General features: G+C 45.4%; 2 protein-coding genes, 1 long non-coding RNA gene, 2 other non-coding genes and 1 pseudogene across 12 annotated transcripts; 3 read left to right on the forward strand and 3 right to left on the reverse strand.

The window, feature by feature from the left end:
- The first annotated feature begins 10,940 nt into the window (after positions 1-10,940).
- On the forward strand, positions 10,941-55,563 carry GOLPH3 (golgi phosphoprotein 3). The gene is made up of 4 exons (XM_066373828.1): positions 10,941-11,168; positions 38,020-38,151; positions 42,004-42,118; positions 53,702-55,563. The coding sequence occupies exons 1-4, from the start codon at positions 10,944-10,946 to the stop codon at positions 54,124-54,126; spliced, it is 897 nt and encodes a 298-aa protein (XP_066229925.1). The 5' UTR covers positions 10,941-10,943; the 3' UTR covers positions 54,127-55,563.
- A 6,463-nt stretch (positions 55,564-62,026) lies between these two features.
- LOC136389872 (small nucleolar RNA SNORA32) lies at positions 62,027-62,143 on the reverse strand. The gene has a single exon (XR_010748432.1). It is a non-coding gene; the product is annotated as a small nucleolar RNA SNORA32 (small nucleolar RNA).
- A 2,507-nt stretch (positions 62,144-64,650) lies between these two features.
- Positions 64,651-406,793, reverse strand: PDZD2 (PDZ domain containing 2). 8 transcript variants are annotated; one of them, XM_066373853.1, is made up of 25 exons: positions 406,528-406,793; positions 285,418-286,246; positions 150,831-151,332; positions 141,292-141,434; positions 137,718-137,850; positions 133,250-133,405; positions 108,371-108,482; positions 101,858-102,003; positions 97,719-97,838; positions 96,807-96,921; positions 93,894-93,967; positions 93,481-93,706; positions 92,534-92,651; positions 90,468-90,600; positions 85,934-86,015; positions 84,431-84,465; positions 83,519-83,675; positions 81,547-82,331; positions 78,976-79,084; positions 74,053-78,061; positions 73,232-73,349; positions 70,792-70,893; positions 69,837-70,104; positions 68,897-69,031; positions 64,651-67,410 (listed from the first exon to the last, which is right to left on the reverse strand). In XM_066373853.1, the coding sequence occupies exons 2-25, from the start codon at positions 285,891-285,893 to the stop codon at positions 67,244-67,246; spliced, it is 8,421 nt and encodes a 2,806-aa protein (XP_066229950.1). In that variant the 5' UTR covers positions 285,894-286,246; positions 406,528-406,793; the 3' UTR covers positions 64,651-67,243. The 8 variants fall into 8 exon arrangements, with proteins under 8 accessions (XP_066229950.1, XP_066229939.1, XP_066229958.1 ...); XM_066373842.1 differs by having other exon boundaries at positions 81,547-82,334; XM_066373861.1 differs by lacking the exon at positions 137,718-137,850 and having other exon boundaries at positions 81,547-82,334; positions 141,372-141,434.
- LOC136388998 (uncharacterized) lies at positions 233,397-234,268 on the forward strand. Its single transcript, XR_010748234.1, has 3 exons — positions 233,397-233,475; positions 233,611-233,747; positions 234,045-234,268. It is a non-coding gene; the product is annotated as an uncharacterized lncRNA (long non-coding RNA).
- Positions 342,857-342,932, forward strand: TRNAT-GGU (transfer RNA threonine (anticodon GGU)). The gene has a single exon. It is a non-coding gene; the product is annotated as a tRNA-Thr (tRNA).
- Positions 406,794-423,580: 16,787 nt separating the features above from the next.
- LOC136388115 (large ribosomal subunit protein eL29 pseudogene) lies at positions 423,581-424,757 on the reverse strand (annotated as a pseudogene).
- Between the last annotated feature and the right edge of the window lie 63,327 nt (positions 424,758-488,084).

A 488,084-nucleotide genomic window follows, 5' to 3' on the forward strand; every position in this document is an offset into this window, starting at 1 on the left:
AGCTGAAGGCAGCCAGTCAAGAAGATTTCTAGATGTCTGGCTCAAAACATCACATTGAGCGAAGGCAGGCAGTGACACTCTGGGAGCTTCTCTTGGTTTGTAGTTTAAATGTCTCTGGTAATTTTTTTCTGCAACAGGCACAAAGATTGTTCATATATCAATTCTTATGATTTCTCTGAGGTTTATATCAAGTTGTCCTATGTTACTCTGTATGGACCAGATATTTGACCAAACTCATATGTTGAAATCCTAATCCTCACTGTGATGGTATTAGGAGGCGGGGGCTTTGGGGAGTGATTAAGTCTTCAGGGTAGAGCCTTCATGAATCAAATTAGTGCACTTGTAAAAGAGACTAAAGAAAGATATCCTGCCCCATTCACCACGTGAGGACTCATCACGTGAGGATTCATCACGTGAGGACTCTGCGAGAAGACTACCGTGAAACCAAGAATCAGGAAGAGGCCCTCACCTGACACCAAATCTGCAGGCGCCTTGATCTTGAACTTCCCAGCTTCCAGAACGATAAGAAATAAATTTCTGTCGTTTATAAATTTCTCTGTTATAGTAGTCCAAATGGACTAAGACACCTATCCTCAAGAGTGTGCTGGAGAAGCTATGAGAAAAGGTCGAGGGATCCAAGGGGTCTTGTGTAGGAAGGAGGACACACAGCTGTCGCACGGCCACATATCGACATGGTCTAAGATGATCTTTCCCTGGAGCCTAGAAACAGTTCTGGGAAAAAGTGGGAAACCTTCCAGATCAACTGAGAACACCTTGACTTGATAGTTCAGCCCACATTAACTAGGATGCAGTGTTCAGACAAAAGCAGAATGAAGGCTTTAGGTAGAAATTATAGACGGACATGTTTGTTTTTGCACACCTACGTATGTAGCCTCTGTAATAAACCGGCCAGCTTTTTACATAGTCACACAAGTTGAAATGTGGTTTAAAAAAAATTATTATACCATAAATTTTTCATTACACAAGAGGTTAAAGAATTCAGATTAGCATTTCTTCACTAGGCCACTCTTATTTGCATCATGTGTTGATTTGGTTCAAGGTTGGGTCAGTGGAATTTTCCTGAAATATTATCAACATTGTGTGTGTGTGTGTGTGTGTGTGTGTGTGTGTGTGTGTGTGTGATATAGACAGAGAGAGGACAGATAGGGACAGACAGACAAGAAGGAAGAGAGATGAGAAGCATCAACTCTTCGTTGAGGCACCTTAGTTTCTCATTAACTGTTTTCTCATATGTGCCTTGATGGGGGGGTGGGCGCTACAGCAGAGCGAGTGACCCCTTGCTCAAGCCAGTGGCCTTGGGCTCAAGTCAGTGATCTTGGGCTTCAAGCCAGTGACCTTTGGGTTCAAGTTCAGGCCAGCGACCATGGGGTCATGTCTATGATCCCACACTCAAGCCAGCGACCTCACGCTCAAGCTAGTGAGCCTGCACTCAAGCTGGTGACCCTGGGGTTTCCAACCTGAGTCCTCCGAGTCCCACTCCGATGCTCTACCCACTGTGTCACTGCCTGATCAGGCTATTATCAACATTTCTTGTTTTTTTTTTAATTTAATTTTTTTTTTTTTGTATTTTTCTGAAGCTGGAAACGGAGAGACAGTCAGACAGACTCCCGCATGCGCCCGACCAGATCCACCCGGCACACCCACCAGGGGCGAGGCTCTGCCCACCAGGGGGCGATGCTCTGCCCCTCCAGGGCGTCGCTCTGCCGCGACCAGAGCCACTCTAGCGCCTGGGGCAGAGGCCAAGGAGCTATCCCCAGCGCCCAGGCCATCCCTGCTCCAATGGAGCCCTGGCTGCAGGAGGGGAAGAGAGAGACAGAGAGGAAGGAGGGGGCGGGGGTGGAGAAGCAAATGGGCGCTTCTCCTATGTGCCCTGGCCGGGAATCGAACCCGGGTCCCCCGCACACCAGGCCGACGCTCTACCGCTGAGCCCAACCGGCCAGGGCCTATTATCAACATTTCTTTTTTTTTTTTTTTTTTTTTTGTTATATAAAGATTGCTTTTTTTTTTTTTTTTTCCAGAGGCAGAGATAGACAGGGACAGACAGACAGGAACGGAGAGAGATGAGAAGCATCAATCATCAGTTTCTCGTTGCGCGTTGCGAATTCTTAGTTGTTCATTGATTGCTTTCTCACATGTGCCTTGACCGTGGGCCTTCAGCAGACCGAGTAACCCCCTGCTGGAGCCAGCGACCTTGGGTCCAAGCTGGTGAGCTCTTTGCTCAAGCCAGATGAGCCCGCGCTCAAGCTGGCGACCTCGGGGTCTCGAACCTGGGTCCTTCTGCATCCCAGTCCGACGCTCTATCCACTGCGCCACCACCTGGTCAGGCTGAGGCAGGAGAAGGTGCCGAAGAGCGTCCCGGCCGCCATGCCCACGGCGCAGCCCATCACGAAGCCCATCTTTACACGGTCGAAGCAGCTTGGCTGGGACTGTCCATAGGGACCCCCGGCCACCGGCATCTCACTTGAAGCCTCGGTCGCTCCGCTCTACGTTTCCTATCAACATTTCTAAACTCACATTTCCACCCAATAACTGATCTCACCTATTGCAACAATCTTTCTTGAACTAATATCGGCCTTCATGAGATAAAACCAAAAGTATTAGTCATAAGCATAGCTGCTACTTGGAAGGCAAAGTCAAGTAGTTGTGTGCTAAGAAGATGAATTCTTTAAATTTACCTAAGACATCAGTTATTTCATTTTTACTCCTAGGACAGAATTATTTCACATACAGGAATCAAGGAAAATTTTTATCTTTGCTTTCACTTTCCACATCCCCTAAGATTTTTTTTTTTTCCCCCACAGAGACAGAGACAGAGTCAGAGAGAGGGATAGATAGGGACAGACAGACAGGAACGGAGAGAGATGAGAAGTATCAGTCATTAGTTTTTTGTTGCGACACGTTAGCTGTTCACTGTTTGCTTTCTCATATGTGCCTTGACTAGGGGGCTACAGCAGACCAAGTAACCCCTTGCTCGACCCAGTGACCTTGGGTCCAAGCTGGTGAGCTTTGCTCAAACCAGATGAGCCCATGCTCAAGCTGGCGACCTTGGGGTCTTGAACCTGGGCCCTCTGCATCCCAGTCCGACGCTCTATCCACTGCGCCACCACCTGGTCAGGTACATCCCCTAAGATCTTTACATTCAGCAGAGGTGCTCTATTGGAGACACAGCAGGGGGCATTATTTTGAAGAGGGGGTAACCTGAGAGCTCAAAGTAGCTTTTATTCATCTAATTAACCAACAATGAATGCTCCTGCCCGCTATGGCAGTCCCTGTGCCGGACTGGAGATCCAAAATGACCAAAACATGGGCTCTGCCCTCAGGAAATCTATAGTCAAGTAAGTCTCAAAATGAATTCCATCAGATGCATGAGAGAACTTGCCTAAATGAAGTGCCACACATGCTCCTGGGTGGGAAGCCTCAGTATTATTAAGGTGCTGGTTTTTCTTGAGCTTAAAATTTAACTCAATCTCAAACTGAATCCCAAACCAAATTTGACCTCTACAAAATGACTATACAGTTCAACAAGAAAAGAAAAATGTGAACTGTTAAGACAATTTTGGAGAAAGAAGAGTAAGGAGGAGGATTTCTCCTGTAGATAATAAAGTATATGATATAGTTATCATAAGAGAACATGCCTGACTAGGCGGTGGCGCAGTGGATAGAGCATCAGACTGGGATGCGGAGGACCCAGGTTTGAGACCCCGAGCTCGCCAGCTTGAGCACGGGCTCATCTGGTTTGAGCAAAGCTCACCAGCTTGGACCCAAGGTCGCTGGCTTGAGCAAGGGATTACTCGGTCTGCTGTAGCCCCCTGGTCAAGGCACATATGAGAAAGCAATCAATGAACAACTAATGTGTTGCAACGAAAAACTGATGATTGATGCTTCTCATCTCTCTCCGTTCCTGTCTGTCTGTCCCTATCTATCCCTCTCTCTGACTCTCTCTCAGTCACTGTAAAAAACCGAAAACAGAACACAAAATATCAGAAAAAAATCAGAAATAAAACCAGAAGAGGCTAGTAAATGAAAAAAGAATAAAATTTAAACATGGATTCAAGTAGATAAAAGAATTTAGAATATTATTACTTTGCCTTTCTAATCAGTGAATTGATTTTAAGTCAGTAATGATGGTTCAGAAAGTGCAGATGGAGCAACTGGCTATTTGCAAAAAATAAAATAAAATAGAGATTTGTACCTATACTTATTTTTGATTGAAGTTAAGGATTAAATGTAAGAAATAAAACCATGAAAGAACAAGAAGAAAATGTTTATCAAGATAAAAAGTTAAAAGAAAACAGAAAGCAGCTACCAATATTTAAGATTTTTAACATTTATTAAGAATAAATCTAGCACTATTTGAGACTAACATGAAGATATCTGCAAGTGATAGCTTACTGTAAACAAACAAAGATCATTGAACTACATACTTGAAATGCCATTATATATTTAGCACTTGTATAAGAAGAGAGATACTTTGTAAATACTATTAAAGGGTTCTCAGTTTTGAATTTTGCATAATTGTAAAAGGAAGTGGGATCTATTTCCCTATCTGTTGCATCAGGGCTTACCTTGGGACTTGATCTGATCAATAGACTATGGCAAAAATAACATTGTACAACTTCTAAGCCTGTCATGTTCTCTTGGAAACAATTGCCACATGCAAAAGACTGGGCCAGCCTGCGGAGGCCAGCCTACAGTCAGCAGCAACCCCACATGGGTGAATGAAGCCATGTTGAATCCGCTGGCTCAAGTTAAACTGCAGTTTGACTGCAGCCATATGAGGAACCCTATGGAGACCGGTGGACAAACAGCTGAGCCAGCCCACATTGTTGAACCTAGACTAATGAGCAAATAGTAGTTTTAAGTCACTATTCTGAAGATATGGTTAGTTACACAGAAATAAGTAACACAAAAAAGGAAGGAAGGAAGGATGGGAGGGAGGGAGGGAGGGAGGAAGGAAAGAAGGAAGGAAGGAAGGAAGGAAGGAAGGAAGGAAGGAAGGAAGGAAGGAAGGAAGGAAGGAAGGAAGGAAAAAAGAAAGAATATACATACTTTTGTAGGGAGTTTTGAAAATACTGAAAGAGAGGTTCGGTATTGTTAATTTCCATACTCTTGATGTCTGTGCTGGAAGGATACAAGACTGCTGTGGTGGGCAGGCCCTAAGGTGACACCCAATGGTCCCTGCCTTTTGGTGTTCATGCATTTGTATCATCCCCTCCTCTTGAGTGTGGGCTGAAACTAATGACTGCTTCAGACCAATACAGCAACGGTGATGAGTGTCATTCCCATGATTATTTTACATTATATATACAACACTCCATGATGCTAGCAGAGTCACACTGGGGATTCTCCTTGTTAGCTGATGAAGTGAGCAGCCAGGTTGAAGACGCTCATCAATCTGAGGAGCTCAGGGTGACCTTCAGCCAACAGCCAATAAGAAACAGAAACCCTCAGTTCTGCTACCACGGGGAAATGATTTCTGCCAATAACCTGAGCACACTTGGAAGCCAGCTCTCTCCCTATTGAGTATCCAGGTGAGAATGCAGCTCAGCTGACATCTTGATTGCATCATGTTGAGTCCCAGAGCAGAGGATCCAGCTAAGGTGCCCAGTGCCTATTCCACAGAAACTGTGAAATAATAAATGAATGCTGTTTGTTCCATAGCACAGAAAACAACTACAGCACTCAGGGAGCTTCAGCATGCAATTCTTTGACAGGGAAGCCACCTTTGTCCGTAGAAGAAAAATTTGTGGTTTGTGAAGAGGAAGACATTCTATAGCTTTAGAAGGTGAGTTCTTATCACACCCTGATTTATTTTAAAATCCTGGGCAAGAGGGTATTTATTTTCATGGTTGACTCAAAAAACTAAGGATAATTTATTCAAAGAAAGTAGGGCAGGAAAGAAATTAAAGTTGTATACATTGTAAGAGGATATTTTCCAGGTACCAGTGAGTAAGCCAGGAGTATTAAGTGCAAACAAAATTACCAAAAGTAATTCCAAGACGGTAACTTTGGTCTAAAATCCCAATCACAGTAGCGACCCTTACATATAAGTCAGGAGACGCCTGATCTCCTGTCCACTCTCAGACAAGCCAGAGGTGGGGAGCCATCCTTGAACATCTCTCTCCCTTATACCCTACCCACTCCATGTTAGTCTTCCACTGAGTCCTGTCAGTGTTACTTCCTAAGTGTCTCTTAAAAACATGTTCTCACCCTGGCCGGTTGGCTCAGCGGTAGAGCGTCGGCCTAGCGTGCGGAGGACCCGGGTTCGATTCCTGGCCAGGGCACACAGGAGAAGCGCCCATTTGCTTCTCCACCCCTCCGCCGCGCTTTCCTCTCTGTCTCTCTCTTCCCCTCCTGCAGCCAAGGCTCCATTGGAGCAAAGATGGCCCGGGCGCTGGGGATGGCTCTGTGGCCTCTGCCTCAGGCGCTAGAGTGGCTCTGGTCGCAACATGGCGACGCCCAGGATGGGCAGAGCATCGCCCCCTGGTGGGCAGAGCGTCGCCCCTGGTGGGCGGGCTGAGTGGATCCCTGTCGGGCGCATGCGGGAGTCTGACTGTCTCTCCCTGTTTCCAGCTTCAGAAAAATGAAAGAAAAAAAAAACATGTTCTCTTTTTCCATGACCAAAGTTACCATAAGGTTCTAAAGGACTACTGCAAAAGCTGTCTCCTGTATTCATTATGACCACCTCTTTGGTATATCTGGTGAGTTTTTCAAAATGCAAGTTTGATAATATTACACACCAAACCCATTCCATTATTCCCCACGTGGGGCATTTAAAAGTATCTTCAATGACTTCTCATAGTATTTGATTGGAAAAAGGCCAAGATCTTACCCTTCTCATCTTTAGTCAACTTCATGCGCGATCTTTTTAGGCAAGCTGGTGAGCCCAGCTGGGGTTCCTTCCCTGAATTATAGCTGTTCCAAAAGACCAAGGTCTTAAAATGGCTTCACAGCACCGCATGATTTGATCTTTGTCACTGTTGCTTTAGACAACACTGTCCCCCTAAGCCCAGTCAACACGGTCTTCTATTTGATTCTCCAGCATCCCATGATCTCATCCTGGGCTAACCCCCTGAACCTGTCTCCAAGGTCCCCTTTTCTTTAAATTTCTTCCTGCATGGCCAGTAAATTCTTTCTTTACTTGCTGCATTTTGCCTTTTGATTGAATTCTTTCTCAAGCAAGACAGGAATTGAGATCTCATCGCTCCCCCTGTAACAATACTGTATTTGTCCTTTATTCAAATGTATTAAAAGCACTTCTCAATTTATACATTAGTGTGATGATTCACTTAATATTTGTGCCCTCCATTAAACAGCTTCATGAAAACTATGACTGTGTCTCTTTTGGCTTACTATGATAGCCTCATTGCTTAGCATAGTGCCTAGCATACATCAAATACAGTGGTAGGCAAAAATAGGCTTACAGTTGTGTATATGGAAAAAGACGTGCAAGTTACGGTTATTATAATAGCTTTATTAACTCAACAATGTTACAATAATACAGTGCACTTAGGAAAAATCTCATAAGTGCTCAGATTGTCGGCCTTCATTATTTACACATTCCTATAGTCTACTTGTGATACGTAAGCACACTTTGGCACAGAGTTCTTTATCATCACCAATAAACTTAATTTTGCTGTAGGTTTATTTGTTTACTGATTGAATTAAGGATTTGGGTTCTAATACAGGCTTGCACTTTATCAGATGTATTATGTTGGGCAGATTACTTAACTTCTCTGAACATCAGTTTCCTCACAAGTAAAATCGGTATGTAGTCTGGGATTCCCAGAAAGCAGGACCCAAGACAAAGGCTTTTGTGCTGCTATTTTGTTAGGAAGTGTAATTCCTGGAAACAGGACCAGGGGAGGGAGGAGTGAAGAGTGGAGGAGGGAGAGCCATGTCAAGACTGTGTTGCTGAGTAGCTAAGTGCCACTGAGAAGCTGTAGAAAGGATCTCAGCAATTCATTTGGGGGAGAGGAAGGGGCACTTTCATCTCCCAGCTTGAAGTGCTAGCTCCCGCGCACTTCCAGGTTGGCCCTCGTGGGCAAGGGTGGGGTGCTGACAGGTTGTGTGGAGTTCACGAGTCCACGCAGAACGGCAGCGCAGCAGAGGCCCCTGACCTGAGGATTCTGAGGGGCTCCTAGGGAGCAGGCCTGGCACGTACTCAGCTGTCAACAAATGATCATTGTTGTTAGGAATCTATATTCCCCAAATATCATATCTTTCCTTTCCCTTCTTCCCTTCCTTTTCTCTTTTCCCTTCTTTCTAGACAAGGTGATTTTGGAGCCCACCTGGTGGAAAATAAGCAAGGAAAAAATGGTAGGAAAACTGAAAAAAGAAGAAAGAAGAGAAAGTTGTGTTGTTTCAATAATTTGAAGAAGAGATGGTGCATATTTCTGTAGACAAAATATGTGACTATTCATTGCATTTATTATAGCGTGGTTTGTAATAGCAGAGAATTTAGAAACAACTTAATGTCTATCAATAGGGGATTGACTTAAAAAATTGTGGTGTGTTTATATAACAGAATGTGGTGCAGCTGAAACAAAGCATGAAGAAGCTCTTAAGTATTGATGCAGACAGTTCTCTAACATTAATTAAGGGAAGAAAAATTAAACTACAAAACAATGTGGATAATGTGCTATTGATATTATTTGCTTAAAATGGGAAGAAAAACTTATTTTCATATTTGCTTTTAAAAAGTTTTTTAAATGATTTTTTTTACAGAGTGAGGAAGGGGGAGGGAGGGAGGGAGAGAAACATTGATTTGTTATTCCACTTACTTATGAATTCATTAACTGATTCTTTTATGTACCCTGACGGGGAATTGAACCCACAACCTTGGAGAATGGAGATGACACTTTTATCAGTTGAGCTACCCAGACAGGGCTCATATTTGTTTGAATACTCATTTAAAAAAATGCTGGAAGGATATCTATGAAAATAATATTACTTACCTATCTGTGTGTATATGTGCCCAAGTATTCTAGTACGTTACTCCATAACAAATGACCCCAAATTTAGCAGCTTAAGACAACAAATATTTATTATCTCACAGTTTTTATAGCTCAGAAATGCAGGAATGGCTTAACTGGGTGGGAATGGCTCAGAATCTTCCATGAGGTTACAATCAAGATGTTAACTAGAAGGCACACACAGTCACACCTGCCATATTCCATTCATTTGAAGAAAGCCACTGAGTCTGGGGAGGGGAATTAGGCTTCATTTTTTTGAAATGAGGTGTATCAGAGTAGTATTTGACATATTTTAAAACCACCAAGGATGGGAAAGGGGGGAACAACAGGGTGAATAGGGGCATGTCTGGAAGGAAGATTTTTCACTAAATCTATATTTATACTGCTTCAACTATGTGTTGACTTCATTAAATAATAAATTACATTTCTTTTAAAAGGAAACATACTTAAGCTATTTGGGAAAGAACTGGAAGAGTGCTGAAAGAAAAAGCAAAACAGGATGTGAATAGGAGAAATTGAGGTGAAGCTGAACTTTGCCCAGAATAATGAAAAAAGGTCTTCGAACTCACCCTGTCCCTCCCCACCCCAGCAGACGAGGCATTCTCGCTTGCCAGAGCTTGGGGTGGTGAGTGTGTGCTCAGTTTTGGGTAATGGTTTTGTGGAGTCGGAAGACCTTTGTAGCCAGAATGTTCTATGGGACGGTTTTACAGCGGGCGTTTATCATTTATTATAGCTTAAGCCCTGTTACAACATGTATCTATGTCAACCATTCTGTAGCCACAGCCTGTGGCCATTGTTGACTTTAAATAATATTGGATGGCATACAATTCCATTATTAACAGATATTGTTTGACTTACAAGCCCCACCCTTCTGGCCTTCCAAACCCCTTCTCTGGTTTGACATCTAATTCTGTAACATAACTTGCACAAACTGTCAAACACACCAAGAGGATGTAACCTAGCAATTAAGTCAAGGGAGATTTAATGTGAACAAAGACGTGGCATGAAACTCAGTAAGTTTATTGTCTATAAAGTTCGTTAAGGGCGAGTGTGCCGACGTGGGCAGCACCAGGTGTCCTCCCTGCGCCCTGGTGGTCATTTGACAAATCGGGAGGCCAGGGGAAAAGTTTCAGGAACAAACTATTCAATTTGTTCTAGGTTCTTTCATATAGTAACACACCTAGAAAACAACGAAAGCCCACTTTTGAGCCATTTAAATGCGGTTGCTCCTTCGGAAGGGTCAGGGACTGTGAGTAGAGAGTGCGCCGTCTCCTCGTCCTGTCTGCGGCGACCGCCTCTGTGTCTCGCGGGGACCCCAGACCCCAAGCCCGGTCCCCGCGAGCCCGGCCGCGGCCAACTCCGAGGGTGGCAGGGTCCCGGGAGACAAGGGCACGGCCGGCGGCTGAACGGGGCGCCCCCTCGCTAGGCCACGTCCCCGATTCGTGTTTTCAGCCTTGGTTGCTTCAGAAACGAGGAGGGAGGCGGACGGAAGGCAGACACGACGCGGGAGGCGACCGCAGGCCGAGCGGCGACGGGACGTGGAGGAAAGGCCAAGGCCGGCGGAGACCCTCGCGGGAGGGGGCGCGGCCCGTGGCCCCGCCCGCCGCTTCCGGCGTCCTCCGGCCGCCCCACGCCGGCGGTGCCACATCCTCCGGTGACGTCAGCCGGCGCCGCCATATTGCAAAGCCGCCGCCGCCGCCGCGGAGCTCGGGCTGCCTCCAGGGCTGCGGCCGCAGGAAGGATCCCGCTCGCGCCGCGCCGCCGCCGGCCCGCCCGCCCCGCCCGGAGCCATCTCCCCATGCCCGTCCCTGCACCCGTTGCCGCCGGACGTCGCCCCGGCGCTCGGGACTAACACGGAAGCCCGGGGCGGGGGCCGCGGGGAGAGCAGGAGGGCGGCCCGGTAGGTCCCGCGTCCCTCCCGGCCCGGCGGGCGCCTCGGCCGGAGCCATGACCTCGCTGACCCAGCGCAGCTCGGGCCTGGTGCAGCGGCGCACCGAGGCCTCCCGCAGCGCCGCCGACAAGGAGCGGGTGGCGGGCGGCGGCGGCGGCAGCGGCGAGGACGACGCGCAGAGCCGCCGCGACGAGCAGGACGACGACGACAAGGGCGACTCCAAGGAAACGCGGCTGACCCTGATGGAGGAGGTGCTCCTGCTGGGCCTCAAGGACCGAGAGGTGCGGGCAGGGCGGGGGCGGCCGCGGGGCCCGTGCGTCTGCCCTGCGAGCTCGCGAGTCCCGCGCCGGGAGCGCCCGGCTCGCCTGGGGCCTCCGGGTCCTGCCCGCGCCGAGTGCTCGGGTTTTCCCTTCCTCCTCTCACACCGCTCCGTGCGTTCCGGCCTCTGGCCGCCTGCACGGCTCCCTGGCCCCTCTCCGCGCGCTCAGGTATCCCGGGGAACCCCCGGGCACCGTCCGCTCCTGGAGACCGCCGCTTAGAGTGCAGCACCTGGAACCACCCGCGCCCCGACTCCTGAGTTTTGCAGGGTTTCCGACCTGGGAGGGCTCCACGGATCTGCTGTCTGGGAGATTTTTTTTTTTTTAAAAGCTTAAGGTGTACTGTTTGGAATTTTTTAAAATGTCAGTGAAATGGTAATGGAGGCAAAGTAGTTTTACTGATAAAGTTCAAAGTCCAATAGAATCCTCTTGGCGCCCACGGGAAAAGGACTTTCTAGGTAAACTTGCTTTGGGTGAGGTTATTTTTAGTATCGCGTTTACATTTGATCAGTTGACTGATAATCCAGAAAGTCTTGCCGTCTTAAAGAAGGGCTTTTTCTTGGGGTGCCTGAAATGCTAGGTTTGTGACTTGATGAAAGGCCTCAAGTTGCTGTAGGTATTACTCTTAAGTTCTGACTCAGAAAGGTTATTTTTACCCACATATCTTAGGAAAATTTTCGCACATAGAGAAGTTGGAAAAAAATGCTACAGTGTACACTTTATGTATTCATCTCCTAGGTCCTGTCATTAACATTTTGCACTATTTGCTTTATCACATAATCTTCAAAAATGTTATTTTTAGAGGCTTCCAGAGTAGGAGAGAGATGGTTAGTCTAAATCCTATGTGATAGGATGGGTTCAGAGACTTGTTTCCTCTAAGCAGAGGCAACACAAACATTTTGTCAGATACAAAAGTCAGTTTTATTTTTCTTTTTAAAAATTTGTTTTAAAATTATGACTGACATAAAATTTATTAGTTTCAAGTGTACCTAAGTTTTGTTTTGATTGTAAGTACATTTTGGCAATTCATATTTAATCCTTATGAAACAACATAGTCTTACTTCACCAGAACTTATCAGATATAGCTGAGGTTGTATGGACCTTTGGTGGACTCCTGATATTTAGTGATCTAATAAACTGAAGTGTACCTTGAGCATTTGCAATGCCTAGGTTTTCCATTTACTCAGGTTTGACAGCTAATATCACATGAAAAATGATTACTTTTGGCTGCAAAGTGGGCCTCGGCTGTATGTGGAATTTCTTTTTGTTCTTTGGAAAAATAAACTAGATGCCTAGGTTCTAGAAAAGCGATTTTAAAAAGTGTTTAACTTGCTTTTTTTAGGCTTCACAATTTAGAATCTTAGTAATAAACATTTTTCTCTTCAGTTAAAACAAGTTTATGGATTGATTTTCGAGAGAGAGACTCACTGAAACATCGATTTGTTGTTCCACTTATTTATGCATTCATTGTTTGATTCCTGTATGTGCCCTGAACAGGGATCGAACCTGGCATGTCTGGATGAAGTTTTAACAAATAGAGCCACCAGGCCAGGACAAAACATTTTCTCAAATTTATAATAAACATTTTTTTCCTTTGGGACAAAAGTAACATTTTAGAAAAAGTAAAAGCAAAATGAAGAAAACAAGTCATCTTCATTCCTAAGTGGACATTTTAGTTTTATAGATTTTGAGACTTGTCTGTGAGGGTATGTTCTGCATGTAAAACTAAAACTTAAAAATACTAAAACTAGAACTAGCTTTTGAGTCAGAAACTAATGGTGAGGAAGTAATACTTATTTGTTTTCTCAATTATGTGTTAGTCTAAATGTTCATGCTAAAAGCCTATCAACATACTACTTTCCTATGATAGGTTTTAATGAAGATAATCTGAATTGTTTGTTTCAGCTTAATGGTACTTGGAAAATTTAGACAACTTGAAGTTCTTTGGTGGCAGGTAATTGAAATCATCTGTTGTGTTTGTGTCAGGAGTCACTACACTTTGACATGTCATGGTCAGGGTCCCAGGGATAGTCAACCTTTTTATACCTACCGCCCACTTTTGTATCTCTGTTAGTAAAATTTTCTAACCGCCTACCGGTTCCACAGTAATGGTGATTTATAAAGTAGGGAAGTAACTTTACTTTATAAAATTTGTAAAGCAGAGTTACAGCAAGTTAAAGCATATAATAATTACTTACCAAGTACTTTATGTCGGATTTTTGCTGTTTGGCAGAATAAATCTTTATAAAACAACTTACTATAGTTAAATCTTCTTATTTATACTTTGGTTGCTCCACTACCACCCACCATGAAAGCTGGAACGCCCACTAGTGGGCGGTAGGGACCAGGTTGACTACCACTGGCACTCACTAATTCTGAACATTTCTTTCTGATTTCAGCAACCACCATAGGAAATTTGTTTCTCCCTTGCAGGCAGGGAGTTGAAGTGGGGGTGGGAGAAGTTGGGATTTTGCATTGCTTTTAGATTTAGATTTCTGGGGTTAAGGTATATCTTTTTTCTGCCCTCATGTCTTATGTACTAATAACCAGGTCTGTCAACTCATCCATGCGTGTATTTCCCCTTTGGAGGTTTTCCTCCAATGTCTTTAACTTCTGTCACTCTTTTTAGGGGGTAGGGATTAGTCTTTTACCTAGAGTCATTTATGCTTGTTGATATTAGATTTTAACATACAAAATTTGATGTTAAGTTCTAGGCCGGGGCTGGGTTGCTCAGTGGATAGAGCGTTGGCCTGGCGTATGGATGTTCCGTGTTTGATTCCTGGTCATAGCATACAGGAGAAGCGACAGTCTGTTTCTCTCTCCCTCTTCCCTTTTCTTCTCCCTCTCCCTCTTCCCCTCCCACAGCCAGTGGCTCCGTGGCCCCAGGTGTTGAGGATTGCTCAGTAGTCAGTCAGCCTCAGGTGCTAGAAATAGCTGGTTGATTTGTTCACCAGCCCCAGACCAGGTTGCCAGGTGGACCCTGGTCGAGGTGCATATGGGAGTCTGTCTCATTATCTCCACTCCTTTCACTTAAAAAACAAAAGTTCTTAACTTTAGCCATAATACAGGGTGGGGTAGAAGTGTAGGTTTATAGTTGTTTATAGGAAAATAATGCAATAACTAATAAATAATAGAATAAGTATAGCTATAAACCTATTTTTGCCTCTCCTGTATATACTTCAGTAAACTTACTGCTTTAACTTTTTAATTACTTTAACTTAGCATCCATCTGTATGTAATATCTGGGTACTCGTAACATTTTTCATAGCTAAATTTTAAGGCTAAGGTCATTATTGCTGGACACATGTGTAGGCCAAACATATTTGAAAGAAAAATAAATTGTGAAGTGGTGAAATTAGTTTTACTTTGACTTTTTAAAAAGCTGAGATGCAGGACTTTTAAAAATATTTTTTGTTGCCTGACCAGGCGGTGGTGCAGTGGATGGAGCGTCGGACTGGGATGAGGAGGACCCAGGTTCGAGACCCCGAGGTCGCCAGTTTGAGCGCGGGCTCATCTGGTTTGAGCAAAAGCCCACCAGCTTGGACCCAAGGTCGCTGGCTTGAGCAAGAGGTTACTTGGTCTGCTGAAGGCCCACGGTCAAGGCACATATGAGAAAGCAATCAATGAACAATTAAGGTGTTGCAATGAAAAACTGATGATTGATGCTTCTCATCTCTCTCCATTCCTGTCTATCCCTCTCTCTGACTCGCTCTCTGTAAAAAAAAAAAATAAAAAAAAAATAAATTTTTTTTTTGGTTGAATAATAAACCTATGGAAAAGTGCAAATATCATACATCTGATTAATTTTTAGATGGAACACAGCTGTTAAAATAGCACCTAGGGATGAGCCCAGCTCTCTCAAAGCTCTGCTGGATTTCCTTTCCAAGTCTCTGCCTGGTTTTCAGAGCTCACCACTGTATTGGCTTTACTAACATAGAATCATTTTGCTCATTTTTGTACTTTTCATTTGTGTCTTGCTTTTGTTCAGCGTTTTTTGTGGGATTCATCCATGTTGTGCAGGGTTGTCATTTGTTCATTCTCATTGAGTTGTCAACTGTAACACATTTATAATCTACAATATTTAAAAAGTTACTTTGACTTACATCCTGAACCTAGTGTTCTCCCCTCCCCTCTTTATGGTACAGACGGCTCAGCTTGCCAAAAGGCAGATGGGTGACTAAAGTCATTGTAATCATTTTTTTTTTTCATGTAAGTACACTTACATGTGTTTTTTTTTTTTTTTTTTTTTGTATTTTTTTTGAAGCTGGAAACGGGGAGAGACAGTCAGACTCCCGCATGCGCCCGACCGGGATCCACCCGCACACCCACCAGGGGCGATGCTCTGCCCCTCCGGGGCGTCGCTCTGCCGCAACCAGAGTCACTCTAGCGCCTGGGGCAGAGGCCAAGGAGCCATCCCCAGCGCCCGGGCCATCCTTGCTCCAGTGGAGCCTTGGCTGCAGGAGGGGAAGAGAGAGACAGAGAGGAAGGAGGGAGTGGGGATGGAGAAGCAAATGGGCGCTTCTCCTATGTGCCCTGGCCGGGAATGGAACCCGGGTCCCCCGCACGCCAGGCCGATGCTCTACCGCTGAGCCAACCGGCCAGGGCCTTACATGTGTTTTTTATATATATATATACACCAATGATTTCCCATTCTGGTTTTTTTGTTTTGTTTGTGTTTGTTGTTTTTTTTTACACAGACAGAGAGAGAGTCAGAGAGAGGGACAGACAGGAACGAAGAGAGATGAGAAGCATCAATCATTAGTTTTTCATTGCGTGTTGCAACACCTTAGTTTTTCATTGATTGCTTTCTCATATGTGCCTTGACTGCGGGCCTTCAGCAGACCGAGTAACCCCTTGCTGGAGACAGCGACCTTGAGCTCAAGCCGGCGGGCTTTTTGCTCAAACCAGATGATCCGGCGCTCAAGCTGGTGACCTCGGGGTCTCGAATCTGGGTCCTCCGCATCCCAGTCCGATGCTCTATCCACTGCGCCACCGCCTGGTCAGGCCCCATTCTGAGTTTTTTAAAAACACATATGCCTGAGTCCTGGAGAATCCTGTGTCAGTGACATAAGTATTAAAGTGACTCTTAAGAGGCCACAGCAAGAATGGCAGATAGGTTTAAATTTGAAATGGACTTCCAAATAATTGGCACGATTTCTGTAATCTTGATTGTGTTTGAGGAGGAGCAGCAGATGAACTAAGGTGTTTTCCTTTCCCCAATTATTTGATTTTTCCATAGATGTCAGAGTGCTTTCCGCATGCCTCATTGAGAATTCCTTCAAATAACTGGTGTCATGTACTCAAAATCGTTTTTTTTATTGATGTTAGCGAGAGAGGAGAGAGAGAGAAGTAGAGAAACAGATTTTTTTATTAAAGATTTTATTTATTGATTTTACAGAGAGAGGAGAAGGGGGAGCGAGAAGTATCAACTCACAGTTGCTTCACCTTTAGTTGTTCATTGCTTGCCCTGTGTGCCTTGACCCGGCAAGCCCAGGGTTTTGAGCCGGCAACCTCATTGTTCCAGGTCAATGCTCTACCCACTGCGCTGCCAGAGAAATGTAGATTTTTGTTCCACTTACTTATGCTTTCATTGGTTTATTCTTGTATATGCCCTGATCGGGAATTGAGCCCAGGACCTTAGCATATCAGGTTGCTGCTCTAACCAGCTGAGCTGTTCAGCCAGCCCGGTATCATATACTTTTTTTTTTAAAGATTTTATTTATTCATTTGAGAGAGAGAGAAAGAGAGAGGAGACACAAGGGAGGAGGAGCAGGATGCATCAACTCCCATATGTTCCTTGACCAGGCAAGCCCAGGGTTTTAAGCTGGTGACCTCAGCTTTCCAGGTTCATGCTTAATCCACTCTGCCACCACAAGTCAGATCTGTCATATACTTTTAAATCTCTTTGTTGGTAGCAAATCTTCGTGATTAAAGGTTGATTTGATTATTTTAAATGACCAGGTGTAATTTAGAGCCTGTGGGATAGCAGAAGTGGGAAGCGGTGCTGTAGTCCTGGTCTGGGGTGTGTCTGTCATTTTATACAGTGGTCCCCAACCTTTTTTGGGTCACAGACCGGTTTAATGTCAGAAAATATTTTCACGGACCGGCCTTTAGGGTGGGAGCGTCAGTAGCACCTAGGGATGAGCCCAGCTCTCCCAAATGTATCACGTGACCGAGACAAGTGTCAATAGTGAGTCTTAGATGGATGTAACAGAGGGAATCTGGTCATATTTTAAAAATAAAACACCGTTCAGACTTAAATATAAATAAAACGGAAATAATGTAAGTTATTTATTCTTTCTCTGCGGACCGGTACCAAATGGCCCACGGACTGGTACCGGTCCGCGGCCCGGGGGTTGGGGACCATTGATTTTATTTTATTTTTTACAGAGCCAGAGAGTGAGTCAGAGAGAGGGATAGACAGGGACAGACAGACAGGAACGGAGAGAGATGAGAAGCATCAATTGGGCGTTGCAACACCTTAGTTGTTCATTGATTGCTTTCTCATATGTGCCTTGACCGCTGGCCTTCAGCAGACCGAGTAGCCCCTTGCTGGAGCCAGCGACCTTGGATTCAAGCTGGTGAGCTTTACTCAAACCAGATGAGCCCGCGCTCAAGCTGGCGACCTCGGGGTCTCGAACCTGGGTCCTCTGCATCCCAGTCCAACGCTCTATCCACTACGCCACTGCCTGGTCAGGCAAGGGGACCATTGATTTTATATACTAAACTCTCTGAGCCTCAGAGTTCTCTAAATGGAAAGAGAAATAGTCCTTTCCCATGGTTGTTCTCATTGGACTGTTGCAGACATTGATTGTTTTATCCTCCTCCAAGGTTTCCCCTAGTTTTGTCTTGCAGGGCCTTCCCCATGTGTGTAGCCAGGATGCCCTATTGAAGCTTTTACCCCTTCCCCTTTGTGGGCACCAGACCTAGATCAACATGCCCAATTAAATAATTTCTACCTGGGCTTTGGCTTTTGATAGCAGAAAAGCTCATGAGGTTTTTTTTGAGACCTACCAGAGTAGTGTCAGAGTGTTTATCCGACTGTTCGCTGACGTGGTTCAAGCTTCTTTCTCCTTAACCTCTGGTGCTCTTTCCATTCTGATTATCCAGTCACCTTTCAATTTTGTAAGCTTCAAGAACAGTCTAGTAAAGCTCTTAAAAATTTTAAAGATAGCAAGAGCCCTGGCCTGATTGCTTGGTTGTAGAGCATTATCCCGAAGCACAGAGGTTGTGGGTTTGATCCCCGGTCAGGGCACATATAGGAATGGATTGATGTTTCTTTCTCTCTCTCGCTCTCTCTCCTCCTTCCTCTCTCTAAAATCAATAAAATAAGCATAAAAAAAAAGCCACAGTCAGTTACTAATGTTTCTAGTGCTCGGAGACAGGAACCCTACTGCAATATTTTCACTGTTATTTTGAAAACTAAGGAGGTGCTTGAGCTGGATAGTGTATACTTAGGGTAAAATACTCAAGTTTAAGATGATGGAACTGATTTTTGTGTGGCTTTTAAACTGCCTCTGAAGATTGATCCCATAGATGAGTTCCATTTTTGGAATAAATTTCCCAACGTCACTACTTTGAAGTACAATACTTACCAAGATGGATAATTTTTTAAAATTCCCCTTTCTATAAAGGCAGTGATTTACACCATCCCTGCACATCAAATTTGACGAGTGATTTGTTCAACAAATATTCAATACAGCTAGTGCTCGATTTACGACCACGATTGGTTCCGACAGACCGGCTGTAACACGATTTGGTCGTAAGTTGAGTAGGCTATATGTACAGTACTGTGAAATGATGTTATAAAAATCTTTGTCATATTTTATAATTTTTTATTGTTATATATCATAATTTTCTTTGTTCATTTTATGCCATTTGTGTTATCTCTACACCATTTTGTTTCTTATTTTTACATTTGTCAGGTTTAAGTAAAACACTGCATTACCAGTACAACTGGTTTAATATTTGTAAAACATACAAAAATACAAAATACAGGTGCATACAAAAATACAAAATACAGGTGTAAAAAATACCATAGGAAACGTTTTCCCAATTGCAAAACATATCAAAATATATAAACATGTAGGAAGCATTTTATTGGCCAGCACTGTCGTACGCCCAGCTGGGCAATGCTTGTGCTGCCAGACGCGGAGCAGTTGTGCCTAGTGATTGTGGTTGTAAAGTTGAATGGTCATAAGTTGCATAGGTTGTAAGTCGATCAACACCTGTATTTCAAGATATGGTAAGATTTTAGTAATTTAAAGTATAATGGGCCCTGGCCGGTTGGCTCAGTGGTAGAGCGTCGGCCTGGCGTGCAGGAGTACCGGGTTCGATCCCCGGCCAGGGCACACAAGAGAAGCGCCCATTTGCTTCTCCACCCCTCCCCCTCTCCTTCCTCTCTGTCTCTCTCTTCCCCTCCTGCAGCCAAGGCTCTACTGGAGCAAAGTTTGCCCGGGCGCTGAGGATGGCTCTGATTGCGGCAGAGCAGTGCCCCAAGATGGGCAGAGCATTGCCCCCTGGTGGGCATGCCGGGTGGATCCCGGTCGGGCACATTCGAGAGTCTGTCTGACTGCCTCCCCATTTCCAGCTTCGGAAAAATACAAAAAACAACAATAACAACAACAACAAAAAAGTATAATAAAGACGAGTTTTGAAACTTTGATTCCTTATTAATACAAATAATATTCCCTTCATATTTTTGAAAGATTTGAACTTTAAAATTTTTTAGGTGTATGTAAGAGTAGGTACACAAATAGAAGAGATACAGAATCTCAAAAATTAGTTTTGGGAGTTCATTGAACCATTTGTTTGTATTTTTTTTTTTTTTTGGACCTGCCCTAAATTTTGTGCTATTGTTGTCATGTAATTTATATTATATTATATTATATGTTCAAAACTCTGAAAGCTGTTGTTACCATTGCTGCTTCAAATATTAATAGTATTTTACCGTTACCCACATGTGTATACTGTTTTAGTCCCTCTCAATTTTTTGTGTTTTGAGCTGGGAAATTTCCCTTCTGCCTAAAGAATTCCCTTTAGTACTTCTGTGGCATGCTGATAGCAAATTTTCTTTTGTTTGATGAAAATATTTCCAATAGTATATAATTCTAGGTTGGCAGATTTTTTTTTTTAACCACATAATTATTTTTTTCCTTTTTATTGAATTTATTGGGGTAACATTGGTTAACAAAATTATACAGGTTTCAGATTACTGATTGTACCTTTTATTTATTTTTTAAGACTTTATTCATTTTAGAAAGGAGAGAGAGAGAGAGAGAGAGAGAGAGAGAGAGAGAAGGGAGGAGCAGGAAGCATCAACTCCTATATGTGTCTTGACCAGGCAAGCCCAGGGATTTGAACCAGTGACCTCAGTATTCCAGGTCAACGCTTTATCCACTGTGCCACCACAGGTCAGGCACTGATTGTACCTTTTAAACAAGATTTTCCAGTGCCTTGGGTTCTTTAATAATGTGGCTAAAATACTAATATTTGATATTTATTAACTTTACACCTTTTGAGCCTCCCTGTATGGATCATTTGAGATTGTCTTTTAGAATTATACTTTGAAATTATTTTGATCAAATTTTGAAACATTTGTGGAGTTTTTTTGATATTTAAGAAATAAACTATTATAGTTTCAGTTTATATATAAGTCTCAAAATACTCTAAAGGCATCATGCTTGTCCTGTTACATTAACCTTTTGGTCCATCACTCCTTTATATCCAGGTAAACTTTCCCTTTTGTCTACCAGTATAATTTTCTGCTCTTAGCGTAAATGGTATCGTTTGAGTTGCTCTGGTCTTTGTTTAGGAGATTTTATTTTCATGAGCACCTCCCTTTGAAGCAGCGCACAAGAGACTGCTTGTCCTGTGTTTCTTCCACTTTAAGTGTAGGGACAAGTACCAAAGGTGGGACCCGACTTCATTTTGAAAATATCTGTGGTTCTAGTAAATATTGAGGTTTTAATTTAGGTATTATAGTTATATATAGAAAATAGGATGTTTCTCTTATTAGCTTGGTAAACCTCTAATCTGTAAGAATACAATTAATATTAAGGTACATTACATTACCAAAAAGCTGCTTCTGATTAAGTATCCATTTAAGCTTAAAAACTTATATTTAGCCTGACCTGTGGTGGCGCAGTGGATAAAGCATCGACCGGAACACTGAGATTGCCGGTTCAAAACCCTGCACTTGTCTGGTCAAGGCACATATGGGAGTTGATGCTTCTTGTTCCTCCTCTCTCTCTCTCTCTCTCTCTCTCTCTCTCTCTCTAAAAATGAATAAATAAATAAATAAAAAATTAAAAAAACCCCAAACTTATATTTAAATGAAAAAATAACTTATTTTTAAACTTAGTAAACTGCATTTGGTTTACATATTCCTTTAATGGAGAAGCTCTTAAATTGGAGTTAACAGATGAAGTTTAGAAACTGAACACTCTGCAATTGTGTTTGTGTGTGTATTTTCCTGGAGAAAGAGGACAGCTTTCATCAGATACTCAAAGTGGTGTATTGTGGCCCAGAAGGTTAAAGATTACTGAATAGAAACTGTTGCTTTGTTCTAGTTTAAGTTTTTGCTTTGTTTTCTTTTGTATTTTTTTCAGGGTTGTAGTGAGTTGGATCTTGAGTTCTTTTTAGATATGAAGCCAACATTTTGGTATCCTGGCCGTCTTGCTAAATGGCATTCACAAGCTGTGTAACTGCCACATTTAAAATTCTAACAATTTCCATGCAGTCATCAAATATTTATTGAGCCAGGCCCTTGACTAGGTAAAAACACTAGGAAGAAGGTCTCTATTTTCATTTTAGTTCTGAGAGTCAAAACTTATAGTAAAGTACAAAACTAAATTGTGTTGCTGTTTTGATAGTATCTTAGCTTGGATATAGCTACCACTCAATATTTATTAAGTAAATCATGTATTTTCAGTGAGGGCAATTTCATCTTTTAAGGGATTGAAAATTGGTTTTGGGGTGGTGGTAAAAAGTTCTTGCTCTTTTTAGGTATAAAGTGTAGGTAACATACAGTATGTAAATAGATTAATAGGATATCTATCTTATTAAAAGTTCACGGGGGAGGGTAGTTAGGGAAAATTTTCTGCAAGATCTTTTTTAGGGAGCTATAATGTAAAAAAAAGGTTGAAAAACATTGAAATAAATTAATATTGAAAATCAAAAGTTTGTGCTTAGCTGAGGTTTAGAAGTCTTTTCCTCTGGTAAGAATCTTTATTGTAACAGAATTTGTTTCTTAGCTGAAGGAACAACTATAGCATACTGGACTGTAGGAAGTTGTAAGCTAAATTTTTTTGGTCAAAATGACTCTTGTTGATAATTTGTAGGTAAACTGTTGTGTGTCCCCACCCACTGCCCTCTGGAAGGACTGAAAATTAAAGGGCTGCATATAGATTGCTAACAGTTGGTTATTTTTACTTTGGTTTCATTTCCTAGTTCCAGTTTCTTAAACACTACTGTTAAACAGTTTTATAACATGTGTACAAAATAAACTCAGAAATAACATATAATAATTGAACTTAAATTTCAGTGCAGTCACTGAATTGTTTGTCATTTAATTTTTGTATGTATGTCCTATTTATGTAAAATGAAAACAGGTTTAGTGTTCGTATGTTCAGTTCAGTCCAACTATTGAATACCTACTTGCCAATCTTTTTTTTTTTTTTTTTTTTTACAGAGACAGAGAATCAGAGAGAGGGATAGACAGGGACAGACAGACAGGAACGGAGAGATGAGAAGCATCAATCATTAGTATTTCATTGCGAGTTGCAACACCTTAGTTGTTCATTGATTGCTTTCTCATATGTGCCTTGACCGCGGGCCTTCAGCAGAGCGAGTAACCCTTTGCTCAAGTCAGTGACCCGAGTCCAAGCTGGTGAGCTTTTGTTCAAACCAGATGAGCCCACACTCAAGCTGGTGACCTCGGGGTCTCGAACCTGGGTCCTCCGCATCCCAGTCCGACGCTCTATCCACTGCGCCACTGCCTGGTCAAGCCTACTTGCCAATCTTTTCGATTGGTGCTGGGTTGCAAAGAAAATATGTTTACTCTCAGGGAGCATCCAGTCTATATAGAAGACAGATGTACAAATGACTTCAATAAAATAATTACTGACTTTAGTAGAAGGACATGTTGAATGCAGCAGGGACATAGGGAGAATGCCTTGGACCAGAGCTAAAAGACTGCTGTGCCCTGTTCTTGACTCTCAGCTTTGCCTTTGACTGCTAGTTGGAAGAACTAGGATAAACCAAATGATTTGAATTCTTAGACCTTCAGTTTTCTCATAGGCAAAATGGATCTGTCCCATAACTTCTAAATTGGAGGGATCCAGTGAATTGGCTTATGTGCAAGTGCTCTGAAAGTTCCATGCTAAGTGGATATTGACCTAGCTTAGAGAAGTGAATTAAGTTTATAGTAGTCTTGGCTTGACCAGTGGTGGTGCAGTGGGTAGATTGTTGATCTTGGCTCCCAGGTTCGAAGCCCTGAGGTCGCTGCACATTGCTGGCTTGAGCAAGGGGTCACAGGCTCCGCTAGGCACCCCCCCCCCCCATCAAGGCACGTGTGAGAAGCAATTGATGAACAACTGAAGTGCAGCAACTACAAATTGATGCTTTGCATCTCTCTCCCTTCCTCTGTTTGTCTCTTGTAAAAAAAAAATAGTAGTTGACAAGTGTTTAGTATTTTCACTATTTTATTATTTCTTGACCTTCTTGTATCTGTTGGGCTTAGTGAACAGTCCATTTCAAATGTGGTGCATTTGTTCTGTACCTGTCAACCTTTTTTTTGGTGGTGGTGGTGAGGGACAAGGTGGGTAGTCCCTGGCCAGTCTGGCTGAGAAATCTGGTAACCTGAACTTCTACTTGACTTCTTATTGGCCAATTCCAAAGTCTTCCTCAAACAGTTCTTATAGATACTGCTAACTCTGCAGAGATATCAGAAGCCTCCAAACCCCCAAAATGGTAAAGGACTCTGGTGACAGTTAAAAACAAATGTAGCCTGACCAGGTGGTGGCGCAGTGGATAGAGCGTCGGACTGGGATGCGGAGGAACCAGGTTCGAGACACCGAGGTCGCCAGCTTGAGCGTGGGCTCATCTGGTTTGAGCAAGGCTCACCAGCTTGGACCCAAGGTTACTGGCTTGAGCAAGGAGTTACTCGGACTGCTGTAGCCCCAGTCAAGGCACATATGAGAAAGCAATCAATGAACAATTAAGGAGCCACAACAAAGAATTGATGTTTCTCATCTCTCTCCCTTCCTGTCTGTCTGTCCCTTTCTGTCCCTCTCTCTGATTCTGTCACACACACACAAATCCAAAACAAACAAACAAAAAACAAATGTAGAGTGCCACATAATTGATATACCACAAGTACTAGGTTTCTGGATGTCTTGAGGCTCCAAGTCAGAATGCTTTAAAAGATCCCTGACTGGGCATGCTCACTGTAGATCACACCTGTACTTTTCTCTATTATTCTAAGGGTCCCCATGAGACTTGCCACCAGGGGAGCAGCAGGCAGGGGCAGCTTATCCTGAGCTTACCCCCCTGAACCTGTCTCCAAGGCCCCCATTTTCTCTGACGTGGTTCTTTCGATGGCTGCATCTGGCTCACAGACAAATCTTTAATAAAAAAAAAAATTAAAAATATAAAACATTCTCATGTACTACAATCCATTCATTTCCTACCGTTCATGTTCATGGTTGTGGGTGGCTGGAGCCAATCACAGCTGTCCTCCGGTTCAACACCAAATTTTTAATGGATAATGAGTAACGTACACGGGTCGTTGTATGGCTCTCACAGAATTACATTTTAAAATATGTGGCGTTCATGGCTCTCTCAGCCAAAACGGTTCCCGACCCCTGACATACAATATTGTATTAGTTTCAGATGTACAACAAGGTGTTTAGACATTTGTATAGTTTGCAAAGTGCTCACCCCAATAAGTCTAGTACTCTTCTGACACCACACATAGTCATTGCAATATTATTGACTGTATTCCCAATGATATACTTTACATTTTCATGACTTTTTATTTTAGTGAAAAATTCTTTTTCAATTATGATAGACATTCAATATTATATTAATTTCAAGTGTATAAAATAGTGGTTAGACATTTTATATTAGGAAATGATCCACCCAGTAAGTCTTATACCAGCTTGTCACCATACATAGTTAATACAGTATTGTTGAGTATACTCACTATGTTGTATTTGACATCCCTGTGACTGTTTTGTAACTCCCCATTAGTTCTTCACCTTTTTCACTCAGCTCCGCTAACTCCCCTCCTATCTGACAGCCATCAGTTTGTTTTCTGTATCTGTGAGTTTCTGTTTTTGTTTGGGTGTCTTTTTTTAGATTCCACATATAAGTGAAATCATGGTGTATGTCTTTCTCTGCTTGACTTATTTCACTTAAGATATTATCCTTGTTGTCCATCCATGTTGGACATGGCAATATTACATTCTTTTTTATGGCTGTGTAATTCCATCCTATGTATGTATCAAATCTTGATGCATTCCTCTTTCATGAGAACTTGGGCTGCTTCCGTATCTTGGCTATTGTAAATTATGCTGCAGTGAACCTAGGGGTGCCTATATCTTTTTGAATTAGTGTTTTGCTTTTCTTCAGACACATACCCAGAAGTGGAATTGCTGGGTCAGATGATATAGTTCCTTGTTAAATTTTTTGAGGAACCTCCATGCCCTTTTCCTTAGTGGCGGCACCAATTTACAATTACACCACCAAAGCAGGAGGGTTCCCTTTTCTCCGTGTCCTCACCAACACTTGTTTGTTGATTTGTTGATGAGAGCCATTCTGACAGGTGTGAGGTGGTATCTTACTCGGGTTTTAATTTGAATTTCCCTGATTAGTGATGTGGGGCACCTTTTCTTATGTCTGTTGGCTATTCTGTATGTCTTCTTTGGAGAAGTGTCTATTCAGGTCCTCTGCTGCCCCCCCTTTTTTTAATTAGAAGAATTTGTAAAACTTATTTTTAGAGAGAGAAGAGAAAGAGAAAGGCAGGGGAGGAGTGGGAAGTATCAGCTTGCAGTTGCTTCTACTGTGCCCTGACCAGGCAAGCCCAGCATTTCAAACCAGTGACCTCTGCATTCCAGTTCTATGCTTTATCCACTGCGCCACCACAGGTCAGACCTCTGCCCATTTTTAAATCAGATTGTTTGTATTTTTGCTCTGAAGTTGTGTGAGTTTCTTATTTATTTTGGGTATTAACTTCTTATTGGATGTGTCATTGGCGAATATCTTCCTCCATTCAGTAGATTGTCTTTTATTTTTTGTTAATTGTTTCCTTCGCTGTGCAAAAACCCTTAAGTTTGATGTAGTCCCATTTGTTTATTTTTACTTTTGTTTCCCTTCCTTTGAGAGACATTTAAGAGTGATGTCTTAAAAAACAACATTGCTAAGAGTGATGTCAGAGAGCTTATTATCTGTGTTTTCTTCTAGGAGTATTTATTATGCTTCAGGTCTTACATTTAAGTCTTGAATCCATTTTGAATTTATTCTTGTATGGTGTAAGGAAGTTGTTGGTTTTTGTCCTTTGCATGTACCTGTCCAGTTTTCCCAGTACCATTTATTGAGGGGGATTGTCTGCACCACTGTGTATTATTGCCTCCTTTGTCATAGATTAATTGATTATATAGGCATGGCTTTATTTCTGCGTCCTCTGCTATGTTCCATTGATCCATGTGTCTGTTTTTTTTTTTTTTACCAATACCATGCTGTTTTGATTATTACAGTCTTGTAGTATAGTTTGATACCTACAACTTTGTTCTTTTTCAAGGTTGCTTTGGCTATTTGTGATCTTTCGTGGTTCCATATAAATATTAGGGTTATTCTATTTCTGTGAAAAAATGCCGATGGTATTTTATAGGGATTGCTTTGAATCTGTGGATTGCTTTGGGCAGTATGGACATTTTAACAGTGTTAATTCTTCCTATCCATGAACATAGTGTTTGCTTTCATTTTTTTGTATCTTCTTTAGTTTCTTTCTTTAAAATGCCATACAAATAAAAATAAAAATAAAAAAAATAAAATAAAATGCCATACAGTTTTTCCCAGTACTGCTCTTTTTACCTCCTTGGTTAAATTTGTTCCTAGGTATTTTATTCTTTTTGATTTAATTGTAAATGGGATTGTTTCCCTAATTTTAAACTCTCCCTCTCCCTCCCTTTCTCTTCCTTCCCCCCTTTTCCTCTCTCTGAAATCAATTGAGAAATTAACAAAAAGGAAGGCAAAATTATACCTATTTGTTAGATCAGCAAAATATACATATTTTTGCTGTGCTGCAGAATTTTCGTAATTAGTTTCTGTATACCATGAGATGGAAAAGGCTGACAATTGCTGGTCTGAAGACCCAGTAGGGTAGTTACTGTTTTCTTATACCAGCCTGGGCTCATTGTAGAAAAAGATTTAGAAAATATTAGATTACAAAAGAGAAAAATAAAACTTATAATTCAACATTTATTTTTTCAACAAACATTTACAGAGTGAGTAATCTACTAGGTGTACTGTACTAGGGAGAAGAGATACACATATAAGCATATATAAATATGCATATATACCGGGTGGGCAAAAGCAGGTTTGCAGGCCTGCATGTCTTTTACCATACAAACAACTGTAGATCTACTTTTGCCTACCCTTGTATGTGTAAATCACACATGGTGATAATTTCTAGGAAGGAAAATTAGAGGATGCAGTGTGAGAATGGGTGTGGTGGGGGAGGGCTCAGGGAAGAACTTTTCAAGGAAAAGATATTTAGGCTGAAACCCAAAGAGTGAGTGGAACCGCATCCAGTGACGATAGACTAGTATGCTTCATGACCCTGAGCTGAGAAGGAGTGTGGCTTGAAGAACTGGAAGATGGCTCAGGCAGAAATGACAGAAGGCCTGAACACACGGCCTCAGAAGCCAGGTTAAGAATGTTATATGTTATATTATGTGCAGTTAGGGAACTGTCAAAGGATTTTGGGGAGTGATATAGCCAATATTGATTTTATACAAATCTTGTTTATTTTATTTTTTTTATTCATTGACTTTTAGAGAGAAAGAAAGAGAAAGGAGGGGAGAAGCAAGAAGTATCGACCCATAGTAGTTGTTTCCTGTGTGTGCCTTAACCAGGCAAGCCCAGGGTTTCGAACTGGTGTCCTCAGTGTTCCAGGGCAGTGCTTTATCCACTGCGCCTCAACAGGCCAGGCCCAATCTTCATTTAAAAAAAAGTTCTGTGTGGAGAAGAGATTGAACAAAGACAAGGACTGGAAGTTGGGCAGTTACCTTTTTATGTTATATCCTTCCAGTCTTATTTTAAACAAGTTTGCCGTGTTCATTTTTTTATTAAAAAGATATCTTATTCTAATATTATTCTGTACCCTTTTTCCTCTTAATGATGTATAGTGACCTCCTTCCCATATTAGTAAATACAGTTTTCATGGTATGCAGTCATGGAAAAAAATCAGATGCTATATTGAGAAACAAAGCGTACCATTATTTATAGTGAGTTCATGGTAAACCATAGTGTTTGAGGTACCATAATTAATACAGTCATGTTGTGGACCTTCATTTGTTTTTCTCTCTATTGGCCTGAAGGGCCCATTATTGTTTTTTCAGGCCTTCACGCTTATATTAGTGGATTCTTTTTTACAGGCTCTTTCTTTCTTGAATTGGAAGCCAGTTCTTACTCATCTCTTGATGCCCATCTCCCATCTGAAACTTTTCACTTTATTCCACCCCTCCCCCCACCCCGGCCATCTCACATCCAGGGTGTATCCAGCACCTAGCACAGTGCCTACATGCTGTAGAAGTCTGTGCGTGTGTGGTAGTCTGCTGAGGCTGCTAACAAAAGACCGACAGAAACAGTTTAAACAACAGAAATTAATTTTCTCATCATCTGGAGGCTGGAACTCAGATCAGCATGCCTGCAGGTCGCTTCTGATGAGCTTCCTCTCCTGTCCTCACATGGTAGAGCGACACAGCATAATCTCTGGCGCCTCTTTTTAAAAGAGCACTAATTCAGTCACGAAGGCCTGCGTCATCCTCATGGTTTCATCTAAACCTAAGTGTCTCCCAAAGGCCCCCTCTCCAAATACTGTCACACTGGTGCCAGGGCTTCAACACACGAATTTTGGGGGGACACAGCTTAGTTCATAGCAGCATGTTTTTGGAATGAAGAATGAATGAATGCCATTTATTCATGTCAGTATTATTATAAGTAATCACACTGAATTATAATTGTTTTCTTCTCGTTTGTGCCTTGTAACTTGGTCATCTTTATCTCCTCTACTTGACACTCAGTAGATGTTCATTGAATTAAAATTATATTTTCTTGCTTTGAGAATTAAAAAAATTATGCTTTATACAACTTTGTGTCTCTGCTTCCCAAATGGGATTGGCTTTCTGTTACAAAATCATCTATAAGGCCAACATTTAGTAAGTTGTGTTATGGTGATTTGATAGAAAACTTACATGATTGGTTTATTCTGTGTACTTTTCAAAAATGTCCTCAGCTTGAAATACTGACTGTGATGTCGTGTTAAAAGCACTGTGTCTAGAGCCCTACTGCTGTGGTGTGAGGTATGACTGCTGATTCTGGAGTCTGAATGTGTTCATAATTCTTTCTTTTTTTTTTTTTTTTTTTTTTTTTTTGGTGAGAGGGGAAATAGACAGACTTCCACATGTGTCCTGACTGTGATCCACCCCCGCAACCCCTGTCTGGGACTGATGTTTGAATCAACCAAGCTATCCTCAGGGCTTGAGGCTCACGCTCTAACCGACGGAGCTATCCTCAGCACCTGGGGCTGATGCTCAGATCTGTGGAGCCACTGGCTGCGAGAGGGGAAGAGTGAGGGAAGGGGAAGAGGGAGGAAAAGAGAAGCAAACGGTCACTTCTCCTCTGTGCCTTGACTGGGGATGGAACCCAGGACATCCACATGCTGGGCCAATGCTCTATCCACTGAGAAAACTGGACAGGGCTAATAATTCTTAACTTCTATACACTTTAGATTCTTCAAATATGAAATGATAATAGTATTTTACTGGGTTATTTTGAGATGAGATTATAATTTATATATACGGTCTACCAGAAAGTTCTGTCCGTTTTTGGAATAAAGCAAAATACAAAATTTTCTTACTGTCAATAAACTTTATTAAATAATATAATTGCCATTATTATTAATGATTTTTTTGCTAGTGTGAGGGCAATTTGTATATCCCATTTTTGAAAATTTATCTTTTTAAAAATTATTTATTTATTTATTTATTTTTACAGAGACAGAGAGAGTCAGAGAGAAGAATAGACAGGGACAGACAGAAGGAACGGAGTGATGAGAAGCATCAATCATTAGTTTTTCGTTGCGCATTGTGACACCTTGTTTGTTCATTGATTGCTTTCTCATATGTGCCTTGACCGTGGACCTTCAGCAGACCGAGTAACCCCTTGCTGGAGCCAGCGACCTTGGGTCCAAGCTGGTGAGCTTGTGCTCAAACCAGATGAGCCCTCGCTCAAGCTGGCGACCTCGGGGTCTCGAACCTGGGTGATCCGCATCCCAGTTCGTCGCTCTCCCCAGTGTGCCATCACTTGGTCAGGCTGTTTTATCTTTTCATGTGAAAAATTGAACCAGTGCTTGTTTGATATCTTCTTCATTTTTGAATTTTTTGCCCTTCAAAAAATTTTGTAAGGACGAAAACAAGTGATAGTCGGAGGATACTAAGTTCGGGGAATATGGTGGATGCGACAGAATTTCCCAGCCTAGTTCTGCAATTTTTTGACGAGTCCCCAAAGCAGCATGTGGCCTGGCATTATCATGATGCAGTATGATGTTCTTCCTATTGAACATCACCAGCCTCGTTTCTTGGACTGCTGTCTTTAAATTATCCAGTAGCTGACAATACTTCTCCAAATTGAGCTTTTCGTTCGGTTTTAAAAGCTCATAATGTATTGGTCCTTGAATGTCCCACCATATACACAACATTCTCTTATTCAGGGTCAAATTTGGTTTAGAGGTAGAAGGGCTAGGTTTTCCGGGTTCACAATATGCCCTTTTCCTTATGATGTTTTCGTAGGTAATACACTTTTCATCCCCAGTTATCATCCGGTTCAAGAAGGGCTTGATTTTCTGAGCAAGCAGAGATGTGCATATGACGACTCGAGCATCCAAATTCTTCTGACTTAATTCATGTGGCACCCATCTTGAATATTTCCACACCAATTCTATCTTCCAAATATGGTCCGAAATGGTTTGCTGAGCTGAATTAAGCCTTTCTGCGATCTCCAGTGTTGTCAGAAAAGGGTCTTGCTCCAACATGGTCTTAACAACATCATCATCGATCAAAGATGGTCGCCCAGAACGTGGCTTATCAGAAAGGTCGAAATCACCTGTTTCGAATTTTTCAAACCATCTGCATGTCCTATCAGAAATTGTACCTTCACCAAACACTTTCAATAAATTTCTACATGCTTCTGTAGCATTTCTTCCTTGTTGAAATTTGTAAAAATACAGTGGCGTAAATGAACTTTATCAGTAGCCATGGGTACACTATCGCTTCACACATAAGACTAACGTGAATCATCTTTGTTTTAGTTAATTTGCTATGTCAGTATGTATACATTAAGTGATAAAAATAGAGAGGCACACATGCACCAAATAAACATGTGCTTACGTGTTGAAACTTGTTGTGATAGAAACGGACAGAACTTTCCGGTAGACCTGATATGTGAAAACTGAAGTGTTAAATTGTGTTGTGTTTCTTAAATAAAACCTCCACGTTTCTTAGAGAATTAAAACCAAGTATAGTTAGGTGTTATTAATAAGATGCTGTTAAATATACTTTTTAAAATTTCACTAGTCAAAAGAGTGTATTTTGCCACAAATCCTTTAAAAGACTCATCTGCTTGAAAGCAAGTGAGTTTCTGTTCACACTTTGGCTTTCTGCAGTGAAGTGATCAATGGCAGATATGGAAAGAAAAAATGAGTATTACTCCCTTTCATTTTTCATGGGGCTGAAAGAAAGCACACCTAGATCATATATTAAATAAGTCTTGGGAGGCAAAGTATAACAACAGCCTGGGCTTTGGAGCTAGGGAGACCAGTTTCAGTTCCAGCTTTGCCACTAGGTAATGGCTGCAGTCTCTTACTTCCCTTGAGTTTCAGTTTCATTATCTTAGGAAAATGGAAAAATTATGCCTATTTTACAGGGTCTTCTAAGGATTTGATGTGGTGTGTACATCAAATGCCCAGTTTTAACATATAAGTTACTTGGGATATGGCACACTAAAACTTGTACACATTGGAGAAAAAGGATTTAGGAGAATATTTTTCAAATGTTAATAGTTTACCCTTGAAAGAGTGGGTGAGGAATTGAAGTGGGGGAGGAGGTAGGGACCTAGCTTTCCTTCATAAACTTCTATTTGAATTAAAAAATAAATAAAACAAGTGAGAATGGCTGAGATTGCTGAAGGGGAGTGTATAAATGAGGTTAGAAAAGGGACTGGGCACTACAGGAATAGGTAGGAGAGAGAAGTAACCTGTAAGAGAGCCTGAGCAGGAGCTGTCCAGGGAAACAGGAGAGCAGTGTCAGAGAAGCCAGGGAAGGAGAACGGAATGTCAGCAGCAGCAACTTGACAGGTCTTGTTGAGAACAGCTCAGATTGAATGGGTTGGGAAGTGAAAGGGAAGTGGAATATTTTTTGACTATGCTTTCAGTGAGTTTGGGGTGAATGAGAGGAAGCAGATAGGGCAGGGTTGGTCTGTGTCTGTTTCTCTTGAAGATGAGATTATGTTTGAATGTCACTGGGAAGGTACTAGTGTATATGAGAGGTTTTAGGAGAGCAGGAGTTGTGAGCAAAGATCCTTCTTTAGGTGGGAGAGAATGGGTTGAAGGATTATTAGCCTCTAGCAGTTTTCCTACTGTAATCAGATGAGAGCATGGATGAAATAAAATTTACTGGTTTGGTTCATTGTTGGAAGTTGAGGCAATTCCTGTCTGGTGGTATTACTTCCTATGAAGTCATCTTTTGAAAATGAGCCAGGTTCAGAGATTTGAGAACAGAGTTGTGAAATAGTTGCTGTGGAGAGAGGTAACAGGTTTGACTAGGAAAACAGAAGGATTTGCCAGGTATAATTTGAGGGGCTTAGGTTAAGTTGTTCTGAGATTGCAAGACCCCTCCCCCCCCCCCCCCCCGAATTTAGAAGCACAGGTACAAAAAAAGAGAAAGCAGACAGTTGGGTTGATCTGGGGTTGAAGTTTTGCTAGGTGAATACAGTGGAAGAAAAATGGAAAATGCCATTAGTAAATTGGAAAGAATGTAGTTAAAGTGGTTTACTCGGGGATTTTTCCATGTTTTTGAATTGGGAATGATAATAGCACATGTCTGAGAAGGTTGTTGTGAAGGGTTGAATGAGCTATATATACTACATGTTTTGTACTTGGGATAGTACTTGGCATGTAGTGAGTGCTCAGTAAATATTGTGCTGGGTGGAGATGAGAGTAAGAATGCAGGTGGCTGATGTAGAGCAAGGGAGGTTTGGTATTGAAACCTTTATAACATTGAGGAAGAATTGTACAGAGACTGAGTTTATTTCTTGGATTGGTTGGTTCAAGGCTGATACCCAAGTTCCCAGGGAATGGAGGTTCTTAGCCTGGAATCATGGTAGAATTCAGGGTAAAACACTTGGTTGGGGAAAAATTATTTATAATGACCTATACCTGAATGTAAACCTCTGCTTTCAATTACGAATGTAGGTAATAAGCCCAAGTAGTACTAGCAGTACTTGTGAGCTCGTCACCAATGGAAACCAGAGACACTTTCATATTGTATTACATAAACTCATTATTATCTTTTCCCTTGCAAAGATATTTTCAAAGTTATTTTTTTAAATATTTTATTTATTGACTTTTTAGAGAGAGAGAGACAGAGAGAGAAGGGGGAGGAGCAGGAAGCATCAACTCCCATATGTGCCTTGACCAGGCAAGCCCAAGGTTTCAAACCGGCGACCTCAGTGTTCCAGGTCGACGCTTTATCCCACTGCGCCACCACAGGTCAGGCTATATCGTATTACAGTTATTGTCGACACCTCACATTACTGTCTGCTCACAACTGCAGTGGAATTACAGTAGTTATTACTCGCCACTAATTTAATGTGCTAATAAAGAAGCATATATTATTAATTAATTTTTTTTTTTAATTTTTATTTTTTACAGAGACAGAGAGTGAGTCAGAGAGAGGGCTAGACAGGGACAGACAGACAGGAATGGAGAGATGAGAAGCATCAATCATTAGTTTTTCATTGCGCGTTGCAACACCTTAGTTGTTCATTGATTGCTTTCTCATATGTGCCTTGACCGCGGGCCTTCAGCAGGCCGAGTAACCCCTTGCTGGAGCCAGCGACCTTGGGTTCAAGCTGGCGGGCTTTTCCTCAAACCAGATGACCCCGCACTCAAGCTGGCGACCTCGGGGTCTCGAACCCGGGTCTTCTGCATCCCAGTCCGATGCTCTATTCACTGCGCCACCGCCTGGTCAGGCTATTAATTTATTTTTAACAGTAACTTTCAGTGATTTGGTTTCCTTTGGAATCTCATTTATGAATGTTTATGCACTTAAAAGGCAGGATAAATCTTATTTTTGGGAAGGGGGGAGAGAGAAAGAGAGAGAAAAGCATCAACTCGTTGAGCTTAGTTGTGCCACTGATTGCTTCTATTGTGCTGTGACTGACTGGGGCTCGAACCCGTGTCTTTGGTGGTCAGGCCTGTCTGGGGCTCAAGTCTGCATCCCTGGTGCTCTGGGATGGTGCTCTCTCTACTGCACCACCAGCCAGGGCACAGGATAATCTTTCAAATGCTAAGTTCTAGAATAAGGAGTTTCTGTGCTGCAATATTTCTGAGGTTTGCCCTCCCTCCATCCCTTCCCTTCTTTTAAATCTACTTATGCCTTTGATTCTAAACTATCTCTTATAGACAGCATATGGTTAGATATTTTACCCAGCCTTACAGTCTTTATTTTTGATTAAAATATTTAATATATTTACATTTGATGTAATTATTAATAGGCTTGGCTTTGTACCAGTCATTGGGCTCTTGGGTCTCAACAGTTTGACTGTGATGTACTAGTGTGTCTCTTTGTGTTTGTCCAGCTTGGCGTTTGTTGAGCATTTGGATTTTAGATGAATATTTTTTACCAAATCTGGGAGATTTTTCAGTTTTTTTTCATTTTTGTTTCTGCTTTCTCCTCTTTTTTGAAACACCTGTAATTCTGGGAGGCAAATGTAAATTTCTAAAAACTGTTCACCTGGAACTTCACACTTCATTCATCCTTTATTGCTTCAAGAGGTGTTCGTTTTGTTTATAGATGGTACAGGCTCACCCAGGAACTCCACTTATATGTCTGGGCCCGTCAAAGCCAGACTGTCTCTTAACTTTGATTTCATGTGGAATCCATTCCCAGGTTTCTTAGGGATTTGTCATGAATTCGCAAGTCATGGCTTTTACCTAGCCTCTATAAACTATTGGTTTTATTGACCACCAAAATCTTTGGCAGTCTTAATTTAATGAGGCTCCTAATACTTATTAAGTTAAAAAGGATTCCCTAAAATCCAGTGTCAGCTTCCCTACCTCACATTTAAATAGTCCTCTTTAAACTGATATTTTTCTTTATTCTCTTGTGGCTCCCTAATCTAAATTCTCATTTTCCTAAAGCCTTCATTCTCAGAGCAGTAGCTTCATTAGGCTAATTTAAGTCCTTCTGTCAATAGTTAAGTCCCAATGACCTGATGGTCAGTCATCTTCTAAAACATAGGTTGACTGACTACTGTGACCTGTCAAAGTACCAAGACTGACCTTGAGAAAGTGCCAGAACCAAGGCTTCCTTAATCCTGGACCCTCCATTCTTCAGAGAATCATTGGCCTCCTCTCCTTTCTATCAAGATTACTTGTTACCCTGTTCTGACTTTAACTAGAATCATTGTAGCTTCTGCTTTCTCCTCAGAGTTGGGTGCAGGCAGTCCCCAGGTTACGAATGAGACAGGTTCTGTAGGTTTGTTCTTCAGTTGAGTTTGTATGTCAGTTGGAACAGGTAGATTTTCCTATTAAATGCAACTTAGAAGTTTGTCTTAACATAGTATTTATTTTTACCTTTCTGTACATATTATGTAAATATTTTCAAGTACATCCTTAAACAATCTTGGATGATGCAGAAGATAATGGACTTGTTGGGGAGGATGGGACTGATATTAGAGTCAGGGTTTGAGTCTGCTGCTGGAGTCAGTTTCTTGAAGGTAGGCATCAAGGGAGGTTTGTACAGTTTTCTCATCATAAATGGCCCTGTAGCATCTCAGACCTTCAGTGGCTGTACAGTAAGTAAACTTTGGTAAACTTCTCTGTATCAGGATCTTTTTCCTCTAACTTTGCCATTTCTGCTTCAATGAGACAAAAAGCATCAGCTAATTCTTTTTTTTTTTTTGTATTTTTCCGAAGTTAGAAGTGGGGAGGCAGTCAGACTCCCACATGCACCTGACTGGGATCCACCTGGCATGCCCACCAGGGGCAATGCTTTGCCCATCTGGGGCATTGCTCCATTGCGGCTGGAGCCATTCTAGCACCTGAGGCAGAGGCCATGGAGCCATCCTCAGCACCCAGGCCAACTTTGCTCCAGTGGATCCTTGGCTGCGGGAGGGGAAGAGAGAGATAGAAAGGAGAAGGGGAAGGGTGGAGAAGCAGATGGATGCTTCTCCTGTGTGCCCTGACCGGGAATCGAACCTGGGACTTCCACATGCCAGGCTGACGCTCTACCACTGAGCCAACTGGCCAGGACCCATCAGCTAATTCTTGTAGAAAATGTTTTCTGTTTTGGTGTTTTTAGGTTTCTGTTTTCTCCCCTAAATGTTATATCATCTGCTGCTCTAGTTCTGTAAGGTCTTCATTGGTTCTTTGCCAGGGGAATCAAGTAACTCCGTGGTATCATTTTCACTGACGTCCAACTGCAGTTGATTACAATAGTCTTTATGGTGCTCCGTTTGTAAGTACGAGTTGCACAAAAGTCGGATGTTTGTAACTCAGGAACTTACTGTATTTTAAATTGATAGCTTTGCAACCCTGCTGGCAGAGTTCATGGCGTCATAAATTGGACAACTCCAGTTATTCACTCTGAAAGAGTGCCCTGTCTTCGTCTGGCGGTGCCTACTTGACTTAAATGTTCCCAGATACCTAGGTGTCTGTCCATCTCATTGTTTGTTCTCCCATCTTGGATATGGCCCTTAACTTCTCTTTTGGGGGCCCATCTGATTAGTGTTTCTCATTCAGAATTTAAGGCACGGGCCCATACATTAAATTTCTAATGTAGTCTTCCAAAATTAACCTTGCATTTTTATCCTAAACTGCGTTGAATGAATGATATTGTAATTCTTCATGAGGTCATGTCGGGCCAGGTAGTTTATCCTGAGCTGCTTAAATTGCCCTTGCATAGTAATAGTAAATCACTATAATATGAAGTTAATTGTGTGGGTGAGCCCTGGTCCTTGCAATCGGAAAGAACTTAAACACATAGCTAATCGAAGAAAGAAATACATTTACCTCTGATTTCCAAAATTACTTGTTTATCTGCATGTAAGGATAAGTGATAAAAAGACAGTAAGCCCCTGAAAATTTTAGATTAATAATTTATAGTAATTGTATTTTTTTCAATATTACATATAAAGTTATAATTATGGAAAGACATGGAAGGTAAAAGGCACCAAATGGCTAAAAATATTTCTATTTTTGACTCTGAATTCAAAGTAAATTAGCTGTTTTGTTTTGTTTTGTTTTAAATAGGGCTACACATCATTTTGGAATGACTGTATATCATCTGGATTACGTGGCTGTATGTTAATTGAATTAGCATTAAGAGGAAGGTTACAACTAGAGGCTTGTGGAATGAGACGTAAGAGTCTGCTAACAAGAAAGGTAAGAGGAGTGCTAAATAACATCTTATTGAAGAGTTTGTGCTGCTTAAAAATGAAGACTGTTTCTACTAAAAGCTTTCATTAAAGAGGAAGCTGATTTAAAGTTGTCTTTATCAAATCCCATTTTTTAAAATTCTTGGTTTTCTGAGTCTTTGTGCATGAGTGGTGTGATTCGTTATTAGGATCACTGGCCATTGCATCTCACATATTCAGAGTCTGCAAACTTTGCTGCTTCTGAAAGCCATAATTTGGGAAGACTTGATGTAATTTTCATTGTGTTTCTTGGGGACATGGTGTTTCAGAATTGTTTTTACCTTAATACTATGTCCTAATGAAATCCAAAAAGTTTTAGGTCAGAATGGAATATTTTTTAATTGATATGCTTTAGAGAGTAATAATCCTAAAGGAAAGAAAGCCATTATTAATTTTTAATTATATGTAAAGTAAACATGGTATAGCAGAAAATATTTCTCATGGGGCTTTACAATGAAATCTAGTCTAGGCATTTAAAAGAAAGTGAAATGAGCTGACATAAGATTAGATTTAAAATTGCTGTTTTAGGTAAGTTGTAAAGCAAAATACATTATTTCATCTTACTGTGCAAACATAGAATTATGGAGGAAAAAACCTTAGGAATCTGCTGTTATAGTCATTGGTGAAATATACATATAGGTTGCTAATAATTATAGTAATTTTAAGTCATTTCTCATTAATGTTATAGAGCCCAGACCTGAGGTGAAAAGTATTGATACTGGTTCTTTGTACTGATATTGGTACTCCCTTGTGTGGGATAAGACCAGTTTTGTCTTGGTTATGCCGTGCACCATACTTGACCCTGGAGATAAACTGTGGTGGCCCGAGAAGCATGTTCCCTGCCTGCATGGGCTTATTGTTTCAGTCTGCTTGTTTTGGTGTCTCATTTAAGTACTTGATGTGTATTTTGGAAAAATACTCCAATATGATTTAATTTATATGCCTAAAGATAATAACTGATTTTATTAAGATAATACATATATAGTAGTTATAAAATCAAATTGTACTGAAAGGCTTATAACAAAACAGTCCTTACCCATCTTCACTCCTTAGTCCTGCTTCTGGGAGGCTACCTGTTTCAGTCCTTGTGTTCCTTTCCTAAGGCCACCTTAACGAATGACCAACACATTGGCTGTCCCCAAACAGCAGATAGTTATTCTTAAGGGAAATTCTTCTCCTTTCCTGTTCTAGTTTCTGTTGGCTCAGGCTTTTTCCTTGGCTTCCGACCACATCTCTCTACTCTGTCTCTACATTGGTACACTGCCACATTGCCTTCCCCTCTGTGTGTCTCTTATAAGGACACTTCGGTAGCTTTTTGGGCCCATCTAGATAATCGAGAGGATCTCCTCTCCAGATCTAAAGCACTTAATGTCATGTACAAAGACTTAACGGGGGTTAGGACATCAACACCTTTCTTGGGGTGCCATTTAGCTTGTTCTTATTACGTGTATATGTTTTTTGGCATTTATCTTCATATTTCTAAGTAAACTTACACTGCCATTTCTTGGTAAATCAGTTTGAGATGCTGTTTACTCTTCGTTAGATGCATATTTGGCTCTCTTACACATCACTTACCTCTGTTCCCTCCCTCCCATCTTCCTAATTTTTGGCAAAACAGTAATGATTGTTTTATATTATTACAAGTGTGTTATTACTGTTCTCTTCAGCGTTCAGTTATAACCTATAATTTCCTTTCTTGTATTATTTGGTTTTTTAAGTTAATAATTTTTTTAAAGTTTTTTATGTAACTGTCCTTGCTTCATCAGAGAAAAATTAGCAGAATTAATTTTCAAATGTTCAAATACATCATATAACTCCATTCATTAAGTCCATTAAAATTCACCTTGTACTTCAGTCTGAATGGTATACTCTGTTCTGCTGGGACTCCTGTCACATTTTTACTGTTTTCAACCCTATTTTCTGGATCTAATATTTTCTTCTATCTGTGTGGGAGGAAACTGTTTTGAGACTGCGTGCCTGAAGATGCTCTGACAGTTTAGTTTCATTGGACTGGCAATAGAATGTTAGATTTAAATTATTTTTCCATAGAGTTGTTGAAGGTCTTTATTGTCCTTTAGTATACAGAGTTGCCATTAAAGTTTGATGCTCTTCTGATAATCTGTTCTTTGTATGATACCTGCCTTTTCCTTTCTGGAAGCGTTTGAGATCTTCTATTTATCCCTGATGTTCTGAAATTGTTTGATTTGCCTTGAGGTGTGGATCTTTAAAACTTATTATGTGTGCTTTCAGAATTTGCAGAAGTGATGGAGAAAATGGTCCCTCTGAGATAGGTCTAGGGGACAGAATTTCATAAGAAAAAAAGATCTACTTATACCCAGGTTATTTGACCCTGATGTAAGACCTCTGTCAGAGTGGGTGGGTGTGGGCGTGAGGTGGGCATTGAGGCTAGATTTCATGGATTTAAGGGAGTGAGTTGGAAGTAATAAGTGGTGTGGCATGACACCAGTAGATAGACCTACAACTTTTCCTCCTGAGGTTTTTTCTTACTTCTCTAACCCCTCTCCTAAATGCATGGTCTTGAAGAGCAGTGTCCAGAAAACTTCCTGTGATGATGAAAATGTTCTATATCTGACTGCTCAGTGTGATGGCCACTAGCCACATTTGTCTGTGAGCCAGCCACTTAAACATGGTTAGTGCACATTGAGACATGCTGTGAATGAAAACACATACTTTATTCTTGAAGACTTACTATGGAACAAGAAGGGTATAAACTATCTCAGTTTAAAAATATTTGTTGCATGTTAATATTTTGGCTGTAGTGGGTTAAGACAAATATATTAAAATTAATTCCACCTGTTTCTTTTCTCTTTTTAATGTAACTACTGAAATTAAAAAAATAGGTTTGTGGTGTGCATTAGTGGTTCATATTATATTTCTGTTGGGTCACACTGTCTCAAATAGATATTGTATGTATTTTTTAACCTTTCAGAAGAAGATTACTTTTTAAAGTAAAGGGTAAAAATTACATTGTTGAGGACAGATTTAAGAGAGGACTGCTGTATTTTAAAAATAGTAACTTAAATTTCATAACAATTTAATAGCTAACAGTAATATAACATATCAAATGTGATACAGAATTTAAACTAGAAACTTGTTGCTTAGGCAGCAGAACATCAACGAAGGCTGTAGAGATCTAGTACAGCATTTTTTGTCTTAACCCCAGCTCTGGTTTTCCCACTGTTCAGTTGGATTCTCTATCCCAAATATGTACTTTAGAAAAGAATTTGTTATATTTAAAAATTTTATGTCATTAAGCTTTTGGTATTTTCTTCAAGTTGTCAGAACTTCAAAACTTCCTTACCCTCAGAATTATATTTCATTATTTAAATCTTTATCTTTTATTGTGGTATACGCTCTGAGAAGTCAAGTCTTACTTAATTTTTATTGCCAATTTATTGGCTAGTTTTAATAATATTTATTGACAAATTTCTCTACCAATGTACAATGCCAGTTTTATCATATATTGAATTTTTACATAAAATTGAGGCTGTTACTGGAACTAATAAATGTTTAAAAAATGAATTTCCAGGTCACATAGCCCAAGGTTTTTAGTAATGAAAGGAATTAAAGTTAGTATAACTGTTCTAGCATTTTGGTTTCCTAATGAAGCTTATTTCATTCATGATTGTAGCTAATCTGGTTACGTTAAATACTGAATTTTCTTATAGAAATCTGAACTGCATGTGCACTTGGGGCTTTGGCCATAATGAATTATTTGCATAATTGTTTGTTTTTCATTTAAAGAGATCTAGAGGAAAGGAATCAGTGGGTCGTGTCATTCTTCCTGCTTACATTGTAGGTTATCTGCAAGTCCGACGCCCCAACAGGAGATGTTCTTCTTGACGAAGCTCTAAAGCATGTTAAGGAGACGCAGCCTCCGGAAACAGTCCAGAACTGGATTGAATTACTCAGTGGTAAGTTTCTGTGTACGAACTCAAATGGAATTCTGTTTTAAAAGCTCTTTGTGAAAGTTTAAAATCCTTTTCAAAAATAGAGAAGAGTTTGTTTAGTTATGTAGGCCAAGTTGTAAGTTATCAGTCACTGAATAGGGGAAATAGTGGCGTTTAAAATTTCATGTCATTTAATAAGACTGAGTAGTATTGAACGAGATGTAATGTTCCTTAGTGCTCCCTTTATTCTTTATCAATTAGTGCATGCTGCCTTATTCGTGTAGGCTGGATTGCACTGTAGTAGTAGCCCCAACCTCAGTGGCTTAACACAGGAATTCATTTCTCACTCTGGCTGTTGGTCAGTCACAGGCCACTTCATTCTCAGTCTGGCAGGCGGCAGGCAGATGGAACTGCCGCTGTCTGGAGCAGGGGTCCCCAAACTACGGCCTGCGGGTCACATGCGGCCCCCTTAGGCCATTTATCCGGCCCCCGCTGCACTTCTGGAAGGGTACCTGTTTCATTGGTGGTCAGTAAGAGGAGCATAGTTCCCATTGAAATATTGGTCAGTTTGTTGATTTAAATTTACTTGTTCTTTATTTTAAATATTGTATTTGTTCCCGTTTTGTTTTTTTACTTTAAAATAAGATATGTGCAGTGTGCATAGGAATTTGTTCATAGTTTTTTTTTTATAGTCTGGCCCTCCAACGGTCTGAGGGACAGTGAACTGGCCCCCTGTGTAAAAAGTTTGGGGACCCCTGGTCTGGAGCATTGTCTGTCTGTCACTGTAGTGAAGGGAAGAAGAGCGTGGCAGATCTCGCAGGCTCTTCAGTTTCTGCTCAGAAATGACATGTGGTTCAGGTCTTACTGGTCAGAGCAAGTCACTGGCCTCCCTAAGTGTCAGGAGACAGAAAAGCATGATGGTGAAGAACCTGAAATATTTGATTGACAGCACTAATCACTACTATATTTATATTGTTTGTGTGTTACTCTGATCTTTCAGCTAGAGCTCCTCCAGTATAGAACCTAAGTCATCTTGTTCTTCCTCTCTGTTACAGAAAACATACTTCTGCATACAACTGACCCTCGAACAACATTGGTCTGAACTCCATGGGTCTACTTATATGTGGATTGTTTTTAATAAATACTGTAAAAGTAATTTTTCTTTCTTATGACTTTCCTAATAACATTTCCTTTTTCTGCCTTGATTGTAAGAATACAGTGTATAATATATATAACATATAAAAATGTGTTAATCGGCTTTGTGTTATTGGTAAGGCTTCCAGTCAACATTAGGCTATTAGTAATTAAGTTGGAGGGAGTCAGAAGTTACACAAAGATTTTCAACTGCCTGGGGTCAGTGCCCCTGCCCCATGCATTGTTCAAGGCTCTGCAATACGTGTGGTGTTCTTTCAGTTCATGTTCAAACATTGTGGCTTGGAGTAACTGTTTTAAACACATGTGGACTTTGTCACAGATTGGTAATTACACGTCAATTTTCTCACTTATAAATTAACGCAGTTTCTAATATAATAGTACGTATTAGAATGTTCTATTAAAGTTTTTTGAGTTTTGCATGTTTATTTAAAAATTAAATACACACACTATATTCTTAGTTAATAGAGCAATAAAGAGTACTTTACATTTAGGGCAGGGCTCATTCTTTTTGATAGAAAACAGTTATTCACAGGTTATTTTGATAATTTTGAAAATTTGTTTTTGACTATCCTCTTGTAGATCTGCTGATAAAGTTTTTACCTCATTGAATGAGAAAACTACTCTTTCTCTTTTCTATGCTTGTGATATTGGTGATGTCTTAATATTGTTTTTAGATTTTATTTACTGATTTTTGGAGAGAGGGAGAGAAAGAGGGGGGAGAAGTAGGAAACATCTACTCATAGTATGTAGTTGCTTCCTGTATGTGCCTTGACCAGGCAAGCCTAGGGATTCGAACTGGTGACCTCAGCGTTCCAGGTTGACACTTTATTCACTGTGCCACCACAGGTCAGACCTCTTAATAATTTCTTTTGCAAGAATCTTTTAAAATTACTTTGCCTATTTGATGAGGATTTGTTTGGTTAAAACTGGGTAATATTATTCACAAATCCACTTACTCAACACGTAGCAGTAGTGTATGTTGCTGTGCCCTCTCTGGTTAGCCTTCTTCCACTTATGCCTGCTGGCAGCATGTGGCCTCTGAGACTGAGATGAATGTTAACTCCATATGTTAAGTATTAGCAAGTATAACTATTTTAGAAAAGAGTAGCAGTGCTAGTAACTCCTAACCGGGCCCTGCTGGGTCTTTGCACATGCTTTGAAGAGCACAGGCCTCCACAGCCTTTGGTCGAGCTCATGTTCTGCTGCCATTGATGACCACTTCTGTTATTGCAAATTAGAGTTTGTAATTAGGTTCTCAACTGGACAAAAGGAATTTCTCAGAGTTTTGGTTACTTTTTTGGCGCATAAGTCACAGTGCTAAAGTTCTTTTTATGGAATACAGTAATATAGTGGGTATTGCCTTAATGTTGATATCCAGTTTGGTGTCACTTAGCACTATGTATTCAGTTGTGCCATTTACCAGCGATCTCCTTCTAACAACGTGTGCTAATGGCACATTGGGCTTTGGTTTCAGTAACATATCTTAGACCGCCAGATTTCTGTTGACAGTTAAGTACCTTAAATTGCACTTAAGTTCATTAGTGTGACATGCAGGGAGGTGGAATCTTTTATTTTTTTTATTTATTATTTTTTAAATTTTATTTCTGAAGCTGGAAACGGGGAGAGACAGACAGACAGACAGACAGACTCCTGCATGCGCCTGACCGGGATCCACTTGGCACGCCCACCAGGGGCCACGCTCTGCCCAACAGGGGGCGATGCTCTGCCTCTCCGGGGCGGGGCGTCACTCTGCCTCGACCAGAGCCACTCTAGCGCCTGGGGCAGAGGCCAAGGAGCCATCCCCAGTGCCCGGGCCATCTTTGCTCCAATGGAGCTTTGGCTGCGGGAGGGGAAGAGAGAGACAGAGAGGAGGGGGGGGGGTTGGAGAAGCAAATGGGCGCTTCTCCTATGTGCCCTGGCCAGGAATCGAACCCGGGTCCCCCGCACGCCAGGCCGACGCTCTACTGCTGAGCCAACCGGCCAGGGCGGGAGGTGGAATCTTAACATGTAAGGTGGTTATATACTTTTAAAGTTGATCCATTATGTAATACTTTATGAATGTAGCTTATTCATAAAGTGCAAATTTATTTATAAAACACTCCCCCCCCCCTTTTTTACAGAGACAGGGAGAGAGTCAGAGAGAGGGACAGATAGGGACAGGAACAGAGAGAGATGAGAAGCATCAATCACCAGTTTCTCGTTGTGGCTCCTTAGTTGTTCGTTGATTGCTTTCTCAAATATGTGCCTTGACCACGGGCCTTCAGCAGACCAAGTAATCCCTTGCTCGAGCCAGGGACCTTGGGCTCAAGTTGGTGAGCCTTGTTCATACCAGATGAACCCACGCTCAAGCTGGCGACCTCGGGGTCTCGAACCTGGCTCCTCTGCATCCCAGTTTGACGCTCTATGCACTGTGCCACCATCTGGTCAGGCTTAGTGCTCAATTTAAATGCTAACTGAACTTGGTTCTTAACTTGGGCTGATGGTGCACTGTTCTTACCTGGTTGAGGAGTGAAAAGATGTCAGAGTGGGTAAGCTTTTATTACAAGTACTTAAATACAGTAAGGTTTTGTAAAACAGAGGATCCATTTGAATTAGGAATTTGAGTAAGCTGTGAGGCTAATACTTAGCAAGTTTTGTGTTTAAACAATATTCTGTGAAATGTAGGATGGTTGCGAATGCCAGAATATTGCCTGGGGCAACTTTAGGTGCATGTCTCTGACATATACTATTTCAGCCTAAAGGAAGGGCACCCAGGTGGGAGAAGGAGAGAAAAGTCCATTTCTTTTAAATTATGGAAACATCTCCTTACCATCTAGTACTGATAGCAGTTTGATCTTTTTTAAAAAGTTTTTTTTTTATTTTTTATTGTGGTAAAGTGTACACAACATAACACCAGCAGAATGCTTTTTAAGTGTTGTTAAGTTTTGTGGCCAGCTTGCTGATTCGTAAATTTAAAAATTTTTAGTATCTTCAAGATAATGAGTGTTATCAAATGCTAGTTATTACAGCAATCCTACTAACATATGTGCTATGAAACTTAAATGGATGTACCTTCAGACTGAAAGAATCTTAAATTCCATTTGGGGAACAGTTGTGAATTTCTCATTACTTGATAACAGCTTGGAGTTGAACGGCAGGGCTCTCTGAAAGGGAAGTGGCTGGGAGAAAAGAGGAATCCTAGGGAGTGTTGTCTGGGGGAGGCCGTGAAACTTGGTTGAAGCCTTTGAAGGATCAGTGAGACAGAAAGAAGTGTTCCTGTTCAGAGGGATGGGAGGCGGGTAAAATGGCGGTCCTATTCTTACACTAAGTCTGTCCACGACTTGGTTTTCAGAACTATGTGTACGTATCGTACTGATCTTAGGTAGGTGGTAAAGAAAATGAATGATTTACACAAGTTGGCCTGGTGGTTACTTCTGAGGCAGAGAAGGATGCAGGAGACATCTAAGGTTCTGACAGAGTTTTCTTCTTTACCTTGGAAGGGGATACACAGGGGTTATTAATTATATAAAATTATACTTAACACTATGCATCATACATGCTAAACCAAGTGACATACTGTAAACATTTATGTATAGCTCATTAATTTAAAAATTAATATACGTATATTTGAGGCAAAAGACTTAAAAATCTTTAACAGCTTCTGTTTTTAAGAATAAACTGGCTTTCTGAAGTCTAGGGACATGTAGTTGATCATTTTGGTCACAAGGTGTCACTAGCCTGCCAAATTTATGAACAGTGCTTTTAATTTTGTAATATGATGTCAAGGAAAATGGACATTTTTGTAGTGAAATTATGTAGGTAGTTGTCAGTGTGACATTTTCACTGAAGTAATTGTTGGGCAGAGGACATGATCTTTGAAGAACTCTTGCTCTCTGTATATACTTCTCATAGTTTCTTTACAAAAAAATGAATAAATTGTGTACATTTTAAATTTGTATAACTTAGTAAAGTCTCTTCAAATAGTGAATAATTTACAGACTGATGAATAATGATATGAATCACAGTAACATTGTAAAATAAAGAATGTTTAATACTATTTATGTCTCATTTACTACAAGTATTTAAAAGATATTTAATATTCTGCTTAAATTAAAGCAGCTAAATCTTGAGTAGCTAATGTAGGTTAAACCGTTATTGTATCTTTTCTTTATTCATTGAACTACCCTTCTTTCACCCCAGTTTATACTGGATTCTTAAAGTATGTTAATCTCAGGGGTGATTTTATTCTTTGTATTTAGCTTAATTTGGTTCTTTTAAAATAAAAAGCAGAAATCTCAGGATACCAAGATACTGACCACTCATCTATTTTATTGGGGGCGCTAAAAATAATATTAAACAACATTTGCATGCTGTACTGTTTCAGCCTTCTGCTTATCAGATTTTTTACTTTTTCAAATACCCAGGAGGTCTGAATAAACATAGTTGAAGTGAGCACACAAGGTTTGCCCTTTTCCAGGCAATTGCTACAAAAGAAGATGATGTCTAAGTCCCTTTTTATTACTTCCTCGAGGCAGAAGTGATTGCCCATAGCAAGGTCTAGTGATAAATGGAACACCTTATTTGAAGCTGAGTCTATCTGTGTTCAGGCTCTTCTCATTTTTAGTAGCGACACTAAAAACTGTAAGTTAGCGTATTTTGGAATTGAGAAATTTCTTACAGCAACTTTGTAAGCGTTACTTGTTCCATTGGTTGCAATATATAAGATTTAATAGTGCATAAGTTGTAGATAAACCTTATTATGACTTGAATACACTAGATAGTAAGTCATAAATTGCTAATCCCATTTATTTCCCATGAGAAAGAAAAAAAAAATCATTGTGTAGAAGCATTAAGGGGATATTTGTTTTAGATCTGCAGAGAGAAATTTAACTATGGGTTTCTTAGAATAATCTTAACAACCCCCCTGCTCCAGTCCACCATCACCAGTTTGGGAATAGATGGCCAAGATATTCTCTGAGGCTTAGAGTACCTTTCTGTTTGGTGAAGCTAGGGAATATCTCTTTGATAATTGATATATTATTATAAACATAGTTAATTTATCTTAGAATTGAAGTGTAGGTTTTTATAGGCTTTTACTTAAATTTGACTATTGAGTAATTTGTTTGTTAGTTTAAATTTCCAAAAGTTAATTGAGAATATCAGAAAAAACAACCTAACCAATTCTAGCCTTGTGACTTAGGCTGCCTACCATCTTCCAGTGACATTCGGAAACAGTACAAAGCCCAGTCTGGTCTGTCGGGGGAAAGGTGCAGGCAGGCGTTTGTTGGGGAGATGGTGGGTTGTTACAATTGCAGTTCTGCATGTCATTATTGCCAGTCCACTTGATTTCTTCTGCCTGGAATACAGGCTCCTCTTCCTTTCATAGGGTGTCAAATCCTGCTGGATTTCAAGATTAAGCTTTAACAGTTTTTCTCCTATAACTTTCCTAGAAATACCCCTTAACATTAAGCCTTGAGTGATTTATTATTTCTCTGGGTACTTTGTTCATACTGTTTTTATAGTTCTCTTTGCATATTATTCTAGCCAGTGTAGTTAGTTATGAGTCCTTTTCCTTCATTTGGTTTCAGATTTCTCCACAAGTTTGTATTTTCAGTATGTAACGTGATTTTTTTAGACAGTTATAAATATGGTATATTCTTTGTGCCACAGTGCTGATTCTGCACATGGATAATAGCTAACATTTCTTGAGAGCTTACCATATCCCATGCTCTGTTCTAAGAACTTGATATGTCTTTTTTTTTTTTTTTTTTTTGTATTTTTCTGAAGCTGGAACGGGGAGGCAGTCAGACAGACTCCCGCATGCGCCCGACCGGGATCCACCTGGCACGCCCACCAGAGGATGAAGCTCTGCCCATCTGGGGCGTCGCTCTGTTGCGACTAGAGCCACTCTAGCGCCTGGGGCAGAGGCCAATGAGCCATCCCCAGCGCCCGGGCCATCTTTTGCTCCAATGGAGCCTCGGCTCCAGGAGGGGAAGAGAGAGACAGAGAGGAAGGAGAGGGGGAGGGGTGGAGAAGCAGATGGGCGCCTCTCCTGTGTGCCCTGGCTGGGAATTGAACCCAGGACTTCCACACGCCAGGCTGATGCTCTACCACTGAGCCAACCGGCCAGGGCCTAGAACTTGATATGTCTTTTAACTCATTTAATCCTCACAATCCTGTGTGCTAAATATAATTATCTCCACTTTACAGATAAACAGGCAGAAATAGAGAGGTTAAGGAACCTTGCCCAAAGTCTCATAGCTAGGAGATGACCAAGTTGGAATTCGTATCTACCAGTCTGGTTCCAGAGCTTACTGTTACAACCTATTAGGCTATAATGTTTTATCAAGTAACTTCATAATATTAAATATACTTATGGGTTTGATACCAGAAATTGAAATAAGACTTTTATTCACTACTGAGTTATGTTTTTCTTTTATATGATTAGGTTTTAATATCTAATGGGGCCTCCAAATATATATTAGCTCTTCTCCTTGAAGTTACCAAGGAAATTGAATACAACAATTGTTTGATTTTTGTGGAAGCTAATTTGCCAGGATTTTTAAAATTGGAATAAGTATGTTTTCTTTATATGCAGGTGGTGAAATCAGTGTAATAGTAATTCATGGTATCCAACCTACAGTACTGGACAATTTTTTTTTTACATTCCTACTTTGCAGAGTGAATCACAAAATGAAAAATAGCAGTTCCAGATCATTTACTCATTTTTTTTTAATTTTTGTTTTTATTTTATTTATTAATTTTAGAAAGGAGAGAGAAAGAGTTAGGAGAGAGAGAGACAGAGAGAGAGAAGGGGGGAGGAGCAGGAAGCATCAACTCCCATATGTGCCTTGACCAGGCAAGCCCAGGGTTTCGAACTGGCAACCTCAGCATTTCCAGGTCGACGCTTTATCCACTGCGCCACCACAGGTCAGGCCATTTACTCATTTTTAAAAGTAGCCCCTTTCTCTTTATTATGTACATGTTTTCCTTTAAATTATTTAGATATTTATAGTAGTCATTTTAAAGCCCTTGTCTGCTAAGTCCATTGTCTGCCATTTCTGTGTTATATCTGGTTTGGTTGACTGTTTTTACTGGGTGTCGCCCCCCCCCCCCCGTTTAGTTCTGGGTCACAGTTTTCATCTTCACAGGCTTAGAAATTTTTTGGATGATGGACATTGTGAACACTGTTGTTGAGTGCTGATTTTTTTTGCCTTTATAGAGAGTTGAATTTTGTTTCAATAGGTAGTTAAGTTACTTGTGGATTGTGTTGCTTTTAAACTTTGTTAGGCCAGGTCTAGAGTAGCCTTTTACTCAGTGGCTAGTTCAGTCCTGCTACGAAAGCGTGAGCCTTCTAGAGTCCCATCTGAATGTCTTTGGTATTCACTGAGCCTTTCCACTGGGCTAGTTGGCAGTTAAATGTTTTTTAGCCCTGTTCATTTTAAACTTGCAGGTCATTTTTCTTTGCCTAGTCTTGTGGAGTTTCTCACCTTCACATGCTTGGCTTTGTGTTCAACCAGTTTCAGGGGAACACCATGCAGATTTCCAGAGCTTATTCTGCACAGTTCTTTCTTCTTCAGTATTCTGCCTTTCATATTCCAGTTGCTGTAGCCTCTGATCTTTGCCTTCTTAACCCAGCGTGACTACTGTGTTCTGCTTTAGGTCTTCTATCCTCCTGTTTCCTGGAATGTGCCGTTAGATAGAAAACTTGGGCAATAGAAGGGCTCACTTAAGCTTCTTCATGGGTCACAGCATGGGCTGTCTTTTGACTAATAGCTGAAAGCAGTTGTTTCATGTATCTTATCCAGATTTCTTATTTAAGGTCAGAGGGCAAGCCCAGGACTGATTACTCTGTCATAGCCCTCCCTATATTCTTTAGTGTTAACTCACTGAAATAATTTTGTCAATGGCCAACCGAATAGTAATAGATTTTAAGACAGCACTGTGCACTAGAATTTTCTGTGACAGTGGAAGTGTTCTATTTCTGGGATGTCTGGTCAGTAGCCACTGGGCACACATGGCTGTTGATCACGTGAAATGTGGCTAGTTCATCTGAGGAAGTGAAATTTTATTAAATTTAATAGCCCCATATGGTTAATGTAGTGGAAAGTACAGTTTAAGGTTTTCTCTCAGCATTATAAAATTTCAACCTTATAGTTAAAGACGAACAAGAGCAATATTTTGATATGCTTTTTTCTAGTCTTCCATAGAGAAACTATTTTATTGATAAATAATTTGGTTTTATTTAAAATATTTCTGTCTCACAAGAAAATGTGTATATATGACAAGATTAAAATGGTGAAAATTATTTGTGCTTCAAAAATAAGCTTTATTATTTGTCTTTGAAGAATAGCTTTTCTAGCTTTATAGGCTAGGTATATGTAGTTGCAATTTCAGGAATAGTATATCAGATTTTTTTTTTTTGTCTATTTGTTGCAGATTAGTGTTTCATAGAAAATAAGCATCTTTTTTATTTTTTTATTTTTATTTATTCATTTTAGAGAGGAGAGAGGGAGAGAAAGAGAGAGAAGGGGGGAAGAGCAGGAAGCATCAACTCCCATATGTGCCCTGACCAGGCAAGCCCAGATTTTGAACTGGCGACCTCAGTGTTTCCAGGTCGGCACTTTATCCACTGTGCCACCACTGGTCAGGCGAAAATAAGCATCTTACTATGCTATTGGCTGCTTTTTGATAACAGCAGAAGAGAGACCAAACAGAATTTAATATTTGGCTCATTTCCACATTAGGGTAACTGATTTAAACACTGCTTTTAGTTCTTTTGAGTAACTACTGTGCCTGAAAATGTTCCAGGTGCTTAGAATCCAAAGGCCTGCCACTCAGGGGGTTCATGATTGAAAGACAAGAAAACATAGTGTATTTTATTCTACTTATCTGGAGCAGGAAAAAAAGGGTCAAATTTTATTGTTTTAACAGTACAGAATTTTATAAAATTAGATAATTACCATTTTAAAAAAAATTTTCAATTATAGCTGACTTTAGTATATTAGTTTCAAGTGTATGTTATAGTGATTAGACATTTATATACCTTATGAAATGCTCACCCCAATAAGCCTAGTACCCCTCTGACACCATCCATAGTTATTACAATATTATTATTATTAAATTCAGTGAGAGGAGGGGAGGCAGTGAGACAGTGAGACAGACTCTGTATGTGCCCAACCAGGATCCACCCGGAATGCCTACCAGGGAGGTGATGCTCTGCCCATCTGGGGCTGCTGCTCCGGTGCAACCAGGGCCTTTTTTTTTTTTTAGTGCCTGAGGTGGAGGTCATGGAGCTGTCCTCAGCTCCTCAGCTCTCGGGGCCAACTTGCTCCAGTGGAGCCATGTTTGTAGGAGGGAGGGAGAGAGGGAGGGAGAGAAAGAAAGAGAGAAAGAAAGAGGAGTGAGATGGGTGGGGAAGGGTGGAGAAGCAGATGGTCACTTTTCCTGTGTGCTCTGACCAGGAATCGAACCTGGGGCATCCATGTGCCGGGCTGATGCTCTACCACTGAGCAAACTGGCCAGTGCTTAATATTATTGACTGTTCCCTATGCTGCGCTTTACATCCCTGTGACTGTTTTTATTCCTGGCAATTTGTGCATTTTTTTTTAAGATTTTATTCATTTTAGAGAATGAGGGAGAGGGGAGGGTGAGAGAGAGGGGGGGGAGAGAGAAGGGGGGAGGAGCAGGAAGCATCAACTCCCATACGTGCCTTGACTGGGCAAGCACAGGGTTTCGAACCGGTGACCTCAGTGTTCCAGGTCGACGCTTTATCCACTGCGCCACCACAAGTCAGGCAATTTGTGCATCTTAATCATGCGTTTTACCCATCCCTTCAGAGCCCCCCACCATGTGGCAACCATCAATTTGTTTTCTGTATCTATGACTTTGCTTGTTTTGCTTATGTTTATTTTATGTTTTAGATTCCACATATAAGTGAAATCATTTGGTATTTGTCTTTGTCTGACTTATTTTACTTAACATAATACCCTGTAGGTCCATCCGTACTGTCACAAATGACAAGATTTCATTCTATATTCCATTGCATGTGTGTACCACATCTTGATCTGTTTGTTTGCTGATGGGCACTTGGGCTGTTTCCATATCTTGGCTGTTGTAAATTATGCTGCATTGAACACGGCTAGGGAGCCCAGTGTGGGGCTGTGACCCTTTGCTCTTGGTGGGACCTCCACAGCCCAGGTATTCCTCTCCCTTTGATTCTTAATCGCTACATCATGAGTGGGGGACCAGCCCACTGCATGTCTACCTCTCCTGCCGGTCCCTTCGTGGCTTATTTATGTCTTTAGTTATAACATTTATGTTCAGCTAGTCTTCAGGTGGCTCTCGATGGTGCTTTTATAATTTCGTTATAATTTTGATGTAGTCATGGGGGGGAGGCAGGCACAGCGTACTCTGCCATCTCGACCGGAAGTCAATACCTATCATTTCTAACTTCTGGAATCTTTTGTTTAGGTGAAACATGGAATCCATTAAAACTGCATTATCAGTTAAGAAACGTGCGGGAACGGTTAGCTAAAAACCTGGTAGAAAAGGGTGTATTGACCACAGAGAAACAGAACTTTCTACTTTTTGACATGACAACACACCCCCTCACCAACAACAACATTAAGCAGCGCCTCATCAAGAAGGTCCAGGAAGCCGTTCTTGACAAGTGGGTGAACGACCCTCACCGCATGGACAAGCGCCTGCTGGCCCTCATCTACCTGGCCCACGCCTCGGATGTGCTGGAGAACGCTTTCGCCCCCCTTCTGGACGAGCAGTATGACTTAGCCACCAAGAGAGTACGGCAGCTGCTCGACCTAGACCCGGAGGTGGAGTGTCTGAAGGCCAGCACCAGCGAGGTGCTGTGGGCGGTGGTGGCGGCTTTCACCAAGTGACCGCTCGGAGGAAAGTGCTCTCCCCTCTCATGCAGGCCACTTGTTTTCCTTCTACTGACTTCTGTTCTCTGCAGTTTGTACTTTTCAACACTATAATTGGCTTTTGTTTTATGAAATGGTAGGTAGCTTTTTTTCTTTTTTAAATGTATGCAGGATTCTGCTGGTACGAGAGGCCTTTCTCTTTCTGTTTTAACAAAAGTTACTGCTACATTGGCATTCCATTCCTTGTTGCCATTCTCACTGTCACCTGGTGTGGGTTTCTGGTGTGCTCTGATTTTCAGAGTGCCTCCGGTCTCGCAGGCACACCTCTGGATCACCTCAGATTGAGTTTCCCCCTACATGCATGTACATCTCCCATTCTGCCTAAATTCAGACAAATCACAAGAAGGCCTTTAGCTCACCAAAGGTAATATCTGTGTCTATTAGGATATTTTATACATAGACCTGCAAAATTATTTTTAAATTGAAACAACACAGTAAATAATATAAAATGCCCCCTGGATTTTGCTTCCCACATAAATCGGTTATCCCGCTTGTTAAAATTTTAACTATTAATCCATAAAGGTCCAGTTGTTTCACAAAGCCAGTTTGGGACAGGCTGCATTCCAGTTATGCTATGTATAATTTGAATATATATAAATTGCCCCTTCTTCTGGTTATATTTGCCTCCGAGTGTTTTGCAACATTTAATTAGTTGTACACCTGGTTGCCCCTATTTGATTGCAAAATAGACCTCATCATTGGAGGAGGGAGAAAAGATGTGTCTGATTGGCCCCAGGAGTCTTTGAACTGCCGTTCATGGCATTCTGCCTATGCTGCTCCTTTTTGCTATTTTTTGGTATTACAGTTTTTATCATTTCTAGGGAAGAGACTGGTGACCAGTACTAATCTTGAGTACAGTTAGTTTTTTGTTGTTGTTGTTTTTTTACCACGTAAATTAATGTCTGCTCTTAAATGTCATTTATGTATTCACACTTTCTTGGAAAAAAAATCAAATGTCAGTTATAGCAGATGTTGCATGTAAATTGTTAGCAAGTAATGACTACAGCTCAGATGATTAAGAATTTTATAACAGAAAGCTCTGCTATGTTTTAATTTTTATATACAATTATGACAACTAGCACCTTGTAAGAATATAAACCTTTGCTTTTTAAAGTTTATTTTTACTATTTCTTTATCACTGTTTATCATATATCACCATTGGTTTCATAATGTAAATACTATATATTGAACAAATTAAATGTCAAATTTTTTATTACCATAGTTCATGTTAATTAGTGGGGCTTTCAGGTATCTAGAAACTTTTTTGGTTAACTTTTCATGCAAAGTACTAGATGGTGTATAACTTGAGTTAAATTTTAAAGAATTCCTTAATATGTATACTATCTTTTTATCTGAAATAATAAATAAACTGATCTTGAAAGTGCCTGAATCAGAGCAAGTATGTCATTTGTATTTTTGTATTCTGAGTTTTCTTTTTAAGAAGTTTTGCTGCCTTAGTATAGCATGGTGATATTTTAATGCCATGGTTGGCAAGCTTGTCTAATAGGCCAGGTAGTAAATACTGTAGGCTTTAGGCCACACATGGTGTCTGCAACTGCTCTTCTGGATGAAATCTGCTGTGGACAGTGCCGGTCAATGTGCAAGGCTGTGTCTGATGAAGCCCTCAGTTACAGAAACAGGCAGCTGGCCATGCGCAGTAGTGCCAACCCCTGCTTTAAGGCGTGAAAAAAGACATTGTCCATTAAAATAACCATCTTTACTTCCGCTACTGGTGGTCATTAAGTACAGAAGCTATTAGCTTATAGTTTCTTACTATAATATGGATAATGAAACTGATAACGGTATGCTGGGATTTGTTTTCAGGTGAAGGTTTATTGTTTTTTTCCTTGAAAACATTTTAGAAGTAATGGGTATTTCTGGGGGAGTCTTTAGTTCTGCCGCGCCCGCATTCCTGCCAGTGCCCGCTGTAGTGCAGGGTGCACACCGGCTCTGCCCGTGTGTGGCCCGACGTCAGTACCTGTTTCTGTGTTCAGAGAGGACAGGAGTGCAGTCGGGAGGGGAAGGTGATTATCTGGAACTCTCCTATAAAATGCTGTTGCTCACAGTCCTGTACAGCATGAATGTCTGACTCCATGGGAGAATTACTCTGGTTGGTAGGAGCCTTTTTCCACAAGTTTATGCCAATGTGGTCAAAAGCCTTCAGATCCAAGAATCAAGCAATGAATTTTAATATAAAACTTTTTATTTTATTTTATTTTTTTATTTATTCATTTTTAGAGAGGAGAGACAGAGAGAGAGAAGGGGGGAGGAGCTGGAAGCATCAACTCCCATATGTGCCTTGACCAGGCAAGCCCAGGGCTTTGAACCGGCAACCTCAGCGTTTCCAGGTTGACGCTTTACCCATTGCGCCACCACAGGTCAGGCTTAATATAAAACTTAGATAACGATCTATTGAGCAAAGTATTAGTTGCGGTGGCTTTTGACTTTTATGTTGTTTAACTGACGTGTGTTCCGTAAAATAACCTGGTCTGGAGCAGCGTTCTAGCAGGAGAGAGAGCAGTCTTACTGAGTGCACGTTCTGTGCCTGGCTAAGTACTGTATGATATATAACTCGTTCTGACCTCCCAAAGCCCCAGTAACTGTCTCCATTCAACGAACACAGGCCTGGGGAGGGTGATTTGCCCAGTCTCATTCTGTGGTACGTGATTGAGCTTTAAATGCTAAAGGGATTAAGTAACAGTCATGGCACTCAACTACAATTTATCCTTTTTTTGCTTGGGCACCAGGAGGGGTTTCCGTCTAGCGGACAAAGCCAGAATAGTGTATGCAGAATAGTGATGAAAGGACATTCCCTGCTTTATTATAATATCTTGGTATAACTCACATAAATTATTTTTTAGGGATGATTAAGTTGACCAATTCGCTATGTTTTCAGAAGAAAAAAGCATTGCCAGGTGTCAAATGGCCAAGAAAGCCCCTGGTCTATCAGAGAAGCAGGATTGCCCAGTGGTCACTTGACGTATTCTGTCACTCAGTCCTCCTCATTGTTTGTGAACAGATGCGTACAGTGCTCTTTTCCAGTGAAACAGACCTTTGGACTTGGTCGTCACCTGAAGGAAAGTGAAAGAGGCTGGTGTCAGACTGGTTCAGGGGCAGTAGTGGAGTGATCAGTAATGACATCGGCCAGGGGTCCACGACTGCCAGGCATGGCTACTACTTTTGCCTCAGGAGCATGGAAACCATCAGTCACTAGACTGTGAGGTACTTACTTTATGAAATTCAATTCCAGCTTATGGCCTCTTCATCCTGTCTTCACTTACTATATATTGTCAGATAATATTGTTTCATTTCCTTTTCATTCAGATCAAGATGACTGAAGGACAGCCTGAGGTAATTTCCAGTTCATCGCAGCCCATCGAGTCCCAGAAGGATATGCCTGGCTCTTGTAAGTTCTGCACAATGTCATACATTCTTTAATAGTACCAGTAAGGCAGTGTTAATATTCATAACCTCACAGGCTGTCTTCAGAGGGTTATGGATGGTAACAGTTCAATGTGGACATGTACACTTTCTCAGCCCACTGTTGGAATTATGTTGGGTGCTTAATTCTGATAGACCAGAGGTGTACAATGGTTCCCACTAGCTAGCATCATATAATGGTGTGTAGTTTACTTTTTGACTTAACATACTGTATAGAGATTTCAGAATAAGCACACATCATTCTTTTTAATCATTTTTGTCATATATCCCCATTATCTCTCATTAATGGACATTTGGATTAGTCTCATGTGTTTTATTATTGTGAAAAGTATTTTTTTTTTTTTTTGTATTTTTCTGAAGCTGGAAACAGGGAGGCAGTCAGACAGACTCCCGCATGCGCCCGACCGGGATCCACCCAGCACGCCCACCAGGGGGCAATGCTCTGCCCATCCGGGGCGTCGCTCTGTCGCAACCAGAGCCACTCCAGCGCCTGGGGCAGAGGCCAAGGAGCCATCCCCAGCGCCCGGGCCATCTTTTGCTCCAATGGAGCCTCGGCTGCAGGAGGGGAAGAGAGAGACAGAGAGGAAGGAGAGGGGGGGAGGGGTGGAGAAGCAGATGGGCGCTTCTCCTGTGTGCCCTGGCCGGGAATCGAACCCGGGACTTGCGCATGCCAGGCCAATGCTCTACCACTGAGCCAACTGGCCAGGGCCGTGAAACAGTATTTTAATGTACATATATCTTTATATTTGTCTGATTTCTGTAGTAGGAATTAACCCTTTGAGTAGTGAGTTTTTTTCATGCTCGCTGACCCCCAAGAGTGAGTTTTTTTCCAAAAAATGAAATTAGTTCCAGTTCCGGTTTTATTAACTTAGTCATGTTTGTTTGATAACCAATTTATAGAAACAAGAAGAACATACATTTGCCTTTTTTTAATGTTGCCTTACACATGTACAATTGTACTCTGGATGGTCAGGAGGCACGAGGATGTATATGAATGTTCGCACTACTCCAAGTTAATAAAAATGAATTTGCTGAAATGGTTTGTCTTGAAAATGTAAAAGATAAAGCCAGATTGATTTGTAAGAGTCATGTTAACTTCCACATCTGCTAGTAATGTGCACACTGGTTTCGCTACATGGTAGCCAGTACAGTAGAGCAGTGGCCCCCAACCCCCGGGCCGCGGACCGGTATCGGTCTGCAGAGAAAGAATAAATAACTTAAATTATTTCCGTTTTATTTATATTTAAGCCTGAACGATGTTTTATTTTTAAAAAATGACCAGATTCCCTCTGTTACATCGTTTAAGACTCACTCTTGACGCTTGTCTCGTACGTTCGACAATTATATTTAAAAATAACAGTTTTTACGCCGGTCGCATAATTTTATTTTGTGCATTTATCCGTCCCACCCTAAAGGCTGGTCCCTAAAAATATTTTCTGACATTAAACCAGTCCGTGGCCCAAAAAAGGTTGGGGACCACTGCTGTAGAGGATCTCATCAATCCTGGTTTTTGCCAAGCTAATTGGGATTATCAGGTTGCTTTGACTATTGGGGGGTGGTGGTTATTATTTACTGTCTTTATTGGCAATTTTTATTTTTTTCTATGAATTAATTACCTATTTGTGTTCTTTTTTTTTTTTTTAATTTGTATTTTTCTGAAGCTGGAAATGGGGAGGCAGTCAGACAGACTCCCGCATGCGCCCAACCTGGATCCACCCGGCGTGCCCACCAGGGGGCGATGCTCTGCCCATCTGGGGCGTTGCTCTGTTGCAACTAGAGCCATTCTAGCACCTGAGGCAGAGGCCACAGAGCCATCCTCAGCGCCCGGGCCAATTTTGCTCCAATGGAGCCTTGGCTGTAGGAGGGGAAGAGAGAGACAGAGAGGAAGGAGAGGGGGAGGGGTGGAGAAGCAGATGGGCGCTTCTCCTGTGTGCCCTGGCCGGGAATCAAACCTGGGACTCCTGCACACCAGGCCGATGCTCTACCACTGAGCCAACCGGCCAGGGCCCTATTTGTGTTTTTTTTTCATGTGTTCTTTTTTTTTAAAATAATTGTTTTTTTTCCTTTTTTTCTTTTTATTCATTTTTAGAGAGGAGAGAGAGAGGGAGAGAGAGAGACAGAGAGAGAGAAGGGGGGAGGAGCTGCAAGCATCAACTCCCATATGTGCCTTGACCAGGCAAGCCCAGGGTTTCGAACCGGCGACCTCAGCATTTCCAGGTCAATGCGTTATCCACTGCGCCACCACAGGTCAAATTCTTTTTTTTTAAAATTAATTTTTAGAGAGGAGAGAGAGTGAGAGAGAGTGAGAGAGAAGGGGGAGGGAGGAGCAGAAAGCATCAACTCCCATATGTGCCTTGACCAGGCAAGCCCAGGGTTTTGAACTGGCGACCTCAGCGTTCCAGGTCGATGCTTTATCCACTGCGCCACCACAGGTCAGGCTATTTGTGTTCTTTATACATTGTTGTAATGGCATCATTTTATGTATTGATTCATCAGGACTTTTTTTTTTTTTTGAGACAGACACAGAGAGAGGGTTAGGGACAGATGGACAGGAAGGGAGAGAGATGGGAAGCATCAATTCTTTGTGGCGGTGCCTTAGTTCATTGACTGCCTTCTCATGTGCCTTGACTAGGGGGGTATAGTAGAGGGAGTGACCCCTTGCTCAAGCAGTGACCTGGCGCTCAAGCCAGTGACCATGGAGTCATGTCTGTGATCCCACGCTCAAGCCGGATGAGCCCATGCTCAAGATGGCGACCTTAATGTTTCAAACCTGGGTCCTCTGCGGCCCAGTCTGATGCTCTATCCACTGTGCCACTACTTGGTCAGGCTCATCAGGCCTTTTTGTATATTATGGATATTAACCCTGTGTCTATGATGCAGCTTTTGGAGCTGGTTTATGGTAAGTTTTTTTTTTTTAACACTCAGTGTAAGATGCAGTGTTGAGCATGGAATCTGTGGAGACCTAAATTGTCCTAGGGAAGACATCTACCTGGTATTCAGATTTGGGATATGTATATATATTCCATAAAATTTTGGTGGGGTATAATATAATAAGTATAAAAATCATATAAGCAAATGTGTAACTTGTGAATACATATGTATATAAGCATTTCATGTCCTTTTTATGATTAAAATACAAATGGGCAATCACATAAATAAATGCAGGCTAGGGAGTTATTTTAGGGCACATGTGCTTGCAGCTGTCAGCCAACCAGATGTTTAAAGCTGCCTTCCAGTTACAATCTCCTGGCCCCAACTCAGTGTGCATCTCTAATAACTGTGTTCGGTTTTGTTTCATTTCTCTTTGACATATGATCTTAAGTTTCTCCTAATTTATAGATTCTTCCCTACTTTCATCTCTTTTTTTCTTTGTAAAATATTGTTGAAATTAGACCATTTGTCCTGAAAGGTTCCTAAAGTTCAGATTTTGCTGATTGCATCTATATGTAGTTTATTGTATTTTTCTGACTTCTGTACTTTTCTGGAATTGGTGATTGCATCCAGAGGGCCATCAGATTCAGGTTTGTTTGGGTGGGCGACACTGTGGGTGGAGGTGTGTTCTGCCATCAGGAAGCATACTGTAGCTCTACTTCTGTGGTGTTAGCAACCTTGTTGTTCAGTTCTTAGTTCCTGTGATTTATTGGGATTGCAGAGTGATGATTTTTAATTCTGGTCATTTCTTTTTTATTTGATAGACTTTCTTTTATAAAGAGAAATGTCACCTTATATTGATTACCTTTTAGTACAGTTTCTAGAGGAAAGGTAGAATACATTCTACATTTTATATACTAATTTTCAAAAGATTTGGTTCCCTAGCATTCTCCAAAGGTGACTCATCAGTTTTTTTTATGTATTAGGAATTCATGGAAATAACCCATTGTTTTTATTATTATTATTATTATTTTTTATTTATTTATTCATTTTTTTTAGAGAGGAGAGGGAGAGACAGAGAGAGAGAAGTGGGGGAGGAGCTGAAAGCATCAACTCCCATATGTGCCTTGACCAAACCCATTGTTTTTATCAGTATCAGTTTTCTTCATGAGAACCAGGATTCTCTGTATGGCAAAGTGAAAATAACAGCTTTAAGATAGAAGATGGAACAAACGTGTAGTTCTAATTTTTTAAGTTAATAAATTTTTATTTAAGGAATTTCACATGCTGTGAGTCCTTTACTACAGTTCCTCCAGAGTTTGAGTCTTAATCCCTTTTTTGCTCAACCCAGTTATCATGTCAGTCACTCAGTCCTATGTAATAGTAGTAGAGATGATCATGTGATCACAAACTATCTGGTCACTATTAACGTACAATTAGCGAGACAAACTCCAGAGGTCTAAGACAGCTATTATAAAATCTCACTGATTATCAGTGGCTATTGCAAAATCACTTAAAGCCTGTGTTATGGAAATAAGGGTTAATAAAATGTTCCCAATAGGCTGAATTGCTAGCAATGTAGCAGAAAGAAAACCCAGTGGGAAAATGTTTTATGGTTAAACTTGTAGTTCTTAAACTGAATAGGAAGTATTAATGTAAACTTCTGAGGTATTTTTCCTTTTTTATTGCAGTACAATATATGATATGTGACATAAAACTTACCATTTTAACCATCTTGTAGTGTACAGTTCACTGCCACTTTCTGTGGTTGTGCTGTGTCTGCATTGTAAGGGCATTGTCATTATATACTGTATTCTCTCACCTCCTTTCAAAAAAAAATTTCCATTGATTTGAGAGAGATGAAAATAGGAAGGGAAAGGGAGAAAGAGAACCATCAACTAGTTGTTCCACTTAGTTGTTCCATTTATAGTAGTTGTGCAACTCGTACGTGCCCTGACCTGGGATTGAACCTGCGACCTCAGTGCTCCGGGATGATGCTCTATCCATGGAGCCACCCTTGCAGATTCTGGTACCAAATTCATCTTTTTGGTAACTTGTCCCACGCACTTGTATTTAGGGGTTTGAGGGTACTTTCGCACCAAGTTTTGTTGTAGATGGTTATTAGGGTTTTTCTATACTACTTGCTCTCCGAGTATGTGCATGGTGTTAGCAGTAGGGTGATGGGAATGGGTGGGATATGAGATTAGAAAGCTATGCCACTGTTCTTCTGTCTTTCCTGGGTCTGCTGGGAGAGTCCCCATAGTTTGTATGTAGTTTGGTTAAATGACGAGTCTGTGGCTTTATAGTTCCTGAATTGACTGACCATCCTATTCACTTGATGAAAACAACGTATTTGGCTTTTTAGATGGCTGTTTTCCTTTCTTGCCTTTAAATCTATGACCACTCTGGAATTTTACTTTGTTGGCAGGGATTTTTTTTTTTTTTTTTCTGAAGCTGAAAACGGGGAGAGACAGTCAGACAGACTCCCGCATGCGCCCGACCGGGATCCACCTGGCATGCCCACCAGGGGCGATGCTCTGCCCCTCTGGGACGTTGCTCCGCTGCAACCAGAGCCACTCTAGCACCTGGGGCAGAGGCCAAGGAGCCATCCCCAGCGCCCGGGCCATCTTTGCTCCAATGGAGCCTTGGCTGCGGGAGGGGAAGAGAGAGACAGAGAGGAAGGGGGGGGGGTGGAGAAGCAAATGGGCGCTTCTCCTATGTGCCCTGGCTGGAAATCGAACCCGGGTCCCCTGCACGCCAGGCCGACGCTCTTACCGCTGAGCCAACCGGCCAGGGCGGCAGGGATTTATTTTGTTGCAAGGGATCCAGCTTCCCTCTCCTCAGCCTCACCTGAGGAATGGGAATGGCTGCGGTTCTAGGTGCTGCCCGCCATGTGTGGGGCCCGCCTTTGGGAACTCCCTCTCCACGGTAGGACTCTCGCGGCCTTCTTCAGAACTCTCTCCTGCCGCCTTTGCTCTCTCTCACCCAGAGGGAATCACATCTTGGATTTTATTGTACAGGACCTATAGTCTTTGATAGTTATATAATTGGTTTGCAGCAATTTCTACACCATATTAAAACTCTGGTTGCCTTCTTTGTCTCAGTGGGTTTTCGGTGAGTTGTGCACGCCCTTCCCCAGGAAACACTCTACCCAGGTAGCACCAGTCTTACTTTTGGGGTATATATGGAAATTCTGTGATAGTGAGTGGGTCCAAATTATGACAAGATAGCATTCATAGATCTCTAAGCGAAAATGTGTGAAGAGCTGGGGATAATGCAGCCAGTTGGTGGAGGGAAGTGGGTCCTGCAGAAATGGACCCACAAACAGCAAGGTGCCCTGTGCTATAGGCACTTAATGAGGGCCTGTGCATCCAGAGTCCCTCCCGTCCCTGAGGCCCAGGCACATGCTGGGCTCTACTCTTGGATTTCTGTGAGATTCCATCTTGCCTTCTTCCTGGGGCTACTCCAGGTTGGTGTCTGCATCTTAAAACCAAAAGAATCTAAATCAAGTAGATGCTTTTTATTTCTCTCTGAAGCAGAATCCCAGATCCATCCACACATTGCAGGAGGTGGTGAGTGGGTTTCAGTTTTGAGAAGAATGAAGTATGTGGTCACTGTGAAGGAGAGAAGAAAAACTGACAAGTAAACATGTGCCAGGTACACTGAGAGTCCAGTTAAAGCTGGAAGCCGTGAACTTGGAGCAGCAGCATTCGGTGGTTGTGGGGTTGGTTCTCTCTAGAGACTGGCGTGTAGGAACCAAGAAGCTGGCTAGTTGGAAGGATCCCGGATGTAGCTGGGCGGGGATTGTGCTCACCGAGGGGTCTAGTCTGAGTAGAGATGGGAATGCAGGGCAGGGGTTCTGATGAGAAAAACTGAGTTGTCGGGGATGGAGGGCTTGTTGAAATGGACAAGAGGCAGTAGTGGGAATGAGACCCAGAAGGTCAGGAGGTGTGAAGGTGTGGGCTGTTTAATTTTAGGATTTCAGAAGTAGAACAGTTTTGAATTGTGTCAGATTCTGAGTGTGACTCTGGAAAAGACTGGCTAACTTAAGTTCTGCCTTTGGACCGTTCACCACATAAGTAGTTTAGGTAACTGTAAATATTTATTGTCTTGATATTTTAAAAGGTTATTCTGGAGATGCAGAACTAGAAAAACAAGTAGTAAGCAGAGTGTTTATTTTTAAAATTACTTAAAAAAGGTTTACATAGATGTAGGTTTACATAACTTGGCGACAACATTTAAAAATGTACAGGCTATTTCATATTATTGCACTTACTCTTTAATAATATAAGGCATTTTATTTTACATAAATAAAGGATTATGTATATCATACAACAGGTGTGGTGCCAATTAACCATAAAATTAAATGGGATGTGTATGGTAGAATAGAAATAAAACTCAACTGACTTCGACCTTCACGGATCTATCCTTGCAACTACGATTTATAATGTCATAACACGTATTTACCCTCATAGCTTATTGTGAATGACTGAAGAGTTAAAAAACCAAAACAATGGAAGTTTTAGGAGGACAATAATACCATTAGTGTTCACTTCAGGAAGTGTGGGGATTTATTAGACTAATTGGAAATACTAGTCATGCCTTGAACACTGGAGACAAATAAATAGCTATCTTAGGGTCAAAAACAGTTGATCTTTTGTTTCCTCCCTTACATTCCAGCTGTCAGCCAGGGAACCCTGCTGGCAAGATCTACTAGAAAGGCTGATGACTGGCACCGAGTTGAGGGAGCCAGCGGTCTGGTCTGCCCTGCGTCCTTCAGACATGCGTGAGGCAGGCAGTCTGGGAGGAGACCGTCCCACTGCTCTGGACATCCCTGTCTGTCCACAGAGGACTGTGCAGTTCTTAGTAGGCACAGCTGGAAGAGTAGAGGCAGAAAATAGTTTTCAGTGTTGCCTTCAGATAGTCTCATGTCAAGAAAACAAACCACAAAACTGACCCCAGAGACTTGAAAACAATCTAGCATGCACCTTGCACTGACTTTCTATAGTATCCTACCTGGAACTGTAGTGTAAAGTAGAAGTTAAATTAGGCCTGTCTAGCTAATTCCCGTACTATGTTTTCTTTTGTATTACCTGTTAAAAAATGAGAAAGCTGGGCTCACACCAACCAGATGCTTAACTCCCATCTGAGAGACCCCTCTGGGCCAACTCCACAGAGGTTTACTGGCATTAATCACTCATAAAAACGGTGTACAAAGGTGATGGCTCAAGTGCCTCCATGGAATCGGGGGAGTATAATGACCTGAGTTCTTTTCTTCAAGCCATAGACCCAAGCTATAGGTTAAAGCAGCACCAACAAAAGACCTTAGCGTCACTGTGCGCACAGGTGCGCAGCCTCACCTCCATTCCCGGACTCATCAGCGAGCACACGCCCCCCTCGAGGATATGGGTGGTAACTGCATAGTGCTGCTCCCTTACCTGGAAAGAGGGACTCGCGCCTGTTCTCCATTTCCCTCCTCCTCAACTACGTTTCAGGAGGGTTTGCAGTCGAGGGGAGAAGAGCCAATGTGACAAGGAACAGCACCTGCGAAGCTGGCGCTTTGAGAGGAGAGCAGTTGGGACCAGTCTCACAAGTGGCCTGAGTCACAGCTCTCTTATGCAAGGAAATGATTCTGGCAGAAGGAAGAATTTGCAAAAACAACAGCAAAATCTTCAGTCACCGCAGAGGTATGTCAACACCCGGGTCAGGAGAAGTGATCTGATGCTTAGGAATGGTACATTTTTTAAGCTTGTTGGAAAAGGGGCTGGGGCGGGGGGGGGGGGGGGAGTAAATAGAATGCCTATGTTTATAAATCCAAAAATACTAAAAAGATCATTTGATTTCTAAAAATTTAGTTTAAATGACTGGTTGTAGTGCATAAAATATAGAAATGGAAACCCAGTGACTAATATTTTTGCCTGCTCTTATGTTGGCCAGTTTTGAATTCAAGCACTCATGCAAGACAAGTTCCAAACCCAAGACAAGGTGCTTTCGGAGCTGGAACTTCTGCTCATTTAAGCAGCCAAGTGCATGGCTATTGAGTGCAGTTCCTCAGAACTGCATTTCTGTAACACAGCCTTACGACTTACACTTTCCGAGTATGACCCACCCTTCATGGTGATCAGGAACCCACTGAGTTGAACTTTGCATCATACATTGCACATTACACTCACTAAAAAATACCACTTTCTGGATTTTGCTTTTTCATTTTTGGATAATTCCTGAGCTCAGCCTAACCATTAGGTCATAATTGATTTTTTTTTTTTTAAGTCTCTCATTTTCATTTCAGGCCTACGGCTCCATCCGTTGAATGTGCCCAAAGCATTGTTATTTACTTACAAAATTACATAAAACTAGAGTCCATTTAGTTGCGACATTTGTGCTGCCCCCAGACTCCGTAGGCCCCCCAGCTGCTGGGTTAGGTATGCTGGGAGGACTAGTAGAAAGAAGCGAAGGTCTGGCTACATGTTTGAAGTGAAAGAGGGCATCATGCCACATCTTGTGTCCCCATCAGGAGAGCTAAAGGTAGGGGACAGGCACTGGCCCAGAACGAACCCTCCCGGTCCAGGGGGGAAGGCTTCCGGAGTTGAGCTTCGTTTGGCAGTAAAAACGTGGAGGTGGTTACAGTCCCTGCCTGCACCATGTGTCCTCTGCTGTTGCAGGACCCTGTCGTTCAAAGAAGTCATTCTGATTTGCTAAGGTACAAAGGGAACGGAGAAAAGGAGATGCTTCTTAAAAAAACGTGTCCCTGCTCAAGCTTGTTTCATGAAGCATTCCTGTGCTTCCTGATTACTAGCTGCACAGGGCCCTCGGGGACAGACTTCATAATATTCCAGGCATCGAAGTGCATGAGCCCAACCAGCGGCTTCCCGTTAATGGCGAGGATTTCATCTCCAGCTTCGATTGTTCCTGCCTGTTCCGCCGCCCCACCTGTGAGGGAAGATGGGAGCTGGGTACTGCTGTAGGACGCACAGCGAATTCCAGGTAAGCGAGCAACTTCAGTGAGGAAACCCCCTCCCGGCGCTGTTTCCAGTCTCAAGAGAAGGAGACACATGGAGCATGCACCCATAAAAAGAAATCTGCCTACATAAAACATTCAAATCTGTAACTCTTTTCCTCCCTCTGGAAAACACGAACAACTGAGGGGAAGATACTTCAAAAGAATACAAAAGAAAGTTAAACAAAGGAAGTCAGCAGCTAAAATCCAAATGGCCAACAAATGCAGGAAAACAGGTTTAACTTCTGCATATTAACAGATACTGGTTAATGCAGCCAACTTCTGAGAATCAGCGACTTTGGAGATTTAATTAATTACTTAAAAGCTTTAACATTTCCACACTACAGCTTTGTGTATGTTAACAGCAAGTGTAAGCCTTCTCTTTCCCTTTTGCACATGAATATTTAAATATCTAAAACAATCGTATTAGAAGAGACAGTGGGAGCACTGAGAGAAAAAGGCATGGACAGAAAAATGCCCAGATACGGAAATAATTTTCTCAGAAAACTGAGATGTAGCTATTCTAAGTTTCGAAAACTATTGTATTATTTGATATCAATATACCTATGATTATAGTTGATTTTAAAGATTGATAAAATAATAAAAACAGAGCTGGAAGAAAAATAAGTTCAAACCCAATCCACCCAAGGATACAGTTTATGTTCATGATATAGGCAGATACTGTCCTTAGTATAACATGCCCTAATTCTAATTTTTAATTGAACAATGCTAATATTTAGTATACTAACAATATCAGTATATATGCATATGTATAAGTATACATCATATTTAATATCATATAATACTGATACTGTTAGTGTAACTGTTGTTAACATAATTATCCAGCTCAGGAACCTGAAGAGACTTCTGGAACTGTTCAACATCACAAAATGAATGAGTGAAGGTCAGGAAGAGGCTGTACCTGCCAACCATTCAGTGATGCTTACTTTCTTGTACAAGTCTGGTATTTGCAATTTTCAGTGAGTATGATCTTGGCCGATGTTAAGTACCCCAGACTGGCCTTTCTGATGGCATTATTTAGCTGGTATTTCACATCAGTAAAAGCAAATGTTAATGAAGAACACGGAGACAGGAGCATGGAGTTAGAGATACAGAAGTTAGGGGCACACACTCTAAAGCCAGACTGCAGGGTTTACACCTGGTTCTGCCACTTAGCCTATGACGGCAGGTGCTTGTACGACTCTCCCCTTTTGTAAAATGGGGATAACAGTACCGCTGTGACAGAACTGTCATGTGGATGACATGGGTTAATACGCGTAAAACAACAGGGCCGACACACGCTGATCCTGCATGTCCTAGAGCATTACATACAATTTAGATTTTTTTTTAAACAAATTGATTTCCAGATGGAAGGCACTGAGAGAGAGCAGACAGGCACTAGGTTTTGTGGCATGTTACCTTTGTAGACTCTTTTAATGAACAGGGGCCCGTCCCCAGACATGGATGTTCTCCCCCCATCCAGGCTCAGGCCCAGCCCGGCCGAGGTCTTCAGGACTTCAACACACAGGGCATCGTGTGCAGCGATGCTTCTCCCTGCAGTCAAGATGGAAACGACAGGGACACTCACTCCCTCCTGCCTGCCACCCTCGAGTCCCATCTACGTTGAAGTGCTGGCAACACCTGAGACCAGCGTTAGGGCTGGTCTCCCAGTGTGGAGCACCCTCCCGGCTGCTGTGTTCTTCCAGTGCCTGCACCCTCTGCAAGCGTGGAGGCTGCCCTCAGGCCCACGCAGAACTCTCCAGAAGCCAGGCTCGCTGTGGCCCAGCCCCTGCAGTCGGCGCCTGTCTCGGTGAGGCTGAAGCCACGCCCGGGGAATCAGCCCGACTTCAGAAACAGAAGCAGGGCCGGTTCCAGCACGTATTTACTTAGTGGGCTTACTGTGGCGGGCGCACAGAAAATGGCGTTCTGAACCTCCTTTTGTAAACTCCCCTTGCTTGATTCAGGTCTCTGTCTTTAACAGAGTGGTCCCCTCATTTCCTTATGTTCTTTGGCTGTTTCCCAAGTCTGGAGCTTCTCTTCCAACCCCGGTGCCCCCATCACGAGAGTTTCTTGTTTTACTTACCAGCCGCTTCCGTCCTAACATGAGGATGGATGTGCGAAAGGGCTTCCTTAGGACATTTAGGGAAGCTGTCAAATAGTCTTTTAAAATCTTCAACAGTATTACTTTAACTACTGGGTCTTTTTCTAAATATGTAACTTATTTATTAACATTGCTTTTGCAAGAAGCATCCACAAACACTAGACTTCACATTTAATTTCTCTGACCCAGATGATAGTGGCCAGAGAGTCCACCGTGCCCGCTGCTCACAGCCTGCCCACTGGTGGGCTAGTCTCTTACCCACTCCAGGCTCCGGGGGGCTGGTTTTTTTGGACGAGCCCTTCCTGTTAGCTGTGGGTGGCTCCTGCCGGGTGGAGGGCATGGGCGGGTCGCCGCCTTTCTTGACGACCATGAGGACATCTCTGTGCAGCTGGGCCTGGTGCAGAACCTTCAGGACCTCCCCGTGGGCTAGGCCAGCCAGCGCGGTGCCGTTGACTGACAGGAGGACATCCCCTCGGTTCATAGTCCCTTCCTGAGAAGCTGCCCCCTGAGAAAATACCCTGTGGACCTGGGACAAGGAGAGGACAAAGCCAAGTGCATTGATGACCTCCAGTGAAATCAAAAGGGTAAGTGCAAACCTGCAGTAAAGGAACCTTCTAATGGCAAGTTTTCCAAATCATACAAACACTGGGTTTATCAGAGGCATACTCAGTGTGAGGGGTAGAATTACAAAAAATCAGGGCCAGCATCTGAATACATTTGTACTCAGCTTCTTGCTAGTTTCTAATGTGTGCCCAACACTCCGCGGGGCAGGAAGAGGGCAAAGAGCCACACAGGACCGGGCCTCGTCCAGGGAAGTGGGTCTCAGAGGCCTCGAGTGATACACACATTTAGGAGGTGGTTCTTAAGAAGTCATTTCATAAGCAAATGCAGGTTTGGCCCGTTAATTCTAATGGTTTTCTAAAAATAATATTTAGGTGACTTCGAGGCTATAGATAATTGTGTTTGTGTGTATTGGCATCTGATGAGTCACTCGGCCTGTACACATCAGTGATGTGTGAAAAGGCACATCTTTGTCAATGGAAGCCTTCTGTACTATTCCCAGTTCCCCACTGCCGGGCATGGAGGAGTGACCAGCGACAGCGAGGAGTGACCAGCGATAGCGTTGGAGCTCGCTGCCACGCGTCCCGCCCCGTCCGGTCCCGATGGGACTTGGAGACTGCTTCCCTGAGAGCGTCTTGGCGTGGTCACTTACCACAGTCGGTCTGGGCTCCATGTCTGCCCCTCCGGCCACACTGAATCCCAGACCCGAGCCTTCTTTTTTAGTCAAGACTATGAAGTAAACATCATCTTTATTCTAGGGAAAAGAAACGGGGGTACAAACTCTATGCGGTGTGCCAAGAGGAGCGAGTGCTGATCCACACCCTGCATTGCTGTTCGTCCCAGGGCGTTTGGGGGTTTCCAGGGCATTCCCAGAACCCTGGACGCAGAGGGGCCCCGGCCAGCCGGGCCGCCGCACTCCCCCCGGGCGCTGCCGTGCAGGGTGCTGGGGTCCCTCCTAGAGCTCGAGAACTGTGGGAAGGAGGGCACAAACCAGGGCAGGGGCAGGGGGGGACAATTTAGAAGCCAGTCCGGTCATTCTAGGCACCAATCAGACTGTGTTTTCCCAAATTTGACCATGAAGGGAATTCTTTATTCTACAGTTATATCTACAGCTCAGCAACCTGCACAGCAGTGGAGGGAGACACCTCAGGGAGCCGGTGGGGGCCCCTGGGGCCACATGCTCCAGTCGCCCCCCCCAGCTTGCTGGGTGCCAGGTGCAGTCAGTGAGCTAGTTAAGTACTCATAAAACACAAAGTATATTTGAAAACCTGAAGTGTGTTGCTATATTTAAGTACATCAAAACTGTCAACTCCCATGTTGAACATTTAGTTATCTAAGTTTAAGTTATAGAAGGCCGCCCTTTGTTTCAAGCATCAGTCGAGAAAGGGTGATAATAAACAATCTGAAAATGAAAAATGAGCTGGGTTTAATTACACTGATTTTTCACTTCGTCCACCCATACACCAGAGATGACTCAGCATTGCTACGCTTCCCAGGAAGTGGGTGATGATTCATCATCAGTTCAAGGTGTTCTCAAACACAGCAGCAGGAAAAGAGTCTAATAATAACCTTTAAGGGTTGCCTTGGCGAGAAAAAGTAAAAATGTGGAAAGAGAAAACCACCTCTTACCTGTGCTGGGGAAGTGACCCAGTATTTTTGAAAGTGTTTGGTTCTAATAGTGAGTCCTGACAGCTAATCTTAGCATTTTACGTTTCTCTACAGTTCATTCAAACCACATGCTGACAACAGATTGTCCTGCAGGACCTGGGTGGTGGGTGGGGGGGATTCTGACTCTCTGGGCAAGTTCGACTCAGTGGAGTGAGGAATGATGACTAGGCTTTCTCAGCAAAGACGGGGACATGTGTTCTGTGCAGTTTCTCAGAGGCAACGTTTGAGGCTAAAATGGGAATACTTCTACTGAAATGCATTATTGGAGCAAAGAGACAGAAAAATTTTAAACAGGACTCGCCTGCATCCCAGGATGAGCTATCACCAAAATTTTACTTTATTCAAAATAGTACCCCCCCCCCCTTGTGTTGAGGACACAAGTGTGCAGGCAGCTGATCGAGTGCCAGGCCAGACTTTGCATCTGGAGTAAAGGTGGCCTTTGGCGGAGCGTGATCCCACTGCACCGCCTTGACCGGAGAGCCCGAGCAAGACTTCTCACGTGCAGAGTGCTTACCTGCTGCAGCAAGCCGAGGGAGGATGGGAGAGGATGGAATAGTCCCTTTTACTGAAAGGGAACGGTGCTGGACCTCACATGGTGTTTCCTGACAGCAATAGACCCGACCCAGTGGGCGCAGAACCGGGAGGAAGCTGAGGGTGCTGGTCTCTAACCCACTCACCTCCACGCCCTCCCGCTCACTCCCATGAGATGCCAACATCACAGCCCTTCTGATACTAGAATTTCTGGGTCAGTGTTCTCAGATGACACCAGTGACCCAGGGACATTACCACTCAAGGAAAATTGCTCATATCTCTTTTTTTCTCTAAAAAGAAAATTTTCATTTCTTAGGGTTCAAATCTCTATGAATAGTCCTGGGACATTAATGTTGCACTTCAGAGAAGTATTCTAGCTAGCAACCCATGGTTTCTTTTGTTACTGTATTGTCACATCCAATTTATTAGAAGATTTGATTTGTAACAACTCAGCTTCTCTGGCGCCCCAGACTTCAGAAGCTCACACCTGAGCCAGGGCAGGGCTACACAGATGTTAACTCATTTCCCCAGCAGATGGCGCCCTTGACAGGTAGTTTCTGTCCACCTAGGTGGACAGAGGTACCTTGTGATCATTCCCCAGCCGTTCCAAGATGCCTAGTTCTGTTTTGAGGTTCTGCAGACAAACCCTAAATGTGGGGTGGCATTGGGGAGATCAGTAACTAGTTGCACTGGGGAATGGAAACAGCAGCACGCCAATCTGGCACCTAAAACATGCAAGACTAGGCCTAGCTTCTAAAGCAGTCTGCAAGCAAGTGAGATGGAAGACTGAGCCGTGGGCTCACAAGTGACCCGGGATCTCCGAGCGCGTGGACACACCCGGGCACTGACCTGGCAGCAGCTCCGCCTCCCTGTGTTTCCCATGTGTCACTCACCTCTGATTGTGCTTCCGCTTCCTGCATGAGAGTTAGGACGGTGGAGTTCGACCTCACCGACAACAAAACAGACTGTAATCTTTGCTGGTCCCCCGCTGAGACGAGAAGTTGATTCAAACTAAATAATAATACAAATATATTAGAAGAACATGAAAGAAAAAAGCAGTTTCTCCATTGTGTAAGGATGCATTTAAAACGAAACCCTTCCACCTATACTGTTGGTATTTCTAGTGGGAATTACTATGGAGTCAGGGATTCCTCCAAGATGCTAGGGGACCAGTGTGGGAATTTCACACAATTTGACATTAAAAAATATGTAGTATACTGGTACAAGTACAATGTTTTAAAACGTTAGAAATTTCCTGTTTAACTCAGTCACATTCAGAGGCTGGATTCTTCCCTGGGGTGCAGCCTCCCTGGCTACGCCTCCTTCGGGGTTTGTCTAAGTGCCAAGCGCCAAGCCCGAAGGAAGCTCTCCTCAGCGGCCCCTTGGCAAACTTTCCCTGCAGGCTTTTCATTGTTCCAGTAATGGCAGGAAAAACAAAGGGGGTAAAAGTGATGTGGTTGCTGGTCTGGATGCAGGAGCAGGAAAAGGACATTTGTGGAATTGACTCTGATGTCTGAATAAAGTCGACTTAATTGTGTTCTATTGTGAGCTTTTTTTGATCAGTGGACGGTGGTTATATAAGATGCTAACATCAGGAAGAGCTGGGTGAGGGGTATGTGGAAACTCTGCGTTATCTTCGCAATTTCTATAAAACTAAAACTAGTGAATAAAATAAAAGGCTATTTAGATAAAAGGGGGAGGGGCAGGTACTTACTTAACTGACCAGCTTTTTCTGGAAGACAGATCCTGGTTGGTTTCATTCACATCACTGGCTGAACTGGGTGCCCCAGGCTCACCGGCTTTAGGCCTGCTTCCTCCTGGACAGGCCCTGTCCCCCACCTTCTCAGGACACAAATGGGCAGTGGATCCATTGAGGCCTCCGGCAGGGGAGCCCAGCGACCTCCTGGGGACGATTTCCAGCTCGGTTTTGAAGAGCACGGCCGTGGGCCCCGCCGAGAAGTCCTCGCTGCAGAGCTTGTCGAGGTCGGGCATACTCAGGGCTCTTAGCTCCTGCAGCTTAGAGCGCGACAGAGGCGAGGGCTGCGTGTGGCGCACGGAGGACTTGTTCCTCTTGCTGGGAGAGGCCGGGGTCACGGTTGGGGTGGGGATTCCGGAAGGACCGAGTGATTTCTTTGGGTCCGAATCAGGGCCCGTGTTCCCGGCCTCCACCAGATTCTGCCGGGAGACTGTCAGCGCCACACTGGATGGGGACTTGGTTATCTGGGGGGTGAGGGTGCTGGCTTCGCTTTGGCTTTCGCTGCAGGAACTCAGACTGCGTCTCAGGGACCTCGCTGTCGGTTCACTGGCGTGGCTGAGGCTCCCCGAAGCCACGCTGCCCGATGACCGTCTCCCAATGGGAGGCTTGGAGCTCACACATAGAAAAGTGGAAGCCCCAGACTTGGCCACGGGCCTATCAGAATTGGCCAGGTTCTCAAAGGACTTGATCCTCTGCTTCACAGAGAAAAATGAGGTAGATTCATGGGGCCAGTTCTGCTCAGAATAGTAATGTCTTCTGGTGACTCTGATTTTGTCCGAGACCAGGCAGCTCGTTTCCTGCACAGAAAGGACAGCGCCTTCGTCCGTTGTGGGAAGGGTCCTCGACGTGTCCAGCAGGGGCTTCACACTGTACACACCCTGTCCGTTAACCAGGCCGAGAGCACCACCTCTGGACGCCTTGGCCTCCAGGAGGCCGCCGCCTGTCGCAGGGATCTGGCTGTCCCGGTGAGAGCGGCCCGGGCTGTGCAGGGACGGCCCTTCCCGTCCAAAATGGCTTGAGAACTGGGCTGGCATGGAGTAGGTCCTGGTCGCTGGCCTTGGTGTGAAATAGGGACGGTCATCCAGCGCTGGGCCCACAGGTGTGCCACTCTTGGGCGTCCCAGGAGAGTCTGACATCTGGCTCAGCTTTCCCGGCGAGGAGCCTGCCTTTCTAGCAGGCAGCTGTGGGGAGGCGGCGGCGGCCAGCTTTGCCACGCTGGCGGACCGCTGTATCTCCCGCTCCACCTGGGAGGCGCGCTCCACCCCCAGGGGGGGTGGCTGATCTGGGGACGATTCCACTGACTGGTGACAGAGTCTGATTTCACTCTTCTCCTGACAGTTGCCCTGGGCCAAGAACCCTCCCTGTCTGTCACTTTGGGCTGACACGTCACCACATCCATTCTTTGGCATTCTTTCAGAAGAAATTTCAACTATTTTCAGCTGGTTGGTTCTTTCTGGGGGATCGCCAGCAATTGCTTTGTTTACTTTGTCGCCCATCACCCTGGGTTGGGCGGCTTTTGATGCCAAATCCGTTTGGTTGGCTGCGAGCTGCTGGCCCTGCCCGGGACGCGGAAGTTCCCCTCTGTCCATTGCTGTGGACATGCTGCTCTTGGACGCTGGGGGACCTGTCCCTGAGGCCACCTTGCTCTCTGGTCCACACTTAGGCAATCTGGGGGTGGCCAGGCAGCCCCTGTCGGGTTCGGAGTGGAGAGCCGTGAGGAGCCTCCCACCTGCACCTTGCTCAGGAAGAGCCCTGGGGGAGGTCAAGGGCGAAACGAGTGGTCTGATGCTCGTGTCTGACGCCGATGGCCGCAGGGCCCCAGGGACCGCAGGGGGCAGCTTGCGGTCCATCCCGCACTGGGGAGACTGGACAGTGGCTGTGGCATTTCTGTCGGGCTCTTCGCGGTCAGCTGCGTGGGACCGGTGGGAGGCCACCTTAGAAAGCGATTTGTGAGAGGCCTGGGGTGAGATGAGGGACTTCCTGGGGTCCGTTCCGGCCTTGGGCGCATGGGCAGTGGGGGCCTCGGGGCTGCCTTTGCTTCTACTTTTGATGCTCAGTCTCCTCAGCTTCGGGCCGGATTTGGGTTTCTGACAGTTACTTACAAGGTTTTCTGCTGGGCTCTTTTTAGGGAGGTCTTTGTTGTCAAGGTTCTGAGGGGGGCTGTTGGGCCCAGCAGCCCCCTTTTTGTGGCTTGTGCTTGACACCTGGCCTTTGGAGTCAGGACTTGGGGCTGGCATGGTGGACTGCTCCCTCTCAGTCTTGCTCTGCAAATGCATACCTGGGTTACTCTTATTGATTTCTTTAAACCAGGCCATGAGGGGCCTCCTGGACGTCCCTTTTGGTTTCTGCAGCTGGTCCTCCAGGTCTGGACGCTCAGAGATGTGCAGGTTTGCCAGGACAGGCCCCTCGTCCTCGGGGACACCCCCGCTAACGGATGACCGATGTTCAGTTGAGCTGACATTTGTTTCTTGTTTTTTCTTTGGGGTTTCACCATCCACCAGGTCACGTCCCAAACCGTTTACCATGTTAGGAGAGCCGAGGGTGACTGCCGTGCTGTGAACACGCCTGGCGACGTCAGGCGGCCGGTTTTCCGCAGGGGAGCCGGAGCCGGTAGCTTCCACAGTCTGTCCATCACACCGGGCCCTGTGGTTCTGGGTGACCCGTGGGTCCGCAGGAGGCTCCTGCGCCGCAGAGCTCGCAGCCAGGAGAGCGGGCGGCTGCGGGGGGTCGGGGGCAAACGCGCACGGGGCCCCCGACATGAGCGCTGCTTGGTGGCGCGGGCTGCCGCCAGCCTCGCGCAGAGCGCGGTGCTCCAGCGGCAGGACCCGGGCCCGGGCAGCGCAGGGCGCGCTCGGGGGCCCATGTGCTGAGCAGATTTCAATTTGCTCCTCCTCCGACTCCGTCGCCTCGTCCTTGCGGGGAGACCCACGGGGACGCGGAGGTGACCAGTTGTCGCTGGTGGGAGCTCGTGGGGCTTCAGCGAGCGACTCGGGGTCGGAGGAGGAGTCCTCGGCATCGCCGTACATGGATGAGAGGGAAGGCTCCGTGCTGTCGCCCAGGCCCGACAGGGACATACTGTCTTCGTGGAAATGGCTAAAATTTCTAGAGTAGTTGCTCAAAAAGTTTTTGTTCACAGTAAAATGTTTGTCAGGATGAATCGAATCCAAAACGGAAGGCTGGGCGGTCCACGCTGCGTGCGGGGGCGGGCCGGCTGCCCAGGCCCTCCCGGGGGCGGGGGCGGGGGTCCCAGGCACGGGGGTCTGGGCTCCCGGGGCGGGCTCCGCGCGGCGGCCGCTCCCTCCAGCTCCCGCTCCCGTCAGAGGCGGCCCCTGGGAACCGCCCGCGGCACTCAACTGGTCCCCCGTATCAGGAGACGGAAGTCTTCCTTCCGGAGCGTCCAGCTCCTTGATGAGCCTGTCGATGTCAGTCACAGGGCTCCCTGCGCCCTCCCCGGGGCAGCAGTGCCCCGAGACACCGCCACACACTGCTTTAACCTTGTCAGCGGGTGCGGTCCGGGAAGGGCTGGCCTTCGGGGCCCTCCCAGACCCAGAGTCCGACCCTTCGAGCAGAGCGGACTCCCGGGACTGGGCAGGCCCGAGGATTCCTGTCGCTTGCAGAGCTTTGCTGTGGTCACCTGGAACTCTCCGTCTCTCCTCCTGGCCCACGAGGAGGTCTGGCGACAGGACAGCAGTGGCTGGAGTTGCTCCCTGTGGCTCTGCTGCCCTGGGCGCGGCTGCTTGGGTTGTGCCAGAGTCCGGATGAGCCGCCGCAATCTTCCCTGGGCACGTGCTGTGGCCCCGGGCAAGGCTGGTGGGACATCTGTCCTCGGCCCTGGGGTCCCTGGGCGACACTGGCTCCCTGCGGTCCTCAGGCTGCCTCCCTTGTCTGGTGTCCACTGAGGTCTCACTGGGGTCGGGGTGAGTGACCCCCTTCTGCCCCGGGACAAGGCGTGGGGAGCCGTCCAGTCCTGTGTCCAGAAGGTAAACAAAAGGTGGGGTGGGAGGGGAGAGGGGAAAATGTGAGAAAATGGAAAAACTCAAGTAAAAGAGTAGAAAACTGCAGTCTCAGTCTTTTTTGTCTTTTTCACCAGGACATTCCATAACCTGGGTGTGGGCTTCCCGTACTGAAAATAAACAGCACCCTGCTGTGGTTGCTCTGGAATGAGGGGGCCACCGCAAGCCTGTGTCTGCGCCCTCAGGAGGGGCACGCCAGTGCGCCTTCCCTTGGGGCTCCCTGCACCATCCCTCCGAGACAGCAGAGCCACCGGGGCCAGGCTGTGGCTCGAGGTCACTCAGCTTTGTGGTGGTTCCCTCAGAGGCCGACGATGGGAAGGATGTCGACTCAGCCCCGGTACATCCTGGTAGGCCAGCAGCCCTACAGCCAATGCTGTAGGTGCGAGCCACATGGAGGTGCCATGCGGCTTCCTGATGAGGGCAGGCTGCAGGTGTGCTGACACCGGCACCACCAGTGCTCAGGGCAGCCTGCAGGCCTAGAGCATCCTGCTGGCCTCAGCAGGCCACTCGAATGTTTTCTGCTTGGTTTTATACTCGTCCTCGGTGCATCTCATCTCATATAAGCAGAGTATGAGACTCCAAAGGACGGGCGATCCTTTTTTGCCATCTCATGTCTCATTTCCTCTAACGTCCTCATCACCAAATGGGAAAGGAGTATTGACCGAATGACATGCATGCACAGGACGTGGCACTGGAGCTCTGCGTTTAGGCACACTGATCCAGTCGAGGTGTTAGATGCAGGCAGTGTTTAAATACCATTCGTCTGTGTAAGAGTGTTTTCCCACTTACAATTCTCCACATGTACAGATTTTTAGAGGAACTGCTGCCCTCATATCTAGCAGCATAATGAATGATAAGATAATCTTACCCATCTTGGGTTGCTGCCCCTGCTCTGGTCCAGCCTCGGGTAGGTTCTCAGTGAGGCGGCCAGCACCTGGGTGGGGCCCATGTCCAAGAGTCGGCTCTCCCGGAGATTCCTGGCACAAGGAAAACAGCAAGTCACTGTCAATACTCCTCAGGTTTTCTGCGTCCCAGGACATCGTCTGCAGAGGAGAGCTGGTTTGGGGAAAGCTCAAAAAGCCCTGGGCCAGGAGCCCTGAGGTCAGATTCAGGGTTTGAGGCCCACCAGGAATTGCATGGGCTCGTCACTCTCCCTAAGCCTTAGTTTTCTCAACTTTAAAATGTGAGTGATCAGGGAAATGCAAACCAAAATCATGAGATACCACCTCATGCCTGTTAGGATGACTATAATAAAAAAACAGAAATAACAAGTGTTGGTGAGAATGTGAAGGAATTAGAACCTCGTGCACTGCTGGTGGGAATGTAAATTGGTGCAGCCACTGTGAAATGTAGAGGTTCCTTGGAAAAACAAAACCAGAGCTAGCATATGACCCAGCAGTCCCGCTTCTGGGTATAAACCCAAAAATGGAAAGCAGGGTCTTTAAGAGATACTACTATGCCCATGTTCATAGAAGCATTATTCACAATGGCTGAAATATGGAAGCAACTCCAATGTCCATCAATAGATGAATGGATAAGAAAAATGTGGTGTATACATAAGATGGAATATTAGCCTTGAAAAGGAAGGAATTCTGATATATACTACAACAATGGATTAGCTTTTTTTTTTTCCCAGAGAGAAAGACAGAAGGGAGCGAGATAAGCATCAACTCATAGTTGCAGCACTTTAGTTGTTCATTGATTGCTTTCTCATACATGCCTTGACTGGGGGGCTCCAGATGAGCGAGTGACCCCTTGCTCAAGCCAGTGACATTGGGATCATGTCAATGACCCCACACTCAAACTGGTAATCCTGCACTGAAGGCGGAGACCTTGAGGTTTCAAACTGGGGACCTCAGTGCCCCAGGTGAATGCTCTATCCACTGCACCACCACTGGTCAGGCAACATGGAGCTTTGAGGACAATACGCTAAGTGAAATAAGCCAGTCACAAAAAAGACAAATTCTGTATGAGTCTGCTTACATGAGGTGCCTAGAGTAGTCAAAATCACAGAGACAGAAAGTAGAATGGCGGTGGCCAGAGGCTGGGTAGGGGTGACGGGGAGTTACTGTTCAAGGGGCAGAGTCTCCATTTTACAGGAAGTGTTCTGGAGATGGGTGGTGGTGACAGCTGCACAATATGATATTAATGTTGCTGACCCGTACACTTGAAAATGATTCAGATGCTAAACTATGTGTATCTGACTACAATTTTAAAAAATTGGGAAATAGGGATGAGAAGACTTGCCCTAACTCACAGGCACTGTAGAGAGTATAAAAAAATGTGAGTGACCAGGGAAAGGCAAATCAAAATCATAAGAAAATAAAAGATGATTAAATGAGGTAGCAGTTATAAAAACAACATGCATCAGACAAGAGGCCAAATGGACGGGAGGACTGTCAGTCAGCTCCTTGGTTTGGTGGTTAGGAAGAGAACCAGGCTAGGTGGACGAAATGGCCATTTAATATCTCAGAATTTCCTGTCAGCCAACTGTCAATTACTTTATCTTCCTTTCTTCTAATACTAACTGTAAAAAGAAAATTATATATTTTTTAAACAACCTTGCTAAAATAGTGAAATCAGATTTATTTGAAATTAATCCTCTGGGTCAGTGTTAGAGAGTGGCCCCAAGGTGGCAGCAGAGGACCGAGGGGGGCTGGACGAGGGCTGAGCTCCTGTCCAGAAATCACTCAGGAAACTGCCAGTTACCTGCTGAGGGAAATCCACACAGGCCTTAACTCTTACTCTCTCCTTGAGAAAGTGGAGGTATTCTGAAAAATTTTAAAACCAGTCAATTTGATCATTCTGGGTCATTCTGACATGGGTGTAACCAGGTAGTGATAAATAAATAGTATTAACTTGCATTTTATGTGGTGGCACTGTAAGTTTCTTTCACCTGCTATGGCTGGGGTATGCATAACTTTACAGTAATCACTGTAGAGAGTACAAAAAGATAAGGATCATTCAGAACCTTATCACTAGGAGACAGTCACTGTTACCTTATACCTGGTGGTCACCCTGGCTCTGTGGGTTGATCATAAAGCATCCCTACTTTATGGTCCAGGCAACTGTCTCAGAAAGGTTCAATAACTTCCTCAGGTCGTCTCCCTGCTAGTCAGTGGCGAAAATGAGCCCAGACCCAGGGTTTTCCGTCACCCGCCTGGCACTGCCCTCCATTATCAACCCCAGGTCCTGTGTCCAGGTAAGAGAGCAGTTACATCTCCTGGCTGAATGATCTGTGACTCAACACCTGGGCACATCCCCCTACCAGCCTGCTGACAGGCTCCCACGCAGTCAGTGTACTGACATGAATGACTTGTTATTCTCAAATTATTGTCTTCTGTTTCAGGCTGATGACCCTACCTCAGCTTTAAACCACTCCATATTCATTCGTATAATATCCACTTAGATCCCACGTGACTAAGAGAAAATCAGTTACCTTTTCCACAGTTCCACCTGGTTGAAAAGCTGTTGTGGTCACTTGGACTGAAGTGGCCTGGACGTTAGAATTTAGACCACATGGGTCATTAGCTCCATTAGTCAGGTTTGCTGTCTCCGAGCTGCTGGGTTTGGCCTTGGCCTCTGACCTCGTGTAGTGAGGGCTGATCCTGGCCACTGGTCTGTGCCTGGACCCCAGGCTTTCGTTCTTCTGCTGGGGGGAACTGGAGCTGTCCACGCTCACCAGACTCTGGGTACCAGCTCTGCATTCCAATTTGGGTGAACTCCTGGATCCTGACAGCTCCTTCTTCCCCGGGCAGCCAGAGCCACCCGTGGGGTTGGCCGCATGGGAAGGAGTGTCCGCCAGGCCCACTGGGACACTGTCCTCTAAGTTCACTGAGCTGCCAAGGAGAGGCACTGAGGAGGCCTTGCTGACCAGTATTTTCTGGGGCCGTTCCTCTTGGTTGTTGATACCCCTGATCTTGGAAGAGGTCGTCAAGACATGCCTAGAGTCGTCCTCAGTCAGAGGCCTGCCGGCACCTGGGAGGGTCCCCGGGAGGGAAATGCAGTCCCCTTCACCATCGAACTCTTCCTCATCACTGGCGTCATTGGCGTCGTAGCAGCCGACCTTCCTCTGGCGCAGGAGGGGATTTCGGAGAACCCGCGGGCTCCCGGGGAGACTGGCTTGTCTGGCGACTGTCACCTGCTTGTGGAAGAGCCCGGCGCCCCGCTGGCTTCCCAGAGACACAAGGCTGTTGGCCCTGGCTTTTCCTGGTTCCTTGTGAGCTGCTGGGAAAAGAAAAGTCAAATGAAATAGTTTCCCACCGGGCCTCACCTTATAATTTAGCCCCTGAGCGTTTCCACATTCACAGTTCTCTGGCGCTCTGGCCACTGGGGACCAGGTTTAATTGACACGGCTTCTTGAGGTCCACGCAGTGGACAGCCAGCTTCCCCTCATGGCCTCCCTGTCAGTGTTTTATTTATTTATTGTATCTGAACTTCTGGATTGTTTAACTTAAAGCTGGGTGCTGCCTAGAAACAGAAATGGACAATTTGTCACCATCCAGAAATGTTTATTGCATTGCCAGGGTTCAACCCAGATGCCGCTGCTGAGAATTCCTCTGTAGGAGGATGTCTGGGGACTAACAAGTGCTCCATGCCTGGGCCATCTCACCCCGAGGTCCTTCCTTCATTGGCAAAAAGGCAGGCTTGACTGAAGAGTGTGTCAGCTCTAGAAGAGTGTAATCGATAAGTAAATTCCACCCAGGGCAGGGAGGAAAGGCCGGGGCGCTCTGCACACTCTCCACACCTCGCTGTGACGACAGTGAGGGACTGCACCTGCTCCCACCCTGAGATGCTCCCATCAGACCAGAGGGAGCTCATCAGCTGCTCCAAATGAGAGGCAGGGGGACATCGCCTGCCTCTCCTAAGACAGGCCATTTTCTTGCTCACACTAGATAGAAAATCAAAAAGGAAACCACACCAGCAGAAGTCTGAGAACTCAGTACAGTTCACATCAGACCTTTTCTCCTATCATATTTACAAGATAATCAATGAGATTTCAACGTCTCTCCCTTACCAGTTCTGAATCTTCCGCTCACTGCTTTCTAAAAAGAATTAAGATAGGGTCTAACGAGGTCAGGGTCCTGGTACCACAATTCCCTTAAAACATGGGCCATCAGGTTGCCAGTCCTGAGCTGACGCCATCAATTTGAACACTCCGCTGAGTACATGGCGCCTGGTTCAGGCACCCTCATCAGTCAGCATAGAACGAGCGCCCAGTCCATTTACCGCAGAACCGAGCAGCCAGTCATTCACAGTGGGCTGCATTTCCCAAGAATAAACTGAATCAATTCAGGGTAGAAAGACGGCTTCTACCCAACCAGAGGCCTGGGTTCCATTTCTCTGTTCACATGACGGCACCGTGGCCAGTAGACCAGCGTGGCCAGAGTGGGAAGACAGCTGTGGCTTACAGGAGGTGCTGGGCGGCAGGCTGCCATCCTCGGAGGTGCTGCAGCCACTCCCCGTGTGGTCCTCGTCCTCGGAGCCAGCCACCACGAAGTCCGACAGGGGGCCCGGGACGTCCTGGGAGAAGTACTGGGAGAGGTCGGATTCAGAGATCAGGGAGTCCTGTTGCAAAAGACAGTGTTGGATGGCTCAGGGGCGCACCAGAAGCAGATTACGTATTTCCAACAGTAATCACTTCCTATCTTTCCAAGAACACTTTGTTCTAATCCATGGTCATTGGAAACAGCTGTGACAGTAACGCCCACTTCCACTTACTTCAGGATGGCTCAATTAAACATTTAATGAATCAAAAGCAGGTGGTTGCTGCCAGACAACATTTTTTTAAAAGAAAAAACATATATATATATATATATTTTATTTTTTTTTGCTAAATGTTTGGCAATGATGAGAAAAGCCTCAGCAGCAGCGTGTCAGCCCTCCCAGGAAGAAACGGGGGAAATGACAGGGAAACAGAATGAAATTCCAAGCCACTGTTTCAGCCTGTTGACGAAACCAAACACAGGGGAGTTTGAATCCTGCGCGCAGACCCACTGGGATGTAGGAACAGCTGGCGGACAGAGTCCACCGTCTCCACTTAAAGTTGCAGGTCCCCCCCAAACCGACTGGGGCCTCTTAGTGTGGAGCATTTTAAGAATTATTTTTCAGACTGCAGCTCTGTTCTTTTATTTGCTGCTCTACTCTTTTCCTGGATGAATATTTAATAAATGAAACACACATTTCTCAAATCAGCATTGTTGCTGTTTTCCTGTATAAAGTGGCCAAATGACTCATGGACAGAAACAGAGGTTGGGCCCTCGCATGTGACTTGAATTTGTTCCTAGGCCAGCTGAGCGAGGCAGCAGTGCACCTTGACTCACCTTTTTTGCAAGAGAGGGACTCTTCAATGGGGTGCCTGTTGGGGGGAAATTCACCATATTGTTAAAACAATGAAGCTCAAATACTTACAAATAGGCTCACCTCACATCCTTAACTAGAAAAGGAGGAGCCAAACACATTAAACAAAACCCTGTCTGCTTGACTAGTGCTGATGGGGCCTGTGCACAGGTATCAACATGCATTCACTCTGTCTGGGTACCCAATTCCTACCCCATCCCATCGCCCAAGATCCTGCCCATGCAGTAAGACCTAACTCGGGGCTACCACCTCCATGGTGATCCCACCTGGAAGTAACTTCTTCTGAATTTCAAAAGTATTCTATACGACTCATCCATCAATCCATCTACACAGAGTATAACTGATTTATAACAGTGCATCTTTTCTCCATTCCCCAGTCTTTATGTACAGGGCTGAGACCCTCCCTGATCTGACCCCATGGTCAGATCACATTGTACCTGGCTAAGAAATATGGGTTGAATGGATTAAAGGATGAATGAATAAAGGGACTCCCCCCAAAAAACTCATGAAAGAGCTGGGGAGAGGACTAAATATCTAGTTTAGATTTTAGTTGAAGGATGAAAAGACTCAGCATTGAGATGTTAAATTAATATGCCATGAGCAAAAAGACCCCAGCATGAGGACCATGGCTTAATCAAATCTTTTATAAATGACTGAGCAGATATGTCGAGATTAGGAGAGGACAGCTTTCAGGCAGGTCAGGAGAATGAGCTGGTTAAATAAAGAGCCCATTATGGCTGTGCCATAATTTTGAATATATTAATTATGGATGCAAATAATCAGGGTATTTCATGGTTTCCAAGAATTCCTCCGCTTTCCTTTTCCTCTAAGAACCAGTAACTCATGTCTCAGTTCCTGTTCCTCCCAGTGTCAGTCATTTCTCAGGTTCAGACATGTTTGCAGAGTCCCTGGAGGTTTCCGTTCTGGAGGAAACATTACTTTTAAAACTCGATGCAATGCTATTTTAAATTCATATGAATTCTTACTATCTCAGTCCTTCTCTGCCTGAGCTCTTTCCGTGGAAGAAGGGAAAAACATGATTTCGGCAACCTCTATTACCTTTCTTAAGTTGCAACTTTTAATTCATGGAAAGAAATCCCTGGTTTTTGAATAGATAATACACACTGCATCTAATAACTGATACACCAAACAACTGTTATCGCTTCATGTTCACCTAGCATATTTTAGATGGATTGTACATAAACGCATGAAATGCTGCTAACTCATTTTTGCAAATTATCTTACAGTACTATAAGAAGCATGCATGATTAGAACTTTAATAAAGTAGATTAAATGACTGCAGATATCAAAAGTAGCAGCTCAGAGAAAGCATAGACTCTCTTTGACAGCTACCTCTGCCCAACATGATAATTATAGGGAATCCAACAACACTGCCCGGGAAGTGCCCCGTGGGGAACTTAAGGAGACTCTTCTGAATGTTGAATGAAAACGTGTAATTACAGTACCTAAGCCAGGAGAGGAACTGGCCTCTTTGCTCTCCTGATAAGTGCTGCGTGCTATCACTTCATCCATTTCCTGCTCGGAAACCTGATGGTCAGCAGAAATCACAAATTAGATGGTTTTATTTCTTTCTTTCTCCCCAACAAAAAGGAGCTAGAAACAGAGGCAGAAGCTTGGTGCACAGACAAAGAGGAAAATCAGAGGGCCAAGGGTTCCGGTCGTTTTTTGAAGCAGTCACTCAGGGCCTTAAGGAGTGAAGCTGAGGTAAATGATGGCTTTAAACGATGTATTCAAACAAGACCCCAAGTTCATGAAGCAAAGCAATCAAATGCAATGGCCAATATCTGCCCCTCTCTGGAACACACATTTCTAACTCCTTTTCCCAAAACGTCATTGAAACAACTTCAAACGTACATAAAACTTGCAAGACTAGCACAAAAACAGGAGACTTCATTGAGATTCACTCTTTTTTGACATTCTCCCACCTCGACATTCATGCTCTGTCTTCACACACATACACAGACAGTGCTATCACTTTTTACTAAACCATTTGTGGGTTAGTTGTAGACACTGTGACCCTTCACCCATACATATTTATCATGTAGCTCCCGAAAACAAGGACAGTCTCTCCTCAGTAACCCTGGTACTATTATCAAATTCAGGAAATTCAGTGTTGATTTGAATGACTGTCTAATATCCTACATTTCATATTCCAATTTATCCAATTGTCCCAATACTCTCCTTCAGAAACCCTACTCAAAGTGTGTCTGTAGAATAAAAGTAGTTCCCAGAAAGTTTGATGCCAGCCTGTAGTAAGATAAGATTTTCCTTGAGAATGCAAATTGATGCTCAATTCTTTTATCAAGTACATCATGCCAGGGGGAAAAAAATGTCACATGAACTAAAAACTGGGCAGGGATGTGACATTTACATTCTGGCACAAGTTCCTTATCTTGTCGCCCTTTAGTGGGCTGTCAGGGGCCAACGTTCTTGCACAGTAATACTTTAACCAATTTTTTTTGTTTGTTTTGCAATCCAGAATTTAATTCACGATTGAATAGTCACGTCTCTTTGGTCTCCTTGAAGCCAAAGCAATTCTGAGCCTTTGTCTTTCATGATACTAATATTTTGGAAGAAATGAGGCCAATCCAAACCCTCAAAGCATGTGTCTAATAGTTTCTTCATGCTTGGATTCAGGCTACGCATTTTTTGGCAGAAAAACTATAAAAATCGTTTCCTTCTCAGTGCATCACAGAGGTGCTCAGGGTCAGTGTGCTTCACCGTTGGGGAGAACTTTGATCACTTGGTTAAGATGGAGCTCACCTGATTGCTCCATTGAATTCTTTTTTGTCATTAATGGGTCATTTGTGAGGAGATAGTTTGAGACTATGTCAATATCCTGCTCCCCAATATATTTTCCCTCAGTGGTCTTAGCACCATTGATTATTCTTGCTTGAATCAATTATTATGATGAAGTTCCCAAAATAGTGATTTTATAACTCTTCTTTTCTTTTCATATTTATTGGTATCATGGTGGACATGGATTTTATTTCTCCATCGGCTGTTATACAAACCACCATTATTTTCATGGGAGGACTGTTTAAAAGCCTGATACCTGCTATGCTATGAGATGTTTTAAAAGATAATTACATAACTTATATAGTCTCCTTTTTAAAGGTAGGAATATTATAAACTTAGAATTATAATTTTGTATACAAAGATAACATTTAATATAAGATTTAGATAAACATAGCAATTTGTCAAGTAAATAAATATTCCTACACAGGATTCATCATTACATTTAACCGTAACCATATCATGGCCTTTATGTAATAGTTTCTAGTAGGTTTTATAGGAAATAAAATATGTGTACACACACACACACACACACACACACACACACACACACACACACACACACACCCCTTCATAAAACAAAGAATAATTTTGTATAAATGAGCCAGGGAAAATATCAGCTAAAACAGTGATCGCAAGTTTTTCTTGATATTAGACTTGCAATATTTGCAATTGTTTTTCTGAGTGGAGAAAAAAATGGTTGGGGTTTGAAACAAGTAAAAGATTTCCCGGATAATTCTAATTGTGCTGACAGTCCCAGCACCAAGTAATAATGGACCTCTTTTACTTTCTTTCACTTAACATAAGTGACATGCTGCTACCCGAGCAGGTCCAAATCTCAGCTTGTCTAGACCTGGAGGGTTTGAGGGTCCCAAGCGGGCAGCCGCTGTTCCCGTCATTATGAGAAACAGCAGAAAAGAAAATCCTTGCGGTATTTCTCTTGGAACAACATGAAAACTAAGGAAGCACATACATTCAGTATCAAAATGTATTATTGGCATGAAATGCTAGGATAAGTGGTACAAAAATACATTAAACATAAAATGGAATCTTGACCGAAAGAAAAACATAGTATGATGTTACAACTAAGAACACAGTTTACCTAGGAGGAAACATGAAGCCCCGCCAAATAATTACTGAAATTTGGTTTTGCTGGACAGATCCCCAACAGCATCATGACGGCCATTATCTTGTGGCTAGAAACATGAATCAACCTGTGTGCTCAATGGACCAGAGGTCGCAGTCCATCAGGATTATTATGCTTTGCACTGAAATGCCTTTCTTTTTGCTGTTTGTTTGTTTGGCTGTGTTAGCAAATTAGGCAGATGCTTTTGGGCTGAGATGAAATGATCCTCTGAACAAATCATGACCTGTGTTATGCTGGAATGGATTTTGAAGTCAGACATGCCTTGAAGCCATTAGACTGCAAACCACTGAGACTTTGATTTCGATAGTGTTGTTGAGGGATGTGCTAGGTCAGCCACAGCGCAGTGGACTGCTCTCCAAGGTGGAAGGAGACGTGGCCACGTGGGCAGCGGGACCCCCGGGTGGGCCCTAGAAGAAGGAGCCGAGGATGCTCTAGCTCTGACGATGAGGCAAAAACAGTGTTAAAAAGTGACCCAGAGAACCTGACCTGTGGTGGCACAGAGGATAAAGCATTGACCTGGAATGCTGAGGTTGCTGGTTCGAAACCCTGGGCTTGCCTGGTCAAGGCACATATGAGAAGCAATTACTATGAGTTGATGCTCCTGCTCCTATCCTGCCCCCTTCTAAAGTCAATAATACGTTTTTAAAAAAGAAAGAAAAAGTGACCCAGAGAGAGGCATGGGGAGAGCGGGGAAACAGTACAAACACTCCTAAGGGCAGGTGTCCGGGCTACAGAACAGACGGGGGGAGGGGCAGTGACGGGAGAAGAACTGGGACAAGGCAGAGGCGGGACTCGACTTCACATTAATGATATCCAAGCCGTTTTTATGTAAGAAGGCACGCAGACGAGAGAAAACAATCTGGAAAAAAAGTCGTGGGGTTGACTCTGAATCAGACTAGTGACCGTCTTTGCCCGAGCACTGGGGTTGACATCACCTTCCCGGGTCAAGGCCTGGAGTCACAGCCTGGTAGCACTTCCTGGTCCTGGGGACACCACTGTGACTAAAAACGATGCCATGAAGTTAATACACTAAAGAAATCCCAGACCTGGCACATGGGAGGACCCACAGCATCTCGTGGCACAGACTTATTATTCTTAAAATGGCATACAAGTCCGTCTAGCACAGCAGCCTGGGACCATTTAGGACAGAATCAAAGAGTACCATATAAATGATGGGTGTGTGTGTGTGTGTGAGATAGAAATAATTAATTAATGGTTTTTAAAAAAAAATTATTGATTGACTTTAGAGAGAGGAAGGGGGGAAGGAGAGAAAGAGACAGAAACGTCAGTCTGCTCTCAGATGTGCCCTGATTGGAGATCGAACCAGCAACCTTTGCAAATTGGGACAATGCTCTAACTAACCAAGTTGCCCAACCAGGGCAAGAACTAATGTTCTCAATGAGCATTTTGAGTTGTTAAAAGGAGAAGATTAAATTTTGTAAATGCAATCTCATTACAATGTTCGAGACAAGCTAATTTTAAAAGATTTTTACATCGAATATTCAAAACAAGAAATACAGTGTTCATAGAGGGTTGAGTTGAACTTGCTGAGGTGTGCTATGATTAGCTTAAAAATTAAAAGCAATAGCACAGGTAGAGAAGAGAGAACAAAATAACAGCAGAGGCCAAGGGGACAGGGGCTACGAAAATCTGCAAATTCAGTATGAGCCAACAGTGTGATACTGATGCTGAAAAAGTATTAGCAGGCTCTCAACCCTAATAACAGAAGTGTTCTACTCAGGTGAGGAACGGCCTGGGCAAATTTTCTAGTCTAATGCTCTCAGATGTTCGTGATGCAGAAACCCAAATAGGGTAAGTATCTCACCAGAGAGCACAAAGCCAGCTGAGGGTTAATCAGAACCCGGAAATACTCCCTTCTTCCTTGGCCATCGTGTGGCCACAGGCTGATTCCTGACACCTGCTGACTGAGCTGTCTCATCAAAGAGTGTATCTCATCATTGTAATATGTGTGTCACTGAGACTGGACAAAGAGCCAAGCTGTCTTCCCATGCCCAGAACAGTACAAAATACTTCACCTTTGGATTAGGGTGCCGGCCGATGACAAGTCGAACGGGTCCTGGGGGGCATTTGCTCAAGATGGCGTGGACTTTGCTTAAAGCAGCATGGCGGACATTGACCGAGTTCACTTCCAGAATTTGATCTCCGCGGCTAGGAAGGCAACACAATCAACACTGTGCTAAGAGTTAGCTTTTTACAAGGTTTCCTTCTGGGGGAGGTTTAAGATAAGGAATCTGTTCTGAACACTTAAATGACACCCTTTTCATCTTTGCATACATGTAAAACAGCAACACATTCATGTAAACACATTAGACTTTAGCCTGACCAGGTGGTGGCGCAGTGGATAGAGCATCGGACTGGTACACGGAGGACCCAGGTTCGAGACCCCGGGATCGTCAGCTTGAGCAAGGCTCACCAGCTTGAGCCCAAGGTCGCTGGCTCGAGCAAGGGATCACTCGGTCTGCTGTAGCCCCCAAGTCAAGGCACATATGAGAAAGCAATCAATGATCAACTAAGGAGCCACAACAAAGAACTGATACTTCTCATCTCTCCATTCCTGTCTGTCTGTCCCTGTCTGTCCCCCTCTCTGACTCTGTCACAAAAACAAACAAAAAAACACATTAGACTTTAAATTGGCAAAGATCATTATGCTTATCTACCTACATTTTCAGAAATAGGAAAGTTAAAGAAAATGGATGAGGACAGCAACGCAGGCTGCCCTTTCTTGAGCACACAGTGCACGCCAGACACTATACACAGCCATTTACAGAATGACTCTCGAAGGCACTGCTATGCCCATTACGCAGCGAAGACCACTGGCTCAGAGAAGTCGTCCAGATGGCACACACTGTTGAACTCAGGTCTGTCGACCTCTTGTTCATCACGTGATAGCCCTTCGACCACCATCAGTTTCTTTTTTCCTACCATCTTGAAATGATTATTGTAATATAATTTAAGGAGGAAATATCTGAAGCTCAAAGGTTACCCAAGAATTTGTAAAAACGTTTCAAATTTGAACAAATGAGAAATTGAGGACAAGATGCCCATTTTTGACTTGAAATTATAGGGAGAGAACTGAGTATGAGAGAACAAAGACTCTTTCTGTGGGGTTTGAAGAATGTTCATTTGGCAGGCTCCAGACATATGGAACCATTCAAGAAAGAAACATCATCTTGGGATGTCATTAAAGGATTTTTTTTTCCTTGGGTTCTAAAAGTATATTTTCTTTAATGTACTTTGGATGATTTGCTAAATTTTTTTTTGTATGGAAATTCACTCTGATGATTAACTGAAAACATAATATAATCTATTAACAGGGTCTCAAAATGGCAACCTTAAGGAATGTCATTTTGACCATTCTTCAACTGCTCAAGGACTTAGAAGCTTACAGGGGAGAAAGGTGATACTGTTTTCAGAGTGCTTTGTGCAATATGTGTACATTCTTTTGAAGTTTAGGTGGGCACAGACCCATTGCAACTACTATATAACAGAACACCTAGGCATGTCTTGTATAAACAGAATACCCATGCTACAACCCAGCCAGCTGGATTGAGCAATCAGACACGCAGTGACTTCAGACAGTAAGCATCTAGACATCACCACTCAAAAAGGAATGAAACAACAAAAAAGTTTCAAGAGATTACACTTAATAATAAAGGCCTCCCGTTTAAGGACGTGATTTGAGGACTCTCTTGTGTCCAGTGATCCCGAACCATTATAAGCAGTTCCCAGCATCTCAAAAGAATTTTGCATAACTGAATATAAAAGTGAAAGAAAATATTTAGATAATCACTGGTATCTGTATAGAGTTGCATTTTGTCGTTTCTGAAACTGAACTTCTGTTCCCAGATAGAACAGAATAGGAAAAGACAAGAATCCACAGTTCTCTAATTCAACCAAATTTCATTTACATGAGCTTTTTATCTTTGGAGATGCTATTTAATTATAATCCCTCTATTTCTGCAAATAATACAAAGATTTAGAATCCCACAAAGGAATGTAATAGGGCAGGTACCTGGCATGTGTGTGCATTCAGATTCGCACAAACATGCCAGGACCCCGTCCTATCAGGTTTGCAACGAACCTCAGATTGCTCTCCATCTTGGCCACGGATCCAGGGGCAAGGCTGTGAATGTAGATGCCCGGCGGGCTGTTTTCCAGAGCCAGGCAGCAGGCACCAATACCTAGTCCAACTCTGGGCTCTGCGGGAGGCATCATTCGGAGGAAACAAACAAGAACAACAACAAAACAAGCAGGTGTGTCAGAGATTTGAAACTGCATCTGTGGACGGTCAGACCAATAGCCATTTATATTTTGACCAGACTCAGAATGTAAATCCTGCTTTTCTTTGTCCACACTGCCTTACGGTTCATGAAATGACCCCGTGGCAGAACCATGGTGGACTCTGGTCTGTGAATGATTCAGTGGCCCACTCTGCTTGGTCTAAAGAGCCCCTCATATCTATTTTTTTTTTGGACACAGGCAGAGTCGGAGTAATATATATATATTTTATTCTGGATACTCAGCTTCAGGTTTTGTTTTACCTCTCACTTTAGCACTTAATCTCTTGATTGTTTAATTGCATCTCTTACTGCTACAGCAGGTGGGGAAGGAAAGAAGACAAAGATGAAACGCAGTAAGATTTGCTGCTCACCCATGACTTAGTTACTGGTGTGAACTCTAATCTGAACTATAATCTTTTTTGTTCTTTAAAATTTTATATTAGCCCTAGACTTGAGTTGCTTACTGTTTTTTGTTTTGTTTTGTTTTTTAAAACATGAATCTCTGACACACAGCAATTCATCTGGGAGAGCTTAAAGGACTATGGACTGCTGGTAGCTTCCCTTCACTGTAGTAAAATGATTAAAATCTCCACGTTTGATGCCACTGTCCACTTAGAGAATACCATATGTTGTTGGTAGCAGATTATTCCAAAAGAGCAATAAATAGAAAAAATATAAAAAGTTAAGAACACATAACACATTGTTATTTCAGAGCACTGTAACGAAAGTGAGGACTTGTGGGCATCACCTTTGTTGAGCGTGACTTCCATGACAATTCTGTCCTTGGGCCCAGGGGCCTTCCGACCCAGGGATGAAGTGCTGCTTTCGTCGGAGCCCAGCGAGGAGGGTCCCCCACTGGCGTTGAAGTTCGGGGAGCTGGATCTGCTCATGTGTGTGGGCGTTGAGCAGGGCGTGAGGCTTGGACTCAGTAATTTTGTGCGTACCGTTAACACAAATAATCCACTCCGGATTTGCTGAGAAAACAAAAAGAAAGTAGGGCTAAGACATTCAGACTGTCCCTATGTCAAATGGTAAAACAAACAAACAAACTAACAAACAGCCCCCCTCCCTAGAAAAACCAAAACCAAACCTCAAACCTCAACCAGGAGGAAATGAAGAAAAACATCAGAAAATAAAGGAGATTAATAAGAATGTCATTACCTTAAAGGTATGAATGGCTTCTTGAAACGTCAAGCCCTTTATTGGAATTCCATTTACATCTAGGATTTCATCCCCTAGTGACCAAATAGGAGAATTACATTAATGTCAAGTTTTAATATTCGGGAATCTGACTGCTCAGTCAGTACAATAGGACACCATATGGTCCCTGATTTACAGCTCTATTAAATTAATTTCATTGTTTCAACCCACTTTCCTTAGTGTAGTTCCCAGGAATGTCACAAAGTGGGGAAATTAATGACGATGCAGAGTCTTTTGCAGTAACTCTGTATTTCCATCTTGAAGTAAAACAACTATGGGAAACCTCAAGGTCTTATTCTTTAGTCATTGCCAAGTTTAATAACAGATGTCCTATGTTTAGAGATCAAAATGCAAAAGCTGAGCATCAAGCATTTCTTCATGGTCTTTGTTTAAGAACTTAAAGCCACTGGCGATGAAGCACGAACACACACATGTGAGAAGCCATGCCTGTCAGGGCAGAAAGACAAGTTCCGTGGGCCTAGGGAATCATCACAGAGCAGGGAAAATGGCTCCAGGACCAGAGACAAGAAACGTGTGAGATGTTATTTAGAAATGGCAGCTCCACCTCTAGAAATAGTCTAGACACCTGGTTGTACTGGTGCTGTTCCAGGTTCTCGTTACCATGTGCTTCAGGCTACCAGGTTATTGTATGCTCCTATGCAAGGAATTACTGGAGGCTGATGTCAAACTGCACACACATCCTCTTCCTCCCCGCTGACCCTACCCCAGACTCATCTTCAACCCCAAGAAGGTAGAGTTAGGTCATTTTTCAAGCTGTTGAGACTGTCTTCTGGGAATAGAAAAGAACTTGGACATCCTGTTGACTTACCCGAGTTGGTTTCTAGTTTGTACTCTTGTAACATGGTCTGTTTTTAAAAATAACAGTTCATCAAAAATGCTACAAAGGGCCTCCCGAGAGAAGAGCAGATGGACCCTGCACAGCAGTGCCGTGCAGAGAGAGGGACTTCCTTTACCTATAACAGAGTGCAAAGTAGCACAGGAACTCAGCCTCCCTCCTGCGGACGGCCAGCCCCAGGAGCACACGATGTATTTGACTAAAGGAACCCTGGACGTAAGTTTAAAAATGCAGCAGCCCCCCCCACTCCAGCATTTGTTATGTGCCTTCTCTTCGATGCAATTACAGAAGTTGTAAAATAAGTGGAAGAATCTGTTTCAGAATCACCTGGCATAACTGATTACTCAACAAGGGGGGAGGTTTGGGGTTTGTTTCCACATGGGGAAAGAATGGAAACATGAAAATGATTATTCCTGCTCTTAAAAATCTTTATACAAGATTTTAAAAAGACAGACCATTCAACAGGTTGGAAATCCATTTCAATGACTTGTCTTTATTGTAAATGAATACAGATGCAAAAAAAAAAAAAAAAGTATTAGGAAGAACCAAGTGCTATTAACCTTTTCTAACTATTGATTTTTCCCCTCCATTTTGCTCCATCCTACCAGCACTGCAGAATGAATTTCAATCAAGTGAACACATGGCACATCCATTATGAAAATGCCTGCTGCTAGAATTGTACACTGTTCTGTGTGTAGACACCACCGCCACCTGGGAGTTAACCCTTCCTCTAAGAGAGAGAAATAAGTATTCTGCCATCAAAATACTAAGCCTGGTCATGTCTCATCATTGGCAGGCAGGCTTCCAGGGTCCCTCTGTCTAAAAAAGGGAAACTCCAATTCTCTCAGCAGTTAAAAAAAGAAAAGGCAGTTAAACACAGTAGCACCTTTACTTTGGGCCAACTGAAATGAATTGTCACAGCATTTTTGAAGATAACTAGAATATTGTGATTTAATCATTTCATGAAGGAAGTATATATGTATATATTTTTTGTTTGTTTATAGTGAGAGGGCCATTCCTCTCTCAGAAAGGGAGGAAGGGAGGGAGGGAGAGAGGGAAAGGGGAGGAGAGAGGAGAGCGCGGGGAAAGAGGGGAGAGACGGAAGGGAGAGGAGAAAGGGGGGGGGGAGAGAGAGAGAGAGAGAGAGAGAGAGAGAGAGAGAGAACACTGTTCTGTTCCTGTATGTGCCCTAACCTGGGATTGAACAGGCAGCCTCTGTGCTTTGGGATGATGCTTTAACCAACCAAGCTATCTGGCCAGGGCAAAAAATATATTAATAAAAAGGAAAAAAATCAGAATTTATAAATTAAGATTCTAGGAATCTTAATGTTCAGTACGGTGACTACAGTTAACAATACTAAGTTACAGTCTTGAAAATTGTTGAGAGTAATCTAAAACATTTCACTATTCACACGTACAACAGGCGATATGAGGGGATGGAGGTGTTAACTAACCTTACTGTGGTAATCACTCCACAATATGTAAGTGTATCAAATCATCCTGCTGTATACACTTTAAGCTTACAAAATGTTATCTATCGGTTACAGCTCCACAAAGCGGGGGTGGGGTGGGGAGGAGCACTTGCTTAGTATGTTTACATGTAGAAAAGAGGTAGGTGCTATGGAGAGTGTGAAAGGTGTTTACATATCTAGCCCTGAGGCAAGGATGGACCGCAAACTCTCAGCAGTTTTCATGGCAAGGAACCTGATCAAGGGCCAAGGTGGATATTTAAAGGCCATAATAAAAATAGCAAGCCACTTTTCACGTATTATCTCATTTAATCCTCACAACTCTTCAAGGTTGGTATCAATACCGCACGTTTACAACTGAAGACGGTGAAGGTCAGGTTACAATTGTCCAAGGTCATGACATGGGAAGTGTTGGATTCATCCCAGGTCTACCTGAACACCAAGCCCACAGCCTCACTGCTGTGCATCCGTCCCACACACCGCAGAGGGGCAAGTCTCTTGGCACCAAAGCTCTCCCCCTCTGAGGACCCCCGGGAGGCTTTCTCTCACCTTCTTTCAGTCTTCCATCCTCCGCAGCTGATCCATTTGGGAAAATGGTCTTGACAAAAATCCCCATCTGTCCTCGAATGCAGTCGCGACCTCCAGCAATGCTGAAGCCCAGGCCCTGCACCCAGAGCAGATGGAGGTCCCGCTTAACACTGTCGCGTTTTACTGAGGGCATCAGTTCCCATTTCGGTATTGGACCGAGGGCACCCTTCCCACTGGAGAATTTAATTGAGGTGTCTTTTCCACTCATGCTTGTAGTTAAGCTAACTAGCTATAAATTCAAGTTTGCGTCCCCTTCTCCCGGCAATATCTAGTTGCATTGTGCTAGCTATGCATGGATTGCATTAACGGGAGAAAGTTTTAGGCTGAAACATGAAGTTGCCAGTATTTGACAATCTTTGATCTCCAAAAATGGCCATTTCACATGGATCAACTAATAGCTCACGAGTCATTTTCCACTATTCAGGTGTTTCAGCCTTTCTCTTTTGTGTAATACCAAACGAATACTTTGATATTTGTATAATGATCAAGTTACATATATTATTCTCTTTATGATAACTGCAGTATCATGAAACTCATTCCAAAGGTTGGCTGGGCGCGTTCCCCGAAGCTGCAGGGTCTTTTCACTTACTAGTGGGGGAAGCCGGGGCGTTCGCTTCCCCAACAATTCCACCCTCACGGCCAGGAAGGTGCTGGTGACTCCTGACACCACCAGGGCAACAGGAAGTGACCACCTCACTCAGAGGCCCACAAGGAAGGATGCCAGGGAAGCCACTCAAATACACATAAAGGCCAAATAATCTATTCTTTAAACATTTTTAAAGTTTCAGATAAAAACAACAATAATAAAAACCATGTAAGAAGTAGCTGCCGACATTCACCTGGCGGACAAAGCAGTGGGCGGAGAGAGCTCACCTTGCCTTTCTCTTTGTACAGCCCGATGATGGAGATGACCGAGGGCCGAATGAACCTCCAGGGGGACTCCACCTGCGTGGTGCTCAGGGAGCGGGTGGACTTCTTCACGATGTGGTACTCCTACGAGTCAGCACACAGCACGGTCAGACAGAGCCTCACTTACCCTCTGTGGTCTCTGGCATAAACATATATTTGGATTTTTTAAACCTCAGTTGTCTTTTGGGTTAGGCAGCCATTCTCCCTGGTCCAGCAGCTTAAAAAAAGTTTATTATCAATAACAGCAGAGGAATAACCCCTTCTGCAATAAATTACCATGCCGTCTTCCTCCACAGAAAGAGCAGCTTGGAGACATCTGGTATTTCTTTCCTCAACTCCACGGACCCTGCTTCTTGCTTTCTGGAGTGGAGTCAGGAACCAGAAGCCCCAAGGCTTCAGAGATGTAGGATGACCACCCTGGGGTCAAGCTCTCCCTTGGAAATCGCCCCCCGTGTCCCCACCCCAAGTTCACAATCACGGTTAGAAAGCATTCACCATCTTAAGCTTAATTCATTCACTCAATAACTTAGTAAGCCCTTGTTTCTTATAAAACCCTAACCGCAACCCCAGAAAACTGTTACTCTGAATAAAACATCCCGCTGAGGAACTGCGGTGGCTTCAGTTCTATCCCCTTGCATTTGGACAATAACGTATTTTCCCATGAGCCACACTCTCCCTTCCTGCACACAGCAGCGTAAACCTCGGCCTCTTGTTCCTGTTCATTACCCCCACACACGTGTGTGAGCAGGGCGCACTATTTATAACATAAACGAGACTGTATGAGGCTACTGCTTAAGCACTTCTACAGTCCAGCACCTTGCTATTCTTCTTAGAATAATTTTTTTTTCTTTTTTTACAGAGACAGAGAGTCAGAGAGAGGGATAGATGGAGACAGACAAACAGGAACAAAGAGAGATGAGAAGCATCAATCATCAGTTTTTAGTTGCAATACCTTAATTGTTCATTGATTGCTTTCTCATATGTGCCTTGACCGTGGGTCTTCAGCAGACTGAGTGACCCCTTGCTTGAGCCAGAGACCTTGGGTCCAAGATGGTGAGCTTTGCTCAAACCAGATAAGCCCGCACTCAAGCTGGCGACCTCGGGGTCTCGAATCTGGGTCTTCTGCATCCCAGTCCGACGCTCTATCCACTGCGCCACTGCCTGGTCAGGCTTAGAATAAATTTCTTAAGTGACACATATTCCAGCATAAGAAAAAAAAATCACTTCATATTTAATAGGAGAAAGGAGACACCGAAAACAGTTTTTATCCATAATGAGTGTGTTTTACATTCAAAGGTAGAAACAAGATGTCTGCTAATGATATTTTTGTATTCCTGGCAGCTTAGAACTATTATATTTTGCAGTTTTATTATACAATCCTTGCCTGCTATATGTTGGCTTCCCATACTGTGATTCAATAAAAAAATAATTATGCTGGCTTGGCAAGATTACTACTCTTTTACTGAAACTGCCTGGCCACAGCCAGACAGAGCCCACAGGTACCTATCCCTGAATATGGAGGCCCAACTGCGGGCTCCCAGGGGCCTCTGCCCTGACCACCTCATCCCAGCTCTACTGTGGAGCCAGTGGGAACCAGCAAACTGCTTTCCTGTTCTATCCATTGCAGGGGTCCTGCTGCCCTTTCTAGACCTGTGCTATCCAATATGACAGCTACTAGCCACCTGGGGCTGTCTATATTTAAATTAAGGTAAATTAAAATGAAAAAATCCAGTCCTCAGTCTCGCTTGCCCCTTTTCATGTGCTCAGTAGACACATGCGGCTACCATCTTGGGCAGCACAGATATAAAACGTTCCCATCGCTGCACAAGGTTTTAATGGAGAGCTCTATTCCACGCAATCCTTTTCAATGGAGAGAGAGATCAAGAAAAAAGAAAGGTGAATCCTGGGAGAAAAAGAAAAGGGAAGAAAAGAAGAAGACAAGAGAAAGGACAATTTAAAGAGGAAAACAGGTCTTTTCTCTAAAATCTTTACTAGCCCGTGTTTCCAAGTTCCTGGAAGCCGGGTTAGAAATGGGTGTTTACAGGCGTTTGGTCGGACTTCCTGGGCAGGTCACCGCCTCAGTGCTGCACATCCTGGGCAGTGCTGGCAGTCCACCCTCTCGTCTTCCGCACTCACTAAAACAGCCTGGCCACGTGGCTCTCAAAAATTTCCAACCAGTGGCCTGACCTGTGGTGGCGCAGTGTATAAAGCGTCGACCTGGAAATGCTGAGGTCGCCAGTTCGAAACCCTGGGCTTGCCTGGTCAAGGCACATATGGGAGTTGATGCTTCCAGCTCCTCTCCCCTGTCTCTCTCTCCTCTCTCTCTCTCTCTCTCTCTCTCTCTCCCTCTCTCTCTCCTTTCTAAAATGAATAAATAAAATAAAATAAAATAAAAAATTAAAAGGAAAAAAAAAAAATTTCCAACCAGTGGTGTGATTCAGCCGGTTTGCACCAGTTCTGCAGAACCGATATCTAATTTTTTGTTGAGTTTGGGGAACCGGTTGTTAAAATGGCACTTGTAATCAGGGTTCTCTCTAAGGTGGGTGCCTGGGCAGCCGCCCAATGTGGAAATCACAAATGTGTACATTCCTTACTCTTTTTTAAAGTTCATCTGCACAACGGTATTCTAAGCGCCTGTAGTCATGTTCATTCTGTCCATAGGTGAAAAACATTGCAAGTGAGGAAGCCAATCAAGAAGCAATACGGAAATATCTCAAATAAGTTTTATTGTGTTTTGTCAGGTATTATTTAATATTTTTTCATTAATATTTTAAAACTTATAGTGTTTTGTACCTCTTATTGTTCTTAAGTATTAAATGCATGAAATAATAAACTATCTTTCAGTATATTGTTTTTTTATACTTAAAGTGGTCATTAGAGCAGAGAACTGTTTGTTAAATTATTTGAATCCCACTACTGTCTGATCTCCTCACTTTGCTGGTCCAATTGGATCCTTCTGAGCAGGTCACAGCCTTGCCTCTGCTCTGGAGGAGTTTCCACCAGGTCCCATGCAAGTTTTTTGCCCTGTTTTCTCTTGATGTCTTAACTCAAGGTGCCTTTGGGTGGGTTCAACACAAAAGAGCCTGACCAGCAACAGCCTCAGAAACAAGGGCGCCTCTCCGGTCACTGCTCAGGTAAGCTATCCTCACGGCGGTCCCGGCACATCCCTTTGAGCAAAACACTTCACCTCTTTGAGATCTGGATGTCTCAGCCATAAGATGGCGACAATACATGAAAAGTAAGGGCCTGGACCAGGTGTCCTAACCAGGTCCTTTTGGGCGCTGTGATCTAGGAGTCTCCGAGCACTGTCGGGCGTCTTGACTGCCTTATCCTCTCCTCCTCCATCTCTGCTGCACCACACGCCTGGGGCAAGATGCCACTGGTGTCTCCTGAGTCTTACAGCCTGCCTCCAACTTGGTTATGAGACATATACCCAGTTTCAGCTGGACTGAGGATGATGAAATTGAGGTGGAGTCCCCGTTCAGGGTTATGGAGCCCCGAACACTCAGCGGGACAGGCCCTGGAATATTAACATCACCGCTCCCTGCACCCCTTTCTGTAGCCCCTTCTGACCTTGGCTGTTTGAGTCATTAATTACTGCGTAAATGGTAGGATCCCAGGCACAGCATAGGCACGTGCACACCACACACATTCCCTTCCCTCTCTCACTCGACCCAATGTACACCTAGCCAGTTGTTAAACTGACACCTGACATGTCCACTAAACGAGGGATAGTGGTTCACCACACTGCGAGGTTCCACTGTCACCTGGCAGTTAAGTTTCAGATCTAGGTTCCCAAACACACAGTAGGAAGGGGATCAAGATGTCAAGGTCCAACAAGGGATTATTTTTCTCTACTGTTTCCAAATATTAGGCTGACTTCCCTCTAACCACAGCAGAGAGACCTCACTGTTCATATTATACGTTTAGTCCCAAACACTCTTGGCCCACAGAGGCGGGCAGGTCTGCAGAACACCGAAGCTCTGGCTGTCCTCTGAAAGAATAAAGGAAACGTGGACACCCGGGGGGTAAGCATGCTCTTCCACGCCTGACTGGTCAACTGTGACTGCATGAGGAAGCACAGGCTCTGTGGCACGGACTACCTGTGATGTTCCCGAAGATTCCAGCAGCTGGGGAAGAGAGTGCTTCCGGCCATCTCGGGACACCTCCAACATCCTGGCCCGGGGGTCCCCATTTCGCACCATCAGCTCGTTATATTCTTCAACAGATTCTAGACGGTGTACACCCCCTTGAAATCACAATGAAAAAAGACATGGCTTGATACAGGACAAAAAGAAGAGCATACACAGGCATAAACCTACATTTATACCCACATTCACAGTTTTCAGGTCTGGTGTCTAATTCTTTCAAAGCACCGAGCTCACCACGTTCTACCATCAAGCTCTGTATAAGTTCAGTGTGTGCCGAAGCCATTAATGCCAGTTTTTGAAGGAACCAGATAAGGGCAATGTATATATTTCATCCAAGTAAGATGAAGGCAATAAACAGCAGTGAGAATGCTCTCAGTAGTTGGTTTTGGTGATGGAGGAATATCACTTTGTGGTTGGTATAGTTCCACTGTTGGGGCAGATGGGTTTTTTTCATGTATTGTAATGACTTTTAAAATAAATGTAAAAGAATTATAACTTACAAAAATGTGCACAAATACTAAGTGTAAAGTTCCATGAAATTTCACCAAGTGAATGTACCAATAACCAACAACCAAACCGAGAAATGGAATCTTGACAAAACCTGAAAGCCATTTTGTGCCAAGGGTAACCATTATCCCAATTTCTAACATCATAGATTACTTTTGCCTATTTTCAACCTTTATATAAATGAACACATACAGTATGTGCTTTTCTGTATGTCTGGCTCCTTATTCTTAGCATTTGTTTGTGAAATTCCACCATGTTGTTGCATGTCAAAAGATTGTTCGTCCCACTGCTATGTACTATTTCATTACATAAACATAATACAATTTATTTATTCATTCTTTTGCTGATGGACATTTGGTTTGTTTCCCATTTTAGGTCTAGGACAAGGGTCAGTGAACAATTTTTTTGTAAAGGAGAGTCAATGTTTTAGGTTTATGGGCCACAAATGACCCCTGCAGCATATTCTTTACAAAACATTTTTTACAACCATTTTTACTAAAAATGTAGAAAGCATTTCTAGCTCACAGGCCATACAACAATCTAAGTATAGTTTGTTGACCTCAATCCAGAATATGCTGTTTTTGAATATTCTCATACACGTCATGAGATGTAGATCTAGGAGTGGAGTTGCTGGGTTACAAGTTTCTCAACCTTTGTGTCACACTTAGTGTTGTCAGTCTTTTAAATTTTAGCCACTCTGGTGGATACAGAATGACATTTCATTGTGGTTTTAATTTATACTTCACTGAAGACTGAGATTGCACTTCTTTTAAAATATTGCTGTTTTCCTTTTGTTTAAGTCTTTTGCTCATTTTTTTATTGGGTTTCTCTTTTGTTATTTATAGAATTTTATTTTTTTTGTTAATATATTTTAAATATTTAGATAGATTGTGGGATCTATGTATTGTAAATATCTTCTGCATGTCTGTGACTTGACTTTTTCTTCAATATTATTTTTTGATGAGCAAAAGTTCATAATTTTAATATAGAACAATATATAGATTTTCTCCTTTTAAGTTAGTACTTTTGGGTCCTGTAAAATTTTTATAGTAATAATTTTTTTTTTTTTGGTGTCGAAACCTGGGAACAAATATAGTAATAATTTTTAAAGATATCTTTATCAGTACCTCTTTTATATTATATGTCATTTAAAAATAATATAATTTAAGAGACCTTAATCTTAAATGATGTCTTAATTACAGTGACATTGGTAGGTATAATCAAATTATATTGTTTATATTATACACGCTATTATTAATTCTCAACCTTTTTTATCTCATGGTACACATAAACTAATTATTAAAATTCTGGGCCTGACCTCTGGTGGCGCAGTGGATAAAGCATTGACCTGGAAATGCTGAGGTCGCCAGTTCGAAACCCTGGGCTTGCCTGGTCAAGGCACATATGGGAGTTGATGCTTCCAGCTCCTCCCCCCTGTCTCTCCTCTCTCTCTCTTTGTCTCTCTTTCTCCCTCCCTCTCTCCTCTCTAAAAATGAATAAAATGAAAATTAAAAAAAAAAAGAAAATTTTAAAAAAATAAAATTCTGCAGCACACCAAACAAAAATATTTTTTTTTGCTGATTTGACAAACAAGTATAATTTTGATTCATTCACATTGGACAACTATTGTCATTTTTTTGTTTTGGCTTTTGTCATTTTTTAATTTGACAATCTAAGGGAAAAGAGATCAGTGCCCTGATTAAATAGCCAGGTATTGCATGTTTTAAAAATTCTTGTGGCATGCTGGTTGAAAATTGCTGCATTATATATATAATATGTATATATCCACGTTATATAAATATATCTGTGAGTATAGTTATGCACACATTCAGAGTCTTTGGAATATCAATCTCTCCTAGACTAAGTATTTGATGACCTAAAATTTCAATTTACCTGAAAGCTTTTCGTGGGATAAAACAAGATGACTCTGTACTCTTTTACAAATAATTCACTGATGAGTTTCTAATAGTGATGAAAAGATAGAATAGGGCTGATACAGTTATTTTAAAATGGACATCACTAAAGGTTTGGCTTTTCAAAAGCTGAATGTTAACTTTGTTACACACAAGGTTTTCAAACACCTGAAATTCCTTTGCAGTCAAAGAAAATTTTCCATTTAAAAAGATCACAAGCCTAAGGCATTAACATGGATAAATAAAAGAAATACCAAAATCAAAAGGGAACCCTGCTGGCAAAAAAAGGATGGCATGAAGTAATGAACACTCAGGTTAGAATGTCAGAAAAAATGTTCCATGAAATCGCTTTAGTCATTTTGGACTCAGGCCGGGCAAAAACCGTTGTGGAAATGGCTGGAACCTCTTTACAGAACCTCCTTAATAATTCATGACCAGATGAATCTGTCCTGGCATGCTCACTCATCTGAAAGAGATTTATTTGAAGAGAATGCCTTTGGAGCTGACAGGGAGGCTCTTGCCATCCGCAGAGGAGAAACCTCGTACGGTAGCGTTGGGAGATAGCGCACTGATAGGCGCATACCAGAGCGACTCGCTGTAAGAAAATAGGAAATAAATATCCAAGTTTACAGGCCAGACAAATTAGGAGCTCATCACATTAAAGTCTTCTGGGTTCAAACGTCTTTCAAATGAACATATTTCACAGCACCGAGTGCAGATCCAGTTCCTTAAGCCTCTTGAACAGGTCTCCAAATTGCTTTTCCAGCCTTATCTCCCACTACCCGGCACACGAATTCATTGCTCGAGTCTGCTGATTCTCCAAGGAGAGGATTTGTCCAAAATCCGCATTCTTTCCAAAACTGGGGAGCACATAAATATCGCTTGACGTTTTACCCAACGTTGCCGGCACCATCACCTCCCACCCCGAGTGTCTCCTCTCTCCTGATCGCTCTGACAAGCTCTGCGGGACTGAGTCACTGTTGCTGATGGATTACTGGATCTTGTGGATAGACGAGGAGGAAAAACAGTTACCCAAACTTGTCTAACCAATTTTTTACCCATTGTGTCTAAGCATTTCTCATGCATTTTTTCACATGTCTAGACTGCTGTTTTTCTCTCTTGTTCTACCAAGTCCTGCCAAGGTCCTGGCCCTTCTGAAACCTGCATGCTCTGAATGCCTCCCCTGGGTGCCACACCCAGAGTGCCTTCCAGTCCTTGTACCCCTGTGCGCACTTAACATGGCCTACATGTTCTCGAGCATCTTCCTGTTTGAACCCACAGAAGCACCTTCCCCTCCTGAGAGGGAAAGAGAGAACAATGACAATGATGATGTGATACTAAAGACAGCAATGGTAATTCCAGTGGCAGTACCACATGGTGAGGGTCTACTGCTACCACCCTTCGAAGTGGCTCTGACCTATGCCTTCCCCTCAACTCCATCTTTCTTTCTTTTTTTAAGTGAGAAGAGGGAGACAGAGAGACAGACTCCCACATGTGCCCAACCAGGATCCACCTGGCAAGCCCCCTATCAGGCAATACTCTGCCCATCTGGGGCTGTTGCTCAGCAACTGAGCTATTTTTTAACCCCTTGAGGCTTGAGGCTCCATGGAGCCACCCTCAGTGCCTGGGCCAACTCGCTTAAACCAATTGACCTGTGGTTGCATGAAAGGAAGGGGGCGGGGGAGATGGAGAGGGAGAGGGAAGGGTAGAATAGAGGGTCGCTTCTCCTTTGTGCCCTGACCAGGAATTGAACCCAGGACATCCACATGCTGTGCTAATGCTTTGCCACTGAGCCAAGTGGCCAGGGCCTCAACTCTATCTTTCAGTAAGTCCTGGTACTTAGAAGGCACCTACACTGATTGGCAGAATAAATGAAGGAACAGAGAGCCAGAGAAGGCAAGTCCCCTGTCCTAGATCACACAGTCAGTGTGGCAGAGCTGGGAAGTGCTTCTTCACTTTCTCCGTTTCCTTGTTTTGGCCCCAGATGTCTGGGAGGAACACAGGAAGAGTGGGCGGCATCCACCTGTGGCAATGGTAGCTAGCCCTGGATTTGCTAGTCAGCTGAAGTGCCGCTCATTGTAAATTAATAGAACAGAATTTGAGACTCATGGCTCCGGAAGGCTGTGCCCCTTCCCCAAATCTGTATCTGTGAAGCCCCAGACTGGGGGACAGGGTTCTTATCAAGATCTTCAGGAAGTTGAGGGGTGAGTGAGAAGGACTCTGTCTAGGAGGCAGATCTTTTAATGTTTTTTTTAAAAGATTTTTATTCATTTTTATAGAGAGAGGAGAGAGAGAGAAGGGGGAGGAGCAGGAAGCATCAATTCCCACATGCGCCTTGACTGGGCAAGCCTGGGGTTTTGAACTGGTGACCTCAGTGTTCCAGGTCGACACTTTATTCACTGTGCCACCACAGGTCAGGCAGAGGCAAATCTTTCTGATGGCACTGAGTGACCTTTGCGATTCCCTTAACCTCTCTGGCTTCATTCATAAAATTAGGAACGTGACTGTACTGGTTTCCAAGGTCCCCCAGATTTCCCCAGAGCTCTGTGGTCCCTCCCACCGCCCCGACCCTAGAAACCGTTTATAAGGTGTTGATCAACTCTGCCAAGAGAGCTGACCTAAAGATCTCCTCTATGCTCCTGTGACTTCCGGTCCCAAACACACATAGGATTAAACGTATTTCTCTCGGTTGTTCTTCGGGCCGAAGGGGAGCTGGTGTTTTTCTCTACATGAGGAACTTCGGCACAATGTCGCCCCTGAGACTTATTGGCCTCTGTCATTACACTGTCCTTGCCACACATCCACATTCTAGCATTCACTCAGCTAGATATTGCTCAGTTATTCTGAGTTACAAATACAAAGGAATCCATTTTGTTACTCAAAAAACAAAACTGATGTATTTTATGGTCCTAGATGTGCCAGCTACCTGAGAATAACTCGGTCGAGGGCCAGGCAATGCGGGACGGGTGCTCTGGCCACTGATTTGAGTGGCAGGAGGAGGAAACTGACTTTGGGGGTGTTAGCATACATGCTTTGTGCTAGCTACTCTCGTGTGAGTTTATTTAATTAAAAATTTTGCTCAACCTTTCACAGTCAGTCTTATCATCTCCTTTTTCAGGTGAGGGAGTGGGAGTGCAGGGATGGTAAATAACCAGCCCAAGGTCATGAGGCTACTCAGAAACTGAGGGGTGAACCTGGTTCTGCGGGGCCTCCAAGCGCTTCCTTTTCCCGCCACCCCTGCCGTGTTCCAGGGCTGGGCAGCCAGGGCTGGCTTCTCTACCAGGCCACAGACGACAGCCCACACCACTTTTAGGGGCCCACAGAAATGTTTTAATTTCTTTTAAATTCAGGAAAAAAAAGAACATAATAGTAATGAACAGCTAATAATGAGTCCAGCTAGTAACTTTATACCAATGCAATCATAAGACATAATTTTTAGTATATTTTTGATAGAGGAAAGAGCCCACCAAGGCAAAGGTGCCTCGGATCCATGAGAGTCACTGGGCTCCGGCACATGGCCTTCGCTCTCAACACTGACTTCCTCCCTCAGGGCATGGGCCAGCCGCTCTAAGGATGTGCCCAGCAAATGCCAGCTCTGCTTGCTCCAAAGCTGCAACTGCTCCACTCCCAACCCCCACCTCGTAAAATGCAGATTTGAGACGATATAAATAGCTCTTTGTCCCTTGCTCTGGTGGACCAAGGCTTGGGGAGAGGTATGCTTGCTGGGAAAATAGGCCATCAGGAATATTCCACAGTGAAAGGGTCACCTGGAGTCCTAGTGAAGTAAATGACCAAACACACAGCAAGTTTAAATTTAAGCAGAGACCAACAATGATGCTGACATTCGCTTCATTATGACTCAAAGCTAATCACATGAAGAGCCAGGCTGAAAACAGTGTTAAGCCCAGGACATGCTCAATGCAAAGGCGAAACAAGCTGGAGGTTTTAAGGGAAAAAGGAGCACATCTCGCTAATGATTTCATGTCCCCACTCTGGAGCTGAAAGCTCGTTCTCCGAAAGAGCGTGTTAGGCAGAGCCCGCTTACCTGAAAGACGACTTTTGAGCTTCATTTTACTGCTGCCCTGTTTGGGACTTTCCAGGTTTCCCTTGAGGTCCTCAGAGCCGCCCGAGTCTTGGGGCTCATCTGCCCCAGGGATCTGAAATGCAGAGCGCACAGAGCTGTTGGGAGAGGCTGGCGCAGCCCCTCTGAGACGTCATCTCCAGGTATCAGAGTTTAGAGGGCTCTAGGTGTCCTTCTATTTCTTGAGAAACCTTGATCTTAGACAAGATCACTCAAGATCACTCATGTGGTCACAAAGCCACAGCTAGAGCCCAGGTCTCTTGCCATGTGGGTTAGTGCTTTTTCCTATAGTGCAAGTTGTAACAAATCTTTAACCAGACATTTAAAGTCAATTCTAAGGTTTTATTTTTATTTTTTTATTTATTTTTATTTTTATTTTTATTTTTTTTTGTATTTTTCTGAAGCTGGAAACGAGGAGGCAGTCAGACAGACTCCCGCATGCGCCCGACCAGGATCCACCCGGCACGCCCACCAAGGGGCAATGCTCTGCCCATCCGGGGCGTTGCTCTGTCGCAACCAGAGCCACTCTAGCACCTGGGGCAGAGGCCAAGGAGCCATCCCCAGCGCCCGGGCCATCTTTTGCTCCAATGGAGCCTCGGCTGCGGGAGGGGAAGAGAGAGACAGAGAGGAAGGAGAGGGGGAGGGGTGGAGAAGCAGATGGGCACCTCTCCTGTGTGCCCTGGCCGGGAATTGAACCCGGGACTTCCGCACGCCAGGCCGACGCTCTACCACCGAGCCAACTGGCCAGGGCAATTCTAAGGTTTTAAAATATGGCAAAAGGGATTTTGTGGCAGCCAAATAAACACACCCCTCGGGTCAACCAGATGTTTTATGTGCTACAGTCCTAAGTACTGACTGAATACCTCACAGAATCAAGCTTTGCCCAAGCTATGTGGAGGCATCAACATAAAGTCAGCCCACACATATGGGCGTTGCATGTCTATACTACCAGACCCCCACAGGTGATGTAGAGAAGAAGATCCCAAGGACCACTGGGTTCTCCTAAGAAGAGCCAATCATGCTTGAAAAAAATACCCCAAACTATGTTCATTAGAGAGGAGACTTATACACTGACAGTGTTTGCATAAAAATTTTTGGGGATAAATTTACATGTACAAAGCTTATGAGATACACCAAACAGTGAGTCTTCCATTTGCAATTTTATTTTTTGGAGGAAATAAAGTCATATTAATTAAAACAGAAAGATTTCACGTGAAGGAACATATCTGTACTTTAAAACAACAGACGAACCCTGGCCGGTTGGCTCAGCGGTAGAGCGTCGGCCTAGCGTGCGGAGGACCCGGGTTCGATTCCCGGCCAGGGCACACAGGAGAAGCACCCATTTGCTTCTCCACCCCTCCGCCGCGCTTTCCTCTCTGTCTCTCTCTTCCCCTCCCGCAGCCAAGGCTCCATTGGAGCAAAGATGGCCCGGGCGCTGGGGATGGCTTCTTGGCCTCTGCCCCAGGCGCTAGAGTGGCTCTGGTCGCAATATGGCGACGCCCAGGATGGGCAGAGCATCGCCCCCTGGTGGGCAGAGCGCCGCCCCATGGTGGGCGTGCCGGGTGGATCCCGGTCGGGCGCATGCGGGAGTCTGTCTGACTGTCTCTCCCTGTTTCCAGCTTCAGAAAAATGGAAAAAAAATAAATAAATAAAAATAAAACAACAGACGATAACCTTCAACATGGAGTAGTTATTGAAAAGTCATGTCATTATAATGTAAAAAACATCTGAATTTTAATGGATAATAAAATAGTACATTGTATATAAAATTCAGTATATGAAAATATATAAAGTAAGCAGTAAAAATAATCTCCCGGCAAACCCCTTTTTAAGAAGTAATTGCTTATATATAAATTGTATGTAATACATAAGATTTGGAAGTCTCCCGTTTGCCCTCAAGTTCAAGTATCTTTCTGGATGAGAAACAAGAGAAAAAAAAAAGGTCTGAGAAATGAGGAGATGTAGGCAAGTTGAGGAAGGGGCTTTGAGAAAACATATTAATCCTGATATATAAAACGAAGATAAATTTGGTGAATTCCTATGACAATGTCAGGGACTGGCAGGTCTCCAGGATTAAATTATGAAGTAAAGGCAAGAATGGAATCCGGAAGGTGATTTCAGATATTCTCTAGAGAGATGTTCTTCCCAACCCCAAATTGTGATGCTGATTCATACACAGTGCAGAAGAACCCTTCTGGAGACATGCCAGAGGTCCGGGGCACAGGAGACATGCACATAGAAATTACCCAGAGAGAAGTCTCTTCCTTTGCTTGGTTTAAAATTTTTATGGAAAGAACCTGTCTCCAGACTGTACACAGCAATTACGGGAGACTGAGCTAAGTTCCTGGTGACACACCTGATCCAGGCTATCAGCCCACAGGGAAAGGTATTCCTTAGGTTTTCAAGTCATTACCTCCTCTGGTGCCACAACCCAAACCATCAGAAAGCCTGTTTGAGAAGTTCACGTCAGAGAAAAACAATCCTAGCCTACTGCTTCTGGACTTAGAAAGTTCCCTTTGTCTATTCTCCCTTCTATCTTTTTCCTGCATAGCCCCAGGTTTCCATACGGTCAGAAATGTTGGAGGTGACAGAGGCACTCATAGGAATAACCAAGAAGAAAGTGGCAGCCCAAGGTTTCTCAGCTCATTACAGGCAAGAAGGCTGTGACTTCATATTCAGTCTCCTGATTTCCGGCTTTATGTATTACCAGAAAGTTTCCCCCTGCTCCATCCTAAGATGCTTCTTCAGGACAAAGCTCTAACCAGCTGAGCTATCCAGCCAGGGCTAGATGCTTCTAAATGTATAACTTTGGATGCTCAATACTAAACCATCCCATATAATCCCATTCACCTTAACTTTTTCCCACCTAATTTCACAGAAAACATGTGTCCCAAGGTAAATAATATTATCTCCACTGAACAGATAAGGAAATAAAACTGAGACCCTTAAGTTTATAACTGAGACCTTTCCGTTTATAACACATACCCGGGATCTAGCACAGAGTGTCTGTGAAGAAAGTCACTACCAAACGAGTGGTGTAGAGTTTTACAAGGGCACAGGGCACCATGTCCGATCTGAAGTCCTTGTGATGCAAACACAAATGCTGTCAAGTCCCCTGGATTTCAGAATCTGGGGGAGGCAGTTTAGAAGAATCTTGGCCTTAAACAATCTTTTTCTTCTTTCTTTTTAGTCCTCAAATGCACCAAAGAATGAAATGAGAATTGGTTTCTATGATCTATATAATACCAGCAACATTTCATAAATCTTATGGTAAAGATGGTGCATGTCACAGGAGTACTGAAAGCCCACAGCTAAAACCAATTAAGAGTACACCCAGAGATCCCTCCCCCATGTGCTACAAAAGGTACGTATGGTAAGCTCCAGGCAGGAGTGTAATCTTATTTCAGACCCCCTGAAAGGGTTAACACAGGGCTCTGAATTTAAATGAAACCATTTCCTCTTATAATAGAAAACTGGTCTGTCATGATTTAGGTGGCTTGGAACTCAATGAACAGGAAGTAGGTTGCTTAGTTACATTAGTTCCAGGTTATTTCAGGAAGTAGCAACATACAAGTGTTTGATTACAATGAACCTCCCTTTAGTCTTATGACTATTGTCTGAAAGTGTCTACACTCTAAGAAAGTCCCTTTGTTGCATTTTTTTTTTCAGATGCACAGAACAAATCAAATGGTTCTGGAAGTGATGTCATTTTAGTTGTTCTAAAATGAAATGTGCAAAAAGTTCTCCTGGAAGGCCTTTGGTTCAGAGAAACAGCTGATACAATCTATTATTCATCAGCAATTTCTAATTTATGGGTCATACAACAATGCCATTATATTAATGGAACCAAATATAACTTGCCAGTTTCCAAGTTAGAGCCTCTCTGTTTGTAGTTTTCCACACCTGTAACCTATGAGAGTCTCTCTCCATGGAGAACCTCTACTTCTGGTGGTAGGGCAGAGAGGAAGGATTCAGCTGCCTGGGCACAGATCTTGCTTATCCCAATTATTAGCAATTTATGCACACTGGTCAACCTTTTTGAGCTTCAATGTCTTTTCATCTGAAAAAAAAGGGCTTGATTTAAGAATTAAATGATAATAGGCTTCTGATTAAAGGTTGGTATATTTTCATCTTGAAATCCTATGAAAATAATGAAGAGATTTTTGAAATGAAAGATATAATCCCACAAGGACGAAGAGAATCAAAGACAACAACAACCAAATTCTGAAAGCCAGTAAGCAGACAATTGTGTGATAGTGGATCCAAGTTGAGAAAGTTGAATCCTAAACTGAAATTGCAGAAGATACCAAAGGAACTCAGTTTGCATACACAGCTTAGTTATGCGGTATTTGGAGTATATCTGATTTTGAGGGAGATTGCCAGGGTCAGCGATGACCTAGACAAACTTTGGTGTGCATCAGAGTCACCTGGAGAGTTAATAAAATCCCGGGCTTATGGACATGGGACAGGACCTGGGGCTCTGTAATCCACCACTGCCCTGGTCCAAACAGAGCCAGCCTCCAAAGCAGACACAAGACTGAGCTGGAATATCCCCTGAACCGCCCTGCCCTCCCCTGAGCTTACTCCACGGTTGGAGAATTAGGCTCCCGGCTGCACCCGAATGGCCCACCAGCTGAAAAATGAGGTAGAGCTTTCATCAAGGCTCTCTATTTAGAATACTTGTTATTTAACCAGCAACTGTGGAAACCTCTGTCCCACACTCTGTATGAACTACAAATACGTGAACTGCATGCAAAGTGTAACACAATTCTCATGTGCCATAGGTTGTGACATGAATTTGCCCGTAAATGTACTGCTCACAAAAATTAGGGAACATTTCAAAATGAAAATGAATATGAAGCGATAAAAAAAGAAGTGCTTGATTTTTTAAAATTAATTAATTAATTAATTATTTAATTTGTTCATTTTAGAGAGGAGAGAGAAAGGGAGAGAGAGACAGAGAGGGAGAGAGAGACAGAGAGAGAAGGTGGGGAGGAGCTGGAAGCATCAACTCCCATATGTGCCTTGACCAGGCAAGCCCAGGGTTTCGAACCGGCAACCTCAGCATTTCCAGGTTGATGCTTTATCCACTGTGCCACCACAGGTCAGGCTTGATTTTTTTTTTAAATTAAACAAGAACATCAGAAAAGCAAACAAGTCAAAGAAAGTTGTTCAATTATGCAAATGAGATGCAAAACCAACTTTTATTTCATTGGTGAAAATGCACTATACAAAAGGCTGAAAGTACTGGAGTATCTGCACATTCCCTGATCCCCTAATTTTTTGAGCAGTGTATATTTATAGAGCACTGAAGTCAGAGGCAGTTCTGATTATATAAAATAGGAACAAAAGTTCTTATTTCTAAAGAGTTAAAATTACCTTGCAATTATCTTATAGGCTTATTATGAGGATTAAATAAAAATGCATGTGGGAGTACTAGGAGAGTACCTAATGTGTATCACAGGGGGATAGAGAAGGCTTAGTTACCGCCCTCCCCCGGACCCTAAAACTGCAAGCTCTCTCCTTACCAGGTCTCAAGGCCCCTCTGGAGTTGGTGACCGTATAGACTATGATTGCAACTCTAGACTGCATATACATTTCAACATTATACCTACAGAAATAACAGATTTTATTAACAGATAAAGCAAAAGAAATGTGGGCCCAAAGAGTATATACCATCTTTTTGGATTGAAGATGAGAGAAAAGCTCAGTAAAATCATTGTAAACCTATCCACTAGGAAGACAGTTTTAAAGGCATGTGCCTGAACAGTTGGTTTTTAGAAATCAGGTTGGCATAGGACACCAACACAGATTTGGGAACGTTCTCTGGTCTTACAGTCAGAATAGAAGCAGTTCAGGAGAGAGAAATACTTGGTGATTTGCTCCAGGAACCGAGATATTTCCCTCAGAAGACGAGGTCTTAGATGACAGACTGGACATACAGGAAGGGGAGGGGAGGTTGTGAAGTCCAGGGTAGAATGATGTATAAGGAAAAGACAGATGTGCCTAACTAATCTAAAAGTGAGCATCAAAAAATGGGGAGACCTTGGCTATTCCTAGATTAGAGAGAGTGACTGGGACCTAAAGAAATCCAGCTGAGGCCGTGGACCAATAGTTCAGTCGGTTAGAGCATCATCCCGAAGCACGAAGATCGATAGTTCAATCCCAGGTGAGGGCGCATACAGGAACAGATTGATGTTCTTGTCTCTCTCTCTCTCTCTCCCTTACTCTTTCTAGAATCAATAAAATAAACATTAAAAAAAGAAAGAGATCTAACTGAGGGAGAGAGACAAAACCACAGAGAACAGAATGCCAGAACTGCCCTACAGGGATCCCAGAGAACAATGAGGAGTGTGACTTATGAACTGCAGATAAAGAGCCCCAGTATAGAGGATTCGGGACAGCTATGCCCAGAGGGATCTGATTTAAAGGAGAAGAGAGTGAGGGAGGACAAGAAGAGTAAAAAAAAAAAAGAGAGAGAAAAAAATTCCTGGGTACATTTTAAAGGCACATAGTTGTTTCTTAACCTCGATGGAGGAGGCATGGGAAATGGGAGACAGGTGGAACAGGAACAGGCCGGAACTTGATGTTGGTCTGATGGGAGACTATTTCCTGGGTGGAGTTAGCCAAGTCGGAGGTGGTGGTGGTGAAGATACACTTGAACAATAGACACTTTAGTAAACAGAGGACTCACCAGTCCCATCTCTTTCACAACGATGGGTCTCACATGACAGACTCTAGAACAGTATTTTAGAAAAAAATCTCTGAGTCAGAAAGCAAAGGAACAGCGCAAGTTAAAAAGGCGCACAGACTCAGCAAGCAGGGCTAAGAAAGAAGAGAGGGGTCCCGTTAAGCAGCAGGTTGAACAGAAACTCAAGCTTTTGAGTCTTCCCTAAAAGAGACAGATATGAAACACTAGAAGCCTATCCAATTACTGCCCAAAAGTATGTTGCAGAAAGCAATGCTATTCGACCCCCGGAACATTCAAAGCCTGAGGAAGGACGACTTGCCAAGGAGCAGGTGCAGAGAGTTAAGTGCCCTTTCTAGCTCGTTAGGGGCATATGCTTCAGAATCAGCAGCAGCAGGTCTGGTTCATGGATCTGCAGAGGGTGTTTTTCAAGCTGGATAAGTGCGGGCAAGAGATGCAACTTCCTCCAGTCTAAGCTGGTTCATGTATCTGCAGAGGGTGTTTTTCAAGCTGGATAAATGCGGGCAAGAGATGCAACTTCCTCCAGTCTAAGCACTCCCATGTCAAAGGGCAGTGGAAATAGAACATGTGGCCCAGGAAGGAAATGCCCGCTTCTGAGAATGTGGAAGCTCTGTCAGAGACACAGTCCGCATCCAACACATATGTACACCAGGGTGCCCTATCCTCTAACCTTGGAGTGCGAAAACAAATCAAGAAGCTCTGGAATAGAAACAAAAAGTAAATTAACCTATACGTAGAACCAGGTTGATTCCCCCCACCCAGAATGGGAAGATCCCCACGCATCAAGTTTAAGTTCACAGTCACAGACTCCTAACAACTGCTATAGACCGGCTGGCATCTTCGAGAGAAGCCAAGGATACTTTCATCATCAACCCTCCTTCACTTGTTATTATTGAGTCTCTGCTATATAACCTGTTCGGAGACATTTCTCCATGGGTCCCTCTCATTTCTTGTCTTGTGAACGGAGGCATAGACTGTTTCTACTCTGGATTATCTATCCTTTCAAATGTGCTTGTAGAGTGAACAGCCTTGACAGGTAGAGACAGTGTTTCAGAAGAAAGCAGCAGATTTGTATACTGTCCAGTAGAATAAAGATAGTCTCTCTTTCTGGAGCAAAGGGCAACTGGGTTTGCTTCCAGCCCATCATAAAAGGTTCGGGTTGTCTAACTCAGGGTTTCTCAGTTGTGACACAAAACCCTGTGTGTACATCTAACCAAGCCCCTCCGCCCCACGCCCAAAGGGCTTGTATGGGGGGGGGAGGGAGGCAAGGGGAAATTATGCAAATAGGAAGCTCTAAACTGGGACTGAATCTTAAACTGGGATTGGAGAGAGCCAAAAACTGCTGTGCCGTGAGCAACAAATCATTTGTCTCTGACCCAGGAGCCTCATGTCTTCTGCTGGCATCTATTAATCTGTAGGGCAAAATTTCAGACTTTTTACAATTCTTGAGATGGTCTTTGGCAAAATTAAATAAGGCCCTGGGAACAAAATTTTTCCTGGGACCATTGTCCAGGGACTGGGGACTCGCTCATTTTTCTAAATGTCAAGGGTGTGGGGCCAATGTTTGATACCATTTTAGGTCCCTTTATTCTTTGTTCATTTACATTTTACTAAAACTTAAAGCACACAAGAGACTTGCTGTTGAACAAATTCAACTTTCTTGGAGCTACAAGAGCCATCTTTGTTCCAGTGGAAAACAGCCCAGGGTCCAGACAGGGAAAAGCACCACCTCTCCCCCACACCCAACACCAAGAACCTCCTTGTTACCGCATTTCCCCATGTAGAAGACGCTCCCGTGTATAAGACGCACCTTAATTTGGGGGCCCGAAATTTGAAAAAAAAAAAAAGTATTACGTAAAGTTATTGAACTCAAGTTTTATTCATCATAAAATTCATACAACTCCTTATCCACGTGAAAAAGTGAGAAATGCAAGTAAAAAAAAAAATCTACATCCACTATTTAAGACGCACCCATTTTTTAGACCCCAAATTTTTTGAAAAATGGTGTGTCTTATACATGGGGAAATATGGTAATAAGTCAGTCAGGAAAAGACTAATACCATAGGATTCCACTTATCTGTGGGATCTAAAGAACAAAACAAACAAAAATTGAAACCGACTCACAGGTACAGAGGGAGAACTGGTGTTTGTGGGGAGAGGGCACTGAGTGAAAGCGGAGGAGGGACTAAGAAGCACAAGTTGATAGTTACAGAATAGTCATAGGGAAGTGAGGAAAGCGTAGGAATATAATCGATAATATTGTGCTAACTATGTATGGTGCCAGTTGGCGTGCTGGAAATATCGAGGGAAACATTACGTAACATATATGATTGTCTAACTACTAAGCTGCACACCTGAAACCCAAGACATAATAAAATTTAAAAAAAAATAAAAAGAAAAGAGAAGAATCTCCTTAGTTAAAATGGAGCAAAATAAGAAATAGGAGAGATCGAAGGAGGCCATGAAGTGCTTTGGTTTTTAACTCAAAAGGTCAGGGAAATTTAAGTGTGGACGTTAATTACCTTAGATGTCAACATCTTTGGATTCTAACTTGCAAGGGGACCTGAACGGGCTGACATTTTAATTATCTGAACATCGTTATGTTGACATCTTTATATCATTGCAGAACCTCTGAAAAGCTGCACTGGACAATGTGGCTAGAAATAATTTTGGATAAGAAACAGCATAGAAATGGATTTTTAGTTTCCTGGGGGTGGGGAGCAAACATCATTATCTACTCTGAGACAGGCCCCTTTGGTCCAAGCTAGAAGCCTAGCGCTTAGAAACGCACTATAACTGCTGTCCAAAGCATTTATGAGTCCTCCGTGAGCACACTGTGACTAATATCATGTTGAAGTCCTGAGCATCATCTGTCTTTCTCAGCTAACTCATGAAGCCTTACAAACAAACCATGCAAAGTGTGGCTTTTATCTCCGACCATTTCCACTGCGCAAGCACATTCGATCCCAAGGAAAACAGCAGGGGTCTGGCTGCACCCAGTTCATGCCATACTTTTATGGCTCCCAGCACTCGGGAAAAAAAATCTGCAGATGTGACAGAAGACATCCAGGCTCCAAACCCCTGGGAGGCTGGGCTGCTCCCCCCCCTCGCTCAATATCTATAGGACAGAGGAGCCTGGAGATTTCCCTTTCATGCTTCAGTCACACTGAGATGGTTTCCAGGCTGCCAAAGGAAGCTCGTTTCCAAAACTCTGGGGCAGATGTTTGGGTGACCAGCGGAGAGGCAGAGGCCAGGGCTGGGAATGAATAACCATTCAGAACACGGGCATCCGAACAACCATAAATCAGCCCCAGAGGAGTCAGGAGCCTGCGAGCTGACTGCAGGAATTAAAACACCGCTCTCCAGCAACAGTGGACTCATTGCTTTCCTACAAAGAGTAATTCAGGACTGAAGGGGAAAACAGTAAAGCTGGAAAGTAAAACTCGCCAAGCGCCAGCATGCTCCGGCCAGAACGTCAGCGACAGCTGGGGGAAACAGTGGCCGATGTCCGCAATGTCGCGAGGCAATCTTGGGCTGTGGCTCAGCCAATGAAATAGTCTTGTCGCTGTTCTCGCTGAGGCCCTTTCCGGTTTCCTCCCATTTATCCTCCCCAAACAATTGCAGCCCACTTTGTGGGTGATTTCGATGATTTTTATGCATGCAAATTAAATAGCTTTCTTGGTCCCTTAGAAAGCTGAGGCCAATAAATCACCTTTAAGGACACAGGAATGTCGTCAGTCATTGGTACATGTCTGCCCCTCTTGTGACAGACTTCTGTGTCACCTTCCCAAGAAGAGGTCAGTGTCCTCCGGTATCTCTCAGTTCCTCAATTGGAACAGGAGATGCAGATGGCAAGGGGGGAGGGGACCTGTCCCTCCTTGGTATGGATTTCAAATGGAAGCAAATGCAGACATCCCCCATGAAGCAGATCTCACTCATTCTTGCCCTGTTCCCATGGCCGAGCGGGTGAGTGAGAACTCTGGGGGCCTGGGTTTCTTCTTTGGGTTTGTGGTCTGGCTACTAAAGGCAGACCCTCGGGTCACTTGTCAGTAGAAGCTGGCCGCCGCCTCTCACTGGACACATCTCACTGGACACATCTCCGGGGGCAGCACTAAGACATGCCTTACCCTGCATTCCGGAATGATAAAACAGGGGCTGTGTGTGTTTGTGTGTGTGGGGAACCTCAAGATACACAAATAGTTGAGGAGGAAGGGCTGTCACAAAGGCACATAAGAGAGACCAAAGGAGTCAACAGATGGGTCGGCAGGAAAAGAAAACCAGGGATGAATTGTCCGCCGCGGCCTCGTACAGCAGCTGAGTCAAATCCAATTTACAGTCGCAGTCAACACATGCCAGATTCTTCCAGGGCCCTTTCCCCTATACAAATGTTTTAGAGGAAGTTTTACCAGATTACAGGGCTTACTGTAACAGAAAGGGAAGGTTTGAATGGGGCACGCCCTTTTAGGCAGGCTTCAAATGAGGAGTAAAGAACTGGTCCTGTTGAAGACATTGTGGTTAAAATCTGGTCTGCTGTGATGTCCCAGGCAGCGCTCTGGCCTGAGGCCTTCTGCTGCCTTTTCCAGACCAACACAGGCTGCACGCTGTGTCCTGTATTTTTTCCAGGCCTGGTGCTGGGTTCCTGCTGATTTGCTGATGCATATTCCTCAGGACACTGGCTTCTTGAAGACTGACAGGGAAGCTGAGCCCTGCTCTGTGGAGGTCACGTGGGGAGTCGCGAGAAAAGGCTGTCCCAGGCTTGCATGTGATCATCCACAGGGGTATGGGCGGTGGGGGTGGAGTCGGAAAAGTGCTGCCTAGGGGCAAGTCTGGCTCAACACCTGTGTAAGGCCAGGGGCCGCCATAGTCCTGGCCATTCACATGCAGGTTCTCACTGAACTCAGGCAGATGGAAAAGAAACAGCAGAGCAGAGGGTGGTGGGCCGTTGTGTTTATTGGTATCTCACCAAGACAGGCAAGCCACAAGAAAACCAACAGAAAGGCAGGTTTCTGCTTGGAGGGCAAGGGATCAGGGAGGAAAAAAGAAATCCTACCGCACCTCTCAGTGGTGAGGGCAGAATCTCCCTTCTCCTTCTGCTCTCTCCTTTCAAAACTTGCTGGCCTGAAAACCTCTCCTCCAGCAAACATTAGCAAAACAATGGCCCTTCCTAAGCAGGAAGGTAATTTGCAATTTCACAGACCACATACACCTGGCGCTGCCCAGCCCCCATTTTGTAACAATAAAAGTGAGCAAATTCAAAAAATAACAAATTTTACAAACTCATTTGCACTGGAACCTGCTTTTGCAAAGTTTTATTAAACACAGTTATAAGGCCAACAGTCACGGCCACTCAGATGCAGGTTGAATTGTCATTAGCCATTGAATTTGGAGAGCCGGTAAAGAAACAGTGGAGCCAAAAAATGGTGGGCCATTCCTTTATTCAAGACTCACACCAAAAAAAAAAAAAAAAAAAGAAAAAGACCAAAGAGCAACACACACAAGGAGCTCACCAAGCCACTGACACCGTAAAGCCAGTAGCCACAGCCACCATCACAGCCACCTGGCCCATGCAGGTTCACATTGGATTCAGACAGTCGGTAATGAAACAATGGAGCCAAGAACTGGTGGGCCATTACCTTTAATCCTAGCTTGCACCCGGTGGGCAAGTAAAAACACACACTGGGCTCCAAAACCCACTCATTCAGTGCTCACAAAGCTACTGACTTATCCAAATTTCCTAGAATCAAAGGTTTCTAGCTCACCAGACTTATTCACCTCTGTTCCCCATCTCCTTCCTTCTCCCTGCACAAACTGCACAAACTGGCTTCTCAGTCAGCACTCCGCCATCTTGGCTGCTTCTCTTGGCCTCCTCCATGTGGCCTTTTTCTGCTCTCCTCTCTAATGTTAATCTCAGGAACCAAGAGAGCAAGCTCCTGGTCTGCCCCACTTTATAGTGTAGAAATCAAAACCTTTAATCCAATATACAAAACAGGGAAGTCTCTAATACAAAGTCACTTATCTGAGGCATGATGGGATTGCACCACCCCACATCAAAAAGGGTGGGAAAGGCTTAGTCCTAAAACCAAGCCCCAGGCTACAAGGATCCTGCCTGCCCACAGCCCACCCCCCAACACACATTAATATCACCTGGGTGATGGACTTCCATGTGGGCAGCGCCATCTTTAACAAAGTGAGCATAATATATTTTATCTGTCCAACAGACACATTATCCGGTTCCACAACCAGGAGAATCTTCTCCGGTTTCTCCTAGAATCAAAGGCCCCACCAGTCCCAAAGCCCCTCACCTCTGGTTCCCCAGCTTGTCCTTCAGCACTCTGCCTTTTCTCTGCTCTCATTCTGAAAAAAAAAAATGGCTTCTCCCTCCTCCAGCACAGATTAGCAAGGCAATGGCCCTCCCCAAGCAGGAAAGTGATTCTCAATTTCACAGATCGCATACCTGGCACTACCCAGTGCCATCTTTTAACACTAAAAGTGAGCAAACTCAAAAAATACAAATTTTACAAACTCATTTGCCCAACAACAGTCATGGCCATTCATTCTCTTATGCTGCCTTTGCATGACAAAGCCACAGCAAGCAGTTGCACCAAACAGTTTGGCCAGCAGGTCATGAGATACTGATGACCTGAACTTCACAACAGTCAACCTCTCGTTTATGGGAATAGCTCACACACTAGCCTACTGTACGGCCAGTAGTCGCAGCCGTTGTGGCCATTCACATGCAGGTTTTCACTGAATTTGGGCAGATGGTAAAGAAACAGTGGAGGCAAAAAAATGGTGGGTCATTCCGTTATTCAAGACTCGCACCTGCCGTTGAGCAACACACGGGGAAGACATTTCCCTCTTCATTCAGTCAGAGCTCACAAAGCCACTGGCACATTCTCCGGTTCCACAACCAGGAGTATCTTTTCTGGTTTTTCCCAGAATCAAAGGCCTCACCAGTCTCAGCGGAGCTCGCAAAAGCCCCTCACCTCTGTTCCCCATCTGTACATCTTCTCCCTTCTCTCTCTGCCCGAACTCTACAAAAACAAGGCTTCTCTCCTTCTCCTCCAGCACACATTAGCAAGACAGTGGCCCTTCCCAAACAGGAAGGAATTTGCAATTTCACAGATCACATACCCGGCGCTGCCCAACGCCATCTTTTAACACTGAAAGTGAGCAAACTCAAAAAATACAAATTTTATAAACTGTTTGCTCAACACCTATCCAACCCTATCCAGTCATTGTGAACAAGCTTGAGAATTTCAGGAAACACAACTTAGTACATTGAAGGGAAGACTCTGACAAGTACAGACATCTTAAGGGAGCTGCTACCTTAAGGAGGAGAGGCTTAACGGTCCACCATAGTTATTTCTTCTGAAAACATCTTTGCCACCCAGGCTTTGGGAATTAACCTTTCGATTTCATTTTTAAAAGATACCGATAAGAAACTCATTTGAAAAAAAACAAGGATTCTCTTTTTAACCGGCACAGCTTTTGCTGAGTGTCACAGGATTATCCACTGCCGTTTAAACTGGTTTGATCAGATTGCTGCTGGTGCAGTGGGGAGGAGGGGAGAAAATGACTTGGAAAAGAAGAGGCTTCTTGGCAGCTGGGACCCTCTCAGGAGATGGAGACACTGTGGCTACAGCAGCGGGGAGGGTGGGGGGTAGGTTAGGGGAGTATGAGGGCACTAGGATCCACGGAACCTGAGATGAGAGGGACCAGCAACTAAGGGGGAGTGGATAACAGGAGGCTGGAGGGTTCAATGGTAAGCGATCTCATTCAAAGCATTGCTTAGGATCAGCCCCGCCTTCAAACAAACAAATTAAACAAGGTGGGGAGGAAAGCCTTTTCCTCCTTCTCTCCTACCAGGAGCCCTAGCCTCCCCAGCTGCAAGCCCCAGAGCCCAGCACTCCAACTGGCAGCTTGCCCTCACCCTACCTCCACCGACCAATCAGCAAGGCTGCTCCCCACCTCTGAGTCTCCACGCCCCTCGCCCTCTGGCCGCCTGCCTCCAGGCCAGCCCCTCCTCCAGCTCGCCACTTCAGTGACCTCTGTCACTCCATGTAAAAACCATCCATGAATCACAGTACTCAAAAAAAAGAAAAAAGTCATAATTCCTTAGTCTGGAACTAAAAGCATGGCTGAACATTTCATAATAGACTATTTGTTGTTCCTTGAACAGGCTTTCCAATTTTCTATTGGTGGACCATAGTACATGTTGTTTTTCTGCCCTGGAATGTCACCTATTTTTTGGGTGTTCCTACGGAAATCCTATGGAGTAGTGAAACACCACCCCATCTATCGAACCCTCCCTGACCCCTGGAAGGAATCAGATGTCCATCTTTTAGGTCAGATACAGCCTATGGCTCTAAAGGATTTATTATTCAGAAGAGGGGGAATATGAAAAGTACAGAAAAGAACTATAACTCATTATGGAATATAATAAATACTGTAGGAGAGGAAGGCTGTGTGTTATTTCTTTGTATCCCCCAAACACCGAGCCGGTACAGATGGGAAAGTCAAGCTGGCTGAATCCAGTGTTGATTCATACTATGTTTTGAGATGGGGCACCCGAATGCCATGTTACTAACTTCTGCAGCTGTATCTGTTATCAGTGGGAAGAATGTTATGAAGAATTAGAAACGTTTGCTCTGGGAGCTGAAGAGGGCAGTGGTGGTGTTGGTGGCAGTGGCACTGGTGGTGGTGTGTGTGTGAGACGTGCAGGCCACCTATTTGTCACCACTAGCTTACAAGATAAAACCACATATATTTATTAACATATTTGTTTCTGGGGGAAATAAATTGGGAACAACAGCTTTACCGGCACAGTTTGAAAACATCAATCTTACCCATTTATAACATCAAGAGGTGTCTTTCTGATATTTAAGTGCTCAGATGTGACAAACAGACAAATGAGACTTGGCAGGCAGAGGTGACAGAGGGCTGGAGTAATTAGGAAGGTCTCTTTGAAGAATGAGGGGCTTCAGAATCTTGATAGTCAGGAGCAGAGGAAGGTTATTTCAAGTGAAGAAACCCCAGCAAGATCCAGAGGGGAGAGGCATGGGTTAGCTTTCCTGCGAATGTCACTTAACTGCGTCAAGTAAGAAACGTAAGTAAACCGCTGAGCTAGCAAAACCCAGCAAACAAAAACACAGGCAAACAGGCACTTGGCTGGGGAGAATTCTATTCACTCTCAACAGCTCTATTTCTCTGAGAAACGTCTGCCCTAGATTCCACAGGGCCACTGCCGCTCTCTTACATTTTGCTGTTTTCACTTCTCAGCTGTGTACTACCTTGTTTAAGGTGTGGAGAAAGAGAGAAAGATACGTCCCAAACTCCCAATCTCCCACTAGTCTCCCAATGAGGTGTTTTTAAATTTCGTTGTTTAGAGCACACAGTGCCTATTTAGCTAACTGACCCACATACCGTCAAAGGTGACTTCATCATTTGCCTTAAAAACAAAAACCCAGCACAAAAAAGAAAAAAAAAAAAAAACACCCCAGCACAATAACTGGAATTGAAACTAAGTGGGGATATCCTGTTCCTCTTAGGAGAGTAAGAATCACCGTGTGTATCATTTCTATTTTAAGTCTCAGGAGACACATATATCCCAGGGACTCCTGTTACCTTAAAGACCGAGTCAGGCTCGTGAACAAGCGAGACAGGTGACCTCAGACACACGGTGCACAAGTTAAGTCTCATTATCAGGTTTTCCCGTGTAACTGGCATCATCTTGTCTGCGGCAGAAGACATTTGTATTTCGGTTTCATTTCTGAGCTGCCCCTTTCCTTTAAGTCCCTATACTCTACTTTACATTTCAATGAGCAAACTAGAGATTTGAACTCCCCCAAACCATATAAAACTAAACTCACAGGGGTGAGATTTGTAAGAGGAACATTTGTAATAGGGGGCGGTGCTGAAAGGCATCCGGGCGTACTGTAACGCACAGGAAATGACTTACCTGAAGGGAGAAGGCCCCTCCATGCTTTCTATGGTATTATTTTCAGAAAAGAAATGAATTTGAGGGCAAAGAAACTTCATTACATGCTCTAGTAGCCCATATTTCATTTTCACTGAAGTTTGAAGGAATTTTTCAAATCCAAACGACGGGAATAGAGTTGACTGCACACTGAGGGGGGTTTAACTGCATTTCAGAACGCCCCCTGCTGTGATGTCAGCCTTTGTAGCCTGTGGAGCCAGCAGGCACTCCCAACATGCTCATAAATTATAACCCAATATCACTGTACTAATGTATACATGCACTGTATATAGCCCCAAACCATCTAAAATGAGATAAAGATCTACGTAAGTGCTAATACTTTCCTCCCACACTCCGGGGGACCATCTGGCCCCCCTCCCAGGGTGCTCACCCCACTTTAGAGACCCCTGCGGTATGAGGCTGGAGAACACCGTGTTTGCTCTGCTACGCAGACCACACGAGCTGTTTACTTCCTTGAGAACTGCAAACTCTGCTTGGATGACAACGCAGCACAGAGCCAGGTAGCGAGTTGGAACAGGCCCCGGAAACTGTGCCACAGGAATAAGCCTAATTCAAACTTCAGCAGTTTTCTGGGCAATTCATCGAGGCCAAATAATTATTCTTATCTTATATCCCCCCCACACACCCACTCAAATAATCACTTCATCTCCTTAAGTATGAAACCAAACCAAACAAACCAAACAAAAACCACCCCCACACGTACACCTCATTTTCTCAGGCCAGCAGTAATTGCAGCCTGGTCTTTCTTCCCTAACTCGGGCAATTCTACGCGCTGCACTGAGTTCTGAGCAGTGTCCTGTTTATGGCCGCGCCCGTGGATGTGTGGCTTTAAGGAACGTGTTAGTGAACTGCGGCCACTTGGGAAGTCTAGGACTCGGAGGGGAGGGAGAGGGTAGTTCACAGTTTGGGGGGGTGGGGAGAAAAAGGTACAAGCCGGGGACCTGGGGGGTCAGTATGTGCTGCTCCCTGCTTCAGGCTGGTGCTGGGAATAACACAGCTTCTGCCCGAACAGCACCAGTGTGTATGGCACCGGGGTGTCTGCCCAGGTGCTGGGGACCAGGATATGCAAACAAGCCTGTGCTCAGAAGACCCAGTGCAGGCTGGGGGACCTGTGCTTCCAAGGCTCCCAAGATCAACCCCCTATCCTGAGTTATAGAAAGGGGGAGGCAGCTGGGGCCCCAAACCTCCCCTTATCTCAGGCCACGCACACAAGTCCCTGTGGTTCATCCGGTTCTCAGCCAAAGGACTCTCAGGAGTCCTGCCATGTTGCAGCACGTCATGGAAATTGCCATTTGGCCAACAGAGGGGTTTGTTCAAACCTGCTGCTTCCTTCAACTGCTACCTGCTCCCGAAGGTTTGCTTTTCAAAATGTTGGGGAGCACCAGGGTCACCTGGGATGTACTCAGGCCCCACCCCACTTGGACCTGCCCAGCGGGGCTCTCCAGTGGAGACCTGGAGACCTGATGATCAGCTAAACCACGGGGGATGCTTTGCTTGCGTGTTCACCTTTCTTTCCTTTCTCTTTTTTGCTTTTCCCTCACCGCTTGACTTGAGCCATGATGTGACTTGTCCGGGAACAAGTTTGCTGTCAGTGGAGCTCAGTGGTCTTCTCTCTCACCATGGACACCATGAATTTCTAGCCTATAAAATGCAACGTTTGGACCAGCTAGTCCCCAAGGTTCTCTGTGGCTCAGCACTGTAGTTCTATTTGCCAGAACCCCACCTTTGAGACGGGCAGACCCATGGTCCTTCCCCTGCTGCCTTTCTGCCTGGTCTTCAGTCACGTCCCACTTCACCCTCTCCCTTGGCACGTTCAGTCCTTTGTTGATTTGTTAGAAATCAAGTCCTACATTCCCTCTGTAGCTGCTCACAGCTTTTAATCTTAATCAAACAATATGAAATCTACCCATTTGTTAATAATGTGGTGCCACAAATGTTCTATTTTAAAGGTAGGTACACTCTCCTCCCAATTCTACACTTGGGAAAATGATTTCTACATCACTGATAGTTGTATCTCAGATGGGAACTCCCAGAAGGGAGAGGCAGACAGACTTTCTAGTTTTCAGACACAAATAATAAGCACCTACTGTATACCATGCCCATTTTAAATTTCATGGTGTGCTGGGAAGTTGGGCAAGTCAGTGGAAGATAACCAAATCTTATGGTAAGGAGTCTGCAGGCACATTAGGAATGAGAGGAGTTACGACAACGATCTATCTGTCTGCCCACTTGTCCAACCAACCAACCATCTACCCTATAATACACACTGAGAGCAAATCTGACGTGGGCTCTGCCCCGTGCATCCTCTACTAATAGGGAAAGATGACATTAACCAAACTGTCACATGAATAAATGTATCATCATAATCTGTGTTAAGAGTCATGAATGAAAATACAGGATGTATTGCATGCTGGGACTCAGACATGAAGGATGTGTGTATCTGGGAAGGCTTCCTGGAAGAGGTAAATCCTAAAGTTAAATAAGTAGGAAGTGTAAGACTAAGGAGAAAGGAAGACCTGTCCTGACCCAGGAGAATGAGGACATTTGAAGCAGTGGCTGCCACTGCCCTGTGCTCAAGGGGATGCTCAGAGCCCACTGCTGCCCACTGTCTTAACACCCTCCCTCTTCAAGGCTAGTAGGAAAGAACATTTATTACCTTTACAAAAGGTGTGGGGAGCCCAGTGCCAGTATCTTTGCATTAATATGATAGCTTCAGTCTGTGAGGATGTGATGGTTGGTCAGACACTAGACTCTTCCTGTTTTAATACTAATCACAAGCTTACACACTCACTCAGTGCTTACTGTTTTCTGCATTAGGCTCTAAGTTCAGTTCACCAGAAAAACCTAGCTCAGGCCCCCACTTCCCATCCACGGCAGCTTGCATCAACCAGAAATGGTACTTTCAGATGCTGCAACACAAGGCTCAATACCCAGACACTTTGGGAAACATCTAGAGGGAACACTTTACCAATTATTCAATCCCAATAAAACACCTCTCCTTTCATTTTGTGTCTGGATAGATATCTACCCCAGAGGACACCTCCTGACTATTCCACCAGCAAACAAAGCATCAAACACTGATATCACACTTACAGAATTACAAGCTCCAGCTTGGCTCTTCTTTCCTTTTTAGAAATGAGGTTCTTTCAACCTGTTTAAGAGGCCCAATCCCCCAAAGTTCTCCAAGACTTCCCCAAACTAGTGATTCCAAAAATGTTGGAACTGCTTCCCTGGTGTCAAAGGAAGCCGGAGACAAGCCTGCTGATGGATGTGCTAAGCAGACTCTTCCCAGCTGAGCTTCGACAACTGCAAATTTGGCAAAGGCAATCAGCACTTTCATTTTTTTGCTTTTTCTTTTTTTGTTAAAAACTATAAAAAGAGAGGCTCCTAATCACTTAAGACATAACACCCATTTCACACCCTGTTATAGCGAAAGTCTTCTTCCTCTCTTCATTTAAAAAAGAGCCACTCTCTCAGAAGAACAGAGCGTGGATCTCTCCCCGCCCCGAAATGTCTTATTAAAAAAAACATGAACGGTAAGTACTTAAGCTTAAGAAAAAATATACATGTTTTTGAGCAGCCAATGAGAACACACGTGCCACTCAATATATTGGAGAGCTCTAGAATTTTCAAACATTAGCCTGAGTCCAAACCACCTGGAAGGCTTATAGGAAAACAGATTGTTGGACACTACCCTCAGGATTTCTGATTCAGCAGGGCCGGGTGGACCTGAGGATTTATTGTTGTTGTTTTTTGACATACCTTTTTTAATTCAAATACCACTCTGATCACTCATGATCCAAGAACATTCAAATAATAAACCAAAAAGAAACAGATGTTAAAGATTGGTTTTCAAACGTTATAGCCAACGATGCCATGTTTGCCTATGATCTTGCTGACATAAAACCACATCTATACCTCAGTGGCCACCAAACCATTCAGCAGCGCTTCCTCCCCTGGGGCTGCTGGACATTACCAGTTTGAGCACTACTGACTATGAGGATCTCGGCAGGGTTTGGGGGAACTGGCTCAACCTTGGCTTAGTGCCGGAATGTACCCAGTCCAGCTGAATGCCACCCTCCCGTAAGGCAAGGATTTGTATTTTTAACAAGTTTCTAGGTGACACTGATGCTGAAGGTCTGGGGACCACACTTTGAGAACCTCTGCTCTATGCTGAACATAAAGATAGCTTGCACTGAATTATGCACTGAATACAAGGTACTTCATCGAATCCTGGGGGCCCAAAGAGGCACACCTGACTTCAAAAGCTTGCAAACCTGGCCCTGGCGGGGTAGCTCAGCTGGTTAGAGCATCGTCCCGATATGTCAGTTTCAGGTAAAATCCTTGGCGAGGGTTCATACAGGAATCAAACAATGAATGCAGAAATAAAGTGGAACAACAAATTGATGTCTCTCTCTCCTATCTCTTTTTTCCTTCCTATCTCTCTCTAAAATCAATAATAAAAAAAAAAAGTTTGCAAACCTTAAATATTTTCCTCCTTTCCCCAAAGAGACAAACAGCAACAAATAAATAGAAAATGGCAGATGCTAAATGCCAGGGAGCAGTGATGAGCAGATTTGGGAGAGAGATGACTGCAGCGTGGGGGCGTCACAGGTAACTTCCAGCTCCACCTGGTCTTTGAGAGGAAAGGTGGCGCTCAGATAACCAGGGAGGAGGGCGTGTGTGCATCACCTCGAAGCGGAACCACCTCCATTCCTTTCCGCCTCGGCTCCCCTTTCCTTGGGGATCCTGGCGCCCAGCACCAGAGTGACAGCTCACAGCCTCCGCAAGCTTACGCGCTCAGCTACAGCACTCCAGTGGGGACCCAAGGGCACACAACCTGCCACTGAGTTGGGCACCTCCTCAGGCCAGATCTGGAAGTGCTGCCATGCCCCACAAGCTGACACCGTAGTTGACGGAAGAGGTAGGGGCAGATGAAGGGGGCCCAGGCTGGGCTAGTGTTGGGGGGCAAGAGGAGGGAAGCGGCTGAGTCAGAGGCTGGGGACGCGGGCTTATACCTGAAGTACATATGGACCAGGCGAGCATCTGGTCCTCCAGGGGCGGAGCAGAAGTGGTCAAGGAACGACTGGCGAACATAGGAGGATCCCTCCTCACCACCCCCTATTATTTCCAGGCATTGTACTGCCCTAGGGATAGAGAGGTGCTCAGGCATCATAGCCTTGCCCTGGAGATGTTTCTATCTAGTGAGGAAGATGGAACAGTAAAAAGGTAATTTGTGGAAAGAAGACGGTAAGTGCTTAGATAGAAATCAGCACAGAGCACAGACCAAGGACCCTCGGGGGCTGGGGGGGTGCCCTGATGGGGAGGAGGGACAGTGGGCTGGGCTGACAATGATTCTGCCGGGCAGAGGAGGTCTTCCAGTAGAAAGAAGAGCAGGTGCAAAGGCACAAAGTAGTAGCCTGGGGAATGTGGAGCTCACAGCGCCAGGAGGGGGTTGTGTGTGCGTGTGCATGCGTGTGCATGCGTGTGCATGTGGCTACTGCAGACATGTACAGGAGAAGGCAGCACAGGCAGGCTGGAACTGATGGCTGTCCACATTAGGGAGCTGGGATTTTAACCTCGGTGTCACTGAGAGCCGCTGGATGATTTTAGACCGTTAATGACATAGCTAGCTTCTCACTGAAAAACTGTGTTTTCAGAGCAGATGACAAAGAAGAGCACACAGACTTGAGGAAGAGTGGCCAGCCGGGAGGCCCCGGGCCACAGCTGGTATGGGGCACAGGGCTAGATGTAAGATATTGCTGATGCCGAACGGGCAGTCTTCAATATTGGGCATGATGGTGGGCGGAGGGGAGAGACCCTGTCACTAAAGCCCGGCCCCAGTGAGATGGATGACGACCAGGCAGATGACTGGAATGTCACCGTCCCAGTCTCGTTTTCATTTTTCCTGCCTCTATTCCTCAAACTTGATATTCACCATATGGTTTGATCCTGAGCAAGGCTGGAGCTTTCTGAAAGGAAAATCTCATTGCTGTTTATTGCAGCCATGAAAAATAAATCATGAGGACGCTCCTGGCAGGTCCTCAGTGTGTGTATTACATTTGCTCAGCCTAAGTGCTTGGAGCACGCCACCGCTTACAGGTGCAAAACCAGTCAATGTCTGAGTGGAATTTGGCAGCAGGTTTAATCATTCTCATCTGTGAAATGAAAAGGCTTGGTTACCTAAACAGGAGCAGGCTGCTTTCATTTATGGTGGTTCATTAGTGTTTAAAAAGTACAAATAAAGAGTCTTGGATTATAAACATAGAGCTAATATATATATATATACACACTGATATATATATATATTTTTTCCCCCTCTGTAATTCAGCACTTTTTTTTTTCCCAAAGTTAGAAGCAGGGAGGCAGTCAGACAAACTCCTGCATGCGCCGACTGGGATCCACCCAGCATGCCCACCAGGGGGCAATGCTCTGCCCGTTTGGGGCGTTGCTCCTTTGCGGCCGGAGTCATTCTAGCGCCTGAGGCGGAGGTCATGGAGCGGTCCTCAATGCCCAGGCCAAATTTGTCCAATGGAGCCTTGGCTGCGGGAGGGGAAGAGAGAAAGAGAGAGAGGAAGGAGGGGGAGAAGGATGGAGAAGCAGATGGGCGCCTCTCCTATGTGCCCTGGCCGGGAATTGAACCTGGGACTTCCACATGCTGGGCCGATGCTCTACCGCTGAGCCAACCAGCCAAGGCCTAATTTAGCACCTTTATAAGGCATAAAGGGCAGACTGTGAAGTCCAGAAGATATCTTGTGCTAGCTGTCCAACTCCTGGTCCTATAGGGCTATATCTCAGGCCTGGCTCTCCTGGTTAAAACTAGACCTTAAGAGAATGGCCAACAAAGGCTGGATGTTCAGGCTAGGGTGGTGAGCCAGGGTAGAAGCCCGGGTGTCCCTTCTGCTGTGAGCGCTCTGTGACGGGGACGGAGCAGAAGGAGAAGTGTGTGGGGGGTGGTCTCCAAGGCACGGAGTGGAGGGACTATCAATGCAGGATCAGTCCTGGTTTCTCCATCTGTGAGAACAGGTTTGAGATCTGTGGATGACGGCCCTGGGGTGACAAGGCAGAGGACCCAGAGGCACAGCGCAGGACCCCGAGCACTTGGGTAGAATCAGTGCTGAGAGTCACCGATTCCTTTAAAGGCCACCTACAGTTCCCCAAATAAAGAGTGCTGACCGGAGTGCATCAAAATTTCTTTGGAAAAACTACAATACTAAGCATATAAAACAGTCCTTGATTAAGTGGTACTCTTTTATTTTTAAAATATAATGTCATTGGTGATGATGGAGAGTGGGCCCTGATGGAGGTTTAAACTGGTATAACCTCTGTGGAGACCACCTTTCACCAAGAAATTCTAAGGGGCTCCAAGTGGCAGGAAGGGCCATGCGGGTGGGATGGGGGATAGGGCTAACACAACATTACACTAAAAAAATGACACATCTCTCAAATATGGGGTACAAGCGGAGACCACACTGTGACCACAGTTAACCAGAGGCCCTCCCAGCAGTGCCAGGCAGCGTGTGAGGGCAGACCATGAGGGCGTGAAGCATCATGGGGTACGGGAGAGCGGCGAGCCATGGAGAGTCCTGGTTTGATTAAAAATTTAAGACCTATCCATACAACTTTGCATGGAGAGAGTTCTGTGTTACTTTAACATCCCACTTCCAACCAGAAATCTCTCAGTCTAAGTTTAAATGTACAAAAATAGTTTTCAAACACTCTATCCAGAGTAGCAATAAAATCCTTGCATAGATTATCAGGCATCCTAGAAAGTGATATACTACTCACTGAACTTAACACTCAGTTGCTTTCTTATCCTGCTTCCAGTTTCAACATTTTTTTTCTTAAATGAAAAGCATTACTCTCATAGATCTTTCTGGAAGATTCTGACAAGAAAGGAAAGAAAGAAAGAAAAGAAAGAAAGAAAAGAAAGAAAAGAAAGAAAAGAAAGGAAAGAAAGAAAGAAAGAAAGAAAGAAAGAAAGAAAGAAAGAAAGAAAGAAAGAAAGAAAGAAAGAAATAGAAAGGCGGCACTGTGGTGCTTTCCCATTCTGGTCTCTATCACGCTATCCCGAGCTTTGACCCCTGACCCTAGCACCACGTCTTCAGGACGACCCCGTTCCAGGCACACTCACCGCTCCCCGGAGGGAGGACGAGCCCGTTCCCTCGTCCTCTTCCCCGTCTGGCTCCTGGTCTTCGTTGTCAGTCCAAGAGGACACGTCCTCTACCGAGCTGGTCAGATCGGGCAAGCTCTTAGACGTTAACCTCAAGAGGTCCTCTGCCGAGGTTTCCTACGGGAACAAAAAGACCCCCAAATTACCCCACAGCACCAGCAGTGTTGGGTCAAGGTCAAAGAAAACCTAGCAGAGTCAGCTGTGAGTGGCCACGTGCTCCCAACCCAAAGACTACATGAAATGCGTGCTCTGCATTTCCTGGTTTGCAGGGTTACCTCAAATGTCAGGGGTGTGGACCCCGTTTAAACCAAAGCCAATTTTTTCCCCCTGAAGAATCTGTGTTTCTTAGATGAACATTCTGTGGGCATTCCAAGCTCCCTGAATTTAGGATCCTTGATTTAAGGATCCCCATCTTGCTTTAAGGTACAATTTAAACCCCCTCCCTGAGAGGCCAACATCTCAGAGATCTGGCCTCTGCCCAGCTCTCCAAACTCACCTCCCTCCATTTTCTCCTCCAACCCACACCTTCCATTCCAGCCACACTGACTTCCAAGCGCCCCAGGCTGTCCCTTGCCTTGTTACCACCTTTTCCACCAGCAGCCCCCTCTGCCTGGACCCACCACCCCTCCTCTCATGACTGAGGCCTATTTGGGTGAAGTGTAAACATGTCACCCACCGGCCTTCCTGGGTCACATTGGGAGGCATTCCATTCACCCTCCCGTCCTCTCTAACGTCCATCACTGCTACTGCGACCGCCTTGCAGTGCGTGTCTAACTACATCTGTCTGTCTCCCTCGCTTGTCTGAACACCACTTCTCCTGCCGCTGAGTCCCCAGTCCTAGCGCAGAGCCCCAACATCCACCATGTCCTCCTCTTCCCCGCTGCTCAAATCACAGGCATTGTTCACGAGAAAGAGATTAGATTGCTTATCAAATCACAACAGCAAAGTGGAGGGAGATGGGGGATGTGTTTTCAATAAAAGAACAACTTTTCAAGGTCAACAGAAATACAAGAACCCAGACACCACCAAGATTAGACTCTCATGGGGACTTCCTCTCCCACTGCTACCTTAATTCTGCATTCTCAGGTCTATACACCCTGCAAGCAAACAATATATCTGTGTAGACACATGAGACACCCCCCTCCAGATGAAAGTGACTGTCACATTTCTAAAACAATGCCTTAAAGTTTTGTGACAAGGTGACTATTATTTATAATAATGATTTAGCCCTGGCCGGTTGGCTCAGTGGTAGAGCGTCGGCCTAGCGAGCGGAGGACCCCGGGTTTGATTCCCGGCCAGGGCACACAGGAGAAGCGCCCATTTGCTTCTCCACCCCTCCGCCGCACCTTCCTCTCTGTCTCTCTCTTCCCCTCCCGCAGCCAGGGCTCCATTGGAGCAAAGATGGCCCGGGCACTGGGGATGGCTCTGTGGTCTCTGCCTCAGGCGCTCGAGTGGCTCTGGTCGCAACATGGCGATGCCCAGGATGGGCAGAGCATCGCCCCCTGGTGGGCAGAGCGTCGCCCCATGGTGGGCATGCCGGGTGGATCCCAGTCCCGCGCATGCGGGAGTCTGTCTGTCTCTCCCTGTTTCCAGCTTCAGAAAAATGCAAAAAAAATAACAATAAAATAAAATAAAAATAAAAATAAATAAAAATAATGATTTGCATTTTTATTGTTCCTTGTATTCAGCAAATCAAAGCTCTTTTCCCTCTGCCTGTGGATGACTTGCTCCTGGAGAGGAACAGACACCATGAGACGCCTAAAAAGATGGACTTCCGCTTCCCCTACATGGATGACCACCTCGGACGGTACAGGGTGGGTTTAGGCAGCAGTGGCAGCAACGGGTTGCTTCATTGTAAACACAGCACATGGAAGTGAAAGGTGTCACTCCCCTGCGGCAGCTTCAGGGCCAGAGCTCAGTACTAAAGACCAAGAGCCCATGGATCGAGCGTCAAAGTGGACACCTATTCCTTGGCTCCAGACTGTGGCTCAGCCCTCCAAAGACCCCAGCAAGCAGCCCTAAAAGCCAAAGCAGGATCGTGCCAGGAACATGTGACCTTTTCTAATACCATTAGCTCCAGCGTCCTTTGTTTTGTATTTGGCTGAGGGGCAGCCTGGCTTAGGGCATGAACTTCCAAGTCTGAGGGACCCAGAATGAAACCTGCTTCTGCCAACCACTACTTGTATGACTTCTGAGGAGATTAATTCATCACTTAGGTTTTAATTTCATCCTCTGAATAAAAAGAACTAACACCTGTCTTATGGGAACTATTTTAAGAATTAAATGAGATCATAGGTATGAAGCACTTGGCACCCAGTGGGTACCTGATTATCTATTAGTGCCCTTTTTTCCTTTAAGTTAGTGAGTAAAATCATAGGTCAGGCAGCAACACCTGTTTTCAAAATCCCATGCATGCTCCTTAATGATTAGTTTTACCCATGAGTGGCTTGTTATTTTTTTACTTTATGTTTTCTGTGTGTCCACGTGTTTGTGGATACTGGTATGACATAGATTTCCTCTTTCCCATTTTCTAAACTAGCAGGAGAAAGAGGTCGTCATGAAACTAAAGGTCTGGTGGTCTGGGTACAACGCCTGTGTGGAGGAGTCTGTGTTCTGAAGCCACAGACCGGGGGGGGCGTGGGCTGTGCACACGTATGACTGGTGTGTAAGATCCAATGATGCTTTTCAAACTCCCCGCCCATCTGGTCAAATAAGGAATTTTGTTTCCCTCTTTGTAGAATTCATCAGGCTGATAAGAACATTCCATGAGCTTCCCTTCCCCATGCCTCGTGAGGAGATGCCAGGGTGCCTCATAGTATCTCTGCCAGAGGAGGAGGGGGCCTCAATGCCAACTCTTCCCACCAAGTCTTTCCTGAGGCCCCGCATTCTTGTTGGAAGTGTGAAAGTCTAGGTCAAGGGTCTGGGGCAAACAGTGTGTGAATGGAAGAAAGCAGACTTTTCAGGTAGCCCAAAATATTAAAATATTCCCCTAGTCTACATATTAAATACTCCAAGCACGGGCGATAGACCTTGGAACCTAAGAGGTAGATATAGGGTGGGGCAAAAGTAGATTTACAGTTGCATGTGCAACAACAGTTTATTCTTGTATTATTTATTTATTTATTTATTTATTTATTTATTTATTTATGAGGGAGGCAGACAGGGACAGGCAAGGAAGGGAGAGATATAAGAAGCATCAACTCCTAGTTGCGGCACCTTAATTGTCCATTGATTGCTTTCTCATATGTGCCTGGACCAGGGGCTCCAGCCAAGCCAGGGACTTCTTGCTCAAGCCAGTGATCTTTGGCTCCAAGCTGGTGACCTTGCACTCAAGCTAGTAAACCTGTGCTCTAGCTAGATGAGCTCGCACTCTAGCGGCGACCTTGGGGTTTTGAACTTGGGTCCTCAGCATCCTGGGCCGATGCTCTATCCATTGCACCATGGCCTGGTCAGGCTGCATTATTATTTATTAATTATCGTATTATTTTCCATACGAACAACTGTAAACCAACTTTTGCCCCACCCTGTACATAAAAACCTGCAGATGCTAGGTTCCAAAATAATAACAGGGATATTGGGGGAGGGGGAAGTAGCCATACTGGCAAGAGCATAATGCTCACACCAATCCTTCCTGCAACGGGGACCAATGGGGAGCAACTGGCACAAAGTCTTGTGGCAACAGCTGACAAGCTCCTCAGTCACGTGGGCTCTTTCCCAGTCTCACCCACAGCACGCCGAGACACTGGGGCAGAAGCCAGAGAGCCCAGTGCCCCACCCACACACTGCCGTGGGTCCTGCAGGCTTTACTCCAGAGCGCTTAGGCTGCTGAGACCCAGGGAGGAAGCACTACCTTCACACACTCAGGGGACCCCAGCCCGAAGCCTCATGCAGGAGAAGCGGCCACAGATGGAGGGACAGACAGTGGCTGTGCATCGAGGCCACCACAGAGGGGCACCACTCTGCCTCACTGTCCTGTGTGTAAAACTGGGGAGGGAGACGGGAGGGGAGGCTGCGAGCAGGACTCACAGCTCTCCCCTAGCACCAACGCTCCGTGAGGCCGTGGGTCAGAGCCCCCCATCCCCCTGGTCCTGGATGACGCACGTCTCCACGCCTCTCCTGTCCCGCTGCCCAGTGGACCTCCCCGTGTCCTCCTCGGTGTCTCCCCAGGCGAGCTGCTGGCTCTCTGCCTTGTTCTTCCTCCCACCCTGCCGTTTTTACCTCTTCCTTAGTCTTGTTGTTTTCCCATCTCCCAAATATACCTTATAGATACTTTGAAAAGAAAGCAGAATAACTAACTGCACTTCAGCTAAGGGCCCCCTGTGGGCTGGCACTGCAGAACCACAGCTGTTTAAATGGCCCAATGTAACCGTGCACAGGAAAGCTCCGAGTTCACCACCACCACATTAAACAACAACAAACTACTACCTACCTTGCTGGCCACGACCAGCTGAACCATTCCAGTGGCTGAGCGAAGAATGGCCACGGCTTCCTCGTGGGACAGCCCGACCAGTAAGTGACCATTGATTACCAGCAGCTCATCTCCTAAGGACAGTCTGCCATCCCTGAGGAAATGGAGACGGGAAAAAATTCCCTTGTCAAGACAGTCTAGGCTTGAGAAGGACTTGTTACTGGAAGTTGGGAGGGTGGTGACAGGGAACAGTTAAAACCAGGCTAAAGAGGAAGTCGGCGTGGTCAGAACTAGCAGGGGTGGGAGCGCTGTCCTCCCTGGACTGGCTCAGTCCAGGTCCCACCCAGAGGAATGACGTGCTCCCTCGTTTCAGGGGGTCACCTCACAATAAGCTCGTTCATGCACTAGCACCATGCTCCCTGGCATTGATGTCAATGAAATGTCCCATCCAGGCAAAACAATGATGGAGGAAACAGGGCTCAGGGTTTTAGGACGGTCAAGTTATTCTTTCCTCAGTCCTACCTGCTGTCCCTCCTTCATGACTCAGTCATCAGCTGATTCACTGAGCTGAGCCCAAAATAGGCATCCTAAGCTCTCCAGCCCGTGACCTCTTTCCTCCAGGTGACAAACCCCTGGCCAGGTGCCCCTGTGGCACCGATGACAGCACACTGCCTGTGTCTGTCCATCTCCGCCCTGCCACACCCCACACAGAGTTATGGGACCTTGGGGACCAAGTCTCGCAGCTCTCCTTTCCATCCTTGCGCCCTACAGCCAAGCTGGAGCAGAAGGATGAACTCAGAAACGATCAGGGAAGCTGTCTAATTGATTGCTGTTGCAGGTATCAGACCTGGTCTACAAACACAGGCAGACAAACACTTTCTGTTTCTTTATTTCCTTTCAGTTAAGTTACAGCTGACTTGGAGCTTCCTTCCCTGGGCTGGCAGGAGACCCAGTCTGCATGGGATCGGGCTTCCCAGGGTGGGTCAAGAGTCTAGGGAGGCACACTTTTCCAGAAGGGAGGGCCCCTTCACTCACAGTGCATCAACCCTCTGTGGGTTCAAAATGAGCCCCCAAGGGTCTGGTCTCCCACGGTCCCAAAGGAGGCTTTTCATCTCCACTGCTAAATAAGGGATAGGAAATCTGTGAGGCTGAGAAACCCTAAGTCTAGGGTTCCAGCACCTGCCCTGTAGGCTTCGCATTAGCACCCAGGGTGCGGCCCCAGGACACGTGCTTGTCTCCAATAGTCCCAGACCTACGCCACTCTGCTTCTCTTCGATTTACAGACCTTTTCCCTTTGTTTCCTTTCAGCAGATCAACCAACTTCTCTCCACTCTTCTCTGCCAGTTTTCTCTCCCTCTCTCCCCTCTAGGGTAGGCATCATACTCTTATTCTATGAATTCAGGCTTTGGCAGAAGAGAAGGGGTCCCAGAGACTTCTGACTGCCTGTTTCTGTCCTTCAAAACCCCCTAAGGTAGAGAAACGCTAAGGATCCCACTAGTTGCTTGGAATGGCAAGAGAGGGGGAACAGAAGACGTACCACACAAACCCCAGAGGACAAACACCTGGAACCTCAAGGAGGAGTGTGGTGGGCCACTCTGGAGGGTAGGGATTCAGGATAAACCAGAATGCTGTGGTTCTGGCCAGTGCCCCGGTTTACTTATCCACAGCACCGCTGAGATCAACCCTGTCCTCACTCTGCTGTTGCCCTCTTTAACTCCATCTTGCTCTATTCCTGTTCTTGACTAGAATACCCCACACACGTGAACTATACACCCCAGAAGCAGACAGAGACATACCAACAACTAAGGGAGGAAAGAAATATGAGACCCACTATACACAGATCACAGAGAAAACAGACAAGAGCAGCTCTATATAAGCTTATCTTTGGGCACAGGAATTTCCTAATTGCCAACCTTCCAAAGACAGACTAGAACAGGAGTCGGGAACCTTTTTGGCTGAGAGAGCCATGAACGCCTGTGTACCAATATGCATTATCCTTACGGAATTAAAATGTAATTCCGTGAGAGCCATACAATGACCTGTGTACCTTACGCATTATCCAATAAAAATTTGGTGTTGTCCCGGAGGACAGCTGTGACTGCCTCCAGGCACCCGCAACCATGAACATGAGCGGTAGGAAATGAACGGATTGTAATACATGAGAATGTTTTATATTTTTAATGTTATTATTATTTTTTATTAAAGATTTGTCTGCGAGCCAGATGCAGCCATCAAAAGAGCACGACCCCTGGACTAGAACCTAAGGCTTAGAATTAGTGGGAAGACAGCTATGTGAGGGGAGTTCCTTAGAGCATACATCATCCGGGAAGTTTAATGATGCTCCTTGGGATAAAACTATCTAAGGTCTTCATTCTTCAATAATTACTACCACCAGATAACTGACAAGTATAGTGAATCTTGCCTCTACTTATCAGCATCCTACTTTCTAATTAGAGGACTGATGAGCATGATTCTGTGTGTTCTGGTTCTCTCTCCTTGCTTTCCATTCTTCAGACTGAATGACCTTGGCTCCTCCCCTCGAGGCACACCTTTGAGTGCCCTCTTGATCTTGGGCCGGCCCATGGCCCATCCGTACTGCTCTGGTTTGCCATGCCTCCCTCAGCAGCAGGGTACCTGGCTTGAGCACTGTAACTTCCAGATTACACTCCCCAGTGAAGCCCTACCTTTATATGCCTCTTGTAAACATGTGGGCATGCGACATGTGTACACACCTCATTGTGCCTTGCAAATAGAGACACCCCACATACAGCAGGTCCTCAAATAACATTTTTTTCAGCATTATAATGTTTATGAGATGCTGTAGAAACTTAACTCATTTATATCAATTAGCCTATGGTAAGGATGGTTTCGTTATATGATGTTTTGCTTGAAGTCGCAGCACCTATCAATGTTAAGTGAGGACTTACCAAATGTGGAAGCAATCAGCTAGCGTGGCAGGAGCGTGTCTCATATTGGGAGACAGCTACATCCCTATAACTCCAAATGAACTTCTCCTTTGGACTGTCTCTCTTCCTATTTCAGGTAAGTGTCCAGATTAGAAAGAAGTTTTGAGGTGTGAATTGTCTTCAGGTCACAAGGAGGAAGAGTCATATTTACTTTCCCCCCCTCCACATCTGCAGGACAGACACATGTATATAAGTGTGTGGAGAATCCTGACACCACACATGAAGTGTGGCCATATTTAAGACCAATCACCTCCCAAGTCATTAGCCACAGTCTTCTAAGAATTCAGATATCAGGAATGTGGTATTCTGTTACGTGGCACAGTCTAAATAAGTAACCATATATTACGAGTATTCCAAAAATTAGGATAAGAAACAATGGCTTGAAACTCAAGGGAGAGAGAACTTCTGTTTCTCTTTCATGGGGTGGTGGAGCCTGCAGTTATTTCAAGCAATTAGCTACTTCCTGTGCTCAGAGGTAGTTTAATTAGAACGGCTCAAGCCTGATGCTCCTGCATTCTCCTTGCAAACTGTAATTACCAGTGCTTTGACCAAGCGGAAGAGTCCGGGTGCCCAGGGGCAGGGGAGGGAGGGGATACGGGGAAGAGAAAGGGAGAGAGGTAACTAGTCACCTGTGAGCGGCACCTCCTTCCTTCACTTGAGTGACAACGATAGCGTGAGGTGAGCGCTTTGATCCTCGGCCTCCACTAACCTGAATTCCCAGCCCATCCGATTCTTTCAGCAGCTCCAGCTTCCATATCCGGCCAACTTCCTCCTTGGAAGAAAAAGTGAGCACACTATGAAGTATACGGAGAGGCGCACGGCGCTGACACCGGAGAGTGGAGCTGTGGGGTCAGGTCTAGGACGCATCACTTGTCAACAGATAGTGCAGGTGACCACAAGGAAAACATTCTGTGGGTGGACCAAAGTCTGGGTGGCAGAGCTGTCCACTAGAATGTTCTCTGATGGTGGGATGTCCAGTATTTGCTCCATCCCATATGGAGTCACAGCCGCAGGTGGCCATTCAGTGCTGGAACTGAGAGTGGCAACGGGCACACTGAATGTTTCACTTCACTTAATTAACTAGCTACCTATGACTAGTGGCTATGATATTGGGCAGCATAGCAAGAGTGACTGCTGAATTCCCTGAGCAGGGTCCTGTTAAGTGAGGCTTCTTCTGCTTGAAACCCAGTGCCACTGTGCACAGCTGCTAGTTAATAAGGGACGATGCAAGGGAGACAAGGCTAGGACTTGGAGCCAGGAGATGTCACCTAGTCTGAGCTCAGCTCTGCCACTTAGTACTTCTCAAAGTCACCTAATGCCTAAAACCCTCAGCTTCTCTGCCTCCAAAGTGGGGATAATTATTAATACTTCAGGCTTCCTGTTAAGTTTAAACGAGATATTTATGGAAATAGGTGGCAATGTTCCCAACACCTAGTCCCCATTTTAGGTACACAGTAAATGTTTATATGTAACTATGTTACTTATAATATGTATAATATGCATATACGTTAAAAACAGCATATTGAGTTGAATCTTAAACATTCATAAAACATATGAGATCTTTGGTAGGAGAAACCAAAACAGTAAATTAGTTGATGAATTTGTTATTGACTTCTTCAGACATTGGTCTCCAATACTCTTAATACATAAAAAAATGCTTTGACTCACAAAAAATTCATCCATTAAAAAAACAACAACTAATAAGTGTGTCTAAGTCCTCTGGACTGCTGGTAGCTTTTCTGGCTAGTTCATTCTCCACTGACCCCCATTCACCCCATGGACACAAACACATGCCCATTGCAAAATGTTAGCATTCTCTCAGCTACGCAGCTATTTAAAGAAAGCAAAACCTCCCTAAGTGGTTTATTCTGGTTCTTATTTAGGCTCATCCCTACATTTCATTTTAGCTCTACATACGAGGGGACAGGTCACAGTGCATTCTTCACCACTTAAAACAAAAGCCATCTGCTTTCTTCATCTATCGTGAAGGTCTGATATAGACAAAGCCATCATCCCCCTAGAAATAGGCAACCTGCCCATTCAAGCTGCTTGCAAAAGAAAGAATGTGGAGCATTTAGAAAATGTGAAATATACACTGTCAGAAACTGAAATGAAACTTTATGCAATAGTAAAAAACCAGATGTTGAATGGTCACTGATGTGCAGCACCAGGAATGTCTGGGGAAATGATTACCAGACAGAGACCTGTTGGATCCTAACTTTCTCTAGTACACCCCTGCTCGGTGGGGCTCCATTACCCCAGCAACATGCAGGGGATGCCAACAGTCTCCTTCATCCACTCACCACAGACACACGAAGCCTGTCTGGCCAAATGTAACTTCAGAAGTCACTGGCTTACCACAGTAGTTCATGAACTTGTCAGCAATCTCTATATCATCCAATCGTCTCACTTTAGATTCCATGGTTTTTGGGTTGTTGCCTCTGACCTCTGGAACACCTTTCTCTCTTCCCCATTCAGAAACAGCCTCCCTGGCCTTCAGCATGTCACTTGGCTCCACTAATTCAAGATGCCATCCTTGAGAATCGGTGGTACCACCAAGATGGCAACTTTCAACACTTCCAGACCACGAGAGCCTGTGGCCTCGCGGGTAGCCCCAGAGGGAACAGGTTCAGGGATGTGCTGGTCCCCTGTTGTCCTGGCTTCTGGCACCCCACACTAGCACGCGGGTCAGCCGGTGGCTGCCTCCCTGGGCCTCATGACGCAGCTGAGAAGCTAGAGCAGGCGGCCTGACTTGCTTTTTCCTTGGAAGATATGCCAGTGACTCCTGGAGTCTTGAAGGTGTGGGGCAGTGCTCCCCCTCTTCCGGTAGGAGGAGCTGTGGACCTCTTTCCCCAGAGCAGCAGGGACCATTCTTAGGGTCCAGAAATAAGAAAATCTATTTGGTTTTACCCCAGATTAGCAAAAGGCTATCCATCCCCATTACTCATTACACCACCCCGTCCCGCATCCTACCCTTCCTTTGTTAAACAGGACACGTTAAGTATGGTTCATAAATGGTGTGACAATACCATCCTTTCTAATTTTTTTTTTACAGGGATAGAGAGAGAGTCAGAGATAGGGATAGATAGGGACAGACAGGAACGGAGAGATGAGAAGCATCAATCATTAGTTTTTCGTTGCGACACCTTAGTTGTTCATTGATTGCTTTCTCATATGTGCCTTGACCATGGGCCTTCAGCAGACTGAGTAACCCCTTGCTCGAGCCAGCAACCTTGGGTCCAAGCTGGTGAGCTTTCTCAAACCAGATGAGCCTGCGCTCAAACTGGCGACCTCGGGGTCTCGAACCAGGGTCCTCCACATCCCAGTCTGACACTTTATCCACTGCACCACCGCCTGGTCAGGCCCATCCTTTCTAATTTTTAAATGTTTTTGGAAATGGGACTTGTGACAAGAAACCTGCAAAACTATAATCATTGGGAATGCATACTCTGACAGAAAGACTTAAAGACAATTTCATCAAGAGCACCCAGAGCCCCACTCCACAGCCCCCCCTCCTGTCCAGAACACACAGGAGCTAAAAGCAAAGCAAAACAAAACAAAACAAACATCTAATAAAAATGTCTTCAGAGGGCAGAAATGCCCGATCTATATAGTACAGCTCCGGACCATACTAGTCAAGAAACAGATCTTTTTTCCCCACTTTTGTCCAACAACATGTTTTTCCCCATACTTGGCAGTAGGAACTGTAAGGAGTGAGTCCACAGAAATCAATGCAAGTTTCCTTGCCTCGGAATATCTTGGTCACCTAATCAGAAGTTCAGAGGGACACAAAAGAAGGCACAAGCAGGAAGAGGCAGATGTTATCAGTCTCAATTGTACAGTTGTCAGTATGGTATTAAATTTATCTGCCTGTAGCTGAAAGCAGTGCTCAGTTAAAAATAAAATCAGTGTTTGAAGTTTATTTGGCTAAAGCTGGTACTGGCTGAAACCCAACTGGCCACCTTAAATATAATAATAGTAAGTATATTTCCAACTGTCTCCTTACAATTCCACTTGGGTATCTAATATACACTTTGGTATTGTCAAAGCAGGACTCTCCCCCTCCCACTCCTGGCTTCCCCATCTCAGTGGGAAAAATACTATCATCTACTCAAGATAAAGAAGAAACACAACCCCAAAGCCATGAGTTATCTTTGATTCCTCCTCCTATTCCCTAACCCAAACCATGAGCAAGATCTGTAAACTCTACCTGCAAAATAGATCCACCTCCACCACCTTCGGCTCCTCATCCCTGTCACACCTTTGTCAAAGCTACAAGCATCTTTAACTTGGGCTATCGCAATAGCCTCCACTCTGACTTTCCTTTTAATTCTTCACTTCCAATAATCCATTCCTCTCCATTACACATCTAGGGTGAACTTGAACAAAAACATACACTCAGCTTAAACCTTTCAGCAGCCCCCACTAGACTCAGAATGAGGCTAGCTCCTGGCAATGGCATACAGTCCAGTGGTCCCCAACCTTTTTTGGGCCATGGACTGGTTTAATGTCAGAAAATATTTTCACGGACCGGCCTTTAGGGTGGGATGGATAAATGTATCACGTGACCGAGACAAGCAACAAGAGTGAGTCTTAGACGGATGTAACAGAGGGAATCTGGTCATTTTTTTAAAAATAAAACATCGTTCAGACTTAAATATAAATAAAACAGAAATAATGTAAGTTATTTATTCTTTCTCTGTGGACCGGTACCAAATGGCCCATGGACTGGTACCGGTCCGCGGCCCGGGGGTTGGGGACCACTGGCATAAAGGATGCTTTGACATCTAGCCCGGCCCGCGTCCCCGAGTCACCTCCTAGTGCTCTCCTGGGTCACTCACTGTGCTTCCCTTTCTCTGCTCAGGGACACGAGTATTCCTGCCTGAGGACAGCTGCCTGGGCTGCTCCTCCGCGGAAACATCCTGCCACCCACTCCCTGAGACGCTGACCAGCCGTCTTTCACTTCACCCTGTCTGTTTTCCTTTGTGACTTTGTCACCATCTAACATTCTGATTTGATTAGTTGCTTATTTATTGCTTGTGGCTCCTTCCATGTGATAAATGCCCTGGGAACCTTGTCTGGCATTAACCAGTGGGTTCTCTAGCAACTAGGACAATGCCCAGCACGTAACAATATGCATAAACGTCGTGAAAGGGACAGTTATGCTTATCTGCTAATCTTATGGTTCTTCAAAAGCTATTGAGATGGACACTAAGAGGCTCACGCAGATGGGAAACCTGCATGTTTGCCAATGTTCAGCGTGTGAACACTGATCCACTGTAGACACAACTGAGTTCTGAAACAGATCCCGTCTAGACAGATGGCTCAGGCTTTGGTTCTCTTTACATGGGCTTACAGGGCAAGGAGACTTTGTCAGCCTGTGGAGACAAAGCCAAACCACACAAAGTTGGACGCTATGGGCCGCTGTGTGAATGCTGCCGAGGGCTACCTTTCCTATGGAGCACCAATCACTGCGTGAGCGCACACGTGCACCTCTTCATGGAGGCAAACAAGGGGATTTATTTACCAAACAGAGATCTTACATTAAAGGGAGCTGTCTTGGCAGCATTTAAATGACCTCATCTTCTTCTGGAACCAAAAATAAAATTTTACAACAGCATGTTTGCCTGAAATGTGAGAAGACACATCACCCAACTAGAACTTCACTGCAGTCAACGCTCTCTGGCTCTAGCTGCAAACCTATTCTGAGACTGTTTGCTGATCCCTTCTTATTTAGAACGATCAGTAAGAGAAGAAGAAGCGTGTGATCCTAATGTCAAAGTTGCAGTCCTTTAGTCATCAGACCAAAATGCTCAGCTTATAGGTGAGAACATGGAAGGTCAGAGAAAGGAGGTGGCAGGCCCAAGGCCCCAGAGTTGGAGGGGAGAGCTCGGGCAGGGACTCAGCGTCCTTCTCTCAGGCCTGCTGCTCTTGGGTGCCTTTATTAATAGTTACAGAGCACCCACAGGTGCAAGGCACCAACTAAGGGCAGAAAGACAAGTAAGGTCCTTGCCCTTAAATGGTATTTGGAACATGTGGGATTCGTGCATTGGGGAACATAGCAGGGGTACAGCAGGAGCCCAGACAGGACAGGCCTGAAGAGGGGCAGGTGACAGGGAGTTACGGAAGCCTCCTCGAAAGAGTGTCATGGAGCTTGTTCTCCTAGGAAAGGTAGACGCTAAGCTCACCGGGGAGGGGAGAAGACGGGATGGTATAGAACAGCATTTGCAAAGGCTCAGAGGCAAGAGTGAGTGTGGCCTTTTGCAAAAAACCAAAAGACAAATAGACAAAAAAACTATAACTCGGCCCAAATCAGGGAGGCAGAAATTGGAGGAATAAGATAATGCTGAGCCTCATGTACCACTCATGCCAAGCTATTCAAATATTGCCCTGAAGACAAAGTGGACCCGACAAGAGGGTTTAAGCCGCAGTGCGGGTGGGTATGCTGGTGCGTGTGTGATGAGAGACACCCTTTGGAAAGGTCTCTCTGGTGGCAGTGGGGACAGCGGATGATGCGATGAGAGTGGGACAGGGTGACGGGTCGGAGACCCTGTGACTGCCCGGATGGGACAGGAGAGCAGCCCGGCCCCGAACTAAAGCTGTGAGCGTTGGGGAAGGAGAAGCAGGGTGAGCAGGTAGACCGTAAAAGGAACAGTTGTCAGGACTTGGTGACTGACTGGACCTGGTGTAAGACACGATATAAGACAGAAGGCAGCATTTCAGTTGACTCCAGGATGCCAACTGTCCCCAACTTGGGATAAAGGCATTTCCCAGGACATGGGACTGTCAGCACAAAACCAGGGGAAGTTCTGGGCAAGGCAGAACGAGTGGGCACCAGCTGACTCTCGGGTTTCTGGTCTGGGCGGCCCGTGGGTGGGCCAGTGCTGCACTGAGCGCCATGGGAATTGTCCTGCGGGCAGGTGGTACAAACTCGGGCTCGGGAGAGAGGCGAGGTCACAGACACGGACTTAGGAGACACCACCATGTAGGAGGACGCAAGTTCACTCAGGGACCATGGGGGCTTCCTAGAAGAGGACTGTCCTGATGCTGCTTTTGCCTGTTGCAAACAGCAGGGACCACCTGGGAGATGCCCTGAGTGTCAATCTCCTGTTTCCCATCCATTCCTGCAGATTCAGACCTTCCCGAGGTCTCTGCGAAAGGCCGAGGGAAGTGATCTGGCACCGTATGGAGCAGAGTGCAAGTACTGGGTGAGACCACAAAGGGCCCCATAGGCACATGCACCAGCCGTGAATAAACTCGGCTGCCTGGCAAAGGGCAGGATGTTTTGCTTTGTAATGTGACCGCCTTTGGTTGAATTCATTTTTATCATGCGGCATTTCACAAATACAGACACGTCTAAACAGGCTGGCAAAAACGGTCACCTTGGATGAGTAATGACCTCTAGACAGGAGTAAGGAATGCTGAACGCATTTCTAAAACTGCTTATCTATGTCCTAGGAGATTCTTACATGTTAGAGGTTGGACCCACCATTGGTGATTTCAAAAATTATTCTGGTTGCCTACTTATCATTATGTGCTAATATTTTATGAAACCATCCTGGGTTTTTTTTTAAAAGAAGATATTTGTTAAGGAAATGTTTTCCTATAGCTCTGTTAAGGGAGAACAGAATATAAAAAAACACGTAACAAATAACAGTCTGTGAGAAAGAAGCACCTGAAAAATAAGAATGGTTTGAACAATCCTCGTAAGCCTTTTCTGTAATTTATGAAGTCTTTGTAGGTACAGGAAATCATTAATACAGCAGCAATGAACAATGCTGACATGTTTAAGCTCTCATTACTGAAATGGAATGGAACCCCACCTGCCCCACCCTCCAGGCTTAAGAAATAAATAGCAAAATTTCCTTTTTCTGAAGCACGGCCTTAGGCTTATCCTGGAGTAAAAATGAAAATCCACTCAGCCCCCCCAACCCAAGGACCTAAATAACTTTCCATGAGGATCTACTGGCTTCAGTTTGGGTACCACCTGGAGGTAGAGGGAAGAAGCTATTTCTTGCCAACTCTATCCATTTTGGATAAATGCATCTAGTGATGATACTTCTGGGGTTGAAAAAGGTGCAGATATATTCATGTCTAAGATGCGTGGCCCATTCTGACTTTGCAAGACCAAAAGCCAATAATCAGTCTATAGATTATAGACAGAGATAGAGAATGCAGATTCCAGATGGAACATCTCTTTCTACAGGCATGTGGACTTTAATAGAACAAGGTTTGGTTTTCATGGACATTTGACCATGAGCGCAAAAATCAGGTACTCTGATATGTGTAGTCTTCAGAGTCTAATCCAGAAATTCAATTTTATGTTATTGCCTTTCATTAAAATGAGCAGAAGATGGTGCTTTCTTAAAAGTTTGGTGGTATTTTATTTCTTTTTTTTTTTTTAAATCATTCCAAATTATTTCTACTTGTCCTACAACAGGGGAAAGCCTGTTCTGTAAGTTGTGAGAGTCAACCTTAAGTCTTCAAAATGATTAAGGATATCGATATTCCCCCTCCCCTTTTTTTCCACCTCAATCTTTCTGCATATTTACAATCTAATCATTAGGGGGACAAATCATGTCAGGATATAGTACCATTGATAAGGAACACTCTATAATGCAGTCATCCACAGATTTTCAAAAGTTCATGTTACGCAATTTTGCTTTTACAAATGACCTACAGTAGACCTGTTTTCACTAACTGCTTTTGCTTTACGTTAGTGTTATTTTGGGGTGCAAAATATTTTCCATATCAATTAATAGTAATTGTTTCTTTGCTTCAGGAAATTTTGGCTTATAAAATGTTTATAAAAACATTCTGCTTTTAGATTGAGGGGAGGGGCTGTATTTTTATGGGCCTTAATTTGGAGGGAGCATTATAATATTTTCCTTGCTCTTAATCCCTTTTTGGGGGAGGATAACTTGGTAGAAAAATCATTGCTAGAGACATTAATTTTCCTTCTGTTTACACATCCCATCTACAAATATATCTCCTCTGTGTTAGGCTTTATGATAATCATCTAGCTCCTCAGATGAAGGAACATGGTCCTTTTAGAGGGGGTTATTTTGATTGTTCTTAACCCCCTCTATCCACTGTGGTGGCGCAGTGGATAAAGCATCGACCTGGAATGCTGAGGTCGCCAGTTCAAAACCCTGGGCTTGCCCAGTCAAGGCACATATGGGAGTTGATGCTTCCTGCTCCTCCCCCCTTTTCTCTCTCTCTCTCTCTCTCTCTCTCTCTTTTTTCTCTCTCTCTCCCCTTCTTTCTCTCTCCTCTAAAATGAATGAATAAATAAAAATAATTTTAAAAAAAGAAATTACATTAATTCACAGGGCTCCACTTCCCAGCAAAGCTGAACTGGACTCTTCCCTCTGTGCCCATTTTCCACCTTCCCAAATTTCTCCTTCATCCCGAGGGGCAACGACACCAATTGGGAACCACTTAGGAAGTTATTGCTTCATTAAGAACCCACAGGAGTATCTACCAAGAGGATTCTTGGAAAGAGCATGCTTATCCTAAAGAAATGCAAACTAACGAGAGAGTGCTGGTTACCATGGGGGAGACATACCCAGTGCCATTCAGAACATGCCACATCTGCTTTGCCTTTAGATAATAGTGAGACCAGTCCTGACCATCACAGCTGGATAGCACCGTATCAGAGATCTTTGTGGAGTTTCTAAACTTTGCTGGAATTCAGCAACGTAATGACACGATCCTGTGAAAATGTCACGGGGTTTGAAGTGTTAAAAATAAAAGCAGATGCTTCCCTGCATGTTGGGACATCCTTCCTGTGTAATACCAAGGCCTGGATGTTTATGCTATCAACTGCCACCAGGAATTCTTGGCCGTGCGGTGGCAATTCCCCCGGTGACAGCAGTGATAAATAATGATGCAGTTCGAGTACTTCATCTGGGTTTCATATGGCTCAAATCATACCACAGAAGGCTTGAATTTTCCACTTAGGATCACTCGACTCGCTCTTTATTTAAGTAGGATAAAATGACTTGGATTTTTTGGTTGTTATTGCTAGGTCCTCTGATCATTTATCTTAATAAATGTGTTGGCTTCTAAATGCAAGGCCATCTTAGACATATTTTCTAAACTTTAAAAGCAATTTCAAACAATATTACTTATAAAATTCAGTTTCTATAATCAAAGTAAACCTTACCCGTGCGAGGCAGTCACTGGATTGGGAGTCTGTCTTCCCAGATTTTGAGAAGGGGCGTTTGTCATTGCTCATGGGCACAGGAGCATCTGTCTTTGGAATTCTATGCTCTGTCCCTCTGTCCACTTCTGACCTATCTAGATGGGGTCCAGCCACCTCCTTGAGAGAATCTGGGCCATTTTCTAGCTCAAAGGCATGACCATTTCCAAGTTCAGGGTCTGGGCCATTGTCCAGCTCAGAGATGGGGTCATGGTCCAACTCACAGCCAGGGCTGCTCTTGGGTTCTTCAGTGGTCTTGTGGGCAGAAGGCCTGGAAATGACTCCAAACTTTCTTGTTCTTTTCCCCTTTTTCACAGTTCGGTCACCCAGCTCCAGGGTTGGTGTTTCTCCGGGTTCAGAGTTGTTGCTACTGTTGCCATTATAAGGAGAATGGACTTTGTGCTTGAAGCGACGCAGCATGATCAGGTAGATGAAGCCGCCATTCCAGCACTGCTCGGCCAGGTAACTGCAACACACAGAGTGCGTGGTTAAAACCCTCCAAACATCTCTCCTGAACGATACCATGGGTTGGCGCATTCAATGGCCCACATGGGACCCATGTCATTAAAAACCTGGCCAACAGATTGAGGAATTGAGTTCCCTAAAGGGACTTAATGCTCATTTCGTTCTTTCAATCTATATAATGTGGATGCTAAAAATGACTCCGAAATAAGCCAGAAAAACCAAATGAACTAGAAATTACTAATGACAGTACCTTAGGATAGATAATCAGAGAAGGATTTTCCTATTAACAGAGCCAATCCTAACATACCATTAAAAAAAAAAAAGTCCTCCACTCATCAATTTCTTGCCTTGGAATTATTCTAGCCTCCCATTCATACAGTGCTAATGTGATAACACTGCCAGTCCCCGGGGTAGAGAATGGGTAAAGGAGACTGGAGGAAATGTAACGTTCTGCCCTTAGGATCAAGACCTCAACTGCCCAACAGCAGGGACCTCTGCCCACCGCAGATGGAGTGAGAAGGCACCAACTTGAGGACGCAGCTGGCCATAAGCACGCGTGTCCTGTACCAGAATGGGCTCATCTCTTGGTAATGGTTCTAGTTGGGTGGTTCACACGCACATGGAGTGTCATTTCCAGTCTGGACATCTTGTTTAGAGGAACACTGACAAAGTAGAAAACACGCGCACACACACAGGGTGACCAGGACCAAAAAGTCTGTGGAAACTGTGAGAATGAGGAATAGTGGGAGAAAGGAGGGACCCTTAGCTTAAAGAAAACATGAGGTGGGCTCCATTGTTTTCCACAGATTTGGGGGCTGCCAAACACTTAGAAGCAGGAAATAATATAAACAAGATAATGCATGTGAAGCCTTGACACAATACTATTCCAGATATTAAAGAATAACAAAAAAACAGAACATCACATAAGATGAATAATTAGTGGTGATCAGACCAGATAATTAAAGCTTCAGCAAAGAAAACACTGGCTCAAAGTCAGGAAACCAGGTTGGGCTAGACCCTCCACCCATGCCACCCAAGATAAGGAAGCACGAACCCCAGACGAACCCAGGGACATGCCCTCAGCACTGGAACCTTGCCACATTCCATACACATCACCAGTTCTCAAGCAGACAATGTCAACAACCAACTCCTTAAGAAGTCAGACCTGCTTCTGCTCTTCATGTGCCCACCAAGAGAAAGCCTTCATCTTGAATAAGTGAAAAACAGAACTTTCCCAAGTATACCAAGCTAGCTAGCTTTGCTCCCTCCAGTCCTGGAAACCAGACCTGAGAGCTGGGGCAGTCAGCGAATGAGAAGGGGGCCAGGTCATAAGGAGAGGTGAGGTGACCAGCTGCGTTTAAAACGCACTAAGTTCTGGGCCAAAGGCATATACTTTCCATACCTAAAACAGTGACAGGGACAGTCTAAGGGAAGAAGAGAATAATTTTAAATTTGCCATGGAGTAAAGTGAACAAAACAGAAGGTCCTTTAAATAGTAAGCAAAGCTAATAAAAACTCTTTCTGACCCTAGGCTATAAACTACGATAAGGAACTTAACACACAAAACCTGGGTAGATAAAAGATACTATACAAGACTCAGGCTGTTCTCTGAAAAACAGCGGATGAAGAGGTGTAAAGACCAGTCCACTGGAGTATAGAAAAATCAAAGTTAAACCTGGTTTTCAGTATAATTTTTCTATCATGTTTAGATTTTATTTCCTTAGATTATTGGGATTTTTTTATTCATACTAGAAAAATTTGTGTAAACAGGTATAAAATTCTAACAGCAGTTAGCCAGGTTATAAGGGCTTCTTTGAGCAAATCACTACCATGAATTCAATGACTGTACTCAGATGCTCAGATGTTATAGAAAACAGTGTGCAGTAGTTAAAACAGGACCAGGTTGAGAATCAGACCCAAAGTTCTGCCTTTGGCTCAACTGTAAAACAATGGTAATTTTTCCATATTTTCATCAACTGATGAATAAACTGTGGTATATCCATATAATGGAATAATATTTGACAATAATAAAGGAAGAAAGAAGTAGTCCTGGCCAGATAGCTCGGTTGTTTAGGACATAGTCCCGAAGCACAGAGGTTGCTGGTTCAATCCCCGTCAGGGAACATACAAGAGCAGATCGATGTTCCTGTCTCTCCCCCTTACCCTCTTCTCTCTCGCTAAAATCTATCTATCTATCTATCTATCTATCTATCTATCTATCTATCTATCTATATTTTTTAAAGAAGTATATTCTATAACTTAGGTGAGATTTGAAACATTATGCTAAGTGAAAGATGCCAGACCACCTATATGATTCTACTTTTGGGCCATGCTCAGACCAGGCAAACCCATACAGATGGAAAGTATATGAGTGTTTGCCAGGAATGTAGGGGTGGGAAAATTGGGACTGACTCCTAATAGGTACTGGGTTTTTGGGGGGTGATGGAAATGTTCTGGAATTAGATAGTGATGAAGACTATACAACAGTGAATATACCCACTTTGAAATGGTGAATTTTATGTTAGGTAAATTATGTCTCAACTTAAAAAGAACAATAGCAAATAAAAGAATACTGGCTACGTTTTGAGTGGTTTGTCCCTAAGAACTGCTTGCTGAAGAAGAAACAAAGGCTCATAAATATGTATTCACTCGCCCCAGTTCCCATAACCGTGAGGAGAGTGAGGACTGTCTGATTCCCAAGCCCATGCCCTGTTTGCTGTACAATTCTGCGTCTTCAACTGTAATTTTCCAAGCATGCAGTTTCCTCATCTATAAAATGGGGCATTAAAATGGTCATCTAAGCTGCTTTCACATTCCAATAATTGTGCACCCTCCTTTTCCATTCCCAGGAAGAGGTCTGGGGGTGAGAGAGGCAAGCCATCCCAACAAGCCTGATCCAGTGCCAACGACCAAAGATCACCTGAAAAAACAGAAACATTCCTTTTATGTCCAAGTTGTCCTAGGCCTCTTGGACATTTCCCAAAAATCTGAAAAAGATTTCACCTGGAGAGGAATGTCCTTTAAAATTGTTTTTGGGACTCTACCTTTTGTGCTAAAACTCTGAACAACTTAATGGGTTTTACGCAGGGACCCCCTTTTCAGTACCCAAGAGGCTGGCCCGTTGATTCAGAACAGAAGCTCCTGAGTATCTTCCCCATTTCTACTCTCAGGGTAGCTCCAAGAACACTGGAAAGTTCCATGACTGAAAGCACTTTATTCCTTATGCAGAATCCACACTAAGCAAAATTACAAAGCATGAGGAGCTTATCTTTAGTCTGGCACCATCTCCCTGTCCTCTCCTGGCTTCCGAACAATAAATAAGACCCTGACACCTGCAGGGAACTGTATGACAGGCTATTTTATTCCTTCCTGGACCTAGAATTTGCTAAGGTCATCCCAAAGACAAAGTATAATGAATGAATTATGTACACTCTAGAAAGTTGGTGAGAAAGAGACTTTTAAGCAGAGGGTAATTTTCTTTCAATTCTTCAAATTAACTTAAATGTAACGCACTCACATTCCCTAGCCATTGGTATTGAAACGACTTTCCTAACTTTTCCAGCACTATCCTGGCTAATTCATACTTCCAAATCCTTTTGGTTAGTGGTCCCCAACCCTCTGTTACATCCGTCTAAGACTCACTCTTGACACTTGTCTTGGTCATGTGATACATTTATCCGTCCCACCCTAAAGGCCGGTCCATGAAAATATTTTCTGACATTAAACCGGTCCATGGCCCAAAAAAGGTTGGGGACCACTGCCTTTGGTTGTGCAGGATTCTTATTCACCATTAGAATCTGTAAGCTTCAAAGTCAACAAGAAACGAAATGCAATCGCATGACTTAGAAAAAGCAAAGGTCTCCTGTTCATGATCAATGCTTAAAATTAGAAGCTTTTCTACCATATGAATTCTTTGGTTTCTTCCCCAAATTTGAACCTGTCCTCTGGCCTGTAAAATGATTAATTCAATTAAAATGTATTTGATTTTGACTATCCCAGTATGACCTTAATAGAAATGAGGAAAGACTAGCATATCCAGAAGTGAGGTTCTGAATTCTTGCTTAGAACCCTTCCCGTGAAGTGTGTGTGGTTAAGTCACTTGGCATTTGCAGGAATCTTTCTGGAACAGATCCTTCCTCCTTCCTTTCCCCTCAAAAAGTGCTTTATGCAAAGAAAGTTTTGAGTACCTCCTGTTTCTAGATGCTCTGTCATAATTCTGGAGTCTGGGCTCTCTAGGGGTTGGCAGGAGAGGCTGGGTGCTTTGAAAAGCTGAAGTCTGCAGTTTGAAGAACAAGAAAATTGGGAGGAAGGAGATGAGAGGACAAAGACAGGGAGGTATTGGAAAGCCAAAAACATGCATTATTCATCCATGCTCTGATTCCATCAAAGAGGACTTGAGGGAGCTATAAAACTTTGATGTCCTAGACTGTTTTGCCAAAGCTCTTGGAAGGCATTCTCCAGGTGCCTTTGAAAATCATCTTGGGCATTCAGCCTTTGGTTACTGATGCCTGGCACACAGTGTGAACCCACAAAGGGGTGCCACCAAGCGGAACCGGGAGTGTGTATCTGTGTGTAACCGAGAGTAACTTGGATCTCCAGCACTGGGCATGGGCCTGCACTACAATGCCGCGAAACATTATGAAACCCAGAGACCACAGGAAAGAAGTCTGGAACTTAGACTTTTTAGCAAAGCAGACCTTTTTCCATGTGTGTCAGGCTCCCAGGACACTAAACATGACTGCAAGATGTTTATAAACACCTATCATGACAGCCTGAGTTTTATGGAATGGGACCAGTTGCTAACAGCTACCTGGTCTAAAACAGAGGATAAATGGATATAGATTTTTCTTGCCCATGATCTTCTCTTGCCTAAGAAATAATAGGAGGCTGAAAAGCTGCTTGTGGACCTTTGAAAACCTGCTAAACCTAAGAATCCAGAAGGCTGTCTGAGGTTGTGTGTGAATCTGTTGGTTCCCAGAGAACAATGAGTAGAGAAGAAGAGTTAAATATATACAGATCAATTTCCCAGTGAAGTCTCGGCTGGGAAACAGGGGAAGGCACGTATGGACAGCTCTATGAGGGGACAGGAGGATGGTAACAGGTATTCCCTGGAGTCCTTCAGTAGCCAGGTTCCCCAAGGGCAGTCTCTTGCAGGCGCTGCCTTCCAACTGCATTGAATTTTGAATATGTTCCTCCCAGATTCCACAGCCCTCCCTAGAAAGAGCTAAACGTGCTCTGGGAGACTCTGAAAGTGGAAATTTCTGGCTAAGAGTGAACGACAGCCTTGGTGCTCTCATAAAGCCTTTTCTGAAAACAAATCAATCCACTCCTTGCTAGTACACTGAAGGAGAGTGTCAGCCCTCATTAGATGGAGGGGCGTGGGGCTCAGGCTCCAATGAGGCTTTGAGACTAGTTCAGAGTCAAGGCTCAGAGTAGAAATACACTAGGACACTGTATTCCAGCTGCTGCCTGCGTGGGGGGTGCTCCTGGGGAAGCCAACTTTTACTTCTCACCTCCGCTATTCAGCACGAACGCTGGGGGTCAGCAACCCCTCCCTCCACTCACTCCTTCATCTGGAGTCCGGAGTCGAGAATATAAATAAATCAATGTTTTCTTTATTACAAAATGTGTATTTATTATTTTTTATCATAAAATTAGAATGGGGGAATACAACTTGAGAGTGAAAAATCAGGGTAATAATCATTTGAGGCGTTTTGCTCTCTGACCTATAATACAGTCTTAGCCATTCAAATCCAACCCAAATTATCAGCTACCAACTCTTGTTACCACCCCCACATGGCAGTGAAATTTAAATCCCACCCATCTACACACCAGCACAGAGGTCCACACTACCCTCAGGGAGTTGGTAAATAATGCTGATACTTTGGCTACTGCTATTTCCATGAATAATAAACTGTCTTTGCATCTCTGATCCAAAAGTCTCCTGCCTTCTGCAGCCATCCATGACACGGTGGCAGGCTAAGTTGTTAGCTTACTAGTACAGTAAAATCATACTTCCAGACATGTATAGCAGGACAATACCCAGAATAACTCAGTTTATAATTGGTCTTGTTCCCCTACATCACACGCATAAAAAGGGCTCACTAGTCACTTAAAAATAATTATCAATATGCATCCTAAATCAAACCAACACTGAAAGTCCACCTTTAAGGCAGAATCAAACAGGGGTGGAATTACACAGAGAGGATTAAGAAAGAAAGCGGGTGTGCTACCCTGTGACTCCACAAACACCGATTGAATTAATCAGTGTGTCAGGCTGGACAGCAGCAGCTACCCCTGTGTCTGTCAGCATTCCGTGTGCATCTCGTTGTCCCATCCCTGCTCCGTTCCGGCTTCTGCAACCACGGACTGTGCTCTCTATTCTGTGCTGAAGCTGAGCGCTCTCTCTCTCTCTCTCTCTCTCTGCTTCCTGCTAGGAGCTTCTTGATGTGAAGGGGTGGAGGTGGGCACCCACTGAAGAAAAACAATGGCTAAAAAGCAGCTAACTCATATGATCAATGGAAAAAATTTCCATGCAACGAGGTATCACCGACTTTCACATTTATCTTAAACGTCCACATCTCAAACTAACAAGACTGATTTAAATTCACAACTCTCACAGCAAAGAATCCCCTCACTGGGATGCACTGCGCATTTGCAACCCCAGTAACAGGAAGGAGGCCGCAGTGTGGCCTTTCTATCCTATAGCAGCAAGGTTTACAGACCGTTTCATTTTTTCTCGAAGGTTCTCATGTGCCTCATTTCCGCATGAATTCGATAAAAGCTTTCTTTAAAGCACCCACATGCTGCCCGACCAGGCGGTGGCTCAGTGGATAGAGTGTCGGAATGGGACGCGGAAGACCCAGGTTCGAGACCCCAAGGTCCCAAGCTTGAGCAGAGGCTCATCTGGTTTGAGCAAGGCTCACCAGCTTGAGCCCAAGGTTGCTGGCTTGAGCAAGGGGTCACTCAGTCTGCTGTAGCTCCCCAGGCATGGCACATATGAGAAAACAATCAATGAACAACTAAGATGCTGCAACAAAGAATTGATGTTTCTCATCTCTCTCCCTTCCTGGCTGTCTATCCCTATCTATCCCTCTGTCTGACTCTGTCTGTCACAAAAAACAAAACAAAACAAAAAAAACCCACCCACATGCCTTTTGGAAATAGAAATTCAGAAGCTACATTGACTAAAAATGTCTGATCAGTACCTTAGGAGGTACTGGCCTGCAAAAGAGCACCTCTAGGCTTCTCTTTGCAAACGATTGCATTTGTTTATTAAATTACTATGAGTGAAGCAGTGGTGTGTTTTTGTTTTTTGTGTTTTTTTTTGTAATTATATGAAACCAACCTTCAGAATCAAATCAGAACTCCAGCCACATGGGTTTGCTAACTGCCCCTGATGGTATTGGTCACTTCTTCCCAAGGGAGCAAAGGGGGGCTGGTGAAGTCAGCTTCTTCTGTGTGTGAGTGAGTCGTCTCATCTCGCCAGGGAAGCGATGAGCAGCAGACACTGTCCCTGGGAACTCGTTTCACTTTATTTTTCTCATGACATAATGCTCTTTTTTGGTTTATAAAATTACTACTTGCTCATTACTGATTCATTCATTCATTCATTCAACAAATAGTTATTGAATGCCTACTATATGCCGAATCCTGTTTTAGGCATTTAGGGGTACAGCTGTGAACAAAAGGATTCCTGTCTTTGTGGCGCTTACAATCTAGCAGGAGAGACAGACGATAAATAACAGACTTATTAAAATATGCAGCTAGCCTGACCAGGCGGTGGCACAGTGGATAGAGTGTCGGACTGGGATGCAGAGGACCCAGGTTTGAGACCCCGAGGTTGCCAGCTTGAGCGCGGGCTCATCTGGTTTGAGCAAAAAGCCCACCAGCTTGAACCCAAGGTGGCGTGCTCCAACAAGGGGTTACTCGGTCTGCTGAAGGCCCGTGGTCAAGGCACGTATGAGAAAGCAATCAATGAACAACTACGGTGTTGCAATGTGCAATGAAAAACTAATGATTGATGCTTCTCATCTCTCTCTCCATTCCTGTCTGTCTGTCCCTGTCTAACCCTCTCTCAGACTCACTCTCTGTCTCTGTAAAAAATAAAAAATTAAAATATGCATCCAGCCTGACCTGTGGTGGCACAGTGGATAAAACATTGACCTGGAGCGCTGAGGTCGCTGGTTTGAAACCCTGAGCTTGCCTGGTCAAGGCACATACGAGAAGCAACTATGGGTTGATGTTTCCTGCTCCCCTCCACCTTTCTTGCTCTCGCTTTATCTTCTTTCTAAAAAAGTCAATATAAAAAATCTTTTTTAAAAAGGCATCCAACTCTATAGTATGTTAGAAGGTAAGACGTGCTATGGAAAAGAAAAAACCTTGCACAGGAGAAGGAGGACTGAGCATGCCAGGAACTGGCAGAGCCAGCCGGACTGTGGAACGCCGTGTGCAGGCTGCATCCCTGGGAACATGGAGCAGACACGGATGATGAAAGAGTGGCCATGAAGCTGCCTGGAGGACCACTCCAGACAGAGGGAAAAGCCAGAGCAAAAGTGGTATATACTAGAAGTGTGTCTGGTGTGCTTGGGGAATAGGAAGGAGGCCTTTGTGGCTGGAGAGGAGTGAAGCGAGAAGGGGATTAACAGGGGATGAGGCAGGAGAGGTAACGGAGACACATTCATGCCAGGCATCGTCAGCTGCTGGGAAAACTTGTGCAAAATGGGAACTGTTTTATGAGCAGGGGAGCATGTGATATGTTCTGAAACAATTCCTGTGTTTCTGTGTCGAGAACAGGCAAGGGGAGATGGAGGGAGACCAGAGAGATGATCATCTTCAGAAATTCCAGGGAGAGACAGTTCCTTGTAGAGTAGCCGTGGAGATGGTTAGAAATGGCCTGACTGTGATCAGTTCTGAAGGGAGAGTCACCGGCTCTTGCTTTTGGATCAGAAACAGGGTGAGAGAGAGAGAAGTCAGGATGGTGCTAAGTGTTTGGATGCAGCAAGTGGAAAGATGGGCTTCCCATGGGGCCAGTAGAGCAGCCTTTTGGGGTTTGGGTCTCTTTGATGGATTCTGAATGCAGAGATCTATTCTGGACATTTCATATAAATGGGATCATACAACATGTGGTCTTTTTTGTGACAGAGACAGAGAGAGGGACAGCTTGGGACAGAGAGACAGGAAGGGAGAGATGAGAAGCATCAATTCTTCATTGTGGCACTTAGTTGTTCATTGATTGCTTTCTCATATGTGCCTTGACCAGGGGTTTACAGCAAACTGAGTGACACCTTACTCAAGTCAGCGACCTTGGGCTCAAGCTGGTGACCTCGGGGTCTCAAACCTGGGTTCTCTGCATCCCAGTTTGATGCTCTATCCACTGTGCCACCACCTGGTCAGGCTCCTGTCTTCTTTTAAAAAAATTTTTTTGCCTGACTGGTGGTGGAGCATTGGATAGAGCACTGACCTAGGATGCTGAATTCCCAAGTTTAAAATCCTGAGGTCACCAGCTTGACTGTGGGCCATCCAGCTTGAAAGTGGGGTTGCTGGCTTAAGTGTGGGATCATAGACATGATTCCATGGTAGTTGGCTTGAGCAAGGGGTCACTGGCTCAGCTTGAGCCCCCGCCCAGGTCAAGGCACGTATGAGAGGCAATCAATGAACAACTAAAAGTGACACAATTATGAGTTGATGCTTCTTATCTCTTTCTTTCTTTCTCTCACTAAGAAAAAACAAGTATTGAATTTATTGGAGTGACAATGGTTAACAAAATTACATAGGTTTCAAGTGTACAATTCTATAATACACTGTCTTGCCTCTTACAAGGAACTTCTTTTTGGTTGGTCTTTACTCATCAGACTTTAACTCCTCTGCATCCTCTCTGTCATTTACTCCCTACAAAATCTTGATTCATGCAACATGTTCTTTTGATATCTTTCTCAGATCACACCCAGTTATCCGGGGGAACTACTCCTCATGGCCCTGCTAGCATCTCGTCCATCCCTTCTCCTTAATTATCCCGGCCAATCCCCACCATTCCTTCCGGTTTAGGTTGTGGACACCCAGGTAGCCCCTTGACCATCGAAGTTCCTCATGTGACCTCACTAGGCATTCTTTCCCAGCTGGTCTCCTCAATTCTTCCCACTGTTCCAGTATCATCTTAAACCAACTCTGCTTCAAAAGGAAGGCTTTCCTCATTAACTCTAACTATGCAAAGGTTCTAAATACCATGTTAAGGGAACAGTGTATATGCTACTCTGTAGTATATACTACTATATATTCATGTCACTGTGCACTCATATCACCTGCATTTCTTTTTTTAAATTTTCTTCATGTTATTTCTATCTAGGATGGAATACCAGGGTCTACTGGACCCAAAGTCTCTTTTGCACTTTGCCTGGTTGGGTGCTAATGAAGCTCCACTCCTCCCCTATGTCCTAGCCAAAGACAATTCACACGGCGGAGGTCTTTGCTATGACTTGCCTCTGAAGCTGAAAAGAGGCCAGGTCACAGAAAGCCAGGTCACCCACTGCCCTGGCTGACAGCCCCCCGCCCAGCCCTGCCGGGTCCCTTTCTGACCCTTCTGATGGCGGTACCCGCGCTTTCCCACGGATGGTGTTGCCCTTGGGCTCTCCTTGGAAGAGGCTACTGTGAACACTCAAGGATAATGGAAGGCAGACCATGTCCCAAAGATTATGCTGAATTTATTTCCTGACCTCAACGTCACCAAGCCCTGAAAAATGTGTCTGTCAAAAATGACCCGTATTGCCCCTGCCACATCTCCCTGATTTCTCCACAGTGAAAGCTCCGAAAAATAACACACACACACTCTCCCTTTCTGCTCCCATTTCTCCCAAACCAGCGAAATCTGAGAGTTCACAACCAGCCGGCACCGCACCATTCAAAAGCAGGCCACCCTCACCCCCCTTCCCCGGATGTGACGATAAAGGGAGACTCGGGTGAGTCTGTGTCTCTCAGGACGCACAGAATGCTGCTCACACACTCAAGCATCGACGCAACGTCTGTACCCTCCGGTTCCCTCCCCTTTCAAGTGGCTCCAGCTCCGTCTTGAAACAATTTCCCCAGCTCGTTTCAACCCTTCAGCGGTCTGTCTGTTCCGTCGGCTTGGCCATAGCACGTCCCCACCTCGTGCCAAGACTGGTTTCACTTATGTCAAAACAGCTTCCATCAAAAGAGAGGGCTTCTTCTCTGAGTTTCTTTCCCCTTTTTGAAGTCAGCAGAGAAAGGACACTTACGGAATTGCAAAACGACTCCCTCCCGTCAACGTGCCCTAGTGCATGGTAGAACCAACCCTGCCCTACCTGGAGTCTCTTCTACAGTACACGGTGCACTCAGGAACCTGATTCTGGTTCTCTTCTCTTTCTTCACAAAGGTTCTCTGGCAGGCATGGTTGGCTGAACAGGGCTCGTCATCTGTTAAGGTTCATTTCTAAGTTTTATAACCTTCCTCTCCAAGCAAAAGGTGCTTCTAAGAAGTGGGATGTGTTGGATATTTTCCCTGTGGTTTACTCATCTTGCTTGATCCTCTAGGACTCTCACTGGTTTGGAGAACTTCAGTGACAAAGAAGACAAATCAACAGAACTCCAGCCTAGGAAAACAGATGAGCCAAGTCCTTACAGATGTGGACAGAACAACTTTTATATCTTGGCATCCAATCAGTATATTCTTCAAGTGTCTGTTGACCAATTGTGTCCGTGACATCATGGAGTATCTCTGTGACCTCTGGTTCTTAGCTATGTTCAGATAAAAAAAAAAAAAATGCAGAGACATGCGTATTTATCTCCTGGGATTTTTAAAATAACTGTAAGTGAAGCACTGAAGAAACTGTAAATTATTGAATGCACAGCACATATTTTGATACAAAAATGCAAAGCTTGCTTTTAATGGTGTGTTTATATTAGAAGCTCCAAAAACTAACATGAGTTATAACAGACTAGCGGGACAGGTACCAATATTGATTAAGCTGTAACTACATGCTGTGTACTGAGTTAACTACACACATATATCACCTCATTTCAATCTAAAACCCCATTAAATGTCGACATTATGATCCATCTTTCAGAAACGAGAAAACTAAGGCTTAAAGACATTACCTTGCCCAAGGTCACAGAGCTGCTATGGGTGGAGCTGAGATTCAGAATTCCATCTGATTATAAATAACCCAGGCAATGACCTTGGGACTCATTGTGGTCAAGTCCCATTGTATTGTTTATTAGGACCAGGTTTGGATCCAGAAGAAGGACTCAAATCAGCCAAGAGGCCTCTCCCCACATTAACACCATGTTAGTGGCATGTTAACACCCAAAATATGTCCCACACCCATTAAAATAGGGCCTTAGGGAAAACGAGGTATTTTCAGGCAGGTGAGTATTTGGGAGGGTGAGCTGGTTTCTCAGGGTGTGGTGCAAGTGGCCAACTGCCCCAACCCATCTCAACCGTGAGCTTGAGACCGTCCTCAAGAGTTCTGCAAAAGTAGAGGCAATGCTTGCTCAGATTACCTGAAGTCAGAGGACTAAGGGACCAACCAGGCCTCAGTCCAGCCACGGCCAAACAAAATGGCTGACAGAGGATAGGCCGCTCCAAGGCTGGCCTCTCCCTTCAGGTGCACTCTGGTGCTCAGACATCTGTCCTCCCTCACCGCCCCCACACGGGCCCCGAGTCCAGACCAGCGCTCCTCAAGCCGAGCTGTGCGCAGGACACCTCTCCCTCCACACTGAACCGCCCCTCCCGACTGCAGGCCGTCTGCACACCAGCACATCCTCTGGTCGTAAGTAAGAGGTGAGTTAATCTGATCCCCATTGTTCCTATGGGTTCTTTTAGAAAGTAATGTGCTGTCAGGTAGTGATGGGCCAACAGAAATCAGAGTAAGGGGGAAGCAAGCAAACTCCTGGGCTGAAGTACCACTTAGATACCCCTTCAACTAAGGGCTTGCTGTCCGGTTGGTGAGGAGCTAGTCAGCTCATGACCGCCAGCTGTGAGCTTCCTCAGAACTTCCAAGTCAAGGTCATGCTCTCCTGGAGCGATCCCTGGCCAGTGGTGATCAGGTGGGGAGATGAGGCTGGCCACCTCCACCCAGGGGAGGACAAGCTCTGCTTCAGAGCTCCGGGACCCCCTGGATCAGGTCAGCAGCACGGTGTGCCCCCTGCCCAGTCCTGCTTCCTCCCTGTTCCTGCCACAAGGGTTATCTCAACAGACATCTGCACTCTTAGTTCTAACTCAGCATCCACTTCCTGGAGGGCCCCAGGTGAGACAGGACAATATAATGAGAATAGCAAAGTATTTCCCCCAAAGGAGATGATAGAAAATAACAGTAGCGGGGGGGAAAAAAAAAAGAAAGAAAGAAAGAAAAGAAAAAGACCTGTCAGAAATCACCAGGACTCAACTACTCTGGGTGTAGCAGCAGCGGAGCATTCTTGAGAAGTCAAGCAGAATGAATGGTATTCACAAAGATTTCCTTTAAGTCTGTTGACGTGGTATCAGAAAAGACCAACAGCAGAGGGCGCTGATGGGGACTCTCAATACCTAAACAGCTTCACCAAAATTCTCTCCAAATCAACTTTGGATATATTTGGATAGCGTTGATATTGTAGCAAGAGTACACTTGGTTCGGGTGTTGCATCGCCATGTGGGCCCTCTGAGCAGGACACAACCTCAGAGACAAGTCCCCTAGTGTCTTGCATCTGTGGGGTTTGGGGGAGGAGTGAATGGGACAATGAACTAACTATGCAGGCTGGTCTCCACCCGATACATAATAGATAGCAATAAACGACAGTTCCTTTTCCTTTTGGAAATCCGCTAGGTAGTTATAGGTCAGCCAGTTAAACATGTCTGCAGCTATCGTTCGGACTGAAATCCTGGGAAGGCGAATTCACAGAACAGAGTGGTCAAAGCTGATTCTGTGTCAGAATGGGGTGGAAAGAGCCACAGTGAAGTCAGGGAAAAGGAGTCCCTGGAAAAAGCAAATCCACAGGGACCTGCAGAAAGTCAGAAAAGGATTCAAAAACTAAAGATCTGAAAACACAGAGCCTGTCTGGCCCCTTTGAGGCAGAGAGGCACTTTGAGGGTCTCATGGGCCTATGTCATTGAGCTGAGTGTGTGTAGGTGTGCCAGAGGATCAGGCTAGTGTGGACGATCAGCACAGAATCTGGCCACCTGCCGCCGTCGTGTTTGCCAGAGAGCTGAGACAGATGTCTTTCAACACAGAGACTGACGGCGGCCTCCTGTTTCACTTCCATGTCCACTGGCCAGGGTCAGGCTCCCAGCTCCCAGAGCAATTACAAGCTCTCTGGCCTGACCTGAACCCTGCAGATGGTCCCAGAGGTGCTGGAATTGCCCCAGAACTCAGGGTGGAGTCTGGGAGGCTGCTCGTCCCACCAAGCTGCGACACGGTCTGACCCCTGAATGTTTTGTAAAGTATGTGGGCTGCTCACACGGGTATAAGCAACTGCTACGAATAAATCAGACACACGTGTGTGCAAGGAGAGAGCCTGTCCCTCCCAGCATGCACTTCTCCCTGACCTACCTTTCCTCTATTTATCCAAATATCTGGATGACAATCCTTCCCTTTGGTTCCCTCAGCTGCCTCCTTCACAAGGGACCTTTCACTCTTCTGAGGCAGGCGTTTCCAAAGCCTGGTTGTTTTAATAGAAAATGTTTCCTCCCCCTCTCCTTCCTCTCTGTCTCTCTCTTCCCCTCCCGCAGCGAGGCTCCATTGGAGCAAAGATGGCCCGGGCGCTGGGGGTGGCTCCTTGGCCTCTGCCCCAGGCGCTAGAGTGGCTCTGGTCTCAGCAGAGCGACGCCCCGGAGGGGCAGAGCATCGCCCCCTGGTGGGCGTGCCAGGTGAATCCCGGTTGGGCGCATGCGGGAGTCTGTCTGTCTCTCTCCGTTTCCAGCTTCAGAAAAATACAAAAAAAAAAAAAAAAAAGAAAAAGAAAATGTTTCAGCATATCACAATGCCATGAGATAGGCAACAGTGTGATTTTTTTAAATGTCTGGAGGGTCTCTGCAGACACACGATTTGTAGTCCAGGGGAAAACATTCCCAGCATGAAGAGCCGGTTCCTCTGCTTCTGTACGGTGTACAAGCAGGTGGGGGCATCTGAGTTACAAGCATGTTTGAAACTATCAGGAACCCACTTCCTTACCAAGAGTTCTCAACAGGAAATCGCTGGCAGACGGCACACACTAGACTTGGAACTCTCCTACTCAGAGCAAACGGAAAGCATCCAAAACACAAAATCAGAGCCATGAGCTGCCTGGGAAAACAAACACCCCCAAAAGTTATTTCTTGAACGGCACACAGAATCTGGAGGCGGGAAGGAATCAGAGCACTGACCAGGGGACCTCCTCACATCTCTAGGGGAGAAGTGCACGAGAGCTTTCCTCTGGGGGCCCATTCCATTTCAGCTCATAAACATTTCTCAGTGATAAAAGGACACCTCTGCTTGGCCCTGGCCTGTTGGCTCAGTGGTAGAGTGTTGGCCTGGCGTGAGGAAGTCCCGGGTTCGATTCCCAGCCAGGGCACACGGGAGAGGCACCCATCTGCTTCTCCACCCCTCCCCCTCTCCTTCCTCTCTGTCTCTCTCTTCCCCTCCCGCAGCCGAGGCTCCATTGGAGCAAAAGATGGCCTGGGCGCTGGGGATGGGTCCTCGGCCTCTGCCCCAGGCGCTAGAGTGGCTCTGGTCGCGACAGAGCGACGCCCCGGAGGGGCAGAGCATCGCCCCTGGTGGGTGTGCCGGGTGGATCCCGGTCGGGCTCATGCAGGAGTCTGACTGCCTCACCGTTTCCAGCTTCAGAAAAATACAAAAAAAAAAAAAAAAAAAAGGACACCTCTGCTTGTTCCAGCTCCCTGAGCTGGGGTGCAAGTTTCACCCAGCCAGGAGTTCTTTGAGGATGGAAATCCTGGGGCAGGGGTCGGGTACCCAATTCACAAGACACTTAACGTGCTGGACATGGGCTCCAGGAAAGACTGGGAGCAAGTGTTGTCCAGAACACAGTGACACTCCATTACTAGGGTTTTTTTTTTTCTTTCTTTCTTTCTCTTGTTAATCCTGAGTCCTCTTCAGTGATTTCCTCCTAAAGAGACTTTCTGCAGTCTTTTAAACTTAGCTCTCTGGCTTACTGAGAACATCAAGAAGAGATTTATTTATTTACCCGGCGCTGTCTAAATTCCTCAAAGGATTTCCATGTTATTGCCTCCACCTGCTTCCTAAGGGCTCCACCCAGTGCTTTGAGCAAAAGGAGACAGAGGATCCCAGCTATGACTTCAGGGGAAGCAGTTAAGTGACAGAGCAGATCTGGGGGAAATTTCCATACCCAACTGGATCTCCATGCTCAGGCACAAAGCTTTTCAGGTTCAATTTCATTCAAAACATCTTTGAAAATATGTAAATAAGTATGTGACTAAATCCCAGGCAGCCTCTCACTTTAAACTGTTTCAAAAGGCTCAGAGAGTCTGCAGACCTCGACTGAAGAAAATGTATGTTTTTCAAAGTTTAGATGTCCCAATTCTCTCTCCCCCTGGGGCAGAGGTGAAGGATGGAAAGGAAAAAAAGCAACGGGGAGGAAACAAAAATAAGAAAAGTGAGTTGTCAGGTTGCATTCTTTCCTTCAATCCCAATAGGATCGCTTATGGAAGCTGTATTTGAAACGCGTCACCTCAGATTGAAAGACTGCGCAGGGTCATCCTCATCCTCAGTCACCACCGAGCCCAATAGACCGGCCCCACCCCCACAGCCAGGTGGGGCGGCTGAGGACGCAGAGGGCTCCAGGGGTGGCCCCAGCCCCTATGCCCAAGGTCTGGGGAGGGCACTCAACAGCAGATCAGGAAGGGATTCAGTCTTGTGCCAAAGAACACTTTTCTCTGAAAATTAAGGAGATGATATAAAGAAAATAGGTACAAAAACTGAGCGCAGGCATTGGGCTCAGGACTGGCAAAGCAGTGAAGAAGGCAGTCGTCGGACCTTGTCCTCACAGATTTCACAATCAACCTGTAACTTATTCAAAAAATTCATGCGTCAATGATATAATTAACTATATGAGTTATATTATTTAAATAAACTGTTATATGAGAAAAAATAGTAATACATAAGAGGCTATTAAAATAACTGTGATTAGGTAAATACCTAATAAAAATAGAAAAAATTCATATATTAAATAATGAAAAAATAAAAATTTATTTTTAAGTGATATTAACTATATGAAGAATGTTTTGAAAGAAGCACAGGTTACTTCAGAAACTTCTAAAAGAGGGACTGGTCGTGCACTGCTGGTGGAAATGCAGATTGGTGCAGCTGCTGTGGAAAACAGTATGGAGTTTCCTCAAAATATCAACAGCGGAGCTGCCTTATGAGCCAGAGATTCCCCTTCTGAGTGTATATCTGAAAAAAGCCCAAAACACTAATTCAGAAGGACATATCCACCCCTATGTTCACTGCAGTGTTATTTACAGTAGCCAGGCTATGGAAGCAACCCAACCGCCCATCAACAGATGAGCAGACAAACAAGCTGTGGTGTTTACACAACTGAATACTAGTGAGCCCTAAAAAAGGAAATCTTCCCATTTGCAACAGCATGGATGGACCTAGAGGGTACGATGCTAACTGAAATAAGTCAGTCAGAGAAAGACAAATTCCACACAATTTCGCTTATACATACACTCAATATAAACAAACCAAATAGAAACAGACTTATAGACACAGAGAACAGGTGGATGGTTGTCAAAGCAGAGGGGACGGGGGACTGGGTGAAAAAGGTGAAGGGTTTAAGAAGTACAGATTGGTGGTCACAAACTGGTCACGAGGATATCAAGTACAGCATTGGGAGTACAGTCAATAATATTGTAATAACTGTGTATGGTGCCAGGTGGGTACTGGAAACATCAGGGGAAATACTTTATAAAGTATACAATTATCCAACCACTACGCTATACACCTGAAACTAATACAAAATAATATTGAATATAAACTGTTACCGAAATAAATAAGTAAGTACATAAGTAAGTAAGTAAATAAATAAATAAATAAATAAAGAGGGACTGGCCTGCTTTGGGAGTGGATTTGCACAGGCAAGGTTCTCCTAAGAACCAAGGGTTGGAGATCCAGCAGAAGCTAGCTAGTCTGGGAACAGGGGGAAGCGTGCAGTTTGGATTTGAGGGGAGAGGAGACAGGGTCCAGGCAGAAGTTAAGAAGACTATGTCTAGGTCCTGGCCAGCTAGCTCAGCAGTAGAGCATTGGCCTGGTGTGTAGAAGTCCCAGGGTCAACTCCTGGCCAGGGCACACAGGAGAAGCACCCATCTGCTTCTCCACCCTCCCCCTCTCCTTCCTCTCTTGTCTCTCTCTTCCCCTCCCGCAGCCAAGGCTCCATTGGAGCAAGTTGGCCCTGGTGCCGAGGATGGCTCCATGGCCTCTGCCTCAGGCACTAGAATGGCTCCAGCTGCAAAGGAGCAAAGCCCCAGATGGGCAGAGCATCACCCCCTGGTGGGCATGCCAGGTAGGTCCCAGTTGGGAACATATGGGAGTCTGTCTGTCTGCCCCCCCACCTGTTTCTCACTTTGAAAAAATACAAAACAAAACAAAAAAAGAAGATTATGTCTAAGACCCTGGGCTAAGAGTTTAACCATGGGAGGCCCCTGGGCTAAATAGTGAGTACCACCCGGCCAATTGATGTCCACCTGGAACCTCGGAATGCTACCTTATTTGGAAATAGTGTCTTTTGCAGATGTAATAGATTAAGGATTGAGATGAGAACATACTGAATTACCGTGAGAGTTAAATTCAATGAAAGTGTCCTTACAGGAGACAGAAAAGAACAGGGGCCCAGAGAAGAAGGTGATGTGCAGATGAAGGTAGAGACCGGAGTGCTCGGTCTACAAGACGAGGAACGCTGGGACTGCCCACGAGCTCAGAGCGGCACTAGATACCTTCGCCCTCAGAGCCTCTGGAAGGAACTGACTCTGCCTGGACCAGTAGTCTCCAGAACCATGAGGAAATATAGTTCTGTTGTTTTAAGCCATTGAATGTGTGGCACTTGGTGTGGCAGCCCAAGGTAATGGACATAGCTTCCTTCCCTCTCTTTAGCTCTTCTAAGACTTTTTGACTCTTGAACTTCCTTCACAATAAGATGCAATCTTGTACAACCTCCAAGACCAATAAATAAATAAATAAAAAGAAACCCTTCAAGACCTGTTTAAAATAATTTAATGATGTTTTGCATGGTTATATAGCCAAGTGATTTTATTTTATTTTATTTTGCATTTTTCTGAAGCTGGAAATGGGGAGAGACAGTCAGACTCCCGCATGCGCCCGACTGGGATCCACCCGGCACGCCCACCAGGGGGCGACACTCTGCCCACCAGGGGGTGATGCTCTGCCCATCTGGGGCATCGCTCTGTCACGATCAGAGCCACTCTAGTGCCTGGGGCAGAGGCCAAGGAGCCATCCCCAGCGCCCGGGCCATCTTTTGCTCCAATGGAGCCTCGGCTGTGGGAGGAGAAGAGAGAGACAGAGAGGAAGGAGAGGGGGAGGGGGGAGAAGCAGATGGGTGCCTCTCCTGTGTGCCCTGGCCGGGAATCGAACCCGGGACCCCTGCATGCCAGGCCGATGCTCTACCACTGAGCCAACCGGCCAGGGCCTAGCCAAGTGATTTTAAATAAATGTATTGATATGCTAGCAAAGTACTTTAAAACCTCTTTTAATACAACCTTTAAAACTATCAAGATGAATATCCCAATTTCACTAGTGATGCACACCGTTTCATTTGCTTCAGATTAATCCATATGAAGATGACTTACTGACTCATACATCATTTAAAAAATTTAATAGTATGTATCATTAAAGTATTTAAAATATGTATTTTAAAATACAGAGAAAAAATTACCTTGAGTTATCTATGGAATCAAGAATAGTAAAAAACAAGACAGAACAAAAGACTCCTGCTGTTTTAATTCTTGGATGTTAAGAATTTTTGCATTTGAATCATATAAAATGTCCTGGTGTATTTTTAAAGTAGATGTTTGGAATCTAGATGACAAGATGAGAGATTTCTAGCTACAACCTGTAATCACTTTTCCTCAAACAATACATTGCAGGGGTGAATACGTAGTCTTTGTTCCAATAAATAGCAGCTCCTACACTGGCTCAAACAAGACATGGCTGCTATGTATGGATCTTGATTAGATGAATGTCACTTGAAGATCTAGTGGAGATCATCCTGAGGAGAACAATCACTGTTACGCTCCTCATTAATGTGAATCACCAGTGTCCTGTGCATCTCAGTTTTCATGACTGACTCATCAGAGACTCAGCAAAGATTACCAGGCAGAAAAATGACTGTAGGACCATACAATGGGCAGAACCACTGTGGTGGCTGAACTGATCACTGAGCCATGAGAACACCAACTGTTCTCCTGTTGTTCAGTACTCACCCATTTAGAGGTTCTCAAGCCATTTTGGAGGGAAAATGTTTAAGCAATTATTTTATTTTCTGATTTTCAGCAATAGATCTGAAGTTGACTCCATGACCACCTTTAACAACAAGAGTGTTCCATGAAACAAACACCTTTGCCAGTTGTCGGTAACACATAGTCTGTGACACAAGGCCCTCCTGCCTACAGGTGGGTTCTCATGGTCTCGTGAGCTTCACAGAGCTGGAACCACTGCTTGGTGATTTCCCCCTGGGTCAGAGCCAGCAGGCATTAACTGTGCTGTCAGTTCAGCCTTCCTCCTCACTAAACACACTTTAGAGGATTTTTTTTTTTTACTTCAGAGGATTTTTTAAAAAGCAAAAAACCCAATAAAGATGTCAATGTGTATTATCCATGTTTCACACTGCTCTCTAAAGAACCCTAAACTTTGAAACAAACTCAGTTTCCTCTTTGTACATCCTTCTACCCTCTGACAGGTTTTGCGCACTCATGTTTGAACTTGGCAGTGGCTTCTTCCTTTTCTTATAGCACGGGCGATGGGCCGCCATCTTGCCAACCGAGCATGGACAGATGTGTTACGTAGCAGAATGAAAGACTTCTAAACAGATAGACAAAATGAAACAGAAACAAACTCAGATAACAGAGAACAAACTGATGGTTGCTGGAAGGGAGTAGAGAACGGGGACTAAGAAGTACAAACCTCCAGTATAAAATAAGTCATGAAGATGTAATAATGTATAGCATAGGAAGTAGAGTTAATAACATCCTAATAACTATGTATGGTGACAGGTGGTCACTAGGTTTGTTGTAAATCTTAGGATATACAAATGTTGAATCACTAAGTTGTATACCTAAAACTAATATAATACCTTATGTTAATTATAATAAAAAATAATAATAATAAAGACTTGCTCTGGCCAGGTAGCTCAGTTGGCTAGAGCCTTTCCCCAAAATGCCAAGGTTGTGGGTTCGATCCCCAGTCAGGTCATATACAAGAATCAACCACTGAATGCATAAATAAGTGGAACAACAAATTGATGCTTCTCTCTCTCTCTCTCCCCCTTCCTTGCTCTAAAATCCATATCAAAAAAGAGTGAAAAAAATAAAAGAAAAAAAGACTTAGGTCATTTGCATTGCTCAGACTCCACCTAAAATTTTTTTGTGAAAGGAGGAATCCCACTATATCTTCTTTAAGATATGCCCATATTTCTAATGGGTACCTTCATCTAACAGGGCTACTTGCCCTCTTTGCTACTCCAAACATCATCCTATAAGGATTTACAGCCTTATATGTAGGGGAATAGTGCTTGGCTATGTTATCTGCGGAGGGATAAAAGACCTCAGAACTGCTGAGGTTACACATAAGACAGGACAGTTCAGTACCCTCGTTACTATTAGTACTGCTTTACTATAGTATAAGCCTGCACATCCCATAGACTAGAGTCACTAGGAGTAGTAGTATGATCCCTATCTGACCACTACAAACTTGTGAGGAGGTCAGAAGAAGCAAGCATCCAGAGTGTAAGTGAGAAATGTAGGAACAGAGATGAAAGAGCCTCACGGGACTCATCTGGACTCCTGGTCCGGTGCTCCCTCCTCTGCCTGCACAGAGGTCCAAGAGATACTAAACCTGCTGTTTTAGGTACTAGCTGAAGTCTGGCCAGGAAGATCTTCCAGAATTCTCCCTGTGCTGCAAGAAGGGTGTGCGATGGCCACTGGGAATGGGCTGGAACAGATCCAGCACTTCGTGAACAGATGCAGGTGTGGGAGCCTGGCAGACCTGGGTTGGAATCCAGGTTCTTCACTTACCAGTTGTCTGACCTTAAAGTAAATTATGTACTTATTTTTCTTTGCTTTTTTTTTTCTTTTTTGGTCTTAGTTCCCACAACTGAAATGGATTACTGTGAGAATTAAATGATAGTTAGATGAAAAGCATGAGGTGTACAATTGCAATAGAAATTTTCACACTGACTATATCCTAGTCCCCTAGGAGACCTGTAGAGAGTCAACTAAATACATATAAAAATCCCCCCAGTGAAGGGAAGGACTTAAAACCCACACAATGAAGACAACAATGCTGGGCAACTGGTCCCAGGGTCCTGGCAATATGCTCAGGGAAAGTCGATTCCACTATAGCCCCAGGAGAGGTCATCTACCCTCTTAGTAAGAGAATGCCAACCTTCTAACCTGGCATTCTGCTACAGCACATGTGAATCCCCCCAGCTCAGAGCATGGGCTCAGCCAGAAAGAGGCCTGTTTCAAAGGAGCAAGAGGACTGGGAAAGTTTCCAGAAACATCTATCTACCAATGCGGGGCTCCCTGTTTCACCTCTTCCCCACTGCTGGAGAAGGCAGGTCCTCTCTAGAAGTTCCACAGGGCACAGATCTTAGGCATCCTCCAGTACCTGGCCATGGGCTGATCACACTCAACTTAGCACTTGATAGAACTTTGTAACAAGCTGGTCCCTAGTGGTTTTCACATGTACCCCATGTCAATCAACAGGATTGTGTATACATAGCTTAAAGCAGGTTCATGGCCCCTTTACAAGCTCTTGTTCCTGCCTCTTCCCCATGCTCCCCAGAGTGGAGTGTATTCCTATGCACACTGGAAGCCAACAGTCACTATGCATTTAACAACAGAATTGAATCCTGATTTCCAAAACATAAGGGAATTTTACAAAAACACATTTAGACACGAAGTCACATATTCTAAATGTGAATCACTGTAAGTGAGGAAAGGGGTTTAAGAACAGTAATAGCTACTATAATTTATATGCTTATTTGCCACGGTCTACATGCTGGGGTAACCACATTGAGAAAAGTATGCAGTTCGTGACTACGTTCCTACAGAAAACTGGTAAAGTATGGAGTAAAATGTAAAAATCACTCCTTCACATCACTTCTGAAACCATCCCACAACTTGACTTTCAGCTTTTATTTGTGCATTGTTGTCCATTGACAGTGGTTGGCAAACTGCGGCTCGCGAGCCACATGCGGCTCTTTGACCCCGAGTGTGGTTCTTTCACAAAATACCATGTGTGGGTGCTACCTTGATAAGGAATGTACCTACCTTTATAGTTTAAGTTTAAAAAATTTGGCTCTCAAAAGAAATTCCAATCACTGTACTGTTGATATTTGGCTCTGTTGACTAATGAGTTTGCCGACCACTTAACATATAGTCTTCTTTCTGACTTCCTGACTTTATAGTCTTGGGGACTTCCCCACCCTAGAAAATATTCTTCTGTTTTTATTCATACTTTCACAGATTTTAGTTTTATGTTTAGCTCTTTATCCTATCTGTCATTCCTTTATGTATTTAAAGGCAGTACCTAACTGTCTACTCTTCTCTAAAAGGTTTTAGCTATTTCAATAACCTTCATTCAACAGATGGTCATCTATCCTCCAGTTTTGAAATGCCTCTTTCTCATACACCAAATTTCCTGACACATATGGATCTATTTGGGATTCCCTACTCTGTTCCACTGGTCCATTTGTCAATTCCTGTGCCATACTGCTTGAGTTACTGCAGCTTTAAAGTGTAGCGTTGTATGCAGTAAACAATGCTCCTCATTGTTCTTATTTTTCCAAAAATTTCTTAGCTATATTTAGTCACTTTCCCCACTGTCAGATAAATTTTAGTGCATCTGTTCAAGGCCCCAAAGTAATTTTTTTAGATTTTGATGGAAATTGCACTTATATACCTAGGAAAGGAAGATAGCAGAATCTATTGTTCTTAAAGAACTGTCTGCAAAGCCCGTTTTCTAGGTACAAGAACTGTGGTTGTGATATAAGTTAAGGTTGCCCCTTAAAAAGCAAACAACTAATTCATCTAGCCAGCCCTAGTGGTCAACTTTTGGAATCTTTAGAGAAAATTCCAACACTGTAATTGGCACAAATTTTCAGTTGAGGTTATGAAATCCAAGAAGCTTTTCTTTAAAAGTTATTTCTTTCTAAATCATAAATCAAAGGTGTACAGAGGTTACAAATTCAGACATTCCTATCACATAATTACTTCAAATCACCCTCTCCTCTATTCTACTGTGAACTTCAGAATGTAGTGTTTATGATATAACTATAGATTTCTTGGCATAGCTATCACAAAATTATTATTGTAGATATTTAGTGGAACAAGTCCAATTTTAAACTGAAAACAGTACTTTAAAAGAGATTTAAAAATTCTGGCACTCTAGTTTATGTAATAATTACAATTCAATAAAGAAGTCATAATATTAAGACAGTGACAGAGTTTCTTTCGAGATGCTTGACCAGATTTTTCCTTAAGAAGAAAAATCAAACAAAAAATATAAGAAAGGTTTAAACAGGTGTCAAAATGTAATAAGAGATAGAAACAAAGCCTGTATTCAAAACAGACAAAATCTAGTGCTGATGCTTGTGGGCAAAGAAGAAGAGAGCATACATATTCTGTACAAATAATACCTTACTTTTCATATTTTTCTTTCCATACTTTGGGAGATATAAAGATATCAACATAACATGACTGAAGTGCAGAGATCACACGCAAGAGCACCAATTTCTTTGTCCAATAGACTGAAAACCTCTCATGAGATGATACACAGATCCCTACCTGATGTAACAGCACACTCAAGGAGTGAATGAAAAACCAACTGTGGTGTATCTAGACAAAAGGAATACTACTCAGCAATGAAATGGACTATTGATACATGTAATAACATGGAATGGACTATTGATACATGTAATAGCATGGAAGAATCTCAAATGCATTATTCTAAGAGGGAAGTATTAGATTAAAATGGCTACATAGAATATGATTCCATTACGTGACATTCTGGAAAAGGCAAAACAATAGAGCACAGCAGTGGTCGCCAGAGGCTAGGGGTGAGGAGGGGGTCTGACCACAAGAGAGCACTTTTCAGAGTGATGGAATTGTTCTTCACATGACTTGTCTTTGTGAGAATTTACAGACTGGTACAACTAGAAAGGTCTTCCTTTGGTTTCTTTCTTATGTTAATATACTGTTTCAATTTTATATTTTAAGTATATTCTCTTTAATCCTTTCTGCTGAAAATGGGGAAAATGTATTATGCTTAAAAGTGTAAGCAAATTGGGCCCTGGTCGGTTGCCTCAGTGGCAGAGCGTTGGCCTGGCATGTGAAAGTCCTGGGTTCGATTCCCGGCCAGGGCACACATGGAAGAAGCTCCCATCTGCTTCTCCACCCTTCCCCCCTCCTTCCTCTCTGTCTCTCTCTTCCCCTTCCTGCAGCCAAGGCTCCATTGGAACAAAGTTGGCCTGGGTGCTGAGGATGGTTCTATGGCTCTGCTAGAATGGCTCTGGCTGCAATGGAGCAATGCCCCAGATGGGCAGAGTATCACCCCCTAGTGGGCATGCCAGGTGGACACCAGTCAGGTGCATGCAGGAGTATGTCTGACTGCCTCCCTGCTTCTAACTTTGGAGAATACAAAAAAAAAAAAGTGTAAGCAAATTATACATGAATAAACTTAGCATACTCATCATATAAGAAAAAAAATACTCTTACAAACCGTACCCTCATCTTATCACTCCATACCATCCTCTATCCATCAATAGTATGCCAGCTGTGTATTTGCTTATGTAGCAAGGAGCTATTTAATGGAAGTAAAATGTACAAAACTTGAGTCTTCCTTATGGGTTGGATCTCCTCATTTTCCTGGTCACCTAGATCTCATGTTCCCAGTCCTTCCACAGGGCCATGTGGCTGTTCCCTAAAGCGAATCAAGTTAACTGTGTTAAATGCTGGTGCCAGGATGGTGGTCCCAGGCTCCCGGATCAGAATCTGATCCCATGGGGTATTTTACACAAGTCCACATCGCTTCCGTCCAAACCTATGGGTCTCCATGGACAGTCAACCTAATTCCTTGACAGAACCAACTAAAGGCACCACAATATTTGACTGCATTAAGTGTACTGTCCACATCAAAGGAGGAGATAATCATCCTGGTTTGTATAGGATTTCATGTGGAGAATTTGATTTGGTTCAGGCATTCAAAACTTATTAGTTTGGAGAAGATAATAAGGAAGAGGCAGTAAAAGAGATATAATAGTCTTATACACAGGCATCTGAATGATTATATGAAGAAAGGAGATATCGGCTCTGGCCGGTTGGCTCAGTGGTAGAGTGTCGGCCTGGCGTGCAGGAGTCCCAGGTTCGATTCCTGGCCAGGGCACACAGGAGAAGCACCCATCTGCTTCTTCACCCCTCCTCCTCTCCTTCCTCTCTGTCTCTCTCTTCCCCTCCTGCAGCCAAGGCTCCATTGAGCAAAGTTGGCCTGGGCGCTGAGGATGGCTCTGTGGCCTCTGCCTCAGGCGCTAGAATGGCTCTGGTTGCAACAGAGCGACGCCCCAGATGGGCAGAGCATCGCCCCCTGGTGGGCATGCCAGGTGGATCCCGGTCGGGTGCATGCGGGAGTCTGTCTGACTGCCTCCCCATTTCCAACTTCAGAAAAATACAAACAAACAAACAAACAAACAAAAAAAGGAGATATCTACCTCAAGGTGGCACAGGATATATGATTAGCACCCATGAGAAAAAGATATAAAGTTGAAGACAGTTGGCTCTATGAGACACAAACTTTCGAACACCTAGCGCTATCCCGTGATGCAATGGCTGTCTTCTGAGGCAGGGAGGCCACCAGGGATGCTGTAGGCAGGGTTTTGGATTTCATGGGAGCTTGGGTGGAGGGACTTAGGTGGATAGAAATGACCAACAGTAAGCCAGTCACACTGAAGGTGGTGGTCTACCAGCCCCGCCACACCCACGACAGGATGGGGTATCTGGGAAAGGTACTGGAGAAGAGGAAAAGCAGGCGGAGACAACGATGTGGACATATGGGGCAATGGTGGGCAGAGAGGATACACTTCCACTTTCCTTGCCTGCACAGAAGGAGGGAGAAACCTGTGTGTGGTGACCCAGCCTCTGATCATCCCTGGATTTGGGAAAAGCTCCCATTATATGGGAGGTGGTGAAGAAAGGACACTTGTTCTCTGTCCCTAAACCCAGGTACCAGTCCACTGGCACATGACTTAGATCTGGCCCACTGGGAGCTCCTGTCTTGTTCTCCAGACCATGAGAAAGTGATGTGAAGCCACAGGCCAGAGAGGCCAGTCACAGGAGTCTAGTACTGGTGTTGGTGTTGGTGTGCCAAGGAGCCTGCTCTGTGCCCATGGTCCTGGATGTGCTCTTGGATACGTGGTTCTTGCAAAAATGTGTGTGTGTGTGTGTGTGTGTGTGTATCCCCTAAAGTTTTCTAGGTAATTTTCATGTAGACTGTTAGTCTGACATTTGGGCTTCTATACAAATGAAAATGACTTGAACCACTTATCACATTTTGTATTACTAAAGTCTTTTCAATCTCCTCTGATTCAGAGGAAATCTGACCAATGCACAAGTGTCTAGGGTAACTAACTCTCACCTTTCGCTCTTCTCCTTGTCAGCACATAGCTCCTCCCACAAAGCCCACACAGCTCTGTCACACCCCGTGCCTCTGCTGCAAACCTCGCCCTGTGGGAACGCACTTCCCATTCTCTTCCCATTCTCGCTGCCTACACAGATCCTACCATGTGTCAAGGTCCAACTGGAGAATGGCCTCTCCCATGAACTCTTTTCCATCCATTCCAATCTGGGATTTTTATAGAATCGTATGATCTCAGAGCTGGAAGGGCCCTCTAGTAAACGCATGCTATCTATGTCATGTCATTAAATCACATACTTCTTTCATTAGAATTGATTTCTTATATTTTATTTCAGATTTTACTGTATTTATACCCTGTCTCTCCAAGTCTGTAAGTTTTCTTTAAGCAACTCTATAGAGACATACTTGGTGCTTAATATCATAATGGTTAATTATGGTGAACTGCGTTCCCTCGTTCTTAAGCAGCGCCATTTCTTGGGGAGAAAAATGAAACTCGAAGCTCTGTCTGTTCTAGGGATCTCTCTCTGTTGGATCATTTGTAGAAGCTTTTTAAAGGTATTAAAATCTGTCGGTTTCTTAATCTAAACTGGAACACAAAGCTGAAAACCCTGCTAGTATAAAAATGACAAATCTTGAAGTGTTTTCGCTACTCAGAGCAGCAGGGAAGGCGTGAGAGCAGCCCTTGCCTTTGAGCAGGCAGGAAAACCCTGTGACTTACATGCACCAACTCGTTCACCCAAAATATTCCTGGCTCCAGAGCACAGCTGGAAAGTGGCCATTAAAGGGCAGAGGGTGTGAAATGATTCACTAATGGTCCATTAGAGCTACTTTAATCAGGAAATTCAGAAGTGATATATTTCTATGGGAATCCGAATTCTCCCTCCACTCCCCCCTTCAAAGTAAGCCTTTCATTGGGTTACAATAGCATAAAGCATTTCTTCTGTCTGTAGTGACTCTGTTTGGTGACACTCAGCAGAAATATAGTCTTTGAGGACAATACAATATTGCTGATGAGGAGACCACTTTAAGATTATATAATTTGCCCTAGCTGGATAGCTCAGTTGGTCAGAGCATCCTCCAGAATTGCAGATTGCGCCTGACCTGTGGTGGCGCAGTGGATAAAGCATCGACCTGGAAATGCTGAGGTCGCTGGTTTGAAACCCTGGGCTTGCCTGGTCAAGGCACATATGGGAGTTGATGCTTCCTGCTCCTCTCCCCTTCTCTCTCTCTGTCTCTCCTCTCTCTCTGTCTCCCTCTCCTCTCTAAAATGAATAAAAAAAAAAAAAATTAAAAAAAAAAAAGAATTGCAGATTGCCAGTTCGATCCCTGGTCAGGGCACATATAGGAACCGATCTATGTTCTTGTCTCTTTTCTCTCTCTCTCTCTCTACCCCTTTCTCTCTTACTAAAATTGATAAATAAAAACTTAAAAAAAAAGATGGTATAACTCTTTGTACTCCCCCCCCCAAAGCACTTCACATATGTTGTTTTGTTTGATTTTCACAACTTTATGAGGGAGGTAGCACAGATAAAATCATCCTTATTTTAGAGCTGGAGAAGTTGAGATGTTGAAGAATGAGGAGGTCTAATGAAGAGAGGGGGCCTCCTACACATTCTGGGGCCTCAGCTGTCAGCTGTGGAAGTGTCCGGATGGCAGGAGCCACTCACATTTTAGTGCTAGAACTGAGGACAATGTTTGGATTAAATCTGGTCCACATTGCACATATATGGGCATTAATTATTATTGCTCTAATGTCACATCCAGAGACAAGGCCCCCGAAAAGCAGCGAGGCTGTACTGGGTACGGTCTCCACACAGAAACCCAGATGGCATCTCCTGATGCCTGGGCAGCCATGAAGCCCAGTTTCCATTAAACAAGGGCCTCGGGTCTGAGCACATGGGTCTCTAGGGGTGGTTTTCAGATTTGGCTGATTATAAGATGCCGGGGAGCCTTTTAGTTGAAGAAAAGAGAGACTACTTTGTAAGATGACACACATTCATTATACACAAGATTAAAGCAAAAAAAAAAAAAAGTATAAATAAGAAATAAAAGAAGTCCCTGGTCACCAACTACCCACTGGTGAGAAGACAGCAGGGACACAAAAGCATTCTGCAGCAGGTGGCCACCATCAGAGGGACTCCTCGACTCCTGCAGCGTGTTTCACAAGCACGACTCTGCAGCCTCACCCAGACTGGGGCGGGGGCCCGGCCATCTGTATTTTATGAAATGCCCCCTGCGAACCAGGCGAACCGAGATCAACAGGGGTCCTCTTGAGGAGAGGGGTATAAAACAGCACGCTTGTCAGAGAACTCTCCCAGTCACAAGGTGTCCTCTGTGTCTCCTCAAAGCTGAATGGCCACTCTTGGGGCTACCGGGGAATGGGCCCCGAAAGTAGAAATAGTAAGAAAGAGTTTAAAAAAACAAACAAGAAAGAGAGTAGGAACAGTAAGGTCACCTGTAATAGCTGTGCACCTGCACAGTCTCTCCTGCCCCCCCCCCCCCCTGCACACACACAGCTCCGCAGAGACGATGCACCAATGGGCAGGTGGGCAGGATGACCCAGGAAGCTCCGGGGCCAGTCCAGGCGTCACCTCGGGCAGGAAGGGCCTGGAGATCTGGCAGCTGAAGCAGGACAGGACACTGTGTGGGTGACCATGGTGGAGGAGAGAATGGGGGGAGAGGAAAGGTGGGGGCTGGAGTGGTGTGGGGGGTAACTAAGCCAGGGTCGGATTAGACAGCCCTCTGCATCTGAGCAAACACTGAGTCTGTATCTCTGGGACACTCCTTCAGACTTGTTCCGTATTAAGTCCTCATGCTCAACGAACTGCCTCCCGAGAAGCCAGGGCTAACGCGGCAGACACAAACAAACAACAAAGATGGCCGTAATGCAGTTAGTCACCGGAAGGATCCTTCCTTCACTAGGAATTAATAAATTGGGTTTTGGATGCCAGTCTCCTGGGAGTTGGATCAGCATGTCAGACCCCTGGCAGCTGAGAACCTCTGGTATTTAGACAGAACTGGCCTTCCAAACCTCTGTGGCCACCCTGTGAAGCCATCAGTTGGCTGTGTGACAGCAGCACACCTTTAGACAGCAGCAGGTCAGCACGGAGGGGGTGGGTGGGGGGGACCCTGGATTATTAATGAAAGCTGCTTGGGCCATGGAGGTACAGTGACTCTCCCCCTCATACCTCTGCCAAAGGGCCTTTCTCTAATTTGCAAATGTGTATGAAAATCTTATCGAGATCTACAACTTGCATCACCTAATGACACACTTAATAAATCACCGCTGGGGAACAAGAACGCCACCCGCAGCGCTCTCCGAGCGGAGCATATGGCCACGCCGCACGTGCAGGGATCAGGTGCTCAGGCCAAGCGGCAGCGGCAGGCGGCTGTGGTGTGCAGCTCCCCGGGCACCTGGCCCTCCCGGGGCTGCAGCTGCAGCAGCTGCCCGGGCAAGACATTCCCATGTGTCACCGGGAGACACAGCTGCTACCGTGCCCTTCACCTTGGCAGCCTCCCCAGGCCTGACTGCCCCCACGCTCACTTCCCAGCCAGGCAGTTACTCTGGGCTCCAATCGATGGAACACAGGACGCTCCGAAACAAGTGAAGTTTGCTTGTCTTTTGAGATGTTCCCACTTTCCCTTTCCTGGGACATCTCTTGCTACAACCAAGTGTTAAAATAATTGGCCCTGGCCAGTTGGCTCAGCGGTAGAGCATCGGCCTGGCGTGTGGGGGAGCCGGGTTCGATTCCCGGTCAGGGCACATAGGAGAAGTGCCCATTTGCTTCTCCACCCCTCCTCCTTCCTCTCTGTCTCTCTCTTCCCCTCCCGCAGCCAAGGCTCCATTGGAGCAAAGATGGCCCGGGCGCTGGGGATGGCTCCTTGGCCTCTGCCCCAGGCGCTAGAGTGGCTCTGGTCACGGCAGAGCATCGCCCAGGAGGGGCAGAGCATCGCCCCCTGGTGGGCAGAGCGTCGCCCCCTGGTGGGCAGAGCATCGCCCCCTGGTGGGCAGAGCATCGCCCCCTGGTGGGCGTGCCGGGTGGATCCCGGTCGGGCGCATGCGGAAGTCTGACTCTCTCTCACCGTTTCCAGCTTCAGAAAAATACAAAAAAAAAAAAAAGTTAAAAAAAAATAATTAAGGCATTACCTATAACAGAGACTGAATACAACTACTGGCCCTGAGTTTGGAAAACACAGGCCTTTATTTGGATTGCTGTGGGCCCCAGACCTACTGCGGATGAATCTGAGTTTTATCAAGGTCCCCAGGTGATTGACAGGTTAGAATAAACCCTGTTGTCCTGGGTTCATATTTTTCTCCCGGTCAGTAAAGGCCTACATAAATATCAACCGGGTGGCCTTAGGACAAAATTTCCCTCTTTTCTTTTGAGGTCAAGTAACTTCCTTCCCTGATAGCTACTGCATCTTCTTCTGCCTTCTGTCAAGCTGGCTTCTCTGCGCGTTCCCAACACAGAGCTAAGCACTTAGCTGTTCAATAAGTACTCTGATCAAATCTGGCTGGTTGGGCTCTAAATATTTCTGGAACAGACATGTCAGGCTACACTCTGAATTCCATTACACCGAGTAACTAAAATAATCCCATTTCGTAGGAAGCTGACTCCCCCCCCCCCCCCCCCCCCCATCTGCACAGGTACTTCCAGACAAATGTGGATTCAACATGAATCACTGACACCGAGTTCTGAAACACTCCCGCTCCGCCGGAGCCTGGGGCAGGCGCCCTGTCTCCTGGATCACGCGTACCTCTCCGGGGTAGTTCTCTTGCCAAGAATAAGCAACACAGCCATGTCAACTGTGGTTCTCAAAATAAGATCCATTTTCAGAAAAAGCCAAAATCAATTTGTCCCCGAATTTCAAAGCGGCACAGGCCAGGCGGCCACACTGCCCGGCGGCTGCTTTTCCCTCACGCTCACCCAAGCGCTGCGAAGGCGAAACGGAACCCAACGGGGGCATCACCTGACACTGGGTTTGATCTCTTACTGCAAAGTCGCTAGGACACAATGAGGCGTTCCGCTAACACAAACAAACCAAGTGAACATGTTTGGGCCACGCGTTTACAGAGAAGACCTACAAATTTGAGACACTGTGTTACATAAGGATTTTTGCTCAAAAGGAGCCACGTCCCCAGGCCCACGTGAGCCACATGAATTCATTTCCACTTGCAACCCTGCTCCTCAACACATATGTCACTCACACTTAGCTTCTCCTGCCCTTGGTTTGCTCACCTGAAAACGATGTCCAAACCTTGCATTTTAAACAGCCTATGATGAGTTAGTTGTGTTGTCTTTATCTGGTTCTCTGCCCACCCTGGTTCAGGGGCTGGTAATCTGAGAGTGATTTGCAACTGCCGGTCCGTGGACCAGTCCACCAGAAATTCCGTGCCGGTCCGCAAAAGAGGTAACCACCCTGATGTTGTATGAAGATTACAGATCCAACGATCTTAGTCGAACTTGTTTATGCTCAGGGTGATTTCTGCCTTAGCTGGTCCCCAAAATAATTCTCCTATTTTCACTGGTTCTGAAGTACAAAAAGGTTAAAAATCACTGATCTAAGTCTAAGACATGATCATAAGACAGAAAATAGGTTGGATGCACGGGAAACCTCACAGGCTGAGGGTCAATCTGTGCATAACAAGAGTCTATCACAGCAAATCATATCAGAATAAAATTGATGTTAAAAAGCAGCACTGTATTATTCACTATCGCCGGACCTACAACGGTAGCTGACAACATGCAGGGTTTGATAGCTCAGCTTCAAGACTGTTTAGGTTTCAGAGTAAGTGCAGCTGCAGTTGAAGTAAAATACTAAAACTTTTAGCAAGGTCTCGTCCCCATTCTGAAATCCCAAAGGGAACAATGTAATTAATTAAGCCACCAGAACACGATAGCGATGACTCATGTTTCTCCTAGTAAGAGCTGGAAATAACCGACTCCACTCACTTTTAAGATGAAGTGTTAAATTTTTGTGATCGAAAGAAACTCATTAAGAATGCCTAATTAGTTATAGACATAAGAATGTCTGATGCCTCAGCGTTACGAAACAGCAGCTGTCCACCACACAAAGTTTGGTTGGGCCGCTGGGACCCCGATGAAATCTTCACGCACCAAGGTGTCTCCAGGTACGTTGCTCAGCTCCAGCGTTCCATTTTCTTTGCACATTCATCAACTCACTTGAGGAAGAAACTGAAGTCTAGCAAGTTCTAGCCTGCGAAAAGGATTGTGCAAAGAGCTTAGCATTACAAACCCAAACGGCATCCTTCATCTCTGCCACCTCCTTCCCTGCAGTGCTTAGAGGTAACTTTCTGTTTCCCTTCCAGGACTTTATTGCTCCCCTGCCAAAACGGTCTTGCATCTGTTACAATAAAATACCTGTGTTGTTTTCCAAAGCCAGCAGCTTACTGCCAACAGTCAACCCTCTACCCCACAGGCAGCCGTCTGGGAACTTAAGTCAAAGCGTTGTAAGGTGAAGTTGAAGAGGGAGGGGTGGGGGTTCCTTGGAAGACAGACCCTCCTCCTCTTGCTGATAGAGTCAGCTAGCAGGAGAAAAGAACAACACTTTTGCCAAAGGGGCAGAAACAGCAGCCAAAGGCAAAATTAAAGGGTCATTCCCATCAAGAGCACAGTGATGAATCCTGAGATTTATGCTTTTCAAATGAAGGTCAGGTATGGTGTGTCTGAATTTCCTTCCACTCCTTCCAACCCGGGCACTTCCATTTCTGTTCTGAATCGGGTGGGAATTCTAAATTGTTCATAGCAGGGACCACTCTTTTTCTTTTTGGAGGGCTAGGGAGGGGAGCTTGTAAAAATGTTTCAGTTTTTATTGAAAGGGAAAGGCTTGGAGAAATACAATGTATAAACAGAAGGCCACTTATCTACGCTTCAAGGGAATAATCTGTAACTGTTTTGTGCTCCAGTCTGAGGCGTCTCAGGGAAATGCAGGCCTTTTAACTGAATAGTTTCTCAAGGCCACTTCTGCCCTTCCCTAGACTTGCTCTGCTCCTCTGATCTGCAACTTGGTTTCCATTTTCTAATTGAAGAACAAAAAATAGTGTGGAATTAGAAAGGTCCAGGTGTGTCTTGCTTTAGGCTAACCTGATAGTCTCCTAACCTTGAAATTACAAAAAAAATATAAACTGTGGGTGTGACCCTTTTCTTTTACCCAAGCTGTCACCTTTGGTCCCTCTGAGTGCTGAATTTCTCTGGCGCGTGGGAAACATGGTTGGATTGCTTCTTCAGGAAGAGATGATAGAAAGGGAGGCAGATCTGGAGTCCCCAGTCAATTGTTGTCACGGTCTGACTCACTCTAGAGAGATTCTGTATCTAAGCCAAGAGCGTGCACTCACGTTGTGCGCTGCAGAGGCCATCTGTGGAGTCATAGCATGGCTGCACACCCATGCACACCTGGGTTTAACAAGCTGAGGCAACACGGGGCAGATGTGCCCACAGGGAACAGCAAAGCCATCAGAAGATCTCCCAGTGGGACACACTCAGCCTCCTGCTGCTAAGCCCAGCAGGTGCATGTCAATGGAGAAAGAACTTTCTCATCTTGTTCCTGGCCATTAAAGGAGAAACAGAGCTCCAGCAGGGACCTCCAGCATAAGAGGGATTTTGTGCTATACCCCTTGAGCCCCGCCCCTGCAGGAAATACATAGGTCTGAAACTGAGAGGGTGCATTGCCTATAGAAGCTCTTATAAGGGACAGAAATTATCGATCCTCTTTCATGGACTGGTCACAAGTTTTCTCTTGTAACTCAGAATCATAACTTTTTTGTCTGGCTGTTCCTCTCCTCTAAGTTTACACACTTTCGCACACAAATGCACAAATGTAGCTCATTCTTTTATCCCATTCACTATTAAGAAAAAGTTGATAAAAGAGGTAAGATTTTAACCTATTCAGACAGTCAGAGGAAGAGGGCAGATGCTCCAACTTTGAGAACACTTGGCCTTCCCGACATGCTGTACATAAGTGGGCTAATTAAGGGCTGCCCATGGCTTATACTCCACTTTCGCTCATAACTGGACTTTGCCTGCCTGATTGTTCCATCTCTATGAGCCAGTGTGGTCGCATGCCTCAGAACAGGAAAGGACCCTTGCTACCTTGGGGCACCAGGTCATTCTAGAGCTCTGAGATGTATACTGCCAACTCATGCAGAGAACGAAGTTACTCATGCTCTGATCATGGCCTGCTGGGAACCCAAAGCTGCCCCATTGAGTCTGGCCACACAGCAGCACCACACCTCGTTGGGCAATCTTGATAAATTCCCGCACACACTGTGAGACTGCACTGCTCTCCACTTGTAGAGCACAGGTCTCAGTCTGCTTGGCTTCTAGTTGAGTTTCAGCGGTTACGCAAATCAGGTTTCTGACGGTGTCTGAAATTCCAGTGCATACAGGAATAGCAGGTTGCTTAATCTCTAAATTCAGAGCCAACCCCCTTTCTAAATACAGACAGAGGTGCTGCCTAGCTCGCATGGTAGATTAGAGGACCCACCCTTGCCAGCTCTGACAACCTGACTTGTCAAGTGCATGGCTGCCATCTTGTTTTCCAGTGGGGCACCCTACGTGAATATTTTCGTCCTTCCTCACTTGTTTTCATCTGCCAAACGAGGCCCCACCCCCATTCTTCTCTACTGACAGCATCTAATTTCCAAATATAGGAAGACAGATGACTGAAAGGTCCTGAAGGGGAAAAAAATTACGCCAGCCATTTTGTTTTTCTTCTTAAACCACACTCTTTTTGTGAAAACTTTCCTGTGTTTCTGCAATGGACTATATGCTACTTATAGACGTCAGCTCCATATCCAGGCCCATGGTTTTGACATAGAGCAAGGTCAACAGATTCTTCTTTTGCCTGATTAGAAATGACATTAATAATGAAACACCGCTGGGTCAAGGAGAATGACACGTTCAGGAGCAGAGCGGCTGGGTCAAGAGAAAGCTTTTAGAGAGCAATAAAGAAATGCTGTCTCAATAGAGGAAAACATAATATTCACTTAATTTTTTATTACAAAAACCCCCCCGTATTTTGGTTTGGTTTCAAAGGGCGACACCAAACAACTTAGAATGCGGAAGTCTGGCCAGCTGTCAGTCCTGAAGAGAAAGAAGGAAGGGAATTATTTCTGTGTAAGTTAGCAGAGTTTTGGTCCCCATCAGGGTCTCTCAGTGGGGGACACAGTCAGTAATGGGGCCCTCATAGCTACCTGCAGCAGCAGCTTCACCAGTGAAGGGAGAGGATGAAAATTGAGCTGTAGACCCGGAGGTCACTTCCCATTGTTGGGACCTTGTAGAAAATCTTCAACTTCCTTGCTCTGAATCTACCCCTTTCGAGGTAATAATGCCATTTAACACAGGCTGAGAAACTAAAATCAGTTTCCAGAAACAACAGCCCGTTCAACTGTTGAGGACTTACTGAACCGTTGAGGACTTACTGAACCGTTGAGGACTTACTGAACCGTTGAGGACTTACTGAGCTGCACGGACCCACTGATCATACTGCTCGTGAAGCATGCTAATCAGGGGCTGGCTCCGGTTTCTCTCAAGAGTCAGAGGGTAAGTACTTTAGGCTTTGCAGGCCATATCCGCTCTGTCCTGTATTTTTCTTTGTTTCTTCAATGTTTGGAAATGTAAAATGCACTCTTAGCTCCTGAGACATAAAAAAAAAAAAAAAAAAAAAAGCCAGGCTGGGACCTCCTGGGCTTGGCCCACAGGCCAAAGTTTGCTGACCGCTGACTGCTTTAGAAATGGACTTTGGAAAGAAGCCTGCCACCTAGCTCAGCTTAATCCACAGCAAATAGCATGTGGGGCAGACAAGTGGGAAGGCTGGAGACCAAGGGAACCCACCCAACAGGTAGACAGCAGCCAAGGGCTCCTTAAAGACCCCGGGAGGTGCTGCTTCCCCTTCCCATACAACGTGGAAAGCTGAGAAGTCAGAGAGAGAGAAAGAGAGAGAGAGAGAGAGAGAGAGAGAGAGAGAGATGAGCAATAAGGAACAGGCCTGCCTTGACTAAGCACAGGACCTCCCAGCCCTCCAGGCCTAACAGGCAGAGCCCCAGCTTTGGCCGCCACAGCCTGACAACAGCAGCCAGCCAGTAAGCGGCAGGCCAGGCAGCTCTCACCTCTGCCTTCTCAGACACACCCCTGTGGCTAATGGGACATTCTCAAAAGCTCAAAGCCAAGGGTGCCAGTATGCAGACTGGCCTATTCAACTGAAACAAGTTCTCTACCTCATTCTGATGCTCTTGTCACTCTGACCACATGTGCCATTTCTGACCTACCCCACAACAGCCCTCTGACCACTCCATTGCGTGGGGTGGGATTGGGGGAGGGGGGAACGGCAATCCATGCTGGCACTGATCAGATGCTCGGTCTGGACGCGGCCAGAAACCCAGGCTGGAGAGGGTCTTTATTCTGTTCCGCTTCTCCTATCACAAGTCCCCACAGTGGAGAGGATGCTCTGAGCCTTGGCTACAACCCCAGGACCCACAGCCCAGTCTTTAAATTATCCTTGTGTGTGGCCGCCACCCACGGCCCTGCTTGCTAATTCTCTACTTCTGAATATGAAAATGTCAGTGACGGTTTCCAATCCTCTGCCCCTCATTCCCTGCCCACTCCCCATGACAAATATTCAGGATCCACACTTTACGTTCACAGTATTTTCCAATTCCCTGACTTCAACGCTGAGCACAGGCAGCCTGCCCTAATGGAGAAAACATTAGTGCATCCAGGCTTCCCGCTGGACCTCAGTCAACTCTGGGCATCTCACAGCTGTTCTGCATCCACTTTCTTTCTTACAAAAGCCAGCAAAAACTAGCAAGCACCTTGCTGGCTCAGAAATAGGAAAATATAGCAATTGGAATTCAGGAATTCCAGGTTCATTCATTGTCTCACAAATTCGAAGTCAGTTTTAACATAAATACTTCATGACTTGGGGTGATTTTATTTTTTATTTTATTAAAAAAGCAACCCCCAGAATATAACTGTCATTGGGTCACCAACCAGTTAACAGAAAAAGTCTTGCTTGGGCAGAGAGCACAATTCCAGCTAATTCTGCTTCTGATGTCAATATCATCGACTTATTTCTCACACACTTTTTTTTTTTTTTTTAAATAAACCTTTGGAAGCCAAGTAAGTTGTGCGCAGAGAGAAGATAGGATTCTCTTCGCCTCTCAGGTCTCCCCTCCTACCTGCTTCATGAGCTGATCAGGTGAGCGTGCTCCTCTGTGCTTCCGAACCACTTGCTAGGACAGCCTCCAAAGTTTGTTGTGGTTCATTTCCCCCTCCAATCCGTTCTTTCAAGTCCTGGGTTATTAACTCGAAACAGAAATGCAAGCCATGCCAGTGTGTGCTCCGACATCCTGCCAGCTTCCCATGTCGGAGGCTGATTCTCTCTCTCTCTCTCTCCTCTCCCCTCCTTTCCTTCTCTCTCTCTTTCTCCTCCTCCTGGCTTCACCTCCTGAGCTCCAGGGCCCCACCCACAGCACTCAGATCATTTTTCATTCATGAGTGCATCCAGCTAAACTGTTTGCAGAGAACGAGCCAACCCTTGCCCTGTAAGCGTACTGTAACCATGCCGCTAAGAACAACTTTAATTTTCTGGGAGTATGGGGTGGCGTTGGAGGTGGGGGGGACTCAGATCCTGACAGAAGTCATCTGTGGCTTCCTCCTGCAGGTATGTGCAGATGCCCTCTTCTCTCAGAAAAGGCCATACACCTGTGATGTGGTCACTGTAGCTTCATTACCCAGACACCCCCTCAGCCCCCTGGAGGTGAACTGGAGATTTCAGGCATGAGACAACAAAAATATAGCAAAATGTGCATTTCACATACATCAAAAATGTGAAACCAACCAGGATGATGGGTCAAGAAACTTTCCACTCAGTGACCCAACACGTCACAGTAAGTGAAATATTTTATTTTGCACTTATTAGAGGGCCAGGTTTCCTACTGCATTCAGATGGGAACACAAATGGAGGCTTTAGATAATTTTTAAAAGAAGCCCATTGGTATATAAGGGCTACTTGTCATGATGACTCCCTCCTAACCCAACAACCTTCTCTGCTTCCATCCCAGACCACTACCAGCAAACACAGATTATCCGCCAGCCCTTGAGAACACTTCCTCCTGCTAGAATGTCAGCAACTGCAAGGATGATTTGACTTTTACTCTCTAAGATTTTATCAGGAAATAAAATTTTTTAACAATAGGCTCCCCCAAACCAACACACACACATATTGTGACTTCCACTATGTGTAAATATCATTTTAGTTTGCAGCTGGAGCAAAAGTGGTCTTTCATGATCCGCCAACCAGAGACATGGTCTCCAGAACCCCAAGGCCTTCCCGGTAGATACGAAACTTTATGCAAACTATTTGAATGAAAACAACATCTTGTTGTGAAAATGCCGATGGCTTCTGAGCAGCTTCAGTCATCAGGAACCAAAGAGGGACAGTCATTCCAAGGTCTTGCTTCTGAAAGCCTGGAAGGACTGTTAGATGTGAGGATTAATGTTTGTCTTTTTTAATTTATTCATTTCTTTTGGAGTTTTATTCTGTATGGATTTTCCCCCTTATGAACCCAACAGTATCATAAGCTGGTCCCTATCACCATGAGAAATTCTCCAATCTTCAAAATTTGGTTTTTAATTTTTCATATATTAAAAACAAAACAAAACCCATGACTTTGTAGTATCCAGATTTAAAGAACATCTTATTTTTAAGTTACCTGGTTCGGATGTCTCCTAAAAAGAACATGCTATATATTTCCATACATGCTGCAAATGGGTTCTAATCATCCTAACTTCCTAATACCAAATCCTTGGGGGGAAAAAAACAGGCAAATTTTTTCTTTATAGTGTCCCATTGGCCAGTTTAACAGATGAGAAAAGCAAAGCAAGACACTGGCAGACACCCGATGTTCCACTGGTGGGGCGGAGAAGGAATAGGAGGGTTGGTGCCTGGTCCTCAAACCCAGCACAGAAGCCACAGACCAGTCCATATGTTCACGGCCGTCCAGGGGTCGGAAAGCTGATCCTGCGGGTGCCCTCCTGCAACGCATTCGCCTAGTTTAGGAGAGTGGACTTGCTCTGACTGTAAGCTAAGGAGAAGGAAGTCTGCTTTTTCAATTTTTTTTTAAGAAGTGGGGAGAACAGGGAGTTAAAGCTTTCTTGGCCCATGACCAAACTAGTCTTAATCAGAAGTAAAATTTGCCTATAGAATATAGTCTCCAGTATTAGTTTGTGACATCTGCCAAAAATCGATGGTAGTAAAACCTGTTATTCCACCTCTCTTTGTCCTATTCTCTCCACAATGGGTGGATAATATATATCACATATAACTTTGCTTTAAGGGAAATTGCTGCTCTATTTACTCACAAAACTAGCCATGCAGCGTGTACCAGAACGCAGCAAGGACGCAACCATTAGAAACATCTAACCATCCAGTTTGGGGGCAGATGCATTTTTGGTCAAACTACCCACGGTGGGAGTATGGAGCTCCGTTTTCTTCTCACCCAGTTTGTTTCCTGGCTTAGGAGACCACTCTCTTCCCTGTCTGTGATCTGGGAGGAGCTCTAAAGATTACTTAGTTCAGCCTTCTCACTGTGGGGGTGTGGAAACAGAGGCCCAGAGAGAAATGAGAAAACCTGCCAAGCTTCACACATGAGTGGAAGTACTGAGATTAGAACTGAGATTAGATCTTCCTGATTTAAGTTCTAGGATGGCTCTAGGTGGACAAGATGTAAGTCTTCATAGCCCAAAAACTACAGGCAGGGGCTCAGCAACAGCTCCCCAGCTGGTCACAAAGGCTGGCCTCAGGACACACCTAAGACTGTCCCATGAGCACAAGCAGAGGATTAATGGGCAAAGGCAGCTTCAGAAGGACAGTAAACTCGTGAGTGACTCCAGCAATCCCCAACTGAGAGATGCATCAGCAGTACCACAAAAGCCGATGGACTCTTCTGGGTCCACACCCAAAGAATGGAAAGCAGGGACACGCATGGCTATATGTATAACCACATTCACAGCAGCAATGCCCAAAAGGCGGAAGCAACCCTATTTGTCCGCAGACTGGTGGGTAGTTAAACAAAATGTGGTCTACATATTCAATGGAATATTACTCAGCCTTAAAAAGGAAGGAAATTCTACACATAGCGCAACAGAGATGAGCCTTGAAAACATTAAATGAAATAAACCAGTCACAAAGAGACAAGTACTGCACGATTCCCCTTAGGTGAGGTGGCCAGAATTGTCAGTCACAGAGACAGAAAGTGAATGGCAGTTGCCAGGGGCGGGGCAAAGGGGAGAACGGGCAGTTGTTGTGTAACGGGCAGAGTTTCATCTCTGCAAGATGAAGTGTGTTCTGAAGAAGATGGGGGTGAAGGCTGCACAGCAATGTTGGCAGATTTAATGCCACAGAATCGTATACTTAGACGGTAAATTTTATAACATCTATGTGTGTGTATATATGTATGTTTAAAATTTTTATTTACTAATTTTAGAAAGAGAGGAAGGGAGAGAGACCGAAACATTAATCTGTTCCTGTATGTGCCCTGACCAGGGATCAAACTGGCAACCTTTGTGCTTCGGGTTAAAGCTCTAACCAACCAAGCCATCCAGCCAGGGCTATACTATATATATATTATATATTATATATATATAATGTGTGTGTGTGTATTTAAAGCCAGTGGAATCTGGATTTGCTTTCAATTTCCCTTTGTCCAGTTCTATGGCTATCACGCTTCCTATTATTAAAGCTACAAAGTGAAGATGCCCACTTGCCATAAGACAATGAATGACTCGAGGACAACAGGAAGCACTAAAGTTTCCTTCTTTCCTCACCCCTCCCACCCCACCCTCATCTCGTGGTCCAAAATAACTTCCTGAAAGTCACGAAAGCAAACAAGGCGCTCAGTTTGTTTCCATTTGCTGTGCTGGGAGATGATAACGCCGATGCGATGAGAGCGATGCCGACGGGAGCGCCCTGCGGCCCGCACAGCAGGGAGAGTCCTGCCTGGACACTCAGAGCAGTGGCTCCCTTCCAGCCCCTGCATCCCTGCGGAGGGTTCGCGAGCACTCTGGAGAAGGCTCCATGCAGCTGCAGCCACGTTTTTCCTTCATAAAGCTCCCTTCGAGCTCACACACCCCTTACCTCCCTCAAACGGGGCGGCATCGACCCATGCCATCATGCCTTTTGGGCCCTTATACGTGTCCAGAACTCTCTCTCAGCTGTTCAGTCTGGGAGCTCCAGTGGCGCAATCGGTTAGCGCGCGGTACTTATACAGCTGCTCAGTCTGCCCAGTCAGACCCTATACCTCGGGCTCTCTCACCGATCGGCTCGGTCTCCATCCTGGACTTCCCTCCTTCACCGGGCAGGCCAGGGTGAGACCTGCAGGCGCCCCAGCCTCTCTCTCTCCCCTCCTCCCCCCTGGGTTTCCCCTCAGCTTCCACAGCAACCACCACCGGGAAAGACTGCCCCCTCCTCCACCTCCATCTCTCTGCTGAGCTTCAGCCCCAGGCCCGGGTCCGCCTCCTGCCCTGCTCCCGCTGGGTCCTCCAGGCATCTGAAACTCAGCGTGCCCTGAAATAAAACCCACAGGCTCTCCCTCAAACCAGCCTCCGCCTAGATTTCCTCTTGTAATTAATGCCCATCCCCAGGCCCTCAGGCAGAGATGAGTCACCTTTGACTCTCCTCTTTCCTTTACGTATGGTGGGTAGGTCCTGTCCACTCCACTTAAATCTTTCACCCGTCCCCTCTCCTGTACACCGTCACATGTAAGGGCCTTGATTCCAAACTAGTCTCTCTTCCTCACTGGTTTGCCACTCCGATCTATCCTGCACACAGAGATACTCAACAGCAAAGATATAAGAACTGCTTGACAAGGCTCCATTGGAGCAGGGGTGACCCGGGCGCTGGGGATGGCTCCTTGGCCTCTGCCCCAGGTGCTAGAGTGGCTCTGGTCTCGGCAGAGCGACACCCCGGAGGGGCAGAGCATCGCCCCCTGGTGGGCAGAGCGTCGCCCCTGGTGGGCATGCCGGGTGGATACCGGTCGGGCGCATGCGGGAGTCTGTCTGACTGTCTCTCCCTGTTTCCAGCTTCAGAAAAAAAAAAAAGTTAAAAAAAAAAAAAAAAAAAGAACTGCTTGAAATGCTCTAGTGATTTCGTATTGCCTACAGGCTAAAGCTCTTTGTCAGGTACCTAAGACCACTCCTGATCCAGCCCCAAGCCTGCATCACGAAACACCCTGGCTACTGCTCTTTCCCACGTAGTGGTAGTGTCGATGCCTCTGCATACACCGGTTTCTCACCTGGGGAAGACTGCCCGCTGCGGAGAGAAAGAGGGGTACGTACTGGCATCTAATGGGTAGAGGCCAGAGGTGCTGCTGAGCACCCCAAACGCACAAGACAGTCCCTTGCAACAAAAAACAGGCCACACAGGTTCTCAGAGCACCCGATTACACTGTATATATTATTACCACAATGGCTTCCCACACTGGGGACGGCAAATATAACTGTTGTCGGGATGCCAAAAATTAAATGAATGTTAGAAGAAGATTAGGCAAAATAACGGGGTGTTGGGGGCTGGAGCAGACGTGCCCTTCCTAAAGCTTCCGGAGTCCAGAAGCCCCGAGCGGATCGTGCAGCAAGGGGATGGGGCTGCAGGTGCCGTCAGGCTCCGGGGCTGGGGTGCACGCGCTGGATCAGTCCTCACGGAGAAGTTTCCTGCTGTATTTCCCTTCAGAGCCCTGCATGCTCCTAAGTTCTGGCAAACAAATGGAAAGAGAACAAAACTCTCTGGTCTCAGATCCTCACTACAGTTTCACTGTCCTTCTGAATTTTCATCCCCCGCGGGTTCTCTCTTCGTAATCTTTCTGATGACCTTCCTCTAGCTTTTCTAAAAATGCACTCGACAAAATACCAGCTTGAGGGGATGCTGACTCCAAGGTCAAATACATTTGCCAAGCGTTGCCTGCTAGCTCTCTCTGTGATGGGTGCGTCTAAATCTTATTTTATCAAGCAGTTCCCACTCCTGCCTTTTTATAATGTAGCTTCTTAATAGGAAACAAGTGCTTTGGGGAGGACTTGCCGAAACACTCCCAGGCATTCTCCTTGGCCACCTGACTTGTCCTCCCTTCAGCACAGTGCACTCTTTTCCTTCAAATTTCCTCTTGTGAGCAGGAAAGTGCCAGCTGCCCCAACTCAACCCCCGTCCCTTGGGCTGGAGCCCTTCCCTACTTTGCTCCAGTCTCAGCACGTAGCTTATCTCCACAGCTGAAATGCAGGTGGGCACATTGACCTTGGCCGCTTTTCTTCAGGAAAGAGCCATCTTGGGCAAGGATGCAGGGAAGTGATGAAAGTCACACTAGGTCAGGGAGTGAAACCGAACAGGAAGTGCACGTCGGTGCGCCCCAGAGCTGGGTCCTGGGCAAGGACATGTGTCTCTCAGGGCCAGTGGTCACCACAGGCCAGCTTTTCAGAATCAAGGCCCATGAATGAGGATCAGGTCAGTACATTCAATAAGCTAAGCATGTTTCTCCTAAACGTAGATAGAGAAAAAGACCAATCTCCTTGGGGCGAGGAGACTCTAACCTCAGAGGAACAGGACGTCTTTATGAGCCACACGGCCAAGTGCACCTCTCAGACGCTCTCAGAAACGTGGACCGAGCACACCCTTACTCCAATGCATGGCGCCTCCTTGGCCCCTAGCTGAGGACAAACCACTCAGTCCTACCAGCCCGGGGTCTCCGTCATGTGAGAAGCACTCAGCCCCCACTCTTTAGCCTGGCTTGTCAGTCCAATCAATCCTTTGAGTCAGAAGTAGTTTCTTCCTGCATAGAAAATGCAGACATTTGTGGTTTTAGAAACTAAATCCAATCCTATTACAACTTGAACTCACTCCTGGGACTCCTGCCACAGACCTGAGCACCCCACACATCAGGCCCTGAGTGTCAGTACTAACTCATGCTCATCTGGGCAGAGGGAACAAGTGGTTTCCTTAGCCAGTGTCACCAGCCACCTGCAGCTCGAGACCCCTCTCTCCGGCCTCTTAAGGCCCTGGGCTCTCTAGAAATCAATTTTTGTGAGCAGCCCTGTAGACAGCTCCCCAAAGCCTCAGTATATGATCTTGCTGGTATTGAGAGATTAGCTTCCTTTTAAGACCAGGAACAAACAAGTAATTAATTGTCTCCTCTAAGCACACATGTCATACAAAGTCATGGGCCAGATGAGACCCTGTCCCTATGAAAAAAGATTCCCACCTTTGCAGGGCCACGTGCTAAATGGGAAGCAATGGATAAAAGCAGTCAGGGCTCCAGGATTTCCACAGGGAGGTGTCACCATGCGCCGGTACCCAGAAGCGACTTTCCAGAGAAGTGGGTTTGAGGGAGACCCTTAAAGGCTGCTTCTCAGTTTTGAAATGTCCCACAATTCCATGCTCCCGCTCCCTTTGTTGAAAAAAGAAAAGTGGGCTACCCCTTACGGCGGCTGCATCCAGAGACAAGCGCATCAAGGCCGGTGCACCTGACCTGGCACCGCCATTGTGAGCAGAACGTGTCGAATTCTTGTTAACAGGCATTCTGGAAAGGACACGAACTGGACAAGTGTGACATGGGCCACTGTCACAGTTACACTAAGACTTCACACAAGGAAACAAAAGCAGTGGGCAAAAGTTGGGATCTCCAACCCTTTGTATTTTATTTCTGCTACACTGACATTGTCAGATAAGAAAGTGTTGCCATTCACTTGGTTTTCAGAAACTGGAGGTGATGTGGGTGTTTAATAACCCCATCATGACGTCCCTGGGTGATGTGCACCCCAAATGCACGTGGCCTGTAGAGACACGCCACAGGGCACAGAAGCAGGAGGCAGAGTTCTGGGTGTGGTTCCCACGCATCAGGAGAAAGAGCTTAGATGTCGACTCTTGCCCAGGTGCTCAGTGACCCAGGGGAGGCGATGACACGAGGCTGCCTCGGTCACCTGAACAGAGTGCACACGCACCGCAGGGTCTGCACCGTGGGACTGGCTGCGAGTGTGCTTCAGAAGCACTGGTGAAATTTGCATGAACTGGAAATGCGGTTTTTTTCAAAGCAGCCTGTGACTAAGCAACTCCTTCCCTTCCCATCTCCTTCTGCTCTTGTCAGTTTAGCAGCCGCAACAGAATTCCCTGCAGTGCTCAGTTTAAAAAGTTTTCTGCACCCAGTCTATAATATCCAGATCTCAAGATAGTTCCTCTTCAACAAAAAGACAGTTCCCCATGCTTACCAAGTCTGCAACATGATTAAAAATTATTAGACTTTCTTACTCAAGTGGGGAAGGGTGGAGCGAGCCCTTGGAGGAAGAAATCTATCAAAAGCTACACTACACCATCAATGACACCTGGGCTCGCTGTACTCCGAAGGTATTCAGTATTTCTCATCTCTCCCAGGAAGAATCTTCTCCTGGATTCACGTCTGGTTCTGGTTCTGTGGAGGCTGGGACTTGACTTACAAAACCTTGGCTCTCAGAAGCATTGGTGAGGAAGCCGGGTCATGTATGGACATTTCTTTCTATAAGCCTCCAAACAATCAGTTATTTGTTTCCCCCTTGTTTCCCACAAGAAGAATTCCTCTAAATAATTGGAGATTTCCCATGGGAATCAGGCAATGGTGACTTCCAGGTCTTAAAGTTATCTAAAACAGTTTAAAAACAAAAGACACAAGAATGTGCCTGGCTGGCCGGTAACAATGCAAATTCTGGCAGTAAGAACGGACGCCAAAGCGTGAAACTTCCAGTCCTGCAGGAGGGTGGGCAGGAGGGTTGAGTCTCTCTGGTTTTTACTCAACCAACAAAGAATGTGGGGTCCTCCCAGCACTGACCAACTCAAGTTCCTCTGAAAAAAAGTTTGTGCAGGGTGTTCCTCATCTCAGGATCAAAAATAATATCAGACTCCACAAGAAAATAAACTGGGTTCAAAAAGCTTCAAAAATTTCTGAGATCAGCAGATCGGGCTAGTTCATGACGGCGCGGTTGCCAGAGGGGCCTGGGAGAAGAAAGTGAAGGGATTGAGAAGTACAGACTGGTAATTACACAATAGTCACCGGGATGTAAAGGACAGCACAGGAAATACAGTCGATAATACTGTAATACTCTGTATGGTGCCAGGTGGGTACCGGAAACATCAGCCACACTGTGTGAAGTATATGACCATCTAACCACTGTGCAGTACACCTGAACCTAGTACAAAATATTACACTGTAATTAAAAACATTTTTTTAAAGTAAATAATAATAATAAAAAAGCTTCAAAAATTCCTTTAACCGCAACCATCTGTGCATAGTTCACGCACGGATTTCGGAGCGCCCAGAGAGGGCAAGAGGCTTCCGGGCGCCCTGCCGGTGATGGGGAGAGCTTGGAGTCTTAGTCTCAGTAGCGTCCTGAAATCACAGGAGGGGGAGAGCTGATGTTCATGTCTGCCCGTTCCCAAATGCTACGTTCTTTCCTCTCTGGCACCAGACTCTCAATGTGCTCCACTTGCCATAGACGCTCCAAGTGAGTCCTCTGTGAAACCTCGCATGGTGGTGGCATATTTTGTGAAAAGAGAGTAAGCTTCAATGAATGACACAACAATGGGTTAATCCCGGCCCCCGCTTACTAGCTAGGTGACTAACCCAAACGTCTCTAAGCCTCAGCATCCTCCTCTGAATATGTATTGTGCATTTACAGAGTTTTTGCTAAAATAGATGAAAAATAGACCATCCCCACACTGGCCACATACTGGGCAGTCAACGGATCGTGGTTATAGTGACTCTTGTAGAAAACCTACTGGCTCTTCCCCTATTTCTTCACACTGACGTTGCCTCTCTGCTCTTTTGCCTTATTTAGATCGCTAACCAAATCACACACGGCTTGTCCTGGTTCCCAAAATGCCTGGCTTCACTGAAAGTGACAACGGGGAAAGTGGGAAGGCAGGCAGAGCACTCCGCGAAGGCAGGCAGAGCACTCCGCGAAGGGCGGTCTTAGAAACCCAGCAGTCAGCACTGTGTGTCCCCAAAGGGGCTGCCCCTCCAGCTCCCGGGGGAGCCGCACGAAACACCCACCGCTGGAAACCATCTCGGCCATCTTTGTGGGTGACGCCGTGTGTCTCCGAGATCAGGGCTTCTACTGGGAAGGGAGCTGCCCTTTCCCCCTCGGCAGGGCCAAGGGCTTCCTCTACTGTGTTTTCCAAATTACTTCCTGTCAGGTTTGGAAGGAAGACAAAGAAGTGTAAGGCTATTTTAAAAATCAAAGGAGAGGCCTGACCTGTGGTGGCGCAGTGGATAAAGCGTCGACCTGGAAATGCTGAGGTTGCCGGTTCGAAACCCTGGGCTTGCCTGGTCAAGGCACATATGGGAGTTGATGCTTCCAGCTCCTCCCCCCCTTCTCTCTGTCTCTCCTCTCTCTCTGTCTCTCCCTCTCCTGTCTAAAATGAATAAATAAAAAAAATAAGTGTTAAAAAAAAAAAATCAAAGGAGAAGCCTGAGCTAGCATGATCAGAGGCAAGGCTATATCGCTAGAGACCTGCAGCCTCAGGAGAACCTTAGAGGTCTCTCCTCTCTCTCTCTCTCTCTCTCTCTCTGTTTTTTTCACCGGCTCACCATCATACCTGGGGGGGGGGGGGATTTGGAAACACCCAGGGTGATGCCCAGGATGCTTTCCAGAGGGTTCTTTCTCCGACTTCACTTCTCAACCCCACAGCTCTGTGTACCCACCAGCGGGTTCCCTGCTCCGTGCAGGGGCTGACACCTGCAGCTGAAGGTGCCGCTGCCCTCTGGCCCTCTCCTTCGCCCCAGGCGCTCCCTTCAGCCCCACGGGCCCTCTGCCCGGAGCTCTGGCAAACCCTCCAGAATTTCCCTTTTCCTCTGCACACCCTCCAGGGGAAAGGGACCGCATTTTGGCTTCCCAATGCCCTCCCTGGTAGGCATCAAATGCCATAAATGTTCCAATCCTTTGACTCCCAGAGTTTCTCTGGATCAAAAGTAAACTCCTGGCTGTGGCCACTGAGCCCTTCGACTGGCGGACCCCACTGTCCTGGCCACTCCACTGGTCTCCTCTAACCTTCACGGCAGGTTGCTGTGCCCCATCCTGGCTCCAGTGGGACTGCCCGCCCTCACCCACCTTTTCCTCCCATGCCAGCCACATCTTTCCCACGCTTGCCAACCAACAGTGACACACAAACGGTACCTCCCGTCAAGACAACTAGCACAAGGACCCTCGGTAAACACCTGCTGATACGGGTAGGAGGTCCACGCCTCTACCCTATGTCACACTCAAGTAGACTGTCCCACCCATCCTGGGACCCTCCCTCCCCCAGCATCTTGATTTCAGTTTAACTTCTCCCCAAATGAAACACTCATACTGAGGAGCCCTCGGCACACGGCCTCCAGAGAGGAGGAGTCAGCGAACACTCGGGGATCCTTAAAGAAAACAACTGAACACGTGCAGGTCACAGCCTGGCTAAAGTGACGCTCAAATCAGGGCCAGCCCAGGCTAAAAACAGGTGCACCTGAATTAGGACACCAGAAGGGATCAGAAGGAGCTAGACGGCCACACCTCGCTCACAGGGTGTGCTTGCTGGGCCAGGAGAGCGGGTGCCCCGGGTCTGAGGCAACACAAAGACGGCACAGGTGTGTGTACCTGTTCACCTCTTGCTCACGGGCACGTGGCGACCCCGGGGAAGGAGGGGTCAGGCCTCCACCCCTGAGGCACACAAGGCGCTCTCCCACCCACACAACGGCAGCGGGGTGGAGAAGCCGACCCTTGCACACGGCCGACTGTGACACCCGGACGTGTGCCTGCTCCAGGCAGGGCGGCCACAGCTGCCGCCGGGCACACTACGCCCTCTTCCAGAAGGGACCAACTCTAAAAGCTTTCAGTTTCGTAAACACGGTGCTCTGAAACCTAGAAAATGCCTGGAAAAAATAAATTCCAGCATAAACAAAACCCACTTGTTTGCCTCACAAGGATTCAGTCTTAGATTTCCTGAGCCTCTGCAAGCCAGAGGGGCACACTCGGGGCCCCTTTTCTCCGTCCAAAGGCTCCTCCGACACATGCACATTGAGATGCCTGCAGCCCCTGCCAGAGCCACCGCCAGGAACTCTCCCTAGAACACGAGGCTCTGACTGCCGGGCTTCTGAACAGAGCACTGGTCTGAAGGTGCCCCGTAAAGAGGAAAGCCTCCCGCCGACAGCAGAAACAGGACCGTGCTCCAGGAGAGGCCGTGTGCTCATGTCTGCATACTGCTGGCCCTTTCATCTGCTGTTCAAAAACGTGTCTGAGAAAAACGTTTGCTTCTACCCAGGGTAAGTGTTGAAACAAAAAAATGGAAAAAAATCAATGTGCAAGCGCACAGGCAGCTCAAAACCCCTTCCACCCCCCACATCCTCAGCCGCTGGCTGTGAAACTCTGTGCCCTGCGCACTGATCAAATGGCGTGCTCACAAGCCTTCAGGGAGTTTCAGTCAAACCCAGAGATGCCCCTCTCCTGGGGAGAGAGACCAGCTTGCCTGGTGAGCTCGCCTGCCTCTCGGCTGAAATGTCTGCAGAAAGGACTCAGACAAAGATGGCTCTCTGGCTTGGCACCAGAAGCCGAGCAGCAGGGATACAGGAGACCCCTGCTCCCAGGGTTTGTCGGCTTGTGGGGAAACCACCCAGCACAGGAGGTCTGTGGCTGGTTCACTAGGGAGTACAAACAAAACCTAGCGGTGCCCTGGCCGGTTGGCTCAGTGGTAGAGCGTCGGCCTGGCGTGCAGGAGTCCCAGGTTCGATTCCTGGCCAGGGCACACAGGAGAAGCGCCCATCTGCTTCTCCAACCCTCCCCCTCTCCTTCCTCTCTGTCTCTCTCTTCCCCTCCCGCAGCCAAGGCTCCATTGGAGCAAAGATGGCCCGGGCACTGGGGATGGCTCTGTGGCCTCTGCCTCAGGTGCTAGAATGGCTCTGGATGCAACAGAGCAGCGCCCCGGAGGGGCAGAGCATCGCCCCCTGGGGGGCATGCCGGGTGGATCCCGGTCGGGCGCATGCGGGAGTCTGTCTGACTGCATCCCCGTTTCCAACTTCAGAAAAATACAAAAAAAAACCCACCCCAAAACAACCTAGTGGAGGTCACAGGGCGAAACTGACCTAGAAAGGGCCACAAATGCACAGGGTCACCCTTTTCTATGCAGGGACGCTACAGCTGCAATCTAAGAAAATCAGGTGATGTTGAGAGAGTTTCCCAACCATAGCCTAGGCAACAGGAGGACAGATGCCATCTCTTCCCAATATTCCTTTGCATTAACAGTACAGTTCCAGAAACATCTGACGTACCTTTTCTCTTTTTCTTTTTTTTTTTTTGAGAAAGTAAGGGTATGCAGTGAAGCCCTTCTTACACGTTTCAAAGGAAATGGGAATTTATATCGGAAATTTTGCCTTTCTCCCAACGACAATGAGGCATGTTTTCCCCACTTAAGTGTTTCTCCGTGTCCTACATTTTGCTGAACTCGACCTCTGCATATGCTAATCCCCGCCAGGCTGGCTGTAAATATTTCATAGCACCCCCACGTCCCTTACAAGCACATGTCAGAATTACTGAGGCTGCAAGACTGAGTGCGGGGTTGCTTTACCTGCTTTCTGTGTCAGTCCTGTGTTATGCGCACACACAGCGTCGCCTCAATTTCCACTGAGCTTCCAGCCGGAACAAAATCAACCGCTGCCACTGAACTACTGCCTCAGTTTCTTTCTGGAAGACAATGAATTAGCCATGGCACCAGATTTCGCTGAGTTGCTCTCACACAACTGTCCTCCAGAAATTTCTAAGTTGTTCCTCTGAGACATGTTCCATCCACTTAGAAAATTTCCCTTTCCAGAATGAGATTCTTGGGTTAGGAACAGAGTCTATAGTGTGAACCTCTGGGAATGGCAATGCACTTAGTAAACTTTTGCCATGAGTGATTTTAATTTATAAAACTCCAAGTTTTGCATGTTTTGGAGCTGCAGGGGTCACGTGCCACTGTAGCTGAGAATTTTCCTGGTTTTTTCAGTTCTGAGACCAATGTAGCCCTGGAAGAGTTTATCAAGGCACTCTGTGGTTGGGTTGGCACCACTGAAGAGTCACAGACATGGATGCGTGTGTCACCAAGATGCAGGAGTGACATCTGGCTGTGGAGAGAGAACGCTGTGGGTGGGGAGAGGGGAAGGCCAATGACCCAATTAAAACACAAATGACTCCTTTTCTTGTTGCTGCTAAATAAACTTTGAAGGAAAATTAATACAGAGAATGCAAGTCCCTGACCAAATCAAGACTTCAAGACGGCCAGAAAAATACAAACCAAGGTCCTTCGTGATGACTATCTCTCACGCTGTGTCCATTCTAAACCTCAGTCACAGTGAACAAGGAAGTCCAACAACCCAGTTTGGTTCTCTTTTCCCCAGTCCTCTTGAGTTGAATTTTGATCTGCTTGTTCACCTGATGATGTCAACCAGCCCTATAATCACCAAACTCAGACACACAGAAACCCATGTAGGCAGCAAGAGCTGTGGGAGAAATGACCCACCAGTGGGATTGTGGTTTCTTAAAAAGACAGGAAGTTAAAATTCAAAAATTGTGTGCCAGACACTCTGTCCAGAATTTGAACACTTACTTCTTACAACAACTCTTAGGGTCTTAACCCTGTTTGTATCTTTTCCAATTTTACTGACTAGAAAGTACTCAGAAACATGAATTACATTTGCCTCAAGTCGCCCAGCTGATAAGCAGATGATGGCTAATTCTTGGGTCCTTGCTCCTTCCACCTGCATACTGTTCCTCCAGTAAACATATTGCCTGCGAGTCTCTGTTATTTTCAGAATTGGGCCTCCACGTGATGCTCTCAGAGCAACTAAAACCATGAGGCGCCAAAGAAATACAAACTGTATGTCTCTTTTTAACTTAAAATCATTTTCATAGACTCACTGACTCTTATAGTTTGATTACAGCTGAAGGCATCGACTATCATTGAGTTTATTGTAATGAAATAGAAAATATGTGGCAAGTCTCAGGCACTTCACTTCTAGGCATTATGTCTTTGAGGAAAGCAGAACAATGTCTTTCTTATAAAGAAGAAAGATGCTGACCCTTCTTGCACATGTTCTTTCATGTTTGTTATCATCGTGCGCAGGATGTGGGGCCCCGACGCGTAAAGCGCTGAGTTCAGAGGCTTCGAGGGATAGAAGTGGGCGGGAGTTTCTGCCCCTCGCTGGAGCTCCCCCAGGAGGTGATCTCACTAGGGCAGCTGACTCCAGACGAAAGGCTTCTGCTGCAAAACCTGAGGAAAACACCGTCATGCTCGCTGGACACCTCCACGGAGTGAGGTTCCTTTTGGGAGGTGAGTAGTGTTTCCAGGCGGACCCTCAGGGTAGCCCCACTGTTGGCTGTGACAACTACAGTCAGAGCGGCAGGACAAGGTGACACAGGTCGCAGCACTAACGAGGGGAATGTCTCTCTGTATCCCCCAAGGCGCCTAGTGAGGACCAGTGCCGCCCATCTGGTCCTCGTGCGGTGCAGCCGAGGTTGGGGCTAGAACTGGAGTGAGTTAAGTGCGGTGGACACTGTATATTGGTTCAGCAGCTCCCATTTAGTGAAAAAATCAGAAAAACCACATTTTTCACCCTCCTTTGCATCCAGAGAGCAGACTGGGCAGCTTGTTTTCACCAACCGGACCGGAGGCCGAAGCGGGCGGGGCTCGCCGCTGGGTCCCAGCCTGTGGTGAGCCCGATGGGAGGGGCACAGCTCCGGCGGTTCCTCCCGCAAGTCCCCAGCCTGAGCACTGAGCCGACGTAGTGTGGTTTTTCTGCTAGAACAGTCCCACCATGTGGTTTGGCAGTTTTCCTGGCTCCACAACATGCGAGTCTGACGCTTGGTCCTTCCCAGAAATTCTGTGAACCACCTAACATCCTTTAACACACCCCTTTCTGCTTAAAGTAGCTACAGGAATTTCTGTTGTTTGCAGCCAAAGCCCCGCTGGGCTCAGCAAGGGAGAAAGCAGAGGCTGGAGGAAGCTGGAAGGGCGGGGGAGGCCCGCTGGCTGGGCAGGGCAGTGCCCACCTGGGCTAAGTCAGGGCTTCTACGCCCACGGCCCTGCACCCAGCCAGGTCACGTGGGGCCACCCACAGTACACAGGCTTAAGTTGGCTGGACAGGGTTGAAATTCAGCCCCACTGCCCAATATCTGTATTGTGCCGGGCAAGTTTCTCATACTCTCTGAGCCTGCGCTTACTCATCTACAAAATGGGAATAATGCTCTCTACCTTACGGGGGGTCGTAGAGAGAATAAAGCAGGAAATACATGTAAACAGCCTAGAACAGTGCCTAGGAACCACTGATGCTACAGAAATAATACGGTGATTCCCCTAATCTTTGCCAGTTGACTTGTCTTACATGTTAAAACACAGAAACATGGACCACATATGTCCAAATACACTTTTTTCTCTAAAATTATCCTCATAAGAGAAGACACTTGTAAGGTTGGTGGATAATGGGGGATGGTCACGTGGGGAACTCAGACCGGCGAACTTTGGCTAGGACCACCCACAATCAAGCACGCCAAGAGGCTTCACAGGAACTGTTTGGAAAAAAGCGACCGTCTACCAGCCAGTGGGATTTCACCACGTCATGTTAGCTCGACTTCCCTAGAGGGACCCCTTTAAATATCTCCCACACGGTTTAATCCGTGCAACTTCCCTGGCCTCCATCTTACCTCGGGGCCAGGGAACCTTGCCCGGCGGGATGCACGCTCTGTACTCAAAGCCTTATTGTTATTCCACACTTTGTGGCTCTAGCCCTCTTCCTTCCTTCTCGGTGGGGAAAAATACCTTACAACACTGTCTTATAGTTGAGCTTATATAATTATATTATGAATCATTCTTTCAATTACTTTAATTTGGGCGACAAAGTACTATTTGGAGAAGACACAACTCTCTCAGACTCAATGTCAATTTTAGATGCTTTCAGAGGTCAGACTTAGTTTAAAATAAAAAGGGAAAATAAATTTAATGGGGAAATTGAACAATTATTCTTGGGGTAAATGACCTCACAATTTAAGTGCTTGGCCTTGAATAAAAGACCCAGTGACCGCACCATTATATGGATATAAAAGTTGCTGTCTCTTACGATGGAAATGAAGGTGATAAACCCTGAAAAACTGACTTAGATGATATAAATGTAGCTCTGAGTTTGAATAAATTTGCTTTGCAAACTAAGTGGGAAAAAGAGTATTCAAAGTTAATATTACATTTGAATTTTAAATAGTATTTTAAGTGTGTGTGAATTAAGTTAATAAAGCAGATATCAGAGATAGATGTGGCTATTTCATGTTTATTACTCTATTACTTGTGCGCTGAATAGTATACTATTAGTATACAACATACATGTTTCTTATGTATATTTATGTTGGCCAAAAACCTTTTCGTAGAAGATCTTCCTTATGTATGGGGCTCGTATTCCACTACACATGGTAAAAAAAAAAAAAAAAAGTTATTCTCTGCTAATCAGCACAGACGTACAAACTGATATCAAGAAGCATCTCAAACCATATGTCTCTGCTCCCTCAAATTCATGCTCTCATGAGCCCATTTCTGCTTTTTGCTTAGGTTTCAAACAGAAATAAGCAGCATCGAACCAAAGGAAAACAAAAAGGAGGGCAATGCGGAGTATCTTCGTGTGTCTTAAATATACGCAATCTGCAAAATGGATGTTACCCAACTGTATTTATATGACACCCTCATTATGCCTTCCTTTTCTTTGAGTGGGGTGGGGATGATAAAATACAACTAAAACACGATTTCCTACATACATAAAGCCTGAACCACAGGACGTACTATATTTCACAGGGTCTCCTCTCATCGCTCTTCACTGGAAATGGAGGAAGAACTCGGCTGGATTTCCCATACCATGTAGTTCTAGTGGTTCTCTCGAAGGCAACGGACTCTCACATTGGCAGGTGAGTCTGCTGAAAACACTGAGAAGAGACCATAACTCAGCTGTCAACAAAGACAGTCGTCCATCCTAATTAAATACATTCCTTTATGTTGACCTGTTCCTCAGTTCCGTTGGCATGTGATTACAAACTTATGCTAACCAAGCATTCTACTCAGAATTATTATAGCCTGTACAGGTTGCATAGTTTAGACATAACATTAAATATAATTCCTATTGGATATCAGATTATCCAAATGTGGAACAGTCCAAATATTCTGTTCAAGATATTGTAGGCAGCTTCTTAATTAATAGATTTTTTTCAAATCATTGATAAAAACCAAACTAAGCAGACATCAGTAACACACGGCATGGCTTGTTTTTGTGGAAATTTCAGTTAAAATTACCTCAGTTTCACACTTAGCAACATACATACTGAAAAACCAAGAAGAGTTACTGAAACTGGCCCGAGACGGGGGCAGGGTGGGGGGTGTAGGGAGATGCTACTTAAGGCAGATGTGCCCTGTGCTCCACCCAGGCTCCAAAGGGGTTGCTCCAAGCTTAAGTTACCTGAAACGTTATGAATCAGCGCTGCCAACAATCAGCCTCATCAGAAGACATCTGATATTTGAATGAAGGCGCTCTTATTCCAGGAAGCTCTCAGCAGGGAGGTATAACTCTGTCTTAAGACGACACATTTCTGACTAAGAAGAATATGCAGAGAGGCAGCATGAGGTTATATTTCATGGTGTTTAGGGGTCTGCTGGGTTGGAAAACACAAACATCTTTCGGTGGTAGACTGAACTTGGCCCCAACAGGCAGAAAATACAGCCAAAAGCATGGCAGAGTTTTCCATCACCTGACTTAGTTAGAAGAGGAAGAAAAGGAACCCAGCACCTGCAGGTTTTATGTAGAAAAGGGAAGAGATTTAAAAATGTATAGTTTTCACTAATTTATTTTCTTAAGTTTATGGGAGTGACATTGGTAAATATGATCATACAGGTTTCAAGTGTACAGTTGTTTGATACATGATCTGTATTGCATTGTGTGCACACCACCCAAAGTCAAATCACTAATTTAGAATGACTTTTCCTTTCCTACTTATTCTCTTTTCAACCCTAACTTACATTATAATATTTAATTTTTTTAATTGAAAGAATACAAGTCCCCTTATTACATATATGATTTGCAAGTATTTTCTCTCATCCTTTTTGACAAATGATGCTGGAACAACTGGAAATTCACATGCAAAGAAATGAAGTTGGACCCCTCCTCACACCACACACAAAAATTAACACAAAATGGATCACAGCTAAATAGAAGAGCTGAAACTATAAAAACAAACAAACCACCCCCAAAACTAACAGCTAAGTAATAAACAGACAACCCAATCAAAAAATAGACTAAGGATTTGAACAGATGGCTCTTCAAAGAAGTTACACAAATGGACAATGAGCACATGAAAAGATACTCAGCGTCATTAGTCATCAGGGAAGTGCAAATCCAACCATAATGAGATACCACTTCACACCCACTAGGACGGCTATAATAAAAAGTGCACGTAATAACAGGTGTTGGTGAGGATGGGAGAAATTGGGGCACTGATGCCTTGCCGGTAGGAATGTAAACTAGTGCGGCCACTTTGGAAAATTTGAGCAGTTATTCAAAACATTAAACATGGAATCACATGACCCAGCAATTCTACTCCAAAGAATATACCAAGAGGAATGAAAACATGTTGACACAAAAACATGCACAAGAATGCTCATTGCAGCATTACTCAGAGAGCCAAAAAGTGGAAACAACCCAAATATCCATCAACTGATGAATATACAGGGAGCCTGTGGTATGTCCACACACAGACTATTGGTGGTAAAAAGAGATACAAGCTACAAAGTGGATGAATCTTGAGAACATTTACTAAGTGAATGGAGTCAGTCACACACTACCGCTATCTTGTATGAGTCCATTTATATAAAATGTCCAGAATAGGAGAGGTGTAGGGACAGAAAGTGCGTATGGTGGTTGGCAGGGGCTGGGGAGCCTGGGGAGATATGGGGAGTGACTGCTAATGGGCACAGGGTTTCTTTTGGGGGGTAATAAGAATGTTATAAAATTAGATAGTGATGATGAATTTAACTGTAAACTTTTAATGGGTGAACTGTATGTTACTTACAAACAAACAAACAAACAGACCCTAGGAGGACAGATGTGGACCTGTGGCTTCCTCACCGCTGTATCTGTACCTCACAAAGGCACTAGACCAAGGTGAAGTATTAACTTCTTAAATTTTAAACAGGCTCTTGCCTCAAAGTTCCCATCCCCCTTTTTTAAACTGGCTAGTGCTTGGAGAATATTAAAAGAAATTACCAAACTATTTTATTTTATTTTTTATTTATTTTTTTATTTTTTTCATTTTTCCGAAGCTGGAAACGGGGAGGCAGTCAGACAGACTCCCACATGCGCCCGACAGGGACCCACCCAGCATGCCCACCAGGGGGCGATGTTCTGCCCCTCTGGGGCATCGCTTTGTTGCGACCAGAGCCATTTTAGCGCCTGAGGCAGAGGCCACAGAGAACATCCTCAGCGCCCAGGCCAACTTTGCTCCAATGGAGCCTTGGCTGCGGGAGGGGAAGAGAGAGACAGAGAGGAAGGAGAGGGGGAGGGGTGGAGAAGCAGATGGGCGCTTCTCCTGTGTGCCCTGGCCGGGAATCGAACCCGAGACTCCCGCACGCCAGGCCGACGCTCTACCGCTGAGCCAACCGGCCAGGGCCAATTACCAAACTATTTTAAAATAAGAATAGTAAGTCCAGGAAAGGTTATGAAAACATTTTAATAAAAAATTAATTAATACATAAAATAACCCCTCGAAGCATTCCTGCTGGGTTTTTCCTTCTCCTCACCCCACATGCCCTCATGAACCGGGGGACCCTGCAAACACGTGTCACTTGGTTTCCTTATTCCAAGCAGCAGGGGATCAACACAAGCCCGTCTAATCTATAGCTACAGAAACGAACATTCAGGGAAATAAAACTAGCTGTTCCTCTGTTCCGGATTAAGACATTCTTCTTAATCCTGGAGCACTTTCTTCTACCTTCTGTACCCCAAGAAATAACTCCCCAGCATTTACATGTGAAAGCACCTAATTACGGCTTCTGTCTGATTTCCCCTTGGCAGAGCCTTGTTTCCTCAGGCCCAGCAGACAGACAGACAGATGCTCCGCACCAGGAACAAATGGAGAGCGCGGAGGCTGGCCCGGCCAGCAGAGGTCTGTGCTGGCTCCTCACCCACCTCTCCTTCCTCCAAAGAGCAGGCCTGCTCTCAGGCCACCTGGACCCAACCTTCCGTCCAGGCTCCAAGTCCTCTGCCTGTCACCTCCAGGGAAGGGAGTAAGCCTGACTTCCAGCAGCAGTGACAGTTCTGTCTCCGTTTGGGAAGGGCAGGAGGCCACACACCCGTGAATCAGTTCAGCCAAGATCATCAGAGTTCATGAGAATTTGTTGACCATCTAGTAGTCCCAGGATACCTGCCTGGGACCCAGAGCTGGAAGAAGCCACCGGGGGACACACCACCCATCCCGGCTGCTGAGCGGCTGCCGGTCTCAACTCCTGGCCACCATCGCTCACTGTATCACGTGCTGCATGCCACGAGTCCGCGTGTCAGTGGCTTTATGTGCCTTCCTCCACTGAGTCCACCAACGCATCTGAGTGGGGAGCATAGTTATTATTCTCAATTTATACATAAAGACACGCAGCAAAGCTAAGTAACTCACCCAAGGCTACGCAGCCAGTACAGGGCAGAACGGAGATGGGATTCCAGGGCCTTGCAGCTGACAATGCCAATCACAGAAGAGGAGCTGCTAATCCTCAAGTCAGCAGGAAGCTGATCTATCAGAAAATGCTAGAAGTCCGCTGCTTTCCCGCTAGAATAGAGAGGCTCTCCACCACGCAAAATGAGACCTGGTATCATCTGACTTTTTACATGTCTCTTCTGGACTAGGTTGTGATTTGCTGGTACTTGGGGACTTGATGCACACTGCTTCTTTATCTGCCCTAATCCTAGAAAAAGGAAACGTTTTTCGCACCGTTAGAAGGTATTTGGTAATGCCGGGGGAAGATAAACAGTTTTGGGGTCTGTCATAATTGGAACTATGGGGTTTCTGAGTGAATCACCCCAAGATGTGCTTCTGGTATGCAGATTGTTTTGAGCTAAAGGCAACATTAGCTTTGGGCTCAAGGGAAACTTCTGCCCCTCCCTTAAGTACCTACAAGAAACTGAATTAGGGACCTTGCCTATAATAAAAGATTATAGATAATAATTCCCTTTGCCTGTTCACAGGCCAGGACAAACAAATTTCTATTTACTAAGCACCTGCTCTTAACGTCCCACAATGACCCATGGAACCCCCAAGGCACATTACCTCATCCCAAGCTCAGAACATCTTATGTATCCACATGTCCCCTTTCTATCTCTGAACCTCTCTTTCATGTATGCAGGTTCCCATACATATGTATGTAATAAATTTGGTTATTTTCTCTTGCTAATGTGTCTTATGTTTGATTATTGCACCAGCCAGAACTTTGAGGGTAAGGGAAAGTTTGTTCCTGCCCCACAAGACATCCAGGGCGACTGCGGCCAGTGTTTACACATTACTCTTGAACATCAGACAACGTAAAGGAGTCACCACAGGGGGCGTACGGCTCCTCCTCAGCCGAGAGGACAAAGTGACTGCACTGAGTGGCGGGACTATCACAGAGACCAGAGCCGCCTGAGCTGCCCACTGCGTCTCCAAAGGCAGCACACTGTTTTCTTTTTAAAATGTATTTATTTTATTTTTTATTTTTAGTGAAGTGAGAGGCCGGGAGGCAGAGAGACAGACTCCCGCATGTGCCCTAACTGGATTTCACCTGGCAAGCCCCCTACCAGGCGATGCTCTGCCCATCTGGGGTCCCTGCTCCCTTGCTCAGCAACTGAGCCATCTCAGCACCTGAGCCGAGGCCACGGAGCCATCCTCAGCATCTGGAGCCAACTTGCTCAAACCATTTTAGCCATGGCTATGGGAGAGGAGGAGGAGGAGAGGGAGGGAGAGAAAGAGAGAGCGAGAGAGAGAGAGAGAGAGAGAGCGAGCCAGAGAGAGAGGGAGAAGAAGGGGTGGAAGGGTGGAGAAGCAGATGGGCGCTTCTCCTGTGAGCCCTGATTGGGACTTGAACCCGGGACTTCCACACACCAGGCCAATGCTCTACCACTGAGCCAACCAGCCAGGGCCAGCACACAGTTTTCATGTTGTGATACGGGACACTTGAGGCTCACTTTCCCAGAAATACCGTCTGCGGCAGCCCAACACAGTCAGCCCTAACTTCCATGGTGCAAGTTACTCCATTGGTTTAGATGTTATTTACAGAACATATTTTAAAATAGATATGTTTCTGTAGGAGGGAAAATATTTTAACCCTGTATTTTTCACACAGGAGTAATGTATAGACCTGTTTTATAGAAAAAACAATACTTATCAGAGCCATATATCCTTAGACCTCATTTTGACTCATGAAGATAAAATCTTATTTTATTGCTATGTCTTTCTTTTTTTTTTTTTTTCATTTTTCTGAAGCTGGAAACAGGGAGAGACAGTCAGACAGACTCCCGCATGTGCCCGACCGGGATCCACCCACGCCCACCATGGGGCGACGCTCTGCCCACCAGGGGACGATGCTCTGCCCATCCTAGGCGTCTCCATGTTGCGACCAGAGCCACTCTAGCGCCTGAGGCATAGGCCACAGAGCCATCCCCAGCGCCCGGGCCATCTTTGCTCCAATGGAGCCTTGGCTGCAGGAGGGGAAGAGAGAGACAGAGAGGAAAGCGCGGCGGAGGAGTGGAGAAGCAAAATGGGCGCTTCTCCTGTGTGCTCTGGCTGGGAATCGAACCCGGGTCCTCCGCACGCTAGGCCGATGCTCTACCGCTGAGCCAACCGGCCAGGGCCTATTGCTATGTCTTTCAGTTGTAAATTATTGCTGCAAAAGGGGAGTTTTTCCTTAGTAACTGGCAAAATAGTTTTGAAAACATTATTGTAATACATTTAAAGCCTGAATCACAGCTTTAATTTATTTAACAGCCTCGATCCAACTAATATTCAGCCCCAGCATAGGGCTGGCTTGGTACACAGGTGTTCAATAAACTTCTTCTGAGTGGATGAATTCTGTATGATTCATCATATAGAAGCAGGAGCTAGGTAAAGTCCAAAGCGTAAAATACTGCCAGGTGGGCCAGCCCAGGCAGGCACCACGCTGTGACTCCGGTCAGCTGGGTTTAAGAAAGATCCACAAGAGAAGATCCGGTAAGAGTCTGATAAGACAATTAAGTCGCCTGGGATGGGCTAGCTTCGCCCACAGTTACCACCAGGAAACAGCTGATGAGGACTAACAAACCCCTTCCTCACCACGCAAATGTGCCGACCATAGCATGGTACATTTTTTTTTTAATTTTTTTTTTTTTTTTGTATTTTTTTTTTTTTTTCTGAAGCTGGAAACGGGGAGAGACAGTCAGACAGACTCCTGCATGAGCCCGACCGGGATCCACCCGGCACGCCCACCAGGGGCGCCGCTCTGCCGCGACCAGAGCCACTCTAGCGCCTGGGGCAGAGGCCAAGGAGCCATCCCCAGCGCCCGGGCCATCTTTGCTCCAATGGAGCCTTGGCTGCGGGAGGGGAAGAGAGAGACAGAGAGGAAGGGGGGGGGGGTGGAGAAGCAAATGGGCGCTTCTCCTATGTGCCCTGGCTGGGAATCAAACCTGGGTCCCCCGCACGCCAGGCCGACGCTCTACCCCTGAGCCAACCGGCCAGGGCCTTTAATTTTTTTTTTTTAATTTTTTTATTTTACTCATTTTAGAGAGGAAAGGGAGAGACAGAGGAGAGACAGAAGGGGGGGGGGGCTGGAAGCATCAACTCCCATATGTGCCTTGACCAGGCAAGCCCAGGGTTTCAAACCGGTGACCTCAGCATTTCCAGGTCAACGCTTTATCCACTGCGCCACCACAGGTCAGGCTAGCACGGTACATTTTTTACTCTTCTGTCACAGTACCTGAGAGGTGTCAACACCAGAGGCAAGCCTGGCCCCACGGAAAAATGACAGGGGTTGAAATCAGCTAGTTCTGGATCCTACCATTTGCTACGTCTGTGTCTTCGGACACATTTCTTAAATTCCAACTCTCAGTCTCCTCGTTAGTAAATGGGAACAAACAGCTCTCGGGCAGTGTGGTCGGAAGGGGCACACATTGAGAATGTCTGTAACAGCTCCTGCCACATCACTGGTGGTTAAGAAAGCTAGCTCTCTAAGAGTGGCAGGAAGGAAGAGCCATTATCCATGGTAATGAAGAAAAAATTCAGGACATGAGAAAGGCCTAAGGCCAGGAGTGAACGCGACAGTCTCCGGGGTGGGTTCGGGCGCAGACTGGAGGTGAGGGGTGGCGAGGAAAAGGTAGGGCTGCCTTCTAGAGGGAGGAGGCTGGCTGAGTTCACGGCCCAGTACAAGACAGAGGAAGAGGATTTACCACGTGTCCGCAGAAGGACCAGGCAAAATTTAAAAGTCAATCCACTGGCTCAGAAAAATTAGAAGATCCTTTTTCTGACAAATCCCAACATCCCAACAGAAGACACGTTGGTGAGCTAAGAGTGACCTGGCCGCAGAAAAGGGGAATGGTAGGCACCAAGCATTGGTGCCACGGGCGATGTGGACGGAGACTGGGGCAAGGAGGTAGTTTCTGAAAGACTCCCGCATCTGCGTTACCCTTTGGTTAGACTTCGGGACCACTTCCCTCATCTATCATTAGGGGGTCATTAAACCGAGGATAGAGCCGTACTCAGGACATTGTCGTTCAATCCTTCAGGTCCCGCCAGCTCACCCCGAACTTAATTTCAGGCTATGGTAAAACCTGAATGAAACAAAATCAGCATACACTACAATTATAACTATGTTATTATAAGTATGCATGCAGACCAGGGTCTAGAAAAGCTTGCCAAGGCAAAATACAATCGATATGTATTGGGTGGCAGACTTGGGCATTTTCCCTTTTAAAACTATTTTAAAAATTGTTCAGCTTTTATTAGTGCAATGCATAAATGCTGGACAGGGAGAAAAACATCAAGTCAGGAACAGCCCAACCTCATCCAGGCCACTTAGCCTACGACAGGAGAATTCAGACTGAGACCACTGTTTGAAATCACACGCTACATCATGCCTGGCTTCCGACCCAGTCGGAGACGGCCGGACCAGACACAGCTGCAGCCCATCAAGTCCAGAGCTTCAGAGACTGAAAAGTTCAAGACTTAATTTCTTTGGGTCAAAATATCAAGGCAAGTTTCACCCCCACACAGCACCCTTATAATAAATGCACTGTGTTGATCTCAAACTAGGTCTGGGAATTCTTGGTCTATATAGCTTCATGCTAACAAGTACCTAAATCAATGTTTTCTCTCTCACTAGTCTGAGGATTTTAGTGCGTCTGCAGCACACGGACACAGACGCACAGACATCGCCACTTCCCTAATGAGGAACTCAACAGTCCCAGTACAGGGAGGATACTAGGATGAGAACCTATACTGCCTGGCTTTTACATTAAGACAGACTTCAGACATAACCCATCACTTTACATTTACTCCACGGAGAAGTCACCTACACCCAGCCTAACTCATTGCCCACATACTTAAGGTTTTTTTCCACAACCCACAGTCAATGTTGATCTAGACAGTAATTTTGGGATAGGATGATCTCAAGGATGACTTTTGGAATATACAGTCTTTACCAATATGTGACTCAACCAAGGTCTACACGGACAACTCCAAGGGCAAGTGGCAAGTCCCACTTGGTCAGTGGATGCAAGTTCAATAGCTCAAAGCAGGGGTCCCCAAACTACGGCCCGTGGGCCCCATGTGGCCCCGAGGCCATTTATCCAGCCCTCGCAGCACTTCCGGAAGGGGCACCTCTTTCATTGGTGGTCAGTGAGAGGAGCATAGTTCCCATTGAAATACTGGTCAGTTTGTTGATTTAAATTTACTTGTTCTTTATTTTAAAAGTTGTATTTGTTCCCGTTTTGTTTTTTACTTTAAAATAAGATATGTGCAGGGTGCATAGGGATTTGTTCATAGTTTTTTTTTTATAGTCCGGCCCTCCAACGGTCTGAGGGACAGTGAACTGGCCCCCTGTGTAAAAAGTTTGGGGACCCCTGGCTCAAAGGTTAATTTGCCTCTGCTTCCTTCTAAAAAGCCTTTCCCTGGCCCTGGCTGGTTGGTTCAGTGGTATAGCACAGGCCTAGCTTGTGTAAGTTCCAGGTTCAATTCCAGGTGAGGGCACACGGGAGAAGCAACCACCTGCTTCTCCACCCTCTCTCCCTCTCCTCCCCTTCTGCAGCCATGGCTTGGTTTGAGCAAAGTTGGCCCCGGGTGCTGAGGATGGTTCCATGGCCTCTGCCTCAGGTATTAAAATAGGTTGGTTGCCGAGCAATAGAACTATGGCCCAGCCAGGCAGAGCATCGCCTGGTAGGAGCTTGCCGGGTGGATCCTGGTCGGGATGCATGCGGGAGTCTGTCTCTGCCTCCTCTTACTTAAAAAATAATAAAAAAGCCCTACCTTACCCTCCCCATTGCCTCTTCCCACCTCACTACTTGTTCACACCCATTTCAACGCTCATGCTGTATTACTGCACTTGCTAATACACCTGCCTCCCTGCCAGACTGCAGGTCCCTCGAGAGAAAAAACTAGATTCTTGACCTGTGTGCACTCAACTCAAGCACCGTGCCTGGCATTCGAGAGATGCTCCATTTGCCCCATTTTCCTGGGGCATCCTGGGTCCCTGTGTAGATATGAGTGTCCCCTCTCACTCCCCAAAGAGCACTGTATATGATAAATCCTATGACCACCCTGTCAATAAACAGGAGATGAAGGCTGGCTGTGGGTTTTATGAAATTTGTTCACTTTTAAAGCCAGCCCCCCATTATTTGCTGCACTTGTAGTAATAGGCAGGTCGAGAGGTGGGTGGGTTGACGGGTAGGAGACGAACAGACAGCCTGACTGTGAGGAGCAGGTAACCCATCAATTCATCTTGTTAAGAATCTGAAGGCATGATGGGAGATTTGATTTGTCACAGCAGATTTCCCTTCTAATTACTAGTTAATCCTGTGACAATAGTAAGGGGACTCTGCTTTCCCTGGGCACACTGGCATGCGCTGGGCAACTAAGGGAGGTTGACAATGGCTAGAATGTGCCTGTGGCGCTGGGGAGAGCCACGCCGGCTTTACATCCACCCCAGGGCTGCTGAGAAGCAACGGTGTTGGCCAGTGTCCCCTGCTGCCACCTAGATGTCACTGCCCTGTGACCCAGCATCCTACCTATGAAGCCAGCCCTCTCAACAGGTGCCCCTTAATAGTGGAAAAGTCCCTGCACTTTTCTTACAGTCCTCAAAACGGACTAGCAAGAACCGGAGAAGGCAAGGATGGGGCTGGGACCAGTGAATGGACTTGGCGCCCGGGGTCTGGCTTACACAGCAGCAAGGGGCACGTCACTGCAGTTGCCAGAAGCTGATCATATCGGGACTATCCGAGTGTTTGCCTCTTGTCCTGGGCTCTGGCCTTTTCACAGCCCAGTCAGAACAGAACCACAAGTCTCCACAGGGCCTTCCTCACGTGTAATTGCCACAGACAGAGCCACATAAAGAAGGCCGGAGGGGAAGGGAGTCCTCCACCTGTCTGGCCCATTTCCTCTGGTAACAGAGACACTCTTCTTTGGATTTAAGGACCCAGAGAGATTTCCCAACTCTCGCTGCTCATTAAGCCTGTTTGATTTTAAAGGAGAAGATTAAATACACAGCCCACGGCCAAGTTTCCAGATGTTAAGCAAGCCTCCCTTTGTGGTTGGGGGCCCCTGCTAAATAGTACTTTTAATTAACATCTACAGTCTGGGCTCCGAGGGGCTGTCAGACGTGGGGGTCAAGGCAGGAGTTCTGGCTCTGCGGGTGTACGAGATCTGAACCCGTCCTTGGGCTTTTCTGGGTCTTTCCCTCCCGGGAGGGGACTATCTGCCAGACCTCCACCCCTCACAAGCAGGCTGTCACAGTCCAAGGAGATTAATTTAGGATTCTTCAGGAGACGTCTAAAAGCCGTCTACAGCTGCACTGTCCAATACGATAGCCGCTCGCCACATGCAGCTATTTCAATGTGAGTTAATGAAAACTTAAAATTCAATTCTTTGGTCCCACTAGTCACAGTCCCAGGGCTCAATGGCCACCTCAGATAAGAGAACGCTGCCTCATCTGGAAAGTTCTATTGGACAGCGTTGCCCTCGCACCTCTCTTGGCTTTCTCTCCATAAAAAACCTGGAAAGAGCACACCAGCCCTGTCCATCGCTCAGGAAGGCCCCCGGCTCTTTACACCAATACAGTAGGGCCACCACCAGGCTCTCTTCCAACTTCTTCAAAGAAAGCGCCAGTTTTTCTTCCAGACATTGAAAATAGGCGCTGGCAATTGAGGGATTTTCCTCCCACTATACTCAAATCACCCTTCACAATCTAATATATTATTTACATAGTCCTACTTTCAAGAAAATGCATTTTCAAATATTCTCTCAACAAGCATGTTAGGTCTGTGCAAATCTAGGGACCAGGGAGACCCAGCCACTTCCTTCCGCCTGCTTGACAGGCCTTCCCTACAGTGCCAAAAAATGGCCAACTTGATCACTTAACAAAACAAAAGGACACACTCTTCCCCAGGGGCCAAGTGTTAAAAGCATTCCAAAAGAAAATGGCCCCAAACAGAAGCTCCTCCCCTCCAATCTGTTCCTCATCGGGCCAAGGATTTATTGGCTCGAGCAATAAATCAATTGCCAAGAGAAAGTAAAACCATGGCCCCAATGTAAATACTTGTTGGTAACAATCCTTCAGTGTGACACTTTGGATTTCAAGTGGCTGGGTGGCCTTCTGAATGCCTCATTAAATGGCAACTTTATAGCATTAAGAGGAAAAGGCTCTGGGATTTTCTGTACAAACGTGTAAATCAATCTTCTCAAAGACAAACAATAGAACAATTCACAAAATGTGTATGATTGGGGAAACGGGAGGAGAAGCCAGTACACTGAGGAAGGAGAAACTGAGAAGCAGGCGAGGCTGGGCTTGGGCATATCCTGCTTCAGGGTACCTTGACTCTGGCCATTTCCATTCTGCCCAATATTTGTTTATCCATCATCAAATGGACCACACTCCCAAATGGTGAGGTCCAGGTCCTGTGTGCCAGTGTGTGTGTGTGAGAGAGAGAGAGAGAAAGAGAAAGGAGAGAGAGAGATTGCAGACTAACAGTGTCTTTGTTCATTTCCCTATCCTTCAAAATATTGATCGTAAGGATTTCCAAGAAGCAGACAATAAAATCAGTCAAGTTGACTGACTTCTCTCAGTGACTGACTTCGTGTTAAGAGAAGCTGTATCATTAGAGTTGGTTGTTGACTACCCTCTGTGTGCGAGCAGCTACAGTAACACTTGGGAAAACACTCCTGCTCCACTCCCTCAAGTAACTGAACATGCCTTGCAGGGTGTAAACCAGCAAAAGGAACAGCTAAGCCCACAGGGAGACTGCCACCTTGCAAAGCCCAGTACTGGTCTTGACCAAGCCAACCCCATTTTCCTGCTTAGCAAAGTTTCATGAGCAGTCTCTGCTCCATCTAAATCCCACTGCTCTAAATGGACCAAAACAGCTGCACCCCTGGAACCCAAGTTTGGAAAACAGGGCTGTTTCCGGCTGATGTGCCCCCAAACACCAGTGTTTGAAGTTAATCCCACTCTCGCTGCCTTTTGGTTAAGCAGCCTTTCAGAGCTACGTGTGGCCCCCAGTAGGCCAATCCATTTTATTTTTCCTTTAGAAAAAACTTTTACAAAACCCCACAAATAAAACTGACAGTTGAAACCAAAGAGAACGTTCTGAAATACAGCACCCATGTGACCCTCTGCAATGGTCTGGTGGCCAGCTCAACTCTGTCCTTCTGACCGGCAGTTCTCTGTATAACTATACTTAATTTTGTCATATTCTTGTGGAAAAATCAGCCCCATTGTTCCAAAAGAACAATGGGCAACTGACAGTCAGCACAGTGAGGTGAGACAAAGGAAGACTGCAGATCTGAGGAAGGGCTCTTTGCTGCCCTTAACACGTTTCTTATTGGAAAAGCCGCCATCTTGGAATCCCGTCCAGTCTGCAGTGCCTCCATCTCAAAAAGCGAAATAAAACAGCACCGAGCGTGCAGATTAGTGAACACTGCTCACAGATGCCACCAACACCACGAGTCCCTCCTCCAAAGAGAGTGCCTCCAGGGCAAACAAGCTGGCTGCAAGCATTTCTGAGGCAAGCGTCATTTTCTAGATACAATTCCCACTTTGTCGCTGCCCCCGCCGATGCATGCGTGTGTGTAATCTGCTTCCGACTATTGAGAGTCAACCAAGTCCATACTTAAAACATCCGCCCTTCCATGGGCTTGTGGAATTCTCAGAATGTGTCAGAGTGGTGAATATACAGAAATCCAAAGTAAGACTGGGTCCAGCTCATATCAAAACTTTCAGGTCTCAGGCACAGAAGGAATATGCCCATCCAAGCACTCACAAGGTGACCGCCAAGCATGAAATCTGGCACCCAGTAGGCATCCAAGAGACTTAGAATCTAATGGGTGCATCAGTAGCTCTGGGCTCGTGTGGGAGTCCCTTGGTCCTAACGCAAGAATTGAATTCCACCCCGGGCACGAGGGGCAGGGATGTGGCCAAGGTCCCGGGACCTGGCAGGGGGCCCACGCCTCACAGTGTCCTTCACAGAAGCAGCTTCCGGCAGGGAGGCTGCTGGTCCTCCGCCAACCCCTAGTTCTCAGAAGGCTGGAAGGGCATAGGGAGGAATTCTCCCGCTGGCAGGCCCTCAACCACAAGAGCGGAGAGGGAGGGCGTCTGGGTGAGCGGGGAGGAGGAGGAGAGGCAGGGCAGGAAGAGGCCCTCAGGAGGCATGTCAACAGCCTGGTGATGGCAGATCAAACCAGGGCAGATCTTTGAGTCACCACCAGTCTTAGAGTTCATCTAGTGTAGTGATACTCTTTTAAATAAGTGTGTTGTTAATTGCTTAAGATATATTTGGAAGCATTCCTTCTACATGTTATTTAAACTCTATAGATAAACTTTAATCTTTTACTTAATTCCTCACCAGTGTTTGCTGATTCTCATTTAGAACTATCCCGATGAGGTATTTACATACTGTTACATTCTCATAGGAAGCCAATATGTATCACTTCACTTAAATGGCCACATATTGTACTTACCTTTCTATACTGTGCTTTTTTCTCCATTTAACCAGATTGTTCCAGGCCCACAAGGAGACCTGCTTATTGCTTTGAAACTGCTACAGATTCTACAATGTGGATTTACCATATTTTATTTATTCCTTTTGTACTGATGCTTTTCTTTCTTCTTTTCCAAGTGAGAAGAGAGGAGATGGAGAGACAGACTCATGCATGCACCCCTACTGGGATCCACCTGGCAATCCCCACCTGGGGCTGATGCTCTGCCCATCTGGGCCATGTTTGCAACAGAGCTACTTTTAGCGCCTGAGGTAGAGGCTCCACAGGGCCTCCATCATTTGGGGCTGATGCACTTGAACCAATCAAGCCATGGCTGTAAGAAGGGGAGAGGGAGAGAGGAAGGGGTGGAGAAGGAGATGAGTGCTTCTCCTGTGTGCCCTGACTGGGAATCAAACCGGGACATTCACATACCAGGACGATATTCTACCACTGATCCAACCAGCCAGGGCCCTGAGGTAGTTCCCTAGAATATAATTCTAGAAGTAATATTATGGGGTCGAAAATATGTACAATTTTAAGAGACCCTAACTAAAGACCTGTGGCAACTCTGTCTCCCACCCACTGTATGTGAGTACAGCAGACCACCCTTCTCCAAGGTTTTGCTCTCCAAGATTTCGGTTACTGATGGCCAACTACCACCTGAAATATTAAGTGGAAAATTCCAGGCATAAACAATTTCTAAATTTTAAATTCCATGCCGCTGTTATGGTGAAATCTCATGCCATCCCACTTCGTACCACCCAGGATGTGGTTCCTCCATCCCTTTGACCAGCTTCCCCCTGCTGTATATGCTACCTGCCATTAGTCACTTAGTAGCCAACCAGATCATCAGACTGTCGCAGTTCAGGACTTGTGTTCAAGTGACGCTTATTTTTTTTTACTAGTGGCCCCAAAGGACAAGGGTAGTAATGCTGGCAATTCGCGTATGCTTCCTTTAAGTGAAAAGGTATGTATGTATGTAGAAGGAAAAAGAAACCATATATAGGTTTTAGTACTATCCACAGATTCAGGCATCCTCTGGGGGTCCTGGAAAGTATCCCCTGCAGATAAGGGAAAACTACTGTACTCATTTCCCTAAGTCTACCCACACCTGATTCTATCACCCTTTTAATTTTTGCCTAAGTATAACCTTGACCCTGACGTGGTCTAGACAGGCTGGGGGACAGTAGTAGGGAAAAAACCCCACTGCTTCAATGTGCACTTCCCTGGTTAACTGAGAGACCAAGCGTTTCATCTTATCATGATCAATATTTGTATTTTCTGTGAATTGCCATTTCATATATTCTGCTCATTAGTCTTTTGGGTCACTTGTTTTTTTTCCTCATTAATTTATAGGTTTTAGTATGTTCTACTAATCCATTGTTTTGTTTGTCTTGTTCATTTCTCTCAGCCTCTTTAAAAAGGTTGCTTGTGGCATTTCCCCGCAAACAAAGTGGTTCCCCACAAACAATATAGCGATGCCTTAATTGTTATTTTCAGCCATAGAATCCTTTCTCAGACCCAGAGGAACCCCAGTTAACAGACAGAAACAGCAGGACTGCTCCTGCGGAGGCTGAGCCGGCCTCCTGAGGGCCCCTGAGTGCCCCCCTCCTGGCTCTGAGGGGTTCCTCAGCGATTCTAAGAGCAGAGTCTGAAAGTACAGATTCAGCCCCGCCCCATCACATGACAAAGAAACACAGGGTCAGAGCCACCAGAGGGAGGAGCTCAATGCCTCCTAACAGTTTTGGGAATCCAGCACAGTGAACCCAACACAATATTTAAGTTATAGAGCGTAGATTAACTCCATTTTGATCTGACAGCAAAACTCAGCTGTTTGGTATCTGGTTCACAGACTTTTCTCCCATCAAAGAAAAATACGCTAATAAAATAAACAGAGACAATTTCACTCAAAAACTCATTAAAAATATGGTTTTTTAATCATTGCTTTTGGTTATTTATTACTGTGTTAACTACCGCTTCTTCCCACTACAATATAAGCTAAATGAGATAGGGCACCTTTGTCCTTCCCTCTTATGTCTCTAAGACCCAGACCTGGAGCAATTCAATTATAGGTCTCAATAAATACCTCCAAAGCCACTCCCGATAGCTAAAATCAGGAAAGTGACCTGTAGGAGTAGTCACAGCCCTCACGGCCGGCAGGGGCAGGTTCCCGTTACATTCAGGCAGACGGTAAAGAGACTGTGGAGCCAAAAACTGGTGGGCCATTCCTTTATTCTAGACTCGCAACCGGCTGGCGAGTAAAAGCACACAGGGCACCAAAACCTACTCACACATTCTCCAGTTCCACAACCAGGAGAATTTTTTCTGGTTTTTCCGAGAATCAAAGGCTCCCCACCAGCTCGGTCACCTCAGGTTCCCCATCTGCACACCTTCTCCCTTCCCCTCTCTGCACAGACTGGCTCCTCCTCCTGCTCCCTGCCATCTTGGCCTCTCTCTCTCTCTCTCCCTGCCATCTTGGCCTCTCTCTCTCTCCCTGCCATCTTGGCCTCTCTCTCTCTCTCTGCCATCTTGGCTTCTCTCTCTCTCCCTGCCATCTTGGCTCCTCTCTCTCTCTCCCTGCCATCTTGGCCTCTCTCTCTCTCCCTGCCATCTTGGCCTCTCTCTGCCATCTTGATGGCTTCTCTCTCTCTCCCTGCCATCTTGGCTCCTCTCTCTCTCTCCCTGCCATCTTGGCTCCTCTCTCTCTCCCCCTGCCATCTTGGCTTCTCTCTCTCTCCCTGCCATCTTGGCTTCTCTCTCTCTCCCTGCCATCTTGGCTCCTCTCTCTCTCTCCCTGCCATCTTGGCTCCTCTCTCTCTCCCCCTGCCATCTTGGCTCCTCTCTCTCTCCCCCTGCCATCTTGGCTCCTCTCTCTCTCCCCCTGCCATCTTGGCTCCTCTCTCTCTCCCCCTGCCATCTTGGCCTCTCTCTCTCCCCCTGCCATCTTGGCTCCTCCTTCAGCACTCTGCATCCTCTCTGCTCTCACTCTGCTAAAACATGGCTTCCTTCTCCTTCCTTTCACTTTAAACTTTCTGGTGCAAAACCCCTCCTCCAGCAAACATTAGCATAACAATGGTCCTTCCCAAGCAGGAATGTAATTAGCAGTTTCAAACCAGCGCCATTTTTAACAATAAAAGTGAGCAACTCAGAAAATACAAATTTTACAAACTCGTTTGCCCAATATGATCCAACTGGCATTTAAAAAGATTTTCAATTGCATTGATCAATGCTGCTAGAATAGCTATCCATTTGTGGGTAGCCTCAACAGTGGGCTGCAGGAAGGCACAGCTGGATAATCCTGACAGTCACTAAGAGCAATTACCCCGAACACAAATGACCACCCTCCTCCTCCCTCCTCTACATGGAATTCTTTGGGCTTCTGGTGGTCATGCCTGTGTTCCCCAGGAAATCTGGCACTTGAAGGGCCCTTTGCAAAAACCTCACCAGAGGTAAACGCAGCCTGAGCCAGTGGTGCTCCTGTCTGAGGTCTTCTCTCTTACCTGTCATAGTACCGATTACCATCGTGGGCACTTGACGAGGTCAACTACGGGGGGACCCACATCTCAGGTTCTTCCTCTGTAAAATGAGCACAATAGGAGGCCCTGTACCTCCTAGGTTTACAACTGGTTTGGTAAACATGATGCTACTCAAATGGACCGGAGTTTGCTTAATCAGTTAATATGGTGTGCAGAGCTCTCGACGTTTACAATGGGTTTTGCATGCCCAGGACAAGGGGACCGAGTTAAACTAAACATTGTTACATATGAGGAAATGGGAAGAGATGAGCCAGCATTATTAAAAACACGTTCCTGAGAGAACAACACTAGTTTACAGAGCAAGTTCAATGCAACCATAATCGCAAATATTAGATGTAGGTCTTAGGACTGGACCACAGAGGGGAAGATTGATGAAGAGCCTTCAGTTCACACCGACCTGCTGATTAGAGCTTCCAGTCTCAAACCAGAGCTAGAAGGCCACCTCTCCGTCTCTGCGTCGGTGGGTGGGGGAGCTCATGTTTACCCCACTTGGCTGCAGGGACATTGACAGCCTCCATCACTCCCCAGGAAATCACAAAGAATGTCTTCTGGCCTGGGCCCACCCCGCCAGGGAACAATAACCATTTCATACATTGGTATTTAGTTACAGGGCTATGAATGCCAGCTGGCCAATCAAAATAAGATTCCTGCAGATCAGAGTCTGATCTTTCTACGTGAGGATATTGGCTAAAGCCACTCTGGAAGAGCAAAAAAGAGCAAACATTCTGTTTACAGAATTTTGAACATGTGTGCTTCCTACTGAAACAGTGAGGAAAGCCATGGGAAGGTTGACACACAGGCCAGTCACATGTCATGGCTTGTGACACATCCTAAAAGATGTAAAAAAATAACAGAAAAACCCGTGTCTTCAGATTGGCCAAAGCAGGAAAGACCTTTTGGATTTTAAGTTAAAGCATAAACAGAAGCGCCCATCATTACTGTGGTCTTTGAAAGACAGGTTTTGCTGGAGAAAGTGGGAAGAGTCTCCTCAGAACCCACCTCTAGCAGAGTCGAAATCAGACCTCGATCTCTGTCACACACAGATCAGTTTCCTCATTGAAGGTACCCTTCTTTTCATCTGGGGGCGGGGGGAGGAAGACTTTATTTGATAAAGATACTGAAGGTACAGAGAAATGCTAAGCAGAAAATCATTTTAAAATCTGCTTTGAAAAGAAAAAAAAAAAGAATCCCCACCAGTCCTTCCAGCTTTCTGAATGCTGCCTAGGGGAGAAGGGAAGGGAAGGAGGCAACAGCTGGAACCGCAGGCACGGAACATCCACAGGTCGGCCAGCCAAGTCCGCTCCTTGCACAAGCTGGTCTGACCGTGCTTCAGAGCACTGGCTGCTCTTCCTCTCCTGCTAAGAAGAGATCTAGAAGGACGCTTTCAGAAGAACTAAAGTTGCTTTCTTTCCAACCTTTGATCTCTAAAAACAGAGTGTAAGACAACCTGCTGGGTCACACTCAAGGAGCAATTTCAATTCCTAACACCTGCCTGAGCACAACAGCCACAACCCAAACCTTAGAATCTACCAATGGGTGGCTGTCCCCAGTGAATGGCCGTGTCAACATCACAGCCCAACTGCTGTCACCCCTAATCACTGCACAGGGTCACGTCGATGCAGGCACGAGCAGCCAACGGTGAGGTGTACAGCCACAGATATTTAAACAAAGGGTTAGTCATTTTCTACCAAAGTCCACAATAAGCTGAGGCCACTCAACCACCAGAGGCCCAGAAATTTTATCACAAGCTATGCCATTCAGGGTCTCAAGATTGTCTATATTCTTCTGAGGCCAGAAAAAGAGAAAAAACAGTGCTTTCAAGCAAAATTCTGGGAAGCCAGGATAGTTGGGGGCTCTGAGAAAGGATGGAGCTAGTTGTTCAGAATCAAAAACAAAAAAATAGCCACCATGGGCCAGAGAGCACTTCTGGCTAGCAGGGAAGGGGCCCAGAGGAGTGCGTCTTCCTAGGCACCTGGGCTGCCACACATGTCGGTTCCCGCATCCTGAGCAATCTGCACGTGTGAGGTTCTGAGGTGCTCGTCGGGCTCATAACTCACAGCCATAGTACTATCTCCCTTACCTCATAAAACAAAATGCAGGCCTCTTCAAGGCTCCGGACTCTAGTGCATCTGTCAATTAGGACAGATGGCTAGAGCCCTAGTTAACATCCTCATTAACAAAACCAGGCCTTTCAGCAAAGTCTGTAAAGCAATTTTTGGGAAACTTTCCTTCTGACCTGCACTATGATGTCAGACACGATCTTATGGGAAGTGATATGATTACAAAGAACACAGCACAGCATTTAAAAACAAATCATGAAAGATAAAAAAAGTCAACTTGCTGGCAAAGCACTAATAAGTCTAAACTATTAATAATCCTATGCTTCCCATCAGAAAGATTTCAAAATACCCGACATATGCAGTAATGATATCTCATAATAAACATTTATTGAAAGCTTAAGTTAGCAGGTGCACACAATCATTCAATAAAGCCTCACAACCCCCATGAATAAAATATTACCTCCATTTTTTTAAAAAAAATCTGAGTTACAGATAGATTCCAAGGTCATGCAGAAGTGATAATGCAAGAACCTGGGCTGTCTGGTATCACAACCCAATTGTCTGCATATTCATTCAAATTTTCTGAGAATTGGATTTGAGGCCATACTTGGTTACCACCCAGAAGTGGTGCCCCACCGTCTGTTCTCATCTTTACTTCCCCTGGCACATAGCCCAACACCAGAGTCAACACCTTCTGCATGCCATTATGCTCAGGGCACTTTGTGTAATTGTGGGTGACAGTGTAATTAAAAAGTTTATAATTCAAAAACAGTAGTGAAGACCTGCAGTCAGTCTTTTACATTTAATTATCAGGACAAACCTCCAAACAATTAGAATTAATAGGAGGATGTTGCAAGATTGCTGGAAACCAAAAGCCAAGTTCAAAGCTCAATAGTACTTCTTTACAACAGCAGTAAGTAACCAAACAGACCATAATAGTAAGAAAAAAACCGGTTTCCTTAGTAACTCAAACTATGAAGTAGACAGGCAAAAGTCTAAAAGCAACATGAGGAAGATATAAAACTACATCAAAGGATACAAAAAAAAAGATTTGGAGTAATGGAATGATAAACTATGTTTATGGAAAGGGGAAAACAACATTTTAAAGATGTCAACATTTCCCAATTCATCAATAACTTTAGTCAAATTTCAAAAAGATCTCTGCAAGAATTTTGGGAAACTTAATATTTTAATATTTATATGGGAGAGTAAGGACTAAGAATCACTAAGACAATTTTGAATAAGTACAGGGGATGGACTCACCTTATCAGATATGAAAACACTTTGGAAAACTATGGTAAATAAGACAATATGATATTGGTATAGGACTAAATAAATTTTCACAATGGAATAAAAAGCTCTGAAACCCACCTATGTTTTTAGGGGCAAGGGCACACTAGTCGTTGGGCTAAATTTGTGAGCCACTTGAAATTTATTTTTAACCCATTTTAATATGGTTTTCTCTTTAGAATGAGGTGAAGATAAAATTATATGTTTTCCACATAAATGCAAAAAACACCTAAGTGAACAATTACTGGAAGAAAAATATAGGAGAATTTTCTTTTTTTTTTTTTTTTTTTTTTCATTTTCTTTTCTGAAGCTGGAAACAGGGAGAGACAGTCAGACAGACTCCCGCATGCGCCCGACCGGGATCCACCCGGCACGCCCACCATGGGGCGACGCTCTGCCCACCAGGGGGCGATGCTCTGCCCATCCTGGGCGTCGCCATGTTGCGACCATCCTGGGTGTCGCCATATTGCGACCAGAGCCACTCTAGCGCGCCTGGGGCAGAGGCCACAGAGCCATCCCCAGCGCCCGGGCCATCTTTGCTCCAATGGAGCCTGGCTGCGGGAGGGGAAGAGAGAGACAGAGAGGAAGGCGCGGCGGAGGGGTGGAGAAGCAAATGGGCGCTTCTCCTATGTGCCCTGGCCGGGAATCGAACCCGGGTCCTCCGCACGCTAGGCCGACGCTCTACCGCTGAGCCAACCGGCCAGGGCGAGAATTTTCTTAAGACAAGGCAGTTACAATGAATGACTATTAACATTTCATACTCTACAATTTTTCTCAAAAAAAATGTAGAATATAAAAAGATGTGATATACCATTTATGTCAATTAAAACACTCATAAAGATGCATATGTTTATCTATAAATAAAATTAGTATTTAAACATCTAACACTTAGTCTAGAAAGATAGGCACTGAACTGGAGTGAGATGGAGGAGAGGCTGAAGGAAACTTTACTTAAGACTAATTTTTTGTTTAAACAAAACTTGAAAGGTAGCCCTGGCCGGAGTCATCCCAATATGCCAAGGTTGCGGGTTCAATCCCCAGTCAGGGCATATACAAGACTCGAGCAGTGAATGCATAAGTAAGTTGAACAACAAATTGTTGTTTCTCTCTCTCTCACCCTTTCTAAAATCAATAAATAAAAATAAAATTTAGAATTTCTTCATTAACTTTACTATCAACCTACGAAGTGTTTTCTTAATTATCTATAATCTTATTTACTTCACAATACAGAATATAAACAGGAAAGACAAATGCAGTTATTGATCTCAACCATGATGGTTAATTTCATGTGTCACCTTGGCTAGACTTTGATGCCCAGATGTTTTGTTAACATTAGTCTAGTTGTGGCTGTGAAGGTATTTTTTCAGATGTGATGAACATTTAAATCAGTAGACTTTTGCCCTGGCCGGTTGGCTCAGCGGTAGAGTGTCGGCCTAGCGTGCGGAGGACCCGGGTTCGATTCCCGGCCAGGGCACACAGGAGAAGCGCCCATTTGCTTCTCCACCCCTCTGCCGCGCTTTCCTCTCTGTCTCTCTCTTCCTGTCCCGCAGCCAAGGCTCCATTGGAGCAAAAATGGCCCGGGCGCTGGGGATGGCTCTGTGGCCTCTGCCTCAGGCGCTAGAGTGGCTCTGGTCGCAACATGGCGACCCCCAGGATGGGCAGAGCATCGCCCCCTGGTGGGCAGAGCGTCGCCCCTGGTGGGCGTGCCGGGTGGATCCCGGTCGGGCGCATGCGGGAGTCTGTCAGACTGTCTCTCCCTGTTTCCAGCTTCAGAAAAAAAAAAAATGAAAAAAAAAAAATCAGTAGACTTTTTGTGAAGATTCGTCTCCATAATGTAGGTGGGCCTCATCCAATCAACTGAAGGTTGCGAGAGGAAAGAGACCGACGCTTCCAAAAGAAGAAATCGTCAAGACCGCAACACAGAAACCCCGTCTGAATTTCCAGGCGGCTGGCTTGTCATACACATTCTGGGCTTGCTACCCCACAATCGTGTGAGCCAATTTCTTAAAATAAATCCCCCTACCCCCATATACATGTATATCTCCTCTCCATTCGGTTTCTCTGGAGGGAGAGCCTTGACTAATCCCAATGTTGCAAGTTTGGGGACAGCCATGGTTTCCCAACAACTAAAATGGTCCACAATTTTTGCAACATCTGAACAGATAGTAAAGCATGCGTTGGGGGAGGGAGGGAGGGGCAATGATAGGGCCATTAATGTTGACATGCTAAGATTAAACACATCTGGTGTTTATTTTCTAGGAAAATGTATCTCTTGAGAAGATAAAGTTCTTCGGTTGGTGGCTTCTTGTTGGAGATGTGTTTTGTTGGTTTTTTTTGAGTGGAAATTTCCCTATTGGCCTATGATTACTCATTGGCCAGATGCTCTGTGGGGAGGACACATGTCCACACTCCCATGTGGAGGATAAAGAAGGGCCGGAGGAGTGAAGTCTGGCTTTCCTGTGCCTGTGATTTTTCCTGAGGGAAACGCTTCTTGTTTGCTTCACCAAAACCACAAGCTGACAGGCTGCCCGAGATTGATCGCACTCCAGTCTCCTCCTCCCCGGACAGACCCCCGGTGCTGCTCACCCTGTTATCAACAGGGTTAAGGGCTCTACTTCTTACAAGAGCCTGTGCTGCTCTTCATCTGCTCGTGACACTTCCAAACACCACATATGTCTGGGTGTGAGGACCCCTAAATACATATAAGTGGGTGCCCCTCTTCTCAGTTTAGATCCCGTACTGATTGCAGAGAAAATCTATTTGAGTCACTTCAATAGTTTGCATTTCTGTTCATTTTATTTTTGGTTTGGCACTTGCAAACCAGAAAGTTCAAGTAAGAAACAAGAATGGAATTAAAGAAGCGATGAGTCGAGGTGACACTACTAACGTATATTGTACAAATAATTCTTGACATCAGTTTTTGCATTTTCTATAGTTAGAGTGGACAAAGGACATCTCAGCTGGGTCATAAGGTAACCTCCCATATAAGTGATCCCCTACTGTCCCAATCAGAACAGAGCTGAAAAATTGAGGGCAGGGGAAATTTGGTTAGATAACTATAAATTATGTAAATGAAAGAATCTATATCCAAGATGCCAATATTCCACCTAAGATATTAAAAATGCAACACTTAAAATATTTACCTCAAGCTATTTAGATATTAATACAGCAATATAAATACTTACATGTGCATAGATACTATATACACATATATTCTGTAAACATCATATAAGTGCATGCTAATGTAGAAATACTTCTCATCCTCCCACCTCTGATTTAGGGAAATGTTTATTCCAAGTCTTCAGTGGCACTTGTACACCCGTTCCTGTGATTGCAGCTACATTTGGAGTTTTCCAGAACGTATCCTCTCTACTTCTACTAAGTTATTTGAATAAGGTTCTTAACTTGTTCCATTTTTAAATAATCTTCACAAGTCTTGTTTATAAAGAAATCCAACACTTGTTACTATGAGGTCAGATGCCCAGGAATATCACTAGATTTTTTTTAACCTTTTTAAAAATATGATTTCCTCAGTTGACCTCTGTACGTGTCCAAACTCAGCACTGATTAAGGTCCTTTTGGGCTAATGTTTGTTCCCTAAATAATACTTGGATGTTCGAGATAGTTATGAGATTCACTCATAGCATGAGAGAGGCAAAGACCTAACTATAAGGCAGCTCCCTCATTTCTGATAACTTTGGGGGTTTTTTTTTTTGGGGGGGAGGTTTTTTGCCTTATATTTGGGCAAATGAGGTAAATTGTAGAACTTCATTTCCCACATGTCCTCCCACCTGCCATCTTTCCTCAGCAGGTTGCTGTGGCAACGTGATACAGAATCGGAAGAGGACTTTCTCAGGATAGAGTTGGGGACTCCAGGGGAATCCAAAATGTTGGGTCCAGAACACCCAGAAACGGTGTCTCTGCTACAGGACATCTGTGTGCTGCCACACGAGCCAGGCCCTTGGGGGGGGGGGCTGCTGGCTTTCTGTCTTGTCTTCCTCTCTCCCTCCTTTTAAAAATAACTCGTGCCGCTGTGGTGTGATGCCTGTGATGGTGGCAGGAGAAAATCTGCCACAGGGAGAGCCTCCCAGATCCCAGCCACCTTTGGAGGGGGTGAGGCTCATGCTCTCCCTGCCGGCAGACCCTGGCAGCAGACGCCAGCTCAGCCCCGGGGAAGGCAGGGAGGGCTTCCCGAAACACGCTGAAGGGAGCTCCCCTGAGTCCCTGCCTGTTATGTTACCCTTCCAGTGACCGAAGTGGAAAGGAAGAACGGACAAGCTGTGAAAGGTGCTCACTGCATGCAGCCCCAGAGGAGAAGGAGGAAGAGAAAGAGAAAAAGATGATGATGATGACTACACACCAACAGTGCAATCCGGTGACTTACAGTAAGAAATGTATATTTGGTCTTTGTCTGCTGCTCCTGGCACAGAGCTCCCAAAGCCCTTGTAATTCCCCGAGAAAGCCCTAGGCATCTTTCCTTTAACATTCAGTCCCAGAAATAGCTCCACAGCAAGAAAGGTGAAATGGATATTTTTGTTATTTATACCAATCCCCTTTCAATCACATCTGGGTTTATGATAATGTGATGACTCTTCGGAAAAACCTTAAGGTTGGGGGCTGGTTGCCAGGGCACCCAGGCTCAACAGGAGATTGGAACTTTCAATTTACTCCTCGACCTCCAGGAAGGCGTGAGGGCTGGAGAGCGAGTGCCGTCACCAAGGGCCAACGATTTAATCAGCCATGACTATGTGATGAAGCCTCCACAAAAACCCAGTACGGGGCTCAGAGCTTCTGGGCTGGCAAACACGTCGAGATGCTCTACCCCTGCCCCCATACCTTGCCCCCTGCATCTGCCATCTGGCTGTTCCAGAGTTGTATCCTTTCACAATAAACCAGTAATCGAGTAAGTAAACTGTTTTCCTGAGTTCTGTGAGCTCCTCTAGCGAACCGATTCAACCCAATTAATTAATCTTATTAATTAATAGGAGGGGTCATGGGACCCTATTTATAGCCAGTTGGTCAGCAGTAGAGGTGATAACTTGGACTTTTGGTTGGCATCTGAAATGTGTGTGTGTGTGTGTGGGAGGGCAGCCTCGTGGCACTGAGCCCTGAGCCTGTGGGATCGGACACGTCCCAGGAAGCTAGTATCTGAGCTGAACTGAACTAGAGGACACGGGGCTGGTGTCCCAGAATTGTTTGGGGCGGGACAACCTCCCCCAGCACACACGCACTTGGTGACCAGAAATGCCAGAAGTAAAGTAGTATTTCGAGACCATTGTGTACAATGTAATAGGAACAATAGAGTTTCTCTTTACAACAGTGACAGTGAGTCACGGAAGAGGAAAACCAAGCGGCAGGAACTGAGGGAATGTGGCTGGAATTTGGCTTCATTCATACCGCCAGGGCCTGGACCCAGGGCACATTCTCACCAGCAGACCGAGTGGCTAATGTCCTCAGGTAACACTCAGGGCCAGCACCTGCGGAACTGGGGTAACTCGAACATGAAAGTGCCTGTTTGCCTTGGGTTTTTCTCCACTAAGAAGGCTGACCTTTAACCTAGCCCTCATTTTATACCTGAGAAAACAACCCAGGGAAGTTAACAGGTGACAAAGCACATGCAGGAGGGAGAAGCAGCAGACCCAGTCTAGGGGCCCTGGAGATAATAGGATTAAGGACATATGTGCCCGGCTCAGTGACGAGGACTTTATGTGCAATAATACCTCAGTTCTCACACTAATCTATGAGGGAGTGATGCGCCTTATCCCCATTTTAAAGTGGAGAACACCAAGGCAGGGAAGCTAGCTAACTTCCCCCAGAGTCACTTATAGCAAGAATGTGGACTAGCTGGGTCTGGAGCATCATTATTTCACTGAGAAGGTTAATTTGTAGAATCAGACAGAACTGAGAATGTGATATATCCCCTTATATAATATTAGCTATACAATTTAGGGTATGTCATAGCTCTTCTAAGCTTCAGTTTTCAGTTCTGCAAAATGGGCCTAACATGTAACTGTCTGGTGCAAGGTCCTTGAGTTAAAGCCCCTAGCACAAAAGCTGACAAATAGGCTCACAGTGAAGACACTATCTCCTCCTCTTTCCCTAGTCTTCCTGAGGGGTAAAGGTAACACTTCATCACCACTGTCTGGCTGACTTGTGTATGTGAAAGAATTGATGGAACACTAATTATTGAAATTCACATTATCACATTCAGATCTAGCAGTCTGCTTTGCTTCCGTTCACTAACAAAAGGTTTCTTCTTGTCCTGTCTTAAACCAACACTGTGAATTAGTGGAGCCAAAGGTGTTTGGTTTTGTAGGGAACACCTTACCCTCTGGTCCTTGTGCTGAATGAACTCATTCCGGGCGCTGGTCACAGTAGTACTGCCCGTCAGCAAACTCCACCCAGCGCAAGTCTGTGAGCAGCCCAGGCTGACCTGGAGACCACATTTCCACAGAAGCCCGAGGCTCTGGCTCCAATAACTGCAGCACTTAGGTAACTAACTCACCCAACCCAACCCCTCACACACCCACATAAACCGTTGCTCCAAGTTTAAAGTTGGTGAACCGAGATGTCCAAACCTGGCTGTGGGTTGGTTCAGACATTCCCCCAGCGGTCTACACAGGTAGCTCACGTTGGAGCCTGGGTTAGAATCCATCTGCATCTTATTAGGTCCTTTTATGAGCTCAGAGTACGTCTATCTGGTTTGCATTTGCAACACAGAGGGAAGCAATAAGGAACAGCAGGGAGGCTTTCCAAAGGATATCTTACGAAGCTTAGTTTCACCAGAAAACACCTATGAGATGACCAAGCAGTGTGGCAGGAGGGAGGTGGGGCACGGACCCCGAGGCAGAGGGTCAGGCACCAAGCTCTGGCATCATCCATCCCGACTACCTGTGCTCCAGGGCAGAGCACCGAACCATTCCGCCTGGGCGTCACCTAAAACGAACCCCAATGGGATACATACGCTCTGAGGGTCCTTCTAGCTTGAAAATGCTATTATTCCAGTTCTTTTTTTTTTTTTTTTTTTTTTTTACAGAGACAGAGAGAGTCAGAGGGGTAGACAGGGAGAGAGATGAGAAGCATCGGATCATCAGTTTTTCGTTGCGTGTTGCGACACCTTAGTTGTTCATTGATGGCTCTCTCATATGTGCCTTGACCGCGGGCCTTCAGCAGACCAAGTAACCCCTTGCTCGAGCCAGCGACCTTGGGTCCAAGCTGGTGAGCTTTTGTTCAAACCAGATGAGCCCGCGCTCAAGCTGGTGACCTTGGGGTCTCGTACCTGGATCCTTCCAGATTCCAGTCCAATGCTCTATCCACTGCGCCACCACCTGGTCAGGCTAATCCAGTTCTTAATAGAACCCCTTTATGAACTCTGAAAAAGCATCAATGCAAATAGCTAGCATTATGTGTTGCCTGTAACTGGCACTGGGTAATTGCTTACTGCTTACATTAATGAGCCAACGCTAATAAGGACACAAAGAAAGGCTATTGTAAAAAATCAAGTCACAGATATATTATACCCACATATCTACCACATACTCGCATGCACTCCTATTTCTATCTTGTTATTTTACCTTAAGAGTTGCCAATTGTGACTTGTGTGTGTAAAACAGTGCACAGGTATACTTCATTGTATTACACTTTTCAGATACTGTGTTTTTTACAGATTGAGGGTAAGACCCTCCACCAGCAAAAAAGATTATGACTTGTTGAAAGTTCAGATGACGGTGAGCATTTTTCAGCAATAAAATATTTTTTGATTAGGGTAGTTACATTGCTTTTTTAGACATCATGCTATTTACCATACACTTAACACACAACAGCACAGTATAAACATGGTTAGTGTATAGTGCTCTGGGAAACCCAAAATTTCATGTGAAACTTTATTGTGATATTTGCTTTACTGTGAATATATTACTGGGCTGGAACCACACCTGCAATATCTGAGGTCTACTTGTACTAGAGCCAAGTATAGTTAGGGAAAGGGCAGAATAATCCAGCCTCCTGTCCCCCCAGCCCCCAAGACTAGTGATCTAATAAAGAGAAGACAAAAAACACAAGAAACACAAGAATAAGATGACAACTTTCTGACAGGACAAGATATAATTCAAGGTCAGATACACTAAAATGTACATAACTGGTCTTTTAGAGCTTGACAGCACAATCAAGATATTATATGAGAAAGAGACGGACCTTCACGATGCCCACCTGGTCCCCGCAGGAAACAGAAGGCGCACTCAGAAGGGCTGAACTGGAGAGTCTATGTGGTACTATTCCTGCAGGTGCTGGCAGGATGGAGCACCTGTTCTGAAAGGCAGGGGAGGAGGCCGTGGCAGTTGGGGCCATGAAAGTGAGCCGCCCCTCAAGAGCTTAAAAGAAATCAGCCACCGTCTGAATCAGCGGTGGTCAGGGGACAGTGTTGAGGGGGATTTCTATTGGCTCAACCCAACCAGAAACAGGGCAAAAGGAGGCCAGATGTTGTAGTTCAGAGAAGTCTGTCTCTTGGTATAGAGAAGGAAGAGAACAAGTTGGGAGTAGAGGAAGGAGAATAAACCATATACACTTATAAATTATACATACATACATACACACTTGAGATGTTTTGGGACAAGTATGTTCTTTGACTTTTCAAAGATTATTTGTTCTGCGAAAGTGATTTGCCATAAGATTAATTCAAAATTTAAATATCAAGGTCTTCTAGCATATCCCAGATAATTTAACTTATAAAAGCAGAAATTTCTTGAACTGCAAATAACGTCTACAGAATGATTATATTGTTTGAGGCATGATGTGTGTTTACATAGGGCCTGACAAGTGAAACTGCTAAGACAACTGCTAGCCAGACCAAACTGACTCATAACAGTTTTCCTTAACCCTTTATGTCCCTAGCCCCCCAATTTCCAAACGTAAAGCAAACTCCAAACTTTGCACGCTAACACATTTTTCCATTTATATTTTCTATCAGTTGGCAATTAAAACAAGAATCCCAGAGGTCAGCCAAAAGTCTTAAATAACAAATGAAAGAGTCAGATATATTATCTCTGGATACAAAGAGCAAAACGACATGTTATGAGAAACCACCTGGAAAACGGCGCTTGGCGGGCGACATTTCAGTGTTCTGCATTTCAAACAGCAATTCCTTGCCAAATAATGCTTAACCTTTAACAGGGACCCCTGGAAAAAGCTCCAGAAGTAGCAAAGCCTCTATAAGGCCATCGACTTCTACACAGAGCTCTACTGAAGGCAATGGGAACCTCAAAACTCAATGGGGGTCAGGATGGCTCCCAACGATGGCGGAGAAGGGGATGGAAGAGGGCTAAATATCTCGTGATCATCTCCCAATGAGTGACTACGTATCTCAGGTTTCTCCAGACAGTCCCTGTCTCAGCTAGTCTAGCCCATACTACTTAATGTCCAATCCTGGGGAAATAGTTACACAAACGATGGCCCTTTGACTCAATGGGGAAATACACTGGCATTAAAATTGATGAGTCTGTGTAGACATGAAAAGCCCTTGTGTTTGTTCATTCACAGTAATATTTGGGTCCCTGTTGTATATTACAGATGGTGTAAGGGTATACAAGCTCTAATGAGGAATTACACTGCATACATATCAGACAGCACAGAATGGGCTCCGGAACCAGACTGCCACCATTGGAATCGTTGCTCTACCACTGAAAGGATGGACAACCTTAAGCAATTTCCCAAATATTGTATTCTTCAAGTGATGGCTGTCACCAAACAGGGATAAAATAACACCTTCTTTTTTTTTTTTTACAGAGACAGAGAGAGAGTCAGAGAGAGGGATAGATAGGGACAGACAGTAACAGACAGGAGCGGAGAGAGATGAGAAGCATCAATCATCAGTTTTTCGTTGCGACACCTTAGTTGTTCATTGATTATTTTCTCATATGTGCCTTGACCATGGGCCTTCAGCAGACTAAGTAACCCCTTGCTCAAGCCAGCAACCTTGGGTCCAAGCTGGTGAGCTTTTTGCTCAAACCAGATGAGCCCGCGCTCAAGCTGGCGACCTTGGGGTCTCGAACCTGGGTCCTCCGCATCCCAGCCCAGTCCGACGTTCTATCTACTGCGCCACCGCCTGGTCAGGCAATAATACCTTCTTTATCAGATCATAGTGAAGAGAGATAAGCTCATACGTGTATAGCTTATACCTGGCAAGTAGTAAGTGCTCAATAAATCGTAGCTATGCTACAACCTGAAGTGCCCGTCCTTGCTGTCTTGGCGTAGTAAGAGATACAAACACAGATGGGAAAAGGATGGTATAATGCTGACTGCAATTAAGGGCTTCCCTTCAGGCTAACATTTTACTGGGAATGGAAGAGATCGGGAGGGTCTCCCATTCATAAAATAAAGAGTGTCACTGCTATGAGAGTTAGACTGGGAAAACAGGAACAGATCGACTACTTTCTCCTGCATTCCGGTCTTTCTGACACCACTGAGCACTTCTGAGTTTTATTTCATCTTCAGAGCTTCCCAAAGGCTGGGATGCACAAAGGATGGCCTATGGAGGAAGCAGCACCATGTGTGCAGACAGACTGGCCAGCCTCCACAGTCACAGGAGTGCGTGTAAACGAGTACCGGGCATGTCAGGGCTGGCATGCAGCCTTCTTCACTGCACTGTCATTGTAAGAACGGTCTTTACTTTCATGACAGCCCCGGATGTTCTTTAACCGGATTGGTCAGCAATCTCCAAAGCAAGGAATCCTCTTTTCCCGTTAAATGTCTCAATACTTAGTCTTTCCTTTGAAGTTGGCAGAGAGAATAAAATTACTTTCATCTGCCTGGAAAACAGGCAGCGTAGAGGGGAATGAGGTGAGCCCATGGTCTGCCTGATCTCTTTGGTAATGAGACAGCGCATTAATAAACATGCACCTGTATCAGTTTGGTAGCAAAATGATATCCAACCCTGTTCAAATGGCTTGAACAGGAAGGAAATTAATCATTTCACATGATGGGAAGTGCAGAGAAGGGTGGGGCTCGGGGAAGCCATGCTTCTCAATGACTCGCTGGGATCTGCTCTCTCCTGCAAGCCGGCTTCACCCGAAGGCTCAAGGCAAGATGCTTCTAGCAGTTCTAGACAGTAATGGGACAAGGAAGCAACGGGGTCATTTATTTTTTCTGTGTCTCTTTCTCCGTAATGAGCAAACCTTCCTTAGGAGCTCCACAAGAGACCTTCCTTCACACCTCATTGCCCCGACTTGGCTCATACACTCACTCTCTTTCCGGCACTTGTCCCTGGGGTGTGGAATGGAGGTTCCACGGCCAGAGTGGGCTAATCATTTCAGAGCATGGATTCTTCCGAGACCACATGACCACTGACGCACCTAACGGGCTTCTGGTGAGGACCAAAGAAAGAAATGAAGGTGAACATATTTCAACAAAATTAATGTGTTATACAGTTATTCTTACAGAATTCTGACGAGCGAAAGCATCAAGCACATTCAGAAATGGCACTGCCTGATACCCCACTCATACAAAGATGCATAATTAATGACCAGTTGGAGAAGACACTAATATACCTAGTATAAACGTCCAATAACTACTGTATTCACGGCCTGGGATATTTGCAATGATCTCTGCAGAGATAATAATACAACCTGGCCCATTTGCATTTCTGTCCCAAGTGGGTACTTGCAGGGGCATAAACACAGAATGAAGAATTGAGAGGAGGGCTCCAGGACAGAGTTGGGGACACCATTCAGGAAGACTCAGTTGCCAATAGCCATGACGGATTGAAATGAGAGTAAAGAAATTTTTTAAAGTGTGTGTGTTGGGGGAAAGGGTCTATTCAACTCTCAGAGAGAACAGAAATAACAATGACCGCAACAACATTTTGGAAGCTGGCAAGTGGTCAAACCAGTGGTAACTGTCTTAGCAGATGAGAGAAAGCTGAAACCCAGCACAGCAGTGAGGGCAGCCTGGAAGCAGGCTGGAGTCATACCACAAAGTTCCAGTGAGCCTCCACAATTGGGGGCACCAGGCACTGAGGGGGCAGGGGGCCCCCTGGAAGCAGGAGAATTGGCTGAGAGTCTGTGCTGGAAGCTGTCAGACTCCAGCACTCCCTCCTCTCCCAATCCTAGAGCCACAGGACTGCCTGCATTCTGCAACCTGTCTGCTCTGCTGAATCAGAGACACCATGTGCGGCTGAGGGACCAGGTGCTGCTTTAAAAAGGGGAATGAGAGAAAGCGGCCATACCAAATGTAGACTCCTGGGCTCCTTCTCGCATCTGGCTCGCAGAATGCCACAGGGCGCCGATTCCTGTCACTGTGGAGGATTTCTCTTTCCCTGGTCAGTTTCTCCTGAGAGGAGAGAATTTCCACCAACAGGTGGGAGTCCTCCAATAAAACCACGCAGCAGGATAGCCCTGCAGCAGAAGAGCATGGGGCCAGCTGCACATTCGAATCACCTGCAGAGCTTCTAATACTCTCTATCTGGGCTCTAGAAAGATCACTGCCTAGTGAATACACATGAAAAGTTCCCTGGAAGCCACGCATTGTTCCGATTCTGAAACAGTGTTCTGGGCATTGTTCTTGGTAAGGAGGCACTATTCCTGGGATAAGCCCTCAAAACGCTTGCAGACCTTCCTGTTAGCTTTCCTGTGACCAGTCCAGGACCATCAGACATTTCAGAGAAAGACATGAAATATTTAAAAACAAAAATCAAGACTAAGAAGAAATCAGAGGAAAAGAAACCATGCAGGGAGTTGGAGGAATGCCTCAAAGAAGCTGTCCTTGAGCCTCACGGAGAGCTGAGCAGCTTTTCATCTGTTACACGAGAACGGGGTGTTATAAAAAGAAAATTTCAGAGATCTTTAAAGAGCTCTTGGAAATTATAAATTTGATAGTAGGCATAAAAATTCAATATATAAGTTGGAAGATAAAAATGAGGAGATTTCCAAGGAAGTAGAACTAAAAAAGAAAAAGGAAGGAGGTAGAAATATATAAGAAAATAGAGATTCAGTCCTTCTAACTTAATAGGCATTCCAGAAGAGAAAAAAAATTTTTTTTTAAATTCCAGAATATTGGAATGAGTTTCCAGATTGAGCAGGTCCACTGAAAATCGAGTGAAATGGATAAAAAAGGACTCATGACAAGGTGTGCTACAGTGACATTTCATTAGAGAAAAAGGACATTGCAAAGGACAAGGATTCAGAGAGGGGGGGATTGATTTCACTTTGAAGCATCAGGAATCAGAATGACATCAGGCATCTCAGCAGCAATACTCAACCTGGAGGAGCAATGCTTTCAAAAATCTGAGGGCAGAAGGATTTCCAATGCAGAGTTCGTACCCTTCAAACTATCAGCAAAACTTGAAAGACCTCACAAAACTTATCTCCCATTTACTCTTTCTCAGAAACTTCTAGAAAGTGTGTTTTATGAGAGAGAAAGAAAGAGAAGGAAAGAGAGAGAGAGAGAGCTAGGAAACAAAGAGCAAGAAACAAAGAGGAAGATACGGGGTCTAGAAAACAGGGCATGCCACATAAGAGACAGACTGAGCCTCCAGGACGATGACGAGAGAAGAATCCAGGGTGATGGTCCTGCAGCAGGCCTCCTGAGCAGCGAAGCCAGAGCAAGCAGGAGGCCAGAGGCTTGGGGAGCAAGAAGACCCAGTAGGCACCTGCTGTTTAGAAACACATATGAAGATTTGAAAGTGGTTGTCTCTGGGGCAGAGCCGCTGAGGTTGGTGAGAGAAGTGAGTGATGTTTCTAGTTATAAGCCTTGTAAAAAACAGCTGATGTTGACATTATGAACTGTATACGTAGAGTTTTGATAAAGAAGGAAGGGAAGCTCAGGCTGTGAATCAGATTCTAGAATGAGAATCCAAACGAGAAATCAGGAAGAGGTTTCCAAGTAGTGTCGTGGAGAACCTACTTCTAGAAGGCAGCAAAGATTTTTGGTGAAACCTCTGGGACAGAGAAGAGTTGAAGAAGGAAGGACTGATTTCAACGATATGGATGGACCTAGAAGGTACTACGCTAAGTGAAATAAGTCAGACTGAAAAAGACAAATAGCATATGATTCCACTTATCTGTGGAATCTAAAACAAAATAAAACAGAAACAAACTCATAGATACAGAGAACAAACTGACGGCCGCCAGATGGGAGGGGCTTGAGCGGATGAGGGATAAGGTTAAAGGGACTAAGAAGTACAAACTGCCAAATATAAAAACAGTCACGGGGATGTAAAGTACAGCATAGGGGATATAATCATTAATATTGTAGTCACTCTGTATGGTGCCAGGTGAGTGTACTAGGCTTATCAGGGTAATTACTTCATAAGGTACATAAATGTCTAATCACTATATTGTACACCTGAAACTAATATTGTATGTCAACTATAATTAAAAATCAGTTTTAAAAAGAAGGCAGGGCTGAGCATGTGGCAAAGGAGGTAGGAAGAGAACTTGATGTCCCAGGAACCAGGCCATAATGGGTCACTATTTCCCTTCATGGAAACAGTTCCAAAATGTGACCTGCACAGAGATCAGTAGGAACAGAATTCAAGGAAACTCCGTGCCAGATGTGGGCAATTTACAGAGTGAGAAAGCAAAGCAGAAAACAGTTTTGGGAAATGTGGCCCACTTGGGATTATGGAGAGGTTGACTGTCTCCTCAGTTATGTCCAGCAGCATAGGCTCACATAGCTTGGGGCCACACAGCCCCAGCAAGCCTGAAATCCTGAGCCCCAGTCACTTTTCCTGGTACATCCTGTTTGTTTCTTCCATGGGTGGCACACTCTGAAAACTTTTCTTTCTTTTAGAACGCGACACCAACCTCTTTTCCCAAAATCCACCCTACCCATGGGTCCTCAGGGCTGTGCCGTAGGGACAATGGCTTTGACTGGAGATTCTGAAGGCAATTGACTGGGTGGGCCCTGTATCTTTCAAGGTAATGAGCCCCAGTATACCTACAGGTTAGTATTTTATGGCCAGAGTAACTGTGGGGTAGGACTATTTCTTTGTACCTTACTTGTCAATTCATATGAAAAGTGAACTTCAAAGCACAAAGTCTGCAAGTACTATATTTTATGTGCATTTAAAGGTATTTCTATATTATTTACTGAGTCTATGCCATCCTTCTTATATTTTCAAACTCTGCCTGACCATTTTTATGAGCATCACATAACTGTTTACATGTGCAGAATCTTTTCTTCCGGAAATGGTTCCCAGGATGACAGCTGTAGTTATCTCTGCCTTACCCCATCTCCTGAGACATAATCGACTTAATTCCACTCCTAGTATTTATAAACTGCCTACTACAGAGTAGCAACATGATAGAAAATGTCATTCTCTTTCTAAATACCCTTCACCTTTAAAATCTTTGATTTGTGGATACTACAAACACATTTTATGAATCAGTGGAGGGGGAGTTGCCCAAGGAAACTGTTTAGTAGCTTGGGGCAAAGATCAGTCCCCAAAGGAGATGATGACCTCGTGAGGGGTCATAAACTGTTCCAGCTGGTGAAAGACGCGGCTTTGCTCTACCCCAGATCCATTCGCCAGACAGCCCGGAGAGAAGCATGGGGCAGGGCAGTGTAACAGACGTGCCGGGTACTGGAACCGCGCCCCCTCCCCCACATTCCCTTTGCGGGCTTCAACAACACCTTTTATGCGTGTGTCTTAAAGAACCGTGGCTCTCTGGAGCGCCCCCCATTGTCCCTTGTGTTCCCCTCTCTGGGGCCCCTCTTCCCCAGCATCACACACACTCAATGCGCCTCCTTCCGTCTAGTCGCTGACAAGCCAGTTCCACCCCGGCTACTCCTCCCACGGCGCACAAACCATCTCCAAACACGCAAATCCAAGTCAAAAACAAGACGCCCAAGTGATCCGTGAGAGGACTCCAGGGAGAGGCCCTGGGGAGGTTGCCGCGTTTGTCGGGGGCGGCGGTCCACTCCACGTGCGTGGGTTCAGCCCCCACCTGCACCCCAACGCAGTGGGATGCGGACGCCCGAGGTTTCCGTTGGTAAAGCAGAGCCCTACCTCCAGTTCTGAAGTCACCCTCGGGGTCTCCTCTCCGCCGCCTCCCGCGGCGTCCCGGCCGGGAGCAGCTGGCCCGGTAATCCTCCGCTGGGCGGGGCCCCGCCGCCCGGGATGCTGACCCTAATCACCTGCTCGGGGCGGCCGCTCCGCGCGCTCCGGGCCGTCCTCCGCGGACATGGCTCGCGCGGGGCTTCCCCGAGGCTCCTCTCGGGCCGCCACGCGCCCGTGGGGCACCGCTCCTCCCTCCTGCCGGCCGGTGGGGCGGTCGGGGAAAGGCTGTAATGGAATCCCAGCTCGGCTCGTCACTCCCTTGCTCACTTGTCAAAACTCCACAGCATTCCAGAACCCCCTCCCCGGTCACTCCCCTCGCGGGGAAAAGGAAACCGCCCCGGGGAGGGTCTCAGGGAGTCTGGGGCTGCAGATGCAGACACTTTGTCTACATCAAGCGCTCGGGAGCTTCCCGCGGGAGCTGGGAGCAGGTCGCAAGGAGAAGACGCCCCACCCAGATACCCTCGCCGGGTCCCAAGGTCTCCTTCCAGCAGCTGCGAGAAGCTCCACCCCCTCCCCCCAATCAATTCATTTCATAACCGCTCCGTTTCATAATCAGCAGCAGCTTGGTTTCTCATTGGGGTTGGGTTGGTTGTGGAGATCCCCAAACTCGAATCACAACCATCACGCCGAGCGGGATGTCAGGAAACTTTCCAGAAATCTCCAGTTAGAATCTTTCTGCTGAAGCAACCAAATTCAGCACTGCTGAATTACAATCGCTGTGACTGCACAACTTAAGCATTTCCTTTATACCTTCTCCGGCTCCGCGCCCCTCCCGTCTTCTTGGGGTTCAGTCAACAAGTCATCCCCCCACGGAGAGGCATGAATAGGCTTGAGCCATGCAGCCATCCCTCCAGCTGCAAACTGATGAGGAAGCCCGACCCTCGAGGTTCAATTGTTTACATCACACCCACTGAGGGCTTCCTGTCTTAAATTAATGGGAAGACAAATAAGACAGGAAAAGAGTGTTTGCTTTTCTTAAAGCTGGGGTGGAGGAGGAGAGGCAGAGAGAGGGGGAATCGCCTCTCATTTCATTGGGCGAAGAGCTTGCTTTTCAAAACTTCAACTGTATTTCATTCCATTTTTCTACTTTAACATTTGTTGAAAAGTGAAAGCATTGCTCTGCCAAACCTCAAACCATTAAGGGACTTGTGCCGGAAACACATTCTCACCTGGCTTGGGAGAGGGATCCAGGTTGGAGCTACCAGGGGGAGCTGGAGGTGAGGAGACTGCCTGTGGTTGAATGGCACAGCTTTTGGCACAGATCAGAGCCCTGCCCTCCTGGGACCCGCACACAGGTGCACACACACTCACCTCCCTGCTTGGGGTTCATACCAGAATCTTGACTTGTCTCACAACTCAGCTCTATGCTTCCACACTATGGTTCTCCTGGGCATCCAGCAGCCCCTGAAAGTAAATTAGCTTTGCAATGGGACAAATCTGGTGGAATTCGAAGCAATTAATTATAAAGGAGGAGGAAAAGAAGGCTTCCGTTCTCGGTCATTGGAATGGGTGATTAGAGACTACTAGGAGGGGCCAACCCATGTCACGACCTGCCTGGACATCTGCCCGCTCTCAGAAGCAGCCATAGAGAGCCTGGTAATAATCACCGCAATCATCAGGCCTGGAATTACCCCCAGTTGCCTCATTCAGGTTGGCACAAGAGCAAGCCGGGAAACAGGCAGGAATCAGGCCGTGACTTTCCTCCTTTGGAAGTACTGGGAGGAAACAAAACCTCCAGATAAAGTGTATCTCGAGGAGGAGTGGGTATTGCAGCCAACACTGACACGTGGAGTTAGGAGAACACTACATGTGCCCAGTGGGAACAAGCTTCCCAAGCCAGTCCTCAAAATACTGCAAATTCTGGGGCAAAGCAAGTTAGGCTGATGGTTGTAGAAAGAGCCAAGTGTAGCAGAAGTCACTAATAGGAAGTGTCTGCCCTACAAACATAAGGGTCTCAGTGAATGCTAGGTCCTGCTCATTCTCTTTTCCTTCTTTTCTGCCCAGAGGTGGTGGTCCTGATGGATTCATTAACATACTGTTAACGAGCCATCTGATAAGTTCTATAGGAGTTAAGTTCAAATTGAATAATTTTCTAATAATTTCAGAAGTGCTCCTTTTCTTCCTTTCTCATTGCTCTTTCCGCCGACAGTTTCTTCGTGCTTGACTTCTAACTTTCTCCTTCAACCCGGTGAGCAATTTATGATGTGCAAGCCAATGCCGTTTAAAGTAAAGTAAATCCATGATTTTAAACATAATGCGCATAAATATTCCCTCTTCCCCCACCAGCTCTGTGGCCTAAACTCAGTTTAGGGTGTGTATGTGCTGGGAATTAAAATGTAACCACATCTGTAGAAGATCTTAATTTCAGGAAAGCCTTGAATGCATATGACATTCTCATCAGCGGGCCAGAAAGATATGATCTGGTCGCTCTTTCCCCTCTCTGGGCCTCACTGATGACTGGAAAAGAGATCAATGGCTCAGTAAAAGAGGGAAGCTTCAAATGTGGCCTCCTCTTTTATACTGGGTCTGGTTTAAATAATACTTAAAATTGCTATACGTATGCCCAGAGTCTAAAGATAAAGTTAATTTGAGTGGGAACTGCTGATGTGTTAGGAGAATTCAAAGTGGATTCAACACATGAAGGAAATGGTTCATTAAAGACAGTTTAGAGTTCAGCATGCCGGCTGATTACAAAAACAGTATCCTGAGGAGTGATGATCAAAATGACAGGCACGGAGGGGTTGAATGTCTATAGAGATTTGAGAAAAACTGACAAAGACATGAGGATCACAGCGGATCATGCAGTTAATGTGAATCTTTGTGTTGTACTGATAAGGATACTGGGGTGAATTCACATGGGTGGGAGTTTGACATGAAAGGGGGGGGTGCCTTTCTCATAATAACGAATCTGGCAGCAGACAGACTCTTCTTAGGGTGGTATGTCCAGTCTGAGGCCCCTTATTTTAAGGGAGATGTAGAGACACTGGAAAGGTTCCAATGGAGAACCTAAATGATTAAAGAGACAGAAAATAGAACCTATGGAGGAAGGTTAAAGGATTTGGAGTTGTTTAGTCTAGAGTAAAAAAGTGCTTAGAGGCAAATGTAACCGTCTCCCATGTGAAGGGTTATTATAAAGAGGATGCCGGCCAGCTGTTCTTCATCTCTACAGAAAACAAGAGGTAAGAGACTCAACAGCAAGATTAAAAATTGGGTCAGACAAAAAGAACACTTGCTTGATGTAATGGTAATTGATTTGACATTGACATTTTTGTGAGTGAGATATTTACCCATCTGATTCCATCCTAGGTGATAGTCTTGCATGTTTAAGCAGAAGCCAGGCTAGAGAATTTTTCATTCCCTTCTAGGGCTACAGTGTTCCCCATTTCTCTGTTAAATGTAGGAGCAAAGATCCTGAGTGTCCATGTTCCCTAATTCACAAAAAGGTGCCATGAGTATACAAGGATGTGCACAACCATATGCTCACCTCTCATTGGACCTTAGTGTATTGCAGGGGTCGGGAACCTTTTTGGCTGAGAGAGCCATAAATGCCACATATTTTAAAATGTAATTCCGTGACAGTCATACAATGACCCGGGTATGTTATGCATTATCCAATAAAAATTGGTGTTGTCCCGGAGGAGAGCTGTGATTGGCTCCAGCCACCCGCAACCATGAACATGAGTGGTAGGAAATGAATGGATTGTAATACATGAGAATGTTTTATATTTTTATGTTATTATTTTGTTTAATTAAAGATTTGTCTGCGAGCCAGATGCAGCCATCAAAAGAGCCACACCTGGCTCGCGAGCCATAGGTTCCCAACTCCTGGTATATGGGAATGGCTATTTCTATGAGTATGTCCAAGTTCAGACACTGAATAGATGATAAATATATTTTATAGATTCACTCCTCTATAGAGTTTCTATGTATAGGCGGCATTGCTTTTTGTTTGGTGGACACACAAATATTAGCTAATGATAATGATAATAATAATAGCTATGAACTATTAAGCTCTGACTATAATTATGTTGGGCGCTGTTCTAACTACCTCATGTAGATATTTTTGCAGTAGCCCTGTGAAGTGGTAATAATTATTAGCCTTATGCTAACACAAGGAAACTGAGTCACAATGAGGTTAAGTAACACAGCTAATAAATGGTGCAATCCTAATTCATACCTATTTAGTTTGACTCAAAGGGTATGCTTAACTATTACACCACTGCCTCCCACCATGAAGTATCTTTAGCTCTTGGGAAGGAAGAAACACCGCAAAAAAGAAGTATTTATACTTGTTGACCCCAAATGATCAAAACCCAAGCCTTCCACAGGTTTACATTTCTTAAGGAATGCAAATAGTTTTTCCCAGCATCACAGAGGAAGGGCTGGCTTTGTCTGCTGACCAGAACCATGCATTGCTGTCTCCCACAAAGCTGAAGAGTCCAATCAAGGGTCATGTGTATTTTATTAATTAGAAACCCTTGGCTCTTCATCTATAACCTAACCTTACATTTAGTAGGTCTTCCATGAATGTTGGATGACTACAAATGCATTATGACTGTGATGCTTTAAGACAAATTGAACTAAATCGAGTTTTTTCAGCATGCTGCTGGTCAAGGTTCTGGTAGGTCACTTCTACAGGCCTATTATAAAATGTTCCCTATGAGTCTTAGAATCCAATGTTTCCCTTAATTCAGCATCCAGGAGGAAGCATATGGATGGGTCACATATTTTCCCAGCGTCAAACACTCTCAGATCAATAAATGATTTGTAATGGGGTTTATTGAGTGCTGTTGTATATCAACAATAGATGATTCATGAGAAAAACAGACATCAAAATGATTTTTAGAAAGGCAAACGAACCACACACAAACAAAAAATTGAAACCCTTGATGCAAAGTACTCCAAAGGACAGATATTTTCCCATTAGACAATTTATCCTGAGTTTATAAACAGAGAGGGGCATAATTACCCAAGTGTTTGCGAACAGATCTAAACCTTATGTGGCTATAAAAAGCTGGAGAGAGGAAGCAAGAGGAAATTCCCAGGAGATCCCCAACCACCCAGAGCCTAACGGATCTCTAGAAACACAAAGGCTAGCAGTGATAGACAGCAAGCAAAGCACGGGAAGAAATCTCAGGATTTTAACCCAAGCCACGGAAACAACTCTGAATTGTCTTAAAACTAAACAATGACAATTCTATCCAATACACTTTCAGCCAACACATGGGCAGGGTGGTGACTTCTTGGTATTTCAGATGGAGTTAATAGAAACATGATGCCTGGAATAAAAATGGTATTCAGTAAACACTGATTGAATGAATGGATGAGTGAGTGAATGTCTGACCAGTTGCCCGGGCTGCCTCTTTCCTCCTCTGAATCTCTGTTGGAAAGATGTCTTTGATGCTGCAAACCCAAAGCTCCCACACAGAGGTTGTACCATTAGACACTAGTGGAAGCAGTTCATGGAACCAGAGACTGGTTTTCTACCAAAAGATACCAATTTGTGATCTTGCCATGACCATAGGGAGGGGAGTGCAGGACCTGTGGACAACCTTTGCAGGCCTGGATTCAAAAGCTTCCATTACATTATAGATTCCCAGCTCTATCTGAGGTCTGACAGAATCAAGTAGTCAGTAGCAAGAATCTACTGAGTACTAACTAGATGCTGGGTCTTGTTCTAAGCCCTTTTTCCATATTAATTTATTCTATATCCTGACTAGGATCTTAGGAATGGGTGCTATTATTACCAACTCCTTTTATAGGCAACAAAACTGGGCCAAAAGATTACCTAGTTGGTCATACAATTAGCAAGTAGAGGAGGTAGAACTCAAACAGATTCCATCTGGGACACTTGATCTTAACTGCTACCTAACACCACTTGTATAAATCTTACCTCCTGGCACTCCTCAACACAAATTTACATCCCAGTCAGAGTATTTACCCACAAATATTCCAAGAATATTCTAATCTCTGCAGGACTTGTTTCCTGGCCTCCTTAGCCCACTGTTACTGCTCTCTCCTGAGAGCTCACAATACCTCTTCTCCAGGGAACACAACTATAATTTACTTGGCTCACCTCACATCTCTCCAACTAGATCTTAAGTTCCTTGGGGGTTTAGGACTGTGTGTTAAATGGCAGTCTGGGGATGTAGTGGAATAAGAAAGACTTAGATTTAAAGTCTAAATCCCATAATTATTACCCATGGGACTCAGGGTAAGTCATTTAACATTTTCTATTCTCATATTCAAACCATATTCCTTAAGGACTAATTGGAGAGGGAAAATTGAATGAGAAAATGTAAATGAAGTGTTCATGACGATGCCTGACATTGCAAGCCAGTGATTCTCAACCAGGAGCTATTATGACCCCCAAGGGGACTTGGCAATGTCTGGAGATTATTTTTTTATTGATTAATTTTAGAGAGACAGAGAGGAAGGGAGAGGGTGGGAGGGAATGTGGGAGGAAAGGTGGGAGAAAGGGAGGGTGAGAATGAAGCATTCATTTGTTGTTCCACTTAGTTGTGCATTCATTGGTTACTTCTTGTATGTGCCTTGACCAAGTGTTGAACCTGCAGCCTTGGTGTTTCAGGACAAAGCTCTAACTGACTGAGCTCACTGGCCAGGGCCTGGAGAAATTTTTGATAGTCACAACTGTGGGAAGGAAAACTACCAGCATCTAGTGGGTAGAGGGCCAGCAGTGTGGCTATGCATCCTAGAGAGCACAGGACAGGCCCCCACAACAAAGGCTTATTGGTCCAAAATGTCAATAGCAATAGTGCTGAGGTAGAGAAACCCTGATGTAAGCTATTACAAACTTATTAAAAATACAAGTTCCTGTTATCTTCCCTTTCCTTATTTTTTACAGTACTGTGTGTGCTTATGGTAGATATCTAGTAAATCTTTGCTAAGTAAGCCTATGTATAAATGGGCACATGAATGTATGAGCCCTAAGATATTTTGCTAGTAAACACCTGACTTGGGGCATGGTCTAGTCATGGCAAGGTTGGGTGGGACTTAATCAACTGAGAACCAGAACCATCAAATGTTCATGCCCAATGAAAGTGATAATCAAAGTTGGTTCTAAGAGTGCTGAAAAACTTAAAAAGGCCAGCTCCTCCTCATTGGTAACTCCTCCAAAGTGACATGCTATTACTCTGCAAATGTTCCTTAATCTGAATCTAATGTCCACTCCAAAGAATAATTCAGTAAAGGAGCCAAAAGGTCATGGAGAATTTGTTCAGTTGCTCATCCCATGTCCATCACTCATCCCTGCAACAATCACACACAACCTAGAGCCCAGTCAATGAACTCACATCAAGAGTGCAATTTAGAAACACAGTGGAAGCAGAAGGAATATGTAGTTATGACGGGAAGATTTAAACAGGTTTAGTAAGATCAGTTGCAAGAACTGGAAACCCAGAAATAAAAGCCTACATTCCTGGAGATAGTATTAATGACCTTAACACAAACCAGCAGAAAGAGAGAGAGAGAGAGAGAGAGAGAGAGAGAGAGAGAGAGAGAGAACACAGCTCTTCCCATCTCCTATTTTCCAGACTTGATGGCAACATCTGCTTGCATTTCCAACTTTTACAGTCAGAATAGATGAGAGATTTTTTGCACCTGTATTTGAGAAACTTAACTGTAGTTTCCAGTCATCTTTAAGCACCTCTGGGAGATATTCTGTAACCTGTGTAGAACTGTGAGAACAATATAGATTCTTTCTTATCCTGGGGCCCTGAAAACATATAACCTGGTATTTCCCCTGCCCATCTTCACCTGGCTAATCCCTAGTTCCCTCTCTGGACTCAGTTTAGACATCACCTTCTCCGGGGATCCCACCCTGAGCCTCCCTAGAGTCTATCTGGGGCCCTCCCTGGTGTGACCACAGCATCCCCACTTGCTTGCTTATCCTTCTAGACTGTAAACCCTTTTCTGGTGAGGTCATGTGGCCTTGTTGAGTATTTTATTTTTGGGACTCAGCGTTGTACCTGGTACATAGGGGTGCCCCATAAATATTTGTTGAGTGAGTATAAATCAGGAGACTTCCAAATGTATTTATTCCCATAACTACTTACTGAGTGCCTACTCTGAACCAGACACTGGTATAGCCACTGGGAAAACAACTATTACTACCTTGATAATAACAAAAACAATAACAGTAAAAGAAATCATAGATGATGTTTACTGGATATTTACTATGTACCAGGCATTGAGCCAAGCTCTTGTATATATTCTCTTTCTCTTACTTTCTCTCCTTTTTAATTAAGTGAGAGGTGGGAAGGCAGAGAGACAGACTTATGCATGCACCCTGACAGGGCACTCAGTAAGCCCCCTGCCAGGGGATATTCTGCCCATCTTGGGCCACTGCTCTGTTGCTCGGAAATGGAGCAATTTTAGTGCCTGAGGTGAGGCCATGGAGCCATCCTCAGCACCTGGAGCCAACTTGCTCAAACCAATCAAGCCATGGCTGCAAAAGAGCAAGAGAGAGAATGAGACAGAGGGGGAGGGGCAGGGTGGAGAAGCAGATGGTCATTTCTCCTGTGTGCCCTGATAAGATATCAAACCCAGGACTTCCATGTGCTGGGCCAACATTCTACCACTGAGCTAACTGGCCAGGGCCAATATATTCTCTCTTAATCCTCCCCCCTAAACCCATGCGGCAGACACTCTTATTATTCCCATTATATCAGCGAAGAAAGATGCCAAGCCACCCCTGTAGATCTTTTTTTTTTTTTTTTGTATTTTTCCGAAGCTGGAAATGGGGAGAGACAGTCAGACAGACTCCCGCATGTGCCCGACCGGGATCCACCCGGCACGCCCACCAGGGGCGATGCTCTGCCCACCAGGGGGCGATGCTCTGCCCCTCCGGGGCGTCACTCTGCCGCGACCAGAGCCACTCTAGTGCCTGGGGCAGAGGCCAAGGAGCCATCCCCAGCGCCCGGGCCATCTTTGCTCCAGTGGAGCCTTGGCTGCGGGAGGGGAAGAGAGAGACAGAGAGGAAGGAGGGGGTGGGGGTGGAGAAGCAAATGGGCGCTTCTCCTATGTGCCCTGGCCGGGAATCGAACCCGGGTCCCCTGCACGCCAGGCCGACGCTCTACCGCTGAGCCAACTGGCCAGGGCCTAGATATTTATGTGAAAGAATTTGACATTGAAATTCCTTGCTAGGTCTATTTATATGGGCTCAACTCTCACCAGCTAAGAAAGAGTTACCTGTGAACTCACTCATCAGCTTTGCTGATGTCTGTCTCCTTGCCTAAAAAGTCCCTATCCACTCTTCATATTGTCTGAAATTTATTTTAAAATATTTTGATATAGACTATCAAGTGCTGACCACCATAATCTACCCTGCAGAGACCACGCACTGACGTCCGAAGGCCGCTGAGAGTCGGGCACAGGCAGCTGCCGCAGAAGCTAGAACTGTCATTCTCCCAATCAGCAGCACACGGCTCTGGAGTTAGCAAAACGGAGGTGAGTAATGTTCTTTTCATCTGTGGGATAAGAGACGGCTAAGTTGGTTAGAAAGGTCTGTACCTCTGTTCTTGTGTGCAGAGCTGTAAGAACCCAGAGGAGACAGCTCCCTAACAACTCTGAGTGATGCTTCAGCTGTGGCAATCCACAGGTCTGGGGTCCCACTAGTCACTGGAGGATTCTGTCACTGGGCCTGACAATAAAGTAAGGTGATGCTTCCCACAGAGCACTGTTGTGTGCCTGTCACATTGAATCTGCAGGGAAAGGGCTCATGGGAGCCTCTATAAGAACAAGCAGTAGAGATGTCACCAAATTGATAAAAGCAGTCAGCGGCACTGTTCCTGTGCCTGCTTGCTAATACCCACCCTCTGTGTGGCAGGAGTCAAGGACTTGCTTGCATGGTAACCTGCAACTTCGGTAACCTACGACCATGGTAATCTACAACCTTAACACTATTAGTATGTATTCCTGTCAACTACATATGATTTGATGCTTTCTCTTCAAGGACCTAACACCAGAATATTACAGACCCACATCCTCGTCTCTGCCTCTCTGGTTTGTATCATGTACTCCAGCTGCTGTTTGTTTCAGCCTCTCCCTGCTCTGTTCCCTGGACAGAGGGAACGTGCTCCAGCCCACAGAGGTCTCCATGCTGACATACCCCTGAGAGCTGGGACTTGGCCACCGCAGCCATTGCCCAACTCTGGGCCTGCCCACACCTCAGCCCTGCCAGCTGGCTTTATAATAGTGAGCACTATGTTCCCCAGAAGGGCCTTCATGGACTCTCGGGGTGTTAAAGCAGGACAGGATCTCAGCGACTCCTCCTTCCTCCAAAGGTCTTCATCTACCAAGGGCTGGTGCCCTTCCTTCCACAGGCTTGTATCAACATTGGCAGGTAAAATATAGGACGCACAGTTAGAGTTTTCAACGAAAAATGAATTCTTTTTTAACATAAGTGTATCTCAAATATTGAGTGGAAATTTTTGTGTGTGTGCGCTCAATCTGACAACTCTAGTTTGCACTCGCTACTCAGTTTTTATAAAAATCGTATCTACATTCAGGTAAATAATTATACAGAAAACAAAACACACCACACACACACACACACACACACACACACACAGAGTTAAAACTTGGAACCCTTAAAAATATCCTTTGTGCTCTGTTTCTGACTCTGATGGATGTCTTTTACAAGGACAGGTTTTTAGTCATCTTCTTTATAGTTCACTTGGAGTCCCTCCCCTCTGCCCAACCTTTTCCACTTGGTTTATAATTCTTTTCCCATGATCAATCTTTGCACCATTAAGTTTAACCACTTTGACCCTTTCTCTCTTCCCAAGCAATTACCATTCAATTGGGTGCTTCACCTTGACTTGCTCTGTCTTTTGATGATATATCAAAACATCGCTTTACAAATCAGTGAACCATATTTTAAGGAAACATTGAATGGCTAGTGAGTTGTACCCCAATTCTTCCATGTTGACCTCAAGGATCAGATTTCTCTTCCTGATTGCTCTGAGGAATTCCTAACTCTAAGGAATCCTTCCGGAAAGGCAATGCCAGGACCCCAATCCTGGTTCTGACCTGGTCCACTGATCCTCATCTTCTGGAGAAGGTCCTGACTGGGAGAAGCAAAGGACCAGACAAAACTCCAAATAATTTTCTCACAGAGGAAAGGGCTGAATTCTCTGGATCCCAGGGGCCACCTCAACCACGCTCTTTCCAAAAGCCATGCTGTTTACAAGTGGTACCCTACAAAGGGCACACCAACACTACCCCAAGTAGTGGAGAGTGTAACCCATTTACAAATGCATGCCCAGGGAAAAGGGCATGAAGGGGAGCTAACCCTGCAATTGCTTTCAGTTCACAGAGAGTAACTGGGATTGCAGGTGAGAGACTGTGGTTAAGACTCAGAGAGAGAACCAGAGGACCAACAAGATCAGACAAAACAGGGATGCTCCCTGGGTGGGTTGGTTAGGAAAGACATTAGTGAGATCAAGAAAGAACTATAATGTATCAAGGCAGGGAAGGGGGGGCCACTTTAAATGTCATGAGTCACAAAGAACATCATTAAAAACAGCCGAGGTAGCCTGACCAGGTAGTGGTGCAATGGATGGAGTGTCGGACTGGGACACAGAGGATCCAGGTTTGAAACCCTGAGGTTGCCAGCTTGAGTGTGGGTCACTGGCTTGAGCATAGGATCATAGACATGACCCCATGGTCACTGGCTTAAGCCCAAGGTCACTGGCTTGAGCAAGGGGTCACTCACTCTGCTGGAACCCCCCAGTCAAGGCACAGATGAGAAAGCAATCAATGAATAACTAAGGAGTCGCAACAAAGAATTGATGCTTCTCATCTCTCTCCCTTCATATCTGTCTGTCCTATTTGTACCTCTCACTGTCTCTCTCTCTGTCACAACAATAACAACAACAACAAAACAGCCATGGTGGTAAAGAGGTAAGTAATATCATTACTATTTAAAACTTTCACCATATTATTAGTATTACCACTTTCAACCAACTATCACTTCTTTGCCCATGAGGAAGGTAAGATATATAATTATTATACTCCCTCCATAGAGGGAGTGATAAAATGTGATAAGGAAGATGTGGGAACTTCTAGGGAGCCAGGTTTCCTGAGTTCTGGTCCAGGGTGCCTTCCCTGCCTAGCAGATAGTTGTTACTTTATTAGGAACCAAGTGGCCAGGAAGCTGCCTTCAGACTCATCCCAGTATATCCAGAAGGACATGCTGGGATTCGGGACTGTGCTGTATCAGGGTAAGCAGCCCAGTGGGAAGAGGGAGGCCTCGGTTTGGATATCGGGTCTTCTCTGCCAGCCTGGATTCTCCCTTCTATGACTGGGGAGACTGACAGTTACCTTGCAGAGGTGTTGTGAGCTATAGATGAGCCAGCACCAGTAGAGAGCTGGCAGGAGGCTGCGATATTCACCTACATTATTATTAACAGTGACTCTAATTGCAGGTTCAGGAATCTAACTCATGTAGAAGAGCTCAAATATATGCAAATCCCTACAAAGATAGGGATGAAATGGATAAGAGTAGTTTCTCAAAGCTACCAGAAGTCTCGTCAAGTTATATGTTTGTTTGTTTTTTTATGAAGTGAGAAGCAACGAGTCAGAGAGACAGATTCTTGCATGCGCCCAACTGGGATCCACTGGCAAGCCCACTAGGGGGCAATGCTCTGCCCATCTCGGGCATTGCTCTGTGGCAACTGGAGTCATTCTAGCACCTGAGGCAGAATTCATGGAGCCATCCTTAGCGCCTGGGTTAACTTTGCTCCAATGGAGCCTTAGCTGCAGGAGGGAAAGAGAGAGAGAGAGAGAGAGGAAAGAGAGGGGGAGGGGTGGAGAAGCAGATGAGCAATTCTCCTGTGTGCCCTGGCTAGGAATTGAATCTGGGACTTCCCAGGTCTGACACTCTACTGCTGAGCCAACCGGCCAGGGCCAAGTTATATGTTTTTTGAAACGATCAGAGAGTGTTACAAATGGCTAGTGGCTCGCATCCTTTGATTGCTTGTGGTGTGCCATGGGCAGTGGTAAGCCCTTGCATGCACATCCTCATTCATCTCCTGTCACTTAAGAGTTAGGGATTGTTCTTATTTTCTCCACTTTCAGTTAGGGAGACCTCGGCTTAGTGGAATTAAGGAATTGCCCAATGCTACAGTTCATAAGCGGTAGGACCAGGATTCAATAGGTTCATGCTCTTAGACATGTAGCCCAACCAAAGCATTCTTGTAGGGTTGTGTGAGTGTGAGAGTGTGTGCGCACATGAGTTCAGAAGAAAACACAGCAAACATCAGCAGTGATTCCCTCCGGGCAGCGGCACTACAAGTGATGTCCACTTTCTTATTTATGTCTTATTGAATGGACTGCACTGCTTTTAGCATTTAAAATACTTTTTATTTTGATAACAAATACAAGCTTAAAAAAATAAACCAAAATGAGGCTTCAAAAATAAAATGAAAACAACAACTCCGCAGATGCGTTTGTGAGGGGGGGAGGTCCACGTGGCCGTGGCGTTTGCAAGGCCCACTGTGATTAAACTTCCAAGTTTTTATTTCAATCAAAGACCTTTAGAACAAAATGAGCTTCCTGAAAATAAGAGTTACATTCCTTCTTCCTACCTCAAACCTCAGGTCATCAGCCCTTCCTTCTGGGCAGAAGATGAGTTCTAAAGCTTAAATCTGCTCACGGTCTGCGCACCAACACTGATCCAAAGATTTTTCCAATTATTTACTCTAGTAACACACCGAGTTCTTAAAATCTGTTTTGCTTTACAACGTTTTCCCTCTGCACGACTATTTATTACTTACAAGCAAAATCCTTTCTGTTCTGTGGCCATTACCGAAGATAAAATGATGAAAGATCACCAAAGCAAACAGTCTCACTGCTTTGCTCTGAACTCTGAAGTCTTCTTTAAGGAGAGGAGCGATGACAAATTAAGATTCAGTAACCCCTGTAAACAGAGCTAGCCTTCAAAGATGACCTCAGTGGGGGAATAAAGGAATTTAAAGCAAACTGAAGGAACTCACAAATGATGATCTTTTCCTGTTTTTCTGCTGTTGGTAACAACGCAGGAGGAGCATGAGAAAGCCGCTTGTCCTGCAGAGCTGGGGTCCGGTCTCTTCCGGTGAGAGCATCTGGGGTCCCCCAGGTCATGTGGAGGGCAGGAGGAAGGTGTGCTGAGAAGCGGACAGGGAGGCTGTGGGAGCAGAGGCCACGCACTCCTGTCCCTCCCATTAGAGATTGTTTGGAAGGGGAGGTTAAGAGGCTCTCATGAGAGCAAATGGTTTGGAGTTCAGCTAAGCCGGGAGTCCAGATTATGTTCACAGACTGGTCCACCTGGCAATGTCCACCCCTCGAATCACCTGGCTGGGTTGGGCTGGCTATAACTTGAAGGTGGCAGGGGGGGTCTTATAGCCACATTTACATCGACACGAGAGGTTGGAATCCATGAAAAACCATGAACTAGGAAGAAAATAAAGACTTGTTTGCCTGACCAGGCAGTGGCGCAGTGGATAGAGCGTCGGACTGGGATGCGGAGGACCTAGGTTCGAGAACCCGAGGTCACCAGCTTGAGCACAGGCTCATCTGGTTTGAGCAAAAGCTCACCAGCTTGGACCCAAGGTCGCTGGCTTGAGCAAGAGGTTACTCGGTCTGCTGAAGGCCCGCGGTCAAGGCACATATGAGAAACCAATCAAGGAACAACTAAAGTGTCACAACGAAAAACTAATGATTGATGCTTCTCATCTCTCTCTGTTCCTGTCTATCCCTCTCTCTGTCTCTGTAAAAAAAAAAGACTTGTTTGCTTTTCTTCTATTTAATTTCAGAGAGTGATGCCTCCAGATAAGTTGAGGAAACTCACCTGCACATTTGCATGGCTGTTTACCTGCTTAAATTTTGGTTATTAAAAAAAAATTTTAATCAAAGTAGAAAAGTGGGATTCACAATCACAGTCTTCCAGATTGTGATGCCGAGACCTGAGACTCGGTGCTACTGGGGACACGGGCTGTGCCGGTCTCTCTGGATAGCACACCTGGCCCACTACTGGGGACACGGGCTGTGCCGGTCTCTGTGGGTAGCACACCTGGCTCACTACTGGGGACACGGGCTTATGCCGGTCTCTGTGGGTAGCACACCTGGCCCACTACTGGGGACACGGGCTGTGCCGGTCTCTCTGGGTAGCACACCTGGCCCACTACTGGGGACACGGGCTGTGCCGGTCTCTCTGGGTAGCACACCTGGCTCACCACTGGGGACACGGGCTGTGCCGGTCTCTCTGGGTAGCACACCTGGCCCACTACTGGGGACACGGGCTTGTGCCGGTCTCTCTGAATAGCACACCTGGCCCACTACTGGGGACACGGGCTTGTGCCGGTCTCTCTGGGTAGCACACCTGGCCCACTACTGGGGACACGGGCTGTGCCGGTCTCTCTGGATAGCACACCTGGCCCACTACTGGGGACACGGGCTGTGCCGGTCTCTCTGGGTAGCACACCTGGCCCACTACTGGGGACACGGGCTGTGCCGGTCTCTCTGGGTAGCACACCTGGCCCACTACTGGGGACACGGGCTGTGCCGGTCTCTCTGGGTAGCACACCTGGCCCACTACTGAGGACATGGGCTTGTGCCGGTCTCTCTGGATAGCACACCTGGCCCACTACTGGGGACACGGGCTGTGCCGGTCTCTCTGGGTAGCACACCTGCCCGGTCTCTCTGGATAGCACACCTGGCCCACTACTGGGGACACGGGCTGTGCCAGTCTCTCTGGGTAGCACACCTGGCTCCCACAGGTTTCCCATTTAAAATATACCAGGGTCCACAAAGTCTGGAAACAGATTATTAGGGTCCACAAAGTCTGGAAACAGAATATTATTTTTAATTTTATTTTTATTTCATTTTACAGATTGAAGACCTTCAGAGAATTTTGTGTATTTTACCTATTTCCAGACTTAAGAGACACCATAGATTCTCTTTCACTCTTTCATTTTCTTTTTCTTTTTTTAGCTCTTCTTCCTACTTCCTTGGTCTTATTTTACTTTGAGCCACTGGGTCAGTCCAGGGCCGATGAGAGAAGCAGAACCACTAGGACTAATATGTAATGATGGATTTGACTTCACACAACTGGGAGCCGCTTCAAGCATTAAACGGTGTGCAGGAGGCTGTTGCTCTCTCTGTCTGGGGCAGGGTCCAAATGTCAGGAGGGCAGGCGACCAGGAAGGAGATACGCGGCAATGTGTAAGGATGAGCTGGATCCCAAGAGAAGAGACAGGGTCCATCTACTGCCTCAGCCTCCAACTTGGATGGTTTTGCTGACGGGCAGCAGGAGCTGGTGTCCTCCACCATGGAGCTGAACACACTCTAGCCCGGGCATCGGGGTAGCTGAGCGAGGACACCCAGGAGGAGTTGGGATGCCACTCCAAAAGGTAAATTATCAGAGAATGATACCCCGTGCCCTATACCAACCTTCTGAGTGCATGCATGCACACACACACTGAGATACAGCTGCTGCCTCACTTACACACCACAAATCTTGTGCACAGGCCTCCCGCGGCCCACACTAACCCAGCACCATGCAAGGAGGACCTGGGAACAAAGCTCAAACCTAGCTCTGTCAACCCAACACAATCCACCACAGCCTCCACCTCACACTCAGGTTACCCGGGCACCGGCCCCAGAGTGAGGCCGGGAACATCTTACCTCCAACATGGATAGGGCAGGGATCCGCAAACCTTTTCGGTAAAGGACCAGAGGACTAGTATTTTAGGGTTTGCTGGCCAAGATGGTCTCTGTCTTATTCTCTTTACAACTTTTACAGATGTAAAATCCATCCTCAGCTGGCAGACAGGAGTCTGCTGTTCCTTGGGAGGAAGCCCCCCTCCCTTCCCTGTCCCCTGCCCCACCAGGAGGCTCTTCTTGGGGCCTAGAGGGTGTCCCTTCACCTAGGAGGCTGGGACCCTCTCATGTAAAATGAGTGCTGTGGAATAGGTCAGCATCAAGAATGCACACCAAAGACACAATGAGTCTGAGTTTTGAGGGGAAGGGTCCTAGCACGTGAATTGTTTGTAATTTCCCTTTCTTTCTTTCTTTCTTTCTTTCTTTCTTTCTCTCTCTCTCTCTCTCTCTCTCTCTCTCTCTCTCTTTTCTTTCTTTCTTTCTTTCTTTCTTTCTTTCTTTCTTTCTTTCTTTCTTTCTTTCTTTCTTTCTTTCTTTCTTTCTTTCTGTTATGTGAGAGGCAAGGAGGCAGAGACAGACTCCCACATGCACCCTGACTGACCAGGATCCACCTGGCACGCCCACTAGGGGGTGATGCTCTGCCCATCTGGGGTCATTGCTCTGTTGCTCAGCAACTGAGCCATTTTAGCACCTGAGGTAAGGCCATGGAGCCATCATCAGTGCCTGGGGCCAACTTGCTCAAACCGCTTGAGCCATGGCTGTGGGAGGAAAAGAGAGAGAGAAGGGGGAGGGGTGGAGAAGCAGATGGGCGCTTCTCCTGTGTGCCCTGACCAGAAATCGAACCCAGGACTTCCACACACCAGGCCAACGCTCTATCACCGAGTCAACCGGCCAAGGCCTGTTTGCAACTTCAATATAGATTTTTATTGCAATATAGATTACAATATAGATTAGTATTACAATATATTCTTATTACTGAGAATCAACTTAAGTACACCATTCCTCTTCTTCCAAAAGTGAATTAATATACGTGATTCATTTTAATAACCCTGGATAGATGAGACCCCTTTTTCAAACAGAATTTCTAGATGATTATAAAAGCCTTGGTTTATACCCCCACATTTGTCACTGAAGCACTAACACAAGAGGAGAGATTTTAACAGATTTAAATGGTGCTGTGCAAATTTGCAGAATCATGTTTATTTGTTTGTTTTTGCAAAAACAATAAACTTACTACTTGTTTATAGCGAAAAGACTAAAACCAGCTTACACAAATACCCCCAGCACACAATTGTTTGTAAGGATCCCTTTCAATCTATTTCAAAACACATAAATCAGACTGGTAAATTGGGAACACCAACACAGACTGTCTTTTTGCAAACACAGCAAATGAAAAAGCACATAACATATAATACTTCTATTTATTTTTAGGTGGGCAATTATGGAATTCCAAATCTGGATCCACTCGGATTGAAGACTACATTCTCAGCGACTGATGCTTCTGCCAGGTATGACGGGACTGGTGCAGGACCGGTCACAGGAGATACACAAACCCCAGACTCTCATTTTGAGAAGGAACATTTATGTTACTCAGCACACATTTATTGAACTCTCATTATTTGTCATGTGCTGTTCTTGTTAGAGATGCCAACCCAAGACCATGAAGCTGTGGTTTTCCCTGTGTCATTGATAAAAATCTTTGAGAGGTAAGAGGAGCTACTTTTTGGAATTGTTCCTAGATGAACTCTTGGTCAGCAAGGCAGGGTCCATGAGGCTAAAAGATAAACTTTTTATTTCTTTTTTTTTTTGTATTTCTCTGAAGTTGGAAATAGGGAGGCAGTCAGACAGACTCCCACATGCGCCCGACCGGGATCCACCTGGCACGCCCACCAGGGGGCAATGCTCTGCCCATCTGAGGCGTTGCTCTGTCGCAACCAGAGCCATTCTAGCGCCTGAGGCAGAGGCCATGGAGCCATCCTCAGCGCCCAGGCCAACCTTGCTCCAATGGAGCCTTGGCTGCGGGAGGGGAAGAGACAGACAGAGAGGAGGGAGAGGGGGAGGAGTGGAGAAGCAGATGGGTGCCTCTCCTGTGTTGCACGCCAGGCTGACGCTCTACCACTGAGCCAACTGGCCAGGGCAAACTTTTTATTTCTTTTTAAGTGAGAGGAGGGGAGACAGAGAGACAGACTCCTGCATGCGTCCCTATTGGGATCCACCCAGAAAATCCCCTACCAGGCAATGCTCTGTCCATCTAGGGCCATTGCTCAACAACCAATCTGTTTTTAACACATGAGGTGGGAAGTTATCCTCAGTGTCTGAGACAACTTGCTTGGACCAATCGAGTCATGGCTGCAGGAGAGGAAGAGGGGGAGAGAGAGAAAGAAGGGAAAGGGAGGTGGGGAGAAGCAGATGGTTGCTTCTTCTGTTTGCCCTGACTGGGAATCAAACCTGGGACATCCACACACTGGACCAATGCTCTACCACTGAGCCAACTGGCCAGGGCCAAGATAAACTTTTAAAAATCTTAATAAAAAGAAGCTCATCACAGGGAAGATAGATGTAGAAGATATTTGAGGGATAATAACTTGCAATGGTTGCAAATTATAACAACCAAATCAGTGGCCATCATTCTCCTGCACTGTCTGTGGATTGTGCACACTGGAGGGAGTCAAGTATAGGAATAACCTGATATGTTCTAAATCATAACACACAGTGTGTTCTTTCTTTGTCTTGGAGGGAGTTGAGCCCACTTGCCTGGGCTGGTAAAGTTGTGAAATACTAGCTGACATTTCTGAAAAGCAAATATTCCCTAGGAGTTCTAGTTTGTTCCCTTTTGATCACACCTTGCTTACAGTAACTAATAATGGAATGAAATAAATCTCTTAAAGATATATTTCCAAATCACAAAACATTTCTTTTTTCTCCACAAGCTGAGGTCACCCAGCACCTTTTACATTTGAAATATCAAGATGAAAAATATCACCAGGGATGAGTCCCAGAAAATGTTCTGGGGACCAGAAGGATGTGCACAAAGGCGTCGCCATTAAGCCACAGCTTAGGGCCATTTCTCTGCCTTCTATTTCTGTTGCATTGTCCATACAAAATCTTTGGAAGGTGTCCATATATTCAAGAAACTTTTGCCACTTCATCTTTAAGGTGATATCTTACTGTCATAAAATCAGCCACATTAAACTCCAGGAACCCTTTAAAAGCAGAAACTCTTTATTGTTTTCTTTGACTGAAAAGGCCTATTACTTTAAAATGGAGAGTATAAGTGCGTCCTATTCCATATCTTAAAACCTGGGAATTGGTGGTTAGCTAGCAATGAGAGGTTGGGGGGATTGGGTGTGTGTGGGGGGGTGTCAGTTGCTCCAACTGGGTATATTCTTCTCCAGACCTGGAGAACCCTGGAGAAGGGGTCAAGGGGTTGAGGAAGGCTTTTTCAGGTGTTTCCTCCTCTTGACAACAAGTTCTTGTTTCCAGAAGTGAGAAAATAAGTTTCTCCTCTTTAAGCCATCCAGTCTATGGTACTTGGGAGTCCTAGCAAACTAATACCACTTTTTAAGGCAGAACATTATTCCACTATGTATATATTACATTTTGTTTATTCATCCATCCATCAATGGATATTTGGGTCATTTCCACCTTTTGGCTATTATAAACAATGCTGCTACAAAGGCTGGTATGTTTGTATGTATGTATACATGTCTGAGTCCTGCTTTCAATTCTTCCAGCTATATACCTTAGAAATGAAATTGCTGGGTCATATGGTGATTTTAATTTATTTATTTTTTTGTATTTTTCTGAAGCTGGAAACAGGGAGAGACAGTCAGACAGACTCCCGCATGCGCCCGACCGGGATCCACCCGGCACACCCACCAGGGGCGACGCTCTGCCCACCAGGGGGCGATGCTCTGCCCCTCCGGGGCGTTGCTCTGCTGTGACCAGAGCCACTCGAGCGCCTGGGGCAGAGGCCAAGGAGCCATCCCCAGTGCCCGGGCCATCTTTGCTCCAATGGAGCCTTGGCTGCGGGAGGGGAAGAGAGAGACAGAGAGAAAGGAGGGGGTGGAGGTGGAGAAGCAAATGGGCGCTTCTCCTGTGTGCCCTGGCTGGGAATCGAACCCGGGTCCCCCGCACGCCAGGCCGACGCTCTACCGCTGAGCCAACCGGCCAGGGCCCAGAATTGGTTTTCAATCATGTTTATGAGTTATTCCAAGTCCTCCATCTTTGCCCAACCTTCTTAGTCAGCGTACAGATTTTCTCATCCCTTTTAGTTATTCTTTGTACCATTAAGTTCAGCCACTTTGACCCCTTCTCATTTCCCAAGCAATTACTCTCAAACATCCCGATCACTGTGACTTTCTGCAGCTTGTTTCATCCTCCATCAGAACTCCTCTTTTTCTACTGGCTGATGATCCATGACAACAAACAGCACTGAAAGGGAGCTGGGTCCCACGCCTCATAAACAGCCCCAAGGAAGGGCTTTATCCCCCATGCTTTTCCACTGGGGGACTCCTCAAGGGGAGCAACTTCGGAATGTAAACACTGAGTCTGAGCTGAGCCACGAGTCACCTGGAGAAAGTTTGGCCAGCAAAGGAAAGAAACTTGCATGAAAAGATAATGCTTCTCCTAAATGCCTCTAAGACACTGTCCCTCTATCTGTACAAATCCGAATGTTTGGATATTGTGCAAGGTACCATGGAAACCCATCTCATTTTATCCTGAGATGATTCCAGCTTTCTATGTTTATGGTGATGATCAAGTTTGTCTTGCAAGTCTTAGAAAAAGGGGTAGAGGAGAATTACAGCCGATCCTCCGGGGTGTGGTTTGGGGATGGGAGAATGGTTATGATGATAGAAGAATTTGGGAGGCAGGAGGCACTGGGCAGAAATAAGTGGGTGCCCCAGGTAGGTTAATTAACTTCAGAAGTTGAAAACTAAAATAAATTTAACAAGTAAAATAAAGAAAGATGGTATTAGATTAAATGTATTAGGGGAGTAGTTTAGGGGAAACTTGAATAATTGTAGTCAAACAGACAGTTTGAAAAAACCATGATGATACTGGATAGGCAAGTTATCTTGTAAAGATTAATACCACTTTACTTTGATCGAAGGGGTTGTTAATAACCAATAAAGTGTATGAGGGAGGATTCTTTGGTACTAGTAAAATTCTATTGCTTGAGTTGAATGATGGTTAATATGAAAATTCACTAGCTGAGCACTTATGATTTGTGCCTGTTTCTTTATGTGTTATACTTTTTAAAATATTTATTGGAAGAAGCACTTCTGGAATGATAGAATGAGGAACTCCAAAATCCATCCCTTCATAACAGCAACAAGAACACTGGAAGAAATGATCAAAAGCAACTTTTCAGAACTCTGGAAATTAACTAAAGGCTTGAGGTAGTCTCTAAAATACACTTATTCAAGAAAAATGGCTGGATCTCAGTAAGCCCAGTGAGCTCTGTGGGATTTTAGCTTACATATGACCATCCCTTTCTCCCCAGCTCCACACAGCCTGGAAAACCAACAGCCTCACAACTATGGCTGCCGCGGACACAAGCAGCATCACCGCCACTGGTCAGAACAAGTTTGGAGGCTCTCAAAAGGCCCGTTCCCAGAGAAGTCTCAGTATTTGTCCTGTCTGGCAGCTCTCTGAAAAGCTCCATTTTCAGGACTTATCTTTATTTGATTTGATTCGATTCAGAGCTGCCTCTACAAGATCAACCCAATCCCTCGGTCATTTGTTGAAAACAGTCAGTGACAATTGTTTAACATCTCTAGCTACCTGAGAAAATATTTGCAAATCATATATTCAATAGAGGACTTGTATTTAGAATAAATACAGAACTCTTAAAACTCAACAACAACAAATAAAGACACTGATACAACTTAGAAATGGGCAATGAATCTAAGTAGATATTTTCCCAAAGACATACAAATGGCCAAAAGCCCATGAAAAGGTGCTCAGCATCATCAGTCATCGGGGAAAGCAAATCAAAACCACAGTGAAACACCACTTCACATCCACTGGGATGTCTGTGATAATAAATATAGATAATAAGTGTTGATGAGAATGCAGGGAAATTAGAACACTCATACATGGGTAGGGTAGTAAAATGGTATAGCCCTTTTGGAACAGTGTGGCAGTTTCTCAAAACATTACACAGTTACCATCAGACTATTAATTCTATTCCTAGACATACACCGAAGAGAACTGAAAACATATGTCTACACAAAAAGTTGTACATCAGTGTTCAAAGCATTACTTGTAATAATCAAGAAGTAGAAATGACCCAAATGTTCATCAACTGATGGGTGGTTAAACAAATGTGGTATATCCATATTATGGAATACTATTTGGCAATTTCTGAAACATGCTACAAACAACATAAAAACTGAAAGCAGTATGCTAAATAAAAGAATCCAGTCACACAAAAAACTCCATATTGAAATGTCTAGAATAGGCAAATTCCAAAAACAAAAAATAGATTAGGGATTGCCAGGGGCAAAAGAAGGGGCAAATGGGGAGATACTGGTAATGGGTATAAGGCTTCTTTTTGGAAGGATGAAAATGTTATAAAAGTAGATATTAGTGATATTTAACTCCCAATTATATACTCTAAAAGGGTAAATTTTATAGTATGTGAATTATATGTCAGTAAGGCTATTATAAAACAAGAAAAGGCCTGACCAGGTGGTGGCGCAGTGGATAGAGCATCGGACTGGGATGAGGAGGACCCAGGTTCGAGACCCTGATGTTGCCAGCTTGAGCGCAGGCTCATTTGGTTTGAGCAAAAAGCTCACCAGCTTGGACCCAAGGTCGCTGGCTCGAGCAAGGGGTTACTCGGTCAGCTGAAGGTCCGCGGTCAAGGCACATATGAGAAAGCAATCAATGAACAACTAAGGTGTTGCAACAAAAAACTGATGATTGATGCTTTTCATCTTTCTCCATTACTGTCTGTCTGTCCCTATCTATCCCTCTCTCTGACTCTCTCTCTGTCCCTGTTAAAAATAAATAAATAAATAAATTTAAAAATATATATAAAACAAGAAAGTTTATTTTAAAATTACTTCACATTATTAATAATCATATTACCCTACAGCAAGGGTAAGACAGTTTTCCAAGGCATGTACGCAAGCCCCATAAAATCAAGGATGTTGTATGTCTTGTACACTAATATGTAAAACCAGGGCTAAAACATAGTAGATGGTCAACAGATATTCTTATATAAATAAAAATGTAGAAAGATTAAGAAACTGTCTAGAACTGAATTTCCTGATCTTTGATTCTTCCCTTGCACAGTGGATAAAGAGTTTGAGGTGCCCTGGCCAGGATGCTGCATACAGAATTACTACTGTACACTCCTTGTTGGTGAATAGACACGCTGCCTATTTAGGGTGAAAGTGCTCTCTACTGGGACAGGCATTCTACTTGTGAGATGGGCAGGAATTGACAGAGCATCCCAGCACAAAGAACTCAGGTCTTGGAGGCAAGAATATTTGGGTTCAATTCCAGGCTCCATTCCTTAGCAGGTATGTTTACTTAATCTTTCTCAGTATAAATTCCCTCATCTCTAACTAGAGATAATAATATTAACCTTTTACATCATAAGGTTGTTGTAGGAGTTAAATAAGAAAAGTACATGTAAGCACATGGCTCATATGGGTAAGATTTGACAAATAATGTTATTGACATTGATAACATCTAATAAATAGGATTTTCAAATATGTGGTAAAAGAAAATGTAGATGGGCCAGTAGTTGTTTTCAGACCTCTCAGAAGGCCCTAAAAATATCTGAAATCTCACTGCTACTGTCCCAACTTGGTGGCACTGAGCCAGTTAGAGCAAAGCAGTAACACTTCCCCTATCAGAGCTCCCACTCCCTAGGCCCTGGCTTGACACCAACATAATTGTCTGGGGGGTGTGGTAGTAAGAGGTATGAGACAGGAAATACCTCCCCATTAGGAGATGAGAGGAAAACAAGTAATTTATACCCACGTCGACCAAACATGTTTTCCCGTGTTGCCATATTGAAGTCTTTGTTTTTCCAATTAAAAAGGAGTATGTGCCCATAAAAATGTAAATTGTGTCCAAGTACATAAAGTGGAGAAGGACTGACTGAACTTGAACTGGTTCCCATCCCAATGAGCTATATCCTCACTAAGAGAGAGGGGGAGAGAGGGAGAGAGAGAGGAAGAGAGGGAGAGAGGGAGAGAGGGAGAAAGGGAGAGAGGGGGGAGAGAGAGAGAGAGAGAGAGAGAGGGAGAGAGGGGAGAGAGAGAGAGAGAGAGAGAGAGAGAGAGAGGGAGAGGAGCTTTCAGTTTGCTTGACACCTGTAGAAGAAACAAGTTACAAAGCTAGAGAATAAGCTACAGTTGCTGGGAAAATTTATGATTAAGACATAATTTATGTGAAGCAAGCAGCAGAGTGGCTAGCATATTATCTCAAACACCCTTTTCTTACAGGCCTCTCCCTAGAGTGTGCACTAATGTGGAATAAACTTAACTGAATAGTGCCCTCCAGAGGTCATTGGAAATTCAACTGGGCTGACAGTTACAAATCGAAAAAAGACACACAATTTAATTTTCCTTTATATATTATGCAAGTCAGCATTCAAATTTGGTGTCCTAAGACTTACTGGAGCCTAACTGATTTGTCACTCACCAGCAGACTTTGCCAGAACTTATCTGTCTGTAAGGGATACTTTACAAGGACACCAGGATCTCGAAGAAACAAGGCCAGTGAGGCGCCGTGGGAACTGGCACTGGGAACCACAGGTCCCTGGGCCCTGACAGCTACTGTCCAGTCCTTCTGTCTCTTGGGACATTGTCTGCCAGCCCTGCCCCACCCTGCACGTCACTCTGTGTTCCTCAAAGGGATCTGCTTCCTCCTGATGTCTGCCCTGCTGTGACTTCAGGCATGTGGCTCTGGCTCTCTGGACACTATCTGACCTTTCAGCTCATCATAAGCAGCTCAGCAGCTTGGTCTCTCATGGGCCTGATTCCAAGTTCCCAGAAGACAACACTGATTGCCAGTCAAGTCCAATGGCTGGCCTTAGTTTATCCATCCCTGGTTAATGGCCAGCGGGTGGAAGTAGAGGTGTGGACATAGGGAGGGAGGCAGGGTCATGGCCAATGGTACAAACAAATTTAGCACATAAAGGATACACAGAACAGTGGGAAGCACTTCAAAGAGTCTTTTTTTGTAATAGCAATAAGCTAATATTTATAGTTTACCATGCACCATAAACTCTACTAAGAGTTTTATAACCATTATCTCATTTAATCCTTATAACTCGATTACCAAGTCCCACCTTCAGAAGTAACTGCTGATGATGACATGGTCGTGTAGTTTTCATTAAATTATATTATGCATTTTATTCCCATTTAAATTACAAGGAAACCAAGATTTAGAGAGGTTAATTAGAGAATTATCCCGATACCCCAAGGTTGCAGGTTCCATCCCTGGTCAGGGCACATACAAGAACCAACCAATGAATGCATATATAAGCAGAACAACAAATTGATGTTTTTCTTTCTCTTCATTTCTCTCTCTCTCTCAAATCAATAAAATAAAAAAAATCAAAATAAAAAAGATTTAAGCCAAGGCAGTCTGATTTTAAACCCGCCTGTTAACCAAATCACCAACCCCTCCCTGGCCCAGTGTAGTCCCTAGGGCAAGGTAGGTAATGTAGCTGATGTAGAAGAATCAGCAGATTTGGTCTTATTCTCAGGGTGCTTATCATCTGATTGTGGGAGACAAGGTCTATACATGTGAAATGATTAGTAAAGTGCATGAGAATGATTCAAGACCTAACTTGTGTGTTGACATTGTATTACTTTCCCACCACAAATGTACAGGCTTTGGAGCTTTTATTAGCTCACAGTTCTGCAGGTCAGATGTATAGCACCACATGGCAGGACTCTGCTTAGTATGTCTTAAGACTGATAACAAGGGATTGGGTGGGGTTGGGAGGATCTCTTCCAAGCTCACTAGCTGTTGGTAGAGTTCAGTTCTTTGCAGTTTTAGGGCTGAGCTTCTGTTTTCCTGCTAGATGTCACTCCATGACCTCTTGGCAAAACGGGAGCATGTCTGCTAGATGTCAACCAGAGACTGCTTTCAACTCCTAGAGATTGCAGGTTTCCACTGCCAGTCCACAGGGGGGCACTGGCTTTCCTCCAGGTCAGCGGGATCATGCCCCCCCAACCGCCCCTTCTGCTACCAGCTAGAGACAACAACTCTGCCTTTACAGGACTCATGTGATGAGGTCAGACCCACCCACACAATCTCCCTTTCTTAAAGTCAACTGTGCCTCATGATATAACCCGGTCATGGGAGAAAATTCCACAAGTTCACAGTCCGGGGCCAAGAGGGCATGTACAAGGTGGAAATCCTGCCCACAGCAGCCATGGGAATAGATTATGTGTGCACGCCGGTCAGAGCTGCTCTCAGGAGGGAGAGAAGGAGAGATTTCATGGAAGGGGATTTGAACTGGGCCTTGAGAGAGGGACCATGCCGGAAATGACAGTGTTCCCCTGGGATGGCCGTAGAAACTCAACACTATGACTTAAGATCATTGGAAGAATTAATAGGTAAGAACTTCAAATAATATTAGAAAAAATTTCAGCACTGACATGGGGGAGGGAGTTAGCACCAGTAGATGTTACAACATGATCAAAATACTGTTGATGAGCATAGAAAGAGATGTATAGAAGAACAAAAACAGAACACCCAGAAGTAGAAATATGTGTGTGTGTGTGTGTGTGTGTGTGTGTATGTCTGCATCACAACAAATCAAGCCTCACAAATTAAGGAAAATCAGTTATTAATAAATGGTGTTTGGATAATTACATAGCAATTTATAAAAAATTAGATATAAATTTTCCGCTATACTACACCAAAATAAATGCTAGCTAATTTTAAGTTCTATAGATAGTTTTAAAATATAGTCATGAACACCTGGAACTAATATACTCTTGTATGTCAACTGTAATTAAAATATTAAAAAATGATTAAATTTATTTAAAAAATTAAATATAATCATGAAAATTGGTAGACGAGTTTTCAGGTCTGAAAGATGGCAATGTCCTAAGACTTGAAGCAGTGGAAAGATAATTACAGAAGAAAAAAACACAAAACTCACCCACAGGAACAGTTAAAGCTTCTTGATAGTAGTAACAATAATCTTTTAAAAGATTAAGGAAGATTAACCATATAGAGAAAAAAGATTTAAATCTATAACATCTAAATGCACATTCTAGTGTGAAAGATTAGGATCCCAAGGGACAGTGGATAAAAGACAAGAATAGATGATTTAGATAACTGGTAAAATAAAAGAGGAGGGAAAAAACTGGGGGGAAATGATCAAACTCCCTGATAAAATGAATTCAAATTAAAACATAAAGCTAAGCCATATTTCTATTCATTAAACATAATTTTAAATTACACAAGGTGGAGCAAAAGTGGGTTTACAGTTGTATATGAAACACAGTTTATTTATTTATTTTTTTAGAGAGAGAGACAGACAGACAGAAAGGGGTGAGATGAGAAGCATCAACTCGTAGTTTCATTACTTTCCTTGTTCACTGATCGCTTCTCATACGTGCCTTGACTGGAGTGGGGGTGGAGTTCAAGACAAACCAGTGACCCCATAGCCAGATAAGCCCGCACTCAAGCCAGATGAACCTATGCTTAAGCCAGTGACTTTGGGGTTTTGAACCTGGGACCTCAGTGTTCCAGGTCGATGCTCTATCTACTGCACCACCACTGGTCAGGCAAAACATAGTTTATTCTTATATTACTATTTATTAATTATTACATTCTTTTTTCCATATGAACAAATGTAAACCCACTTTTGCACCACTCTGTAATGCCCAACCCTGAAATGGTCCTGGCACATGGGCATGCACATATTTTTGGTGAGAGTATAATTTGGTAAAACCATTTGTGAAAAACAATTTGGTCAAATAATCTTTGATATGGTAACTTCATTCCAGGTAATCTGTCCTAAGAGCGTGATTCAAAAGGAAAAATACAGCTATGGTTACAAACATTTTAAATGTAGTATTATGCATAGTATTGAAAAACTAGGAACAGCAGTAGGAACATGCTTGCCTACATCAACAGAGATAATAATGCCTATTAAGACTATTTAATAAGGTAGAACATGTTTGGATATGTTAAGTAAAAAAGGATAATACAGAATTCTGCATATATTCTGATTCACTCCTAAGATACTGGTGAAGCTGTGAGAAAAACTGCATGTTTAAATACAGTCAGCGGGGGCACAAATAAAGTGTAACAGCAATTTATGATATGAGTAAAAAATTTAAAACCTGATTTGTTTGAGAATTCCATTTGTAAGAATTTATCCTTTACATAAATGTAAAATTTATTATAGAATTGTTGACAAAGCAAAAAAAAGACTACCATGAAAATGCCTATCAATTGGTGACCAGTTGAATAAAACCCTTGAGAACCTTTCAGTGGAATATTACACAGCTGTTAAAAATAACAAGAGAGGTGACATGTTCTGATTTGAAACAGTCTCTGAGATAGGTTTTTAGGTAAAAAAAAAAAAAGTTAAGATGCAGAATAGTGTGAATAGTATGTCCCTAGCTGGGATAAAGAGAAATAACACAGAGAACTGGTATATGCTTAGAAAGATAGCCCCAAACTGGTCGCAAAGTGGAGCTTGGAGTGCAGCTGGTGGCAGTAACTAGAGAATGGGGTCTGAATTGAGGACATTTATCACTCACTGATCTCTGTTATAGCCGAATGTTTGCCATGTGCTTGCATTACTTTCCAATGAAAATAGTTATTAAGAATGGCAGTCTAAAACATATATATATACATACATATATATATATATTGCAGATGAACATAGATGAGATGAAATTAAATCTGTTGCATTAGTATAGTGGTTTGCATGGTCACAGATTAGATCTTACTGTAGAAAAATTAAATTGAGAATTGAGAATTAGTGTAGTAGAACTGCAAGTCATTCTTTCCTTTAAAATGCTGCTTTCAATGTGATTTTAATGTTGCCACTGAAATACATAAAGATTAGTGTGCGGGTGGGGACTGGGTGCCTGAGGAATGAACTAATAGCATTATAAATATGTTGCTCTGCAATAAGTAAGTGGAAGAATAATGAGCCAAGGAGAGCTCACAGAATGATCCAGGGAGCAGGCAGTCAGCAGCAGGAGCGAGTCCAGGGAGCCAGCCTGTCTGTGCTTGGTGGGATGGCTGGCCAGGCCACTCCCTGGTGGGAACTCAGGGGTCACCCAGGAAATAAGTGAGAAGGAACCAGGAAAGCTTAGGAAGAAGGTCTGCCCTGCAGAGCCTGATAACACCAGCCCCCTGGAGAGCCAGTAGCGGGCATAGCTTTGGTGAGAACTGTCTAGACCTCCAAATCTCAAATGAGACACTTCCTTAGAGAAACAGGGCTAACCTCTGTACCTATTGATGACTACGCTAAAACTGTTATTCCTCATTCCTCTCAGTACAAAAAAAAAAAAAAAAAAAAAGAGCATGCAACTCCATTATACATACCTTTATTTAATGCCTGCGTGAACCATTGTACTAATATAGTAGATGCATTATAAAACATATATGACAAAGGTATTTAAAATACACATAACCTAAACTGCTTTACTAAAAAAATAATATAAAGTGAATTATTTTTAGGAAAAGTTATGTAGTTAAATATACTTCAAGGTTTTTAAAAACTTGGTTTGACACTTTGGGATGTGATACTATGTAAGTATCTTTAAAGTTAAAAATAAATGGATATTGGTTTTAAGGGCTGCCATAGCTAAAGACATCTCACAAGGATAGGTAGATCCAAATGGAAGAAGCATGTCAGCGGCAGCCTTTAACCACCATACAGGGGTGGCCAAAAGTAAGTTTATTGATGTTTGTATAGAAAGATACATGCAGATTATGATTACAATTAATTCAAGGAAATGGCACAATGCAACTGCACCTACTTTGCCCACTCCTGAATTTATTTTCCAACCCATCTACCACTTGCGCAGGATTTTGGTTGAAACTTTGTATTGATTTTCAACTTGGTTGAGTTGTTTTCTTGAAAAGTCATTGAAATGTACTGTCTTTTCAAATAACTTTTAATATGAATTCTCTAAAATTCTTTAGAAGAGTTAAAAAAGAGAAAAATTTGTTTCCAAGATTTCAAATATAAATGTGAAACGTTTTGTAGGCAAACAGCGTTTTAGTAAAAAAAGAAAAAGAAAAAAAAAGTCACTTATATATGGGAACATTTCCAAAAATCTATTTTGAAAATGCTCTTTCTATAGCATGAGTCTCTTTCAAATACAGTATGTAGTAGTTACTTTCTTATTGATTGCTACAATGTCATCTTTACCTTGGAGAGAGGTAATGTCATCTTTACCTTAGTGTGCTGTGTTTTGTTTGTGACCTCCCGACAGCAGGTCACTGAAAACCACTTGTTTTCATACACGAGGTGGGCAAGTGAAGCACTTGTCTTCTTTGTAGAAGGAAAAAACACAGTCATCTCTAAGTTCAATTCCTCTGTTAAGTGCTATGCCTCAGACCTCCAAATAGTAGAACATTTTCACAATCATATCCCATCTCATTAGAGTAAAAATTCTACTAATTTAAAGGTCTTACTATTAGAAAATTAACTATACTGATGACATTCTTTAGCAAATTTGGCCCTTCTGCCTTTAGTTTCTTTGCTGCATTCTCTTCCTAGGACCAATGTGGTGAGTCAATTTCATGTCTGGCTTATTTTTGTAAACTTACTTGAAATTCTTTTTTATTCTAAGCAGCTGTTTACTTACATAATTTTCCCATAAAGCATTATTTTAACTAACAAAGTCACTGACTTTTGAAAACCTATCTTTCCTGGTATCTCTTTCCTTTAGTGACTCACAAATAGGTGGATGTTTTATTTTTTTATTGAAACAGAATTAAGCATTCGTCTTGGCTGACATGAAGTTGTTCTGTAAGGTTTGCTTATCAACTAATGAGTTACTGATCAAACTGTGCAATATTTTGTGCATAATGTGGATTTCTAAAGTTTTTTTATTGCCCTAGCTGGATAACTTAGTTAGTTGAAGCATCATCCCAATGCACAGAGGTTGCTGGTTTGAACCCTGGTCAGGGCACATACAGAAACAGATATTCCTCTCCCTTGCCCCACCCACTAAAACCAATAAATAAGACCTGACCTGCAGTGGTGCAGTGGTTAAAGTGTTGACCTGGAATGCTGAGGTTGTGGGTTTGAATCCCTGGGCTTGTCTGGTCAAGGCACTATGGGAGTTGATGCTTCCTGCTTCTCCCCCCTTCTCTCTCTCTAAAAATAAATAAATAAAATCTAAAAAAAAAGAATAAAAAAAAACCCCCAATAAATAAAGAAATAAAGATGATTGTAGATGGCTTCTGGCCCATACATAAGTCTCTGTTCAGAAAGGATTTATGAATGAGAAGCAAGAGATCCAAATAGAGGTTAAAAAGAAAGTTCTTTATTATGCATTATGTCAACTCTACCAGTATATGATTGGAAATTAAGACTTTATGTAGTTTTTATATATTTAGTAATATTTCATCAACTATATCTCTCCTGTAAATAAGAAAACAAACAAACCTGTAAGTCTTTAGTTAACGTCATCCATGAGTTCTGGGACTTGAAGCAAAATGATGTATAATGAAACTAATTTTACCATAAGCTCATTGATAATAAAAGAGTTAAGTTGCTATGGTGTCTCATCAAGGTTATAATGAAATGACTCTGAAGTAAACAACATTATCCGAAGACCTGCTGTACCCTTATTTGGAACATGTGAGAAAGAGTAGCAACTTTCTTCCAATTTCATAGCAAACCTCTCACACCGCATACTGTTTATTTAAAACTTTAGTGATGTTTCTATGCATCTTCCACCAGAATTTGCCAGCAAAATCAGGCATTTTATTTTGTAGCTATATTGTTTTTCCTGCATCATTTTAGCTATTTTTACTGCAGCAGGAAGAATGAGTGATTTCCTAATGGTCTATGACATTTTGCCTTAAGCAATTAAATAAAAAAAAATTTCCAAATACGCTCTTAAATATTCAATTTAGTAAAATTCTGTACTAAATTTAGTATTTCAGAATTTTAAACATTGCCAAAACATTTTAAACTTTGTGTCCATGTTGTGAAAGGGTAGATTTAAAATATCTTGCTAATTATGATGGCCTTGTACTATCATTAAGTATTGTCTCAAGGCACAATCTAGGCTTATGGTGAGATTTTCCTTTCATGATAGAGGCTAGAAATTTATATTTCAGTCTCTCCATAGCTTCAAATTTTACTTTTTTGACTGACTTCTTGATAATCTGGATAGATTATCACCATTTTACCTCAGAATGTGGCTGAGCACATACTGGTGGTAAGAAAAGGGTCAACCTAGCCATTTTCTTATGGTTTTGTTATACTTGCATTAATTAATTAATTATTATAATTAATGTATCAAAATAATTATATATTACATATAATTAAGCTTTACCAAATGAAAAATAAAATTCTTGAGGGGGAAAAATAATTGATATATTATTATATTAATAGTATATTAATTATGTACTATATATTATTATAAATATAATATATTAATACATGATATCTAATGTATAATTTATATAACATGTAATTAATATATAACAGTTGCATATTATAGACATATAATAATATAGAAATAATATATAGTTAATATAATTAATACAATAATATATTAATCCTCCTTTTTCTCTTCAAGAATTTTAGTTTATCTGTCCATTTGGCAAAGGTTAATTTAGTTAAAATGGAAGTATTGAATCCATAAACCTTCTTTACTGAGTGAGACTACATGGAGTCAAAAAATAAATTAACCAGTGAGGGGGCCTTGGTGGACTACTCCTTCTTCCCTCAGGGCATGTCACATACATCACAGACTACACAGGATACAGGACACTGACATACAGAGGAAGGGTACCAGTGTCGATCCATAACTAAGAGATTAGTCAAGCTCAATTCCTTAATTTTTAAAAATAAAAAATATGACTTAGTTATTGATCATTTTTTTTTCCTTTACCCATGGATCTTCTTGGAGTTCCTACTCAGACAATGAACTTTCTATTCTAGAGCAGCAATTTTCAACCAGTGTGTCATGAGAATTTTTTAAACATGCAATTCTTGACTATTTAGTCGGGCCACTGACCTCTTTTCCTTTAGATTGTCAAATAAAAAAAAATGACCACAGCCAACACAACAATGGCCATCCAGTATGAATAAATCAAAATTATCAAATTTTTTTGGTCAGACATATTTTGGGTGTGCCGCAACATTTTAGTAACTTGTTTATGTGTGCCATGAGATGAGAAAGGCTGAAGATCGCTGGTCTAGAGCATGAACCCTTTCCACTGACTGCCACTGAAATCCTCTCTTCCCATTCAGCTGGGTCAGACAAGGACTGCACAGGAACGGACCTCTGGACTAAACAAAACCCTTGAGTCAGGGAAAAACCTAGAGCCTTGCCATGAAATTTGATTGAGACCTGTACTCCATAGAGCTTGCATCTTTAAAATTTCCTCCCCCTGAAGTACTCGGGCCTCTTTCAGGGACATTTGCAAAAATATATCTGTGATTCCAAAGTTCAAAAGTTTCTTAATAAATCCCAACCCCATGTAAATGGAATGACCTTCAAACTCAGCCTAAAGGGCTGAGCAGCAAACAGACACTTCACCTATGGAAACAGCGCAGCCCTCCATCTGCCTTTGAGTCCAAAAGGCAATGGCTAAATTTAAGTCCAAAAGACACTGTAAATGACAGAATCATCCTTTCTTTGGTGAAGAAAGAGCTCTGATCGAGCTGACTGTGGGATGAGTCAGCTGGTAGACTGTCGCAGATGCTGTGTCCAGGTTTCTGTGGCTGGGGAACACAAAGAGGCTGGACAGTCCCATTTTTGAGAGTTGCTCTGTACACTTCAACATGGGGAAGCCCTGTCACCCAAAAAACCCCATTTCCATTTCACATAGAGTACAACCGAAACTCATACCCTCAAAATCTTTGGAGGAAAGATCGTATTTCAAAGAAGAGTCCCATGAAGGCCCTGGCCGGTTGGCTCAGCGGTAGAGCGTTGGCCTAGCGTGCGGAGGACCCGGGTTCGATTCCCGGCCAGGGCACACAGGAGAAGCGCCCATTTGCTTCTCCACCCCTCCGCCGCGCTTTCCTCTCTGTCTCTCTCTTCCCCTCCCGCAGCCAAGGCTCCACTGGAGCAAAGATGGCCCGGGCGCTGGGGATGGCTCTGTGGCCTCTGCCTCAGGCGCTAGAGTGGCTCTGGTCGCAACATGGCGACGCCCAGGATGGGCAGATTATCGCCCCCTGGTGGGCAGAGCGTAGCCCCTGGTGGGCGTGCCGGGTGGATCCCGGTCGGGCGCATGCGGGAGTCTGTCTGACTGTCTCTCCCCGTTTCCAGCTTCAGAAAAATGAAAAAAAAAAAAAAAAAAAAAAGAGTCCCATGAAGAAATCTATATAACTGTTTAAAAATCCATGGTTTATTGTAAATTGCGCAAAAGTTATATTCACATATACATACTTGTGTCCTGAAAATAAAAGCATTTATTCCCCTCCAGAAGGAGGCAGCAACTCTCAGTCAAATACCAAAGGACAGGAGTTCAAGTCTGTTAGCTTCTGTGCTTGGCCAACAGGTTAACTAGGAACAGTGAAGCCCTGCGGTACAGTTATCGGTCTCCGCCTCAGAAGAGAGAGGGGACAAGAGCCAAAGCTTGGAACTCAGTGACCTTTCGGAAAAGAAAAACTCAAGAGTCATTGGAGGGCAGAGCATTGCCCCCTAGTGGGCATGCTAGGTGGATCCCAGTCGGGCGCATGTGGGAGTCTGTCTCTCTGCCTCCTGCTTCTCACTTCAGAAAAATACAACAAAATAATAATGATATAAAAATACAGATCGCCAAAATAAAATAAAATAAAATAAATAAATAAAATAAAATAAAAAAGAGTCACTGGAAGGCATCTGGTGCTCAAAACGAGAGAATAAAAATGCTCAGCACTTAATTTAGTACCTGGACATAAAAACTTGAAGTAGAAGTTAAGATTTCTGAAAACGGCCCAGGAGTACTCACAGAAAGAAGTGTATGACGTCAGGCCCGTAGCACTATAATCACACTAAGATGCTTTTATCTTTTTTCTTTTTATGGTTTACCATTTCAATGACCACAATTCCCAAAAGCAATGCGAAAAGTTTCAAAGCGAGTGTCTTAAGTGAGGTATTCATGTTTTCCATCTTCCACGGTGGGTCAGTCACCAGTGGTGGCTCTGACGGGGGGACCGGAGAGAGGCCGGTCAGTGGGATGAAATGAAAGAGCATCGTGGGTGGAGCTCTGGAAAGTGGCTCCTGTTATGTAATCTCTTCCTTCATCAGAAAAAGCAGACCCTGAAAAGCCACTCGGAGGGGCTCTGGACCTCACCTGTAGGCTGTCGTTGAGGGTGCCCAAAGTTGCCAGGTTTCTGAAAGAACACACCCCTTTAGCCAGCGTAGCATTGGATATTGCCCGGCTATTCACACTCTCTTATGGCTTTCTGATTCCAGAGGCTGGAGTTGGACTAGGGAAGCTGGAACTCCCCTTCACCATCCACCACGAAGACCTTAGCAGGCTGGGCTTATCAGATCAGCTACTCACCTGCCAGGAGGGGGCCTGAAACCCCTGAATGTCAGGAGGGGATGCCACTGGAAGGAACTAGGATGGGGGCACCTCCTGGGGCAGCAATGAGGACACCAAGCATCCAGAGGAGGGAGTTGGCACCTGTGTTCCTTTCTGCTCAGAAATGGCTCAGGAGATATATTATCCTAACAGCACAGTTGAGAAATCCACATAGCCTAATGAATGATAAACCTGACCCAAACTCCCAGCACTTTCTTGCACTGTGCTCGACTTCAACCACAAGATGGCAGGCGTCCGCGGAAGATGGTCCACAGCCCAGCCCAGAAAGCCTCTGCAGAGCTGAGGAGGAAGCAGCTCCCACCGTCCAGGCCAATGGCCACCAGTTATACTTTAGCTGCTATGAGTCAAACTCTTGTTGAGGAGAAAGGTTCTAGATGCCATTACCATCCATTTAAAGACTAGGCATAGAAAAATATGTAGAGAATATGTAGAAAAATCTCGATTTTCCATTTATTTTTACTATCAACAGTAAGTTGTGTAAAGAAAATGCTACCCTAATTTCTGTGGTTACTGTTTGTGGTGTGGAAAAAAGTTTTAAAATTTGAGTCCGAGGCCCTAAATTCTAGTCCTCCTCACTCTTCTCTTTTAAAAAAAATTTTTAATAGACTTTGTTGGGGTGACATTGGCTAATAAAATTATACAGGTTTCAGGTGCACAATTACATGATACATCATCTGCATATTGCCTTGTGTGTTTTTCCCCCGAGTCTAGTCTCCCTCCATCACTTCTTGTAAGAACACTTGTCCCCGGGAAACCACCTGCCCGAGCCTTGGTTTCCTCCTCAGCGCCATGAGAACACAGAACTGGGGCGAACCCTGGCTTACTGTCCAGAAACCCAGTCATGGGATGACAGGGCCTGTGGGGAAAGAAGGCAGAGGAGAATGAAATGGGCACAAATGTGCTTCCTTCACATGGCATCCTTGGGGAACGGGTTGTTCCACATGACGAATTTTCCAGATAATTGAATTTTAAATGCTGAGACTTGTTTTCCTTTAAACCTTCTGTAATGGAAATCTTTCTAAAGTGTATTACATGCTTCTCTGGCTTCTTAAACAGCAAGCTGAACATAATTTAACCTTCCCTGAATATCTCCAGGTCATCACGAAGACCCCTTCTTCCTATATGTGCTATAGTCCTGAATAGAGCGCCGGTGCCTTTGGGCATACTCAGGTAGGCAGGACCCTCATGCTGAATGGCCCCAGAGACCATATTATAAAGGTATAATTGGCAATTCTTCCTTTCTCGGATCTACATGACTACCCGCAGTCATTTCTCCAAGTAACACCTTCCAGCAGCCCTCCTGACACTGTTTAAAATCTGCTATAACCTAGACAGAACTCAAGGTTGCCATGGGTAACCAGAGTCTGAGCTTGTAAGAACCCTAAATTTAATTTTACACACAATTTTAAGACAGTGGGTACTGTGCTGAAGGTTGCCCCTGGGCAGGGCTGGTGGACGGACGGCGCGTCTGCCCGGCATGTACGTCTCTGTAGCAGCTGGCCGGTCACCCTGAGCCCGACCCCTGCTGTCAGCCCAGCACCCTGCTCCTGCACGTGCTGGCGTTCCCCCAGACTGGCTCGGACCCACGCCATCCTGGTTGCTCGATATTGGAATATCACCCCGGTTTCTGGGTTGAAGATTATTCTCTTTCCTGCTGAGTGAATTGATAAAGTTCGAGGCGCTTCTCTGTCTGTCAAACTCAAAGGCGTTTGAGTTTTCTCTGTTGCATGCTGAGACCTGGGTTCAGGTTGCCCGAAGCCAACCAGGAGGGGTGTTGAGAGCTACCTTTGATTGAATATCTACCATGTGCCAGAAGCCTATTCAGTGCATTATATAAATCATCTTATCTCATCCATTAAAGGACCCTGTTGGGGAAATAGCCTCCATCTCCTGAGGCTGAGGAACTGGCCCCATCACACGGCCCATCAGCGGGTCTGGAAACTGGGTCCACCTCCCTGAGGCATACTTTTTGCCCTCTCTGTTCTGCACAAGTTTATTAACATACAAGAAAGTCCAGTCAAGGTTCACATCCTGGAAAAGATATTTTAAGTGAAACATGGGCCCTTTTACTTTTCAGAAAAGGCTACTTGTTTTTGGTGTGTGGGTTGTATTTTAATTAATTCCACATTTTGTTACCAATTTGGAACAATCCGTCCTCAGGGAATAGATCTGGTTTACTTATAGAAAGCTAGCTGAGGAGGGAGGGACTGGGGTTATAAAGTATTTGTAGGAACTAATCCAAAAAACCTTCACAGTCCTCTCTGCACAAAACAGAAGTAAAAAGAACATTCCAGAAAGGCCCAGCTTCACCAGAGTAGGTGCGATAGGGCTCGCAAACAAAAAACTTTGCTTTGTGTGTCACCAACTTACGCCTGCAATGCTGATGTGACATCATATATGACGAGGATCCCTCCCCATCCCCAAAAGTTCTCTAGGAGTTCACTCCAGGACGATGCTATTACCACTCAAAAGAACAAGGGGTCCTCAGAGCTACCGGTGAGCCAAGAAGCAAACTATAGACCTCAGGAGTCTCAGTCCCTGAGGACGCAATGATGGGTCTATCATTTGGGACAGTCACAGATTTAGCTTCCTAACTGGCTCTGGGATGCGAAAGGGTAACCAAACCCATGCCTACGAATTCTGTTGTCTCCCCAGGGATGGGCTTTTCAAATTGATCACTAAGTTAATTTTTAAAATAAGCAAACCATGACCTCATCTTCCACATTTTGCACCTGCTCCTTCCACAGTTAACACACACACAGAATTTTCAGCATCCTCTTCCAAAAACATTCACACTGCTGTAAGGTTTCCAGAGTAACTCTTGTCAAGGAGGAAACGGAGAAGAACTAGCCACAGGAGACAGGGTCAGAATATCAGGGGCATTCGTCTCCTAGGGCCGCCATAAAAAGTACCACAAGCTGAGCGGCATAAGCAACAGAAAATGGTTGTCTCGCAGTTCTGGAGGCTGGAAGTCCAAGGTCAAGGTGGTGGTGGAGCCATCCTCCCTCTGAGGGGACGGGGAAGGATATACTCCAGACCCTGATCCTAGCTTCCAGGAGTCCCTTGGCTGTGGTAACGTAACTCCTCCTCACATGGCCTTCTCCTTGTGTGCATGCCTTCGCCCCTTTTATAAGGACGCTAGTCATATTGGATTAGGGGCCCAGCCTACTTCCCCTGTGACCTCATCTTAAGTAATTATAACTGCAATGGCCCTGTTTCCAAATAAGGCCACATTCGGAGGTACCAGGGATTAGGACGTCTACATATAAATTCTGGGGCAACACAGTTCACCCCATAACATCATCTAAAGGTAGTACTGAAATCAAAATCAAACTCAAGAGCAGGAGCATTATGAACTGCCCAAAAGATTACCTCATATTATAATTGCAAGTAATCGTGTGGGTGAGTTACCATGTTGGCAGGGTGTGGGAAGTGGGTGTGCGGACTCCTGAAATCTGTCGCTTAGGAGGGTGAATCGAGGAGGCTGATGAGAAGAGAGTTAGGGCTCTCTATAGAACCCTAACTCCTACTCACCACGTTTTAGGACAAAACCTACAGAGGTCCGTGCGGAAAGTTAGTGTGGAAGGAGACCCCGCGCTCACCTGGCCCCGCCGACATCGACCCCGACCATCAGCTGCCCGTTCAGGGAGAGGATCTCGTCGCGCAGCCGGACCTTCCCGCTCTTGCTGGCCGGGCTGTTCTTCCTCAGCTCCGTCACCCAGATGCAGCCGACGTCCAGCACGGGGCCCTGGTGGGTCTTCCTCTTCTTGCCCCCCCTGCGCTTTTCTCCGTAGTCCCCGAACACAGGGATGTTCCCGAAGCTGAGGCCCACCGTGTCCGTGTCCCCCAGCTCCTTGGTGAGGTACACAGTGCAGATCTCCATGCCCGGGGGGCTGTGGTCGGCCGGGGCCGCCCGCTCGTCCACCGTGAAGTTCAGCCGGATGTACTCCTGCAGCTTCTGGATGGCTGCCTGGCACAGCCGCTGCTCCGGCCCGTCCCCGCCCTCCCGCAGGCTCCTCTCCAGCCAGCGGCAGAGCAGGGGCAGGTGCAGCCCAGCATTGTCCTGGGTGATGGGCATGGTGCTCACTCCCGGACACCAGCATCATGGGAGGACCTGCTCCCGGGGGCCGGACCCCATGGGGCCCCGCGGCCCTTGGGAACCCTGGCTGTCGCCGGCTTTGCCTCTGTTCATGTTCAGGCTGGCAGACGAGCGAGGCCCGCTCCGGACGGGGCCGTTTGCGTAGGCAAGAGGAGGACTGGACCCAGACCCAGAGTGGACAATCGCTGTGCCTGGAGTGCTCACCAAGGAAAGGAAGGAAGCGTCGGACAAGCCTTTGCTGGGTTCACATCACAACAGGGCCCGTGCAAATGACCTGGAAACGGGGTATTCCTTCAGCAGCATCAGCAGGACCTCCCCCGATTCATTCACACCTGGAAGAGAAAAAAACAAAAAATTCCTTCCAGTCACAACACTGAGCCTCTGACACAGAACACACGGCCTCTTGTATTACTGAAGGGCAGTGTTTGCTTTCCTTATTTCCCAGCTTGGCTCCCTCTGCCCAGTACACACACACACACACACACACACACACACACACACACACACACACACACACGCACACACGCGCGCGCGCACACACACACGCACGCGCGCGCGCACGTACCCCCCCCCCCCCCTTCCCTCTCAGACAGAAACCTCCAGTTAGTTTCCTTGATCAGCAGGGAAATGAGATGACTTTTGCCAGGACAACCCCGATGATGCTCACATCCAACCAGGAGGCTGTGTGATAGGACCCCTTAGAACAGGGGTCCCCAAACTTTTTACACAGGGGGCCAGTTCACTGTCACTCAGACCACTGGAGGACCAGACTATAAAAAAAACTACGAACAAATCCCTATGCACACTGCACATATCTTATTTTAAAGTAAAAAAACAAAACGGGAACAAATACAATATTTAAAATAAAGAACAAGTAAATTTAAATCAACAAACTGACCAGTATTTCAATGGGGACTATGCTCCTCTCACTGACCACCAATGAAAGAGGTGCCCCTTCAGGAAGTGCGGTGGGGCCGGATAAATGGCCTCAGGGGGCCGCATGCAGCCCGTGGGCCGTAGTTTGGGGACCCCTGCCTTAGAAGATCATAGAGGGGTTCTGGACATACTTTAGACCAGGGGTCTCAAACTCGCGGCCCGCCCAACAATTTTGTGCGGCCCGCAGACTGGCCCGCAGACTAATCCACGAAGTTTGATTAGTCAGCGGGCCGCACAAAATTGTTGGGTGGGCCGCGAGTTTGAGACCCCTGCTTTAGACCTTACATTCCTAGAAAGTTGAAATCTTTCTCCATTTGCCTTCATCTGTCCAACTGCGTACGCAGGAAGGCTCTCCATTCCAGAACTCTGTTCTTGCCACAGGAGAAGGGGCCAGTCAACAGCACAGAGAGACCAAGGCTCAGCCCTAGGATGACGCCAGTCAGGAGGGTAGACGCGGATTGCATCTTTATCACATGGATCCACAGGAACTCATGTCCCCTAGCACCCTACAACTCTTAGTCTCCTTCCTTCTTTTCTTTTGTGTTGGACAAATGAGTTTGTAAAATCTGTATTTTGGGGGTTTGCTCACTTTTATTATTAAAAATGGCTGCTGCCCACGTGAATGGCCTCTGCCAGGTAAAACTGCTAATTACCTTTCTGCTTGGGAAGGGCCATTGTTATGCTAATGTGTGCTGGAGGAGGGGTTTTGCGCCAAAAAGTTTTAAGAAGAAAGGAGAAGAAGGAGGAAGCCACGTTTTGCAGAGTTTGTGCAGAGAGAAGGAGATGGGGAACCTCAGGTGACCAAGATGGTGGGGGGCCTTTGATTCTAGGAGAAACCGGAAAAGATTCTCCTGGTTGTGGAACCAGAGAACGTGTGAGTGGGTTTTGGTGCCCTGTGTGTCTGTACTCGCTGGCCGGGTGCAAGGCTAGAATAAAGGGATGGCTCACCAGTTTTTGGCTCCACAGTTTCTATACCGTCTCTCTGAATCTATTGGGAACCTGAACCTGCACGTTAATGGCCGTGATGGCCACGACTACTGGGCCTACACTTTGGTAAACTGTGAAAACCAATCTATGCTTTGGCCCATTCAAAAGCCTTCTCCTCCAGACAAATGTTTCCCCAAGCTTCTGGGTGAGAAGGCCTGGCCCTCCCTGGCTTGTCCTTTGACATACAACAGTGGTGCTCTTACCAGCCTGCAGGGCCAGCGGCAGCACGGAGCTGTGGCAGCCTTCCCCAGCTGAACACTGCACATGTCTGGCACATCATTAGTCTCTCTGATAAAAGGTTAATTGAATTATATCACTAATTTTTCTTTTCCATGAAAGAAAGTTTTCACCTTCATCCCCTGTATAGGCAGAAGAATGACCCCTTTCACTCTCTTCTCTGAACTCTACTTTTGCCCTGAGAAAGTCAATGTAAACTGTGCCATCAAAGATGGAAAACATTCTTCCCCTTCTCAGGAAGTGATTTAACAAGAAATAATAATAAATGGGAGAGGTGTCAGAAGCCATGTCAATAATAAATAACTTTATTACTCAGTAAAACCATAAAGAAATGTCTAGTATCCTAAGTTTTGATTTTCCAAAGAACTCGAGTGCCAGCTATTAATGGGTTCCAAGTAAATCAAAAGCTTAGCGAATATCATCTACATAATCATATGCCTACTAAAAAGAAATGCAAAATCAAAGAAAAGATATTCTATAAAATGTACAAAAATGGAATGTTTGGTTAAAATAAATAACACCTCTCACTGAAAAGTAATGCCATGCAGACATATTAAAATCTTATAAATAAATCAAAACATTTTCCATCAGGCCTAGGAACCTTTATGAGTCTCCTTTTCCTCATCTGTAAAATGAGAAAATTAAGCTAAGTGATCTCTAAGGTCTCTCAAACTCCATGGTGAGACCCTTAAATATGGTGACCGTGTCATAATCAACAATATACTACCCCAGCACAGTGCCTGTCACCCTGTAGACTCTCAATGACTTCAAAAAAATGTTTTTTTTAAAGAGCCTTTAACTTCAAATCTTAATGGTCTGTGATTCGAAGTGTTAGTTTCAGTTCCAATGGTTCCCTACATATGAAAACAGAGTAAATATCTTAGGCAAGATACCCTTTATATAAGTCTTGTTGAAGAAAACCAAACTTAAGAGGAATAGAGAATTTATTTCCTGATGTCAACTCATATTCATTCAATCCATATTTATTGAACATAAATTAAGAACCAGGCCTTGAACTTGGCACTGGGAATATACTGTTAATAAGGCAAATTCCTTGGCCTGAAGGAATTCATAGTCTAGTGGGGGGATGCATAAATAAATGGAAACTAGTGTGTAATAAGTCTATGACAGCCCTCTTAACAGAATCGACAAAAGTAGGCTCCCAGCAGCCACATTCATGTAATATAACCCCCGGCCCCTGTGATGGGCTCAGAGCTGAGCACCTTGGGTAAGTGGGAATTAGAGTCCTGCCGGAGAACTGAGCACTGGGACCTAGAGAGAAAGGGCCTCGTCTCCAATGTGCAGTGAGAACCGTAACTTCTGAACTAGGGATTCTAGATGGCAATATTCTACCTTCTGTGTCAGCTGAGCAGCAAAAAAGCCATCCTGCCAAGAAATAAAATTGATCAGTAGAAGGCAGAGGTGCAAGACTAGGGAAAGAGCACGCTCTGGTTCCCCACAGCAATCCTGGGCTTAGATCGAGCGGTCCTGGATGGGATGCAGTGCTGAACTCCCCCTCAATTTAAAAGATCACATCGATTCTTATAATAAATTGCATTTTTAAAACTTAACTATTTTTAAAAAAGAGAGAAATGGTAAAGAAAAACTAAACTAAAACAATTTTTTTTTTTGGATTTTTCTGAAGCTGGAAACGGGGAGAGACAGTCAGACAGACTCCCGCATGCGCCCGACCGGGATCCACCTGGCACGCCCACCAGGGGCGACGCTCTGCCCACCAGGGGGCGATGCTCTGCCCTTCCGGGGTGTCGCTCTGTTGCAACCAGAGCCACTCCAGCGCCTGGGGCAGAGGCCAAGGAGCCATCCCCAGCGCCCGGGCCATCTTTGCTCCAATGGAGCCTTGGCTGCGGGAGGGGAAGAGAGAGACAGAGAGGAAGGAGAGGGGGAGGGGTGGAGAAGCAGATGGGCGCTTCTCCTGTGTGCCCTGGCTGGGAATCGAACCTGGGATTTCTGCACGCCAGGACGACGCTCTACCACTGAGCCAACCGGCCAGGTCCTAAAACAATTTTTTAAATGAAAATAAAGTTACCTTGAAATGTTTTCTATACTTCGCAACTAAAAGTTGTTAAATGATACATTGAAGGTGAGCAAAGCTGATTGGCTCTGCTTGGAGCAGCTGTCCTTCTGTCATCCAATCAGTTATGGCCAAGGGGATAGAGTCATGAGATACAAATATGGCCAGTTAGTCTTATTTACTTTGATGTTCATGAGCTATATGACTTTTCAATTCCATGCCTATAATTGGTAATTTTCAATAATCCTTCCAATCCCCTATTCTATCACTTCCCCTGGATTTTCTTCAAACAAGGGAAGTAGAGGTATTCTTGTGTGTGTGTGTGTGTGTGTGTGTGTGTGTGTGGTAACAGAGACAGAGAGAGAGAGAGAGAGAGAGAGACAGAAAGAGGGACAGATAGAGACAGATAGGAAAGGAGAGAGATGAGAAGCATCAATTCTTCATTGTGGCACCTTAGTTGTTTATTGATTGCTTTCTCATATGTGCCTTGACTTGGGGGCTCCAGCACAGTGAATGACTCCTTGCTCAAGCCAGTGATCTTGGGCTCAAGCCAGTGACCTTGGGCTTCAAACCAGTGACCTTTGGGCTCAAGCAGTGACCATGGGGTCATGTCTATGATTCCACGCTCCAGCCAGCAACCCCACGCCCAAGCTGGTGAGCCTGTGCTCAAGCCAGCGACATTGGGGTTTTGAACCTGGGTCCTCTGCATCCCAGTTTGACGCTCTATCAACTGTGCTACCACCTGGTCAGGCGACGTATTCTGATCCATCTCAATAATGTTAGATGAATCAGGGTACAAGAAAAGATACACAATTTTGCAATACTATGTAAAGTGTGGTTCTTCCACAACCACCATTGAAACATTCCAGTGGGCAAGATGTTGATCCAGAGAAGACAAAAAAGAACAGAGATCTACAAATAGTTACAAATACCAACATCCCTGTTTGGCTGATCTCGCAAAGGTCTAAAAGTGCCTCATCCTGAAGATCAATCCATATCAATGGTAAGTAGAATTTGTGGACATGGAGGGCCACTGCACGGTCCAGCTCACTTTTATCTATCATATATAATTCTCCAATTAGAGTCGCATCTCAAGCAAACATCTGTGATAATTTAAATTAATTTTGAGTAGCCTGAAGCTGACAGCCTTAGCATTCAAAATAAATGCTTCTGTTACTGAAGTAATTTATTGATACTGTGTTTAGCATCTACCAACTTTCTCCGCTCCCCTTTCGGCTAACTCATGCATACACAACAGAGTGATGTCACTCACAAGGGGATAAATACTAGTTCGAGGGTGGGACGGGGCCAAAAAAGCCTTAGATATTATAATGGTTAGTGCCCTTCCCCCAACCTTCTTTTTTCTCAATCCTATCTGATAAAAAAAGAGCCTTATTCCTGGTATTTAACTTCTGTGTTAGGGAGATTAAATTAAATTAAATTTTAAAATGAATAAAATTTAAATAAATTAAAATTTTTTTCCTTCAGGGTGAGGAGTGGGGGACAAGAATGAAAACGACTGGGAGACACAGAACTAACTGAAACCAATCGTCTGCCCAAAGTCACAGGCCCTGTGATTCCCGAAATCTGGAGGCTAAATCCTCAACCCGAGCAGGGGTTCATCCAGACCTCAACTCACAGTCAGATTCACAGCAGACTCCTACAAACTGTCCTGATTCTTGTCGTCTCCTAGTCTGACCTCTGCCAAGTTCCAAGTTCCTAAACCTCCATCTCATCTTCCTACCTTCTGGACTGGATTCTTCTTTTGATGTTTACAAAATGCTCACACTTTAAAGGAAAAGCAGTGTTGACAAAATATCTACTAGTCATTCATTCAACAGATGTTCATGAGTGCCTATCACGTTTTGGGTCCTGAACAAAACAGATGGTGTTGCCTGACCTGTGGTGACGCAGTGGATGGGGCGTTGACCTGGAATGCTCAGTTCGCGGGGTTCGAAGCCCCAGACTTGCTCAGTGAAGGCACACTCAAGAAGCAACTACTATGAGTTCATGCTTCCTGCTCCTCCCCCGTCTCTCTCTCCTCTCTCTGAAATCAATAAATAAAATCTTTAAAAGGAAAGAAAAAAACAGAAGGTTCCTACAAACCATCATGATATGATGGTGAATCAGTAAATGTAAAATACTCAATGTCGTCAGATGGTAATTAGTACCATAAAGAGAACTGTGTCTGTGTCAGGCTAGTGAGTGATGGGGGCTTGGGGGGTTAGGAAAGGCCCCTCTGAGAAGTCTGAATAAAGTGAGGGACTGAGGGGAGGGAGTGTCTGCCAAGGGCAGCCAAGGGCAGAGACTCTGGCCTGGCCTGAAGAGATGATGGGCGGAAATGCTGCTACTGGCCGGATGTTTCCCCTCTGTCTTCTCCCCTCCAACCCTCAGCACCACCTTAGAAAGCAAGGGCGTCTCAGCCCACTCCACCAACGCTGGCGGGCTATATGTCTAATTAGCAGCTATATTGAGTCCCTACTTTGATTTGGGGGCACCAAAGACAACAATCAAAAGGAAACCAGGACATGTTTCTGCCCCTGTTAGAGCTAAAAGCACACACAAATTCATACAAGGGTTTACTAATGCCTTGCACAGTCCCAGGTGCTACAGACAAACCCACAGCTGACTCAGAAACTGCAAATATAAAGATCGTGACTCCTGTAGGTTGGCTTATGTTTTGGAAGAGCAAGGTATTGGCTAATTTTTATCTATCGAAATCACTGATTCTGGGCTAATTGAATGGCTGTGCTTACGAGACAGAAGAGGAATGAGACCCCGTCTTTATTTCATGCAACAAGGGATGACTGTGCCCTCACTGCACTGGCCTAGAGAAGAAGGGATGAGGAATGGAGTGGGGGTGGGGGAGGAGGGGTGAAGAAAGAGAGCATCGGATAGAGTGTGCAAAGGGAGGTAAAGCAAAACATTCGGGGGCACTTGGCGGATTCTGGAAAGTGAGCCTTTCCCAGGTCGATGCTGGGGCTCTACGGGAGGACAGAGCTGTCCCCACACCCATTCTAGAAGGTGAGGACCTAGAAGGAACCTCAGGGATTGCTGCCTCGGCCCTCGGTTTTTCAGATAAGAGAAGTGCCCATCAAGACAGGACTGAGAGCCCTCCATTCCTGACCCTGGAAGAACAGGAAGATATGAAAAGTGAATGAAATAAAAAAGGATGACATGCAGATCTAAACTGCAAGATCTAAAACTTGAAGTTGTTGTATTTCCTCAAATGTGGGCTATTTATCCAAATAACAAAACATGGGAAGGAGTAGAAATTGTGGACGTTCATGAATCACTGTGATATTTTTTTTCCAAGATGACTATAAGAACATAGTTGGAGACCAGAAAATAAAAATGAATATAATTAATTATTTCTGTCCCCTACCTACCTCTCAAATACTTTTGCTGTGGCTTCAGATACTGAAACAAGTTTGTCCATCCGCAGTTTAAGATTTTTTCCTCAGGATCTGGCCAGTTTTGGACTAAGAACATTTCTGGGGTTTGGGTATTTAATACTAAAAGAGCATAATGATTGGGGAAAGAGGGCATTTATGAGTTTCTGTATATTTTTGTGAATTGGCAATTTAATACTTTGAAATAGTTGCTGTCGACCAAGTGGGCAACTGGCTGAGACAATCACAGCTTCTGTGTCAACAGCAAGATAATCATGAGGTCGCTGTGGTGGCCCATTTTAATGTGACCTTTCTGCTCAATTTGCATGGACTCGATTCAGCAGCCATGATGCCATCAACCTGTCACCCACAACCCTATAGATCACACCATCAACATATAGCATATGTTAAAGTAAGTTCTCCTTCAGTTGCACTGGAGGTATTTAAAAAAATAGTTATCTTACAATACTTTACAATTATTCCTTTCAGAACAATTGTGCTATTTAGATGCTTTTAGTGCTTAGGCTTTTGGGTAAATAATCTACTTACTATATTTGAATCCTCAGCATATTAACTGCAGAGCCTCTGACCTCATCATTAATTACCAGTGGCTCAAATATTTATAGTAGCCAGTAATCTACTCTGCTATTAGCTAACTGCAGGTCCCTAGGCAAATCATTTAGCATCTTTGAACCTCAGTTTCCTTATCTGCCAAATTAGGTGGTTCTATTAAGTTTCCTTCTAGTTCTAGCATCTTCCCGGACTTTGGAGCTGAGTTAGCAAGTCAGGGATGGAGTCACTAGCCTCATTAAGAAGCATCTACATAACACATGGAAGTTTTAAACTGCAGAAGAGATGGGCCAAATTGCTTTATCAGATTTTGAGTATCTGCCAAGGCAAGGGAGGAAGAAGGCCCCTGGGCGGTTTTAAATTCACGTGCTTATAACCAGAGTTCAGCTCTTTCAGAAGACAAGAAGAAATATATTGTACTGAATAAAAGCTCTTTGGAGGAGCAGAAAGAACCAAAGTTTTAAGAACAGAGAACATACTTGCCTGGGGGATGGAGTTCAGGAGGAAATCGGGGTTTCCATGGAGGCCCCACTGACACTTCAATTTGGCAAGGGCTCAAATGTGCAGACAGCGGCCTCCCCCACCCTCCCCTCCCAGCCGGGTGCAGAGAGAGTATCCTCAGAGGAAGCCGAGAGATCACGGAGCACAAAGGTTCAGATGGGCGCCTCTCCGAGAAGTGTCCCCTTTTCCCAGGCCTCCCTGTGGGAAAGGCCTCAGACATTGCTCCTGAGAAGGCAAGTCAAAGTCCATGGGAGTGAGAGAAAAAAGAATCCTCATCTGACCTCTTCCAGGCGGGAAATCAGAACGAGGGAGAAGAAAAGACGGTGAAGGAATGTGAGACACCAGTCCCTTTACCCTCCATGGACCCCACAGCTACTCATGCACCATCTTGATTCTAAAAAGGGGGTGGGAGAGAAATAAAGTAAAGTAGAGAGAAAATAGCACGGGAGGGCAGAAATGGGAAGAGACTAGGCTGGAAATCATCAAGTGGAGGTTCAGCTCTGGGCACTGCCGTGATGGCGCTGGGGAGAGGTCTGGAGATATGAGGAGGTTGGGCCCACTATCTTTTAAGATCCTGCTGTTGTTGCATAGGCTCAGTATTAATGTTCCAGGCCCAGAAACATGAATTCTATCTGCACAATGAAAGAACATCTGCCTCTCAAGTGTGGGCATACTGTCACCAGCAAGAACGCTTGTTCACTAACTTTCAACTGGAAATATAGTTACCATGTGGGCAGGATGTTTGCATTGACCTGATCAATACCTGCTTTTCCTGCTGCAGGATGCAGAGGAAGGCAAACTTCAGAACAAGGAGAACCAGGTGAGCACAGGTGAGCCCCCAGAGAAGGCACTCTCTCTGCCACACCAGCCCGGGCTTTGCAAAGGAAACTACCCACTAAGCCAGACTGCCCTCCACTAGACGACACCTGAAAAGGTATTGCCCAAGTTTAGCTCTGAAGCTTTTCCTTCCTGTTCTTGGCACAAACTCCCACCCCCCCTTCTATCCATACCCTTCCTCCAAACTACGTGTCATAACGTCAGTGAGTGTTAATTTCTCTTCTCTGAATAGAATCATATTTTAGTCCCTTGTCCCCAAGGTGATTCTAATTTAAGTTTTGGATTCTATTTGTTTTTATAGACAATTTCTTAAGTTGGGTATTCCTGGAGTGGGCTATTCAACTGTGTATGATGTATTTCCTAGTTTCCTTCTCAACACAGAAATTTATCTTCTGTATTTCTAAGTTCAGGCTTGTGGGGAGGGGGTCTCACTATTGCCCTCAAGGACCAAGGACACTTTCTAGATTTAACAAAACTACAGAGACCACAAAGCAGTCACGCGGCAGGCCCTCTGCAGCACGGCTGTGATCTGCTCGGAACAGTGCGCGTGAGAGCGAGGCCGACAGCGGGGACAGAACCAAAGTCACAAAGGATGAGCCAGGGGAGTCCTTGTTCTCTTTACCACTCTTGGCCCGGAGCCCTGCTGAGGAGCCTTATGCTGCTGAAATTCCAGGCAGCTCCAGCATTTCCCGGGGCCCTAAGGCCCTGTGGCTGCACCCCTCAGCAGGACACAGATGGGGGAACAGATTGTGAGGGGACCTGCAATTCAGTCAACAGAGCGCTAGGTGCCCAAGGCATCCATTGGGAAAAACTCACTTCACATGGGAAACAGGCTCTTATCCATTAGGTAAAGCCTCTTGCCAGGAACACTGGAACTAAACAAACAAACAAACAAACAAAAAACCCCAAGCCCTTAGAGTTCTCTGTCTTGGAGGTAATGAAGGCACTAGGGCATGTCTACATGGGGGGGGGGGGGGGAAATACAGCTAGTTGGGTTCATCGTGGGTTTAAAGTTTTAGGACAGAAACCTAGTCTTTACTTGGCTAAGTATGCAGAATTAGATGCTGAGGGAAACAGATGCCCCCAGGCCTCTTCTGATCTGGGGAATTACCTGGATGAGCAAAAAATGGCTATTACCTGCCACCCACCAAGCTCTGCTGAAGCATTTCCAACAGGCTTTAAACACCCTGGTCTGATGGCTCCAGGTTCCAGATCATTCCAACTGCGAGTGCCTGACCTGGACTGTGCAAGTCAGACTCCAAAGGAACCCTGTGAAAAGGCCTGAAGACCTGCTCTCGACTTGAAATCGGACGTCTGGTGGCCTGAGGAGGTGATTAAACACTTGGCCTCCCTCCCCAGGGCCTGCTTGCTGGCCCCGTTCTCTCCTGCTCATCTTGTCCTTCTCACTGCTCTCCGTCTCCCCGTTATGCCTTCCGCCCGGGTCCTTCCCCACAAGTCTCATGATCAGAGAGGAAATGGAAATAGAGATGCCTGTGCTTCTGGGGTTCCTGGGTTCCACAAGATAAACACTGGTGAAGCCACCGTGGATTCCGCGGGGAGAAATAATTCATTCATTCACTCATTCATTCGCCAAATATTTACGGAGTGCAATAAACAAAGTGACGTCCTCACCCTCAGGAACGTCACCCTCACCCTTAAAATCTGAACCAGTCTCAGAATCACTGGAGGCCATTCAGAGAATTGACATTTTAAATAAGCATTTTGTGGAAAGCATTTTTTTGCTTGGACACAACAGGGCCTTGGAAACTATAGGCTCTGAGAGGGGCTGGTGACTCCATGACGTAGAGTGGAGACCATGGGAGGAAAGTCAGCTCTACTCATATTTCAGGAGATCTCTCATTCCCTACCCATGGAGGGTTGTTAGAGTTAACAAATAGGAACCCATAGTGCCCAGTTAAATATAAATTTCAGATAAACAGCAGAAATGCTTTAGTATAAATATGTCCCAAATATTGCAGTATGTGTTAGTACGTACATGTCCCATGCACTATTTGGGATATATTTATACAAAATATCGTTGTCTATCTGCTAGTTATGTTAAACAAGGCATCTTTTATTTCACGTGGCAATCCTATACCTACCCCATCCGAAAATGCAGCTCTGGGAGCCCTTGGGCTGCGTGCCTTGTCTGCCCTTGGTGAGGTAATCCTACCCAACAGCTCCATCCGTGCCTCAACAAGTCTTTGACTTCCTCTGGAGGCCCCTATCAGCTGTGGGCCAGGGCCTCACACTGCGCAGGCAGGGAGCGAATGAGTCAGCTCGTGGGAGAGCTAGCTGCTCAGCAGCCCACAGAGGGACTTCTCTTCTGGCTCCCTGTCACCTTGGCCTCTGATCTCAGGTACCACATCTGTTCCTCCCAGCCCAGCTGCCTTCCTTGGCCCTGTGTGCCTGGCCCCTGTAAGTGCTGGTCCTCTCTGCTCAGCCAGCCTCTTGTCCCACACAATACAACCGTCATGAGGATGAAAGGAGACAAGGCCTAGAAAAACGTTTGACGTAAACACACGACGTACTACTCTACCAGGGATTGTCAAACAGTTATCCTAGGACTGCGACCTCCTGTAGGTTTACAAACGGAGCTGCTCTGATGCTATCAGTTTTATTTGTTTATTTTTCTGGGTCAGATTTTATTTGAACAAAGGTAAGCAGCTGAAACTGAGTGAAAATCACTATGCAGTTGGCAGCCAATTCTACAGCTTATTCTGAGGGGCAGATGACACTGTGACTGCGCAGCGTTCCTTCCCATTCTCACCCCCGAACACAATTCCGACTTTTGTTCAGGGATCCATCCATCCTCTTCTGGGAAGTCGGTACCTCAGCTCTAAAGGGGGGCCCCGTAGAGCGTCGGCCTGGTGTGTGGGAGTCCCGGGTTCGATTCCCGGCCAGGGCACACAGGAGAAGCGCCCATCTGCTTCTCCCCCCTCCCCCCCTCCTTCTTCTCTGTCTCTCTCTTCCCCTCCCGCAGCCGAGGCTCCATTGGAGCAAAGATGGCCCGGGCGCTGGGGATGGCTCCTTGGCCTCTGCCTCAGGCGCTAGAGTGGCTCTGGTCACGACAGAGCGACGCCCCGGAGGGGCAGAGCATCGCCCCCTGGTAGGCATGCTGGGTGGATCCCGGTTGGGCGCATGCGGGAGTCTGTCTGACTCCCTCCCCATTTCCAGCTTCAGAAAAATACAAAAAAATAAATAAATAAAATAAAGGGGGGCCCCACTGATCAATGGGTACAACCTTCCCTGGCAAGCAATGGTCTCAGGAATGGGCAGGTGACCCAACACTGGGCAATGAATTACAAGACTTGCCTCCTAGGGGTCTTCTAGAAAACTTTGCCTCACTTCTAAGAGAAAATGCCAAGAGGTGATGGTTCCCTTTCTTCCTCTGGATGTCCCCAGAGTCAGATGTCTAGAATCGCTGCTGCCATCCTGACATCAGCCTGAGAGGAGGCCTGAGGCAGAGGATGGCACAGTAAGAGAGAAGAATGAAGCTGGGACCGGGATGACAGCGTGCACCTGATGTAATCACTGAACACCCTTTCAGTTGAAGCCGGTTTGGGTTGGACTTTTATTACTTGCATCCAGAAAACAACCTGTTACGGATATGGTTTTGTGCTTGGAGTGCCTATTAAAAAGTAATGTTAGGACAGATGTGAACATTTAAATGTCTGAAATGCACAGCAATAAAGGTGGACACACCTGTCTCTATTTCAAACCTGGAGGGCAGAAATTTGCTTGTCCTTATTTCTGTAGAGATAGTCTCCATAGCAGGAGTGAAATAAACTATCTTCCCTTTTCTATAAGTTTGAATAAAAATAACTCTAATTTAATGTTTATTGATAGAGTGTCAAAAATGAAAATAAATTTATTCCTCCCTCGGCAAAACCTTCATATTTAGCATTCTCAGAACCACAAGAAGCAGCACATGGTGTTTGAACAGCCTTATGAATTTTTCTTTGGAGCACAGGCAGATGCAGAGGCATTTTTAAGGTGCAGAAGAACCCCACAGCCCAGCGCAGAGCCCTGAGTCAGCTGCACCCCACTCTGCCCTCATGCACTTGAATTTTCCTACCACCTTCCCCCCCAGTGAGTGCTGAGCCAGCCCCCTGCTTCTGAGGATAGAGCTCCCATTTTCTACTCACACTGCCTTCTCCTGTTTCAGACATTCCCATAAACCTATAAATCAACTCTTCAGAAGAGGGCTGGGGGACTGATTCTGGGATGTTGACTGTGAAAAACTGAGCTTGTTTCTCAGGGCTTCTAAATAGTACAGTAAAGCCACCAGAAACTGAGAACATCTTCAAGCCACCAGCGAAGGCATAACTAGAGTTGTCAATGGCTCTCAGCCTGGAGCTCTTATTTCAGCACAGCAAGACTGAAACATATAAAAGAGGAAAAGAAAATATAATATGGATTAGCCATGGACACCAATAAAAACAAACACGTGAAACTGGCAAGAGGATGAAAACAGACATACCAAAGCGAGGCCAATTCATTCCATAAATATTTACTGAGTGCCTACCACCCATGCCAGGCATAACCACAAGTTGCTAAAAATACCAACTGAGTAAGTCCTGTTTCTGCTCTCAAGTGATTCCTAACTTTCCTGGGGACAGACACACAAATAACTTAAGATAACTCTTAAAGAATGAAAGAAGTCACAAAGTGGGAATGGCGGGAGATGGGAGTCATTGACACAAGCCAGTGCCTCTGGAATTCTCAGAGTCAAGCACGCAGGCAGTGCGGTCACGCAAAGGGAGCAGGAGTAGCGTAGAGGGCACGCAAGGGTGCCGTGCGGTGGCAGGGGTCGGGGTCAAGGGCAGGCTCTGTTAGGCCTTCTCTCCCGTTCCGAGGGGTCTGACCTTCCGCATGTAGGCAAATGGCTTTTGGTTAGTGGTATTTTTTGTTTTTTAGTGAGAGAAAGAGAGACAGACAGACAGATGGTGACAGACAGACAGGAAGGGAGAGAGATAAGAAGCATTAACTCAGGGGTTGGGAACCTATGGCTTGCAAGTCAGATGTGGCTCTTTTGATGGCTGCATCTGGCTTGCAGACAAATCTTTAATAAAAAATAATAATGTTAAAAATATAAAACATTCTCATGTATTACAATTCATTCATTTCCTACCGCTCATGTTCATGGTTGTGGGTGGCTGGAGCCAATCACAGCTGTCCTCCGGGATAACACCAAATTTTTATTGGATAGCGCGTAATGTACACAGGTCATTGTATGGCTCTCATGGAATAACATTTTAAAATATGTGGCGTTCATGGCTGTCTCAGCCAAAAAGGTCCCCGACTTCTGCATTAACTCATAGTTGCAGCACCTTAGTTGTTCATTGATTGCTTTCGGTTGGTGGTGGTTTTATTTATTCAGTTATTTAAGCAAGGGAGTGATGCAACCAGACTTGTGACTACATTTTAGAAAAGAATCAGTATTGCAAAATGTTCGCCATGATAGATGAGGAAGTAGGTGATGAAATAGTGTTGATGATCAATTGTGCTTAGGAACGAAAACACTCTCCGAAGGATAGTCTGAAATACTGATTTCATCTCAGGGAACTAAGGCTATGAGAGTGGTTTAAAAAAAAAACAACCTTCAAATTTCTGGATTTCCTAAATGCTTATTAAAACATATTACTTTGCTGATTTAAAAAAAATAGTGTATGTGTAGGGGCACGGACATATGTGAGAGTGAGGCCAGACAGCAGGGATGCCAGTTGGAGGGCGGTTCTCATAGCTCAGGTGTGACAGAACGAGCATCGGGATGGTGGCCATGGGGACAAGGGACGGGGGTAGCTCTTTAGGCCATTTCTGAGGCAGGGTTGGCCAGTCGAGGTGACCACGGGGAAGCAGGTTGGTGGGGAATGGAACAGAGGAGTCAAAGATGGACCCGGGCAATGGAGAAACTTAGGGGCCTGCGCACCAGAGAGGCCCCTGGTCACACCGGCTCTGTTCCTTGCCTTTTACACTCCCTGCACTGGAACGTGTTAGAAATCCACCTAGATTTCTTGCCATCCTCTGTTCACACTGGCTACACAGGTAGAGGGAAAGGCCAAGTCCTTCCTGCTGTGACAATGGACTCTTCCCTCCTCTACGCCCACCCATAGCAACCTGCTTCCCACACCTATGAAGGCTTAGTTGGAAACTCCCTGTCTACACTCATGGGCCTGGGAGAGCCAGGTTTGTTATCAGGAGCTCATAAAGGCAGCCTTCTTTAAGGCGATTAAAACTCCAGTGTGGGAGCCCTCTGGCACCCGCTCCTTTTTCCACCCAGCTGACTCTCCCATAGATGCGGTCGTCCACCAGCTTAGGAAGGCCGCGTGTTACCCCAGAGCCAAGCAGGAGATGCCTTCACACACACCCTGCTTTGTGACTGCAGCCCTCCACTCCCTATTCCCCCTGCAGTTTCCCCAAGCTCCCTTCAACAAGGAAAACATGGATATGATTAGGACGTTAGTCCTGGGCCAAACAGTTGCAGCCTGATTCTCATCAGACAGACAGGAGGGGGGCCAATTTCCATCAAAAACGCCAGGGGAAATGAGTGACAACTCTAGCAGAGAGCTTGACTGGACCAAGGAGACGGAGCTGCAAAGGGGGAAATTGCCTCCATTAAGTCAAATATGTCCTGGGATAATGGAATGTATTGTAGAATCAGTTCCTGGCCACCACACTCTCTTTTGCTTGATCACATGAATGTTTTTTTTTTTCCTGCCCCAACTACATTTCTATTCCTGCCACCTAATAAAGTGTAGGTACACTCCCTGCTCGTATAAGAATCTACGGAACATGAGATACAGACAAATTCAAACTAGAGGACAATGTTTACAATCAGCGGAATAGGCTAAGATCCAGCTCTCAATTCCACAAGGGAAACAATTTGATTCAAAAAGTAATTTGACGATCCTATACTTTACAAAGTGTTCCCTGATCACTATGCTGTACACCTGAAACTAATACAAAATAATATTAAATGCAAACTGAAATTTTAAAAAAATTTAAATTTAATTTAATAAAGCCAAATTTCAAAAGTTTAGGCATAAAGACTTTTGCATTATATTGGGAGGAAGAAAGGCTAATTAGAGAACAAAACTTGGTCAGTGGTGTGCTGGAGCTGGCTCTTACTGGTTCCCAATGGCTTATTATTAAATTTTCAGGAATTTTGCAAGTTGTTGACATTGTGTTGGTAGTTTGAAATCAACCCTAGTGGGAGCATTTACACCATGGAAACTGGCAAATGCTGCAAACCAAGACGGCCTCTCCCCTAGTCATTTGTTTAACGTTTACCAGCACACCACTGAGTAAGGTCTTTTTATTTAAAGGTCTATTTATACGCATATTGATGTATGTGTGTGTAAAAAGTCAAAAAGTAGCTAAAACGTGAACCCTTTTGATTCTAGGTGGTGAGAGTAACAAGTATTTTTTAATCTTCTTTTATAGGTTTTTTTTTTTTTTTTTTTTTTTTTACAGTGAACATGAATTCTTTGTATAAAAACCAACCTTCTTTTTCCTTCTGAGCTGTCTGATTCACCCCTGTTTTCTCCCTACTCTTCTTTAATCTCTTCCTGTTCGGGCTCAGGTTTTTATTTTCTGCGTAGGGTGGTGCTGAAATCTCAAACTGCTCACCTATGCCAGGCAGACAGAAGTCCAGGTAATGAGAACAGGTGAGCAGACATCAGGCTGCAGGTGGACAGAACCCACACTCAGCCCACACAGGCTCAGCAGCACAGCCCAGCTGGCTTTGGGACCTCTGCCCTGGGTGCAAAGCTGTTACTGGAGATACAGCAATGGCAACAATGACCAGTTGGGGACAGAGGAGTCCCAGCCCAGGTGACTGCAGCTCTGTGGACAGGACAACGCCACCCTCCAGATGTTCCTACCAGATTTCACCAGCTGCACAGTGGACATTCCTATTGTTTGTAGAACAGGGTGACCACTCAACACTCTCACATCCTGCGATATCTCATGGTGTCCTTGCTACAGTTGGGCGTTCTCTTAACTTAACAGATATCAACCCAGGCACTGAAAGCCCAAGTGATATGCTCCAAGTCACATGGCCACGACCAGGGCTGGGACAACAATGGAGGCATTAATGTTGAACTTCAGGACCTGCCTGGCTTCCCTGAGTCAGTGTTTAAAAAAAATTTTTTTTCTTCTTTTGAACTTCAGGGCTTCCCCCTCAATTATATTGAATGCTTCACGAGACCTTGAATTTCTAACAGTGTAGTTTGAATAAAACTCAAGCTGCCATTTTATGAGTAAAGAGGTCTAAGACAGCATTTCTGGGTAAAGGAAAGGGAGCTACTAACCCTAATTTGACTTGGTTTTGGAATCAGATTGTGATCTCTACAAGAAGGATAAGATTTCACCACATTTTCCCCTACTTCCCACATCCTGCCTGTGCAGGAGACTGCGTGTGTGGGGGATATGGGCAGTGTTGCTGGTGTTGCTTCCCGACCACTTCCACTTCTTAGTTCCATAGACTCACCACCCACGTGTTGCCTCCAAACTCCCCTGCCTCACAGGAAGACGGGAGGGCTGGGTCGGCACGGGCTGCCTAATGCTCCCCGGTATCTCCTCTAGCAGACAGTGGACAGTGTGAGTTGTCGTCCAGCTCTGGTCAAGGGCCTCCTGGCTCTGGTCAGTCAGCTGGCCTGCAGAAACTTCTGGCTGGCCTGTGATTGACAGAAAGGCCTGACACTGTGCCCACGGGACCCCTTCACAAACAGGGGGGGCCGCCCTCCAGGCAAAAGTATCTAGGAAACCATGAGCAGCTTTGAAAACAAAGGCAGATTCCAAAGTCTTGCTGAACCTTCTGAGCTAGAAGGAATTTAAAATTTTATCTAATCCAGTATCTTTAATGCTGTTGCTCCCAGGAGGTCAAGGAATCACGCTGATACGTAAGACAGGCCAAGGAGCTGGGGTTCAGGCGCCCAGTCTGGCTCCTCTCCCCAGTACAGACTGGAGCACGCCCACTTTTATTTTATCTGCCCACTGGGCTTTCCTATCCAATTCTTGTTTCAAGAAAGGGTTAACAACAACAACAAAAAAGGTTTCAGTGCCTAAGAAAAAAAGTAAGTTTGAAAGTTATTCATTCAATCTAGCCACGTTATTTAAGAGGTTGAAGAAACTGAGGCCCAGGGAGGCACAGTACAGGTAGAAGTGAGTGGAGGAGCCAGGCCTTCCCACCACACCCACATCCTCTCTCGCTCCAGCTGCCCTTGGACTTGGCAGGCGGTTGACCTTGGTCTCATGCAATACTCCCGTCTTTTTGGTCTACCGCAGCCCTTGCTGCTGCCGGTGAGGAAATGACCTAATCATTTTCAGCTTTGGACCTGGCTCCCCTACCTGTTCTTGCCTCCTGTTGACTTAGATTTCCTGTCCATGGACCCTGGCCAATCCAGCAGCAGACCCGCCAGACCGTATCTTACCTCCACATCCTCTGCCTCTCCACACAACGCAAATGCGCGTCGACTTTGGTGGTCCTGGAAACAGCCAAACCACCCCCTTCGACCTGGGATAGACTGTAATAAACTTAATGCCCCCCTGCACAGTCTGCTCTGACTCAGTGTTACTAAAGATGCTGATGAAAACGCAGGGAGACAAGACAGCTAGACACGAGATAAGCATCAAAGTAGACTGCGATATCCACACATAGACGGAGGTTGCCTAAATAGTTACACAGCGAGACAATGCCTACATCACTCTGTTTCCTCTTTTGTCAAATGCAGAGTGGCAGAGCTTCGCCTCTTGTCACGGAGGTTCCCAATTTATGAACAGCAAACACATCGGCCTCAAAGCTCATCTTCAAGCAGTTCCATTAAATTGTGCTTGTTTGCACAACCGGAGAACTCTTCCCTTTACACACTGCACCACCAAGTGTTTCCATTAACAGCAAGCTCTCCAATTACCACGCACTCTTCTTCACACACAACAAATGCAGATTTTACAACTTCTGCAAAAAAAAAATAAGGCTCACTTAAAAAAATGAGAACTATATGTAAAAGAAAGTGAAAAAACAGAAGACAAGACCCAGAGCTGAGGCCATTCATGGCTACTTGACTGTTTTTCTAACAGTCAGAATCTAAGAAAGCCAGAGATCTGTGAGGAAACTGCCCTGGGTTGCTGCCTGCACAGAAAGCATCCTTCCGAAGGCAAGTGTGTGGTGCTGTCCAAGCCACCAGGTTCAGCTTATACCAGGCTATTCTGGGGCGGCCCCTGCAATTAGCACCTCTCTCGAGGAATCTGGCCTGGTCCCCGACATCCCACAGGACTAGAGACCAGGGGAGTGGGTGACTTCTGATTCAGTCCTGTTTCCAGCGCCTCACCCAACAGCAGCCAGTGGACTGGGACCCGGGAGTGCCCCGCCATGTGCCTCGAGACTGCTGCTACTCAGGATGCATCCCTCAACCTGAGAGAAGCCCCCAAAATATTCCCTTCAAGTCCAAATGCTTGCCATTCAGCTGTCAATCAAACTCTCTGAAGCCCACACAAGGGACCCATCCACGGGTCTTGGCTCCCCGTGGGCCCACGCAGCTCAATGAGCCCGTGGGAGACCCCAGGGTGCAGGGCTGGTGTCAGATCAAGCCTCGGACACAGATCAGGTCAGCTTAGGAAGCTGTGACAAAAGGGAATTCTTTGACACTTTCTTCTTTATCCTCTTTTCTTTTGCTTTCGCAAACAGGACAGGCTCCCAACGTGACCTACTTTCTCTTTCTTTGTGATTATGCAGAACTCACAAAGCTCTTCCTTGAGCCTGACTAATATTTTCAGTGACATGTTTTTCATCTTTCGGGGAAGGAAGCGTCTGCTCAGCCTGCCAGGGCACATAAGTCTTGGTGGAATGACCGACAAGGACGCGTGAGGCACAGAGGCATCGTTTGGGGGCTCACAAGGGACTTTCACTGAGCACAAGAAAAACAAACAAACAAACAAACAAAATCCAGCTCTGGTCCTTGGAAAGGCAGCGTTTTGTCTGGAAGTTTTCATCAACAAGCATCACGACGTCGCTGATGAGCGAAGCGCCTCCCCAGCCCTCACCGCAGCCCGGGTCCTGGGGCTGCAGGCGCTGGGCTCGGCTGGAACCCGGCCCACCTCCAAACCCACTCAGGAACGTCCTGACTCTGCATTATGCATTAAAAATTAATCGACTTCTTCCAACTCTTCGGTGAATCAGAACACAACAGGGTTTGAAAGTATCAGGAGGAACAACTTAAAAGTAAAAACCAAGCGCCCAGCTTGGGCGGAAACCTGGCTCTATTACTCAACATTAAGTCGATATTGATTTTTTCCCCCTCATTTTTACCTTGGAGGCTCTGTACTTTTTCATGTCTGATCTGCTGTCCGTTTCGAACACTGAAACTCCAAATTACAATTGGTAGTTGGAAAACATTTGCTTGGTGACTCTAGAAATGTCACTGCTGGCCCAAACTCTGGCCCTAGGATTCTGATCCAAAGCTTCTTTTTTATCCTCCTTGAGGTGAAACAGCGCCTGCTGGATGTTTACCCAACAAACTGTCCAAAATAGAAACAGACTTGCAGCCATGGAGCCACATGTGTTTGCTTCTACCTAGGTTAGGTCGGCTTCATGCCACATCCCGGCAGTCTGGTCATGACGCACTGACTCCAACACAAGCCACAGAAGATCGTGGGGTCCGGATGTTCACTCTGTCCAACTGGGGGTCACCAGATACACTGCCCTCAGCAGTGTGAGGCCTGGGCCAGCTCCTGAGCATCACCTCCGGTGCAGACTTAATTCCATCTCCATTACTGTCAAATAATTCCCATTCATTCATTCAGAAAGTGGTTACCCAGCACCTCTGGGGCAGCATTGTGCTCAGGCAACACAAAGGGGAACAAAATAGACATCATCCCACCTTTTGGGAATTAGTGAGAGTAAAGGGAAGGATGAGGATTACAAGTGTTACAGTGGAGGGAGCAGAATGGGCGGTGGTTCTCAGCCTCGCCCTTTTCCTTACAAAGGAGCCCATGTGATTCTCTCTAGCCCTCCGTCCTCGTCCTCGTCCCTGCTGAGCACCACCTGTAATTTTCAGTGCAATTGTGCCATCTGGCCGGAAGGACGGGAGAGCTGCTCAGCGGCATGTCCTTAGACACGGCGTCAGTTCATCCTCCTACTGCTTACATCCTGATCACGCTCCCAGTTCTAACCGCTGAGGCCTCGTCTATCTGCTGCTCCTATTAAAATGTGTTTCAGCATCTGGAGTGCTGCTCTATCTCTCGCACGGATGCCTGGGATGTGTTGCAAGCTGCCCGCCAGACCGCCCTTTGCTGAGTTCCACCAACCTTGGGAGATTCTGGCGCCAGCTGTCTGTCTGAAGCACAGCACGCTGCTGCCGGTCCCCTCTGAAATGAAACCTTGCCTACCTCACCTGGGGGACAGACAGCAAACTGCAGACCTTGGTCCCATGCAGTGGGCACCACCTCTCACCCTGCCATTGGCTGGGCCAGGCCTCTAGATGCAGTGCCAACTCTGGAAGGAAGAGCTGACCTCAGAGGCAGAAAGGTGGGCTAGTTGGGAAGGTGATCCAAGGGAGTGGGTCTGGTTGTTCCCAATTCATGACTCTGCCTTCAAATATCCTACCACGAAATATGTGGCCAGGAATCTCTCTATCTAGGGACCTGGATAAATCCTCTCAAGAAGTATGGCTCAAGAATCAAGAGGGAGCCAAGCCAGGAGCCATGTCCTCAGGCTCAGAGCAGATTGTGCATGGAAAAGCGAGGGCCCAGGGAAGGACGCTGCGCCAGCGGTCAGCACTACACTGCTACACTGCACACCCTCCACCCCCTAGCCAGAAGGGAAGGCCCAGGGAAGGGCGCTGCGCCAGCGGTCAGCACTGCACTGCTACACTGCACACCCTCCTCCCACCAGCCAGAAGGGAGGGCCCAGGGAAGGGCGCTGCACCAGGGTCAGCACTGCACTGCTACACTGCACACCCTCCTCCCACCAGCCAGAAGGGAGGGCCCAGGGAAGGGCGCTGCGCCAGCGGTCAGCACTACACTGCTACACTGCACACCCTCCACCCCCCAGCCAGAAGGGAGGGCCCAGGGAAGGGCGCTGCGCCAGGGTCAGCACTGCACTGCTATACTGCACACCCTCCACCCCCCAGCCAGAAGGGAGGGCCCAGGCAGCGGTCTCATCTCTCTGGGCCTCCGTTTCCTTACTATCAAAACCATTTCCTTATTGTTATTATAACGCCTTTAAATAGTCCTCCTCTTACTTCAAGCTAGCAGATGGAGTTTTTTAATAACACAAAATGGTTGATTTCTTTTAAAAAAAATAAAAAATAAAACCAGCACACAGAAGAGGAATGAATGAATACAGTGTTGAGTCATCTAGTGTGAAAAGTCAACTGACAGCGACGGCCTTTGACCTGAGAAACAGGCATGGAGCACCCAAGGTTGTGCAGAATGACACTTCTGAGAGCAGCCTGCTGACCAGGGTTTCCATGATCACACACGTCGACAGACTGCTGCCTATGGCATCCTCTTCTCAAAGCCGTCGCTCCTTGTGAAGTCTCTGACAAGTCCTGCACTGTTGAAACCCATTAAAGGCTTACACCAGAGCTTTTAAGACTTATCTGACCATGGAATGTTTTCTTACATTTATCTATTAGCAACTTTCAGAGATGGCCACTGAGTTTTACATGATGGGATACAGTGCTATAAAGAAAATTTGGGCTTAAAAACAACAACAACCCATAAAGAAGTGCCCGGCAAAAACCAAGCAGGTGTAACTTAAATTTACCTATTCAAAACCTGAGCACCAGCTCATGGTTGGCTACATAAAGTGATAGCCTACCAGGCCTTCTCTTTCTTGGATCTAGTTGAGATAAGTGGTGACCTCAGTCTTAGCCAGCCACCTCTTATGGGGCCTCAGGACACACAGCAGGCTGTCAGCAAACCAACCAGCACAGAACTAAATTGCGATGATGTCTTCCCGCCCGGGACGGCTGCTTGGCGACTGCTCGGGACAGCTCGCCGCTGCTGTCCGGGGCTGGCTCCCCAGGGTCATGTTTTCTTGAGCTGCATTTTTCAGAGAACAGGGCGGGAGGATGAGGGAAAAGAGAGACCAAAGTGGTGGGCAGGAAGTTGCTTTTTGTCTTCATCATAACTGAAATGACCATCGTCGAAACTCTTCACTCAAAACAAGGAAAAGTCTTTTCCTAATTTTAGGTTTTGGGTGTCAGGTTGAAAGCTGAAACCCCGAACTAGAAGTAAGTGTGGCCACCGGTGCTTTGGGAGAGAGGAAGAGCGTCCTCCATGGGGGAGGAGGAGGCTTCCTCTCCAGGGCTCCCACGCTCTGGTCACCATTCGCAGGAGGGTCGAAGGCGCGGACATGTGCCCCACCGCGGTCTTCTGAGGCTCATCCCCCTAATGCCTCTCTCTTTCGTAGTCCATGGCCGGAGCATCCTCCTTTCACGTGAGGTCTCTGCTGGACTCATTACATGCGGATCTGTATTTTATTGTCTGTGGGATGATTCTTTTCCTTTATTATCAAATCCTTTGAAGACCGACTGCATGCATTTGGCCATTTCCAACTTGTAGTCAGATGACAGTTTCAATGCGCGGGCCTCGTGCTCACCTGGGTTGCAGGAACCTTTCAGCTGGATTTCTCACAAAGGGACGTGGTCTGTGCACAGCTGTCGAGCCGATGTCTCCGTCGGGGAAAGGCAGGTCTGGGTTTCTTATTCCACCATTTGCTGACATCACGTCCTCTCAGTCTCCTCAAAGTTTCCATGTTTCTAATTTCAAGTTCTATTTAGGCACACACATGTCATTAAAATTCATACAAAGAATCTGCAAAAGTGGTCCGTTCCCTGTTAGTTCTTTCCCTCCACGATGGCTCATGAACGTTGTTCTCTCTTTGTGGTAAGGTGGTGGCTGTTGCTGAGGTGGAGGAGGCTGATTTTTTCTGGTCTGCTCTACGTTTCACAGTCCATGGGCAAACCATCCAAACAAGAAACGCACAGCTGTGCATGGCGGAGCTCAGTGGCTGAAGTGGACGGTGTCCTGGGGCCGGCCGGGAAGGTTGGGGACTGCTTTCCTCGGGAGGCAGGGCAGCGTGACAGCTGACAGCAGGGGGCGGCAGGCTGCAGCCTGGCCTGGAGGGGCACCGTGGGCAGCAGCCTGGGTCAGGGCAGCGTGACAGCTGACAGCAGGGGGCGGCAGGCTGCAGCCTGGCCTGGAGGGGCACCGTGGGCAGCAGCCTGGGTCAGGGCAGCGTGACAGCTGACAGCAGGGGGCGGCAGGCTGCAGCCTGGCCTGGAGGGGCACCGTGGGCAGCAGCCTGGGTCAGGGCAGCGTGACAGCTGACAGCAGGGGGCGGCAGGCTGCAGCCTGGCCTGGAGGGGCACCGTGGGCAGCAGCCTGGGTCAGGGCAGCGTGACAGCTGACAGCAGGGGGCGGCAGGCTGCAGCCTGGCCTGGAGGGGCACCGTGGGCAGCAGCCTGGGTCAGGCCCGGGCTGGCAGGGCTCACCTTGACCCTAAGTTCCTGCGGGCTATTCTCAGAGTGCCTCCGCTTCCCTGAACCCAGAGAGCGGCGTCTCAGTCACTGACTTCGCAAACCACTAACTCTTATTCAAATGAAAAAGACATTTCTGATTTCTCCAAACTCCCTCAGTGCTTTGAAAAATCACATCCTTAATTACCCGCTCTACTGAGCTCCACCTTGATTTCGAGTCAAATTGCTCCCAGTTTGCTTGCTGCTGAGGGGAAGTGTGTGGTAAGGGCGGGGGCAGGCGAGGGGGCTGAAAAATGCCTATAAATGTCAGGCCAAGTTGAAACAGCTGAAGAGAACACTCTAAGTGGGAAGGACACAAGAGAGAGCAGATTGCATTCTCTCTCAAGTTCAGCACACGATTTAACATCTCCTTCCTCCCCTATCCTGATATACATATATATACTGCTTCCATCTACCGGGCTTTGACCTGTGGCCAATGACTGCACACAGCCAGCTGCATTCTACAACCACCATGACACATGGCTCCCATTGAAGTTGATACACAACCGTGAACTAGTTCAAGCGTTGAATAGTCATACTAAAAGGGAGGGCAAGGCCTCCTCTGGCGTCAGAGGGAGCGAGTGTGCAGGAAAACAGATCCCATGTGCGTGCTGAGGTCATGAATTAAGCCTGAGCGACTGAACACGGAGCATTTGTCTGAGGCCTGCCTTCTCTATCATGGTGGTTGTCAGACCAACATCACAGAGAGCTGGGTCTTGAAGACTGTTGAAGGTTGACCCTGTAGGGGCTGCCACAGGCCCTCAAAGAAGCACATGGCTGTGAAATGATCAAAAGAGGAATTAGTCTTGGTCATACGGTGTTGGTGAGAATGCGGAGAAACTGGAATCCTCTTACATTGCTGAGGGTCATGTAACATGGTGCAGTTGCTTAAGAAAAAGTTTGGCAATTCCCTAAGAAGTTAAACAGAATTATCATGTGACCCAGCAGTTCCATTCACAGGTATAGGTCCCAAAGAAATTGAAAACAGGTGTGGAAAGAGAACTTGTGCACAAACGGTCATAGCAGCACTGTTCACAATAGCCAACAGGTGGAAACCGGGCAAATATCCATCAGCTGATGAATGAACGGACAAAATGCAGTATAGCCATACAGTGGAATATCATTCACCCACGAAAAGGAATGATATACTGATACTTGCTACAACATGGATGAACCTTAAAATCAAAGTACAAAGTAAGCCGACCAGGTGGTGGCTCAGTGGATAGAGCGTCGGACTGGGATGCGGAGGACCCAGGTTCGAGACCCCGAGGTCGCCAGCTTCAGCGCGGGCTCATCTGCTTTGAGCAAAGCTCGCCAGCCTGGACCCAAGGTTGCTGGCTCGAGCAAGGGGCTTCTCAGTCTGCTGAAGGCTCAAGATCAGGGCACATATGAGAAAGCAATCAATGAACACCTAAGGTGTTGCAACGAAAAACTAATGATTAATGCTTCTCATCTCTTTGTCCCTGTCTGTCCCTCTCTCTGACTCTCTCTCTCTCTGTCTCTGTGTAAAAAAAAAAAAAAAAAATCTCTAAAAAAAAAAAAACCGCTAAGTAAAAGAAGTTACAAAAAGCCATATATTGCATGATTCCATTGATATGAAATACCCAGAACAGGCAAACCCATAGAGACAGAAGCACATTTGTGGTTGCCGGGGGCTGGATGGGAAGGGAATAGGGAGGAACTACTTACTAGGTGTGGGTTTTCCTTTTGGGGTGATGAAAATGTTCTGGAAATAGTTCTACAACATTGTGAGTGTGCTTAATGCCACTAAATTGCACTTTAAAACGATACATTTTATGCTTCATGCATTTACAGGACACACATGAAAGAATCAGTGCTGCTCAACTGTGTGCCTACCTTACTCCAGCACCCTGCTCTGCTCTCTGTCGCTGGTGTTGACTTCTGACTCTGGCCCTGGCCTGTGCTTCCTGGACTCTATACACCTCATCTGGACACTGTGCCAGTGGTTTCCGAGGGCCAGGTCCCCAGTCTGGGCCTGGCCCCCACACACTCACACCAGGACCTCAGCTCACATCGAATCCCAACATACAATCAAGAGAATGCGGTCGTCTCTCCAGTGTAACATTACTGCTGCTAAATCAACCTGGTCTTTAAAATATATAGATGTAGAGTTTATTCTATTATTTTTCTCAAGACTTTAAAAATTAAAAATCATCAACTCATACGACAGATAGCCAGCAGCTTTGTCTGAATATTAATTGGCCAGGGTGCCTCAACACAACTGCTCAGAACTTCTCAGTTACCTGTTGGTGCGTGAAAAATTATGAATGAGTTAACTAATTGCAACCACCTCCAGAGTGCAAGAAAGTGCATATTAAGCCAGAATCCATGAATCGATAGACTATTAATATTTAAGTGGAATTTCTCCTGTAACATTTAACTCGCTGGCCTGAGATGTGGTCAGTGGAGAGAAATGGTCTTCAAGGTAGCGTGTAACAGAGTCAGTCCCATCGGATGCCTATTTGCAATCCAGATGTCCAGACACCCAGACATTGTGATTCGGGAAGTTTCCATAAGGTTTCTTTAGCTCCTACACCTGAGCTTTAATGTCTATTTCTTATTCTCCAACCTGTGCACAAACTCAGCCGCCCCGCTTTCCCAGAGCCCTAGACCTCAACACCCCTCCACTGCCCCAACCTGCCCCCCGCCCCGGTTGAGATCGAATGCAAGAAAGAACTGGGAGCTGTTCCGAGCCCTTAGCTCTCTAGTTTTCCTTCTCTGACACCTCTCAGGTAAACCTCAACATAGTATTTCCTTCTACCTTTAGGACATCTCGGGGTGGGGGGGGGGGCTCTACTGCATCTTCTAACCGAACATCCTACCATGTCTAGGACTGCACCAGATTCTGGACCTGTAGGCCTGTCTCCCTCCTTTTTTTCCACTGGACTTTCTATTGCTCTATAATTCATATCCATCGTATGCTTTGACATCCACCCCTAGTGACACTTCCTCCCAAATGTCTTCACCATAACCCTAGGCATGTCTAATTTCTCTAAACTGTTCGGAGCACGTGCTGTTGGCATCCGCCCCCTGACTCACAGCCCTGCACTGCCTTGTACTGTTCCTGAGAACTCCTGCAGGCTCAGTTCACGGGAACTCCTGAAGTGATGTCATACCAGAACTGTGTGACAGCTGTACTGTTCCAGCACATAGCATACTGTCTAAACACTTCCTGAGAACTACCGTGAGTTCACTCTAAATGCTCAGGATCTATATATATATTTTTAACGCAACATAAGTGCCACCAACCCGTTGGCCACTTTATCCATGACGGGCAACCCCCCTCCACTTTCGGTCTGCTTCCTTAAAAAGGTGAAATACTGGCCAAGAAACACTCTCCCCATCCGCTCCCACCTGCCTCAGCTTGAGCAGGGCACCCTCAAGCCTGTCCTGCGGACGCCCGGTGGATGCCGAGTCCCAGGTTTGCAAGATGCTGTAAACCCCATCCCCTCTTGGAGATTCATCCTGCATATACTCACCTTTGGCCATCTTATAGGCATGGAAGTAAACAACAAAGATACAGTCCCTGCCCTCAGAAAACACAAGCTGTCGCTGCTTCTGAGAACTCCCTGAGCACAGTGTTTTCACAAACTACACTCTCCCTCCCCTGCCCTTTCTGAGAAGCACCAAACGAGGTTCCACGGGCCACAGGCTGGGCATCAGAGGACAGGGCCAGCAAATCAGGCTACACTAAAGTTTTGGGTGAAAGGAATAAGGAACTGATCTTTTTATTTTATACTAGGAAGCTTCACCCCCCCCCCCAACCTCCCCAGAGAACCTCGGGCGTGCACAGTAACAGCTGTTCAAATGCATCCTTTATGAAACACTTGAGTAGGGTGGTCCCAATGCACACGGTGACTGTGCAGCAGCTAGCTCAGGCTGTTCCCTCCCAGGCACCCAGAAATAACAACAATGGAACGGGAGGGTGAGAGGTGGGAGTGGGTGGGCCCTGACAAAGGGCGGTGGGCACGGATGATGCGCAGAGCTGCCGATAGGGTTGTGAAAGTCTTACTAATGGGGTGAGAACTGGGGCAGAGCTAATGGCAGAGAGGGTGAGAAGTTGCTGGAACTGAGGTGGCAGAAGAGGAGGAGGAGGAGGAGGAGGAGGAGGAGGAAGGAGTGGGGTACACAGGCAGGCAGGACCAGGAACATACTGTAACCAGGGAGCGCGGAGGGAGTGGTGGGCGGCTGTTGGAAGAGCAGAACTCTTTCTCTGGTACTTCATGACTCTGCCGTTTTGCGTGCAAGGCGGGGACCACACGCCGCCCATATTTTGGGCAGAAGTGGGCAGACTGAGAAATGGACACACTGACCCACCTGGGGGTGACTTCTCTGCCCGTCTGCCTCTGCAGAGAGAGGATGGAGGAGGTAGTTAAGAGGAGGGAGGGCGGGAGGAAGGAAGACGCTTCCAAGGAACATAGTTTGGGAAATTCAACTTGAAGACAACAGATGATTATGGGCTGTATCAGGCAGACTTGTCCTGGGCCCAGCTGTGAAGAAATGAAGTCCTCCTGTTGCCCATCCCATCACCCTCCTATCTTGTCCCCTCTCCCCTGGTCACCCTCCCCCGCCCAGGAGCGGTACAACCACGCTGACGTCCTGCTAGGCCAGAGCATGGGCCTCTCCTCCATGGCCGCTTCCCAGGCTCTGAGCATCTGTCCAGCTCTGGGGTGTCCCCTCACTCAGCACCTTCCTGTGTCGAAGGGCTGTCCAACCCCAGCTCCACCTCCACGGGGAAGACTGCAAGGTGCTGCTCTTCCCAGTGGCGGCCATGGGTGGTGTAAGGCAGGCAGCCTTCCAAAGTGCTCAAATCATTCACTGACTGTACAAAATGTGCTGAGCCTGCTAAGCGGCAGGCAGGGGAGACATAAAGTAGAAAGGAGCTGAGGCCCAGGCCCTGGGAGAGTTTCGAGCCCAGTGTGGTCGGGAGCAGGAGGGGGTGCCCCTGAGAGAGGCGCCAGGGAACCCAGAGGGCCCCAGGACAGAGCGGCCAGCATTTTGGCGGACAAGACACACAAAACACATGAGCGCCCAGCCTGGGCAGTCACTGCGGTGGGCAGAAGGGACCAGACATGTGGAATGAATTAGGGAGGCAGACAGGAGCTAGCATTAATGGTGCAATAAAAACAAGAGTTGATTCACCCTCAGAAGCCAGAGCACTTCATAGGGCGCAAGGCTGGGCCTGCCGGCCCTCCGACCCCTCCGCCCAGTGTGGGGCCCACAGAACAGCAGCCGGCATAGCGGGCGGCTCAGCGGGCGGGAAGGGGACAGAGAGCTGAGGCTGCTCAGAGGGTGGGAAGGGGACGGAGAGCTGAGGCTGCTCAGAGGGCGGGAAGGGGACAGAGAGCTGAGGCTGCTCAGAGGGTGGGAAGGGGACAGAGAGCTGAGGCTGCTCAGAGGGTGGGAAGGGGACGGAGAGCTGAGGCTGCTCAGAGGGTGGGAAGGGGACGGAGAGCTGAGGCTGCTCAGAAGGTGGGAAGGGGACAGAGAGCTGAGGCTGCTCAGAGGGTGGGAAGGGGACGGAGAGCTGAGGCTGCTCAGAGGGTGGGAAGGGGACAGAGAGCTGAGGCTGCTCAGAGGGTGGGAAGGGGACAGAGAGCTGAGGCTGCTCAGAGGGCGGGAAGGGGACAGAGAGCTGAGGCTGCTCAGAGGGTAGGAAGGGGACAGAGAGCTGAGGCTGCTCAGAGGGTGGGAAGGGGACAGAGAGCTGAGGCTGCTCAGAGGGTGGGAAGGGGACAGAGAGCTGAGGCTGCTCAGAGGGTGGGAAGGGGACAGAGAGCTGAGGCTGCTCAGAGGGTGGGAAGGGGACAGAGAGCTGAGGCTGGTCAGAGGGTGGGAAGGGTACGGAGAGCTGAGGCTGGTCAGAGGGTGGGAAGGGGACGGAGAGCTGAGGCTGCTCAGAGGGTGGGAAGGGGACGGAGAGCTGAGGCTGCTCAGAGGGTGGGAAGGGGACGGAGAGCTGAGGCTGCTCAGAGGGTGGGAAGGGGACGGAGAGCTGAGGCTGCTCAGAGGGTGGGAAGGGGACAGAGAGCTGAGGCTGCCGGTGGGGAATCTCAGCCTGGACACGGCCCTCGCTGCAGCTCCAGCTTGGGTTGAACCCATGGCTCACGACCTTGACCATCCTCTCACTCTGAGACTTTTCCTTGAGACTGTGCAGACTGTCAACAACCAGCCAACGGGCTGTCACCGCCCCTGGGAGCTGCCATTACTGTATTCTTAATATCCTAGGACCTGCTGGCCCTTGTTGACTCTGACTTGACACAATATAAAATTCTAAAATATATACGGTGGTGTTTTTCCTTCTTCATGTTTGCTTAATTAACTGGATTATTCATTGCATTGAGGGCTCTTCCAACTCCTGCCCCCAGGGGACATGGTGTCTTTCGCTTGGCCACCCAGCATGGCCACCCCATTTCATCCTTGGAAGGAGGGGCTCCCCCATGTTTAAGGCAGTGCCCCACTTCCTGCCAGGCTATTACCACAGCAGGGACAGCCAGGACCCAAGTTCATGAGTGGGTGGAGGCACAGTGCTCTCACCCTGGACTTTGGACCTTGCGGGAGGATGTGCAAATGGAGAGCCCTTTGGAAGGAACCCTCCACAAGGGGGCAGCACTGAGACCAGAGCCGCAGGACCAGGCTCGGGATACCCAGCAGTGCCTAGGACGCTGACGTGGTTCAGTGTCCCCCAGACCTTCCCTGTGAGTGACCCTGGCTGTCGTCCTGCCGTCCACCTTGACTCCTCCCTCTGGGGAGTGCCAATATCCTTCCAATACATGATTCCTCTGCTTCAAGTATGCAGAGGAAGTGTATCCCCAGGGCTGATCCGGCCACAGCCCTGCAGTAGCCACAGGACTCTGTGTGGGCCCCGAGGGAGTGGCTGGTCAGCACTGTGTGAGGTCTTCCCAAGCGCCTCTCTCCCTTCCTTTTATTTAATAATTCACTGAATAGTAAACGATAAGGACACTGTTTGGTCAGTGCTGGGGATGCACTCATGACAGAACGGGACATGTCCCTGCCCTTAGAGAGCGAACAGCCTCCGGCTCCTTCTCAGAGTGCACACTGGCCTTCAGCGAGAGCCAGAAGTTCGGGTGCCTCTCCCCACAGTCTCCCCAGAACCCGCCTTATTTTGGTGTCCTTGCCTTTCCCCATCAGCAGGGGCCTTTTCTCTGTCCCATGCATGTAGAGCCCCGGGTTCACCTGGAGGTCGAAACCACAGCCATTAACATGTGAGTGGCCAGCAGTTTAATGATCAAGGCTTTTAAAAACATTTGAAGACAATAGTCTTCTGTAGTTAAATCTAGACTCCACAATTTCGACCCTAATTCGCAGAACTGGAGTCAATACAGGCAGTTGTTTATGGCCACATCTAGCTCTCCAGCGCAGTAAGTGCCCGGCCCCTCTATTGCTGCTCCCTCTGCCTATCTGTCCCGCCCCACTGCCCGGCCAGGCCCGGCCATCATCATCAGCTGCTAATAGTGGCCTCTGAGAAGCTGTTATTCGATTGCACAAAGACATTGGCAAATTGTTTCTGGAAAAAGGGGGCACGGTTTTCCTTCCCATGGAATCTATCATATCTATCATTCTTGGGAGGTTCAGTCCTTTTTAAGAATGTTTACTTTGAGAGAACAATGCCTGTTAATTTCTGTTGTCCATTTTCCCCTGCACAAAATACAGCATATCACCTAAAGATGAAGAGAGAGAGAGAGAGAGAGAAAAGCAAGGTGTTAAAGAGACCTGAAGTCTACAGCAGGGGTCCCCAAACTACGGCCCGTGGGCCGCATGCGGCCCCCTGAGGCCATTTATCTGGTCCTTGCCACACTTCTGGAAGGGGGCACCTCTTTCATTGGTGGTCAGTGAGAGGAGCACATTGACCATCTCATTAGCCAAAAGCAGGCCCATAGTTCCCATTGAAATACTGGTCAGTTTGTTGATTTAAACTTACTTGTTCTTTATTTTAAATATTGTATTTGTTCTTGTTTTGTTTTTTTACTTTAAAATAAGATATATGCAGTGTGCATAGGGATTTGTTCATAGTTTTTTTTTTATAGTCTGGCCCTCCAACGGTCTGAGGGACAGTGAACTGGCCCCCTGTGTAAAAAGTTTGGGGACTCCTGGTCTACAGATACCTTGATGCCTCCAGGAGCAAAGAGGAGGATGGGGGTGGGGTGGGGGGAGCAAGGACACGGCTGTCCCGGGAGCTGGATGAAAAAGGTGAAGGGATCCCGCGAAGACAGAAACTCATAGACAGACCACAGTGTGGTGACTGCCAGAGGGAAGGGGGCGGGGGAGGCAAAAGAGGGTGTAGGGGACACATGGTGATGGATGGAGACTTGACTTGGGGTGGTGAACACACAATACAACATACAGATGATGTTTTATGGAATTGTACACCTGAAACATAATTTTATTAACCAATGTCACCCCAATAAATTCAATAAAAATTAAAAAAAAAACAGAGCTGTCTGATCAGCTCTTTGTAGGTGACATTTGTACAAACAGGGTGTCCTCTACATGCACCTTCAAACTCCGCAAGCACCCCTCTCTCCAGAACACTATTCAAACGGCCACCGCAGACTTCCAAGTCCAGAGAAACGTCTTCAGGCTTCCTGTTTCCGTGTCCTCCCCCCATCGTTCTTCCCATATCATAATTTGCTTCCATTTACAACAAAAACAAAACAAAAAACCCTCCAGAAAGGATGGTCAGAAGCCAAGGCGGTTCAGAGCCCAACACAAATGAGGAGCTGCTTGTCCCCGATGCTGAACGAGACCACAAGATCTGAACGTCCGTGGTCTGTCCACAGGGTGGACCCTGGGACGCCTCCAAAGGGCGGCCGCCGGCTGCTGCTACCCTGTCATCGACTGTGCTGCCTGTAATTTTCGAGTAGGATGTCCCACATCACACAGCACCAACATCCTTCCCTGCGCTTTTTATAACGTAAATGCTGAGTTCTTGCTGAACAAGCCCTCACTTGTCCAAACCCCGTTAGTCTGTTGTAAAACATATGTACATCGGTATTTTTATTGACTTCTGAGACACGCCAAGTTCCACTCAGGGAAGTTTGGTGTCGTTTCACAGAGACACGTAAATCAGGCATTGCAAGCGCTGGAAGGGACTTCTGCGGTTGTGTGCTTCAACCTACTGCTCTATCCGGTACGGAAATGAGGCCAGGAGAGGTGATTCTCCCACTTAAATTTATACAGATCATTCTAGAAAGAGTGCGATTCAGAACCCAGGCTCCCTGACTTCTGAACCAGAGCTCGTTGCACTTGAAGAAACCAACATACAAAGTTGAATCTTTTAGACATGCTCTGTTGGCCATGTTAAGAGAACATGAGAAAAAGTTTCTTAAAATACAGAATAAAACAAGAAGCCTGGTGATAGCCAATTAAGTTAACACATCCTCCCAATTAAACCTTCGACACAGAAGCCAAACTGTGGGATTTGAGTTGCTCTGCTGATCTTCCGATAGAATTCCTAATGAGCTGCGGACGACCCAAAGGTGAAGGACAGGGAACAGACGACCAAGAGCCTTGAAGGTCCAGCCTCGGACCACCATGCCTGGGCACAATCAGCATCTCTGTCCTCTCGTGGCCAGTGGTGAAAGGGGGCACTGGATGCCTTTGTCCCTGTGGCCCCCAGGATGGGGTGGAGGCGCTCAGGTCCCTAACAGCTGCTCCCTCCGAAGGGGAGAATGCAGATCCCTGAGTGACTGGTTGCCAAGGGCTGCCAGCAGGGGCTGAAAGGCACTACACTAAGCCCAACATCATTATTATTAAACCTACAATTTAAAACCAATTATGCTTTGCAGAAGACTGCAGCCTCCATTTAAAACCACTCCTGGAGGAAAATAAAAAGCTCGTTGTACAGAGTTCAAGGCAAGCTCCAGAAGCACTTATGCCGCATGAAACTGGGATTCAAGCACAAATTAATAACAGTAACCCCGGGGTTCCCACTCCCATGGAAGCAGGACAATGGGAAGTGTGTATCAGAGAAGAAAAACAAGATGCAAACATCCTCCATTCACTGAAGAGCAAGCTGGACCTCCTGGAGGTTTCAAAATAAATTTGCTTATATCCCTCAGGGGGAGAAAACCTAACGTGTAAATCAGAGGTCCTGAACTGGTAGCCACGCCCTCCCAGTGTACTGGCTGGGGAGGGAAGAAAAAGGAGTCACTTGCTGACATCTAGAAGTCAGAATTTTCCATGCAAAAAGTCTGAATGTGCAGCTCTCTTGACAAATCAGAATATCCAGAAATACTACGGCAATGACAATCTAGAGTGAAGTTTTGGTTGTCAACTTTAGATGGATAGATGGGCACATCTCTTATTCACTCCAGTCTCCACCACTCCCTATTGCCTCTTGACAAAGAACCTGTGTCTGCTGCTGCTTATCGTCTTACAAAGGGTTACAGAGAAAGTGAAGTCTTTCTTAGAATGGCATCTTGGTCACAAATTTCCTTATGCTTGTCTTCATTTATTTTTGTTCTCCATCTGACATATCTCAAGACATTTGGTGGTTTGATTCCTAACCCAAATCTCCTTTAAAAGACAAGTGTCCTGCAGCTGCTGAAAATATCAGTCATAAAGGAAGTCAATTTCAATTTGAATAATATTTATCAAGTGCCTGCTGGGTTCCAGGGACTGCACTGGCCTTGGGGAGGAACTTGAAGATAATGAAGGTTCAGCCGCTTCACATAGCATTTGGGCTCGAAGGACTGGGTACAACATTGGAGAAGATGATGTCACACAAAAGGCAAAAACCCCTCTGTGGTTTGGAGGAAGCAGAAACCACCTCTGGCTGGGACATCAGGAAAAGCTAATGAAAGAAACAGCATTTGGAATGGCTTTGGGAAAGGGGTGGGATTTTGCTAACTGAAGAAGGAAAGCAAGACATCTGCTTAAGAGAAAACAAGGTGGGTATTTGCAAGGGCAGGGAAGCTTCAGGGTGTGCAGGGAACGGGAAGGACCCCTCCTCCCCCAAGATGTCTAAATTTGGAAAGAGAGGGGTTGGGAAAGAGAAGGGTTGGGCTGTTGAACTTCTGGGTTTGTTCCCCCCCTCCTCTCCGACTCAACCCCTGAAGAGGCAGAGGTGGCATCTTAGCTCCCTGATGACGACTGAGTGATGCAGAGGGGACACCCTCACACAAATCCCCCTGCACTGAGAACATGCAAAACCCCCTCCCGGATGCAGGCCCCACGGGATGGGTTCCGTCTCTGCGTATCCCGTGCTGACTGCTTGTAAAGCCAGTAGCCAGGGCCACCATCATAGCAGCCTGGCCCATGCAGGTTCGCATTGGATTTGGACAGTCGGTAAAGAAACAAACTGATGAGCCATCATTTTTAATCCTAACTTGCACCCGGCGGGCAAGTAAAAACACACACTGGGCTCCAATACCCACTCACATTCAGTGCTCACAAAGCTACTGACTTATCCGAGTTTCCTAGAATCAAAGGTTTCTAGCTCACCAGACTTATTCACCTCTGTTCCCCATCTCCTTCCTTCTCCCTGCACAAACTCTGCACAAACTGGCTTCTCACTCAACACTCCGCCATCTTGGCTGCTTCTCCTGGCCTCTTCCACGTGGCCTTTCTCTGCTCTCTGCTCTCTAATGCTAATCTCAGGAACCAAGAGACCAAGCTCCTGTTCTGCCCCCATTTTATAGTATAGATTCAAAACCTTTAATCCAATATACAAAATATAGGGAAGTCTCTAATACAAAGTCACTTATCTGGGGCATGAGGGGATTGCACCACCCCACATCAAAAAGGGTGGGAAAGGCCTAGTCCCAAACCAAGCCCCAGGCTACAAGGATTCTGCCTGCCCACAGCCCGCCCCCAGCACACTTTAATATCACCTGGGCAACGGCCTCCACATGGGCAGCGCCATCTTTAACAAAGTGAGCACAATATATTTTATCTGCCCAACACTGCTCGTGGACTCTGTTATTTACTGCAGCAACAGCTGGGTCCCTGGCCCCTGCTGGGTGTGTGCCCAGTATATGGCGTGGTCCCTGCCCTCATGGAAAGGGAACCGACAAGTAGGAAATTAGGAAAGACCTGGGTTTAGCATGGTCTTTCCACTCAGGTGCTAATGTGATAAACTGTGGAATTCAGACTCAACTCCCCACCCTGAAACCCATAGTCTCCTACCCTAAATATGCATCCTGAGGCCAATCTTTTCTCATCATCTGCAGTGATGTCATCTTAGCCCAAGTGCCCTAGCCTAGACCTCTGTGAGGTCCTCCAGACTGGTCTCCCTGCCTGTGCCCTAACCCTTCATAGTCCATTCTCCACACTGGAGAAAAGTCCAGTTTATCATGATACCTTTCTACTAAATACCACCCATCATACTTGGAATAAAGTCTGAAGTCCTCACAGCAGCTTTCAGAGTGCTAAATAACCTTACTTCTGACTGTTCCCTCACCTGCCACCCCATCTCCAGCCGTAGTCACTGGAATATTTGCTGAGTGCTTACCAGGTTCCCTGCAGCCCCCCCAGGTGCTAGGAACAGTAACCCTCTTGTTCTTTCTTGAATACATAAAAATCCTCCTGCCTCAGGCCCTTTGCACTGGCTGTTCCCTCTGCCTGAAACAATCTGTGCCTCAGATCCATATGGGTCCCCACGACGTCACTCACTCAGGCCTTCCTGAATACCCCACCTAGAATGGTACCCCTAGTTATCCAGCTCCTCACCCCACTTTGGTTGCCTCCTAGCACCTGTCATTAGCTGACCTTACCTTATGTTATAAATATATTTGTGCATTACTTTTTCTGCCGTCTCTCCCATTAGAAGGTAAGCTGCATGGGGACAGGTCCTTGTCTGTTTTGTCCACTGTGGTGTCGCTCACATCTAGATGAGTGTTTGGCACAACACAACTCACCACTTTCTGGACGACTAAAATGAGGGCTGATCTGTAGGGCCTGGCACAGAAACCAGTAGTCCAGAAAAAGAGAGAGCAAGGTGAGTCATCCCAGGCAAAGGGCTGACTTGGGGGTTGAATTGGGCTCCGGAGGCCACCTGTGATACAGGAAAAGGCAGACAGGAGCAAAGCCCTCTTCAAGTGGGAGAGAAACCATGGCCCAAAGTAGAGACATGGGATTTAGCAAGACATGGTCTGGAGAGGGCAAACTGGCCCCTGTGACCTCAGCGGTCAGTTCCTGGGGTTTCATGGCCAAAGATGAAGTTGGATAGGAAAGGCAGGATCAGTGGCTTGAAAAATCACCTGCCCAGGCAGGGGTCTATCTCCAGAAACCCAGAGTCAGGAGGCCTGGGGTACAAACCAGGAATCTGCTTTTAGCAGGTTAGGGAACCACTGTAGGAGAAGCCTGCAGTCCCAAAGATAAACAACATCAGCGCAGGATGCCAGTTTTCTATTGAACAGTTTTCTCTTTATCCCGCTGCGAGCCTCTGGGGGGGGGGGGGGGAATCCAGTGAGAGCCAATAGGGGAAGGAGCAACACTGAGGCGGGGTGGGGTGGGGGCGGGAAGCCTGCAGGGCAGCCTCTCTGGATGGGGGGGATCCAGTGAGAGCCAATAGGGGAAGGAGCAGCGCTGAGGGGGGGGTGGGGGCGGGAAGCCTGCAGGGCAGCCTCTCTGGATGGGGGGGGGATCCAGTGAGAGCCAATAGGGGAAGGAGCAGCGCTGAGGGGGGGGGTGGGGGCGGGAAGCCTGCAGGGCAGCCTCTCTGGATGGGGGGGGGGATCCAGTGAGAGCCAATAGGGGAAGGAGCGGCGCTGAGGCGGGGTGGGGCGGGAGCAGGAAGCCTGCAGGGCAGCCCAGGGATGGTTTGGGGCGGGCACAGGACTGCAGGTGAGCACCACGAAGATGGAGACATTGCCTTCTTAACTCCTGAATCAGCTGGGTGTGACGGAGACAGATGTCTACCCAAGACTTCCTGCCAACCTAATTATCTAACCCTCAGAGCTTCATTTTCCCATTCACTCTCTTATTGTACTCACAGAAAACAAACAGAAAAAAATCAGTGGGCCTACTATGGGTCACTGATCTGGGCTGTATGCACAGATAAAACATCATTCCTGCCACTCAAGGCACATTCAGTCTCACCAGGAGACAGATACGCAAGGAAACGACTTCAAAACACTAAACCCTACCCCAGAGTCCTTGCAAAGCTTTAAAGCTAGAATATAAATTAAGGGCCCCTTCAAGGAGAAAATCAAGGACGTTACTTCCATCTTGCTTGCTCGCTTAAGGTGATTCCTAAATTTACTAAGCACTGACAAGGAACTGGTGTACCCCAAGATAGGGTTATGCTAGTGCTGTTCCAGCATCAGGGTTATGCTAGTGCTGTTCCAGGATCAGGGTTATGCTAGTGCTGTTCCAGGATCAGGGTTATGTTAGTGCTGTTCCAGGATCAGGGTTATGCTAAGTGCTGTTCCAGGATCAGGGTTATGCTAGTGCTGTTCCGGGATCAGGGTTATGCTAGTGCTGTTCCGGGATCAGGGTTATGCTAGTGCTGTTCCGGCATCAGGGTTATGCTAGTGCTGTTCCGGGATCAGGGTTATGCTAGTGCTGTTCCGGGATCAGGGTTATGCTAGTGCTGTTCCGGCATCAGGGTTATGCTAGTGCTGTTCCGGGATCAGGGTTATGCTAGTGCTGTTCCGGGATCAGGGTTATGCTAAGTGCTGTTCCAGGATCAGGGTTATGCTAGTGCTGTTCCGGGATCAGGGTTATGCTAGTGCTGTTCCGGGATCAGGGTTATGCTAGTGCTGTTCCGGCATCAGGGTTATGCTAGTGCTGTTCCAGGATCAGGGTTATGCTAGTGCTGTTCCAGGATCAGGGTTATGCTAGTGCTGTTCCAGGATCAGGGTTATGCTAAGTGCTGTTCTGGGATCAGGGTTATGCTAGTGCTGTTTCAGGATGAGGGTTATGCTAGTGCTGTTTCAGGATGAGGGTTATGCTAGTGCTGTTCCAGCATCAGGGTTATGCTAGTGCTGTTCCAGGATCAGGGTTATGCTAGTGCTGTTCCGGCATCAGGGTTATGCTAGTGCTGTTCCAGGATCAGGGTTATGCTAGTGCTGTTCCGGGATCAGGGTTATGCTAGTGCTGTTCCAGCATCAGGGTTATGCTAGTGCTGTTCCGGGATCAGGGTTATGCTAGTGCTGTTCCGGGATCAGGGTTATGCTAGAGCTGTTCCGGGATCAGGGTTATGCTAGTGCTGTTCCAGGATCAGGGTTATGCTAGTGCTGTTCCAGGATCAGGGTTATGCTAGTGCTGTTTCAGGCCTGAGAATTCCTGTCCTACAGATACAGGCGAGGACGGCCAAGCCGTACACAACACTCCCGGGCACTGCCAGCCCTGCCCGGCCCCACTGGAATTGCAATGCATGGAGAACCTAAAACCTTCTCTGAGTCTTTGGTTTCAACCTCCACCCCAAGCAAGTGTGTGATCAGAGCTGCTGATGGCAGCAAACTGGAGAGATTTAAATTTCATCTCCTTTTAATTTTTCTACTCACCCCCTGCCAGGAATGCCTACTTGCAGGGAACAGCCTACCTGGAGACATGGCTGGGAAGCAGGCAGCCAGAGAGAAACATCAGAGTGTCCTGCTGGGGGCAGTCAGGAAGACCCTGAAGAGGAGCCCGTGGGTCGGAACCAGCGTGAGACAAAGGCCCGTGAGCTCTGCTCCGTCTGGGCTTGTCCTGGCTTCCCTCAGAGCAGGGCATCACTGCTAAGACAGGGTGATGGCCACCGAGCTGGTCCTCCCACTTTGCAGGGAGGGGGAGAGACGTGTCAACAGTCACGCAGACAGTTTCTGAGAAAGTCAGGACTAGAATCGGTTTTCTAACTCCAACACTCTCATCTCATATCAGTAACTAAATGCCACCACCAACAAAACAAAACAACAACAAAAAATGGCTGCATTGTAGCAGGCCAAGGACATTGTTTGTGGGATCAAATATCTTGATGCTCAATCTGGGGAATAGGGCTAGCTCTCCCAGGTGGCCTGTCTGAGCAAGGCCAACAAGCTTAGCAGGAAAACAGCCAAACATTCCCAAGAAGAAGTCTCTGCAGTCAAGAGTCAGCTGCCCACGGCATCTGTTCCAATTTGTGACTTCAGTGCCATACAGCCTGAGTTTATCCTTGGTAACCTAAAGAATGAGGGGGTCATCTTGGAAATAAAAAGTAGGTCCAGAGTTTTAACAAGGAAAAAAATATATAACATACCTAGGGAATCCCAATGTTCTCGTGCTCAGGGAGCAGGCTTCTACAGTCATTCGCTCGTGATATATGGGCCGTGGTGAGAACAAATTGTGGAGAAGTTGGCCAGCAGGTCCCAGGTGCCAGCTTATGGGCGGGGTGTTTGGAAAGCTAGCTCCCTGAGGTCAGGCTGCACAGCCATTCACGCCACAGGAATAGCGAAGGCAACCCTGGCCCTTGGAAGAACAAAATGAGTAGGTGGATTGGGTGGTTCTGCCATTGGGAGAGCACAAGCCAGCCCTGAGCATGCCCTGGAAGTCTGCCAGCATTGGCAGAAAAGGCTCCATGCCACCGAGCCCCTCTGGTCCCAAAGACGGGGGCGGGCGGAGTGCTTGGGGCTGTCATCGTCACGTTGCTGAGTTAGGATGAACATGCCCCAATCACGGGCTCCTCGGAAATAAGGAAGAACACAGTGGGAAGGGAGAATTTGCCCAAGTGGCTCCTGAAGCTCAGGGTGAGGACATTTCCACATAAGGGTTGTGTGCAATGAACGGTGTCATGGGTCTTTGTTTACTCCTATTATCCTAGGGTAACAGCAACCTTTTCACTCTCAGAAGTATCCTCACTTGATTTAAAAAGTCATATGGTCACCCTGGCCACAGGGCCCTTTATAACACACATTTCCAAGGGTGATAGTTTAAAATACCAGTTTTGAAAACAATTTCTTGTCTATACCAAGGATGACAAACCATAGGCATATTTGTCCCTTTTCCACTCCCATATGCATGACAGACATTGTTAATGGATCACAGATCTCTTTCCCACCGAGCCTAGACAAAGCCATAGAATCATCTTGAAACAATTTTCCAGAAAACGATTTGTCCTTGCTGCTCTATACCTCACCTCCTCTGTTCAGGAAGTCACTCACGAGGGTGTCAACTTCCTGGGGCCATGAGGACAGAGCCACAGAAGCCTTGCTCTGGCTGCACCTAGGCATGTCTTGGTCAAAGCCAAGACTATATTCTCTTATCTCTTTGGGGACTGGCAGTGACTCCTGCCCAGGTTGCCTGGAACCCAACCAACAGTCCCTGCTTTCCAAGCAGACTAAACCAGCTAGAGCCCCACATTCTACTTGGAACCCTGCATTTGGTGGCCGTGCTGCCCCGAAGGACTGTGCAGTGGCTTGCTATAATGCAGGCCCTCCTCTTGGCTCCATGGATCAAGTTTCACTAGTTTTTCATCCTAGATTTTGGCAACGGTAGAAGACACAATTCAGACACATTTTGCTGAAATTTAACATGCTGCCTTATAAAACTGACCTTTTAGTTCTTGTATTAGGGGAAAGAAAAACTATTCATTGACATGAGTTAGGGGACACCTTACTGCAGAAGTACAGTGTGTCCGTAAAGTCATGGTGCACTTTTGACCAGTCATAGGAAAGCAACAAAAGACGACAGAAATGTGAAATCTGCACCAAATAAAAGGAAAACCCTCCCAGTTTCTGTAGGATGATGTGGCAGCATGTGCACATGGGCAGATGATGACATAACACCATGAAGACAGTGGAGCAGCCCACGGCCATGCCAGTCGAGATGTGGACGGTACAGAGGAAAGTTCAGTGTGTTCTGTGGCTCGCTAAATTCAAATCCATGACCAAAGTGCAATGTGAATATTGGCATGTTTATAATGAAGCGCCACCACATAGGAATAACATTACTCGGTGGGATAAGCAGTTGAAGGAAACCAGCAGTTTGGTGGAGAAACCCCGTTCTGGTAGGCCATCAGTCAGTGATGAGTCTATAGAGGCTATACTGGATGGCTACCTAAGGAGCCCTAAAAAATCTGTGCGTGAGCCCACATCGACCTGCACTGAATAGGTATGAAACTGGGAGAGTTTTCCTTTTATTTGGTGCAGATTTCACATTTCTATCGTCTTTTGTTGCTTTCCTGTGACCGGTCAAAAGTGCACCATGACTTTATGAACACACTGTATATGATGAACAGCGAATATTTTCATTTTCAATAAGACAGGACCTGGCACAAGTGCAACTTGAAACAGAAGAAATTTGACCTTACAAGAACTCTTCTCCTCCAAAGAGGGAAGGCACCAGCTCAGACAAGCTGAAGGCTAATGGCACGCTTCTCCAGGAGCGGACAAGAAAGACTAAGGGCGTGGCAGTGTGGAATGCGGAGAGGCAGGCATGCACGGTGAAAACGTGTGTGAAGGGTCGTGTGATAGTTTAAAATACCAGTTGACCGCCCGTTTAGTGTGACTCCAAAAAGGACCTCTCTCCAGGTGGTGCGTGAGAGCTTCTGGAAGAGGAAGACTTCTAAGACCCTGAAGCCATGTATTTTTTCCCCAGCAAATGCTGATTGAGCACCTACTATGTATCAGGCATGAGTCTAGGTTCGGGGATAAAATCATAGAGGAAACAGATGGTGATACAGTCTCTCTCCATCTCTCCCTCCCTCTCTCTCCCCATCTTTAGCGCTCTCTCGCTGCTCCCACACAGGAGCATTCATAGTGCTTTTTTTTTTTTTTTTTTTTTTTTTTTTTTTTTTTTTTTTTTTTTTTTTTTTTTCATATTTCTGAAGCTGGAAACAGGGAGAGACAGTCAGACAGACTCCCGCATGCGCCCGACCGGGATCCACCCGGCACGCCCACCATGGGGCGGCGCTCTGCCCACCAGGGGGCGATGCTCTGCCCATCCTGGGCGTCGCCATATTGCGACCAGAGCCACTCTAGCGCCTGGGGCAGAGGCCGAGGAGCCATCCCCAGCGCCCGGGCCATCTTTGCTCCAATGGAGCCTTGGCTGCGGGAGGGGAAGAGAGAGACAGAGAGGAAAGCGCGGCGGAGGGGTGGAGAAGCAAATGGGCGCTTCTCCTGTGTGCCCTGGCCGGGAATCGAACCCGGGTCCTCCGCACGCTAGGCCGACGCTCTACCGCTGAGCCAACCGGCCAGGGCCATAGTGCTTTTATCTGCATGGTGAGACTACTGATCTTTATTTCCCTTTTGGTCCAACGATATTTTCTACAATAAACATGAATTTCTTTGTAATATGAAAAATATTACTTTAAAATTAAATAGTAAAAAAAAGGAGAGGGTGCGAGGCACAGGAATGACCCTACTGATACGGAGCTTCTTATCCTACCAGGAGGAGATTTTTTTTAGCACTGTTAAACCTTTTAGTAAGTTCCCTAAAGCCCCTCTGAAATAATTTGAATGTATCCTTAGCCTCAATAATTATACACACCAAAACAAAACAAAAAAAAAAAAAAAGAAGAAAGAAAAGAAAATGTTTTTACAGCATGATTCTTTCCTGTTCAAGTACGAGGGGACAAGGGGGTTGCAGGGACAGGCAATGTCACTGTTATAAAGGATTTGTCCTGTAAGAGCCTGCATGCTACTGGGCCAGCTGTCGTATGAGCCATTCCCCTTTTTCCAGCAATCACTCGAGCTGTTCATCCCACGGGCAGGTCATACACTGCAACACGCTAGGGATGCGGTAGGACACAGGCACAGAGAAACACGACGGAGTGCACATGCCCCTGAAGAGCAAGGACAGGCAACAGCTCGCAGAATACAGTCAAGTTGGAAGAACGTTCTAGAGACTCACTGGAGGTCATGATCAGTGGTTGACATGGCAAACTCACCCAGAGGAACAGATCTAATGTGATCCTCCAGAGGGAAGGAGGGACTGCCTAACCTAAAAGGATGTTTGGAAGGGTTTCTAAATTTGTTTAGAACCCTACTTTTTTATCAAATAGCACATAGCAGAGAAATTAATAATAGACCATAGAAGCAATATAATTTGATTCACAACTTCCGCCAGACGTTAAGTCAAACGCCTTCAGAGACCAGGCAGGTAACTGATTAGACACCTATGGGCATCAGGCACTGTTCGGAGTGTTCCACATGCTTTTCGCTTAGTCCTTGTGATAATCTTCTGAGAGGATATAAATGTTAACAGATGGAGAAATAGGACCCAGAAATTCAGGTTTTGCAAATGTAATGGGTTGGCCAAAGTTCCACAAGCAGAGATTCAGGGTAGGAAGTTCTGCCTTCAGTGTCCCAGCCCTGTCATCATCCTCTCTCCTGCCATGAAGGGACAGAAGTAAGTGCTGTGGGCTGGGTGGTGCCAGGCACAGGCCCCTGTGGCAGCGAACGGCCACCACTGTGCTGCAACAGACGGGTGCCATGCCAGAATGCCCGGGCTCGGAGAAGTAAATAAGTCCCACACTTCAAAGTATAAAACCTGTTGATATTTCAATATTGACAACAAGTTCAACATTTACAAAATAAAAGATAACCCCTCGGCAGACCCAACAAAACCATGTGTGGTGTGACCTGCAGTCCACGTTCCTCCCCTGGGAAACCTCTGCCCACACTGCGCCAGGGCCCCTTTCGCTCTGCCCACACTGCGCCAGGGCCCCTTTCGCTCGTGTGGTTCCAGTCTTCACCATGCCCCGCGAAGGAGCCATTACCATGTCTGTGCATGAAGAACCCGTGAAGGCTCGGGGAGAGTGAAGGGCTTTCTTTCCAGCGCACCCATTCACAGAGGCCCTGACTCAACGTCTCTGCCCTTGGCGGGCAAAGAGGGCTCCCTTCAGCTCGCCCACACTGGTCCCAGCCCCTCACTCCGCAGTCTGCTGAAGAGAAAGCTGCCCTTTGATTTATAGCTTGTTCCCTTTTCCCTATGAAAATGTAACCATCCACAAGCAGGGTTGTGGGGCTCAGCCTTTACTGGTCAACGCACCTTGCTTTTAATAAACATGTCCTTGAAGGAATGGACCAGATCCTGTCCAAAGAGCAGTCTTCCTTAGGGGAGGGCTGCAGACAGCCTGAGCCTGGGCAAGGGGGCGGGGGCACGGCGAGAGAGAGCCAATGCCCCGGGTGGGACACACGGGCTCAGGTCGTTTCACTGGCTGGCCTGGAAGTGGCCCTGGCGGACCGGCTCGTCTCCCGAGAGATGACAATGAGAAGAATGTGGACGACATAACAGTTTCCCCAAGGCTTTTCGCTTTGGGTGATAATTCCCAGATTCTGACTCCAAGTTCAGCTTTTATTTGCCTGCACGCAGCCTCTTCTTTCCCACAACGACTAAAGCTCAGACCTGTCTGGGCTCAGCTGGCCTGTTTTCTAAGTCACTGGGCAGCTGTGACGCTGATGTAAACAGACCAGGAAGAACCTTTCTTTAAAAAGGATTAAAATAAAATTTGACTCTTAACTGAATCAATTTCCATTGCAAAAAGAAATAAAAAAGATAGAGAAATACAAAGAGAAAACAATGTCTTCCACAATCTCATCAATCAGAGACAACCAGACAATTTTAAATTATTTCTTCAATCTTTTTCCAAAGTGTGTGGCTGTGCAGGTGCAGTAGTATTTTGTGCTTAGTTGAGGTCCTACATTACATGTAGTTTTTAAGCTATTATTTTCACTTATATCTTATACATTCTGCCAAATCATTACAATACCTCAAAGATTGACACTTTAATAACTGTGTAATACTGTAAGAAAAAGATCACCATAATTTATTTTACTGAGTCTATGTTAGAAATGTTAGTTCTGGGCTTTTTTTTTTTTTTTTTTTTGCTATCATAAATGATGCTCTGATGAATACAAAATTGTCTCTATTTCCAATTATTTGTTCACGATGTAGTTACAGAAAAGACAGTACCGGCTGATGGGGCACACACTTTGAGACTCTTTTACACTCACTGACACTATGTTTTCCAAAATGCTTTCCAAAACCGGTTGTAGCAATTTACATTAAAATTGTACAGTTCCAAAATCTCTTTGCCCCTTAGTCTTCCTTAACTTCAGCAGCAACTGCTCTTCAGGGAAGGCGGTCCCTCTCCCCCAAACAACACGAGGCCAGAGCAGCGCTGGGTTCCCCTAGTGAAGCTCTGATTTCATTTCACCCCATTTCTGCCGAGCACAAAAACATGTAATACTTGCTGAAAGAGGCAAAGATGCCCTTTATTGTTTTTGTGTAGGTTGTTGCGGAGATCTGAGAACTGGCGGACTCCACCCCAAGCGTGTAAATCATGATGAGCGCCCCCGAAGGGGAAGCATTTCATTTGAAAGGGCAGCAGTGGTTGGAGCTGTGAGGCCCTAGTGCCCAAGAGCTGCTTGTTAGGAATATTTCTAGAAAGTGCAGAATAAGACCGTGCGAAAACCCGGGCTACAGGGTTGCCCTGTCCCCAGGCATCTGCCCCGAACCCTCAGAGGCCACCGAGGCCCAGCTGTGCTCCCCGCCCTGCATCCCCTCCGGCCCCCCACGGCATCACCGGCTTGGCCCAGCAAGGACACGTGGCTGCCCAGCCGTCTCCCCTGGGATGGTCAGGACCAACGGCGGGTAAAGGGTTTCTTTTTTTTTTTTTTTTTTTTTTTTTTTTTTTTTTTTCATTTTTCTGAAGCTGGAAACGGGGAGAGACAGTCAGACAGACTCCCGCATGCGCCCGACCGGGATCCACCCGGCACGCCCACCATGGGGCGACGCTCTGCCCACCAGGGGGCGATGCTCTGCCCATCCTGGGCGTCGCCATATTGCGACCAGAGCCACTCTAGCGCCTGGGGCAGAGGCCACAGAGCCATCCCCAGCGCCCGGGCCATCTTTGCTCCAATGGAGCCTTGGCTGCGGGAGGGGAAGAGAGAGACAGAGAGGAAAGTGCGGCGGAGGGGTGGAGAAGCAAATGGGCGCTTCTCCTGTGTGCCCTGGCCGGGAATCGAACCCGGGTCCTCCGCACGCTAGGCCGACGCTCTACCGCTGAGCCAACCGGCCAGGGCAAGGGTTTCTGTTACCAGAGCCTGCAGACATAAGAAAGGGAGAGGGTACTGCCGTGGGCTGCGCTGTGGTGAGGTGGACGGGCATTTCTCAGGTCTCTGAAAGGAGATGCTTCTGGCGGGAAACAGGTCCTGGATTTCATACCTTGCAATCTCACTCACATGCCAGAAATGTCATTGTCATTGCTGTTCTTCAGGTCTGTGGTCATCCATTGTGAATGAAACTCATGCTTAAGGGGCAGGCAGAACTGAGTGACCCAGCGCAACTTCCTTAACCTCTCTGAGCCTCGGTTTTCTCACCAGAAAACTGGGTCAACAGTGATGTCTGGGATTTTTGTGAGAATTAAGCAACAAAATCCACATAAAGCACAAAAAGTGCTAGTTTGAATACTAGTTATCATGGGATAGCTCAAAAGCAGGTTTATCCAGCTATAAATTATTGGCCCATTTTACTTCTGGAAACCTCTGCTCATGAGATGCCCCAGCAGAGGAAGGGAAAGAAAAGAAATGAAACCTAAAGAGGCACAGTTGCATTAGGTTAGCCCTTCCCACCAGCCACATAATGGGAGGAGGAATTGTAACAAGTGCTAAGAATGAGATGATTAAATGGCCTGTGGCTATTCCTGTCCCCACTCAGCAGCTATCAGAGGATATGAAAACACACAAAGGACGCACACGGTGTGAACTCCGCACAGTGTCAGGACTTCCCTCGGATGCTACCTCCCCTCTTCCAGCCACGAGCAGGCTTCCCCGAGGTGCCACGAAATGGCCGAGTCCCTCGCAGCCCAGGTGTGAGTGGGCAGCCCTCCAGTTAGGCAGCCACAGGGCCCTGGGATCTAGCCATATTCTGCCACTGACAAAACAAATCACTGCCTCTTACAAAATGAATGAATGAATGAATGAATGAATGAATGAATGAACGAACGAACGAATGAATAAATAAGGCAATTGAATTTAGGGGTCATCTCTTGACTCTTATTCAGTAATATGAGAGTATGTAGTACTATTCCCATAAGCAATTTTAAGCTCTAAATTATCTTTTTCTGTGTATCTTGTAAAAGTCTCTTCTCTTTTATAGTGTAGCTGTTTACATCAGTATGAGCAAATGAGTCAAAGAGGGCTTGAATATCAAGTTGAAACACAGTTATATGGCTGCTGGTAGACTGGTGGGATTCAGTGCAAAAACCTGCACTGAGTTAGGTCAAGTCCACAGGTATTTACTGAACAGCTACTCACAGTCACACACTGTAGCAGACCCCCATGCTATACCAAGGAGCCCACTAGCTCCGCATGGTTGTGAGCAGTGATAAGAAGAGCAGCCAAAAGCTATAGAAAGCCTATAGCTTATTTTAATGATATTATTTTGTTTACTACAAAGATATCATAAATCACTAAATGTTTTATTGAAGAGTATTTTCTGTCTACTGAATAGCTGAAAATCTATACCGATAGCAAAACCCAGGACACTGTTAGAGTAGAATCACCTCCATTTTCGATGATTCTGATTTAATGGATTCCTCTACACCCCAGGTAGAACCACCTTAACAATTTTCTTCCTAACACCGCCACCTTAGCTCTCTTCTGCGTATTGTGTAGTTTGGGATATTTTTAGATAGAGTTAACATAAACTGGTAATGGAAGGTTGTTAGTGGGCTGGCCCTTCGTGGTTCTCTCTGTTAGGCTGGTGGCTGGTGAACTCCCATCAAGCTCTGTGCTCTCGTCTCTTCTACTTCCATCTTATAGATGAAAAGAGGCATAAAAGCCACGTAACAGAAGAATGGCAGGAGGCAGTGAGCCAGAGACTGCACTAAGTGACCCCCGTATCATCCCAAATAAACACGAGCCAAAACCCATGTGTGAGTTATGCCAGTACAACTTCAGAACAAGTCCCCATCCCTCCAACCCAAAAGCTACTTCTAAAGTCCCCCCAATCTCTCTGCCTTCACCCCCACAGTTTGGAGCTGCCAAAGTACTGAAGGGGGCTGGCAGGGACACTGGATGCTCCATTGGAAGGCGTTAGATTCAGACAAGTATATCTAATGGTTTTGATTGACTAAGAAACAAATCTGATCAAACAGTTATAACCCTCAGAGACAAGGAATAGAAATTCAATATAAAGAACAGAGCAGAAACGGGAATTTATTGGCACATATAAATTAAAAAGCCATGGGGAATGAAGATAGTTCTCAACATGGATGGATCCATAAATCCTGTCACCAGGAACCTCAGTTGTTCTGTCTTCTGTGCTGGCTTCATTTCCAGCTGGCCCTCTGCATATGGCAGCAAAGACAGACACAGCGGTCGAAGCTTACGCCCCACCGGTTTAGAAACCCCAGCTGTGAACAAGTGCATCTTTCTCAGTGGTTCCAGTCAATGGACTCTCACTGTCTGACTTCCATCATGCGCCCATCATTTAACAAGCCCCGGAGTTACCCATGTTCCTGAAGACAGAGGATAAGGCCAACCATGGACTGAGTGAGAAACAGCCTGACAGAAACCAAGGATGCCCCCAAACCCGTCTACAGTCAGGAGGCTTGGCTGTCTGAACCATAGTAACCCCAGGATTTCTCTAGTCTCAGTTCGGTGCATACTACATATTATATGAGGTTTTGTTAAATCATCAAGAGTTGCTCCCAATCAAGAATTAGAATGTAAGCAGCGCCTTCGGGGCACCTCTGAGCTCCTGTCCAGGCACTATCCACTTAACTTGAAGCAATGTCCCAACTTCTAACATCACAGATATGTTTTGCCTGTTGTTATACTTCATATAAACAGAATTGCATAGAATGTGCTATTTTAGGATTGTGCAATTTTCTGTAGGTATGTCATACTTCAGTTAAAAAATTTAGTTAAAAAAAGAGCTGGTTGTGATATATCTCCCCCACCCTATCAACACCATAAACTGTGTAACTGTCAAGGACTTTCTCAGCCTTTTCAGAAATGGCCTTCTCTCCAAACAAAACAATCTCATAGATAGCAAATTCTTCCAGCATCTGCAGTAAACCACAGGTGGCCAAGGTCACAGGCAGTGGGTCCACGTGAGGGACTTGCCATGCTCTTTAGCCGCCCACCTCACCAGCACAGCCTTGCAGCCTGGGCTCTGTCCTCTCACAGCTGGGTGAGACATCCACCAGAGGTGGGTGGACACCACCAGATGCTGGTCTTTGCATCTGGATTGCAGCAGTGAGCATAGCACAGCTGTCAATCAAGTGACAGTCTGCTAGCAAACCTTCAGAGGCCCATGGGTAGAAGAGAGAGATGCCATTACAGGGTCACTGCGGAACAGTGGTTTAGGAACCCTTTACAGAGAAGCGACAGTTACAAACTCTTCTCCTGCCTCTCCACACTAAAGTTGAGCTCTGGATAAACTCTAAGAGTCTATGCATTCCAGGTGAAAATCTTCTTTATGGGGCAGAACTAGGGCACGCCAACGGGTGGCACTGGCCAAAATGGTCCGGTCATCCTTGGAAGGCAGGGCACCCCTCTGTTCTAGAATTGTGCATGCAGGAGAGGAAGGGGTTCCTCTAAGACTTACCACAGATTCCTGGGATGGGTGAGAAGATGGATTAATGATCTTTAAGGGTATTTTTATTTTTTATTTTATTTTTATAACTTTAGCTATTTAGTACATACTAGGTACTAGCAAAAAAAAACCAAAAACAAACAAACCAGTGTATTCACCATGGAGATTTAAATCTAAGTTAGAAAAGGCATTAAAACCCAAATATAAACATAATAAAATGAAAAAACCACAGCGATCTCTTTCCATCTGAGATTTCTTTCCCTGATGTGGGTCCACTGTGGGACCCGAACACTGACCACACTGCTTAGTATCTTCGGACAGTGTTTCACATATCATAGGTATTCAATAAATACTTACTGTAATCCATCACAGCATCAGGCTAATGAAGAAAAATCACATAATCATATGAATAGATGCAGATAAAGCATTTGATGAAATTTAACACTGATGTTCTTTTTAATGCTCTGATTTCATGATTCTGGCAAAGCCCTTCTAACAGAAGACCAGGAGATAAATCATCAAAACCGAAGCTGGGTCTGACCAGGCAGTGGCGCAGTGGATAGAGCGTCGGACCGGGATGCAGAGGACCCAGGTTCAAGACCCCGAGGTCACCAGCTTGAGTGCGGGATCATCTAGTTTGAGCAAAAGCTAACCAGCTTGGACCCAAGGTCGCTGGCTCGAGCAAGGGGTTACTCTGTCTGTTGAAGGCCCGTGGTCAAGGCACGTATGAGAAGGCAATCAATGAACAACTATGGTGTCGCAATGTGCAATAAAAAACTAATGATTGATGCTTCTCATCTCTCCGTTCCTGTCTGTCTGTCCCTGTCTAGCCTCTCTCTGTCTCTGTAAAATAAATAAACAAACAAACAAACAAATAAATAAATAAATAAATAAATAAAAAAAACAAAGCTGGTATTCCTCAAAAAGCTAACCACGGTGTAACCATATACATGAGCAATGCCCCTCCTGAATATATACCCAGAAGAACCAAAGCGGGCATTCAGCCAAATACTTGTACATGAATATTCACAGCTGCAATATTCACAACCGTTTTAAAAAATAGAAACAACCCAAATGTCCATGAATAGATGAATGAGTAAACAAAATGTGGTATATCCATGCTGTGGAAAATTACTCAGCCTTGAAAAGGAATGAGGCTCTGATACATGCTACAACAGGAATGAACCACAAAATCATTATGCTAAGGGGAAGAAGCCAGATACAAAAGGCCAAAGGTTGAATGATTCCATCGATATGAAATGTCTAGAAGAGTTGAGTCCACAGACCAAGAGCAGATTACTAGAACTGGAGGGAGAGGTAAAGAGGGGTGTGACTCCTTAATTAGGCTGCAGAATCCTGCAGGGGGTTATGAAAATATTGTGGAACTAGACAGAGATGATGGTTATACAACATTATAAATGTACTACATGGCACTGAATTGCAATTTTGTTTTGTGACTTTACCTAAGTAAAAGATAAATGAATAAAACCAACACTAAGTGAGCACCCAGGCTGCCAGGCAAACATGGGCCCCATCGTTCTGGGTCTCTTAATCAGGCATACTCAACCCACAGTTACTCCCTGGATTTGAAAGTTAAGACAAAGCTAAATAACAACATCATCATCAACAAAAACCCTAGCCACTCTGAAAAGGCTCTTTAAGCCTCATCATATCTAACCTCCAGGATAAAAACAGGAAAGGTAGATGTAAATCAACCACCTGCAAGTCAAAAGGCCAAGGATTTTAAGCTTGAAACCACCTTGGGAGCTCAAACAGAGGCTGGAGTAATTTTCCCCTACACTCAAAATATAGCAAAGGGGAAAAAAAAGAAAAAAAAACATAGCAAAGGAATTCACTCTAGATATCCCATGATACACACGACTTTGAGAAAACATAACAGTATTTGAAGGCCTCAAAACCATCTATTTCATTTAGGCAGATCCAGCAACCGGCCTGGCCCCAAGAATCATTACCCAAACACACACACCCTTTTTCTTTAAGTTTCTTTTCCCTTTGAGAGCAAGAACCCAGAATACTAAGCCATTCTCCAATTTAAAAATATTATGAAGTGTAAATAATTTCAGGGTCTTTCCCATTTTGAGACTCATTCCAGTAAAGCCCTGAAAACAGCAAGGTCTGTGGTATGGGAGGCCCCTCAGCCACTTACCAGGTAGAGATTCCTATCCCACCCCAACCCACTTACACACACACACACACACACACCTACTGATGGCTTGGTTTCCTGGAAGTTACTTCTTCCTTAGCTGAACTGTCCTCTGTATGACAGGGGAGGGTGCTCCCCTCTCCTGTAGCTCAGCTGAGCAGAGACGCACTCGTGTCAGAACCATTGCATCACGACTCACAGGTAATATAGTGAGGTCCTGTGGAGAAAGGGAATGATGTGTGCAAAGTGACAATACTACTCAAGCACTCTTGTCAAAGCTGCTCCTTACGGTGCCTAAGACTAGAGGCCTGCAAGAAATAAGTCATCTGCAGAGCTAGCTTGTAAAACAGAAACTTCCATTCCGTAAGAGGCATGAAGAGTTTTTACTCCTCCTCCACTCAATCTTGCCAAAAGTACATAGGAGTTAAGAAAAATCAAGCAGCAAGTATTAAGTGCCAACTCTGTGGATGACACTTGAGATGAGAAGAATTACAGGACACACTCTTGGTCCTCTTAGGATATAGACTCATTTTGGGTGCAGAAGGCACATATATTAAGAATAGACATACACATTTTGTAAAAAAAACATCCCTGAGGTGAAAAGAGATTGTTTTTACGTTGGATGGATGATAAAACTGAGGACAGCCCTTGAACTCCTAACCTCATATTCCTTGCCGTGTCACAGAAAAAGCAGTCCCTCAAAACAGAACAATCTGTATTTGAATACCATCCTCACCCTCTGTGGGCATGACTGTAACAAGATACTAAACCTTCCCAAACCTCACTTTTTCCATCTATAAAATAGGCATCATGTCACCGGTTGTGAAGGGCAGTTGTGAGCATCAAATGAGCCACAGAATTCACAGACCACAGAAGCTGTGCATCATACAATAGCTGTCATTTAATACCATGTGATAGATTAGTCAGTAGTAATTCCTAAAAATAGCTATGGGGTTGGAAGCTGAGTATGCTACACGAACACTCTCACTTCATCCTCCCAACAATCCTGTTATCAGTCATTTTATAAATGAAGCTTAATATCATGGCCGTTGCATTTGTTACGGCAAACTAAACTTTCAGCCAAGAAGCCTGTAGCTCTGAGTTTTTCTAGGCTTGACAGATGCTAAAAAGAAGCATGTATCAAGTGTGGTCACTATCATGTCTGCCCCACTGCCATCAGCACTTGCCAAGGAGTGTCCAAAAACAAGAGCCCTTTCAGCACCCGACTGTCAGGTGACCGGTACCAATGCATTTCTGTTTTGTGTTCAGCTCAAAGCACTCCTTAGAATTCTGTATGTCCATCCCATGGACTGGACAATTGCTTTCATCAGGGCAGTGGCTCTCAAAGAAGGGGAGGAATTTTGCCCTTGGGGGTCATTTGGCAATGTCTGGAGACATGTTTGGTTGTCACGAGTGTGCACGTGGGTGGGGATGGGTTGCTGTGCTCCCGGCCTCTAGCAGACAGACGTCCGAGAGGCTGCTCGGCATCTTGCAACGCCGAGGAGAGGCTCCCACCCCCACAAAGACCTGTTCTGCCCAAAATGTCAGCAGTGCTGAGGTTGAGAAACCCTGACTTAGGGGCAGAGGGAGAACCTTAGGTTTCCTTCTAACTATTGCACATGTGTATGGGTGCTCTGTGACCTTTCCTGGTTGATTTTATAGCAAGAGCCCCGCTTCACGGAGTGCAGGCTTGCGTATCTGCAACGGGAGGCAGCAGTGGAAGGAGAGGAAATGTGGGTCATCGGTATCAGGGGAATCGTAGGAGGAGCACAGAGCCTGGGAATCAATCCCCCAGTGTGTGCTGCGGAGGGTGGGGGGCAGCCTGGGCCGACTCTGAGATAGACGGTAGCCTCGCAGGAGCAGGGAGCGTGCTCCTCAAAGGTGGAGCGGGGAGAGGTCTGGCAGAGGGCTCGGAGGTTCTAGATTGCTTCATTCCTCCATGCAACATTTACTGAGCACTTCTGGGCCAGACGCTGGGGCTACAGAGGGAACTAAGCAGATAAGATGCCTGCCTCCTCTGGGGTGGTGATCACACAATACAATAGAGAGATGATGTATTATAGAACTGTACACCTGATACCTATATGATTTTTTAACCAATGTCATCCCAATAATTCAGTAATAATAATAATAAAAAACCCTGCCTCTTCAGAACTTAGATTCTAGGAGAGACAGATAAGTAAACCAAATGCACTGTGTCAAGTGTCTGAAGAGAAATAAACAGGAAGCTGCAATAAGAAAATAGCAGGTTGTAGGGAGCACTGCTCAGACAAAAGGTCATGAGATGCCATGGAGGAAGTACCATTTAAGCTTGAGACCTAAAGCTAAGAAGAAACCGGTTCCTTAGAGAGCGGAGTGTGGGCGGGCCTGGGGGCCGGGCATCCTCTCTGTCCAGGTGTCTGGCAAGGTCCTGCGTCAGGAAGCCGAGGGCGCGCCTGGGGAATGGTCACGGCGGCTGGCCTACGGCCGGGGGAGGAGGATGGTGCACAGTCTAGTCAGGGGCTGCCATGTGCGGGGCCTTGAATTTTATCTAAGAGCAATGGCAGCTGGCCCTGGGAAGTTCTTGCAACAGAGAGGTAATTCTGCTCTGGAATATCAGTTGGCCGCAAGGAGCGGAGGGACTAGAGAAGACCGATCCTGGAGGCAGATTGCTGGGCTGCCAGCCACGGTCCAGGCATGAAGTGGGGGCGCCCTGTTGCGGAAGGACTGGGCACCTGGGAGGAGACAGATGAGAGGTGAACGTGGACAGACAGCCTGCAGGGCTTGCTGATGGGGGCCGTGGGGTGAAGGAGGGCAGACAGAGGCTGGTGACCCGGTTTCTGCACCACAGCAATGACCAGGCGACTCCTGATTTATCGAGATGGGAAAATGCAGAAGAGAAACAGATTTAGAGGGAAGTAGGGCCCTGTATTCCAATTCTCTAAACCAATGTGCCTGAAAAAAAATCCTCATTCTTAGCCTCCTTATTATTTATAAATATTAATTGGTCAAGCCTGACCTGTGGTGGTGCAGTGGATAAAGCGTTGACCTGGAAATGCTGAGGTCGCCGGTTCAAAACCCTGGGCTTGCCTGGTCAAGGCACATATGGGAGTTGATGCTTCCAGCTCCTCCCCCCTTCTCTCTCTGTTTCTCTCTCTCCCTCTCTCTCTCCTCTCTAAAAATGAATAAATAAAATAAAAAAAAAAACTTAAAAAAATATTTAAAAAAATATTAATTGGTCAAATATGTTAAGGCACTGCTACAAAGATTCACTTTTAATAAAAGTGAATGCCCTGGCCGGTTGGCTCAGTGGTAGAGCATCGGCCTGGTGTGCGGAAGTCCCGGGTTCGATTCCCGGCCAGGGCACACAGGAGAGGCACCCATCTGCTTCTCCACCCCTCCCCCTCTCCTTCCTCTCTCTCTCTCTCTCTCTCTCTTCCCCTCCCTCAGCCAAAGCTCCATTGGAGCAAAGATGGCCTGGGCACTGGGGATGGCTCCTTGGCCTCTGCCCCAGGCGCTAGAGTGGCTCTGGTTGCGACAGAGCGACGCCCCGGATGGGCAGAGCATCGTCCCCTGGTGGGCGTGCTGGGTGGATCCCGGTCGGGCACATGCGGGAGTCTGTCTGACTTCCGGTTTCCAGCTTCAGAAAAATACAAAAAAAAAAAAAAAAAAAAAAGAAAAGAAAAGAAAAGAAAAGTGAAATTTGCAAAGCAGGTGTAATGTGATGCATTTGAAATTTTAAAAATCCAACATATAAATATAAATAATAGTTATCAAGGATCTTGTACTTTCCACTTTATATTTTCCTTATTACTTTCATCACAACATTTTTTTAAAGAAAGAAAGAAAAAAAGTCACTCCTTTGGAGTCAGGCTTTGTAGTTCCCAAAAGCCCCTCGGAAAATGCATAGTGTATTTCCTTCTGGAAGCCATACCCTCTTAGGACATCTGAGGGGAGCAGAGCCCAGAGGGAAAAGGGCACAGCCACGGCGACTATGCAGACAGCTCCACGTAGGATGCGCAGAGCACCTTCTAGCCAGCTCTCACATAAGTCTGCCATGAATGCATTCAGATTTCAACCTGCCTTTTCTTCCTGTTTCACCAATTTCCCTCCATTAAACCTGGTACACTCATCGTGGTGGCATGTTTAAAGTCAGGCAGTGAGGATTCCTGTTCTTATTTATCTCTGAACTGCTCCTCTTTTGCCTCATCCATCAAGATGAGCTCAGTTATCAGTCACCTCCTCCAGGAAGCCTTCCCTGACCATCCCAGCCTGTTAACAATACCTTTCCGATCTCCATTATGCCATAAGCATATCTTGTTATACCACTTGTCCTACTACTTTTTTATTATATTTCTGTTTTTTCCACTAAACTGGGAGCTTAGAATGGACACCTGCCATACTTTTGGTCTACCCACTGCCCCTTGATACCTTTCGTATGTTTGCAAACTTTTCCATTTCATGATTCCACATCCCTTCAAGGTAGAAGGCAGAAACTTGCTGTCCCAGCTTCCCTTTCCAGCCAGCCATGTGACCTGGACTCAGCCAATAAGATGTAAAGGGCAGGAAGCAGTGGTTGCTTTGTGGAAGCCATTTCGCAAAGGTGGCTGCAGACATCCAACTCTCGAAGACCTCAGAGGCAGAAAACCTTGAAACAGCATCCTGTGCTCAATGTCAAACACTGGCGCCTGTGCATCAATAGGGGGAAGGGTCTCCACTGGAGCAGCGAATTGTCCAGGTTGGCGCTTCGCTTCCAAGTCAGTTCTGCCTCTGCTAGAGCTAATAAATTACCTCTCTGCTTAAATCAGCTAGAGAGGATTCTGTGGTTTGCAACCAAAATTCACTGAGAACTGAGGTCCTCAAGGTAGGGGTGGAATCTCATTCATTTCTCTGTCACTATCTAGCAAAGTGTTATGCACATCTCCCCCAACCACTTACCATATTAAATTTAAGTGTGAATATTGACCTAAGCATTGTTGAAGGCGCTCCATCAATTATGCTAAATAAATGAACAAGTGGGAGGAGAAACCAGACTACAAATGATGAGCGTCTGAATCACCTTTCTTTCAGTGATTATTAAAAAGAGTTACTTGTCCTCTAAGTCTTCTGACAAATCAGAAAAGACACAGGAATGTTGCTCCCACAGTGATTCTCGGGATTCCTCTGGAATATCGGTGAAGTTTCCTTTGCTGAAACCAAATAAGAGTGAGTTTTCTCCAATGCATATGGAAGGTGTATTTAGTCCACAGAATTTTGTCAGTTTCAAGTTTGTACTCAAAGTGTTTGAAGCTCTGGCATCTGCTACTGTTTTGTCAGCAAGTATAGTAGATAGAAAAATAATGAGCAAGTAAGCAAATATTCTAGCAAGAATTGAAAACTGCTAGTCTGCTTAGTTCAACAATTCCCCCCTCCCTGCGCCCATTATTCACTGGGATTTTAGATTCTACACTTACCCAGCATCCGATTTTTCTGCTATTCAAGTTGTTCTTCGCTCATATGATGGAATCCAATGATTTATTTTGTTGACTTACAAAAGCTTGGCCATGTGAACATTTTTGAGCATTGCAGGTCCAGGTTCCCACCACTGTGTAATCCTGTTATATAGGCTGAGCTGTGTCCTCCCCAAATTATGCGGAAGCCCTAGCTCCCAGGAGTCACAATGTGACTGTATTTGGAGATAACAACCTCTAAAGAGGTGATTTAGTTAAAATGAGGCCATTAGAGTGAGCCCTAATCCAATATGCCTGGTATCCTTATAAAAAGAAGAAATTTGTGTGGTGTGTACAGGGTGTTAATACTAAATGGGACTCTGGAAACCATGTCAACACAATAAATAAAAAAATTTTAAAAGAAGAAGAAATTTGGACACACAAAGAGACAACAGGAGCATGCGCTCCCAGAGAAAAGGCCACGTGAGGAAGACACAGACAGAAGAGAGTCATTTGCAAGCCAAGGAGAGAGGCATCAGAAGAATCCAAACCTGCCGACATACTGATCTTAAGCCATTAGCCTCCAGAACTGTGAGAAAATAAATTCCTGTTGTTTAGGCCGCTCAGTCTATGGTAGGTATCTTATCAGGGCAGGCCTAGCAAACTCATTCACCTTCCTTGGAGCGTCCTAGCCTCAAACCAGCGCTTTCAGACACACACTGAAACCTGAACTGGAGCTTCTGGCTGCCAACCCCTCTTTCCTGAGATGCTTCTCTTGTCTCAGTTTATCCTCCGCTCCCCAGGCTCGGAAGGTGGAAGAACAAATCATGACTGTGCTCTGGCACACACGCATGGATGTCCTCCTGCATCAACAGACTCCTGACTCGCGGTCCTCATCAGAGAGTCAGCCTTTGACCTGGCCAGGTAGCTCGGCTGGTTAGTGGTATCATCCTGATATGCTAAGGTTGTGGGTTCAATTCCTGGTCAGGACACTCACAAGAATCAACCAATGAGTGCATAGATGGGTGGAAGAATAAATCACTGTTTCTCTTTCTCTCTTCCTCCCCCCACCCCCCCTCTCTTTCCCTGAAATCAATGAGTAAAGAATAAAAGAAAGCCATCCTTTATGCTCTGGAACGTGCCTTGTTTCCCCTGCTCTTTTACAGCACAAATACCATTGGAAGGTGTGACCTTTAAATTCTGCTAATGTGACTGAGTTATACCAAGGAGCTGACAACACATCACCGCACCAGGCCCCACGAGAAGGCCCGGAAAGCAAATCAGGAGGGAAGAGGAAAAGAGAAGCATAAGAAGGAGATGGGAGGGGCTGGGACAAACTGTCTACTCGAAACTGCCTCTGGTCTTGTGCGGGCTCCAGGCCCCTGCCAGAGACAATGATTTCTAGGGTTCAGAGAGCATCCTAAGAAGGACTCCAGGTGGCCAAGCCCCTGGTAAGTGGAGTGGCCCCTGCCAGGCGCCCACCAGCGGCTGCGCACAGCTGCTCTGAATTAGCGCCCAGAGCTCCGCTGTGTCACAGAGGACAAACGGGATGGGGGGGGGGGGCTCTGACTCCAACCAGGCGTCTAGGCGGGTCATGTGGGAAAGCCGGGAGGCAGCCGTTCTCCTTCGGTGAAACCACATGGCGTCTCTTTGTAGTCAGTAGAAATGAAGAGGGGACAGCTTGGCAAGAGCTTTAGAAGGTACAATGAGCAGAACTTGAATGCTGAGGGTTTAGGAGTAAGGAGGTGGGGACGGGGAGGAGCAAGGATCACTCAAGTTCTGGCTTCAATGGCCAGGTACCCCACGAGGTCATTCTCCAGCAGCAGGGACTCCAGGAGGAGTAGGTTGGAGATGATTGTAGCTTTCAGTGTGGCAATTATCACGTTATCATAAATACACTGACGTGCTTCTTTCTCTAGCCAGACTGTGCTCTCCTTGAGCACAGGGGCGGCACGGTAGGCACTTCTACACACTCCAGGCATGGTTTGGGAGAGTTCGTTCAGCACTCACGTAACGAACATCAACTGGGGGCCACCGTGTGCCCAGGACTGTCTCAAGGACTGCACTACCTCTTGAATCACAACGGCCAGACAGAGAGCGAGCACCCAATGCACTCTCATCATCTCCTGGGTAAACACTTCAAAGGATGGGGCATGAACGATACTTTCTAATTTTCTTGATTCTTGATGCTCTCGTCTCTGGCACCTGCTGACTCGAGAGAGACCACCCCTCCCAGGACTACAGATTCATAGACAGCAAAGCGACCATTTGCACACCAGCCTTTAATACGCAAACCAACCCAGTCCACAGCCCCCTCCGGCTCAGTGGCAAGCTCTCACAGGTTGCCCCTGTCCTAACCGCCCCAGGTCCTAATCACTGCAGTTGGACCCAACAACTTGGGGCAGTCACTACACCTTGGAGCCCTTGAAATTATTCAAATTAGTCAGCACCAACACTGCTTACCCTGCACTTCATCCATCCCTTCCCATGGAAATCACAGTGCAGGCATTTGCCCACACTTCCCCTTCGCTCTCCTTCCTTCTGCCTCCTGACCCACCCTGGTGCTTCCCCGTGTAGCCCTGCGCAGTGTGATGCACCCCCGGTCTCCAGGGATCTGTGCGTAGAAGCTTCCATCACGACAGTCATTTCTGTGCCTGCATCTCTTGTCATACCTAATTTAAAAAAAATCCCAGGTACATTTTTAAACAGATGGTTAAATGTGAATCAGCACTCAGGAACTATAAATTAACAACCGATCCTTGCCAAGCAGTGCAGAGTACATCTTCTTCAGAAGACAGAAGAGAGGGGTTTGTTCTAGCTATCATACGTACAAAATGAACAGAAGTGAGAAAGGCTGCTCATTTGGGGAGACGGGCCAAATCCAGGTACAGGTAGCCCCAATTGAATGTGAGATCACGGGCTTGGGGCAAGAATGAGGAGCAAAGAAAGACGGGAAGAAGAGCCTCCATCACACCTGGGGGAGCCTTGCACCGCTGGGAGAACAGAACACAGAGGTCAGTTACCACCAGCTGCATCACAGCCACAATTCCTCCTCTCCAGGAATGACTTTACCGAAGTCATGCAAGCCCACAAAACAAGGAGGTGGAGGTAGCATCCCTTTTATGATGGTTATTTCTTAATAGTGGCATCCGAAACTCCCATTAATCCAGAGAGATGACACGAGATCCTGAATATATAAGGCACGTCACACAACATCTGGTATCGAGTGAACACTCAAGAAATTAGAGTTGCTGTTGCAGTTCTTAGCGATTACTAGGATAAATCCTCTAAGTGTCTTTTCTAGTAAACAATATTTAGATGACTGGTTACCACAAAGACAATACAATGAAACTCAACATTATGACTGGGCTGCACATAATTTCAACCTCCTTTGATGCCTCGATGATTCTGAATACACTCTAAGATCTCACCTAGCTTCCAATATATTATGAATAACATTAAGTGCCTCTGCATCTTAATAATTATAAAATATATCCTGGTTACACTTGGATATACATGAGGTAATTCGGTGGGGGTGTTGGGGGCCCACAGAATCACTGGACCAGGAGGAAGAGTACCTTACCTGTGGGGCACACCTGCAGAGCTATGCCTTTCCCAGGTATGTCTGGGGTATGTATTAGAAATAAAGTAACTTAAACTATATCATCTGCTTCTTCCCGTCTGTCTCCAGGGGTTTTATGTGCCTAGACAAATGAACCCAGATCTAGCAACACACCACTCAAAGGAATTCTGCTAACTCCACTTTCTCAGGTTTGACCTCCAGAGACGGGCGCTAAGTGCAATAAACACTAACCCTGCAGAGGCAAGAAGGAACAGCTCCTTGGGAGGGGCGAGCTTGAAAAACAGATGCTTAATCACCGGTTTCCATTCCCACAAAACCTCCAAAAGATTCTCTCTCATTCCTCCTCCATCACACCGTTTCCCTTCTGGGGTCTTTAGACTCCCCCCTCCACCTACCATAATATGTACTTCTTAGGCATTCTCAGACTGATAATTCAAACAACAGGCAATAACAAGGACCATGGGAGTCTGGATGCAGGTGGAACCAACCCATGGACAGGCAGTCAGGAATAACCTGAGCAGCAGCACAGGCCTCCCAGGAACCCCAGCAGAACCCCAGCCAAGGTCACCTAACCAACAGCTCTGCTTTGGCCCTGGCTGGCCACCCTTGATCCAGGCAAACTCCCCTGCCAAAGCCCACTAGGCTGAGCCTGAGGGTATTGACCCGTTTCCACCATCAATATCTGTTTGCGGGAAAATACAGATTCAACAGTATATTCCAGTCCTCTTCTGATACTTGTCTTAAGTCACTACCATCAGGGCAAACACTGACTGGAAGGAAGGATACCAAAGTGTAAGTAAGACCTGACTTTGACTTCAAGGATCAAATAACCTAATTAGAAATAACTAGGAATATGCAGATGTAAAGATAATGAACAATGCATGGTAGTATCTAATGGTAGAAACCCCCTCAGCCTTAGTTTATAGAAATCCAGAAACTAGGGCAATCCAGCAAAGTTTGGAGGAGGAGACAGGCTTTGAAGACCAGGCAAACGGCAGGCAACCACTGAGAAGGCAATGAGCCCTGCAAATGGGGGCAGGTGGGGAAACACAGGGCAGGTTTAGAGACTAATTAATATGCCTGTCTCCCTTCCGGTAGAAGCGTGGCATGGGCAGACCCACGCCCCCATCCAGCACAGTCATGACCAATACACCGAAGCCTTGAGGTGCTTTCAGAATCCTTCTCAACACTGTGCTGTAGGAAGCCACTAAGGGTCAGTTAGAGTTAACACTCGTGATAAAGACCATTTCACTCTCTCTGAGAGAGGACGGAGTAAACTTAGGTTGGCCGATGAATTCTGGAGCTGGGTGTGTCTAGATCACTGAGCCAGGATGGCTTCTTGGGTGTAAGAGGCAAAGAGGGTTCATCACGCTGGTGACCTCTCACTCCTGGGACCAGAAGGAGGTTTGAACTCGAGGGACAGTTAAGCTGACACTGTTGCAATCACACTGTTGAGCATCATTACTGTTGATGTGCCCTCAGTCCCTAAATTCTTCCAAATTCTGCCAAAGCTTATCCTCAAAGATAGCCCTTCCATCCCTTCCCCTCCTGTGCACAAATACACTCCCCTACTGGGAGTGAAGTCTCTTCCTCCGTCCCTTTGAATCCAGGCTGCTCAGTCTGTGAAGTATGGCAGAATATGAGTATGCCAGTTCTGGTCCCAGCCTTTAAGAGGATTAGCAATTTCTGTTCCCTCTTTCTTGGGGGCTTGGAGCTGGAACCATCAGGTAAGAAATCTTGCAACCCGGCAAAAGAGATACATGGAACGATCAGATGGAGAGGAAGAACCCCTGGGCCAAAGAAGAGATAGAGAGGGAGGCCCAGCCAGCCAACCCTGTGGCCCACCTACCCTAGCCTTCCAGCTAGCTCTTCACTGCCGAGGTTCTGGCACAAGAGTGCAGCCGTCCTGGGCCCTCTGGACCAGCCCAGCCACTGAATCCCCTGGGGGATCCCTGTGCACGTGGAGCAGACCATTGCCTAGCTAAGCTCTGCCCGAATTCCTGGCCCAAAGAATCATGAACAATAGAATGACTGTCATCTTAAGCCACTGACTGTGGAATGGGTTGAGGCAGCAACAGAGAACCAGGATTATAGGCAACTGCAAGCACTTCTCAGGGCTCCTGGTGCTCATACTGATGCCTGCTGGGCCCTGGGCCTTACCGTGTCCAAGACAAGTCAGGGACCTGCCTCCTGCAGCAAGACAACACTTCTGACTACTGGCTGCCATGGCCTCAGCTCACAGCCCACTGTTCTCCTTCCAGGTACCATGTACAATTTCTGAAGAACCCAAGTGAATCACTGCCTTCAAGACTCAAAGTTTCCCAGTGTTGCCTATTTTTTTTTTCCCCTAAAGGCTATAAAGGCAAACCTCTCTTCCTTCTCGGGCTGGTGCCTTTGAGAGCTGCAGCCAGAACTTGGGCAACGAACTGGAGAGGTGGTTCAGGTGCAGCAAGGGAAGCCTGCGAGTCAGCTGTCGTCAGCCCTCACATGCTCCAGCCACGGCTGGTAGCAGACCGGGGATGCACCTGGCCCACTGCCGCTCAGTGTGGCCTGCAAGCTCACAGTGTCCAACCAGCTCATTTGGCAGAGGATGACACAGAGGCTTCGGTCAAAGACTATGTCAGCACAGACTGCAGCCAGAGATCAGGCCCCTGGGTCCCAGTCCAGGAATGACCCACTCTTTGCCTATACTGATAGCATCGGGAAGAAGCCGATAGCCCCAGGGAAACGCTTTCATTGCACACCCTCTGGTTTGCTGTGGCCTTTGCACCATCATTTAAACCACTCTTGGCTCAGCGCATGTGTACATAGTCAAGCATAGCTTGCTTCTGCTTTTGGGTCTCTCTCCAAGAGCTAAAAAAAACACCCCAAAACTGCACCCTGGGCAAGAGCAAAAAGACCCTCTCTGTGACTCTCCTTCCCACCCCTCAACACACACACAGACACGTGTGCGCGTACGCACAGAGTATCTCTGGGTATTGGACATTTTCTGGTTTAGTAGTGTGTATGTACACCCTTTGCCCTTTAATTAGGTTGCACTGCATACTCTGGTGCAAAGCCACAGGAATTGAGCCTTGCTGATTCGTTTTAGCCGAAAGCACAAATCCCGACTCCCCTACCCATATTCACCTAGTGATGAACATCCTGCATCCTGCCTGGCTCCTGCAAATGCCCTCTGCTGCTCTGCCCTCAGCTTGAATACTAAGGCTTGGATGCATCCCAGGGAGACTCAGCAGGTAGAAAATCTCCTCAAACAGCAGTTATTTTTACTAGGCATCGTTTTAAATTGTTGCAACATGTACTTTGATGACCAACTAAGATGTCCTATGTGACAGATACTCTCCTAGGTGCTTTGCAAATGGGTGATCCCCTTTAATCCTCACAACAAACTGATGAGGTAGGCGCTAACCTCTCTGTTCTTTATATGTAAAGCAGCTGGGGCTCAAAGAGGTTTAGAAACAAGCTCACAGCAACCAGCAAGTAAGCTGCAGAGCTGCAATTTGCACAGAAGTATAGCCAACTCCAAAATCTATGTCCTGAATACCAAACTACATTGATTTATATAAATTTATCTCCACACGGTTCATTAGTGTAATCCATGTCAAACATAAAACCACCACACATATGACAGTCTCACAGTGGTATTGAGATCATAAAAATATAGTCCAGCAACCAATGGGGAAGTCCAAATAGTTCACTTTTTTAAAAAAGGATTTTATTTATTCATTTTAGAGAGGGGAGAGAGGGGAGAGAGGGGAGAGAGAGAGATAGAAAGAGAAGGGGAGAGGAACAGGAAGCATTAACTCCCACATGTGCCTTGATCAGGCAAGCCCAGGGTTTCGAACCAGTGACCTCAGTGTTCCAGGTTGATGCTTTTATCCACTGCACCATCACAGGTCAGGGCCACTTTTTTTTTTTTTTTAATTGAGATGTAATTACTATATAACATTATATTAGTTTCAGGTGTACAACGTAGTGATTCGATATTTGTAAATATTGGGAAGTATAGCTCACGTTCTTTACACGCATTTTCCAAACGTCATGGAGGAACTGCATATGTTTCCTACATCCGTTCACCTCTAACCCATTTCCTTCGTGTGCTGAGACTGCACTTCTGTCTTCACGACTGGCCCCAAATCTTCTTCCCCAGATAGACACCGAACTCAAGGAGGGCAGCTGTCCCTGGGCACACCTTCCCAAAGTGGCTCATTTCCAACCAGTTTTTAAGGAAATGTTTTTGGAAAAGATACTGGAGGAAGATGGAACAGAGGCACAAGGGGCGCTTTTCTTAAATGTGTGTATCTCACCCACACAAGGTATGCTACCCGCCCCGGGCCTTTGTCCTCTGAAGAGAAAACCTGTTCCCACAACCAACCTAGCGGGAACCATGATAAAGACGGACAAGAGCCGTGCAGGCCAGGCAGGGCCCTCCACGCAGGGCGGGCTGGGCGAAGAAGCTGAGCTGAAACCCTCCAGGGGAGGGTGGGAGGGAGGGAGGGCGAGCAAACAGGGGGGGAGGGCTGGGGACACAGGAATAAACCCCATTCATAATTTCTGTTTGGTTGCGTTTGTATCCTGGGTTCATTTATCTGATAGATTAATTGATTGACTGACTTTTTTTCAGAAAGAGTCTACAGTGAGAATCCTGTGAAAAGTTCAGGAGCACAGAAACCCATCGTAGCCTGGCACAGGTTTTGAACACTGGCTTCATCCAAAGGGAAGACAAACACATCTGGGGAAAAACAGAACTGTCATTCACTTACTAGCAGTGCAAGCTAAGCAATGGTTTTTTCCATTGTAAGAGTTATTTTTTTCTAATCATTAAATACTGGATTTTCCCATGTATAAGATGCACTTTTTAAAAAGAAATTGGGGTCTAAAACCTGGGTGCATCTTACACAGTGGTTGTAGATTTTTTTACTTGCATTTCCCGCTTTTTCATGCTTGTTTTTGCGCTCATTGTTGAAAACAGTGATTCGTCATCAGACACAGGTGAGGACAAGCTAATGAACGGGAGTTTTGACAGTGATGAGGAGTTGGATGAATTTTATGATGAATAAAACTTGAGTTCAATAACTTTATGTAATACATTTTTTCCCCAAATTTTGGGCCTCAAAATTAAGGTGCATCTTATACATGAAATCCTCTTATACATGGTACTTTCTTTAAAAGCAAAAGAGTTGGTATATGTATATAAAAGTTCTTAAGAGAGCAAATCCTAAACATTTTCATCACAAGAAAATAATAATTTTCTTTTTTTTAAAATCTATATGAGATGATGGATGTTAACTAAACTTACTCTGCTAATCATTTCACAATACACATATGTAAGTAAAATCACAATGCTGTACATTTTAAATGTATGCAGTGTTGTATATCAATTTTTCTCAATAAGGGGTGGGGAAATATGAGCAAAATAGTTAGCTAAATTGTTCTAGGTCTTATTACTGCCTAAATGCTCATGATTTTAGAAGATGGAATGGAATTAGTACACTTATTCAGACAGCTTCTTGGAAAACGTCACGGAATCCCTATTACCATTTTATCATCATCCTTCTGAAATAACTAGTGAAAATTACTAAGGCCATTAGGAACCCAGTTTAGAAAATGAAGGTTGGAGGCCCTGGCCGGTTGGCTCAGTGGTAGAACGTCGGCCTGGTGTGCAGAAGTCCCGGGTTCGATTCCCGGCCAGGGCACACAGGAGAAGCCCATCTGCTTCTCCACCCCTCCCCCTCTCCTTCCTCTCTGTCTCTCTCTTCCCCTCCCGCAGCCAAGGCTCCACTGGAGCAAAGATGGCCCGGGCGCTGGGGATGGCTCCTTGGCCTCTGCCCCAGGCACTAGAGTGGCTCTGGTCGCAGCAGAGCGACGCCCCGGAGGGGCAGAGCATCCCCTCCTGGTGGTCAGAGCATCGCCCCCTGGTGGGCATGCCGGGTGGATCCCGGTCGGGCGCATGCGGGAGTCTGTCTGACTGTTTCTCCCCGTTTCCAGCTTCAGAAAAAAAAAAAAAAGAAAAGAAAAAAAAGAAAATGAAGGTTGGAGAAGAAGACCCAAGCTAAAAGCTTTCCTTAACGCCTCATTAAAGAGCATGAGGTCAGGCCTGAGTTGGAGGTGACCCTAAAGTGACCTAGACCCAGGGTCGGGGGAAAGCCCAGACTTAGGCGCCCTGTGGTGCACAGTCCTCGGGGGAATGACTCTCACTCCCCTGACTTGATCTGTGCACACCCTGGACATGGTAGCCCAACGCCCAACTTTACATTCCTTTTCTGACAAAACAGAAGCAACAATTTTGCCTTAAAAATAGATTTGGGGGCTTCATAAGTCAGCTGAGAAACAATAAACAAAATCCAAGCCCAGAACAGCCAAAGAACAACACATGCCCACGGCCCTGCCACGTGGCCCCTCCCCTAGGCCACCAGTTTCCCGTGGGCCATTTGTGGTTTGGACCAGATGCTGTAAATGACGGGTATGCAGTGACTGCCGCTGTCCCCCTACCATCTACCCCATGATGTGCAATTTTAATTTGTAATTGTGGGTGAGTTATATCTGTGCTCAGCGTGGGGCAGGGAAGGGCCATGGGGGCCAGGGACTTAGATAAATAGGTTGCAAAAGATATAGTAAAAAACGCCAGACCAAAATTTTGAACTCAGTTGGTTCAAACTGTCTATGCATGAGCTTCCCTGCCATCCGGCCCGGGATCATTACACCCCTCTGAAAACACGGGTCACTGGGAGCCTCCAGCACTCCCAGAAATGTGAAGACAAACTGATGCAGTTTCCATTCTCTTCTAAAAGTGAAAAACGCTGTGATGTTTGCAGGATGTATTAGCTAGCTTGGGCTGCTGTAAAAAAAACAACAACAGAAAAACAAAAACAAAACAGGCTGGGTGACTTAAACAAAAGAAGTATGTTTTTTCATGCTCTGGAGGCTGGAAGTCCAAGATCAAGGAAGATACTTAGCTTGTGGAAGTCACCTTCTCACTGTGTCCTCACTCAGCTTTTTCTCTGTGTACTCTTAGAGAGAGAGCGAGACCTCTAGGGTCTGCTTCCTCTGCTTATAAGGACACCAGTCCTGTCCGATTAGGCTCCCACCCTTATTACCTCATTTCAACTTAATCACCTATTTAAAGATCCTATTTCCATAGAGTTACATCAGGGATGAGGTAATTTCTGAACATGTTACCCTCTATGCTTTGTCTACAACGACGCTCAGGGTTAAAACTGCATCTGACCACTAGTTATGTATATAGGACCATATGGCAAACATCTTGCCTATCTTTTTAATTCATTCATTCATTAAACAAATAGTTACAGAACATCTATATGCAGCCATTAATCCAGTAGTGTAGGATCCATCAGTGAACAAAACAGAAGAATCCTTCCTTCATAGAGCTTACATGCCTCCTGTCCGTATTCTTCCAGTGCCCTGATTTCATTTGTTTTTAAACCATTTCTTATCCTGTAATTATTTCAACCACATTGTACCTGCAAGGATTTCCAATATTATAATGTATAAATCTATAATCTTATCATACTATATATTTTTGCAAGGATCTGATTGCTTTTAACAATAAATTGGTAGGGCCATTGTAAGAAGAAAAGTAAATGGGATGTCTGCAATCCCAAGCATACTGTAAGGGCTCAACACAAGGTAACGTTCTATCTTTTTCTTTTTGTTTATTTTTTATTTTTTTATTTTTCTGAAGTGAGAAGTGGGGAGGCAGAGAGACAGACTCCCACAAGCGCCTGACTGGGATCCACCTGGCATACCCACCAGGGGGCGATGCTCTGCCCATCTAGGGCGTCGCTCTGTCGCGACCAGAGCCATTCTAGCGCCTGGGGCAGAGGCCAAGGAGCCATCCCCAGCGCCCAGGCCATCTTTGCTCTAATGGAGCTTCGGCTGCGGGAGGGGAAGAAAGAGAGAGGAAGGAGAGGGGGAGGGGTGGAGAAGCAGATGGGCGTTTCTCCTATGTGCCCTGACTGGGAATTGAACCCAGGACATCCACATGCTGGGCTGATGCCCTACCACTGAGCCAACCAGCCAGGGCCTCAATCTTTTTCAATCCCAGATACTTTTTAAGACCAACTGCACATCCCCTCTATCCCCAAAAGCCTTTAATGGGGCCAGAAAATGGCAGGACTTGCTCTTCTTCTACTGTCTCCCCTTAGTACACAGTCATCCACTATATAGTTTGACACTGTTATTTTCTAGTTCTTTTCTGTGTGCAAAACAGGTTTCCTTGGGAGGAAATTGTAAACTCATTAATGTGTATTCTTAACACACACAATACCATCTAGGATTACATAAGCGATGAAGCAGTGTATGAACATTCCTCTCAAATATCCTCTCTCGCATTCTCACCATTTTATTTTTAAAAGCTGGCCCTCTTTACAAAACAGTACATGGTTCCTTAATTGGGGTGAGAGGAGTTCTTCCGCATTTAAGAGGTAATTTGATTTACATTGCTGGAATACATCCATCATTTAATGTAGGGGGGGAGCAATGATACTTCAAACAAAAGAAACACTTTGTGTAATTAAGAGTAAAGGACAAGAATGTTGCAGTGTTTTCTATAATAGAAAAAATCTGCAATCAAAACATTTGAGGAAAAGAGCACTGGTTAAATCATTTGTGGTGCATCCACTGGAAGGAGCGTTATGCCTTCATTTAAAAAATACAATTTGAAGACTCTTTAACGAAATGTGAAGGAGCACACAGTGGGTGGGTCGGTGCGGGGAGAGCAGTATGCAAAGCTGTAGAGCAGGCGCTCAGTCTTGTAAAATGTTCTATACGCATGCTTACAGACACGTAGAAAAAGGATTAAAAAGAAATGTCTTGAAAAATTACAGTATCTATGGGTGGTGAAATTATCGATGAAAATGTGCTTCATTTTTATACAGCTGTTTCTTTTACAATCAGATTGTGTTGAAAACGGAAGTTAAAGAAGGACTTCACGGCGTTCCTTTGGGGATGGGCACGGCTTTGGGGACCGTGAGGCCTGCCAGTGACCCTGTGTGTGGGGTCAGGCCCTGGCCCCTGGTGCTAGCATTCAGAAAGTGTTTCTTTAAGTAATAAGGGCTGCATTTCTTTTAAAGCACCCTGTAATTCAGGCTTTCCAAAAAATCCAATGGATGCTCTTCACAATTAAGGAGAAAGCCTTTCTGGAAATGAACATTTCCGTTGAGAAAGGGCGAAGCCCACTGCCATCCCACGTAGGGTGGGGCCGAGAAGAGCAGCTGGTGGCAGCAGTCATGTCCAAAGGGGAACAGGGAGGGCCGCTCCCCTGAAATGAAGCAAGTGTTAGGGTGCAGGCCACCCTTCCTCCGTCCCTCTCCCCGCCTGGGAGTACTGAGAAGAGAATCCATCGCCTCTCTGTGACATCCCTTCTCATTCCTGAAGCCAGCATCCTTGTTGGTATTTTTAACAAGGCATAAAACTTGCAATTCTATTAAAAACACATGTCTCTTGTTTCAAAGCATGGTTAGCGACAGCCTCTGATATTCAGTAAACACACCATCAACCAGAGGAGCACGCTCATTGAACTCCAAGTCTCCGATTCTGAGTACGACATTTTTACAAAGAAGCACAGGATCTTCTGGCTGGAATACACTTTGAGATAATCTCTGGGGCCTTCTCCAGAAGATGGCTCAATCTGCTTGAAAACAGCCTTTCTCAAAGAGAAGAGAGGGGATCAGTTGGGCAGAACTGTGAAGAGTAGGAGAAGGGGAGAAGAGAGACGACCAATGAGCTCGAGGGGGAAAGGGGAACCCGCGGTGGGAGGCTAGGTCGGCACCTGGAGTTGTCGTCGGCCAACAGGCGCCATTGGAAGCCCCAGCGCAAGGGAGGGTTCCGCTTAGACACTGCACGCACTGAATGTGTGTGCCCCTAAAATTCATCTGTTGAAGCCCTAACCCTGCGTGATAGGTTTAAAATATTTAAGCATTTTTATGCACAGAAAGGTAAAAATAAATACTATGCTAAGACTAATGTCTAAGTTGCATTTAACAGGTAAATGTAACTACTTCAACTTATATACAAACCCAATGAAGAACCAACCTACAGAACCTATTTCTTTCGTAACCCAGGGACTGCCTGCCTTTGGAGGTGGGACTGTGGGGAGGTAATGAGGGTTAGATGAAGTCATGAGGGAAGGGCACTCATGACAAAATTAATGCCCTTATCAAAGGAGGAAGGGACGTGGGTATCTCTCCACTCTTGCCCCAAGGAAAGGCCCTGTGAGGACATATGGAGAAGATGCTACCTGTCTGCAAACTGGGAATAGGGCCCTCACGAGGCAGCAAATCTGCCTGCACCATGATCTTAGAATTCCCAGCCGCCAGAACTGGGAGACAGGGATGTGGGCAAGCCACCCAGTGTATGGTAACGGCGGTCTGAGCCGAGTAAGACAGACACCTTTAAACAAGGGGAGATTCGATTTTGCGGCGCTCTGGGGTTCATTCTCTGGTGAAGGCCTTGGGCCTTGCCATTAGACAAACCTGGCTTCAAAGCTGTTTCCCCACTTAGCCGCTTAACTTGTCTCAGACTCACTTTACCCTTCTGTAAAACTGGGCTAACAAGGATGCCTCTTTTGTGAGATTGCTTGAAAATTAATGAGACAACAAATAAAAAAGGCCAGTGAGAGAGGGCTTGGCATGTAGTATTCCATCACACCTTCCCTCCAGCTCCTCCCAGAAATGCTGTGATCGGGCTCACGAGAAAGTCAACGTGAAAAACAAACAGCCACGGTTAAGGTGGGGAGAGACAGCTAATCAGCCGGCAAGTGTCCGAGCTGGAGTTTCTGTAGGAACGCAGGCCGTGTGGCTGCTCAGAGGACAGTTCCGGACACACAAATTACCAGGCACATAATCGCTTCCCCAAATCCTGACACTAAGGAGGAGGGGACCAGAGGGCGGGACCTGCCCATCAGATAGTTTAGACTCCTGGAGAGGAAGCAGAAAGCTTTATTTATCTGGGCTCCCCAGCTTGCTAATTGACTTAGGACTGGAAAGTATTCTCATGTGTCAGTGCCCGCACACCTCCTCGTTATTAGAAAAACATCTGCTCATTATCCCCATGGTTTCCAAATGTGAGAGAGGGCGAGAGTTGAGTTCCCAGGTGCAAAGGTGTGACATCCAAGCTGCCTCAGGCGCTGGTGGTCCGGCAGGGGGAGATTAGAACAGGTATTGCCTTTTTTAAGTAAGACACGGAGAAGGCTTTCCTCTTTGAGGTTCCTGGAGGGACTGTGAGCAGAAGTCACCTGTGTCTGTACTAGAAGGCTGCCATTTAATTGGTGAAGAGACAGCACTTGTCCTCAACTCTGCCCCTGTGCCATGCACACCCGGGCTCAGTCACTGGACAGACATTTACAGAGGGTCTACTGCGCGCTCAGCACTGGCTCTGTGCCCCTCGGCCCAGGGCCGGGACTCAGGGCGTGGATGGCAGGTGCCTGCAGAATAAGAAACATAGCAGTCTCAGCGCAGGCTGCGTGTGGCTTGGCTACTGGGTCCCAGGGCCAGTGGGACTGGGAGCCTGTGGCCCTGTAGCCCCTCCGGGGGATGGGATCCAACCTGAGAGCATGGCTCCCTCCTAACACTGGGGGAAGATTCTCTCCCTTTCCCCCATCCAACCTCAGATGACCAACCCTCTGGGTTTACTAAGGTCTGAAGTCTTTCTCAGAATGCGGGACTTCTGGAGCTGGGATGTGGGACGATCCTGGCAAACTGGGATGAGCCGGTCACTGTGCTCACGCTCTCTCCTCTCTCCCCTCTCCCCGCCTCAGGCTCACCCTTCCCTCACTGGATGATAGACATAGAGCAGCTTAAAATAATTGTTTTGGGGGAGCGGGGCCTCAGTTTCCTTATCTGTAAGATGGAAAGACTATAAGACTCCCGTTGCAGGGATGTTGGGGACATCGTCAGGCCTTTACAGGGAATGCAGCTGTCCGGCTGACGTCAAGCACACAGAGGACGCGGCTCGGGGCCATCTATAGAAAAGGGCGGACAGCTGGGCAGGGGTTGGGGTAAAGGGAGAGGAACACAGGGAGGGACCAGGGGGCAGGAGATCAAAGCTAGGTCCTCAGATCCTAGATTTCCAGCCATTGGGAACAGTCTGTTTAACTCACGGCCTCTCCAGCTCATGGCCCTCTCCGGCTGTCCACCAGCCCTCTCCTTTCCCAGCTTGGCCTCAGCTCCTTCTCTGTCTCCTCCCATCTCTCCAAAGGCCCCACCGCCCACCCTGGCCAACCCCGAAATCGGGCACTCCCTTTGCTTTCTCCCTCCTTCTCACCCACAGGAGCTCATCCACCCCCCTGTGCGGAGTCTTCCTCCCAGTCTGTCTCACGTCTCACGTCCCCCCCCCCCCCCAGTGCAACCCCACAGCCTCTGCTCTGCTGTCCTCTGGGCCAAATCCCTTTCCTGCTGCAACAGTCTCTTGTCACTAGTCTGGCCCCCTCCAAACAGCCTCCAATCAGAAACCAAAGTATGGTCTTTCTGAAGCACAAAGCTGACCCTCAAACTCCTTCCCTAGACGCCCACGTTTTGGGAGTTACAGCAGACTTGCTCATGCACACCCCCTTCTTTCTAACCTGGCTCTCCTGAGCCCTTCAGATTACATCTTCCGCCCCTTACTCTTCACCCTCAATTTTGGCCGTAATGAACCACGTGTGGTTTCCTTCATGCTGTGTTACACCTCAATGCCTTCAAAATGAGCTCAGAAATAGCCTCCTCTGGGAAGCCTCCCTAGTCACCGCCCCACCTCTGGGCTGCGTTGCACTTGATGCTTCTCTCTGTCCCAGCCTTCTCTACTTCTACTCCCATCACCGCGCAGGGTATTGGCTTGTCTGTCTCCCCCACCAGAATATAGACCCACTGAAGGCAGGAAATTCACATCACTTTACTCCTATTCCCCAATGGCAGGTCAGCGCTGGGAGCACACTGGGTACCTACAAATATCAGTGAGTAAATCAGGGAAAACAGCAGCCTTGTGCACACAACACAAGACCACAGCCCAAGCTGGTGGGTGTTCAGGAGTGGGTCTTCTATACCGAGAGAACAGAAAACACTCTCAGCTGAGATAAATCCCCTTCCGCCATCCCAACCCTGGCACGAACCAGGCTGGGGAGGAAGAACGAGAGAGCAAGTACCTTGGGCTTGGATGCAGAGGACCCAGGGCTGCTATCTGCCTCAGCAGGTGGTCTCTGTGTGACCCTGGGCCACCTGCTTAACCTCCTGGGCCTTGGATTCCTCCTTTATCATATAACCCACACCGCCTGTGTTGTGAGGAATAAATGAAATTACTAGGTAAAGTGCTCAGCAGAGTGCTGACCCCAGCCCCCTTCCTTTCAATGTTACCAAGACAGAGTCTGAGCCTAATAAAATCTGTGTTCCCAATACACACAGATAGCTCCTGCTGGAAAGATGTAATCTCAAGAAACAAGGAAGGAGGCAAAGACTTGCTTTTTGGACTATAAACCTGTAGGTGCTCAGCCCAGAGCAAACCAACAGTGCTCAAAGGTATTCAGGCTCCCCTCACCTTGTCCTGGCCCGAGGAAACACCTGGGAAGGTGGGGACCACCTTGCCCCAGAGGCCAGAGAATCCAGCATTCAACCTGGATTCTAAAGAGTCAATGGAATCTAACATGTGCAAAACAATAAAATAAATAAAGGCCCTGTGGCTGGAGGGCATGGTCCGTGCAGGACCGTGGAAGGGCCCGGTGTGCCCAGCCTCATTTCACAGCACAGGTAAACCAGCAGGTCGAACCCAGTGACCACTGAGCCAGTTAGCACTTACGGAGCAAATCCTGCCCGCTGCATACGGTGGATTCGAAACTACAAAAAATGCAGAAGATAGAACCCCTGCCCTTTGGAGCTCGTGTCAGCCAAGATACCGCTGAGTCAGTCATTTCTGGCTTTCAACATGGTACAAGCATTGTTTTTGTTTTTGACATTTTAAGTGTTACCATCATTACGAAACATTATTTAGGAGTTGTTGCCCACATATTCCTTTTTTGTTTTTAATTTATTTATTTTAGAGAGGGGAGAGAGGGAGAGAGGGAGAGAGGGAGAGAGAGAGAGAAGGGGAGGAGGAGCAGGAAGCATCAATTCCTATATGTGCCTTGACCAGGGTTTTGAACCAGCAACCTCAGAATTCCAGGTCAATGTTTTATCCACTACTCCACCATAGGTCAGTCCACATATTACTTAAAAACAATATGATGCAGTTATGTGGTTCGATTCTGTTTCAAAAATGGGCCTTCCCAGGCGAGATTCTGTTTGCAACCCTAATGCACCTGGCAGCAGGCTGGAGTTAGCTTGTGCAGCTCTCTTTGTCCAAGAGGAACTGGACACTCAGAGCATTTAAGCAACTTCCTCAAGGTTTACTGACCATAAGGGCAGAAGTGAGACCAGCATCCAGGCCTCCTAAACTCCTGTCCTTGCACTGATTTGTGGGGGTGAATGAGCAAGCAACCTGGAGGGCAATTTCTCTCTGGTTCCAAGTGAACTTTGCTAAGAAAGCAACTCCAGGCTCCCAAGCACTCTGCTGGGGGCGATAAAAGGATAGCCAGGCCCAGAGCTTCAATAGTGAAGGAGACAGAAATAAAGAGCGCTTTCTCCTCTCTGCTTTCTCCTCCAGCCCCTCCCCACCTCCTGACCCAGTCCCCCACGGAGGCAACCAGAGGGCCTGGAAACCGTGCATCCAACTCCAACCCCACAGCAGCCCCCAACAAGGGCATCCTTTTGGCCAGGGGGTCACTTGCACACCAAGTTGCCTTGTCTCATCCTGAAACTGAGAAACAAACTAGCTTTCAAGCCCCAGCCAAGCAGGGCCTGAAGAACAGCAGCATCCCCGCTGGGCTGAGGGGGGCAGCATCCCCGGCTGGAAGGGGGTCGGCCCGTGCAGCGGCCTAGGGCAAAGGCCTGGAACACGCGGCCTCCCGGCCTGGGCCTGGGCAGCACATCCTCTGGAGGTTTGGGGGGGTGGCTGGAGACTATTTTGATGCAACCACCAGATCCCGCACAGCAGCATGGCTCCTCCGAGCTGGGCCTCCTGGCAATGTCATCATGCTGGGCCCTCAGAGAAGGTCCACATGCCTCATGAGGGAGGCGGGCAACTGGGCAGAGGAAGGGCACAAGGCCTCGTGTCCAGGCTGATGTGAGCTGGCCCCAGGGCCTGACAAACCCGGGCAGAAGGTCACGAGGATGTCGGAGCTATGGTCCCAGGGGCTGTCCAGAATGCAGTGAAGGGCAGGAAACCCAGTCAGGCCAGAGCCCAGTCCTCTCTCCGCCAACTCCCCCAGACGACTAGACTTGCCTGCACTGCTTCACTGATTTGTGTGTACTGTCATTGTCACCGCCATCATCACCACCACAGGTAGCATCTATGGAGTGTTAGCAGGCTGGACCGTGGACCCCGAAAGATATGTCCACATCCCAATCCATGAAATCTGCGTGTCACCTTATTTGGTAAAACACTGGCTCTTTGTAGATGTGATTAAGGATCTTGAGAAGGAGACCCCAAAACGCGGTCTCACCTATCCCCACAGCAGAGAGGCAGAGGAGGTTAGAGCAGGGCACACAGAGGAGAGAAGGAAGTAGAGAGGCCGTGGAGGCAGAGGCGAGAGTGATGTCGCCCAGCCAGAAACAGAGCTGCCAGAGCTACAAGAAGCAGACGAAGACCCCTCGGGGCCTCCTGAGGCGGCCCGGCCCCGCCTATGCTCTGGTTGTGGGCATCTGGCCTCCAGAACTGGGGGGTGGGGGGATAAACATCTGTTGTGCTGAGGCACCCACTTTATGGTAACTCACTATGGCAGCCCTGGGGAAGGAATAGGCTGGGCACCATGCCACCACCCGCCCCCAGGCAGCACTGCGCTGGGCACACACCGTGTGCCGGGCCGTGGGCTAGGCACTCTGCAACGTGCTCAACAACCCCATCAGTTTGAACCCAAACGATATTTTTACTAGAGTTATCTCTGACGCTTGGCTCTCCCCACAAGTCAGGGGATGACTAAGTGTGAGGCCGAGGGACAACATTTCAAATGACCCGAGTGGCCTTCTGATAAGCGTGCCAGCACTTCAACAGCCTGGATGGGCTTGCGGGAGTTTCCCATGTTCCTTTCTAAGGATGGACGTGGGAGCCGAGACCCGGCCACAGGACGCCCCAGCCTTGACTGCCAGGGCAGAAAGACAGCACGGAACATTTGCCCTCTTTCAGAAGAGAGGAAGGTACGCTGGACACACAGCAGAGAACAGCAGAACCTTCTAGAAGTCTCCCTGGCCCAGAGAGCAGCGTACCAGAGAACATTCCTGAACCTTCTCTAGCCACAGGGAGGAGCAGGGGCTGCAGCAGTCAATTTCACATCATTGCCTTCAACTTGTTTTTTTTTATTTTTATTTTATTTATTCATTTTAGAGAGGAGAGAGAGGGGGAGAGAGAGAGAGAGACAGAGAGAGACAGAGAGAGAGGAGAGAGAGACAGGGGGGAGGGGCTGGAAGCATCAACTCCCATATGTGCCTTGACCAGGCAAGCCCAGGGTTTCTTTTTTTTTTTTTTTTTTTTTTATTTAAATTTTATTTATTCATTTTAGAGAGGAGAGAGAGACAGAGAGAGAGAAGGGAGGGAGGAGCTGGAAGCATCAACTCCCATATGTGCCTTGACCAGGCAAGCCCAGGGTTTCGAACCGGCGACCTCAGCATTTCCAGGTCGATGCTTTATCCACTGCGCCACCACAGGTCAGGCAAGCCCAGGGTTTCTAACCGGCAACCTCAGCATTTCCAGGTCGACGCTTTATCCACTACACCACCACAGGTCAGGCGCCTTCAACTTGTTTTATTAGACACACCACACATATGGGAAGGGCTGTCTGGCTTGACCCACAGTGTTGCTAGTACAATATACCTTACGTAGGATGTGGCTGCATCTAGAAAGGGGTCTAGACAAGTCCACCCTGAATCCCACAGACACTGGGCCCCGCAGCTCCCAGGCCTGGCCAGTCCACGATCCACATATCTAAGCTTTCAGGGCTGCTGCCTGGGTGACTGGAAATGCTAACGACCCCGGGAAGGCCTGTGAAGTCAGCAGCAACTGCTGAGACAGGAGCTCTGTGACCCAGCTAACCGCCCCCTGCTCTGCTCAGAGGAAACCTCATTCCTTCAAGCAGAGCAAATATTAAGCCAGCTTAACAGTATGTTCATTCAATCTTCATGAAGAAAAGAAGGAGAGGGGCCCTGAGAGGCAGTCACCAGCCCCCACATCAGAGTGGTTCCCCTCTGGTTCCAGAGTGAGAAGGCAGCCCGCTGGCACCCTTAGGTGCCCAGTGCTCGGAGTGTGGGGACCATTTAGTACATCCAGCACCCACTTGGGACACCCGGTCGGGAGGAGGCCAGGAGTTCAGCACCCGATCTCTCAGGTTTTGCTACAAGGGTGGGGGAGGAAAAGGGCAAGGAGAATAAGGGGCATTCAGAAGCATGAGTTGTTAGCAAGCCTAAAGCTCTGGCATGTTCTAGGTGCAACTGGAGACTCTCAGAATTAGCGGGAAGTCAACTAATTCAAAGGCAGCCAAGCTCCAGAGAAGGGGACCAGCCCTGCTGACCTCTTTACTGCCTCCCCAGGGGACGTGTTTGGTCTCATCACGGTCTTTGCTTACATGGGTCCGCAGTTCCTATTTGCAACTCCCAAATCCAAACAGCTTTGACAACTGAGTTTGTTTTCTAATGCATTTGGCAGCAAAACTTTGCCTGATCTGAACTGCCTCGAGGCCGCTGGGAGTCTGTCTTCATCTTACTCTTGTAACACTCCTTCTGCCGAAACACCAATTCCTTTGATTTTGAGGTGCTACTCCAAACCCCAGTGGAAATGGTACATAACAGATCATAGGCATTGCTTGACCATGCTAAAGATCCCAGAAAAAGCTGAGTTCTGAAACATAGCTGGCCCCGAGGATTCCAATGAGGGGTTGTGGACATGCACTTCCAGGCCGACTGCGCTCCTGGGTTTCCCTGCCGGACATGAGCCCTCACCTACTGGACGCTTCCACTGGCTACTCTGTTCTTGCTGTGATCTCCTGCACTCGGAAGGCTTTCTTGAAACTTGGTGACTGAGTATGGACTTTCCGATGAACTTCTTGTGCACTGTGAATGTGAGTGTATGATATTTGTCCATTTTTATGTCTCAGATGAATTCCCAAATGATCCCCTGGGATCTAATAACTCGTGTGGGTTTCCTTAGCCCAATGCAGCAAGTGCACAGCGCTGCACAGGGCAGGTGTGCACGAACTCTGAGTGTTCAGGTCCTCACAGCAAGGATTCCAGAACTCTGCACGTGCAGGCATGAAAAGACTAGGAAAGTCTAGAAACAGCGAGAAAATTCAATAAGGTGGCAGATAACAAAATTAATATATGAAAGTTGTTTGTTTTAATAGGTATAAAAATAACTGAAAAATACAATGGAAACCAATATCTTAGTTTTCAATAAAAACTAAGAAAGGTGTTTTAGACTTTGATATATTAACATTCAATAAAAATATATAAAAATATACATTGATATTCAATATGAAACATGCCTGATATATTACAGGAAAATTAAAATTATTGATAAAAAATATTGTTAGGTTTTATTTTGGTATAATAATGGTATTATGGCTATATTTTTAAAAAGGGAATCTTTTCTTTTGTGTATGTTCTAAATTCTATATTTAAAGTTATTTTTTAATCTATTAAGAAACTGGGAGAATATTTTAAGCTAAGAGAAAGGCCTCATTTGCTTTTAGACAAAAGGTTCAATGATGCTTTTTCCCTCTCCAAATTATTCTATAAATTAATTGTGAACCCAATTAAAATACCAACAAGGAACACTTTAAGAAAGTTCCTTTGGAAAAATAAGCATATAGCCTGACCAGGCGGTGGTGCAGTGGATAGAGTGTTGGTCTAGGATGCAGAGGACCCAGGTTCAAAACCCCGAGGTCACTGGCTTGAGCATGGGCTCATTCGGCTTGAGCGCGGGCTCATCAGCTTGATTGTGGGGTCACTGGCATAAGCATGGGAACATAGATATGACCCCATATATGACCCCATGGTTGCTGGCTTGAGCCCAAAGGTCACTGGCTTGAAGCCCAAGGTTGCTGGCATCAGCAAAGGGTCACTTGCTCTGCTGGAGCCCCCCAGTCAAGGCACATATGAGAAAGCAATCAATGAACAACTAAGGTGCCACACCAAGAATTGATGCTTCTCATCTCTCTCCCTTCCTGTCTGTCCCTACCTGTCCCTCTCTCTGTCTCTGTTTCTCTCACAAAAACAAAACAAAAATAACATATAATAGCTAGAAAAACTATGACCGAGAAGGGAGTTAGGGCAGAGAAAGCCTGGTCTTATAAGCATTCAAACTCATCATGAAGCTACAATAATTAAACAGTTTAGTAATGAAGAATAAGAGACAGGGCTGTAGTGCAAAATAAAATTCCAGAAATAAGCTCAAGTGCCTATGTGTCAGGCACTATTCAAAATGTTGAAAAGTCGCCTGACCAGGTGGTGGTGCAGTGGATAGAGCGTCGGACTGGGATGCAGAAGGACCCAGGTTCGAGACCCCGAGGTCGCCAGCTTGAGCGCGGGCTCATCTGGCTTGAGCAAAGAGCTCACCAGTTTGGACCCAAGGTCGCTGGCTCCAGCAGGGGGTTACTCGGTCTGCTGAAGGCACACGGTCAAGGCACATGTGAGAAAGCAATCAATGAACAACTAAGAAGTCGCAACGCGCAACGAGAAACTGATGATTGATGCTTCTCATCTCTCTCCGTTCCTGTCTGTCTGTCCCTGTCTATCTCTGCCTCTGTAAAAAAAAAAAAAAAAAAAAAAAAAAAAATTGTTGAAAAGTCAGTACCCAACAGAACAGAAGCTCTAAACTTTAAGTAAATGAACAGGCAAAGTAATATAGTGATAAGTGTTGCCGAGAAAATCAAGTAAGACAATGAGATAAAGAGTGATGAGGATGACATTTGAGTTGAGACCTGAGAAACCAGCCACGACACAGAAGATCTAGGAGAAGCCCATTCCAGGCAAAGAGAAAAGGAAAAGCAAAAACCTGGAGGTTGAAATGAGTTTCATGTTCAAGAGACAGAAAGAAGGTCATGGATGACAAGGAAAAGAGGTCAGGAAGATAAGCAGGGGGCACATTATATAAACCTTACAGGGGCTGCTGAGGAATCTGAGTTTTAATCCAATTGAGATGAAAAGCCATTAAAGGGTTTTAGTCTGCAGATATGATCTGATTAGCATTTTCCACAACTTACTCTGCCTACTATGTAGGGAAAGGACTCTACAAGTGCAAGAATGGAAATGAAATTTCCGTTCCCCCCCTGCGGTGGTCAACCCAAGAGGCAATGTTGGCGTCAACTAGATGGAAACGTTCAGCACCGATCTGGTCTGAGACACAATTTTGATAGTGTGCCAGTTGCTAATGGGTTAGAAGTGAAGAAGGGAAAACAGAAAGGAATCAAGGATTGCACCTAGCGTTTCGGTCTGAGTCACTGGGTAGGTGATAGGGCCATTAACCAGGAAAGAGAAAATGAGCAGGAGCAGGTTTGGCAGCTATGGCAGGAAATCCAGGACGCATAACCTTATCTCCCATCACTGGAGATCCCTATCAGACCGCTCAGAAGAGCTGACAGTAGGCAGGTGGCTGCCACAGGAGGCTAGTGTTCAAACAGGGAAATGTGCATTTGAGGGTTTGATAATCAGTGTTGGGACAATTAACTTTGCATTTAGGGAAGAAAGAAAAAAACTAAATGAAATTCCAAATTCAAGCTCAAAGCAAAATAACTTCCAAAGGGGTAAAAAAAATATATTTTAAGTATTGGTACATAAACACAGAAAATGGCCCTCCTGCACTCTTGTTGGGAGTGTAAATTTGTGCAACCTTTCTTAGGGACAATGTGGCAGCGTTGAATCACATTTACAATGCATGTTTACTTTGTTCCAATAATCCTACTATCTGTATTATTAATTTATCCAACAGATATGGATGGAAGATACTGTATGTACAAGGATGTCTACTGCAGACTCGCTGCAGTAAAGAATTAAAAACAAGCAGTGTACCTCAACAGAGGACTGGTTAAAACTAGACGACCCATGTCCATATAACGGACTACTTTGCAGATGATGCAAAAGGTGAAGGAAACCTTTATGAACTGATACCAAACTCTCTCCAAGGCACGTGAATGAGAAACAGCAAAGTTCAGAACCTCTTCAACTTGATCATCCTCGGTAAATGTGTGTATATCAACGTACAAAGGCTTTCAGGTTCATTGTTTTAATCATTCTGCACTGTTTGAATTTTGTGAGCATGCCCACATTTTCCACTAAGAAAACACCAGAAGAAGTTATCTGAGGAGTGACGTTATCAGTCACCTTTCGGTTTTCTTGATACTGTAATTTTTAAAAAGCAACCTAACAAAAGTGTTATTAGAAAATGATAACTTCAAAGAATGTGGTCTCACAGCCTACCCTCTACGACTGTAAACAAATCACTTCAAATCAGCATGAAAATCTTATGACCTTGTTTTTTTCCCCTTGACGTGCTGGTCTGAGATTTTGTACCTTCAGGCTCTGTTGGAAGCAGCCTGTCCCCGAAGCAAAGCTGGAGAAGTTGCAGAAGCTACAGAGCTGCCGAAGAGGGTGTTTAATGAACAAACTTAAGGGTTGATGCAAATTGCTCACAAATGCCAGATGGCAGGGGTCAGGCAGGAGATCACCTCCAAGAGATAGGGTCTAGGCACTGGTCATGTCTGGAGAAAGAGAAAGGACTCCCATCTAATTTGGAGGGAGAGTCTCCTGGGATTCCGGCAATTGGTGCATGCAAGAGCAGGAGAAGGGGTCTTTCCACATCGGCTCATGGATGGGAAGCCGCGGAAAGGCAGGAGTGAAGAATTCAAAGGAGTAGGACAGCCTGTGGTGAAAACAGAGTGTCTTGGCCTATGTGAAATTCACCCGTGGGCTTTTGAGGCTTAGTGGCTCTGAAATCCCCAAATCTCTGAACCACGTACATGTGTTGTACACACACACACAGCACTCATACACGGCCTACAGATTGACAATGTATTAGTTCTATTCAACCATGGAGGAGAGAAATAATCCAGAATTCAATTAAACAGTTATTAAGAATTTTAATTGGAGAAGGAAAAGACCCAATCAACCCTTAGTTTTACATTTCTCCACCTTTAAAATTACACTTTATTTACATACAAAGTTAAGAAGAGCCGTTAGTGCTAATTGTTATTTGCCGTAAGAGAGCCTTGTTTCTAATAGGAATTCCACCTCTCCCAATTAAACACCTTGGTGGGAAGCCAGACCGTGGGTCACTGAGGCTCCGAGACCCTCCCAAGGAGCAGTCTGCCCTGACTGTGGACGTAACACCTTGGCAGAAATGCACTATTAGCATTGCCCTTGCACACTCGTATGTAAAAGTGACCATAGACGTGAGAGCCTCCCACTCAGATGCGGACCCCTCTCGCCGCCAAGTCTGGCCTCCACGCCCCGACTGAGCGCAAGCAGGGCTGCTCTCCCCTCCGCTCCCACAGGAAACGCGGACATGCCCAACAGCTGCTCCGCCCACCGTTCCCACCCCTCACTCTCACCTCCTCTGCTCTCACCCCTCCCAGTTCCTTTCAACTTTCCTCCGGGGTCTGATTTTCCAGTCGTGTAATTATCTCTGTGGGTCCTAGGGAGAAGAAAGAATGTGGTGTTCCAAAAAAAAAAAAAAAAAAAAAAGAAAAAAGAAAAAAGATTATACCCTTCCTTTGGTCCTCTAGTCTGTATTTTCTGCGCTGGTAGAAGGAATCTAAACTATGCTACTACAATATATTTACTTGGAGTAAGCACCTCTCCCGCAGTCTTCCTTTTAAATTTACTATGCCTTCCTGGGAGAAACTGTAGCTCAGGGTTTTTAAATGGAATTTCTGTACTCACTGAAATCAACAGGTGCACTGAGAGCAACACAGAAGAGTCACCCGGAGGGCCCTGGGCTGCGATGTGACTAGACGTGACTAGACGTGACTAGACGTGACTAGCTACCAAATGGGCATGAGATAAGGCACCCCAGGCTGAGGTCACAGGAGGACAGGGTCGTCCAAATGCCAGATAAGTCAAGCTTATCCAGCCTGTCCCAGGGCCAGAAAACAAGGATTCGTGGTTTAACAAAGTTAAAATGACCAGGAAAGGAGAACCGAACAAAACATACACTCCTTGATTCAATTAGTTGCTAAAATCAACTCATCAATATCTTTTTTTAAATGTCTACTTAGACATATAAGGTAAAGTTTTTATTATAAGGACTAACTTTGAGAGCTGTATAGTTCTGAAAAGCTTTCACAAAGCCTTTTGTGATCCAACAAGGTAGGAAAGGCAAATGTTGATAAACAGACACACACACGTATGTGACATACATATACAGTGTGTCCGTAAAGTCATGGTGCACTTTTGACTGGTCACAGGAAAGCAACAAAAGACGATAGAAATGTGAAATCTGCACCAAATAAAAGGAAAACTCTCCCAGTTTCATACTTATTCAGTGCAGTTCAATGTGGGCTCATGCACAGATTTTTTAGGGCTCCTAAGGTAGCTATCCCGTATAGCCTCTATAGACTCGGCACTGACTGATGGCCTATCAGAACGGGGTTTCTCCACCAAATTGCTGGTTTCCTTCAACTGCTTATCCCACTGAGTAATGTTATTCCTATGTGGTGGTGCTTCATTATAAATGCGCCGATATTCATGTTGCACTTTGGACACGGATTTGAATTTAGAGAGCCACAGAACACACTGAACTTTCCTCTGTACCATCCACATCTCGACTGGCATGGCCGTGGGCTGCTCTGCTGTATACACGATACACGGTGTTACATCATCATCTGCGCATGCGCACATGCTGCCACATCATCCTACAGAAACTGGAAGGGTTTTCCTTTTATTTGGTGCAGATTTCACATTTCTATAGTCTTTTGTTGCTTTCCTGTGACCAGTCAAAAGTGCACCATGACTTTACGGACACACTGTATTATATATTATATTATACATATATCTTATAAATACATGTAGAAAGAATCCATCTATACTACATGAGGATCATAAAGTTCAGAGTTGTGGTTTTTTTTTAACTTTTTTATTGACTTTATTGGGGTAAAATTGGTTAAGAAAATTATATAGGTTTCAGGTGTACAATTCTATAATCCATCACCTGTATATTGTATTGTGTGTTCACCAACCAAAGTCAAGTCTCCTTCCATCACCATTTATCCCCCTTTATTCTCTTCAAAGTCCCCTCACCCTGCTTTCCCTCTGGTAATCATCACCATACTGTTTGTGTCTGAGGGTTTTTTGTTTTTTTGTCTGTTTTTGCTTAATCCTGTCACCTTTTTCACCCAGCCCTAGGGTTTTGGTTACTCGAGGGCATAAAACAAATACAGGTACTCTTTGTTTTATTGCACCTCACCTTACTGGATTTCCCCAATGTTGCATTTTTACAAATTGAAAGCAATACCCACACCACCAAGGAGAGTATGACTCACTTTATTGCGGTGGTAAAGAACTGCACCTGCGGTATCTCTGAGGTATCCCCGTAAATACAAGTCCCAGGCTTCATGCTCAAGCTGAACAACAAGATCTGTGAAAATTCTATTATATCTATGATACCAAATGAGTCAATACTAGCTGCTGCTCACAAACCAGATGACAGATGACAGTCAAGTTTTAGTTGTTATTAAAGAGGAAAAACGACCTCCCTGTAAGAGAACCCCACAATCAACACAATTTACCATCTTGCTTTTTTCACGCCCTGAGCTAAGAAACTCTGATATTAAATAGAGATGTTACTAAATGCACAGTGGTATCCTGGATCAAATCCTGGAACAGACAACGGACATTAGTGGTATCTGCATAAAGTGTGAAGCTTAGCTAATAGAAGTGTACACCACGTTTATATAAGATGTTAACAACAGGGGTAACAGTGAAGGGGACTCAGCAACTCTTACTCTCTTGGCAGTTTTTCTATTCATCTAATATTATTACAGAATAAAAAGTTCACTAAATAGATGTTATAAGTATCGATAAACCAACAGTCTTAAACCTTCAGTGTTTATCACATGGTAAAGGAAGGAAACCAGTAATTTTCCGCCCAAGTGGTGGCTCCAAATTTAGAAGCACTTAGTGATAATCTGGCAACAGTATCCATTTATGGAAAATCAAAATCATTTGCACGTTATGGTGCTAATTATTTTGCAGGTTTTGACCTTGAGGGCAAGAAGACTGGGGGAATCCCGGGAAAGAGTTCAGAGTTGGCCAGTCCCCCAGATAGACATCTGCTCTTGTCTAAGAAGGCAAGATGGCTAGAGAAGCACAAGCCAGACGAGTCGCCACTGTGCGCCTCTCCAAACGGCAGGAGACACACTGCCAGACGGGGCAGGGGCTCCCCGTGTCCACAACAGGAGGTATTTACAAACCCAGCAGGGCCTGGCGCCTGGACAGGGATTTCAAGGACAAGCCGGCAGTGTGTGTTTCCAGAGAGCAGCAGAGTAATGAAGCTAGCGTGTCTAGATGAGAAGCCTGGCAGGCCGGGGTTCCTGTCTGCCTGTGTGTGTGTACTGCCAGGGTCTGGCCACAGAAACGGGACCACATGCAGGCTGATTCCAGGCCGCACGGGGAGACTTATCTTCCCGAGGCTGACATGTACGAAGAATACTTTTAAAAATAGGCTTTCAAAGAGCAGAGTTCTATCCAATCCGCAGGGGGAGGAGTCCACGGCCAGCCTGCTCTGCCTTCCGCGATCACTTGGCCTGGAAGGCTTCATCTGGACATGGCACTGTGCTGATTCCCTCTCTGAGGACATGATGGGCGGAAGCCTTTCTCTCATACTGTCTGCAAAGCAAAGGTGTGCAATATATACTGTATTTCCCCACATATAAGACAGCATTTTTTGAAAAATTTGGGGTCTAAAAACTGGATGTGTCTTATATAGTGGTTGTCGATTTTCTTTACTTGCATTTCCTGCTTCTTCGCACTTGTTTTTGGGCTCATTGCTGAAGACAGTGATTTGTCATCAGACACAGATGAGGACAAGCTAATGGATGGGAGTTTTGACAGTGATGAGGAGTTGTATGAATTTTATGATGAATAAAACTTGAGTTCAATAACTTTATGTAATACAGTTTTGCAAAATTCAGGCCCCAAAATTAAGTTGCGTCTTATACATGGGAACATCTTATACATGGGGAAATATGGTAATACTAAAGGAGACTCCCAACATCTGTTCTATTCCTTCTATCTGACAAGAACCTTGGCTGTGAAGGGCAGCTGGGGTCACCATCAGGATTGTCCCCTAGGATCCAGGCAAATTCTGGTGCTAGGCAGCCAGGGTGTGGGGTTGGGGCTTTTCCTCTCCATTCAGCTTTTCCATGACACCTACTCCAGTGAATGAATGAATGAATGAATGAGGACTTGACTGGTCTTCTCAATAATTTCATGAGGGCAAAGCACATCACCAACATAAATAATTTCGTGTTAGTTATCTAAGAAAAATACTGTTGAAGACATATTTAAAACTTTTGGGGAATGAACATTTGAGGTATAATGGCATTTGAGGATCTGATAAAAATTTTTACCGACCCTGTGTGTTTATACAAGTTTAGGCATTTCACCAAGCCCTCGAAGACGAGTTTAACAATCCTCGGTTGATAGTGTCTCAGTACTCTGGGTTCTACGAGTCTTCATAAAGAGAGAAGAATTTGAAAATTTGACCTTCATTTCTGAGAGGAAGCAGATTAAAAATAAATAATGAGACGAGAGTACTGGATTCTCCAAATTTATTGCCCATTAACTGGATGTCAAAAAGATCTGTGTCCTCATCGGTGAAAAGGTACTATTTCATAGGGATCCTAGACAGAGTAAATTAAATGAGCTAATGCTGTGTTTGTAACATAAGGGAACAATGCCTGACACACAGTAAGCATGGACTAAGTGCTTGTTACAAAAAAAAAAAAAAATCAATTCAGTGCAACACAATACATTACCATACAACACAGTGACAAGTAACACAATACATTACCACACAACACAGTGACAAGTATCTCATCAGGTCACAACACCCACAAGACGCTTGTGACTGACTCTCAATGTCCTTCTCAGATGCACTATCTCTTGAAAGAGCAGCTGCCTCAACCCACTTTTGAAAATCCTCCGTTTTCAAGAGGGAAACTTTTGAAAGCATAAAAGCATAAGCTACTGGAAATGTCTTTAAGCATAAGCTGCTTTGCAAAAGTGAAAGAATATTTTGCTTTCAAGAAGAAACCTGGGAATCTGTGCCAAACCAGCATAGATCTTTCAGTCAAGTGCAACGAAAATAAGAAGCACCTGTAACGTCATTTTAACAGAAGATAATGCTCTGATAAGCACGTCTCCCACACAAGACAGAGAGCCTTTCTCCTTGCTTAGCTCAGTGAAGGGTGGCTTTGTAACCAGAGGTCACCATCTTCCCCACCTCTCTTCCCTCCAAACACTCTGGCAGGACAAAATATTTTTTGACATCATCATTATCTAAAAAGAAAGAGAGAAAGATAGTTACCTAATGAGACAGGACCCTAGTCAATTTTCCCTTTGAATACTTTAAAAGCAAAAATAAGAAACACCATTTAGCCTGACCAGGCAATAATGCAGTGGATAGAGTCTCGAACTGGGACATGGAGGACCCAGGTTCGAAACCCCGAGGTCGCTGGCTTGAGCCCAAGGTCACTGGCTTGAGCAAGGCGTCATTTGCTCTGCTGTAACACCCCCCTCAAGACACATATGAGAAAGCAATCAATGAACAACTAAGATGCTGCAACGAAGAATTGGTGCTTCTCATCTCTCAGCCTGTCCCTATCTGTCCCTCTCTCGGACTCTCTCTGTCTCTGTGAAACACCATAAAAGCGCCCAGGCTGTGGGGGTGCTGTGATTCAGGGCTGAAGCCCCCAGCTGCCTGCTCTCTACGGAATCTACGGGAATCACCTCTGCAGCTGCTTCCAAGGTGAGACACAGAGGCCTGGATTCCTGATCACAACTCAGAGCAGCTCTTCAGGGCCATCAGAGTCAAGACCCCTAAGGGCTTGCCTGAGCCCCTTGCTGCCCACACTGCAGCCCAGCCCCACTGCCCACTACTGCCCACCCTTCCCCCAGGGGGTCTGATTGTGAGAGACGCCCAGGAGCTTCCCTGGCAATCCATCACAACATGCACGGGCTCTGGGGGAATGCCTGTTTTTATAAAGAGCTTTATTGGGGTATAGCTGATGTACAATAAATTGCACATATTTAAAGCATACAATTTGCTAACTTTTAACATTATGTCCATACATGTTCATGAAGCCATCATGACAATTAGGATGATTCTCCAATAAATGGTAGTTCTCACAGGGATGGCGGGTCTCATACAGGTGGCGATGAAGCACAGACAGTGATTTGGTGCTTTCTTGGGCGTCAGGCTCCCAAACTCCCAAGTATGAACCCCCCATGTCTTTCAGCTCTGACAGAAGATGGTGCAACCTGACCTCTCTCTGCCCTCATGCGTCCTACCAAGGCAACAATAACAACAACCTCAAAGGGCTGTTGCATTGATTAAATGAAATAACAGAAATGAAACTCCCACAACTGTGCCCTTGACAAATTATAGCCATTAATGTTTTATGATTATGCCTCCCAAACGTTTCATCTGTCCCCAGAATCCTTCCAACTTCCACATTTCTCTAAGAGGTCCCATCAAGTCTCTGAGGTACCCCTGTTCAGAGACATCCAGTCTGCCACTAAGCTCCGCCTCGTCCTCCTTCCGTTCCCTGCCCTTCCGATGGCCACGACCCTAATCCAGACTTATCATCTCTCGCCTTCACTTTTATAATTGTCCAGTTCTGTGGTTTCTAGACATCTGGATTTCATAGGCCAATAAAAGTTTTACAAATTATTTTTGGAGCTAAAGTATTTCTAACTTTTTTCTTTTGGCCAATAAAGATACTAAATAAATAAATATTATTGAGAAACACCATAGTTTAATTAATGATAGACTAGACAGTTTAATGTCTCCAAAGTAGGAAGGCCATAAGTGCAGCCTAAATCTCTTTTTAAAATGAATATGTTTAGCTTTAAAAAAAAAGCTCACCCTATTCACCTTATTTTCCTCGTTTACCACCAGATTGACAGAAACCCTAGTCCTGACCAGCCTCGGTCATTTCACAAACTGCGTTTGGAATCCTGTTGGTCTGAGTCATCTTCTCGACTGTCTTAGCCCAGGCTACTGGAACAAAAATACCATAGACTGGGTGGCTTCAACCACAAGAGATTTATATTTCACAGTTCTGGAGGTTGGGAAATCCAAGATCAAAGTGCCGGCGGATTAGTTCCTGGGGAGGGCTTTCTTCCCAGTAACATCCTCACAGAGCAGAGAGAGGAGAGAGACGGGGCCCTCTTTCAGGTCTCTTCCTGTAAGGGCATCAATGCCATCCCGAGGGCTCCACCCCCATGACCTAGTTACCTCCCAAATACTATTATAACATTAAGGATTAGGGCTTCAACATATGATTGCAGGTGGGGCACAAGCATGCAGTCCATCACGCTGACGACTGTCCCTCCTCTCTATCCCACACAAATCTCTCTACAGCTCACCTTCTACACACAGCTTTCCTGCTGGAAATCCAAAGGTCACATCCTGTTGTTCTGGGTAGGGCTCATCTACTATAACATCCCAAACCCAGCCAGAGGGAGACACCAACATAGCAGTGTGCATTTTAGAGCTCAGAAGGCATTCTCCTATAGAAACATAGATATGTGCAGGAGGGACACCCACCATCACCCCAACACAGTCTGTGCTGAAGGGAGCCTCCAGAACCAGCAGCCACAAGGAAGAGGGCTGCCAAGAGAAAGATCCGGCATCTCCCCTGAGCTGTCCCAGCGGGGGTCCCGGCTACCCCCGGCGGTGGGATTCAGCCGGTTCACGTACATAAATTTTCATTCAGTTCTGCAAACTGCTTGTTAAAATGGCACATGTAATCAGGGTTCTCTCTAAGGTGGGTGCCTGGGCAGCCGCCCAATGTGAAAATCACAAATTTACAGTCCTTATTCTTTTTTAATGTTCATCTGCACAACAGTGTATTCTAAGTGCCTGTAGTGATGTTCATTCCATCCACAGGTGAAAAACATTGCAAGTGAGGACATCGATCAAGAAGCAATAAGGAGGCCCCGGCCGGTTGGCTCAGTGGTAGAGCGTCGGCCTGGCGTGGAGGAGTCCTGGATTCGATTCCCGGCCAGGGCACACAGGAGAGGCGCCCATCTGCTTCTCCACCCCTCCCCCTCTCCTTCCTCTCTGTCTCTCTCTTCCCCTCCCGCAGCCCAGGCTCCATTGAAGCAAAAAGTTGGCCGAGCGCTGAGCATGGCTTCATGGCCTCTGCCTCAGGTGCTAGAATGGCTCTGGTTGCAACAGAGCAACGCCCCAGATGGTCAGAGCATTGCCCCCTGGTGGGCGTGCCGGGTGGATCCTGGTCGGACACATGTGGGAGTCTGTCTGACTGCTTCCCCATTTCCAATTTCAGAAAAAAAAGAAGCAATAAGGAAATATCTTAAATAACAGTTTTATTATTTTTTTGTCAGGCATTATTTAATATTTTTTCATTAATATTTTAAAACTCTTTCTTATAATCTAGTTTTGTATACCTCTTTTATTGTTTTTATTTAAGTATTAAATACATGAAATAATAAACTATCTTTCAGTATATCTTTTTTTTTAATACTTAAAACAGTCATGAGGGCAGAAAACTGGTTGTTCAATTATCTGAATCCCACCGCTGGCCACCCCAAGTTCGAGAGCAGGATGGTGGTCCCCTGCCTTCCCCACACCGGGACGCCTCCTTGGGGTGACTTTCCCACGAAAGCAGCCACTCCTTTCCCCACATTATCTCAAACCTTTTCACTAAAGCGTGGAGAAAAGGTCTCCTAAGAATTTTTACTAAGAAAAAGACAATGGCTAAAAATAACAATGGGCAAGGTGACAGCATTTCTAGAAGTCTACAAAGAGTGCATTACCAGAATAATTCCTGGATTCAGCGGTATATAAAGGGGCCAGCCCCCACCCCATCCCCGCAGCCACACCTGCCTTAGGCTTTCCTCCTCCATAACTGCAGCTGCCTCTGGTCTGAGAGCCGTCGCCAAACCCTAGCCTCCGAGACTACCGCCCATTAACCTCCTGGAACATCAGGTGGGCACGCCTGGGCTTCTTACCTTCATAAGCAGGTTCCCTCCTCCACTTTTCTCCTTTTAAAACTCAAAGTAAAAATAAATAAATAAATAGATAGATAGATAGATAAATAAATAAATAAATAAATAAATAAAAGACTCAAAAATGCAAAGTGAGCTCTTTGGGGACTGAGAAGGCCCTAGTGAGATCCATGGAGGTGTCAAAGACACACCCCATCTGCTGTCACTCACAGAGGAAGGCTAACTCGTCCCAGGACGAGCAGGACAGAGGGTCCAGGGCTGGGGGACAGGGTTGGTGGGGGGGGGGATAGAAGGGAACTAGAGGAACCATCCAAAGTTACCAGCAGTTACAGGGGACACCTTGGAGCCAAAGCTCTCCACTCACTGGACTGTGGACCACTGTTACTCAACGTGTGGTCACCCAGCCCGCAGTATCAGCACTACTCAGGAGCTCAACAGAGATCCTGACTCTCAGCCCCCAGTGCAGAGCTACAGAATTCGAATCTTCATTGTAGCAAGATGCCCGGTGATTCACATGTGCATCCAAATCTGAGAAGCATCTGTCATCTACATCAGTCGGTCCCAGGTTGGAGGGATTTGCCTCCCACCGGTCGTTTGGCAATGGTTGAAGGCATTTGGGGTTGTCACTACTGGGAGGTGCTACCGGCATCTACTGGGTAGAGACCAGCGATGCTGCTACACATCCTACAATGCAGAAGGGAGCGCCCACAACAGAGAATGATCCCGCCCCAAATTTCAATAGTGCCCAGGCTGAGAAACTGTGATCTAGCTGAAAACATCCAGGCGAGAGGTGGGTGATAGGTCCTAGAACCTTGCTGCCTCAGGTGTGGTCTGTGGGTCAGCAGCATCAGCAAAGGAGGAGGTCTTGGCCCTGACCCCACCACTTCAGAACCAGAACCCCTGGGAGTGGGCCCGGGAATCTATGGCAACAAGGTCTCCCCGTGAACTGCATGCCCGCTGTTTGCTTCCTGAGTTTTGCGTCAGCATAGACCATGGGTCCTTGCCCCCGGGACAGCTATCAGGAAACACTGGCTCAGCCAGGTCAGCCATCCATCTGAGATTTCATACCCATAACAACCGCTTTCTGAATATGAAGAAGAGGTGGCTCTGTGGATGTGGAGGGCAGTGCAGCTGGCACCAGTCTCTTTGCTACACAACTTGCAAGGACAGGGAGTTAAAGGTTCTCGCTGCTGTGAGCACACATGTCAGGTTCATGAGCCTCATGCTGACCACAAGAGTATGCTGGCCCTGGTAGGTTGGCTCAGTGGTAGAGCATTGGCCTGGTGTGTGGAAGTCCCGGGTTTGATTCCCAGTCAGGGCACACAGAAGTGTCCATTTACTTCTCCACTCCTCCCCCTCTCGCTTCTCTCTCTATTTCTTCTCCTCCTCTCCTGTAGCCATGGCTCAATTAGAGTGAGTTGGCCCCAGGAGCTGAGGATGGCTCCATGACCTCCACCTCGGGTGCTAAAAATGACTCTGGTTGCAATGAAGCAAGGGCCCCAGATAGGCAGAGCATCACCCACTAGTGGGCTTGCCAGGTGGATCCCGGTTGGGGTGCATGCGGGAGTCTGTCTCTGCCTCCCCTCATCTCACTAAAAAAAAAAAAAGAGTATGCTGGCAGGACTGCATGCATGAAAAAGAGAATTCAAAGCTCTCAGATTCAAAGGCCAGACATCCTTCAACATGGCATTACTGTACTATGTCATAGTGATGAGCATAAGGAAGATGCTGGTGTGTATATTAAATATGTTCTCAGCCCTTCAGTGTCACCTCCTTTGGAAAGCCCTCCCTGATCTCCCCCTATGGAGCCATCCTGTTTGGGCTGTTCTCCGCTCACGGTGCTCATCCTCCCACTGTCCCTGTATGTGAATTCTGTTGATTTCCCTGCCTGCAGCAGGGTGAGTTCCTTGGGGACAAGCATTGTACTGTAGCAGATGCTGTGGTCTCAGCCGCTGGCCCACCCTCCCTGGAAATCACAGAGAACTTGCGCTAGGCTTCTTCTCTTTGTGCCCAAGGGAAATGCCAGGGAGTTCAAGCCCCAGAAGCAACGTGCACACATGAGGGGACAGAGTGGGGGTGGGTAGATGAATAGCCCAGCATCCACTTGTCTTGGTGGGGCAATTCTGAGGGGTATTCTGCATAAAGCCTCTTAGAGACCTGAAGGGGGACTGAGCCGCCCTTGTCACAGCAGTAACTCCTGAGCACACCCTTCAGCAGCGTTCCTTCCTTCCTCTCTTGCCTCCCCATCTCTCACCGATCGCTGCACCCAAATGAACTTCCTGCATCCGAATCCTTGTCTCAGGGTCTGCATTAGCGGGAACCTGAACTAAGACCAGAATTGTGCTCACTGCTGCAATCCCTGGCATTTAGTCACCTCGCTAACACTGTAAATGCTCACAAAAATGAGTATTTACAAAAGTTTAAAAAATAAAAAGAAGTCCTGACATGCTTGGAAAATCCAAAAATGACAGCAACCAAAAAAATTAGCAAAAATCTCACTGATAGCCCAAGAAATATAACCCAGAAGAATGTATCTACATTTTGTCTCCTTGAGTTTTGGTCAAAATTCTAAAGAGTCTCCCAACTACAGGAACAATGTAATTCATCATCTTCATGTAGAAAGAGAGAAGGCTCAGTGGCCAGGAGTTCTAGCTTGGAATTTGATAGAACTGGGCTCAAATTCCGAGCCCTGACACCTGCTCAGTGACCTGAGCCTCAGTGTTGTCGCCTGTGAAAGGGGAATCACACTACTACCTGCTTGCAGCGTTGTGGGGAGGATTGAATGAGATAAAGGATTTACGAGAGGGCTTAGTATAGTTCTGGCCCAGCTAAAGCCCTCAGTAAATCTCCTCAACATTAGCATTACGATCATTATACTTGTATTGCCCCTTTCAGGCGGTCCTCATGTTTACTCAGGTGATCGATGGCAGCAGAGTGCCAGGAACGTCATAGGCAGCAGTTTCCGTAGGAATGAATGAAGTGACAATCCAGAGTGAACTGCAGAAAGCCTGCAGTAACTGCTTTTGCGGTATCTCCTATAATTCTTTCCTATTCATCCATCCTACCTCTGTTAGGAAAAGCCAGGTGACCTTAGGTCAGTCACAGCCTGAAGTCCGCAGGCACTCCCTGTGAAACTTCGGTTAGCCTTAGAGCGTTGGCAAGGCCCCTCCAGGCCTCCACGTGGAGATGAAGTAAGTCCTAGGAACGACTGGCAGGGGCCACTCCACAGCTGGAGGCTGAACAGAACAGGGAGCCATGGGCAGGCAGAGGCGCTCAGCTTGGGCACTGCTGACATGCTGGGCAGGTAACCCTCGGTCGCAGTCTATCCTGTGCCTTGTCGCGTGTTTAGCAACATCCATGGTCTCTACTCTCTAGATACCCCAAGCACCACCAGTGACAACCAAAACATCTCCAGACGTTGCCAATAGCCACGTAACTGCCCTTGACAGAGACCCCTGTGGTAGAGGTTTGCTTCCCTCAGTGACCCAGAGACCGTCTAGCCCCAGCTCTACAATGGATGCAGGGGCAACACTGTTCTCTTGCCACAGTTGACCTGGGTTTTTAAAAAAATTTTATTAAAAAAAAAAAATCTCCTGGCCTGATCAGGCAGTGGTGCAGTGGGTAGAGTGTTGGACTGAGATGCAGAGGACCCAGGTTTAAAACCCTGAGGTTGCTGGCTTGAGCACGGGCTCACCAGCTTGAGAGTGGGGTTGCTGGCTGGAGTGTGGGGTCATAGACATAACCCCATGGTCACTGGCTTGAGCCTAAGGTCGCTGACTTGAGCAAGGGTTCACTTAGTCTACTGTAGCCCCCCGGTTGGGGCACATATGTGAAAGCAGTCATTGAACAACTAAGGTGCCACATGAAAAACTGATGCTTTTTATCTCTCTCCCTTCTGTCTGTCTGTCCCTATCTGTCCCTCTCTCTGACTCTCTGTCTCTGTTAAACAACAAAAACATCTGCTGGAATGCCTTTTCTACCTGTTTTCCTCTTATCCTTCATTTTCTACTGCACTTCATTAAAAAGCAAGCCCTTTGGAAATAACCAAGCACTCACTCCAGATTGTGAATTCTTTTGTTTTCCCTGGCCCATCATTAGCCTTATTTGCCTGCAAATAAGACCGATGCTTTTAAAGCTCATCTACTTGCAACCCCAGAACATAATCCTCTCCCAGGTTATTACTATCCATTTATGACATTAGGAACAGCAGGAGACCTAAACTCTAAAACCCAAATGATCTTGACATGCAAATGTCTCATAAAAACCCAACCATGGCGGAAGATTTCAAAGGATTTATTAGCAACAGAGCTGCTGTTAACTAGATAGATCTGAGCAGTTTTCCAGGCGATGGCCAAAGCCGCTCTACAATGGGCCAATTAGACCCAAAGTTCTCTTCTTAAAGTCAGAACCCTCTCCCAAGGCAGAGCGCTCGCCCAGCGGTGGGTGGCTCCTGGGTTCTGAGGAACAGTGGGTGTTTAATAGCCTACCGACTTCCAAACAGCTTGCTCCAAACAACAAGGTTGTCTGCGCCCATCAATTCCTTCCTTTTCACCAAAAGCAAATTCCTGTAAAGGCAGGAAACCAGACCCACATACGTGTACGCATTAGGCTACAGTGATGAAAAGAAGTCAACTCAGTAGAGAACTCCAGTCTCTCGACAGACAGACTTCCCTTCCCTTCTTTGAGCAGGGGTCCAACTTCTCTAAAGCACCCAGTGCCCCCGCCTTCGGTGCTGTGATGGCCTTTCCCTGGTGGGCCAGCAGCCGGTCCCGCTCCATATGTGCCCCACTCCGTGCCACTGGCCCCCGTGGTTTTCTTCTCTCAGGGTCCTCGCACATGCTGTTCCTTCTCCCCAGTACTCTTATCCCTCAGATCAGTGCCTGGCTAATTCCTCATTTCTCAGGCCTCTGCTCAAATGCCCCTTTTTCAGAGCTGTCTGTTCTGCCCAAACAGTCTAACCATGCCCCTCCATCCTTTGTAGCCCCTGAACCTGCTTTATTTTTCTTCTAGAAGCATTTGGCTCCTGCAGTTAGTTATGTTGTATATTCATTAGTTTGCTTGTTTCGTATTTGTCCTCCCTGCCCCCAAAATGTGGGTGCTGCGTGGCACCAAGGCTTTGAATGCCTTGCTCACCCCTGAACCCTGGTGCCCAGATGGGTGTGTGGTAGGTGCTCTGTAAGCAGCTGGTGCATGAATGAATACCTGCACTTGGGCTGACCAGTCACAAGAAACACAGTGCAGTCTGGGAGTTCCTGAAGGGCTGCTGGTCAGGTCCGGCTCACTTGACCTAAAGGTGTGGGGGAAGTCTCAGTTTCCATATCTATGATTATTCTCCCACAGGAGATTAGCCCAGCCCCCCAGCTTCAGAAAACTGAGCCTTCAGGCCCGTGTGGGGAAGAACAGAGAAAGACAAAGCATTCTGCAGAGAGCCAGTGGGGTTCATTCTTCCTAAACCACCCTGCCAAGTTTTTTTTTTTCCTGAGCACCCAGCTCACTGGTCTATTTTTAGGCCCTTTCCTATTAGTTACCTAAACAGTAAAAGCAGCCGTAGCCTCATCAACGCAGGATCAGCAGGCCCCTTGCATGTAGGAACTTGTCGGGATAATTGGAAAAGGCACTTTTCCTTGAGATCATTAAAAATAATTAGTAAGAAAATATTTTTTTTTTGAACAAGGAGATGAGATCTGCTGCTGGAGAAACATACTTATTTCTTTTCCCCCCCAAAATTAAAACCCCATGTTCCTTTAGGAGGTCCTGGGCCTGCTGGAACAGGAAGATGCATTCCATGATTGCTTCGACTCCGGAAGGCTCGACATTCCCTCCAGCCTCTGCGTGGAGACTGAGGCTGGCTGGAGAACCGCCTCCTTCTCCTCCTGGTCACCGAGGACGCTTCCCCCGAGGCAGTCTCCGCCCTGATTTGGGGGTCCCTCCTTAGCCAACACTGGGAAGATTATTCTCATTTATTCTTTAGAAATGAGCCCTGGGAAACAAGTCCTGAAACCCACTGGTGGAAGTGTAGTTTCCTGAGCTGACGTGGTCTGGAAGCCCGTGCTGCTGCTCGACCTCCAAGCCATCAGAAGGTTGAAAAGGTCCCTGTCTTACTCCCCCATTATCCTGTGCCTTCCTCACCTCCCTCACCTCCCAGGTAAAACTTCCATTTCATTAGCCTTTCTGGGGGTAATTAAATCCAATAAATAAAAATCTTCTGGCTTTGCCTTCATATAAAGCCAGAACACATATGTGCCAACTAGATTGGTGGGTCCAGGAAGAAGCTTCTTAGGAGAAGAGCCTTGCAAGTTTGTCCCCGATGGAATGTTGACTTAGCCAGGGGAGGGCAAGGTGAGGTGGGGGCGAAGTTCTAGGGGGAAGAAAGAGCATGGAACGGTGTGAGAGACAGAGAGAGGCAGAGAGAGGCACACATTGGAAGACTCAAATCAAGATCAGGAGGAAGAGCGAGGAATAAGAGTAAGAAGTGATACCTTCCACACACACCGAAGTCCAGATTAGGTGCCTCTCTTCTGTGCCTGTGTAGTGTCCTGACCACCCTCCTCCCAAAAAAGTACTTATCAGAACAGCGGAGACGGCCAGCCAAACATCACCATTCCACATATTCCCCTTCCCCAGGGTGGACTCGTCATGGGCTATACTTCCCAGTCCTCTTGGCATCCAAGTGGGGCTGTGTGGTTAGTTCTCACCAAGAAAATGTGAGAAGTGACGTGTGCCACTTTCAAAATAAACCATTTCAGAAATAAATATACCTTCTTTCCCTTTCCGCCAGCTAGACGCAAAGTACACTGCAGCCCTAGGAAAGTGTGAAAAAGCAAGATGGAAGGAGCCCAGAGCCCTGAATCACCATGTGGAGGAGAGCTACCTGCTGACCAAGAATTCTTGCACTAGGCTTTCAGGTGAGAGAGAAATAATGTCGTTGTCTATTAAGCCACTAAAACCTGGGGGGTTCATTGTTATAGCAGCTAACATTACCCTAATGCACAGACTAGGTAATATTTACTTATTTAATTATAGGTAAACTCCTCTAGATGGTGGGGGACCCCATTATATGACCAGCACTTAGCAAAAAAAGGTTTAAATAAACAATGTTGAATGAAAATAGTCCATTAGATGAGGAGAGCCTTCCCAGAATCCCTGAACTACCAATAAACAAAAATCTTCTTACTGTGCCATAAGGCTAGTGCACGCGCGCGCGCGCGCACACACACACCCTAAGTTTCCGCACCAAAGTCACATACAGTTCAGGGTCAAACCTGCTCAAGCTGTCTTGTGATTCATATGACAGCGGAGATCATCTCAGGAACAACCCTTGCAAGACAGTGCTCTCCAGCATGGGTATTATACAGAGCCAAATACCGCAAAAGAAAATTGGAATAGGAAAGAAAAAGTCATCAAGAAAAATAGGCCAGATTTCTCATGATCTCACCCGTGAGTCAGATTGCGTTTGGGATAACAACTAACCGAGTAGACTAGAACAGTCTGTCTGCAAGATGTCGGCCTGCCAACGGCAACAGCACGGGGAAGGCTCTCTTCTTAAATTGACTTAAAAGGACAAATCTAGTGCACTTGATTATTTCTTTTTCCCTCAAAAAAAATATTTTTTTTTCCAAGGTGAAGCAGCTCCTGTTTAAATATAACTCTCTTAGAACTTAAACTATATATATTTTCCAAAAACTATAGATTGCCAAGTACCTGCATCTTGCCATTAGGGGAAGTGGGAGAAAGTCCTACAGAAGAATGATCGCTGTGTGACCCGTAGGAAGCTGCTCACCTCTCTGGGCCTAGATTTGTTCATTTATAAAATATGAGATTAAAATCGATGATCTCTAACAGTCTACAGAAGAAATAATTGTCGGTGAAAGGGAAAGTAAATTTTTCATGCCTTGCAAGTCTTTTAATATTCATGGAACTATTCCCAACAGAAACACGGTATTTTTTTTTATGGGAAGCTTAATTTAGAGGAATGTATTCATTTAGGACAGAACGCGAGGTCCAAGGCATTGCAGATGCAGTGGGCCTTTAGTCGTGAGAGGCAGAAACAAGATGATCCGTTCTCCACGAACAGGCAGTATGTGGGCTAGGAAGTTATGACTGTGTGTCAGGACATTTTCTTCTTTTAGGGATAAAAGAGACTTTAGGAATCATTAAGCACAATTGCTTTAGCCTAAGAGTGGAGAAACGAGGACCTCACAATGCTGGCTCCCAAAGCTGGACGGTGGTGGCATCTGGACCGTCACCAGGTGCTGGCGGCTGGTCTGTTCCCCTTGTCACCCTGCTGCCATCCTCCCTCCCAGTCCTGCCTGGTACCTTTTACAATGACAACATTGACCTTGTCACCGCTCTGAAAAATCTCCTTGAAGAAAAGGAGCCATAGAGGAGGTGAGTATTCTATCTAACTTGAAGCTCGAGAAGGAGCGCTAGATTTTAGTTCCCGAAGCCTCACCTAATCCTCAAGCCCACTAAGAATGCTTTCTGAGGATCAGATAATAAGGTTGGGATCAGGTGAAAGATGGAGAAGTAATCACATCCTTCCGAGTAAGAGGATAAGTGTTCCTTCGAGTTCTGGGAAAAGGCAGCTACTGAGGGCTGTAAAAACAACCTCCCACAAGTTATCTGCCAGTCGGGTCTCCACAGCTTGGATTTCAGGTCCCTGATTCGACTGTCCCCTTGGACCCCTTCCTCCTGCCCAGGTACTGTCCTAGGCTGACCGCTTGCCCATTCTGATGCTTATCTGCACTTTCAATCAGATCTCTGGTTCCTCCTGGCACCATGTATTAAAGGCAAAAATGGAAATGAGGTAAATATTTGCTTCTATGTTCTTTCTATTCCTCAGCCAATCTTCTCCATTTCTTTTCAGTCTGGAAAAGAAAAGCTGGATTGCCCCCTTTACCATCTGTCACACAGCAGGATCCTATTTTAGCAGCAACCCAGGACCTCTGAAGCTGGGACCTGCATCTCATTAAAAGCAGTTCTAAGGAAATGGAAGAGTTAACCCTTTCTCAAATGCTCCTTCCCAAACCTCTGGGAAACGAAAGTGGTGGCTCACAAGGAAAACTGCACTTGGTTATTAGGCTTGCTCACTGTAGTAATAAAGGGGAAGGGTCAGAGGCCAATAAACATGGGGACAGAGTTAAGAAGAACTCAAGCTCCAAACTTAGTTAAGCTCTGAATCAAAGAATGGCTCCTTTCTATTATCCTGAAAGGTGTACTGTGCCAATGAGGGTATAGAGCTGACTACGCGCTACTGAACCAAAGTCTGTTTTCAATACCAACTGGAAGACAGTGGCTTCCCCAAAACAATGGGCTTTGGGGATGCTGGATCTGCTTCGGAAGTCTTGACCTAACACTGACTGCCTGGCTGGATTGCCTTAGAAAAGTTATTAGACCCTCTGAGCTTCTGGTTTCTCCTCCATAAAATCGGACTAATAGTCTACCAGGAAGCATAAGTGAGATCATGTGGGCGAAGTGTACAGGAGGGATGTATTAGCTGTTGAATTAAATCTCAGAGTTGGCTGAGGCATTAGAAGTCACCAGCCCAGTCGTGTGAAGTCAGCCCTCACGCCTCTGCTGGATGCCTGCAGTCAAGGGAAACCCACTGCTTCTCAAGGCGGTCCACGCCTCTTTGAGTCTGTAATGGTTAGAAAAAATTTCCCAGCATGGAACCACATCTTCTCCCCTTAATTTCAATGCTTTGGCTCTAGTTCCAGCTTCTGGACCAGAAATACAAATAAGTTTTAGCAGTCCTACACAAGAAAGCCATGGAAATACTTGATTTGGCCAGCTAATAGATCTTGGTGGCAAACCTACTACGTGCAGGTATACAGAACCGCAGAGAGGTGAGGGACGAATCCAGAGTTCTTGTTTGGGGGGCTGGTTCAGAAGGGGTGCCACTCGCTAAGGCTGGGAACAGAGGAAAAGGAACAGGCCTGGATGCAGTGGTGGGATTCAGCCAGTTCGCACCAGTTCAGCAGAACCAATACCTAATTTTATGCTGAGTTCTGCAAACTGCTTGTTAAAATGGCACTTGTAATCAGGGTTCTCTCTAAAGTGTGGAAATCACAAATTTACATTCCTTACTCCTTTTTAATGTTCATCTGCGCAACAGTGTATTCTAAGCTCCCATAGTACTGTTCATTCCGTCCATAGTTAAAGAAGTGGGATCCTACTCCTACAGTGAATAGATAGTAAAGGATAAATCACAGAGCCGATGATGCTCAGATAAAAGAGAAGAAAATTGCAAGTGAAGGCGCCAATCAAGAAGCAATATGGAAGTATCTTAAATAACAGTTCTATTTGTTTTTGGTCAGGTATTATTTAATATTTTTTCATTAATATTTTAAAACTCTTACTTATAATCTAGTTTTGTGTACCTCCTTTATTGTTCTTATTTAAGTATTAAATGCGTGAAATAATAAACTACCTTTCAGTATATTGTTTTTTTTATACTTAAAACGGTCATGAGGGCAGAGAACCGGTTAAAGGATCTGAATCCCACCACTGCCTGTATGGGAAAGGTGGTGAGCTCAGTTTGGGATGTGTTACTTTGGAGTAGCAGAGGGTCACCCAATGAAGACAGTAGGTAGTGACATGGGGGTCCAGAGCTCAGGAGGAAGGTGGGGGCCAAAGACACCAATTTCAGAGGGGTCTATACATGAGTGGGGGCTGACGTTGAAATGTGACTAAAATTGCCAAGGGGGTTCGGGGGGGGGGGGGGATGAGAACATCAATGTTTAAGAGGCAAAGCATAAAACCCAATCAAAAAGAGGAAGACAAAAGTTGCAAAAATAAATTAAAGGGCTCCATGGAGTGGAGCTCAGAGAGAAGATTAAGAGTAACTATTAGTCAGAGAGGTAGGAAGAAAACCAGAAGAGAAGTGGTATCGGAGAATGGTGTTCTGTCCAGGAGGACCCAGGCAGCAGCATCCACTGGATTCAATACTGCAAAGTTCTCACGGGACTTAGATCTAGAGACCCACTCGTGATCACAGTGAGGCTACTTTAATGAGGGTTGGCGATGGAAATCAGACCACAATTCATTGAGGAATGAGTGAGAAATTAGTGTCATCAGCCAACACAGACCAAGTTTTCAGGTCACTGGGATGTTGAGGACATAAAGACAGAGGGGTCTTAAAGAGGGAAGAGGTCTGTACCTGGCGGAGAGGAACCACTAATGGCCTGTGAGAAGTTGAAGACAGTGGGGAAAAAGTATACCGATCAAGTATGATCATTAAATTGAGCCCAGGAAGAACACATTTGATGAGAAGAGGAACATTGCCCTGAGGCAGGGGATAGAGCATCACCTGGAGCATGGATATCGCCGGCTTGGTCCTGGGGTCACCAGCTAGATCCCAAGGGCGCTGGCTGGAGCCCCAGTCAGGGCACACATGAGAAGCAATCAACTCAGTGGAACAATGAGTTACTGCTTCTCTCTCTCTCTCTCTCTCTCTCTCTTTCTCTCTCTCTCCCCTTTCCCCTCCCCTCTCCCTTCCTATCTCCCAAATCAATGGGGTAGAGGGAAAAGGGACACCTTCTCAGAGGGAGGAAGGAAAGAGTGCAGGCTGGATGTGGAAATGGTTGGTAAGGGAGGAAATGGAACTGAGGGGTGGCCGCTGATTCTCTCTGTGAAGAAAGCATTAAGGTCCCCAGCTTGGAGGGAGAGATAAGAGATAGACTAGACACTGGGGGATGGCAGGGGAAGGTGACTGGGATTTTGTGAAGAGACTGTGCACCTGTTTGCCAGTCTGTGGGGCTGATGAGTGGAGAGGCCATTGTTCTACAAGTGCACCAATCCAAATAGATGGGTGGGTTTTTCCATTCACAGGAATGCTTAGCAGTCAGGACAAAAGGGCAGAAAAAGCATGTATTTAGTGTAGGGATTCTGGATGGTGGGGAGAGCAAAAGGAAAAAAGATTAGGGAGTTTAGAATATTGGTAAAGGAGTGGATCAAGTGATGGTCCGTGGGATGGCCTTGGAAGGCGGCTATGAACCTTCCTGCAAATCTCTTCTACTAACTCCTCAATCCTGGACCCTTGCCTGTGGGCATGTCACTTTAGACTGTGCACTGCCCAGGGCGGCTCACAATATCTAGGCGCCAGCACTCTGTTTTGGAACCCCTGACATCTGGGATTTACCTTTATTTAAATAACATCACAGGGTTGATCATGGAGTCAAATAAACTTCCTACATATTTAGCACAAAGATTGCTATTGAAGCAGGTTTCTCATGATTCTGTAATAAATGTGATGGTGGTGTTTTGTTGCTTTTTTTTTCATACATAAGAGCAGGACTGTTGCTTAGGCCCCTTGGCTGACTCTTGCAAGTCTTGGCCTATTCTGTAAACCGATTTCGATTCTGACTCTGGTGTGAAATGAGGTCACTGTGCTTCCCAGATCTGGGTCATGAGCAAATGGGATAAACGTGTCATCCATATTTTTATTCAAGTCGATAAAAACACTGAACAGGAGCAGGAGAAATCCAGCGGCAGAACTGCATGCATGTGACTTTCACTATTAAAACATTCTCTCTGGATGGACACCACTCCATCCAGCCCTTTGCTCAGGCATTTAGTCCGTCAGCTACAGATCACCAGGTGCTGCCACTGTCCAGTCCACAGTCTTCCATCTCGCCCACAAAGATATCCCAAGGGGCCATCCAAACACCTTGCTGAAAAGCCCAGATACGCTGTGTCAACAGCTTTCCCATGATGTACTGGTGTGTAACCTTATCCCCACTGGATAAAAACACAATGAGCTTTTCTTTGCTTGTGTCCTGTACACCTACAACCAGATGGAAATCAGTTTATGACATTTTACAGCTTTATAACATTTCCTGTCTCACCATGACATCACTTTCCCCCAAGCCTAGGGCTTCAGAAGGCCACAAAGGTGTTAAGAACTTAGTTTCTACACCTTCCTCCAACTCCAATGTATCAGGTTACCTGATCTCCCAGGCTGTCTACGTGAAGAATGCCAGCTTGATAGTGACCCTGTAATAGCAAGCCCCTCCTTCACACAGGGAGGAAAAGGCCCTATAAGGTGGCCCCACCTTGCTCTGTCTCAGAGCTTCCTCTCAACAGCCCCTCTAAAAGACAGGTTACATTTTATTTCCTTAAATCTGAGTTTAAAAAAGAGAAAAGCCAAATGTGACTGTACCAGAGCTTTCTTGAGTAAGTCATTTTCAAACAGGGTGCCGAAAGCTTAGGATTTTATATCTTACAAGCTACATGTTCAGTTGCTTATTTAAAAATCTTCTGATGGGAAAGATACAGTCAACAATCAGCCGGAGTGAAAAATGCCAGGGTGTTTATGAAGGGTATAATCAATCCCTTATTATGCCGAGGGTGACACCCCTTTCTGTAGGCAAGGCTCCTTAGATGCTGCCAATATATTCAACAAAAATAGTGTCAGCAATTCATCAACATCTGTTTACTGTCTGCTGCTATGACAGTATGGCCAAGGGAATTTACAGTCTGGTAAATGGTGGGGGGCATCAACAAAGAAGAGGATGCTTTCAGCAGCAGGTTCACCAACCGGAGTAGCATGTGCTGGATGTCCAGTGAACGTACCAGGCAGTGTGTGCACCAGACGGTCCAAGAGACTGCCCACCGGAAGGGGGGGCATTTTTAAAAAAGAACGAAACTTCTCTTAGGTCTTAAGGGACGGACAGAATTTCAGCAATGGGAAGGTGGGCATTCTGGGTGGAGAGTGTGGAATAAAGTGTATTATTACCTAAGTAGATGAAAGAAAGTAAGCCGGATCCAAATCCGCTTTTACTTTTCAAATATAAAGAGAAAATCCTTATGCTCAACTGAAAAATTAACCAAGAAAACACCTGACACTGCAATATGAAGTCTGTGTCTCCGCGTCAGAGTTCAGCCGAGGTCAGGCAGGAATGAATATCCACTACATTCACGCTAACCAAACGCTCAGATGAAAACCCTACTATGCTATTAGACACAGCACAAATTTCATTAAAATCATCTCGAGACTAATGGGTTTTCTAACAATGCTGTAACACATGCCACAGAGGTGAAATTCAAAGGGAGAAAAATACGTAGTGGTTTGCAACCCTGGCTCCACATGAGAACCACTGGGGGTGTTCAAAGCACACCAATGGTTGGGCCATACCTCCTACCTATTACATCACAATCCCTGAGGCACCAGTATTCAAATTAAAAATACCAGTGATGCTAATTCGTTCTCTCATCCAATATTTTCTGAGTGCCTACTGTATGCCAAGCATTATTCTAAGTGTTGAAGATACAAGAGTGAACCAAAAAGAACCCCCCCTTAAGAAAATACCCTCAAATTCTACATTATAGTAGGGAAGAACAGGCAGAAAAGCAAATTATGTCAAGCAAATAGATGTTAAGAGAAGTGACAATGTTCTAAGGAGAAAATAAAGCTGAGAAGGGGGATATGAAGTCTCAGGCTGGAGCAGGGTGACACGGAAGACTTTGCCGAAGGTGACAATTGAAGCAAGACCTGAAGGAAGTGAGGGAGCAACTCAACTGCATGAAAGAACATGCCAGGCGGAGGGAACGGTGGGTGCAAAGGCCCTGGGGCAGAAGCATGTCAATGCAGCTAGAGCTGAGAGGGAAAGAATAGAGATGAAGTCAGAGAGGACGGGCCAAGGGGAAGGGGGAGAATGGGGCCTGGTAAACTATGCAATGAATATGGCTTTACTCTGAGTGAGAGGGGAAGCTACTGGGAAGGTCTGAGCAGAGAAGTGACATGCTCTGATTTCCATTTTACTAGAATCATCCTGGCTGCTCTGCTATGAATAGACTACAGGGGTGCGGGGAGCAATAACAATTGAGCAATTCTTAAAATAGTCCAACTGAGGGATGAGGAGAGAGGTGGTGAACAATGGCTAGGTTCTGGGCGTATTTTAAAGAACCAACCAGACACAAAACATCTGGAAGGGGCAAGGGTGGGAATCCGGAACTTGGGTTTAGACATTAAAGTTGGACCATTAGATACTCAGTGGGACATTACCTGACATATAGTTTCTTCTCTCCCACCCAGACATGCCGGTCTGACACTAGTTTCATTTATTTTAAAAACCTTCATAAAGGACCTACTGTGGCCCAGGTGTCACCATAGGGGTTTGAGTCACAGCACCACACAGGACATGGTCTCTGCTTGGAAGAACCTTCCAGTCTAGTGTTTCTGACCTCAGCTGATACCAACTCAAGGAGCAGCTGTGGCTTCAGTCTGGACTGCAGCCCACATGCCCAGCCAAACCTATAGCACAAGGTCACACTGCCCAGATTCACTCATCAGCCAGTATGCCAAGGGGGTACTGAGCCCCTTCCAAGTTTCCAACAAAAGGGGGCTCACCATGTTCTTGAAGGAATGCTTTTTTATTGTTTCTTCCCCATCCCAAACACAGGTAAACAATTTGGTACAATTGATAATTCATTCAAGACAATCAGAATTTTACTTTTATTCAAATGCATAGAATAGGAAATATATATACATATATATGTATTTATATATTTTCCCCCATATGCCACATGCTAAACAAATATTATCTGAATGAAAAAAGACCACAAAAAGAAACAAAAATGCAGCAACAAGCACAAAATAAAAGCTCTAAGAGAGAAAGAACTGAGCATAATTGATAAGACTACTGCTTTCATATGTTTGCTAAGCTTTCATAATTTTGAATGGTTTTGTGGGAAGCAACCTACTCCCAGTTGTGGGGCCACTATCGTTAGCAAAGTTCACATGCTGTGTCATGAAGATGGGGAAGAGCACTGGAGAAAGAGTTATAAAAAGTATTCAGTTCAACAATCCCAGCACACAGGTTCCAGCGTGGATTTTAACCAGTGGCAATCCAGAAGCACTCATGTGACATTCCACCCAAGAGCAGCCCATACATTTCCACCTGGGCTCCATTGTGACTTCTCACCTTCCTGTTAGCAGGAACAATGAGCAGCTCCTCTTTGGTTTATACTAAAAATAAAGGAGACTGCCAATGAATGACACTTTACATGCACAACCCTCCAGGTAAAGTTCTGGTTACCATGGCAAACCCCACTCATGACAGCAGAGGCAAAGCGCATGACGTATCAAATGGCCAGAGTCCTGCCTTCCTGCAGGAAAGCAGCTATATTTGCCAGATACACTAATCAGCCACTATATAGCCCTTTCTATGAATAAAGGCCCAACCTATATTCGTGGGTCTTGGCCATTCTCACAATTACTATTTGCCTGAAATAGTAGCCCTTTTGTCTGATGTTTACATCTCAGGATGCTGATGTCATTCCTTTATTTTTAAAAAGAGGTCCAGCAAGAGGGAAAGAAACAAATCACTGCTGTCTCACTCTCCCTAGCCTACAACCTTGGCTGAAGTGCCTTTGAATCCCATGCCTGGCAAGAACCTGTCCTTTGCTGTCGCCCACGACTCGTGTCTTCCATGACTGGTGATAGAGAAATAGACCAATCTTTGAGCAAGACCCAGTGGAGAGGCTCTTGCTACCAACTGATCTAAGATAGTGCTCATGTGCTCCTCCCAGGTGTCTATTAACTGGGTTGGAGATATGGAGGCAGAAGAGACCAGATTACAGAAAAATTTGGCTTCTTATGAATGCAAGTAAATTCCACCTTTGCATATCAGAAGGCAATGACCACCTCTGTCTTTCCATTAAGGGTGCAAGAAAGAGGGTTTAAACCATTAAGTCTCCAGCTGGGTCAGAAAAAGTCTAGCCGTGGCCAGGTAGCTCAAGTGGTTAGAGTGTTGTCCCAATATATATACTAAGGTTGTGGGTTTGATCTCCAGTCAGGGCACATACAGGAATCAACCAAAAAATACATAAATAAGTGGAACAACAAATTGATGTTTCTCTCTCTCCCTTTACCTCTCTCTAAAATTAATCAATAAAAGCAAAAAAAAAAAAAAAAAAAATTAAAGAAAATAGAAAAAGTCTTGAGGCTATATGCCCAAGTGGAGAAAAAAGAGAAATGAACTTCTTAGCTTCTCAAGCTTAAGCCCTAGAGCCAACTTTTCAGAGAAACAGTGCATTTAGAATCTAAGTGAGTATATTCTTGTTTTAACAATCTGTGTCCTGGGTTTATGAGCAGGAAAATGAGTTAGAAAACTCAGAGCTCTGGAGGGACTTGTGTATCCTGGGCAGTTCCTGCTTCTCAGAGATTTTGTATTGAGTAATGGTTAAGAACACAGGCTCATGAGTCAGAGACTGGGTTCAAATTCTTCCTCCAACTCTTAATAGATGTGTAACTTCAGGCAAGTAATTTGAACTCTTTGAACCTATTTTCCATCATCAGAAAAAGAATAATGGGGATCAATCCCTGGACTGTAGTGAGTGCTCAATTTGTTCAAAAGCTATTTATTGAGTTCCTGTTATATATTAGACCCTGGAGAAACAGTGAACAAGACAAGGGCCCTGCTTTGATGAAGCTTATATTCTAAAATATAAATGAAAACTTGATTTTAAACAGTAGTGTGATAGAAAGCCTGGGTTGGCCATTTTAAGATTATATGGTTGTTGCCTAACCGGTGGTGGCATAGTGGATAGAGTATTGACCTGGGACGCTGAGGTCCCCAGCTTGAGTGCACACTCACCACCTTGAGTGTAAGTTGCTGACTTGAATGTGGGATCCTCCTCAACATGATCCAATGGTTGCTGGCTTGAAGCCCAATGTCACTGACTTGAGCAAGGGATGGCCCTACATAAGGGTAGAGCTTGGTATGTTCCGGAACAAACAGAAGGACAGTGTGTCTGGGCACAGAGAGCGAGTGCCATGGGTGGCAATGGAGGAAATCTCTGGAGGGCTGGGCTAGGGCCAGGGGCCTGGATCATATTCAAATGACAAAGAAAAAAATGCCCAGTTTTAAGTTTGGGAATGGCATGACTTGATTTGTGTTTTAAAAGTCACCCCTAGGTTTTTTGAGGAGAAAGGACTAGCGGTTAAGAGTGCTCTCTGGAGACCAGTTAGAAGACTACTGCAGTAGGGGTTCAGGGACAAGACAGTGGTGATGTCAATGAGGATGGAGGCCTGGGAAGTGCAGAGAAGGGGGTAGATGCTGGAGGAGGGGCCAAAAGGACCCCCAGATTTACTTCTGGGAGTGAGGAAGGGAGAAGAATGATTTCTAGTTTTGGGGGGGTAGATGGTGGGGCCATTTACCGAGAGGAGGAGGAAGAGAAGGAAAGAGCTAGCCTGAGGGAGAAGTAGCAAGGGTTCCACTTTGGTCACACACACCCATGTGGAGATGCCACATTGGCAGCGGTGGATGGGTCTGGGGCTCGGCAGGGAGGTCAAGGCTGAGGACATGAATGCGGGAGGCAACCGCACACAGAGGGCAGGTAAAGCCTTGAGGCAGATGAGACTTCCCCAGGAGGGAGAAGAGCTAGAGAAGAAGACCCAAGGCCAAGTCCTGGCGACATCAAAACACAATGACTATTAGTTGGTGTTGTTATTTTCAGTACACTGGGAAGGGCAATAGTAGTCAGTTATTGTTATCCATTTCATCCATTTATCTACCCACCCATCCTGCCGTCCATTAATACCATAAAGAATCACTGAGCACACTTATTGAGAGGCAGTAAAGAGTAATGGTCAAGAATGCAAGCTCTGGACCCAGACTGTTTCATTTAAATCCCAGCTCCACCAACACCGTAACCTTGAAGAATCTGCTCAACCACATTGCACCACCATTTCTCCATCTACAAAAGGGGATGTAGTAGGTTCAATGCTGCCCCCCCCCAAAAAAAAAAAGATATGCTCGGGTCCTGGTACTTCTGAATGTGACCTCATTTGGCAAAAGAGTTTTTGCAGATATAATTCAATTAAGAATCTTGAGGTGAGATCATCCTAGGTTATCTGGTTGGCCCTAAACCCAATTTCAAGGATCCTTATAAAAGACGCACAAAATAGTGACACACAGACATAATAGAAGACACAAATACACAAAAAAGCAGGCAATGTTAGGCAGAGACAGAGAGGAACAGCCACAAGGAATGTCCACAGTGCCCAGAAGGTAGAAGAGGCAAGAAAGGATTCTCCCCTGAGAACCTCCACAAGCAGAGCCGACACCTTGATTTCAAATTCCTGGCCTCCAGGACTAGGCGAGAACAAATTTCTGTTGCTTTAAGCCACCAAGTTTGTGATCATTTGTTACAGGAAATTAATACGGGGGTAATAACAGTATCTACCTCATCAAATGGTTATAAGAATTAAATGAGTTAATATATGCAAAATGTCTGGAATAGTTCCTGCCAAATAGGAAACATTCAAACAATGTTGGTTTTTACCCACGTACTGGATGGACATCGTGCTGTAGTCTGAAGAGTTTGGGGAAAAGGCAGGTCGTCTTCAGAGACCCTCAGGATAAAGCCGGTGCCCAGGCAGCTGAGCAGGTGAGGGACCAGCAGGTGGAAAGGGTGCTCAAGTGCCAAAAATGGTTGAACACTGCTCCCCAGCCATCATCAGGAGAGAAATGAACAAGTCTTACATCTGCTCAGGTTTTTAAAGATTAGTAGGTTCAGAGAGGGCTTAACGCCATCCTTACAGTGTCTTCCTCTCCCCGCACCATCTTGCCGCTTGCTCTCTCTTGAGAATCCATGCTGATGAGGACGCTCCAAGCACATTTTCTGGGGACAGCTGTCTCCACTTTTAGCCTAATAATATTGGGAATAACAAGGACCAGAGCGGGGCAGGCATGGAGAGTGGCCAGTGAGAAACTGAAGGATGACGATGCCAATTTTGTCTGCTGAGTGACTTTGTGATAATATTTGCATGGCTGCTTTAGCCTTGGAAGTTAATATTGTTCACCAAGAGACCCGTATCGCACAATCTAGTTTTACCCCAAACCCCATAAAACACATGTTGCCAAAGGTGGAGGGGGTAGAATCCAACTGAAACACAGCTGCAATCAGACATTTTACAAGTGTCTGTTGGCCAACACACAAAAAATTAATGAGTTTATTGACATCTTGCTTTGCTCAACTTGGCTCCATTCTTACCTCCGTGGGTGTAAAAAAAAAGAATTGTTCAAACACTTGAAGAGATTTTGTAATTACTGTATTTGCTCACCTGCATGCAAATATAAGTAGTATTAGGAACCAGTTAATTTCTTTAGGGATGAAGGCATTACTGGATTTTCAAACTTGTGCACACCAACCCAATACAGTACAGCTAACCAGAGATGCACCCAGTGGCCAGACAGGGTCCCAAGGGTCCCAAGAGATCGCCGCTCCCAGGCACGTCTCCTTGCACCACCTTCTGGATGCCCGAGGCCGCCTTTGTGGGGCAGCCGTCCCCATGCTGTCCTGCATCCACCATGACACCCAGTGACCTCTCCCCCACCCCCTTGGCACTCTGAGATTCCCTCAGCAAGCGGGTCTCAGCCAAGGACCTGGGTTTCCACTGCACTGCATATAGCCCTGCACTAAGATCGGGATTCTGCATTGTATCACTGTGTCTTTATTTTTTGCAAAGAAAGAGGCCAGGACAACAGGGTGTGTATATTTTAATTCAGATGAGATAGCAGAGTTAAAGGCTAGTGCATGCAAAGCCAAGTACCAGAGGTGTCCAGGTGTTGCTAAAAAGGATACCATAAGTGCTCAGGTCAAATCCATTTCCACTCCTGCTAACCTTAACCTCCCCACCCCCCACCCCAGTCTGGGGCAGCATTCTGTGAAGGGCCACATATACCATGGAAGCCCCTCCTCAGGTGGCTGTTCACAGATCCTATCTGGAATGAACTAAATTTACTTCAACCTCAAGGCGAGGGATTGGATCCCTTCAAGGACTTACCCATCCTTAAGAGTCTGTAATGTTTCTACTATGTGGACAGCTAGGCTTTTGAGGCTGCTTCAGACGACAAACCTTCCCCTGCCTACTTGCTAGGATTCCATCTAACGCTGGCGACAACAGTGTGTGTGAAATTAGTCCTCCTTGCTGTCAGTCAGTCCCTGGTGCCCCACTTCTCCAAAATCCCTCATGTGACCTACAGTGCTTTATGAGCCACAGAAACACTTTAAAACCTAAACACAAATAAATCTAAGAATAACTTAATCAGTCAGTTAACAGCTATCTGGTTTCACTGGATAGCTTCGATAAAGAGAGTTGATTCTAAAGTTTCTGGTTTTCTGTTCCCTCAATGTGTCTGTGGAGGTAATGCACCCCCAAGGAGCTGGGGCTCTCAGACCAAGACATTTCCTGGCCCCACTGAGAATGTCAGTGGAAAAGGCACTGGGCTCAGCCCGGCGTGGGGCCGCGGCCAGGGGCCGGCCTCTTCCCGGAGCTGGAGGGACTTGAAAGACAAATGTGTCTTCTCCGCACACTTAGTGCCTTAACAAGCCATCTCTCTACCGGCCGCCTTATCAGACCACAAAGGGCCTCTTCAACTATTGAATTTGCAAACCGTAAATGCTCCCAGTGTTTTCTTGGATGCATTTGTAAATAGAATGCAGAACTCTTTAGATCACAGGCAATTCAAGTCTGGATCAGCAGACCTACCTGGCTTCGCATCCTGCCTCTGCCCAAAACTACAGCGCTCACGAGAAATACGTGCTTTCCCAATTTCATCTCTCTTTTTCCTTTCAGTTCTAGAATATGGCTATTATAAGATCAAGAATCAAAAATTTTTGAATGCCACAAAATGACCTATCATTGTAAACGTGACCTACGCCTAAACCGAAAGAACAACATAATCTAACATAGACCATCAAGGCAGAAAATAATTGGAGAGCACACTTTTCTTTTAAAAACTTCTTTCTCTTTAAAAAAGAAAACCCTACACATATTCCCCCAATGTCATTTAATTTGGCACACACCTATTGAGTGTTTACTAAATCAAGCTAAGAGCTCCTTATCTGCCCCTCTTCACTAGATGAGAATGTTTCTTGAATCTTTCTAGGTTTAATCATAGATCCATTAATAAAACCAAGGGGGTACGCAGATTTTAAATTCTTCCTCACCCACCTTGCACCTTGTACAACTGCCATAAAATGACAACCGTTCCCCAGATTGAGCAACTGTAAATTGCACTTTTAGTTCCAATTATACCGGAATGAGGCAAGTGCTCAGCTTCTCTGGGCCTCGGCTCCCCAAGTGCAAGAGGTACCAGGTGGGGGCACCTCACCCCCTTCCAAACCACAGAGGAGAGCAGGCAGGCAGGACCTCCCAGCTCTGAGCCCTGGCAACTTAACCTTTGCATAAGAGAGGGATGTGAACTGCAGATGTTCCCACTAGAACAACTCAATAGATAAAAGGATTCGTTAGCAGGGGTCCCCAAACCTTTTACACAGGGGGCCAGTTCACTGTCCCTCAGACCTTTGAAGGGCCGCCACATACAGTGCTCCTCTCACTGACCACCAGTGAAAGAGGTGCCCCTTCCGGAAGTGCAGCGGGGGCCGGATAAATGGTCTCAGGGGGCCTGCATGCCGCCCACGGGCTGTAGTTTGGGGATGCCTGGTTAAGGGGAACAACAAGGAGGCTGGGCTGCTCGGAGCAGTCCAGAACTTTTCTCCTAAAACTGAAAGAAAGCGTTGGTTGAGTCCGCTAAGAAAGTCCTGCCTTCCACATTCAGCTGGGCTGCCACAGACTTGGGCATGAGGCTAATTCATTTCTCAACACACCATGAGAGGGACCCACAACATGCCAGACGCTGTTATTGAGGGGAATGCAGATACACCTCAGGACCTCTTTCATTCCTCCTAAGGACAACCCTATTTAGTAGCTTTGTGCCAATTTTGCACAAGAGGAAACCAAGGCTCCAAAATTTTAAATGATCTGGCCAATGAGAAGTCTCTGCACAGCTAGATTGCAGCCCAAGTCTCTGACCCCAATCCCAGAATCCTTCCTTTCCCTCCAGGCTGCCTCAGCCGGTGCCAGGTGCCAAGTGCACCTCCCCTGGCTGGCAGCTGCTCTCCCGCCTGTCCCCTCAAGCCCCCAGCCTGGAGCAGTGACAGTGACCTCCCACCCCCAGCAGGTGCTCCTCCCGGTTCACTCTTCCCTGTGCTGCATCGCAGGCTCCATGCAGGCCTCGCCCAGCCGTGGCTTCCCTCCTACCTTCCAGGGGGGATGGCCGCCAGCTCTTCTTCCCCTGCACCTGCTGTGGCCTCTTCCTCCTAAATCTCCTAAATGCTCCTCACCTTGTCTCTCCTCTCTCCCACTTTCCTCTTCTCTCTTATTTACCACACATGCCTGGGAGGGGACTCTCCTGAAGAGATGCTCCCACAACGCTACCACCTCCTCCAACTACTCTCCGATTATTTTTAGCTGGCACACACTTCCGGAACCAGTGTCTCTGCCCCCCCTCCCCCCCACTTCCACTGTCTTGGCATTGCTCTCTCCTTTGTCCCTTGTAGCCTGGCTTCCATGAGCATCCTTTCCAGACACGGCTCTCAGTCTCTGTCGACGGCCTTTCCCATCGTCCTCCTGGGATTCTGGCCCTTCTCAGACATTCCTGCCTGCACCTGCCCACCTGCCTTCCTCAGGGGTTTGCCTCCCTAGCATCCATCTTGGTACTGTGGAGACACTTGAGGTCAGAAAAAGAAGGTTAAAACTCTCAAGGCTCCAACTCAGCCCCATGAAGTAGATTCAGCCTCCCTTTGGGTTTGGTCCTGACCTTCTGTGGGTTTGCCTTCTTTTGGATGATGCCCCTTGTGGATGGTGTAATAAGAGTGACCTGGGGCCACCTTCCAAGAAGGACATCCCCCACCCCCCACGGTCTGTCTCACTTAGGCTCACATGATCAAGGACAAGGGAGCATCCACAGCTCTGTGTTATCCTGTCTAGCATACCAGGCCTGGACCTTCCCAGTCAGGATGGGGACTACACTCTAGAGTACAATCAGCAGGGAAGGGGGGGCTGCAGTGTTGCCTCTATCCCTCCCCTGCCTGACCTGATTAAATCAGTGGGTGACCAAGCATGCATAAGATAAGATCCTAAAGAAACAGGGCCGGGACATCATGATGAGTGTGCCAATGGGGCTCTGTAGAGTGATGGTCCAAAGGTATAAGATGCTCAATGCCATAGGAGAGAGGTAGAGAATTCACATAGGCGGAGGCCCAGGAGCTGGAGCTGGAAAAACCAGGGAGGAAGGACACTCCAAGACCTACCCCTCTCACTACTGCCTACCAACCCAGAAAAAACAGCACTGTAGAGGCAGAGTTAGACAGATCAGTGTGTGTGCGGCATGTGTGCGTGTGTGCATGTGTGTGTGTGTGTGTGACATAACAGGAAAGAGTTGGAGGAAGCACATAGGATTTGGAATTTATCCCACACAAGGTCCTGGGAGCCACTGATAGGTTTTACCAGGAGAAGCAGTCAGCAGGCCTAGGTGACTGATGAGATGTGGGGGAATGAGAAGGAGAAGTCTGAAAAGGGTGCTCCAGGTTTCTAGTGTGTTGAATGTTGAAACTCTAGACTCCCTACTTCAGTCAAAGGTGTATTCACACCGCTGACCTGCAGGTGGTCTTGGTTTCTCCTTCATTCTACACCGAGGCAGCGCTCATACTTCAAGTCCATGTCCGGGGAACCTTTCCTTTCATCCGAGCCTGCTGCCACGCCTCTGCCCACACCTCCATCCTCCACCTTATTACAATAACCTTCTCACTAGTCCCCTCACCTGTCATCTCTCCCAGTTCCAATTTTTCTGTATGAGATCAGAATAATCTCCCTAAAGCACACGGCTGATCATGACAGTTCCTTGCTCAAAAATCTCAAATACTTCCCTACCAGCTGCAGAACTAACTTCCTCCAAGTCCTTAGCTCAGCCCCTTCTTCCATTGTTCTCCTACCTGAGGATTAACCTCTAAGTACCCACCTTATCTACCTGGGTTCTCCTCCCCAAAGCCTTTCAGACATACATGGTCAGAAGTGATTCCGTCCCTCCCTATCCTAAAATGTTTTATTTAGGCCACTCTTCAGGTGCTTTGTTCATTGCGTCAGCCCTTCATCCAATAAACACAAGATGCTTATTACATGCCACGCATGCAGTAGTTTGGATCTGAGCTCTCATTATACTTATCTCACTTCTGATAGATGGAAACCCTGACAGCAAGGAGGAGGCTCTTTCATCTATGTGTGTCTCCAGGAGCCTCTAAGCCCCTGTGCACAGCAAACCACAGGTACTCCGAAAATAAATTGGTTGAAATGAATAGAGAAATTATCTTAAGTTTCCTTAAATAGTAAACTGCCTTAAGTACATGCAAAATCAATTTCAACGATAGAGATTTAAAGTATAATTCAATATTTTTCCAGGATCATATGAATTATGCCAAGGGAGGTGCATTTATATACTTTACAGGGTTCTAATTCTTCCTCTCCCAGAACCTGCCATCCCCTCATTCCTACATCTCCCCTTGCCCCCAAACACACACTCACAGCGGTTCTCAGCCCAGTCGAATGGCAGAAGAAATTGATGAAGCTAGAGATAAACCACCCACAGCCAGGAGTGTTCTGAGACATTCTATTCTGCCCCCACAAGCAGCCCTCCCATGCCACACCTGCCACCAACTTGACACCCTCCTGAACTCAGACCAGAAAAGCTGGCCCTGTAGAAACACCAGGACCTTAGAGCCCCAGTCCAAGGCAGGCTGGGTGTGGGAGGCCCCACTGAGGAAGGACCAGCAGCACTGAAGGTCCAGGGGGGCTCTTGGTCAAAACAGATCCTGACATCCCTCTCTGCAGCCATTCAGTGACCGCTCCAGAAGCTTGCTCATGATTCCTTAAGGGAAACACACCCACCCAAGGCACCCGGCGTCTGTGGGAGGCAAGAGGCCAGCCAGCTGCAAGAGACTGATGCAGAGCCTTCCTGCCCCCAGCGCTCTACCTCCAGTCCCAGGGCAGGTCTGCAGCTCTGGAATGCCCTCGCGCCTGCTCTTCCAGTCTCTGCAACCAGTCCCTGCCAGACCTTGTCCTCTTCACACTCCAGTGATCCTTATCAAGGTCTCTGCACTGACGGGGCTGCTGAGGTCACGCTTCTGGCAAACTCCAGGCAGGGGCCCTGGATCCTCCCCCTACTCAATTCAGCATTGCGGGAAGGCAAGCAGCCCAAAGACCCAAAACGTCAATGCAAACCCAAAGGAAGAAAGAAGGGGAGAAAGGCAGGTTTAGGGAGGAACTCCACTTACCAGGGAGAACCGGGTTTCCCCATTGGTACGTTCCCCATCTCCCTGACAGATGCCTATAGCCGCCCCAAAGACGCCCTGGCTCTTTGCGAGCCCCCTCCACGCCCTCGCGCCGCGCGTCTCTCCCCGAGGCAGGGGCAGGCGAGGGACGGGAACGCGCGGGAGATGGACCCCAATGCAGCACCTGAGGCCGGCGCACCTGAGTGCCTGCGCCCCGGAGGACAGGGCCAGGAAACGACCCAGAGATGGGTGTACCAAGAGCAGGGGCTCCTAGCCCTGTCCTAAACGTGTCCAGCAGTGTGTCTCGGGTTGTCCCGCGGTCCCCGGCCCGCTCTGTCCGGCCCTCTTCCCGCGGCCGCGTCCTCCCCGCCCCCGGGCGGACACAAGGGGAGTTGGCGCCACGCAACGTAGGACCCTGCTTCGGCTCCCCACTCACCACCTTGCCGCGGCTGGGATTCTCGCACCGGGATTTGTCACTAAACTTTCCTGGGCGCACGCAGTCTCGGAGGTGGCACCCCCCACCCCCACCCCGGCCGAAGCCCCACGTCCCCGCGGTGGCCGGACGGTCGTTTCACCTGCGTGCGGCTCCTCGGAGGTTCCTGCTGCCTCTCTCTCGTTCGGACCCAGGCGCCGCCCGGCGGGACCCGCGCCTCTGCTGACGCCGCTGCTGCCACCGCCAGTGCCGCCGCCGCGCCTGCCCGGAGCTGCAGCGCCGCGGTTCTCCGCAGCCGCGGGAGGCGCAATCCCCGGCGCCCGCGGCCTGGCGGGTTCCCACCGAGGCCACTCCGCCGCGTCTCCCTGCCCGAGGACGGCACGCTCGGCGCCGGGAGTCCGCTCTGTGCTCGTCTCTCCCAGCTGCGCGGCGCTAGGGATCCACGGAGCCTCCAGGATGGGCGGGAATTCCGTCCCACTGGTAGAGTCTAGGGGCGGGAACTCCCTTTCTGGAGTGACAGAGACTGGGGGCGGGGATTCCCCTACAGGAATGACAAGGTGGGCGGGGATTCCCCCGAGCCGGGCACACCGCTAGGCAGCGCGTCCCTGGGGTAAACCCGGAGTCCTGGTGCGCTGGCTTAGGAAACCTTGGGAGGAAAGGATCTTGGGAGACGGCAGCTCAGAAAATCCAAATGGCGGGGCTTTGGGCGCCATCTAGGTGGAGGAGAGCGAGCTGGGGGACTTGAAGTTGCCTTTGCATAGCACTTTACATAGCATCGAGAAAAATGTCAATTGCTTTAGAAAAGAATAGGGCGGAGGCCAGAAGAGGGAGGAAGGAATAAACCACCCATCCCAAGTCACCCTTGGCCTCTGGTTCTTGGGATACCAAAGTATATTTCACACTGGCATAAGAATTTTGGGGAAACCTCTTGGCACCTCAGAGCTACTTAATCCCTCCAGTTAGGACACCTGAGGGAAATCCTCAGGGAACATGTTTGACAGCCCTGGGGTGGTGGTTTTGGTCCTTGTGAGAACAAGTCAATCCACTCCTTCCTGCTGAGTTGATTGTCAAAGCTAAGGCCATTCGCCCTTGGCCTTGTTCCAGGTCACTTGAAGAACAGAAACCTTGGGCTTTTCGGATTCTCATTCGCACGGATTTTCAGGAAGGCCTTCAAATATTTTTGGTTCTTTTTGTCATCGTTGTCATTCTGTCTGCTACAGGGAGAGGATGATAAGAACATAATAGGGAGACTGCACAGCTCTGAAAATTAAGCTCTCTTAAGAGGAAAGAGCTGGTCTTTTTCAAGTGCTAGCAGATAAGAGAAAAACATATGAAAATTACAAAACCTGGGATAATGAATAGTCGAATAATGCTTTTGACATTTTCTGCCGAGCAGTAATTGGAAATCTTTGGTTTGGGGGATGGGGTGGGGCAGCGTCATTGCCGCTCTCCTGGGCAAGGCAACAAGCTGGGGTCTCTTGAAAGAACAGAGCGGCATAAATCACCTGCCTGGACTCTGCAGAGCTGGCCCGCAGCACCAGAGGCCAGGGTGGTCCCGAGGCATTCCGAGGTGGTATTTTCGGCACAGGCTGGGATGAGAGAGTACTTGAATTCAGCCATTTCTCAGCTTTTACACTTACCAGGTTACTGAGATCAATGCCTGCTCCACACCAAGCTTCACGCATTACAAGCTGGGAAATCTCAGGCACCCAGAGTTTCTCCTTCTACCTGTACATAGAGAAAATACCTACCATGCGGATTGTTGTAAGGGTGGGCGGTAACATAGGTACTCAGCACAGCACGTAGAAGGTACTCAATGAAATGGCATTTACTTTCTGGGAAGATATCATTGGGACACCACAAAAAAAAATCCCTCTAGAATCAAATTGATTTCTGTTTGTTTGTTTGATTGCTTATTTGAAAGTCCCATAGTCCACCACTCTCTCCCAATCACATGAGCCATGAAGAGGCTGTGTGTTGGGCAAATGAGTTTGTAAAATTTGCATTTTCTGAGTTGCTCACTTTTATTGTTAAAAATGGCCGCTGCCAGGCCCTGGCCGGTTGGCTCAGCGGTAGAGCGTCGGCCTGGCGTGCGGGGGACCCGGGTTCGATTCCCGGCCAGGGCACATAGGAGAAGCGCCCATTTGCTTCTCCACCCCCCTCCCTCCTTCTCTCTGTCTCTCTCTTCCCCTCCCGCAGCCAAGGCTCCATTGATGGCCCGGGCGCTGGGGATGGCTCCTTGGCCTCTGCTCCAGGCGCTAGAGTGGCTCTGGTCGCGGCGGAGCGACGCCCGGAGGGGCTGAGCATCGCCCCCTGGTGGGCAGAGCGTGGCCCCTGGTGGGCGTGCCGGGTGGATCCCGGTCGGGCGCATGCGGGAGTCTGTCTGACTGTCTCTCCCGGTTTCCAGCTTCAGAAAAATACAAAAAAAAACAAAAAAAAAAGGCCGCTGCCAGGTAAAACCACTAATTACCTTCCTGCTTGGGGCGGGGCATTGTTATGCTAATGTTTGCTAGAGGAGGGGTTTCGCACCAAAAATTCTTAAGAAGAAAGGAGAAGAAGAAGGAAGCCATGTTTTTTGCAGTTTGTGCAGGGAGTAGAAGGGAGAAGGTGTGCAGATGGGGAACAGAGAACAGAGATGAAGGCTCTTGGCGAGCTCTGCTGAGACTGGTGGGGGGCCTTTGATTCTAGAAAAAATCAGAAGAGATTCTCCTGGTTGTGGAACCAGAGAACATGTGAGTGGCTTTTGGTGCCCTGTGTGTCTTTACTCACCAGCCAGTTGTGAGGCTGGAATAAAGAAATGGGCCACCAGTTTTTGACTCCACTATTTCTTTATCATCTGTCCGAATCTAATGAGAACCTGCACGTGAATGGCTGTGACAGCCGCGACTACTTGCCTTACACCGTGCATGTCTCAGCTTCTATAGCCAGCACCTACCTCCTTCAGCACCCACTGAAAGTCTGCTGAATAAATGGATATGTAAAGAATTAATCACTCAAATCATAAAGCATTGCTATTTCTTACCCATTCTAGCCATGTGCTCCTCACCTACAACTTCTGTTCCCCCTGCCAGGACATTCTCACTCTCCTGTGTCTGCTGAAATTCCAATGAGTTAAATGTCACCTCTTCTAGGAAGACCTCTCTGATCACTGGCACCAACATCCCTGCAATGGTAGCATTTTTTACAAGTCACTAATATAACCTTTGTCAGGTTGTATTAGGTTGTAGGAACCATAGTGATAGAGTAGACAGACAGACGTGAGCAGAATAGGAATGATAGGCCAGGTACAGCAGGTCACCAGGGTGGGACACCCTGGGTGCCTAGCAATGGGCAAACCTGGGAAAACAATGACCTCGTCCCAGGGTGACCTTTCCTTCCCTAGCATATTGCTGGTCATGTGGTTTAGACTCTCTGACCTTTCATATTGTTGGTCATGCAGTTCAGATGCTTCCCTGACCGTTCCTCCCCTAGCGTGTTGTTAGGCAGGTAGTAGACTCCCTTAGAGGAGAAGAGAGGGGCCAGAGAATAGCCTCCTATGACTCCCTTACACAACCACTCCCTTACATGTTAAGCCCTCAGGACAATGAGGTTATGATCTGCAACAGATGATCTTGGAATCAAAGCCTCAGGTCTGTTGACCACAGAATCTGAGTTTTGGTCACACTAGAGATAACATCTAGGCTTCAGTTGTGTTTCAGCTCCAGGCCCAGAAAAGCAGCAAGGCCAGGTGGGGTGAGGCCATGGCTGACATCAGGACCTGAGGCCATGACTAATGACCTCCTGCCCTGGCACTGACCAATCAGTGGAAACCACAACCCTGAAAAAACACACCAAGAGAGCTGATAAATATTCTGCTGAGATATTCCCCTGGGATCTCTCCTGAAATCCCTGCCTTTGGAAAGCAGATAAAAACCATCAGAATGGAGCCTGACCAGGCAGTGGTGCAGTGGATAGAGCCTCGGACTGGGATGTGGAGGACTGTTGGGCAGATAAAATGTATTGTGCTCACTTTGTTAAAGAGGCCGTTGCCCAGGTGATATTATTGTGAGTTGAGAATCCTTGTAGCCTGGGGCTTGGTTTTGGGATTAAGCCTTTCCCACCCATTTTTGATGTGGGTTGGTACAATCCTATCATGCCTCAGAGGGTGACTGTATTAGAGACTTCCCTATTTGGTATATTGGATTAAGAGTTTGGATTTCTACACTATAAAATGGGGACGAAGCGGGAACTTGCGCTCTTGGTTCCTGAGATTATCATTAGAAGAGAGAGCAGAGGAGAGCAGAGAAAGGCCACGTGGAGGAGGCCAGGAGAAGCAGCCAAGATGGTGGAGTGCTGAGTGAGATGCCAGTTTGTGCAGAGTTTGTATCTGGGATAAGGAAGGAGATGGGGAACTGAGGAGAATAAGGCTGGTGAGCTAGAAACCTTTGATTCTAGGAAACTCGGATAAGTCAGTGGCTTTGTGAGCACTGAATGAGACTGGGTTTTGGAGTCCAGTGTGTATTTTTACTTGCCCGCCGGGTGCAAGCTAGAATTAAAGACTATGGCCCATCAGTTTTTGGCTCCGCTGTTTCTTTACCGACTGTCCGAATCCAATGCGAACCTGCATGGGCCAGGCTGCTGTGATGGTGGCTCTGGCCGTGGCTCCTGGCTTTACAAGGACCCAGGTTCAACATCCCGAGGTCGCCAGCTTGAGCGCAAGCTCATCTGGTTTGAGCAAGGCTCACCAGCTTGAGCCCAAGGTTGCTGGCTCAAGCAAGGGGTCACTCAGTCTGCTGTAGCCCCCCGGTCAAGGCACATGTGAGAAATCAATCAATGAACAACTAAGAAACTGCAACGAAGAATTGATATTTCTCATCTCTTTCCCTTTCTGTCTGTCTGTCCCTATCTGTCCCTCTCTCTGACTCTCTCTGTCTCTCCCACGCACACAAAAAAACAAAAAACAAAAATGCCCCATTAGAATGGAGGACCTAGGGCTTGTTTTCTCTCTCTCTCTCTGGAGCACATCAGTGCCTTTCTCCCTCCCCTTTCCCGAGGCACATTACCTTTGCCTTTCTTTCTTCTAAACTCCAAGGGCCCTTCTTTTACCTCTGTATCTTACTTGCTGAGCCCACGCAGCCTTGCTGACTCACTTCTTTATACCTCTGTGACCTTCTAAAGAAACTTTCTCCTTCAATTTGAATTCTTTGGCTCTGAATTCTTTGACAAACTCAAGTACTGAGGTGGTTGAACTGAGGTCTAATCGCCAGTAACAGCTGGTGCTGTTTTGCCACTAACAATAGTATTCCCTCTTACACATTTCCAGCTTGTGAGTTCCTGGAGGTAAGAGAACCTAGATATTATTATCTGTGTTTCCCAAACCTGCATGACATAGTCTCTAATTCAATAGCCACTCAATAAATAGTTGCAGAATTAAAATGAGTTGTTAAATATATAGACATATATATTAATATAAAAATATTATATGTGCATATGTAATATTTTATTTTATGTCTCCTTTGGACATGGCTCTGCTTACCAGCTTAAAGTAATTCTAGTTTCAATCACTTTTCATCCAATATTTTCCAGGGAGTTTTTGACAAGTTCTGGCCTGCTAATAATAGCTCACCTCTCAAGGGGTCAATCAAATGCATGAAAATTTTGTTTTGCCCTTGCAGTCTTGCCAATTTGGAAAGCTCACCACTGAGGGCATTTATTTCTCAGTGTTTGAAGTTCAAAATGTAAATTCTTTCTGCCCCCTTGTTAAATATTTAGTTACAGATTAGTACTTCCATCCAAGTTGCAATATTAATTTATTGCTCATAAATACATGACATGGTGAAGGATGTTGGATACAGAAAATCTAAGGCTTAGTTAGGAGCAAGAGAAGATAAAAATAATGAAACAAGGAAAAAGTGTATTATCTTGGGAGATATTGTGTTAGTGATAAGCAAAAGAATGCAGCATACTTTAAGTGAGACCGGGTTGATTCTCAGGGACTGCGGTGGCATTTGGTTTACCCATGAGCTTTCCGCTCTGCAAAGAAGAATAATCTACCCACCAGGCAGCTAGAACTAAATGGGAAGGAAGTCTCCTCACCAACTCAAATGAAATCTTGAAGACTGTTTTCCATCTTTTCTGCTCTGCTGCTGTTCCAAACATGTTGGGGGTGGAGAGAGAAGGCTTAGTCAACAACTGGCTCAATTCCCTTTCTTATTCCAGCCTCTGTGGCTTCATTTTATCTCCAAAACAGAAGTTAGCCTCCTGTTTACCCAGCTAATTACCCTCTTTTCTTTCTTCTGCAAATTCCTGGCCAATGAGACTTCCATTCATGAACTCATATTGGAATGAGCTATCCCTGGTCAAGGAAGGGCTTAAAAAGAATTAATAAGGGACCTGGATGGATAGTTCGGTTGGCTGGAGCATCATCTGGATACGCCAGGGTTGTGGGTCAGGGCACATATGGGGACAGATCGATGTTTCTGTCTGTCTCTCTTCCTCGCTTTCTCCCTCTCTAAAATCAATCAATACTTTTTTTTATAAAAGAACTCATAAGGAACAGAGACAGTAAAACATTAATTCAGTGGATCCCAATCTTGAATCTGACACTACACTTTCCATCAGCACCTCAGTGACTGGAACTCGGGGGGCTACAGAACACACCTGTAGAAACACCAAAATAGAGTGACTTTGAAAATGACAGGGAGCCCGAGTTAGATCACATTCCAGTATTTGGTCATAGAAGTGATAGATTTTATTTTAAATCTTGATAAAAATTTTACAATATATATTCTGTCTCAGACCAAATCTTTTACTAGCCAATACATGAAATGAACCTACACTTGATGTATCCTGTTTCAAAATACTTGTTTAACAGAAAGGTTTAACTGCTTTTTATCTTAGGTGTATTGAAAATGATGATCTTCAGTGTATTCATGAGCATGATATTTGGACTTATGCAAATGTTTTGCTGTTTTCAGTGTTGTATAATAATATCAAACATGTAGAACTTAGGGATTTTCTCCCAGGGATGTCCCCCATACAGAATATACTGTCTCTCCTATTTATCTCAGTGGCCAAAACACCCCATTATTTTATATCTTTGATTTAGCCTTCCATTTATATTATGCAAGCATTGGTTTCCAAGGTAGTTTTTTACGCAATTTTTGGCAGGAAGAAATGAATCATATACTAACAAGTACAGACCAGATATTGCTTACTTTCATAATTTATATGGATTATTCAATAATTCTGTCCAGTGCTAAACTATCCCACATGCTTAGGCCACCAGCAAAAAAAGGCTACTGAAAGAAAGGCATAAAGAGGTCTAACTTTGATTAACATAACCATATTGCAATCAGCATATCTAAAGAGGAGCTATTTTAGTTCTACATGCACACAGGTTTTGTTTTATAGTTGGTCAGTGTCTTTATTTTGAATTTACACAGGAGACAGGACACGGGGGTCTTCTTGGGGCTTAGACCTTCTATCACACTGACATTGTAGTAAAAGATATTTACTGCTCCCCTGAAAGTTGGGAAGCTCTCCCCAATTTCTTGTTACCACCTTGCTGCAATTCAGTCAAATCATTGTGTTTCTAAATATGTCGACTATTTAGGTAAGATATTTTCTAAGTCCTCATTTGTGCCCAACACATGCAGATTCCCAACTCCTATCTCCCAGCTGATTATTCTCCTTGTTCTGTTCTGCTCTACTTACTTATGAAAAGAAATCATTTTAAGTCCATCATACGCTATTTTTATTTCTTCATCAGATACTTCTACTTCCAGATATCTTTATTTAATAACCTTGAAAAAAAGCAATTATGAAAATAAACATATTGCTAGTCTATCGCTTCTGGGTCTTCTTTCTTTCTTTCTTTTTTTTTTTTCTGAAGCCGGAAACGGGGAGAGACAGTCAGACAGACTCCCGCATGCGCCCGACCGGGATCCACCCGGCACGCCCACCAGGGGCGAAGCTCTGCCCACCAGGGGGCGATGCTCTGTCCCTCCGGGGCATCGCTCTGCGGTGACCAGAGCCACTTTAGCGCCTGGGGCAGAGGCCAAGGAGCCATCCCCAGCGCCCGGGCCATCCTTGCTCCAATGGAGCCTTGGCTGCAGGAGGGGAAGAGAGAGACAGAGAGGAAGGAGGGGGGGGGTGGAGAAGCAAATGGGCGCTTCTCCTATGTGCCCTGGCCAGGAATCGAACCAGGGTCCCCCACACACCAGGTCGACGCTCTACCGCTGAGCCAACCGGCCAGGGCCTGGGTCTTCTTTCTAACGTTACGTCTTCACTCCTCATTGTCTCTTGCTAAACTTAGCAACTGTCTTTACTAGTACAGCCAAAACAGACATGGAAATAAAAGTCAGGTAATGATATCTAGCTTAAAAAAGGGACCGAGAGCCAGCACTGTGCTCTGCAGTCAACTGCTACAACACAAAACGTGGAGTAACCTCCTGCAATCGTCCCCAACATGGGGACAATAACACCCACCTCTAGAGGTCTCATTAGGATCTGGAGGCCCCTGTGAAAGCATAGATGTACTTTGGAAAGTACTTTGGAAAAATGTAAAGTTCTCTTCAAATGAGAGGGGGCAAGAGCAATAGCTCTTTATATGACAATTTCAGTTCGTAAAGACTCTACAGAAATAAGATGATTTACATCTCATCTCAATGTATATATATAGCAAGGATCACCAGAGTGGTTGATGAGGCAGTCAATAAATTCATCATTAATGATTGATTTGCATGATGTATGAATCTGTGGGTCAAGTATCATACATGTATTCTGTGTCTCTGCTGTGTTCGAGAGCAATGAACCAGTCAAAGAACTCTAAAGAAAGTAGAACCTTTGATGGGGGAGGGGTGTGAACACACAATAGGGAGTACAGAGAAGTGTTGGAGAACCTTTTAAAAGATTAATTGGGGTGGGGGGAGGGAGAAATAATATGGTGGACTTGAAAGAGCCAGATTTGGTAAAAAACAACAACAACAACAACACAGTCATTTTCTATTGGAAAATATGTAGAAACATCTTATTTTTGTTTGGCTTTAGCAAATGCTAATAGTGATCTGAGTGGGTTCCTCATAAGCCTGCTTCTTGAAAAAAAACAAACAATACCTGAGGATCATGCTCTTTCTTGGTGAGCCTTTAATTAAGTTATGGGGCCCTTCTCATTTCTGGTTAATAGAACACCATTAAGAAATATGTAGGCCCTGGCCGGTTGGCTCAGCGGTAGAGCGTCGGCCTGGCGTGAGGGGGACCCGGGTTCGATTCCCGGCCAGGGCACATAGGAGAAGCGCCCATTTGCTTCTCCACCGCCCCCCCCCTCCCTCCTCTCTTTCTCTCTCTTCCCCTCTCGCAGCCAAGGCTCCATTGGAGCAAAGATGGCCCGGGCGCTGGGGATGGCTCCTTGGCCTGTGCCCCGGGCGCTAGAGTGGCTCTGGTCGCGGCAGAGTGACGCCCCGGAGGGGCAGAGCATCGCCCCCTGGTGGGCAGAGCATCGCCCCTGGTGGGCGTGCTGGGTGGATCCCGGTCGGGCACATGCGGGAGTCTGTCTGACTGTCTCTCCCCGTTTCCAGCTTCAGAAAAATACAAAAAAAAAAAGAAATATGTAAATGCCATTTTTTTCTATTTTTTAAATTTTATCATGAATCCAGAAAGAAATGAATCATCTTTTCAGCTTTACTGTGTACTTATCAACAAAGCAAATAGCCTAAGTTGTTTTTCAGACCACCTGGAAATAAAGAGAGAATAAACAAAAGAAGGAAGGCCAACACAAGATGACAAAAACCTCAGAATCCCAAAGTCCAAAGGAGACACCTTAGGCATGAACTTGGCCCGCGAGGTCCTGTGACTTGCCTAGAGGTGCTTCTGGAGGGAAGGCAGAGTGCTTTGGAAAGCAGTGCACAAAGATCCTGTAGGGCAGGGGTCTCAAACTCAACTCAGCATGTGGGCCACAGAGCAAGATCACAGCCGTTCCGCGGGCCGCACTAGGTCTACAAAAGGCAACTGTTACGCAACACTTTTCTCACTGCAGTTGAAAACAAAAAAAAATCAGTACAACAAGCACAATCGTACATGCAGTTTACTGCGGGATGCGAGTTTGAGACCCCTGCTGTAGGGTCAGGTGGCCTCTCTTTCTGGCCATCATTTTGGAAATGCTAATTCTATCTACTGCATAATATATAATGTCTGCTCTTCACCATCAAGATGCCATGCCCATAGGCTCTGGGATAGAAAGACTGACTTCAAAGACGGAGGGCATCCACATTCTCTTGTCATTGAAGGATGCTCACATATCTCTGCCTCATGCCAGAGTAGAAGAAATAAATATTCTCCAATGAAGGCAGCAGACTTATAAATTAATTCCTTATGATAAACCCCAAATGTTCCTAAAAGAATGATGTTTTTCTTATTAAAGTCTTTTGAGATATATACCATCAGTCAGAATGTCACGGGGCTTATCAATATTGTATCTGTAAGAAAGTGCTTTTAGAGATCAAAAAAGTTCACAGAGAGTGGAGTAATGCAGAGCCTCACACGGCAGACTTTTTCAAAGTTTGCTTCTTTGTGCAGACATATGTTTTTCTAACAGGGAGTCACAATTGACTCTAAAACGGATTTTTCGCTGGAATTTCTAATTGCAAACTTTTCTCTAAAATCACAGTGAATGCTCCCATAGACACCATTTCATATTAGAGTTTGCTGGTAGGCCAGAACCAGGGGGAGGTAAGAGAGGCGCCTGAGGAACAAAACTTAAAGGTTGCACACTCACACCCAGGGTGTGCGCTCACTCTCAGGGCTGTGCCTGACCCTGACTGCGAGGACCTTCCTAATTTTGCACCCTAGGCATTTCTCTTGCCTCATCCTAGTCCCAGGCAAGGACCTTTGATGGAACACCTAGAATGCAGAAGAGACCTGAAAATTTTGGACGCTAATTCTGCAGGGGGAAGTGTGGTGATAGTGATTCATAGCACAACTGTTGAGGACGAGGCTAGGCTTTGCCAATGACCACAGGGTGGCCTGGGGCAAGCGGGGCCCAGACAGCGCGCCCCACGACGCAGCGCTGTGCTCAGCCCGGAGCCCTGCTGGAGGATGAGCGCACGCACCTGCTGCGCGCAAGCGGCAGCTCCTCACCGACTGTTGGCAGCGGCAGGGCTGGCCTCCCATAGCCACTTCCCACTTTCTGCACCTCAGCTGCATTCTGGTCGGTTTGAGTGCTCAGCGGCCTCTCAGCGACATGGGAGATGTACATGACATTGACGTCGCTGCCTTTTCATTCGTCCATCCTCACTGTAAGCCCCTTCGGTTATCTGCCATTTGCTGTGCTCTCAGACCGGTACTATTCTGCCTCCACGCCACCGCAGTGTCCTCTTCCACACCGCCGCTCACACCGCCAGCCCGCTCCATCGTCGACCAGGGTCCCCATTCCTCCACGTCTTCTCTAACCACTCCTTCCTCCAGACTGTCCCCGCCACTGAAGACACCGCTTGCCCTGCAGCTCTTTCTAGTGGGGTCTGTCCGGTCACAGCAGTTGTTAACTTACAACTCAAGGTCAGGTATGGTGTGAGGGCCTCCACACTCTCATTATATGACCCATCATTTCATCATTGTCTTATCTAAACTGTCTTGTGCCTTGGCGGAATCTACCCAGAAACCTCTGGAGGGGAAACCGGACCTTCCCTGAGCCGGTGTCTCTCAGGTGAAGCCATGATGAGGAGGGGAGGAGGGGGGATCAAACACACAGAAGATGGTGAATTCCTGGTTGCCCATCTCAACTGGCTCCAGATGGTGTCCACTTACTATTTCCCTAGTCAACCTACCCTCCTACTTACACCATAAGTATTTCAACCCTTCTCCACTGTGTTCAAATTCCTGACTCTTCTAGCCTTATCTTTGTCTTACCATCTGAAGATGACCTAGCTTTCTAATTCTCAGATAAAATCTCAAAGTTATGAGATAGGAGCTCCTTTAACTTCCTACTTCCAGATTAATAGATCTTTCCTAAATCAGCACCCGCCTCCCTCTTCCTGTTTGGAGGTTCTGTCTCCCCGTTTGGAGGTCCCACAGACACCTCGATCTATGTCAGTGCAAGCTGAATTTACGCTCTTTCCCCAAAACTTCTGTATTGTTAGCCATCCCAGTAACAGAGCTCTAATACCCCCAGTTATCTAAGCAAAAGCTTCGGTGCTCCTCACGTCTCATCTCAAGAGTACATTCTATCCACACTTCCTCCTGTACTTGTTAGCTCGGCCACTCTGGTCCAAGCTACCTTCACCTTTTGTCTATACTAGGGGTTGGCAAACATGTTTTATTGGAGCACAACCACGCTCTCTCATTTATAGGTTGTCTATGCCTGCTTGCACTAAAGTATAGAGTAGTTGCCACAGAAACCTTATGGCCCACAAAGCAGAAAATAGTTACTTTCTGGTCCTTTACAGAGAAAGTTTGCCGATCCTGTCCTTGATCTCCGCTATTGCAAGAACCTCCAAAATGCACCCTGCACTCTGTTCTTGGGCTCATGCCTCCAAGTACAGCTGGTCATCTTTTAAAACTGTCATATCCCCAAGCTTGGAAGCCTTCAACGCATTAACATCATGCTTGGGATAACGCAGTGTCCCCAGCCTGGCTGCTCGGGTCTGTGTGGTCAGCCCCTTCCCCTCGTCTACCTCTCACCTTCACCTTGTACCATTCTGCCCCTTGCTCGCCACACTCAGCGATGCTATCTGCCCCTCGGTTCCACCCATGCACCTTGCTCTGTCATGCTTCAGAAATTGGAAAACTTTGTTTTCTCTGCCTGGGAGGCTCTTTTTCTCCCTTGATTTGCCCCTCATCCAATCCCTTCTGGTTCTCCAGGACCCTGTCAGGCCTCAGCTCTGCCAGGAAGCCTTTTCTTTCTCCTAGGTGAGGTTAGGTGCCCAATTCATACTACGTACTTTCCTTTTAAAGAGCTTATTTTAACCACTCTTAATTCTTTGTGAAATCATTTGTTTGATGTTTGTTTTTTTAAATAGACGGCGAGCACGATGACAGAAAGCTTTTGTCTGTCTGGTTCAGGAGTGTAGCTTCGGGACTTGACACGGTGCATGGCACAAGACAGGAACTAAAATTTTTTTTTTTCATGTTTCTGAAGCTGGAAACGGGGAGGCAGTCAGACAGACTCCCGCATGCGCCCGACTGGGATCCACCCAGCACGCCCACCAGGGGGCGATGCTCTGCCCATCTGGGGCATCGCTCTGTTGCGTCCAGAGCCACTCTAGCGCCTGAGGCAGAGGCCAAGGAGCCATCCCCAGCGCCCGTGCCATCTTTTGCTCCAATGGAGCCTCGGCTGTGGGAGGGGAAGAGAGAGACAGAGAGGAAGGAGAGGGGGAGGAGTGGAGAAGCAGATGGTCGCCTCTCCTGTGTGCCCTGGCCGGGAATCAAACCCGGGACTCCTGCATGCCAGGCCGACGCTCTACCACTGAGCCAACCGGCCAGGGCCTAGAAATATTTTTTAAATAAATGGATGAATAGAAGGCATAATAAGCTTGTGCTGATGATGCTGAGAGGTAATATACACCTACCATTTAGTTAATTGCCTGGCACTGGCATGAGTTAGATAATATTTGTATTTTAGTTTCATGCTCTTGTTACTTTGAAATGCTTCCAGACTTCTTGATTCAGAGGAGAAAAAAAGAAGGTACCTAAGAAAGCATTTTATTCTTGTAACAGGTAGCCTGAATCGTTCTTCATTGATTTCTTCTGTTTGGTTGTCTGTGATAAGCGTATCTGACTTTCCATCGTGTGAGACTTCTAAAACACCACTGCAACCAATGCTGGGAGCCAACAATGACACTAATGTGTGGCTCCTGGGCTGCATCGTCCCTGCCGGGCTCAGTGTCCCTCCAGACTATTTTCCGTCACTCCCCACCCTGCTCCATGCCCAGGCGGCTGACCTGTGTGTGCTCTGTGCCCTCTGCCTTCTGTTTGGGTTGGCCAATGGGCAGGACAACAAGAAAAAGTTATTCCTCTGGTTCCTCCTTTGTGCTGCGGTTGACAGGACTCTATCTCTCTATCCAAGGTCACATGTAGCTCCTATTAGGGGGCTCTCACCTGACGCTCTCACCGGGCCCTCTCTGCAGGTACTCCTCCCATTGCTTCTTCTGGCCTAGGTAGCTACAGCTCCCGCTGCTGCTGGCCTTGGCAGGTTTCATTACCCCTCTCGGTTTCCCTTAACTTGTCCACACCTTCGTCAATTAAAATCTCCTCAATTATTCCTGTCTCTGTGTGCTGTCTGTTTTCTGATAGAATGCTGACTCATTCAGTTCCGTTGCTTATATAAATATAATGAAAACACATCAAGAGTTCTTACATGCTTCTCTAGGTCTCTCAGCTACCTCCAAGAAAGTCTGCAAGCTTGGCTAATACGAGCTTATGTGCTCTTATTCCCATTTCTCGGGCAGACGGCAGGAGTCTGGAAGCAATCAAAGGAAGGGACGTAGCCACAGTGGCAGAGCTTGGCGGTGGCAGAGTCGAGGCTGCGCCTCAGCTCTGAACCTTCCACACTGAACTTGAGCTGTGTCTCGGCTACCTGCCTCCCCGAGGACGACCTGCCAGGATCTGGACAGCTAGGCTCCCAGATAAATCATTCTTGGTGACAAACTGCCCTGCAGTGAGTCTGGTGCAGGTGAATTCTGAAGCTGGTGGATGTGCAGCTGGCCCTGTGCCCCCATCTGGAGCAGGTCTGGAGAGCCTTCCCAGACGGCTTCTGAATGCCATGGCTTTTTCTGGCTGCATTCCTGGGGGAGGTGCGAAACACACATAAGCCTCCTAGCTGCACACCCAAGCAAAGCGCACACTGCCATATCTTTAGCAAATGATAGCACACAAACAGAAAGCCAAAGGACGGAAGAGAGACATAGCCACCCAGCTGAAATAATTCACTCTTCAGAGTCAAGGGACAGCCAGTGTACATAGTCTCTGTCCTATATATGAATCCATTTCCTTCTTAAAAACAGCTCCAAGGGACTTTGAACAAATCACAGACAATCCTTCATTCTATTCTCTTAATTTCCTCCTCTGGGAAGCGGGGTTCTGCCCATTGGTAAAAAGGGGAGCAATTACTCATTAAGGTGAGCAAAAATATCTTAATTTAAAAATCCCCAAATACAAAACTATTACTGATTTGTCTCCTTTTGTTTAGGTTGGGGGCAGTGCTCCTAGGGAAGTAGTATGAGTCATAGTTAAGAGTATATATAGTGTCTGGAGCCAGACTAACTGGGTTTGAATCCCACTTTTGCTACTGACTAGCTGTGTGATTTCAGGACAGTAACTTAACCTCTCTGTGTCTCTATTTCCTTACCTGTAAAAAAAGGGATAAGATAGTCTCTACTTCATTGGGTTAACCTGAAATTAAATAAGATTTATTATAAGGAACGCACTTTGAACAATGCCTCCTATGTGATAAAGACTACTTATATAAGGTAGTTGAGTAAAATTATTTCAGTAATTATCCATGTACCTTTAGATAGGCCCATCTGAAGTGTTGATTATTCCATAATTTTCTTTTCTTTTTTTTTTTTTTTAACAACAGATCCTGGAGAAGCTTTGCTGGCACTGGCAATCATTAGATCGAGGGGATTTGGCTGTGTCTTAACTGTCAACAGGAAAAGGCTGTACCTGGAATGCTAACATTTGGAAAAGCACGTTCTGGCACACAGATTCAGCCTGGCAGGCTCATCAGTTACGTCCCGAGAATTAGGGGGAGCACAGGTGCCTTACCTGTAGGACTGATCCAGACTGATGAGATGCCTTTAAAACAGACCATCCATCACCCGTAACTGAAGGCCTAGTGCAGGTCTCCATCCATCACTCACCAAAGGCTTCTGATTTCGGCATCTGTCCCACAAGGCAGACAAATAATTGTACTTCCCCGAGGATGGATTAGTGTGTGTCCTTCCCTCTTCTCTAGTCTTCTTCAATTTCCTGTTGGAAATCAGTGACCAGCCTGGTTTTCCATAAGCAGGCTTTGGCTTCTTCTGCTGACTTTCAGCTAACACACAAGTCTTCCAGGTCTGAGGGGCAGCCCAGCCTCCAGCAAGCCGTCTTCCTTGTAGGGAAGCCCTAATGGATTGATGTTCTTGAAGGAAGCACTTCAGTTCCCCTGAGAAAGCAAGAGTTCATCACTGTGACTGCCCTTTGATAACTCAGTAATACTGGGCTTTTTTTTTTTTTTTTTGAGTACTTACTATATGACTTGATAATCATCCTATGGGACAGGCACAAGCGTTCACCATCTGAGTCCAGGGTGCCATGGTGTCCTGTAGAAATGCAATATGAGCCACCCATGTGGTCCCATATGTCATTTGAGTTTTCTAGTAGCTCATTATAAAAAGTAAAAGAAACAGGGAAAGCTAACTTTAATAATATATTTTGTTTAACCCAATATATCTTAAAATTGACATTTCAAAATGTAATCAATAGAAAAGTTATGAGTAAAATATATTACATTTTTTTGTACTAAGTCTTCAAAATCCAAATTCTAGTTAATAAATGTAGAAGGAATAAAGGAAGCAGAAAACCACCATTTGTCAAACACCACAGTAATAGTTGTTGCATGCAGGATTCTTCTATGAATGCTAAAATGAGAGAATCAGAATTTGAGGAAAAATAGGATATTTTCAACTCCAAAAACATCTGTCAAGATATTAATTAATAGCAAAGGGAGAAAAAAATAACTTCACAGTGGAGAAACCCAGCAGACACCATCTTAACAAAGTGAGCAGAAATTAAAATAAAATAAACAAACAAAAAAGCCTCCCACAAAGTGAGCAGAATTACACCACCAGTACTAAGGCATATCAACATCATATACATCCAGATAGGATGTTCAGAGAAGGGCACATCACTTCTGAGATCTAGAACCTCAATGCAACCAGGAGAAAACATCAGAAACACCCCAAACTAAGAGACGGTATACGAATAACTGGCCGGCACTCTTTCATAAAAGTCTAGGGAGGCCAGAGGAATCCTAACGGGTTGGGAGAGGCTGAGGAGCTGTAACAGCTAAGTGCAGTGGGGTCCTGGGTTGGACCCTGAGGCAGAAAAGGGACATCAGTGGAAAAACTGGTGCAAATTCTTTTCTGCCCCCTGCCTCAGGCATATTTGTACAAATAGTACAGGAGGACACCCAGGGGTCACAGCAATCTTTCCATCCTCACAGGGGCAGACTGAGAACTCTACTGTGAAGCCTTCATTGGGGTCTGGGTACTTCTGGGAGCCTGAGCCTGAGCCAGAGCCTGAGCTGGAGCCGGAGCCTGAGCCAGAGCCTGAGCCTGAGCCTGAGCCTGAGCCTGAGCCAGAGCCTGAGCTGGAGCTGGAGCCTGAGCCTGAGGCAGAGCCTGAGTCTCAGCCTCAGTCTGAGCCAGAGCTGGAGCCGGAGCCAGAGCCTGAGCCAGAGCCTGAGCCTCAGCCAGAGCCTGAGCCGGAGCCTGAGCCTGAGCCTGAGCCTGAGCCAGAGCCTAAGCCTGAGCCTGAGCCTGGGGCTTGGTTTGAGTCTTGGCCTTGGACTTTGGCCAGCAGAGCATGAGACCCTTGGTGATGTAGGCACAAACATGTTTCCCAAGGCTGAGGTGAGCAATATAGGCAAGTTGATTGAGCTTGTAGTTGTCACCTTTTGGGATCTTTTATTTATTTATTTATTTATTTATTTATTTATCGATTTATTTATTTTATTATTATTAAGTGAGAGTTTGGGAGGCAGAGAGACAGACTCCCACATACGTCCTGACTGGGATCCACCCTGCATGCTCCCTATGGGGCATTGCTCTGCTCATCTGGGGCTGTTGCTTCGTTGCTCAACAACCGAGCCATTCTAGCGCCTGAGGCGAGGACTTGGTGCCATCCTCAGTGCCTGGGACCAACTTGCTTGAATGAGCCATGGCTGCTGGATGGAGAGAGGGAGAGAGAGAGAGAGAGAGAAAAGGGAGAAAGGTAGAGAAGCAGATAGTTGCTTCTTCTCCTGTGTGCCCTGACCAGGAATTGAACCCAGGACTTCCACATGCCAGGCTAATGCTCTACTGCTGAGCCAACTGGCCAGGGCCACCCTCTGGGATCTTGGGCTTGACCTTCTTGGGCTTTACGAGGGCCTTGATAGCCTCAACATGTGCACTCCTAGCCTTGGTATTGTTGGCCTGCATCTTCTTCAGGCCCTTCTTGTTGTGCTTCCCGGCAAAGTGTACGTTCCTCAGGAACTTGAAGTCCACCGCTTAGAAGAGATTCATATCTTTGTGATTGGGGTTTCCTGATGCCTTTTCTGTGCCATTTTCAGGACCGGTTGTGCGGCTTGGTTCTCCGACTTGGCCATATTTGCACTGAAGCCCACAGCTCTGCAAAACTGGTGTAATTTGAATACATCTATAGTATAGTTAAAAAATCATGTGCCAATGTTGATTTCCTCATTTTGCTCATTTACTCTAGTTACGTAAGTTGTTATCATTGGGGGGATCTGGGTAAAGGGTATACAGGAACTCTATACTAGTTTTGCAATTTTTCTGTTAAATCTGAAACTATTTCCAATTTAAAAAAATAAAAGAACACAGCACAATGAAAATAAAGATGCAAATTACTTACTTACAAAGTATCTTTGCAATTATTTCAAAAGATGCAGGAGTCTATGAAGTTGATGAAAGTGTTGAAGGATTGCTAAAAATACACGAATAGCCACTGAGAAACTAGGTAAAATAGTATTTGGGAAAGAAAAATCAACAAGATGGTAACACTTCAAAAAACAATACTTCAAATGTCAAGGAACTTTGGGAGATCTTTGGGATAAATGAATGAAGTTTTCAGATATGTTTGCCAAAAAAATTTCTGCTATAAAATCATCCATTGAGTGAAGGCTGTTGTATCATGCCACAAATCATTTTAGTTTACAAATTATGCCAAAATCTCCACATGAGATTTACTTGTGTTCATTCTAAGAATGAACACATAGTTGCAATTATAATTTATGTTCTGTTGGAAAAGATACAGTTTTATTTTTATACTTTGTAGCTTCATTTTTAAAAATTTAAATAAAAGCCTCACTTGAAATTTTAATCATCTTAAATGGCTTGGCTTTGATTTACTCCAGCCTCAATTACCCTTGAATCATGTACAGGTCCTGTCAGTCAGCAGGAGATCTAGGACTCACACGCTGATGCTTTCACTCATGCACCATGCTCCACGCTCCCGTCTCACTCAGTGGACACATGCACTTTGCACCCTGAACTAAGCTCACGTCCCAGAAGGGGCCCCTCTTTGTTCCCATTACTTGATCAAAGTAATCCAAAACAATTTTCATGTCCTTTGTGAGAAAAAATCACCCTAGAATGTTTTGGTTTTGTTTTTTTTTAATTATACTGTAGGAATTTGTTGAGGATGGTCAACTCTATAAATCAATGGAAGACAAGAAAAAGAATGGGTATAAATGAGCACATAAAATTCATCGACCATGCTTATGTGGCATTTGTGAACTATCTACCCTTTGTCTCTAAGACCTACCAAACCTGTATATGACATTCATTTTACAATAAACTCACTGAATCCTAATTCAGAAACAAAACCTATAGCCAATGAGCCCTGGCTGGATGGTTCAGTGGTAGAGCATCGGCCTGGAGTTCAGGAGACCTGGGTTTGATTCCCGGCCAGGGCACACAGGAGAAGCACCCATCTGCTTCTCCACCCCTCCCCCTCTCCTTCCTCTCTGTCTCTCTCTTCCCCTTCCGCAGCCAAGGCTCCTTTGGAGCAAAGTTGGCCCGGGTCCTGAGGATGGCTCTATGGCCTCTGCCTCAGGCGCTAGAATGCCTCTGGTTGCAACAGAGCAATGCCTCAGATGGGCAGAGCATCGCCCCCTGGTGGGCATGCCGGGTGGATCCTGGTCAGGCGCATGCGGAAGTCTGTCTGACTGCCTCCCCGTTTCCAACTTCAGAAAAATACAAAAAAAAAACCCTAAAAAACCAAACCAAAACAAAACAAAACAAAAACTATAGCCAATGAAATAATTCAATATACTTATAGTGTAATGACCTGTGCTATTTAGAAATGAGACTCAAAGAGGCTAGGAGACTGAAGAAAGGAGATACATATCACGAGAAAGGATTTTCCTACACTCTAAACCTAGTAGCAAACGATATGAACATAAGACTAATATGAACATAAGACTAATGGTTGGAGTGCGGGGTGAGGGGATTGGTGCAGAACCGGTGGAAGAACCTTGGAGAAGTCAGGGGAGAGAACATTCTCCAGTGGGCCCCTACTATCCTAGAGCAAGCATTATTACTGCTCTAGAGTGATACACACACACACACACACACACACACACACACACACACACACACACACTCACGGTGGAAACTTATGGTATCAATGGGTGATTATTAAAGTGCAATATAAATTATCAATCTACCCCTGGCCCCGAGGTTGAGAGGTTTGCTATGGAGAGAAGCTCCCAGTCACAGGAATGAAACAGGGCACGACTCTTTTCTCTGTCCACACAGGCTGGTACGTGGGTTCATTCAGATGAATCTTTATCCTGAAAAGACCCTCAAAACAATTGAAAAGTGGCTCATCTCCTAGTCAACTATTGTGCTGACAGTTGGAAAAATTCCATTCTGGGGCCAAGCCAATGTCAGGAACCTGGTTAGCAGGGAGTGGCTTCCTGTATCAGTATAGTGTAAAGTCAAAAACTTCTTTGTGGTCTGATCTGTTCTTTTCGCTGAAATTTGCAAGAGGAGTTGGGTCCCTTTCGATTAGCCACAGGTGGGCTCACCCTCTGGTAGGGCCATGTCTATCCCACACATAGTGTTGCTGCCAGAATGACCAAAGGGAAGGAATGGGCAGGGACGAGGTGACATGGAGGGTGACAATAAACTCATTCTTGGTATAACCCCCACCATTCTGTAGCTCTTTGGGAAGTCTATACAGACCTTCCGGAGGTTTCCTCCTTCTGAGTGTCCTGGCGGTGGGTGGCTGCTCAGATTGCACAGGTTAGTGGACACTACATGCTTCGCTTGCTGTGACCTGCCCCTCAGGGAAAGTGCACAGTCCTTGGCCCTGTTTGGGAATTGTTTTAGCTAAAAGGAGCTGCCTCCCCCAACGGCCCACCCCCTTCTCGAGTCAGAATAAAGATCCAGGCCTCTTGTCCCAACTCAGGACAACTCTGAAGAGTTATATAGGCGTCTGAGCTCCCCAGGGGGCTGGCTGAGCTCTGAGGAGACTGCCCCACAGACCACGGCCTCCTGCTGCCCAGCTCAGCTGCCTTCGGGGGAGCTGATCCCAGCAGCGCGCCCTCATCAACTCCCCATACCCAAGTCTCCACCTCCGAGGCTGCTTCCTGCAGGACTGTTGGGCAAATAAGTGTGTAGAATTTGTGTATTTGGTTTTGCTTACTTTTAATTAAAAATGGTGCTGCCCACGTGGGACAGCTGGTTACCTTCAGGCTTGGGAAGGGGCTTGGTTATGCTAATGTATGCTGGGGATTGTCCCTATGAAAGGTTTTAAAAGGAGGAGCTGGGAGGCCATTTTGGGGTGGAGGACACGTGGTTGTAGAGAAGGCAGGCAGCCAAAATGGAGGCATGCAGAGGGGACTAAGACTAGTGGGCCTTTGATTCTAGGAAAAAAACGGAGAAAGTCAGTGGTTTTGAGAGCCCTGAATGGAAAGGGAAGTGTTTTCCCACTGTGTGTATTTCTTGCCCGCCGGGTGCAAGCCAGGATTAAAGCTAATGGCCCACCAGTTCTTGGCTCTGTTGTTTTATTACCATCTGTCTGAATCAAGTGTGAACCTGCATGGGCCAGGCGGCTGTGCTGACAACCGCTAATGTAGGGCTACTGGCCCTACAAGGACCCAATGAACAGCACACCCTCTCCCCCAGGTGACTGTCCTTCCTCCTCTGCCTGGCACAGTGGCCATCTGGTCAATCAATCCTCAGCCCCTCCCAGCATTTCCTCTCCACATTGACTTCCCAGCCTCACTGACCCTGGGTCCTTAATCATTTGGGTATCTGATTCCCAGGGAGAAGTCCTACTCCTCTATGCATGAATACTTTCCTCTTCTGCCGAAGGGACTAAGATCCAGCCTGCTGTCACTGTGCACATCCATCCCACCTCCACCCAGTGGACTGTCACAGTCCGGTAGGGGCTGGGAAGGAAAACCAATCTGAGGCTCTATCTTTCTACTGGCTCAAACCATCGCAGAAAGCCCCGCCTGGTAGAAGGTGGGATATCCTGGCTTTCATCCCTGGGCTAAAGGTTACACTCCATCTTAGGCACCTTTCATGGCATATCTTTGGCCATGATGCTTTACTATCCACCTGGGGGCCGTGTCAGGTGAGCATAGCAAATCAAGAGCCACGAGTCCTCAGCTCTTGCTTGTATGTAACAGTGGCCTGGAGAGGCAGCAGAGTAGAGCTAAGGGTAACGGAGCTGCCTTCATGGGGATCAACTCTAACGGGATGAGAAGAGAGCAAGCAGGGCCAAAGAGAGTAGGCATTTGGGGTCTTTGCAGGGTAAGGAATCTCTGGGCATCAGAATGACAGCATGGATGGCAAGGGAACTGAAGTAAAAAAACCGAAGAGGCTAGGGTGACACTGAGCAGAGAGGGCAGGTGAGGGCAGTCTCTGAGCAGAGAGGGGAGGGGAGGGCAGCCTCTGGGCAGAGAGGGGAGGGGAGGGCAGCCTCTGAGTAGGGAGGGGAGGGGAGGGCAGCCTCTGGGCAGGGAGGGGAGGGGAGGGCAGCCTCTGGGCAGAGAGGGGAGGGGAGGGCAGCCTCTGAGCAGAGAGGGGAGGGGAGGGCAGCCTCTGGGCAGGGAGGGGAGGGGAGGGCAGCCTCTGGGCAGAGAGGGGAGGGGAGGGCAGCCTCTGAGCAGAGAGGGGAGAGGAGGGCAGCCTCTGGGCAGGGAGGGGAGGTGAGGGCAGCCTCTGGGCAGGGAGGGGAGGGGAGAGCAGCCTCTGGGCAGGGAAGGGAGGGGAGGGCAGCCTTTGGGCAGGGAGGGGAGGGGAGGGCAGCCTCTGAGCAGGGAGGGGAAGGGAGGGCAGCCTCTGGGCAGGGAGGGGAGGGGAGAGCAGCCTCTGGGCAGGGAAGGGAGGGGAGGGCAGCCTTTGGGCAGGGAGGGGAGGGGAGGGCAGCCTCTGAGCAGGGAGGGGAGGGGGAGGGCAGCCTCTGAGCAGGGAGGGGAGAGGAGGGCAGCCTCTGAGCAGGGAGGGGAGGGGAGGGCAGCCTCTGAGCAGGGAGGGGAGGGGAGGGCAGCCTCTGAGCAGAGAGAGGAGAGGAGGGCAGCCTCTGAGCAGGGAGGGGAGGGGAGGGCAGCCTCTGAGCAGAGAGGGGAGGGGAGGGCAGCCTCTGAGCAGGGAGGGGAGGGGAGGGGAGGGCAGCCTCTGAGCAGAGAGGGGAGGGGAGGGCAGCCTCTGGGCAGGGAGGGGAGAGGAGAGCAGCCTCTGAGCAGGGAGGGGAGGGGAGGGCAGCCTTTGGGCAGGGAGGGGAGGGGAGAGTAGCCATTGAGCAGAGGTGGGGAAGAAAATGCTGTGGGTGGACAGCCTGAGGGAACAGGACAGAAAGGTGGAGTAAGATAAGATGTGGGCTAGGTCATGTGGCTCAGTTTACCAAAGCCACAAACCCTGGACAAAAAAGGGTTTCTTTTTCTCCAGAGCCTCTGAGGAATTCTGCTAGGTGTGGGCAAGTCCCCAAAGGTACTCTAAAACAAAAAGCCTCACAGACCTTCCAAACTCAAAACAAGGTGCTAGTTATAAACAGCCACAGCCGTGGAGCCAGTTGTCACGGCATCCGATTGTCAGAGGTATCAACCGTCTCCACCAAGGTGCTCGGCCCTGACACTCTCAGTTCTCACTGCTGGAACAGGGGGACATCTCATGGGGATTAGTGGCCTTCTGTATTTTTCCTGTGAGGTGCACAAAGCCAAGCACAGCCCCTGTGGCAGCCCATGCCTACGCACGGCAGAGCACAGTCGGCTGTGGGCCTCTCTCAGAACAATCCCACCAAGACCAAGACTAGGTCTGCTCTTGGTTCTCTGAAGAAGTAACTTTTGGCTTCCCTTGCTCCTGAGCTTTGGGAGAGCTACCTAGAGGAAGAGAGAAATGCAGGATGTCGCCTAGGCTCTGAAACAGCTCCTGGAGCTGAGGTCCCAGTGGCTGTGTGACCCAGGGGCATGCACTGAAGCCACATCAGAAGGCAGGGCCCTGGCCTTGAGAGTGCTCTGGGTGTCCTGTTTGTTTCGGTAGCAACGTGCTGTGCACCATGCAACTGACATTGCCGCTCAGGAGGTATTCCCACGGTGGGTCATGTATGCACCAAGAGCTATGGCTGAGCTCATGCACTTTTATTAATTAAAAATCAAGGCTCCCTAAAGGAAACCTACTGAACCAGAAATTAAGACAAGCACAGTGGGAAATTAAACAAGCAAGCAAAAGAGCCCAGTTTTCCCCTCCACGTGTCCATTTTCTAACAGCCTGTCCCACTGTGTCTCATGGCCATCATATCTAGACAGGTGTTCCACTGCGAGGTATTTTCTTATTAAAAAAAAAAAGAGGAAAAGAATAACCTATGAAGGAAGACAAAAAAATCAGTAATTGTATGCCAGTAGTAATTGCTAAGACTGTCGTAATTTAAGGATAAAACTGTCATGGTTCAACAACTAAAGTAATTTTTAGTAAGAGTTATCTACGCTACATAAAAGGTGGGACGCGTGCTGCCGTGAAGCTGGAGAAAGACAGACAAAACCCTCGGAACCGGCCGGGTGCGCTCCTGCGGCACGGGGCGCGCCGGGTGAAGGAGACGGGCCGGGTGGAGGAGACGGGCCGGGTGGAGGAGACGGGCCGGGTGGAGGAGACGGGCCGGGTGGAGGAGACGGGCCGGGTGAAGGAGACGGGCCGGGTGGAGGAGACGGGCCGGGTGAAGGAGACGGGCCGGGTGAAGGAGACGGGCCGGGTGGAGGAGACGGGCCGGGTGGAGGAGACGGGCCGGGTGAAGGAGACGGGCCGGGTGGAGGAGACGGGCCGGGTGGAGGAGACGGGCCGGGTGGAGGAGACGGGCGTGCTTCGTCACCTCGGCCTGGCGGATGGAGGTCCAGGACGAGACGCTCCGCACAGCAGCGAGGTGGAAGGAGAAGTCTGATGTGAGGGAGGACGGACAGTTCTCCCTGTTGCTGCGGGGTCTCTCCCTGAAGAAGATACTGCCTGCTGAGCTCGGCCCGTGGGCAGAAGCAGAAGCTGTGGACTCTCCACAGCCCCCCGTGTGGCGCTCCCATAAAATCCAGCGACTTCCTGGCAAGGCCTCATGCTCTCATCTTGTATTTACAATGAGACCCTTGGGACTGTCTAAGCAAAGCCAAATTTCTGAATGAATGAAAACGTACTCAAGGGATGTCCTTCATTTCCCATGAGGCTGGCAGGACTTGGGCAGTGGTTAGACGAGACCTAATTACTCTCCTCTGTCTGAATAGGAAAACAGCTCTTCTTCCTGCCCCTTTGAATTGAAAGAAGTAGATCTACCAGTGGAGTGTCACCAGCTGAACACTCTAATTGTTGCCTACACCAGAGGGTGAGCTGAGTAGCCGGGCCAGCTCTCTCTATTATACCCTGGAAACACTTCAGGTCTTCATTCAGACATCTGCAGGGCTCCTCATATGTGCCAGGCACTGCACTAGTAACAAGGGCATACCCCAACAGGGCCCTAAGCCCTGTTTCTGCAACAGGATAGGTAACAGGCTCATATACTCAAGTGGGACTCTTTCTTGCCAAAGGCTGGCCCAACTGGCTGCCATGGTGGCCACAGACCAAGTACAGAACCAGCCATGTTACCCAATGGGCCCTGAGTCGGGCCTCTCCATCCTCTTAGTTTAGTAGTAAGCTAAGACAGTAATAAGTCTTAGCTCACTACTGTCGAACAATGTAGAACAACTGAGAACTGAGAGACCCAGCTGTACCCTCAGCTCCACATGAGCAAATCCACCAATCGGTCTGAATTATAGGTTCTTCATCTATAAAAAGAGGGTAAAAATATCCTGGGTCCCGTACTGGGACAGGGTGTGGAAAAGTGTTTTCAACAACTGTTGGCATTGTAGGACTCTACAGTTTTACACAGATCTGGACTCATCACTTGACTAGATACTGTCATTTAATACACGTCTGGTCTCTGCACAAGCACTCTTCATAACATTTCCACAAAGATAAATACCAAGGGCAGAAGGTTAGGGAGACTCATTACCAGGGGTTTGAATATCCCTCTTCTTTCCTCTCTCTTCACCTAAATGGGGCTCATGCTTACTTTCCCAGATAATGAGTGTGGATGCTCAAGGCACATCTCTGTCTGTCATAGTGCAGAGCTGGCCTTATGGAGTGAATTAGTGCAGCTTCTTACATTTTTTTCATCAGCCACAACTATGTCTGCCCCTGGCACAAAGATATAAAATTACATGCTTTCAGCCATTCTGGTGTTTTTATTTTGTTTTGTTTATATTTAGGTGCAACCTAAAGTTGTCACATTGTATGATCTACTTTATATCCCTATGGGGTTGGTTGGGGGGGGAGTGTCACAGTTCAAAATAAAGGTATTGGCATTGTTTAATAACATGATCTGACCACGATCTAATACGAGATCTAACACACAAGCATGACTTTTAGATGCCATGAATAATTTCTCACCAATCAGGCCATAATTTATACATCCAAATGAATACTGTTCTTCCAGAAATATCTGAAGGGAAAAATTTTAATGTTGTTTTTAAAATGTTCTGAAGAGGAGTCATCCAAGAAGGCTATTTTTAAGTTTGTCACTTTGAAGGTACAGATTTGAGTGTGTCTATTAAAATCAGTGGCCTTATTTTATTCTCACACATCATGCACTTATCTTTCTCCTGTTAATGTAGCAGGGTTAATAGTCAAAGTATTCAACAATTGGTACACTTAGTGTACCCACCAAGCAGAAGAGACTGGCTTGAATGTGGTGTCAGGGCATGCTGGCTGACTTTTCGGCATTTAAGTAGATAAAATGGGTTCACATGCCTTGAGTAGTTTGGGCTATTCAAACCATAGTACTACAGATGGAGGACAAATTCGCCTTTGAGAACTCTTGATCTTAGACTTCATGGTAAACTCAGATGAACTGGGGGAGGGACAAGATCATTCAGGGAACAAATAGCTCCAGCAAGAGTTCTTGCCTTCCATCCAGAGCAAAAGCAATCCGAGGGCTTAGGATCTTCCCAGATAGTAAAGATTTATTTAGGCTTATTACCCCACTCACAATGATATTTTGCAATAACAGCAACGGCCCTGCTTTTCATAATGTCCATACAAAGGTGACTGCTCATTCAGGGCCAGCTCTACCTAACAATTCAAGTCACTAAGCAGTTTAGTCAAACTTCAAGGTTTCACTTCTACTTCTCTAAGTAATGACTTTTGTGTAAACTTCCATTAATGGATCTAGTTGCATTTTGTGCTGTTCCAGATCACGGCTCCTCACAATTAACCAATCCGCTCCACACTTGCTATTCTGAAAGAAAGTCTACCACTCTATTCCCGACCTTGAGCCAAGGCTCCCCTTTGCCACGTGACACTCCGCATGGCCCCACAGCACCCTCTTTTGCCTGGCCAGATAATAGACTCACCTCTTTGGTGTTTCATATCCCAGGCATGTCTGAGTCTTAAGAATCTATTTCCCCTTCACTACTTTGTTCTTTTTTGGCTGCAGTTCAGGTTCTTCCTGAAGCTGATGTCAGTCTGGAGGTAGGAAGTTTAGAGGCTATTTCAACACAGGATGGTGACCAAGATTAAAACAACAATATTGCAGCCTTGCACCTGAAAACACACCAGCATGCTCTTTACCCCTGTGATTTTTATCTTTGTTGTAAGGTCAACATCCAATACAAAAGGACTGGTACATATTCCGCAAACAATCTTCTCTTATGTGTGTTTATGTCATCCCCTCAACTTTGTATCTTTGTTATTGCATTTACTATGTCATTTTATTTGTTCAGCTTCTAGAATATGAGTTCCTCAAGGGTAAGCTCTGTGTTTTATTGATTTCTTTACCCTCATCACCATATTATATGAATTATAAATATAGTTGTATGCGTGTGTGTGTGTGTGTGTACATGCACCACATGTGCATGTGTATGTATAAGAAAGCAAGAGACTCAAGTCAGCGTGATACTCGCTTTATAAAACGTCATTCACTGATGTGGGGGTTAGAAAGTGTTATATTGAGTGGAACACTTGAAACCATGTCAACACAATAAATAAATTAAAAAGTCATTCATTGATGGTGGACCGATAGGCTTGGCTGACAGTTTCATAAAGGAGGCAGCTCATGCTATGAGATAAGATTAGATAACCAGGGTTTCTAATCCTGAAAGGAGACTGACAGCAAAACTCCCAGAATGAAGCCCCTCAGTAATGGCTCCTTAAAACTCTTCATGTGAGCACTACAAAGATAAGGGCTCAAGTGTTTAAGGCATTCCAGAAGGAGCCCCAGCCTTTCTTATTATCCTAAGAGCCACATGAAGACTATAAAATACTGAATCAGATTTATACTATGAATGAAAATACCGTATTTCCCCATGTATAAGATGCACCTTAATTTTGGGGGCCTGAAATTTGGAAAAAAAAATGTATTACATAAAGTTATTGAACTCAAGTTTTATTCATCATAAAATTCATACATCTCATCACTGTCAAAACTCCCATCCATTAGCTTGTCCTCATCTATATCTGATGACAGATCACTGTCTTCAACAATGAGCACAAAATAAGAGCTAAAAAGCAGGAAATGCAAGTAAAACAATCTACAACCACTGTATAAGACGCACCCAATTTTTAGACCTCAAATTTTTTGAAAAAAGGTGCATCTTATACATGGGGAAATATGGTAAGTTAACTTGTTGGATTATTTTCAAATCCAATCCATGTGCCCCTGAGGAACTCATTACCTGCTCATGACTAGAGAAGGGATTTCTAGGTGCCAAGCCACCCCTTCTGCAGGGTCCCCTTCACTCTCATCTTATCCCAGCAATTACTGATCACTCAGCTTGGTATTACTGTTGTCAGGATCTCCACAACGCTGCCTTACATTAAACAATCCTTAACATTATCCAACAATGCTTTATCCTGAATTATTTTATGATTTTTGTACCTAAATGTCTGTTTTAATTTAAATTCAGAATGTTCTGATTCCCAAGAGTTCAGATTTTTGTACAAATTTTAAAATTTGCACTCGACTTCAAGGCCTAAAGCCCGTAACGTTAGTGTTCTTTCTGTCTGTCTCTCTGAAGATTTACCCCACTCTGTGTCACTTGACGAGGAGTCAAAAGCACGTGTTGGCTGGGGCTGAATGACTGTGCAGACTGCTGTTCTGGTTAGATAATGTCACGCTGTTGGTGACCAGGTGTCATGTCTACACCCAATCACGGCCAGATCAAAACTTGTCATCAGGCATCTATACTTTTCACCAAAGAGAGAACAGAAAACTTCTCTGCTGTTGGTCAGTGCTACATTTCTCCTCTTTAACCATTAAGATACATTACACCAAAGAACATGTTTCAACCTAATGATAATGATTGCATTATGGCGAACTCCACATAATTAAAAGGGAAAAGTAGATTGCAAACTAAAGGTAATACAGATATCTGGGAGGATAACTCTTAAAAGCTTATTTTTTAAAAATTTTTATTTATTTTTATTTTTTTAAATTAATTTTAATGGGGTGACATTGATAAATCAGCATACATATGTTCAGAGAAAACATCTCCAGGTTATTTTGACATTTGATTATGATGCATTCCATCACCCAAAGTCCAATTGTCTTCTGTCACCTTCTAACTGGTTTTCTTTGTGCCCCTCCCCTCCCCCAAACCCTCCCTCTCCTTTTAACCCCACTCAATTTCATGAATAATTTAAAAACAAAAGAGAGCTTGGCATATAGACAAGAGTGGATAAATAATATCCAATGATTGAATGAATAGTTTTGTACTTTAAAAAACTTCATATCTACTAATTAATTTACATTAAGGTGAATAGCACACTTTGTCAAGATATAAACCTATGTGGCCAATTCAGAAATGTTTTATTCTATATGAATAATTACCACATGACCAGTTTAAAAGGACTACTAAGTTGTCTTAACAAAAATTTTTTTTACCTGCTGATTTTTTTTTAGAGACAAAAGGAGAGAGAGAGAGATTTATTAATTTGTTGTTCCACTTACTTATGCATTCATTGGTTGATTTTTGTATGTGCCCTACTAGGAACTGAACTCACAACCTTGGAGTATAAGAAGGATGCTCTAACCAACTAAGCTTCCCAGCCAGGGCTCACATTTTTATATATATTGGGCTGTGCAGTAGAACTCTCTGCAATGATAGAAATGTTCTATATCTGCACTGTCTAATACAGAAACCACAAACCACGTATGGGCACTTAGCATTTAAAATGTTGCTAGTGCATGCAGCTAAGGAACTGAATTTAAAATTTTTATTTAATTTTAATTAATTTAAATTTAAGTAGCCACATGCGGCTAGGCTACAACATTGGAAGCCACGGCCCTGTAAAAAGACCATAAAAACAAAATCTGAACCATGGGAGAACACATTTAAAGGCATTCCTATAAGCCTTCACCATGTTTGCTCTCCCATGGGGCCAGTTTGTGTATTTCTCTTCTGATTTCTTTTATTGTGATCATCTTCGAATTTTGTAGTTTTAAGGATGGTAAATGCTACCCCTTTAGCCAATTCCTTGCTCTCGTGGTTCTTAAACTTGGCTGCGCATCAGCATCACCCCCAGAGATGAGATTCAGCAAGTTTGGGAGGAGACTGGGCATCTGTGGTTTTCAAGCTTCGCAGATGACTCTGGTCTGCAGCCAGCCCTGGGGACGGCTGCTTTACTTCAGAGATCCCGCACCAGCAGCCCGTGGGCCAAATACACCCTCCGAACATATGGTCATCCCACACAGTGTTTTAAAATGTTTTGAATTAGTTGCCAACTTCTACAAATTGTAATTTTTCATCTAAAAAAAAAAAGTGGAGTAGAGGAAAGGCTGCCCTCATTGGATATAAAGCATAACTTGTATGGTTCACTACTACTTACCCACCTCCCACTAGGCCAGCTCCCAGCGGGCTTGGAGTTCGAAACCCCTTTCTTACCCCATGTCTATGCCATACTCACCCAAACAGGCAGCAATCATTTTATATCAATACACCATGCCTAAGATGGAGCACCAACTATTTTACTCATGGGTTACCTGTAATCATCTTGGCAGGCTCAAAAATATTCTCCTACCCTTGAATAAATATGGTGGTAGACCAATAAGAGAATGGGTCCCAACCCAGGGCCATGAGACCAATCTTGTTGAGAGACAAATTGTTAAATTCCAGGAAAGGAGTGTCTTACTTTTTATACCCCAACTCTCTCACCTGACGCACCAGAAGGCCAGTCGAGAAGACTGTCAGGAAAGGTATCTTTGCTTTTAATTCCCATCTCTATTCTGAAAAGAACTTTTTATAGCTCCCTCATCTTTTACCTTGTTTCCCTTCTAATATATTGGTATCCAGCCATGGTTCTCAAGATAGAAAACAGTTGATCATACTTGTTTACCTTTTCTCACTTTTTTTTTTTTTTTTACCTTTTCTCACTTTTGAGAATCCTCTATGATGATAGCTAATGAGTGAGAATGTGTAGCTAATGAGCCCAAATGATGAGATAAAATGTAGAAGGGCCATCAGTTAGTTGGTAAAAATCAGACGGAGGAGGGCTAATTGCTTTAGAAAGGCAGAGCAAAGAATAACTTTGGAGTAATTTGTGGAAAAAATAGACCTTCCCAGAAAAGCATATATATGTCAAACATCTTGCAATCAATTTTAGGGATTTCACAGGCCCCTGAATCCTACCCACTGATTCCTAGTAGAAGGCTCAACTTGACTTGGCTGGGTAGCTCAATTGGGTAGAGTGTAGATCCAATGTGCCAAGTTTGAGGCTCCAGGGCACATTGAAGAATCAACCAGTGAATGCATAAATAAGTAAAACAACAAATCAATGTTATTCTCTCTCTCCCTTCCTCTCTAAAAAGAAGAAGTCATCAACTTGAAATCAGACATACTACTTGATAAATACAATATTATTATTATTTTAGGTGAGAGGAGGGGAGATAGTGAGGCAGACTCCCATATGCACACTGACCAGGATCCACCCAGCAACCCCTGTCTGGGACTATTTTTAGCACCTGAGGCTGATGTGCTCCAACAGAGCTATCCTCAGCACCCGGGGCCATGCTCAAACCAACTGAGCCACTGGCTGTGGAAGGAATAGAGGGAGAGAAGGAGGAGAGGATGGTGGAGAGAAGCAGATGTTTGCTTCTCCTGAGTGCTCTGACCGAAAACCTGGAACATCCATATGCTGGGCCGATGTTCTATCCACTGAGCCACTGGCCAGGGCCAACACTTACACTGAATACAAAATCATCAGAAGGCCAGCCACAGTAGGACAGAGTTATGAATCAGATACTGTGATTAGGCTTTATTATCCATAGGAACACCATTAAGCTTCAAATAAAATGCAAGAAATACGTATCTTCACTCCTAAGATCATGTTAAATTCAGTATCATCTAGAACTTAGTGGATTTCTCAGGACAAAATAAATAAATATGTGGCATTTGAATTTTTAAACAGATCCTTATAAACATTTCCTGGAATTGTATTCATGTACCCATTGGAAACAGTCCTTGATGCCTTAGCTTAGTCAGTTCCGCTAATTTGGGGCTACTTTGCTCCTGTTCTTTCCCCCTTAGTGGCAGTTGGTGCTATCATTGAGATGATGAATTAGGAGTTACCTTACGAAATGAAACATGCAACATGAAACAGTCTTCTTTTCTCATTGGAAATGCCTGCATCTATTTCTACATATGACAAGTGTGAAAGCTAAAGTGGAGTTTGTTTGTTTTTTCCCTTCTATAAAATGACTTGCAGGTCTCTGTGTCGGTCACTGTCGTTCACTGAGAAAGTTTAGACTTTCCATACACCTTGATTTCCCTTCAAGTTAATGCAACAGATACCCCTTAAAATCCGCACGTGCTGGTCATTCTCCTTTTGCTGTCTGCAGATGTACTCTCTACCCTGCTCTGGGCCCCTGGGAGGCTGGCCATTGTGACAACTGGTTCCCGTAGTCAGAGGGATCTGAAGGTATAAGAAGAAAGGAATGTTGGGTTCCTCTGTTCCTTCCTGTTTCACTAAGTCTCAGATAGTTGTTGCATCCCTCCACAACTAGAGATTCCACCGGATGGTCCCTCCTCCACATCTCAGTTCTCTTGGGCTCCAGGAATGCTATCCCTGCCCCCTGTCCCTCCTGCCCTTGGTGTGGTAGTGGCTGCCTGCTGTTGTTTGCCTCAGCAGGCCTCAATATACTTGCTCCTCTTATCTCTACCCCTGAAGGAATTCCCTTATTAAAGTCCTATCTTTGGAACAAGTTGGAATGAAGTCAGCTTCCCACTGATACCATGAGTGATGCATTTCATCTGTCTTCTTTTCAAACAGGTAAGATTTATGGGGCAGAAAGAAGAGAGGAAAAAGTGTTTGAGGAAGAGCAAGAAACAGTATGGCTTTTCAAGACAAGACTTAATCGATAATAGGGAGACTAAAACCCATCAAAAATGCTCTTTACTTTGCAAGAGTAAGGTGTCACTAACTTACTTTTCAACTGAGCTTTTAACAAAGACCAGACTTGATGAACATTTCATTATTTCCATCTTTTGTTTATTCATTTTAAAGCAAAAATGGAACTTACATTTATTGAGCATATTTTATGTGCTCATAACTCTTAATTCTTAAGGTTTTGTTAATCTCATTTTAGACAAGAGACAACTGAGGCTCTGAGAGATCAAATAATTTGCTCCAATCATACAGCTAGCAGTTCATAAGGCCAGAATTAATAACTTAGCCTGACCTGTGGTGGCGCAGTGGATAAAGCATCGACCTGGAAATGCTGAGGTTGCCGGTTCGAAACCCTGGGCTTGCCTGGTCAAGGCACATATGGGAGTTGATGCTTCCAGCTCCTCCCCACCTTCTCTCTCTGTCTCTCTCTCATCTCTCTCTCCCTCTCTGTCTCTCTCTTTCCCTTTCTCTCTCCTCTCTAAAATGAATAAAAAAAATTAAAAAAAATAACTTAACATATATGATTTCATATGGAATATTGCTTTCTTACATTATTACCAAGTATTTCTCTCTGATTTGACCACAATCTTTTTTTTTTTTTTTTTTTTTTTTCATTTTTCTGAAGCTGGAAACAGGGAGAGACAGTCAGACAGACTCCCGCATGCGCCCGACCAGGATCCACCCGGCACGCCCACCATGGGGCGATGCTCTGCCCACCAGGGGGGCGATGCTCTTGCCCCTCCGGGGGGTCGCCATGTTGCGACCAGAGCCACTCTAGCGCCTGAGGCAGAGGCCATAGAGCCATCCCCAGCGCCCGGGCCATCTTTTGCTCCAATGGAGCCTTAGCTGCGGGAGGGGAAGAGAGAGATAGAGAGGAAAGCGCGGCGGAGGGGTGGAGAAGCCAATGGGCGCTTCTCCTGTGTGCCCTGGCTGGGAATCGAACCCAGGTCCTCCGCATGCTAGGCCGACGCTCTATTGCTGAGCCAACCGGCCAGGGCTTGACCACAATCTTTAAGATGCCTTTAACCCTCCGAAAAAGAACTTATTGTGCCTACGTATTTTTCATTAGAGTTGATCCATATTTGTTGATTTATTTTTTGTCTCTCTTGAGACTTCTCTATAGTTACAGTTAATGAATTAAAAATATATAAGCCCAAATGGTGCCATTAGTTGATGAAAACCAGATAGATTAGTGCTAATTGATTTTAAAAAGGCAAAGCGAGGCATAGCTTAAAGGGCCCCAGAGGAGAATTTAGTCAAGAAGGGAGCTTTAAAAAAAAAAAAAAAGAAGGGAGCTTTTTGACTGACAGAATCCTAGAGAACTTTGAAACCAAAGATTGGACATACATTGGCAGTCAAGAATGAGAAACTGGGCTGAAACAGAGCCGATGGAAAAACAGATAACTGAGATCCTCGGTGATGTTTATATTTTTAAATGAGGCACCGAAAAGATGATGGGGAAGTCTGGGTTCATTATCATGGTTTATAATTTTGTCTACTTCGTGTAGGATGATCAAAAAGGAAGATAGGTATTTCTCCTCCTCTCCCCAACCCAACTCACATTCTCTCTCTGAGAATGTCTGCAGTAAGGTATCTACCATGTAGGCAAGAAATTAGAGATGTTCCTCCTGGAGAAATGGGATGGTCTTAAAGAACAGACCTCCACATTCTGTAATCTGAATTTTATAAGTCCACAGCAGCTTTATTTATGCAACTCAAAACTGGAAACAACCCAAACGGTCCCACAACAAGATAATCGTTAAGTAAATTGCAGTGTGTTCAGATAATGGAATAGAACTCAGGAAAAAAAAGGGGAAAAAAAAAAAAGAAAAGAAAGAAACCACCGATTACTTAACCTAATGTGTAAAATCAACCCTGGCCAAGTAGCTCAGTTGGTTAGAGCATTGTCTCGTATGCCAAGGTTGTGGGTTTGATCTCTGGTCAGGGCACATACAAGAAACAACCAACTAGTGCATAAATAAGTGGAACACCAAATCAATCTCTCTCTCTCTCTCTCTCTCTCTCTCTCAAATCAATAAATAAATTTTAAAAAATTTTACAAATCACAAGGTTGGTTGTGTCAGGGGTAGCAGAATTACTTGGAAGGGGCACAAGCAAATTTTCTAGGGCCTGAGAATGTCCTGTCATTTGAAAGGGGTATGGGTGCCATGGCAAATGCACATCAAGACTCACTGAAGTAGGCCCTGGCCAGTTGGCTCAGTGGTAGAGCGTCGGCCTGGCGTGCAGGAGTCCCGGGTTCGATTCCCAGCCAGGGCACACAGGAGAAGCGCCCATTTGCTTCTCCACCCCTCCCCCTCTCCTTCCTCTCTGTCTCTCTCTTTCCCTCCTGCAGCCGAGGCTCCATCGGAGCAAAAAGTTGGCCCAGGCACTGAGGATGGCTCCATGGCCTCTGCGCCAGGCACTAGAATGGCTCTGGTTGCAGCAGAGCAATGCCCCAGATGGTCAGAGCATCGCCCCCTGGTGGGCATGCTGGGTGGATCCCGGTTGGGCACATGCAGGAGTCTGTCTGACTGCCTCCCCGTTTCCAACTTCAGAAAAATACAAAAAAAAAAAAAAAAAAAAAGACTCACTGAAGTAAACATGGCCTGTGCTTTTCACAGGATATAAGTTGTACCTCAAAATTAAAAGAAAAAAAAGTATAAAATTCCATTCTCAATCACAATAAGCTCTCAGCAATTTAAAGATAGAAAATAAATTTCCCTTATCAGATGAATTAAGTATTTCTTTACAAAAGACCTATGGAAAACATCACAATTTTAATGAAAAAAAATTTAGAAACACTTTTATTGAAGGCAGCTAAAATACAGGGACATCTGTGAATATCTGTATCCGTCAATATTGTATTCGCCATTGTAGTAAGACAAAGGAATGAAGACATAGCGAAGCTTTTCACTATATACCTTTTATTATTTCTTGAAGCATATAAATGTAATACCTATCCCAAAAGTAACATAAAAAATAAATGTTGCTGACTTAGCTCAGGAAAACAATTGAGCTATAATAATTTAAAACGAATATCATTCTTCTCTGATAATATTATTGAGATAAAAAATCCAAGAACATCTACAGACAGGTTATTGATCTCTTCCTTTTATAAGGACACTAGCTCTATCAAATTAGGGCCTCACTCTTATGACCTTATTTAACTTGAATTACCCCCCGAAAGGTCCTATCTGCAAATACAGACATATTGGGGGTTAAGGCTTCAAACTGCATTTTGAGGGGACACAATTCAGTCTTTAACAGTCAGATTCACAAGTTCATTTGTGTTTCAATTATCTATTGTATAAAACTACCCCAAAACTTATTCTCTTCATGAAATAATAGTAAGTCAGTATTTCTTGTGATTCTATGGGGTGGCCAGATGGTTCTTCTGCTTTACATTGGCAACGGTTTTGCCGATTTTTTCACTAGCACAAAACATGACTTTCCACCTTCCAGACCTCAGTGGCAGTGCCCTCGCTGCTTGTCCAGCACCCACTACCAGTCCCCTTGCTGCCCTGTGAGCCTCTACCCGCTAGCCAGCCCCAAGGCCATGCCACACGCAGTAGGTTTTTTTTATTATAATGCACCTCATTTTTAGGTACCGTTTTTTTAAAGAAGTTCTTTGAACTTTTAAAAATTACTATTGATTTGAGAGAGAGAGAGAGAGAGAGGGAGGGAGGGAGAGAAATATCAATCTGTTGCAATTATTTATGGATTCATTGTTTGATACTTTAAAAAAATTTTTTTTAATTTGATTTTAGAGAGAGCATGAGAGACAGAGAAAGAGAAAGAGAGGGAGAGTGACAGAAACATTAATTTGTTTTCCCACATATCAATGCATTCATTGGTTGATTCTTGTACGTGCCCACACTGGGCATCAAATCTGCAACCTTGGTGTATTAGGATGATGCTCTAACTAACTGAGCTACTCGGTCAGGACTCGTTCAACTAGTCTTTGCTGTGGAATAAAACACCCCAAAGTGTAATGGCTTAAATCCACAAGAATTCACCATTCCACAGAATTCGGGGTTGGCTGAGTCACTCTGTTGCTGTCACTTAGGCTCGGACGCACAGCTGTCTTCAGGGGCACGTGGGCCATCTGGGCGCAGATGCCGCTGGGTCAGCTGGGTTTATCTGTTCCTACGTTCTTTTATCCTGGGCTTCATCATGCTACAGTGGTCACAGGCAGCACTCCAAAAGAATAAAGGCAGAAACTACATCACATTGGGTGTTCCAAACTCTGGAACTTGCAAAATGTCACTTTGACCACACTCTTTTGGATAAAGCAAAGAGCAAAGCCAGGCCAGATTCAAGAGGTCGGAAAATAGAATCCACCTCTTGATAGAATGAGCTGCAAAGACTCTGTGGCCACATTTAATTTACCACAGAAAGCAATGCCATGTTCCTAGATGGGAAGACTCAATATCATAAAGATGTCAGTTCCTTCTAATAAATCTGTGCAGTCAATGTTGTCCCAGTCAAAACCCCAACAGGGTATTTCAGTAAACTTGATGAGGCGCTCCTAAATTTCATAAGGAAGAGCAAAGGGCTCAGAACTGCCAACATAATTTTTTTTTTTTGTATTTTTCCAAAGTGAGAAGGGAGGTGGGGATGGCAGACAGACTCCCACATGCGCCCGACCGGGATCCACCCGGCATTCAGCATGCCCACCATGGGGTGATGCTCGGCTCCTCTGGGGCCTTGCTCCGCTGCAATCTGAGCCATTCTAGTACCTGAGGAGGAGGCCATGGAGCCATCCTCAGCACCAGGCCAAAGTTACTCCAATGGAACCTTGGCTGCAGGAGGGGAAGAGAGAGATAGAGAGAAAGGAGAGGGGGAAGGGTGGAGCAGATGGGTGCTTCTCCTGTGTGCCCTGGCTGGGAATCGAACCTGGGACTTCCACAAACCAGGCTGACGCTCTACTGCTGAGCCAACCAGCCAGGGCCCTGCTGACACAATTTGAGGAAGGATTGATTCTCACAGTTATCAAGATTGAAACTATGGTAACAGCAATTGGAGGAGCAATTCACGTGCAGTCCATGCTGAACATGGCAAAAATGGGGTACATCATGACCCCAGCTACTTTACGGAGCAATTTACCTTATGATTTAATAGAGAAAATATACAAATATAAGATTGTGGGAAGCAAATTTTTTCCAGCTTTATTGAGATATAATTGACATACATAATATGTATTATATATCTCAATATATATATTTTTATATTGCAAAATGATTACCCTATAGCCTTAGCTAACACCTCTATCCCATCACATAATTACCATTTCTTTTTTGTGGTGAAAACATTTAAGATCTACTTTCCTAGTAACTTACAAATTTATAGTAGAGTGGTTTTCTTTTCCTTTTTTCTTCTTTTCTAAGCGAGAGGAGGGGAGATAGAGAGACAGACTGCTGCATGTGCCCTGACCGGGATCCACCTGGCGACCTCCATCTGTGGCTGATGCTCAGTAGAGTGTTAATTAACTTTAATCACCGTGCTGCTGTACATTAGATCCCTGTAACTTACTCACTTTATGCCTGAAAGTTTGTACTCTTTGGCCAACATCTTCCCATTTCCTTCACCTCCCAGTTCCTGGCAGCCACCATTCTAGTCTTTTTATGACTAGTTTGGTTCTTTTACTTATTTTTAATTTATTTTATTTATTTATTTATTTATTTATTTTTCTTTTCATTTTTCTGAAGCTGGAAACAGGGAGAGACAGTCAGACAGACTCCCGCATGCGCCCGACCGGGATCCACCTGGCACGCCCACCAGGGGCGACGCTCTGCCCACCAGGGGTCGATGCTCTGCCCATCCTGGGCGTCGCCATGTTGCAACCAGAGCCACTCTAGCGCCTGAGGCAGAGGCCACAGAGCCATCCCCAGCGCCTGGGCCATCTTTGCTCCAATGGAGCCTTGGCTGTGGGAGGGGAAGAGAGAGACAGAGAGGAAAGTGCAGCAGAGGGGTGGAGAAGCAAATGGGCGCTTCTCCTGTGTGCCCTGGCCGGGAATCGAACCCGGGTCCTCTGCACGCTAGGCCGACGCTCTACCACTGAGCCAACCGGCCAGGGCTTATTTTTTATTTTTACTTATTCATTTTAGAGGGGGGGTAGAGAGAGAGAGAGAGAGAGAACGGAGGAGGAACAGGAAGCATCAACTCCCATATCTGCCTTGACCAGGCAAGCCCAGCGTTTCAAACCAGTGACCTCAGAATTCCCAGTCGACGCTTTACCCACTGCGCCACCACAGGTCAGGTGAGTTTGGCTCCTTTAGATTCCACATATAAGCGTATTATGTAGTATCTATCTTTCTCTGCCTGACTTAGGTCACTTAGCATAATACCAGGAAAAAATGTTAAGGTATGCATCTCTGTTGAACTCTATCATAAAATACCCTAATAGATACAGCTTTTTGCTTTTGGAGAGTTAAAAACTGTGTGTGTGTGTGTGTGTGTGTGTGTGTGTGTGTGTGTGTGTGAGAGAGAGAGAGATTTTTGTCTCAATTTTTTAAGAATGTAGAAATTATTTTCTTAATTTTTTATAGAACTTACTTGGGTAATATTGGTTAATAAAATTACATAGGTTTCAGGTGTACAATTCTATAATCCATCACCTTATATTGTATCGTGTGTTCACCACCCAAATCAAACCTCCTTCCATCACCATTTATCCCCCTTTACCCTCTTGTACCTCTAAGAATTTGTACTTGATGAAAATTTTAAACTGAGTAGATACTATTAATGTGGATTTGGAACTGAAAATAGTTTGGCATGAAACATTACGGAATTCCAAAACCTGTACAGTGAGAATAGCAAATCTCTTAAACTCAAGAAGGAATAAAATGCCAATAGGCAGTACCACTTTTGCTCTAAACCTAAACAGAAACATCTCACATACCAGCACATTCCTGCCTATGCACACACACAAAAGGAAGAGCCACCTATTATTTTATAGAACAAAAGCCAATTACAATGGCCTGACCTGTGGTGGCACAGTGGGATAAAGCGTCGACCTGGAACACTGAGGTTGCTGGTTCGAAATCTTGGGCTTGCCTGGTCAAGGCACATATGGGAGTTGATGCTTCCTGCTCTTCCCCCTTCTCTCTCTCTCTCTCTCTTCTCTCTCTAAAAATCAATAAATAAATTTTAAAAAGCCAATTACAGTGAATTATAGTGTGGGAAAATACAAATTGCCGAGAACATTAGTCAATAGAAGACTACCAGTTTCCATGAGAGAGAGGGGTGAATGACCTTCCCTGCATGGACAAGCACCTGCTGGCCCTAGTCTACCTGGCCCACGCCTCGGATGTGCTGGAGAACGCTTTCGCCCCCCTTCTGGATGAGCAGTATGCCTTACCTACCAAGAGAGTATGGCAGCTGCTCGACCTAGACCCGGAGGTGGAGTGTCTGAAGGCCAGCACCAGCGAGGTGCTGTGGGCGGTGGTGGCGGCTTTCACCAAGTGACCGCTCAGAAAGAAGCATTCCCCTAGGGAAGTGGAACACAAGTTCTGCTCTGTGGCGGTTCGTGTCCCCAGAATGTAAACCTCCTGTGGGACAGGAATTACAGTTTATTAATCTCTGTAGCCCCAGGACCAGGTCTTTTCCTGGAACACTGTACTTGCTCAATAGATATTTGGAAGAAAGAACAAATAAACTATTCTAACACTAGAATTAGAACAGATTGCTGATGGTTGTAGTATGAGGTACAAATAAGCCAAATTGTAAAATGATGATTTCTGTCACTTTTCTATTGACATAAAGGTGCCAATAAATAGCCAAAGGATAAATGAGAGGGGGTTATTTATTTTTATTTTATTTATTTAAAAAATTTCTATTTAGCCCTGGCCGGTTGGCTCAGTGGTAGAGCGTCGCAGAGGTCCCGGGTTCGATTCCCGGCCAGGGCACACAGGAGAAGCGCCCATCTGCTTCTCCACCCCTCCCCCTCTCCTTCCTCGCCCCCTGGTGGGCAGAGTGTCGCCCCCTGGTGGGCAGAGCATCGCCCCTGGTGGGCGTGCCGGGTGGATCCCAGTCAGGGGCATGCGGGAAGCTGTCTGACTGTCTCTCCTCGTTTTCAGCTTCAGAAAAATACAAAAAAAAAAAAAAAAATTATTTATTGATTTCTGTGAGAGAAGAAGGGAGAGAGAGAGAGACAGGGACAGAAATATCGAGCTGTCCCTGCACATGCCCTGACCTGGGATTGAACTGGCAGCCTCTGTGCTTTGGGACGCCACTCAAACCAACCACGCTTTCCAGCCAGGGCTATTTTTATTTCTTAATAAACTTTTTAAAAGAATAATTTTAGATTTACAGAAAATTTTTGGAGCTAATAGACTCCCCTCACCCAGTTTTCCCATTAGTGTGATACATTTTTCACAATCAATGAACTATACTGAAACATTACTCCTAATTGAAGTCCACACAGTTTTCAGATTTCCTTAGTTCTTGCCTGATGCACTTGTTCTGTTCCAGGGTCTCCTTTATGTTACTGTATTACCGGTACTCATCATGTCTCCTTAGGATCCTCCTGGATGTGACAGTTCTCCAGACTCTCCTTCTTTCTGGTGACCTAGTTTTGGGAAGTACTTGTCAGGGACCTAGTAGGTTGTCCCTCAATTGGGATTTGTCTTATGCTTTTCTTATGATCAGACTGAGGTGATAGGTGTTTGGGAGCGGACCACAAAGGGTATATTTTATCAACATGACCTTTCATTGTTGATGGAAACTTAATCCCTGGCCGAGGTACTGTTGGTCAGTTTCTCACTGTAAAGTTATTCTTCTCCTTCTTTTCCATTCTGTACTCTTAGGAGGAAGTCACTATGTGCAGCACACATTTAAGGAGTGGTGAATTACAATGCACTTCCTTGAGGGTGAGGTATTTACATAAATTGTTTAAAATTTAAAGTTTCCTTTTTCATTAAGCATTAAATTGGGATTCTCTGTTAAAGATGGCTGATTGAATAAATACTCTGTTCCTGATGAAAATGAGGGTAAAGGGATTTTAATAGAAGCACAAATTCATAATGAGGCCAGAAAAGGAAACAACAGCAGTAAAATTTTGGAAGCTGGACAGTAGTTGGAATAGTATAGATGGATTAGTGCATCCAGAAAAGCTAATCCCAAAGAGCAGTGGGCAAGGCAGAGAGGGAGCCTACTTTGCTCTGCACAACTCCAGAGGCTTGGCAACTGGCACCAGGTGGCCGTGGACATGGGGGAGGAGGAGCAGATAATGGCAGGGCTAAAACCAGAGCAATTGTTTGAAAGTCTATTTAAAGAGCATCCCTGGATCTTCTCCTCTACTCCGTGCAGCTGCCCCCGTAGTGGAGAATAAAACAGAAGGCCTCTCATCCCAGGGACACAGGTACAGTTGAAGGAGGTAGGAGTCTTCCACTGAAAATGAGGATCAAGTAAAAGTTCATGTCCCGAAATTTGTGATATCTCAGCCTTCTCCTTCCTCTTGACTCTGGAAGTGAGGAGTATACCCTCCAGCAAAAACATTGAAGAGTCTTCTTTGGAAAATCCACCAGCCCAAGAGAAAAGAAAGCAAAACACTGACACGAGGATTTCCCCACTTCACCACTTCCCAACACACACACACACACACACACACACACACACACACACACACAGAGCTTTCAAATAACTCCTTTGGCTTTCCTTTCTAAACATGAGCAGACTGTCAGAGAGTGTCATACATTTGGGAATAACCCTCTAACGTGAAACAGAGTTCAAAATAAAATATTAAAATAACAAAAGGTAGGTTTTATAATTTCTCTAAAGTGCAAACAACCCAAATGTCTAGTCAACTGATGAATGACAAAGCAAAATTGACACAATAAAATACTTGTCAACAATGAAAAGGAATGAACTCCAGACACATGGTGCGCCAGGATGACCTTCAAAAGCATCATACGAGTTGTAAGAAATCAGACACAGAACACATATTGTGTGATTCTATTTATAAGAAATGTCTAGGAAAGGGAAATGTATAGAGACAGAAAGCAGATTATCACCATCTGGGAATGAAGATGACCTGCAAATGGGCACAAGAGATCTTCTTGGAGTGATGGAAATGTCCTAAAACTGAATTGCAGTGATGGTTGAATGACTCAATAAACACACTAAACATCAGTGAATTAGACACTTGAAATGCATAAATTTTATGCCATAAAAAATATACTCCTGATAAGCTTATTTCTTTTTTAAAGGAACTCAGAGGAAACTCAAACTATGGATGGAGAAGAAAAACAGGAAAAAAATGTCATTACTGTTCTCAGGAAATTAAGAGAGGATGTTGTACCCATAAAATAGGTACAAAATGGTAAAATTTAAAAACAATATTCAGGGAACAACAACAAAAACACCATGGAGGTCCATTTGGATGGCAGAAATAAAAAACTAAGTAGAAAAGTGGATGAAATAGGTAATCCAAACTGTAGAGCAGAATGGCAAATAATTGGACAATAAGATAAATTGAAGAAATGAGTTGATTAATGCAGAGGATTACTGGCTAAGTAACAGGAGCTTAAAAGAGAACAGAAAAGAATGGTGGAGAAAAGAATTAAGAAAATAACATAAAAGAGAATGTTCCAGAGCTGAATATGAGTCTCATCTCAAAAAGGTGTTCTGGGTATTTAGTCCAATATATAAAAGATAAAAAAAAAAACAACAAACCAACAGACAATTGAAAAAATGTCTCATTGTCTTGAAATCTCAAACACTGGGGATAAAAAGAGAAGATACTACAAGTAAAGGTCTACCGGAAAGCTCTGTCCGTTTTTGGAATAAAACAAAATACAAATTTTTCTTACCGTCAATAAACTTTATTAACTAATATAATTGCCATTATTATTAATGATTTCTTGCCAGCATGAGGGCAATTTGTATATCCCATTTTTGAAAAATGTTTTATCTTTTGATGTGAAAAATTGAACCAGTGCTTGTTTGATATCTTCTTCATTTTTGAATTTTTTGCCCTTCAAAAAATTTTGTAAGGACAAAAACAAGTGATAGTCTGAGGGTGCTAATTCTGGGGAATATGGTGGATGTGACAGACATGCTTCTGTAGCATTTCTTCCTTGTTGAAATTCGTAAAAATTACAGTGGCGTAAATGAACTTTATCAGTAGCATTGGGTACACTATGGCTTCACACATAAGACTAACGTGAATCAACTTTGTTTTAGTTAATTTGCTATGTCAGTATGTATACATTAAGTGATAAAAATAGAGAGGCACACATGCGCCAAATAAACATGTGCTTACGTGTCGAAATTTGTTGCGATAGAAACGGACAGAACTTTCCGGTAGACCTTATATTTGGGGGCAGTGAAGAAAAAAATGGGGAGAAGTAACGAACAGAAGATTGTGAATAATGGCATTAACTTTCCCGAATGGGAGGCAGACAGTAATTGAGCTAGATCTTCAAATTTCCAAGGGAAAATTATTTTTTAAGCAAGAATTCTAAATGTAATTCCCAATTTCCGGCCCTGGCCGGTTGGCTCAGTGGTAGAGCGTCGGCCTGGCGTGCAGGAGTCCCAGGTTCAATTCCTGGGCAGGGCACACAGGAGAGGCGCCCATCTGCTTCTCCACCCCTCCCCCTCTCCTTCCTCTCTGTCTCTCTCTTCCCCTCCTGCAGCCAAGGCTCCATTGGAGCAAAGATGGCCCGGGCGCTGAGGTTGGCTCTGTGGCCTCTGCCTCAGGCGCTAGAATGGCTCTGGATGCAACAGAGCGATGGCCCAGATGGGCGGAGCATTGCCCCCTGGTGGGCATGCTGGGTGGATCCTGGTTGGAGTCTGTCTGACTTCCTCCCTGTTTCCAACTTCAGAAAAAATACAAAAAAATAAATAAAATAAAATTCTCAATTTCCTTTCTTAGGAAGCTATTTGAGGATTCCCACACATGCGTGTGCACACACACAAAAGCTCTCACTTTTGAAGGAGGATATTGAGATATTGGGACACATAGGATTGGGAAAACAGGATCAAATAGAGGCAGAGAGAATTCCCAGGGTGACGGCCAAGATAAAGCCTCCTTGTGACAGAAGAGCCACAGGCCCACAGTGAGGGACCCAGGCTGCAATAGGAGGCTTTAGATAATTCTTCAATTATCTAACACGGTTTGCAGAAAATTTAATTTTATAGAGCTGCCGAGGATGAAGGAATATTTAGTCAGACGTTCAAAGTGAATTAAGAAAATGTTTTAAAATGAGGCAATGCTCAACTCCAGAACAAAACAAGTTATGTCCTTGGCTCAAAAGTAAATGACATGCTACATGTACATAGTCAAAATTATAAAAACACTAAATATAGATTTAACAGATATTTGAGGTATAATTTTATTGAGAAGATGGTGGAAGGGATAGAATGCATATAAATAAGCTAAAATCATTATTATTTGTAATTGGAAATCAACAGGTAAATCTATTCAGATGAGTCAAGGGATAGCAGTATATACATATGTGTGTATATATTACTTAGAAATAAGAAAGTAAAATCAGAGAAAATAGCTAACAAAGTTGAAATTAGGTACTGGGTAAATAATGGGGCAGGGAGGTGAACAGAGGGGGCTGCTGTTTTGTAAAAACTACTTTTAGTAATCTTTCATTATTTATACTATTGAAATCTAACACTAATAAAAATGAAATTTGATTAAAAAAATAGTTATGTTGAATGCAAAAATGTGTAGTTGAAATAACACAGTAATAAGAAATAGGAAACTTTAAATTATAGTATTAATACTCAGTTTAATATATATAACATTTTATTTAATCATATGAATTAATACCAGAAGAAGACATGATTTGTAAAAGCCATTTGCTCTTTATGATTTGCTTTGTAAAATTGAAGTTAAAGTTGTGATAATTAATTCATGAAGGGTTGAGGATTTGATTCCTATTTTCTGAGGTTTATTAATATTTAAAGTTTGAGTCCATATTTAAAGCATAAAGAGCTTTATCAAATTAAAAAGTGGCAAATCATTCCTCTTTGAAGAAAAGACTACACTTTGCATTCAGATTCTTTTCTTATTTTTTTTTAAATATACATAGCATTGATTTAGGCCTTATTATACTGTATTTACTATCCTAAGAGTTTGTAAAAAAAAATCACATATACCCAAATGATAAAAGTAATCTTGACTACTTCTTGTTCTGGGTTAAACACATGTGCACACACCCATACAGAAATGCTAAGAAATTAGCAACAATGATTTTGTCCACCTGCAGTCTGAGCCCAACAATGGGACGCCTTTCCTCTCCAGAAGTACTTACTTTGTTCCCAGTATTGGCTGGGTGCTGAGGATACAAAAGAAAACCCTACAGTTTTTTTTCTAAAAAGAAATTATAATCTGTTGCCTCTTTACACAACTAACTATAAAACAACATGAAAGTAGAGAGAACACAGTACTACAAGAGAAGAATCAGAATTTATAGGGTGTGTGTGGATGGAGTATACTGCAAAAAAAACTCTCCAAAGGAGACACTTTATCACTTTGACTTGGAGAATTGGACAAGCCAAAGGAGGGAGCCCAATGCTCCAGGACAGAGGGAGCTGCAGGGGCCAAGCCCCCAAGACCACGGGCAGGTACGGTGAGCATACAGAATACCTAGAAACCCTGCCTCCCAAAGTGGTTCTCTTCTGGTTTCTTGTTACATGAGCACACACGCACTCTCTCAAAGCTACCCCCACAATGGGAGGAGAAGAGGAAGCCTACAGGTGTTGTGACAGAAGTGGACACCGTTAGATGGAGGGCAAGGAGGGCTGTGTAGAACAAGGAGTGGCTGTTTCATTTCTAACACAAAGAAGAATGCATTGTAAGCACATTCAAATAAATGAATACACTAGGAATAGTGCTAAATTTAAAAATCTTGAACAAAAGGATTTCCTTCAAGTTCCAGATTATTCAGGTTAAAGTAAGAAAAGACTTGACAAACAATTTAATATGCAAAGTAGACATAATATGTTTGCTCATATATTCTAGTGGCTTCTTTTCATTTCTGGACTTAAAAAAACATCATTGCCAGAAATCAAATTTAAAATTTGGACATCACAATAATGGTGGTGTAAGAGATATCTTGGTCTCTTCCCTTAAAATTTTAACAAATTGATCCCTGGCCAGTGGGCTCAGCAGTAGAGCATCAGACTGGCATGTAGAAGTCCTGGGTTCAATTCCTGGCCAGGACACACAGGAAAAGCACCCATCTGCTTTTCCACCCTTTCCCCTCGCCTTTCTCTCTCTCTCTCTCTCTCTCTTCCCCTCCCACAGCCAAGGCTCCATTGGAGCAAAACTTGGCCTGGGCACTGAGGATGGCTCTGTGGCCTCCACCTCAGGCACAAGAATGTTTCTGGTTGCAAAGGAGCAATGCTCCAGATAGGCAGAGCATCACTCTCTAGTGGGCTTGCCAGATGGATCCCGGTATGGTACATATAGAAGTCTATCTCTCTGTCTCCCCACTTTTCACTTCAGAAAAATACAAAAAAATTTTTCAACAAATTGAGCAGCTATAACTCAATAAAGGAATTCCAGTTGGACTCACAAGCTTGCCTGAGAGATCTGCTCACCCAAAGGTGGGAAGGACAAAAAACAGGGCGAAAAGTAGGAAGGCCTGGTAGTTGGGCTCCAGAGATGGGAGAAACTGGAGTGACCAGGTCTTCTGCTGGGAGGAGCAGAGAAATTGGGGGGAATTTGGGGAGATACTAAACCAAAGTGACAGAACAAGGGGTTACTGCCAGTGTTTCCACAGCCTGCTAGCAGCCCACACTCAGAGACATAAAAATACAAAATGTGGCCTCCCAGATACGGCCTTCCTTTTGTTGCAGATACAGAGAGTGGCAGAGACATACCCCACATCTGAAGCACAGAGATGCTCTGTGTCTGGTCCTCTATTCTGTTAGGGGGCAGTGAGGAGTGCCCAGGAGGCCTGAGATTGCCATTGCTAAAGCTATGCAATTCTCACAAGTCCCACCTCTTATCACAACTGTAGCCCCATCTCCACCTTTGCAACAGCAGCTTCTTAATAGAGTTCAGCCTGGAATTTTATAGAGCTAAAACTTGTAGTCCAGTGCCACCTACTGGAAAAAAGATAGAAAAACCTCTTGGAATTTTTTTCTTCTAATTTTTGTTTTTCTTTAGTTTTTTGTTCCTTTTTCTTTAATTTAAAATTTTAATTTAATTTAATTTTAAAATTTATTTTTAATTGTTTTTTGCTTGATTTCTTAACAATACCATTCTCAAATACCCTTAAGGCAAAAAAATAAAAATAAAGAGAGAGAGAAATACCATGACTACCCAAGAAAGAGACGCATTTCAAAAAGAAAATAAAAAATCTCCAGAAAGCAATCTCAATCACATGAAAACCTTGGAGTTAAATGATAGAGAATTCAATATTAAAGTTCTGAAAATACTCAATGAGATGCAAGAAAACACTGATAGGCAACTTTATGAGCTCGGAAAACAATATGAATCCCTCACCAAGGAGATTGAAACCTTAAAAACAGAGATGAAGAACTCAATACATGAACTGGAAAATGAGGTAGTAAGTTTAGCTAATAGGTCAGATAGAGGAAAGAATCAATGACATCAAAGACAGGCAACCAGAGATGATAAATAGGGAAGAAGAGAGAGATTCAAGAATTAAAAAAGAGAAAATGAAAGAGCTCTATGAGAATTGTCTGACTCCATCAGAAAGAGCAATATAAGAGTAAAGAGTATTTCAGAAGAAGACAGGGAGAAAGGAACGGAGAGCCTGTTCAAACAAACAACTGATAAGAAGTTCCCAAGCCTATGGAAATAGTTAGATCCTCGAACCCAAGACTCCAACAGAACATCTAGTTACTTCAACCCAAATAGGCCTTCTCCAAGGCAAATTTTAATAAAAATGTAAAAAATTAATGACAAAGATTAAAAAAAATCAATGACAAAGAATCTTCAAGGCAGCTAGGGAAAAGAAGAACTTAACATATAAAGGAAGGCCCTTTGAGTTATCATCAGACTTCTCAGCAGAAACTCTACAAGCCAGAAGAGAGTGGGTCCAAACATTCCAAGTACTGAAAAAGAGAAATTACCATCCAAGAATACTATATCCATCAAAGTTGTTCTTCAAATATGAAGGAGAAATAAAAACTTTTCCATACATACAGAACCTGAGGGAATTTTTTTTTGTATTTTTTAAATTCATTTTAGAGAGGAGAGGGAGAGACAGAGAGAGAGAAGGGGGGGAGGAGCTGGAAGCATCAACTCCCATATGTGCCTTGACCAGGCAAGCCCAGGGTTTCGAACCGGCGACCTCAGCATTTCCAGGTTGACGCTTTTATCCACTGCGCGACCACAGGTCAGGCAGAACCTGAGGGAATTTATCATGATAAATCACTAGATTTATATGGAACCATAAAATATCCTGAATAGCCAAAGCAATCCTGAGAAAAAAAGAATAAAACCAGAGGTATCAACTACCTAATTTCAAATTACACTATAGAGCCACGATATTCAAAACAGCATGGTATTGGCAGAAAAACAGACATACAGACCAATGGAACAGAATTGCAATCTCAGAAATAAAACCACATATATATGGACAAATCATCTTTGACAAAGGAGCCAAAAAGATACATGGAGAAAAGAAAGTCTCTTCAATAAATGGTGCTGGGAAAATTGAAAAGCTACATGCAAAAGAATAAAACTTGCCTACAGTTTGTCTCTATGCACAGAAATTAATTCAGAATGGGTCAAAGACCTAAATATAAGATCTGAAACAATAAATTACATAGAAAAAAACATAGGTACAAAGCTCATGGACCTTGACTGTAGACCAGTGGTCCCCAACCCCGGGGCTGTGGACTGGTACTGGTCCGTGGGCCATTTGGTACTGGTCCACAGAGAAAGAATAAATAACTTACATTATTTATGTTTTATTTATATTTAAGTCTGAATGATGTGTTTTTTTTTATTTTTTAAAGTATTTTTTAAGTCTTTATTTATTTATTTATTTATTACAGAGACAGAGTGAGTCAGAGCGAGGGATAGACAGGGATAGACAGACAGGAACGAAGAGAGATGAGAAACATCAATCATTAGTTTTTCATTGCATGTTGCAACACCTTAGTTGTTCATTGATGGCTTTCTCATATGTGCCTTGACTGCGGGCCTTCAGCAGACTGAGTAACCCCTTGTTGGACCCAGCAACCTTGGGTTCAAGCTGGTAGGCTTTTGCTCAAACCAGATGAGTCCACGCTCAAGCTGGCGACCGTGGGGTCTCGAACCTGGGTCCTCTGCATCCCAGTCCGACGCTCTATCCACTGTGCCACTGCCTGATCAGGCTGATGTTTTATTTTTAAAAAATGACCAGATTCCCTCTGTTACATCCGTCTAAGACTCACTCTTGACGCTTGTCTTGGTCACGTGATACATTTATCTGTCCCACCCTAAAGGCCAGTCCATGAAAATATTTTCTGACATTAAATCTGTCCATGGTTGGGGACCACTGCAACAGTTTATGAATTTGACCCCAAAAGCAAGAGAAGTAAAGACAAAAATAAATGAATGGGGCTAAATCAAACTAAAAAGCTTCTGCACAGCAAAAGAAATCAACAACAAAACAAAAAGGCAGCCAATCAAAAGGGAGATATTTAGGCCCTGGCTGGTCGGCTCAGCGGTAGAGCGTCGGCCTGGCGTGAGGGGGACCCGGGTTCGATTCCCGGCCAGGGCACATAGGAGAAGCGCCCATTTGCTTCTCCACCCCTCCCCCTTCCTCTCTGTCTCTCTCTTCCCCTCCCGCAGCCAAGGCTCCATTGGAGCAAAGATGGCCCGGGGGCGCTGGGGATGGCTCCTTGGCCTCTGCCCCAGGCGCTAGAGTGGCTCTGGTCGCCGCAGAGCGACGCCCCAGAGGGGCAGAGCATCGCCCCCTGGTGGGCAGAGCGCGCCCCTGGTGGGCGTGCCGGGTGGATCCCGGTCGGGCGCATGCGGGAGTCTGTCTGACTGTCTCTCCCCGTTTCCAGCTTCAGAAAAATACAAAAAAAAAAGAAAAAAAAAGGGAGATATTTAAAAAACAACAGCTCTGATAAGTGGTTAATATCCAAAATATATAAAGAGCTCACAAAACTCAACAACAAACAAGCAAACAATCCAATTAAAAAATGGGGAGAGGATCTGAACAGATACTTCTCCCAAGAAGACGTACAAATGGCCAACAGACATATGAAAAGATGTTTCTCTTCACTAGCTATTAGAGAAATGCAAATCAAAACTATGAAATATCACCTCACACCTGATAGATTGGCTGTTATCAACCAGACAGATATTAACAAGTGTTGGAGAGACTGGAAAAAAGAAACCACCATTCACTGCAGGTAGGAATGTAAACTGGTACAGCTATTATGGGAGATAGTATGGTGGTACTTCAAAAAATTAAGAATAGATTTACCATATGACCCAGCGATCTCTTTACTGGGTATTCACCCAAAAAACTCAAAAACATTGGTACACAAAGACACATGCACACCCATGTTCATCGCAGCATTATTCATGGTGGCCAAGACAGAGAAACAACCACAGTGTCCTTGATAGAGGACTGGATAAAGATGTGGTACATATAAACAGTGGAATACTACTCAGCCATAAGAAATGATGACAGGCCTGACTAGGCGGTGGCGCAGTGGATAGAGCGTTGGACTGGGATACGGAGGACCCAGGTTCGAGACCCCGAGGTCGCCAGCTTGAGCGCTGGCTCATCTGGTTTGAGCAAAAGCCCACCAGCTTGAACCCAAGGTTGCTGGCTCCAGCAAGGGGTTACTCGGTCTGCTGAAGGCCCGTGGTCAAGGCACATATGAGAAAGCAATCAATGAACAACTAAGGTGTTGCAACGCGCCCTGAAAAACTGATGATTGATGCTTCTCATCTCTCTTCGTTCCTGTCTGTCTGTCCCTGTCTATCCCTCTCTCTGACTCACTCTCTGTCTCTGTAAAAAATAAATAAATAAATAAAATAAAATTAAAAAAATTATTAAAAAAAAAAAGAAATGATGACATATTGCCATTATGACAACATGGATGGATCTTGAGAACATTATACTAAGTGAAATATGTAAATCAGAAAAAGCTAAGCCTGACCAGGTGGTGGCGCAGTGGATAGAGCATAGGACTGGGATGTGGAGGACCCAGGTTAGAGATCCGAGGTCGCCAGCTTGAGCACGGGCTCATCTGGTTTGAGCAAGGCTCACCAGCTTGAGCCCAAGGTCACTGGCTTGAGCAAGGGGTCACTTGCTCTGCTGTAGCCCCCTGATCGAGGCACATATGAGGAAGTAATCAATGAACAACTAAGGAGCTGCAACAAAGAATTGATGTTTCTCATCTCTCTCCCTTCCTGTCTGTCTATTCCTATCTGCCCCTCTCTGACTCTGTCTCTGTCACACAAAAAAAAAAAAAGAAAGAAAGAAAGAAAAGAAAAAGAAAAAGAAAAAGCTAAGAACCATATGATTTCACACATAAATGAGATACAAAACAGACTCATGGACATAGATAAAAGTGAAGTGTTTACCCAGGGCAGGGGGTAAGAGGAGGGGAGGTAAAGAGGGACAAATATATGGTGACAGAAAATGATTTGACTTTGGTTGATGGGCACACAACACAATCAAAAGTTTACATGCTACAGTTCACCTGAAACCTATGTACTTCTTTTGATCAATGCCACTCTGTTAAATTTAATTTCAAAATAAAAATAACATTAAAAACATTCATCAAGGCCAATTTGAGGGACTTATAAAAATAACAGCAAAAACTTTGATGCAAATGTGGTAAGACTATTTAAAAATTTATTAGAAGAAATTGTATCATTGGCTTTAGTATAAAATTGAAGGGCACCTGACCTGTGGTGGTGCAGTGGATAAAGCGTCGACCTGGAAATGCTGAGGTCGCTGGTTCGAAACACTGGGCTTGCCTGGTCAAGGCACATATGGGAGTTGATGCTTCCTGCTCCTCCCTCCTTCTCTCTCTCTCTCTCTCTCTCTCTCTCTCTCTCTCTCTCTGTCTCTCCCTCTCCTCTCTAAAATGAATAAAAAAAAATTGAAGGGCATTTTTCTTTTTTCTTTTTCTTAATAAATCTGTAGTCTAATGCCACCTTGTGCTCAAAGTACTTAATTACGTGACTTAATAGTAAAAATTTTGTTCTGGTTTCCTATTGCAACTGCAACAAATTACTACAAATTTAGTGGCTTAAAAACAACAAAGATTTCTTATTTTATAACCTGAAGGTTACAAGTTTGTAATGAATTTCAGTGAGCAAAAACGAAGGTGTCAGAAGGGCTGGGTTCTTTCATGACCCTCAAGAAGAATCTGTGCTCTTACTTTTCCAGCTTGTTGCGGCTCCCTGAATCCCTGTGCTGGTGGCCTCTTCCCATCCTCGGAGCCAGCGATGGCCACTGGGATCTTCTCATGGATGAGTCACTCTGATGCGATCTCTCTTCTATAAGGGTCCATGTGATGTTATAGGGTCCACCTAAATAATCCAGAATATTGTCTGTCCCCATCTCAAAGTCAGTTGACCAGTAAACTTAATTCTCCCTTGCCATGTAACAACATGTTCACAGGTTTGGGGATTAGGATGAGGGTATCTTTGGGAAAGGGGCATTCTTTCTACCATAAAGTCTATATTTTTTTTTTCTGGGGGCAAATAGAATACTTTTTATGTTTTGAGCAAATGGTAAAGATATTAAACTGTTTCTCTGACCTTATTTGTAACTTGGAATTGATGAAGACACACATATAAAACCCTTCTGCCACTGCCTGACCTGTGGTGGCGCAGTGGGATAAAGCGTCGACCTGGAACACTGAGGTCGCCGGTTCGAAACCTTGGGCTTGCCTGGTCAAGGCACATATGAGAGTTGATGCTTCCTGCTCCTCCCCCTTCTCTCTCTCTCTCTCTCTCTCTCTCTATCTCTAAAAAATCAATAAATAATAAAAAAAAAAACATTTAAAAAAAAGAAACCCTTCTGCCACTGCCTATAAAATGAATTAAATGCTTAACAAGTCTCCCAGTGACTTTTCACTTAGGCTTTTCTTTTCTTTTCTCTTTTTATAGAGACAGAGAGAGAGTCAGAGAGAGGGATAGATAGGGACAGATAGACAGGAACAGAGAGAAATGAGAAGCATCAATCATTAGTTTTTTGTTGCGACACCTTAGTTGTTCATTGATTGCTTTCTCATATGTGCCTTGACCACGGGCCTTCAGCAGACCGAGTAACCCCTTGCTCAAGCCAGCGACCTTGGGTCCAAGCTGGTGAGCCTTGCTCAAACCAGATGAGCCCGTGCTCAAGCTGGTGACCTCGGGGGTCTCGAAAGGGTCCTCTGCATCCCAGTCCGACGCTCTATCCACTGCGCCACCGCCTGGTCCGGCGATCCCTAGGCTTTTCTAATATTAGCTAGAAAAAACCAGATGGCATATAAAATTATTTCAAATTGACAAAGCCCAAACATTGCTTAATAATATGCAAAATATATAAGTAAGGGTTTTTTTTTTTAATTTGTTTACAAGGCCAATGATTTTGTTCACAAACTGGTCAGCATTAAGTTTACAAAAACTCTCCAAATAGAAACCTCTGAAGGGATTCCAGGAGGAGAGAGAAGTGGAAGAAAATGGGATTTGGGTTTTTTATGTGTACCTACGAACCTTTCTGTTTGAGCAGCAGATGAGCGCTCACTTTTTAAAAAACATTTTGAATTTTCTTGATTTTAGAAAGCTAGAAAGGAAGAGAGAGAGAAAAGAACAGAGTGAGAGAGAAAGAGAGAGAAACATTGACTCGTTCCACTTATTTATGCATTCACTGGTTGCTTCTTGTATGTTTCCTGACCGGGGATCGAACCGGTAGCCGTGTGCATCGGGAGGACACTCTAACCCGCCAAGCTACCCGGCCAGAGTGACCACTCACTTTGTATTGGTCATTTGCTTTCCAGGTTCTGCTTCCACTAGATTTCGTGGGTTGCTCCTGGAGTGGCTTTCGGGTACATGTGGTTTCCCCCTTTTCTCTAAAAGTGGGCGGTCTATGCTAAGCAAACATCAAAGGAAAATCAACCAGATAAAACACTTGAGTTGCAATAGTGCTTCCTGGGCCTTTTCTGTAATGCCGTATATCCTGTGCTATGGGAAGGGTGTATAGATGGAAAAGGGCCATGTGTTAAACCTGACAAGCTCAAGGGACATCTGTATGATGGCCTTACAAACTCAGAGATGTAAAGTAACCACATAGGATGGTCTGAGATGAAAACCTAACTAAAGCAAGTCGTGGCGAGTAGTCGTGTTCTTGGCCAGTATCTTCCCTGACAAAGGTCAGTCTTTACCTTATCTGAGTCTGTCTATTGACTTCTTTGCATCTATGATAACATGCCTCTGGAATGTCAGCGTAATCCCCTTTCTCCGGACCCCCAGGGCACAGTCTCCCACCAGAACTCGAGACCACAGAACCCCTCATTGCTGTCTTGTTCTCCTGCATACCATCTCTGTGTGCTGGAAATGTTCATTGTTCACTATCCTGTACCCGCCAATGTCAAAGAACTGTCTATTCTTTCTCCCTTTAATCCTCTCTCAGGGATTTCCCTGCTTTGCTTTCTCCCGCCTCTCTAATCTATCACCATTCAGTGTCATGTATCCCCCTTCCTTACACGTTCCCCTTTGATTCGGACGCATGGAATAGTGGTAAAACTGCCTTTTACTGGAGAAATTTCTCAATCTGTTGAGATTTTGCTTCCTGGAAATTGTTGTCGGTTTGGCTCAAATAAACTCGTAAGAATTCCTGGTAGGTTTGAATGTTCTTACGTTGACAGGTAGATCAAGAGACTGCAGGTAGGATGAGGGGAAAAGTTAATAACTGCAGATGTATTTTTCTGTTATAAAATTTTTATCAACTGTTAGCAGGACTGACTATTAGCAATGCCAATCTTTCCAGGGCCCTTGTTAGGCTTTGTCCAGCTTGAGGAAGGCTTCATTGAAACATTAAAGTGCTTCCAACACAACCTCTTTACAAAGTATTTTAATAAATAGCAGTCATTAAATTGCAGCTAAAGTCTTGGCAGGAATGTGTTATAGTTAATGGGGAATGAATATGCTATATTACTCATATTAGTTTTGACTAGCCGTAGAATAGAATTAAAATAAAAATATACTAATAAAATAAGCTTATAAAAGAATTTCTGTAAAGCTACCCATGTTAATCTTAGTAAATATTAAACCCAGCTTGTCACTCTAACTGTAACTATGATTTAATATTACCAATCTAGTAATAAATCTAGTTTTGTATTTTGTAACAAAAGTATGTAATCAATCCTATGCTTTCACCTCTGGCCAAGTTCTTGATACATTTCAATGGTCTGTTCCTCTCCCGGAATAAGGAACATTAGTGCTGGTGATGAATCACAGACATTCGGCAGATGCACATCAAGAGTTAACATCAGAAAAAACAATGACTCTAGTTTATTGAGTTACTTGCTTACTTCAGTTCCAGTTACAAGGCCAAGAGGACTGTAGAAGTCTAGCCAGCCATGAAAATAAGAAAGTTCCTTTCTTTATTTTTTTGTATTTTTCTGAAGTTGGAAACAGGGAGGCAGTCAGACAGACTCCCGCATGCGCCTGACCGGGATCCACCCGGCATGCCCACCAGGAGGCGATGCTCTGCCCATCTGGGGCATTGGTCTGTTGTGACCAGAGCCATTCTAGCGCCTGAGGCAGAGGCCATAGAGCCATCCTCAGTGCCCAGGCCAACTTTGCTCCAATGGAGCCTTGGCTACGGGAGGGGAAGAGAGAGACAAAGAGGAAGGAGAGGGGGAGGGGTGGAGAAGCAGATGGGCCCTTCTTTTGTGTGCCCTGGCCAGGAATCAAACCCAGGACTCCTGCACGCCAGGCCGATGCTCTACCACTGAGCCAACCAGCCAGGGCCAGAAAGTCCCTTTCTTGAGAGCTACTGCACATCTGCTCTGCCCCTAGAATTCTCCCCCTCCCAAATTCCCCTGATCCCCTATATAATCTGGCCAAGGTGTCTGAGTTGTTGACATGGGTTTTTGTGGACAGGAGTCCCTCATCTTCTTCAAGCCCTTAAATAAACCTCTTTCATTTTCACAAGTACCTGTGTCATGAATATTGGCATTTTGAGTCTAGGCAAGCAGCCAAATCTACATTTGGTAACAATAGTTTTCACTGCAGGGGTTTTACATGTCTTTTGATAAATTTGTTCCTTAGTATATTGTGAATTTTAATTATTTTAAAAATGGTAATGGTGTTTATTTCCTCCTTTGTAATATATATGATTTTTATATCTTTTTCTTGTCTTTTACCTTGGCTAGGAACTCCAGTATAATGTTGACTAGACGCAGTAAAAGTGAACATTTTAGCCTTTTTCACAATCTTGTTGGGAAAATACTTCATCATTAAGTATGATATTATCTTTAGGTTTCTCCTATATGGCTGTAGGTCAAATAAATTTGTAAATATGATATATATGTTTGCTCACTTATAGTTTGCATTGGGTGTGGGGGACAGACTGTAAACAGGCAGCGTCCTTATAGCCTAAGGCAGGGGTCCCCAAACTTTTTACACAAGGAGCCAGTTCACTGTCCCTCAGACCGTTGGAGGGCCCGACTATAAAAAAAGCTAGGAACAAATCCCTATGCACACTGCACATATCTTATTTTAAAGTAAAAATCAAAAGGGAACAAAGACAATATTTAAAATAAAGAACAAGTACATTTAAATCAAGAAACTGACCAGTATTTCAATGGGAACTATGGGCCTGCTTTTGGCTAATGAGATGGTCAATGTCTGGTTCCATATTTGTCACTGCTAGCCATAACAAGTGATATGATGCACTTCTGGAGCTGTGGCACGTGCGTCCCACATCACTGGAAGTAGTACTGTACGTGAGCAACGCCGCACTTTGTGGCGCTGCCACATACAGTACTCACTGATCGCCAGTGAAAGAGATGCCCCTTCCAGAAGTGCTTTGGGGGCCGGATAAATGGCCTCAGGGGGCCGCATGTGGCCCGCGGGCGTAGTTTGGGGACCCCTGGCCTAGGGCTTTTAAGACTATGGCCTAAGTTTTAAGACTAAACCTTTCCCACCCTTTTAATACTAAGATCTTCTCAACACTAAGCTTTTCCCCACACCCTTGACTGTTGCATTATGTGGGGTGGTGCACTCTTATGAGGAATTCTATTTATGCCTTAGATAAGTGACTGTGTATCAGAGACTTCCTTATTTGTATACTGGCTTAAAGATTTTAATTTCTACACTATAAAATAAGAGAGACCGGGGGCTCTCTCTCTCGGTTCCTGCCATCAGCACTGCAGAGGAGAAACAGCCAAGATGGCAAAGTGCTGAGTGAGAAGCCAGTTTGTGCAGAGTTTGTGCAAGGGGAAGGAAGGAGATGGAAAACAGAGGTAAATAAGGCTGGTGAGGCAGAAACCTTTGATTCTAGGAAAACTTGGATGAGTCAGTGGCTTTGTGAGCACTGAATGAGTGGGTTTTGGAGCCCAGTGTGTTTGTGTTTACTCACTTGCTGAGTGTGACTCTAGAATAAAGGAAAATTGACCACTAGTTTTTGGCTCAATTGTTTCTCTACTATCTGTCCGAATTAAATGTGAACCTACATGGGCAAGGCGGCTTTGATGACGGCTGTAGCTACTGGCCTTACAATGGCCTTTCAACAAAAGTTTTCCTTCTAGTGTAGTTTGCAAAGAGGTTTTTGTTTTAAAATTACGCAGCTACTGAATTTTATCAGAGGCATTTTTTTCCCTTTATTGATATGATCATATGGTCTCTCTCTTTTATTCTGTTAATGTGTCAAAAAACCTCAACTGGTTTCCAAATGTTAAGGAAACCTTCCATTCCTGGAATAAACCCACTTAACCGTGATGTAGTATTTCTGCTTTCAACTTGCTAATATTTAGTGAAGAATTTTTGCATCATGAAACATATTGGTCTCGAATGATCTTTTTTGTAGTGTCTCTGTCATTTTTAGCAGGGTTCTATTGGCTTCATAAAATGAATTGGTAACAGTTTCTTCTTTCTAAAGGAGTTTAAGATTAGTATCATTTCTTCCTTAAATGTTTGATAGAATTCCCAAGGGAAACCATCTGGACCTACAGCTTATTTTTTAAAGTTTCTTTATGTTTTTATTTTTTAGTTTATTAAGAAGGGTTTTGATCATAATTTTAGCTTTTAAAACACAGTACAGTTATTCATATTTCTACCTCTTTTTGTATGAGTTTGGTAAGTTGTTTTTTTTTTATGGAACTCTTAATCTAACTTCTAAAATTTATTGGCATAAAGTTGTTCATTACATTCCTTTATTTGTCTGTTTTTGTCTATAGGGTCTGTGGTGATATCCCCTCCTTGATTTTTGACATTGGTAAAGTTGCTTTTCCTCCTTTTGTTTCTTGATCTGTCTACCGCATTCCCCAAAATATCTTGTGGTATGTTCTTTTATCTCGAGGATGAAAGAAAAGGATGATCTTTTAATAATATGGAGTGGCTAGCACCCTTTTCTCTTTTCTTTTATTTCCCATCATACATACACTCTTTCTCTCTCTCTCTCTCTCTCTCGTAATATAGACTATGCCTAGGAGATCCCTTATTTTCCCAATGATAAGTTCCATAAAATGTTTTCTTGGATAACTAGAATATACAAACTTTGGGGGTGGTGTATATAAAGTACAAATTGTCTACTTATAATCATTAATTATTATACTTAAACATATATTGTTCAAGTCAAATGTGTTATTGAGTTTTTATTGTGTTAAAATATATGTATAATGAAATTACCATTTTAAACATTTTAGTGCACAATTCAATGGTATTAAGAGCATTCAAATGTTGTGAACTATCACCACTATCCATTTCTACAACTCTTTATTATCCCCAACGGAAACTCTGTGCTCACTCAACAACAACTCTCTGTTGCCCCCTCCTTCTAGCCTCTGGTAACCTCTATCATATTTCTGTCTCTATGAACTTGTCTATTTCAGATATCTCATATAAGTACGATCATACAATATTTGTCTTTTTGTTAGGTTTATTTTATTTAGCATAATGTTTTCAAGGTTCATGCATGTTGTAGCATGTATCAGAATTTCATCCTTTTTTTTTATTTTATTTTTTTTGTATTTTTCCGAAGCTGGAAATGGGGAGAGACAGTCAGACAGACTCCCGCATGCGCCCGACTGGGATCCACCCGGCACGCCCACCAGGGGGCGACGTTCTGCCCACCAGGGGGCGATGCTCTGCCCCTCCGAGGCGTCGCTCTGTCGCAACCAGAGCCACTCTAGCGCCCAGGGCAGAGGCCAAGGAGCCATCCCCAGCGCCCAGGCTGTCTTTGTTCCAATAGAGCCTTGGCTGCGGGAGGGGAAGAGAGAGACAGAGAGGAAGGAGAGGGGGAGGGGTGGAGAAACAGATGGGCGCTTCTCCTGTGTGCCCTGGCTGGGAATCGAACCCGGGACCCTCGCACACCAGGCCGACGCTGTACCACTGAGCCAACCGGCCAGGGCCATTTCATCCTTTTTTATGATTGATCAATATTCTATTATATGTATATACCACATTTTGTCCATTCTTTTGTTGATGGATACTTGGGTTGTTTCTACCTTTTGACTGTTGTGGATAATGCTGCTAATGAATACTGGTGTGCAAGTATCTGTTTGTGTCCCTGCTTTCATTCACTTGGGTATATACATAGGAGTGGAGTGGCTGGGTCATATTTAAGTTTTGAGGAACTGCCAAACTGTTTTCCGCACTGGCTGCACCATTTTACATCCCCACCAGCAATATCCAAGGGTTCCAGTTTCTCCAAAGTCTTGTCAACATTTGTTATTTTCTATTTTGGGGGAGGGAGTTTTTTTCTTTTCTTTTTTTTAAAATAATAGCCGTGATAATGGCTGTGAAGTGAAATCTCATTGTGGTTTTCATTTGCATTTCCCTAATGATGAAATGATGTCCAGCATCTTTTCATGGCAAGCTGTATATTTTCTTTGGAGAAATGCCTTTTCATGACCTTCCCCTACTTTTAAATTGGGTTGTGTTCTTGCTATTGTGTTTTAGTAGGAATTTGCTATTTTATTGTAGGAATTATTTACATATTCTGGATATATATGATTTGTGGGCTGTCCCTGTTCTAGGGGCTGAACTTTCACTCTCTTGAAAATCTCTTTGATGCACAAAACTTTTTCATTTTGATGAAGTCCAATTTTTCTGTCTTTTTTGTTGCCTATGCTCTCTGTGTCATATCCAAGAAATTATTGTGAAATTCGATGTCATAAAGATTTTTCCCTATGAAGAGTTTTATAGTTTTAGCTCTTATGTTTAGGCCTTTGATCTATTTTGAGTGAATCTTTTTGTATGGTGCTGAAGGTAAGGATTCAACTTCATTCTTCTGCATGTGGACACCCAGTTTCCTCAGCATCATCTGTTGGAAGACTGTCCTCTCCCCATTTACAGTCTTGGCACTCTTGTTGAAAATCAGTTAATCACATATGTTTGGGTTTATTTCTGGGTTCTCTGTTCTAATCCTTTGGTCTTTATGTCTGCTCTTATGCCCTCACACTGTTTTGATTACTGTAGCTTTGTAATAAGTTTAGAAATCACAAAGTGTGAGTCTTTTAACTTTGTTCTTTGTCAAGATTGCTTTGGCAATTGCAGTCCTACATTGAATTTTAAATACTGACTCTCTCTCCTCTTATACTTCATGATTCCATTTTAATTAAACATTTTACATGCAACTTCAATATCATCTATTCTGCTATAATTCTTTAGGGTGGATTATTTCATATGACATTGGAAAGTAGGGAAATGAGGTCAATATGTCATGGAAACTATATTGGTTCATCTGCAAAATATCCTAGCATGTGATATTTTGTGCCAAGTAGAATAGCAAGATGCAAGTACATTTGCAGGAACAAATGCGACAAATACAAACTAGAGTGCTGTATTGAAAACAATGCCCCTTTCCTCCATGTTTTCTTTTTCTTTTGAAAAAAAGTACTAAAGAATAGTACAGAGTTTACATATGCTTTACTCCCAGTTTTTCTTGATTTTCACAATCCCATAACCATTATATAATTACTAAAACCAGAAAAATAGTATTGGTAAATGCAATTAACCAAATACAGAGTTTAAATTTTAATTCATTTAAAAATTTAATTTAATGACATAAATCTATTCATTAATTGGAATGAAGTTTTCCCTTTCATGTCCTCTGTGTCAGGATCCATTCCAGGACCCACAATGCATTTAGGCTTCGTCTCTTTGGCTTCCTCTACTCTGTGATAGGTCCATAGTCTTTTCTTATCTTTTATGACCTTGATAGTTATTCTGTAGAATGTCTTTCAACTTGTGTTCACCTGATGTTTCTTCACGATTAGATTGAGGCTTTGCAGTTTTGGCGAGATACCACATAGAAGTGATGTGTCCACAACAGTGCATAATGATATCGATGTGATTTATTACTGGTGATGTTAACCTTGATGGCTTGCCTGACGGGGGAGCTGCAGGGCTTCTCCAAGTGATGCCATCACTTTTTTTTCTATGCAATTTTCAAATATCTTAGATACTTTGAGACTAAGAAATACTCTATTTCTCCTCAAACTCTCATAACTGACTTTAGTTAGCATCCATCAATTGATTAGGTTTGCAACAGTTATTATGGGAATGTCTGCCTACTGAGTTTTTATTTCTCCTGTTTCTTCTATGTTTACTAGCTGCAATTTTTAGCAAGGAAGAGATACTGTTTTCTCTCTTTTTTTATTTATTCAATTACTTATTTATGTCAGTAGGGACCCATGGAAATTTATTTTATTCTGAGTTCAAAGTCAATACTAGTATTATTAATTTGTTGTCGTTGTTGTTCAATTGTTTCAACTTTGTCTCTTGGGAACTCTTTCACATTGGTTCCTGTGTCTTCTTGACATGTTCCCCTTCTTGTTTAAGCACCTCAAGCACCTTCTTATTTTCTGGTACAACAGGCCATTCCATGCTCATCTCGAATTTTTCCAAAGTAGGCCTGATTCTCTTTATTGGAGTATGGTGTTTAGAATCCAAGATTTGGTTCCAGGTTTGCTAATGGTCACATGAGTACCACTGCTCCTAGGCCTTCTTAGCAGATGGCGCTAGGAATTATATGTCTGCATACTGACCCATGCGCACACACACATCTAAATGTAGGAGTGTGTATTAGATATATAGTAAACGATTCTAATACTGATACTTCTAATTTCATTGACACCTCTCCTTCCTCATTTGTAACATTTCTCTGAGAATGAGAAACCTGGCCCTTATATACAATATTATCACTTATTTATTCAGTATTAGTATACACTTAAAATAGTTACTGAATTTCCCATATCCCTATGATATGGGAACTTTCATAGGAATACTATGTATCATAGTATCATAGGGAAACTAAAGATAAACCAGATTGGTTACCTACAGGGTGTGGGTAGCAAAGGGGTGATCAGGAGTGGAAAATCAGGAGGGAGTGATGGAGATAAGGACGGAGGGCACTCCTCTGAGTATACCTCCTCCATAGCTCTGACAGTGAGGTCATAGAAATGTCTCACATATCCAAAAAATAAATTATTAAAGTCAATCAGGATAGGAGGAGAACCCAAAGTGGAATACAAATAGTAACAAATTAGCAAATTAAATATGTCACAAATGACTAACATTACTAAACTATCTGTAGTTTCTGGTTTATCTTTCTTGTATATCTTTAGCACAAATGAAATACATGTGTATTTTCTTACCTATCATTCTTGCTTAAGAGAAGGGTAACATACTAAAGATCGTCTTTTGTACTTTGCCTTTTTTTTTCTTTCACACCTCTTTTTCCTTCTGGCTCAGTTTGGTCCCATGCTGTGTCTTGGGTGTGTTTAACACTCAGCTTTCACCATCTTTGTGTATTGTGTTTTGTTGCCATAGTCCAGAAGTCCCAACCCTTTTCTTTTTTTTTCTTTTTTTTTTATAATTTTATTTTTTTAATGGGGCAACATCAATAAATCAGGATACATATATTCAAAGATAACAAGTCCAGGTTATCTTGTCTTTCAATTATGTTGCATACCCATCACCTAAAGTCAGATTGTCCTCTGTCACCTTCTATCTAGTTTTCTTTGTGCCCCTCCCCCTCCCCCTTTCCCTCTCCCTCTCCCCCCTCCCCCCATAACCACCACACTCTTATCAATGTCTCTTAGTTTCACTTTTATGTCCCACCTACTTATGGAATAATGCAGTTCCTGTTTTTTTCTGATTTTTCACTTCGTATCATGTTATCAAGATCCCACCATTTTGCTGTAAATGATCCGATGTCATCATTTCTTATGGCTGAGTAGTATTCCATAGTGTATATGTGCCACATCTTCTTTATCCAGTCATCTATTGACGGGCTTTTTGGTTGTTTCCATGTCCTGGCCACTGTGAACAATGCTGCAATGAACATGGGGCTGCATGTGTCTTTACGTATCAATGTTTCTGAGTTTTTGGGGTATATACCCAGTAGAGGGATTGCTGGGTCATAAGGTAGTTCTATTTTCAGTTTTTTGAGGAACCACCATACTTTCTTCCATAATGGTTGTACTACTTTACATTCCCACCAACAGTGTATGAGGGTTCCTTTTTCTCCACAGCCTCTCCAACACTTGCTATTACCTGTCTTGTTAATAATAGCTAATCGAACAGGTGTGAGGTGGTATCTCATTGCAGTTTTGATTTGCATTTCTCTAATAACTAAAGAAGATGAGCATCTTTTCATATATCTGTTGGCCATTTGTACTTCTTCCTGGGAGAAGTGTCTGTTCATGTCCTCTTCCCATTTTTTTATTGGATTGTTTGTTTTTTTGTTGTTGAGTTTTATGAGTTCTTTGTATATTTTGGATATTAGGCCCTTATCTGAGCTGTTGTTTGAAAATATCATTTCCCATTTAGTTGGCTTTCTGTTTATTTTGTTATCAGTTTCTCTTGCTGAGCAAAAACTTCTTAGTCTGATGTAGTCCCATTCATTAATTTTTGCCTTCACTTCTCTTGCCTGTGGAGTCAAATTCATAAAATGCTCTTTAAAACCCAGGTCCATGAGTTTAGTACCTATGTCTTCTTCTATGTACTTTATTGTTTCAGGTCTTATGTTTAGATCTTTGATCCATTTTGAGTTAATTTTAGTACAGGGGGACAAACTGTAGTCCAGTTTCATTCTTTTGCATGTGGCTTTCCAGTTCTCCCAGCACCATTTATTGAAGAGGCTTTCTTTTCTCCATTGTGTGTTCTTGGCCTCTTTATCAAAAATTATTTGACTATATATATGTGGTTTTATTTCTGGACTTTCTATTCTGTTCCATTGGTCTGAGTGTCTACTTTTCTGCCAATACCATGCTGTTTTGATTGTCATGGCCCTATAATATAGTTTGAAGTCAGGTATTGTAATGCCCCCAGCTTCATTCTTTTTCTTTAGGATTGCTTTGGCTATTCGGGGTTTTTTATAGTTCCATATAAATCTGATGATTTTTTGCTCTATTTCTTTAAAAAATGTCATTGGAACTTTGATGGGAATTGCATTAAATTTGTATATTGCTTTGGGTAATATGGCCATCTTGATTATATTTATTCTTCCTAACCAAGAACAAGGAATATTCTTCCATCTCATTATATCTTTTTTGATTTCTCTTAACAATGGTTTATAGTTTTCATTATATAAGTCCTTTACATTCTTTGTTATATTTATTCCTAAGTATTTTATTTTTTTTGTTGCAATTGTGAAGGGGATTATTCTTTTGAGTTCGTTCTCAGTTGTTTCATTGTTGGCATATAGAAAGGCTATTGACTTCTGTATGTTAATTTTGTATCCTGCGACCTTACTGTATTGGCTTATTGTTTCTAGTAGTCTTTTTGTGGATTCTTTGGGGTTTTCGATGTATAGGATCATATCATCTGCAAAAAGTGATACTTTTACTTCTTCTTTTCCGATATGGATGCCTTTTATTTCTTTGTCTTGTCTGATTGCTCTGGCTAGAACCTCTAGTACCACATTAAATAAGAGTGGAGAGAGTGGACAACCCTGTCTTGTTCCTGATTTAAGGGGGAAAGCCTTCAGTTTAGTGCCATTTAATATGATGTTAGCTGATGGTTTATCATATATGGCCTTTATCATGTTGAGATATTTTCCTTCTATACCCATTTTGTTGAGAGTCTTAAACATAAAATTGTGTTGTATTTTATCAAAAGCCTTTTCTGCGTCTATTGATAAGATCATGTGGTTTTTGTTCTTTGTTTTGTTGATATGGTGTATTACATTAACAGTTTTACATATGTTGAACCATCCTTGAGATTCTGGGATGAATCCCACTTGATCATGATGTATTATTTTTTTAATATGTTGTTGTATTCGATTTGCTAGTATTTTGTTTAGTATTTTAGCATCTGTATTCATTAGAGATATTGGTCTGTAGTTTTCTTTTTTTGTGCCATCCTTGCCTGGTTTTGGTATGAGGGTTATGTTGGCCTCATAAAATGTGTTTGGAAGTATTGCTCTTCTTCAATTTTTTGGAAGACTTTGAGTAGAATAGGAACCAAGTCTTCTTTGAATGTTTGATAAAATTCGCTTGTATAGCCGTCAGGGCCTGGACTTTTATTTTTGGGGAGGTTTTTAATGGTTTTTTCTATTTCTTCTCTACTAATAGGTCTGTTTAGGTTTTCTGCTTCTTCTTGACTCAGTCTAGGAAGGTTGTATTGTTCTAGGAATTTATCCATTTCTTCTAGGTTGTTGAATTTAGTGGCATAAAGTTTTTCATAGTATTCTACAATAATTCTTTGTATATCTACGGTGTCCATGGTGATTTCTCCTCTTTCATTTTGGATTTTGTTTATATGAGTTCTTTCTCTTTTTTCCTTGGTAAGTCTTGCCAAGGGTTTTTTCAATTTTGTTGATTTTTTCAAAGATCCAGCTCCTTGTTCTATTAATTTTTTCTATAGTTTTTCTGTTCTCTATTTCATTTATTTCTGCTCTGATTTTTATTATCTCCTTTCTTCAGCTGGTTTTGGGTTGTCTTTGTTCTTCTTTTTCTAGTTCCTTAAGGTGTGAAGTTAAGTGGTTCACTTGGGCTCTCTCTTGTTTGTTCATATATGCCTGAAGTGATATGAACTTCCCTCTTATCACTGCTTTTGCTGCATCCCATAGATTCTGATATGTCGTATTGTTATTTTCATTAGTTTGTATATATCTTTTGATCTCTGCACTTATTTCTTCTTTGACCCATTCATTTTTTAAAAGTATGTTGTTTAGTTTCCACATCTTTGTGGGATTTTTTTCATTTTTTTTGCAGTTGAATTCTAGTTTCAAGGCTTTATGGTCAGAAAATATGCTTGGTACAACTTCGATTTTTCTGAATTTGCTGATGTTGTTTTTGTGGCCCAACATATGGTCAATTCTTGAGAATGATCCATGTACACTGGAGAAAAATGTATACTCAGTCACTTTGGGATGAAATGTCCTGTAGATGTCTATTATATCCAGGTGCTCTAGTGTTTTGTTTAAGGCCACTATATCTTTGTTGATTCTCTGTTTGGATGACCGATCTAGAGCCGTCAGCGGTGTATTGAGGTCTCCAAGTATGATTGTGTTTTTGTCAGTTTTTGTTTTAAGGTCAATAAGTAGCTGTCTTATATATTTTGGTGCTCCTTGGTTTGATGCATATATATTAAGAATTGTTATGTCTTCTTGATTCAGTGTCCCCTTGGCCATTATGAAATGGCCATTTTTGTCTCTGAGTACTTTTCCTGTCTTGTAGTCAGCATTATCAGATATGAGTATTGCTACGCCTGCTTTTTTTTGGATGTTACTTGTTTGGAGAATTGTTTTCCAGCCTTTCACTTTGAATTTGTTTTTATCCTTGTTACTTAGATGAGTTTCCTGTAGGCAGCATACAGTTGGATTTTCTTTTTTAATCCATTCTGCTACTCTGTGTCTTTTTATTGGTGAGTTTAATCTGTTTACATTTAGTGTAATTATTGACACTTGTGAGTTCCCTATTGCCATTTTATACATTGCTTTCTGTTAGTTTTGTGTCTTGTTTGATCCTTCTCTTTCATTTTTCTATCTTTTGTTTTTATTTGGTTGTATTCCATACATCTTTCCTCTGTTGCTATCTTTTTTATCTCATGTGCTTCTGTGGTGGTTTTTTCAATGGTGGTTACCTTTGAGTAATGAAAAGGGTTCCTACCCTGCTCATTGTAGCGCACTATTTTGTGAGTACTTTTGCATTCCATCGTCCTTTGCTACTGTTAATCTCCATCCTCTCCTCCCCTTTCTTTTTGTTGTTGTCACGGTTTAAATTTGGTTTTATTGTGTTCTTCTTGGAGCTTTTACTTGTGGCTTTATTTTTTTTTTGTTCTTTGTATCTGATTGGAGAACCTCCTTTAGAAATTCCTGAAGTGGGGGTTTTCTGATGATAAATTTCCTCATCTCTTCTGTATCTGTGAATGTTTTTATTTCTCCTTCATATTTGAAGGATAGCTTTGATGGGTATAGTATTCGTGGCTGAAAGTTCCTCTCTTTCAGGACTTTAAATATTGGGGTCCACTCTCTTCTAGCTTGTAGAGTTTTTGCTGAGAAATCTGATGATAATCTAATGGGCCTTCCTTTATATGTTGTATTCTTCTTTTCCCTGGCTGCCTTGAGAATTTTTTCTTTGCTGTTGGTTTGTGCCAATTTCATTATGATGTGCCTTGGAGTAGGTTTGTTGGGGTTAAGAAAACTCGGAGTTCTGTTTGCTTCTTGAATTTGAGGCTTTAGTTCTTTCCACAGGCTTGGGAAGTTCTCATCTATTATTTGTTTGAGTATGTTCTCCATTCCATTTTCTCTCTCTTTTCCCTCTGATATACCTATTATTCTTATGTTATTCTTTTTGATGGAGTCAGATAATTCTTGTAGGGCTATCTCATTTTTTTTTTAATTTTTGAGTCTTCTTCTCTCTGTTGTGCCTCAAGTTGCTTGTCTTCCATTTCACTAATCCTATCTTCTATCTGGGCTGTTCTATTAGCTAAGCTTGTTACCTCGTTTTTCAGCTTGTGAATTGAGTTTTTCATCTCTGTTTGATTTGTTTTTATAGTTTCAATTTCCTTGGAAATATATTCTTTGTGTTCATTGAGTTGTTTTCTGAGCTCCCTAAATTGACTTTCTGTGTTTTCTTGTAGATTTCTGAGTATTTTTAGGATTTCTATCTTGAATTCTCTGTCATTTAGCTCCAAGGTTTCCAATATATTAAATTTTTCCTCCATAGATTTTTCTCATCTATCTGTGTTACCTCTCTTTCTTTTTTATCCATGATATTCGATTTTCTCTTCCTTAATGGCATCTGAGGGTGGTTTTGTTGATAGTATTAATGAGATTTAATAAAGAATAAAAAGTTAAAAAAATAAAAAATCGAAAAAAGTGTTTTTAAAAAAAATTAATAATGAAATAAAGAAAAATAAAATAAAATAATAATTTAAAAAAGGAAATTATTTCCCCCCTCCTTTTTTCCTCTGCTCTCCTCTCCCCTCTTTCTTGAGAAAATCTTGTGGTGAACTGTGAATTATATTGTATTAAATAGAACAAACAATGCCTGTAATGGATGGCCTGAATTGGGGAAAAGTAATAAAGGGGCAAAAAAATAAAAAAAAATAAATAAATAAAAAAGGGGGGGGGTATGGACCCACAAAAAGCAAATAAGGAAAAAATTTGGATCAAGAATAAAATGATTTGCGTTTAGGTGTTGGTTGACTAAGAGTTATGATGAGAGGAATAAGAGGGAAACAGGAAAATGGGGGGACAAATTAAAAAATTACTATTGTATTTAGTGGAACAAGAGCTTGATAAAATGGAGAGCCAGGGATGGGAGCACTGCTAGTGAGTTAAAAAGGTGAAGTAAAAACCCCCCAAAATGCCACAAACATAAGTTTGAGTCCCAGATAAGATAATTTGTTTGTTATTGAGGTTTGAATGAGAGGAGACGTAAAGGAGAAAGGAAGAAACTAATATAGAGGGAGAAAAGAAGGAGAGAGAGAGAGAAAAAAAGAGGGAACCACTAAAAGAATAAAAAAAAAGAGGAGAGAGAGAGAGAGAGAGTTAAGGGTTTTGGAGTGCAACCCTCATAGAGAGAAAGGAAGAGGAAAGAAAAGATAATGGGAGATGTAACACTTATAGGTAGTGTAGTTCAAGGAGAGGAGAGAGTAAAACTGGTAGAGAGTTAATTGACCAAATTGGAGGAGGAAAAAAAAAGAAATCAAGGATGAAGATAAGAGAAACAAACGAACAAATATAATAAAATGGGATAGGTTATAAAGTCTGTGGATTATTCTTGATTTTGAGAGGTTATCTTCTTGCTTTTTCTTTTCTCTCCCTCTTCCTGGTTGGTGACTCTGTACCCCGGGTTCTGCCCCTTTGGCACGCTCAGGTAGAGGTTTGCAGTTGATAAGTCTCTATGGTGATGTCATGTATTGTGCTTTAGTCTCGTTGGCAGTCGAGGCTCATTAGCATTTATAGGCTCCGACAGTGAGAGTCCGTGTTCCTGGAGCCTCTCTCCTAGTCTTTCCTTCCTTAATTAGTAGCCTGATAATCCAGCTATGGGGTTGCTGCTGCCTCTGCCTGGATAGTAAGAGGCTCAAAGAGCTGGCCACTCCCCACTCTATTCCCACTCAGCACAGGGCTCTGGGTAAGGCTCAGTCAGTCAGAGCTGCTAGCATAATCAGCTGGGGCTTCCACCCACTCAAAGACCTCTGGCTCTGCCACTCTGTCCGGTAGCACGGGCGGGCACCCACTCCCGGGGTGCTTGGAGGAAACTCTCGCTCACTATCTGCGCACAGACCAGGATGTCAGGCCAGAAGTCTCGCCCTCTGAGTGAAACCCCCCACCCGCACTGAAAAGTTCCAGCGTTGGAATTGGCTCTCACTCCGTCCCCGTCCCCGTGTGCGGCTTTTTCAAGGCGCTGGGGCGGCCTGAGATTCCGCTTTTGGCCCACTCAAAGGCCCCTGACTCTGCCCCTCTGTGGGATAACACGGGCTCCCACTCCTGAGGTGCTGGGAGGAGTCTCTTGCCCACTTTCCGTGCGCGCCGACCTGGATATCAGGCCAGCTGCCTCATCCTCTGAGTGAAACCCCTCCCGCACGGACAAGTTCCAGTGTTGGAATTAGTTCTCGCTCCCTTCCCGTGCGTGGCTCCCTCAGGGCGCTGGGGTGGTCCATTATTCTGCTTTTGGCCCACACAAAGGCTCCTGACTCTGCCCCTCTGTGGGATAACACGGGCGGGCACTGCCGAGGCACTCGGAGGAATCTCTCACTCACTATCTGCACACGCAGACCAGGATATCAGACCAGCGGCCTCACCCTCTGAGTGAAACCCCCTCCCGCACGGAAAAGTTCCAGTGTTTGAATTAGTTCTCGCTCCCTTCCCGTGCGTAGCTCCCCCAGGGCGCTGGGGCAGCCCGGAGATTCCACTTTCGGCCCACACAAATGCCTCTGACTCTGCCTCTCTGTGGGACAACACGAGCACACACTCCCGGGGCTTTGGAAAGAATCTCTTGCCCACTATTTGCGCATGCTGACCAGGAGATTGGGTAAAATGGCTGCCCCGCTTGTCTTTCTTTGTCTGGGTTTGGCGCGAGTGTTAGCTGTATTGCCCGGGTTGCCACAGGAACAGTTTTTCCTCGGCTTGGATCTCCGTGCCACAACCTGGTTCGGCCGTTTGTGCCATGGCCTGGATCTATTCACCCCCTTTGCCTGCCTTAGTTTCTATATTCTCAGTTTCCAGTGAAAGCCACCCTGTTTAGGTTAGTGAGGAAGGCGGAGCATTTCTTACTCCCTATTTCCTTCGGGGTTTGGTTATATATTTAGCCAATTTTTTGCTCGATCATACCTTCAGGTGTATTGCAAAACATCTGGAGGCTCCAAGGATAGGTTTTTCTGTTTCTGGTTGAAGATCTTGTTGAGTTTTGGGAGAGATTTATCGGTATTGCTTCCTACCCCGCCATTACTCTGACGTCATCTCCCCAACCCTTTTCTATACATCCTTTCATTAAGCTACTTTCAGCTTTTTTATATTTCTGTAGTAAGAGTTTTATTTGTTATTTGGTACTATGCCAGTATCTCATACTTGATTACGTCTTTTAAAAAATGCCTCGTCACAGAATTGCATAGGCTTTGAGAGGCCTGCTTCAACACTTTCCCCTCATAAGCCATGTAATTGTAGTGCTGACATTTGCAAAAGATAAGGCTTTTGCAAAAAATTGTTTAGTAGCAGAAATGTTTGAATTAGTGGTTTCATCATTTCTTTGTGAGTCTTCTAACACATTTAAAGAATATGTCATTTTCAATTCTATTCAACATTTCAAGAAAGCACAGTTTTGTATGTGATGCTGTTACTGGAAATTTTATTCTGAGCCACGTACCCTTATAGTGTGTTATCTCCTCAACATAGCTACTTACTGTATTCATTTTTGAGTGTCTTATTTATAATATTTTGCAATGGTGAAGCAATCTTTTTGGTGTAATTAGTAAACCTGTGTAAGTTTCTTTACATTCTTTTTTTTTTTTTTTGTATTTTTCTGAAGTTGTAAATGAGGAGGCAGTCAGACAGACTCCCACATGCGCCCAACCAGGCTCCATCTGGCATGCCCACCAGGGGGCGATGCTCTGCCCATCTGGGGTGTTTCTCTGTTGCAACCAGAGCCATTCTAGTGCCTGAGGCAGAGGCCATAGAACCATCCTCAGTGCCCAGGCCAACTCTGTTCCAATGGAGCCTTGGCTGCAGGAGGGGAAGAGAGAGACAGAGAGGAAGGAGAGGGGGAGGGGTGGAGAAGCAGATGGGCGCCTCTCCTGTGTGCCCTGGCCGGGAATCAAACCCGGGATTCCTGCATGCCAGGCCAACGCTCTACCACTGAGCCATCCAGCCAGGGCATGTTATTTTTTTTTTTTTAAATCAATTCCATCCTATAAGCACCCATAATTGTTCAAACTCATGTAATTAAGGAAATTCAAACCAAGATATTACTGCTTAATAATCACCCGTGGGTCATGGTTGAGCTTTTGTTAGGGGGAAGTCTGCACCAGGTACAGAGGGGAGAACAGCTAACGGGGCATCTCAACACCGGCGACAAGGATGCTAATGTCATTGGAGGCTAGTGCAGAGCTTGAAACCTTACTGTGTGCTCAAATGACCCACAGATCTTGCTGAAATGAGGATTTTGGATCCATAATTCTAGGAAGGAGCCCAAGATCCTGCATTTCTAACAAGCTCTCAGGTGATGTTAATATTGCTGATTTAGAGACCCCTCTTCGATGAGGAAGGTTATAGATATGAAGATGCTGGACAGCATCCAGTAGAACCTTCTGCCATAGTGGAAGTGTCCTGTATCTGTGCTGCCAGTGAGGTAGCCACAGGCCACGTGTGTCTATTGAGCACCCAAATTGTGCTTGGTGAGACAGGAAATAAAGTTTAAATAAAAGTAAATTAAAATTGCCTGACCAAGCGGTGACGCAGTGGATAGAGCATCGGACTGGGACGTGGAGGACCCAGGTTCGAGACCCCAAGGTCGCCAGCTTGAGTGCAGGCTCATCTGGTTTAAGTAAGGCTCACCAGCTTGAGCCCAAGGTCACTGGCTTGAGCAAGGGGCCACTCAATCTGCTGTAGTCCCCTGGTCAAGGCACATATGAGAAAGCAATCAATGAACAACTAAGGTGCCACAACAAAGAATTGATGCTTTTCATCTCTCTCCCTTCCTGCCTGTCTGTCCCTATCTGTCCCTCTCTCTGTCTCTCTCTCTCTGTCACACACAAACAAAAAAAATTTTTTTTTGTATTTTTTTGAAGCTGGAAACGGGGAGGCAGTCAGACAGACTCCCGCATGTGCCAGAGGCAACATCCGGCTGCCCACCAGGGGGTGATGCTCTGCCCCTCCGGGGCGTTGCTCTGTTGCGACCAGAGCCACTCTAGCGCCTGGGGCAGAGGCCATGGAGCCATCCCCAGTGCCCGGGCCATCTTTTGCTCCAATGGAGCCTCGGCTGCGGGAGGGGAAGAGAGAGACATAGAGGAAGGAGAGGGGGAGGGGTGGAGAAGCAGATGGGCGCTTCTCCTGTGTGCCCTGGCCGGGAATCAAACCCGGGACTTCTGCACGCCAGGCCGATGCTCTACCACTGAGCCAACCAGCCACAGCCAAAAAAGTATTTTTAAATTAACTTCAATAGCCACATGTGGCTAGTGGCTACTGTTTTAGGCAGTGAATATCAAAAAGTATATGCATCTTGCCTGACCAGGCGGTGGCACAGTGGATAGAGCATCGGACTGGGATGTGGAAGGACCCAGGTTCGAGGCCCGGAAGTCGTGCTCCAGCTTGAGCGCGTGCTCATCTGGTGTGAGCAAAAGCTCATCAGCTTGGACCCAAGGTCACTGACTCGAGCAAGGGGTTACTCGGTCTGCTGAAGGCCCACGGTCAAGGCACATATGATAAAGCAATCAATGAACAACTAAGGTGTCACAACGAAAAACTAATGATTGATGCTTCTCATCTCTTTCTGTTCCTGTCTGTCTGTCCCTGTCTATCCCTCGCTCTGACTCTCGCTCTGTTTCTGAAGTAAATAAATTAAATTAAATTAAAAAAAAAAAGTATATGCATCTTGACTACTGATAGCCACTATCAAACTGCCCTCCGTAAAGGCTGTACCAATCCACATTCTCAACATGTCTATCTGCATGCTGCCCCCCACACCTTCAACAACACAACGTGCTGTTTAAAAGTGCTTGAAAAGAATACAGGCAGAACTGACATTGTAATTCCTCTGTAACAGATGTATTGGTGTCCCACCTACTAACTGTCCCACCTACTAACTGTGGCCACAGAGTTCCTGCACATTCTGACTGCATCCACTTTGTGTCTACCTCTCTCTGCTTCTCCTCCTGGGTTGTTCTGCGATACCATCGAACTTGCTCTGGTCAGGGAAAGGTGGGCTTCCCAGGGTGGCTGTAAAGTAACAGGAGGCCAGGCTCTTAGAGGCACCTCTTAGCCAAACGGGAATGGGGACCAGGGGATGAATAAGCAAGCCTCCCCACCCCTGAGCCAGCAATTCTTGCCAATTGCTCAGACAGGGGCTGAGCTCTGGCTGACTGAGGCATTTACCTTCTCTTGATATGCCCTTTACTGATTCTTCCACTTCCCTGTCTCGTGTTCTCCACTCCTTCACTTCCTTTCACCGTCCAAATAAACTATATGCACCCAAATCCTTGCGTCAAGGTCTGTTTTTTGGGGGGTGGGGTGGGGGAGACTTAAACTAAAACAGATGATAGCAGAGATGGCCATAGAAAGCTGAGCCCTATGGAAGGGACTGGAGAAGGCGCTCACTTCCTGGTCAGTGGGCAACAAGAACCACGTTGCTGGCCTCACTGGGGGGGGGGGGGGGTGATACTCCATGGCATGCCGCAGCGTCAAGTTTACTAACACTTTCTCCTGTGATTGTTCAGGATGAAGCCCAGGTAGGAGGGACTGAATTAGGAAGTAGTCACAGCTCTTAAAAGACATGGGGCTATGGTAATTATAAGGATTATAGAGTCACCTGGAAGCCCTGGTGACTTTCCAGGAAGCCTTGGAAAAAGGAGTATGGCACACCAGGTCAGCCGCTGTCAACTCAAGGCGTGGGATGAAAGCCAGCAGGATTTCGTGACCAACTTTAATTAGACACCTCCCTCTTGCAGCAGGAGGGCACAGTATGTTGAACATTGGCCTCAGAATACAAAGCTAGAAATGTCATAGCTACAACGGACACCAAGTGCATAGCCAGAGCCGGGGTTCTGTGCGAATGTCAAGGTTGTCCAGCCTGAGCTGGTTATAGTGGGAGGGTGCATTCACAACCTCGACCACATAGGTCTTCCCCTCGTCCAGGCAGGCACGCTTATTTGCAAAAAGGCCTTCCCTTCTCTCCTGCATATTCTAATAGTTTTGTTCTTTTCATTTAAATTAGATTCAATTGTAATTTTTATTGAAAGGAGTGAATTGGAAACCCAACTTACTTTTTTTTTATAAAGTTATCTAGTTCTTCAGCATCATTTATTGTATAATTTATCTTCCTCCATTGATATAAAGTGCCACCCTGATTATATATTAAATTCCAGTGTGACTCTGGGTCTTGTAGGAGAATATGTTGAGTATTCACCAAACCCACTTCTCTTCTTCCTGGGCACACACACCGGGGTAATTTCCCAGCTCCCCTTGCAGCTGGAAGGCACATAAAAGCCTCAGCATATGAAGCCCCTCCCCTTTGCCTGGCACTGGGTGGAATGGTGATGCCCCCCAGAATGACTGGGAAGTCACCTATGGAGGGGGGCGGCGCTGAGATGCAAGGAGCATGAGTCCCTGAACCCTTGCCTGGAGGAGAGCCTGCTGATTTTATGAAAATGAGAAATGATCTTTCATTTCGTATGAGCCACTAGTTTTTTTATTTTTTCCTGTTAAACCAGATGTCCTTACTCTAACTGATATAGGTCTATTTCTGGACACTACTATGTTCCATTTATCTGTCTGCCTGCTCACATGCTAGTAATGCACCGTTTTAATTAATATCAATATAATTTTATAATATGTGTTGGTACATAGTAGTGCTAATCCCTTTAACAATTTTCTTCTGTTTTCCACTGCATAATAATTTTTCCATATGAGCTTTAGAAAGTGTCACAAGTTAAAATAAAATCTCTGCCTGACCTGTGGTGGTGCAGTGGATAAAGCGTCAACCTGGAAAATAAAATCTCCTTGGTGTGCTTATTAAAAGTGCATTATGTGTAGAGTTTGATATCGGAAACATTGATATCTTTATAAAACTGAGTTTTCTTATATAAACACATCTTCTCATAGATATTCATGCCTTCATTTATATTCTTCAATAACTTTATAATGTTTTCTTGAAAGGATAATTGGTAACATTTTATTTAGTTTACTCACAGGTATCCTTTTTTAGGTCAACTTTATGCTATTATAAGATTTTTTATATTTTATAATTGGTTGTTGCTTGTATAGGAAGTTGACTAGGATGCTGTGTTGCCTGTCTTAGCATGAGATCAAATAAAACCAGGCTGACATCCAAGAAAAACACAAGTAAAATGAGTCTTTAGAAAAGTTTAAAATGTCTATACTGCATAGCAGAGAATCCGACTGGATAAAGAGAAGATACATTGTAGGTTTATTCAGAATGGCCATAGAATTTTCTCCTTTTTGCTTGGAATTCCAAAGCGCTACTGCATTTACAGACTGCCCATGCAAGCATGGTCATGCTGGGGCTTGAGGAAGCCCAACAGACATCACCATTCTCCACTGAGTTTCTAAACATCTTAGAAATAGGCACAGGCATTCGGGCAGATGGAGATAAAAATGCCCTTATCACTGACCAAACTGATATCAAGAGAACTGGCTGCTCACACTGCACCTCAGAGGTAGACTGTGATTTCCACTGCACCCCAGGGCAGCTGTACGCCTCTGCCACGGGGCTGCTCTTAGAAATTTATGTGCTGGAAGGACAGAGCGGAACACAGCCTTCTTTTTTTTTTCTGAAGCTGGAAACGGGGAGAGACAGTCAGACAGACTCCCGCATGCGCCCAACCGGGATCCACCCGGCACGCCCACCAGGGGCAACGGCTCTGCCCACCAGGGGGCGATGCTCTGCCCCTTCGGGGCGTTGCTCTGCTGCGAGCAACCAGAGCCACTCTAGCGCCTGGGGCAGAGGCCAAGGAGCCATCCCCAGCGCCCGGGCCATCTTTGCTCCAATGGAGCCTCGGCTGCAGGAGGGGAAGAGAGAGACAGAGAGGAAGGGGGGGGGGGTGGAGAAGCAAATGGGCGCTTCTCCTGTGTGCCCTGGCCGGGAATCGAACCCGGGTCCCCTGCATGCCAGGCCGATGCTCTACCGCTGAGCCAACCGGCCAGGGCCCACAGCCTTCTTTAAGAAGGCATCCCTAGCTCTCTCCTCTCACTTCCTCGCCCAGGGAGGAGTGAATGAAGGAAAGCAAGGCCTGGGCTGCCGTGGAAGGTGCTCCCACATGGAAGGTGCTCTCACATGGAAGGAAAGTCGTAAGTGAGGAAGTGTTCCTCTTCCAACAGTAAGCAAAGCTAGAATCTAAGGGTAATGTTTTTTAGGGACCAAGAGTTCATATCCAAAATTTTCAGACAATAGTATCAAATGTTAGGTGTGCATTTTAGGCAGAAAATCAAACTATATGTACAGAACACGGTTCTTACTAGGTTTTTTTAAAAATTTATTTATTAAATTTAATGCAGTGACATTGATAAATCAGGGTACATATGTTGAGAGAAAACATCTCTAGATTATTTTGACATTTGATTGTGCTGTATACCCCTCCCCCAAAGTTAAATTGTCTTCTGTCACCTTCTATCTGGTTTTCTTTGTGCCCCTCCCCTCCCCCAACCCCTCTCTCCTTCTTCACCCCATCCCGCCTCCCCCCACCCCCCACCCCTGTTGCCATCACATTCTTGTTCATGTCTCTGAGTCTCATTTTTATGTCCCTTCTATGTATGGATTCATATAGTTCTTAGTTTTTTTTTCTGATTTACTTATTTCACTCCATATAATGTTATCAAGGTCCATCCATGTTATTGTAAATGATCCGATGTCATCATTTCTTATGGCTGAGTAGTACTCCACTTACAAGGTTTATATGCGAGAGAACAGATGACAAAGTAGCTGGAGAAGTGACACGATGGCCTTTCTTTTGTTTGTGCTATGCTACAATCGTTCGATTACAGGTATTATATTTTAGCTCTTTTGGACTCATGTATTTAACACACCCACTCCTTTGTAACTGTTCCTATGCAGTATCTGTATTTGTTCAGTTTGCTCTCAAAGATAGCATGCTCACAAGATGATGTATAGCAGTGGTCCCCAATCTTTTTTGGGCCACGGACCGGTTTAATGTCAGAAAATATTTTCACGGACTGGCCTTTAGGGTGGGACGGATAAATGTATCACATGACCGAGACAAGTGTCAAGAGTGAGTCTTAGACGGATGTAACAGAGGGAATCTGGTCATTTTTTAAAAATAAAACATCGTTCAGACTTAAATATAAATAAAACAGAAATAATGTAAGTTATTTATTCTTTCTCTGCGGACCGGTACCAAATGGCCCATGGACCAGTACCGGTCTGCGGCCCGGGGGTTGGGGACCACTGATGTATACAGGGCGTATGACAAGGTTTATTACTGCGAAGCTTCTTGTGACCACTATTTTCTGTCCTCATTAGCTCATTAAACATTTTTGAGGTCCTATGATAGACAAGGATTGTGCCAGAGATGGGGCTACCAAGATGCACGATGCTCTCCAGGAGCCCCCGGCCCCTGGGAGGGGCAGATATGGACAGCTCCCTCATGTGCCATGCTGGACCACAGTGCAGTCCCCGAGAGCACCGGGCCTCGAACCACCTCTGAAACAAGGGACTCTGACCAGGTAAGTTGCCCAAGTTCACAAAACGTGCAACTGGCTGAGGCAGTATTTGAACTTGGTCTGATTTCAAAGCCACCAATACTTCCAGTGCCACTTTGTGATGACAAGGCCCCTCTCTGCCCAGGCTGCAGAGGGGGATGGTGCTGCAGTGCACATTTCAGGGCTGTTTCTGTCCCAACGCTGGCGTTCACGCCCAGCCACAACTCTGACACCATCACCCATCTCCCTCCTTGAGCGATCAAGGTCATGTCTGAAGGGCTGCTACACAACCTTAGGAGCCCAAGCTGAAAGGGAGTCCCCCTTTCTGTAATGACCCCATTTTCCTGAACCCTGAGGAGCAGAGGCTGCCCTGCTGTGCGGCCCCCCTGAGGCCGAGGACGGAGATGCCTGGGAGGCGTTTGGACACCAGTGAGTTGGTAGGAGGTGCTCATTCTCCCCACAGTGCCCTGTCATGCACTGGCTGATTCACGAGGGACTCTGCTCGCGGTCACCTGTAAATCAGCAATGTCAAAACAATAAGGATAAACCCAGATTCTATGAGGTAATTTATCAGTCCAGAGGGCGGCAACTTCCAAACATTGTCTACATCGTAAGTTTATCATCACAATCCCAGATTGATTTAAAGGCAGGCAGGAGGGAAAGTATAAAGAGGAAACGGGTCGTGCAGGCTTGACTTTCCTAGCGCCCCCATCGCACATGAGCACGTTTTAAATAGCGAATGAACGGAAGCTTGTACCAACTGCAAGACACAAACTTAAAGTTATTAGAGCCCTGCTACTTCTTTCCTTATGGGCAAGGGCCTGCCTTCTTTGAGCAAAAGAAATTAAAATTCCATTATTAACGAAATAAAGTGAAAGCTAATATGGAGTTTAAAAAAATCAGTATTGCCTGACCTGTGGTGGCGCAGTGGATAAAGTGTCAACCTGGAACACTGAGGTTGCCAGTTCAAAACCCTGGGCTTGCCTGGTCAAGGCATATACAGGAGTTGATTCTTTCTGCTCCTCCCCACTGTCTTTCCCTTTCTCTTCTCTAAAATGAATTAAAAAAAAAATGGTAAGAACATCAGTATTTACACACACACACATACACGTCTGACCAGGTGGTGGCGCAGAGGATAGTGTCGGACTGGGACGCAGAGGACCCAGGTTTGAAACCCTGAGGTCACCAGCTTGAGTGCAGGTTCATCTCGTTTGAGCAAAGCTCACCAGCTTGAACCCAAGGTCACTGGCTTGAGCGAGGGGTCACTGGGTCTGCTGTAGGACCCTCCCACCCCCCATCAAGGCACAAAGGAGAAAGCAATCAATAAATAAGGTGCCGCAACGAAGAATTGATGCTTCTCATCTCTCTCTTTTCCTGTCTGTCTGTCCCTATCTGTTCCTCTGTCACAAAAAAAAAAAAAAAAAAAAAAAAAAAAAGTCAGTATTTAGGAGATGCTTGAAGAGCAGCTGAGACCTGAAAGCCACCATAGAATATTGTGACTAGGGCTGAGTTTGGCAGTGACAGCCAGTGTTTACTGAATAGTTCTTGCTGTTAAGAGCATTTTGAAGTGAGAGACATGGTAGGAACGCAGCTGGAGGTGGGCCGAG

This window comes from Saccopteryx leptura, chromosome 1, assembly GCF_036850995.1.
Source record: "Saccopteryx leptura isolate mSacLep1 chromosome 1, mSacLep1_pri_phased_curated, whole genome shotgun sequence".
NCBI classification, from domain to species: Eukaryota; Metazoa; Chordata; class Mammalia; order Chiroptera; family Emballonuridae; genus Saccopteryx; species Saccopteryx leptura.

Bases quoted from the DNA above. Each gene is read 5' to 3' on its own strand.
- GOLPH3 (XM_066373828.1), top strand. From the start codon at position 10,944: ATGACCTCGCTGACCCAGCGCAGCTCGGGCCTGGTGCAGCGGCGCACC. The intron at 38,152-42,003 runs GTAAGAGGAGTG...CTTACATTGTAG, and splicing joins AGAGTCTGCTAACAAGAAAG to GTTATCTGCAAGTCCGACGC. The intron at 42,119-53,701 runs GTAAGTTTCTGT...TCTTTTGTTTAG, and splicing joins CTGGATTGAATTACTCAGTG to GTGAAACATGGAATCCATTA.
- PDZD2 (XM_066373842.1), bottom strand. From the start codon at position 285,893: ATGCCCATCACCCAGGACAATGCTGGGCTGCACCTGCCCCTGCTCTGC. The intron at 108,483-133,249 runs GTGAGTGTGCCT...TCTGCATTTCAG, and splicing joins CGTCCTCCCTCCGGGGAGCG to ATCCCTGGGGCAGATGAGCC. The intron at 79,085-81,546 runs GTAACTGATTTT...TCCTTGTGCCAG, and splicing joins CAGGTGGAACTGTGGAAAAG to GAATCTCCGGGAGAGCCGAC.